This window comes from Anser anser, assembly GCF_964211835.1.
Source record: "Anser anser genome assembly, chromosome: 1".
In the NCBI taxonomy this organism is placed as follows: domain Eukaryota; kingdom Metazoa; phylum Chordata; class Aves; order Anseriformes; family Anatidae; genus Anser; species Anser anser.
Genome location: NC_139720.1, coordinates 129,080,108 through 129,638,268, shown reverse-complemented (window position 1 = coordinate 129,638,268; position 558,161 = coordinate 129,080,108). Strand labels below are relative to the sequence as shown.

The window sequence follows — 558,161 nt, the reverse complement described above, 5'->3', positions numbered from 1 at the left end:
CTCTTCTGTATTTCTCATCGTGAAAAATCATTTCAAACATGTATATGTTCAGCTTCCGAAATTAGTTTTGTTATTGCTATGCATTTTCTCAACTACAAATCATCTTAAGCACAATTTATTTTTATAGTGTTTTTCACCTTTAAGGCCCACTTTCCCTCCTAGTTAACAGATGCAAAATAATCATGGGGTAGGTAAGGGGTGATTTAGGGCTGTTTATATCTGGAATTAAAGGTCACAAATGTTAAATCCATCATCCTCACTAAAATTAGACTATTCAAAATTTAATGCTTATTCTTACATTTCAACAAACAAAATTGCTCACAGATTTAAGCTGGAGGCACGAGGATGTCTACTACACATTTTGACATGACACCTGATGTGACTTAAAAAAGCCAGGTAGTTCTGTTCTGATACTGGCAAATTTTCCCTGGATGACTCGGAGCTCAGTATCTTCCTTCAAAGGTGTAACTTCTTGAAAACCAGCCTGAATCATTACTGATGTTTTCAAATTCATGACTTGTTTATTTGCATGGAGTTTATACATCAAGCTTCATCTTTCTTTTCATGTAAGCATAGCCTATATAATTGTTATAGGTATAAAACTCAGTATTTCATAAAAGATCATTGCTACATACAGTGCTTTAGCTTGACAAGTCTTATGAAAAGCAAGTTTAAAAAAAAAAAAAAAACACTAGCTCTGCATTTGAAAAGGCAATAATGTAGCAAGGCTTAATATGGCTGAGCTTTGATATTTAAAATCTTATCAAAAATCATGTTAATATTTTCAAATCTCCATATCTGGTTTTAACCTGGAAAGCTGAAATAAGGCTTTGGTAATCCCATGCAGTCTTCAGGACTGTTCCATACCTTTTATTTAGTTTAGTGTTACAATAGTCAGTTTTAATTGCACTTGACAAGAAGGTAAACACAGACCTCTTCATTTTCACAGTGTATTTTGTAGGCCTTTGTAGCCCAAATGTTTCGTAACATATTTAATAAGCAAATATGTTGCTTTTTTTTAACAATGTTCCGAGCACTGGAATTGAATAGCTGCTAAAATGCACTATATATATATATTTAATACTAAACTAATATAAAGGAAAATGTAGTCTAAAACATTGAGGATAAGCGAAAAAAAAAAAGCCAAATTATTATTATTAACAAGTTTTGTTTAGAAGAAACTAAAGCATTGTAAACGTTTGAAAAAAAATGTAGTAAAATGTTTCCCTTTGACTTTACTCAGATACTTGTAGCTGTTCTCTTAAAGCTTCAGTTAACTTTAATTTTTTTTTTTTAATTTCCTGAATTGTGTCAGTAAACTTTAAATTTCTTAATTTGTGACTTCATTTGGATCGTGAAACTAGTTTTTTTATTTGCTGTTTGGTTATCTTCCTCTTTGTTTGGTGGGGGTATGTATGTAGTACAGCACAGTCAGTCAATTTTAACCCTGTGCATTTAAAGAATATCACTAAGTGCGGGGTTGTTCTTTAATCACCCCTTTCACGTGACTGTGAGATGCATCCTTGAACTGTTGGGCACTCAAATATTATTGACTTTTACTTTGCAATAGCTATTACATAAAGGAGGATGAAGTGCATATGGTTACTTATCAGTGCCCAGAGAAGAAATAGCCTCACTGGGCGCTAGGTCTAGAGTCTAGTTGTGGAATTACAATGTGGAGATTCACACTGATAATGGTCTGGGTTTCGATACAGCAAATGTTTAGAAGACAGCTGTATTATAGAATCATAGAATCATTAAGGTTGGAAAAGACCTCCAAGATCACCTGGTCCAACCATCCCCCTACCACCAATGTCATTCACTAAACCATGTCCCTAACACCAGGTCCAACCTTTCCTTGAACACTCCCAGGATGGTGACGCCACCACCTCCCTGAGCAACCCGTTCCAGTACCTGACCACTCTTTCTGAGAAGAAATGTCTCCTCATCTCCAATCTGAACTTCCCCTGATGCAACTTGAGGGCACTCCATCTAGTCCTATCACTAGTTATCTGTGAGGAGAGGCTGACCCCCAGCTCCCCACACCTTCCTTTCAGGTAGTTGTAGAGAGCAATGAGGTCTCCCCGGAGCCTCCTCTTCCCCGGACTAAACACCCCCAGTTCCCTCAGCCGCTCCTCACAGGAATTGTGTTCCAGGCCCTTCACCAGCTTCGTAGCCCTGCTCTGGATATGTTCCACGGCCTCGACGTCCTTCTTGTAGTGAGGGGCCCAAAACTGAAGGCAGTACTCGAGGTGTGGCCTTACCAGAGCAGAGTACAGGGGGACGATCCCCTCCCTGGTCCTGCTGGCTGCACTATTCCTGATACAAGCCAGGGTGCTGTTGGCCTTCTTGGCCACCTGAGCATACTGCTGGCTCATGTTCAGGCGAGCATCGACCAGCACCCCCAGATCCTTTTCCTCTGCACAGCTTCCGAGCCACTCTGCCCCAAGCCTTTAGCGCTGCCTGGGGTTGTTGTGGCCAAAGTGCAGGACCCAGCACTCAGCCATGTTGAACCTTATCCCATCGGCCTCTGCCTATCAACCCATCCTGTCCAGGTCCCTCTGCAGGGCCTTCCTATCCTCCAGCAGATCTACACTTGCCCCCAACTTGGTGTCATCTGTAAACTTACTCAGGGTGCATTCAATTCCCTCATCCAAGTCATCAATAAAGATATTAAAGAGGATGGACCCCAACACCAATCTCTGGGGTACACCACTGGTGACGGGTCACCAGCTGGATATCACTCTGTTCACCACCTCTCTCTGTGCCCAGCCGTCCAGCCAGTTTTTAACCCAGCAAAGCAGGTACCTGTCCAAGCCATGCACTGCCAGCTTATCCGGGAGAATACTGTGGGAGACTGTGTCAAAAGCTTTGCTGAAGTCTAGGTAGACTACGTCAACAGCCTTTCCCTCAACCACCAGGCAGGTCACCCAGTCGTAGAATGAGATGAGGTTGGTCAGGCAGGACTTGCCCTTCATGAACCCATGCTGACTGAGCCTGATCCCCCAGTTGCCCTGCATACATTGCATGATTGCATTCAAGATGACCTTTTCCATCACCTTTCCTGGCACTGAGGTCAGGCTGACAGGCCTGTAGTTCCCTGGGTCCTCCTTACGACCCTTCTTATAGATGGGCGTCACATTAGCAAGTCTCCAGCCATCTGGGACCTCTCCGGATGACCATGACCGCTGATAGATGATGGAAAGTGGCCCAGCACTCACATCCACCAACTCCCTCAGCACCACTGGGTGGATCCCACCAGGCCCCATGGACTTGTGACAGTCCAGGTGGAGCAGCAGGTCTCTGTTTCCACATGAATCTTGGGGCATTTATTCTGCTCTCTGTCCCAGACTTCCATGTTGGGAGGCTGAGTACCCCGAGGATAAGTGGTCTGGCTAGTAAAGAACGCATTAAGAACTTCAGCCTTTTCCTTATCCTCAGTAGTCATGTTCCCCACCGCATCCAGTAAAGGATGGAGATTCTCCTTGGCCCTCCTCTTTCTGTTAATATATTTGTAAAAACACTTCTGTTGTCTTTTACCACAGTGACCAGGCTGAGCTCATACTGGACTTTGGCCTTTCTGATTTTTTCCCTGCATATGCTGGCAACTTCCTTGTACTCTTCCCAAGTTGCCTGTCCCTTCTTCCACCAGACATAAGCTTTCTTTTTCTTCTGGAGACTCAGCAAAAGTTCCCTGTTCAGCCACATCAGTCTTCTTCCCTGCCGGCTCATCTTATGGCACACAGGGACAGCCTGCTTCTGCGTCTTTAAGACTTCTGTCTTGAGCAGTGTCCAGTCTTGTATGGCCTGAAACTGTATGTCTCAGTAAATGTTGACTAATACCTCCGTAACAACAATTGTACTGTAGCATAGAATCAAATTATGTTATCCACTAGTAGATTCTTTTTTGAGCTATTTCTTTCCAATCCTTTTTTTCCCTTGTTTTAAATATGTTTAAATATTGGGATATTTTTAGATCATTGTTGTTGATTTTTATTTTATTTTTTTTAACAACATGGCAAATGAATTTCCTGCTGTATTTTCTTTGTGTTATATTGAAGTTCATTACTTCAGAAAATGGCAGTTCCTGCAAAATACTGTAAGACTCACATGTCTTCATTTTCTTCGCAGTTTAGTCATTTAGTGCTTGGTCTTCATATATATAAACATATATATATATAAATGCAAAGACAAATCTACTAGTGTGTCTAAATATACTCTGAAACTCATAATGTACTTTTCAGCTGTTACTTCTAACTAAATACCACTGCAAGAGGAGGAGCAACTAAAATAATTGTCATTAGTTTGTCACTCTGTCATTTTTAATGAGACAGCACCCTGCAAAAATTCGCTTGAAGAATGAATCGCTTCATTTCATAAAATCATGGTTTTCATTATGGGACAGATTGTGAACGTTTTCATGTGCTAATTCAGGGATTCATGAGGCTATGACAAACCTTTCCAGATATACTTAAGAGGTGTGCTTAATCCGAAACTACATGGGCAGGAAGGTTGCTTTTTTTCCATTCAGGAGGTCCTGGCAAAGTAGGGAAAGACAAAAGAAAAACATAATTAGTTAAGGGTTATATATAAAATTAAAGGAGTAAAGATCCGATGCCTGCTTTGATATATGATGCTATAAAAAAAAAAGTTGTGTGGGGGTTCTTTAAACTGCATGCATGCACCAAACCTTAATTCTACAAGTACTTTTATTTATTTGTTCTCTTAAGCAATGGTTTCCATGCTCAAATGTGAAGGTTTCAGAGCCAGATAAAGCTAGTGTTTCTCTGTATCTTCTCCTTCCTGAGGAGAAATGACCCAATGTAACAGTCAAATAATGACCAGAGAACAGATTGATTGCACCTAGCTTCTCCCACCTAGTTCAGAAATGTTAATGCTGGCCATGTGCTCTTTCGTCTGACTTTGATGCCTGCAATTTAAACATCAAACAGTTTTGCTTCTGCTGTATCATCACCAGCTTGCATCCTGTACCATGTATAACAGGACTTTCAAGCCCATCATGTGCTGGGCGGATGAAAAGTGCTACTTGTAAGAGCATTGCTGGGGTGGAGAGAAGCCTCTGCATACATTTAGGGTGGATGTGGAAACAATAATCCTTCTCAGTTGGATGTGGCCTCAAAGAAGTAGTGGGAATATGAATGAAAGACCTGGAACCATTGCCTAAGCAGGCAAAAATACTGGAGCACAGGATCTTTAAGGAGGAGGAAACACACCTGCATCAAAACAGGTGCACTTCTGGTCTTTCTGGCTATGTCTGCATTAGTCCACTGAGCAGTGCCTGAGCTCATGCTGACACCAAATGCCTGTAGAGGTAATCTGTTAGAAAGACCCCTAAAAATGCTTGCCCTGAGCCAAATGGTTTTCTCTCCATTCGTTCCTGGCCACTGAGTTATTCCCAGTGGAGCTCACCCACCTTTGGAGACAGAGCACCTGGGCTATGACTGGGCATGGTCTGTATCCTGTTGGTCTTGGTGCTGGGGGACAATTGCAACAAGGTTTAACTCACTACTGCAAGCATAGCCTCTGCCTTGGGTATCCTGATTTCGGTACTGGCTGTTGTAAAAAATGACACAAGTGTTAAGTTAGGCAGAGAAGGGTTAATCAGGTCCCCAGATTGATCAAAGTGATCAGAAGATTTGCCCTTGGACCCCCATGAATGACATCTGTATTCTCTTTCAAAAAATATTTGCAATAACCCATAACTGTCTATAATTCCTGTCAATACGACAAATGATGAGTTCCTTTTTTATTCCTGTCCCTGACTTCATTGGTATTGTGAGGAAATCAATTTATTAAGGTATGTGGGGAGAATGTCTTCTTATTGGCTTTAAACGTACCACTTTGTAATTTAACTGAACTTTGCCCTACAAAGTAAAACAGAAGAACCTGATTTTTCTTCTTTTCATCGTGTCCTGCTTATTGCTTTCCTGAGACAACCAGACAATTTCAAACTTTTCACTCTTGTCACACAGGAGCATTTCTATGCCCCCAGTAGTTGTTTTTGCCGGCTTTCCTTAGAGCCCATTGACCTTCAGCATCCTTGTTCAGGGATGGAGGTGTGACATACACAACAAGCATGTAGGTGAATGCACCACCCAGCTGACACATGCGGGTTTTATTTTTCTGTATTACTCCTCATCCCATTCCTTGTGCATCCTGACATCTTGGTTTTTATTTAATATTTTAATTATAGCTGTATGTTAAGCCAGTACATGTTTACAGTATTGTCCATATGAGGTTCCAGGTCAATTCCCCTAATTGCCATCATTTAATTTTAGGATTCTGTGAAGTATAGGAGTGGTGATTTGGTTGTTTGTTTTTTTCCTTCTGTTTCCCTCCTCTGTTTTCATTTTCGATTGGTCATTTTGTGTAAAGTAATGCTGGAAGAATTTTGTTTTCTATCCAGTACCAGGGAGAAAGTATTCAAAAAAAAAAAAAAAACCTGGTAGCCCATGGTTTCTTGAAAAAAATTATAAAAGCAATCATGACATTTTTACTTACAATAAAAACGATCCTGAGAAAAAGGACACAATGAAATTTGGTGCTGCATTTCAATAGTTGTCTCCCTGTTTTACATGTTGTAACAATGCTCGAAAAAAAAAATACTACCTTTATTTCATAGTTTCTCAATTGTCATTGATAAGATTTTTAAGCATCTAGTTCTAGTTATCATCTTACAACATTCTTACTGATTTTTTAAAACAAATATTGAAACAACTCATTTTTCACCAAGTTGCCTAGGAGTCCCCAACAAAATGAAAGCAATGAAGTAGTTGAGAGGTGTTAAACTGACTTCATGAAGTCAGACTACCCATACGTACAGTAACAACCACATAACTTTGTTGTAGTTAGTAATATTATATTTAAAAATATATATATTGAAAGTTGATGACTAAAGATTTTTACAAATTGATACTTGATTATATCCTAAAAATAAATAAAAATAAAATAAAAAAACACATGATTTTCTTGGCTGCTCCTAGTATATAGTCTATACCCGCTCATCCCTCATATGAGCAATCTCCAGGAATGCTGTGAACAGGACGTAAGTGCAAACGTGTCCTCATCCTCTTGTGAATATTTGTATTTACTTGTAAGACTGGAATACTAATTTCAAGTACTTTTGATATGCACTTTTCTGTTAAGTGAATTTTTGAAAAAAAAAAAAAAAAGTTTACCAAAACACATGAAGAGACATCAGAAGAGAACGGTAAGCATAAGAGAAAATATTGAATGTAGTTATTTAGTTCATTTTCACATTTGTATTCTTCAGAGGGCAATAACACAGCAAGCAATCTTGGCATCTGAGATCTGTGACTGAGTTTGGAAGCTGGAAGTTCAAAATGATTAAAATTGTCACTGTCACTGTATCAGCAGAAAAAAAAACCTGCCAGTTCCTGTGTGAAAAGAATTACTGCTGAAAATATACACTCCAACATCCTGCATTTTTTCAAGAAAACTTTGTTCTACTTGATGGAATGGGCTCCCTCACCATGCTTCTGCTGCCTGACACATGCTAACTTCTTTGGCACCCATGTTGATTGAAACAGGCCTTGGAATGGATTTTATGACAGTAAAGGCTTACAGCCAACAGGAACTCTGTGGTTCTTGATTCTGTTCTCTCCCAAACTATCTCATCTTTATAGTTAAGTCCTCCTTCTATTCCAAAAAGCGCCTTTCTGGTGAAGGTGAAGGAGGGAGCGAGACTGACGTTTTGTTATGTATATACTTTCAAACAATGCTTGGGAGAAATTAAAAGTAATACTAAAACCATAGTCAAGGGTTGGATGGACAAGGGTTGTCCTGGCACGGAGAGGAGCACCTCAGCCGGGACCTCTTGCTAGTCTCAAATGGAACGGGTGTGGGGGAGAAATACTAAACCATCAAAAGTCTGCAATGCAAAAGAAGGGTCCCATTCTTTCTTTTTCCAAGAATTGTAACAGTATTATGCGTGTTTGTAAAAGAAGAAGTCTTATTTTGGGGGAAAAAAAAACAACAACAACAAAAAAAACCTCCATCTAAAGATCAGGATAGACGCCAAAAACGTATTTATTTATTTATTATCTTGAAATCAGCAGTTGGATAGGTCTGGTGAGCACAGGTTTAGGATGTAAGGACAAAGCAATTTAAGCAGAGATGACTTTACTTAATGCAACGTGCCTCCCGAAGCCCACAAGGCCCCGGGCGACCTCGCCCCCCCGGCTGCTCGCCACCCCCCCCCTCGCCCCACAGCCGCCCCCCGCCCGCCGTGCTGTGCGAGCAGGCCCCGCGGCAGCGCCGCCGCGCCTACATCTCCCGGCACGCCCCGCGGCACTCCGTCAGCCTCGAGCACGGCGGCGCCGCGAAGAGCGCGCTGGGAAGCGTAGTCCGCTCCTCCTTCCCCTCCCACGTGAGGCGCGGAGCGGCGCGCTGATTGGCCGCCGAAAGCAGAAAAGGGCGGGCCGACGGGGAAGGGGACAGCTTCCGGTGTGCGGCGGCCGGGCCGCTTGTTTGGATGCTGCCGTCACATCATGGCGACGCGCGGAGCCGAGGCGGCGCGGGGAGGCGGCAGCGGCGGCGGCAGCGGGGCGGCGGAGGCGGCACGGAGCCGGCGCCACAGCCAGGGCCGGGGCGTCGACGAGGAAGAGGAGGCGGCGGCGGCCGGCAGCCCTGAGGTGAGAGCAGCGCGAAGCCGGAGCCCGGAGCCCTCCCCCAGTCCCTCCGCGCTGCGCGGCCGGCGGTTGGGGGGGGGGGGGGGGGGGGAAGGCGGGGCCTGCCCCGGGCACGCGGCGGCCGTTGGGGGCCGTTGGGGGCGCGAGGCGGCCGTTGGGGGCACGTGGCGGTTACCGGCGTCGTGCCGGCGTTCGGCCCCGAGCCCCGCCGTCAGGGGGCCGGGTTCGGCCCGGGGAGCCAGCTCTCCCCGCGCGGCGTTTAACGGCTTTTAACGTGTTTTTTTCCCCCTTTCCCGGTACGCAGGGATTCGGAGCTCGGCCGCCCCGCTCCTTCCAGAAGGGTTCAGGGGACGACCGGGGAGCTGCCGGGGTTGGGGTGAGGAGGAAGTGAAACCTCGTTGCGGGAAGTGATTCGCGCCGCGTTCAGTGTGCTCCTCATTAGCACCTGTCTCGGACGCCCGCGTTTAGAAGGGCCGGTGGGGTGTGCAGCGCCGCGGGCCCTGCCTGCGAGTGCGCTGGAAGTTTCCGCCTGAGCACCGGGTTCTGTCGGTGAGATTTTTGCTAGAACGACAGGAAGCGTTTTCTAGTGTTCTGTGATAAAACAGCGCTTTCAGAGCACTGAAAGGAAGGATACAAACCCAGCCTCTTCTTTCCTTGAGGTCGTTTGAGGTAAATTAAAAAGCTATTTTTTAAAAGCATGAGTCTTCTGTGTTGCAAGGCCACGGGAAAATGTAAGAAGCACAGAAATGCTACAAAAAAAAAAAAGGCAAGGACCACAGGTAGTAGCCATATGAAAATGCAACTGTCTGAACCACTATTAAAGACTCAAATGTGAGGCCAACAGTGTTAATAACAAAATACTTCTGACATTTTAAAGATGAAATACGGGCTTTCAAGTGAGTTGTTTCTCAATCTTCCTTCTGCTGTGTTGGGACACCTAGCCTTGCAATGCCTTGGGACTAACAATGAGCAAATACCGAAGACGCCTCGCTCTGGTCTTTTGAAAGCAGATAAAGGAGCACTCAGAACGTTGCTTTTAGTGCGATGGCAGAACAGGGTGAAATACTTGTGAGACCAGAAGGTCGTTTCAAACAGCTAAGATCTCAGATCTTTGGGGAAGCCACCTCAAAAGGCCTCAGGTTTTCAGAAAGGTATGATTAGGCTGCATGGTCACTTAGGTCAGTGAGTGCGCTATATGGAAGTATGGCATGAAGAAATAAACTTAATAAACTAGTCGTGTGGTTACAAACACCTGAATTACTGTTGCTAGACCGGTGGATGAAGGTCCACCTGCTATAAAATTGAAACTCAAATTTTATGGCATCCCAAAATACTAATTTTTATGAAGGAGATGGATAAAATTGGAACCCAGAATGACTTTAAGCTGACTTTTAATCATAATACAGTTATATTAAAAATATTTTTCTTGAGTATCTATGCCAAGGAAAAATCCATTACATATGTGTTCTTTAGAACCAAGTTTTCCTGTTAGCAGACAAAAGTAAATTGGTGGGACGTGGGAAGCCTAAAATTTGTTCCAGTCTATAAACCTTTAAGATAAAGATGACATATGATGCATTTGCTCTTTCTAAAGCTTCTAGAATTTTTTTCATGTATAAACAGTACTGAAGGCTAAGGCTGTAAAAGCAGCTTTATAAACATAAACCAACCACTACTATGGGGAGTGTAGGAAATGCTTTTAATAGATTAATATTTTAAGGGTAATTTAGGGTAATTTAAAGATTAGGAATATTTAGGAGAAATTGGAAGTTGGGGTAGGTACTAATTATCTTTTATTAAAAGGCACAGAGAGGTACCTCATTTTCAGGTGGAGAGGAGAAGATTGAGAATGTGTATGTGCACAGTAAGTGTATGGCTTGTGTGGGAAGTGTAAGGTACAGGCACTTTAGTACACATAATATCAACACTATGCACAGTGTAGTTTTAGATAGAACTTTTCGTTAGAGACTTTTTTGGGTAGTAAACAACAGAAAAAATGTGACTGGCATGCCATGGTAGGTAGGATAGACTCTGTGTAGGTGTTCCTGTGTAGTGCATGTTGCTGAAGCAGTACTGTTTGACGTAGAAGAATGTTGGATTAAGCTCTTGTGATCATGGGCAGTTTCATAAATAGGGTGCCTGTCTTTGTGCTCTCACCTCTTAGGCATGAAGTATGGTAGAGTTGTTCTGATGTGCGCCTTTTTGATCAAGGTACGAGTTGAGAGAACAGAGCAGACTACTGACCTAAAACTTCAGGGTGAGCAGGAGTGATGTTACCAGTAATTTTCCTACAGGCATCCTCAAACCATTTGGTCTGTAACTCTGAAATAGATTAAAGGTGATGTGCTTATGCAGAAATGTCAGTGTCTTGTAACAGCTGGATTCGTTGCTAGGTATGTAGCAAGCATCTTACTACTTAATAGTTGAATTCTAAGTTTTGGTAAGTAACTCTTGTGATCTTGTGTTACAAAGTGCCACACGGTGCAAAATGTTCTTGGTTGAGTCACCATCCCTGGAGGTCTTCAAAAGACGTTTAGATGTAGAGCTTAATGATATAGTTTAGTGGAGGACTGGTTAGCGTTAGGTCAGAGGTTGGACTCGGTGATCTTGGAGGTCTCTTCGAACCTAGATGATTCTGTCATTCTGTGATGTCCCTTAATGAAAGTCTTTCTAGGTATGTTATCTAATTCTGGTCTGTCAAATTTTAAGCCACACATCGCTAAATCTGTCTGGAAGCTAAGAGACTGTGGCAGCAGCTGAAAAAGGTAGCAGCGATTTCAGTAGATAGTCTTTGGTGGGGTGATTTTATTGTGTTTTTATTCAGTCAGTACTGAATCAGCACTGTTACACAATGTGCTGTTGGAAGTGCTCTGTTCTGGCTGGAACGTTGAATGAGAAGTTCACTTGTCTGATTAGCACATGTTTGGGGGGAAAAATAAAAGGTAGTATTTTGGGTTGTTCTGCCTGTCTCAGTAGGGGGGCAATTTCAGTGGTACTGGTACAGTGCAGTGTAACGTTTTCATTGTGGCATTTATTATTGTTATGCTTCAACATGAAGATTGATACAAAGCAAATCTGAAATTATCTGGTGCTTTAAGACTATGCTTTTAATATCTGAAGTGACAGCTCTGAACTCTAATGCAGAAAATTCTTTGTTAATCATGATCAGGAGGTCATCTAGCTATTATTGTTTGTGGCCCCTGTCAGGCGATAGCAGACTTGTCAGTGCTTAAAATAAAGGCTCTCCAATCTAGGTTAAACGCGTTAGAGTTTTAATATGTTGTCCCACTACCTGTCTGTCCTACCAGGATGTATGGGTGACAACTTGAGGGAATTGGACTTTTTTTTTGTTATCCTTATATGTAATCAGGTTGTTTTAGCTGCTGGTAGAACCTTTTATCTGACTACAGTATTCTAGCCTGTGGTCACCTATTTCTAATTATATTTAAGACAGGAAAATTGGATGCTTTACAAAAACTGTGTACTGCCACATGTGTTTTAGTTTTGGAGGGAACAGGCTTGCATGTCACTAAGCTTAAATTTGCTCCGTATTCATTGGAAAACCAGGAAACCAAAAGAAGGATGAGAAGTTCTATTAAAAAAAATCTTTTTTTCTGCTATTGCTGTCACTTTCAAATATATTTGAAACGTGCAAGGCATGTGTACACAAACCTTGATCATCAATTCAGTAAGCTGATGGATGATTTCTCCATTCTCTGCCAAACTTTGGAGGATGAGACTGATCTAAAAATCCTTTTTTTTTTTTTGACCAAGGAATTGAGAAATACTGGAGTTGAGAAATGATTATTGTCAGTAAGGAATCAAAAAGCTCTGCCAAATTACCAAGGTGGCAGTGTTCACTGGGGGAAAGTTCCAGGTGCTCAGGAATGCACATAGTAATTGCTGGCTCTGAAATAACAGGTATTTAAGATATGGTGACAGTTTGCTAGTAGGGGGTGGGCATTTCTCAATCACTGATCACATCTGTGCCCCTGCCAGTTGTCCGATTTTCCCCAGAAAGGGCAGGCTTTTTGCAGATGAAAATAGCTGCTGAAAATCTTGGGGTTGCCTAAATTTGAAGCGATGCATCTTGTGCGTGTCTTCTTGCTGACAGTGCTCCAGATCCGCAGTGGTCTGTGTTCCCTACGCACCTGTGGTTAGGATATACGGTATTTTGGGCTTGGTTCCTTGCGCTCTGGCTCTGATCAAACTGCCTTTTTTTAGTCTCTCTCGTGTCTTGGCATCTCTCCAAACATCGTGCTAGCTCTTCTGTTGGGTTGGCAGAATCGACTATTGCTGTGCAGTGAACTGGGCTGAGGTACTGGTCTGGCTACGAAATTTGTTAGGGCAAGTTGTGTGAACCTCGTTGCCAGCACAAGGGAGAGGTGCCGTGGGGCAGGGGAATGAGAAACGATAGCAGAAGCGCTGCTCCTGTTCAGCCTGCAACCGCAGCCGGTCAGGCCTCCTCAGCTGCCTACTGCACTTCCTACCAATTTTGTGCTCGACTTGCAGAGAGAAAACCTTGAGTCTGCTTATGGGTTTCAGAAAGTCCCAAACCAGAGGCTTGGAGCTTAAGGCAGGCTTTCCCTACCTTTCACCGGGCTTCTCAGGCACAAGAACCTGAATTGGAAGTTTCTGTCCTATGTAAAAGAAAAAAACTGCAAGTGTCGGCTGGTGTGATGGTTCTGCAGTTCTACCTTGGGGTCATGTTGTGCTCAGTTGCCTCTGATCTTTCTGGTCTCTTCGATCTAATGTGAGCCCTACAGTACTCAGTATTCAGCTTCATCAAGAATTGTGTTTTGTAGAGAAGATCCGTGCCATAATTTCAACCATTGGTATGTACAAAAAGTTGAAACGAGCAATAGAGTTTTATCTCTTGTCCTGTTTTAGGAAGAAGCTCTTGGTTGCTAAACTCGGAGCAGTGAGCCTTTCCGATGGAAGCCTCGCAGCTTAAGACAATCTAAGGAAAAATTACAAATTTTACAGCTTGAAGAGAAAATCAACTGTTATGTGTTGGGACTGATCATTTGTTGCAACAGTTCTCTTACTGCATTACCTTCAGAGCCATTCATCAAGTACATGGCCTGGCATGACTGCAGAAAGATAAAAACTGCAGTGAGCTTGTTTGTCCATAAAGGAGATGCATCATTTCAACACTTACAAAGAGCAGTGCGAAGTAAAAATCTTCTTTGATAAGCAAAAAGTTGTTCCTTAATGTCTACGTAGAGTATTTGCATAACAAAGCTCACTGTCCTTCCTGAAAGGTGTTGTGTTAATTCCACCTTCAGGAGAAGGAGTCTGCCTTGAGCTAAGCTCTAAAGCTGGGGACTTGCTTTGAGCATAGAGAGCAACTAAGCTCTTGCGTATATTTTTAACAATATTAATGCATGTTTGTGTAATGATTTTAAACGGCTCTACCAAGCATGCTAAAGAACTAGGGAGTTGAACTATTGCTCAAAATATTATTGTTATTGTTGGCTGTGTTCCTTTGATGTTCGCTAATTTCTTTTCAAGAGGAAAATGGTCCATCTGTGTAGAATATACAGCCCAATGTAAACTCCTCCTTTTACAAATTAGCACATTTTTAATAGTGAAATATCTGAATTGTTCTGTGCTTAAACAGCATCACTCAGCATATAAACGAGCCTTGTTTTTATAACTATTTCGGCTGTAACTTTTTAAGGAAATTTACTTTCAGTTCACTGAATAAACCGATGAGAATGATCACTTTACTTTGGCAGTGAAGTGACTTCAACTCTGCTTATCATACTTATGCTATGTATGCACTTTGTAAAGTAGGATTGCAAATGGACGGCAAAAAATATCTGGTTGCTTCCAAGTACTTCCCTGAGTCCTGACCCCTGTATTTTAAAAAAAAAATAAAACTCTGAAATGATTCTAGAGATTAAGAATGCTGTTCTTATGATTGAGGAAGGATTCTGGTGTTGCTTTATAAGTTTTATGGAGATAACAGCATGTATTCCGCTCCCAAATATGCATGTATCACTGCAGTGTTAAAACAATGGGTGATGTTTAGCTTTTTGGTTAAATAATTGTTTCTGTATTTAAGAAATCTCCCAAGACAATTCTGTTTAATTGGGCAGAAGTAATGTATTGCTTAAAAAAAACTACAAAACGTAGGTAGTAGACCTCCAAATCTGAAGCCAGTGAATATTCATGTTTTTCTGGGATGATTTAATGGAGGTAAATTGTAATATTTTGAAAATAGGTGTCTTCCTGGTCTTGTTTATCACTCTTGTGAAACAGTTTTTCTCCAAACGTAAATTGACAATCATGTTTGGCATTCTGGTTGAAGTAGTTTGAGCTCTTATCCTTGTATGTTATTGAAACAATATATTTCTATGGGTTTCTTTAGGTTTCCTAGCACCATATGTTTTTCACTTTTTCTTCTGCTTTGGCTCCTGAGTTATCTGAAAACCAAAGTCTTTCAGTTCTCTGAAACTAGTACGTAATAAAGCTGTCCTTAATCACAACACGTCCTTGTTTAAAATTGTAGATCCTATTTTTCATTTTACAGTATATAGTATTTCCTATATTTAGTGTTGATTTTGTGAGATAATGCTTTTTAAACTATGATGGAGGAATATTTTAAGATTGGGTAATTTAACAACTGAGATGAAATCAAATTAGTTTCAGAGCCTAAAGAGCAGATTTCCATGTGAATTTTCAATTTCTAGTATGTAAATATTTTTGCAGTGACGAGGTATTGAAATTATGTAATAGAAATTAATATTTTGGGCTCTTGTGTGTTGCTTTCTTCATCGCTTCTTAGGCTTATGCACTTTACATTTTATTTGTATACCTGTCTTGACAACGGTGAGCATCATCTTGATCAATGTGAATAAAGGTGGAATTTTACTTTTTTTCCATACTAAAGAAGGATGGAAGTTTTCATTTTCAATTCGGTTGCTTGACATCTGCTTTTTCCTTTCCCTTCTGAAGTTTGTTATTGGTGCAATGGAAGAAGCTGGATCTCAGGAGATGGGAATGAATAACCAGGATCAGGTGGTGAACAGCAAATGCAATGAATCGTCTGATGCAGCATTGCAGCATACTGAGTCCAACTGTGATGGCCTGGAAAACGCGGGCACACTGGAAGAAGCTGAGTACATCACAAAGAACAGAAAGCTCCTAGGGTCCTTGTGCTGCTCTCAGGAGTCTCGTGAGGAGACTCCTGGGAGAGAAGAAGCCCGTACTGATCCACCTGATGGCCAGCAAGATCCAGAGAGTGAAAAACACAAAGAGAAAACTTTAGGTGTGTTCTTCTTGGCATTCTGACTCTCAAAATTTAAATGGCTTTAATTTCAAAGACAGGCTTTAGTATTTTCATAAAATAGCTATGCATTTTCTCTTAGGTCTCACATTTATTTTGTAGCCAGAACTTCTCAGAATATTCTGTTAAAGGTAACAAAATATGTACTTTTTGTGTAAGGAAGGTCGGTTCTTAATATGTATCATAGAATCCTTCTGCTGATAATGCTATTTTTATAGCAGCCTTAAAAAAAAAAAGGTCAGTACTAATAAGCTTTTTAAACTTTCTGATTGTTGGATTCGTTGTTAAATTTGTGACTGTGGTGGTCAGTGCTGATATTTAAATTCCAAAAGGTATGTTTAAAGGCACTTGTGTGAATATCTTTTATCTTTGAATATCTTTTTATCTTTTTGAATATCTTTGTTTCAAGTTTTTCTTTTCTATTATAAATCATAAAACAAAAATCTTAGTGTGGTTTTAAGGTTAAAGTAACTTTTGCTATCCAAGTTGTTTAATGGCATATAGCCAAAACAAATGGTTCCTATTGTGATAACTTCCCATTTGTCACTTGTTAGATATTATGCAGCTATCAAACCAGAGAACAACTTAGAAGCATGAGGAATTAGTGATTTATATTTGCTTTCTAAAGGCAGGGTGGCTTTTCTGATACATTTTTTTCTCAGTATGGTTGTCTTCCTTTTTTTCATAGGAAAAGAAGTGCTATTATTAATGCAAGCCTTGAACACGCTTTCTACTCCAGAGGAAAAGTTGGCAGCTTTGTGCAAAAAGTATGCTGATCTGGTAAGTAATTTGTAAAGATAGCAAGAGTTATTCATGTGTTAATACTAACAGTGGAATGTAAGAACTTCTAATACAGGACAGTTAACATTTCTGAATGTTTCACAGTGTTGGTAGGAAAATTAAAATGAACACACAGACTTATTACAAATATTGCTTCAGCCAAACTTGTGTGTAGTCTTTTCATGTCTACATGACTGCCTAAATCTAAAGAAAAATTGGATTATGATACCTTTTTGTTAACCTAGTACTGAAGCATAACATTAGGATTAACAGAAAAGCTAAGTTTCTTTTGAAAGTAAATGTTTTCCTAGCTCCTGTCTGTTGACAGTGCTTTTGTGCTAGCATTTTATAACTTATGTGCTTTAGGGTAATGGGAAAGAACATACTGTGTTTTTTTGAAAAAAATCAGTTATGCTTAACTCTTTAGTGCTTGGGGATGGAGTTGGAAAGGTGTAGTTTTAATCTTCCTTTGTGATTTGCAGTGATACAAAGGAATGCATTAGGAAAGTATGTATTTCTTCAGCAACAGACCAAAAAGGCAAAACATGAGCAGTTATTGATCATGGAGTGCATTCCCACCCCAAGTAGCAGAAAGGACGATATATTCTCTAAATTAATTGGTGGCAAAATCGGCTCATAAGTTTCAGTGTGTGTCTGTAAATGAAAATACTTCACTTGTTCATCTTGAGACAGGGACAGACAAGAATGGAAATACTGTGTATGTGTTTTCCCACCGTATTTAGATATAAAATGAAAGCAAAAGTAAATAGATAACTGAATAGCTTGAAAAAGCCAGGGATTGCCTTCTCTTGTTGTCAGGTATGTTATGTATGGGAATGTTTCTAAAAATGACATAATGGCTGTGCAAGATGGCCTAAATCTTCTAAAATTAATTTTTCTTTTGAGATTAGCGATGTTTCTAGAGCTTAGAGAATGAGCTAGTACCTAGTCTTTTTAGTCACACAGCCAGTAATAACTATTTAGCTTAGTTTTGTTTTTGCAGCTCCGGAGTCCTCCTTGGAGGTCTGTTGATATTTTTTGCTTTGTTTCCTTGCTCTCACATGCATGCTCTTGTTCACATGAGTGAATTTCCTTTGAAACCAACAGCTTCTCTAAGAAACCGCTTTCATTTAAATGAGAAACAATAGTTCCATACTGCAACTCAAGGATGGGAAGCCCACATAAAAATGATACTGTGAGAGAAAATGCAGTAAATGAGTTCGATCTTATGAACAATTGCTTGCGCATGTGGTGCCTTTTCAGGCAGCTCCTATGTCAAGTCAGTGATGAAGATGGTGGCCTACGTGAGGAGCTAGGTTAGGGTGAGTTCCTTAATTCTGCAGAAAGAAAAGAGTCTGCTCCATCTTCACTTCTTGATTTATGTTGTTGAAGGAAAGAGTTCAAACCACTTGAGGAAGTGCCACACTAAATGAATAGTAATTTCCTTCCAGAAGTTCGGCAATCAGGAGAGACCTGTTCACATTTTGATTTTTTTCCCCTTCCTGTAGAGGATCCATAGTCTACTGGTCTGTTGTTAGAATTACAATCCTAGAAAACCAGTTGCTCTCCCTGTGATGCTCAGAATTGCTGGGAAGTTGGGTGGGAGTTCGTGCAGGAATGAGAGTAGCTTAGTTTTAGTACTTGGAGGTAATCTGTTCCCCTTAGGTTCAGTTTGATCTGGTTATGCTCCTCGTAGGATGCATTCTTTTCTCCATGGTTATGGTGGTGAACCACTGGCATAGGTGTCAAATTTAATGCCAGCAGAGGTTTGAACTGTTTATGACAGTGCACCTACAATGCTTGTTTTCTTTTTTTAAAGATTCATCATCTTTAAAGCTCACTGTCAGGTTTTTCAGTGGTGTCTCATGAAAAGGACTGTACAATAAAGGTAGGAATGCCGCTCTCCTGGCAAAAGATCTTCCACAATTTTTTTTCCTATTTTGGAATCTATCAGGAGATCAGTTTGTGATGCAGGAAGGTTTGCATCCTTGGTGATATGTCTCCCACTGGCATACTTTTACAGGCCTGACGTTTCATAGGTATGCAGACAGCACAGCCACTTGAAGTGTTTTTTCTGGCCACCCAAGAAAAGGGCTTTTCATGTTTGGGTATCAGAATGTTTCCTTAAGGTTCCTTTACTCCAAACCGGATGAGATACAAATTTGATTTACTGTTGTCAAGGAGGTCCTTAACTTTTTTTTAACTTATTATTTCTTCTGTGCTTTAGAATTATTTTGAGCTCTTTCAGAAAACCATCATTGTATTCTTGTGTCACGATGATGTTCCTGGTTGCCAGCCAGCCTTTTCCTGTGGTGTCCGGAGGCTGAGGCACTAATAAGGAGCAGTACTACACTTAACATTGTTACCACCTGTACAATAGATCAGACTCTAATGTGGTTTCTTGGGGAGCCCAAAAATCAAATGCAGTGGAACACATTCACAACTAGGTATTACTGCAAGAAACTCCTCAATTCACTGGATGTTCATACAATAGATTTTGAAGTCTGCACTGATAAAAAGTTTAGCACTATTAGCTACCATCTAAATTGTCTAAAGGAAATGGATTCAATATTTTATTTCAAATGGTTGAGACTACAGATTGCTTAAGTCACCATTAAGCCTGGGCTGTGCAGCTTTAATGATATTTGACATGATTTGTGTCAGGGCTGCTGGTTGTATCTGTTCCTTTCTGAAGTAACTTACCATTTTACGAACTTGTGTAGCCTACTGCCTCCTTCAGTAGGAGCTCATGATGATAAATCTGCACAGTTTTGTGGGGTTTTCTTTTTGACAGTAAAGAGAGCTGCTGGATAAATGATTTTGTGTAACATACAGATAAGAGTGGAAACAATTGTGACTTGCTGAAATGCCAGTCTCAGTTGGATTTTAATTGCCCCATCCTTCTTTCTCAGGCCTAGTCCTACCCCTGTAACTGAATTCAAGCTGATAGCCCATGGTCAACAGGTCTGCGGTCCCTGTCCTCAGTGACAAATATTTGTCGTGTTGGAATGTGTGTATTTTCTTCTATGCTTACATACTTAGAATTTTATGGAAGATGATGGGAGCTTCTTTTAAGTTCAGTGTAAGGGGTCAAATAATTGTTTGATTTCTTTGTTTTCATCTGGAATGTCTAAATGCTTGTTCGGCCTGCTAGTGTAGATGCATAAAGATAGTCTTGGCTATATTTATTTCATAAATATACTCTCTAATGTTAGTTGGAGGAGAGCCGGAATGTTCAAAAGCAGATGAAGATACTGCAGAAAAAGCAAGCACAAGTTGTGAAGGAGAAAGTCCACTTGCAGAGTGAGCACAGCAAGGCCATTTTGGCACGCAGCAAACTGGAATCTCTCTGTCGGGAGCTTCAGCGTCATAACAAGACTTTAAAGGTTAGTTTATTGACATAAATCACAGTGCTGGGGGAGGTGGTTTGAATTCCTGGTTATTGATTATTGCTTAAAATCAGGGCTGCTGACTTCATATATTATTATGTCCCATGTCTGTGTTACTAAAATCTTTAGATAGTGAGTAACGTATGGTGTAAGTGTGCCTGATTTTTGAGGTAAAGAACATGGGGATACTTAAATGAGCTAAAACTTTTTCCTCAGACTGGTTCATAGATCGTGTTACTTGCTGTGTGTGGTCTTGCCATATTTATTTCTGGGAACAGTAATGATGACTGCTGGAAAAAAAATAGCACAAGTGAAATAACAGCAGCATGAAATGGCAGTGTATCAAAAAAGGCTTATTTATGTTAGAATGCAGTTGCTAGGAGTGAGATGGAAGAGCCATGAGATTCTTATCTGTAATTAGTGTAGGAAAGTACGTTATATTATCAATTCTGGTTTTAACATCTGGGTAATTCTTACTCTTGCATAGGTAATCATGTAGTATCTTAAAACGCCAGTGGAATTGGTAATAACAAAATTCTCTAAAAGTTTTGGAACTTTATATAGGTAGATCAGTATGTTACAATTGTGGCTTACATTAACTCTAGCATTGTAGAACTTTAAAACTGCACAGAAGTGAATTATTACCTGACTCAAATAGGAAAAAGGTACCTGGTCTGTCTGTCTTGAACATCATTACTTTCTCATACTGTCTAATAAAAGGAAGAAAACATGCAGCAAGCACGTGAAGAAGAAGAGAGGCGAAAAGAAGCAACTGCACACTTCCAGATTACACTGAATGAAATTCAGGCTCAACTGGAACAGCATGATATACATAATGCCAAGCTCCGTCAGGAGAATATTGAACTTGGGGAAAAACTGAAGAAGCTCATTGAGCAGTACGCGTTGCGAGAAGAGGTACTTAATTTATGCTTCTGATGGGAGTCTCTTAGTTCTTTGACTGTAAGGATCAGATAATTATTTAAAGGGAGGAAAAAAAAATTAGTACTTCGTGTTCATCATATATGTGATCTAAAACATTTTGTTCTTGACTACCTTGAAAAATTATGCAGTTGTTTGGCCTATTATCTGCCTTTTTTTCCATGGTTTTGCATCCCTATATTTAAGATGCATTAAAAAAACCTTACACAGTGAAAGCGGTCAAATAAGTTGTCCAGAGGCAACTTGTGGAATCCTTGTCCTTGGAAGTATTCACAACTCAATTGGGCAAGGTGTGAACAACCTGATTACTTTGAAGTTGACCCTGCTTTCAGTGGGCATTTGGACTAAATTACTTCCAAAGGTTATTTCCAACATACATATGCATTAATACTTGAAGTTCTTCTAAAGTATAGTTTCACTTTATAATGTGAGAGGATATAAGTTGTTCTCTTGTTTTGGTTCATCAAGATCTTGTTTTTGTTTGAGCTACTTTGTAGCTCTTGTTGGTATTCAAACATAGTAAGCTATCATGTTTTCAGAGTATATGTGGAGTGGTATTAGGGAAATGACTATTTTAGGGCTGAGTTAGCTTTTAATAGTGTGGGAGCTACCCAGTCTAAGTTAAAGTAGTGTGGAAACTCAAGGTTGGCCTGTTCTTGTCAGAGAGAACCAAGTTTCGAGGTGTTCTGTAGTTTGGGAGGAAAAAAACAAACAGGCAGCATTGCTAGTTGGCATAGGAGGTTTGGAATATGGCTGCTTTTTTTATCTGGATTAGTGAGAAAGTTCACTGTATACTATGGTTCTCCACCTTCTGTGATCGTGGAATATTTGTATATACAATGAGATAATTTGAGGAAAAGGTAGGAAGTTGCCTTGTGCTACTTTATGTTTAGAAGTAAGACTGCATGCTTGTTAATTCATTTGTGAAGTATCATGAGCCTATGTTTAGAAGTAAGACTGCATGCTTGTTAATTGATTTGTGAAGTATCATGAGCCAAATGATTTGCAAACTTTGCTTGTTTGGAGTTTTTTTTAATTTATGAAGACTAGAGGTTTTACGAGTAACATTCGAAGTACTTAAAGGGTTAGAGGTAGATCCACCAGCTTTAAGAGAGGATGTAGGCTACTTGTTATAGGATTTCTGAAAACACCTAGTGTGAAGTGACATACAGTATTCTACCAATTTAATAAAATATGCTTCTAACCAAGGTTTCCATTAAAGACAAAAAAAAAAGTGTAGCTATAATGGAGAAAAAGAGCATGTAAAACAGTTTTTTACTGCTTTTTCTTTCTGCATGAAACTTCTCAAGAATATGCGTTCCCCAACCCATACACAAAAACTTACCTTAACTGACCTGTGCACGGTTTATCTTTGACCAATATGATTTTTTTTGTTGTTTAGCATATTGATAAAGTGTTCAAACATAAAGAACTGCAGCAGCAACTGGTGGATGCCAAACTACAACAAACTACCCAACTTATTAAAGAAGCAGAGGAAAAACATCAGCGAGAAAGGGAGTTTGTAAGTGAATTCAAATTCATGTTAAAAGAACTAACAACCCACTGAAGCACACTTTTCATGATTTAAAATAAATACAGCAGACAGCAAACTAAGGGGAGTGTATTTTGAAAGTTAGGATAGTTTTTCAATGTCAGGACTGAGATGTAAGCTTTGCATGAATGATGTGTACAGTATGTGTCCATATACACAGGCAAATAGTGTTACTGTTTACATTTACTCAGCAAACATTCTGGATATCACTTGGAGTTTTTTTAGATTGGGAGAAGTGTTGAGGTTAAACACCAAAGGTACTTTCTTGCTGTTGTGTGGTTGTAACTTCTGGTGTTATGCTATAGCAAGTAACAAAATAAACTGTAGGCTCACAGAATAAAGCATGTGCTTTTCTGAACTGCCTGTCCCCAAAACTGTCTGTTTCATTTGTGTGTTGGTAATCAGCAGTTCACTTGCAGTCTTTCAAGAAATCAGTTTTCAATTAAAAATAGTAGAAGTGTTTTCTTCTTAATGGAGCTGTAACTTACAGGAAAAGCAAGACTTCTTGCCTAGATAATCTCAAAATGGTCATCCGGTATTGAACTAGAACATCTAGTGTTAAGTTATTAAAAAATTTTGGAATCCTAAGCTGATGAAAATTTATTCAAAGATGAATCTACAAAAATGGTCACAAATTGAATCAAAATTGGTTTGAACCAATCTATAAAGGTAATATTAATGACTAGAGAAACAGAGGTCGAAAATAAATTACAAGAGTTATGAAACACTTACAAATTACATATAGCGCATCAATGAACTACTTGTATAATTTTAGCAGTTCGAAGTTGATATCAAAATAGAAATGTAATTGAATCACGTACCAACTAAAAAGAGTCTCAATAAAATTGTCTGTATGTCAGCACATGCTTTAAATAGTATATATCAAAGTACAGTGTAGTGATAATAATTTCAAAAAAGTCATGTGAGGAAAATGTTGTGTGAATGGCCTGTCACTGATGTTAACTTTTGTTCACTTTTTATCATAGATTAAATTTTTTATGCTATTCTTATGAGTATTTTTTGTGTGTTTTCTAGCTTCTAAAAGAAGCTACTGAGTCCAGACACAAGTGTGAACAGATGAAGCAACAGGAAGCTCAGCTCAAGCAGCAGGTACTTTTTGAAATGGAATGCCCTTCAATAAGTTTTTCCAAAATGAAAATGTGGCTAGTGAAATGTAACATAACTTGTAAAAAAAAATGCATGTTATCATTCATTGGATACGCGAAGTACTTGTCACAAAAAAACATTGTTTTTTAATTAAATCTTTAATTTTCAGCAAGTAACTCCTCAATAGTGTTGTATGAAGCATAAATAGTAGAGACTTGACATTTAGTAGTTGCTATTTAAGACCTCTGGAGAGTTCTGTTAATTGGAAGGTGCTAAACATTGAATTGCTAGAGTTGCTATCCTCTTAAATTCACAGCAATAATATTAGAAAGCGTATTGGTTCTTTTTTTTTCCCATTCCTTGCCTGCTTTGAAGCTGTTCTTTCTTTCAAAGGTATTTTATCCTCTTTATAGCTGTTCAGGACGAGAAAGACCCTTACGCCTCTTTCTATAAAGAATTGGGTGTGATTTTAAAAGTGTAGGTTTTAAAATTTGTTCCTTACTGTTTCTATCCCATCCTTTTGTAGGGGAATGGGAGCAAGAAGTGTTTTGTTTATCCTTGTAGTTACTGAGACTTTGTAACCTAAATCTAAGTGTCCACAAAAAAAAACATACTGTCTTCAAATTGTTTTCTTGCTGTAAACACTACAGCCAAATCCTCTCTGAGTGGAGAGATGGTCTCCAGTTTTTGTGCTGCTGTTCTGGATCACCTGCAGTCATTGGCCACATGTGAGCTCAGCACATAAGGCAAAGGGAAATGGTAGGTTAAGCTAACATTGTAACAGCTGAGAAGCAGCAGCTATTACTTTCACTGTATGCCTGTTATTGCTTCAGTTTTGAGTTTTGTATTAAGTCTCCTTGAAAGCTGTTTCGTGCCCCTTTTTCATACTTAACTCTACCTAATTCTTTTCCCAGCTTTCCAAACAGTCACGTTTAAAGTGTATGCATGTAGTTAAGAGTAGTTGTACATGCACATCTTCACTAAAAATTGGACTCATTTAAAGTCCAGATTCTTCCAAATACTTTTTCGCTGTTTGTCCAAAAAGGTTTTCTACCACATGTAGTCTTTTATGTTTTGTCTTCAAATTAGTTACCTTCTGTTGAAAATCCCAATGCCTATTTTTATAGTAACAATGGGTATATCTGTGCTTTCCTGTGGCCAGTAGATTTTTTTTGAATTCAGGTGGAAGTTCAGTCACAGTAATGGCAGAGTCGTAATCTGACAGCTAACTCTTCTTATGAAAACTTTTCTTATGAAATTTCATCTTCTTTTAGAGGAAAATGCAGTATCTGTGTTCTGAATTGTCCTGCAATCCTTGATGTAAGCATTGAAAGAACTGATTACTTTTTGAGATTGGGTAAAAAGTTCCTAGTAAATTGTCTTGGCGTTTCAAACCATTGTATTCTCAGAACATTGTATTACACACTGATTATAAAGCATAAACCTAAGAATAACTTACGTTTTAAGACCTTTTTTTGGAAAATGATGCTTCAATACATTTTGCTGTTCTGATGACTGACCTTGTGGTGCAGGGCAAGAAACTTTTCTGTAACTGAATATTAATACTCCTCGTTCATTAAAACTGGGGCTTTTCAACGTTGAATGAATTCCTTGTTGATATTCACTTCCCATCATTTTTGCTCACTAGCTGAATTTTGTATGCTGTGAATGTATATTTTGAATTCCGGGTTTGATGATGTTTATTTTGTCCCAGCCTTGGTTGTTAGCTTTGACTGGTTAAGGTGGAAAAGTAGAATTCTCTCGTAGTAGTATTCATTCTTTTGTGCTGAGTTTCCTCTGTATTAAAGTCCACAGCTTTTTTTCAGTGGGGAGACAAAAATGGTAGTGATGACTAAATACAGTGACTTCCAACATTTTTATTAATAATTATAGCCTTTTCTTTAGAATGTATTACCGTTCTATTAAAACGGGTTGCTCTCCTTTCATATATAATTTGAATAGCGTGTTTTCAGTCAAGCTCTGCACACTCCTCAGATGAAAATTGCGGGATAGTATGGAGAAGATTAAACGTAGTTCATCTTCTATATTGTTTCATTTTTCCCTTGTACCTTAACGGATATTTTTGTATTCATGTACAGCTGTTCAAATTAATGTTCCTGCTCTTTTACCAACAGCTTTCTCTTTACATGGACAAATTTGAGGAATTCCAGACTACCATGGCAAAAAGCAATGAACTCTTTACAACCTTCAGGCAAGAAATGGAGAAGGTACTTCTAGGATTACTTAGAGCATCATTTTATATATATATATATATATATATATATATATATATAAAAACGCATGCTGTTAGTAGGATGCATTTTGTATCTTACAATAGTGTTCGCCTTCTGAAAATGTGTTATTCTGAAAATGTGTTATTTTGACGCTTCTTTTGGATCTTGAAATAGGAAATAGGATTTGTCATATTGTGGAAGAGAAGTGCTTTTTTAAATTGACATATCTAAATCCTGATGTCAATGTTTTATCAATGGCATATAACACGTTTGGTTCTCTTCTGTTGTGGTTATGTTTTAAAACTTATTTTCCTGTAGAATTTTAATAGTTGTTCCTGAAGGTTGGTAATTTATTTTTTATGAATCGGTCTTGTTTTCTTTGAGGGCAGGCTTGGTACTTGTGGAGTTGATTTTGTGCAGAAAGATTTTTCTGTAAAATAATCTGTTCAAACTGGACTTCAAAAGTAACGTTATAGGTCAAATTATTAATGTGTACCTATCTGTTATAAAGCAAGCCACATAAGTCTTCCTTTCGTCTTTTGTAGATGACAAAGAAGATTAAGAAACTGGAAAAGGAAACTATAGTCTGGCGTACAAAATGGGAAAACAACAACAAGGCTCTTCTTCAAATGGCTGAAGAGGTAATTATTTCTATCTTTTAAGCAGCTGTACAGCTAAACTAGAGTCTGCACTCTGGAGAACTTCACACAGTGTTTTGATTACGGATGACTGGTGGTAAGAGATGGTAGCCTCTTCTTGGACTGTCTCCATTGTATTTTCTGTTGTGTGATGGTGCTGTTCTGCCCCAGCATGGAAAATGAGTTTAGGTTTAGGTAGCGGCTTTTCATGACCAGAAGAACCTCAGCCTGCTCAGTTTGCCCACAATTAGTCAGATACTGTGTATGAAATCATACAAGTTGAATGAATTGACAGTTTTAAAATATGCTATGCAAAATTCAATTAGTGCTGCAACAGAGACCTATTTTAAATATACAAGACCCACATGAAGGAAATAACCTGTGGGTAACGAAACACTTGCTTCGATGCATTGCTGCTTCTTTTGAGGTCATGAGGTGCTATTACTTTATTGCAGTCCAGCAGAAGAGCTAAAACAGTTTTCACATGGGCTGTAAGCATACAGTTCTGAGTTGCTCTCCTACATTTCCTAACTTCTAGTTCAATTATATTTATGATCTTGCTAAACTATATTGGGACATCCCTAATTTTCCTATAGGTTCTGCTATAGCACCGTTTATCTTTACCTGTTTAAAGAGCTAATTGAAGAGCCATGAATACATTACCTTCTGACCTGTTTTGCTGCTGAATTGTAGATTTCCCAGTTATACTCCCTTCTGCTCCCTCTAGTTGCCTTTATTTGTGTAGTGATTCACTGCTCTATGGGACTTCATAATCACCATTTCTGCTGATACTCAGCCCTCACAATTAGCATTATGGAGTTACCTGGTTCTCGCTGTTAAGTTTCTAAAGGTGTCTGTTGCCAGTCTTAGACAAACCGTCTGAAGTGCAGTGTCAAGTAAGTATTCTGAGCAAGGATTTGACCTACTGGATTAATTAACACTTAATTTCCAGGATTAAATAATGGTGATTCTTTTCATTAATTTAGGAAAACAAACAAACAAAAAACAGTGGCATCCTGAAACTTCTGTTTGTTTTTTGTCCCTCAGAAAACAGTAAGAGATAAAGAATACAAAGGCTTTCAAATAAAACTGGAGCGTTTGGAGAAGCTATGCAGGGCCCTTCAGACAGAAAGGAATGAGCTGAATGAGAAGGTGGAGATCCTTAAGGAGCAGGTTTCTCTCAGAGAAGCAGATGTGGATCTAGCTGTGCAGGTGTTGCAGTCCTGCACGCTCAATTCCCACGAGGAGCTGGAAAGTCCCACTGACACGGAACAAGGAATCCAGCCCAGTGTTGAATCACAAGCGGCAAATCGTTCTGAAAAGACTGTCTCAACAAGTCCTGTTCCTGGCACTGAATCTGTAGACTAAAATGAAGTGTAAACACTGTATTGAGAGATATATTTTGTGTATAACTTTCTCTGTTGGTGGTAACTATTGGTTTTGTGGTGAAAATTTTCTTACTTTTTCTACCATATCTGTATTTTCTTAGAACTACTGGACTTATGTGGTACAGGAAGCTGCATAGCAGCTTTAAATAGCTTAAACTATAAATTTTCCACAACTGTGTTGCACATCTGCCTCATTTTTTAAAAGAAAATATTTTTCCATAAAAGGATGCATGTGCATTTCCTCCCCACAACACAAATCACTGTCATTGAAGACTGTGTACAGACGTAACATCGTTAGGGGGAAAATAGTGACAGCTTGTCACTTCTTTTGGTTTAAAGAACAGCATTCTGGTTTTGTTCATTGAGTTGGCACTCAATATACTAAAAGTTACCAAGTTTTTCAGTAAGTTTATCTACACGAGGATGTCTAATGGCCAGTAAAAATGTCAGCTTTCCCCTCTAGTATGTTTTCATGTATATGAAAAGCTAAAGGTCCAGAATATAGTAAAAATGTATGTTTAAGGGGTTTTATGTACTTTGTGGTATGGAAAAACAACAGCTTTGAAATACGTTGATTTGCAGCTGGTGAAACAGGGTGTACAACTTCTTTGCAGACTTCTCAGGGTTGTGTTGTAAAAGTTATTTGGGACTAGTAGCCCTACCTGTGAGGATGCTAAATAGAAATGTGTCAGGAAACGTACAGCAGTGTTACGGAGTGGAATTTTGCAGTTGGGTCGTGTCCTGTTACACAGACATTGGTCACGTTCTTCCCTCTTAGCTGCAGTGTGTCCATAACATGATTATGCTGCCTAGAGAAATCACATGTTGTCGAGACACATCTGTGGATTATCTGAAGGGCTGGGAAAAAAACATTTACTGCCTGAGGTGTAGCAGACACAAGCCTCTAGCATATAGGCTTTTAGTAGCCGTATATGCAACATATGTAAGTATTAGTTAAAGTATGTACTTGTTTAAATTGGACATGTAGAGTCAGATACTTCTCCTGAAGTGTACAACAACGTTCAATATCTTGCACGCTCAACCTTGAAGCTGTACCAGTTGGCAGAGTGCCTTCCCAGTTAGGTTATCTGTAAAGCTGGTACTTCAGATTCTTACAGTAACATGCCACAAGCAAAGCACCCTTGTTAACCTTAAGCCATGTAGGCTTTTCCTTTTAAAAAAAAAGTCATATCCATATTTTGACTTTATTCTGAGAAACTGGGACCAACTTTTTTTTGGCAAGGCAATGTGTGAAATAATTACAAGTTACCCTTAACTTTAGTTCATATGTATTTACTTTCTAGTTTTGGTTGCTGTCATTTTAAGGAATATGAAAATGTGTAGCCTTTTCTGGTACTTAAAGTTCTTTGCACTTACTTGGGAGGGGATTTCTGAATCAAGCACATCTCAATGAGCTTCCCACCCTCATTGCCCTTGACAGTTTAGTGGCTAAATTACTTGAATGTTCAGGCTGCACTGAGCTCCTGATCCTTTTCCTGTAGTGATGTACATTGAAATAATGTAGCTGTCTCTTAAAGAGAGTAAGGTTATGTAAGGCCTGATAAATGCGTTGTAGCTCATACCACTGAGAGGAACTGTGTGAAACTGACATTTCTTTAATGGTGGAGCAGTTGGGAGGCTGGCTATTTTTCTCCTAGATTTGTGCAAGTTTTGTGTTTGTGGTCCAAGCACAATGCAGGAATGAAAGAAGGTAGCAGTGAGCAGTCAGTCAAGGAAGACTCAGAGCTTTGAAGTGTTAATCATGCTAACCATATGGCCTAAAAGTACTAGAAAGTATTTCAGACTTGTGATTTAAATGACTTGCTTTGTAGAATCAATCTGTTTAAAAAAAAATAGTTGTTGCAAGAACTGGTTTTCAGCTAACACTAAGCACGAAATAATTTTCCTGAGGGAAAGTGAAAAAACTTTGTATCTGATTCATCATACCCTTGGCAAGGTAGGACATGAAGTTTTCTATTTTTACGATTTATTATTTGGACATTTGTATCTAATGATTCTTTTGATAGTGCTTGTTCTATATGGGGGCAAGAGCGAATTTTGGACCCTGCTGCAAGAATATTTTAAAGGGCTTTTAGAGACCTGACAGATGTATAGAACAGCAATATAATTATATTTGTTACTGACTTAATTTGTAAATGAAGCAGAATGCCCCAAGTGAGAGGCTTTAAAAATGGGGATATCTCTTTCTCTTTCCTACCCTTAACATTCCCATATCGCATCAACTTTTCATCTGGCCAAGGTGAGCTATACTTCGCTTCCTGAAACCAGTCAGTACCTTTTCATGCATTGCTTTAAAGAGTGTTGTTTTAAATAAGAAATAACACCCCCATACAAATTTTTATCAAGGGATAAGCTCAGCACTCTAACTGATCTGCCATACAGCAGGCTATCGCACTGCCAGTCTGCAGCCAAATTGGCTCCAGTAAGGTTTTTAAGTGAACTTGTATTAATGCCTTTCTTCCACTACCATAAACTGTTTAATCAGGGCTGTAAGCTGATGTAGCCTGAAATAAGTACGTCTAATTGTCAAAACTCTGGGGCTTGATTGACAGTTTCACCATGATTAAGCTGCGAAAAAGCTGAATTATACGTGATGCAAGACCCGAGTATGTGTATACATACACAGGTAAGTTAGGGCTGTATCTAATGTTTTGTCCTTCCTTTCATTACACTTACACCTGGTTACGTTACAGTTCAATTCTCAGGTGTTGCAGAAAATCTACCTCTTTGGACTGTAGATGGAAATAACTGTGAAAAAAGTGATGCAGAAATCTAGTTTGTGCTAAACACACTGCTTTATTTTTACAACCCATGTCTGCTTTCATGAGGAAAAAATGATAAATGAACAGGCAGTCTTTGTTTTGCTTTTCAAAAACATTTTGTAGAGATTTTTCACTAATGTGAATCTGAAATTTTATCTACTCAATTCTGTATAGATTAAGTAAATAAGTATGCTTAATATATTGGACTCTGAGTTTTTCTTTTACATCGTATTCGTGTCTGACCGGATCTACCGAACTCATTCTGTACATTTGAAAACTCGAGAATGAAAATTAAAAGATGTGAAATGTGAGTTCAAGCGTACTGCTCCAGTTAAGTGCCCCACCAAGGGTGGCGTTGCAGAGACGTCGGAGGCCTGCATGTTACCAGGAGGAGTCTCACAGGCAGAAAGCGGCAGAAGAGCTGCGTGCACCCAGCAGGCTGCGGGCATGAGGAGGGGCGCGGCGTGTCTGAGCACGGAGAGCAGCAGCATGGACTGAACCTGTGGCTGCCTGCTTGAATGCTGCAGTTGGTTGTCTACCACAGCTAGGCTGCGTGCAGCATGAAAAACGCGGTGGGGGTCACAGTGGGTCGCCTAGTAATTTCAGGTGTTCCTCATTCCGTCATGAGAACGTAGGGTCATGCGTCACTAATACTGCAGAATTCTCTCTCAGTGCCCTAATAGTGATTAGGGTTCTGATTGCCTCTTTGGCATCTTCCTTAAAATGTGACAGCTTCCCTAAATTGTAAGAACTGTGGGTTTTGTTCTACCGAGAAAAAAGTACGGAAGAAAAATGAACTCAACTAGTGATGTACATCAATACACTGTAATCATGTACCCTGACTCTTTAGAAATAGCACTGGGGGGGGAGCATTTCGTAAAAGCTGAGCGGTACAAGTCCTACACCTGAGCCTTTTCTAGGGATGTGCCAAGTATTTTGGAAATTGAGGTACACTGAATTGCTGACCTTGCTATACTTATTAGCTCCATCAAAGTACCTGTTTCCACAAAAGGCGCTGCCTCTATAAAAATCTCTACGCTTTCTATATCCTTTACTATGGCATATACTGATATGAAATCAAAGCTGCTGTCAGTAGGTGCATTGATTGCTCCAGTTATGCTAATTTTGTTATTTAAAAAAAAAAAGTCATATTTGTAAGCTTTTGGAGGTAAGTTTGCATATACATCACGGTTAATAGCTGAGTCATTTTGTTCTATTATTTTTTTTGTTAGGTGTGAAGTCCCTTCTGGTGCATGCACATGCACGTGTGCGCACACGTTTGAGCTGTTCTTGTGAAGCGTAGCTCTCCTGTGAGAACCTCTGTCACCAGCCGCTGCCTGAGCCCTTAAGTTCACCTCTGCCTGGGCTTCGCTCCCTGGCAGATGGACAAGTGTTCTTGATGCACTTGGAAAGGGTACTTCCTTTTTATGTGTTACTCCTCACAATTACTTTTTCCTCCTTTGTGACTTCTTTTTACATTTAAAATTCCTATTATCTACCTTTTTTTTTTTCTTGGTTAGACCTGTCTTCCTGAAAGAAATGTTTATTTTCTTTTAGTTGCCTTAGTCTCATCTACCTGTACTGGCTTTCATTGATTTTACTGGCTCTGGCACCTATTTAACCTGCACCTCTAAGTAACTTAAGACTATTGTGCTTCCTATAAAGACTCTTTAATTTCCTTTTAACCTGCTTATCTTCTAGCTTTGAGATTGCATCTTATTTTGGATTTATTAAAACAATGATCTGGGATCAAATGTAATTCCAGTGTAATTCTACACCAAGAATACAGCTTCTAAAGCTTTACTTCACGAAAGGTACCCAAGAGTGTCTCTCACCTTTGGCTGGCGGTGGCTGTGAAGCCAAAGACTAGGTGTTGAGGAACTGTTTCTCATTCCCTGTAGAGCTTACCAGCTATTTCAAGGCTGAAGTGAAAACATACAGTGTGGACACCAATGATAATACTGAAGTGTAGTATGGATAAAGGCATGAAACAAATGACTAGATATTAAAAGTTGCCTGGTATCAAACAGTTGATACTTTAAGGTCTTGCATGCAGTAATAAAAGCAGTGCAAGTAAAACAAATACAGTTCTTCATGCACAGTAAAGGAAAAATGCTGAAATTGCTCATTGTCTCGTTGAGACAAAATGAAGTAATTTTACGTGTTATCTTAGTTTTGTCCCTGTATAGGTATCAGTCTTCTAAAATATCTCAATTTAGTTACCTGGAACCACTTCCAACTCCTCACATAGATGTTTTTATTTTTTCAAGTTTATATCCCAACTCATCGCCTTTGTAGAGAAGAAAATAATAGGACCAAAATTTGTGATGCAAACTAGTAATGTGGTGGCTTTATGACTAATTAATCAAAATTACAACACTATGTTGGAAGCATGTAATATTGCTTCTCTTCAGCTACTGACCACTCTTGAAGTTTTGAAACATGAATATAACCTTGATGAAAAAGCTACATAAGATCTATGCAGAAGTGAGAACAAATGAGGATTTCACCCTAAATTAGCAATTCCTCACTCTAAAGTTACCTTCTGTATTTTTTGTTGTCTGCACTTGGAAATAGCTAGTACAAAAAAGGTGGGTCTCTAAACTGCAGTTCCCTTGAAAATAAAGGATGGTGGATGGAATGCGTGCTTTTTTTTTTTTCCACTCCCCAGCACATACCTACCCTCAGGAGTAACTCAGTACTTAGGGAACATACTTAATACGTGCGCCTGAAGTAGCTGTTGTTTAAGACAAATGAATGAGTATCTTACTGTAGCCATTGATCAGGTTGACTATTTTATGACTTTTATTTTAAACTTCACCTTCCGTTATTCTTACCACTACCTGCAGTGCATAAGCAGTATGTACTAATATGGAGGTCATCAATGTTTGAAATCAAATTATTAAAGTATTCAGATAAATAAATAGACTTAAAAAATGATGACCTTCCTGTGTTTCACATTCTACCCAGGCAACACAAAAAAAGTATACGATTTTAAATTTAAAAATACCTTCCCAGCAGCACGTTCTCACTCACTTAACTGCAAGGTGTGCGCCAATAAGATGTAGGCTAACTCCTACAATAAACATGGGCTCTCTGAACTGGCTGTGGGATCAAGCTGTCCTACAGTGCCCTAAATAAGGCTTAAGAAATTTTGCTACCGTTTAAGGAAGTTGTGTGTAAACACGTATATTGCAAAAGACAATTCAGACACAAGGAGAAAAAGTTAATATAAAGCCTGTATTTACTGCAGCACTTCAAACAGGGAAAAAGAAAAAAAATGTATCTCCTTGTTTCATAATAACGTTCTTTTTTTCATATGCCATCCTGCTGCCACTCCTTACTCTTGCCTTTCAGCTGTGAGAGTGGGCAGTGCATGCACCCCTAAGCCCCAGTTGCTTGAATCTTCAGTGCTCCACGGGGAGCAGCAGGGCTTTGTGAGAAGGTGAATTGTACTGGAATTCCAGGAGGCTGAGGGGAGGCCTCTTGGCAGCCTGCAGCTCCCTCACGAGGGGAGCGGAGGAGCAGGCGCTGAGCTCTGCTCTCTGGGGACAGCCACAGGACCCGTGGGAGGGGGGGACGCCCTGAGCCCTCTGGGTCCCTTCTAACTCAGGCTATTCCCTGGTTATGTGATTGTCTTTATTTGTTTAAAAGCAGATGTACAATAGCACTGTATCAGTATTAAAGTTTCTCTTAAGAGCATGCCACTAAACACATAGGTATGTTTTTACAATAATATTTTATCCAATTACCACATTTGCAAAACTAAGTCATTAAAAAAATGGTTCTATTTCAAGCTTTTAGGAGTGAAGAAGCAGCCATCTGTTCAGATCTTGTCAGACACGTTGGGGCTTCAAGGGGCCTTCCTCCTTCTCCAGGAAACACTGTTGTTCCAACCTGAGCAAACTGAAGTACAAGTTACAGCAACACTCCCCACCAGGGTCTCTAAGCACCAGCTTCCACTTTCCGTAGGGAGCCTGAGCTGTTTCTGGAGCTGGTGAGTCACCCAGCTGGGGCAGGGCTGTGAGCACAGCACTGTACAGCCCTCTCAGCTTAGATCACTGCCTGCAGCAGCAGCCACCCCCGGCCCCCTGTGGTAACTCAGTCACACCAAAACCACACTTAGAGAGCATGTTCACCTCCACTTCCTGGACGTGACATTTGAGTGTGTTTAAACTCACACAAACAGCAGCTAGAGTTAAGTGGAGTTACCTGGGGAGTGCTCCATCTGCCCCCCAGCAGCTGACTTCTCCTGTTAGCCCATCTTCTGAAGCCGCCTTCCACTGGAACACTCAAGCGCTTCTGTGCTTGCCTGCAGCACTTGTAGAAGAGCCCTTCCAGAAAGAGGTGTAGAAAGAGATCTGTCTATGCATGATAACCGAGTGCCTACAACTCCAGCAGGCCCTGGTAACAGCAGGCAGGGAGTTTGAAGACAAGTAGCACGTGAGTTGTGAGGAGAGAGCTGCAACAAGCCACTCATCCCTCCTTCCCCCTCTCTCCAGTCAGTAAGGCAGTAAGAAGACTCAAGCAAGCCACGTAACTGCAGCTGGAGCACAAAGCTGAAATCACAAGTAACAGGAATGAAGCGCGCAGCACGTGCTGGCGTAAAGCAGCCCACAGCTCTTGAGGTAAACACTGAAGAGCACCAGCAACAGGAGCAGCCACGTAATAGCCCACAGCAGTATCTGTGACTGCAACAGCCACTACCATGTCCTCTGGCAAGCACTTTCTCTTTTTTCTGTAACAATGAGGCTACTGACCTCTTCATTTCCTATTTTTCAAAAGCTGCATCTGTCAAAAGGAAGTAGGACCTGAGCAAAAATCATAACCAAGTTAAGTACATTTAATGCTTATCATTTGCAGCCATTTGCAAATTAAATTAACTAACTTCCACAACAGCAACAGCTCCCTTCAGATGTCTTTGTGGAATACTTCCAGTGCTCCAATAGGGACCACAAGAAGCAGGACAAGAAAGAAAAGTGCTGGCCTGCTTAGATGTACTGTCAACAGATGTTGACTCTTTGAGCTGAAAGACCACTAACCAAGCACCGAACAAGGAAGTTAGCGAGGTCTTCACTGTCCGGCTGTATTGCTGTGCCTTTGTGTACCACCACAGGGAGACAAGGAGCAGAAGGCATGCCGGGAGGAAGGTAGCTCTCCGTGGTATACAGAAGCACATCTTCCTGAGGAACAAAACAAAATTTTGGACCACAGCTGTCTAGTCAAGTTCCAGCTGTCATATTTATCACGAAGAGGGCGAGCTTTGGCTGACCATTAATCAATAGTACGGCACTAGTACCCAACTGTCTCATGAGAATTAATTCTGTCACTTGTTGAATCCGTATTTTGTTCCTTCCCACCCTGCTTCCAAGCATCGATGCTTTTAATGGAATGTAACAAAGCTACTAGACCTAGGAAGCATCCAGGCTACAGCATTCCCATGCAGACCACGAAAAGTTACATCAAAACTCCTACTCCTTTAAATCTCCCTTAAGAATATAAATATATAGTTACCTATTCCATGTCTCCGGCATCAACAACACACCTCGTGGCCCCAGACCTCTAGTTATGAGATTTATATACCTTTATTACCGAAAGTAAATGAGACTATTTTCTATTATGAGGTCTTATATTCAGGCAAGAAGACGTTTACCTCACGTTAAAAGACAATAATTAAACACATTTTACTTAATAAATTTTATTTATGCAAAGCCAATCCAAAAGTGTTATGTAAAAGTGAAAAGCTCTTTTTACATATTAATAAAAACTTGTGTTTTTTGCAATTTCATTGTGGGAAAAGTGAAGACGTAACTGTTTTATTTACAGGAACCCACTAAGTTTGTTTAAAAATATAGACAGGTATTCACTCTCGTTTTCCCTAAAAGCTAACTGCTGTACAGTATACAATCGCTCCAGGTGCCCAAATAACCAAGGGTATCCCATGACAACTTGACTATACAACCTTTTTGTGCCCAATTAAGGATATTCTCGCTTTGATGTAATGCTTCTACTTTTTTTTCCCCTTCAATTTATACAGTAGTCAAATTATATTACTATGTCACACCCAGTACTTCCTTAAGGAAGAGAAGTTACGTCCCTTGACCTTCCAGTTCTGCTGCTGCTATATCTGGTTCTTCGTCATTGTAAATGTTTTCTGCCTAAAGACACAAAATGTTACATTACAAGTGGTAGACACAACTGTTTTTAAGCAAACCTCTACACTTAACATATAAATAAACACACATGATAATACCCAGAAGATATGGAGATCGCCCCTTCTTAAGGGGACCTCTCCCTGCCTTTTCTTAAAGGGCAGCCAAACTCCGGAACACGCATACAGTGGCCAGACTTCAGCAGTTGCTCTCCCACGTTATTTTATTTCAGTAGGATAAGCCTTAGCCATTCAATTCCTTAACACGAACATTTCTTTCTTTGGGCATACTTCAACCTCAGCCTGAACACACAAAATAAACTGAAGAACAGGTATTAAAGCTAACTGAAAGGCTGACCTGTGACACAACTTTAAGTCTGATAAATGTTTTTGGTTAAAGATGGGACTTCTGTTATTGCAAAGTGATTTTATTCCATTTTTATAGGATCGGTTACCTTGTAATGTAAAATGCTATGAACTAACTGGAGAGTTAAGAGGCATCTTGGGTCAGTCTTCAGCCAACAGGCAAAAAAAAAGTCAAGTCTTGGCTAGTATCAGATATAAGTTCCCAACTGCCACAAATATTAACATGAACTAGTACCTAAGTCTCAGGGTCAAGAATTAGATATGTTGCATTTAATCAGGGTGTTTTACTCTTTTTCTTTTGAAAGTCTTACTCTCCAATCAAATAGTGTGAGAAATACAGAGGAAAGACTGCTTTCAGTCACTGAAGGCGCAAGCTGTTCTAGGAAGAACAAGCCATTCCAGTTTCCTTTATGCAACAAGCTTCAGAGGAACTCACGAGCTGTTCTGACACTCACCATTTGCCATATCTGCATTATGTTGTCCTCCGATACAGAGCAGATCACCCAAGGCTCATTAGGATTCCAACTGAAGTCTGAAATTTTGGCAGTGTGTCCTCCATGAATAAACTGTTAAAAGCAATAACAAAAAAATGAGCAAAGAACACAAGCCATTCAGCAAGCCATTTCATCTCTAGCGAAAAATCTGTTAAAAACCAGATTCAGAAGTTAAATTTGTTATGCTGACGACTGCACAAAGATGAAAAGGTTGCTGCTAGAGGTTCACAATACAGATGTAAAGAAGGTGCGTGTGAAATAACACATTTTATTCATTGCTTATGGACATGGATGCAATTGCTGAGGCAGCATTTAAGACGGCAGTTCATGTTATAGCAACAGCTGAAAGACGTCCCTGAAAAGGTGCTACTTCACACAAGATTGGGCTATGAAAGCCAGCCACATTTTATAACCACTTTCTCATCTAATTATACTAGCACTTGTTCAGTTTACACAGGAAATAGAGAAAACGAGGTATAAGCATTTTTAGTAGCTTATTTCCTGAGGAGACAAAAACAAAACCTAAGCTTTGGACTTCCTTTATTTTTATCATTAAAGTTAGCTACATAGGACCTACTTGGCCTAAGGCAAGATAAGCAGTCTCAGGCCATGGCTTTACACACTTTTAGTTGTGAGAGCACTGACAGCTTCTGACGAGCACGTGGCCAAACTAAGAATGATCAAAAGTGAAGATGTGTAAATGACGTCTAGTGCAGCGTTGAAAATCACTGTCTTTAGAACTGAACAGAGGAAGCCACTGCAAATTACAACAAAGGATTAAAAGCTGGCTAAGTGAGAAGGTGCAAGAATTGCTGCAGTTTCAGTAGCAGTCATAAGGCATCATACTGCCATACAAGCTTGTCAGCAGTTGAAACCTGAACAAAAGCATACCAAGAGTTCAGGAGGCCCATCTTCTGCATCCTCTGCGGACTGCTCTTCTCCAATTTTACTGCAAGAAAGTAGTTTATACCTTTTATTAACAATCAAAATTGCAACCCATATCAATTTAACTTACCAGTTCCTAGCCTTTGTTTCCAAAATTTGCTATTGCTTTTTGTTTCCCTCACTGTCAAAAAGTTACAAGCCACAGATACAAAACAAACCGTTTTGTGTTTTCAGTATTTTCAGTACTGAAATAAAATTTAACTTGTGAAGCACACTGAGGCAGAAATCACTAAAGACAGCAGAAAACAATTTTATCTGCCAGAAATCCTCACAGAAAAGTAATGTTCGGAATACTGTGCTGCTTCTGCTGTATGCCTGAACGGCTAGGCCTGAGTTAAGCAAGCAAGGAAGGCTAGAAAACAGTACAAATAAAGTCTACCAAATAAAGCAGGTCTGAAGGCTTTTTTTTTTTTTTTAAAAAAAAGCATTTGTCCATAAACACCAAATGAAAGGAATTGTTCTTCACCTTAGATCCCACACATTAAGCCGACGATCAGTACCACTTGAAGCAAGGATTGTTTCGTTATGAGGAGACCAGTGAACCTATTGAAAGAGAGAACCTGACTGTAGCACAATTACTGATTTCTAATGATAGCCTGAATAAACACCACCTGACCGCTAATTCTCAACAGCTAGACTCAATACAGTAGTTTTTTCCAGTACATCTGACATTTTATAGCACAAATAGATTGCCTTAGTCTTGATTTCTCAAACTGAGAAACCAACATTATTTGTTACAGATTTGCACTATGATGAAACTTAATTGCCTAAAATTCATTGCTACTTGGACACTACTAAAAAGACAGAGTTCACAACATCAGACATGAACCTAAGCTCTCTCCACAGCAAGACATCTTAGAGAAAGCTTCTACCTTTACTGAGGGTAGTTACATGCTCCCAATATCTTTACAGCAGTAAGTTGTTGACTACTTGCTTCATTGTCAAACATTGAAAGAAACTACGTAGTAATCTGCATTAACTGAACCAAAATTCAGTGCTTAATTTTAAGCACTGAATTCATTGTGCTTGGTCACCAGATGAAAATCTACGTTCTTGTCCCAGTCACTAATTTATATTTTCTTACGGGCTGCAGAAAAAGTTTACCCACCTGAAAAATTTCATCCTTATGAGACTCAAAAGAATGGAGTTTCAATTTTAAGTTTCGAAGATCCCATAGAGCCACCGTCTGGGAGAAGGAAAATACATTATTTTTCCTATAATGGCTTTAGAAATATCACTTAAGAATATGAACAGATTTAAAGTAAACAAGTAAAAACCTTGTCAGCTGAACCAGTTGCTAAGATGAACTCGCTGTATGGATTGAAGGACAGGCAGTTGACCTCAGCTGTATGAGCATCTACAGAGTGACTTGGCTTCGAGGTTGTGTTAGACCTTGTGTCCCAACTGTCACAGTCAGGGGTTTGGAGGAGGAGGAAGTAAGAAAGAACAAGAATTAAGTTTTCACACTTTTTTTAAACTACACTACACGTTAGTTTAAGGGACTACTTTACTGAGAGTAGACTGAAGCTACAGTTTTTATTTCAAAACCTTTCAGGATTTTTGCCTGTTGTACACAAGCAGTTCTCATCAGGAAGCTGATATTCGTATTAATTACAACTATTTTCAAATGACATGCAGATTTCGGAGAATTTGAAGCACTATTATAGTTGATTGCACTGGAAAGCTGCATCAGATGATTGCAGATTTATTTTTATTTTTTATTAACAATTCAAGTGCTCTAGACTGGTACACTGAGAGCACACAGCAGGTACTACCCAGACACTGCTTTAACCCAAACTTACATCATAAGCTTCTGATCATCAGCCACAGATCCAAACAGAGATTCGTGGAGCAGATGCCATGCCACATCTTCTACTACTGCAGAATGCCCAGTAAAGATTGCTTTGGCATCAACGATTTTGCCTTCTTTTGGTCCAGCGCTTATATCCCATAAACACACAGTCTGTAAATAAGAACCATGTTGTATTGTCATCTGGGCTTTAACTGTGTTACCTTTAAAAAAAGGATCACATTCTATGTATAAACAGAGATGACACTCTTGAAACAGTACTTTGTTTTTTAAAAGAAACATTTAGTATGCCATAAATGGGAAGTCAACTGAGTTATCAATCAGTTTTCTGCAAGTTCAAGGCCCAAAGATTATTTCTGAGGTCACAACGGCAATTTACAAAAAGCATCCCTATTTCAGCACCTTGTGATTTACTTATAAAGCTCACAAAAAAAGTTGTTAGCTGTTAGTGCAGTGGATCGGAGTTTCACGCTACTTTACGGCCTCAGATCCAAGTCAATTTAGAGGGCTGCTGCACACCAGTTTCTTCCAGCAGAAAACTGTAAGAACATTCTCTTCTCGCTTCACCCAGACTATTACAAAGAACTGGTTGTTGATTACAGCCAAAAGTCAACCAACATCCTTCAGAAATATAACACATTAGAGCTTTCCTACATAACAAAGTTACACTCAGCCAGCTTTTTCCTAATTATCTGTTACAGCATACATTTATTTTTTTTTTAAAAGGGGAAATGATGTGTTTTTTACATGATCATCTGATGCACTGAGAAGATGTCCACTCAAATTTGAGTTCCATGACAAACCATAGCCTTCTTTCTGGTGCCCTCTTAATCTAAGGTCTGGATTACACTCTCCACTTGGGTCTGAAAGAGAGGAAATTCCCTTCATTTACTTTTTCTTGTACATCAATCCACGAGAGCATCTTTATCACTGTTTCTGTCACAATAATCATATTTTATGCATCAGCCTCACAGTAGAGTGCAGCTCTGGAGACTGAGGGCATTAAGCATAACCAGATGTTTACAATCACTGAAGATCTGAGGCTTCATATTCTGATTGCAGAGCCCACCACCTCTCCTCCCAGTTACAGTTAAATACAAGTTTAACTCACCGCACAAGGCATTTTGCTTAACTTCAAGGAGTCTGACCCACCTGGTTTTGAAGGATGTTTAGCGTAGTCAAACACCAACACATCAGCAGACGGCGTTTTTGTAGCAATGATGCAGGGATTCTGCGGCATGTAACGAGCACGGTTTACTTCACCTTCATGGTTAATTTTAATCTCCGTTTCAATTTTGCCAGTCACAGATCCAAAGCCACCAAACTCTACATTTGTCATAAAAAAAGTCAGTTGATCATATCTACTATTTAAAATGGGTTCAAGAGCATTTCAGGCTTCTCTCCCACCTCAAGAACCAGCGTAAGAATCCCAACATAACAATACAGGAAAGCCTATGAAAGACACGCAGCACATGGCACAACACTACTGACAGTTTAGGTATGTTGAATCCTCTCTGACACAAACTCTTCCAGAGCTTTGTTTGTTATGATGAAAACTAATATACTTCTAACAGACACTAAAGTGGGCAGAAATGCTAGTAGGGATTGCATATCATAGCATCAGATAAATTCTTCCAAAATAATAAGTTCCCTCTTTTTACTTGCCGCTAACGATCTACAATTAGTTTGAACTGGTAAGGAATCACCAGCTTTAGTATTTAACAGGAAGTTAGAATACCATTTGTCAGGACAGTTATTAATGCTCTTATTGCTAAAGCACAATTTAAGAACTCATGCACTGCCCACCTCCTTTCTCACTGTCATATTGAGAAGCATCAAACTGATCATCGTTGGGAATCTGGACTCTTGCAACAACCAGGTGGTTCTGTTCGTCAGAGGTGTGTGTTCCCAAAACCAGCCAGTGCAGCGCGTAATCCTTTCCTTCTGGCCTGTTTGGAATAATAAATTAATGGAATAAAGTTACATGCTTAGTTCTGGAATCTAGAGAGCTAGCATCAATAGCACTCAAGATCCAAACTTCTTCGGGGAGCTAAAAAAAGACAGACTCACGTAAGAGATCCTTTACTTTGTCACAACAGACTTGTGCAGTAGAGTGGACTCTGACACAGGCAATCCAGTGATACAGCCAGCTAGCCCAGCGTGACAATACAAGTCAGTAAGAACTGCCACTGTTACTTGAATGGGACAACTGAAATTTGCACAGTAGCTACAGGGCGATACTAATACGTATTTCTATCTTTAATTCTCCTAGCAATTGCACAGTATTGATTTAGAAAGCCATTGATGCTACGTTCTATAAGACACGCATACTGAGAAAAGTGGCAACATATTTTAGTTACTTCTTTTATAAGCTTTTACTGGTTACTATTTTATTAGAGTTTTCAGATGCTTGTTTTTAAACTAAACCTGCCTAACCAGAATCAAACTCCTCTTCTGGCAGTTAAATGCAATATTTGGTAATCAGTAAGAGGCTGGAGGAGCAGTGTCATTTGTTTCTGAAAGGAAAGATTTGAACAGTCAAGAACAAGCAGCTTCTGCAATCTTGAAAGCAAAAAAAAACAATTAGGCTTTCTGAATCCAAGCAAGCAGGAGTCATTTAAGCAATCATAAACCACCGTAGGTATTGTTACACCGCTTCCAAGGCGGTGTAATGCAATACATACATTTTGACAGCAAAGAAGAAATGCACACAGAATGCACGCACACTTACTTGCATCAGGAACAGGTGTCCCATCATGTCAGGTGCCATACAAAGAGACAGTCCTTGCCTTAAATGGCTTACATATTTTGACACTGGATAATTGGAAATACCAGGTTTTAAACTGAACATTAAGTCAATCTGCAAAACACGAGGCAAGCAGAAGTGTTCCTCATAAGGACTCCACACCCTCAAATCCCCACTCCATTTTCTCCACGCCATGACTAGTTAGCTCGCATCTCTTAACATCTTCCCCCAAACATTCTGGTATGCAAAACTGGTTATCTAGCCACTAAGTAAAACATTTATGTAAAGTGGAATTTTAGAGTGGGAAGTGACCATTCTCCAACTATCCCACGAACTTTACATGTAAGATAATTGAAAACTTGGCTGTATCCAGTTTACAGCAGCTGGAGTCCTGAGTGGGTACTTTGACAACTGAAACTCTGTACTAGCTGATGCACGAACAGAATCTATGTTCATCTCCAAAACTCTTTAAGAAATTAACTGGCGAGCATACAACTTTCAGAGGGAGGTGGAAAAATGGGAAAATTAAAATACCAGAAGTCAACAGCAAGCCAGGCACAAACATCAGCCTTACTAGAACAATAACCCCTTAAATAAGCTCAAACTGGGAACAACAACAACAAAACAAACAAGAAAACAGAGACAGATGATACGGCTTCTACAGAATAATTTGTGGTGCAAATTAAGAAAAACAATCTTCAAGAAGTTGAGTTTGTTTCTTCATTTTCTGAGGAGAATTCGCTATAGAAGACTGTTGTCTCCTATCCACAAAGTGGTAAAGATCTATCCCCTCACACCTCAAGAGGTCTTTAGTTTTGCTAAGACAGCATTCCCTAGAGTATCAAATTATGACTTTCTTCCTCAAAGCTTCCGCATACCCAAAGGGTCTTGACCCCTGTAAACACAATAAACTACGACAGGCTCCCAAGGAGGAGTCCAAAGCAAGCGATGGTTGTTTTTTTACCAAACCTCCGGCGGTTTTACCCTCGGGCAGGCACGGCTGACGGCGCCAGAAGCCGCAGGGCAAACAAACAACCCCAGGGCCGGGCGCCTTGCGGGGGGTCTCAGCGCCCCGTCCCCTCACCTGGTCACGTCAGGCAGCCACTGCACGGTGAGGCTGGGCCACTCGAGCGCGTGTGTCATCACCAGGTCGTACAGGAACGGCGTGTTCTTCTTCCAGATCTTGTACTCCTCGCTGATGACGCGCTCCTCCACCGTGTCCTCCAGCGCTACGAGCGGGGGGAGAGGAGGCAGGGGCTGAGCCGGGGGCCGGCAGCCTTCCCCCCCCCCCCTCCCCAATCTCCTCAGGGATGCCGCCCGTGCCCCCCGCCCGCCCGGCCCCTACCTTCCTTGCCCGCCATTTTGGGCTGGCGGCCGTTAACGGTCGCCCGGGGAGCGGATGGGGAGGGTGGCGATGGAGGAGCCCGCGCGGCTCCCGCCGCCGCCCGCCCGCTGCCACCCCGCGCATGCGCCGCCGCCGCCCGGGCACCTCAGCCAACGGGGCGCGGGAGGCGCCAACGGCGCCCGTGGCGCTGTGAGGGGAGGGCTGAGGGGGAGGGAGGTGGGGCTTTAAATAAAAGCTGTGCGGCTTTAAATAAATGAAAACAGATCCACCGACGGTGTTGGCTAAGGGCTTTTATTTATTTATTTGTTGTTGTTGTTAATGAACGTGACTCAAATTCTTGTGACCCAAATTTGACTTGCGCTCAAATTCCTCGCGGGGGATAAGTAAAAAAATAAAATAAAAAAAAAAATTAATCAGGCTGGCAGAGGTGCTAAATGACACCCCTGAAACGCCCGGGTGTGGGTGAAAAGCAAGCATGATGCCATGCCATGGCCCCCCTCTGAGCTCTCCTACTCGTTACTGGCACTCTGCGGCAGTTTTACCTCGTGTGGCCTCAGCCCTTGCACGCAGGACGTTGACGCTGGGGGACAGGAGCGGTGTTATTATTTATTGTCACATTTATAAGTTTTCATGAACGGGACTGCGGGTAAATTCAGGAAGGAGGGGCAGTGCTGTCGACGAGAGGAAGATGAAAACAAGCGCACTCTTTCTACCAAAAAATTTAAAAAACGCTTTCCAACAATCAGGAATCCCAACGGCTTAGAATTGAAAGGAAAAAAAAAAATTAACATTAGTTTAAAAAACGATCTCAGCAAGAGCCGAGGCAAACCTTCCGGGCACGAAGCCGGCTGCAGGCTGCCGTGCGGGGCTGCGGGCGGCAGGGGGCACCGCGGTGACACCGGGCTGCGGGGAGCGGCAGGGGGCGTGTGGCGGAGCCGGCGGTGCCGTTGTCACTCGGCGTTACAGAAGCTTTAAGTCCTTCTGTTGTTTAAATGGGGGCAGTAGTGCTGTCGGACTGCCGTGGTGGCACAGCTTCTTTCAAGCTGTCGCATACAAGTCAAAATTGTGGTTTTGCCGCGGTGCCCACACAGCCGTTCTGTTCTCTCCTCTTGTTTCGGCTGCTACTAACCAAAAGACTATTTAATTTAACTGCTTTCTATTCAGCTTGAATCAACGGTGCTTGCCATAGGTGTCACCCTTAACCAGAGAGAATAATAACACTTTACAGCTGAATGATGGAAATGGAGGCAGTCGGGAACCAAGCTAGGTTATCCTAACTCACCCTGAGGATTCAAAGGGACGTGTTGCCACCAGGCTGCATGGGTTTTCTTTCATTGTATGTCTTACAGTCACACGACTGAAATCAGCTTTGTAGTGCAGCTCGCTGTGCTCCGCCAGAGACAGCAGCAGGAGAGGGGGAAATGGGCAAATAAGAAGCAGCGTTTTTTAATTTCCCTCCGTGAAGACAGTCTTCGTGGGCTGAGCCTTCCACCGTCTGGGCTCCAGTCCTTCAAACAAGGAACCCAGTTATGGGAAATGTTTATGCCTAGGGGAGGCCGGCGAGCACCGAGGCTGGGAATAGCAGCCAGAGGTTGCAGCACGGGAATTGGGGAAGAAGTCAGAGGTAGGCAGCCAGCCTCCCCAACAGGAAGCCTTCTGTGAGGAACCGCTGCCTTTTTGGCCGGGGTGTCGAAAAAGAGAAATCTTCAGGTGAAAAAGCTAAATAACTGTATACTGGTCTTCCTCTTATACCTGCAGAAACTGGAATTAAAACCATGCATAGCATATTCAAAATGTGAATGTTGTTAACTGGAAGCTGTAAACTAATCTGCTAGATAGGAGTGCATGGGTGAATGTGTTAGCGCAGACACAGAGCCTTGATCATGCAAGATGTGTTACCAGCTTGACTTTGGCAACGCTTACTCGTTGTTTTGGTATTTGCTGCCAAGTATGTGTCTAATCCTACAAAGTGCCGAGGCCTTCCTAAAATGTTAGAGTGAAGACTGAGCCTTTCAGAGTCTGTGTGTTGTTGCAGAGTGTTGATCACTTAAAACGCAGATACGGGATAAAGAAAATCTCTGTTGGGCTTCCTGGCTGCGAGTGACCTCTGTTAGCTCTCACTGAAGTGTGATTACAGGGCTCCTTGAAGGATCAACCCCACATGAGTGTTGGGTGGGATGCTGTCTGTGCCTTTTGCTGTGGATAGCAGTACTTCCTGCCACACCTTACCTGGAATGTGGTGGGAAAAATGTGATTTGTGTTTGGAACCGTAAACAAAATTGTCTTTCAATGATGTCGTGTAAGGCTTAGCTGAGCTATAGATTTAGAGAGGAATTGCTCCTCAGCCCTCCACAATTTTTATAGGCTCTGTTTAGGATCTGCAAATCAAGGTGGATTCTGATGGGCTGCAAGTTTTGATGAACAAAGTCTGCCACACCTATATATCAAAAGTGACCTGTGCAGTCCTCTTTTCCTTGTTAGCAATTATATTTGCACACAGCCAAATTTGCTTTTAATTTAAACCCACTCAACACCAAAATCCTAGTGCTTTTCTCACATTGAGACAGTCATGGAAAAGACAGTTTATAAACTGTACAGCTATCAAAGAATACACATCACCAGCTCTCAAGCTGGTTATTTGCAATTCATCAGCACGGTTGTATCTGTGGCCACACATCTAAAACATATCCTTTGATCCCTCACTTTGTGAGGAAAGTAATTATCCAAGGCCATTGTTCATCATATGCAGTATGTGTAAAAGGTACGATAAATTAGTTTTGAAGTAAAACAGTGACTTGAATCATAAGCTTTATTTTATTAAGCTATACTCCTTTCAAGCCTAAGCGTGAAATACTGCATTTTCATTCCAGTAAAAAAAGAATCTGTCTTCTGCATCCTCAACTGTATGTGCTGCATCGTGATTCAAATTGCCAGATACACTTACAGAGAATTATCTGCACTTATTAATTTTCAGCTTGGAGACGTGTGCTGATTTATTAGTCTGCAAAGAATGAGCTGGCTTGCTGATACTTATGTCTCTTATACATTATGCGGAGCTGATGGATGTTCATAGCAACAACTCAGCAAGTAGGTGTAGGCCTTACTGTGAATAACTATCTCAGTTAGAAAATTGGTTAACAAGAAGTGGGCTTGTACAAAACCTCAAAATAGTCATTGGAAAAGTAAAGTAGCAGCCCCATAACTTATTATTTTCAAATATATTTGCTACCACTGCATAGTCTTGGGAACCTGTTTGGAATAAAGCATCATTTTCATCAAACATGCCAATCAGAAAAGGACACCGCAGATTAATTGATGCAAACTTCTGTTCAGAATTTCCTGAAATGTGATGGCATTCTTTTTCCCATTGCTCGTCCAGTATTTCTTTGTATTTACCCAACAGGTATTATCTCCTCGTTTAAAAAATCTCATCAAATCTCATCAATACCCAGCCATCACAGAAGATCTTGAGCTGCAGCAGTGACTTGGACTTGTTCTCTGTCTGTGACGGGAAGTTTGGGATCTGTCTAGTGACAGCATGTTTCTGGCACTTCACTCCTAAATGGGCCTGGCTGTGTTTCATCCTGATATGCAGCATACATACCCTGCATAGCCATGTGCAAACGATAGCTTTTGCTTTACAACGGATAAAGTACGTTTGTAGGAACATCTGTATTAAGGGGAAGGCACGACTCTGAGATTACATCCAGCACTGGAGACCAATAGTCCACTTGCAGCTTCTAGGTGGGGTTGTTCCCAAGTACCAGGATACTGCAGGAGGAACTCCTGGGCTGCACGCTTTGGATAACTGGCACTGTTTTCACACTTCCAATGGATTTTTGTAGATTGTATTGAAGTTCGTGCTGCAAACGAGAAGGAGTCCTCTGCCCATCTTGTGCATTCCTTCAGTATTCAGGAATAAACCTTTTACCTTTTTACCTAATGTTTTAGTGTAGAATATGTTTATGCTGGAAGTAACAAACACAAACAGAGCTTCTTCTCATATAGCAAGTCTCCCTTCTTTACCCCAGTCCCCCAAAATACCATTAACATGGTACAAAGCCTAGACTTCTAAATCCAACCCTGCTGAACACTTTTTTGTTTGCCATGGACATGGCAGTGTTCCTGTGACACGTAGGCTTGCTGGGCTATTTCTGTGCTCTGCAGAATTTGCTTTGCATTTTCTGTACATTCTTTAATGATGCTATCTAGGGTGACAGGTAAATTCCTAGAGACACAGACACTTATGTAAGTGGCCTGGTACACTTGTATTATTTTTACACGGAGTAGTGGAACTGATTGAATTACTGAGGAGCAGGGGAATACGTCAGTAGTTTTTAACATGTCATCTTGTGAAACTAACTGCACTATGTGCTGTTTTGCATGCAATGCATTTCCAAAAGGGTGTGTTTTTGTTGCATAGTCTGCTGTAGTTCTGCTGCCTGCTGATCTGCACAGATGACTGCTCATAAGCAGCGTTTGTAGACCTGTAGGGGTATTAGAAGACAAGGAAGAGAATATTTTGCTCTGCACAATAAGCTTTGGCTTTTAGATAGAAGTAACAGATGTGTGAATTTGTACAAAACCAATTTATTTTCCTAAAAGTACAGATGCTTAAATGAGTGCAAATGTGGGGATTTGCAATAAATGGAGGGACACATCTGTCTTCTGAAGCTTGCAGCATTTGGCTCAGCACAGTGAAGTTCCTCATCACTTGTAGCCTTGGCCTTTCCCCTTCTGATCTCAGAGGCACCTGGGGAGCAGGGGTGGGTTAGTTCCAAGCCTATGTCTGGGTCGCAGGACTCAGGGGAGACTAATCCAGAAGCTGCCATTTGCGGTTATATTGGAAGGAGTGAAGGCAAACTGCAGCTCTCCACAATGCACTGAAGCAGAGTGAAGTGCAGGAAAGCGTAAACCTTCCGTGACTGGAGGTGCCAAAGAAGGCGGAGGGGAGATGTTTATCATCATCCGCTTCCTCCTCATCCTCCACTCAAGGGCTTCTGCAGTATTCAATGAAGGAAAGCGATCTCTGCACATTCCTTCTAATCTCTGGGAATATCTCTCCCTACCTGGGCTCCCTGGCCTCCTTTTTCAGAGACTTCTGTGAGGTCACCATATGGTTCCTTTCTTTGTTCTTCACTCTCATCCTTCTGAGACTTGAAGCAATTAATAATGGCATTATCTTCAAGATTCTGGGTATCTCAGAGGTGAGTCCACTGAGACAGGAACTGTGCCAAGCTGTTTTAGCTCGCTGATCACCTTCTGTGGCAAGGAAGATTTTTGTTTGTTCTGTTTGATTTGCTCGGTTGTTCTGGCAGATCACCTGCAGGTGCAGTCTTCAGAAGCTCTGAAGACCTTGAATTTTATATTTTTTTTCTCTTTCCAAGGGTTTTGAATGCTGAGGACCTCAGCACTGCACAGAGTATACAATAATGGGTAGGCGGCGTGTTAGATGGCCATACAGCTTTGTGCTTTGGGAGGCAGGGGTCGTGGCCAGATTAACTAGTAATTCAGTGTGTTAGGGACATCACATAAGGGAAGGGAGCAGTCACAAACAGCAGATCTGCTTAGCCTGTGTTGGTGCCTCTTTGCATTTCTGGAGTCAATTCCAAAACTGCTGGGTACCCAGGCATCCTAGGGGTATCCAGTACATATGTTTTGCTGCTGTTTACTGAACTAGTTACTCCTGGTGGTGTCTGCAGCATAGCCACACGTTCCAAAACGGGAGAAAACGAAAGCAGCAGCACTGCCCTGTCAGGTCAGAACTGTACCTGAACACGTCCTCCAGTTAGCAGGACTTATATCCCTTATATCCCCTGTGGGCCGGTTCAGAGTTCGTCACGCTGTTAATGCATTTTGCATTACAGTTCAGAGCATGCTTTTGGAAACAGCTGAAACCAACCTAAGTACATAATAAAGTTGCAAGGAGTAGGCCTGATCTCCCCTCTCGGTAGGCCTGACATTGTGTCAGCACTAACATTCACGTGGACAATGGGGTGCTGAATCAGGTCCCCAGTCTAGATGATTTTTTCCTTTTTTAAGCAGAGCTGATTTTCTCTGACCCTGGCACAGCGGGGAGCACATGGACAAGGGCAAGAGAAGAGATGGCTCCATTCAGGCCCTGGATTTAGATGTTTTATATCGGTTGTGAGGTTGTGCACATAGACCATGCAAGTCAGAAACGTCAGCAGTCATTGCTGCATCACTGCAGTGACTGGAGTGTTCAGCGCCCTCAGCAGCCAGCAGTGCAGTCTCTCTGCCACTTGTCCATCTTCTGCAGATGAGGAAACTGAGAAAGGTGAAAACTCCACTCACGTGCTTTCATTTTTCTAGCGTGGAAGGAAAGCTTTACATTTTCTGCTTAGTTACAGCTATAAATGGGATATATAACTAGGACTTAAGTGGGAGACAACTGAGCTAAATATGAGTACAGGGACTCTCAGTATCATGGGACACTGCTGAGACCTTACTTGACATGCATTTAAAATATTCTCCACAGAGATTTTTTTTTTCCTTTCTTTTTTTTTTTTATTTCAAGAAAAAAAAAGAGATTTAACAAAATCAATGCTTTGCTGAGAGGCAGCACAACTGGGTGAAATTAAATAAAGCCTGAATTTTAAAAGCGCCTTGTGATTTGAGATACTGCAGAAAACCACTCTAAGAGGTGTCGGACGCTACGCATCCATCAACTGAGGAAATCCCTAACACTGGAGGCTTTAGAAAAATCCGAGCTTTCATATTTCCATACAGCTGGAAATATAATGTAAACAGGGCCTAAGTGACTTGGCCAGAGTAATTTAGGGATTCAGAACTGCTGACTGCTAATCCTAGCTCAAGTTTCTAGCCACATGCTGAGAATGCTAACGTTTGGACTTATTGTTTTGTGTTTTCCTTTTAGTTCCTGCAGTGAGGTACATTGTGGGACAATCCTGCAGCGAAGACAGTGAACACCACACCTCTGCCCTCTTTCTTTAAAAGGACCTCTTTTTTTTTTGCTGAGACTTAGGGAGGCAAGACAGACTACATGATAACATATTTCTGTGTGAGAAGTCATTTTTGGCTATAACTTCACTTTTAAAAAAGTTCGTACATGCAAGATTAAGGAGGGTGCGAATAACCTGGTTTATTTTTTGAAAGAGTGACTCACATGCAGTATGTTGGATTCTGGGATGGCTTTGTTATTTGTTATGTTTTTTCAATACATCTGTATACCACAGTCACAGGTCAGAATCTGATTCTGTCAGCACTCTACAGACACTATACGAAGATGTCAGCTGTTGACCTGAAGGTCTGTCTTATTCTTAGATTTTGAGACAAAGGCAGTTGGATACGGGAAGATCAGGCCGCCTAAGGCAACAATAATAGGTGAGCAAAATAAGCATTTCTTTTCTCGTCATGGTTACAGCCTCCTTGGTAGCTGAAAAATACATAATGAGAACTTAGAAGACACAAAATGGCATAGTGAATGCTTATGGAGAAGCTATTTATTTAGGTTACCTCCCAAGAGAGTTGCTCCAGGACCTTGACTGTAAGTCTTCTGGGGTTAACATTAACATTTTATTTTGGATCAGGAGCAAGTTTTTGAAGCAAACCTTCTGATTATCCCTTCTTACTGCACATCGTTTTACACTACAGAGTGGTCCCTGAGCACATGAATTGGATTCCTTTTGAGGGAAACTAAATCAGAAGTGTGTTCCAACTGCCAATGGGTAATCAGGCCTACAGAATCAAACAAGAGATAATTGTAAAAAAAAAAAAAAAAACAACAAAAACATGTTTCGCATGGAGTCAAAGTCCTCAAAATCAGTTGCTTCACTCTAAAGATCCACTCCTATTGCATGATATTACTTGGTAGCGTAGACATATGTTTCTTTTATATATTTTTGAAAGGAATTATTTTATATATTTTTGATAGAGTTTCAAGTGCTTTTTGGTTTTATTTCTTAAATATGCTGATATGCTATTTTCTGTAACACCTCAGTGGCATTTGCTCAGGTAGTATCATATGATTTGTTCAGTATTTGCACTGAAGTTGCACCCATTTCAACACAAAGTTTCTAGATGCACAGCAAGTATCTTTTTAGATAAAATGGTGTGTTGATGATACATTTCAAATGACTGCTTAGCATTCTGGCAGTGGCACAGGTTCATATGGAAAAGAAGAGTTAAAGATAGTGAAGGTCAGAAATTCTGCCTCAGAGGATTTTGACTTGAAATGCTAGACTTTAAAAAAATATCTTCCATGTTCAGCAAAACATTTGGAAACACTTTTCCCTCTTTTCCATGTGTGGCCTGTGGTGGTTTTACCCTGCTAGAGAGATGAACTCCACCACAACCGCTCTCTCACTCCCCCTTCTCGAAGAAAAATGGGGAAAAAATAGGATGAAAATGGCTCAGGGGCTGAGATAAGGACAGGGAGATCACTCAACAATTATCATCATGGGTAAAACAGACTCAGCATAAGGAGATTAATATAATTTATTGCCTATCACTAGTGGACTAGTGCAGTGAGAACTGAAAGAAAAACAAAAACACCTTCCCCTCCATCCACCCTCTTCTATGTCGTCCCCCAAGCAGTGCAGGGGAATGGGGAATGGGGGCTGCGGTCAGTCCCTGACACTTCGTCTCCGCTGCTCCTTCACGGTCCCTCTCTGCCCCTGCTCCCCGTGGGGTCCCTCCCACGGGATGCCGTCCTGCCCGAACTGAGCCTGCGGCGGCTGCCCACAGGCAGCAGCTCCTCAGGAACTGCTCCCACACGGCTCCGTACCACGGGGTCCATCCCCCAGGAGCAAACTGCTCCAGCACGGGTCCCCCACGGGCGGCAGCTCCCCCCAGACCCCCTGCTCCTGCGTGGGCTCCTCTCCACGGGCTGCAGCTCCGGCCCGGGGCCTGCTCCTGCGGGGGCTCTCCATGGGCCGCAGCCTCCTCCAGGCCACATCCACCTGCTCCACCGGGGGCTCCTCCACGGGCTGCGGCGTGGAGATCTGCTCCGTGTGGGACCCATGGGCTGCAGGGGGACAGCCTGCTCCACCAGGGGCCTCTGCACAGCCCGCAGGGGAACTGCTGCTGCCTGCCTGGAGCACCTCCTGCCCTCCTGCTGCACTGACCTGGGGGGCTGCAGGGCTGCTTCTCTCTCCTCTCTCTCCCAGCTGCTGTTGCACAGCAGTTTTTCTTTCCCCTTCCTTAAATCTGCTGTCCCAACCAGCATCACACCCTGGCTTGGCTCTGGCCAGCTGCAGGTCCCTTTTGGAGCTGGCTGGAGCTGGCTCTGATGGGACATGGGGCAGCTGCTGGGCTCTGCTCACAGAGGCCACCCCTGCAGCTGTCCTGCTACCAAAACCTTGCCACATAAACTCAATACAGAGCTAAATATAAAGGCGGATAGCCATAAGGTAAAATTTACAGGGATTGATGGAGTTATAAAGGAATGCCCTACAGCAAAAATCACTTTGTGGCTCCCAGGTGAAAAGAAATTGACCCACACTAAAGTGTTGGTCAGTGATGCTAATACCAATATTTTAGGGTTTGATATGTTGTGTGGCAGAACATGGGAACTGACTCCCTGATGGATCAGTCTGGTGTTTCATGGGATGAAGTGAATGGGAAATAACATGGTTTGAAGAATATAAACCTAAATCTAAGATTTTTTTTTAGAGATTTCTATACCTCTACTCCCATCAAAAATTACTAACGTAAAGCAGTACCCTGTGCTAGCAGCTTCTCATTTGAGCAGTGACAGGGTGGTACCAGACTTGGAAAAAAAAATGAGGTATTATTGCTTGTGTACATTCCCTTTACAGTTATCCTGTTTGGCCAGTGAAAAAGCCAAATGGACAGTGGTGGCTTATGACTGATTACAGGTGATTGATTGCCAACAATGCACCATTAACTGCCACTATGCCAAATATTGTGGAATTGGTAACCCAAATTCAGAGAGCATCACATCCACGGGTGGCAGCTTTAGATGTTACATGTTTTCCTTGATTCTTCTCCAGGAACGTGATAAGGCTCAATTCATTCTTGCTTGGAAAGGGATACGTTATGCCTTCGAATAGGCTGCCTCAGGAATACAAATACTCCCCTACTATTGCTCACAATGCCTTGGCAAAGGGTTTAACAGAAAGCCCCAGACTGCCAGGCATCATAATATATTGATCCATTGATGACATATTGATAGGAGGGAAAAATGCAGAGGGAGTCAGACATGCAACAGAAGCTGTATGAGAAAAATCGATAATATGGGGATTAGACATTCCTCCGTCAAAATGTCAAGAGCTCAAGTTCTTGGGAAGCTGGTGGATTAAAGGAGCCATTTCTATTTCTCCAGCCTCCATGAGGAAAATAGAGCATGGGCATGAAAATAGAGCATGCGTCCTTCTAGCACAAAGGAGTTACAGCAAGTTCAGGAGCTTTAGGTTATTGGCATAAACTTATCTCTGTTTTTCCTATCATTGTCTGTCCCTTATACAATGTGCTCAGAAAAGGGAAATCATGGGTCTGGGATAAACAGCAAGAGGATGCATTAGAGTTATTAATAAAAGAACTGAGGTTAATTCAACAGCTAGGTCTCTGACACCCAATCAAACCTATCCACATGGAATGTGATTCAGTGAGCATGGTTCTTGCTGTGATCTCTGGCAAAAGGGACCAGAAGAACTGGAGAGACTACTAGGGTCTAGCTCCCACTCTTTCAATGACACTGAAATGAGATATTCAGATCTTGAAAACGACTCCCTGTCCCTAGTGTGAGTAGTGAAGCAGGCAAAACAGATAAGAAGAGAACAGAGGGATAGCGCCTGTGGCACAAAAGACACCAGTGCCCAAGGGACCTCTGGTGCACAGCCCACAGACACAGGCGGTACCACTGGCACCGCAACGACGCAGGAAAGATGGATGCACCAAAGGATGTGGAGGAACCAATGGAATTGGATCCACCTTGGCCAGACCAGACCTGCGACTACCCCGGCATGCCTCTGCTCCCTGCCATCAGAGTGCACCAACAGCGTCGTAGGAGTGCCCGGCGAGCTCCCTACTCGTTGCGCAGGCTCCATCCCCAGCACTAGCTTGGAGCCACCAAACACCACGGACATCCCGCATGGTCACCTGCAGGATGTCCCGGCAATAAAGAACTGTGTTGCCAGTTCTCAGGGGTTGTGTGAGTGCTTCCTTCCCATCCCCTAGCCCTTGTGCGAGAGGCGGCATCCCTTCTGCACAGAGCCTCGAGGAAGAGCACAAGAGAGGACTCAGCTTCCTTCAGGCTGCTGCGCTGGGGTGACAGGAGGAGTCCCCGAGGGCCACCATGCGCCTTTAACATTTGTGAAAATAGACTGGGGGGTGAAAATAGTAGTGTGTAAGCGATTATGGGTGGCTAATTTCTTATCTTAGGAGTGAGTTTCTGTATCTGAGTAATTGGTAACAACAGACATGGAGAAGGCTGAGGTACTGGGCAACTGCTTTGCCTCCGTCTGCACTGGTAGACGGGCTTCCCAAATCTTTCATTTCTCTGAACCCATTGATGGAGGCTTGGGGATCAAAGTCCCACCCACTGTCAGTAAAGAGCGGGTTCAAGACCACCTGATGAATCTAAGCAGGTACAGGTCTATGGGAGCTGATGACATGAATCCCAGGGTCCGGAGGGAGCTGGCTGATGGAGTTGCCAAGCCTCTCTCCATCCTAGTTGAAAAGTCCTGGCATTCGGGCAATGTCCCTGGTGAGTGGAAAAATGGGAAAATCATGCCCCTACTCTTCAACAATTACAACAAAGAATTGAACAAAGAGCACTACCCTTCAACAATTAAAACAATTAGGAGGCATTTCTCAGAAAGAGTGGTCAGGCGTTGGAATGGGTTGCCCAGGGAAGTGGTCGAGTCACTGTCCCTGGGGTTGTTCAAGGAAAAGTTGGGCCTGGTGCTTAGGGACATGGTTTAGTGGGTGACATTGGTGGTAGGGGCATGGTTGAAACAGACGACCTTGAAGGTCTTTTCCAACCTTAATTTTTCTGTGATTCTATGATTCTGTGAGAGGACTGCTGCCCACCGAAAGCAATCTTCTAGCCCTGGCAAATGTCAGACTTATATGAGCCAAAAGCCAAAAGGATCTACATCCTTTAGATAAGGACTGGCAGAAACTTTCAGTCCAAGTGAATGGAAATTATGGCAAATACCTAGATGTTGCACTGAAGAAGTAGTAGTTGTCATGGTTTCTTTCAAAATAAACCTTAACTTTCTTTAGGGAGGAATTGACAAAAAATGCATGATCTGAGGTGCTTGGGTCATTTTTGAGGGTTAAATGATAGCAGTGATTTCCTCACAAGGGGCAGCGGAGGCACAGGCACCAATCTGTTCTCTTTAGTGACCAGTGATAGGACCTGCGGGAATGGTGTCAAGCTGCGACGGGGACGGTTCAGGCTGGATATCAGGAAGAGGTTCTTCACTGAGAGGGTTGTCACGCACTGGAACAGGCTCCCCAGGGGTGTAGTCACTGCACCAAGCCTGTTGGAGTTTAAAAATCATTTGGACTGTGCTCTTAGTCATATGGTCTGAATTTTTGGGTAGACCTGTGCAGTGCCAGGAGTTGGACTCTATGATCCTTGTGGGTCCCTTCCAACTCAGGATGTTCTATGATTCTATGATTCTCTGATCTTGTAGGCAAAATTTAGCGATTTGCTAAAACCTATGAATCTGGCATCTACAACAGTCTAACACCATCTGTCAATTAAACAATAGATGGAGGGGAGACAGCTGTCTGAAGATAAAACCTTTTATGCTTCTGCCACAACTGTGCTACCAAAAGCAGATGTAAAACCAGGGGAACACCCCACTGGCTTTTATGCAGGCCAGCCCTCGCTGGTTGAAATGCCTCATCCTGGGACAATGGCAATGGTGCTAAGAACCCGAAAGAACATTTACGCTTGGGAAGCAAAAGATTGCTCTGAAAAACTCCAGTGAATCAGCACTGGATTAATAGTACCCACCTTTGAACTTAACGTCTATCAGTCACATACGATCAAGCATCTTCTCTTTGGTATTTTACAGGACTTCTGATGCCATGAAACTCCACATGGGACAGTGGGTTACCCTACACTGAGCTAGAGGGCACTCAAGGGCTCTTAATATTTATGGCTGGAGTTACTGTGGTTTTGAAGGTGCTGATAGTCACTACTAGTGACTATCACTAATAATGTCACTGATAAGCACTGGCCTTGGGCAAGGGGGCAGTTGAGCAGCTTGCTCCCAATTATCTCTTACACAGGCCTTAGGGATGGAGACCCGCAGTCTTGGTGTGAGAGGCTGCTGAAGGAAGGAGTCTTGTGGTGGCAGGACGGCCCAATTGTGGTGGCAGAACAGAGTCTTGAAGGCCACAGTACCCAGGGTGAAACATTTTGCTTGATTATGTGTAAAATGAATATTAAAGTTAACATCCCTGGATATGATAATGAGTTTAATGAAGTATACGCTAAATATATATGACTCTAGTACTCGATTCTCCACCCATATCATGCTAAACGTCACTGTGGGGAGGCAACAGACAAGGTTAGGATATAAAGGGAAAGAGGAAGGTGTAGAAAAAGTGTTAGCATTAGGAAAAATAGTTAGGGATAGCGTTAGTTAGCTCAAGTGAGAGAAGAGTTAGAAAAGAGTGTGGGGGAGAAAGAAGAGATTGGAGACCTCGAGAAGGCAGTCGATGGGCTGTGCTCCTTCTCTCCACCAAGACAGGGACACCCTTCTGGTAAGCTCTGCACCCTCACCCTTTGGTGAGGAATCCCCAGGACAGCATTTTGCTAGCACTGTTACCACGTGGTAGCGCTACTGCAGTAAGGGTACTTAACAACAGCAACTCTGAATCTGTTATATCTGTTGCCTCATTAAGTACTTTCAGCTTTGTGAAACTGTCTCAGAGAAAGTCCTTGGCAGGGCTCTGAAAGCGGCAAACGTTGGACTCTGATAAGTACCCTTTAATGTGGCAGCCATGACACCATTTTTTATTCCAGATATAAACTTGAACCTTTTTTTCTGGGATAGCAGCAACTTTCAGGAAGCCTGAAGAAGTGTCATAGTAACTAGTGTCTCAGAGAAAAGCACGCTACTATCAGCTACTCCTGCTTAACCCTTGCAAGAGCTGGGCACTTTGGCAGTTGTTGCCATGCAGGAAGGCATGACCGCGTTCAGGCATCTCAGGTCTTTGAGCTCCAAATGCAGCAGGACCTTGATGATGCCCACAAGGTGATCTTTCAGGCACAGACTTTCTGCTTACCAGGGTCATGTGTGATCACTTCAGAAATTCTAACTGACAAAAAACATTTGTGTTAAAAGAAAAGGATAAAAACCTGGACCCTTTTTTCATAGTTGCTGCTGAGCTAATAGAAAAGAAAAAGAGGAGGAGACTTCTTACAAATGGGTTTTAATGAATAGGCTGCATATCAACTAAAGTTTTGTTTATTGCATAGAATAATGCTGAAATACACATAGGGGTAAAAGCATGTTCTGAACTGTTTGTCCCATGGGCAATTGAAGGCTGGAAACCCTCAGAGTGTATCTGTGGCTGCAGCTGGGAGAAGACAAAACTAACCGAGGTTTACACCAGCAAGTGCTGTGATACTCTGTGGCTATATTCCTAAATTTTTCCAAGATAAGAAATATCTGTGTGTGTTGCATTGCTTTCCGTCAGAATTGTCCACTTCTCCCCAAAAGAGAGGCAGGTGTGGAAGTGACAAGCAAAGGAATGTGGAAGAAACACAGCTCCCATAGCCAAGACGTGCCATCTCTTGCAATGTCCAGAGTTACCATTTGTTTTCTAAAGGATGAACTGTGAGATCATCATCAGAAAGAACTTTTGTGTCATTTTGCTCAAAACCAAACCAAACCAAACCAAACCAAACCAAACCAAACCAACCAACCAAGCAAGCAAACAAACAAAAAAAAAACTACACGCAAACCCATTAAAAAACTCCACAACGCAATATTGCACAATGAAAAACAACAATGCTTCCTACCAGCATTTAGGTTAGCAAGTAGAGGGAGGAAAGCAATCTAGCAGAAAAGTGAAGCAATAGACCGATTTGATCAATGTGTTTTCCCTAAGCATCTTGTTTGGTACATTTAGGCCGGCAAAGATTATCCTCTTTAAGGCTGATACTGTAAGGGGGAGTAAAAGTCCTGGGAGCCTGTGCTAAGGCAAATGATATCCTCAGCAGATGCTATCTGTCAGGTTGTCAACAATGCATATTTAGTTCATTTTCTCATGGTCTCCTGCTCTAATTCTTCTCTGTATCCCTTTCAGTAAGGACTCTTCCCTCTATGCTTCTAGCAGGGGGATCAGCTATGTCCAGGGAATCTCTATCCTTCAGCACCTTTCAATAAATTTTAAGGAGTGGTGTTTTACTCAGTTTTGCTTTCTGTCCAGATGAAATTACTGCTTATTCTGAGTGCGCAAAGAGAAATGAAATGAAGAATTAGCTTAAAAATGCAAGGGTTATACTTCTTGTGAGCTAAATCAGGTGCAGTTTTTGTTATCTTGAATACAGTCTGTAATGGCTTTCGTATGTAAGAGTCACCAGAACGAGTACTGTGACAGTATCATTTCTGTCCCTTCTAGACCACTGAGTAATACAGAGTGGCTGGGTTCCCTTTAACAAAAATCTCCTGTGGTCTGCTTTGCTGAACATTGCCTTTAAATTACTACTCATGGAAGAATGCTTATCTCTACTGCTGAAACTTTTAACTCAAGCTGTCTGACCTAGCAGAAGCTAGGACAGGAACTCATGTCCTCAGCTGTTCATACAGCCATTTTGCCATACACAGCTGTACAACAGTATCCAAACTGGTCACTGCAATTCAGGATATTGATTTGCAAGGGATCAACAGAGTTATCAGAGGCAGCTCTTACTGTGCCATAAGCAATCATGTCATGGATTTCTATCTAAATTTATCAGATTCCACTTTTCAAACCATTAACTGTTTGCCTTGCTGTGTATTTTGGAAATCCTCCAACATCCTCACCCAATTACTGAATTTGAAATTGCTGAATAAAGTGTTATGAGGACAGAATCAGAATTTCTGAACTATTCTGCTGAAGAGAGAGAGAAATGCATTGAATACGCCCATAACATACTGTTACACAATGGGAGTTGTATGTTCTTGTAGGTTATTAGTGCTACAAAAGACAAGACCTTATGCAGGGAGAACACGATTTTAGTTTACAAGCCTCTATTTAAGTTGATTCTACCCATTCACAGTCTCATGCCCACATACTTGCAAGCACTAAGACAATGTGCACGCCCAAGCAGTTTTGCCAGGATCACCTGTTTGTTATATGGATGGCAACAGCAAATAGCTGTAAGATCCTCACTACATCCCTTGTTCCTCTCCATTGGTGACAATAAAGTAGGTTAGGACAGGTTTTTATACCCCTTAGGAGTCAACTGTTATTATGGAACAATCTTTTTGCCTCTGTGAATCTTGAAGAAGGTTGATGCCCATTTTGTCTGCTTCTTAATGTCATGTATCTTTACGATTAGGGTCTGTCCTAATGTTGAGATAACAGGAAGAGAAATGGCCCTGCCATGGTGATGTAGCTTTGTCACTTTGCTCCATTGTTTCTTCTGGTGCTTACAGACACACATTTCCACCCATAGCAGTTCTGGTGTGTCTGTTACATGTGTTTACACCCTGTAATGGCAAACAGGTTTTCCACCATTTTCCACAAACACTCCCCTACTATTGCTCACAATGCCTTGGCAAAGGGTTTAACAGAAAGCCCCAGACTGCCAGGCATCATAATATATTGATCCATTGATGACATATTGATAGGAGGGAAAAATGCAGAGGGAGTCAGACATGCAACGGAAGCTGTATGAGAAAAATCGATAATATGGGGATTAGACATTCCTCCGTCAAAATGTCAAGAGCTCAAGTTCTTGGAAAGCTGGTGAATTAAAGGAGCCATTTCTATCTCTCCAGCCACCATGAGGAAAATAGAGCATGGGCGTGGAAATAGAGCATGAGTCCTTCTAGCACAAAGGAGTTACAGCAAGTTCAGGAGCTTTAGGTTATTGGCATAAACTTATCTCTGTTTTTCCTATCATTGTCTGTCCCTTATACAATGTGCTCAGAAAAGGGAAATCATGGGTCTGGGATAAACAGCAAGAGGATGCATTAGAGTTATTAATAAAAGAACTGAGGTTAATTCAACAGCTAGGTCTCTGACACCCAACCAAACCTATCCACGTGGAATGTGATTCAGTGAGCATGGTTCTTGCTGTGATCTCTGGCAAAAGGGACCAGAAGAACTGGAGAGACTACTAGGGTCTAGCTCCCACTCTTTCAATGACACTGAAATGAGATATTCAGATCTTGAAAACGACTCCCTGTCCCTAGTGTGAGTAGTGAAGCAGGCAAAACAGACAAGAAGAGAACAGAGCGCGATTGTTTAGTGTCCTTGCCATCTCCTAGATGCGGTCCACAAGGGTACGGTACCACCTGCAGCACTACCCAGAAACACACAGTCTGTACATGGTATGCCTGTCTGGAAGGTATCAATGAAATTCTGCCTATTACAGAAGGCAATGTTAAGGTATCTAAATTGCAGAAAGACATCAACAGTACTTTCCTATTCCAAACCCTGCCAAACAAGTGCTGAGACCTGTACCTGGAGAGGAGAAATCTCGTATACTAGTAGATGCTGGAAGCCAGATGGCTGGAAGTGATGTTTGCAGAAAAGGTACTGGGGATCCTGGTAGACCCCGTCCCTGGGGTTGTTCAAGGCAAGGTTGGACGTGATGCTTAGGGCCATGGTTCAGTGGGTGACATTGGCGGTATGGGAATGGTTGGACCAGATGATCTTGGAGGTCTTTTCCGACCTGAATGATTCTGTGATTCTGTGTTAAAGTGATGAGAGGCTAGATCCTGAGCTGGAAAACATCACACGGAGCAAGTGGAACAAGGTAGATAAGGCTGCAATTTGCAAGGTCCTGCAGTTTTGCCACCTAACCTAAGCCATAACAGAGGCCTAAAAGCAAGCTGGAGAGGGACTCTATCAGGTAGTATAGCGACAGTCCCTGTGGCCAAGGGGCAGCCTTTCTCTCTGGCAAGCCAAATGGCCCAGGGGAGACAGCCCCAGAAAAGGGGCCCTCAGCCACCCCAACCCTCCTCCTTCTTCCACGTGAGGGCATCTTCCAGGCCGCCCCCAACACAGCCGCCTTTGGCCACGCGTGGGCCACTCCATCACAGAGGCTTGCTGAGGTCACAGTGGCCACCACTGCCACGCCTTTGCTTCGGGCCCTATAAAACAGGACCCCTGCAGCTGGCCCACCACTCGCTGAGCTTCTAGGCCCTCTGACAGCCAACGTGTGTGGCAGGAAGGAGAGCCAAAGCAGCAAGGCGAGCGGCAGGCCTCCTCGGTGTGAGGACAGCGATGCAGTCCAAGGAAGCACCAAGAAGGAATCCACCCAACAAGAAGGAGACGTGTCAAGGGCAGAGGGATAGCGCCCGTGGCACAAAAGACACCAGTGCCCAAGGGACCTCTGGTGCACAGCCCACAGACACTTACAGGCGGTACCACTGGCACCGCAACGACGCAGGAAAGATGGATGCACCAAAGGATGTGGAGGAACCAATGGAATTGGATCCACCTCGGCCAGACCAGACCTGCGACTACCCCGGCATGCCTCTGCTCCCTGCCATCAGAGTGCACCAACAGCATCGCAGGAGTGCCCGGCGAGCTCCCTACTCGTCGCGCAGGCTCCATCCCCAGCATTAGCTTGGAGCCACCAAACACCACGGATATCCCGCATGGTCACCTGCAGGATGTCCCTGCAATAAAGAACTGTGTTGCCAATTCTCAGGGGTTGTGTGAGTGCTTCCTTCCCATCCCCTAGCCCTTGTGTGAGAGGCGGCATCCCTTCTGCACAGAGCCTCGAGGAAGAGCACAAGAGAGGACCCAGCTTCCTTCAGGCTGCTGCGCTGGGGTGACAGGAGGAGTCCCCGAGGGCCACCATGCGCCTTTAACATTTGTGAAAATAGACTGAGGGGTGAAAATAATAGTGTGTAAGCGATTATGGGTGGCTAATTTCTTATCTTAGGAGTGAGTTTCTATACCTGAGTAATTGGTAATGACAGACATGGAGAAGGCTGAGGTACTGGGCAACTGCTTTGCCTCCGTCTGCACTGGTAGACAGGCTTCCCTGAACCCACAGGTGGAGGCTGGGGGATCAAAGTCCCACCCGCTGTAAGTGAAGAGCGGGTTTGAAACCACCTGATGAATCTAAACAGGTACAGGTCTATGGGACCCGATGACATGAATCCCAGAGTTCGGAGGGAGCTGGCTGATGGGGTTGCCAAGCCTCTCTCCATCATAGTTGAAAAGTCCTGGCATTCGGGCAATGTCCCTGGTGAGTGGAAAAATGGAAACGTCATGCCCCTACTCTTCAACAATTAAAACAAAGAGTTGAACAAAGAGCACTACATTTTTTGCCTCTGTGAATCTTCAACAAGTTTGATGCCCATTTTGATTGCTTCTTCATGTCACGTATCTTTAGTCCTAATGCTGAGATAATAGGAAGAGAAACAGCACTGCCGTGGTGATGTAGCTTCGTCACTTTGCTCCCTTGTTTCTTCTGGAGCCTACAGACACACATTTCCGTCCATAGCAATTCTGGTGTTTCTGTTACATGTGTTTACACCCTGTAATGGCAAACAGGTTTTTCCGCTGTTCACTGTAAAGATACTCACTCAGTAACTCAGTACATCTCAGCTTGTTAGAGTACTGAGAATCCTGGGGGAGTTTGAGGAAAGGTTGGACATGGTCCTTCAGGACATGGTTTAGTGGGTGACATTGGTGGTGGGGGGATGGTTGGACCGGATCTTCTTGAAGATCTTTTCCATCCTTAACGATTTTTATGGTTCTATGAAACCTTGGTGCTGCATGCAAGTGTGTCTTACCTCAAAGGACATTTGAGCACATTTGACATTGATCATCACTGTGCAATGAAGTCAAATGAAGGTCGTTTTCATGCCTGGACACTTTCCTTTGACCCAAGGTTACTACTCCTGCTTTCCAATCTCTATTCCTCCTAATATCACAACGAAGGAAGTGGAGGAATGCCTTGCATTCCTTGTCAGATACAAAGCTTCTATGAAGAAGCAATGCTTTGTTTATTTATTTATTTATTACTCTAACTGCAAGAGAAAAAAAAAAAAAAAGACATTCAAGTACAAAGTCCTTTCAGCAGGTTTCTTGGAGTGCAAAACCACTTTAACAATTATTAACATAAGTTTTCCAAACACTTATGTATGCCAAACTGTTTCTTCTTGCTGCATATATTCAGAGTTGCAGATGTACTATGTCAGGCCATTTATAGAATAAAATCAACTTTTTTTTTAAACCTTTTTTCAACTTGTTCATTTTTAGTGTCTGTGAATAAGTGTTGACAATAACCTTTTAAAATTTGTCCTTTATTATTTTCTGCTTTGATTAAGCACTTTAGGTTTTGATACTTTTTCAGTTATTACAGGTTATTGACAAGCTCAGAACAACATTTGTTATCACTGAGAATAAACAATATTCATTTCAAATTCCAATGAATTGCAATTACAAGACTGAAATCATCAATATGAAAGAGATCTATCTCTAACAGTAATCATTCTCTCTCTCTCTCCCTCTCTCTCTCTCTTTCTTTTTTCTTTTTTTTCTTTCCCCTCAATTTCTTTCCCTGTTGGAAAATATTTTTCTTCTGTCTGGAATATGGCAGTTGTCCTCCTGGCTTGAACCTGCCTAGTATAGCTCTGTCTCCAGTAAATGTATCTAGCCAAATAATGGAGGTCTGCATTGCCAAAGGGAATAGTTTTTCTTCTATGGCTCTTACAAGCAATTGGTTTACTTGATTAGGTTTATTAAAGTGGCTTGCAACCAGTTAATAGTCACTAAAATTATGTAGCACTTCAAAAATGTTGGTGCAGCAATTAATTTGTTGATCATCTGCAAAACTTAACTCTGGATTTCTTCCATTTAGCTTTGCAAAATTATAGTTTAGGACTTGGATGCTAATTTCAGTAAAGTAAGAGCTGCAACGATATATATTGTTATTTACCAAATCTTTGTTGTCCTTCTGCCAGAGGTGAATACAACCACACTTCCCACGTCCTCGAATCAGTAAAGGAAAATGGTCCTTCAGCCAGTTTGATGTGAAATCTAGTAGTCTAGTAACCAAACTTAAATCGCTGTGAGAAGCAGTTGATGCCAAGCTTTCAGATTGTGTATGGTATTGGCTTACGAACACTTAAATATTACTTGCAAGAGGCTTGGAAAAGATGAGTGGGGCTGGACAAAGAAGAGAGTAAGGAATGACATCATCTTAAATCACTGCAACTGTTTCTTAAATGAAAAAGCACATAAGCCCTAGAATTCCAGTTTGCCATCACAGTAATTGTTGTACCCCTGCTTTTTGTTGCCCTTTACAAATCCCTTGGAAGAGCTAATGAGAGCGTTCAGCATAAACTGGCTGCTTGCTCACATTTGTTCCAGAGAAATGGCAATCAGTCACTGCTGAGATGGTTTAAGAAAAATTTTGGCTTTGCCACTGCATAAAAAAGGAGATACTATTTGATTTTTGCCTTGCAATGCAGCTTCCAAAATGCCGAATCACAAAATGTGTGTGAAAGAACGCAAGGGTAGAAGTTCATGGATCCCCAAATTTAATGGGTGCTATTTTTTTCCACTATAAAGTGTCAATTGTTCTCCATGAGAGGTAACAGAATGTGTAATGAATTGCAATAGACAAAATGCTAAGGACGTGAAATACCTTCACAGAAATGCAGATAGGAGCGAAAATATTCACCAGCAAAAAGGCACCAGACCAAAGAAATATGAGCCTGAGTAAAAGAGGTGCCATACTTCCCGTGCAGCAGTATGTATGTGCAGCATAATATCCACAGACAAATCCAAGGAGGAAAACTTTTCCCCCAGAAACAGCAGTTATCTTCCACTGTATTTTTAGCATGGGAACATTGCTGGACAGCCTCACTCAGCAGCTTGCCCTAACAATCTGAAAGCCCAAGGAATGACTTTGCACTCGTGCTTGTACCAAGAAAGCTGCAGGAAGCTTTCCACCCTTGCTTAGCGCAGTCAGCGGCACTAAGAGCTGTATTTGTCGGCAGCTTTGCGTTGCTCTCGGTGTCATGTCCAATATCCTTGCTCCTGAGGTTTCTGTTGGCAGCGCTGCCCATGCTAAAGCTGCAAACAACAGCGCAGCTGAATCACCATGAGCAAAATTCTGTGCTGTGCACAAAGCTCAAGAGGACTCGAAATAGCAGTGATGCACTGCCATCAAAAAGTGTCTCAAAGTAAAAGAGAGATAATTAAAGCTGACCAAAAGCTGCCTTGTGTGAACAGCTATGCTTCTTGCTTATGGCTGGGATAGATGGTACAGGTCACTTACAATAGTTTTGTGTAAAAGGCTGCAGCTATTTGGAACACGTACAAGCACACACCTTCAAGGGTGGAAACAGGAAAAAATATTCAGTGAGAGTCTTGTAGTGGTACTATTTTATATCCTCTCCCTAAGGGCTTCTAGTGACACAGGATTATTCTGAAATGATGTGTGTGGAAGAGTGCCCTTTTCTGCACTAGTTTGTTCCCCTTTACAAAGGTGGGTGCTACAACGTTACAAGGCATCCATAATTCTGCAGTGGCTGTCGTCCACACGTGGAGTAATTGTGAAGTCCTGTTCTGCGGATTCTCATCCTGCTTTAATCCCGACCTGTTTGCAGGTTCCCAGGTCGGAAGGAGGTAGCTCGCTGTTACTTCCCAACAAGCTCCCCCAGAGTCCCTATTTTGTTAATTCACAAATATCCTGATACAGCTTTCCTCCTTACATCTCCGTCCCAGCAGACCCTCACCAAAAGTCTGTTGCACTTCTGTTGGCAATTCAGGACCATTCTTTGCTGTGAGCCTTTTCCCATCTTTTCTCTCTGTAATTTATTAAATTCATCACCGGCTGCCTGATTAAAACATCTGCCTGCTCCCTTATGCCTACCAGCAGTAGCTTTTCTGTGCTGTATGAGCTTTAGGAGCCTGCCTGAGAGCTGTAGTGTGTGTCTAGGTGCAAGCAGGCAGGCAGGCAGGCATTCTGGAGGAGAGCAGCAGGCTCTTATCTCACTTCAGATCACAGGATCACAGGATGGCTTGGGTTGGAGGGGGCCTCAAAGATCACCCAGCTCCAACCCCCCTGCCATGGGCAGGGATGCCACCCATTAGATCAGGTTGCTCAGGGCAACCTCAGGGTCTGGCCAGACCCTCGTCCTTCCTGGGTTATGTATAACATGCACAATCTGTTAACCTGTTCTTGTTAGCTGGCCATGGGGTGTTTGCAATCTACATACCCGCTGATGCCTTTTCTTTGGCTGCAGTGCTTTCCAGAGCATTCAGCCCAAGTGATTTTTATATGGAAATGATCTAAAGGGCAACAATAAATAAAAAGTTGCAAAATGATACTGACACTGATATCCAGCTGTCATTATCTGGGGTCTCAAGTGGAATCTATTTTGCCTTCCTGCCAAAAACCTCTCACTGCCCTTGACAGGAGGCAATTTTATTTAATGAAGACACCCATACGTTGGGATAAAGGTGTCAAGTGAATTATTCATGAGCTCCTTTATCTTCAAAGCATTCCAGCTGCTTTATCTCACTGTAAAATTGTAAAAGAAAATTAAAGTTTTCTTGTTGGAGTGCAGCTGTTGCTTTGAAAAGCATCTGTTTACCAACTAAAATTGTGAGACAGTATCATCCTCAGCTTCTGCTGTCAGGCAGCAGAAGTACAAGACCAGCAGAACTGGGCAAACATACAGTAGAGGGAAACAAGCCTAATTGCTCGTCAGTGCTGTGAGGAAATCTATATTCAGATATTTTTAGGTGCCTCATTTTCTGCAATTAATGTCTTGAGCAGTACTGAAAAAAATAAAGGAGTGGCTGAGCTTTTTCCCCCTCTTTATTCCCCTTTCTTTAACATATGGCTGTTCTTTGCTGTGAAGTATTTCATCACGGACCAGGACTGTCGTTAGCACAGTACGTTGACACGTATCTTTACTCACGAGGAACCCAATATAGTCAGCACGGCTATACAGGAACACAACAGGCGTTGCATTTCATCTAATTTCAGAGCTGAGATGCGCATACACAGATTCAATTATAGAGGCTAATTCACTGCAGCAACTGTTGGCCTTATTACTACTTCTCTGGCTACACGGTTACTTAGATTTGCACAGATTAGCAAATGGGCTGCAAAAGAAAAGGTTATGATTTTTTTTCCTTGATGGTATTTTATTGCTGTTGAAGTAAAAATCAACTGTAGTGAGAAATATGGTTAAAAAATCCGTATCTTTAGAAGTGGGAGCGGACTACACGTAAGCAGCTTGCTGAACTTACTATAGCACTCTAGAGGCTTGTCAGAGCAGGCACACTGTGAGCTTTCGTCCTTTATTTCACCCACTGTATCTTTTGACCTTGTGTAGGGAGTTCTGGTGCAAAGGACAAGTCACCGTGATTTATAGTTTCACCTCTTCTATTTCGCACTCGTATCGCTAAGTATTTTCTCATAATCATTTAATCATAAAGAAAGCGTGGCTCTGTGCCTATGCACATTTTTACAGAGGGGTTAATGTCACATGTGAGAAATCACAGTGCCACACTTCAGGGAGGCTCTCCAGAGACTGCATACACCGTACGCTTTACATCCCTGCAAGAGAAACTAGAGTTAATTGCTTGTGCTGCTAGTCCGCTCATTTACCGCTGTGGTACACGTATCCAACCCTGCAAAGCTCAGTGCTGAGTGAGTTTGGAAGAGAAATATCACAAACCACTCCCCCAGCTCTCCCTGACCTGCCCTAACTGCTTGGGCCCCACTCAAGCCAAACTCTGGCTTGTTCAGCCCCCCGTGCTACTCAACATCACCTCTTCCAAGGCTTGTGAACTACACTTCACAATATAATTATCTTGTTCACTGCTAGAAGGTGTCCTTATTCAGAAATTAGTAAGGTCACGTCTCCCCAGTAGCAGATGATCTGCTAGGTTCCATCACTATTTAGCAAATATAGCTGAACTTTATAGAATTAATTTTTACCTTGCATTTATATTATGGCCTCTGTGCCCATAACAGGACAGAAATAACATCGTATAGGCCATCTTACTTGTGACATTTCCTAATTTTGTGGTGCTCTATTTTTTTATCTCGGTATTTATTTTTGTGTAGGATGTTTTGTCTAGAACAGTCCTAATACATGCCATCTATCCTCAGATACCATCTTCAGTTACTAAACCAAAGTAACATTTAAAAATGTGATTATAATCTTAAAGGCTCAAGCATACAGATAAGAAAATACATAATCATAAAAAAATTACTCTCTTCAGTGCAGAAGTGGATTGCAATTATTCCTAATTAATTCTGGTGCTGCTGAGATCAGTATCTGGTTTAATATAGATGCCTTGCCAACTGGATGCTAATTTCTTCCTTCTGAGTGTGAAGTTTTTTCTCTCAGTTTTAATTTAACTGATAACACAAGATTTCCTATGGCAGCTACAGAGTTTTTTTTATCCTTGTTACATCTGACACTAAATTTCACAGTTGATCAGGAGAAGCTACAAGCAAATGCTTCCTTCAAGTCTTCAGAACAGAAGGATGCTCAGCCACTGCTGGGAGGGCAGAAACAGACCAAGGCAATGTTCAAACTGGGGAAAGTTTGTGGTGTTCCCTCACCCCCCTGTGGGCACCCAAACATCCAGACGAGAGAAGTGTGGGAAAACCACACTTCATAAACCCTGCTTCTCACAAAATTATTATTTTTAGTTAGGAATGCTGATAACCCAATTGCTTTTCATCTGCATCTCTCCGCTGAGTTTTCTCAGAATAAGATATTAGGATTTTTCTGAATCTGTAGGATCATCAAGGATTACTAGAGCTGACTTTTAAAACATCCACAGAATATAGTCTGTCCTTCTTGAGAACATCAGCAGCTAAGACATTTCTCATGTGGTTTTAGTTTGTAAGTACTCCAAGCAGCAGACTGCCTCTGAACATCTGTTCACTCAATGTCCCAGAGAGATTGGTTTTGAACTGCAGATTTCAAGCATCTCTAATATTACTATGCAAGACCATCACTGCTCCTCTTGCTGAGATGTTTTCACTGTGGATAACTTAGAAAAAATATATTGGTCTGAAAACTGATAAATTTTTTGAATTTTGAAGGATTTTGCAATACTCACACCCAGTCATCCAGCTTAGCTATTCCTTTTAGCTTTCTCTTTTCTTTTTATTTAATTTTCTTTCCATGGCATTTCCTGTAACTGGTCGAGCTGTTTGACTTTTTAGATGTTGATGACTTTTCATTTAGGTCCCTGCTCAGGATTCACTCTGCCATTAAAGCTTCAATGACAATTTACTAGAGTAGAAAATTATACTCTAACGCTTGAGATTGGGCCTCATCTGGCACACTCATTTATTGCAAATCTTTACAGTGCTATCTTACAGTAAATTCGTAGGTCATTATCTTGCACGTGCTCAGCTTTTCAACTGTGGGCAGCCCTGTGGAAATTCAGTATTCTTTCATGGATTTTAAAGTTAAGGAAGTACAAAGAGATCTGGCCCTCAAGGTATGGAGTTCCCTGACTGTGTGTACATAGCAAGAGTTGGCACTAGAAAGTAGTAAAATTACCCCCAAAACTCAGTATAGCCACATTCAGGTTTTGACTGTGGATCTTCATAATTTATAAACTTTTTCATATTGTTTTATCCCAATATTACAAGTTAATTAATGCGACACAGATGGCATAAGCATTTCTAGGTATGAGCAAACTCTTCTGTAACTGTACTGGGATACAGACTTCAAAGAAAAATTACCTTGTATACATTGAATGATCAAAATGAAAAATTATCAACCAAAAAAAAAAAAGAAAAGAAAGAAAAAAACCATCCCATAACTCTGAGCAAATCTTACTCCTCCAAATCAATTACTCTGAGCAAATACACTACACTCTTTAAATTATGAGTTCTTCCCTTAAACTAACCACAGTTTCAGAGAGGTCGAGGCTTGCTAAATGTATATTATTTAAACGATGTGGAAAGCACAACAATGTTCAAAAGTATGACTGCTCAGAAACGCTCGCTAGAAGAAGAGAGTGGATATTCGCTATGAGCCCAGGGACCCTAGTAAGAAGGGCTTCACTTCTCAGCACTTCTACTTCAGAACAGTTCTTTTGTGGCTTCCTCACATCCCTTTATGGTTTCTGCAGGACTACTAGGCACAGACGCTGCTTAACTGGTCCACATGTTAAAGCCAAACCACCAGACATCCCTAGGAGTTTTAATTTAAAATGTCAAAGTTTTGTAAAACCTTCCGTCTCTAGCTATGTGCAGAGCTCTTTTAGGACAGAAGAGTCCCGAGTTCCACTGCAATGCTCTTGCACCGGAACAGCGGGGCTTGCAGTGTCATTTACGAGTACAATTGGAGCATTGTTGTAGGAAATGTTTGTAAAACGTCTAGCTGACCAAGTGCAAGAGAGTAGCTACACATCCTGTGGCCGAGCTCCAATTGTTTTTTCTAATATTAGGGCCAGGAACGGCTGATTTACCACACCCCGACGAGCAAACAGGAAAGGCTGCATCCATCGCTTTGTTCTGCAGCCGTGCGTGACGAGGGGAGGCGCAGGATACGTCCCGGCGGCACAGCGGGCAGCCCCGAGCTGCACAGTGTCCTGCTCCACTGGTGCACCTGAGCTTCCCAGCTCGCTGCAGCCTCAGGGCCGGCTAACCCAGGGGAACAGCAGTGAGCTTACACCCTGCCCGTGATTCTCTGCATAGGCATCTTTTGAGGCAGAACTTCTTTCTTTCTTCTTTTTGCCCGGCTGACCTCCACTGTGGCAGATCTGCTGCAGTTTAGAGCTGAATATTACGAGGTGGCATGAGCCATAGGTTCCACAGGATACCCGCAGGCACTGGAGCAGGATTTCCTAGTCCAAGGGGCTGAATCCTCTGACAGAAGTGGAGTGAAGAGAGTTCTCTACAGCTACAAAGAGTGGGAAGAGGAAGGGGAATGACACGAAGGTTCACATGTAGCTTGCAGAGGGAGGTATACAGCAAGGGGAGATAGGGGTGACAGTGGTAAGTCACCGGAGAGGAGGATGAGGAAGGGATGATAGCAAAGGTCCCAGGTCACCCACAGCCAGGGCAGGGAACCCTGAGATCATAGAATCACAGAATCACTCAGGCTGAAAAAGACCTCTAAGATCATCTGGTCCGACCTGTAACCTAGTACTGACAAGTACACCACTAAACCGTGATACTAAGTTCTACAAATACACATTTCCTGAAGACCTCCAGGGATGGTGACTCATGCATTTCCCTCGGCAGCCTGTCCCAATGCCCCACAACACTTTCAGTAAATAAATTTCTCCTAATATCCAACCTAAACCTCCCCAGGTGCAACTTGAGGCTGTTTCCCCTCGTTTTATCACATGGTGCTTGGTAGAAAAGCCTGATCCCCACCTCACTACAACCTCTTTTAAGGTAATTGTAAAGTGAAATAAGGTCTCCCCTGAGCATTCTTTTCTCCAAGTTAAACAACCCCAGCTCCCTCAGCTGCTACTCATAAGACTTGTTCTCTAGACCCTTCACCAGCTTCATTGCCCTGGACCCATCCCCAGATCGACCCTTTGTTTTCTAGACCCTTCACCAGATCGATTACCCAAATGAGGGGGATGAAAAAGGGTGGGGGCAGTTTGGGAGAAGCTCTTTCCTTCTTTTATTGGATAGATGCTTCTAAACCTTGTCCCTTTTACTGTGCTGTTGACTATTCTCTCACCTAAAGTTCTCCTCGAGGGCGTTGTGCCCCCATGTTTCTCCTGTGCAGTCCACTCCTGATGCGTGGCCACACGACATAGTGCTGAGCAACACTGCAAATCCTGTGGCTGGCACCAACCCACCAGTGTGTCACCGCGGCCTGGCCCAGTGCCGTTCACAGATGATGGTCTGGACTCCACAAAAGCAACTTTGCCATCGTCCTTCACCTGAGCTTGTCAGCCTAGGCCTGGGCAGCTGTACCACTCTGATCTGGGAGCTGGCTGCTGCCGGGGGTCTCTGAACTTGGCTGTATGGCAGAGCCTGGTCGTCTGCACAGAATTACTTCTGAGCCACGTAATGGGATTCTGCATTTCTCCAACTCATTTCCTGTTAGTCGCTGTCATCACACCTCAGGTCGCCCCAGAGTTCATGTCAGGAATAATCTGACCGCTAGTCCCTCACTGTGTTTATTTGCTCCCCGTTACCCTTTCAGAGCATCTGAATGCCCTACAAACCTTAACTGTACCTCACAAGACTGCTGTAAGACTAAAAAATAATTTCTTTGTACTACTAATGAAGAACGTTTGCAGGATTGTGTGGCAAATATAACAAAGATAGGAAGGGTACCAGGTTTTTGTGAATCTCACTAAGATAAAATCCTTAGTCACAAGATTGTAATTTACCTTCCTTACCTGCACCTTCCCTCTTCACCATGAGGAGATTTAATATCTAATCTCTATACTGAATGTCACCTGTCACCTGCCTGCAATTCTTACATCGGGGAAAAATGAAGAATACATATGAGTGGTGAAGGAAATTTTAACAATATTTAGTCTTTGCTACTCAGTACTAGCAATGAGAACACATAATTAAAAAATAGAAAAATAAGATTTTCTATAAAAACCAACACAGAGTTGGCTCAATGACATAAAATGTATGTTCCTATGCACAGACTAGCCTATATTTTAAACCCAATCCCATTCCTATTTTAAATCCTGGCTTTAAATACCTGAATAGAAAATCTATGAAGGATTTTTGGCTCAAGGAGTGTCAAGGAGTATCAGTCCTTTCTTTTCTTGTACCACTGTAAATGAAGAATAATTTCAGCAAAGCTGTTGCAGCTGCAGCAAGGTGAGTGAGGAAGCTGGCTGGCAGTACTCTGATGAGCTGACCAGCCAGCTGTGCTCCCTCCTGAAGTCTGGAAGCAGGGAACAAACCTTGAAGAGGGGTCTGGGAAGATCTTCTTGCCCTCCCTTGTGAGAGCCTTCAATGGGAGAACAGTCCCTGGGGATGTGCTGCAAACTGCTTTGTGCTCCGCCTTCACCGTGGCCAGGCTCAAGCTCCCAGATCCATGTGGGATCTCCTGCGTGCAGCTCTGCAGCTCTGCCTTTTGCACGGGAGAGGGGCAATGATTTACCTCTGCCGTAACTTCCCCTACTTGCAGATTGCTGGCCATGAGGGGGCAGGAGATGAAAGCTGTTTGGGCTAGCAGGGGCTGTACGAGCCCAGCTGTGGCCTGTGCTGTCCTTCCTGTGCTGCCTCTGTGCCTTTGTGGCTCTGACGGTCAGAGGCTGTCCCTGCTGCAGAAAATGACAAGAATTTCTCCTGTACTGCTGAGAAGCAACGCCAGATCCAAACTAAGGCAACTCGGGACTCTCAGGTTTCTTTCCTTCCACATCGATGCCCCAAGTACCTGTCTGGAGCTAGGCGGGGAGAGGAACTTCTCACACGATGTGGTAGCGGCTCTGCAACCAGGCTGCAGCTGGCGTGTCTCTAAGCAGCGCTGGCTGAGCTGTACCGAGGGCACTGAGCACTTACTTGGCCAGCCCTGCACCAGACGCAGCCGCACGGCTCCTGGCACTGTCTGCAGGCAAACCCTGCCTTGCAGGCTGGGTTAGGAGAGGTAAAGAGGCCACGGTGCAGTGCTGCGAAGGAGGGAGCTGCAGCTGTGGCTGCTGGTGGCTGCGGGCCAGCTGCGCGTTTCTCTCTCTCTCTGCATGCGAGGTCTGGGAGCTAGAGTTTGCTATCACGTTGCAGGCTGGGTTTCAGTTACGGCAGCTTTTGCATAACAAGTGATGCAGTGAAAGTCCACCCTTTCTCAAGCTGGTGCTGGACAAAAAGATGTGTCACGTGCAGGTTGCAAGTGTTATGGCACGCTGCGTGTTCTTGTAGAAAATGCCTGTGATGATACTGCAATTGCAATGACGTTGTTGTAGCTGTATTTGGCCTGGGAAAATTAGCAGTAAATATAATTTATTGTTGCTGTTATCTCCGCTGTCAGTGGTGATAGAAGAATCTGTAGCACTTTGCAGCTGATTTGTTTGTGCTTTATATCAAGTTGATGAATTAACTAGAGGACAAGGCTGACTATTTTCTCTGTTAAAATGTAACCATGAAAATGGCATAAGGGCATACTATTTTCCTAAAGGAAACTCGTTTAGGTCAAAACTGCATACGAAGCATGAGACCGCAGCAGAAGCATTGAAAGCCCTTTTTGGTCAGCAGGGTATCTCGTAACTGAACACTTCTTAGAGGCTTTTTTTCCGAGTCTTAAGGCAGTTTTTGACAGGCAAATTAGCTGAAAAACACACAGAAAAGTGAATGTGCAGTGTGTTTTTTTATTTGTTACCTCTTCAATTGGAAAATACACATTTGCTTTGCATTAGTGGCTCCATTGCAATGAGTAATGTCTCTCTGCCTTTCCGTGGTGATTATGCACTTAGGAGCGTGGTTGCCAGTAGCAGTTCATTAGACTTAACAAGCGAGGGAACGTTAGCCACCCCACCAAGCACTAAGAAATTTTCTTTAATTATAGTCTATGTTCTCGTTATCGCCCTTCTGCGTGACACACATTCCCCTCCTTGTCCATGAGAACGCAGTTAACTTTCAGGCTGTGCTGCAGGACCCCTCTTTTAACTCATGTCTGTGGGAGAAGACAGTCATATGTCCTTACCAATCTACGTTTTTCTGCACGCGACTTCCAGGATCGTGCAGATCTTCCTCGAGCAGCATTTCTTGGCTCAGGATTTCAGGCGTGCTGATGATAAGATCTATAGGAAGTGTCGTCCTGCTATGTGGTAAGGTTTAGTGTATTCTGGTTGAAACCAGATGCACTGATTGCTGCCGAAGGCTCCGTGAATTTCCTAAATTAAAGCACAAATGATAGAGGAACCACATTTTTGTATTTGGTGTGTTGAGTGACCTTTTCCATCTATGGAACATAAAAGGAAGTGGATAATCTTTCAAAATAAAACTAAAAATATAGCAAATGAGCACCTAAAATATTATGTTTTTCAGTTTTACTTGAAGCCAATATTTTAGAAGAAAAAAACTACCAAGGACTTTGATGAAAATTAATGGAAATGAACCTGTACTTTCCTGGAAAGTTACTTAAAAAGCAGTATACGTATACTATTTTTTGTCTTGATCTTTTAAAGATTATGCATGGGCCTAGCCTTATGCCACTGAAGCTCATACTACATGTGTAAGCATTTGTACAAATACTTTGTATGAAGACTATTCTAAACACAGCTAGTTGTGATATCATTGTAAGCTTTCAAAACTTTCTTGTAACTAAGAAACTGTACATACCAGTAAATCAAAACAATGTAAGTATTTATTATTTACTGGAAAAAAAAATAATGCCACTTACGTAAACCAAATAGAAATTTGATTTATCAAAGTATGTTTTAAAGCTGTGTGTGGTCATCTTTTCCTCTCTTCCTCCCTACTGAAATAATAAATATGGGGATATTTGTCAAATATTTTATGGCTTCAGTTGTTATTCTCTATTATGGATTCAGCTGTTTACAGAAAAAAAAAAAAGAAAAAAAAAAAACAACTGTCATGAACTGTATCTTCCACAGTCTGCTCAGAGGAGGCAGTTTTCACCTATGATACCATCCGATTTTTGAAAACTATGAATAGGTCAGAGCTAGGAAATAGCCACTCTTTCTTCGGTGTTTTTCATGCACTAGAGGCATCAACAAGCTGGAAGACAAGGAACTGAATTTTGCAGCTCACTGAACATTTCTCCTGTTTTTCCTGGAGATGGAACATCTTCGTGCAAGCAGCAACGTGAATAATGAAGGACCTGTACTCCCAGCAAGAGTATTTGCACACTAAATTGCTGCATGGATCTATGAGGCTGTCAGCTGCATTCCAAGCATGCTTGATGCCCTGGGTATGAAACCTGTGCAACCAGCTACTTGTCACCAAAGCCTTTTCTCCTTTTCCAGAGAAAACAAATAAAAAATCCCTAACATGTTATTAGTAGAAGGGGTTTGATTCACTCAGACTGGTTTGGGAAAATCTAGATGACAGTTTTCCAGCCAAACATTTGCCTGTGTTTCTGAAGCTTCGCCCAGTGATACGCGGGGTGTTGTCACTGTCAACAGGACGCAGCTGTCAGCTGGGCCTCGTGCCTTTCAGGCCAGGGCAAGCTTAACACGGTCTGAACCCTATGATAAGTGAAATAATGTACACGTTCTAGTGACTGGTCTTTGGGTTGTACTGCTCAAAAATAAAATAATAAAAAAAAATATAGATATATACATACATGTATATATATTCCCAGGATCCCCTAAATACTACCATATTAGAAGGGTTTTTTTACTTTTAATTACATATTACATGTCCTACTATATATGACTATCGATACTGATGATTTCATTATGGAAAAAAACTTACCTATCATCATACATATTAGTACAATTCCTATTAGCAAATCTTTGGAAGGAGCATTCCTTTTTTTTTTCTTTTTTTTTTCCCAATAACACTTTCATCTCCCTCCCACACTTGATCAAGGAATTGTTTGTAGGACTGCTGCTGGCTGTTTTTAGAATAAGTCACTGCGTTGTTATTTGGGTGGGGGAGGCAGGGAGGAAAGGAGGACCACACACAGATCTAAAGCATACTTTGATAAGTCGGATTTCAATCCAGTTTACATTACTGCCATTATTTTTTTTTTTCCAGCAAACAATAAATACTTACATTGTTTTGATTTACTGATAGGTAGAGGTTGTTAGTTGCAAGAAACATTTGTAGCCTATAATGACATCACAACTTCCCTGTAAACAGGAAGGTTTAAACCATCTTCCTACGGTACTTGCATGGCTTCTGTTACCGCTGGGTGCCTCTCAGCCTGAACTAATGTACCCTCACAAGAACTTTAGACATGTGATGTCTGTCAATACCAGCGTAGAGAGAGGAGGATGAGGCCACTATCGAAATGTTGTACCAGCGGACTACCACGTCCCACAGGCAAATACTTCCACTGCCATTACACGTTGCACACACTCAGCACGCACGCATGGCTTCTCGGGGTGCCCCAGTTCTTGCAATCAGCGTCAGGCAGACCTGAAGGTGTGCTCAGTCCCACGGGATGCTCAGCTCGCACCTGGCACCAAGCGATGGCACCGTCCCCTCCGCTGTGTGCAGAGAGGAGCAGTGCTGGTTGCCCTGCCTCCTTCTTCAGCTCGCGGGGGTTTGGTCCTTCGGAGTCTTGGAGGTTATGGTAGCGGGGCAGGCTGGTATTGTACACAGACTCTCCGTCTGTTTTGGTGAGAGTGGGTGACACGTAAAGAGTAATGTAAGTTGTGCAGGTCAAGAAAGAAGAGAAAATTGTCCAAAGGAAAAAAAAAAAAAAAGGCTGTGTTTGTGTTTGCAGTGTGGCTGGTAAGAGAGACTAGGGGGCAATGGGCATTTCCAGTATCTCCTTGCCATGCCCACTGTAAAAAAACTTAGAAACACTGAGGCCAACACATCAACAAATGTCAAGTGGTGCCTGGTGGGGCATTGGAGAAGGGAGAATTTGTTAGAATAAGACATTAGCAGCACAAGTACTGAGCTGGTCAATTTTCAGCAAGCATCTTCAGTCACAGGAAAATGCAAAATTAGCAGAAGATGTTGACAGCATTTTTTTTTTCCTGTCAGAATAACATCTCTCTTCTTCAACTTCAGCTGTAGGACAGCTGTAGTTCCACAAGCTAATCTGAAGTTATTATCCTATTTTCACAAAAGCCGTATAATTAAATAAGCCTATGGTTAGGTAAAGATGACCCATGTCATCTCCACGGTGCAGTTACCTTTTCCTGACCAGGACCTTGTACCTGACTGAAGGCACAGAGAGGGTGAGCAACATCTTTGGGCTTTCCAGAACTGGGCAGTCCTGGTGCAGCTCACTCTGCTCTGCAGCGCCTTCTGGAGAGGACTCGTGTAATTTTTCTGGGTTTTCCAAGTCAGGCTTCAAGATTCACTTTCTGATATACAACCACCCTCCTCCCAAACCGTATGCCTTACAATGACAAAATACCACGGCAATCCTCTGTCCCTAAAGGAACAAAGCTTTCTCCACCTATGGTCCCCTCACCCTCTATCTTTTATCAGGATCACCAGCTGTGTCCCCGCAGTAACTGCAAATCCCAGCCCGTGCGGCATTGCGAACAGTGAGAAGACCGGCACGTGTGTTCGTTCTGGATTAGAGGAATTAAAGGTTCCCCTGTTCTGTGCAGGGGAGAAGGAGGCACGGTTATATTCGTTGTGGAGAGGATAAAGTAATTTTGAAAGGAAACAGCAGTTCTTGTTTACGAAGACACTGGTGATGTGCAAGCAAGTGGGATTTTTTTTGGCTTTACAGACAAATTAATCGATAACAACTTTAATTGAAGTAGCCCTAACCTAATATTTTCCGGTCATAACACTATATGAAATTTTTTTAATTATATTTTTTTCCAGAACGAATAGCAACCGAGCACATAAAAACTAAAACGCGCTTACTTCCTAAACATTTTGTATTTCAGGAGCACATCTAACGACATTAGCCACGTGTTGCCAACGGAAAAAGAGCGTGACTGGATATGGGTCCATCTGGTTTCTCGGGGGCCAGGCCTCTTGTCAGCACCAGAGCCTTCAGAAAAAGAAATGCTCGCCCTTCGGCGGGTTGCTGCCTCTCATGAAGGCAACCTTCAGTGAAAGCCATGGGTTGGTTACCTTATGCCTTGAACTACCTCATCTGCTGAAATGACAGGAGGAGAGGCAAGCCTGACAAGCAACATAACCCAACAGGCAGCCTCTCTGCTGGGATTTTGTCACCTGCCGGGCTTTTAGGGAGGTGCTTCGCCTACAACAGGACCATTCATGGTGCTGCAGAGGAGCAGTCGGTCCAGTGTAGGAACCATGAAGATGATTAAGGGGCTGGAGCATCTGTCCTGTGAGGAAAGACTAAGCAAGCTGGGCCTGTGTAGCCTAGAGGAGATCGAGAGAGGATCTGATCAACCTCTATAAATACCTGAGGGGACAATGTAAAGCGGATGGGGCCAAACTCTTCTCAGTGGTGGCCAGCGATAGCACAAGGGGTAGCGGGTATAAATTGAACCACAGGAGGTTTCATCGCCGTATGAGGAAGAACTTTACAGTTTGGGCGACAGAGCACTGGGGCAGGCTGCCCAAGAGGTTGCAGAGTTTCCCCTGGAGATACTCAAAACCTGCCTGGATGCGATCCTGCGTAACGTGCTCTGGGTGACCCTGCTCGAGCAGGGGGGTTGGACTAGGTGATCTCTGGAGGTCCCTCCCAACCTCAGCCAGCCTGTGATTCTGTGAGTGGTAAAGAGAAATCTCGTCTCGCTAAACGAGGGGCTCTTTGCCCTCGAAACTGAAGTGAAGAAAGGTAGACAGAGAACGTAGCGGTGTTTATTTTCTCTTAGTCTCTCAGCAGCGGCCCACCGAGTCTCAGTGTGAGAGCACCACAGCACTGCCCGGTGCCGGGTCGCCCACGCAGCCTTATTTCGGGCAGCGGGCGGTGCTCCCAGCGGCACCGCCGCCGTCCCTCCGCCCGGCTGCTGGGGGCAACGACACCGCGCCCGGAGCCCTGCGGCACCCCCGGGGCGCACCGGCCGGCCGCGGGGGCTCCCCCGGCGCTGAGGCGAGGGCCGCACCTTCCCCGCCGCGGCGCCGCCTCCCGCCCGCCCGCCGCCCCGCCTCCCCCGGCGGCTCGGGCCCCGCCGCCCCGCCGAGCGGCTCTGCCCGCGCCGCGCCGCCCCGACATGGAGCCGGGGCCGCCGGGGGGCCCCGCCGCCTCCGCCGCCTCCGCCGCCTCCGTCGCCGGGCTGCCGCTGAGCGAGAGCGAGCAGCAGCGCTACTCCGAGCTCTTCTCGCGCTGCTGCCCGCCCCCCGAGGCGGCCGCCGGGGGCAGCAGCGTGGGCGAGCTGTTCCGGGCCTCGCAGCTGCCCCCGGACACGCTGCACCAGGTGGGTCGGGTCGGGGCGGGTCGGGGCGGGGGGCCCCGGGCGGCCGGGGGGCGAGCGGGGCGCGGGGCGGCCCCCCGGGGCCAGGCGGCGGCACGGAGCGGAGCCCGGCGCTGCGGGAGGGGGGCACGGCGGCCGCCCGGCGGCTCGGGGCTGCGGCTCCGGCTCCGCTTGCTTCATTTCTTTTCGTTTTATTTCGTTTCGTTTCGTTTTATTCTGTTTTATTTTGTTTTATTTTATTGCTTTGTTATTTTATTTTATTATTATTATTTTATTTTGTCTTATCTTCAGTCAAGCTGTTGCTGCTGCAGATATCCGCCTTTCTCTCCCCGCTGCCCAGGTGCGTGTGCGTTAGGGGTGGGCGCTGCACCCTTTGCCCCCAGCTTGTGTCCCCGGGGCACACGCAATTCTGGGCGCAGCCCCCCACGCCTGCATGCAGCCTCCCGGTTAGGGCAGCTCGGTAATGCCATTAGCTGCCTCCCAAGAGCCGCCTGGTATCGAAAGGACAGCAGCGTCGGCGGGGCTGCGGATGGCACGCAGCGCGTGGAAGTCTTGCCCTCACCTTGATCTTCGAGGGGTGTTTCAGTGCAGCTGGACACCAAGCCACAGGGTCGCATCGGTACGCCCGTACGTGAATGCGTTCAGGTGGGAAGCGGGAGGCTCTCGCCCGGTGTGAGCAGCGGAGCCCCGGCAGCAATTCCCCACGGAGGTGATGGGGCTCCCACGAAACCCTCCCCAGCTGCGGGGAGCAGCCAGGGCCGCTCTGTTCCCTGTCACCCCGAAGGGGTGGGCTTCTGCTTTTCCCCGCCCGCAGGTGGGTGATTTGACCCACAGATGGAAATTTTCAAGCGGAAAAAATCACGTCAAAGTGGGGCTGAAGTGTAGTTATAGCTGGCCCGAGGGAACAGGACTCCTCCTCCACTCTTCTTCCTGACTGTCAGGTCGTCTGTCAACAACTTTATATTGTGTAAATCCATATTACCTACGTGATTCTGAATGAAAAAGGTGATATTTCGAGGATGCTTTTCCCCTCTTACTTGCACTGTTTACCAGACACGCAAACCGCAGCTGACCAGGCACCACAGTGCTTTGTTTGCAGTCACGCCGTGGCCTTCGACCTGCAGGGAAGTTTGGTGGGGAAGGCAAAGGTATCGCATAGGTCCAGCACCGAGAGCAGGTCCTGGCAAAGAGGAAGAAGAAGGCATCTAATTTCAAATAACAGCGTACTGAAGAAGCGTATTAAAGCCCTATTAGTAAATTTGTGTGACTTTGGTATTAGTCACTTCATTTTCCGAAGAGTTACAGAAAAAAAAACTCTTAGTTTTACTATGTAGATCCTTATCCTATCATTTAAGTGAATTTGGTTGTCATATTATCACAGTCTGTTCTGGGGGTTTCTTTGGAGACTCTGGATTATAACGTGTGACTTAAGCCTGGAAATGTTTCAGTCTTCTTTTTTTTCTTCTTTTTTTAGTATTTTAGATTATTTCCAGGTATATTTATGATGTAAGGCGAATGTTACTGGGAAACTGGTAATTGGCTTCAGGAATCTTCAGGATAATAAGGCCTTTGGGATCTGGGGTTGTTTCTCTTCTTCCTTCCTGCCCAGCCCCTCTTGTTTATATGGCACTAATCACGGTGAAGCTGTGGTCTGTGGCTGGAGCTCCTATCCACCAAGCCCGCTGCTGTCAGGTATTCTTACGAACGTTTACTGGAACTGAAGAAAAAAATGAATTGCCATAATGAAAAAAAAATGGAAGCGTGGATCTTCAGATATGGGCAAAAACACAACATTGTTTTTTTCTGAGATATATGCTGATACTTTGTCTTTTGTTATCCTCCAAAAATGAAATTTCGTAGTTTTTTTTTTTTTTTTTTAAAAGTACCATTCTAACAATTGTGGAAACAAGGCATAGCAGTTCGTGGTAGCTGTTTTCTGCTAGTGCTGAGAACACCCATTTTAGGCAGAGGCAACTCGTTTGGGTTAAGGTAACATGTTTTCTTTGAAATGACTGTTGACCATGATGTTTTCTCAAAACAAAACGTATCCTTTCAAAATCCCCATCTGTCACAATTAGTGCTTCGTAAGCTGGCATCTCTTCAGAGCCATCAAGAAATGGTCATGCTGGGTGTTGTCACGTCGGAAAGGTGGAGATTTGGATTGGAAAATGGCTCTGGATTTCAAGTGAGCTGAGCCCGCACAGTGCAGAAGGTACTGAGCACTATTCCCCGGCCCTTACGTGGGCTACAGCAGGAGGTGGCCGTGGACCATTTTGTAAGCTATGTGTGACTTAAGCATTTTTTTCCTCAAGGTATTCATGAGGAGTGGTCTTACTGTCCGGGTGTGCTTCCAGAACTGGCATTCAGTGCCATGGCAAGTGCTGAACCTGTGCTGTTGCCTTCAAGGTTTTGTGCTTGTGTAGTAAGTGAGATAAACCTGTGAGAGAGAGCCTTTGGTTACAGTGTTTGATGGAGATTTCTTGTTGGTCAGGAGGATGCTCACAGGAGCTATGGGAAATCTCCTTCCACCTTCCTTGAATGCGATGTCAGGGCTTGCAGTCCCGACAAAGGTCTTGTGGGTGCAGCGAGGCAGGAGCACTGCTGTTCAATATGGCAATTCCTATGGGAAAAACAAGGACGTGTGCTCCCAAACAGCAAAGAGGCATGGTTTTGTTTGTTTGACGGTTCCTTGGCTCGATCCGGGAGGTAATTTAGATGAAATAGGCTAGGTAGCAGAGAGCAGGTAACATCAGAGTACATGCCAGAAGAGGAAATGCTGGTTTAAACAGGAAAAAATCCAAGAACGGCCAGGTCAGAAGGAGCAGATGGTGTGCACCCGAGAGCCCTGAGTCTTGCTAAGAATGAAGTGCTTGAACACAGATTCATTAGACACAGACTCGTTAAAATCAGCTATTCTGCAGGACCATAGAGTACAGCAGAGACTGTAGCAATTTAACTTGCTTTAGAGAAGGGACCAAGGAGTGAACTCAGCAGGAGTTATTTCAGTTCTGGAAAAACGGTTGGAGTTATAACTGGAATTAAAAATGTAAGACGCTTGACAGGACTGGGAAGGGCACAGCAGGGACAGGGCAGTGTGATTTTTGTGGGCCGTGTAATCGTACAGACTCGCAGCTTGGCAGAGGCTGGCAGGGACCTCTGGAGGTCACTGGGTCCAGCCCCTTGCTCAGGCAGGGACACCCAGAGCAGGCTGTCCAGAACCACATCCATACCTCCCCGTGTACTGGAAGCCTTTGAGTGTGCTGAAAGGCAGCACCACAAAGGTTTTATTTAGACTTGCGCAGAGCCTGGGGCAAATCTTTCACCAGGGTCTTTTAAAATAACTCTGTGAAATGTGTACAGTCTCTTGCCTGAAAGATCCATGCTAAGATTGTTTATTTTTAATATTTATGTCGGCGAGGAAGGAACAACCTAGTCATGTGCCATGCTGTTACATAGGCTCAGAAATAGAGGAAACTGAATGGCATCAGCCACATATAAATTTAGTGTTGGTCCAGTTGGAAGGGATGTGCCCTATGTTTTGACTCATAATAAAAGGAAAAAGAACTGAATTTGTGCAAAGAAAAAACATGCATGAAAAATAAATGTTTGCATGATTGCGTCTCAGGCAGGAGGCACCACTGATGACCACGAGGAGGTGACAGCAAGATTCGCATGCCTGCAAGGGGAAAAGTCTCTCCATACTTACCCCTGTGCCACAAGTGGCAGCAGTGGCCGTTTTGCCTTGTCTCATCTGGGGCAATCAAGCGTGATCCAATTTTAAAGCTAGCTGTGGGTGAGGACAGCCTCTGCTTATTGACTCCGTGATCCCAAAGTGCATTCGTTAGGTATGCCAAGTACCAATGGACTGATGTGTGCATGGATTTCAGATAAAAGAGTGCTTTATACAGTTATTACCCACTGGTCTGCAAAGAGGAGGTGCCTAGTGGTAATTTTGCTGTTTGCCAGTATTACTGTGGATCTCTGAAGATTTTGACTAAGAAAGAGAACAGGAGGATGGGGCTCAAGTTTTAGACTGAACTCCTTATCTTTTAGATTAGTTTTTCACGTATTTAATTAATTCTCACTTGGTTGTGTGATGGTATCTTTAATTCCTGGTTTTACAAACCTTAATCTTACTTGCGGACTTGCAATATCAGCACAGAGATCTAATTTTATTAAGAAAATGCATTCTTTCCTCTACAAACGAACAAACTGAGTTATTTCGAGCTCCGAGGATGACAAGTACTAATTGTGTGACTCTGGAGCTACACAGACGCTGCATTTTTTTAGTTGGACCTCTCCTTCCAGTTCTGTGTGAATAGGGAATTCAGACCAGCAGTCTTGCTTTTCCTCTGCATGGTCCATGAGTTATTTTGGTGACTTGTCTCTATAGTTACACTGAATTGTTTAACCGTCCTGTTGTGTTCAAAAGCAGAAGTGTGAATAGATTAAAAAAAAAAAAAGTTGCTAAGCTTCTATTTCATTGGAAAAGTGCCAGTAAAGGGTTGGCTTTTCTATCATTTATTTTTCATAAGCATAAATTACTACCTGCACGATAGCTGGGGCAGCGTTAGCTTAAAATGTTTTTTCTAGGCGGAAGAGGATAGGAACTGATGGCAGTTAAAAGATGAGCTTTTCGAGTGAGGAAAGTCTGGAGTTATTGTTACTTCACAAAAGGTAAAATTCACTCTGTTGTGCCCCTGTACAGAATTTGTCATCAAGCTGTTCTCAGTGCTGGAAATACGATTGAGCTGAACGATGAACAGCAAGCACATCAAAGACATCATGTTAGCTAGGAGGGCACATGGAGAAATTACATCCAGCTGACATCTTTGAGTCAGGAAGAAACAAAAGGGAGGTACAATTTTATGTAAGTGATAGAGCAAGAAAAGAAAACTGACATTTCAATATCAGTACTTCTGGCCACAATCCCCCAAACTGTCATTGCCTTTCTAGAGTCACAAGCAGACCTGTATTTATGTAAGAACATCCAAAATCCAGATGTAAAAAACGTAGTAGTAGTATTTAAAAAAAATAATAAAAAAAATCTAAGTTGTACCAAGGTAAAGGGCAAAATTTCACCTGAAGCAGTCTTAACAATATATTCCATTAAGAAACATTCAGAGGTCCTGGTACATCTTTAAACTGTTGTTTGACAGTTTAAACTGTCACATAGCAGTCACTGCTTACTGCTTAGAGTGCCTCAGTGTTGAGATGCACAGTAAAAAAAATTGTAGAAGCTGGTCCTTCTCAAGTGTGTTCCAAGTCACGCTGTAAAACCAGAGACTTCTGAACCTGCTTGACATAGACTTCCCGCTGGTGGTCAGAAATAGCGTGGTCAAGACCTGTAGCCTTTATTAATTGACCTTCATTACAACTAAGTATGGATTCATTATTTTATTTTCCAGTACGATAATACTTTGCTCCGCCAGTGATTTAAAATAACTGTGCAAGAGGGATGGAGGAAAAAGGTCCATTGGGATGAAAATGAGTAACTTTCATTCTATATGAGAGAGTGCTGCAGAATAAAGTAATGATGATGAAGATTTTTATTTTTTTTAAATGCGTGGTTTTGTCATGGTACTTGTGTAAGTGCAGTGGGTTCACTAAACAGTTGAATATAACCTCTTACTTTTGTGCATTTATCTGCAGCAACATGCTGTCAGTATTCTGATGTTTGCATGTGGACTGACTTGATGTTCACAATCTGTGTTACAACGGAGATGTTATACAGAGAACTCACCTGCTTCAGTGGGGGAATATAGTGCAGACACCCCCATAAAACAGGGTTGGTGTAAACTCAAAGCATGAATTTAGCTGAGCTGAAAAACTTAGCAAAGACTGATTCATGAATGACAAAGCAAGCATTTCTGTGACAAAAAAAAAAATCATGATGAATAACCTATTTAAATTTAAAATATGATGAATTGAGAAATACTTCTGATATAATATATGTAAAGCAAGTTTCTTTGATGTATTAACATCTGAACATACTGACAGTGTAGTAAAATAAAAAATTAATAAGCAAAACATGCTAGTTCAATTGTTTGTCTGCAGAAGTTGAGCGGATGAGCTAGTGGATAATTAACTACAAAAGGCTGCTGGAGTAGAAAACCAACCGTGGACAATACTAACCTCCTCTTCCTGAACAGAGGGAAGACTTTCTTTTTTTTTTCCAGTGTATTTCAGCAGCGTTGTTTAGTGACCACCGCATACAAGCTGCAAACTCTGTTGGGAAGAACTTGGTTGTTTTCATGCAGTTCAGATACGATAATGAGGTGGAAGCATGTGGGAGGATGAGATCCATTAGTGCTGTGATTTGTAGGACGCAGTGACCAGAAATAATCAGCTAAAGCACTAACTGCAAATTACACTTAATTTATTTAGGAAAATATTTAAAACAGAAAACATGTTTTTGTAAACTTACAATTGTTTGTAAACATAAGAAATGTATAGTTTTTCTAGCAGATGAAAATAGTCTGCTTATTTTTAAATGAATTCCAGTTTTCATTTAGATTTATCTTTGCATAAATCACAGGTGGATTGTACCTACGCAGGTAGGTGTATCTCTTAGCAAAGAACATAAAAAATCAAATTGCTTGCGAAATAAAAATTAAGATGCATAGTAAGCTACGTAGCGGCTTAAATTTGATTAAATATACTACTTATTAATAAAAACAAAAGTGTTATACATTAAAAACAAAAAATAATTATGCCCTGGTGTCCCCTTGCCTAGGCGAGGGCTGGCAGGTGCTGTGGGGATGGCAGCCATGTCTGAGCAAGCTGGCCCTGCATCGCACCTCGAACTGCATGCAGTGCCGTGCTAGCCTAAAACCACTCTGTAAACGGCATGACGTGCTTTAACTGAGGGGCAGGGAGTTAGAGTAGGTCAGTGGAAGGTGTTAACAACTTTCTGAGCGCATCCAGCCAGGCAGGCCTGTTCGTGAGTGGGAGGAAGGCCCGAGGTTGACTTGGCGGTGGTGAGGCCCGCAGTTGGGCGTGAGGTCTTGCCAGCTGGATCGAGGCCTGCTTATACTACCCCAAGTTATACGCTGCTTGTTAAATGGTCTCTTGACCCTAGATGAGTCATTCAGTGGTCTTCCTAATGAATATAAATTACTGTGCACAGCTGCAAGAGTGCCTTGCGTGGAGCAAGGTGGCTAGGGATTGCCTTTTAAGAAAGGGTCTTGAGAAGCTTCGAACAGCCTGGCTTCCAAAGCATGTTTTTAGCTGGTGTGTTCTTCTGCTCCTTTATTTTTCCTTCCAATGCCATGAGCAGTCTCCCCCATCCAAAAAACCTGCAGATGGTTCTTCCAGTATCTCCTGTTTGTATCTGCATAGTCCTGTAATCTTCATGTGCAACTCAGCCGGTCCTCTTCTGCACCAGGAGATGGCAAAGAACTAGTCCTTTGAGCAGGGTTGTACTTGAAATGCTGGATCCAGAACTTAAAATTCCCATTGGCATGGTGGCATTGAAAATTTAGAGTCTGCTAATGGGAAACACGTGGCTGAGCCTGAATTTAAGCTGTCTGTACATGGCCTGTAGTGTCTGCTTGCTCGTTACTTTATGAATCATGAAGCTGAGTTCTACCTTCAATAGCAAATGTCTGTAGTGTTGCTGTATTATTATTATTATTATAAATTTCAAGTGGTTTTGGCATCAGCCTTTCAGATTATTATTATTATTTTTCCCTCTTCTGAAAGCCTCTCTTTCCATACCAGGGAACATTAGATCAGCTTTGGCATAGGTAGCGTTTCACATTTCATGCGTTCTTTACTTATGGCATAATTTACACAATGATGGCCTATGGAAAGCCAATATGATGCTCTTTCAGAATAAAACAATGTGTCTAGTCTTCTGCAAAACAAGATGAGAACTCTGGGCTAACAAATACATTCAGAATTATTTTGTTACCAACAGTAACAGCAGGGGAGCAGTAAAAGGTGAAGAACTTAGAAGTTTCAAAGGCCAAAAATAAATGGGGAGGGAGGCAAAAACAACTCAATAGTGTGATTTATGTATACATTTATTTTGCTTTCCCTCCTCTTGGAATAACTGTTGCCCTTATAAGAACATCTTTCTGTTTTAATAGATGTAGGCTGCCTTTCCTTTACTATCTACGGGTAGAAATGCAAATACAAGGCATGATATTAAATGTGCTATAAAATGCTCTCATATTGTGCATGAGCAGTGGAGATGATGTAATCTTTGACTCTGTGCAGTGTTCTTGCTATGGAGTCCTGTGTTCTTTAGCAGAATTGAGGATGAACACTTGGTTTAGACACAAACAAGTAAGGTTCATTCTTGCTGACTGAATGATGCATTTCACCACGTGAAGTGCAAGCATGTTGTTTGAAACGATGATAATTTTAGGTTTTAGTTTAGTGATGTGGAAGAGAGAAATTTAAGCTGCTTTTCCAAGTGATGTGTTGATTCAAACTGTAGGTAAATAAGCTGTAAGATCAAGAAAGGGCAGGAAAGGTCATCTGAACACACTATATGCAATGAAGTTATCAGCTAAAATGGTACGCCTTCAGTTAAGTCTTTTGACAACTTTTCAGTCATATAAAAACAATGCATACATTTCAATGAAAGAAGATTTTAATTTTTGTGGTATGGATTAAGGTAAATGCACAACTGAAGAGAGTAGTGTTTAGATATTTGCTGCGTTCCTTTAAAAAGTACCTGCTGTAAGCACAAGGGAAGTGAACTCAGGAAATGTGCCAAATGTGATAAAACGGGATTGGTGCAGGGAGCATCAAGATTTTTTGGGGCTGCCAGGCTAGAAAATCATATCGCAGCAAATTCAGAAGAAAAAGGCTTACTCTAGGAAAAAAAAAAAAAATGATTATGATGGGAGATCATAACGGGAGATAACAGGCTTTATGTGGTTTCTCTTTGTGTCAAAAATGCATCACAGAGTTTCTGTTTTCCTCTGTATTAGTAGAGTCTCATTTTATCTGTGAAGTGGAATAGAACCCAGAGTTACATTTTCATGGAAAAAGCCAGAATTTCTTCTTTCTGAAGCAAAGTTAAATGTGAGAAATGTTCACAAAAGAAGTTGATTTGGAAATGTTTAAAAACCTATAATTTACTGAACTAAATCAAAGCACATTGTTTTGAACTGCTTAGGTGTTAAAGCGCTGTGGCATCTTAAATGGGTAAGTTTTGGGAAGGAAATCATTTACGTACATCATCTCTTGGTCCTTCCTGTTGGTTAGACTAGTTCTGCTGTTAGGTGGAGCTGCGGTGGTGACCAGGCAGCTCCTGGATGTGATCTGCTGAGGAACTGTGAGAGCAAGGGTGTGAACCGTCAAAACTACAGCTTCCACAAGATTCTGTGGTACTTTTATATTAATGCATCCTGGAACAAAATATTTCAAGCAGAAACTCGTAAAGCTCATTGGAATTTGAATGTTCTTTCAGGATGAAACTCAATATTTTGCAGTATTTTCAATTAGTTAAGTTCAAGATGACTAGATCTGGTGGCTGCCGTCTATCTGGAGAGTATTTATCCGTTTGTCATCACTACTTGAATACTAACTGTTGTGATTTTTAGCAACTTGAAGCACTTTTTACCACTGCCTTCAGAATGTCACATCTCTCTTCTTGTTTTGCTGATACTGTTTTAATTATAAAGGGAGGAGGACTAGGAGGCACCAAGTATCAGATCTTCAGTGCAGAGTTGTCCATAACTGATTCTCATTCTGAAAAGTGAGAAGCAAAATGCTTGAATTTCTGAAGAACGAGTTTTCTCTATTATTGCTGAAGTTTTGGAAGACCTAAATAATGGTAGCTGCTAGAAATGTTCTCCTTTTTAGCTGTGGGATGTGTCCCATGTAGACAGTAATGTTGCTCGCTGTCTAATGTTCTCTTCTTTAAACTCTAAATTCAGCATTAATGGTAAGAAGGCATCCTGAAAATTCTTCTTTGGACACAAAATACACTAATTCCATTCTTAAACAGTGGGAGAAACAAAAACTGAATGCAAGGCATTTCCGGAGTGATAGTATTTTTTTCTAAATCATAGTGGCGTGGCTGCTCGGTTACTGGCCTAGTTCCTTTCTGGTGTGGTAACTGCAATGCTAGTGCCTTCGAACAGCTTTTTGTGCTGCTGATAGTTTGATCTCATGTTTTTGGTAGGAAGCTTAAAGAACAGGTAGACTGAAACTAGTTTCCCATTATAAGAAAGTAAGTGGAGACGTTGTCCAAGTACGAGAGTGCTAGGACATGGAAGGACAGCAGTGAATCTCCTTCAAAGCTGTGGCTGTGAAAGAGGCTGGAGAGGAGGGAGGCTTGGAAGAATCAGCCAGGTGCACACTGAGGAATATCTGGTTTGGGAGGAGATCAGAAGGCAAAAATAAATAAATCCCAATTTCATTGTTAACTGCTGTTCTCTGTTGTTGAATAATGAAAGGCAGAGACCAGGAAGCTGCTTGTTTCTGGTTTTTATTAGATGCTGTAGGTACCATGGTGATGAGCAGGTTATAAATATAAATGTTGGTTGCATATAGAACATGAAACAGACTGGAACCTGGTGACCTTTAAAAAGGGGGTAACGTAAGGTTTAAAATTATGCTGATGTCTGAAGCTTCCTATGGAGTCCTTGAGAAGTGCCATAAAAACCCTATCAGTAGTTTAAAAATAAAAAATAAAAGGCAAAAAAAAAAATCACACATCTGAAATCTTATCCTGTTTACGTTAATGCAATCTCATGCGATGGCACCAGAGTTAGAAACAAAGAGACCCTCAGGTTTCTGTTTTCCACGCCCCGTGTGTTATACCACTGTAACAAAAAGCATGCTTGCATTTTTTTTTTTTTTGCACTTGTAAACCTGCTGCTACCCATGCTTGAGTGGGGAATTTTTAAAAGAACAGCACTAAATTCTTATTTTGGAGATATGTTGTGCTTGTAAAATAATACGTCTATGAAGTCATGCCTTTCCAAAAGTGTTTTGAGTGTTTTGAGAGGAAGGAACCTGAATGGGAGCCTGGATGTCAGTCTTCCAGCACCTGGCACTGCGCAGTGCAACTGGTCAGGGCAAATATTGTCTCAGGACAAGAAGGAGCAGCACCAAGCAATGTCAGCAGGAAAATAATTCTTATTGTTATTTACATTGAGTTATCTGTCGCTTATTTTTCTTCTCTCTCTCTCTGTTCTCAGCTGTAGTATAGTAATTATACCTTTTATTTGAACTAATCTAAATCTGGACCCTCCTTGAGGAGGTTATTCTCCAAAGGATTATTTCTCTTTAGAAAATACTTATTAACTGTTTTTTTTTAAAGACTGCATTATTTACTGTATACGTATTTGATTGCAGGGGATGTGTGTGAGAGGAAAGACTCTTAAGTTCAGTCTAGCAAGGCACTTTGTGTCAGTATAACCGCTAAATTTAAGCCCTACAGCAAAACTGATACTGAAGGAGAGGTCTTAAAATGAAAATCTCTTAGTAGGAGAAACATCCAAAAGAGCAAAAGTAGAGAGTAAGTGTGTTAAGCTCTATTTTTTCAATGTGCTATATAAAGTATTTGGCAGTGTTTAAGTGCAAATGTCAGTAACAACCAAATTAATACTGAGACAAATACAGCAATATTTGGGTCCTTCTAGTAACCTTCTAGCCAGTGAAGTGTAAAGTAAGTTTCAAAATAGGAGAGTGTTTAACATATTATACTGAGGAACAGTGTGGCAAGGGCTGTAGATGTAAAATACTTTTAAAGTAATGTATTAGAAGTGCTATCTAGTTTTCCATGATCTGGATTGATCTGTATAGGGGTTCTAAACCGGGATATAGGAATTCTGGGGAAATATGGTGCTTTAAATATTTGTAGGACCATCCTGTGGTCAAATTGGCTAAAACAGTGTTTCTACAGTTTCCACAGCACTTTCTAGTTGTGTGACATAATCAGTATGTGATTCTACAGAGCTCAGAGAAGCACTAAATTTGTCTGAAGAAATTAAGTCATTTGAGCCAATGATAAATATTTGAATAATCTTGCTTTCTTTCCTGATGGCTGTTGCAAGACAACACTTCTTCCAAGCAACACTGTACAGCAATTTTCTTTCGTAGAAGAACACTAAGGCATTTCAAAAACAGGTCACTGTTGCTATAAAATGGGCAAGACAATAGTTTTATAATGAAAGAGCGTACCAGAGCTGTGTAGTTCCAAGGAAAAGTAGTTTTGTATCATTAACTAATAATACACGTTATCATAGCGAACCACTTCCCCACATTAAAGCTTAATGGATTTTAATCTAAAATGACTTTTTCTTCCCATGAAATATAAATTGTTTATTTTGGCTTGCTGATGATGTTTCTGTTCTGTTAGACATGTGCCTGTCCATGCTGTTTATACCTTGTTATATTTCGCTCTGTTGACTTAGCCTTTCCTTGCGGTCCACCTGGGAGAATTGCTACAAGCATCGTACTGGAAGTTCCTCTGCAGTAGGAATGCTCAGATCTTTTCTTCACGGCAAGAGTAGTTCGTTTATTACCAAGGTTGCGAGCAGAATATGAAAGTTATTTATATCCTTGTGTGTACACCCATCGGTCTCATTAGATACCAGGGTAGACTGTCAGCATTTCACATCTGTTTTTTAGCTGCTTAAACGGCTGATGACGCATTTGAGTTTCTGAACATGTAACATACACTATGGGGAAAGCATCTTTCCTCTGGTTCTCCACAAGGATCTTGCTTAACATGCCACCCAGCTCTTTATGCAACGCGGGGTTTCATCTGCTGCTGAGAGTGACCTACCAGCTAATGGTCTTTCTGTTACCATTATGTCATTACCCACGGGCACGTCTTCCTGAAAGGTCTTGCCGTTTCCTACATAACTGCATGGTTTCGTCTCAAAAACGATCACAGAAATAACTTACAGTTTCCTTTATTGCTGCTTATTCCACTTCACCTTTCTGAATGTAATCTAAAATTTGCCAATTTCCCATGTCATGGGTTCGGGTTATTTTGGCCTGGTTTTGAAATAAAATGAGGCTTGAGCAATAATACTGTTAATTCAGCCCAGTAATAACTTCTGAATCTGTTCATTGTCAACAAAACTTCACAGAAAATTAAGAGACTTTGAAGAGGTGAAGTTCCTAAGATCTGTGAAAGACAAGTCATTTGGTAGAAGAAAGCCCTATTAATTTTCCTGCTGAAAGAAAGCTCCCAAAGTGAACTCAAGGCACGTTAAAGAATTTGTTTGGGAATGTCACTTCAAGGCAGGGATCCGGAGGAAATTGGGATTCATTGGTCTTGCTGCTCATGGGTGACTTTTGCTTGGACCCGATCGATGTAGATATGAATAGTAGTTTGGGCATGAGCTAAAAGAAGGGTTGCAGAATAGCGATTTAAAAGCCGCCGTGCTGTTGAGTAGAGAGGGGCAAAAGGGGATGGCAAGTCTCTCCGTGTCTGCTCGGGGATGCTGTTTTGGTGCCTCTCCCTGCCCCTCCAACCCTCGCCGCGCCGCTCCACCTGCGCTGCTCTTTGTTCCCCTCCGCTCCAGCTGGCGACCTACAGGAGCCAAGAGAGCTGCTGCTTCAGCGCTTCTCTGCATCTGCCAGGAAATAAATAAAGAGCGGGAAGAGAAACGGAAGGGATGCGTTCTTGCTCTTTTTGTCGGCTCTGCTTAGGGCTTTTTTTAATTGTACGTCTTGCAAAAATGTATCACTGTGAGAAAATTTCCTTGAGACTGGAGCTGGATCCTGTCGCTGCCTTGGTTTCCTTAGTTTTTTGGCATTAAGAAAAATGCAAGGGCTTCAACAGTGATGCATTGGAGCTGGATTCTCGTTTTTACCACTGTTAAATACACCATTGCTATTGAGAGGCTTGATGCAGTCCCCTAAAGGCTTGCCAGGGGTTGTGCTTTGTTTGCATACACCCCTCAGTCAAGCAGCGCTCTGTAAGGTGTCCTACGCATGCAGGTGGGCTGCCCAAATTTCATCTTGATGTTGTTTTGGGAGTTGTTTGCTTTCAGTTCTATAAATTCCGTCTAACTCTCTTTCTGGAAGCTGGATATTACGTGGTGGCGCTATTCCTGCTCCTTCTGTGCCTATGTTTTCTCCTGGTGTTTCCAGCCTTCTGGAATCTGCCTGGGCATTGGAGAGAGTGCGCCCATTGCTTTCTTGTTGTACGTGGACTCGGGGTTCCCTGGTCCCCCCAGTGATGTCTCATCCCGTGGCTGGGGTTCAGATGAACAGGGGGATTGTGTGAGACACAACAAGCAGGTGAACCTTTCACGTGTATAACATGCCATCTCAGCATGTCGCAGTTAAAAGCTACTTCTGAATTAAATACCTAGATTCAACACCCTATGCTCTTTCCTGTTTTGTTTTGTTTTGTTTTGTTTTTTCCCCCCAAAGGAAACATTGATCTCTCCAGCCCTTTTTTCGGCACCCCTAGATCATTCATCAGCAACTTCTCCAGTGGTTTCCCTTCAGGAAGTTTCACTTCTTGTGGTGCAAGAGCTGGCTTCATGGCACTGTCTGCTGTGTAGGACAGGCTGGCTGCCTGAATTTCCTTGGCAGTGAGCTTGTCGTAATGCATAATATTTGTTTTGTCATGGGTATATCTCATTATTTATTTCTATATCTCTTTCATTTTCCCTTAAGAGCATCAAGTCACCTTTTGAAAGCATTTACATTTTTTGATGTATGTTTCATTTTTTTGTAATTATGTGTAGAAATGAGTAATAGATTTTCTTTAACTTCCTACTATGTCTCTGCTGTCTGTTTTTTCCTAACATATAAGGAAAGTTTGCCTTATTTTCCAAATTTCATTACAGAAATGTTTAGGTATAAGTGTTGCAGGGGAATGCTTCCTTGCAGAAAAAATGTATAACTATTTCCAATGGAATTTAAAAATAACAAACAACTTATTAAATCTTGGAAAAGAATGTTTAACAAAATCTAATAATGAACCAAATTTTGCCTGACCATGTACATTTTGACTTCGTAAATGTGTTTGAGGTTTTAAACTACACGAAACATTTGTGACATGGTTTGTTTGAAGGACTGTTGGGAATTCAAGATAATTTCTGAAACGATATATTATCATTAATGTTCTATACGTTCTTGGGGTTTTGATGAATATTACTCAATATACATGCTTTTGCTTAAGATTAACAAGTCTTTGCATTTTATGAAAAATCAAAGCAATGTGTTAGTCAACAACGCCATAAGATCCATGTTGTTGGTCTCTTTGAAAGCTGTCGTATATCCTGTGCTCAACCAGCTTGCCCAGCCTAGAGCGAGCTCCATGCATGCTCTGAAGGCACCGGTGCTGACCCAATCTTCCTTATTCCTCAGAACCACCTCTTGCTCAAGGGGGTAGTTCATGAAGGATTCATGAAGATGTTGATGTCCCTAAGAACAGATTAGTTGCATCCAGGCAGGCTTGAAGTTGCAGTTCCTGCAGATGCATTGAGACAGTAGTTTGTATGGTGCTTGGGAACATGGTTCAGTGGGTGACGTTGGTAGTAGGGTGATGGTTGGACCAGATGGTATTGAAGGTCTTTTCTAACCTTACTGATTATATGATTGCCTAGTGTGTTTGCCAGTATCTTTCTTTTTTTTCTATTCTAGTTTTTGAAAACATCATTCCTAGTGCCATGACTTTGTCCTGTGCTCACAAACACTCTTTGCCCCTGAAACCAACCTTGGCCGAGGACCAGAAAAAAAAGGCATATTTATCAAAGGCCAGTTTTCAATTTTGTTGGAAATACTGGCACTGCCCTGTAATAACTAGACATTTTCTGGTGGAATGAATTCACAGTAAATGTCCTGTTGAGTAGGAAATGTTTCTTATTCATTCCTTGAAAAATGAGCCGTGGGGGCAAGCTAAGTTGGATGATGGCCATTTTACACTCTGGTCAAAACTTAGAGAAGACCAACAACTAACCTGAAAATAATTTTATTGTAGAATGCTTAATAACATGATTTAAAACACACACAAAAAAACAGAGTTTAACTTTTTTATCATCTGTTTTGTTCCTCTGAGACTTTTATTCTTGAAGTTTCATTTGAGTCCAACTTGTTCAATGTGTCTATTTTTTTTATGTGATGTGCTCTCATCTGTAGGCCGTGTTGTAGATTTGGACTTAAGTGGAATGTAAATATCTTGCACAGGAATCCCAAGTCGAATCCTTCCCAAAGTTTTTGTAGAAAATCAATTTCCTGTGAGGAGTGTCAAGATTTTTTATGGTTAATACTCCACAGAAATGCCTCCAATTTTTTTTTTTTTTACCAAGCTGGAAAAAATCCGGTATTGTTATGCAATACAAATTTTGTGCTTTTGATGTGCTATAAATTCAATTACATACCTTATTAAAATTTCTTATATAAAAGTGTGAGGACAAAAGTATTCATATTCTTTCAGTTTGAGTTAATTCCTTTTGACATTGAAGTGTGGAGCCAAAAATTTTCAGTGTTGTGAGAATCATTATGAAGAAAGCAATTCTGAGGGATTTAAAAAATATGAGAGGCTATGGTATGGTGCCCAAATACTGTGACATTAAAAAGAAAGGTACAAAATACAATATTCCATTGTAGACTAGTTTATTTGTATCCTTTTCACGTGACTTTGTGAACTAGAACTTTTCCACGTATCTGAATCTGGAAGCATGAAATGGGCAGGCCAACCAATAGGTTTTTATATGGGTGTGGCTATTTCAAGGAATTGCAGATATTTTTTGGAAAAATCAATTTTCTTTTTTATGGTTCCAAATGTGTCATATTGTTTTGGTGGCATTTCGCTTGCTTTTGCTTCTCAGTGGAGCATTTGCAATTGTCACAATTTTTCCATGATCAGTTGCCTAGTAAGATAAAAGTAAACAGTAGATTAATATAATTCTCACCATTTAGGAAAAAAAGGTAACACAGTTTGTCTTCATTTGTCAGAATTAAAATCATCCTGGTTTTGTGCATACCTCAAGATCTGCACATAGTCATACAATTCTTCAAAGTTGTACTTTGTCCATCAATAACAAATATTCTTTTTTGTTAATAAGGTACGAACAGTGCACAGATTCAGAATCATTTGACACATCTATACTAAATGGAGTTTAGAAACTGTAATGAATTTATTCTTTCACTTGTACCTGTTGTCCTGCCATACAAGTTGAGAATAGTTTTTTTGTTTTTTTTTTTTTTTCCCAAAATACAACTTAACCAATGAGAAGCTTTTCAAGAATTTAGGAAACTTATATTTTTATTGTGTCATACTCAGTGGCGTGTTTAATTTTCTTGTTTCTAGTTAAAGGGAAGTTGTTTAATTCAGAACTAACATAGTAGCAGAGATTATTTTTAAAAATACATTTACCTTAATACATAATTTCTTATAAATCTGAGAGTCAGATAAAAAGTTGTTTCAAAATGTGCACATAGTGTTTTGTTTTCAGAAGAAAAAGTACTCATGAGGAAAAATGTGGAGTTGTTTTCTGCTCAAAACAATTGTTGTTTCTAGAGGCTGAAAATGGTTCATTTGTGTATTATATAATAATTTTCTTAGAAAGTGAGTGTGACTAAAAGCTGGGGGAGGAACTCCATTTCGCAGTACTCAGCAGTCAGCCCACCACTGTGGTGAGAAGTGTGGTACGGATGGATGGGCTTCTTCAGTTACATCGGGGATGGGTCATACAGGAGTGCGTATGTAAAATGGCATTTCTCCCCTGCCCCGTGCAAGTTCCAGCAATTTGTAAGGCAACAAAGAAATGTCTTCTTCCCCTCATTCCTGCCCTTGGCCTACCCCCCAAAACCAGTGACGAAATGTAATCTAGATTTATTTTAAGTACTCACACATGTGGAGAAATCACTCCCACTTCTTGACTGAAGACCCAGTTTCAACAGCAAAATAAAACTAAACCACAGTTGAAAGACTTCAAGTGAAGAAATGAAGCAATAATTTTGTTTTCAAGTTGTTTCTATATTTAAACTTACTTTCTGTAAGCGGATAGGAATAATGATATCTGAAAGTTAACCTTCCAGTGCAAAATCAAGCTTAGGACGTAGCAAGCTTGATTTTCTGTAATAACACTCTTGCCGTGCAGCAAAAGGCAGGTAGAGCAATGCTTGCTAGGTAGGACCAGAGGGAATGGGAGTGTCAGAAACAGGACTTTCCATGCAATCTTGCTCCCCGTGCTTAACAAAGTAGCTGTTGTTAAGTCTGCTAAGCCAACAGATTCCTGTGCAAAAGCGTTGAGGGAATTAAAAGCTTAATCAGCCCCTGTGCTCTCAGGAGTTCAAATGGTTTAGACATGGAAAATAGGGGAAAGAGTGTATATTTGTTAAGTACGAATGCTTTTGCTTATTCTCAGTCAGGCTCCAAACTAAGAAAGCAGTTAAGAAACTTAGGGGTTTCCAGCCCGTGAGCATTCCTAGTGAATTCACATGGGGCTATTTCATGCGGATCTCAGAGAGAGAAATCCTTTGAATTGTACAGCTCTTATGTAAGAAAAGAATTTCCAGCTTGGCCATACGGAGTACGCTGTTACTAAAATATAAATTTATTAAGTCTTCTGTGGCTTCGCCTTTTTAGAGTTGCGGCACTTTGGCCCACTTTTGTGAACATGTTTTGGAGCTTTAATTGCATGGCAAACCATTTGCTTCACACGATTCCTTTCCATTTAGTGCAGAAATTTTGTACAAAGTGTAAGGCAGAGGCTTATGAGAAGGAAAAGAGGCTGCTGCCTGTAAGATGCAGATTGGCACGCAACGCGGGTTTTGATATCCAGCTTTCATTTTAAGCAACAATTCACCTAAGGGTTTCAGTCTTAAATGTAAAACTTACCAGTATTAAATAACAGGAGAGAAACCAAAGCAATTAAAAGGAAAAAATGATTGATAAATAGTTTATTTGCTGTCCTGGTGCATATGCTTAATTTTCAATGGTGAAAGAAAGAAATGCTAAAAATGAACAGATACTTGGAAAAGCTGCCTGCGATAAGCTTTTACAAATCCTTTTTATTGTAGTATGTAGTAATGTGTACAGATGTCTTTTTGTTTTTCTAGATTAATTCCAGAAAGTCCTGTGAAAGAGTCATAAGAGCCTCACAGCTGATGTTTTTTAATACCCTGGCTGCTGCAGTGTTTCACCCTAATAACACAGGTCTATTAAAATAAGCATGCTGTTAATGGTTGCATTAAGACCAAACAAACTAGAAACTCTGAGCAATTTAGCATTTCACATGTTTTGTGAACCACTTCTGCGTGCACAGGCACACCGAGAGCTGTGGGATGGGTGCCAGCGTGGCCCTGGTTTGTCGTGTCCGTTTGTCTGTCCGTTGTGGGAGGTTGGTGGTGTGAGAAGTAGCCACACGTCCCCGGTGCATCCCCACGGAGTTCCTCTCGAAGGACGGGCAGGCTTGCAGATAAACGCTGGCTCGTGCACCCTGTGTGAAATGGGACCTAGGTCACATACAGCAGTTCTCAGATCCCCAGAAAATGTGCATAGGGAGATGAAAGGCAGGGACTGAAGCCTCCATTTACTCAACATTTTGACATTTTTTGTGCTATTTGTGAATGCGTAGCGGGAAGAAGCGCAGGTGTAGGAATTACTTTTGAAATGATTGCAATATTTTTGGAGAAATCAAGTCAAAATCTTTCCTAAAATTGGTGTTGGGACAGAGGGAGAGGTTTCCACTACTTGAAGAAAATGGATAAGGTTTTATTGGATATTTTCTTTTTGCTTTTCAGACAGTATTATTTCTCCTGCAGTGATCACTAGTGCCTTAGGAGCTCCAAAAATCACCATGTGATACCAGCCACGGATCACTCTCCACCTCAGCCATCTGTTCACAGCCAAATAAATCATCGCTCTTTTCTCTACCCGATGTGTTAAATCATTCTTTATTCTACTTTGCGCCATCAGTGTTTGCTGAAGGTGGTGGGGAGGAATTAGAGGTTAAATGGAGATTTGCATCTGGCCACTGGGCTGCTCCCCTCAGCTGTGTAAGGCTGCGCGGATCTGTGTGGGGACGGGCCACCGTGAGCGGGCCGGCACTATTTGGTCGAGGTCTTAGAAATCCAAAGCACTTTTTGGCGGTCTGTCTCGCAAGTGCAAGTTGTGCTGTCGTTATCTTTATCCAAAGGCAGGAGAGGGGCTCAGCAGGGTGTCTGCAGTGGTGACGTGTGGTGGATCGCGCAGCATCGGCAATGGAGAAGTCGGCTAGGCCCGGGGCAGCTCTTGGCTTTCCCGAGGGAGCCCGCCTCGGCTGCTCACACAAACTGCCACCATCCTGGTGGCTAGAAAATCCTTTTACAGAACCTCACTCCAGAGTTACCTCTCCCTCAGTGATTTATGCCCGTTTCAGTCGAGTGCAACACTCTTAATAATGTCTCAATTAATTTTAAATTGCACAAATCTTCTGGCTGCTACCAAGAAGGAAAGGCTTGGAAAACAAGCTTCATCAATTGCTCCCTCTGGGACTTCAGAATAGACATAATTTAAAGCACTCCATGTGACTTTTTTCCTCCTTTTTTAATGTACAGAAATTCATTTTTTGAGTGGTTTTGGATTTTGTAAAAAAAGGTAGATTATGAATCTGTTAACTCATGGTACTAAAAGTTAATGTTGGATAATAATCTCTTAGTGTAATGCTATGAAGATTTTGCAAGAATGCTGTGATTCTTAAGTGGTGTACTGTTTGTTTTTGCATGTCACAATATTTGGATCCTACAGTTGCCCTAGGCCATTAAAGATGAGGGAGGAAGGTCAAGTGGAAATAAGCATAAAGGCGTTGTTGGGCTGATTGTTTAGGTGCTCATCTGTATCGTGCTGGCCAAAGTTTAAAATATCTGGTGCTAAAAGGTGGGTGATACAAGTTATATGTTACACATCAATGTGTAAGAAGTGCTTTAGTCGTATTTTTCTTTATTGGAATGAAGGCACGCTGAAGACAAACAGATACAGAGGGATTAACTTGCATTCTGTTTTGTAGGAATATCTTGCTGTGCACCGAATCGTACATGGGAGGGGACATGCTGTTTTGATCCCCGTGCCAGGCTTTCTACACAGAACCTCTAACCTGGGGCTGGTGCTGGTGGAGCCGGCAGGAGCCGTGGCAGTGCAGGCAGGTTTTCGGGGGTAGCTGGAGCTAATGGTGGCAATGCAACTTATCTGTGGTGCGGCTGCGGAAAATTCAGATTTCAGTTCCATTTCGGTTGGCCACCTCTGCTTATTTTTAAAGACCGCTTCCATTCCTTTGACTAGTTGTTGAAGGATGCTCTTTTTCTATTTTTAAAGGGTTTGTCCCGAGTGTCTTGGGAAAGAAAATCAATCCCCCCCCCCCCCTTTTTTTTTTAAGAGCAGCATTGAGCAACGCTTGCTTTAACTCTGTTTAAAAGTAAAATAAAGGCAAAATCAGCTAAATGTTGTAAGAAAAAATCACCACAAAACCAAGATAAAAGCAAACAAAATATTTATACTGCTCTAGAACTCTGGATTTTACACCTGAAATATATATAATGGTTGCTGCTTCCTGTTTGAGGTGTTACTGGAGGAAACCTGAAGGATGGAGCAGCATACTGGAGCAGATGCAGCTGTATAGTCGGCAGCATTACTGCCACTTGTGGATGGAAAGAGCTTGGCCAAAATGGGGTAAAAACCTGGCAGTGGCAGAGGGGAAGGGTTGTGAGTGCTGCCTCGGATGGTGGTGTGAATGCTGCCTCCAAGCTTTGCCTGTGGCTTTTTCATTTCCCTGACCACCTCACTCGTCGAGGTAAAATCCTGTATGATAGATCTCAAACAGCAGAAGTTCATTTGTATGCAGAAACCTTCAAACCAAAAGATGTCTTTGCAGACATTGTACTGTAACTAAGCTGACACTGAAATACAAAAATGTAAACTTTAGACATTTTTCTATAATCTTTCCGACTAACTTCAGTTGGTTCTGCTGTCACCTGCAAGTGGTGCTTCCCCCAGGAGTCCTGTGAGCTGAATTGTGGCCCCGTGAGGCTTGTATCCAAGTGGCTCGGCTAGGTGCAGAGGGAATGCCAAGTGCATTGCCTCATTATCACCTGAGATTAAGGACTGATTTGGTTGTTATTCAGTTTAGAGGTGTGGCTGGGAGCACCAGGACGGTGGTGGGGCTGGAGGGTTGCGTCCCATCAAGGAGTAGGAGTGCGCTGGCTGAGAAGAAAAGGCCGTTTGCTTTCCAAAATAAGTCGGGAAATGTTTTTGCCTGGATCTGTAAAGATAACGGTAATTGCCATGAGGTATGCTGTCGACTGCCCTTGGTATACTTTCAGCTGTGAAAAAAGCATCCAAATGGAACAGATCGTAAAGTTATTCTGGCACAGCATCTGAGAGCGGAACTCTTGAAATATTTCTTTGCTGTAGTTGCGAAGAAACATGGAAATAATAAGGCAGCTGTTGGGGAGGCAAGTGAAGCATACTGTGGTCCTGCCTGTGGACGGTCGTGTAGGTCTCTTGGTTGTGATGGCACACTAAAATTAAATTAGCTTTGTTTGCCTGGATTTGCCTGTAGTGCAAATGATGTGATCTGACAGCGGGCCTTTAAATGTTGCCGCCAAATTAGAAAATAAAAGGGAGATCTAACAGAGGAGTTCCATATACTGGGTGTCTTTGCCTTAGCTTTATCAATAGAGGTATCAAAGGACCTATGAGAGCAGTTAATGGGACTCGATGATCCTTATGGGTCCCTTCCAACTCAGGATATTTTGTGATTCTATGATTAATTTATGTACATCCAAAAAGATTACGTGCCTTTCTGCCCATTATCTTCACTTGATTTTTAGGATTTATCTAGCAAGTGTTTCCATTATTTTGCTCATGTGCTGGAAGAAGCTCAGAATTTGAGAGGATATTTTGGTGGTCTGTTCAGAAAATGTGAAATGTCTGCAGGAGGCATTTCCTTAGGCTCAGTTCAAAGCTGTTCAGTTTTTCAGCAGCTGCAAGTTACAGTTGTGCATTAGGTGAGCTTGGCTAGTTGCTTCACTGGTGGCAGGGAGGCGTTTTCACAAACTGAGTGTTACTTACACTGAGGCTTTTAATGATGTTATTTCAACCTGAGAACAAAATGGAATTGCATTGCTAAGCTTTGCAGGGCAGCTTATTTCCTGAACTGTAAGCTGCAACAAAGAACTGATGTTAGATTCTTTGGAGAGGAAGGTAAATCCTGTCTAAAAACACGTTATGGTGAAACGGTAAAAATGAAGTGGATGTTTCTGTAATACACATTTGTATTGTATGACTAATACTCGTGCATGTGACTGAATTTTGACTTCAGCAAACAAAATCACTTCAACCCAAATCAGTGGGGATTTTTTCTCTGAAAAAACAATCATTGACTTCTCAGTTTGTGGAGCGTTATTAAGAGACTGAAATTTGACAAAAGGTATGATAAGGATTGTCTGTGCGAGTAACACACTGCAAAGTCAGTCAAATGTTTTTTTGTATGGTTGAGGAGTCTTGCATTACAAATGACTTTATGCTCCATTATCAAATTTGAGCAATTTCAATTTCTTTTATATGTTTTAATTCATATCTAAACTGCAGAAATTGAGAGACCACTTTTCCTGTATAAAAAAAGGTTGGACAGATTGCAGAAATTTTTCCTATTACGTTTGGATTGTTAAGACCATGCTTCAAGTTAAATTCAGTTTCAGTTGTGTACATATATAGAGTGTTTTTGAGTTTGTTTTTTTTTAGCCGTATTGAAATACACTGGAGTTCATAATAATTGCCATTCTAGATAATGAATTCAAGTTTTCAATGATTGATATATTTTAAATCAGTGAAAATGTACTCTTAAGATGAAAATATGCTAATGAAAATGATGTTTATGCAAAATTCTCTTTGCAGTGTTAACAACTTGGTTGATGAAGTGGTCAAAAATTATAAAAATTCAAGGAAATGCTACCTGTACCTAAAAATGCGTCCTTGTTAAAAATAATGTCCTTTTATGTTCATGTGATTGTCCTGTTTTTTCATTCCAAAAAGGCACCGTTGTAGCTCCTTTGCAAAACAGGGCAATTCTACTTGAGCTCAAGTGCAACTCTCCATTCACTCTCACCACTAGTAAGAATTGTATACTATTTTCGGGTCAGCCTCCAGAAAATGAAAGTTTTACAAACTGGTGCGTATTTCAGTTGGGCCGGTGCCAGTGCTGGCCCAAGTCCCGTGTGGGTAGTTACATCCCGCCTCCATCAAGTTCCCCTGGTGCGTTTCGTTGCTCGCGATTACGGGGGTTATTACAATCACATCTCGGCTGAGTGAGCAAGAGTTGGAGGGTCTGGGCTCCCCTCTCTTGTGTCCTGAGCCTTCTCGGGGTTATTTCTGTAGATAAGTTTTTGGAAGAGAAGAGGTGAGCAGGAAAATGAACAGAAGTCCTTGGAGTGACTAGTGCCTTATTTATAACGTATACAGCGTACGTTATTAAACATCTGCAGGATGGGATCCATGAAATTCATGTCTCACGTCCAGGAGAATGAAACATTCCTGGCAGTGGCTTGTATCAGAAGAAATTCGGATAAGCTCTGTGGAAGCTTCCTGCAATCTACTTGTTTGGATGGGCTGGTGTGACAGCTCTTTACTTGTCATCGTGCTTGGGATGTTACCCTTATTCCCTTGTTTCCGCAGTAAGATTTGAAAAGCAGATAAAGCATCTGTAACCAAATTCTGCATACTCTGCAGATTTCCAGGGGATTTTGGGATTTAATAGTGATTTTAGCAAGGCTATGTGTACAGCATCTCAGGGAGTGGCTTGATGAATATGTGCATTTCCATAGCCAAATGCTGAGGAACAATTGCCTACAAAAAACGTGAAACAGTTCAGTGAGTAAGTGGAATCATACTTTAACAAAAATCCATACTGCTTTTTGGTATGCTTATGGTAAGTTCTTAAATCCACAGTAACCAGTTTTCAGGCTCTTTATTTTTGTGTTCCAGTATAATAAGCATTATTAAAATTTCACATATCCTATACAAATTTATTGGCACAAGCTGTATTTATTGACCTGGATCGATGCTTATATGAATTTGATACAAGCTAGTGAATATGAAGCACAGCTTCAACACTTCTAGATGGATGAATGCTGTTCCCAGATACAGTATTCATTTGCCAAATAGGAGGAAGAAAAATGCAAGGAGGTTTTGAAAAGTATTTGCTTCATCTCTTTCACCCCTGCAGGCTTTCTACACGCTCCTAGAGGCATGTGTTTAGTGAGGATGATGGTAGATTTTCCTTTCAAAGAGAAGACAGAATGAAGTATCAGCAAATAAGCATAGCAGCCTCTGACCTTATTCTGCTATTGTGAAAAGAGTTTTGTTTACGTGGCATCCAGATTTCTCAGGAACGGTGATTCTTAAACTTCCCAGTAAGAGTGGCATCAGATGAAAGCTTTTTCTTTTTCCACATCACACACAGATAGAGCAAAAAGATTGATTAGTTTTTGTACATTAAAATCCAAAGGTTGAGCAGAGGAGACTGGATTTCGTTCAGGTGCAGATCTGTGCTTGTAAGTGTTAGGCTGCATCAGCAGCCTTTATTCCCGGGCAGTTTTTCTAGCCAATGCTGAAGTCTTTTGATTAACAATGCTGACTCACATGTCCTGGTAGCTGCACGGCTCAGATCAATACTTTCTGTAACTTGCAGCGTGCTGGCATTGCCACTCCTGCTATTTGAAAAGAAGAATTGTGAGATTTGTGCTCTTCCATTTCTCCAGGTGCCTGTAGCTGATGTATGATACAAGATAGGGGATTCCATAGACCCATGCACTGACCAAGTTAACATGAGACTTAGAGTACTTTGAAAATGTTTTTAGTGTTCACATGTGATGCTGTCTGTGGGTGCGTGTGTGCACAGACATGCACTGCGCCATAAACTTTGCAGTTCTTGGGGTCGGCGTCAGTTGTTCTGCCTGGGGCTGCCTGGCAAGTGCGTTGCCCATCCTGAGGGAAGAGCTGGCCCTGCAGAAGCACCCAGGTGAGGCGGTGCGTGGAGCACTTGTGCGTGCAGATGCGTGTGCTTCTGCCTCGTGCCAGCATGGGGGGGTCTGGGGAAGCTCTGGTGGGGCTGTCGGCTCGTTTTACGTAACAGATGAGGTTGCTTCCTGCTGCCTTTACAACTGTGGTAACTGCAGTGGCTAAGCTATAGTAGCTTATCAGTAGCTTGCTTTACAACTTCAGCTTAAAGGACACTGTAATTTCAAACTGGGGTCACACAGAGCTTAAACAGTGAGATTTTGTAGTTAGGTCTTCAAAAGTGCCCTATGCATGTGTTATCTTGTGTGCCATAAAGTAAGCCATTTCCATCTTCTTTCATTTTAGGTGCCAGAACCCTGTTTGCTCAGAATAGTCAAGTTTTGGTGAGCATCCCAGGTGCTGTTTAAGAGTCTAAACCAGCTAAAGCATCCATTTTTAAAAGACAAGTGTGGTTACAGAAGTACTGCGGAAGCAGAGGAGCAGGGCTAACAACCCAGTCCATGGCAGAGCCCCTTCCTCCGGGTGGCTGGAAGATGCTCCAGCACGTTTCTGCTGCCTTCCTGGGCAGCAGCCCTCCTGTGTCCATGACCGTGCTGTTTCTTACTTCCCTTTAAATAATGAAGAGACACGTAGCCGTGGGCTCCAAGCAGTGGTACAGGTATTTGAACAATGATCCATTCAGAAAGAAATACCTGTTTAAGAATGCAGCAAGACCTGTCTGCGACCAGCAGATCAAAGAATCTGTAAACAGAAAATTAAAAAAAAAAAAAAAAAAAAGAGCGAAGTGGGTCAGACACATGATATGGTTTTGAGATAAGCTGTTGATAAGGTACTGCTGCAAATATTTGTCTTTGGAAGAGTTATCACGGGGCGGCTGGTGTGGAGGGCTGAGCCTGGAGCTGCATCAGCACAGCTGGTCATCCTGTAGGCAAAGTGGTTGCTTATTTTCTTTCAGAGGACATGCGTTCAGCTTATACGCGTTCCCCTCAGAGCAGCACAGCGCTCACAGGGGCTTTCTCCTTCCTGGGCTGGGTTCACCCACAAATGACAGGCGGTGAAGTGACCACGGCAGATTGTGACAAGGGAGCAGAACAGACAAAAACTGGGTGCCAGCAAGATACAGAGGATGACACACCATTGTTAATGGTGAAGTAAAAAAGTAAAAATCCCAGCTTTACCTTTGCTGACAGGTGAAAGCCTTTCCCTTGAAGCTGGAGGACGACCACTTCAGCCTGCCCACCTGCTGTAGGGTTGCTGAATAGCTGTCGCTGATTTTACCTCTTTCCTCTGTAGAGCAAACGAACTTCAGTTCTAGGCTCATGCTCAGTTCCTGAAGTTTAGCTCTTGCAATCTAAGTTAGACCTGCCCAGGGTGTTTGAGAGGTCAGCGCTCTTGGAGGCTGTGGTGGAAACTTGTTTGGAGAGAACTGGGGAGGGCTGGAACAATGTCAGATTGTGCTGGGAAAAGCAGCTTCACGTGGGATGTCTTCAAGGAGCAATTACAAAAATAACACTCGCTGTCAGCCGATAGAGCAGAGCAGTGAGTGGATAGTAAATACAAAAATCCGCTTTTTGTTCCAGCGTTTCAAGATGTAAAGCCTTCCTAATAGGAGTTCACATGGAGAGCAGTAATTTAAAACAGCCAGTCTTCCAAACAGCTCAATAGCTGTGTCTTAAATTTTAATGTTGATAAGTCAGAGGTTTTTTTATTTATTGTTATTTTAAAGAGAAGAGGGAAGAAATGTTATTTATTTTTACAACTGTAGAAGAACTTCTGGCCCATCAGAAGGGTGTGCAGGCGTATAGATCTCGATCTTTCTCCCCATCCTTCATGGTTGCGTGATAGGGAAGGTGGTGTGATTCTTGTACAGAACATGTGTTTTAAGGCTTTTTGCTGAAACGCCATTGAATATACAGGCATTGTTCCAGGACTGACTTAGAACGAGCACAAGGTTAGGCACTGTGGCTCTCCATCCTTCTCCGAGAAATGTTGTTTTCGCGTGCTGTGTGAAATGAGCTTTTTTTCTCGATTGGCAAGTGACCCGTGAATTTGTTCCGTTTAAGCAGTTGCACCTTGCAGAAATTTAAACTCAGTTTTAGTCCACTCAACATCATGCCCTTGCCTCCAAAAACATTTACTAGATCGGTCGTTGACTAATTCTGTTTATCACCCTGAGGTTAGATTTGGCAAGACACAGCAGTAACCTACCACCACGAAAATGCATTTCCAACATGTTCTGCATTAAACTTTTCTTCCATATTCAGCTGTCACTGGGGGATTGCAGTTTTCTGCAGAAGAATCTAAAAAAAAAGGCAATGAAAAGTGACTGTCGATAGTTCTGTATTAAGATCCCGTGCGGTATCAAGGTGCGCAATTTATTTTGTTTTACATCTGTGTCTGTTTGGCAGTCTGTGAATAGAAAATCCCAGTTCTTTCCTTGCCCTCTCACTGAAAACAACGTAACCTAAACTGACAACAGGAGAGGATAAAAAGAATTTGTTTTTAAATACCTGTTGAAGGAAAGCAGTACTGATGTTTCCCTGTCTTACAGGGGATATTTTCATAAATCTTAGTTCCAAAGTACTCTCTGTCTTATTTCCGAGAGAGTCTAGTCTGAAAAAAATGCCATCTTGCATTGTCATGTACAGTGCCTGTAATTCAGGTGGATCTTGGAGAGTCTTAATAGCATATTGCACAAACTAGCTTAACTTCAGGAATGCATGTCACTAAGTGTGATCTGCCCATCAAGAGACTATGTGCACTGACCCTGCAAAAGGTAAAGTCAGGAAATAATAATTAAAAAAAAAACAGTATTCACTTTAAGCTGCTATGGGAATTTAAGCAGCGTATTCTGAGGATTTAATTTTGGGTGAAGGCTAATCTGCCACCTACTGCTGCTGCTGCTGCAGAGAGGCTGCTCCAGCCCGCAGCTCTAAGCAGGGTCCGCATTTAGGTGGTGTGAGCTGCTGGCTGGAAGGGAGCGAGCATCCCTCTGCCTTAGCTGCACGGGGACGCTAATAAGAGCAAATGCCTGTACCTACAATTAATTTATGTGAATAGCTACAATTACTTGTGTCATAAGTGGGGCTACTGTGGCAGCTTCCATCTGTTGCTCCGGGCCATTAGCAAGAGATCAGGGTTTAGCTGCAGAAATAACACGGAGGAGGTTGTGCCTACAAAACATTTTTCTCCTGTTACCGCCAAAGAGCGAAATTACAAAGAGGTGATTTCAGGCAGATAGTTTGAAAAAATGTGATATTTTTGAAAGATGGTGTATCCTTGATAAAAATAATAATTATTATTTTTATTTTAAGTCTGCTTTATCAGAACGAAATGCCTCTGTATCAGGAGGGAGCAGATCATTTGCAACATCCAGCAGCCTTAATATTTCAAAGTACAGAAACAGGGGTGCAGAAGTGACTCTTAGCGGCTTCTTTTCGGGCAGCTCCCAGCGTTGCTGATCCCTGCCCTGAGGCCCCACTTGCTGCTCAGCGTTGCCTCTTGCTGGTAAGAGTGCCCCGGTAACTCATGGCAAGCTGATGGCATGGGTTTGGGTCCTGCTGCAGGATCCTGGCTCCCACCTGGATGTAAAATAAGCAGTAGGGCCAGCTACAGGGAGAAAATTAAAAAAAAAAAAAAATCAAGAGTGGCTTCAGGAAAAAAAAAAATATGTAGAGGAAAAGGAATGGCGCATTCTGCTGGTTAACTGAAGCTGTGCTCGCCCAGAGAACCAACCTCCCTTTTCTTCAAGCAGTCAGAGAAAAGAAAGCTGCTTGATGCATCTCGTGATCGAGGGATGAAGCCGTGCATCTCAGAAACTCTCAGGAAGAGAAGAAACCCAGAGCTCTTTCAGCCACATCAGAAGCCGCATCCAGAGATGCCTTTGCTTGAAGATAATTTTCTTTGATTATTAAGAATTGCCATTTCCCCCCCCCAGCTGGGAGGCATTGCTGATCCACGCTCATTCACAGGAAAACGACTTGGGGCTTCCCTCAGTGTCTGAGGGCAGCTGGGGGGGGGTTTGGTCCGACTGTAGTGCCTGATGAAGTCTGCCTGTGATCGCCTCGGAGCTCCAGGCGTGGCAGGGAATAGTGCCTGTGCTGCAAGCCTGCTGGCAGCTGCTGCTCGTGTAGCTGGTGTCCGAGCATGTAGAAGTGGAGCTGCGTGCTTCACGGAGGAGGTGGCTGAAGTCTGGTCAAGGATGTATGGCAATGGAGCTTCAGCACCAAGACTGTTAATTTTTCCCAAAGCGTGTTTTGCTGAAGCGATGGGATGGGGAGTTTCCCGTTGCATTTATGTTCTGGTTACAGCAGTTGTCTGAGCTGTTTTAAGGACCAATTTTAAGTAGGATTTTCTAGGAGTGCCGTAGCTTCTGCAGTGAAAACGTGAGATGAGATCATTTCACCTGCTGTTAGAATCATATGTAGTATGAAAGCATACAAACCATTTTAGGATAGCACTGCTCCCCAGCAATGCTCCTAAAAATGGTAATAAATAACAACTTGTCTCTGATGTTCTAAGGGGACTGTGATCAAACAGCAATATCCCGAATTGGAACAAATACTTTTACTAGATAACTTTAAATACAACACGCGTTTTGCATTTGTAAGGACTTTTTGCTTTGCTTGTTTACCCAGAGCTGCTTGCGTTCCCTGAAAAAGTGAAATGCGTTTTACCAGCAGTGCGTCTCTTCTCTCCTAGATTACGGAAGTTTGTGGAGCCAAGCGCGTGGGTTATTTTGGTCCTGCTCAATTTTACATTGCTTTGAAGTTAATTGCGGCAGCACAGTCGGGGTTCCCAGTACGGATTGAGAGCATTAAGAATGGTAAGTAGTAAATTTTGCTTGCAGCACTTCGCACTTGTTTTTTTGCTTTCTTTAATGCTTGCAAGCTCTCTGTGCTGGTAAACTTTCCTTCTAGCTCGTCTGTGAAACCAGTGTATTTTGTGGAACAGAGGAAGAGCAGAAGGCAGCGTTACTTTCTGGAAGTAACTGGTAGAAAACTGCACGGAATGACACGTGGCAGAGCTGAGATTAGAATCGTAGAATCATAGAATATCCCAAATTGGAAGGGACCCACAAGGATCATCGAGTCCAGCTCCTACAGCCCCTCTCAAAAGGCATTGCCATGCGGTGGCTGGTCAGTGCTGTGGATGCATTTCCCTGCCACCTTTGGCCTCTGATCTTGACGGCTGTCTGCAGCATGGGGCTGATAGCTGCTTGGGTGGAGGGGTGCTTTGGGAGCCGTGCTAAAATAATGCTTCCTGTCATTAGATAGGGAAACGTATGGTAGGTGTAATTTAAAGCAGCTTCGTTCTCCACAAAGAATGACAATGAAAGTAAACGTACAGAAAGAAAAAGCCTCATAGTTGGGGCACTGCTGCTGGCGCAGCTTCAGCTCAGCTGCCCCTGCTGAGGGCAATGAGTTGCAAAGGGTTTGCCCCTTCCTGGGTGAAAGCACCCACAGGTGAAAGCATCTGCAGCCCGATGTGTGCCAAGCCCCTCATCCCAGCTGCCAGTGAGGCGGAGGGGTCAGATCCTGGCACGGCGGGACCGGGGCTTAGACCACATCAGGGTTTGTCCGTCTGTTTTCCTTGCAGATGGCTTGTCTGCGATGTCTCGCATTGCACATCTTTCTAAGGATGCCACTGTTAGTCTGAGAAAAATCAAGGTAAATTAGAAACCTGAACTAAAGTGAGATTTACTGTGTGCATTTTACAAGTACAGCAGCTGTGCATCATCCACCAGTCTGAGCGAGCAAGGGTCCTTGTATTGGTATCGTGCTTACTTACTCGGCCTGAAACACTTCCAGCGCTAATTACATCTTCCCTTGAAATATATTGGTGCTTTCAGGGTAGGATGAGTAGCATGCAGCAAACCCAAATTGATTTCTTTTTCTTCCTGGTAGCAGTTGTAGGTGTAAATGATTACAGAGGTGATGTACGGCTCGATTTTGAAGGCTACGCTCTGTTAATTCTATCTGTATTGATCTTTGGGGGTGACTATGTACAAAAAAAGATAATGATTTATAATGAATATTCCCTCAAACTAATCGTGAATTGTCCTAAAGATACATTTGCTTAAAAGTGTCCCTCTTCTGCTCTGCAAAGGAGAAGCGAAATGGGACCTTTTGACACAGCCGTCTCACCAGGCCCTGGCATGGTCTCTGAGCCCTACCATGTATAACTTGCTCCTTGTATGATGGCAGCACTGAGAATACTGTCATCCTGACCTAATGAATTCATCAGTCCCACAGTTTCTATGAGAAACTATTCTTTTTACTACAGACAACATTTTCAAGGCAGGAAATGAGTTTGCTGCTTACTTTAATAATGTGCATAAGGCTTATTTCTTTCTCTATGCATTAAGAGATAAACTGTCAGGCTAGCAAATGTGGCTTTGTGTACCATTCACATCTTTATTAAGACCTAAAATAATTACAGGAGTTCCACATTTATAAATATTACAAAATATAAATAGTGCTCTTTCACAGATAAACTTTTCACTGGTTTTACAGTACGGTGCTGCTTCAAGGACTGTTAATGTTCTGAAGTCCCAACTGAATTTTTCTCTCTTTTAATGAAGAATTGCCTCTGCCGCGGTTCATGGCGCTGAAAAATGATGGTGACGTACGCTATGGGACTCCAGCAGAGCTCCATGGAGTTAAGTTTCAGGTTCCACACGCAACTCTGGAAAAAAACTCCTACAAGAGAACAGATGAAGGGGACAAACAGGTAACGGGCCTGTCTCCTTCAGGCCGGTGTCATTGTGTTTTCTCCTTTTGGGTCCGGCCCTGGAAGTGATGACACTCACGTGAGCTTACACAGTTTTGCAGCACAGTACTAAAGATGAGCTCCTTACAGGAAAAATAATCCTTATTGGGACTGTGCTCTTGTTTTGAAGATCTCATACCAGGCACATCCCTGAAGGGAATTTCTTTATATGAGCATGTTTAAAACTCAGCCCTGTAGTCTTCTGTGTAAGTTTGTGCAGTGTTGTAGTCCTCCCTAGTGCAGTGCTGTGTCTTGGAGAGTACAAGGGGAGGGGGGGGCAAGTAGAAATCTGTCTGCTCAAGGGGGAATAAACAGGAAAGTGAGCGATTTCTCATGGCAAGCATGATCCTTAGTCGCTCCAGAAACACTTAGCTGGAGAAGAGGTGCTGAAAGGGGGAAAGCTGGTCGTGAGCCACTGTTTTTGGGTGGGATAAGGCCACCGTGCTTCCCTCCTTACTAATCTCCCCCAGGGGCAGTCCAGAAGAAACCTCTTTTTCTCTTGTCCTCAGTGAAACATCGTCCCAGCTTCTCGTGCTCTCAACTGCTAGCATAACGAGGCTGGCCAAGGAAGATTTGTGTTCCGTGCATTTGGGAGAGTTGAGAGCGCTCATTCAAAGACATGCAACTTCACAGAGCGAGCAGTATTTGCATAATTTTCCCTAGGCATAATGCCTTCTCTTTGGGTGCCGCGTGGGGTCACGCCGTGGGTGCCCCATGGCAGACGTGTCACCTCCTTGCACTGTTCTCACGCGTGTGTGGCACAGCGTGACAGCGTTGTGTCAGCCTGCGTGATGGCATTCCCAGCCGGAGGTTAACCAGCAGCAACAACCTGCTGCAAGATGCACAGCTGATGTAGCAGGATGAGGAAGAGGAGCGTGTACGTCTCCTGCCTGTGTGCATTGACACTGAAGCAGAGCACTGCCCTCAAACCTCTGGCTCCATCTGGGTTGTCTTTGTTTTGTTGCATTTTCCTTCAATACAGTAAACTGCTTCAGGATCGTATCCTCTTAAACACTTTCTGTAAGTCAAGAGAGAGTGAGCGCTCTAGGATAGGTACCCAGTAACGCCTACAAGTCCACCAGATGCTTAAAATACCAATTCAGAGATTTATTTTATATTTTTGGTACGTGTTTTAGTACAAAGAATGCTTTCTCAGAAATAATGCCTTCACATCAACTAAACGTGTTATGTAAATCCAAAGATACCCACTCACATTAAGCCTTCTGCACTCACTCCTTCAGGCATATTTGGAAGTAGGATATCTTAAGCTGTTTGTTGTAAAGCTTCACTATGCCATTACCATGCTTTATCCCTAGAAGGCTCAATACCAAATTCTGTCTTTACCCTCTTTTGTTTTTTTAATGAGAATTTTCTTGGGTATAGAGAGCCGGAGGGAATCGCAGTGTTTTCCTCTTCTTTGTCCATCATGTTGCATGTGTTTGGATTGTGGTGCAGAATTACTTGGTGGTTTTGTTGTCATCTCAGAGTTCCTTTCTGCGTTGATGTGTTTTTGAAACAGGAACCCAAGTCTCCACCGATGTCTCCAATCTGTTCACCTCCTGCTTCTCCGTCTACTTACCAGAGGATACCCTTAACTTACGGATATGGTAAATCAAGAAGTGGGCTGGAGCAGCAGCATGGAGGTAGGGTAAAAGTTGGAATGTGCACACTGTATTCAATTATGCTTTTTTCTCTCTCTCTCTTTTTTTTTTTTTTTTTAGAAGCATCGAAATTTCAAATGGAACTAACAATCAGCCCAGTGATTTTAAAATTTAATTATATCCGAGTTTTGGAAAATGATCCAATCATGTCATTTTATTTTGCCTAAAAGCTTTTCTTTGATTGTTCACTCCTGTCTTCCTGTTTGCTTTCTGGTAAATTAGTTAGATTTATGTGTCACTGCTCACAGATAAATGCTAATACCCAGTCTCTGACAAGACTACGTGCAACGTATCTCAATGATTGAGAGTCTGTGAGTATTTTCAGAGTGTATGATGCTTTTGGTATAGTTAGAGGGGAAGAAAAACCCACTCCTGATTTCAGTAGCTGCTCTATTACTATTTGAATTTACAATGAACCTTCCTTTGCAGGAAAGGATAATAATCTCTCCAGTTTCATAACGGAAATAACAATAGGACATGAATATAAAAACAGTCCCACAGTGTAACATAGACAAAACAGATAAAAATAAAGCACTACAATGATGCTGTGTCCTTGATCTTACTGCCTTTAAAGTAGGTGGCAAAATGTTCTTGTTTTAGTCAGAGGGTAGTGGGGCAGAAGCCAGTTTTCACAAAGGCTTGAGGAGCTCCTGTGAACAGTAGGGTGCCTGTGCTCTCCTAATTCTAACATCTGATGACCAAAGCAGTGAAGATAGCAGGCACTGGTATATAGCACTCCTCTGTCAAAGGGACCAGAAGGAGTGCTGCCAGTTCGTGTGTTTGTAGTGAGCGAGGAGTAGAGTCCTTTAGCAATTGTCTTCATTTACAAATGAGTGGAAAAAACAGAGCTAATATGTAGAAGCTCATTACAGCCATGGTAAGAATGTGTTCAACACTGTCAAATGGCCTTCACATGAAAATCATATTAGTGCAGAGTTGCAGGCATTCATTTGTTGGTTAGCTAAACTACCATTCATTCAGAGACAGGATTTTTTTTTCCCATCCCACTCTTAGCATAGCTGAGTGATGGCTGACTTCTGAAAAAAGCAATATTACTGAGATTGTCTTCTGATATGACACATGTTCTGCTCTAGTAAATAAGACCTGCAGCGGACAACATACACCCTGAAGACCAGTGCACTAGGAATGAGGATGCCTTTGGGAACAGCTGCCCATATTTACCTTTAGTGTGCTCTACTGTTTTCTGGGATTTTTTTCAGGCTCTGTCAGTGACTTGCTTTTTTTTTTTTTTTTGAAAGAGTAGGGATAGGGTGTCTCTGAATTTGCATGCAGTGGTAACTTCAGTGAAGTTTCTCATGGAATTGACAGCTGTGTAGTGCGTAGACAGCAGCCTCCAATGCAGGTATCAACTTCTTATAAAATTAATCATGCAGCTGCTTGAGGTGGTAAAATCTTGGAGGTGTAGAACGCTAGTCTTACTTTGCAGAAAGCACTGCAAATTGAAATAAGGGCATAGAATTTTTCAGCTCAGACCCAGACTACTTCTTTCCAGAAGAAGTTCTTCAGCCAAACATGTTCTCAGTGGAAGTAACTGAATAACACGTTAGGACCTGTGCTGTACCAAGTGCCAGGCTAGATGACCTACTGATTCCTTCTGGCCTTTAACACTAAGAACCTTCCAGTTTACTGATGAGTATGCAAAAGGCTAGGCTTGAATACACCACCACTTGCGTATGTGTCTGAGGTGATAGCTTCACAGAACTCATCTTGCTAGACTTATTTTGTACTGAAAGCATGATTCTGAAACTGGGACAAAGTGTCTCTAAGGTCAGCCTTTTGCACTGCAACTATGGCTATATACCAGTGGATTTTACTTTTTTTCTTGATAATTTTTATGTTTTTCTTGCTAGCAAACACACAGCAGTGTGACCTTGCACTTAAATCTCCTCTTGAAGTGCTTCTGTATATTTTCCAACTTCCTTCCTGTGGTTTTTTTTTCTTCTGAAATTAGAACTTGTACAGGAATAAAACTAGATACCAGGATAAGACCACTTAGGAAAGCAAGGGGTTTCAGGATGTAACTTTTAAGGTCTTCCTGAGCTCAAAAATGCCAAGATTTCTTGGGTTGTCTTCTCATCAAGATTCTTTTAAATGCTGTCTATCGAATGCAGACTGTCTTTGTTGTGGTACATTTTAAATGTGCTGGCAGCAGAAGTTTTCACTCTGTAAAAGTTTGCAAGTGAGTTGCCTTTGTGTTTGCATACTTGACCTGTTTCTAAAACATTGTTCTTAAATGTGCCGTTATGTCACTGCTTACTGTATTTACTGCAGTAGAATGCAAGTGACTTGACTTACCAAAAAAAGGAGTGATTGTTACTTTTCTTTACTAACTTTACTCCAAATAATGAGAAATGGTGAGTCATGTTTTTTGATTTTCAACAGAAATTAGGGAGGGGGAGGAGAAGAGTATATGGAAGATTAATATATAGAAGATTTGTGATTTACTGTTAGATAGCGTTGTCAAAGCATGTTTTTTTTACATCTCAGTTGAACTATTTCTTGCTTCTTGTAATGCCTTCTGCTATATAAGGCTGTAAGTATATAAAATGTATAAAGATATAAATAGGCTACATAGATAGATATTTCCACATTATGAACAATACTTTCTGTTATCTAATAATATATAATGACAATTCTAATCAGTAATGTCTGAAGAAGAATGATGTAACATGAAAGACAAGCGTGTGGCTGGAATTTTGTTGTTAAAGACAAAATCTACTTTGATACTATGATACTGTGGGGTCACTGATGCTTGACCTTGCAGTATTTAATTTTTTGCTTTAGCCTAGTAGAACCTTTTGGATTATTTTCTCATTTTTATACTTACTTTAAATGTCTGTAGCTCCTTATGAAGTCAGACACACTACTCACCAGCAAGATGGATCATCATCAGGGAATTATGGAGCCAAACCTGCACACGCATGTTCAACTCTTGGTCGGGTAATGAATTACATGTGTTTTTTTCTTCAGCAATGTTACTTCTAAAATTATAGATAAATTAAAACAAAAAACAAACAAACAAAAAAAGGCAAAAGAATTCTCCATGGTATTTTTAGACAAGAAACTGAAGTGTGCCTTTTAGTATATGAAAAATAAAAAAGCAAAGATGATAGGAAGAAGAAATTTAAATGGGTAGTATAATTAAATTGCTGAAGCTAAGTAAAATGAGAAGCAGGAAATAGCACAGATAGGAAGACTGGCCTGAGAATCTTCAGTTCAAAAGTTAAAAAAAAAAATAAAATGTTGAGGTTATCCTAGCAAAAGTAAAACATTTTCATTTGAAATATATGAGGTTTCATTGAGGTTCTTGCTTGATTTAGAATGTCATCTGTAACACATACATGGAATTTATGGTCTAATATTCTGTGTATTACATTTTTTACCCCAGTTTATAAGATGGTGTCTCAAACAGAATAAACAAATTTCTGGCCATTTGTTTGCTTTTATGAGATGAGTCCTGTGTTTTCCTGCTGACTGTCAAAGTATATCTTTCTCGTGTTCCAGTATGCCTGCTGTGCATTTATTTTGCAAACAGGTAGTTTACCCTAAGGAGGGTCAGAGCTCACCTAAGGGAGAGCTTTTCCTAAATAAATATGACTCAGGGGCTCCATACTTTTTCTGTTACGTGCAGCATCCCACATCCATATTAAAATGTCACCTGAGCCTCAGGAAAAGTTCTACGGATAATGTCACATAATTTGTGCTAACTTGAAATGAAATTGAGTGCATTCGTGCAGTACTTTGAAATGAAAATTAATTTACAACTTCATGATGTTGCCTGTTTCAGGGATCTTTTGATGTATTTCAGAACTGGTGTTTTGCTTTGATTCTTAAGAAATTGAGAGATGGATGTCAGAGAAAGGGTTTTGGAGTTGGTTAGAGCCTGGTTATTGTTTGTTCTTGCCCCCCTTCCTCTTTAAGAGTGCTGTCATCCAGGCCTAAAGCATCTTAAACACCAAGTTATTACAGTTTAACAAAGACACTAATTATATTGACAGACCTCTTCTAGGCACCACCACCAAGCTAACAAACATAGCGGCCTTCCTTAAACGAGTCATTCAGAAAAGCACATAAGTAAATGAATAAAATGTCCTCCTCTAGAATATTCTTTCTCCCAAACTTTTTTTTTTTTTTTTACTGAAAATGTGGGAAGTGACAGCAAGTCAAGGAGATCCCTTGGGAGTTGCAAGTCTTTTGAGCAAAAACGTGTGCTGAGTTACCTGGGTGAGCTACAGATCCAGAAGCAGTCTAGCTCCATAGTTACAGCATCTCTCCTAGTACGTAGTTTCTTAGCAGAGCTAAATATGTCAGGCACCGTGTTGCATATATATAGCTGTAGGCCCTTTTTTAGTCCCATTTTAGGTATATGGTTAGGTCAGCGTTCAAAATAAAGAGACAGTAATCGACATGGCCATTTCTGCTTCTCATCGTTCTAAAAGATGTGTCTGCTACCAGAACAGCATGAATCTGGTCCGTTGAGGTTTCCAGAGTCCAGTCTGGCCCTTCTGGCTGGTGCCAGTGGCCCTCTTCTCAGTCTCTTTCAGTGGAGCGGGAGCAGCCAGATAGCAGTGCCCATTACTCAGATGACCCTTGGAGGATAACTGAGGAGCAGCGAGACTACTATGTCAACCAGTTCAGGTCCCTGCAGCCTGACCTGAACTCCTTTATTTCAGGTAATTTTTACCAAAAATGTCCGCGTCAAGTAGAGGAACCAGGCTGAGAGACATAAAGTATTAAGTAGATAATTATTTTCTTTTCCCTAGAGTGTATTTGTGAATGAGAGTTGATTGTGTTTTATTTTCGAAGGCAAACAACTAAAAGAACAAACCAATTCTATGGGTATTGTGTTTGTTTTTTTCCTAAATATGGACATTAATTCTTTCAGAAGTGGTTCTGTTTTAAAAGCTAACCATTTGAAAATGCATCACACGTACTTCAATTTTGCAGATATACTTTAATATTGCAGATCTTTTTCCCTTTCATGTCAGTCCCTGCAAGTTTACCCTGCCATCAGAGAATCAGGCCAAGTTTTTTTTTTCCTCTCCCTTGTGCATCACGCTCAGAAATCCCAATGCTGCTTTTTGTTACACATCTGCAGTCCTGTTGTCCTCTTGCACAGGTGTAATTGTTGGCAGTTAAAAAAAAAAAAAAAAGGCAGCAGTAATAATGCAGATCAGGTTTTTGCCCTCGGTTAAGCTGACTGCAGAGCTTAGGGGAAAATGACATGAAAAATTGTGACCTCGCACTAAAATAAAGTGGTTATCTATTTCCAGTGCATGATTTGAAACTGCTGAGAGAACGAGCACTGCTTAGACTTGAGGCAACACTGAACTAGTCCTGGTTTTGGGAAAATGCTTACTTGAAAGGAAAAGTGTTGCGGTTCAGTAAAAATTAAAATGAACCCTTATTCTAAGGGACTGTATTTGTAGATCAAACCTGCAGTGTGTATTGAGCTGAAAAAACCCTAGGCTTGGGCTTACTTTCCCAACAGAAAAGTGCAGCATCTGTGTGATGAAAGTTAAGCATGTGTTTAACTCTCCTGGGTGGTTAAACCTGAGTGTTTATGGCTTTGGGGGACTGAGAGTTTGACCTCCAGGTGGTTAAAAGCAAATGCTGGAGAGCATACCCATGGTGAAAGTGTTGTAAGAGCATACTGAGATTGCATTTTCATCCTGAATGGGAGGATCAGGCTACCTGGGAGAGGCATCCCCACAGGTACTGACAGTCTGGTAAGGAAGAAGTCGAAGGGTTTACATTTTACCGAGTCCTGCTACGTATTGCTGCTCTTCAGCAGCATCTGGGATTCAAGAGGCTCAGATGCAGCCAGAGGTTTAAAGGAATACCTGATGTTGACATAAATTAGTGCTTCAGCAGTTCTGTACCTCAGTTAAGTCTCTTTTGTGTAATTTGCTTGGGAGAGGAAATGGTTGTTCAACAACACTGTATTTCTTTACATCCCTATATAGGTCTGTGACTGTGTGTGTGTGTGTATATTCATATAGGGCCTTTCAGGGAGCTTTGCATTTTCCTTTATATTGTGTGAGACTCTCAGGCAGTCCTTGCACATCCAGAATTACTTTTTATGAATGATAAATTGGAGCTTCACACAACATCCTAAAATAATTAAACTGTATAAATCCTTGCTGCAGGGTGATACAAGCGCTAGAAGTTTGTCCAGGCTTAGGAAGTTATTTAAGAAATCCACGATATGAAAATCCATCAGAAGTTACTGAATATTTCAATCCTACTGCTGGTCAGAGGCTGGGGGGATATTCTGGAGCTGCATTATTATGTGGCTTTGTCACGGTCTCGTACTCCTCTCTTGGCATCTGGCGTAGGAGAGGACGTGCTGCACTAGATGAATTTTGTACCTGTCCTTGTTACAGCCTTCCTCACGCACTGCAGTGGGCGATCTGACCTGAATGCATGAAGGAGAGAGGGGTGTCGACCTAGAAGTCTGTGTTACCTTACATTATGTAAAATATTGCCATACATTTTATAAGCCTATATCCTGGCAGGGCTTCGAGGACACGGGAAACTTGTGCCGCCTCGGTAGCCTGTGTGCACAGGATGGTGAAATAGTGCATTTGTTAGCTAGGAGAAGCATGACTCTGCCACACATGTGGCTTCTGGGTGAAGCAGAGCCATTTGTGTCCGTTATTTCATCACTGGTGTCGTGGCAATGTGCTGGTTAGAATCGCTTGTACGGAGGCCTGCTCTCCTTTATTTATTTTTCCCGTTCGGAGGGAATGGGGAAATGAGGTCAACAGCTCTGTCTGACTTTGTCACTTATTCACCAAGAGACAAATGGTCCAACAGCTCTATTAGGTCGCAGTTAATCTGAGTGTCTGTTGAACGTAAAGTAACCAGCTGCTTCTGGTGAAGCAGCCCTGGCCAAATGTAAATAATTGGAGACTTAATTTCAAACAGTTGATAAGGCACAGTTTCCCAACAGGTTCCGTGGCAAAGAATTTCTTCACAAAATCAAAGCTGCCCATCCCAGAGCTTTCTCACATCTGGTAAGTACTCTAATAGCGTTTGGGGTGTGTATCCTGTTTTTCAAAAGATACCTAATTCAAGAGTTCTTGTTAAATTTTAAAAAGTGTCTTCAGTTGTAATTATTGCTCTTATCTCCAGAATCACTTTCAGGCCCAAGCAGCAGGGTGCTCATTGATCTTCCCGACATGCTTATTTTCTGTAGAGATGTTCGCCTACTCAGCAGGACGGGGAAGGTTTGAACAGCTACGTAACTGAGAGCTGTTCTTAAGTGTGTTGTAAGCAACATCATTAGCTCAACAAACTGACATTTTTCATGAAACGATGTGGAGGAAAAGAACATTTGGAGTGTTTTAGATGTGTTGTTGGCTTTATGTTTCTGGCTGTGTTTTGTCAGATGAGGCCTAATTAATACCTAATTTTTAGTAAGTGCAACTACATAATTCATCAGTGCTTTTCTAATGAACCAGTACACTTACTTTTAATGAACTTATTTAGAAATGATTGCAGATAGAACTGTACATGATAAAATTTTACAATAATTCTATTACATTTTCATAAACAACATGGCGCTTTGTAATTCAGCATCATCCTTCCATATAGATGTGAAAAGCAAACAGTTTAAAATGTTGATTAAAAATACTGATAAAGTTTTTACTTTTATATATGCTTTTATGAGGATAGATGTGAGGAAAAGCTTGCAAGAGCCTAAACATCTGTTGGGGTCAAAGAATATGTCTGGAATCTTTTCAAAGCGGATTGTCAGTCATGAAATAATAATAATAAAAAACAACTGAAGAAGCATTATACTGGGGGAAGTGAATATTGGAATTTAAATGAAAGATTATATACGAAGAATGGATTAACCCAATATGTAACAAAACACTCTATTTGTGTTGCTGACATAAGCAGTTCTCTGCAAAAAAATAATCAAAGAAAAGTACTGTTTTCTAGTAGGTGATTATAATTTTGTAATGATATAATTTATCAGGTCATGTCACTGTGTTAAACACATGGGATGTTTCAGACTTTGCCACTATAACCTCAACAGCTTGAAAAATACTGATTACTTTCAAAGAGTAGGAAGTTACGTGTTTATTTATTTTAGTCACTGTGCTAAAATAATAGTAAGGTAATAGTTATTTCTGGCAGAGGAGTTGATTTATAAAATTGAATTCTTGAGTATGAGTATCTGAAGTCCAGTTTTCTTGTTTGAGAAGAATGCGAGAATAAAGAGACAACAGATTTAATTAACAAGCAGTCAACACTAGCATTTGAACATGTCAAGAACATTAATTTACCTCTATTCTTGAGGCTAGTCAATGTTGCTAATTAAACATTTGCTGAAGTCCACTTTTAACTTTGTCTGCTTGAATTGGCTTAAGATCCTGCATGGGTTAGCTAAAACTGCTTTCAACCATTGGAAAGTTAATTTCATCCTTAGAAACATAGGGTATGTATTTCATGTTATAACATACACATAGCATTATATTGTATGGCAAGATGTATAACAAAAATACACCATCTTAAAAAAGAAAAGCTGCAAATCGGTATTAGAAAACTAGCTCCATTTTCCTCAGGACTCAAAAATAGACACTCCCATGTGGGTGGGAGTTGTAGTAGCTATGATCAAGTAGAAATAATAGAGGTGGTTGTCCTTTATCAAAATAGCTGTCCTCAAAAAGCTTCATTTCTGTGTCTCCTGTGACTGCGTGAGCGTGTTTCCCTGAGGCGGCGGCTGGGGAAACGTGCGGCTGTCGTCCCTGCAGGGAGCTGAGCGACGTGGATTGCGACGGGGCGCTGACGCTCCCCGAGTTTTGTGCTGCTTTCCACCTGGTGGTTGCGAGGAAGAACGGTTACCAGCTGCCCGAGACGCTGCCCGACACGCTGCTGCCGGATTACCTCCAAGCAGGTAATACCCCTGCTGCAGGCCGTGGCCCTGCGGCTGTCTCAGGAACAAAACGTGCCTCTAAAACAGGCTTCGTTTTCCGTGTCGCAGGTGGAGTTGAGTTCATTGCTTAATGGCTCCCCAGTTGCTTTTTAAAGCACGAGGTTTTAATTCTGTTTATGAGGCGATTGCTGAAGAGGGAGTTCGTGAAAGCACAAAACGGAGATGCGAAATGTACCAGTTGTCGGCCTCTTAATGCCTGTCGCTCTGCTCCCGTGTACTTCAGGTGCCATTACAGCTAAAGTGGCAGATGATTACCTGTAGCAAGAGGTGTATGGCTTTTAACTCTTGGTGACTTTCCCTTATGTGTCTGTCTTTAGAAGACGTGCTGGAAATAGTGCTGGACTGCTTTGGAACTTACTGTGCTAATATATGTGTTGGATGCAGTCACCGGTTGTACCAAAGGGTGAATTTTGTTGTAACTCATGTGATCCACAGCTTCTGCTATAAATAATTTGTGCTAATGACAGAGGGATTACAACAGTTTGTGTAGAACGAGGATAAATTAATCCAAAATACAACATACCTCAGTAACAGAGTGCAGCGAGAGACATGCCCTTTCGTTTCTTCTCTTCAGTTATGTCTCTTATAATTATAAATGAACGTTGAAATATATACTGTTCCATCTGAAAAATGTGCATGACTTTCTAGGGCAAGGAGGATTAATCACAGATGATAATTATAGTGCTAAGGGATAATATTTAAGACCTAATAAAATCTCCATTAAATTTGATGGCACTGAATGTATTAAAAGGCAGGAAAAGAGCAAATCAAGCTGCAGTTAGGAAAATTAAATGTTCACCCTGTATCAGATTTGTGAAATAATTTTTGATGGAGTCCATGTTCCTTCATATCCAAAGGGAGAAGCTTCTGTAAAACCTGCACCTTCAAGTCTTCATCACTTCTAGTCTCTCTAATTATGACATTCTCTTGTCATAATTACAGCTACCCTTTTCCCTCCAGGACCACCACTTTGCTTGCTAGCCTCACTCCTGATCTCATCATAAAATAGCTTGTAAGCTTCTTCATGCAGGTTCTCGTTGGCACGTCTTCACATTAAGCATTTTTGGGTAACCCTGCAATGGTAGTAACTATCTACGGTGGTATCAAATCATTACATCAGTGGAAGGAAGGTGGTAAGCTGTGGTTGTTCTCTGGGAGTCCTCTTTTCACAGAATCACAGAATTGTAGGGGTTGGAAAGGACCTCAAGAGATCATCGGGTCCAACCCCCCTGCCAAAGCGGGTTCCCTAGAGCAGGCTGCCCAGGGAGGCGTCCAGACGGGCCTTGAATATCTCCAGAGAAGGAGACTCCACAGCCTCCCTGGGCAGCCTGTTCCAGTGCTCTGTCACCCTCACCATGAAGAAGTTCTCTTGCATGTTGGTGCGGAACTTCCTGTGCTCCATTTTGTGGCCATTGCCCCTTGTCCTGTCCCCACAAACCACTGAAAAAAGGTTGGCCATATCCCTTTTTCTCCCACGCTTAAGATATTTATAAACATTGATAAGATCCCCTCTCAGTCTTCGTTTCTCAAGGCTGAAGAGACCCAGGTCTGTCAGCCTTTCCTTTCCTTTTCCGTAATTTGTGCCTTTTAGCACTGAGCCCTTATCGCTTCCGTAGATGATTATTGTTTCATGTGTTGGACACAACCAAGCATTTCAGACTGATTTATGTGAAAGAGTGGAAAGGACTATTTGTTCCAGGCACACTAAATACCACGGGTAATAAGCTAATGCTGTTAGTTTGAGGGTCTGAAAATGTCTCACGGTATTTTGCTGCCTATTCAGAAATCTTAAGACTTGCGTAATAAAAAGTGCAACATCTCAACACATTGTAGCACAGTGAATCACAAGAAAGAATACAGACCTGTTTGTATCAACTTCTGAAATAAAAGCATTGATAAATAAGCAAATCATCATATACTTACCTAAAATGTCAAAAGATATATTTGTTTGTTTGTTTTCATGTTTTCAGTTTTTATTTCTCTGAAACTTAAATTTTAGTTGGATGGTTAGGAACATGATAAAGATTTCTGGAAACTGTTTTTAATTAGGTTGTATTAAGTTCAGAATAAAACAGGCTGTTTCATTCCTGGTTTGATTGGAGCAAAATATTCACATCTGATAAGACTGTTAAAGCTTCAAATAAAGTGGCTTGGAGCATAAGACTTTTAGAACAAATTAATCTTGCTAGTTTTATGGCTTGTTCTATAAACTACAAGTGCAAGGCCAAATTCTGTCCTGGCACAGCTCCACTGACAATTTGACCCACCACCTTATTTTCTGAAAGTTTTAATAAAAACAAATTAAAGAAAATCCGTAAAACTATTTGCCCTGTATGTAACCCACTGTATTTTAAATTAAGACAGATTTGCAAGAGCTTAATTTGTTCGACTGAACTAGATGCTACCCAGAGACTAGGAATTTGACCTGAGAACTGGTTATTCTGCCTTTCAATATATTGATCTTAAAGAAAAAGGGTTTTCCAGCTTTTTAAACAGATTCATGTGAGAATTAGTGTCTTGTGGTGGTACCAGTGGAAGGAGTTGAGCCTACAGATTAGAAGTGTGGTTCTTGTGAATTTCGCCATGAAAAGTTGCAGGGTTGATTTTTTTTTTTTTTTTTTTCCCTGCTCTCAGTGCTGTTCAGTCAAGGAATACTGAAGATGATATATACTGCAGCAGTGACTGTCATTAGTACATCTGTACATAGTACAGTGTGCTTGCTTTTTACCGGCCTTCAATTTTAGCATGTTATGTAGATTCTACTATACTTTTCAGTATTTAAAATACCAAAAATTAGAGTTGAACGTTTGGTAAGTACCTTTAACCTTACTAAGACAGCAGGATATAAACTATAAGGCCAACTAAGTTGATATCTTCTACAGCAGAAATGATACTTGTTAACACTTTCAGGACATTGTGTTTTTCAGAATTCAAGATGGAAAGATTTTCTTCACACTTTTGTCATCTGTCATTAATATATCAGTTCTGATGTGTAGAAATGAAGGGCAAAATGATGTCAGGTTTTTAAGAAGAGTGTATTAACCAAATACTTGTCATGGCTCTGGCTGATTTTTTTTTTTCTTTCCTTCTTTTTTTGGGTTTTCCTTTCTCCTCTAGCTTCTTTGAAGCCTCTACGTGACTGCGCACTGTTTGATTCTTACTCTGAGTCATTGCCAGGCAGCCAACAGACTCGGGACTTCAGCCGGACGGAGGTGAGGTGTGAGGAAGGCAGCTACCTGCAGAGCACAGAGCAATCGGACAGCCTCGCAGTTGCTGTCGTATGCATAGCATGTGTAGCAGCAGAGCTGTGAGTCTTCAAGAGGACTTCTAGAGTGTCTAAGTTTAGCGTTAAGCCATCTTACACTCCTCTCTCAGCCATTCCCTGTGTGTATGGAAAGGGCAGGCAGATTTTTTCGAAACAGGTTCCCACAGAATGCAGTTTGCAGTAGTCATCAATGGACTCCAGCCTGTCTTGATGCTGGAGTCTGTGTGGGGAAATAAAGCTTCACTGTTGGTGTCCTGCTGGGCAGCATTTAGCCCTCCTGTGCTGGGATCCAGCAGTGCAGAGCAGAGCCCACAATGGAGGGGGACTGTTCTGGCACAAGGGAAGTGTTTAGGGGAGATTTCTCATGAGTCCGAATGGGTAAGAAATATCAGTTTTCAGGTGCAGACCTTGTCCTAGGTCTCCTGACAGTTTTTGAGTCTTTCTTCCATTTCCAGAGCTCCATTTACATACATGCAGATGAAAACTGTCTTGGCTTATCCTGGTTCCTTCTACCTTCCTTCTGTGGGGACTGAAACTCTGAAACTATCCCCAGTTTTATGCAGTATGGACATGCATAGTTCAGGTCTAGGTGGTTCAGTCCCCATTTTCATGTCCAGCCTTCTAATAGTCTAAGGAACAAGCATCTAAGGATGTAGGTAGCAATTGTAAGGAGCTGGAAAGGGTGTTTTGAGGGAGGAATGGGGAAGGATTCTTAGGGATCCATTGTAAACAACATCACAATGGATGTCAGCCTTGTAATGAAAGACTACTGCAAGCAAAACTAAGTTAACGAGAAGAGTTTATTATTGAGGTTAAAAAGTGAGGCTTTAAAGATTCTGTATGTTGAGCTAACCATGGCCACTGAGTTGTGCATGGATATTTCAACTCTGAATATACACGCCAAGGGATTTAAGGGTTTAGCATTTAAGGCAGTGAATCAAGTGTCAGGCTGACTGCAAGAATGGGCTTTCAGCTCAGAATTGTTAAGGCTCTGAAAATTGCTGTGGATTGCTGCTGCGATTGAATACAAGGTCCTTCTGATGCTGCTGCCAAGTTTAAAAAAAAAAAAAAAAAAGTTGTGGTGTGTCATGCCAGCTCAGCAAGGCGTTTCTCCAGTTGTTTCATCCCTGTGCCTGGTTCTGGGGTGTTACCAGATCAGAACCCAGATCCCCTGTCAACAAATTTAACTTGTCTGATAGCACCGCCAGGCAGGCTCTCCTGAACTGCACTTCTAACACATCCGACTGTTATGTATGCTTGATAATATTGCCGTCAGTGCTTTTAACATCCACTCTGTCTTCTGGAACTGTTAAAATACGTGTGGATCTCCCTAGTGTGTTTGCTGGGTATCGCTTTTATACAGCAGCTCAGCTAAAGTACAGCAGTTGTATTTGAGTTTGAAGGCAGTGCTATTATCCTGGTATTCTGTGGTGTAGGGTGTCCTCGTTCCAGTTAGGATGCTGGCTTCATAAATGATCACCCAGATACGCAAAGCAGTCTTTTGTTAGTGCAGAGTTGTGAGGAAGTTTGTTCTTCAGTAGCGCAACCCTTGGGACTGCGAGATTACAGTGTTCATGTGTGTATTTCAGAGAGCTCAGAAATCTTGCGTTCAGAGTCATCTTCTGCTTCTTAGTTATAAGACGTCATTTCAGTAACCAAACCAGTACAATTCCATAATCTTATTAAATGGCCGTTTTTTAGACTCTGCGTGTTTGTGGTCCTTGAATGTACGTGCAGAGTAAGGACAAAACTAATAGGAGATCATCTCCTAAGCAGTTAAATTGTATCTTTTTTTGCTTTTTAGATTTTTCTGTTGCAATGGAGATAATAATAGTAGGAATATTATAGTAATAATTAAATATCTGCAGAGGGTATACAGCACAAAATATTAAACAACAACAACAAAACAAATCTTCCATTTTGCATTTATTTTTTCACTTGATTTCCAAAATTTAGGGCTTTCAAACCTCCTGTGCCTTATCTCTGCTCTCCGCTTCTTAAGACATTCTGTCCATAAATGCCAATAACTTGCAGATTACTGTGCTGCATTTACAGTCAGATAATGTTCTTGGGGGGAACAGCTGGGTGTTCTACTCCATTTCTGTTCTGCAAAACCAATCTTTTAAGGGTAGGTTGAAAATAAAGAAGAAACTGTAACATGATTGCCTGTTGGCTGAGAATAGATAGTGTTAGCTGAGTATATCACAATTGTTTGCCTGTCTTTGCTCTGTTTCTTCACTGTCTGGGACCTAGAGGTGTTAGGCAAAGCTCTCAATTAGTCTGTTGCAGGGCCTTGCTATTTCGGTCCTTTGTTATCCAAAATTAGTGGAGCACAAAATCTCATCTCAAACCTGAGTTGAGAATGATTTTGACTTGATTTTTGTTGCTGTTGTTCAGCTGATGTTTCTATAATCAGAATAAATGCTCTGAAAGAGTTTCATTTGGAAGGTCAGTGATTCACCTCCCATTCATCTCACTCTGTGGGAAGCGCAGTAATTCACTGTTGCAATTTAATTTGTAGCTTGGCTATTTGAGGAAATGCAGTTTAGATACCTGATCACTCCATTAGAAATACTGTATTATCAATGCAATCTCTGTGCCTTTGTGTCTTTCCATGTCTCATCAATTCAGACTGTTTAATTTAATTTCAGAAGACCATTTTTACTGTGACTGCTGAACTACAGTACTACAGTACAATGGAGACAATTCCTGAATATATCTGTAAAGAAATTAATGGCAGGAGACAGGTCACCAAATAGTAGGCTTTGTTAAACTTAAAAACCACACGAATACTGGTAACAGTATGCTCAGGAATGACAAGAGTGACTGCTTTTTGTTAACTAGAGTTTTGTCTTTTCATTTTTTTCTCAAGTTTTTTTGTTTCCCACTCTGATTCTGGTCTTTTTTTTTTTTTTGGCTCCTTTCCACAAGCCTTCTCACTGCCAAACGCTTAAAGATAAGACACAAAATTTCTCACTATATGCATAAAATGACTGTCTGGGGTTGCTCTAAACTCTCTCAGAAATGTCATACTCACAGTTCATTTAAATTTGTGAGTCATTCCATCGACTCAAGCATGCAGTGAATTAGGTCTTTAGTCTTGACACTCTTTTCTTAACAACTGATGAAACCAAGACAGAAAATAGCGTCACGTCTAATCTACTCTCATGCTATAGCAACACCAAGAGTTGCTATTTATTGTGTGCTTGAAACATAAATCCTTAATGTCAAAAGATGAGTCTGAATCATAATAGGATCCGGCAATTTTGAGGCATTCAAATCTGAATTGCTTCTGTGCCTCTTCCTCCCAACATTTTTTCTTTTTGTTTGATCAGCTTGAAGTAGTCTGTGGAGAGCCACCTGGTCCAGAACCCATGGTTCTCTCAGATGCGGCAAGCTCTGTAGCTAAGCCAGTTGGTGACCTTTCTGTTTTCCTTCCCTGTAGCCTTGATTGTAATATATAATGTCATGGCTAACTAGGAATGTTAAGTATTTTGCTCAAACATTTTCATGGTCCAAAAGCTATGGGTCAAAAGCATTAGGGAATCCCATGTGCAACTTTATGGAACAAATGTCATAGCCCTTTACTCTAGACTTGGCCCTGACCTGAGGTTTTTTAAAATGTCTGAAGTTCTGTTTCTGAACCTTTTTTTTTTTTTGAAGGCCCATTGGAAAAAACAAAACAAAACAAACCAGCATTGCTTAACATTTAGAGAAGCTTGAGGTTTCTGATGTTTGATTTATAGTTGTTTTGGCCACAGAATTGTTCTTACAGATAATGGTAGTAGAATTTGTTCCTGTTTCCTCCTTGGTAAGCTACGCAGCAGAGGTTACAAGAACCACAAATGCTTATATTATAAGTTGCTGCTGAAATAAAGAACAGTTAAGGAGTAAGACTGGTGCGAAGTTCCCCATTTTCCCATCAGAGGGACTGCTAATGAATGCTGACATGCTGATGAAGTTTTTTTCGCCATTTCTGTGAATGCATGCAGAAAAGAAGAGAGTAGTCCAAGTCAGCTACCTCACCCAGCAGACTTTAGATGCAGAACTACTGACAGTGCAGTACAGCTTGAGCTTTCACTGAAGAGAGTGTTCTCATGGAGGGAGACTAACGTGTGAAGAGGCTGGAGAAGGTTTCTTCAACCCTAGTACAGGTGTTATGCCCAGAATAAAAAAGAAAACACAGAATGTCATTACTCTGTTTTGGGAAGTCTCTCTTTGCATATAGCCCTTAGATCTTTGTGATTCATTGTTGAATTGCTTCTTTAACTAATTTCAGGAGTGAAACTGGTGTACCTTTAAAAGCAGAGAGGTGTAGTTGTCTTTTTAAAGCTCTTCTGTGCTTCTTTATCGAATAAAGCAAGTCTTGGTACAGGAGAGAATATCACTTTTATTTGTGTTGGTCCATGTTCTTAACTATTTGACTGTGGAAATGTGTGGGTCTGCTATGTCAATCACTATAATAATCAATCTTCTGTCTTTAAGAAGACATCAGCTGAAGAGGTGCCTGATAACTCTGCCCTGTTACAAGATACAAAGAAAGATGACAAACAAGGTATTCGAATAAATCATGTTTTTTATTTTTTTTTCTTTTTAGCTCTTTTTTGTGATAATTAGTAATTCCATATTTCAGCTGATAGATGAAACGGTATGTTTAATTTCTAAGCTAGCTGTATGTTGCTGTAGGTTTAAAGAGACAACTATTGACAGCAGCTGGGTTGAAGAAAAATATATGGATGGGTTTGCTTCAAAATTAGTTTTATCACGTGTGGATGATATGAAATACACCTTCTAAAAGAGGCTTAGTCCAAAAGCAAGTAATATTTTTACTTCATATTTCAACAAAGTTTTAATTGTCATTATCAGGAATTTTGTAAGAATAAAAGCTAGGTTGTGCCAAATTTTGGATTTCCCTTTTTTCATCAAATAGCAACATTTCAAAACTAGTTTTTATTCCAAATTAAAAAAAAAAAAGGAACCACCAGCAACCCTATATTTTCTTGCAAAACAAGTTTTGGACAAACAGGACTGAAAATACTTGATTCATTTATGCCACTTGAACTATGGGAACAGCAAGCCACGTGTAATTGAAGTGATCTTTTCATTTTTGCACTCTGCAGCTACTAGGGCTCCCAGAATTAGCACTGGATCGTAGCACGGTCATTCCCTTTATATTCTCTTTTCACTGACCTTTCAGGTTCTCACTTGTTGTCCCTGTCCCTCAGCCGTGGGACTAAAACAGTTGCGGGTGTTTTCTTGTCTGATTCTCAGAACTGTGGATTATACATTCATAAAATAATAATAATAATAATTAAAAAAGGGGGTTGGGGTAGATCTTGACCTCCCATCTGTCCCCATGATAAGGAGCTGCGAGACCAGGTAGTCCACATTCCTTCCAGTTACAGGTGTGACCAAGTTTGGCAGATTCCCAGTGTCCCTGGGTCAAAGAAAGGTTGTCAGAGTTGATGGGTGTTTGTAAGACATTTGGGTAAGTCAGCGTATTCCACAAAAATCGTGTTTTGTTGATAGGATGTGTTTTGTTGTAAATCATAAAGTGTGAGAGCAGGACTTGAACCATGAAGGTTATTGCTTTCAAATGCCGAGGGAAGATTCACTTTTTACTTGAGGAATTTGTTTTCTTCCCTGTTTAGGTGAAGAACTCGTGCTTTATTCTGGGTAGGTGACACGTTAAATCAGATGGGAAGCTGCTTTGGTGCATGCAGTCCTTCGCGGCTGAGGATCTGCTGTATTTGTGACAGAGATTACTGCCTTTTCAGCCAAATAACAAATGCTCTCGTTCTACCACTTATTGCTATTCTGGCAAATGAAGAGCAGATTGCTGTCCTGGCTGAGAAGAAGTTCCCAGACGTCAAGAATCTGTAGTTGAGGACTGTAGAAGTAAATTTCCCTGCATTTTCAAAACGATACGAGTAAATTAGCTCCACTCTGTAAGCTAATACTGTTAAGTGGGGGAGATAGTGCAAATAGAACTGGATCCAAGAACCAGACTTTTCCCACATATGTTTTATTTGATAAAGGCAGATGAAGATGAGAGATTTCATTCTGAGTGGTGATTTATTAGTGTATTACACTGCATTAAAAGATGCTACAAGGACGTCTTAAGAAAGTAATTAATAAATGATGCATAGACATGGATGGAAGGGGAGTAAGCACAAAGCATTGTGATTTCCTGAATTTTAGCCCTGGCTCTATCAGTGCCATTTGACATAGCTGGTGAGGCTTCAACTGCTAAAAGCTGTTGTCTCTATTTTGCCCTGGGTTTCGAGGTTTGTAAGTTCAGAGAGATGCGTCCCAGCTGTGTTGTGTTGGCTGTGCAGGATCGTTGCGTTGCTGAAATACAGCTCCTTTCTTTTATGCATTCAAACCCCCAAATTCTCAAAATTAGGAATTATTTGGCAACTTGGCTATAGGCCTTTCTGTTCTTGACTTTTGTGCTCCTAAGAGTAGTTACTGCTTTTGGGTGTTTGGTGTTTTGAAGGTATTTTGCTACCATTGGTTTCTTTTCGTGTACGTTTGGCTTTATTAGACGTTACAACTGATTTTGTTTTAGATGGTGCTTTCTCAGAGCTGATGTCTACAGATATTACGTGCACATATTAAAAGAATTTTTTTTGTTTTAATAAGCTCTTAAAGTAAGCACCGCTGTCAAGACAATACCAAAGGATTTTCAGCACTTGACTGTGAAAACAGGTAAGAAGAAAACAATTCATTTGTTAGTGCCATTAGAATTTCAATCAAATGTTTTTATATCACAGTGAACCTAAATTAGTGTATTTTGATATAATTTTTTGAGATCCTTTTGCTCTTGTAATATTACACTATTGAAATTAGCTTTTACCTCATAATGACTACAACTTGCACAAGTAATCTTAGGTAGTACTTCAGGATGTCAGAAGGTTCTCGTTTTCTTTCCCTTGTTTTTATTGTATGCGTGTTCTTCATGTGTGGGAAATATTTATGACATAGCATTCTGAAAGGACTGTGAATTTTGTTTTTCTGTACTACAAGTGAAATGCAATTGCATCTTGTTGATAAAAAGGTCCTCTCCAGTATTAAAAAAGTATGTAATATTTTGGGAACTGTTCTAAAGTGGCTTGTTACTTTGAAAAGAAATCAGCTTTTGCATTTTCCATCAAGGAGTTTAAGGGTAGATAGCCTTTCGGAAACACGGATCTTGTGGCATATAAAGCATTGACACATCCTTTTGATTCAAGGGTGTTTCTCTTGTGAAACCACCGATGGTTTTTCTTTCTTCAACTCCAACATACCCTCCTTGTTCCTATCATACTGGAAAAATGTATTTGTGGAATGTCATATGTGAAAATTACTTAGCTGTTCCAGAAACTCTCCATGCATTCAGTTCAGTTCATCAGGTCTCCCTGGCCCTCCTCTCTGTTAACCTCTTTCCTAAAGTGGTAAGAGTGTTGGCAAGGTCCCAGGGAAGCTAAAATCTGGACCTGCTTTCGTTTCTTTTGCGTAAATGTTTTTACTCATGAAGATATCCTTGATTAAGAAAACTGACCCCAAATGTCTGTCACAGCAGTTTTGCCTTATAGCTCGATTTATCCATGGCTGCTCAACAGCTGCATGCCTCATTTCCCAACCTTTTTTTTTTTTTCCTGGCTTCTTCCCAAACACTTGGCAGCTACCAGATGTCCTATCTTCAGCTCCTATTCTTGAACAATTGCTGCTTCTCCTACAGCCAGCAAGCCACACACACTCTCAGACGCACACTCCCCTCTAAAGGGGAAAGGGGGGCCAGTGACACTTTCAGTTCTGTTCTCCCCATCTCTGCCCCCCACTTTTTGCCCAGGAGCACCCCAAGCAGTTTTATTTTCACTTCAGTATTTCCATCTTAGGTATGCTTAGGGAAATATATATATAGTCACCTGCACATCACCTTTACCACTATTGTTGTTTTTCCCCATGTCCTTCATCTCCTTGTAAGGGAGCTCTTCTGGGTGCCATCGTGATCCTTTATCAATGCTGCTGGGTTTGCATACCAAGGGAAGCAGTGGCAGATTTCCACCCCATTGCCCTGCCTCCTGTTGCTCTGGGAGTTTCACCTGTGCAGTCCTGCACATTAAGGATCTGATCAAGCACATTCTCAGGTTGCACAGTAAGACCGATGTTAGAAGTCAAAATATTTGTCTACCCAGTGTGCTAGATAAAACACAACAACTGAGTACTTATTTCAGAATCAGTCATCATTCTGAAATGTCATCATAATTAGTAAACTTCAGGATGCAGATTCAGTTGGGATGAAGCAAGAGAAAATTTACATCCTTCGTTTGGGCTATTTATGTAAATTCAGGAAAGATGATACTGCTGCGGTTCATTAAGGAAAAGTTTTCTTTGCCATCAGACTAGAAATTTGAAGTCAGTAAAATCTTCACGTGCTCAACATCTCTGCAAATCTGTCTATTTTATTTAGGCTCCTAAGTGGAAGATCATTGTTGGCCTTAGACTTTTAAGGAATTAAGAGCCAAATTTGTGATCATTTAAATTTTACATTTCTGCATAGGCCACTAATAAGAGATAAAAGGTGAGTCACTACAGGTGATTTAAACTGGGGAAATTTTTTTTTTCCTTATCAGTGCAGCATGCTTGCACCTTTTAGAGCACAATTTTCCACTCAAGTTTCCGTCCTGTAAAGCAGGGAAGCACCAGTTGTGTATAGTATGTTAGGCTACAGCCAGTAGTTACGGAGTCAGCATCCTTGGGAATGTTATAATGAACACGTACTGGGAGAGGGGGTGGGAGCAGTTAAACACCTAAACTGGGAACCTTCACACTCTCCTGTGTTGTGAATGAATAAGTAAGTTTATCATCATATATGATTTTAAGTGGTCCAGACGAGGCTGTTCAGTTCATCAGGCTTTGCCAGGAATAATACAAACTTCTAAATACTAACTATACTCAATTTACTCAACAGCTTTAATTTTTTATCAGTTTCATGTAACTTAAGCTTCTCTATTCATAGCTATAGAAATAGGGAAAACTTGTGAACTGGCTAAATATTTTTGTATCATCTTGAATGCTTAAGTTGTGCATATGTGTAAACCTCCACCTCACACATGAACAATGCACAGAGTGCACCAAAATATCTGCACGCTGTACAGAAATGCTGCCACAATTCTTGTTTGCATGCCCTAGTAATGAACTACCTGTTTTATAATAGTATTATATTTCATTTTATTAAAGGTTCACACTAAGGCTAGGTCTGGGTATTGTGTAACTGTAGACTCAAATTTCCTGATTTTCAAAAGCTTAAAAGAAAATCCTTGGCAGTAATATTATATTGCCATATTTTTTTTTTTAGTAGTAGTCATTTCAGGTCTCTCTCTTCCTTTTGTGTTTTCCTGTGTACCTCAACAAGATGTCCTCAGAGTTCTCATTCAGTTCAAAGACTTCAATTTTACCTGTAGTTTTTTTTTTTATTATTTTGGTTTTTAGAAGAAAGGCTTTCTAATAGAAGTATGAACAGAATTACTGTCTCCCTAAAAGAAGAAAAACTTGATGGTCCTTAAGCATGGCTTAGCTTGGAGAGAATTTATACTTCCTGTTTCTAAATGACATTTATTTAATAATTGTGCATGTAATTTAATAATCAGCAATTCAGCATTGGAAAAATTGGGTCATATGGCTGTAGGGAAGCAGTTTCTAAAGTTGTGCTCTCTGGGAGTCTGACACAGGGAGAGGGGGATTATCACCACTGCATATTTTAATAGTAATTCCCTCTTTCTTCCTTAGTTGCTTTACTAAGAGTTTGTTGCACAGAACTCTGGAATGACTGTGGGCCAGTTTGCTGGTGACAATAATCTACTAGAACTTGGTTTATGAGTGTTTTTTGTTGGTTTTTCTTTTTTTTTTCTTTTTTTTTTTGTATCACTGTAGCACTGCATGATCCTGAAAGCATATTTCCTTTATGAAGGAAGAGTGTGTGGCTCTAGACGTGCCATATGCTATTTCTTGCATTCTGTATGTCTCAAGCCTCTTGTGTAGGGTCTATGAAGTGACACAATACAAGCTGTTAAAAGGTCAGTATTTGCCAGCTGCTACCACAGGTAGCTCCTGCTCTGTTTGGGGGAATCTGCTGTGTTCTCATGTAGTGCTGTACAGCGACTTTGCGTGTGCATTGGGATGACTTACGCTGCTGCAGTACTTTGAGGGTATCTTAATGGGCTGAATTTGAAAGCACTCACAGAGACATATTTTGTCAAGATTATTTTATGTTAGCGAGGAGAGTAACAGTTCTCTGGTGACCAGCGACAGGACCCGAGGGAACAGCATGAAGCTGCGACAGGGGCAGTTCAGGCTGGGTGTCAGGAAAAGGCTCTTCGCCAAGAGGGTGGTCAAGCACTGGAACAGGCTCCCCAGGGCTGTGGTCACAGCACCAAGCCCGACTCACTTCAGGAAGCATTCATTTGGACATTTTTTTTGGTGGTCCTTTGGGGACCCAAGAGTTGGACTCAATGATGCTTGTGGGTCCCTTCCAACTCAGGATGTTCTACGGTTCTATGAACAGCCAAGTCTGTGCAAACCAAGGAACAGCTTCGAGGAGTAACCCAGAGAAGGTGATTCAGTACTGTTGTTTTCCTATCACGTAAAACCCGGTGGAGGTGGCAGGATATTCAGAATTCACCCACATAAAATAATCATTTTTTTACGTTGATAGAAATGTTTTTGGCCAACACTTAGCCTGTAAAACTTTCTACCTTAAAATATCATTCCTCCCCAATGTCAAAGTAACCTCAGCCTGATGTGTTAAAAATTTTTATGGGTGGCAAGAACATGGACTTTTACACTAATTAGTTGAAGTATTTAGGAAGGACATAAACCTTTGTGCTTGGGGATGTAGGACAACAAATAGATGTTTGCACCAGGAGAAAGGTGTTTGCTATGGACAGCTTATGCTATTTCTGTGTTGCTTGCCAGCACTTCTTTGTCAAGACAGCATCAGACCTATTGCTTTCTCTGCTTTGTGTTAACCAAAGTAGAAGGTGAGGTTCTGACTATGCTTTCAAATTCTTAGGACGTTTACATACTACAGAAAGAAAGGGGAAGGAGAAGTGAAAACAAATCTCCATTGCTCGTGTGGGATGAGCAAGCTCTCACATCCACGTTTGCCACACTCCCAGTTTTAATAAACACTGATCCCACAGCTCTTATTTAGCATGATTTGTCTTAGCAGGTGATTTTTCTTTTCTCTTTCAGCTCCTCAGGAACCTAATGCACTTAAAGCCAGACCCAGATCCAGGTACCACTTTCATTTCTGTTTCGGGATAAGACGTACATTCCTCTGATGTTAGACTCGATAACTGGTGTCGCAATGTTTTACTGGTGCCGTGCTGGAAGTACCGCTCAGATCTGAGAGATTTACCAGGCGGGATCTGTAAGCTCTGGATGCCCCAGGAGCACTGCCTAGCACCCTGTGGTCTCGGGTCACAAGGCGCTGGCACTTTTCTCCATCTGCCCATCCCGGCTGCCTCCTCGGGGTGGTGTTGCTGTTGAAATCGGGGCAGTGGCTGCGTATGGAGGGAGATGCCTCACACTCCCGCTGCAGCAGCAGCAGCTCAGCTCTCAGGTGTGGGTGAGTGCATCCCTTTGTCAGCGTGCGTGTGCGTGACTGTGGCTGGCTGGTTGTGGTGGAAGAGGCTTACGGACTCACGCTGCTACGTGAGGGAAATGGCACCTGCCGAATTTGGGTATTTTAAAGAAGAGGGAGACCTGTGCAAGGAAATACTGTGTATAAAATAATTATGTATTGGTTTGGGTTCTTCTGTTGTACAGCCATATCATTCGTTCACCTTAAAGCTTTCATTTTTTTTTGAGCTGGTCAGGGGAGCTTGATTTCTTTTTCTTAGGCAATGAGAGTATAGCAAGAGCTCCCTCCCTCTAAGCTTGTCAAAGGCTGCTAATTAGAGAGGATGAGCAATCCGCATAATGAATGAAGGTAGAAATCCTCTGTTCTTAGGACCCACATCCAGAAAGGCTGAACTGCCTTGTCTGTCATTTTTCTGCTGCTAGCCAAAGCTTTTTTGTCGTCACACTGTTTTAAATTCTCTTGCTGTGTTACAGAATCGTGAAGTATGCAAAAAATACATAAAAATATTTTATGTAAGACACATACAAATATATTTTAAGCAAAAAAAAATGCATAAAATAGTAAGCATTGCTTAAACATTTGAAAAAAGTCACTTGAATGTGACTACTGTGTCACACGTGACAGTCTCACATGTGACTATATCTCACTGTGTCAATGCAGAAGTTGGGGCTAAAGTTCCCTAGGCACATCCTTGCACCCAGACCTTCAGCCTGGCACAGCCTGGAGGGCTCTACAGCCTCAGGGCTGTCTGTCTTCATGCATGCCTCACCACCAGAGGCTACGATTCGAGTCTCTTACAGCTCCCAGCTCAGGAGGCTGGTTCTCTAGCATGAGCTGTGCAGACTCTTAGCTGCTGACTCTTAGGTGCCCAGGTCTGCCTGTTGTAAGCAGCGATTCACTGTCACAGAGCTCTGTGTTGGCACTGCTGCAGCAGGCATATTTTTATCTCGTAGACACTGTCTTATTCTTTCTTTAAAAAAAAAAAAAAAAATAAAACTGTTAGGTTGTGCAATTGTAAGGCAAGTAAAATATATACCACATATTATGGAAAATAAAAGTTTAAGAAAGTAAAAAACAGGCAAACAAAAAACATCAAAAAACATTTCCATTTATTTCAGAGGGGTTGGGTTAGGTCTTAAATGATAGGGCCATGGAATTCAAAGCTCTACCAAGACCGAAAAATTCAGCATCAGCAGAGGTTTTTGTGTCACATGTAAATTTTGAAGCAATTGCAGCTTTCACTCCTGTATTTATTAAAGTTTACATCAGAAATATAGGATCAGCACTGCCAAATGTCTGTCCCGCTAAATAGCTGTGTTCTAACAACAGCCTGCTTGGCAAGAAAAGATCCGTTTCCCATTAGTGGGAGTTATTTCTGTTCTCCTCGAATGTGTTTTTGGTCTTGCCTGCCATGCATAATGTATTACAGTAAGTATAACATCTCACGTTGTCAATGCTCATTTTGAACAAAGCTCTCGGTCTTGCAGAAAAAGCTGGTAACTGCAACAGCTGAAAAATATTGGACATTATTCAGCAAAATCAGAATTCTTAGCAAATGCGCTGCACTGGGATTAGCATGATATGGACTTACCTGGAGCAGCCTAGAAAGGTGTACTGACATATGTACTTGAGCAGTATGGGCTGCTTTGGATTCACTCCGTTTTTCTGGATTTTTTTTTTGGAATTTGGTGACAGTTTGCTCTGAAAAATTTACTCTGGTAGTTAGAATATTACAGTTTACAAAATGTGTACTTGCAAGAGGCAAGTTGAAGCTGTACTTCTATATACACTACCCTCACGGTTGTGAAAGGCAAGCAACACAAGCTGTAAAGAGAATTATTTTTTACCCACGTTTATTCAGAATAGTTGCTGCAATTATCCTAGTGGCAGATAAAGTTACACGAGAAGAGCCTGAAACTGTGGTATAAAAGGCCTTAAAAAACATTAGCCTTGTAAGTGTGACCCGTTTATTTCCCCATATGCTTAGTTCCCTCTGTTGCCAAATAAATCTGCCTTGTTATAAGGGGAACTTTTAGTCAGTAGGGTGAGGGATTTCCACCATGAACTTGAGTTCTGGTCAGTGTATTTTTAGATACTATTCACTGTAGTTGTTTAAGATGAATTTCTGAAATAAAGTGTTTTCTGCTTTTATATCTTTTCTTCCTTAGGTCTTATTCTAGCACATCAATAGAAGATGCCATGAAAAAGGGAGAAGAGCCCCCTACTCCACCTCCAAGGCCACAGAAATCACATTCCAGAGCTTCCTCTTTGGATCTGAACAAAATATTTCAACAAAACACACAAGGTAAAGTTTGCTTTCTTTCCTTCTTTTGAGACCATTTAGGTTAATTGCATGTTTGGCAAATTGATCTGTTTGCACGAATGCTTGACAATATGTGCATATGCTTGTCTGTGCTATAGACAGTAATATACTGTAGAACAGAAGAAGTTGCACTTTATTGCATTATATCACCAGTGAGGAGAAAAATCACTCTGTTGCCATAATTAAGGTGATTATAATGTTTTCTGGCACGATAACAGGAAGCCTAACATATGGTAGTCTGTCATCACTGACTGTTTATAACTAGTCTTGCTGTTTAAACAGTTCTCATCAGTAACTACAATACATTTGATTTTTATTACTATTTAATTTTTTGTAGTTCAGAAGCAGAAAGAAAACCCTGAATGTTTGAACTGGGAGAAAGTGTAATTTGTCGTGCGCAAACGTTTTCGATGTTAAAGTCTTCCATATGCATGGGGGCAATCAGAAACCATTCTTTGACTAAAAAGAAAGGGAAATTTCTTTTGACATGGGTACATGTTGAGGGGAGAGAAAGATATAGAATACTAGCTGGAGGGAAATGAAGGAAAACCATTCTCCAGTGCTTTAGTGTTGGAGCATTGCTTTTGTGTTGCACAGCGAGTGGTGGAAAGAGGAGCTGTTTGTTCAGGATAGCAGGCACCCAGCGTTGTTGTGCTCTGCCAGTGTCCTTGAACCAGGCCAGAGGTTTATGCAGCGCACACCAATCATCTGATTCAAGGACTAGGTTAAACATGGTCATGTTTATGCTTCAGAGGAACGCCAAGGTCTGACTGTGTCAAGGAATGTTTTAACTGGGTTCTCTTATGTGGTTGTTGGAGTTGAAAGGAAAGAGTTTCACCTCTTGCTTTATAAGACATTCTTTTGTGTCAAACACCAGGCAGAATTCAAGAGTCCTGTTATATGTGCTGAACCCTGAAACTCACTAGGAATAAACAAATTTTGTTTTTTCCTTACACAGAGAAGCAATTCTCAATCTTTGACTGTGGTTCCTGTGCAGGGATCTATTGCCCCCAATTTTGATTCCACCAACATCAAAAAGAAAACAAATGGAGCCAAGTACACATTTCCTAAGGCAGCAAATCTTCTCAGAATCCAGATAAAAAGCATAACTGGAAAGAAATAAACTTGGATTTAAGTTTCTCTTGGAACACGAATGAAAGGAGAATGTAAATTTTCTAAGAAATCATTCTGTGAATGAAAAGTAACATCTTGCTTTGAAATGGATCTTCTTGAAAGTCACCATTGCTTTTGATGTAAAGTAAATTCTTCTGGGCAACTTAGCAAAGTGAAAGTGTTATAAAATATGAGTGACAGAAAAAGGATAATTCATCGATACATTTTGTAGTACTTCATCACTGGAAATGGGACAAGTAATAGGGGATAGGCAATTGCTCATTTGGGAACCAGGAAAAAAGAAAAAGTACTTTCATTACCCTAAAACTATTCATCATACTCAGTTCAAAATTACAGATATTCATAGCTGGAATGAGAATTGGCTCTAGGTTGACAAAACCTGAAATACTGTGTGCTACCAAATTGCAGAAATGTGAAAGGTCTCCCAGAGGTTCAGCTTCCTTCTTTGCCTGCAGGGTGTTGGCCTACAATTTTCTGTCTCTTGAATGTGCCCTGGTGGAAATGCTAAATGTTTGGGGTGGCCTTCTTTCAGTCTCTTCTAATGGAGCTCTTCTATTTTGTATCAAAAATGTAAATACTCATTGTGGAAGAATAAGGAGAAATTTGTAGCCTTAGAGGATTTAAGGAAGAATTTCTTAAACAATTTGTAGCCTTCCACTAATAAGGGTTCCAGTCCAAAGTCTGCATCGTCAGAAAGAGGAGGAATTAAATCAAGCCATCCCTGCACCCCCAGCTACCATGGTGCATTTACCTTGCTTTTGTTTCATTAAAAATGTCTGCATTGGAAGTGCTATTTTCAGGTCTTTATTCTACGAAGAAACGTGAGCATGCTCTTTTCCATCACGAAGCCCCGAATGTTCGTTATTCTGTAACATCCTATTGATAATAAGACTTTCTACATCTGCTTTATTTTCTTCTACTTCTCTTGTTTTCACCACCTCCCTTTTTTTTTTTTCATTCTTTCCCTATTGGACTTGCTTTTCATTAGAAGTTCCAGTCTCATCATTTCGTGTATTCAGATACCTTTGTCACCTAAAGACAGTTCTTCCTTGTGGGGTGGTCATTGTTTAATAGCCAAATGCTCTAATGAGGTGCAATTTCTAAAAAGAGAGTTTGCAAGAGAGCAGAGAAATGGAGAGCTGTTACCTTAAACCAAAGAGCCCTGGAAAAGCAAGTGAGTGTGCATGCTCGTGTCAAGTAAATTGCTGACACTTGTATAATAACGAGCTGTATTCTTGTTTCTGCTGACAGTATAAAGCATGAATTTAGAATAGTTTCCATCTGCAATCAGAAGATACAATTATATAGATCATGTGATGGCAATGTACTATTTAGGTTTCTTGGTGATTGCGATAATATACCCTGGCATAAATATCGAACCTGATGAGTGTCTATCTGCAGGCTAGTTAATCACCTTCTTTCCTAATGTACTCTTGACTGATTTTTTGCTTTATGTTTTCTATCTGCTTTCCTTCCTTCCTAGGTTTTAAAAAATAGTCTCATTGTTAAAGCTGAGCCACAAAAATTAGCAGCTGGAGCGGCCATCCCTTCTAGCACCTCTAGTACCACTGTGTTGCCTAGTGTCAGTACAGAAAAACAGACAGTACAATTAGAAATTTTAACAGCTTTCAGGGTACATCCTATGTGATTAGAATAATTCCATTCTGGCACACTGTTTTTTGTCCTATTAATTCTTGTTCAATAATAATCACAATTCTGTGAGTTTGGTGAATAATCTGCTCTGGCAAGAGTGCTCAGTAGTATTAAGTTCTGCTTTCAGTTCCTCATTGGTCATGTTGATCTACGGGTATGATGTCTTAAATTGTAAAGTCATCAGTGGTTTGGAGCATTTTTGGGTGTATTTCATTTTTAAAGGGCAGAAAAAGAAAAATCTCTTTTCTTCAGGTAAATTCGGCCAATGACTGTGGCAGATCCATGTTTTGTTTGTGTTTTGCTTCATTTACTACATGTGCTATATCATGCTTGCCACCCATATTGTGATAACCTAAAAAAGAACTAACTTTTCAAATTTCCCATAATTATTTAACTGCTCTAGACAAGCATTTTAGTAGTATACACGAGAGTATTGTTGTTCTATCTATCTGTGTGTGTGTGGATGTGGGTGTGCAAAAAAGAAAAAGTGTGTGTGTATATATATATATATGTATATAATACCTTCTATTTGTGTTCATCAAGGCCACGAGTCAAGATGACACTGTAATTTTGGAAGACAACGTATGTGTGGCAAGCTATAGGAGTGTATTTTATCATTTACTGAGCTGGTTTTTCTCAGTTGTGACCTGAAGAATAATTCCGCAGGTGATATGGCATAGTTGAGAAAACATGTATGGTAGAATGACCTTATTTTACCTTAAAGAAACCTCAGGAAGTTCAACATTAGGGTTATTAATTACTGGCATCAGTGAAGCATCATACCTATTGCCAACTGCTTTTTCTCCCCCAAACTGTCCTGGGATACCCCTGGTTTTTGCTTAGCTTTGAAAGATGATGCATGTTCTCTCAAGCCTTGCACAAACAAGTTGCCACAGTGAAAGTTTCATTGTCTTGAGGCAGACTATTTCTAAAACCCCACTAGTCCCTAGAGAGTTTTTCCCGCAGTATCCATGAACGAGGCTGTTAGTGAATTTAACTAGGGGAAAATCACTGCATACCAGCCCATCCTGTGAGTGCATGAGAATTTCTGTTAAGACTCATTAGGAGAGGGAAATTTTCTATTTCTTTTTTATGCTGTAGTCTCTGTGTTAGCATCTGACAAAAATTTAGCACAGCTAGATTCTCAGTGTATTTCTTCTTGTTGAATATATAATCTCTGGCAGTTGTCCTATGTACACATGAAGAAAATATTTGGCTGGGTTTTATGCATTCCTGGAAAGACAACAGCAGGTTTTAAGTACAAAAAAAAAAGTCAGTTTAAATACGTGCGTGACCTGGTTTACATCTTCATTTCTCCTCTAGCCTGCTGTCTAGCCAGATACAAGCCGACAGCTCCTAGCGTGAGCACTGACAGCCTGTGGCCGACAAAGCTCTTCTGCACTGTTCACAGAGGTGTTTGCAGAAATAGCTCCTCTCGGGGCTCCTTGGGCTCCCTGCTGCCAGTCCCACCGATGGGGTGAGGGAGCAGGCACTGGGGGAGCCAGCATTGCTGCAGCGCGGTGCCTGCGGGGTCTGCCACACAGCCACGCTTCGCCCTCTCCGGCAGCAGAAAGCCAGGGTCTGCCTCGGGGTAAGAGGGGCTGGGGCAAGTCCCAGCTTTACGATTAAAACCGAAAAATGCACCCACTGTCTTCGGGCGTTTTGCTCAATTACATTTTCTGCACATGACAACTACTAAAGAATTTAATTCTAGGCGGTGACAGCAGTCTGGGGCTTGTTAGGTTGATACTGATGCCTCTGAAATAGAATTAAATATATCAAGTGTAGAAGACATTTTATTTCCCACTTAGTTCCATTCCTGAATTTCATAACTTCTTTTAATTAACAGTTCTGTAGAACAAAAGATACGTGTTTGGAAAAGGGGATTTGCTTTGATGAAACAACATAGTTGTCATAGGCAGCGTAGTTTCATGTTGATGTGGAAGCAGACTGAACGTCTCTCTGTAATTCTTCAAAACAGCCCTGTAACTATTTACAAATGAATTCTAGACTGAATTTTTTTCAGCGCTCGTCTGCTTATGAACCTCATCTCCTGCTGAGGCTGCCCCTGCAGTGAGGAACACGTGCAGCACAGGCACCGTTTCATGTGCGGGCGTGTAAGCAGACACTCGGTGTAACTTGGGTTCGCTCCACGGGGGATGTGGGTTTCAGCCTGTAACATAGGGCTAGTACATTTATTTCTTTCTCTCTTTCACCATGTGAGGTGTTAAGTACCACACGTACTTAGTAAAGAGGGAACACTCTAATGTATGAAAAAAGTCCTTTTTTTGATACCTTTGAAGAGCAAAGGTCTTCTCTTTGATGCTTCCATTACTTCATCGAGTGCTCCTTATTTCATTCAACTAGCACAACCTTTCCTTGAATGTATGACCTTGGGGTGTTTATTTGCCAAGTGTGGAGATTTCTGAAGAGCAGGAATCTGTTGAGATGTTTTTCATATTTGCCTGTCCACAGACAACTTTTGTTTATTTCTGTATGGTTTTAGTCCAGGTATCAAATAAAATAGTTCTGTAATTGTGTAGGAGAGAGGATGTGGAGAACTAAAATGCTGCTGCACTATTATATACGTTTTTATGGAAACTGATCCAAATACTTACCCAAATACTGTTTTCAGCTGTTTGCAGCTACATCATATTTGTAGCTCAGGGAGCAAATGCAGGTGACTTTCTCTTTTGGGCACATGGAACTGGGTACTAAAACACCTGCCAAAGTTAACCTAGGTAGGTATGGTTATTGCCTTATCTTCCGTATTATTTACGCTTATTGGTATTTTCTAGGAAATATATGTATGTATTGAGGTTAGCTATCTGTAAGTCTTAGCTACCAGACAAGCTTTTCAGGAATTATGGAGTCATGTTGTTTGTGTTACCATAAATACCAATTTCCCAATTAACTTCTTGGTTCAAAGTTGAAGTGACAAGAGGAATCTAGAATAATAATGCACTTTTTAATGCTGAATTTAAATCACAGTGAATTTCATTAAGTAATTACTTGTCATGAGTCCTTCCTCTCATCACGCTTGTATTGCTCTCTATTTAGTAAAATCCAACTACTTTATTAAATAATAAATATAATAATAAATATAAATTATTTAAATATTAAATAATGAATAGGACAGAATTTTATTCATGCTGTAGTATTGTGCTATCTTGCATATTACTGTCTTGTGTTTGTTAATCAGTCCAAAAGATTAAATTAGGAAGGTGACAATTCTGGACGACCTTTATTTTAGCAGAGCAATAATGCCTACAATCATCTGCATAATATTCCCTTCTGCTGAATATTGTTTGCACAGTATACAAGAGTTCTGATGTCAGCTTTATAGTTAAGAGTGCAGAGTCCAGTTAACATGTTCAGTTGTAAGGGTTGTAACAATTAAAATTAAAATTTAAAAATGTCTTTTACACTTAAACCAAAGCATAGAGAAGCTAAAATTGAGCTGATATTCATAATGCTTTTTCTCAGCCACTGAACCACTGCAAAGAAAATATTGTGAAATGCTTTCTTAACATAAATTTTGCCTTTTTTTTTTTTAAAGCAGAGAATAGCTTTTTCATTCTGTCACTGAAGCTTCTGTTTCCTTGCAGTCTTGTTCCCTTTAAGAATATATGTCAGTGAACTAAGCGTATTCTGAATAAAATATGAAAGTTGTCCTCTGATTTGCATGGAAGAGTTTTATGCCTTTCAGCCTTTTAGAATTTTTTATGAAGGATATATGTGTTTACAGCTATGTTTACAGCTATGTAGCTAATTTCTTTGCCCAGATGGACAAGGACATAATCAAGATTGAACGGGCTGAAGAAAATAGTGAGGACATAAATGGATGAATGGTTATTAAATGATAGGAATCTGATGGGGTAACTTATTTCAGCATCTCTAGGTATTTAAATTTCTACGTTTATCTCTAAGGGCTTAGTCCAGAGAGTACTTGTGTGCAAAATGGGGTAAATCTTGCTGGCCTTTCAAGTCTGTTTATTGACAATTTGTGAAAATTGAACTTCTACATGTTATTCTCAATTTTTCTAATAGTAGCACTTGCATTTCTAGGATTGACGAATGGTTTGTGCTGTTTTCATTCTGTTGCAGGTTATCAAAAATGTGAAATATTTTTATGAAATTCTAATCCCCAAAACTCTTTTCTAGTGAAAGTTGCTAAAGCTGAAAAGTTCTTGACTGCCCTACCAGCCCCGGTGAGCTTGGCTGACCTATTTTCATGGTCCTGTTTGGCGTACTATATCCCATGAAAAAAAAAAAAAGTTGGTCCATCCTAGAAGAGCTGGAGGTCTAGGTTAAACAGTTTTGCAGGAAAGGATCTCTTGTTTCTCTTGTGGAAAAGGGGGGCAAGTTGCCTCCCTTGCGAGGAAGACTGCAGATGCAGATACTGCCAAAAGTCTGGAGGGATGGGGATGGCGGGCGGCAGCCCGTTGCTTTTCCTGGCTCCCATGTGCCAGAGTTGATCTCTGTTGGACATGGTCACAGCCAGCAAGTGCAGGTGACGCCTCTCTGGGAGCACCCAGAAGTCCCACTGGAAACCCTCGGGGTGAGAAACTCAGTCAGCGTGGATCTGTCAGAGCTCGGTGGAGGGACTCTGCCTCCCTGTGGGTGGAGAATGAAGCTAAACGTGACGGGAGAGAGCAAAATCACGAATAGTTCTGCTCATGGAACGGGGGAGGGAGATGCAGTCTCCAGGCAGAAACACACAGAAAAGGAAAGGGTAGAGAAAAGAGTAACCAGAAAGTGAAGTGGTTTAGGGAAGATGAGAGACTGGAAGTTAAAAATACAGAGGTTGTGGATATATGAGAAAACAGAAGATGGGACAGGTGTTTAAAAAAAAAAGTCTTCTTTACAGTGAAAACATGCTAAATTGCATAGATTGGGCATTAAAGAAAAAAGGCATCACAAAAAAACAAACAAAAAACACAAAAATCAAAAACCTTTAGTGGTGTCTTTCTTGTTTAATGTGGAAGTGGCCCATCAAACCTGTAAGGACACCAGTCTCGTACATGAAGTTGCACACCCGAGAGTCCATAGTGCAGAAGCAATAGCGCTTCATGGCTGGCTCTCTCTCTTTCTAATCACCTGGAAAGTACTTAGTGTTCAGTGTGTTTAGCACATGGAACAGCTGTAGCAGGAGTGTGTCTGTGACAGTATGCGTGGGGATCACTGGCTGTGGAAAACAAAGCTTAGTTGCTGAGCAGTTTCCCCAGACTAACTGAGAAGAGAGGTTTTATCAGTCAAGCTGCATGCCCCATCTCCAATTCTGGCATTGGCGATGCTTTCTACAATCTTTCTACAAACCTGATAACAAAATTACTATTAGGAATCTAATTTCTTTTTTTTTTTTTCATTGCTGTTACACACTGAAGATATGTTAGTGAGAATTATTAAAACAGATGCCTGGACTAAAGAAGGTATTTTGCATCACCTTACTAGGATCCTTCACTAAATTTACATTCCTGGCTACAGCTCTAAGATATTTTTTTTCCTGTTGCAGCTTTCTAAAAGCATATTAGTGAGAATTAATAAATCAGATCTCTTGAAGAAGTTATTTCACAATTGCTGTGCTAAAGTATAGGAATGTAAATAAATGAAGGGTTGCAGAGAAGGATCCAAGTAGTCAAATTTCAGTGAACAAGAGGAAAGTTTATAAGACAGGTAAACAGGAATTGGATTTCAAGCATGGACACAGAACTTTCTTCTGTGACCTGCCTTTGGCAACAGAAGAGGAAAAAGTATCCCAAACAAACCAGCCTCAGAGAGGAAGGCCAAAATAGCCAGCTTCCCAAAGTACCTAAGGCACTCAAACAACTGGTGAGAACCCTTTCTTTTTCAGTATAATACGAGTAATTCATTCTTTTGGCTTATCTTTTTGGAACTGTTTCTATATTGCAGATCTTGCTTCTTCACAAAATTAATTGGTCGTTCTTCTGTTAAACCTGGTTTGGGAACTCAGCACTCTGAAGCAGCGTAAACTGGTGTGAACCCGTGATGCAGCCGATCTCTCTCCCTCAATCCAGCAACGGTAGTCATATTGTGGGCTGACCAGTAGCATCCACTTGAAAACTATGATTGGTCTTTTTCCACTACCATAGGTAACAAAAGTGCTGAGGATTTGTCTTGTCCACCAGGGAGGCTGGAGGCAGAGTGGCGTGGCTGGATAGGATGGCATGGCCTGTTCTCAGGATGTGGAATTACATCCTGATGTTTGCTTGAAAATGTTTATCTAGCTTCAGATTGGAAAACCTGCTTTTTTATCTAGTGTGGTGTCCTGCTAGTGCTATTAGACCTTCGCAATTGCCAAAATAGGGCAGGAAAATGGTCCTGGCAGCTTGCCGTGCTGATAGTCCACCATCAAGTGTAAACACACTAAGTAAAGAGCCATGGTTATTGTCCTGAAAGCCTTATCGCTGCCTTTGTGGGAGTAGCTAGGGCATGAAAATGCTATCACTTTCAGTAGTAAGTGCGATGCAGACGCTGGATGTACTTGGATCTGTTTTACTGGTACCTGAACAGTCCTTCCCCTGTGCTATCTTTAAGATTTGGTTTACGTTGCTCACTCTGGCGTGAATCCCACCAAGCTGCACAGTAATGAGGCGACCTGTGCGAGAACTTGGACTGCGAATGCCCATCCTTCAGTGAGGAAAACCTGTGGGTATCTCTTGCTCCCCACACCACTGAGTGGTGTGCTCACCCAGCACGATTCCCTGCTTTTCTGTCATTGCTTGTTTTGTTTGATGCGAGGAGGCGTTTCAAAAACCTGGTGAAATGGGGCTTGTGCATCTCGCTCACAGCTTCCAGGCCTTTTTGATCCCATCACCGCTGGTGGAATTGGCATGGGGAGCACAGCTTCTGGGGGGGCCCTGCTGCTTTCGGAGCAGCTGAAAGGAAGGATTACCACGCTTTCCTGATATAAGTTGTAGGGCAATACATAAGGACAGCAACAAACCAAGCGTGGATAACTGTATGAAGGGAAATTACTCCGTCTTACCCTATGATCCCTTTGTGCATGCCCACGTCCCCCCCGTTCTCTCTGCTCTTGTGCAGGGTGTGAAGATGCCTTCAAAGAGCGATGGTGTGCAGCTTACCCAAACTCTGGGGCATGCACCTGAAAATATGACATCTGTCTGCTGCTCAATCCCAAGTCACTTTGCTTTCATTTCGGGAACAGACCTCCCCCTGTATTTATTTTTGCTTTCAAAGCTGTTGTGGTACCATCACTAACAGCAAGAACCAATCTGTGCAGGGCGGTCTCCCAGGAGGGGAGGCATTATGAAGTAGCCTAATAGTACAAGTCACCTGCTGATAACACACAAAAATGTATGAGTGTCTCTGAACATTGTCCTTTTTTACGGTAGTGATACTAGAGAAGGTTGAAGCCTGTATCATCTGTCAGTAATTCTTTTTTTCATTGCCCTGTTGGGAAACAGTGACTTTTTTTTTTTTAAGTTGCTATTAGTCCTCAAAAGTCAACCAACTTGGTCTTGTCTAGCAGTTGTGCTCACGTAAGCATGATTTCCTTCTAACAACAGGCCAAAGATGTTCTGCAACAGCAGGAATTTCATGAATATTTCATGAGTAGCTTAAGTTAGAATTTGCAGGATTAAAAAGAGGAAACTGGGTCAAATGCTCATGGTGTAAGCATCTAACTTCTTTAATGCTAAATTAATGTATGGCCTATTTTGAAAGCTGATGATTTATTTTTTTTAATTTGACCATCTTAAAAAAAAAATATTTTTCCCTTTGGAATTTTGTTGGGAGCAAATCCCAGGAGTCTTTTGGGGCTTCATAGTGTGGGGCTTTGCAACCACATCAGGATGTGCTTTTCCAGCCAAACCAGCACCTTTCTGCGTAAAGAGTTCCCTACTGCTTTTCTAGGTGTACCAGTGAGTTGGAAGAGCTGGGGAGCAGGACAGTAGGTGCCATATCTCTAGAGCAGTGCTCAAGTTTGGGCCATTTCTCAATGGACACAGCTCCTGCTTTTGAGGGCCTGCTGAAGCGTAAGCCAGCAAATACGAAAAGAAGGGCTCTGAAGGGGGCTGCGTATGTGCAGCAGGGCCAGAGCAGCAGCTGGTGTCGGTGCCTGGGGCTTTGCCTTTCAGACCCTCGTGCTTGTGGCTGCAGCACACTCCATAGCATCATGCTTGGGCTCAGCAGGAGGTCTGCATGGCTCGTGCTCCTGGCCTCAGCCACAACACTGGAGCTGCTGAGCGAGCAGAGATCATCTCCTCGCAGCGACAACCACTGGTGGTGGCAGGAAGGTGAGGTGCCCCCAGATACTTCCAGCGAGCATTGCAGCAAGGCTCCCCCAAGGTTTCCTGAAGACAAACGTATCTCATTGAGTGCACGTACTTGTCTGCTGTTAAAGCGTGCAGCTGATTGACCTACAGAGCACTTGTGTTTGAGTTAGACTGTGTTTTCAAATATTGTTATTAGCTGTAATTGCCAAAGCCAGTGCTCAGATAAATGAAATAACAATCTGAAGTTCCGTAGAAGAAGAGAAGCCTTCATAGTCCACTGTTCAATTCTGAAGATGAGTTGCATGGAAAAGATGGAGAATGTTGTGGAGAGGACATCATGCTAGTATTGCAGTGACCTTATAAACGGAGCTAATTAACACACGGGAAAGGATAGCAATCACTCAAATATTTTTTTTCAGATTTCTCATATGCCTGTAAGTATGTTAATAGCTCCCTTAACCTAGGTTGGGTTTTAATTGTCTGCTCTTTAGCACTGTCTGCAGTGATACCAGGCTTCATTCTGATTCAAGAGGTAGTGATACAGAAGATGTAAAAAAACAACATTATAAGCCTCTTTGGAGCTCTATATCTGTATAGTCAATACGACTGTTCTCAATAATTTCACCCACACATTTTTACTTTCATGTTGCTGACTTAATGGTTAATATTTTTTGTCTTTGAATTTTCAACCGTGAAGAGATTTTTAGGCTTGGTGTGTAAAATATGTAAATGGCTAAGCTGTAACAAGGCTCATAATGGTCTTTGTGGCTTTCTAAAATATGCATAGGAATAAAAAGTGTATAAATGTAATTGCTTAGCATTATTGTGGTAAAAGGCATTTCTAAGTTTAATATTGCATTTTTCGGGCTATACAAATAACCAATAGTGCAACATGGACTATATCGTCTCTTTAGCAGTACAAGTGCTGAGCACTCAATGCGACAGGAACCTAGGAAGGGTAACCCACCAAAGGAGGCCTATCAGTCCTTGTTGATGTCTCCGTATTAGCCTTGCCCTCCTCTCTGCAGCTGCCTTTGGAAAACCTCATCTCTCCTGTAGTTGTGTCCCATGATTGGGTTTAGGTATTTTAAAGAAACAGAGAAGTACAGCAGCGTGACCTATGTGATTGTTACCCTCCCTTTATGCTAGCTCAAAATAAAAAGATGAAATTATGTTACGCTAAAGAGGCCTGAACTGACTGTTAGGGTTTGTCTTCCTCCCCTTATTTCTCCTCTTCCCTCCAAAATACCTCCAGTGAGTAGTAACATGCAGATACAACACATAAAGAAAGTGATTTCTTTTGGGTTTGTTTAGGCTTTTGTATTTCTAATTCCATGGCAGATTTTTTCTTTACAGGCTGTGCTCTATTATGTAGTGTGTTGTATCTGGAGTGAACTGAAGGCCACAAAAATGATCAGAGGGCTGGAACACCTCTCCTACAAAGAAAGGCTGAGAGCTGGGGTTGTTCAGCCTGGAGAAGAGAAGGCTCAAGGGAGACCTTATTTTGGCCTTCCAATAAGTAAAGGGGGGTTATAAGAAAGATGGGGAGAGACTTTTTAGTAGGGTCGGTAGTGATAGAACAAGGAGTAATGGCTGTAACCTTAAAAGAGAGTGGATTTACATTAGATTTAAGGAAGAAATTCTTTAGTATGACGGTGGTGAGGCACTGGAAGAGGCTGCCCGGAGAAGCTGTGGATGCCCCATCCCTGGAGGTGCTCAAGGCCAGGCTGGATGGGGCTTTGGGCAACCTGGTCTGGTGGGAGGTGTCCCTGCCCAGGGCAGGGGGGTTGGAATTAGATGATCCTTAGGGTCCTTTCCAGCCCAAACTGTTCTGTGATTCTATGATTTTAATATCTATATTAAATACTAAGCCCTACTTTTTTTTTAAAAAAAAGGCAATGATGTTAAGGAAAAAGAACAAAGTACGAAGGATAAGTATATGCCCTTTCTGTTGTTAACTAGAATTGGATTGCTTTAGCTACAGCTTTTGTGGCTGACTGGCTTCCATCTCTGCTTTTTATCATAACATTGTGGTTTTTTACAGCAATTAAATCACTGCTCATTTTATGGAATGGTAAGCACTGGAGAAAGTTATTTCAAACAGAGTTTGCTCAATAAAGATCAAGTATGGTTTCTGTTATTAAAATGTTGAATACTGCCTCATCACAATGAATTATCATGGAAATAAAATCTGGTTTTATTTGTAATTAAGTGAATGTGTTTGTTTTTCTTTCTCCCTGTTCAGCTGTGAGGTCTGGCTGGCTGCCCCCACCACCACCTGCACTGCCCCCTCGACCTTCTGTATCTCAGGTACGGGCAAAGTTTGAACATTTTGCTGTGCATTATTTGCTTAGTTGTGTTGCTGGCGTGGACATCATAGCCATTCTTACTTCCAAGTTAGTGCAACTCCATAGTTTGCTCTGCAGTTCTGTACATGTCCTCCATCGGTCTGTCGAGCCAGCGTGTTGTAGTGTCAAATTACAGGCTAATTAAATCTCTTTGTAGTGGAGCTGACATGCACCCACTAGACAAAGCTGTAAATTGAAAGCTAGTAAGGCTGGTCTACTAATAAGAGTTTGATGCCTGAAAGGCATGGGCTTGATACCTGCTATTTGCTTCTCAAACATCAAATGCTCGGAGGGCATCTGTTAAGGGAGCTATAGCACGTAAGAGTATACTTCACCCATGGGTCTGAAAAACACTGCTGAGAGGAATTCAGTCCCGTGCCAGTTACGTTATTAAGTTTGAAACCATTACTGGTGCATTTCTTTTGTTTTGCTTTCTAGGTGATTTTTGTTTGTATTTAGAACATCAATCACAGTCCAATGCAAACTGATGAACTTGTGCGTGTCTGCATCCAGATACTGCTTGATATTTTAGGCAGTGTTATGTTGTTGGCTCTGTTAAGTCTTAGGCAGCAGTATGCTTCACATATTACTCTTTTAGGTGAGGTGTTTAATAGAAGACAGGGCCACAGTGGAGCTAACAGCCCATTACATGTGAAAACTTGGCAAGGCACTTTCTTTGGGCCAGAAACAGTCATCACTTGAGTTTTGGAACTACTCACACGAGACTGCTGGTGAACACCTCCTGCTGCACTGTGCTTATGATGGAAATGATAAAGGCCTTGCTGCTACCCCCAGCTGTACCAGCAGCTCGTTACTCTCTTCCTTGCCCTAGCCCCTTTTAGCTGAGCACAGCCAGTTTTTGCCTTGAGGACTGTAGGGCACTCCGGTTTGAACTTGCGTGCTTCCCCCAAGACAGTGTGGCATAGCCATACTGCTAATACGACGTGCTCCTCAGTGCACCCATCACATTTCTGCTTTGTCTGGTATTCCCTGGAGAGCATCCTGAGCCAACTGCTTGTATCCTACACTGTGTCATCTGTGGTACAGGACCTTTCTCGATCCACTTCTCTCCAATACAAAAGTCTGGTTTCTGAATAAATAAACAAATAAATAGAGCAGTTTACATGTCTAGTCATTATTGAATATATAGCTGGTGCTTTGCTTACATGCATCGCTTACATTTACTCATTTCTGATGATTTAAAAAGGTACTTAATCAAATATCTCCTCAAAATATTCTTGTTTTGACCCAGCAAAAATATACATAAAGCCAGTTCTTGAAAATGTAATAAACTTCATGTTTGTTACATTCTGCTTTATTTATCTCTAAATGTTCCTTTCTGTGACAAAAGTAATAGAAAGTAGGAAAGTATGTGTGGTGGGGTCATAATTCAGTTTAGCTGACCCTTACAAATAGCATGTAAGCAATAGTAAGCATATGGATTGCATTAGTCCAATGGGGCCCTTGGTTTAAAGAGCATGAAGTAGGAGGGAAGATCTGCTTTCAAAACAGAGGATCGAAATCTGAAGAAAAACGATGATGCTGAAATTACGCATTCAGCTTTTCCCGTTTCTGAATTTACCAAACTCTTTTCAAATTTCCATTTTAACTTATTTTTCAACAGTGTTATTGAAAATCCTATTTTATTGCCTTAACATTTTGTTATATGCCTGCAGCTAGGTACTGCCAATGATAAATATAGCTTGGAAATGAAGCAAGGCCCACATACTTCAGGGGCTATGCACCATTTATTTATGCTTGTGGTGTGGTTGTTTTGGCTCAGGTTTGGAAATTAGTTGATGGAAGAGGAGAGGGAAACAATTTTTTCTGAGGACTACAGTTTTGTATGGATGGTTGAGGAGCAGCACAGACCTGTTGGCTCTTCAGAGCAAGATTAAAGGGCTCACGGGATGTAAAAGCTGAAGTGCATAAAAGAGAGGTACCAAGGGATAGGTAGTACATTTCAATGGAGCAGAAGACTTCCCGTGAGCTTAATCAATAGCAATAGAGAAATGGTGTCTTGACTTTGGTCAATGGTTGTTGTTGCTTTTAGTAAAATTTGTTCCGACTTTTCAGAAGGCATTATTTTTCCTGTCAGGCCCTCTGAGGTAATCAAGCTCAGCAAGTTACTGAAACACTGGTTAGTCACAGCGTGCCAAATGTCTCCGGTCATATCAAAACCTCCTTAAATTATGTCTGCATCCAACTCTGCCTCCACAGCGCAGCCAGCTGAATAATGGGGGAGAAGGGCTGGATCACTGGGTGAGAATAGCACAAGCAGAAGCTTAGAGATACCAGTGTTGTGGCATTGACTCTGTAGCTCGGTGGGTACACAAACTTACTGTGAGAGGCTCAGATCTTGTGATCCTGTGATAAATTGACCAGTTCACAGGGAAATAGCAGCGGGGCTGGCTTTGCTGGTCTGGGTTGCTGCTGCCAGCCCACACTGTTTCACACCTTCGCTAAGGTGTGAAACACCACAAACTATACCCAGGTTATCCTCAGACCTTTCACCAGACATTTCTTTAAGGGAGAGAGCTTTCCTCTGAAGTCCCTGAGGTGACTGCATAAGGTTAATAAATAAAGATGGGTAAAAGACAAGTTTACGTAGCGTGGAGAGGTACTGCAACAGATCATTATACCTGATTTATGATCTTCTAATTCAAATTCCAACTCATATCTCTCTGCTCTGCAAACTGTTTTGAATTGATGTTTCCAGTACGATATTGTGAAATGTGGTATGAAATGCTTTATTAGAAACCTCAATTCATGTTGCTTTTCTATTGGGGAAAAAAAAAATCAGGTTTTGCCTAAATTCTGTGAAAGGCACTTGGAAGGACTTTGTATGGAAGCAGGCTCATACAAAGGCTAGAGTTTTGTTTTGGTTAATACGTTATTCTGAAGTGTTTTCTTTTTACTACTGTGTATGTGCCTGTGTGTAACTTAACTGACACTTTCTGTAATCCCTAGTAGCATGTCTTACACTTAGCAAATCTGTAGTAGCTGCTTGGTTTTCAGAATAATTTTATTTGTATCAGTTTTCCTTCATCTTCAGATTATAAACAATATGCTGCAAGCTATTGAACAGCCTTTGAACACTGGCAATGTCCTATACCTACCTCTCTTGTTCACTTCCCATGGCATTCTATAGTTATGGCTTTTCTGCTCTTGTTTTTTTGAGGCACAAACTTTCAGGGGTTTTGGACTCTCCAGGTGATGGTATGTAAACCAGACAACCTACAGCTTGTTGAAATATCCAATATATATATATATATATTTTTTTTTTCCTGGGCTTGTAGGAGACTGGATTCAGTGGCCCCGGACTTGATCCTGTGTTCCTAACTTAATGGAACACAAGTCATCAATTAAACACAAGTCATCGAGGAGAAATGAAATAAGTGGTCCCAGAACTTTTGTGCTGATCCAGGGTGTACGCAGAAAAACAGTGTAACTTTTAGAGGTGCTAAGAATTGTGATAGGAAGCCAGCAGCACACATGGCTGATTTTCAGTGGCACAAATTTCAGACAGGAAATAGCTTTGGGTGCTCATGAATAACATTCCTCTGGAGCTGAGCTGGAACCGAACATGTGTATGCACATCTCGTATAAGCCTCTATTATTATTATTTTTTTTAGTGGAAAACAAAATAATACTTTTTACTATTGGCTTTTAAGCCTACAGAAGCCATTTACTGCTGCTGCTTACTATGGGAGATTTAGTGACATATTTACGTTAATAGGAATTATGGATAAACACTGAAGAGCAAATATAGGTTTAGGATTTTTTCCAACATAGCTCACTATCTGCAGTGTTGCCCAATTAGATCAACACTCCTTTATTTGAGTTACTCTATTTCAGTACCTTCCTGTCCTTTAATGGGGTATCCTGCTTGTGCTATATAAGGGGATTTGAAAACAGCGGGACTGGAAGAAAACCCTGTATATCTTGGCTGAAAAATCTGATGTTCTTAGTCTTTTTTCCCAGAGTCTAAATTTTAAGTCTGTTGGTTTTGTAAATTAGCGCTGATTTGTGCTGGATTTTTATTTCCTAGAGACCCTGGAACCTGTTTTCCCCACTGGTTCCATGCTGGCAGTTTTGATGGGCACTGAAAACAATTACAGACTAAGGCAAAGTGGTCAAGTGAAGTTGGAGTAGACAGGCAGTTGTTAGGATAGTCAAATTGAAGTATCCTGATCACCTCGCAGCTCTGAAGATTAAAATCTCCCTGCGTTATATGAGCTCAGAGTTAAGCTGTCAGTTTAGTGGCCATCGTTAGCGTTAGTTATTATTGATTTGGTGAAATCACGGAAACAAAGTGCTGTGAGGGATGATAGGTGGGTCACCCTTCCCAGTTACAAGCACCTGGCTCTGTTGGAAAGCTGAGATAATATTCTTCTTACTATATCGAATGTTCCGCTCTCAAAATGTTACTTGATACTTCATAATTCCTTGAAGCCCTTTGGCCATTCATCATCAAGACTTGCAAGTGAAAACTGGGACCCAGTTCAAGAAATGTGTCTGTAACAGCAAATTAAGCGTGCCCATGCTGATCTGCGGCACCGAGGCTGAGGGGTGGGGAGGGGAGAGGCTCCCATCCATCCTGCTGAGACTTCTTGTTCTCCTGCATGCGATGGCCACGTGCTGGCTCCATGCTGGGAGCTGGTCCTGAGATCTCCCCTCTGCCAAAGTCTAACTTTGCCTAATTAAAATTGGGAGTCCTGACAGGCTGATCTTGGTATATCTCCCTTGAGTCTTGAATTTTTTCCCCCCTCTTTGACTGGAACAACCCACACTTGCTGGTTCCCAGGTTGCCTCGTATTGTCTTAGCTTTTTGTACGGCATCTGGGTAAAGCCTGAGTTGTATAGAGGATGAGAGAGGGTTTGGTGAGAGGGTTCAGGATTGTTTGGAGAAAATGTTCAGCCAGCTGAAGTGCCTTCTTACTGCAAAATTATGTGAGGAATTTCAAGTGTTGGCAGGACACCTGGACCTTAATGGGAAGGAACTTTTGTTACAGAAGGAAGAAAGAAAGAAAGAAAAAAAGGATTTTGCTTTTGGCAGCCTGCAATTCATGTACATGATTGTATTCTCCCAGGCAACCATATTATATTAAACCAAAGGAATACTCTTTTAGCTTGCGTTTACAACTGCTGTGCAAGAAAATGGTTGGGGGTTTTGATCATCTTTGCAGTTTTGGCCGCAGATTAACATATGTTGTATAATCGGTGCATTAGGTACTGAAGAAGCCTCTAAATAATAAAACTGAAAGTCTTCTGTAACATGAAAGACTTTGCCATCTGCCACTTAATATAATACAAACGGATTATCCTCTTCTGTCGTGAAAATTATATATTAAGTCTAAAACGGCCAGACAAAGTAAATTATGGTTTAAGAAGTGGTTGAAACTAGCGCAGTTAGAATTGAATTTGGGGAGTAGTTGATGGATGCCATAAAATCCTTTCTAAAGAGGTTTCTGGGAGAGTGGAAGCAGGGCAAGTATCTTAATTAAAACGTGTTGTAGTAATTTTTGAACGTGGATTCATATTTATTGTAAAAACAACAGCAAAATAAGCCAAGAATCCAGTGCCTGTATCTGTAGTGGAAGGCACATACCTCTTTCTAGCTTATGTTAATCTGGTTTTGTAGAAGTGGAGTATTAAAACAGATTGCTAATGCTTCCATCTGGGTCCTGTTCTTTCCTTGCGAATGGGCTGAATGCTGCAGCAATTTGTTTGTATTTACTGCCTTTTTCCTAAACCTTATCGCCAGCCCTCAGATAGCTCAGGGAGAGAAAAAGCTTATCAAAACTTCAGAGCTGCACAGTGCTGAGGAAGCAGTCAGCACACTGAGACCCTGGCAGTTTGTTGCATTTGCATCCCTATGGGTTTTCTCTCTGTCTTATCGTTTTCAGTTTCTGTAACAAGCAATAAAAAGAATTGATGATTCAGTTTTGGGTAGACTAGACTCACAAAAACTGGAATTGAGACATCTTGACTTCTTCGGAATTGCCATTAAGCACAAAAATAAGAATGTTTAGAAAGAGGAAAAATACCTCTTAAATGAACTTATGTAGAGATGATAGAAGATTGCAGTGAGCGCATACTGAGCGTTAAGCATATTTAGTATCCTACTTTTTTATACAGATAAGCTCTTCTCAATACTTTTTTGCAAAGCTAAGTAGCGGCACTGTATAGGTAATTATTATGGGCTATTCCAATGAATGCACACTGATAATTTCATTTCTGTGGGTGGTGCTATTGACTACAATGGAACTATTTCCATGTGTAAAGTTAGCCTGGAGCATAAGCGTGGATGAGACTGAATTGTGGGGAAGACTGAACATATACTTAACTCTTGCTAAAAGGCACTCAGGTAACAAAAATATGAAAGCTCCATGAAGACTTTCTATGCTGGGAGACCAGTTTTGGATTGTCTTGAGAAGCGGGTGTGAAGTCTACATATAATCCAGCCTTGTTAAGCAGAAGAAACAGAAATGTAAGCAAAAAACAGTTTTAAAATAATGCTTTCTCTTACAGTTACGAAAATCTTTCATCTGATGCTTTCAAAGCACTTAGTGCTTAAGCGAGCATTACATACTCTTTTAGAAAGGTCCTGTTAAGTATTGTCACGTGGAGCAGTTAGAAGACTATGAATGGCTGCTCCAGGATCAGACCATGAGATAGTGAGCATTTGCAACTCCTAATACTCACCCTAATGATGAGGAATTGTCTGTCCTAATGCTCAATATCGGTCATAGGCCATGGCTTGGTCTCTGGCTGAGGCCATTCTACAGAGACTTTGTTGGCCATTTTAATCTTCTGCTAGAAAGAATGAGGAGGGTAAGACTCTTAGAAAATGCAAGAATGGGGGAATATATGAGTTGGGGAAAAGAAGATACAACCTATTCATATCTGGATGTAGGTCTTTGCAAAGGGAAGCTCTTCAGGAGATTTGGAAGAAGACTCTGTGTTGCTCTTTTCTGTGATCATATACTCTTCTTCCCATAATCAAGATATTATCAGGCCTGGTCTGGAAATTATCTTTTGCATTACTGGTATTGCACACGAGTGGGATTTTCTTTACCCAGCTGCTATAACCCTGGATGCGGACCCAGTCATATCAACACTTCCTATGTCAGCAGCTTGCTCCATTCTGTGGCCATGAGTGAGGCACTTCTGTCTGAGCACCTTCACCCTATTGCAACTGAATTTTCCCTTGGAAGACCATATTCCATAAGCAGTATAATCTCTCTGGGTAGACAAGACTTTAGAAACCTGAATTATTTAATGCACCGCTGAAGAATTTTAAACAATAATGTAACAGTGAGAAGTTTCCGAGACACGGAAAAACTTTAAGGCATTTATTACTTGTGATGGAGGGAGGCAGTTTATTGCTGTGTTTCTGAATGAGAAATGAGTTGCCCAAATACTATATTAAGCATGGTATAAAAACAGCAAAAAAATAAAGGGAACCCACCTTAATGGAACCTGATGGATCACCTTTTCCTTACACCCTACTATAAGAGCTCAGATTGGAGTATCTTGGAGCCAGTCTCACTTGACCTGTCACCAGAAGGCTACAGGGACTGGCTTTCACCCTGTGTCCAAATCAGTGAAGGGGAGGAAATCTGTGAGGAATCCCTCTGCCAAAACAAAAACCAGGAGTTAGATGCCATTGTCAGTGCCATGTTTTGTCCAAAATTATTGGACTGTTTCCCTGCAGAGGGCTAAGCTTCCTCCTATGGAATATTCTCCGTGTTCTCTCAGTAGTCAGTGAGGCAGGAGTTAACACTCTGCAAGGAGAAAGTTCAGGCTCCCAAATCTTGTATTGCAGTTGGAAATCTCCCACGTCTGCTTGGAGGACTTTTTCCTTTAAAATGTGTGTGGGGAGGAACCAGCGCGCAAACATCTTTGTAAAGCATCTCAAACCTCGCCTAGGGGACTTTGTTGGGTTGTTGAATCAGCAAACCTTCTTTGCATTGGCGCAAGTTGCAGTTACACAAAATATTTCTGCCTGGGTTAAGTGGTGTCAGTCTCTGAACAAAATCCACTGCAGCAGCATAACGATATTTTTTATGCTCAGACACTTGTGTCAGAGGCCCATCACTGAGGGCTGGGGACTTTTCCATAGGTGGGAGCTCAGCTCTGCCGGCCAGTCATTAATGTGCGGACCCAGCTTCTGCGTGACCAGCAAAGGAGACACTCCAAAGCACTGAGGCTTACCTTGCCCAGCACCTGCTGTCTGCACACCTCGCGGGGCGGGATCAGTCTGCAGGCTCTGAATAATATGGACAGCTATTTTTTGGTGTTCTCCTCGAAGCCAAACACTCAGAAATGGCCTGTTCCACGTGCCACTAGGTGGCACTTGAGGGACATGGCAGTCGCTTGGTTTTATTCATTATGCGTGAGCTGCGTCACCAGAACTAGTTCTTTTTTAAAATTTTTTGGTCAAATGTACTTATGTATTTATATTTACCATCTGCCTTCTCCAGCCAGCCCCTGCCCTGCTGCCTGCTGAGCTTTACACGCCAGCCTGCGTGCAGTCCTCGCGCCAGCCTGGTGGCCCAGCCACTGCTCTGCAGACCAGGAGCTGCCAGAGCTGCTAGGCTGACAGCCGCATCGCAGCACTCAGCTGCTGAAAAAAATATAGATGTTGTATCGTTGGGAACTGCCTTATCAAACAGTTGAAAATTTTGAAAACTCACCCTTCTGGCGTCAGTACTCCAATTTATATTTGCTCTCACCAGAACAAAAAGTTTACTCTTTTTTTCTCCTTTCAGTTTTCTGCAGGTTAAAACAATGTTCTCCTGCAATGAGGCCAATTTTTAATATCAGTTTTTCTGCAGCAGTTTTTGCTTTTTTTCACTTTTTTTTTTCTCTCCAGGTTCTTTATCTTATTCTAACTTTAATTTTCATTCGTATTTGCAATTGACATTGTAGAGTATGTCTCTGTTTAGTTACTTCTACACTGCTTGAGCAGTTGGTTTTTGAAAGCTGCATTTTATCTACACATGAAAGGGGACCAAACCTCTGTTATTTTTTTCCATGCTGTAGAATAAAGTGCTGTATTCTTGCTTCTGATGCAAGGTTTAATATAGACTCCAGTAAGAGTGTGAGCACCAGAAGCCGCCTGTCTGGCCAGGTTAGGGGGATGTCTGGTGCCCCCAGCCCAAGGAAGGTCATTCAGAGCTGGTTCTCACATGTCCCTGTCATCGCACTGCGTTTTGCAGCAAAGCTATACCATGAGGGCTTCATAGTGTACCTATTACACGGCTCTCTGAAGACTGTGTTTATTCTTCCTGCCCCTAAATGAGTGATTTATCAAAGTGATGTGATTTGGGACCAAATTTATTGTGTGGCTCTGTTGGGTATTTGAGCTTTGCTATCCCCAAATCATTCATGAAAGCCCCATAGATCTTCCCATGCTGCTGTTAACAGTGCTCAGACCCTTGATTTCTTTCAGATATATAAAAAGTGGTGGTACAAATCAGAGAGGTTATGGGCTATTCACATTGCTGATAAAGAAATGCTATGTTACATTAAATGCATTTTTAAAGGTCTTTGCTTTGTGTAGACAGAAAAAAAAAAAAGATTGCTTTTTCCATTTTACTCTCCTATTTGTACCAGAAATCAACAGATATAAAAGAAGCTCTTCAATCCGTGAAAAAAGGTTTGCAGAATTGAAATGTTAGTATCTAGTAGCTATTTGAAATCCAAATACTTAAGATATTAATATTCAAATACTACTGGAAAGTCACAGTGTGTTTATTTTTATTATACCATCAGATAACACTACAGATGTAGCGCACTTGGAAGAGGGGGAGAGATGTTGTCAGCCAAGACACATTTTCCTCCTCTCCAGAGGAATTTCACATGCATTTAAAAAAAAAAAAAAAAAAGGATCACAAATCTCACTCCTCCGTATAAAAGTTCAACATCGTACAGTTGAAGAGCAGCAGTAACCTGGCAGAACTGCTTGTCCCCTGCAGCCTTCTGTAGAGCTCTTACTGGTTTTGTTATGAAAAAAATGGAAGTGCTATGGGGAAAAAAAAAAAAGTCCTTCCTTTTAAAATATACCGAGTTGTGTCCATTCTGTCATTTTTTAACCTGTGGTTAAGCCCTATGAAACTTGTGACCACTCCACAACTTGATGTGTCTAGGCAGAAGCCTCCTGGCAAGAGCAAATTCGGTTCTTCAGTGTGTGACAGGTTATTATTTTGGCTAAAATCCTGGCCCCTTTAAAGTCTGAGGTTTGCCTTGAAATTTTTATTTTTAAACCCAGGCTTTCACCTGGGTAGAAGCGAGCCTTTTTTGAGGAGCGAGCAGGATGGCAGGCTGCCTGTCCTGCCTGGGGGCCGTTGTCAGCTTGGCTCCGACTTGACAGGAGCTGGGAAAGAGGAGAGGAGGCAGGCTGCGAGTGCCAAGTGCCCTCAGCCTCCCCGCTGCTGCCTGCTTTCCCCGTCTTCAAAAGGCAGCTGATGCTTTCTGGACAGAAAACAGCCGTGCCCTGTTTACACCGTGTTTGCTGTAGCATGCCCGGGGACAGGCAGCTCCGAACCCCGGTGCCCTCCTGTAGCAGATGTGCTCTGCCGCGTCCTGCTGGGGCAAATCGAAAGGTGCTGGAGGATCTCAGGACAAGATCCTCCAAGGCAAAGCCAAGGGTTAGCCCTCTCTGCTAATTTTCTTTTGTGTCAGATGCGCCAGGGGGAGGGTGTTGTGGTTTGCTGAAGTGTAGACCTGTGTTTTGAGTGTTCAGCTTGGTTTCTGTTCGAAACAGGAGAAGGGGGAAAGAAAGGAAGAAGATTGTTTGGCTTCTTTTATGACTTGTATTTTGAGTATCTTTATTGGAATTTTTGGTATAATTCATACTTTCTCACTCCAGCCTTGCCAGCTTCAAAGACAGAGGCTTATTCCAATGAATTTTCATCAGTTTCAGGAGATGATAAGGTGACAGGGCGCAACCAAGGTCTTTCCAGTTTTTATCCACCCCACCTTGTTTTTTTCTTTGAGCGCTTAGGCCTTAAGGATAGCTCTAGAAGAAACTCTGGTTACCAGGTCGTTTATATTCGGAGACGTGATTCCTAACTTTTCACAGAAAAACTTTCCTCTTGTTTTCCTAGCACAATAAAATGCAAGAAAATAGTTTCATTACAAGTCTCGAAAAGACATATGTCATCCATTCAGCTGTCATCCTAGACCTCTTATTTCTCCTACTGTTGAATTGTTAAAGTAACTTTTCTTTTGTGTATAATGTTTCCTTTCATTGACGTTATTGTATGTGACTGCTAGTCACTTTCTGGGTGTCGCAATGACTGATTTGTTGTTACAGACAGAGCAAGTATCCGAGGTTGAATTACACCCTCAGATGAATAGACCCCCGTCACAGGCAGAAGAAAACAGCTCAGCAAAAAAGGTGAGACCTGCATATGTTGTGCCATTGTTGAGTGATTTGCCCTCATCAACAAATGTAGTTGTTTCAAGTTTTAAAGCAATTAAACCGGGGGTTAGAGTTACGTTTTTACATGTTTGCTTTCTCGGGAGGTCAAGACGCTAGAGAGAACTGGGATGGTGCGTCACATCAGCTCCAATAAATCATTAAGAAGGCTTTTAGTACACACACACCAATGCATGTGCTTTAAGAAAGGCAGCTTACCATTTGTTTCAAATCAACAGGGGCCTTAAGGGACACAAAAAAAAGAGTTTGATTGTACTTGACCCCTGTCTCACTGTAATCCTTCCAAGTTGTGATGCGGTTCTTGCTTCCAGTTATTAAGGGTTTGGTTTTGATGTAAACACACCTGTTTGCTATGAGGTCAGGATCTGCTTCTAAATGTACGTAGAATGGGGGAGATTTGCTCAAAGCATTTGCTTAAGATGTATGATTTCTGACTTCTTTCTGTGTGAACGCATACTTTGCATGCAGCAATCACTGAAGGTGCAGTGGCACTCTTCATAGAGCCTGGCTTATGGATAGAGCGGCCCTGGCAATGTCTCTGAGTGTTTCCCTGCTCCGTGGCAAGGTTGTTGGCACAGTGCTGACTCCCTTTTGAAGGGCTGGTGCAACAACAGCCAGCCAAAGAGGGGTCTGTTTTTAGGTATTGGGTATTTCTTCCAGTACTGTACTTGAAATGGAAGAGGGATTACTGCTATGGATTTTGTAGTGTTTTGGCAGTTTAAGGTCAACTGGGATTGCATATTTGGAATCCCACCAGTTTGTAGGTGTTGAATGCATGCACAAGTACCTTGCATTGTGAGTTTGCAGGGAGCTGTAGGATTTCAGAACACAGTATTATCTGAGACCTATGCAGTGCTGATGTCCTGATTAAAAGATCTTCTAATATTTTAAATTGCTTTTAAAGTAATGGCAGAAATGTTTTTAACTTCTAAACCCCTTGTCTCCTTATAATTCTAATTCCTCTAATAATTTTAATCCTTGTAATTCTAACTATTGATGGTCTTAAATTTTTTTCATACTGTGTCAGTCATAGTAGCCTCTTCTGCTGAGTCAGGCTGTTTACCACAGTTCTTTTTCTTATGATTGCTCGGTCATTAAATGCGTCCTTGTTTAATTTTTTTCTTGTTTTATTAACAGTTGGCCAAAATAGTGACCCAGTAGCACAAACAGTCTGACCCAGTAACATACACTCTGCAAGTGATAGTAAAATTTGATCTCTGGTCTTGACTGTGACACTAAATGTGTAACCTTTGTCATATCACTTCAGTGTTTCAAGTCTTAACTTTTCCATTCATGAAATGGGGCAGTAATAGTTATGTCACTTGTAGAAGAGCCCTAATAATAAAATGCACTGAAAGTCACGCGTTTATATTTCAGTATTAAAACAGATATAAAACTTTAAAACCACTTCACATTGCAAAAGGAAGGATGTCTTAATTTAAAAGAATGAAAACACTTCTTCATTAAAGGCATGACGACTTTTTGTTTTACCTGCAGACCAGACTCTCTTTTCGATGTAACTTATCAAGAGAAATAACCGGACTTCCACGCTTTCAACATGTTAATTTTGCATGGGTGATTTTAAAACTGTCTTTCTAAGCTCGTTTCTGTGTTGCTTCATGTAAGAGAGTAGGGGATGAGAAGGAAGAGGCTGCGTGCCAGGTGGGTAAGGGACTGAGGTAGAAGCTGTGATGCAAGTGATTGATCCTTACCAATTATGAGCATAATTAAAAATAAGTCTTGCGGTGGTCCTAATGTTTTTGAGCCAACTGGGGGCTAGTACATCCATTCATACCCCCTCCCCAAATGCAGACCTATGCAATCCAGTGCTGAGGAGCCTGTCGTCCAGGTGAAGACAAAACTCTAGCGTAATTGTTTCATTCGTTAAGGGGTTGTAGGAGTTATTGTTTCTTCGAACAAAGTCAAAAACCCGAGAGGCTATTACCAAATTTAAATTAAGCCCTGTACCACTTTAAATTATGAAACCTTAGGCCAGATGTCAGCAATTTCTGTGTCACAAGCACTCCCCAGCCTAGTGACTGGACACATATGGCCTGACTTAACTTTGCTGTGCTTCTCCCTTGCAGGAGGTTGTTCTCGTTCAGCCGCCCTCCAAACCCGCCCGCAGGAAGCTTCGGACGGAGACACAGGGGCTGGAGACCCCCGAGCTTTCTCCCACTATAAACGTGACTTCTTCCTTGCCAGCAGTCAAGCCTCACCTCCCAGTCCAAAAGTAAACAACTTGTACCACACGTGACAAACTGCGCCATGAAATCTGATGTGGCAGGGTTTGCTCTTTGCATAATTTTGTGCTTAATAGTTCTGGTTTTGGGAATACTTCACAAGATGCAGGTCTCTGAAATCTACATCTGTCCAGTCCAGTGCAGGATAAGTTTATAGTGACGATAAGTCAGTAAGCCTCTTGAAAAGGTACTGCTTTGTCCTGCCTCTGCACCTAGTAGACATGTCTGAAGAGCAAGCCTTGCTGTTCAATCAACATCTCTATCACAACTCCTTTTAGCTCTGTGGGTGTGTGTTTTTGCACAAATCTTTGCACAAATCTGGAATTTTGCTCATTCGTTTGGACAGATAGAACCAATTCAGTGCCCAGGAAACTGAGTCATGAAATGCTTGATATTGGTCATACCCATGTGATATTTCTTCATCGCAAGGAAGGTTAGGAATGAGCTTGCCGCTGGTGTAAGCCATAGACCACTTGTGACAATCCAATAATTGCCAAACCCAACATGTGTTGTTTGTTCTCATAAATACAGCTGTTGAAGCTGTCAGCAACAAAGACCTGTAGGATTTCGGTATATGTTTATTTAATAGCAGTGCTGAAGGGGCTTTATAAATAGTAAGTGAAGGTACTGGAAGCTCTTTTGGGTCTATACATCTCCCTCAACCAAAACAATGTGCAAACATTATAGCCTGCCTTCACCCAAAGCCTTGCAAAGACCTCTGGTTCAATCTGAAACAAAACCAAGATGCCCAAATCAGTTGAGCAGTTCTTGGCAAACTGTTTGTCAGCAGACTGAATCTGTGCTGCATAAATGGAGATTAGAATAAATCATAAGACTCCTAGGATGCCTTTAAAGTGCTATTTTGTGCTTTGGGAGTGCATATTCCATAGTGGTTCAAAGAACAGATAATAGCATTTGTTAACATCTCAACTTAATCCTGTCTTGTCTGTATCTTTCCCGAAATGTTTAAATGACCATGGGGTTGTAATTCCTTGTTTGTTTGTTTTTTTCCCTGTAATTATTACTTTATAGTCTACGGAGAGTGATTTGAAGCAAAAACTGACAGTTCACTGGAAGATAATAGCATAAAGACCAGACCGTGCTGTGAAGCAGACTCTTGCAAAGATCAGTGTCATCAGCTCTGTTAAGAGAAAGAGCTAATGGGGACTTTGTACCATTATGGACCTTATTTGAATAGGACATCTGGTTTAGGTTAAATTTGTCACTAAATAGCTTTTGATGCTTCATGTAAAACTTTAAAATAATGTATATGAAAAAGGGCTTGGATATCCAGCCAGTATTTTCTATATTTTTTTTCCTTTTTTCTCTCGCTACCTCTGTCTCTTAGAGCAGTTGGTCCTTATGTACTAAGTTGGCAGTTTTTGTACCCATCTGCCTGACTGCAGTTTCCTCCACACCAATCACCATGGGCTGTGGAGTCATAATAAGAAGAAGAGATAAATCTTTTATTTAAGCAGCAAAAGAGATGAGGCAATTTCATAAGTCATCTGCCTGTTTCTGTTTGTGACATCAGGTGGTTTCAGTGAAAGTGACTGTTTTGAAAAAGAAAATTAATCTTTTTTTTTTTTAAGTGAAGCAATATCAGAATCAGCAGTGCCTTGAAAAATCTGAGACAGCATTTTCATGCAGATGTCGTTTCTTTCTGAATAGAATGATTTTTACATTTTCTTTTAGCCACTCCTGAATTTTAAATTCTACAAGTGTCTGAAAACAGCTGAAGGACAGATACTGCAATAAGTACAGCTATGCAAGGATTATTCTTAAGCTGAATCCAACTGCAGTGATTTTAAAATAACTGAGACAGCCTAAAATGTTTCTGTCATTCAGATTAACAAGCATGGCCATTTTACTTTCAAATAGCCCACCTGATTCAGTCATCTTATTTTAGTGTTAGGTTTTTCCTTTCATAAATGTGTAGTTCATACCTTGTCTTTGAAATGTAGTCCAGTGTGTATAGAGTATAGATGCACAAAATGGGTGGCTGGTCTTCTGGCATCAGCCACCATTGAGGCTCTTAATTGAAATGTTTTGTATTTATCTGTCTGGCAGACCGTCTTCCAAGCAGAAAAGGGCTATTCAGACTGCTATACGAAAAAACAAAGAAGCCAATGCTGTGCTCGCCAGGTTGAACAGTGAGCTCCAGCAGCAGCTGAAGGTAAGGAACACACTGAAAATCAGTGACAAAGCTCCCTGCAGTCGGTTTCTGGAGGAGAATAACTACACTGTATGCGTGGCTAGAATGAGACTTTCTAGGAAAAGTTACAACCTGTGTGCGTACAGCTCCATTGGCAGTTAAAGTCTGAAGGAGGAATCTTGTCTTTCTGAAAAGTTTGGGTAATCTGATGGTATCACCCAGTGCAGAAGAGCAACTCAAGGTGTAGCTTTCTTGTCTGCTGATCAGTTGTGCTACATAGCTGTCTTCTGGTGTACACGGACTGGCTAAGCCATGCTCTTTTTGTGAACATCTAATACTGATTTTTAGTGTTGTCTGTTGACTTGTCTTTAAACATGTTCTCAAGGAGCTACTTTCTTATAAATACCAGTTCTGTTTTTTCTGTTGTCTCAGTTCAAAGATAGTACCAACTTCAGCTTTTCATCTGCTACAGCTTTTTCTTCCTAGCATATTATGAACACCCTTGTCTGAAAAGGGAGGTGAACCCTCAGTTGCACTTTTTCTCCGGTCAAGATGAAAGTCTGTTTATGTTCAACTTAATATATATTATTTTTTAGCTAGCTTTCAGGGATCTCCCAAGAGTAATGGAGAGTGGATGCTCTGTTCTGAAATCATAGCAAAATATAGGACAGTGATTGGAATAAGCATGGAGATGAAAGCTTTTGATGACAGCACATTGCCATCATTAGTTAGCTCAGTGTAGCTATAGTCTGGTTTTCTTCCATACGCTATCTTCAGTGTGCTTAATTTCCAGTCCCTTCACAAAATAGACCTCTGGTATTCCCTGCATTTTACCTGCAGGACTGTGGAAAGATGGAGAGATTTAAGTTCATAGAAGAGCGGAAAACTGAACTTGTCCTTCAAGTCGTATTGCTGCCTGGAAACTTTCTGCTGAAGCAGGGCCTTGTTCTTACAGGAGCCAGCAGACATTATGGGCATGTCTCAGGCTCCGTGAGCTTGCCCTGACGCGAGGGGAGCACAGGGTGGAGGCCTGCCTGCTGCTGAGGGCACTGAAGGCTTGGGGAATCAGCCCAGCTCTTCGATGGGACATCAGCAGGAGCCAGGTCTCAGAGCAGGGGCAGCCTCAAGACCAGGAGAGGCTTTCCCCAAATCCCAGATCCCCAAAACCGCTACAGTCGGTTTCTGACCCAGGCTGATGCTCTCCCTGCCAGGGCTGCCAAAGAGGCAGACTGCAAAGGCCGTTTCATCTCCGAGTGGCCAGATCTTGTACATTTGCAAAATGAAAGAGCTTGGTTGTAGGAACCAAAAATTCTCAGAAAGTAGTTTTGAGGGAAATGCGATTTGAAAATAAACTGGTTAGTTTTTTTGGTAAAAGTGCTGAATTCCAGCTGTTTCTCTGCATCCCAAGCCATTCCCCTGGCTGATGTAGGACCACTCCTCTCTGTGATTGCCTGAGCAAGTAGTTGAACCTCCCTGTCGCCCTGCTACAAGGACTGCTGTGGGGGGTGGCTGTGTGGTAATGTTTCAGGACAGCAAGGAGAGTTAGTGCAAGGGCAGAGCCTCAAGCCCCTGGGCAGCTCAGCACCAGTGGTTTGCCCTTCAGTGGTGCAGTGTGGTGTGTGCAAGTGCCAAAAAAGTTAGGGCACGTCTCCCTGCATCCTCCAGGAGGTCCACAAGGAGCGAATTGCCTTGGAAACGCAGCTGGAGCAGCTACGTCCCGTAACCGTCTTGTGACCCCCGGCGGGGCGTGCAGCAGCAGCAGAGCTCGTGCATCAAGAGCCTTGCTACGACTGTGGCACGGAGCAGCTGCGCGGAGCGTCCGCCGAGGTGACTGCAGTGAGGTGACAGGCTTGTCGCGTCTCCTCTGCACCCTGCCGTGCCTGCTTGCCTTTGCAGATGAAGAAGGTACAGAAAGCAAATATCAAACTGTCGGATATTTCTGCCTGGGAGGGGGGTGTCTGCCCCCTTCCCTCCCTTTTCCCAGCCTGACGTGTAAATGCGGTCTACCACTGAAATGAGTAACCTAAGAGTATTTTATTTATGTAAAGAATTCCCGATTTATACATATTCTTGCAACACTTCCTGTCCCGGTTCTTGAGAGGTACATCATTCCCGAAGTCTTGCTTAAATTTAAAACTCATCCTTTGTGGTGGGTTCCTGGTTGATACCGATTCCTGTAAGATGGTAGAGACCCGTGGATTGAACGTACAAGAGGAGTAAAAGTCACCAGACATACAGTCTTTATCAGCAATCACGTGTAAGATAATTATTTTCTTAGCACTGTTTATTATTCAATCACGGATGTATTTTAATGTTAGAAAACTTGTATTTTATAAGTTACATATCATAAGAGAGAACAGTAAAAAAATATTAAAATTGTATAATTTTGGAAATTACAAAAAAAAATACTGTTTTTGAGCTATAACTCTTTCCTGTCACCAATGTTTGATCACTTGCGATTGCCAGTGTCTCTGCATAACTCTTTTTTTTTTTTTTTTTTTTAAACCAACAGCATATTTCTAACAAGGTGTTAAAAATGCATTCCGGGCATTTTTGCAAAAGCTGTTCTAAGTATATTTATATTAGTCTGCTTTGTTGTCTTAATGGCTGCTGATTTGTGTTAAGGATGTGTACAAGAACTGTATTTCCAATAGAAGCAAGATAGCAAAACTGCTACATATGAAGTTATAAAACGTTTGAAGGAAATAATTGCCTTCTAAAGCAGGCTTTCATTAAGGTTCCTTTGCACCTCACTGGAGATGATATTGATAGGATGAAGCTGCTAATGCTCATCTGTTTTTCCAAGTGAAGAAGCACAAATTATTATTATTTTTTTTTTACCTGGGTCTGGTCCAAAGCCAACTGAACTCTCTGGGATTTTTTTCCGTGGAGGCAGTGGTCATTGGCTTCGGTCTCAGTTCTTGCAATGGAAGCTGTCTAAGCAACATTGGTTTATTTCTTGGGCCAATACTGTTATGCTGGACAACCTCAGACATACTATCACCCCTGCTCCCTTCATGGGTATGATGATTGCTTCACTGCTGGGAAAGTTCACCTACTTATTATCCATCTTAAACATGATGCTGCATGTTTCGTATCCCGTTGTATCCTGTTGCTCGATGACCTGAGTATACACCTTGCAAAAACTGTGCAGCAGGGTTTTTTGTTGTTGTTTTTTGATTGTTTTTACCATTTTTTGTCTGATGCCTCCTCACAGTAGCTTTAGGACGTCTCTGGGGTAGAGAGGAAGGAGAAATAGGTTTAAAATAGCTTGTTGGCCTCCATTCAGGCTGTGTCATGGCATGGCTGCAGTGAGGTATCAGAGGACGTGGAAGCAGCCAAAAGTTTTGTTGGGAGATAAGTAAGAATGACGTCAACAGGAATGTTTAAAGTGTTGAGAAAACGGGTTACTTTTGCTGAAAGGGATATGGATGTGGTATGTGGATCCAGAGGTCTAAAGGTGAAAAGAAGCATTTGCAGAATTGTTAACAAAAATTGTTTTTGTAATGCACTGCTTTCAATTCATCTAAATGTCAGTGTGTGAACGAGCAACAGCCCTTTCTCTGGATTTGGAACTTTTTTGTGTGTGACTGTTGGCATAGCTGGAGTCAGATGATCATTCTTCATCAATGACAAAATGTGAAAGCTGCAAACTTCCAGGAAGCTGCAGAAGAGCTACTGTCCTTGCGCTATCAGTGGTGCTGTTCAGAAGTTATCGTCATTTATTTCGTATGTTCTTAACACTGAGTCGTTCCTGAGTTTTTAAGGATGTTAAGTGCTCTTTCTTTGTTTGCTTTTTAGTTCTTGCATTGTCATTTGGTTAATAAACACCTGCTACTCAATTGGAAATAATCATCTGGCACCTTTTGTTTTTTCTATGTGATTTTTAAGGAATGCTTTTCAATGATTACAAAGAAATATGCATGTTGTGATTTTAAGGCAGTGAGTGACTTTCTTATGTTTGATGGAAGACCACACTAGAGGAAGACCCCATTTATTTCACTCAGGTTATTCATTGAATAGATGGCGTTCAAAGAAAGAGTGGAAAAGTCTGTTCTGTATGTCCTTTTCAGATGTTTCCTTTTTAAGGTACAGGTGTTCGTTCAACCTAAAATACCTGGTTACCGACAAAGAAATGCTTAGTTGTTAGTCTACCACCGGAGTTAATAAATTTAAAATGTGACTATCACTGAGGTTGCACTTTGAGGGGTGTAATCAAATTCCATACTTAGCTTCAAGGCCTAGAAAGTGAGTTAATTTGTAATCTGTTTGGTGTAGTATTGGCTATGATGATGATACTAAACCAAGACATTCAAGGAGAAGTGCTGTGTTATACATATCCTGCATGAAATTGTTCTTCTGTATGTCTCAGTACTTAAGCATTTGTGCATATCCCATCCAAAATGATAAAGTGTCTGCTCTTGGGAAGCTGTTACCATTTTGAGAAGGAGAGGAGAAAGCATAAGGAAGCTCTGTTTCTGGCAGATGCTCCATGTGGCCATGTACATGGCTACTATTAACAGAGCCAGACAGGTCAAAATTCACATCTAAATCCAGTATTACAGATTTTGTCAAAAAAAAAAATCATTGGGAAAAAAAATGTGGGAACAGAGAAATCATCACTTCTTGATGATTCTCTTCACTCTTGAAGAGACTTTACTTTGTGGAACTTCAGATGGGAGCAACTAGGGTGCTTCTAGACCTGGGGCAGAACATCTGGCAGAAGGAGATTCCTCAGTGTTTAGGGCACTTCTGTGGACTCTGGGAGACTGATCAACTTTAAGCCCCTGACATGCCTGGCCCAGAACAGCAACTAAGACCTGGGAGCCCAACCAGGAAGCAAGAGCAGTATCCCATGCACCAAGTCTTGCTTTCCTTGATTCACAGTTTCTGCAAGCATTTGTGCAGAGCAGAGGATCTCCAGCAAGGAATGGTAACTGGGGACAGAAGCTAGAACATGGCTTCCTCGTGTCTGAGAGGATGTGCTGAGCGTGAGCCTGGTGTCCCTTTCTAAGTCTTTGCTTTCCTGCAGCTATTTGTTTGGACAATTAAACAGTTTTGTCCACAAGACAAGACTAGGCAGAGCAGGGTCTTAAACAGGCTCTTGCTTACAGCCCAGATAAGGATTTTCCATGGTATGAGACTGTGTATGTATATGTGTGCACTCACATATCTTCCTTTTGATCATGTATTTCTTTATAGATCTCTTCATGTTTGTTACATCTGATACCTTTCTATGAGAGATTTGTTTCAATATGTGGTAGTTCAGTGCTGAAAGAAGAAAAATGCCCAGCTAAGTGCAGTGAATGGTTGCCTTTGTAGATCAAGCCATCTTTACTTGAGCCTTTAAATATAAACAATAACCTAGTAATTAAGCGAGGTGAGCAGTTTCTACTTGTTCAAACAAACGGCCTGTGAACAAACATTAATCCTTAACAATCAGTGTCCTTCTCCGAGTTATTAAATTAATACTAGATGCAGAGGAAACATTATCACCTCTTCCCAGAGAGTTTTCCATTCTCTCTTCCAGAGAGTTCTGCTGATGTAGCAGAAATGTGAATGATGTAGTGGATCCAGCCCTGTCGTTAAGTCAGCAAATACCCTTCTTAACTTAGCAAATTGTCTCCAAAGTGCTCCTATGTACGAGGCAGTGGTTTTGCTGCTGGGAACTCTGCAGCCACACTGGGGAGAGGAACTCGTTCAGCTTTCATCCAGGCATACACTGCTTGATGCTGTCAGGGCTAACCAGCCAGGGCGATGACGACTCGCGCCGTAAAATGGCCCCACCGGGATGGCTGGGGTCAGAAGTCTTCACAGGAAGCATTTAGGATGGACATGATATGGAAATCACCTTTTGCTGGTACATAAGCTGCTTTCCTCCCACCTGGGCTTCCAGGACAGGAGAAAGACAGTCGAGAAGTTTCTAGCCAGGGGTTGAGGGGTGTCAGTTTTCCAGCACCATCAGCCCTTTGGCCCTCAGCGCACACAGTCCTTGACAAGAAAATACGCAGTGTTATGAAAGTCAGACGGGAAAGAGGCCCTAGTGAAGACATATTTTATTGACTAAAGAGTAAAAGTATTTTTTCAGCAAACAAAAATCCAAATGATGTAGTACCTCTGAGAAGAAATGTATTTTGAAGCTTTTTCCAGTTATCTTCTTGATAATGTGCTATGGACACACGCATTATGTTTTACTCTGTTATTGATTTTTTTGATGTAAAAATCGTATTGCGAGCATTATCATTGTTAATCTAAAAAAATACCCTGAGGCTATTATATATTTGAATTTTAACTTATAAAGTAGATAGCCAGATTTAAGCAATTTGTTTTCACAGCTGCAGAACATCCATGCGGTAAGCTGCAAAATGTATAGTGCTCTATACTATGCCCATCTAATTTTGGAAAATGTATGTGATATGGAACTGGGTGCTACATTAAAATAAAAACGTCCAATAACTTCAAATTCTCTCGCTTTTGTGGTTTTTATTTAGGATGTCGATTGTGCAGATCTGACAGGAGGATAGTAAGTGTGACTCACTATGGAACAAATACGGGGTTGCGATGGCTGACCTTCAACTATGAAAGATGAAATCACTTAGGCTGGGATTGTGTGTACGTGAGAGAGAGACGAATAGAGACTTATTTAAAGTGAAATCACATTTCCGTAGGTTTCAGTTAAGTCAATACTTCATCTTTACTTTGTCAGGCCTCACTTTGTCAGAATTCAGGCTTAGCTCCATGATAAACCTGAAGAGGTACACCCTTCTCTAACCTAGATGGCATAAGCACAAAGGAAGAGTCCTTCCCGTGGGCACCCCAAACCCTTGGCCTGGAGGTGCCCAAGCAGGAGCAGTGAGAGGACCCAAGTTGTTGTCCACCAGCACCCCAGCGATCATTGTTTTCTGTCCCCAAGGCTGCCAGGTGGGTCCCAAGGGTGGCCCATCAACTACGAGAGCTGAAACTAAATGGGGAAAAGAAAAGCATTTGAAGAGCTGGCCTTTATGGGCAGGGAGCTGGAGGGGATGGTGCATTTCTACTCTCTAACTAGCGTGATTTTCAAGAATTACGTCCCAGCTATCCAAAGAGCAGGGCTTTAAAAGAGGAAATAATTAGTGATAAATTAATTTTTACAGCATTAAGCCATGACAAGAGATGATTTATTGCCCTGGAAGTATGTCTCTAGTGCACGTGAGGCACAAGGCCAAGGCACTAAAAACTTGTAAATATCCTGTAGGGAGCTATTCAGCATTGGCAGCAGGATGGATTTAGATGGCTTTTCCATTCTTAATTTTTACAATTGTATGGTACTCTGGGGTGCCTTCATGCAATTCCAGGTTGACTCTTCATGTTTGGATTCATGTTTCCAATAATCTTAAAAAATAAAAGATGCATCTTCCTGCTCTAGAAAAATAATTCTTAGTGGAAATGGGAAAGAAAAGAAATATAAGAAGCTCAAAGACCTTCTTTTTGATCCTTTCACTGTTTTTAAGGCAACACTGCCTCACAAGTGTGCGTGATGAGACTATATGCTCACACGGATTATGTGGCAAAGCAGAATAAAGGAAAATTAACAAATGAACAGACCCCTTGGTGATCTGTAGCCCATAGCTGGGCCAGAGCTCTTTCATCACTCCTCCTGTTTCACCTTCCCTGCCAGCCTCCTGGGCACCCCATGCCCTCAAACAAATGCACTGCGGAGCAGGAGGCCTTGGGTATGTGAGGCCAGGTTGCAGTATGCTTGCGAGTCCCAGGTATTCCCACAGCACACACCGTTTTGGGCACGTCTGGAAGCAGTGGCATTAGCTGTGTCCCAGTTGTGTTAATCCAGTAGATATTCTGGTAAGTGCCACATCTGTATTCCCAGTTAAATCCCAAATTGATTTACATTTATTGATTGGTAAATTAAGTAGCACAAGCTAGGAGGAATGTCTTATCAGAGGACATTTTGAGGATGCTTTATGCATCAGAAATGTGATGGGCTAGACAAGATCAAGGATATATATTGCATCTGGCCCATTTTTCATGGGAGTGAAGGAGGGGGTTCCTTAGACTGCTTCCACACATCACAGGAAATGTCAATTTTACTTCGTGTCCTCGGTTTGTGTAAAGAACTTGCTCATCACTGTGCTGTTTTTCAATGAAACATGCAAAAGAGAAAATGTGCAGGTAACTTCTCTCTGCCACAGGCCCTCCACCAGGACCTTGCGCCGTGGAGAAGAGCAGTAGTGGAGCAGGGACAGTGCACCCAGCCCTGTGACGGCACAGCATGACGGGTCTGGCAAGAAGAAAACAGGAAACGGAGGCAGTAGGCCCAGTCCCTGATACTGGTGGGAGCAGGATGAAGGGAAAACATCACTTGGGAGCAGGTGAAATAATCATGCTTCTGAGGTAGTGGAGAAGTCGCTGCATCTCCACCACCTTTCTCCAGCCCCACACAGCAGAGTAACGTTCTTAAAAAGCTCTGCTGAGCACCTCACCATCAGGAGGCTTACGTGTAGGACTGCCACTTGATGTACAAGTCATTTTGTTCCAGGGTCACTTAAAGGATTAAGCAGTTTGTGCTGTCTGTCACAGAGTTAGGGTACATTTAGTCAGTGATAACGCCTTTGGCAGTCTGATACAAGGCATGCATGAGATGGGTAGACTGGGCAGAGCACAGACACAGGCTGCTTCTGCCCCAGCCCCCAGCCCAGGAGGCTCGGCCTGCTCTCCTTTAGCCGGGTTATGGCTTTGCTCTGGTTTGGTGACGCAGGGAGGTGGCCAAGGCTGCAGGTGGTGGAGCACAGGGCGCTTCATGATGTGTCAGCAGGGTGCAGTTCATCCGGGTGTCTCGCTGTGGCCTGCCAGCTCTGCAGGCCTTCTATTGAAACCCTCTGTGGAAACCTATGCTCAGCGCGGGCTCTGAGCACAGAAACCCAGGGCTGTTTGACAGAATTTGGGAAAAGTTAGGGGAATAATATCTGAGAGTCACACCCATGCTAACGCAGACCACGCAGAGCTGTTGCTCCAGATGTCACGGCGTGGGGCAGTGCCGAAAAGCATTGGAGGAAAAGGGGAGGGCCCTGAGGCTGGCAGCAGCGTTTCGGGACGCAGATTCCTGGAGACTGCAGCTGCGGCTGACAGACTGGGATCTCTTCTGGCATCCCTGGCACCTAAATGCACGAGCTGCTGCAGGCAGGACGACATGGGCATCCCTTCTCACCGCAGCATTTCCATCTTCTCTAAATGGACACAGGGGTGTACCTGTGATACGCTCTCAGCAGTAGCAGCTTCATGCAAACTTTTTTTACATAATATATTTTATTTTAAGTTTCTGCTTTGCTTTCCATTTGCCATTGATTATTCAATATGCATTTTTTATCACTTCCTGTGTTATTTTTCTCCAGTATAGACAGAGGAATTCCCATCTGTTCAGTCTGTCTTTTTCCAGACGTTTCTTTGTCTCCGTTTATTTTTGCTGCCTGTCCCTGGAATTTTTTTCTCCTTCTTTATATTGTTTTTTTGAAATAGGGTAACCAAAACCGAAGCCAGTTCGTGGTTACCTCATCTCTAAAGCAGTGACTCTAAATTACTGCATCATGACACCCACTTGTTTTTGCCCGTTTTGTTTAGTTTAGTTTTGTTTGTTTTTCCCTATCTGTCAGCCCTGCAAACATCAGCTGGCATCCTGGAGGGGCGGTATCATCACAGCGGATTGCGAATTTGTTAATAACACTGTACAATCCAGTAAACGGCGGTGTGAATCTCTGGCTTTCAATCTTCTCTCAATGCTTGCATTGAGCCTGAGGCACCATTTGAAAGTAATAACTATTTTTAAGCCATCAGACGTGTGTGTGAGCCTCCCTGTCCCATGGCAGGTATGCTCTGTAACCATGCATTTCTCAGTGAGCTGCATGGAAAAGTTTCTGCATGAGCTGGAAAGGAAACCTCAGGCCTTGGCGGACTGAGAGCCCATATCTCACTGAAAAGCAGTGCTAAAAAATGTGCCTCTTCAGACAGATAAAAATTGTCCTCTGACCTCGTGTGCTTTGATTTCCGCTCGCTCAGATAACAGCATTGCCTGTGAGCATCTCCCGAGAGTGCAAATCCCAACCTCCGGAGCTGCTCTGCAGCTTATGGTAATGGTAACTCTGAGCCTGGGCTCGGGAAACTCGCAGGGAGAAGGACAATTTTTCATGTAATTTTACATCCTGAGGTGTTTCATTAGCAGTCTTAACTGTTTAGTCTCAAGAAGAAGAAGAAGCAGGATCAAAGGCAGGAGAGGAATGAGAGATCAAAATTAGTTCTAGTCAAATTAATAAACATCTCAATTTTTATTTCCATTAAATAGGTGTATTTATTGCTCGTCTGAATTTTGCAAAGCCTCTTGAGACTTGCTCTCATTTTTGCACTCAGAAATCACTGCATATTTTGCCTTATGTAGCTGTCATTTATCATTAGGGAAGAAGTAACAATTCAGGCCTCAAATATAGCTTTTTTTTTTCTAAAAGAAATCAGGTTGATCGTTCATTGACTGCCATATAATCCTCTGATCTGTTAGACAGATACAAGTTATTTATGTCAATCCTCAACCTAGACGGATGTGTTAGTAGCTGTTATTTTTTTATTTTTTTTTTTGCCAATAGTTTTATTACGTATGTTTTAATACAATAGGAAGTGGGTGACAAATTGAGGAATGTGAATTTGCTCGCCATGTATGTAACTTGCTGTAAGCCGGTGCTGAAGGTTTAAAGCAGTAATTCTGCAGGTCACACTGCAGTACTCAGGAAGACTGGTCTGCTTGCGTTGTGCAAGTTGAGTGAAATGTAAAAGTAAATTAAATTTTAGAAGTTCTCTAGGGACCTAAGAAATTAGTAGGAAAAGCAACTTCATGTTAAAGGATTTGATTTTTACTTGCACTGTGTCATGTTGAACAAGGTGTTAAAGCCTCAGTGATTCAAATTTATGAATCCAGCTTTCAAAATCACAAGGTGGGCTTCCAGAGTGAGAACTAAAAATGAAATGGGACGTTTGTTTAATGTGCCTTCTGGCTCCTGAATCTTTAATCCTTATCCAGGGCCCCTTTCTAATGCTTGACCACTGATTTTTTCGTAATTAAATCTAAGCTTATTTTTATCTAGTCCAGCAGCTGGAGCTTTAAGGTATACAATCAATACCCTGAGAGAGCAGATAGGTAGCAGTGGAGCTCAGCTGCTGATACACATGTAACAGCACTGCTGCAGCCCTACAGGGTTGTATCTCCTGTGTCAGTAATAGCCACACAGAAACCCTCGAGCACCATCAGTATTATCCTTTTCATTCCCAAGAACAAATAAAACTTTCAGGGAATGCTTCATTAGTTGGTATAATTTTTATTTATTCTCAATCAAAATATTCTAAGTATCCAAACCACTAATACTTATTCAAAACTTTGGTATCAAGCTCAGAGTGTGAAAGCTGTCAGACCGGCATAGCTAGAAGAGGAGTTCCCATTGCTATAAGGAATAAGAGTATTTCCAGGTTCTCCTCTAGACCTCCTTCCACAGGTTGAGGGTGTAGTAATTGTAACCTCCACAGACCCACCATAAAGGAGAAAATATACACAGGCTGTATTTTCCTCTGGTTCCAAAGCTTACCCTCTTTGTGAAGACTGACAGTGTTTCAGACTGTTAGGTACATGCCCTGTGCCAGGACAAGGGGCACTGGGCACAAACTGGAACACACCAGGCAGCCCTTCTGTGCTGTGCAGGTGGCAGAGCCCTGGCACAGGCTGCCCAGAGAGCTGTGGGGTCTCCTCCTTGGAGATCTCCAAAAGCTGCCTGGGCCTGGGCAGCCTGCTCTGGGTGTCCCTGCTTGGGCAGGGCTTGGAGCAGGTGAGCCCAGAGGGCCCTGCCAGCCACAGCCATGCTGTGATTAGCACAAGGTCTAATCTATCTATTAGCACAAGGTCTTACTTATCTGAGTGTTTCTACAGGGAAACATTCATAAAACTGAATTCTTGTTTTTGTGTCCTGGAGAGACTGGAGGACAGTGGTCTTTGTTCCAAAAGCACTCTGGGGGCAGACAAATCACAGCCTGTTTCTGACAAAGCCAGCCTGTTGCTTCAGCTCTTTTTCCTCCATCAAAAATCTCCCTCAGCCTAACAATGTTGGCCAGTACCACCAGCCTTCCTCAAAGTAAACAAGCCTGACCTCAGCACATAACCCACTTTCTTGAGTACTGTCATTTTAGAGAGGCTGAATTATTTAATCAGTAGTGACCTAATAACATGCATGTGGCAAGTGCATTAGGACTCAGTGGACTAATGAAGTATGGACAGTCCTGGCTCAAAAGTCTGGGAGATGAATTGGGAAGCTAATACAGGATGAGCTAGTCAAAGAGATTATTTTCTCTCCTGAACAATAGGGAGAGCAACACAAAGCTGTCTAAAATCCTGCCTTCCTAGAAATCTAGTCCTTTAAGCTTGTGAAATGGATTCTGTGGCCCTTCTTCTCTGTAACCGTCTGGGAAGGAGATTGGCAGACCTGGACTTGATCCAGGATTTCCATGAAGACAACTTTTAGGGAAGCGACTGTCCCCCTGCACTCTGCTCTGGTGAGGCTGCACCTCGAGTGTTGTGTTCAGCTTTGGGCCCCTCACTACAAGGACATCGAGGCCCTGGAGGGTGCCCAGAGCAGGGCTACGAAGCTGGTGAAGGGCCTGGAGCACAAGTCCTGTGAGGAGCGGCTGAGGGAACTGGGGTTGTTTAGGCTGGGAAAGAGGAGGCTCAGGGGAGACCTGATTGCTCTCTACAGCTACCTGAAAGGAAGGTGTGGGGAGCTGGGGGTCAGCCTCTTCTCACAGGTAACTAGTGATAGGACTAGAGGGAATGGCCTCAAGTTGTGCCAGGGGAGGTTCAGGTTGGAAATGAGGAGACATTTCTTCATGGAAAGGGTTGTGAGGCATTGGAACAGGCTGCCCAGGGGAGTAGTTGAGTCACCATCCCTGGAGGTATTCAAAAGACATATCGATGTGGTGCTTAGGGACATGCTTTAGCGGTAGATTTGGCAATGCTAGGCTAATGGCTGGACTAGATGATCTTAAGAGATCTTTTCCAGCCTAAATAATTCTATGGTTCTAACGGGAAAACCTTGCCTGCTGCGACTGGGGGCAGGTGCTGCCCCTCACAAGGCAGTATCCTGCACAATGCATGATAGGGTAAGCCCATGACAGGCTTGTAAAAAAATGTATTAATGGAATGGGTTACAGTTGCATTAATAAAATATTATCCCGAGGAAATAATCTGATTAATTCTGAGAGCAAAAAGTGCTTGAGGCTGTCTTTACTGTCACGGTGTTTATTTGCTACTGATTTTGCAGACGACAGTCTGGCTCTCAGATGCCTGCCCCCAGAGAGGAAAGACTGTCCCAGCATCAGGACACCAGCCAAGTAAATCCATATTCAAACCTTTCTCTGCCACAGTCTTTTCTGTGTCCCCGGGAAGCTGTCAGAGGAGGGATTAATCTTGCTTAATTCCACCTAGGTAAGAGTTAAAGCTCCAGTGTTGCCTGGGCTCCTTCTGCATTAAGAGGCAGAGACGAGCACTTCTGGAGGCCTGTTCCTGCTGTGCCACAGTGCTGGTGAGCTCAGTGCTGGGAGCAGGAGGCTCTCAGCACCTCTCTATGGCCCCAGTGGCACTTGTGCTTTAACCCAACTTGAGGCAGCACTGCCACACAGCTTGAAGAATGGAAATGCCTTGACACCAGCCTGGCAAAGCTTGGGTCTTTTTAAGCCAAAGCCATCCCTTCCTTTGGTTTGCGGTGAGGTCATTAGTGCTGGAGGGGGGTAATGGGAACCTCCCCAGACCCTGAATTACCAGCACATGTTGGGAATGCCTGTGCCAAGTTCACTGCAGGTGAGGGATGCCACTGAAACCAGCAGCAGCAGCACCATCACCACCGATTTGCAAATTCTGACCCAGTGGCATCATCACCTCTGCATCTGGTGGAGGTGGGCACAGAAGAGGAATGCCCTGGCTGCAAGCTTTATGCATGAAACAAAATGCAGGTGGGTGCCTGATTACAGTACAGATGGTCTCTGCTATACTGAATGCATGGTCTAACCCAGCCATTTGGGTGGCCACAGCTGCTCTTGCTCAGCACCCCAGCACCCTTCAGTTTTGAAAGGTACTATCAAAGGTAAGGGAAGTGAGGAGGCTATAAGGCTGCCACTATCCTATTCCACTTCTCTTCCCCAAAAGAAGCTTGCAAACTTCCTAAGGTCATGGTATACAGTGCTCCAGCAGCAAACAAAAGAAGTTGCATCTGAGAACATGCTCATGTTTTGCAGTCATGTTGAGGGTTCAACTTGTCCAACATGATGGGGAGAGGAAGACCCACATGCACACACGTTTCCACATGTACACTACCTTCTTGCAATGCTTTGTTGGGGCTCGTTCTTACTCTTGCTCTAGCATTAAGCATTTTAACCAACAGCCTTTACACAACAGAAACCACACATGCCCTGTTTAAAATCCCGTATTGGGGGTGTGATTTGTGCTTACATGGCAAGGTTTTCGTAGCAGAGGGCTGCAGGGGTGGCCTCTGTGAGCAGAGCCCAGCAGCTGCCCCATGTCAGATCAGAGCCAGCTCCAGCCAGTTCCAAAAGTGACCCTCTGCTGGCCAGACCTGAGCCAGGCAGCGACGCTGGGGGCCTCTGGGAGAGCAGATTTAAGGAAAGGAAAAAAAAAATGCTGTGTGACAGCAGCTGGGAGAGTGAGGAGTGAGAACCAGCCCTGCAGACCCCCAGGTGAAGAAGGTCAGTGAAGAAGGAGGCCCTAGGCTGGAGCTGCAGCCCGTGGAGGAGCCCCCAGTGCAGGTGGATGTGGCCTGGAGGAGGCTGCGGCCCATGGAGAGCCCCCGCAGGAGCAGGCCCCGGGCCGGAGCTGCAGCCCGTGGAGAGGAGCCCACGCAGGAGCAGGGGGTCTGGGGGGAGCTGCCGCCCGTGGGGGACCCGTGCTGGAGCAGTTTGCTCCTGGGGGATGGATGGACCCCGTGGTACGGAGCCGTGTGGGAGCAGTGCTGGAAGAGCTGCTGCCTGTGGGCAGCCCCCGCAGGCTCAGTTCGGGCAGGACGGCATCCCGTGGGAGGGACCGTGAGGGAGCGGCGGAGACGAAGTGCTAGATAGACTGACCGCAGCCCTCATTCCCTCATTCCCCTGCTGGGGGGAAGAAGGTAGAAGAGGGTGGATGGGGGGAAGGTGTTTTTAGTTTTCTTTTAGTTTCTCACTTCTCTAGCTTGTTAGTAATAGGCAATAAATCACATTAATCTCCCTACGCTGAGTCTGTTTTGCCCATGATGGTAATCGGTGAGTGATTTCCTTGGCTGTATCTCAACCCATGAGGTTTTTTTTTTTTTTCGTATTTTCTCCTCCAGTCCTTCTGAGGAGTGTCAGTGAGGGAGCAGCATGGTAGAGCCGAGCTGCCCATCGGTGTGAAACCACCACAGGCCATGCTGGCACAGGGCCACCCTGTCTGCACGCCCTAGGTTGGTGGGACACTGCGGTGTTTGGGAGGGGGCTACCTCCCACCCTGCAGTGACGTCCCCAGCACGGCTCCAGCACGCAAACCGAGGAGCCCATAGTGTCCCCTGTGCCAGATGCAACAGCCAAATACCTTCTTCTGCAAACAGCGTCATCAACTGTGACAGGCCCTAGCTGTGAAAGGAATTCAGGGTGTTCGGCTGCCTTAACACAGCGCACAAACCCCCACCCAACCCTGCAGAGGGATTTACGGCAGCCCAGGGCACCGGGCCACCCATCACAGAGCAGCCCTCTCCCGATGCATTTCTGCAGAAGCAGAGTAATGTGGCGTGGTGTCACCACAGCACAGCACTGTGACTCACCGCCGCGGCGGCCGATTTGGTCCGCGTGTGCACTTAATCCAGCCCAGCCTGTTTCTCACATCGAGTTGTTTTGAGAGTTTGGGAAAGTTTGCTTTACTCTTGGTTTTTCCTTTTCGCACAGTTCATTCCATCTGGGCCTAAAAGGCAAAGCACTGAAATGTTGCAATAACAGCTGTGCTTGCAAGCTTTCTGTCCCAGCTGATAATTAAATGCAGAATATCTCAAGGAAAAATCGTATCTGGAGAAGACAAGCCCAGCTGTTGAAAAAAAAATTATATATATATATATTGAAATGAACCTTAGAATCTGTCGGTATTTGTGCAAACCCGAGTCAGTTCTGCTCTTGCTCTTCTCAAGTTAAAGATCTAGCTGGGATGATGAAGGACACTGCCTATTGTTTAAACCTGCTGGTGCCTAACTCTTTCACGAACTCGTGCCTGAATTTAAAAACTATTGGCAGCGACACAGAGTGTCTGCAGCCACGGCTGTTGCTCCTAGCACCCATCGTTTGGAAAGACCAATTACTGATTCTAGACACTCAATTATAGATTACGCCTGTCGTGTATAAGTCTGTTATGCAGCATACAGGGCACTGGGAAAAATGTGAGCAGATCAGAGCAGCTGGATTGAACAACTGTATTTTTCTCGTTTCATTCTAATTTTTTTGTTTGTTTGTTTTAATTTGTCTATGGACTGCAATGCGGAGAGCAGCAATACCTTCTCACACTGAGTTTGGGTTTGTACAGTGCAGCCCTCCTGGGAGCACCAGTGAGGGACAGTTCATAGCAGTCACCTTACTTGGGTACATTTCCTCTGGAAAGTGCAGTTCTGATGGATCCGTGTCTCACTCTTGGTTTCCATTTTGCTGCTGGGTATAGCTCTGGAGATCCTCCAGGAGCCTGGGATGGCCTGGGACCGTGTCTCTTGCAAGACCACCTGGTCTTCTGTGGTGACACCTCAACATTTCAGCTGAAAAATAGTGACTTGGCTTTGGGGTGGGCAGCCTGGGGTCCAGGCAAGGTGTCAGGCTGACAGGGGGATGCAGAGCCCCCAGGGAGCCCCCTGGGCAGCACCAAGCACAGTGGGTCCAGACAGTGCTGCCACACAGAGGTTCTCCGGCTTCTCACCTGTAGGTGAAATGAGGACACCAAAGCATTTTCAGCAACAGGTCTTTCTCCTTTTTCAGCCTATAAAATATTGATCTATTAATCTTTTCCTTCAGGTTTAAGAGTAAGGGATGGGAAAACGATGGTTTGAGGGGAGGAATGACAAGCACTTGTTCCCAGGGGTGGGGAAGGCCTTTTGAAAGGGAAGCTGCACATCAGTGCTTCACTGGAAGGTGCTGTGTTGTACACGTACATGAACTCCTGGAGAAGTACACTTTAAAAATCAATAAAAAGCTTCTTTAAAAACAAAAAGTTGTTGCAAACAGGGAAGTGGATGTGTAAACACACATGTAGTTCATGGCTATCTCATTCTTCACATATTTAGCCATTTACTTCAATATTAAAATCATAGAATCATAGCATCACAGAATGATTTGGGTTGGAAGGGAACTTAAAAATCACCCAGTTCCAACCCCCCTGCCATGGGCAGGGACACCTCCCACCAGACCAGGCTGCCCAAAGCCCCATCCAGCCTGGCCTTGAACACCTCCAGGGATGGGGCATCCATAGCTTCTCTGGGCAACCTGCTCCAGTGCCTCACCACCCTCTGAGTAAAGAAGTTCTTCCAAATATCTAATCTAAATCTACCCTCTTTTAGTTTAAAGCCATTCTCCCTTGTCCTATCACTGCACTCCCTGACCAAGAGTCCCTCCCCAGCTTTCCTGTAGCCCCCTTTAGGTACTGGAAGGCCGCTATCAGGTCTCCCTGCAGCTTTCTCTTCTCCAGGCTGAACAACCCCAACTCCCTTAGCCTGTCTTCACAGGAGAGGTGCTCCAGACCCTTGATCGTCCTCGTGGCCCTCCTCTGGACTCATTCTAATACATCCATGTCCTTCTTGTGCTGGGGGCCCCAGAGCTGAATGCATTGCTCCAGGTGGGGTCTCATGAAAGCAGAGCAGAGGGGGAGAATCACCTCCCTCGCCTTGCTGGCCACGATTCTTTTGATGGAGCCCAAGGTACAGTTGGCTTTCTGGGCAGCAAGCGCACATTGCCAGCTCATGTCGAGTTTCTCATCAACCAACACCCCCAGATCCTTTTCATCAGCTGCTCACAATCCATTCTCCATCCAGCCTGTATTTGTGCTTGGGATTGCCCTGACCCAGATGCAGGACCTTGCACTTGGCCTTGTTGAAGCTCATGAAGTTCGCATAGGCCCAGCTCTCAAACATGTCAAGGTCCCTCTGGATGGCATCCCTTCCCTCCTGCGTGTTGACCACTCCACACAGCTTGTTGTCATCAGCAAACTTGCTGAGGGTGCACTCGATCCCATTTTTCCTGTCACTGACAAAGATGTTAAACAGCACCCGTTGCAGCACCGACCCCTGAACACCACTCGTCACTGATCTCCACATGGACATTGACCCATTGACTGCAACTCTTTGAGTGCAACCATGCAGACAGTTCCTTACCCACTGAGTTGTCCATCTGCCAAATCCACATCTCTCCAGTTCAGAGACAAGGATATCATCGGGGACAGTGTCATATGCCTTGTACAAGTCCAGGTAGATGATGTCAGTTGTTCTTCCCCTATCTTTATAGGCATTAATGCTGTAACCCCATCACAGAAGGCCAGCAGATTTGTCAGGCACAATCTGCCCTTAGTGAAGCCACGTTGGCTGTCACCAGTCACCTCCTTATTTACCATGCGCCATAGCACAGTTTCCAGGAAGATCTGCTCCACGATCTTGCTGGGCACAGAGGTGAGACTGACTGGCCTGCAGTTCCCCAGGTCTCCCTTTTTTCCCTTTTTAAAAATAGGTGTTGTGTTTCCCCTTTTCCAGTCAGCAGGAACATCACTGGACTGCCACGACTTCTCAAATATGATGGAGAGAGGCTTAGCAACTACATCCACCAGTTCCGTCAGGACCCATGGATGTATCTCATCAGGATACATCCTGCTCAGCACTAATTAGAAAAAGAAGTATCTGCCGTTTGTAGTTGTGAAAGGAATTTTAAAATATGTGGATCAAGTGCAAACTGCCACTGTATTTTCTTCACAGGTCTACAGAAGTCTTTAAACCACAGTTTTGAGAGAGGCAATTAACTCCTTAACCTAAAGATGGGCATTGACACGCAGTGTTGTTAATGGTTCCCTTGCTAATCACTTCTGTGGTCTTAATCAGCTGGCACACGCATTCCTCAACTCCAGAGGGCTTCTCAGACAGCCAAAAGTAATGACCATCCTCTAACTCAACCCCTAAAACACTTCCTTAATACTTTCCATGTTGCACATATTTTCTTAATATACAAAGCTCTAGTATATAGCATTTGTGGGGGCAGCATAAAATTAATATAAAAACAAATAGCTCTGAATATACCATGCTTATTTTATTCCTTTGGTTTGTATTTTATATATTAAAATCCCCACGCACACACCTTTTTTTTTTTTTTTCAATGAGCTGGTTGACAAATTCCCAAGCTGTTACGTGGGAACTCTGCAGAACTTGAGGGATTTGATGGAAAACTTCCACCAAATTGTAGTTCTAATGAACGACCCTCTCAAGATAGAGGGCCAAATTCCCTTTTCATTTATTAACTGTGGATGACAGGTGACTTTAGCAAGAACCTCAGAACATTACCACCTCCAATCACTTCATCTTCTCAGTGGGGCTCCAGGTGTTCAGAGGTCTCCAGGCCTAAAATAGTCGCCCTCCCAGTACTTAGCTTCTGTCTGTCCTGGTTCCCGTAAGGAAAAGAGGTCCCTGGGTGGTAGATGCTGTCCTGTATCACAGTTACCGCTACGGGAGGTTTGATGTGAAAACACTTTCACTGCAGCTGGTGGATGTCTCCATTAGCCAGCCCTGCAGGGTTTGGGTGCTGAGACCGGAGGATGATTGGCATTTTGTAAGGTAAACACAGGGATTTAATCAAGAAGTAGCTGCTGTCACAAATGCTGGCCTAGCTTTCAGCACCAGTGGTGATGATTGGTGTGTAATGTCAGCTCAAGAGGAGAGGCCATAACTTTCTGGAGGAAAAAAAAAAGGCCAAATGGACATGAATGAGAAATGTTCTGCACACCGCTTAATCCTCCTTGATTTAGTGCTGACTGGGGGACTAGGAAAGCTACACTTTGTGTCTAAATTCAAATAAAAGATAATTGATGCTGTTTCTCCCAAAAATGCAAACCATGACTGTTTAAAAACATTAGAAAAATCCCCAGCAGATGAAACTACAGATAATTTCAAAATAAGATTTAAAGAAATAATAGATTCATTCAGTCTAGTTGTACCAGAAGTGGCCTATGACTTTAGCTCCTTCCATTTTGCCTGCTCAGTATGACACACCTTAAGGAATTTGAGTTTGAGAGGCCTGAAGCTTTGGAAATAAAAGGTTTTTGGTTTGTCTACATGGACAGATATGAAGGGTGAAATCTGGGTTTTAGGCTCTTCAGCAGTTTTATGGCTATTCCTTTTCCCTCAGCCTACTGGCACATCCCCATCTCACTCTACTATATTCCCTCATCCCCTTGTCGCTATTTAGGTATCCCCAAAGGTCATGATTTTAAAAAGCTGTCTTTTCCCCAGTCATACATATTTAAAGGATAGTCAGGTTTTGTTTGTCACTTATTCTTGATGCTCTTTTCTGGAGTTATTTTCATGTCCCCCAGAGGGCCACTGCCACTTCCCAGTTCACCTGTCCAATTCGTGCTGACCCTGATGAATTTTCTGTAACTACCTGAGTTGTATGTATATGGCACAGGGGATGACTCAGGATGCTTCATCCTTTTTCCTTATTAAAATTATAAATCCAATAAATCCATAGGGAGATTTTACATTTGAGATGGAACCCATTTTAACTGAAAACTTAGAAAGACTTGAAGCCTATGAATTGTAGATGCTCAAAAAAAGGATAAAAAAGAGGAAAAAAAAAGAGAGGAAAACATAAAAAAGAGGAAAAAAGAAAAACAGAGAAAAGAGAAAAGAGAAAAGAGAAGAGAAGAGAAGAGGAAGAGAAGAGAAGAGAAGAGAAGAGAAGAGAAGAGAAGAGAAGAGAAGAGAAGAGAAGAGAAGAGAAGAGAAGAGAAGAGAAGAGAAGAGAAAAGAGAAGAGAAGAGAAGAGAAGAGAAGAGAAGAGAAGAGAAGAGAAGAGAAGAGAAGAGAAGAGAAGAGAAGAGAAGAGAAGAGAAGAGAAGAATATGAAAGGAAATTGGCGATGAATCTTAGTTGATGGCGTCCTGTCAATTACATCAGAACCAAGACTAAGAAAGAAAAGGTTTTCCGTAATTTAAGACAGCACTGGATCTGAATCCACAGACTCAGGTTTTGGCAGTGTTTGAAATGTCAGCCTGCATCCTGTTCCTTGTTTCATCTACACCCCTTACGTCTGTTTTGCACAGACAGAAACAAAGTTCACATCTGCATTCCCCAGCCTCCACTGTGTGCCTCACAGACCTGCATGGCAAGTGGTGTCCCACAATGAACAAATGAGCCAGAACGTGCACATGCTTGGAGCTGAAGGCAGCTCCCGACCTCCAGAGCTTTCAAACTAGGACTAACCATGCTGCATATCATGCTCTGACAGAGCTTGAGAGAGATGGTGTGAGTGGCTTGCTACGAAGGCAGGTGTCACTGATGCTGTGTGGCTGTCTACTGAAGGCAGTCTCAGGAGCAGGGTGGTGCCTTCCCAGCCATGGGCTTGCTGTGTGTGTCACCAGCTTGGGGGCCTCTGACAGCAGATGTCCTCTGCAGCCCTCTATATTTCTGTCTTTTCCTTTGACTGACTCTTTAATGCCCCCGATGAACACTGAAGTGTCTTGCTTGACTGTAGTGTTTCTCATGGTTCTCATTCTTCCTTCCACTGAAGGCACCTTCCTCACATTAGTCATCTCCTGGAAACTGGAGGGGTGTTTTGGGTGCTTGGGAGGCAAGGCTGAGCTGACATTTTCTAAATGTCTCCTTCAATAACTGCCTCTCCCATAGTAGGACTTCCTACCCAAAAGATAAATGAGCCCTGAGATGGGATTACGGGACACGGGAACAAAAATAACTATGCCAGCAGCCTCCATCTTCTTTAAAAACACATACACTTCTACAAATCTCCATCATCTCAGGGGTCTCCTAGCTTCTCTGACACCAAGTTCATGCTCTGAAACTAAGAAACTCTGCTCTATGGGGTAAATTTCCACGTTTTCACGTGCAACTCCCTCCCTGGATCAACCAAACCTCGGCAGAAGGTTTATATATAATCTGCTATATATATATTATATATATATGTATATATAAATATAAATATATATATATATATATATATAAAATCTTCTCCTGAGATGTCTGTCACTGTAGTACCTGAATGTCCAGCAGTCCTGCAGGTGAATTAAGCTGTATCCCGTTGGATTTAACAGATGGGAAAGTGAGGCTCCTGGAGGCTGCACCCAACCCAGCAGTCAGGTGCAGGTCAGCCCACAGTGGCTGCCAGCCCTGGCTGCGTACCCTCCTGGCACCCCTGTCCCACGGTGGGAGGCAGCCTGGGTGCCCTCAATGGGGACAGGTACCCAGGGCATCCATCGATGGGACAGGTGATGCAAGAGGTGGCTGGGTCAGAGGTTGGAGGTTCACTGGCCTCATCACCCTGTTGCTCTGGTTTTAGCTGGGCAAAATGCACTTGTGGTTTTGGAGGAAATGAGAGAAATTTATCACCCAGAAATAATCTTGGCTACATCATTTCTTGCTGGAAGAGGTCATTCGGCAAGATCAACATAGCCAACATAATTGGTTCCAATTTCTTTAAACATGCTGCCCTGTATAATGAGAATAATGGAGGCCTTTTGCTGCCAGGTTGTTGAGTCACAAATCTGAAAGAAAGAAACCCAAAATAAATAAATTACAGAGAGGTTTAAGCTGGCTACTTTGGACCCGTTTTTCAACAGGTCTTGCTGGAAGCATATTCAGTATTAAGATTCTGTGGGTATCCTCAATAATAGCGTTTGGCTCTCAAGTGGAGTTCAGTGTTCAAAGTTCAAGGAATAGCTTGGATTTGGGCTTATCCTTTGACATATTGTCAGCAATAGTTAATTTTCGCAACACCCGCAGCCTCTGCAGTTGTGTGAAGCACGCAAGCTCATGCTGTCCTTAAACTGAACTGGCAGCTCTAGCAGCCAAGTGTTATTCACAGCGCCAGCTCAGATAAACCTCTCCTGCTTCCTTGCGGGCAGCCCCTTTTCCAAAAAGTGCAAACCTCTACAGTCTACACAAGAATGTGAGGCACAAACCACTACGCTGTGTCTTAATTAGGCCTCCCCCAGCCCTCTGCTTCTTCTCAGATCCTTTATCAGTGGACAAATGTGGGGTTGAACTGTCTTGGCCAAACAACTCAGTGGTGTTTGTTGGGTATTTGTTGAGAAAAACCTGACAGGTCTGTGAATATCCACAGAGATGCTCAGATATGACCCTTCGTGCGATTTCCACACGTTTGCAGAACCTTCCCCCACAGCCCTCCTCCAGCCACCAGTGAGGAGCCTGCACTCGCCTCACTCATGCCGGTCCCCCAGTAGCTGGTTTGGGATCACACTCCTCTCCTGCCCCATGGCTGGGATTAGAAGACCCCTCTTGCTCCAGCAGGTGATGCTGGGAGCCCACTCGCTCCAGCAGCTTGGACAAAGCCATGCTCACACACACAGGTCTCACCAGGAGCTGGCATGTAGGCCTCACAGCACACATACACAAGGGAGGGAGAGTGCAACTACACAGAGAGAGAATTAAGAACAGATTTAGTAAGAAAAATAAGATTGCAGAGACTGCAGTGATCAAGTACAGGGGTCAGACAGACAAGCGTACTGACTGGGCCCTGGTTTACAGCTGACCAGCCCTTTTCTATGCTTTTCTACCTAGTCTGCCTCTTTGTTCTTCCTGCTCCACCTTCCCCATTACATTCTCTGCAGGCAAGAAGCTCTGAAGTTTCTGCACCCTCCCAGTCCCAGACACCTGGTCCACAGTCTCATCGTCTGCAAAGCCCAGGCTGATATTCTTGGAAGTGGCATCTGTAGCTTGCTAGTTCATCAGTTATTGTGACCGGGATAAGTTTGTTTCTTATCCTTGTCTCCGTGTTTGATTTGTCAAGTCTGTGCCTCAGCATTTTGCTTATGGCTCCCCCTTCTCTACTTCCTATCATCTTAAGGATGATGGGAAGAGGGAAGGATATAATTTGGGAGAGAGAAGGAGGATGCTTACAAGGGTCACCAGGAGGAGAGCACTGGGGTGGCTCCTGCCCACTGTGCACAGGGACTCCCGGGGGGCTTGTTGGGTTTGTGAGCCAGCCCCCAGAATGGTTTCTAAGGCTGGGATGAGGGCGCAGCCACTCTGGGGAGGGCCTTGGGCTGGGCACAGAGGTGCCCCGGCGAGGGCAAGTGCCCAGAGGCTTCGGGGATGTGGCAGGCACCTGTGGCCCCAGGAGACGCTGCTGCCCCACAGGGGATGGGGCCTGGGAGAGCGCACTGTGGTGCCACCTGCCTTCTCAGCACCCCTGCCCGGGGCAAAGCCCAGCCCAGGGCTGCTCATGGGGAGAGCTTTGCAGGATGGTCCCCACGCCACCTCTGGCCAGGGCTCGCGGCCCTGGTGCACACCTGACAGCTGCGCACAGACACTTGCCTGGGGTGGCCTGCGGCCCTGTACGTGCAGCGCTCACAAACCCTGCCCTTGCTGCCTCCAAGCTCCATTGCCCCCTCTCCTACCTACCCTCGCGTCTCTCTGGCTCCTGTCCCTTCTCCCCCTGCCACCAGCTCCCTCGCACCCAGCCCTGCTGAGCCCCCTTCTCTCCCATCTCCTCCAGACCATGGCTATCGGTGTTATTCACCTCCTGTCAGTGCTGGGCCTCCTTCAGCTCGCTCTCAAGGTTGGGGACCAGCCCGACAAGGTCACCCAAGACCTCCTTCAGGAACAAGAGAAGATGCTGAGGGAGGAGATGTCGTGGCTGCTGCAGGAGCTCGAAGAAGGAAGCAAGTTGGAGAGTGGGAAGAGCACACTGTTCGTGTTCCTCGCTGCGTGCCACCACTGGCAGTTCTGGGCACTTGCCGCAGTGCTTCTGATACTGTTTGGGATGTACTGGCTGCCCAGGCAGAGAAAAGCTGACGCCAATGGAGACACTGACCCATGGAGCTCAAGCAGTGAGGATGGGGTTGTAGGAGAGGAAAAGGAAGAGGATGATGAAGTTGAGGAAGAGTTGACTGCAGAAGAGGAGGAGTGGGAAGAAGTGCACCTCAACAACCAACATGATCCGGGCCTGCTTGTGGGTCAGCTCAGGGAGTCTCTGCTGCCGAAGCTGTTTATGATGTGGAACATTATGGAAGAGATGGCAGGGGCAAACTCTGCATCAGCAAACTCCCTTCAGAGAACCACTTTCATGATGGAGCTGCAGGCAGAGATGGGGTTGGTTGCAACTCTGAGAACAACCTGGCTGTTTCACCCCTCAGTTACACCAATGCCAAATTTAATGGTTCTCCTCATGTGTCTTCACGCTTCCGCTGAGGAATACCTACAAAGATTAGATGCATAGATGCGTAGGAATAGTCAAAATAGCTAAGGTTGTTTGTTACGAGATGTTTTCCATATAGATTAGTCACCTCAATAGAAATAGATTTGTAGTTTATAAGGACCACCCGGCAGCTGGGTTTCAGGACTCTAGCAAACCTGTGGAGAGTCTCACCCGATCCTTCTGAAGATGCTGCTCCCAGGAGTCCTGCAGCAGAGGCTCCCATTACCACCATTACCATCAGGACAGCAACTGCCTGCACTGCTAGGGGAGTGGATCCCCTCTAGGAGCATTAGTGTATAGAAAATGCCAATAAATATTTGATTGTTTGAACAAATACTGTCCCTGAGTGTCTTCTGAGTGTCTAGGAGAAACTTTGTTGGGGGACGCTAGCCTTTGGTCCCCTCTCTTCTCTGTAATAAAGAGATGATCTTTGGGCTTGGGTGTATGTTAGCAGTGGTTACATTTATGAGTAGTCATTTGACAACAGCAGGATTTCTGCAGCCTGCTGTTAGGTGAGGTAAGTGCAAAGCGCACCGCTGCCTCTTGCAGCCGCTGCTGCTCAGGAGTGCTGCTGCCCAGCTGCAGGGGCTCAGCGCAGTGCCTGGGGATCCGGGGTCTCTGCCCAAGCTTGGGATTGGGGCTGCAGCTTTCCCCTTGCAGCTTCAAGCAGTAACAAAGCTGAACACATATCCCCAAGATGCACAAGACACACACAGGCAGAGAGAATCACAGAATCACAGAATCACAGAATTGTCTAGGTTGGAAGAGACCTCCAAGATCACCGAGTCCAACCTCTGACCTAACACGAACGAGTCCTCCACTAAACCATATCACTAAGCTCTACATCTAAACGCCTTTTAAAGACCTCCAGGGATGGTGACCCAACCACCTCCCTGGGCAACCCATTCCAATGCCTAACAACCCTTTCAGTAAAGAAGTTCTTCCTAATATCCAACCTAAACCTCCCCTGGTGCAACTTTAGCCCATTCCCCCTCGTCCTGTCACCAGGCACGTGGGAGAATAGACCAACCCCCACCTCGCTACAGCCTCCTTTAAGGTACCTACAGAGAGCGATAAGGTCGCCCCTGAGCCTCCTCTTCTCCAGGCTGAACAATCCCAGCTCCCTCAGCCGCTCCTCATAAGACTTGTTCTCCAGACCTCTCACCAGCTTCGTCACCCTTCTCTGGATTTTCTCGAGCACCTCCATGTCCTTCTTGTAGCGAGGGGCCCAAAACTGAACACAGTGCTCGAGGTGCGGCCTCACTAGAGCCGAGTACGGGGGGACAATCACTTCCCTAGACCTGCTGGCCACACTGTTTCTCATGCAAGCCAGGATGCTGTTGGCCTTCTTGGCCACCTGAGCACACTGCTGGCTCATATTCAGCCGACTATCAACCAGTACTCCCAGGTCCTTCTCTGCCAGGCAGCTTTCCAGCCACTCATCTCCCAGACTGTAGCTCTGCTTGGGGTTGTTGCGCCCCAGGTGCAGGACCCGGCACTTGGCCTTGTTGAACTTCATACAGTTGACCTCAGCCCATCGCTCCAGCCTATCCAGATCCTCCTGCAGGGCCTTCCTACCCTTGAGCAGATCGACACACACACCTAACTTGGTGTCATCTGCAAACTTACTGAGGGCGCACTCAATCCCCTCATCCAGATCATCGATAAAGATATTAAAGAGGACTGGCCCCAGTACCGAGCCCTGGGGGACTCCACTAGTGACCGGCCTCCAACTGGATTTGGCTCCATTCACCACAACTCTTTGGGCCCGGCTATCCAGCCAGTTTCTAACCCAACGAAGCATACGCCAGTCCAAGCCACGAGCAGCCAGTTTTTGAGGAGAATGTTGTGGGAAATGGTGTCAAAAGCCTTACTGAAGTCAAGGTAGACCACATCCACAGCCTTTCCCTCATCCACTAAGCATGTCACTTTGTCATACAAGGAGATCAGGTTCGTCAAGCAGGACCTGCCCTTCATAAACCCATGCTGACTGGGCCTGATCGCCTGGTTGCCCTGCAAGTGCCACGTGATGACACTCAAGATAATCTGCTCCATGAGCTTCCCTGGCACTGAGGTCAAACTAATAGGCCTATAGTTCCCCGGGTCTACCCTCCGGCCCTTCTTGTAGATGGGCATCATGTTTGCTAGCTGCCAGTCGACTGGGACCTCCCCCGATAGCCAGGACTGCTGATAAATGATGGAAAGCGGCTTGGCCAGCTCCTCCTCTAGTTCTCTCAGTACCCTCGGGTGGATCCCATCTGGCCCCATCGACTTCCGTACATCCAAGTGCTGTAGCAGGTCGCCAACCATTTCCTTGTGGATAGTGAGGGCCACATCCTGCTCCCCATCCCCTTCCACCAGCTCAGGGTACTGGGTATCCAGAGAACAACTGGTTTTGCCACTAAAGACTGAGGCAAAGAAGGCATTAAACACCTCAGCCTTTTCCTCATCTTTTGTAACTAAGTTTCCCTCTGCATCCAGTAAAGGATGGAGATTCTACTTAGTCCTCCTTTTTGTGTTGATGTATTTGTAAAAACAGTTTTTGTTATCTTTAATGGCAGTAGCCAGATTGAGCTCCAGATGAGCTTTGGCCTTTCTAATTTTGTCCCTGCACAGCCTCGCAACATCCTTATAGTCCTCCTGAGTGGCCCACCCTCTTTTCCAAAGATTATAAACCCTCTTTTTTCTCCTAAGCTCGAGCCACAACTCTCTGTTCAGCCAGGCCTGTCTTCTTCCGCGCTGGCTCGTCTTTGGGCACGTAGGGACAGACCGCTCCTGAGCCATTAAGATTTCCTTCTTGAAGAGTGCCCAGCCTTCCTGGACTCCTCTGCCCTTCAGAACCTCCTCCCAAGGGACTCTGCCAACCAGTGTCCTGAACAGCTCAAGGTCAGCCCTCCAAGGCTGTCCTTGACAAGACACCTTGTCCAAGACAGCGGTTTTACTGGTCCCCTTCCTGACTTCACCAAGAATAGAGAACTCTACCATTTCGTGGTCACTCTGCCCAAGACAGCTCCCAACCACCACATCTCTCACCAGTCCGTCACTGTTTGTGAACAGAAGTCTAGCGGGGCACCTCCCCTGGTAGGCTCTCTAACCAGCTGCGTCAGGAAGCTATCTTCCACACTCTCCAGAAACCTCCTAGACTGCTTTCTCTGGGCTCTGTTGTGCTTCCAGGATATGTCTGGGAAGTTGAAGTCCCCCACAAGAACGAGCGCTGACGATTTCGCAACTTCTGCCAGCTGCCTGTAGAAGGGCCCTAAGATGGCCGCTCACACAAGCTGTTCTAGCCCAGAGCTGCCTTCAAAAGGACTCACATGAAGCACAGAGCTGAGACGATTTCTTCCACTCCAGCTCGTAGAGACAGACATTCACTGGTGCAGGCACACAGACAGAGCACTCGGGTTTCACAAACACACACAGATTCAGGATTTGCTCAAGTACCAGCACACCCCCCCGTCCACCCAGCACCCCTGCCTGGATGTCAGGCCCCTTACCCACTTAACAGGTCTTCTGCTTGCTGGCTGGTCCAGCCTGGATTTTACTATGGAATACACACACACACACTCCACACTCACTAGGCTGGGGAAGTTACAAACACTCACTCCCCTCTGGCAGTAGTGCCAGGGCAGGAAGGGGGGAAAAAAACACATCCAGCCCATCTCTCTGCCATCATGGGTTAGTTTTCACTGCGCGTCCTCCAGCAAACACAGCATGAGATGACCTAATTTAGATTCAAGGTGAAACTTTCCTGTCCGTACAAGAAAATTTTGCTGTTTTCACAGCAAAATGGCAATGCTGCCTTGCAGTGGAAACACAGATTGCACCCATGGCTGACAGCTCGTGTGCCGCACAGCCATGGTCCACCTTTCCCTGTGCCAGCTCCAGCCCCAGGATCCCCTGCTGGCTGCTCTGAATGCCTTTGCCAGCTGCTCAGACTATTTCAGGTGAGGAAGCTTTAAGCAATAAAGCTTTGATTCCCGGTCCAGGAGTTCTCACAGCACTATGGCTGGTGAAAGGGACAACAGACATCCCCCTAGGCCCAAACTGTGTCCACCACGTGTCTCTGCTCCATCTTTGTGAAGTTTTTCATTTGGTGTGGGGGCAGAATTGGGTCCCTTGCTCTGTTTGTTGCACAGCTGCACAAATGTGGGTTTGATTGACCCCACTGGCTTCAGCTGTGTGTTCATCTTCAGGTGCCAAAACCCAGTCTTGTAGCCGCTTCAGGGCACCTTCACTGGCCTCTGTGAGGTGCTGTGGGGACCTCATGCACTCATGATGAGTGGCACCCATGCTTTTACTGTAGGGGCACTTACTCTTTCCAAACATTTGAAGCCACAAGGAGTAGTATTTTGAGGTATGCGCATACACCCTCAGTACCCCCAGCTGCCCCAAGTTCTTCCAGCCATGAAGGCTTCCTTACCCTTCTCATCATCCTCCTTGGACAGAAGGAGCAGGGATGGAGCCTTGCCCTGCACTGCCCAGGAGAGCTCTGGGAATCATCCGCCCCTTCTCAGGCAATTTGGACCAGAAACAAGAAGGATCACAGCTGAGGATTAATCCCTGGAGGGGTGCAGGGAGCTGTGATCCCCTCCTGCAGCACCCCACGGGGAGCTCTCCCACAGCAGGCCACCACTGATAAGGAAAACTGTGGCATGCTCAAGTCAGAAAGCTGTTGCTGGGCTCAGACCAATGCATTGAGGGAAACAGCAAGTGTTCCCAGACCACATAAATAAGCCATCACTGCGAGCAAAGACAACTGAAAAAACAGGCAGATTTTAAAAAATTGTCTAAAAATAGTGGAGCGAAGATTAGCAGCACAAGAATCAGCTCAGAAACATCAGGCCGCTCCTAGGCTTATTCCTGGAAGACAAATAAGAAGTTCTTAAAGGAGAACTGCAAAGATGCTGAAAATATATACAACCATCCCTGCACATTTCTTGGGCCTGAAAAATGGGAAAGCGCTGCATTCACAGCAAGGCACAGTGGCTACCTGGGAAGTCTTAACGTTTTTAATGAATGCCATGAAGAATTTTATTATCATGGAAAGGAATATAATCACTTTCTCAATAAAAAATCTCCTTAGTCAGTAACTGCTGCCTAGCACGGAGAGGCAATTCAGCCTGCTTTATCTGTCACTACGCAAGACATATGGCAGGAACAAGAACAACCCCATATTGCCTTTCATATTAGGAAAGCGTTCCCACTAATAACAGGTTTGTCTTTGTAATGTGTGTGTAGGAATGAAATAATTTGAGCTATGTGGTTTTTTATGAGACACTCCAGAGACAGCAGTCAGTAGAGATCTCCGACCAGCTCCTCCCCTTGCCTTCCTCAGGCCCAGCTTAGGAATTTCACAGCCATCCAGTTCATTCCTGTTGCATTTTCTCCTGCATTACCACCCCTGCTCCTCTTTTTGTTTTGAAAGCATCATTCATTAACTATTTAATACTTTATTAAACCAACCTGGCTCATGAATGCATATTTTCTTTCTCTTAGTTTTCCTTACTTTTTATAGTGTACATGTTAAAACTTGAATCCCTTGTTGTGGGAGTGTAATACTAGTTTAATATCAATACTGTTGCAGGAGCTTGATAGCAGAGCAACCTTTTGTCTCCTGAGTAGTGAAGCTTCCAAGCTGACCCCTCTCCTGAGGCTGCTGGCTGAGTCCTCTCGATGGTGGTCTGAAGCACCATGTTTACCATGAGAGCCTTCAGAAGCTTTCCCCCTGCAGCTGCAGAAGTGACTCAGCTGCTCAGACACCATTGCCATCTGACCTCGTCCTGGTTGTTTGAGTCTTGGTTGAAGGGTGAGCTGAATTAGCAGCTAGCTCTCCTCCATCACCGGGATGGCTCTGCCCTCCTCCAGATCCCCATCCACACCACATGCTCCCCACCTCACCGACTCTCTAGGTGCCAGCTCTGGTTCTTGTCTGATTGCAAGATAAGCCAATTTGTCCCACTAAAACAGCAGAGCCATGAGTTATTAATTCCACTCTAGGTGTCTTGTGAAACTATATCCTCTAGCTAAAAGCACAACTGAGCATTCAGCTATATCTGGGCACGGTTCTCACCATAACAAGAAGGACTATACAACCTTTCACTTCTTAAAATTGGAATGATAGATTCTGGAAGGTGTGGAAAAACATGTCAGCAGTGACTCTGAAACCATCTGCATTTGGACAGCTGCTAGACTGTGTGATCTCTAAGGACCAACTTCTGTGTCCTTTCTCAGTGGGGCTCACATTAGCCTGCATTTCACTGGGAGAGCTTGGGCAGATACAGCAAAATTACCAGCCCCTTGCCACCCAACCACTTCTCCTGCTGGTTTGCTCTGTAGCTTCGGATAGCTTAGCCCCTTCAGGACTTCTGCATCCCCAGTGATGGATCTACAATCTCCTGTGCACGAGGACGCTCCATAAGCTATTTTCTAAAGAAGGTTGGGCACAATGCAGATGGCGAATATTTAAGAGGGAGATGTTCCAGTCCTTTCTCTTTTTGGGGTAGCTCCTGTTGTCTCTTAACACATCTTTAATTCCCAGGAGCAGAATGTCCTGAGCTCTAGGACCTACTAGTAAGACAGCATAGTAGATAAAAGGTCTTGGAAGGCCTAAGCAGTGGTCACAGGGCTAAGTATGTAGCTTGGAGTTTGTTCCTGGGAAGATACAGAACTACTTTTCTAAAGCACTTTAAAGATGAAGCACACTTTATCATGACGTATTCTCATTATATAATGAGCTGTTCCATCAACAAAGCAGCAATGACATCTGCCATAGATTGTTATCACTCCCCCCATGTCGGTATCAGAGAAGGGGGAGTCAGTTTACAGAGCCCGTGCTGGGTGTGCTGCTCTGGCAGCACCGCTGCCTTCCCTCACCATGCTGGGCAAGCCTCCCTGCGCCTCCGTGTCTGTGGGGACTGGAGTTACCTGCAGCTTGTCTGCATGGTGGCACGAGACAGGACTCATTAGTGTTCGCAAAGTACTCAGACACCTGGATGAAAGAGAGATATAAATGCTCAGCTTCTTTATTTGAAGACCCAGATCAAAGACCCAAGAGCAGCCTTGCTTTACCACTGTATGTACACCTGAAAGAAACATCCAAGTGGAGATCAAGTAGTAAAAACAATGACAGTAAAAACAACGAGTGCACGAAGAAAAAGTTCACAGCTGTTCAGCTGGAACACAATGAAACAAGGAAAAACAAAAAACAACCACTTTTTTTTGGAGAGAGAGAGAGGTATTTTTTTTTCTCTGACACTCTTTACCCTCTTGTTGCAGATTTTTAAAACAAAACAAACACCCCCCAGGATATATAACTTTAAAAAAAAAAAAAAGAAAAAAGAAAGAAACGAGGAAAGAGAAGAGATCTTTGTTCCTCTCTGTAATAACTGCAGCTTTAGGAGGAAGGAGGTTCTGCATAAGAAGTTAATGACTGAAAAATAAATTCCTGGTAGTTAAGGAAGGGGCCAAGCACAGATCTGTCTCTGCCTCTATCCTCTGCCAGTCTGACAGCCATCAGAGCTTGTTAGGCCTAAAGCCACCAATAAATTTTCCTGCTTCCCAGCAGCATACTGTAGTCTTCATGCCACAGTGTCTCAGGTAAGCTCTTTCACATGGTATTATGCACTTACTGACATGTTTTATATATCCCCTCTGGTTAGTATGCACACACATTCCTGCAAGGTTAAGAAAGGGCATTCAGCTACGGAGAAGGGAGAGGACTCAGAGCAATAGGACGTGTTTATCCAGGGAGGGTGGAGAAGCAGTGCGAGCATCTCAGGGGAGAAGCTGGGTGGGGGTCTGCACCCCAACTTCTGAACACAGGTGACCCTCTGTCTGGGCCTGGGATGCAGCCCAGCCATGGGGGAAACCCTTGGTTTCCACATACAGCACCATCCGTCAGTATGACACATCGAGTTTCATCCCTTGTGAGGTACCTCAAGACAGATGTCGTGAGCCACTGCCTGGGAACTGGCCACCTAAGGAGAGGGGAGTGGCGATGGGAGCTGCTAATCTTGTAGGATGGAAGCTGTAGATCAGAGCTGGGTGCCAGCAGAAGGGATTTTTCCCTTGGAGAAGCAGAGAGTTACCATCTTGTCTTGTAACCAAGCCTATTTCAGACTATTTCTGTGCTTACAGTGGAAATACCAAAAGGCTGTGACTGGGTGGGTTTGGGAAGATGTGTTAAAGAGCTGTGCAGAGGAGTGAGCCATAGAGGCAGACAGGTAAATAGAAGTGAAAGGCAGAGGTCAGGAAATGTAATGGAATCACTCAGCAAATCTAGAAAACTTGTTTTGATTAAGTTTATAAGGAAAGACTTAAAGAAAAGGGAGGAAAAGAGACCACCAACATAGCAAACACAAGTTGAGTTAATGGAAAGAAATGAGGTTTTATTATTTTAGCAAACATTGGTGGGGATGGGATTGAAGAAACCCCCTGAATCCAAACTCCCCCCCCCCCCCCCCCCCCGCTTTAGGAAGCTGATCAAGCTCCAGATTTCCCTGCTGGCCTCAGCTCCTCTGAAGGGCCAACCCAAAACCCTGGAGATGAACACAGGGAACATGAGGAACATCAGGAGCAGATCCAGCTCTATGTGGCTTTGGCTTGTTTCCCAGCAGACACAGTAAAACGGAGGAGAAATCAAACCTATGGAGGCTGGAAAGGGTTGAGACACCAGTGGGGCTCCTCTCATCTAGCCGTAGCTGTCTCAAAGTGGCTGTCTGGGCTCTCTTTATTGTGTCTGGAGCCACAAATGCCTCCAAAGGCTGACTGACCCCAACATCTTGGGGTACATTTATGCTATTGAATCACGTCCCTTCCCAATTTGCTGTTGGGCCCCAGTACATTCATCTCCCATACTGCCCATACAGTAATCCATGATGGGACCCCTCTCTACAATGAGCTTCAAGAGGAATGCTGGCCACTGCTGACAGGACAGTTCACTTCAGCATCTGCAGAGACATTCCCATGACCCTGTCAGGGGTTAGGTGGCAGACAAACACTCTCAAACTCTCTCTCAAACACCTCCACACAGTCTCTAGGTTCACAGCACCTAGCCTTTGCATCCCGTCGTAAGAGCACTGTCACAATAGCTTGATATTTCTCTGTCCATGGAACAAAAAGGGGACCTGAGCCGAGTTGTCATGCGTTGCCTGCTGCAGAGGTGGCCAAGCTGCTCCAAGGGTAACATGCCCTGCACGGTGTGAGTGACTGCATTGCTTGGCAGTCTGTAATAGCTTCTGCTGAATTATCCCTTTACATGACCATCCTTCCACTGACTATAGAGAGAGGATGGATGGCTCCCTCAGAACAAACACCCTACCTGATGGTGAACGTTAGGTGGTACCACTAGTACCCAAAATGATGACGAGTCATCTATGGGCAGCCACACTGACACGATTGCAATGCTCCTTAATGGACTAGTATTTCAGTGATTCTTAAAATAACTCTGCCTCTGAAACTAACATCACCTATAGGATGTCTGGCCTTAGTATTGCAGTAAGTCTGGTGCTCCATCTGAGGAACGTCTCTTGCAGAGGAACTGATACAGGCTGGAATTTCAGAACTTCCTGGAAGATGTGTGTTTTTTAAGAATTCGACCCAATAAAATCCTTTCACAAGCAATGGCATCAAAACAGAGTGATGAAGCAAAGGAAGTGCATGAAAAGAGGGCTGGCTGGTCTGCCATTTCTCTAACTGAAAGGCTGCTGCTTTTTCCTATGTGAGATGTTGAGATCCTACCAGACACTGATAAATTCCAAGTGACAGAAGGGGAAAATGTCCTCTAAGGGTTTCCTGTGCCATACAAGACTAAATAGGCCATGCCTACAGGAGGGGAAGGGCGTCCCTTGCAGTGAGCAGTGCTGTTCAATCACTGAGCACCCAAGCCTTGTGATGTGTGGGGCACACCAAGGCTTGGGGAACTGCAATATTTCTAGGGGGATTCTTCATACTCACCTTACCTGGCCTTTTGAACAGAGCTCAGTGGAAAGTGTGCATAGCTTAATGAGAAAACTGTTGTGATGCAGAATAAATTCCAGACACACACATGAATCTCACCCACTGTAAACCTACCCCTGCTTGCTATTCCCCATGCTTCTGCTAAACCAGCTGAAATCAGAGAGATGCTATATTTCAGGAAAAAATAAGGTAGCATAATTATGTCTGTTACCATATGAAGCATGCTATTCAGGAAGTTACAGTGCAATAATTTACTGTAAAAACATGAGATACAAGTGCTCTCAATAATTATGTATATTACCTTATCCTAAACTAAATTTGTCAAGTGTGAGGTAGTTTCCACCTCCCCGCTTGAAGGTAAACTTCCTCATTTTAACTGTGGGGTAACAAGTTCCCCCCAAAGGCCACGGTTATGGCACCATTTTCCTTCTGCATAGCTCTGCTCATAGCTCTCATGCCAAGAGCTAAGGATGCTGCTGGTCCTGCTCCTTTCGTGGGAGAAAGAGAGACCAGTACCAGCAACAGGTTATTGGGGTCACAGTCGTTTATAAAATCTATTCTCAGAGAAGACTGCTATTGAAAAAGTGCATGATATCTTGCTAAAACACAGTATTTTTTAGTTTTAAAAACTGTATTTTTCTTTGAAATGGTATTTTTCACATCTCCCTCCATGTTTATTTCCTTCTCAACTTATATCCCTTTCTAGTTGTGGTGCCTTTCACTTAGAATCATGTTTCTAATAGCATACCATTTGTTCTTATGCTTGAGCAGACCCTGTGTAAATATAGCAAAAGAGCATACTGTCCATATGCAAGACCAGGAACAATGTCCTTCGGCTTTCAAGTCCTAGCAGCACTTGAACCAGCCTCTCCCATGCCCCCAAACCTCTGTTCTTCAGGGTATTTAGCCAGAGATAGAAGAGCCACATTTCTTCTTTTACATGCTTATTATTTTCCTTCAAGTGAATATGAATGAAAATGAAACAGATCTGATAAGCTCTCTGTGAGCAGGATACAGATAACCTCTGAATGAAAGAATGCTGATAAAAAAATGGTATTTTAAGACAATAGCAATTTTTCTTTTATAGTATCAGATCTCCTTTTATGTGCTTTCCACCGACATTCAAGCAGATGAATTTTCCTAACATATTTTTTGCCAGAAAATAAATCTGTAAAATGAAAGTCATGTGAAAACACATCTGAGAGTGATCACCTGGGGAGTCTCACTGGCAAGGCTGGTGGGACAAGACTGAAACCTCTTTTATGGTCTTGGAATTGGTTGGTCTGAGAGAATAAATATGACTGATATGACCAATTATACAGATTGCATTTCAGGTAATAGCCAATTTGTAAATAGTCCCATAGTTCCTGTCTGACTCATGAATGAGAAAATAGTTGAACTGCAAAAAATAAAATTGTGGTTTTCCAGATTCTCTTCCCAGTTCTGTCTGACAGCTCAGAGAAGAAAGCGTTGGGCTCAATTGCAAATAGATGACACAGATTTCAAGTGCAGAGCTTCTGAGTATGGCCTGGAGTGCTGATAACTGATTTTCATGGAGCAGTATTTTCACTGTTCAACAGTTTGATCTGTTATCCTTTTTGGACTGACCTCTCATTCTTTACATTTTCAGATAGTGTCTCTTAGTGAGGAATTCCTCACCCATGAATACAGAAATACAAAAATGTAAATGGCTACCAGATGAGGAGCAGATGAAGGGCTCCTGAGGATCTATTGCCAACTATTCTCATCTCTGTGATAGGGATCTAGTCAACATAAGCATGTAGCTTGCATCTACATTTTTGGCACCTAATGAAATAGTCTTCTTTAAAGTAACCACCTCATTTCCCTAGGGAGACGTACATGCCTTTGAAGGCCTCCCAAGAAGATATGCTTTACAGAACAGAAGCACCTAGGTTTCTCTCTATCAGGTGAATAGGAAACTTTGCCTTTTAAGGTGGGAATCACCTATCTTACATTTACTCCTATAATGCACCAGCTTCTAGCCCAGCTAGATGAAAATGGCAACCTACAGACACTGAAAAGGGATGCGAAATTCCAAAGGACAATATTTATCTACTCTGTGAGACACCTATTGGGCAGTGGCCAGAGCCTCTCTTGGAAATGCCTCTCAGTCCACACTGACCAGGCAGCTCCTTTGGAAATGGCCTTAGAGGAGGCCAAAGCTGCAGGCAAAAGTCATGGATTTTCATCTATGAAGCCTGCAGATCTCGCTAAGTGTTCATTGAAGATATTTGTTTAAGATATTGCATGTATGTGCAGACATGCAAAACTTTGTCATATGCAACATTGGTTTTAAATATGTCAAAATTCAGCTGCTGAAAGGAACACACGGATACCATAATGCTCAAATGCAGTAGGATCTGTTTTTTTCTTTCACAGCCAAATACTCAAAATACTCAAAAGCACTAACAGAAATAAGGGGGGATGGGTGGTGGTGTAAGCATTACTGTCTTTTATGCATATAGTTTTCTATTTAAATGCATATTTATATATTTATAGGACAAGGCACAGCAAAATACGCACAGATGCAGACACACACACACACACATTCATATTGCTGAAATTACATATCAAGTCTGGAGATTATACCAGAAATAGAACCCAGATCTCCTGATGCAAAATCTTTTGCTGTAACCACTAGAGAATAGGTCCCCCTAGCCTTAAAGGCTGTCAGATTAAAATGTAAGAGGAAAAGAATCAGAGGAACTTCAAATCAAAGCATGAAATTGAAAATCTGTCAAGATCCGTAAAATGAAAATTCTCTCCAAAGGAAAATTCTGAGACGATCACATTTTCTCATGAAATTGGAGCTGGAAACAAGGTCATTCTGGGAAAAAAAGAAAAAAAAAAAAAAAAAAAAGAAAGAAAGAAAAAAAAAGAAAGAAAGAAAAAAAAAAAAGCACTCAGCATCAGCCACTTCAGTAAGAGAGTCTGAAGGGTTTTGACAAGTACTGTGTCTAAGCCAAAAAACCCCAGAGCTAGATCTTCTACAAAAATCAGAAAACTTAAAGGGACATTGTCAAAGTTGGTAGACCAAACATTTGAGCTACTTTAAACTCAGAGTAATATAGAAGGGTTCATACTTTTCTTTATTAAAAGGAACAGCTGAAAGGTATTTTTGAAGAGTATGGTGACAGAGTTTGCGTACTTATTTTGCAACTAAGGATAACAGGCTTTGCAACATTTTTTGCTGGATTTTAAAGCACACATTGTAGGTTGAAAGACTAATTTCTAATTAAAACTTATGCATTCTCTTTCCTTTGCTCATAAGAAGAAAGCTATGGATAAAATCCAGTGGAAAAAAGTGAGTTAAAATGGGACACAGAGAGGGGGTAGGGGAAAAATATGTTTATTTTTAAGTGCAGCATGGCATCATTCTGTTATAAAAATCTGGCACAAACTGATTTTCTGAAGTGCTGAGAACCTACAGCTCTTTTGAATTCAACTGGGGATCGTAGCACTCAGCAGACTCCCTAGGAAATCAGGCCACATTACTTCAGCTTTCCAAAATTTAAGCCTGCAAAAATTACTTCACATGTCCAGTTTGGCATAGGTGGTTGTTCTAGCTGGAGTTAGTGGGACACTTCATCGTTGTTCAGTTGGCATACGTGCAGAAGATTAGCAGCTAGGTACATACCTCAGATAGCACAGATGCAATCCATCGCACTGAAGACCAATAAAGGCTGTAGCCCGAGCCAGTCACACCAGGCCCCAGTTAATGGAGGATGCAGGTGCTGCTCAGGCACAGTTCATCCTTCCCAAACCCAGTACACAAACTAAAGCACGGCAGCATTCAGGAGCCTGTGTGTGCAGCACAAACAGCGGCAGGATGTTGCAGTGGCTGTTGCTGACTTGCATTAATATCACTCTGGCTTTTGGTGCATTTGCTTCCGAGGCTCAGCAATTCTGGGTGGAAAGAGAGGAGTGGTGGGAAGGGAGGGCAAAACAGGTTAGTATCTTGTGGCCAACCACAGCTGGTTTTCTGTGTTACTGGCCATGTCTGTTCACCAGGACCAAGGGTCAACATCACATAAAGAACAGTCTGAGAGGTGGGTCTGTGGGAATCTCATGAGGTTCAACAAGGCCAAGTGCAAGGTCCTGCACCTGGGCCAGGGCAATCCCAAGCACAAATACAGGCTGGGTGGAGAATGGATTGAGAGCAGCCCTGATGCAAAGCACCTGGGGGTGGTGGTTGATGAGAAGCTCAACGTGAGCCAGCAATGTGTACTTGCAGCCCAGAAAGCCAACAGTATCCTGGGCTGCATCAAAAGCAGCATGGCCAGCAGGGTGAGGGAGGGGATTCTCCCCCTCTGCTCTGCTCTTGTGAGACCCCACCTGGAGCCCTGCAGTCAGCTCAGGGGCCCCCAGCACAAGAAGGACGTGGACCTGTTGGAGTGAGTCCAGAGGAGGGTCATGAGGATGATCAAGGGGCTCTGTCACCTTTTGTACAAAGACAGGCTGAGGGAGAGGAGAAGCCTTGTTCAGCCTGGAAAAGACAAGGCTCCAGGAGGCCTTACAGTGGCCTTCCAGTACCTAAAGGGGGCTACAGGAAAGCTGGGGAGGGACTCTTGGTCAGGGAGTTTAGGGATAGGACAAGGAGTAATGGCTTTAAACTAAAAGAGGGTAGATTTAGATTCGATATTTGGAAGAAATTCTTCCCTCAGAGGGCGGTGAGGCACTGGGAGAGGTTGCCCAGAGAAGCTGCGGATGCCCCATCCCTGGAGGTGCTCAAGGCCAGGCTGGATGGGGCTTTGGGCAACCTGGTCTGGTGGGAGGTGTCCCTGCCCAGGGCAGGGGGCTTGGAATTAGATGAGCTTTAAGTTCCCTTCAGCCCAAACCATTCTGTGATCTAAAAGTGTGTGAGATGTTCAGTTCTGATATGAGATGTAAAGGTGGGCAGAAATGGATGCAGATTTAAACCTGGAGGGAAATGGGGACATACAGATTTCTATGGAGTTATAGCTAAGGACTTCAGGACATACGCACTTTTTGAGGTATGTCCTTTGATGGTTTGCTCCCCAGTCCCTGTAGGGAGAAATGTTCATTCTTAGGAATCAATCTGTACATAAGAAAAGAAACACTGACCCCACTCCTTCAGGTACTGTGTTTCAGTGGGCTGCCTGGCTGGCCCATATCATTGTTTTTAATAACAGTAGCGTGATAAACAGCAGCTCAGGCAAGTGGTGTTCTGCTTGTGCATGAAGACATAAACTCTGACAGATCTGACATTTAATTGCATACATTGTGTAAAACCAGGAGACAGCACTAATCTCTCATAACTCTCCCCTTTTAAATTATGCATAAAGATCATGTTGTCTCTGCTCTAGGTTGTTTCCCCCTGAAGAAACTAATCTCATAGCGAGCTGCCCCCATTCAAACGGACCCTCCAGCAAAACCCAGGGATGAGTCAGCTTTTCAGGCAGCAGAAACAACTTTGTTCCCTGCAAGTGGCTGAGGAAGTACTTAAACTTTCACTCAAAATTAGTGCAACTTGGTTCTTTTTATACTCGTTTTTTCCTACAGCTGATGAATCCTCACAATTGGCTTCATAATGTCATTTGGACTTTCACACTTCTGCAGTTCACTCTGGTTCAGCTCTGATTTCCAGTCGAGTCTGATGGTCTGTATCATCCTGTTTGCTATAGGGATTGGCAGTGTCCCAACACCAGTGCAGGGGGTTTATCATACATCTTACCGGAGCTTTCATTTTCTTACAGAAGAAAAATAGTTTGAAACAAACAAACAACACCCCCTATACAGGGACAGCAAGTCCCCAGTAGTCAGGGTTGGTAAATGTAGATAGGGAGGCAAGGTTTAGGTGAAGCTGAAGGGGATGATAGGAAGTGTTTTAATTTTTGCCAGGACATTCTTATTTCTTTACCTGCCAAAAGCAGAAGTGTGACACACAAAGCTATCTGTGATTGTCTAATCTGATTTGTTTTACTGCTGAGGTTTTAGTGGAGGGACCTGGGGAGAAGGAATGTGTCTCAGAAACTAATCCTTTTCTGAGGACTGAAAATACACCCTCAGGTTTTGTGCGGACGGTTGCAAGAATAAGTTAATGAGGCCTCCATGGAGGTCAGCCCAAGTTCAGAGCCTGTTTCAGTCTGTTCATTTGACATTGGGAAGGAGATGAACTTGGTGGTTTGGTGGAGTTGTCTGGAATATGCTGTGACTATGTCCTCAAGTATGGGGAGACTCTCAGGAGAGAGCCATTTCTCAGTTTAGTCACTTTCTCAGTTTCTCCTGTCCACACAGCTGCAGTCTGTCCCCAAACAGACTGTGCTCATTGAAAGCATCACTTACAAATTAGCATGCTAACATCCACTTGAATTATTATTCCCAGTTTTTCTTTGAATAGCTGAACCTGGATTCCCTGTGTCTAAATCATGCTCCTCCTTCTCTCTAAGACAGTGCAGGAGCAGCCCCTTGGGTCTCTTTAATATTTCTGCTTGACGGGAATAACTTAGTTTCTTGCCAGATGCTGAAGATGTCACCATCATCCATTTCTACTCTATAACTGGAAGGCAAGCATACAGATCTCCTTTTCAAAGCAATTGTTCGTATTCTTTGTCCATCCATCTTTTGGTTGGATTTATCTGGGGGGAAAAAAAAAAAAAAAAAGGTGATCCAGCTGTAACCAGTGTTGCTTGTTTTTCTAAAGAGCTTGGACCAAGGGATCTCACCTGCACATTTCACCTAATGGGTTTTTAACAGGTCTTACAGGGCGTACAAACAGCGTTTGCAGGGAAAATTTATTTGCTCCCTGAGTATTTGAGGGCCATGCTTGGTCAGTCCTAGTCCCTGCCTTGAGTCTTCTTTCCCACCTGGGTGACCTCTGCATTTACAGATAACCATGATTTCCACCTTGAACAATTTTCTTTCCTCTGTGAAGAGTAAATGGTTTGCTATGGACCAAATTTTCCCAAGTATGATTCCATCTTCAGAGGCACCGATCAAGGCATAGCTCACAATCCACACAGCGTATCCCAAATACTTGTCTTTGTGATGAAAAATAGTGAAGAAAGACAGTAACAGTATAGAGCTGTGCTTAAAGCCACAGGGGGTGCAAAGAAACCTGAATTTCCTAAAGCTTAACATGTTAGGATATACTTCAGTTATATGATGTCACACCTCAACAATGTTTAGAGCAATCCTAACTATGGCTTTAGTTCAGGTCCATTTCCAAAAGAAAGATGTAAAACAGGTAGCGAAGGCAGCACTTGAACTTCAGAAAGGCCTTGAATAAAGTTGACAGAGACAGCAACATGAAAATCATGTTAAACATTTGAGAATTAGTTAATGTAATACAAATCTGAATCTATTATTATTCCCCTCCTCATTTGTCAATGGAAAAATCTGCGGGAGAATGGGACCTCTGTCTCTTAGGTGACCCTTTACTGCCAGTGCAGAGCCACGATGCTCGGTGCCATGTTCCTGCAGTGCTATGAGCCCTGTGGGACTCAGCTCGTGTTTTGACTCCAAGCTGATGGGAGAACAGTAGTGGCACTGTATGTGGTGTCATCCTCTCCTCTGCGAGCAGAAGAACCCTTTATGACATTATAATTATTTCTTAGTAATTAAGATCGTACCCCAGACACGAGAGAGACACAGGGGAGAAGAGCAAACCTAACTTAGGAAGTTGGGTTTTAAAAAGCATTTTGGCTTCTGAAGAATTTAAGATTTTACTGTGGTGGTACGGATCCCTGTCTAGGGAATTTAAATCTGCTGACAATAGCCCTGCTTTTCTTTGCTCTCAGGGGAGGGACTGAGAAGCTGTTTATGGGCCTTATGTGATCTGTGAATTGTGATCTGATTGTAATCTATTTCTTTGAAGAATTACACCATAATCCACGTGTTGGTCTTGACCTGGTAATCAATGTTCAGTCTTTAATCACTGGAGCTACTGATTGTAAGTGGGAGCAGAGCTTGCTGACATTTTTAGGCAAAATTTCTGTAGTAATAGATTTGCCAACATTAACTGTGTATGAATATCCTTTTTAAAACATTATGTACAAACAGAGAACACATTCAGAAACCACAAATCATTCTATGTTTTCCTGTTCTGAACCAAAATATGATAACATCTCTATAAACATTTGCTGGGGTAAAGGGAGATCTGGCCCTCAGCTCACCAGTAGAGTTCCTCCATCCAAAATCATAGCTTGGATGCTGTAGAGTGGGGATGTGAGAGTAGGGATTGCAAAAAGAGCTTCAGCCTCCCACTGTGGTCAGCCAACAGAATTTGTCACCTGGTTTCATTTTCTGCCTGTCCAAAAAATGTCTTCAGGCATCCAGACTTGCAGCCACAGAGGCTGTTGGCCTTGGAGCAGATTCACTTATTTGGTACACAGCCTCCGAGGTCTGCACGCACTTCATTTGTCTGCAGAAAAAAATGCAGTTCAGGTAAGAGGGTTACTGGGAGCTTCATTAGTGTCCCATAGGAAAATGGAGCTGGCTCAAAGGTGTATTTTTTGGCATTCTCTGCCACAGTGTTGATCACGGTGTAACGTCCCATTTGGTGCCCTCACTTGCAAGTCGGAGCACTCCCAATAGGATGCAGATGGGTAGTCGGCCTTGCCGTGTGCTGGCCCACCACAACCCATAGCTGGGGTTGAGTAGCTCCCGCAGAACCACTTCCTAGATGCACACAGGGAGGTGGTGTAGGCTGAAGAGAGCCCACAGAGTTTAGCTGCCAAGGCTTTTTACTTCTCTGTCCTTCAAACAATAATTGCAGTCATTGAGAACAAAGTAAAGGCTGTGTATGTCCCAAAATGTTAATGAATGTTAACACCATAAGCAGTCAAATGCTCCTTTCATGGGCTCTGGAAAAAAAATAAAAAATAAAAAAAAAATAAAAGTGAAAACACTTTAGATTTTTCATCTTAAATTGTCACAGATTGAGGCCAAAACTGTGCCATTTGTTTTTGTGTGGGTAGATTTCTGCAAACGTCAGGCAGTGAGGAGGTTTCTGCACAGATGTAGGGCTGAGCTGGATGAGACCACTCGAGATCCCAACCACCAGTTCCACTGTAGGACCTCAAGCACAGGCTCTGTACAGGGAGCAGTTCCTTTAAGTTGAGGAGGTTGTTCACAGTACAGGAGTTCAAACATGGGTGTAAACCTCTGTGTGACCAGGTCTGAGGTTATTATCTGTGCAAATGTGGCTGGCACATTGTAGCTAGCAATTGTTAAGGAAAGGGTTTGTAGATACAATCACAGCCTTAGCACTGAGGATTACGCAAGAAAACAGAGACATTGGGGGAATTATTTTCCTTTTATTGTATTTCCCAGTGCAAGTATTATGAAAGGACTCCACATGCATTTTTTCATCGTTTTCCCACAGTCATTTAGAATAATCTCTTGGAAGCATCAAACCGAAACTTCATTCCTTCAGGAAAAAATTGCCCACTCATGCATTTGTTTTGTTATGTTCAGTTTTTCATGTGAGCTTAGGCAGTGCCACCAAATGGAATTCATATCTGACCTTGGGAAAGCCAGAGCTTATTTGGGGAAATTGCATACAAAGAGTTAAATGAGTTGCACAGAGCAGATACCAAAAGCAGGCAGTGAGATGCTAAGTCTGGCAGTTACAGCAAGTCCTCTACATCAGACTAAAGCCTGCGAGATACGTTTTAAAATTGCCCAGGGGAAAAAAACAAAACGCATGCTCTTCTAATATGGGTCAGAAACACTAATTAGCTGGAATTGTTTCTCATGATCTGTAACTCAGCAGCTCTCCTTCAGCCTCCTTGTTAGAGAATCTGCATAAAAATAGCAACAAACAGCCTCTGAATCCTTCTGAACACACATTGGGCTTAAATTCATCTCCCATGGTGCTTCCCTGTGACAGCGGCGATGGCGGTGACGATTAGATAGGGCTGGCACTTCGCACCGTGTGTCACTCCTCATTATCCAACGAGAGCCCCTGCGAGAGGCAGGTGCCGGGGAGCGGAAGATTAGGTGCAGTGCGTGTAATCAGGCTAAATCCTCCGCTACCTCTGCAGAGCGATAACAAAACGCAAGCGGCTCTCTCCCCTCCGCAAACCCTTCCCTGATTTCTCCAGGCTCGTCAGCCTGCAGGTTTAATTGCCTCAGTCATGGCTGCAAGACTGCATGGCAGAGACCAGCACTTCCAGGTTGAGGGTGGTTCTGGACTGCAGTCTTGTACTTCTTACGGTTTCTGTGCTCCGAGGAGCACATGCAGTCCTAATTACACAGCTTTAAACCAACGCACAGAAGTCTCCCTCCCTCCCTTCCATGCAGATGCTAAAGCTTTTCTTCCTCAGTTTCAGTAGATCCTCTTTAATTCCCTCTAATGGCTTTCACACTCGCCGCAAATAAGCAAGCGAATTTTGCAAGTGAATGCACATAATGAAAAAGCAAGGTGTAAGGCTCTGCAACACGAACTGGATTTTGACACTTGCTGCATTACTTTTTGTACTTCTTAGTGTGCCAGTCAACGTTCGACAGCGTGGTTGTTAGAAATGGAGCTCCAGTAATGAGATCTGGTGGGCCTTGTGGAAAAAAGACAACCATTTTTCGGTGCCAATTATGAACGAGAACTACTTGGGCTTTCTGCACGCTTTCAGACACAAATTGCTCCTCAGATCTGAAACAAGAGCGCTGGCTTGTTGGGAGAGAGCCAGGCCACGCTGGGCGAGAAGCAGACACCTGGCTACATGAAGCGATTCATGCACACTGGCCACAGGGAAGAAAATACATAGCTGGCTTTGTGGAGGAGCTGGCTAGGACTTACAGGCTTCCCAGGCTATCCCACACAGGGGCTGTCTGGGATCAGCCCTTGTGCTGGAGATACACACGGGAAGCAAAATGGAGCCAAAATGGGCAACTATGCACTACACATGAGAAACTATGGACCATGGAAAAGTGAAGTGTTGAAAACAAATCTTTCCATGCTTGCCAGCAGTCACAGTTTCCTGTTACAACTGGCAAAATGGCAGGCATGATGAATGGAAATGTCTGTATTTCTCTTGAGGGCTAGGACACTAATGAAAGGTAACAGCAGCAAAAAATCCTGTCTACTTAAGCAAATAGCCTGAGGATGGTGAGGGAGGACTGTGGTGGCATAAAGGAAAGGCAGAGGACAGTGTTCTGATGGTGGCCATGGTCTACAGTTGTGGGCACCCCTGCTCGGTCCTGCCAACAAGGTCACTTGGCACCTTCCCACACCACAGACCGTACAACTCAGTTGTGGTGGGATGAAGCACCTGTAGGGAAGACTCTTGCACTGCTGGAAGATGCACTCTAAGTTCTCTTTGACTTTTTTTGTGATACCAAGAGTAAGACTCATATTGTTACTTACATATTGTTACTATATGAGTCTTATCAGTACGACTCATATTGTTACTGCTTGGATAGATGGATGTAGAATCAAACCCCCTTGAAATATAGGGATGCTTCTGTCACACGAGGAAGAACAAGCCAGGGAGTGGCCTGTGAAGGAGGCCTGGGTTCCAGCCCAGGTTGCATCTCCCTTAAACTGCTTTAAAAGAGTAGCCTTGTGTTTTGCAGAGTCAACTGCAGCTGCCTTCACTGTGTGCTGAGTCAGGCCTGCGTGGAGAAATAGCATTTTCCACCTTGGTGAGGTAAATGACTACATTCAGCACTGTGCTAGGCCTTGGGAGAAAGAAGGAGTTTTTATGCTACTCTTACTTGCCTCATGTCCAATCTTGTGGGCTCCGAGGAGCATCTCTCCCTCCCCAGCAGGAGTCTGTGGCGTTGCACTAGCTGGGAGGCAGGCACTATTTGGCAACTGTTGATGCAAATATTTCCCAGACCCTCTGGGAAAACATTTAGTCACACAAAAATCCCAGTTGGTTGCTTCATACTTAAACTGCTGCCCCGTGCAGCTGAAAAGTTAATTTGGGAAAAAAATGGCAGAATGACAAAGTAAGGAAAATATGGCTAAATGACCTTAATTTTATTTTTAACAATTGATGCCTCTGGTGGATATAGTAATAGTGGACATACCCCTCATTTAGAACTCTACCATTTGATCTTTGTAGTCATGAAGCATGTGTTTCTGTGTACTGAACATCAGAATAGAAAAAAAAAAAAAAGTCCACTGCTGACTGTTTGCTCAGGAATGGGGCTTGAGCAGGAAGGATGTATCAAGAGAAAAGTATGTTTTTGTAGGTGGCAATTTCTCCTTCTTTGTTTTCTAGCATGTAAATAGTCATTTCTACCCTGTGCCTGTTTGCTTCTTTGCATGAAAATTGTAACCATGATGAGTATTTTTACTGTAGTGCTAATTGCAACTGACCTACAAAAAGAATATTTGTTGTTTGGCATCTATTAAATGCCATTGGTTTTCCAGTTTTGCAACCTGACCCATACGCTGAACACCGCTGAGCTCTGCTGAACCCCTGACAGGAACACGACCAATTATTGCATCCTTCTTGGGGTGGGAATCTGCCTCTTCTGCGTGTGCAGCTGCTGTGATACCAACATTACCTGCGCTATTGGAAACTACAGCCGGTAAGAAGAGCTACTTCTGCTGTTACTGATCAAGCTGAAACCTGACTGCTGACCCTGGGAGGTGTTATCGCTTCACTTTCCTGAAATGTCACATGCAAACAGGTAGGTTCTTCTGATGACCAGACAGGTAGTCTTGTCTATGAAGTACAGTTCACCATCGTTACAGGAAAGAAGAGTGGCAAAAGCAGGCCTACAGATGCTCCACTGTACAAATTATCATGTAAAACCTATTTTCTGTTAGGGGATGTAAAACATAAATAATCACTACCTAGACTGTATTTTACTGCCACATCATGACCCTAAAGGTGAATGTTTTTCATGGACAAATAGTAGAGATGTTCAAAAGCCAGAGTACCAGAAAGGTAATGATAGTTTTGCCTACATAGGTTGCTAAATCTACTCTCCAGATCTTAAAAATACTGCAGACATGTGTACATGTTTGGGCATTCACAACCTGAAATCTTTCTGCTGTTCTGGTGATTGTGTAGGCCCTCCACAAGGTTCTTGTGGGTAGAAAAAGCGTTCAAGTCTTGAGCACAGATCATGCTGTGTTCACATGAAAGTCACTTTTAGAAGCTGTATGGATACACAAAACCTCTTCCCACAAACAGATGTTTGGATCTTAGACAATGAGTTGTGGCTCAGCATTCATTCTCATTACATGAGCATGGAAATCCCAGAGAAACTGGGATCTGGCCACCCTCATGAGCATCCTGGCATGCCCGCTGGAAGCGTAGTGCCTGTGAGTTTCTAGTGGCCTCTTAAATAGCTGCAGAAGATGAAAATGTAATATTACACATACAATAGGGCAGTGGAAAAAGTACACTTTACAGAAATTTTCTAAAAAGATTCTCAAGACTTGTGTGTGAAGTGGTTACAAAAGTGTAACAACCATCAAGGCTACCACTTCTCAGGTAAGACAGTGTAGATTGGCTAAGTTCAGTACAGTGCTCTGCTTACCAGATAGGTAAAAGTTGCTGTTAGCACTAGCATACCATACAATAGGCTGTATGGTGCAGGCCTCACTTTATGTGCACAAAAACTGAAAGCCAGGTGAAGAACTGCAAGGCCTGACCAAGGAGATGCTCCTGATGTGCTTATCAGAGACAGCCCTACAGGTATTTGGCTGGCCCATGAATGGAGAGGATTTAGAAGTTAAAGTTTAGTTCATCAGTCAAGCTGAGAACAGGCACATATCTGTGCCTTTATTCTGTCCTTTATTTTAGAACAAACAAATACAGACAGGCTGTGTTCTTTGGAGGACTCTGACACAAGGACCACCTTCAAATCTTCCTTGCTGTCTGAGGGACAGGTAGGGAGGGAAGAGATGGACAACACGGCATTGGTGTATGACTGAAAAATTAGCTGTGGAAATCATTGTCTTCAGGACTGATTGGAAGCAGTGACTGGCTGTGCAAAATTATCGTGCTGCATAAGCTGATGACAGCATTGATAAATCCAGCGAAGTGTCACCATGTGAAGGGAGAATTCAAACCTGACCCATGTGTTGCAGTGCTCTCTCTGTGTTACCCAGCTTCCCTTCACAGATGGCTGTGGGGGTTTCATAGCCACCAGTTGTTTGTATATTTGGGGGTTTCTTGTAGTTGCTATGGTAATACTTTGAATTTGCATCCTGAAACTTACCTTGTTCTAACCTGCACATTGTCTAGACAGCCCTTGCTGCAGGAGAGAAATTATACATGCTGTAGAAACTGCAGACTGGATGCCTGGCTTTTTTATAGAACCAAGCAAACAGAAAGTACTTGTCCTACTTTCTAGTCAGTAAGCTGAAATTCTTCATGTTTAATTATAAATCAAATAATTGACTACAAAGCTATTGTGGTATGGCCTTCCATGCTGTTGATGGTTTTAATTGCAAACTGTTACATGACGTGCTTCAGTAACAAAGGAAGAACCCTAAAGTAGTGGAGAAAATGTCCTACTTTGCCTCTATTTTTACAGTCAGGATGCAGGAAACTTTCTGGCATGCCATTTCTCTCCATGATGGACATGAACAAAGGAGTTGGAGGCCACACAAGATGGCAGCCAGGACCAGGCCAGTGGTGCGTTTGCACAGTGTTCCTGGGGTCAGCCAGGAACTTGCTGCAGCCCATTTCTGCTGCCCCTTTTTCAGGGTCTACCCTCCAGAAGGTCACAATCCCCCTTCCTAATCCCCAGACTGCAGCTTGCATGGCTCACCCTGGAGCTGGGGACGAGGCAGACCACAGTGTGTGCACTGAGGGCCTTCCTTACATGAAGCGGCACCTCTGGCTGGTGGTCATGGAGGGGAGCAAGTAGAGGGTGACGCTGAAGCTCCTAAACTCCTCAGTGCCCACGGTGCCACTCATTGCATGAAGAGTCAGACATAGCAGGGGCTGTAAGGGGAATCTCCACAGGTGTCAGAGGCTCTCCTTCTCTCAGGCGCCAGGCCCAGGGCTGATACACTTTGACTCCTCTGGGAAAACTGGGCACCTGCTCCTGCTCCACCACACAACTGCCTCTTGTTCTCCCACTGTGCACCTCACTGAAGTGCAACATCTCCCCAGTAACCTTCTTGTAGATACTGGAAGGTCTCTCTGAAACCATCTTTTCTCTGGTCTGAACAAGTCCATGTTCCCCAGCAGCACGTTTATGGGGCAAAAGCTCCAGCCAGGTGGCCCTCTGCTGAGCTTCAACCACCTCATTGATGAGTTTCCTGTATCAGGCCCCAACGCTAGACACAGTACTTCAGATATTGTCTAATAGTGATGAGTAGGTGGAGATAATTACTTTTCTTGGTCTACTGGCTACATTCCTGTTGATACAGCTCAAAATGCTTTCTTCTTCCCAGATACTACTGGTCCAGGCATTTACTGTTCCCTGCGATTACTCCATGAGGTGAGGGCTGCCCTGAGTCCCACAGCCCTCTCTTTTTGGTGGAGGGCAGAGACAAAGCCACAAAGGAGGGATCTATTTGCCATCTGCAGTTGTTGAATGGAGCCAGGCTACTCTCAGAGGAACACAGGGAAAGGAAAAGAGGCAATGGGCAGGGACTGCAGCAAGGAAAATTTTTATCAGTTACAAGAAAAAAAATATCACAAGGAGGGTGACTGAACACTGGAACAGGCTGCCCAGAGAAGTGGGTTGTCTATCCTTGGATACACTTAAAACTGAACTCCTGAGGTCCCCTTTAACATGAAGTTTTGGCAAATTTTATAACTGGAAAATTCTTTGCAGAACAGAATATAGGTGTTTTCATTGAATTGTGTCTCTTCAGCAGTGAGAAAGGGGACCCTTGTGCAAAACTGTGCCAGGCAGCAGTGCCTCCGTCAGGTCCTCCAGTGGTCCTGGCTGCTCCTTTCCACTTACCCATCCATTTCTTTACTGTCCCCACCAACAACCCACCAGGCTGCAAAAGCTTATCTAAAAGAAGATATTGAGAAGGTGCTTGTGGTATCTTGAGAGCGTGGAAATGAAAAAGATGAATGAGATTTTCCTTTAGCAGCATAACCTGAAACAGGAACGATCTTTACCTGGGCTAGAGCCAGGACCCTCCACATGCTTGGAGCAGGGCAAAAAAAGCTGATCGGGGAGGGTCCTGAGCACTTTGGTGCCCAAAAAGGAGGAAGGGGAAGAGGTAGGGCAGCGCTGTCAAAAGTATCTCGTAGGTAAAAGGCAGTGCTGGGGTAAATACCTGCTGAAAGTAAGGAGAGGTATACCTTCAATAGGTTCGGAGAAGCAGGTAGGTGAGTCCTAATCCTGTGTGTTGTGTGGCCAGAGCTGCTTAGGGACTTGCTAGTGGGAGAGAGAAGCTGCAAGTCTCTCCAAGTAAATTTTTTTTTTCCCTCTAGTGCCCAACTCTGCTCATCCCTGTGAATCTGTCCCTGCCTGGAAGGCTGTCTCAGAAGCAGCTGTAAACTTAGTTGCTTTCTTCTCCTTAGAAAAGAAATATTGAAACCTACAGCCAATATGGACTGAAAAATGCTCTCCCCTTCACCCACAGACAGGAAGATCTGGAGCCTTTCTTTGTTGAACACAGAGACTGAGCAGGGCCAATTACCTGCAGTGACAAACAGTGTTACAGTGAGTCTTCGGGCAGAATAAATGTAAAATCCTCCAAGTCAGCTATGACATCTTTCAGGCATATTTAGTCATTGAAGCTGAATATCCCCAGCTGTGTTAAACTGTTAAGCTGTTGAGTTTCCGTTTGCAAGCCACTGACAAAAAGTAAGCTGCAATAGTCTTGCTGTGCCTGCTCTTGCCTAGCGTTGCTGAGGGAAATGAAACTTAAAGCCAGGACTGATTTCTTGGAAAAACACCCATGTCCTTCATACCAGTGCTGTGTTCCAGTACCTTCCTGCTAGCGAAGTTTTTCTTTAGCAGCTTCCAGGGCTGTGAACCTGTGTGCTGAAATCCTTAAACAGGGACAAGTGAAAATGTCACTTGGAGTCCCTCTTGAACCTTGCTCTGCTACATGCACTGATGTGGCTGTGTACAACTGATCTGTGTACAACTGTCCCTCCCTGCTCAGGGAACCTTTTTGGTCTTGCAGTGGCACCTCTCTTCCAGGATCCCAGCAGGGCTGCCCAGCTGCTGGGTGTGTGGCAGGGCTCCTGTCTCCCAGGGAAGGAGGGCAGTCATACTTTAGCCTGGTACAGCCACTGCTGGAGTGAGAGCCCTGCTTGGAGAAGTTGGTTCCAGCAGAGCAGCGGATTTTTCTTTTCTGGACGTATTTCCCTGCAGCCCCAGGGGCAAACGATGCTGGCCGCTGTATTGTGCGAAGCACTGTTGCTGTGATCTGTGTAAATAATTACAGAAACCTTTGTTTATTAATCTCTGATTAAAATCCTAAGTAATTTAGATGCAAATTAACTGCTTCACTTACGATCCTGGCTAATGGCCAGGCTGGCCCTTAGTGTGTCAGAACTGGCTATTGTCCATGGCAGCTTTGCTGCTGTAGGGCCTCCAATCCCCAGGCAAACCTTGCTGAAGACCCCTCAGCTGAATGCTCAACCTCCACAAGGTGCAGAGCCAGCCCGAGACAGCCAGGGGTAGGAGATGATGGCTCCCTGGCAGGGAGGGGCTGAGTGAAACCTCTCCCTGTTCAGGTGTGCACCAGGCACCCTCTGCCCCAACAAAATCCCCATGTGCAAGTGCTGAAGCCGACACGTTTTCAGCACGTGTATCTGAGAAGCTGCAGACCAGATTTCAAATGGCTGGTTATATATTTCCCTCTCCTTTCCAGGTCTGGTGACAGCTGGAAAGAGTTGATGCTGGAAAGTAAGGCAGACCTGTGGTGGTTTTTGCCATGTTTCTGCACTGCCTGTAGAGCATCGCTCCTGCTGGCCCACTGCAACAACTCCATTTGTTATTCTGCTATTTGAAATAATGACTTTTGTAAAATTATCTTCAAATTCTTGACTTAGTAAATTATTTTCCCCTTTTTTTTTCCAATGTGAAACAACCTTGTTTTTTTTTAAATGTACATACATATACAAGCAAAAAAGCATTGAAAAGGCCATCTTTCCTGTTGTTGTTAAGGAGACTGTACCTTCCCTACACATCCCACCAGCAGCGTGATGTTTCTGCTGGTGTCCAGCCAACGAGCACCTGCAGACCGCTGAGGTTGTGTCCCGAGCAGTGCTCTCCCCCAGGGGTGCAGCAGCAGAGCCAAAAACGCTGCGCTGCTTGGATGGCAGGGCGAGCGCCGGCTTTGGAAGCCAAGTACCGTTTTTCATTACAGATTGCAATCTCTAAGAGACTAATTCCTAATTAGTGACCCGTGGTACAGACATGGGAAGGCGCTGTAAGGAACAACCACTCCTGAGACAAGCAGTGCTGATGAAGCACGCTCCCCTGCAGACACCTGAGCTGCAAACCCTTCGGTGCCTAACGGGGGCTTCAGACCTGGAGAAAGGGTCTGTGCACCCAGTGACCTGCCTGTTCTTCCAAGGCTGGTCAGTAGCTCTAATAAAAGATGTTTGTCTCCCCACAAACTTCAAGCCCTTAAAGACAGAACAACAATCCTGTTAAGGGCTTGGTTGTTTTGCTGTCTAGTGTAATAAGTATTTTAAAAAGCAAAACTTTCCTGAATTTTTTATGAAAATGTAATGGTGGGAAGTAGTGATCGGAAACACAGACTTCCACAAATCACGCTGCAAAAAAAAATCGCATTAAATCTTGTAATAAATGAGCTTGACTGTTCACAAATTCGCTCATACACTGGAGCGCTTTCCATGAAACCCCCCTGCTGGGCTCTTAAAAGCAAATTTACAGAATTTCTGAGTGTTTGGATTTGATCCAAATTGTGCTATTGAGATATAATGCTCCAAAAAAAAAAAATCCACTGCTATTTTATCTTACGCTGATAATATGATCTAATTTGATTGTTATTTTTTTCCCTTAACTGCATGAAGTGAATTAGCCTGGCTAAAAGGGAGTTGAAAGTAGATCATCGGAACCGACTGAAGCAGGTACCCCTTAAGAAAATAAGCTCTTAATTCCCTAGGCAATTCCAAAGCTGGGAAGGAAATACAGTAATACTTTGTGAGGGTTGAGCCTGGGAATAAAAACATGGCTTTTTTTTTTTTCCCTCTCACATGGGCACTGAACTGGGAAGTTCCTGCTTAAAATTGTGTCACCAAACTTGGGAGCAGTTTGGAAAGACTATTTCCAGGGCTGAATTCCTTGATTCCCCACCCTCAGCCAAGGTCAGAGCCGTTCTTGGGACCTACATGGCAGCTTGGAAATAATCAAGTTACGCCGAATAAATCTTTCAAAAATGCTTTATGTGGAAATATATGAGGAAAGGATACCTTCCCTTCTAAGATGTTTGCTTGCGTATTAAATACTTTCCACTGTCTCAGGGGAGCCCAGCAAGCGCACACAACCCAATGCATATAGTTTGTCAAAGCTTAATGAACTCTTTAGTGGATGTTCTTTGTGGCTTTGTGGGGATTAGGCTAGCAACCACACTTGTGCTTCAAGGTGAAATGAATCAGTCTCCGCAGGCAACCTGACTTCCAGAGTGTTTTCATAGGAAAGTCTCTCTCAAAAATTTTTGTTCTCTTCTTTTGCCTTCTTTCCGCTCACCTTCCTCTACCTTGTGCATATATGCACTGTTGGCACAGCTATCCTTTTTTTTTTTTTTTCAAGGAGTTTCACAAAGTAGAGAAGCAGGAGTGCACTTGGCAACAAAAATATTTCCTATAGGGACCTCTCCTGTCCACTGGGCAGTCATTGCCCAGTGACAATGGTCCAGTGACTTCTGGTGTGCAACTCCCCTCCCTTGCAAAAAAAGAAAAAAAAAAAACACAAAGAAAAACAAACAAATCCAGAAGAGATGATTTCCTGGGGGTGGGGGGTGGGGGTGGGGGGAAGTGTCCTCTATGTGAAGGAAGGGAGCTCAAGCACAGAACACACAGCTTGTAGAAATTATTCATTTTCCTCAGAGGTAGGGAGCTGCACTTCCACTGAAACTTTTGGAAGAAAACTCAGACTGTACGCGTACACAGAGGTAAATCTTCTACCCTCTTCTATCCATTTGATAGCATCCATAGTGCAGCTTCACACACCCCATGCACACCTTTGCTTTGGCTGCTGGAAACCTGGTCTGTGGCTACACTTCCTGAAAATGTCCCACTGCTGCCTCCATTCCTTTCTCCAGTTGTCCTATCTGTCACCAGAGCTGTGCTGGTGCTGGACACAAAGGCGGCACCTTCAGGGAAAGCTCCTGAGTGGATCATCTCCTTGAAGCAGGACAGGTCTGAGATGGGTTAGGATTTTTATTTCTTTGTATGAATTTTCTTACGGCTTTTTTCTCTGGGCAGAAATGCATGGTATGGAGCAGCGCTGCAGTTGAGGGAGTGAAGTGCGGAGTGCGTGTTCTCCAGATGCTCCATTCTCTAACCAGAACAATGGGAGATTAAATGCTCTTGCGCTCCAAGACTGGGCTTGGTCAAATCCCGCTGGGTTAGCAGGAGAGGAGTGAAGACACGAGCATTCGTGATGGCAGGGTGGTTGAGTAGGTGTATATGCAGAAGTGCTACGGCAATGAGTCCATCAGCATTTGAGTCCATGTGGCAACAGTCCCACAGCAAGCTGCGTCTGGAAGGAACGGCAGAGCAAGGACCGACACAATTTGTGGTGTCCCCACCTGTCTTGTTGACCATCCCTTCTTTGTGCTGAGCCATCAGGTGACCATCTGTCTGCGGAGAGCAAAGTCTTCGTGTGTTGAGGCATGATGTTCAAAGAGAAAAAAAAGCAAGCACCTGTAGAGCTACATACTCCTCTGTACTGAAAGGAGCAGACACGGTATCATACTGCTGAAGAACCATATTTTACTGTGTTTCTCTCAGAATGGAATTAGCCCAAGTGTGTGCTCATACCCCAGTAACAGAGAAGTAGCTTCTGCACTCTTTGCAGCACCAGCTACATACCATAGAAGAAAGCTGCAGGGCATCTGGATAATCTTTTTATCTGCTCATACCTTCGGTGCCCAACAAGCCCGTTCCAAAACAGCTACCACCTCTGAAGCAGCAGGATGCTGTGGCATCCATAGCCTCTCCCTTCTGCTCCACTTGAAAGGGATTTTAGATGGGTGAGACCAAGGCACTCACTACAAATCACTTCTAGGGTTTCGTTGGCTGCGGTATGGGTCTCTCCAATTCCCTCCCTTGTTGTTTCAAACTCCCCGTGATCTGTGTGGTCTGACCCAAACCTCCAAACCACAGGAACAAATTTGGGGGAGAGTACAAGTCCCTGGCTGTTCTGCATGTCTCCAGAATCTCCTTTTTGTGTACTTTTGTAATTATGATTCCGTGCTGTGCTCAAATCTCACCCATTGTTCCTCTCGTCAATGTATGTAACCAAGTTTCCTGCTTTCCATTTCTTACAGCAATCATCTTTATTATTATTGTTATTGTTATTGTTGTTGTTGTTGTTATTATTATTATTATTATTATTATTATTATTATTATTATTATTATTATTTTGTGAATGCTGATTATGCTCCAAGTTAGTCAAGGCAGAGATGCCTTTGAATTTGCTGAGATGTGCGACTCTGGATGCCCAAGAGGAACAAGGTCTTAAAAGTCTGAAAGGCTTCCAGTGCCAATCATGTTCTCAAAAAGCTGCAGGATTGCACCAAACTTTGAAGCATTGGGAATCATTAGTGACGGCCTTAAACTCCAGCATACGCACATGCCAAAGGCCCCTGGCTGTAATACATGCCACAGGATATATTACACTCCACACGCCATAAATCTTACAAACTGGGTTTTGAAATGACTGTGAAAGATAGTCTTGCCCAGCATTTCTCGGAGTCTCTCATCCATGCCTCTGCTCAGTCCCCTGGTGTTTTGTTTTGTTTTTTTTTTTTTTCCTATCAGGCAACTGTAGCTCCATCAGGGCAGCGTGTGTGATTCAGAGCACCTCAACAGATTCCTGCAGGTCTGATCCCTTCCCTGCCCAAGAGCAGGACCAGCTTGTACCAAAGGCATTCACAACAGATGCTTGCCTAAGCTGTTATTCAAAAACAAACAAAGAAACAAACCAAAAAAAAGGAGATATAACAGTTTCCCCAGCTGATCTATCTAGTGGTTAATCAACCTTACATTAGATTTTTTGTGTTTATCCTAAATCTCCTTTGCGACTATCTTAGCCCATTATTTCCCATCCTGTCATCAGTGAACACGAAGAACAGAATTATTCCCTCATATTTGCAGATAACTTTGATGTATTTAAAGATTGTTATTGTCTCCCTTCAGTCTTGACTTCTCTAGACTAAACAACCCTATTTCCTTCAGTCTTACTTCATAAATCATGTTTTCTAGATCTCTAATTGGTTTTGCTACTTTGGAGAACTGGATTTGGGCCATCTTTTTTTTTTTCATCTTTTTCTCAAAAAAAAAAAAAAGGTATGAAACTAAACAAAATATTCCAGCTGAGGCCTTAACAGCCCCAAGTAGGCCTAAGGTGTGCCAAACAGCTTATAACTGGTGCTCCTGGTGCTGTACCCCGGTATGATGCTTGCAGTCCTGCAGCAGCAGGACATTGTTGGCTTCTCGTGCCAAATGGGGTGACCCCCCCGCTCTCAGCACAAGGCACAGGTTGTGGTACATCATCTTCCAGCCCTGTGCTGATCTCGTCTACTCTCCCATGCTGTCGCCTCTTGCCACAGGGGCTTGACTCTTTGAAGCAAGGACCAGCCTTCTGTTCTCTCCCTGGGCAGTGCCTGGCATGACGGAGTCTTGATCCGTGATTAAAGATCCTGAATGTAATGGCAATAGAAATAATGCTGTCTCTACAACTGAGACACTCCTGTTTGTGGCAAAATGGGAAAGGAGTGGGTTTTATGGGCATGTTAAACTTTCCTTTCGTGGCTCTAAAAACTGTAATTGAAGGCGGCTTTTAAAAATGAGCTGCTATTTTGTTAGGAAAACACTCTTTTGCTGAGGGGAATGGTGCATTCCTCTCTGTAAAAATGTCACATTTTCACCTGGGGCATATTCATGGAAATTAAAACTTTGCGTCTTGTTGTAAATCTTTATAAATTTCCATGAATTTGCCGTAGGTGAAAATGTGACATTTTTACAGAAAAAGAATACTCCAGTTCTGCTGAGAGAGGCAAAAAGACCTTTCTTAAAAAAATAGAAAAATAAAAAATAAGGCAATGGCAACCTTCCACTTGTGAAAAATATCTATCCCTTTTATTGGAAAAGAAAAAAAAAAAAAGAAATGAAGCTCAGCTCTTGCAGGGCTGTATTCCCCACCTTCTGATCTGCCTCTGTCACTAACCACTGTGCTCAAAGGTGCAGAGAGGAACTTTGCTGTGCGTTTAATTTACAAATGCACTTCAGAAAAATGACTTCTTTTTGTGGTGGGAATGGGTAACTTTACCATTAAAGTGTCAGCTTTGCTGGCACTAATATTGTTATATATTCAACGATTGTCACAAGCCAGCTACTGCGACCCTGGTTCTTTCAGCACTTCCACTAAAATTGCTTCAAGATATAATCATGAAAGAAGCCATCAAATAATGTCATTTTGTAATAAAAACAAAATAAAATAAGAGGGCAGTGCTTTCTGTTAGCTTTTTTTCCTGTTCAGTCATTGATTATTCAGCTGTCCCAGACACAGTACAGTCAACTGAAACTTTATTTACAAAGTGGAAAAGGAAAAGGAGGGGACTTGCAGGTCTTGGTTGAATGGGCCTGGACATCACCTAGACAGAACATAGTGTCCCTTGTCACACCATTTTTCATGATAAGCCTCCCTATGGCAAAGAAGAGGAATCACAGAATCACAGAATTGCAGGGGTTGGAAGGGACCTCAAGAGATCATCGGGTCCGACCCCCCTGCCAAAGCAGGTTCCCTAGAGCAGGCTGCCCAGGGAGGCGTCCAGACGGGCCTTGAATATCTCCAAAGAAGGAGACTCCACAACCTCCCTGGGCAGCCTGTCCCAGTGCTCCGTCACCCTCACCATGAAGAAGTTCTCTCGCATGTTGGCGCGGAACTTCCTGTGCTCCGTTTTGTGGCCATTGCCTCTTGTCCTGTCCCCACAAACCACTGAAAAGAGGTTGGCCAAATCCCTCTGTCTCCTACACTTAAGACATTTGTAAACATTGATAAGATCAAAAAAAGTGGAAAAAGCTAGCACTTGAACTTGCTGTCCTGTAGCTGGAGAGCTAGAGAACCAGAGGGAGGGTATTTGCTGTCTGAGGTCCAGCAGCTCGACTGTGAAGCTTCTGCTTGATGTATGTGCCTGTGACTTTAGCAGAAGTCGCTGTGTGCCTAAGCTCTTGTTATTGCCTGCTCAGTTGTAAGGAAAAGAGAAATTGATGCTGATGCCAAAAAAGGGGTCACTGAAGTATAAAAAGGAAAAATCCCAGCCAGCAATCCATGCTCCCCAGAAAAAAATGGCACCCTATGTTCCCAAACTGGCAAAGTCCAAAAAGCTTTATGAAAACTGGTATTTGGTTTGGCAAGTAGGTTCAACCTTACTCGGTGCAAAGCCATAAAATGAATCAGTATAAAAATACCCTTTTATAGCAGAGTTGTCTCCTCCCCCTAAGAGTTAATAGAAAAATAAGCTCGATAATTACTGGTACTCTGCATAATAAGTGCTGGTATCTGTTCAGGGAAGAGCCCTCCCTCTAACCCTTCCTCCCTCACGCAACTCGCCCCCCATAGCATGGGTGTGAGCATGTGGGGTGTCTCCCATAGCCCACCCGCTGCCCAGCACATACGACCACTTCTGCAGGGGCCATGCCATGAGGCTGTGAAGCCAGTGGAGTCCAGTAGCCTCTGTGGCCCGGCACGGAAGGACTTGTGCTTGCACACCATGGTCACAGGATGGCCACAGGGAGTGGGGACCAGCAGTTTCCCTCCCTGCTCACATCACCCACCTCTGGTGCCAGGACTGAGACACGCGCTGGGTTAGCACTGACTCTGTTCCCCGTGAGAATTTCCCACACTCACTGCAGTGGTAGGGCAAGAAGAAAAGCTCAGCTCAGTCCTTTGCAGTTAAAGAGTTAGCTATACTTTGCATTGATTATTGGCAGGATTTTCGTGATGACCTTCCAAATCAAACTAAGATAAATCAATAGAATTTGGGTGCCAGAAGAAGGCAAACATTTTTGAGGACTTGGATATTAGTTTCTAAGCCAGCTACTGGTGTTGCACATTCACTGGTGGCTAAACAGAAACAGTAGGTCTGGAAACCCAGGAGAATGAAATATTTACAGCCCATAGCCATGGCGTCCCCATAGGAACCAAGGGAGCAGCAAAGACAAGTTTTCAGTGTTTTCAGCACTGTGCTGCCTTGCCATGCCTGGAGAACTAGCTGATAGGGTATAAAACCCTTCTCCGTGCTGCGTAGCCACCCTTCCTCCCCATGGCTTGAGGGGTTGCACCACCAGCCTGTTACGGATCCTGACTTTCCTAGTGTAGATGGATGAGGCCATGGAGAAAAATGCATTATTATTTTACTTAAATAGTTTAAACTTCCCAGTACCAAATGCCCTAGGAGTCTTTGCAATTAATCTTACTACACAAGAACAGTGACCACCCAGCAGTGTTACAGATAAATCTGTTCAGCAGCGTGCACACTCAGCCTGCCAACAGTAGTAAATAAATGCTTGTAAGTGAACTCCAGCAGTAAATCAGAGATTAAAAAACAACAACAACAAAAAAGAAAAAACAAAAAACAAACAAACAAAAAAAGCTTTTCTGGAATATGTCTTCAACCTCTCCCCAAAATTACCTCTAATGAATGGCTTCCACCAGACACCACAGCAGCAGATTCCAGGATCCCAGGATCCAATCCAGCCCTTGCCAATGAGGAGATCTTGCCTTGAGCTCCCTGAAGGACTTCTCCAGTCCCATGTAGAACAGCTCAAGGGCTTTCCTGGGTCCCCCAGTAGCTTCTTCATCCCTTTCTGCATAGGAGAAAGCCTTTTGACGTTGGTCTTGGCCTCAGCCATGAGCTGAGTTGGAAGTCTGGGTGGGATTCACTGTTATCACAGTGTTGCCTTTGGCAGTCCAACATTCCCTGCAAGGATTGATGGCTCTCCCTGCTGATTTGGCATCAGATCCCTCCTCTCAAGTGTCATTATGTTCATCTTCTTGGGGTAAATGGGCTCAGGTCCAGCAGTAAACATATAAAGTAAAACAAGAGGTATGCCGAACATTTTGTATTATCATAATTACTTTAAAATAATTTATTTACCTGGAAAGGCTTAGCTCATACTCAGCATCTGGTTTTTGGTCAGCTCCTGATTTTTTTTTTCTTTTTAAACCGGTTTTCCAGCTGAGTAGACAGAGGAACACACCAAGACCATACAAATTGCCAAAGGTCACACAGAAAATCTCTGGCTCACGCAGGATTTATAGGGAGATTTGCCCTGGCTTCAGTCAGCAATTCATGTTGTCTCTGTTTGGGTTTGCTCCGACACTAGGGGTTCCTGATTCAGCCTTGCCAGTTCATAAGACTTTCTCATGAGTCTATTAATATTTGTGGCCTCTCAGAAAGCCGACTAATTGTTCAAGAATTTCAGACTTGTATGAATTAAGCTTCTAGCTGTGGTGACAGCAGAGCAAAAATAACTTAGAACAAAAGAAGACTGCTGTATCTTCTCAAGGCCTAGAAACTGGAGTAAAGTTGTCTTTCTTTTAAAAACACATAATTTTCTAGCCTGATTCCTGAGCTTTGGAAGCCAGCTTTGTATTTTGTGACTGCTTGGAGCTCCCTTCCTGTCAAATTACTGATACTTCTAGACTTCCTTATATCTTTTATCCCAAGTGTTGTTTTAATCCTTTTCCCCCTCCCTTTGACATTTAATTCAAGAATGTTGCTCTACTTTTCTTTTTCAACTTCTGTTCAATCTTGGATTTTATTTCTGTAGATATATTTTTTTTTTTTAAATGGGGAAAAGGGTGTTCTGTTTTGAGGTTTATCTAATTTTATTTCTACTCAAAGGGCTCCATATGTCTCCTTCAATAACAGAATTCAGAAAACTCTTAGCCTCAGACCAAGATGTCACGATATTCAGACATCTTAGGTACTTGCTAATCCCTTGCCATATGAGATATACAACTGCTCAAAACTTCTGAAAGTGAGAGAGTGAACGTGATGCACAGGACCAGACTTCTGGATAATCTGGCAAGCCAGGCAGCTTCAGCTATCAGTACGATGGAGATCCCCATGCAAAGACATAAGTTTTTGACAAAGATAAGGGGATAGAGTTTAAATTGAATCTTACCAGGAACAGTTATTTCTGGTTTTAATCAGGGCTGCACTGAGTTAGATATAGATTTCAGCTCAGTGTCTATGCAAAATACACCGGCAGGCCTGAAACTGCCCATTTGCCCTGTGAAAATTGCATAATAACCTTCCATCCCCCTTCCTACATAGACGCAGATCTTAACATCCCTGCAGTGTTAACTGCCTAGTACAGCATGTAATTATATACAGAGAATTATCCCTACACTATGATTAGCCAAATGCATTCATATGCATGTGAATTACTCTTTGTGCTGACACGGTGAAAGGCTGGAGGCCGCATTTTTCTTGAGGGGATGGAGAGGAATGTGCTTGTGTGGTCCCCCAGGGGTGCCCTGCTAATGGGAAACGTACTTCTTGCATCTCATCTGCCTGCAGCAGGGAGAGCCTCTGGAGCTGGAGACGTGCTCTGGGTGTGAGCCCCCTGAGCACCACCAGCTCTCAGAGCTGTGCGGGCTGCATGCTATGTTGCTGTTAAGGAGGCGGTGAATTATTTTCTCTTCTTGTGCCCAGCAATCTCCCTGTGAGGGTCCTCAGGCCTGGTAATGGACAAAATTGATGCAAATGGGAGGGACTGAGCTTACAAAGTGTGCTCCGTAGGTGGCACATCAGCTGCTGAACAGAGAAATGCCACTGTGGAAAGTCCTGAAACTCACCTGATGCACCCATGAGGCTTCACTTGTGGCATAGGGGAAGGGTGCACTTCCTTGCCTCCCACAGCTTCAGCTTCCTACTTGTCCACTTAACCAGGATGGAAAGGGAGAGGCTTTCCAAATGCAATTTTATCCTCTTCCTGCTACACAGCTCTTAAGGAGGAGTTGGCATGGAGAGCTGTGATGCTCTCTTGCCCAGGAGATGACGCAGGCCAGTCCTTCTAATAGTCCATAGGACACTGGAAAAGGCAACTGTTTTCTACCAAGGGTCCAAAGCTGTTTTTCAGGGCTGGTGGCTGCTGCTTGTGTGACTTCTGTCTCCTTGTTAACTTGGTCACCATGGGGCCATGCAGCTCTGGTTGGATTTCTGCTAGTTGGCACATGCTAGGAAGGAGAGGTGAGCCTTGCAGGTCTGTTCTGAGGTCTTACTCACAAGGGAAATATAGGACATGCAGCTATTTCAGAGCACGATGGTTGTCTCTCACTTGGTTTTTAAATCTTGGGGATGGTCATTAGGGGGGCATAATAAGTTTGAAGCTAAATGAAGCTGATACAGCTCAGTGCCACCATGAGCATGGAAAGCTGCAGTTGCACTGCAGGGCTTTCTATGGCAGGAAGGATACTTCTGGGCGTGCATCGGTGCTCATTCTGCAGGAGCTTTACAACTTCAGGTGGTTGAGTATGGGCAAGCCCGAGGAACCAAGCCTGCCTTCATTATAGTGGTGAAAGTCTGCAATAATTCTGAGTAAGCTGCACAGCTACTATAAATTTCCCCCATAAGTGTTTCTTCCTGGGTCGTTTCCTTTATGTGGTAGTGAGGCTAGGGGTTCACAGTTAACTGTTATTAAAATATTAAGTATAATTTTCTCCTATATTATCTCTCTGGAAAGAATGTGCAGGAGATGGCACGCCATGTGAAATGTAAATACAGGTATTCCAGGGCAAACAACTTCTCTCAGAATATGGTGATCCCTGAATTATGTGCCTGGGGGTTATGTCTTTGATTTAAAAGCTTTTGCTTCTTTTTTTTTTTCTTTTTTTCTTTTTTTTTTTTCCCCTGGTCCACCCTTGCTAATTAGCAGACTAATCACCAGCAGCCAGCTACTACAGGCTGGAGCAGAAAAGAGGAAGTTTTTAAGCTGCAGCCAGATCAGCCAGATCTGTGTAACTTTCTTGGTTTGGAAAAAATTCAGATGCAAGCAAAGGTGCTGAGCATACAAATGCTGATCCGTATCTATCGATGAAGGTTATAGCATTGCAGGCACGTGAGAGAGCTTTGCAGCCAAATCAAACAACTGCTCGCAGAATGAAAGCGTTCCTTGTGCGCCAGTTCCCTCACTGCGCTCCCATCCAGTTCTGGCCAAGGAGCCTCATCACAACACCAGCCACAGAGGACTGGGCATACCGGGGAGGCACCTCCATCAGTGATGCCAGGATGTGACCAGCGGTGTCCGCAGCTGTGCGGGGTGGTGGGTGTCTCGAATTGCCTGGGGGTGCCACCACCGGTGCCACACGGGGTCTCCTGCTGGGCTGGCAGCCCTGCTTGCTGTGGAGTTGCTCCTGTGCTCTGCCATGGCACACCGCACCTACCTTGCTCTCTCCACCTTGCTTTTCTGCAGATGGTACTGGTGGAAGCCATGGGAGGGTATGCAGGGTAGGGAATTAATGTTTCCTTGCTTCACAGCTCTTGGCCAACCTTCCTGGCCACTTCTTCCTCACCTTCTGGATGCTTTCTGGCTCAGACAGGAGTTTCTTGATTCTTACTCCAAGGATAAATCATCCACAACTAAGTACAAGCAGTGTTAAAAGAACTGAGATGCCATTGAGTATTCTGGAAATATAGATGAATGTTTTCAGCACGAAAAGAAGTATATTAGTATTGTTTACACTATTAATACAGTCTTATGTCCTCTAAATTACTTTTTGAAGTGGTGTGGTTACTTCTCTAGGACTTTCCTACGTATGTGGTGAAAAACAGGTGATTTTGTTGAGTTAATTTAATGTTGTGTTTATCTGAGTTATATGCAAGGACTTCACAACTACACTTGAAAATACCAGATGAGTTAGTGTTTTGCACTTGTAGCAACTTTTGATGAGTTGATATTTCAAAAAGAACAAGCCGTTCCACTTCATTTTTGTACATTAAACACTGAAGGGAAATGGGTGTCTCCAGTGTACCCTAGGTCCACCATACCAAGAGCTCCTCTTAGAATGACAGTGAAAGAACAAGCACAATTCCACTCTTGCTTTCACCATGAACTCCCATGGACTTCACTTTTGCAGGTAAAAATACTTTGAAGAGCATCCACTTTCCTGTGGGCCCACTCTGGCAGAGGGAGATCAGCACACTCCTTCCTCTGGCCCTTGGAGGGGCCAAGGTAGAAGAGCAGCACGGAGACAGGCTCCTCACCCCACAGCTATCTGTCCCCTGGATGCCACAGGGTCACCTCCCACCAGACCAGGTTGCCCAAAGCCCCATCCAGCCTGGCCTTGAGCACCTCCAGGGATGGGGCATCCACAGCTTCTCTGGGCAACCTGTGCCAGTGCCTCACCGCACTCCGAGTGAAGAATTTCTTCCAAATATCTAATCTAAACCTACCCTCTTTCAGTTTAAAGCCATTATCACTTGTCCTATCACTACATCCCCTGACCAAGAGTCCCTCCCCAGCTTCCCTGTAGCCCCTTTTAGGTACTGGAATGCCACTACAAGGTCTCCCTGGAGCCTTCTCTTCAGGCTGAACAACCCCAACTTTCTCAGCCTGTCTTCACAGGAGAGGTGCTCCAGCCCTCTCATCATCCTTGTGGCCCTCCTCTGGACACACTGTAATAGGTCCATGTCCTCCTTGTGCTGGGGATCCCAGAGCTGAACACAGTGCTCCAGGTGGGGTCTCTCAAGAAGGTTTATGAAGGCTTTTCTTCCAGGAAAGACAGTGAGGCTTAAAGCAGGAGTTTTGTTAGTAGCAGAAATTTGCTTGCTTTAGTGGCCCATCAGAGACAGCTTTTAAAGGAAAGTGGTGCCCAGGAAAACACTGCAGATGTGAGCCAAGATACCAGAAGGAAGGTACTGCCTGCATGCCCTCTGAGCACCAGCCCTCCAGGAGTGATGTTTCTGTGCACATGAAGAAATTCTGCTTTACTTTTGAGGAGATCTCTCTCAAATCCTCAGAGGGTTGTACAGCATGGGATTGAATCCAGCATAAGAACTGAAGCCACATGTGAGAGAAAAATACGGTGAAACATGATGGAAGATCATTTAGGAACCAATGAAGTCCTCAGCAAATCATCAGAAACACAAAATCTGCCTGAGTACTTTTCCTTGTGTCTGCTGCTGGTCTTCACCACAGTGCTGAGCTCTCACACCTCTGCCCGATTCCTATCCAGGAGTTTCAGTCTACTGGAAAAGAAGAGCTCCCTAATGCCCAGGATAGCATTTGAAAGTTGATTGCTTGCCATCCAAATGTAAAACAGCCACTAAGTCTCAGATCCTGAGTTTTCTATTAGCCTCTGGCCATTTTATTCCTTCCCTTAAAACAGGTTGTGTCACTGACCTTAGTTGAACCCACACCGAAGCCTGATCTGACTTTATTTACACATTAAGTAAAAATGATGGCATTCGTTCATAAGATTTCAACTGCATCTTTCATACCAGGAACAAGCATAGTCGCAACATCTACAACATCTTATAAATCAGTCTCCTCTCTAACAGTCTTTCCACCCTATTGCCATAGACAAATGGAGCAAATTCATGGACCGCAGTTATATAAACAAATGTTAAAGGTAGGAGGCTGGGTTGAGGGCATCCTAAATACATGAGCTGCGGATGCTGGGAGTGTGAAGGGAAAATGGGCAGGCCTGGATGCTCTTCTCGACTGGCACTTCCAAATGTTGAAGGCAACACTTGGACAGGTGAATGGCTGGTCTGAGCCCACTGGTCTTCGCATATGCTCATTTCTTTGCCCCTGGGCTGTTCAAGGTGTAGCTAACAGACACGATGCGGCCCTGCGCAGATACCCAGACTGCCATGTACGTGTCAGTCATGTAGCCAAGACAGTATGTGCTCTGCTGCCCGCATTATTTGCACAGATGGAGTAGCATGCGGTCATACGCCTTCTGGTACCCAAGCTGGCTTCCACAGAAAGCAAAGATGAAAGCAGCCCTTCTACTGCTTAGCTGCAGCTCCACTTGGCCGCAGCACCCACTACCACAGCTGCCCAGCTCTCTGGGATACAACCTGTAGGTCAGCACAGCCCAGAAAAGCAGTGCAGAAGTGAGGTCTCCAGCTCTGCAGGCTAGGTAGTGTGTCAGGTCCCATGATAGACCCATGGCCCTAGAATAAACACATAGCTTTTATTTTTCTGGTTGGAGTGTGTAGGCAATAAACTTGCCACTTGGCCAAATGCCTGAAAGAGTCCTTCTATGCTCAAAAACAGGACAAAGCTTCAAAATGTAAAGGTGCTGCCCTGCAAAAATACACTGCACTCATGGTCCTGTGTCTAACAGCACCCTGTTAGCTCCAAAGCTCTTCCTAAGATATTGTTTCTTGAATTCCTCAGAGTCAGCTCTGAGACAAATCTTTCTGTGCCATGAGTCCATCTTCAGCAGCCCATGACTTACCTCTCCAACTAATCTGCTCTCCCACTGCTGGTAGGGCTTGCAAAAGCTACAAAAGATCTAGTCGTCCAAGGCAGACTCAGCTGCAGATAATCAACCCAATCCTGTTTAGCAGCAGGCTGGCACTGAGGAATGCGAGCACTTTCATGGCCCTGCTCCCCAGTGCAATTTGCTTTTCCCTGGAGATTTTCCCCCTGGCTGAAGACCCACTTCCTCTTGCTATTCAGTTGCTCTAGCAGGCAAAAGAAGCCCCTGCCCACCTACCTAGAAGTTTCCCTCTGTGAACTGAGATTAAAGAAAACCCTCACTTTCCAATCCTTTCTGGCATAACCCAATACAGAGTGTGACCAAAGTTGGCAGGGTTCCCACTCCTGCAATTCAGTGATCGTTGAAGAATTAATTAGGCAATAAAGTAGAGGAGATTCAGCTCATTTGATCTAACAGTTTGCCAGGGAATGGTGGCTATGGCTTCATCTGATATACATACCGTATAACTCAAATACTGATTCCATATAGTCTCCAAAAATACATTAAAACCAGCTGTGAAATACAGTGCTGCCATAAACTAAATTGAAGAGAAAAACTCTTTTGAAACTTTAGCCTTGAAAAGCATTAAGAGATCATCAGGTCTGCTTTAAATAAGACTATTTATGTGAACTGTCAGAAGTGTAAGCTGTATATAATCAGAAGTCAAGAAGCTAGGACATCAGAGAGACCTCTGAGCTGCCCGCATCTTGATGGGAACAGACACAGAGATGCCCACTGCCCAACTGCAGAATGAGCTCACCAGTAAAATTGTTAGGAAAGCAATTTTAAAAGAAGTTCAGTCGACTTGCTGGAGCAATTTCCCGATCCCACTGTAATAACTCCTTGCAAGGACAACACTGTTGCAGACTAAGGCTATTCAGAGATGTCTTTTCCAGTATAACAGGGTGAAAATTCTTAATGGTGAAAATTGTTGTTGCTCTGTTAACCACAGGAGCTGAAAGGCTCTTTGTCTTCCCCCAAGCAGGTTCTCACAGATGCAGAAATTTCTAACCCCCGCTGCATCCCAAATTCTGAGTTATCCAGGAACTGCTGCCTCTCCCGTCTGCTTCCATTTGACATTTCTGACAGGTAGCACTTCCCAAAGTTGGGTTTTATCACATCGTGCTTCTGGAGAGGACAGCCGGACATCTTTCAATTGTTTTGCAAATCATACTTCTGTAAATAAATCAATTACCTTAAAAATTCCCCTGGAAAGTGGCAAGAGCTGGGTAGGCTGGAGACCAGTAAACAGAGATGCTGATCAGTGTTACACACCCCACCGCCACAGCTATTAACCTTAGTTGCAGTTCTTGAGCTCTGTCTTGGTGACAGTGGTGTGGCGTATTTTATTATGTTTGGAAGGACTCCACAGTCTCAGGAATGCACTATGCACTCACAGAAGATGGGATTCTCCTTTAAGATGCATGAAGATGTTCAGTATAAACGATGGATAGCTTCTTAGGGCTGAGCTGAATCAACAACATACGTTTATTATCTGGTTTATATTTCCATGTTGTTCAGCTTCTTTGTGAGACTACAGGGAAATGTTAACAAATTAATTGCATCCACTGCTAAAAGGGACTGTAAGAGCTGTTCTCAATCATCTGCTTTATACTGATAGTGTGTGTAGGAGGTTGTGTTTTTTACTGCCAGCTATCATTTGTACTACCATAGCACCTAAGAGCCTCAGAAATGTAGTGGGCTCCATTGCAGAGATGCCATGAAAACGGAAAAAAACAGACCATCACAGTCTCAAAAACCCCTCTGAGGTGTTAATCCCTGAATTTAAAGTAAAAAACAATGTAACAGCCATTCTCACCTCTTTAAAACTTTCACCTTTTCTTTCTAGATGAAACTGCGACTCAGAAGCTTTTTGTTTCTCATTTTCTGTCCCTTTAAGTTTTATCTGCAAGACACAAGATAAAGTTAAGCCTAAAACTGAATATGTATCTTTTTACTTCAGCCCAAACCGCATTGTTGGCATGATGGTGTTACCCTGATAACATTGTGACATGGGGTACTTTGCATATATTGGGATCTGTACCCTTCTAATTAGCCATCAACTAGATAAGCTTCAAGGGGAGGAATTTTCCAAAGGGTCTGGAATGCGGGCAGCAGATAAAGAGATAATATCCTAGTGAGGTATAAAACAAACCAACTATGGTGTTCGGGACTATGATGCAGCTCTGTCAAATTGGAGCACACCATATAACCAGTATATTAAAAAAGTAAATGTAGCAAATTGTTCAATTATCAGACAACCCTGCTGCAAAGGCCCTTCTCATTTTTCAGCTAGGTGGTGTGAGTGCAGTTTCCCCCTGTGGGTGCACAGGTTGCTGCTGTTAACAGGACTGAGTCAGTGCTCCATGCCTAGAGAGTGGTTTTCAACCTCATAATCCACAGACCCATGGAAGTCCTTAGGCTGCTTCCAGAGGCTCTGGGAAGAGGGTTATTAACAGGCTCCCACCAGCTCGCCAGTGGTCCTCACATCGGTTAGAAAATGTTTGGGGAGGCACGTTTCTTCACCTCTTTCCCTAAGCAAAACGAAGCCAAGCCTTCCTGTCCAAAGTATTATTTCAGCTTCTGAAGATGGCTCAATGAAGTCAGCGTAAGAAGGCCCTGTATTTACCCAGGCAGACTGCTACCTGCCGTGAGGACAGGCCCAGCTTTTCTCATTTCACCCTCCCTGGTAGAACACATTGTCAGGACTCAGTAATACAAACTCAAGTTTCCTGCATTTGCTGGCAATGGTTCATGGTTTCTTCTGCTCATTATTGCCTATAGCAGAAAGTGGAACATGAGGCAGTGATGTTGCCCCTTACAAGGGAAAAAGTGAGAATCCAAAGTGATCTCATGACTCCTAACAGAATCAGATGATAAGCCTGGGAAGCTTACCCGGCTGTAATGGTGCCTTGTACCAATCAACAGCTCAGGATTAGTAGGATTAAAGTAAATCTTGTTTCTGGCCTTCCATGTCTGAATTTCTCTTTGGCATGTGGTCAACAAAGCAACCGCCTTTTGTAAGGTAGTGTGGCAAATTTATTTTTCCATAAACATCATGGAAAAAAAAAATGTTCTTGAAAAGTCTGTGAAGTGCTCTGTATTATCTGTGGAGATGGTACTAAAATTGGAGCAGAACACAATGTTCAACTCTCATTTTATAACAGAGCCCAACAGAAGCACATCGTGAAGTCACACACATCTGTTCAGGTGAGGAAGGAGAAGCATTTTCTTTTCTCTATCATATACATCTTCTCCTTACACCACACCCAAGTCCTCCAGATGAAATACTTTGTATTATTTTTAATGTTCCCTTTTATACCCTGAGTATGTAATCGCAGGTGAGCATTGACTGACACACTTCAATTGTTAGCCAGGTGCAATGGAGAAAGGAGGTTCAAGGGCACGAAAGGATGCAGGTAACAGAAGTGAAAGAACTGGTATTTTGCAGTTGCAAAGATGCTGAGATTGCAAGCTTTAAACAAAGCCTGAGGTTTGAGCATGAGCATGCTAAGGTTTTGAATGATCTTTGCCAGCAATTTTCCTCTTAAACAGAGACTCCACTTCTAAAAATACCAGTTTAAAATCTGATTCTTCATTGTGTTAACTTCTCAGAATGGGGTGACATTTCTGAAAGATCTCTCTGTTTTCCAGAAACTCTGATCTCTCATGTGCTTGCGGCTAATAATTGGCTCCTGCTCGGGTACCAAAAGGAGGCATGCCCCATGTGTGGACATGTCCGAACCAGCGTGGTGCAAATGGCTGAGCTCAGTCCCAGCTCAGGAACAAATGAACTGCATTTCTCCTGCTCTCCAGGCTTCTGCTCTGCACCATGGGGCTGCTGACTTTGATAAATACTAATGGCTAAAAGATACACAAAACATTTGTAGTGGGGAGGAGATGCCAGGTCTGCATTTTGGATGCAGACCTAATTTGGTAGGACTATTTGAAGCATCGAGTATCTAATACCTGAAACCAACAGGCCTTTTAACCTATCCTCAGTGAAGTTCACTCAGGAAAATTAACAGTGTTAGGGGTCGTTGACCAGTAAAAGGCTGAAGTTTGTAACCCCTAGAGGCAGGGATTAACATCTTCAGATTGGGAATTATGCCTTGAACACCTCCTAACTTCTTTGCTCGGTGCCGGGGGGAGGGGAAGCTACTTGCTCCCTGGTTTATGGCCTGGAAGTTTCTGGGTTAGAATGTTAGGCATTAAAAATGACAGAGCTCCGCTGGCGTCACTCCGATTTACAAGAGTGAAAGATCTGCCCCAGCGTGTACGGTGATTTTCTTCAATTAAAACCACGTCTTTAAGAGTAGGTTCCTGTATGTAGGGTCTGCCTGTAACTGTCCCCTGTGGCCCCACAGCTGCTGCTGCTGCTGTCTTCTGGCAGCAAAGAGGAATAACAGCTTTTTTTTATCTGAACACCACCAGGTATAAAGATCACGCTGGCAACAAACAACGTATCGTGTAACAGCAGGGATCTTCTAAAGGAGTGTTTTCAGTTTTATGGGAGTTTTCAGTCCAGAATGGAAGCATTAGTGCAGGTCCAGTAAGAAATATAATACCGAGAGTGAATCACAGTAAACATCTTTTAAAGGGTGAAGCTCTGGGCTTAAGTGATCTTTGTGGAGATACAGGCCTACGTTAATGTTACCAAAGCAGAGGTAATGGGCCAGGCAGTCAGCTGGTGCAAAGGGAGCCCCGCTCAGTAGAAAGGCAGGGGTTGCGATTTCATTTATTGCTCACTATTGTTAAGTGACTCATCCACTAAGCCACCAGGGGCATGTCACTTTCCCTCCAGAGCTTGTGGCTGGCTACCAGCTACTAATGTCAAAGGATTAATAAGGGGGATATATAGGGACCTCAGAAAACCGTTGGGTACGGATTGGCCTGATGTCCCCAAAGCCATCAGGGCTGCACCGTGACACACGGGTGTGCACCCTGGAGTGGGCGCTCACTTCTCACTGCACAGCTGCATTAGGCTCTTGCTTTTCTTAGGAAGGCGTTAAGTCCAGGAAGACTGGAGAACAAGGGGGCAGGTGCATGCATCGAAATGCACAGCCCATTTCCCAAAGCCTTCCCTTCTTCCCCTGGGATATCCTTTGGTGGAAGGACCTGGGATATGCTTTGGTGGAAGGTGGTGGGACTTGTGGAGGCCTCATCAAGCTTCACCCTGGGGTTCCTCTACTTTTCCATTTCTACAAAAAGTGAAGGCCAAGTTTGGGTTGAAAAGGCTTAACAGCCATGAAAAGTGATACCCAGGGCTTACAGGTTTCTAAATGGCATCCTTCTGGAGGAAGGGACCATTAACCCTGCCTGCTAACTCCTTGGTCTGTGATCAGAGCACCCGGCCAAACCTGGGCTGAGCTTCCCCCTTCTTCTTTCACTTCTTTGTTATGCATATAGAGTGTTAATTGCCTGATAATTTACTTCCTATGGCCCACACACTTTGTCTTCTCACAGGATTCAGCTTTGACAGCTGACGTGAACCGCTCCGATCTAATTCCAGTACATTCACATGAGCTGTATGGATTATTCCCCGCATTTTTAGGATGTGTTTGAACTTCCATAGAAGAAAAATCAGAGGCTATTCTCCAACAGTGACCCCACTGGAGAGTAAGCCTTAACCTTTGTTCTCTCATCTAAGGTATTAAATTAATTATGGAGAGCAAGATAAGTAGCTCTCAAGAACAATTTGTGCTTTAGTAACTCATTTCATGTAACCTAAGACCTCATGCTTGATCAGTGATGTTGCAGTGAATTTTTAATGTGTTCTGCGCATGGATTTTTTCTGAATTGCCACTTCAGTTTGATTTTACTTTACAATGCTCAGTGTTGTATGCTTGTCAAGGCAGACTTTGCAGGAGTGGAATTCTGCGCCTAGTTTTGAAATGGAAACAATATTGTTGAGACATTTTGCCTGTGGTAAGATTTTCAGTATTGTGACAAACGTTGAGATAGTAACAAATGTAAGTAAAGCTGTAGGAACAAGGTTAAAACATGCTTTCCTTCCTCGTGCTGCTCCTTGCTCTTGATTGATTATCAAGGCTTTTTTTTTTTTTTTTTTTTTTTTTGAGTAAGGGATTAGATACAATTCCAAAAGCAGTATAGGTGCACATCTCCTGAATATCCTGGGTCCCGCATCACTCATCTGGACACCATTGTCCTGACACATCCTCCATGCAGCAACCTCGTTGCAACGTCATTGCCCGGGCCTGGATGGGAGCCCAGTGTGGTTAGCATGGACTATGCCATAAAGAACCAGAGGGAGTGCTCTTGGTTCTTATTCAGACACTCAGAACATTTTTATTTGCCTGTACAGGGTTGGCTGCTGCTAAGATAGGTGCAAAACAGTAAATATTCCTAATTAATCCATGGTAAAAAAAATGCACACATCATGTGGAAACTGACATCAATAACAGATGCAATAGCAGCTATGGAGAAATCCACATAAAACTCTTAGCCAATACTTCAAATACAATGGTCAGGTACAAAGTTGTTGACATCATTCTTACAGGTGGAGCATCCAACCAAACTGCCATCCCAGTTAATGGAAAGGAGGGTGTTTTCTTTTTAATCATAATGGGTAATGAATAGATGCTGTAGTGCCTTCAGAAACAGTTTTCACACAGCAGAAATCGTACATGATGATTCAGTATCCCCTCCTGTAAACTGGTTATCCTGCTCACCCTTCCTACCTAGCTAGGTCGATTAAAGTCAGCAAGGTATTTTATAAGCACTGTGGCTTTTATAGTCTACTATGGCCACTCTTTTTTTCTGATGTTTCCCCCCATATACCTTATGCTCCCTCAAAAATTTCCTGGGGTCATTATTCATCTGCTATCCAGATGAGAAGAGCATGAGACTCCAGGAAGTTCACTGTAAACCCTAATATTGCTAATCTAATACAGAAGATGGTGAGAATAGTGTGAGCATACCTTTCTGCAGAAGGGAGATATTGGGGCCCAGATTCATTCCACCTGACTCTTGATGTTGGTTTGTAACTGCGATGTCCAGGTTTGGAAGCCAGTGCCTATAAAAAACAGGGACAGATGTAGGGATTTTAGAGCATGGTTCAGGTTTTAGCAAGATGGTTAACTCATCGACCCACAAAATTAAATAAAGAGTACAGGGGTTGTATATACTTTTCTTGTTGTTTGTAATCACCATTAAGAGCCTCACCTTTGGGTAGGAGTGCCCCCAGAGTACCCACCAACCTGTGCTTTTTTCTGCAGCCTCTCTCCCCAGTCCTTATCCCCACCTGCCCTGAAGGGCCTCTGCCCACAGGAAATAGTCTGTGTTGGGGGGTGATCCTGCAGTATGCCCATCATTTTATAATCACTTACAGGGAGACAAATGTGTGAAGGTGGAATGAGGACTAAAAGAAGTTACATGGCTCTGCTCAGATGCCTTGCACTCAAGATGTAGCCTTTATATTTCCAGAAATGTTTATTTGACTTACTAACTTCAGAGTTATTTTTCTTTGAGCAATAAATATTCCATAACACCCAAAATATGTTAAACCTCTCTTCTGGCAACAATTTAAATTTGCTGAGCTCTCTTGGTATCTGAATGGTATTATATTGGATTAAACTTTTCAGAGGTTCTTTTGACACATCTGCATAAATGTCAATAGAACTAGAGCAAGAAGGGACAAGAAGAGAAGCTTTTGAAAATCAAGACACTTGTGTAATGTCTTAAATGTGGACCTAGATGGCTTTTGTGCCTGCATTATTACTTATTTATTTTTGATACATAGTTGTATAATGTTTGTGATGCTTGTTTCATAATGCTTCATTAATCATAGTTGATGCCATCAGCAAAACTTCACCTCCTGCTCCAGCTCCAGTAGTGCTAGTTCAGAGAGCTTTAATTAAAAATATTTAATGGAAAATACCAAGCTGAAACCAAACAGACTGTCTACCCTGGCCAAAATACTTACCTTGTCTGTTCACCTCTGCGTTTGCGGGTAGATCTAATAACATTTGAAACTGTGTCATGTTTTCTGATATTAGGCTTCTTCACTGTATATTTGATGCTGTGTATGTGGAAAAAAATATAATTCAGAGAATTAACTTGTGAGTATTAAGGTAAGCTGCCTCTTACAAGCAAATGTGTCAATATATCGTACTCAAGATCTCAAAAACACTTTAAATTGCTTTCTTCAGGACAGGTGCAAAGTACTTAGTAAAGGGGTATGCTTTACTCTGTCCGCATATGAGTTATGTCTCATAATGTACACAAACGTGGGTCTCTATCATTGATGGTAGGGTTCATGGACTAATGTCCCCTGGCCTCTTTCCTACAAACTGTGAACTTCAGTTGCGCCATGGTTTGAATTTCATAGAGCTGTATGCCTTTGCATTGAAATTATAAGAAAAGTCAGTCTGAATATATCAGAAAAGCAATAGCAACAGAACAACTTTTTGGATGCTAGAAAACAGGAGTAAGTCTCCTGGAAGATTTTGCTGCTATTCCATCATCCCTTATTGATTCGGGTGCTCCTTTTCAGGTTGCTAACTACTAAGGGCATTTTATGTCCTGTTATTTGACTTCAAGCAATTGGTTGCCACGGTAACAGTAAGACACAGCTTTGGGCATCTTTGGGGCCAAATTCTAGGTGAAAGTCTCAGTGGGAAAATTGTCATTGTGAGATAGCTGGGTTTTAAATCAAAGCCAAAGGATCTCAGCTTAACAAAGGACTTGAAGTGAGATGTGACTGGTCTTGTCTCTCTTGATAACCAGGGACTTGTAACTAATGGAGGAACTGGGATTAGCCATGGAAAAGGTGGGAAAAAAAAAAAAAAAAAAAGGGACCTTGTAAAGAAGACCTTAAAAGAGAGCGTATGTCAAAGCATCACCAGACTGATGTAAGCAGGAAAGTGGTGGGGAGTGAAGTTTGCACAGTTATGGTGTTCTGTTAGCACAGTTGTTATCTGTATGCAGATGTTGCATTGGCTTTTCTGGTTAGCGCCTCTGGTGTTACTGATAATAGCAGCAATAAAGGCTTTTTTTTTTTTTCTTAAAATAAGAGATTACTTAACAGACTAGCTTTCTCAGTAAAGGAGATATACAGCTTTGCACAGGTTAGAGTGTCCTCTTTAAATGCTGCTACATTTCAGTGCATGTATGAGGAATCAGAGAGTTTACTCAGGCTGGCTTGAACAGATGGAACCTTAAGTCTAGTTGGGAGGTTTTTGAGCATTACCAAAACGCTTTTAATACCTCTCGTTTCTGCACCTGCAGGAAATACTGTGTCATCTGCCAGAACCCAAATTTCAAGGATTAGCTAATAACATTTTCTTTGAAAAAGAGAGCTGATTCTTAACCAGTATTGTGTGTCTTTGAAGTCTCTGTAATCTATTTTCACCATCCGCTTTTAATGAGCCTTTGAATGTTAGCCTGCAATTTCTTTCTTCTTTTCTTTTTTTTTTTTTTTTTTTTAATTTGTTGGGGGAAGGGGATACACACTCACTTTTCTCCAAAGAATTTTAAAAATTCATTATTGCAAATAACTTTCACAGTGCCAGAAGACTAAGTTATGCAGTATCCTTTGAGTGCATATATGGTAAATAAATCATAGCTTTGCTGGATTCTCCATCCTAGAAGTCAATGAGATGTAGAAGAAAATCCCAGTTAACTCATGTCTGATTCGGGTCTCTTTTCTCACCATGTAGGACAGCTATCAGTGGTATTTCTTCCAGTTCTTCTTGAAATCCTATGCTCTGCACTACTCCGTATTCTTTAAGAAGTAGTGACTACCAGTATGCCCATGCAGTAATGCAGAATGTTTTGTAAACATTCAACAATGTTTACAAAATTAGCAAATCTAACCATGAACCAGTTAGTTTTGCAGCAGGTCAGGAGCTCAAAAGTGATTTTTGTTGTTGGCTTTTGCAGGGGCCGTTACCGCTAGCGAGCTCCCGGATCTCCACGCCATGCTTCACCCCTGGCTGTGAGTGCAGACATATTTAGGCTTGTGTAACGTGAACGCCCACTGACCTTCCCTTGCGTGTCGGCTTCTGCAGTGGCTGTGCTGGGGCTGGTGGACACCTCACCTCCACACTGTGGGAAGGCCTCTGTGTCTGATCCCTTCTGGCCTCCTCTGAGGTGCACCTAGGGCAGCTCAGCAGGTGGAGGGGGAAGGATATGGTGGCTGGGGATTCGGCCTCTTGAACAAACTCCGCAGTCACGCGCCGGGGACGTGGGCCTGGCCCCGCAGTTGCTCCCGGTGGGCTCGGCGTGGTTCTGCAGGCTGTTTTGACTGGCAGCCCAGGTCTCCCTCTGCGTTTCTGTGCGACCACAACCACAGGCTTGCTGTCGACGCCTCCAGACACGGGAGAGCAGGCCCCGGCCTGCGCGACTTCTTCGTTAGTGCTGCTCGAAGCCATAATTATATCATACGAGAGGGTTTTCCTCTTGCCAGCAGACAGAGTTAATGTACAAAATCTTAAGTAGTAATTTTAGGTATATTGCAGCTCAACTGTAAACAGGATAGGGCTGATTTTTTTTTTTTTCCTCTGCACAATGAACAGAGCCCATTAGGCAGAGTACAGAAGGAGTAGACATAAATGTGGGTAACTGTATAATAGCCCTGTTTATCCCTAAAATAAATGTAGACTTTAATGACATTCCATTATTTAACGTGTTTCTGTATCTCTCTCAAACACAAAAATTATCTTTTCAGTTTCTCTACCATATTTTTCTCGTTTAAGAGCAGATGACTAATTATGCTTCTATAAACTTTGTTTGCCTTTGAAACGGTAATCACTTACTCTGTCAGACTTTTCCTATTATGGTGCATTTTTGGAGCACTTAAAGTATTACTTGTTAGCTAAACAAAACAGGGAGCTGATTTGACTGGCCATGACGAGACCACAAGTTGTCTCAGACTAAGAAGGATTTATGTCAGAGGATGCTCCTTCAGGAAAGTCAGGCCAGTGCTGGGCACCGCCGTGTGTCAGAGCTGCTCAGCCTGCCGAAGAGCACAAACCGCGAGCCCTGCTCTGCTGCAGGAGTTAAAACAGCATCGTTTGGGGTGCCTTCCCACTCTGCTGGTGGAGGGTTGGAAGCCCTGCCAAGCCACTGCACGTAAAGCTACTCTTTTTGCCTCCGTTGTGGACAAAGAGGTGGAAGAAGGAATTAGCCCACCTACTAAGCTATTATTTATCTTTTGTTATTTTGATTTCTTTCAGAATCAAAGAGTTACTCCTGGCAGACAAACTTTTATGCATAATGGAAATCATACAGATGGAAAGAGTACGTGCAGGGCAGCATGAGTTTTGAATTTACTTGCCCCAGTGGTCTTCAAATCTGACCTGCTCCCTCCCCCCTTTTTTTTTTCATTTTTTTTTTGACTCCTGGAACATCGGCTTTCTGAAACATGGCCTGCAAACCCCAGGCCAGATCTTGAAACACCCCAGACAGGCTCTACAGCAGTAGTCTCTGAAGGTTAAGTGAGCTTGATCCCCTCCCAGACGTCCTGTGCTGGAATCCAAACCAGAGAGAGCCCAATGATGACCAGAGAGCTTGCTTAAAACCTCTGGATGATGGTTGACACGGGGCTTTGCAAGCAAACCTGTGACACGGACCTACCCGGCTCAAAAATGCAAAGCTAGCTTACTCATGCAGTGCAGCTACCCGAGCAGCACCCAGGGCTGGGTGAGATAACATCGTGCCACAACACAGAAAGAGGCAGGTGAGCCGAACACCCACCCCATCAACACTCAAGTTCTTCCCTCGGGGAGAAGCAGAGGGAAGCACAGAGGCACCAGCCTGACCCAGCCTTTCCCAGTGCAGCCTCCTCTTCACCTCCTCACCATGAGCATGAGGGGTGGATCTGGCCTTGGTCTGGTTTAGGTGACAAAAGCTGTGAGATGGTGGGTTTTTTGTTTGTTTGGTTGGTTGGTTTGGTTTGTTTTCTTTCTTTTTTTTCTCTCTCTCTCTTTTTTTTTTTTTTTTCCTAAGGAAGAGTTTGAAACAAAGAAGAGAGGGATAAACATCAGAGTACAGAAACTTGAAATTACTTCCACATTTAGACCACATGATAGAGAGCTAGAACACATTCAGCATGTAATCAGCATGTGCCAAATTATTTTGGGAAGTGTAAAAACGCGTGTTGTTAATATTGAAGAAATGATCATTGGTGGATGATGGGGTTTTCACCTTCTGTTCCCAATAAATCTTCCTTTTTCTATATCGGTGTTGCTCCTCTTGCTCTGATATAGGCAAAGTGTCAGCTGAGGTCAGCTGAGTCCTGAATCAAGATTTCAGACTGGACCTGATGTGCACAAACTGCCTGATGCCAGCAGGCGAAATTAAAGAGAACAGTGAAAATGCCCACCATGTGCAGGTTAAACCCCCACTGCTAACAAATCAAGTGTAATTAAGGAGTCAGAGCAACGTAGAGGGTGGATGGATCTCACACTGCAAGGAAAACATCTTCTTTCTCCCTTATGCTTCCCTTCAGTGAAGTATGTGTCTTTGTAACAAATACAGATTATTTTGTCTGCCTCTTCTTTTATCAGGGTTTCTTTGAGGCAGAACCATCTTTGTTACCTTTTTGTCATCCTGAATGCTCCCACTTGTTCCTATCGAGATCAAATTAACCACTCCCTCTGCATATCCCACAGTCAGGCTGAAGACAGAGGCAATTTTGCCCCACACTTCCCACAGCAGAGCTGTCCTGTATGAACTAGAGCCTGACATGAGTTTGAGAGCTTTGCCATCCGAAGACATACCTGCCAGCCATTTCCTAAAACATGGAGGCACCACCCGTGTGTTAGAGCCCACCTTTCCTGAAGTCCAGCTCAGAGCAGAGGCTGCTGCCAAAGCATGGTCTCTGCTGTGCTGTCCTCTCCTACGGAGTCTAGGGCAAGCATCCCAAGTGTCCTGTGCACAGCTCTCCTTCTCTGAGCCAACAAACACAGAAGCAGTATTCTCTTGGATAACGGCGTGGATACTTACACTCATCATATTATAGTAGTTGGAACTGTTTAATGTTTTTGGGGGGACCCTGAAGTTTACCAGAAATTCACAGCCTCATTTTGATTTCTTCTTGGATTTATTGCACATTCTTAACCATTATTATTTTTAAAGGCATAAATTATAATGGCATTTATTCAACTTTCTTTTTTTTTTCTTTTTTTATTTTCTCCTTGATATCTCTCAGTGCTAGGAGCCAATACCCCTTTCCAAGATGTACGGATGTGAAACTAATATTGATATAAGAGGAAACTGCAGCATTTGCTGTTCAGAGGGGTGTTCCACTGAGTTTTTTTCCTGACTCGCAATGCCAGGTAGTACTGATGGAAAGCACTCAGTAGATGTGCATTTAACATGAACTTGCAAGGGAGATGGGGAAGTTTCCTTATTAAAACAGACATTTCTTAGTAATAAAACTCAATTATCATGTCAGCCTTGACTTAAGGCACATTTTAAAGAAAGTATCAATTTAATAATCACTCTTCAGCTTGAAATGTCATCCCTACTCTGATTACAAGTAAACTCTGTAACAACTGTAATTAAGAGAGTTTGAAGAAAGGGAGTTAACTTTCAGGTTTTAATTGTTTTGCCTGCACAACATGACTTGCAGCACCTTGTGGAGCCCAATTACTCATTTTGCTACAGGTACACACGCTCCTGCAGGCCCTGCATTTTTCCTACTTAAAACAGTGAGTAAAGCGGTGGGGTCATAGTTTAAGAGTGAAGCGGTTTATGGTAATATAAATATTAACAAATACCAGAAAAAGCAGTAGCAAGATGAATTCAGAATGCAAGCTGGTGACAGCACGTGTGTGGCTGGAGAAATCCAATGGGACAGGAAAGAGAGATTAACACCAAGAAACGCTCGCAGTTCTCATGTCTGTACGCCTCCTCGGGAAGAGGGAGGAAGGCCAGGAAACAGGTTTACTGAGATTCGTGGAATTATTCTTCTCAAAGAGCAGTGAGAAGAAAGGGTGCCCAGGCCTGGTGGACAAGAGAAAATTCAGTGTCTCCACAGCATTAGTGTACTTGGGAGCATTGTGAGAGATCGTGGAGGCAAGGATGAACAGGGACTATTCCTACCTGTCCACACCTGTTCATGTAGCAGCTCCTGGAAGAGGTTCATGGTCTCTCACCTACTGTGACAACACTTGTGTAGCTGTTTGGGCCAATAAAGTCATATGGAAGTGGGAACTAGAAGTGAGAAGAAGTGTGCCTTAGTACATCAGCAGTGTTGCCTTCAAAGGCCAGATGACATTGAAGGAGGAAATCACCTTGCTGTCCAGAACAGAAGAGTGTTTTGGCAAATGCAGGACATGCTGCTTGAAGCTGAGTTACCAGCATTTTGCCTGACTAAGCCATTCAAACCCAGCGAGCCTCTTCAGGAGAAGTATTTCCCAGCTAAAATCCTGTTTTGGACACGGTCTTAACATGTTTGTGCTGAAATGAACTGGCAGGGCTGTGAGTCCTAAATGAGCAGGTCCAGACTCACAGCAGACTGCCCTGACTGTGCTGCTTTCCTGGCTAATGGGCTTTTATTGTTAATGTGGCCTTGGTGTGATCAATGGATGTTGCTATCCTGTCTAAGAGAGTTTCTGAACAAGGATACTTCTTGCTAGCCTGAGTGGGTACAGGTTTGGTAATGTGCTGCCTGTGACATCTTTGCTGGGAATAAATGTGTGATACACTTAGGGGAGCTAGCATCGGCGATTACAGATGCCACATTATGGTCAAAAGGCCACAACTTCATTAATATGATGCCTAAAGGCATCCTCCTGACAGCCGTGGAAAGAGGAGGAAATGACAATAGCCTGAAGCACTCATCAGCCTCTCCTCCCTTTTTGGCACTGCAGAGCAAGGCGTACTGCAGCAGGCCAGAGCAATCCTGCCAAACTGGGCGAGATTGCCTAATCCCACCTCCCTGTCTCCTGCACTGCATCAGGGAACCACTGAGTCTTTCCAACCCGTCAGTGGTCTCCTGCCCTCCATCTCCATCAGCACGACTATCCCATGGCTGGCGTCACTGTAAAATCACCTCAGCAAGGATGTCAGCAACAAATGAAAACTCGGGGGGGGGGGGGGGGGTGAACACAGCTGTAGTATGGGGCTCGGGGCTGTGAAGTTGCACAGCAGCTGCTGTGTTTTATGACCAGGGGCCTGCCCACCACCAGAAGCTGGTCAGATGTCAAGGAGGAACTTTTCTTGTACCCTTTTCACCCACTCTTCCACCCCCACAATGTAGGTGTCTCTGAAGTAAACCACCATGCAATCTTTCCCTGCTATGGGTGAAGCCAATGCCATCCACAGCAGCATCCCAACCTGAAGTCACTGCAACCAGGGCAGCGAATACAGCTCACACGCATGCAGGAAAGCAGTACAGTCCAACCGAAGGCTTTTCCTGCAATAAATAAAGAAATGAGGAACTGCCTCACAAACTTATCTTTGTTTATGGCTGATACTCTTTCTGACACGTCTCGATCTCTGAGGTCTGCAAGCGTGTCTTAATATCTACTGATGCAGAAGGTTGGCCCAGGTTGGCAGGTTCATAAATGAATGCTTTGGGGAATATTCCTGAAGTTTAACTTCAGCCTAGGAAGCTCTGCTGTCTGGGCTTCCCCTGCAGGCAGGGCAGCAGGACAGGCTCATCTGAGGAGACTTCAGAGCTGAGGTAAATGTTCAAAATCCATCATGGGGGAGTTTTCCCCTCTCCTTTGGCTACGGAGACCCATCCCCTGAAGCTCAGTGTAGCCTTTGGGACTACTCCCCTCTATTCCTACCCCTATTATTGAGCAGACACACCAAGAGAACCTGCTGAATTTGGGGTTGTGCTACCTGGTATCACCGAAGGAAAAGATTTCATAGTGTGTGACTGGGGAGGGGCATTACCTGACGCCCCATCACCTGCAGTGGTAGACAGAAGCTGCGTTCCCCCCAAAGGAAACGAGGAGGCTAAGAGAGCTCCTGTCCCTCCCGAGCTGGCCAGATGACAGTAGCAACCAGGAGGCTGTAGCAAGGCACAGAAGTCCTGCCTCTTTCAGCTTCCACCTTTTACGAATGTCCCAATCCAGTGGCTCATTGGGATGCCTGAGAGCAATGTGGGATAAGCGGCTGACAGCCGCTTCCCTAAATGCCAGTTTTTATCCCCACCCGGTGAGGGCTATAATGCTGCTTCCAGCAGCTTTGACTCCCGTGGTCCTTTTCTTGTGATCCCACACTACTTTGGGTGGCTGCTGCCCTTTCTGTAGCATTAAAACGTAGCCGCCCTCCTCCCTATCCCATTTATGAATCTCAAGTGAAATATGAAAACACCTTTCAGCGGATTATAACTAATGCACTACGACTCCCACAGGTGGGAAGAGCAGTACAGTCCGTGCTCCGTTACCAGGGATAAAAGCCACAATCCCGGGGAAGAAACTCTAGGCACAGCGTCGGGGCACACGAACTGCCCGTGTGCCCATGTCAGAAGCCAGCAGCGGGTCCAGCAAACTCGGTCGGCTCAGATTTGTCTCTGCAAGCGCGTGCTGCTGGGCTGGCGGGGACTCTGCAGCTCGGGCTGCTTGACCACAGGTAATTGCACGCCGGCTGCGTGCGGTCACGTAATGTGTCCTGCACCACGGTAAGGATTCAAGGGGGCAAGGGTGACAAGTCCGGGTCAAGCGGGCAACCTGACCCTTCCTAAGCGTGGATGTGGTTGTTCCCCTACGGCGTCTTTTCCCGCAGCATCCCCTCCGCACGTTTGCCACCTATCACGCAGGATTTGCTATCTCCGCATCACACGGCGACTCGACATCCCGCCTGCTCCCTGGGCACTTCTGGCTTTCAGCACCCCTCTCAAGCACCCCGGGGGGGGCTCCACCAGCATCCCCTCGCCCTCGGCGGGCGGCAGGGGGGTGCCTGCCGATCTCCCCCAGCCCGGGACCCCGCCGGCAGTGCTGCGGGGGGGGGGCAGCAGGCTGCCCGCACCTCCCAGCTCGGTCCCTCCAGCGCCTCCCCGCGGCCGCCGCGGCCCCCCCCCCGTCCCCGAGCCCGGCGCCGGCCCCCGCCCCGCCGCCTCCTCGCTCCTCCTCGCGGCCGCGGGATTCCTCCGGCTGCGTTTTTGGGGCCGCCCCTTCGCACCCGGCGGCGGAGCGGGACGGCGCGGCTCGGCTCGGCGCGGCACGGGACGGCACGGGGCTGCGGGAGGGCGGCGGAGGCGAAGCGGGGCGAGGCGGGGGGGGCTCCGCCCGGCTCCCCTCGGCGGCGGATGCCCGGCGGCCGCCCGCAGCCCGGGAGCCCCGCGCGGGGCCGCGGCCAGGCGATGGGCGGCGGGCGCTGAGCGCGCGGCGGGGCGCGGAGCGGGGCAGAGCGCGGCGGCGAGGAGGGCGGCGATCCCCGGCCGGGGCCGCTCGGCCATGCCCTTCGCCAAGAGGACGGTGGAGCCGCAGAGGCTGTGCCGGGCGGACGAGAGCCGGGGAGCCCCGGCGGAGCCCCGGGAGCCGGGGGCGGCGGGCGAGGAGGAGGCGGCGGCGGCGGTGCTGATGGTGCTGGACCTGTGCGCCGTCAGCAACGTGGCCCTGTCGCGGATCCTCCGGCAGCTCTCCGACGTGGCCCGGCACGCCTGCACCCTCTTCCAGGAGGTCGAGGCTGACATCCAGGGCACCCACCGCCGCGTCCGGGCGCTGCACGGCCGCATCGCCGGCCTCCAGGGGGCCGTGCGCGGCCTCGACCCCAAGCAGGAGGCAGTGCGTAAGTAGCGCGGCTCGGCTCGGCTCGGCTCGGCTCGCAGGGAGCCCCGTGGAAAGGGGGCTGCCCGCCGGGGAGAGGCTCCTGCCGGCCGGGGAGGGGGCGAGGATGGGGCGCAGACGGCCGGGGGGGGGGTCTGCTGCGCCCCCCTTTGCTGGCCGGACCCCCGTCCCCGAGGGGGATGCTTGCCCCTTCGGAGTGAGTCCGGCTTCCCGGTCGAAACCCTGAGGGCTGGAGCAGAAACGGCCACCCCGCTAAGCAGCAGTGACCAAAGCACCTCGCCTCTCTGCGGCTTGCCATGTAAAATAAGGAAGTTTGGTTAATGACTTCTGTCTGTTCAAAGAGTGGCCCTGAACAGCCGGGGAGGGAGGGAGGGGACGGGAAAGATGAGGGCGATCCGCCGCTTCTGTTATGAGCAAGGAGGGCTTGGATCCTGCTGCTTCTCCACCCGGGCTATAAAAGCGGTGACAGGCTGCGTAGCGCTAGCAGCTGCTGATTTCTGCTGAACATTGCTCGTGTTTACAGCAGCGTAATGGTTTTGTGCTCTCACTGACGCAGACGCTTTCCGAGCGCTTGCGAATGCCTGCTTTCCGTAGGTAGGGCTGTGTACCGGAGGTCCGGAGCGGCACAGATCGGTGCTGGTCCTGCCCTCCTAATAATCCGGCTTTGAAAAAGGAATGGCTTCAAAGGGGATTTTGGCTCAGTTTTTTGCCTTCTGCTACTCCCCTCAAAATCCTACGTATCTCCGGTGGGTATAGGGAGGTGGGTTTACACCGGGGTAAGCGAGAGCGTGCCCTCTTCTAGGTGGTTTTAACGAACGTGCCATTTAAAAAATCGTGTTCTGTGTTTCCTCCCTACGGAGCGGTGTGGAAGAGAAGTAACTCTTCTAGGATCAGAGAAGCTGTACTGGTTAACGAAACCGAGCCTCAAGTATTCGGAGCTGTTTAAACTAGATCCTTGGCAGCTGCGCGGTGACTTTGCTGATGATATGTTAACATACATCAACTACAGGTCAGCCCGACGGAGGCTTTCTGTGGTTTCAGGACTAGTGTGCAGTCAGAGGAGAGGGCTGGGCTGTGATTGGAAACCGCGGTGAGCAGCAGGGCTGGCCGGTGCGGTGAGGGAACTGTCTGAGGAAATGAAACTCCTCGTATCACGTTCGCATCTGCAAGTCTTTGGAGCCGAGTAGCTGCGCGCACATACTAATGTAAGCGAGAGCAGAGCTTAGCCCGGCTAATCCACACGGCTATTTTTCTTTGTGGGTTGTGCAAGTGCGGCTTGTTTTCAGATCACGGTGCAAAACCGTGGTATTACAGCACAGCTATGTCATGCGCTTAATTGGAGAGCCTGGCTTTTCCCCTGTGATGATAAACGCAGAGTCCGCATCTCTGCTCGTTTTCTGTTTTCCTTTAAATCCTTCACTTTTGGTCATGATCTGCCGCGGTCTGGCTGCTGCTTCTCCTCTCCCCTGCATGCAGCACAGCGTGCAGTGCAGTGCCGCTGCTCTTGCTGCAGATATCCCTCCGGCTGGCTAGCCAGGGGCTCCTGCACAGCGCTGCTGTGTGCCGCTGCCCGTCCTCCCGTAGGTGTGCGTCCTGCCTCCAGCTGTACAGCTGCTCGCAGGCACATCGCCCGGTCCTTATCGCACTGTGCTGCACGTGCTCGAAGCCTGACAAGTCTCCTCACCCACCCAGCGGGCACGGCTGCTCAACTTGCCACACGCTCCGGCTGCTTTTGTTCCCCACCCAGTGTTGGACCAAGACAGCTGCACTTGCATAGTGCTGCAGCTGAACATCGCAGCTGGGAACCTGGAGCTGAGCTGCACCGTGCTGCAAGTCTTCTCCTCTCATCCTCCAAATCCGTACACGTCCACAGCAGCTCCTCCGTTTGGCCTGCAGTCTGCTCTGCGATCCCAAGGGCCCGATAGAGCTGCCTGGCAGGAAGCTGCCCATCCTTGCCGTGGCGTGTAACGAGAGCGTGCTTTCTCCTTCCTAGGCTGACACCTCCTCCTTCATTGTTACTTTCAGCAAAACTATGCTAATGTTTGTTTTAAGCATGAAGTGCCTACACATTTCATTCCTGGCAGCATTTCACTCCAGTCACAGGACCCATTTGTTCTCTTCAAAGCAACAGAGCAAGCTCAGGGCTGCCCTACCTTACCAGCCTCGCATGAAGGCATGCTGACTTCCGCATCCAGCAGCAAACGTGGGGACGGTGGGCTGGCTTCTGGGCTGCCTTTTGGTTGTCCGGTCTGAGTACCACACCTAAGACTAACTCAGAACCGACTGGAGATTTGGGCTCACACCACATGGAGCATGGTTGTGGTAGGCACCTGAGTCCTGTCTGTAATGGTGCCACTGAACTCGCTGTGTATCATGAGCTTGGAGGTGCCGGTCTGCTCAGCGTATTTACCAAGGTGCTGCGTATTGGCGTGTTAGAGTAACAGCAGCATGGCCCAAATGTACATTTTTTATGTTCTCGGTTACAAACTACTGGGCTATCTCGCCACAGTGAGACGTTCTTGGCGTTGTAACGCCGACTGCAGCACAGTGATTTGAGAGTAATGCTACCAGACGTGCCCTAGATACTGAGCCGTGACATTTGAAGGCCTTTTTCTCCGCGCCTCGTAAGCCAGCTGGATTCCAAGTTTCCCTTGTGATGAAGGGACGGTCTGGGAGAGGAAAAGGAAACGATGGGCCAGATCCATCTTGGCAGCTAACGGAGCCAGTGGTTACAGAGGGGATTCCTTAGCCCGATCCAGTCCGTGGCAGTAACAGACATGATACCAAGGGGAAGGAGGTCAGGAAAGGAGCTCTCTTGAAAATAGCATATTGTACAATTTCATGTAATAATAGTGTATTTTACATCAGAAATTATGTATTGTCGCATTCAAATAAAACGCTGGTGTTGGGTCCAGGGAATACTAACAGAAAATTGAAATGAATTAATAACGGCATTTTTCTCGTAATGTTTATCACCATGGCTGTTGTTTTCCTGAGGACTTACCATTTTCAGCTTTGTTGCTATTGAAGTGGTAAAGATTTGCAAGACTGGGTATGCTTTGCTTTAAGAAAAGTGCTTGAACTGCTTTGCTGAGCTGCTGTTGGAGGGATTTACCTATGTGTTTACTCTTTTGGTTCTGGCACCATTCGGAAAGTGTGATTGGACATCTTGTTAGGCACAATAAAAGGCAGATTCTGGGCAGTCACAAGCAGGTCATCTTCAAAAACTCCGGGTCCCTCGCCCCTGCCTTCCCAGATGCTGCTGGTCCTTTCATCTTTCTTACAAGCCTCTGGCCAGCTAGCATCTTGCAAATATGAATTCTTTCCCACCCTCTGCCTGGAAGAGAAACAAGGGTGAGAAATGTTTTCCTGCTCAGCTCCTGAACTAACTGCTTTGCCCTTCTGCCACTCTAAGTACTTTGCTGCTTTTCATCACGATCAGCTCCAGGGTCTGCTTCTAAAGCGGAACCATGTGGGAATAACATGACTGTTGTCAGTCCTGCTGTTGCTTCGAGTTTTCTTATTAACGGCAAGAGAAATGAGCAGTGTGATATTCATTTCATAATCGTGGTAACGCGGAACCGTAGAAGTGCTGGATTCGTGTGTATACTTGGGACTGAATGCCTCTGTCTGCACTTGTGAGAGATGATTCCTCCAGATCTGGCAGTCTGAGTGGAACAGAGTACTTCTCAGAAGCTGATGATGTAAGCTATCTTGCTTTCTGAGTAATCGATAGTGACTGGGCAGCAGATTTTCAAGCCCTGGTTAACAAGATCGTGTTTGCACCCTGGCATCCCAGAGAATTCCATGCATTCCAGGCTTTTTTTCTGAAAGCATCAATGTGTTATCAGAAGCAAATCTTTCTGAAGGCTGTATCCCTTCCAGCAGTTGCCTGTTGTATCTTCATTGCACCACTTTTCCGTTCCCGATTTTCCTATGTGCTCACATTTAGTAATACAGCTGTTCGGGAGTGTGGGCATCCCCTGTGTTACTGTGTCCCTCAGAGGTCCCCACACATCTGCGGTGAGCTCCCCGATACTTTTCTCTTCTTTACAGAAGTGACAGCATTGAGATAAAAAGGACAGCTGTGAACTGGTTCTTTATCATTTTAGACTCTGCATTAATTTATTCTGTTTCATTGAAGTCAGTTACTGGGAACAGCCTTGCTAGTTTCACTTTTGCTTTTGGTATGTTTCTTTGGGATTTTTAGATTGTTGTGATGGTGGTGGTGTTTGTTTGTTTATTTACACACCCATATAATGCTCCTCTATTTGGGTTTTGAGCACTACAGGGAAATGTTTAATCAGTTGTAAGGTTCTGATTTGCTTTCTGCTGCAGTTCTACCATTTCTACAAAAAATGTGTTGGATCCAAAGCTCAGCAGATAATGCCTCTCCTCCTCCTTGGCTTAATGCACTGAAACTTCGGTTGCAGCTGAGCCTAGAAACCTGCACCCTGATGCTTCAGTTTCAGGACATGATTCCACCATAAGGCCACCCCAGGCTAACTGCTGGTGGTCACACTTGCAGAGATCTTCAGGAGGGTGCACCAGACTTTAAGAGTAGGTGCCCCACTGAAAGAAAAAAGAAGCAAGTGCAGCTTGGGTAGGTAAGTGCTGCATTTTATCCCAGCTTCGCAAAATCCCAGGGAATTCAAAGTGCAGTTTCCATTGTATGGATTTCCTATTGTGCTGAGGCACAACTGTAGATCCCCACAGGTTGGATACATTTACACAAAAGCGTCTCTGGTACTGCTGGAAACAAATGAGAACACATTTCTAGTTTCCTTTAAGCCTGTATTGTAGTGCTTTATAGTGCATACGCGTATCTGTGCGTAAGGGTAGCTGCACTTTCAGAAGCATGCACTACTGTGGTTTGGGGACATGAAGCACGAGAATGTATTCACAGCTCTCTTTGTACATCGAAATCATATTCACTGACAAATCTTCACTGGGTGCATAATAAAACTTCCGAAGAAAAACAGAATTGTACGATGGATGTGGTAATCAATTGCCTTCAGCTTTGTGTCCTGCACCCATCCAAATGGAATGACACAGCCTCTTCGTTTGCCCTTTTGAAAGTGGAGGAGGGCTTTTTTTTTTTGCTTTTTTTTTTTTTACGCCAGGTGTGTTTTTTGTTTTGGGGATTTTTGTTGGTGCCTTTTTTTTCTTTTTTCTTTTTTTAGGATTTGTGCTTGCTGTCGCTTATTTGCTTGTTTTACAGAGCTCTACTGTCTGGTGCACTTGACTGTACTTTTCCCATTAATGCAAATAACCCGGGTTGTGGGTGTGGGAAAGTTGGATAATTTCCTGAGTGCTTGGCTTCTTCTAAATGCAGAGGGCTGTTGTCAAGTTAGCAGAGTCTGCAGGAGTGGGAGGCCGAACCATTGGTTTTCCTGTTTACCTTTTACTACTGTCAGAACAACAAAGAAATGTAGGAAGAAAAACCTGCTAACTTAAGCATCCCATTTGTACCTTGCCCATGACATTAGATAGAGCGCCGTCAGTTAGGAAAAAGATTCCTTATCTTTGTTTACAGAGTTGTGATAGAAAACCTTTTACCCAAGAGCACGACCGTAAGGAGCCTGGGGTTGAGAGATTTTTCTCATCCATTTAGTACGTGATAGAACATAAAGGGAGGAAATTTGTCAGGTCTCTCTGGCAGAGACATAGTGCTTTCGAAGCTGTTGTCACCTTCAGTCACGTTGACTGGTGTAAAGCAAACTCTGGCATCTTTGCAGATAAAAGCAGAGCATGAAACCCTTTGTCCTCTTGAGGTCAGTGGGACCATCAGTGGAAAGGCTCCAAGAGCTCAGTGCTCAGGTAGAGTCGCTAACCTTTATCTGGCACAACCTGGTAACAGATGAATAGCAGACGGCTGTGGTTTTCCTCTGAAGCCATTCCCTGTTAAACAGATGTAAATCTTCAGGAATTTTGCTGAATTGCATTTACTTGGTCTTCTGCTGGCGTGGTATAGACGGCCTTTACCTTTCTGTAGTTGCTTTCCGTCCCACAAACAAAACTTAAACTGATGTAAGAGATTTGAAATGTTTGAGGACTTTGTTGCTGGATGGAGAGCCTTCTGGACAAAAGACCTGACATCCAGTTATAGCCGAAGCTGGAATCCCACCTCACTGCAGCCATATAGCTGCACAGTATCGTGGCCATTAATGGAACTTCCTTCTGGCTCATACTCACGCACCAGACAAGGGTCTCCTGGGTGTTTATTGAAATCCCGGTGGAAATAACTCGACTCCTTTAAGACCAACGAGGTCTCATTTACCCAGGAGTTGGACTGCAGAGAAAATGGAACCAGGCCGGTAAGACGCTTGCACTTACCTTGGACCTGATGACATAGGATGAATACTTCCCACAGCCCCTTTAAAACTCTCTGTTTCTGTTTCGGATCTTTTATAGTTTAATGTATATGGAGATGTGAGACGAGAGTTTCGGTGAAATCAGAAGAGACGTTCCCACTTTTGGTTGGTTCCCCTGCTGATACAGGGGAGATCTGGAGATTAAGAAACAAGCAGGCTCTGATAACTAACTGAGGATATGGGAAGGTCATTCACCTGTTTATTCACATACATAAAAGATGGTGGTTTCCCTTTATGACAGATGAAGGGCCTGGAGTGTTTCCAAAAACCCTATTGCGTAATTCTCAAATGTCCTTGGACTGAGGGAGCGATTTGCAGGAAGCAAGGATAAATACCTGGTATAACGGTGCCACTCAGCTGCTCTTCTGGTTCAGCAGGGTAGCACCGGCTGCTGGAAGAGCCCCTAATCTGACACATTTCCTTCACACACGCCTAGGTGTATCGCACCCAAATCAGGGACCCACGAGGGAACTCCTGGAAGCAACGTTACGATGCCCAAAGCGGGGAAAAAAATACGACCAGCTCATGGGAATAATACACACACGCATTTTAAAAGCATCGCCGCGCAGCTGTGTGGTCTTCTGAATCGGAGAGCTGGGATTTTCAAAAGCTGCTCTTTCCAATCACTTGGCATCTCCATGTAATCGGAATCTGACATCAGACTCTCCACTGGAGCTACTCGAGCTATTAGGCTGTGAAGAGCAGAAGCTCTCTGTGTTACTGAGTGTGCGGGGGGGTGGTGGTGGTGAAGTTTTTTCACTTCCTTTGATGTATTAGCATCAAGAGAGGGAGTCTTAGCTTCATTCCTAATTGCTTCTCGTCTTTGAATTTATATACCGATATGTAAGTAACTGCAAAGGGAGATAGCGGAATTTATAAAAAGTTCAAAAAGGCAGGGCTTAGAGCATGATTAAAATAAAAGATAGCATACAGTGCGTGCTGTTTTTAGCTGAAGCATCTCCCCAGAATACTTTCCATTTCCATTTTCATTATATCTAACTGCTTCTAATGCGCTGCTTAGTTTAACAACTGGCATGTTTTTAGGGTAGATTTTATACAAGATATACACCCACTGTGTTCTTAACTAGAGACTTTAAATTGCAGTATCTGTATTGGACAATCTTTTCTTATACCTTCTTGGCTGAAGGCAGGAAGAAAGCAACAGTGATGGGAACCTAATTAAGCCCATGGTTTAATTACACCAGGAGTTGTGTGCTTGAAATGCTGCTAGATTCAATGAGTGCTGCGTGGCACTGCCATGCTAAGTCCCAGCAGAGAAAGGCTTTTTTTTTTATTATTATTATTTTTTAATGGGATCACTGTAATTCTTACAAAGCCACTGTGGTTTTCCCTTTCTTTTCAGCCACGGAGGCAGTTGGACTTTGAGCTATAGCCACTCGGGCTGAGTCCCTGAGAAAGTTCGGAGGAGCTGCCTTGCTAGCGTGTGCATGTGATTAAGGAGAATGAGCATGGGGCGGTGTGTTTGTGCTATAAATATGCATAGCTCGCTCGGGCCTCCGCAGCTTTTCCCCTGCCTTCTCAAAGTTTTTTTGTTAGCTTGCCGATGTTTGAAAAGACCTTTAAGCTGGCCTGGAGGGAGGGCACGTTGAGGGGAGAAGGTGCTGATCCTTCTCGGAGCTGTGAGTCAGGTCATCTTGGGGAACGAATTATGTGGGGTGCATTGAAAAATTCCTCTCTTGGCACAGGCTTTGGATTGCTTTGAAGGCAAAACTGGTTTCTCTATGGATGCTCTGTTTTGCCCGCGTGTTTTGGTTTTGTTTTCAAAAAAGCTACTACTGAGCATTGTTCTCTCCAATTTGTGGCCGCCTCTGACTGCAGAAATGAGATCTTCCTGATGGGGATCAGGATAGGCAGCAGTAACTTGCTGTGATGCTAAGAGGCACACTTTTTGTAACATGGTACGCATTTCACTGTGGCTGGTATTTAGTGAGATATGATAAGGGATGAATTAATTTTAAGTGAAGTGGGAGACTAATTATGATTAAATGCTTTCCATGCAAATCAAAATGGGTCCAAAGAGAAGGTACTGCCCAACTCCATTTCCCTCATTGAACCTGAAGTCTTGGTCTCCCCAGCAGATTGCATGAAGCCTTGCACACAGCACGTCAAAGCTGCGTTTTCCCTGTAGGATGGATTATTCTGACAACACAGTTTTTAGCCTGTTTTCTTACTGAAACAAGAATTAAGGGATAGCACACTCCGTGAGTGTGTAACAGGGGAGGAGGTGGGCATACCTATGTATCTCACAGCAGCCATTCAGAAATTTTGTATCTGTTATTCAATTACAAGCTCAGCTACATTGCCACAGGGTAGGAATCATACAAGAGGCTGCCAGGTAAAGGAGAGAACAGAACTGCTGCTGCATTTGAAGGATGGGCTTATTCTTTATTAGACACCAGAAAATCCGCAGGGAAAGAATCCACTATAAATGCTCCAACCCGATTTAAAAAAAAAAAAAAAGTGCTCCAGTTGGAGCTCACATTTTCTTCAATGTGAAAGTCAGTCCTCTGCACAACATAAAAGCTGGAGAAAACCAGGCTTCATTAGTTCCGCTGCTTGCAAAACTGCTTGTTCGTGTTCCTCTTTCCCCTCTAGAATTACTGATTATTTCTTTCCAATTTTAGTCTTTCTTTTTTTTTTTTTTTTCTTTAAGGGGGACACACACGACTTATGCCTTGAATGACTTTCCTTTTGGACCATCCTATATTTTGCTCCTTTTTTTCATGATGGTTTCATTAAGGACGCACCTGTGCCTTCACTGTTTACCTCCGTCTTAACAGTAAAGACAACCCCCTCTCACTGTGAGAATGAGCAGTATTAATTTTTATGGCTGTGGTTTATTCTCTATTGATTATCTTTAATGTGGTGCTGTCTTGTTCAGTTAATAAACTACTGATAATCTGCTAATATTTAATTAACCACCATCCCCCAAACGTAACCTGCTTTTAATAGACATTATAAATGCATTCATTGTGGCTAGCACATTAAAATCACTGTTTTAAGTTCCTTTACTTTGAAATTGCACTCTAGCTGAAGTATATTCTGTGGCAATCATCTTGTCGTTACTCTGCTAATAGCCTAAAATAAGTATCACTACTTCATGATTTCAGCAATATTTTTTGGCCGCTGTTATAGCTCCCACAGGCTTGATGCAGCTTGGTGCCCAGGCAGAGGACAGATAAGCTGTGTTCTGGACAAAATCCTCTAATGGAGAACTAGTAGGCTCACCTGAAGATCTGCTGTTAGCTCTCCATCACTGTGGGGAAGCGGCAGCTCAGCTGGTGTGAATTGGTACCCAGAGCTTGTGAGCCATCCCTCTGGAGCAAGAGTGGCAAAGCGATGCTTGGCACGCAGATCGCAGAATCACAGAATGGCTTGGGCTGGAAAGGACCTTAAAGCCCATCCAGTTCCAGCCCCCTGCCCTGGGCAGGGACACCTCCCACCAGACCAGGTTGCCCAAAGCCCCATCCAGCCTGGCCTTGAACACCTCCAGGGATGGGGCATCCACAGCTTCTCTGGGCAGCCTCTCCCAGTGCCTCACCACCCTCTGAGTGGGGCTGGGCAGCTTGCGTGGGGCATGGGGCTACCCAGGCATCAAAATTTCTGCTGTCTGCCAGCTGTGCCACCCATCCCTGGGCAGCAAGTCGGCAGGGACACGGTAAGACAGCCGTACTGTACAGAGAGATTGCGCAGTTGCCAGCCATGAGAGGAGAGTGAGACAGGCCAGGCATGTGAGTCTGTTTCTCAAAACTCTGAGCCCCCATCAGGCAACACTTATTTACTACGCAGGTGGCAGAGCCCTGGCACAGGCTGCCCAGAGAGCTGTGGGGTCTCCTCCTTGGAGGTCTTCAAAAGCCGCCTGGACATGGGCCTGGGCCTGGGCAGCCTGCTCTGGGTGTCCCTGCTTGGGCAGGGCTTGGAGCAGGTGAGCCCAGAGGGCCCTGCCAGCCTCAGCCACGCTGTGAGCCTGTAACTGAGCTGCAGGACCTGTGTTTGGGGTCCCTGTTGATTCTTGGCTGCCTGTTTAAAGTATAGATACAACACAGGCTATTTACCCGTATTGCACTGCAGGCATTTTTAGGGACCTCTGTGAATACATGCAAAATTTACAGGGCAACTCTGTATCAGATCCAATGATAAAATCATCTGCCTACAGGTACAGGGTAGAAATGAGCAGCACCCCTGTTCGAGGAGTGTTGGGTCTGCAAGTGAGCAAACACATTACAGCTACCTTCCACATCTAGAACGTGGCTATTCATTTGTGAAATTGTCCAAGTGGAACTTAACACAAATTATTAATGTAGATTAGAAGTATTTTTCATTTATCTGCTTGTTCCTAGGTGCTGTGCTGAAGAACCCATCAGAATGGCAATTCGTTAAAGGAAATGAGAGGAAAGTGCAAAATATTGCAGCTCAGAGAGATTATTTTTTTCCTTTCTGGAATTTGACTGGCTGATTGGCTGTAGGTCTGACCTGACAAGCAGCATCTCGGACTGAGACTAAAAGATTCTGTTGCCATAAAACAAACCAGCGTGCAGACCTTTCCTAACAGTAGTTGCAACTGAGGAGGTTTGGACAGCATTTTCTTCCTCAAAATTCTGTGTGTCACTGGAAGGGAAACACTGTTTTAACCATCTGTATACACAGAGGTAAAGGAGGAAGACAAGTGGAAAATTTGGGCAAGATAGCATTGGTCACTGAGCTTAGAAAAGCTTAATAGAGGGGAGAAGAATTTTTACAGCTGTATCAGCAGTGATGTGCTGAAAAACATGGGGAAAATATTCAGCATTATAGCCCTTATTACGAAGTTAATAGTCAAAGGTAACTGATGTGTCTCATTCTTTGCCTTTTTGACTTTGTGTCCAAAAGCATCTTGTGGTGGAGGTCACTTTCTTCCCTTCCCGTCCCTCTCACGCTGGAAGATTAGTCTAGCCTTGAGAGGTTGTTGTGTTATTAATGCAAATTCTTCATCTGGATCTAATGTGTGATCCTGCCACAGAAGTAGCGTACATCTTGCTTGGGGAAGTGGGAATGATGCTTTTTTTTGTTCTTATTATTCTGACTTGCACAAGTGAAGCCTTTGCTTTTGAATCAATTGCCCCTGCTATATTACAGCGAGGATTGAAAAATGAAAATGTAGAAAACCTCAGCCTAGTTCATGAAATTAAATCTTCCAAGAGAACAGATGGGAAAGTGAAAAGTAAAGTGATGCAAGTCTACAGCGTAGTTTGCAGATTCACCGAAGAAATGTTGTATACTCATATTTACTGTTTCATAGAAATGTCTCCTCTGTTCCCTTTTGAGACAGTCCAACCTTGGGCCTGTTTAAATACATCTCTGTAGAAGTTGGCACATGCTGACCTTGTTTGCTGCAGTCTGTTCTTCTGCAGCTTCTTGATTCTAGTGGCATGAGCCAGATGGACAGATCCCTAGAGCTGAATGCTGGATAACATAATTAAATGCTCCAGTACTGAGGCTGGAGCTGGCTGACTCAAACTTTGGCCAACACTTCAATACTTCCTAGTCCAAGATATATCTGCTGTGTCAAAGTAGCTTTTGTTTTTTCTTTCAGACCATAGTACTTGGGTATGAGGATGTTAAATTATATACCAAGAACATTTTAACCTGTGTGACACAGAGCTCTCTCTACTACTTTGTGTCCTGATGGCACCACAGGAACATTTTACAACCTTGTAGAGCTATGTGAAAGCCTACCTGATTTTTTGTTTCAAATCTGTCCAGACATTTTTCTGCTGCATTTTGGAGCGGAGTATGTCAGTTGTGAGTGTCACCTGAACCCCACTCCCTGGAAGCCCCATGCTTGTGCTCTCCTGCCCAAGCACCCTGTGGGCACCAGGATGTGACTCTGCAGGTCTCATTGTGAGGTTGGCGTCTGAGGAGCCTGGTTTCATACTGATGGGGAAACCAGGTCAGAGGTCTGTCTGGTGTCCTTCACCCTTTTTCCTTCCTGCTTTCCTATGCCATTTATAGCAAGGGAAATGTCTCCCACCTCCCCTTTCTTGACATGCCACTTCACAGCTTCGGGGGCGCTGAGCAGCTGGTGTTTCTTACTGGCTTCATCTTTGCAACCCAGCTGCTTTCTGAGGCAACAAGCTCCCCTACACAATGTTCATGGGCAGCAGTGTTGCCCTACCTGGGTACAGTTCAGCCTCCAAAGGTGCTGTGCCAGCGAGGTTGCATGGGAGGAGAGTTGGCAGCAGGGCAGCGCGGGTGAGGAAGTTGTCTGCCCTCCTGAAAAGACCACTCACTGAAGCTGTGTTTGTAGGAGCTGCATGACACAACACGGGTTGTTTAAAATAGCTCGGATATTTCTGGCGTCTACTTAGAACGGGTCTGAATCTGGAGATCACGCTCCTCCTGAAAAAGCTGCATCAAAAGGAGGTTGTTTGTCTGTTGGTCCCTAAGTACTCTCCTCGTCTGTTCCCTCAGTTTCTGCTGAAGAAACATTAAAGTTAGGGCAATAATTAATTTTTCCATAATGGTACTGTGGCTTCTGTTGTGTATTTGTAGCAGGGAGATAATTACAAAAAAAAAAAAAAAAGAAGAAAGAAGGAGATTGTTAGAGCAGTTGCATGAACCCTAGAAGAGCCAGCTCAGGCAACCAGCGCCTCCCCTCTGCTTTTACTGCCAGGGCAGTTTTCCACCAGGAAAACTGGCAGTTTTCCATCACTCTAAACGTTAGGCAATCCATCCCATTGTAAGGTGGGTTCGTCTCTTGCTGTTGAACAGAGAAAGTTTATAGATCTCATCCTTAGATGAGTCCCTTAACTTATGTTAAACACTGTAGGGTGAAGCGTGAGTACTGCCCTGGGCTCCGTAGGCCTCAGTTCCTCAGCTCTGTGGCAGGCCCATCCCTTCTCCTCAGGGGTGATATCACGCAAGGAATGAGGATGAGTTGGGCTGGGCTTTCTGGTGGTGGTTGCTGTACAGGTACCCAGGCTCGCTTTGTCAACAGTGAGCAATTTGCGGGGCTGAGAATTTTCCACATCAAGAGTGCTTCGCTCCTTCGTGGACAAACATTTCCAGCTGGTGATGCCATTCTACCTAGTGAAGGTAATACCTCTAGGTGGGGTATTCCATTCCTCCTTCAGTAAGCAGGATTTCTTGTTGCTGAGAGCCACATATTTTTCCTCTTGAGGATCAACCTGAAGTTGGACTGAAGATTTTGCAGTTACCAATCTTTCTTTTAAGGCTTGGATCATAGACAGCGAGCTTTCTTACGTTACAGACAGCATGTCCTGGTTAATTACAGTCATGTAAAGATGAGGTTGTACCGTGGGACTTGGTTTGATTAAAAAATGGTGCTGGGAAGTTCAGTAAATGTCTGATGTGTTCTATCTGGCTGCAGAGTGCTAACGCTGCAGTTCTCTTCAGGTGCGCTCTCAACTTCAGTCAGGAAGAGCCAACTGAGCTTGACATCTGCTCCAATGAAAGGGGAGGATGGATTTTCATTATCTGTCCAACCAGGCTGGTGTCTGGCACTGCACTTTTCACAGCTTGGGCTTGTGCGTGGGCTTTGGGAGAAGGTTTGTGCAGGTAGCAGTGTCAGAGGAAAACTCGCAGTGCGGTATCTAAGGCTTTCCCTGTGTAGTGGAAAAATCATCATCGTGCATGTGAGGTACGGACTTGGAAGAACTTTGTGTGGGTGGTCTTATTTTGATTCTTCTCCCCCTAGACCCATTGCCTTCCCACTCACGTATACTGAAGTCTGTCATCTATTTAACTTGAGCTTTTCTAATAATCGCAGATAATATACAACAAAACCAATAATAAAGCGCATGCATATACAATCTTTCTGATCCGTAGGAGCCGCAAGATCTCCTAGACATGCTTTTTGTTAATACTGGCTTGTGAGAGACCTAGCACTCCATGATGCCCATCTGTTAGCAGCATGTTTAAATGTGATTAATGTGAAAGTTGCAAGAATTGCAGATAGCTTTTGCTAGTCTACAACAGAGTCTGTCATTGCTAATATTTCACAGTATTAAGAGCTTAACATAGTAAATCTAATGTTATGCAGAGCTGTAGCTTTGCTTTGGTACCATCACCTTACTGCATTATTAAGCTAATATTTTCTTTTCTCTGTAGTTCATAAGCACAGTAGAGGCAGTGTAGGTACCATTCACCAGCAGAAGAATATTTAAGTGATCATATATCTATGAAGGCTCTCAAGAAAAAGTTGCTACAGCATAAAAGGACTCAGGAACATTGAATTTGTTTGGGATTCCTGAGCAGTGCTGGCCAGAGTGGGTTGCATTAGGTGTCAGCTCTCCCCCAAAATCCTTGAAGAGGCTGGGGAAGTCACAAGCGATGTCTTGCCATGATAATTCTTTCCCATGACCAGGTAGAAATTAGAAATCATTTTGGCTTACCCAGCCATGACGGCAGGCATGCCTCCCCAGTAGTGCTGAGGGTGCTTAATCAGAACTTCTGTGTCTTTAACAGAGAGCGAGGGCAGGGTGAGCAGTGCTGTGGAAGGAGCCGGGACTGCCTGCTGGAGCAGGTTGACACTGCGGGAAACAAATAGGGGAGGACCCAGGGAGGGAAAATTGCTTTCTTCATATAGCTGCTTGTGTTGGAAGGGATCAAAGAAACCATAATGAGTCAGTATCTTTCTTTCTTTCTTCCCCCCCCCCCCTTTTTTTTTAAAGAAAATTTCTGAAGAATGATTCAATTAAATAGTCGTTTACTCAAGATCTGCAGGTGGCTTGTAAAGTGTAATTAAATCTCCCTTACCTTTTAAACCCGGATCTACAGCTTTGTTCATTTTGGTGGGGGGGGTGCGTGGAGTTCCCCATTCTTGGATTCACACTGGGAGGTTGGTAGAGGGGAGGGCTTGTTATAAAACTAACCATTTTGTGACATGATTACAGGGTGCTTTTGGTTCCAGCAGGGACAGCAATAGTGCTTTGGTCCAGGCATTTCAAAACTGCTTTTAATCCGTAAGATCATCAGGTGCTGTAGGACAAATTGAGACCTGCCTTTTGCTGAAGCACCCCCTGACTCCATCACACACAGCTTCTTCACAGCAGCCAAGCAGCTTGTCCGCATCCAGTCATTGCAGAGACTCAAAATCAGATCAGATCAGATAGCAGAGTGCTTTCAGAGGGGTAGTTACAAAGTGTACAGTCCCAGAGATCAGACCGGACTCTATGGGATTTTCTAGTTCTTTTGTGTACCCCTCTATAATCCAGTCTCTGAAGCATTTATGAGCTCAGGGTGCCATGATTAAAAGCTTCAAGCACCATTCTTTTTCATTTAGCCTCTAAGAGGATGGGCACCAATTCCACTGCTCTGAGCTGTTATGAAGACTTGCAGAGAAGACAGACCCCATTTGCCTTTTGTAGGCTGTCAGTCAGACCAAGCTCAGTGAAGGGGCTTTCTCCCTTGCGTGGTAACACACATCACTGAGAAGATGAAACCGTTCAGTTCTGGACCCTGAGGGCTGCTGTGGTACACCCTGGGCCTGTGTTTTTGAGTACTGCTCCTGCCCTGTGCTGTGGGTTGGGGAGTGACATCCAGTGTCCTCACTCTGTCCTCAGTGGGAGTTCATGTACCAAGGGCTTCAAGTAGTGAGCTGATATGAGGAGCATGCAGCAAGTAATCAGTCCGGGACCCTGCTTTGCTCTGCCCCCTCCCCTCAGCTCTTTGCAAGATTTGGCTGGTGCTCCACAAGAAATCCCAGCAGCTTCCAGGATGGTATTTCAAAGCTTCGCAAAGCTGTGCGTGATAGTGTAAGATCTGTTTGCAGGAGTCATTATGGATCAGCTCCACCCTGTACTTGTGTTGCTGGGGTATCCCTGGGAAAGGCTACTTTCCCATGATTTGGGGGAATCTTGGAGACAAGGGAGTGAAGGGAAGGGACATTCAGCTGCACCTTGAATATTCACTTAGCTTTCAGCTCACTTTTTTCGCTGTGAACATGTCTCCACATTTTAGGAAAGATGATTCAGTAAACAAGTGCATGTGTGTTTGTCTTCAATGCCTGCCTACTCAGGCAAGGGAAGCATAATTTAGCTGCTAGTTAGTGCTGATGTATCAGAATTGGCAAACACTGAACCCTCCTGCTACTGGATCTGCCCCAGTTGCTTGATGTGCAGCGATGAATGGATGAACATTCACCAATGCTGTTGCACAAACAACCAAGTTAATAAAAAGCAGCTGATTATGTCACTGCACGCCGTAGAAACTCCAGAGCAGCACTGAGATTATTTAAAAACAGATGTTCTTATCTGGGAGCTCTTAGAAAGGTAGAGCAATGGTGTTTAAGGAAAAAGCAGCACACAACAAAACTCAGCAGAATAGGCACAAAACTACATCCATACCTTGTCCTGAAATGATTCAACGGGGAGGACTTTTGTAAGAATTTTTGTCTTGGAGCCTTAGCCTGGGTCTGAGTTTGAGAGTGAACTTAGCTTTGAATTGTGTCACTGATAATTGGAGCCGCGCTGGCATTCTCCAGCAAGAGAATTAACTCACAGGGAAAAGTTTTTTTTATTATTTTTTTTATTTTTTTAAGGGGACACACTGGAAAGAAATAGCAGTTGGAAAGAGAATGCTCTGTGAAAACTGGAATTATACAAACCAGCTGTCTGGCCTCACATAAAATTATATCGGCCCTTTGTACCTCCGTGTAAGTGGTATTTAACCCTTGCTATCATTACTGCGTACCGCCGAGACGGATGAACTTCCTCAGCTGATGCCTGAGCGGGGCCTGGGAACAAAGCACAGGCTGACGAGATTGTAAGAGGACGCTGGGCTGTCAGCAAGGCCAACCGTTAGTTCATTATTCAGGCAGACAAAGCTTCGTGCCCTCATGAATCACTTCTGTGTTTTTTTCTTTCTTCCCCTCTCGGAGGTAGCTCACAAAAAGAAGCAGGCACGTAGAGCAGTCACAGAAAGCTGGGTTATTGTCTCCATTAACGTTTTTCTGCCCTCTGGAGGCAAAAGCTGTCCTGTTGCATATGGCCTGGGTTGCACCAAGGCTCCCTGCTCCCCAGGGGCTGGTGTGGGTCGGCGTGCGCGGCCTCCTCTGCACATCTCCCCGCACAGCCCCTCCGGTAGCTGTGAAATGCCTGGGAACGACGGGCAGTTTGGGACCCCCCCAGCCTTCCTGTTGCTGGAGGGGGCATGAACACCTCCAGAGAGGTGTTCCAGGGCTGTGGGGGCAGCCATGCGGTGATGCAAGGGGTTCTTGCTGTGGTGGTGGTGGGAGCAGCCCCGCGTCCGCTGCTGCTGCACGCCTCGGCTCTTGCAGTCTGAAGCGGCACAGGGCTCTGCGGGGATAAGGAGAATTCTTCCTGTTCTTCTGTTGAAATGGGGAAAATGTACTCGGGGAAAATAGTTTTGATCAGAAAAGCCGTGGCTGGTACCAGATGGCTCAAGCAAAAAGTGCAAGAAGTAGTGTAGTAGAAAGTAGTAACAACTGCCCACACGTGAAGCTTTATCCCAGAGAAGGCAGGATTGGTTTCGACAGGTCCCCTGAATCATCAGCATTTCTAGCTCTTCTGTGTATTTTTTTCACTCAGTATGTTGTCATTGCACATGCTACTATTAATTGAGCTTGCTTTTTCTTTCTTTTTTTTTTTTTTAATTCTTTTTAAATTCTTGTCCTCAGTGACGAAATGTAGCCAGCAGCTCCACAGGTTACCTGTGTATTGCCTGGGAACTCTCTGGAATTGGTTTCATTTCTCTGAATACCCACTTGTTCTTGCATTACAAAGCTGGATAATTAAAGAATCCCAGAATTCTTTGTCTGTGCTATTCATTACTTTGTGTACCTCTTTCATGTGCCCTTATATCTAAATTAAACACATCAGACCTCTTCAGTCTCTCTCCATCTGTAGATCTTTTCATGCCACTAATTATTTTTATAAGCTGTTTCTGGGACTCCTCTTTTATTTCTCTGTATCTTTCACCACTCGAATGAGGCTGCAGGCAGCCGTCTCCTTATGTGCATGCATTCTCTGAGTGTGTTTCTCTTCGGTTTCTCTCTTTGCCCTCCCTGTTTCTCTGGGCTCAATGCTTCAGCCTTTCCTAATTGTGCCGTCTAATCCCGATGACTTCAGCCATTGTAAGTGAAGACTACAGAATCCTTCATTTATATGTACTAATCTGACAAATGACTAAAGCTAAAGGCCTGAGCATCTTGGTTAGCTGCCATCTTCATTTGCTAATCGTTAACACAGTTGAAAGACCTTCTTCTTTATTAAAACACAAAGTATGGTCTTTAAAGAACAGTGTTTTGCAAGACGAGAAAGCTGTGTTTGTTTTGAAAAGAAGATTTATTGGGATGATATAATTCAGCTTGCGCTATCTCACCTGTTTTTCCTCAGGGAGACCATCAATCTTTATTAACATTTCTTAATCAAAAGATAAAAATGATAGACAAATTCCAAAATGGGATGAAAATGCTAACAAGAGCTGAAAGAGCAATCCCTTCCTTTTAATACCTGCTGAAACTGAATTCAAAGAGGAGCTAGTTTGCCACAGATGTGTGGGATGAGAGCAGTTTTGTGGCTCCAGTTCTGTTTAACAAGAGAATGGACAGAAAACACAGCAGTGCATGGGTCCCATCTGGAAGGATTTATCATCTGAACTCCTAATGCTAGGCTTGCAATCTTTTTGCAGCTGCATGAAATAACTTTGGGTGATGTCTTGGGCCTGCCTGGGTCCAGTTTCTCTCCTTACTTTACCATTGCCTTCCCTGAGCAGCCTCTGCACAGCTGACACTTTCCTTTTCCATCAGGCTCAAAAATTTTCTCTCAAAATGGGCAGACAGAAAAGCTGCCCAGTGCAGCTTTTAAACAGGGAGAAGAGAAGGCCTTGAAAGGCTTTCAAGGAAAAATGAAGCTTGCCAAGTGCTCGAGGGATGAAGGTTTCAGAGAGAAGCTGTTATGCAGACCCCCAGCTATTGTTGCGGGGACATTTGCTGAAGCAGCACCACTTGGGCCTGTAGTGTTGGATTTTGCTCTTATTTCAAGAGAACACTCCAGCAGGAGTCATACACAAATGTTTAATGGCTCTCCTGTGGCTACCTGAGATCTCTCCTCACCCCAGAAAACAGCCTGTGATACTTGCCCTCTGTGGGAGAAAAATACTTCCTCCGTGCATAAGGGAAGAAAAAGGTTCTTTTCAGTAGACCATGCACTCGTGCTTCCCTTCGTGTCTTACAGTCAGTAAAGTGGCAAATGGGACTGAAAACAACAACAACAACAACAAAAGATTGTTTCCAAAATTCTTTTTTTTCTTTTTCCATTTCCATAAAACATAGCCTTGTGATCCCAGCAAGAGAGAGAGCTGGGGAGATAGGGAAGCGTTCACTTTGTCTGATTGTGGTCTTTAACAGAGTTTGATCAGTGCAATCTTAGTTGTAATGTCTAAAATCCATAGATATATATAGGCATGTTATGTATCCATCCATCCATAAGTTTAAAGTGTTATATCTTCAGTTAATAGACTTATTCACACATTTTAATTCCTCTTTAAAGATTCTTTGCAGCCGTTGGTATTTTACTGCGTATGGAAAAAAAGGGCAAACCCCAAGCTTTTCCTCATTTTCAGATAAAGGGTAGTACTACTGATTGATTTTCTTGCCTGTCTCACTAGCCATGAATCAGTCCACAGCTCTTCAGCACTGAACAACGCTGGGTCAGGGTTGAAACCGCGGACTGTGTCAGAGAAGCAGGGCAGGAAAACACATTTTATGATTTGTTTTTCCTGTTTGATCTAATGCAGTGCATTGCACATGTTGGAACTATACAGAATAAGCTTTGTAACCTCTAGTGCATGGCATTAATTTATTTTGCAAATGGGCTTTGATTAACAAGGTATAGGTGCTGTTGACGTTTGGTCACTGGAAACAGTGATTTTTTTTTTTAAATGCCTAGTAAATGGTAATGTGCAAGAGTACTTATTTTTAACACGGAAACTAGAAAGTTAATGCTCATAAAGCAAATGAGACCCTGAGCCCTGGAAGAGCCAACCTGTGTGGGGCAGTGGCAGCACACCTGGAATTTGTGCAGTGCAATGTAACTGTTCTCTGAGCAGAGCAGCAGACAGGCTTGGGCCACATCTTTCCTAGAGAAGCAGTTGTGGCTTGCTGGTTTGAGAGCAGCCACCTCCAAGGTAGCCAGAAATGACATTTCTTCCTGGGTTGAATCTCCCAAATGTCTTCTTGTGTTCATGATCACCCAGTATGCCTGGGAGCAAATGAAAAACACACATAGCCATATGCTTTAAGCTTGATTTTCTTCCTTTGCCATGTCTTTGTGGCAACGTTTTTAACTTTATTCACTAGTTTGCGTCTTTATCAAAGAGAAATCAGCTGTTTTTTAGCAATAGGAATTTTGTTTCAGAGATGTTCACCAGCATTGCATTCTGGTCCAACACCAGGAGCTAGACTGTGGTGGTTTTTGTTTTGTGTGTGTGTACTGTTGTTGGTTTTTGTTTGTTTTTGGTTTTGTTTTTCCTGTGGGAAGTCACAAAATATTCCTGTTCTTCAGACGTGGATGTTTGTCCCAGGGTAGTGGGTGAAGGAGGCTGTGTCCTGGGCCAGGCTTTGGTGCTGTGGATTCTCTTGCCCATGCAAAGCCCCTGTGAAATCGGAGGAGTTTCTGCTGACAGTTGGAGGGATCCTAAGGTGAGGAATGGGGCAAAGCACAGCAATCTGGATCAGTCTGTTCTTCTCTAGGCCTCTTACTCTAGGACGACAGAACCTCCAGTGCCTATGGGCCACTGTGATCACACAGCTGATGTATAACGTTTCCCAGGAAAGAAACAACCGTAAATAAAATGTTCAAAGGGAAATAAGAGAAAGAGGGAGATTGGAATGGACACAGAAGTCTCAGAGAGGGCAGGTGCCTTGTTTTAAACAGGGGATGCATATTTTCACATAGAGCCCTTCTTTCAGAGAAGTCTTAAAATAGTGTTGGTCTTTACGCGGCACTACTTAAGGTTTAATTAGGTTCCCATTCTAGTCCCTGGGTCTGAAGGGAGATGGAAGGGGTATTCAAACTCTGAAGGATATGATTAGAAATTGGACTAGTCTGAGGAGGGAATAAAGTCTGCCTTTCTCTCTTTGTCTCTCTCTGGAGTACAACAGCTGGTTGGGGAAATTTACTTCTCATGATTGAGTGACCTGATTTTGTCTCCCACTTGCACAACACAGCCTCTTATAAGAAAACGGCTAGTCTTAAATTCATACATAATTGCACAGCAGGGAGACAGAGTTTAAAAATGCAGATTCTTGGGTATTAAGCAGCAGAAATCTGTTTTGAACCCTTGAACTCCCTTTGTTGTTTAAATGGCCACCTACAGAACCAGGCTGTGGAGAGCAGCAGAAACACAGTAGCTTCTTTTATGAGGAAAAAAGTATCTTCCCCCACCCCTCCTCTTTTCCCCTCCATTCTGAAATGAATGTATACTCTATCCTTATAGCAGAGGGCACTAATTATGGAACTTGACTATGTATGTCTAGGCTATACAGAAGCAGTAAATGAGGGTATATTCTGCTAATCAGTGCTACTGAACTTGGGCATAGTGTTATCTTTCTTTTCTTGAGAAACTGGGTTACTTGTTTCATTGTACTTATTTTCTTATGAGCTTGGTATGCACAAACCTCCTCCTATCTGTATCAAAGGGCCTAATATTTACGTCTTTACCCTCAGACATTCGAAATACAAACTCTTGCCACAAATTCAGCAACTTAGCAGGACATAGAATATATGCACCCTACTGTTGCTGTCCTCTACATTAATTATATTAAGTGCTGTAAATGTAAATATGCTGTGAATATGGTTTTATGGAGCCTGCATTTGTATTTTATTATACTTCCCAAAGTCTTAATATAAAGGGCAATGTTTGACAAACATGCTGTGAGGAACCCACATGAATATCAGCAAGAAAATTAAAACAATGTGGGATAATTTATTTCATGCAAATGACTCCTAAACCTTCACTTTTGCAATTTTGCATTTTTCATATTAAAAAATAATATATATATATAATGATATAATATATATAGTTTATATGTATGTAACCTAAGTTCAAACAAATCACCCTAACTGTGTGTTGAAAAACAAATTTTGTGGAATGGATGATTTTAAGATAAAAATGCTTTAATCCTTGAAGACGCTTGGCTTATTGTATACCTGTGCTTCAGAGTTATCTTCTTTTACTCCGCTTCAGCTACGGTAAGATAAAGACAAAAATACCCACACTGGGAAGTTTAACTATTTTACAGTTGTGTTATTGTCCCCATGCTGATGCAGAACTGGGTAAAGTGGTATTCTAGCTCTGCTGGGGATTTCCTTAAGTGTGACCTGCCTTTTGAAACATTTTGGGAGATACTGCAGGGTGAAAGTGTCTGTCTTGACTTGACAAGTAGGCAAAGGTGACGTTAAGGATGTTAACATGGCAGCTTGTTACAGTACACAGTTATGAGTTGCTGGTTTAGAGCCTGAATGGCCTGAACTGAGACCATGTGTCCCGCAGCAGAACAGCCGCTGGTTGAGAGTCAGTCACCGGCATGTGTGGATTTCTCATTTTGATGAATGTTCATCCAGTTTAGGGTTAAGAATATCAAACTAACTGGTTCTGTAGTATTTCCCAGTACTGCTGGGTAATACCTTGTTACATCCTCCAAACTTAGTGAAGGGACCATCTTACTTTTTACACCAAGGGCAGTGCTGCTAGGTGTGGAATTCCTAGCTCCAAAAGTCTGTGTCTTGGAGAAAGCCTGAATACTCTGGCTTTGGAAAGTGTGGTTTGAGAGCACTGTGTGATTTCTGTCCAGCTTGGAGCAGGCTGGTACTTATCTTACATCAAGCTCCCACACTTGACTTCTGCTTACTGCTTCCTAGCAGCCAGGCCTGTATTTCATATATATTTAAGTAGCATCCTGTGATTGACCGTACTTACCAGGAGCAGCTGGGTCTGATGGAAGGGGATTGCTGTGATGCAGCTGGGGCTATGCCACATAAAAAGGAGACTTCTAGGGAGAGGTGGGTTTGCTCAGTGGCAGGCTGCCCAGTAACAGTTGAGGTTAGGGTACTTCTCCCAACAAGTGACCTACTCTCTGAGATGCATCTCCTTTTCCATGACTTGACCCAGGGCTTTCCCACACATTGGGAAGGAAGATGCTTGAGAGGTCTCCTATTGGGTGTGCATGGTGAACCAGTATAGCCAGTCTACAACCTGCAGCACAGTCCAAAATGTTTCTGTGCCCATGATATGTCCTCCCATTGTGCTTTTTGTTTGTTTTTTGTTTGTTTGTTTGTTTGTTTGGTTGGTTGGTTTTAATGTATTTTCTTGTTTTCTTTTGCAAACAGAGAAATGTTTTTGTACCAACTCTGAAGCATTAAGAGAGATTGCTTTGCAGCCAAAAAGAAGCACGTAATCCTACTGATTACCTGTTCTGTATTGAAATTAGAGTTTGTTTGTTTTATGACCCTTTGTCACTGTGTTATGTGTGTAAGAAGTGGACAGCCTAGGTGTTGGTTGTGGCCTCTGAAAGATGAGAATGAATTAAACATTGAAGCTAAGGGTATTCTATAAGGTCTCCGTTGCTTTTAAGCGAAAGCTATGCAGGAGCAAAATGTTGTGCTTTCTGGTAAGTCTAGTATGCAAATGAAGCTAAAGCATTTTGTGCTCATCTAGTCTGCTACAAGGTTGTTGTCCTTGAATGCAGCTAACAGTTATTTTATTAACCTTTTTGGCTTTGTGCTAGCATAGGCTGTTGAGAGATGTTGTTGGTAGCTGTTTGGAAAAGAACACTTGATGGAAGGGGACCTTGTAAAACGGTAGATGAACTGTCGCCCTTGGTTCATGGCTTGCTGACAGCATGTGGGCAGTGTTGCCAACTTCTGTGACTTTATTAACCATCTTTAGAGTGCCAAAAACTGGAGTCATATGTTCATTTGAGCATCAGCTCTCTCTGTTTAGAAAGAAGAAAGTTACTAGCCTGTCTAGTTGTAAACATTAGTATTTTGAACTCTAGAAGTTCACAGCCTGAAGTTAAATGAAAAGGACCAAACTACCATTAAAAAACAACACACACAGCCCTGATACTTATATCTGATTGTTATGTATGCAGACTTTGTTTTAGGAGCCAAGAACATTTGACTACTGATCTTTGAATACTTGGAGTTGGCAATAATGGACAGAGATTAGTGTATGTTCTCCCTTTTAAGGTGAACTTACTTGGAACTGATCTCAGCACCTTAAAATAAACCCAAAACATAAATAAATGGTAGGTTGTCTGTCTGGAGGACTTCCTGATAGGCATATCGTTATGTTTTCTGCAAGTACAACAAAGAGGCAGTTTCCCATCCTACTCAAAGGGTTATTGCTGCTGCATTCACTGTGTGCTTCCACATTTTTTCTTTTTATTTTCTGTTTCTTCAGAGGAGATTTTGGTAGGTTTTGCTGTTCAATCTGGAATTGGTACTGATGTCTGGCACTGATAGTACCTTCTATTCTTGCAAAAAAAAAAAAGTGAAAAATTATAGAAGAGTAACAGTTAAAAATGGTTGAATTTTTATATCTTTCTTTCAAAATTGGACAATGCATATGAGACCACTTAGATATTTTTCTCATGACATTCCTCCTGCTAGCTCATTTTTTTTTCTTTTTCCTTTTGCAAAACACCCTTCCTTAAATCTTGTAAACTCATAAGCTGGTGAGTAGACTAACTTAAAATCACTCCTCTTTTTGTGAGTTAGAGGCTGGTTTTCACAGATATAACTGCATGAAGACACAACTCATGTTGTTCAAGTCTCCATCTGAATGTATTTTAATAAGGGCATTGGAACACCACCATCACCAATACTGTTGTCTGTGTACAGACTAATATAATCGATGCCTTAAGGATTAGACTTGTAAATAGATATGTTTGGGTATGTCCTTAAATATGTCTAGTTTTGTATAAACCATTTTCTTTGATCTAATGAATCTTAAGGTGTGTGAGCTTGGCTTCAGGCTTCAAAATACAAAAGGCTTTTTGCACAGTGATTGATAGTAAAAGGACAATAACTGTTTTGGATTCAGCTGTAGACCTCTGATTCTTGGCATTAATAACATTAATTTTATTCTACGTTTGTGACATATGTGAAGTTAATCAAACAAAGTGTGTTTTGCGCCCCCATCTCAAAATGAGGTTGCTAAAATGGGGTTTTGTTGAGTCTGACTGAAGACCATTAAAACCAGTAGGAGGCCCACTGATGTCAAGAGTTGTTGGAACAGGATGAAAATGGAAGACAGAAACCTGAGGAGACATGAAGGGAAAGAGGCCCCACCGGCCCAGGCCCAGGCCTCCACATCAGCCCCAGGGCCACCAGCCCACCTCAGTGAGGCTCCATCAGGGCCAGGCTCCAGCTCCCCACAGCCCTGCCCTGCCTGGCCATGGCCCCTGCCCTGCCAGGCCCACCCATGGGCCTGTGCCTCGGCCCGGCCTCGGCCTGTCCCTGTCCCCAGGGAGGTGCTTGGAGCACCAGGGCTGCCCCGTGCCTACAGCTGCCTGGCTCGGGGGGATCTCAGTACCAGCTGCCCCAACATGTTAAAGGAGCACCGATTTGGGACTGTTAAAATTTGGGGTTGGTTTTACCTGACCTTGCAAGCAGGGAAGGCAGTATACTGTTTCTTGCTGCAAAAGCAAGGGCCTTTTTTTTTTTTTCTTTCCCAAACTGCTAACTGCAATTGTTTATATTTTACAATATTATTACTCCTGTTATGAGCTGCCTAAGGCAGCCACATCAAAGTACTGCAGAGCGTGTGTGGTGCCAGCTCAAATAATAGCAACAAACCCTGGTCTCTCAAACCTTGGTTTGATTTCATTGTTTAAATAGGAAATGAGCTAGTGTGATCCCTCTGTCTGCGAGGTTCTTTGACTACAGATCATTGTTCTGGCACTCAAATCCCTCTTTTAATTAGAGAAGAAGGAAATACTTTGAGCGGATGCTTAGATAAAAGCTGTGAATGATATTTATCACTCTTAAGGAGTTTTCTTTCAATTTAAGACCTCACAGCAAAATCTGCTGTGAGGACTTTCTCTCTTTCACTTCTATTTCAAATGTTTGTGTCTCTTGTTGGCTCTAAGGCAGCTGAAGTGATTGCACTGTTGCCCCAGCGTCTGCCAAATGCCCTGGGTGAAGTTCTGGCCTCAGAGATGTCTGCCTGTCCAGGGGAGCTTTGTCATCGATTTCAGCGAGGCCACAGTTTTGGGCGTTGTCTGCACAGACAGATTTAAGGAGTGGTCCCCCATGGGAGACTTTTATCATTGGGTGGCTTGGGTTTCTCATAACCAGCTTTGGATGTGGTGGGTATAGAGCTGCCAATGGACGTCATCTTCTCTGTCCTGAGGCTCCTGCGGCCACCACTAACCAGGGTTGTGAGGAAAGCTTTCAGTGCCCGCTGCCTCCACTGATGCATCCAAACTGAAGCAATTTGCTTAACACTTCCAATGGCAGGAGGTACCATATTTAGGTCCTGATGATGTGTAAGCATGCTGATTTTGGAAGTATAGGTTTTGAAGTCTAATTCTTCATGAAGACTGTTTGTGCTTTGGCCTGGTTGCCACCACTGTCCAAAGTATGATTAACTTGAGGGCTGTGATTTGTGGCTTTTCCTTTCCTTATGTTTTTTTTTTTCTCAGTTTTGCCTTTTGAAAAGATAATGTTTGTTGTCCTATAGCTTGGTGGCTGGCAGCAGCCTTTAAAACGTGCGTACATGAAAAGGATAAGTATCCACCACAGTCTTCAATACCTTCCTTCTAGAGTCTCAGCCAGTTCCTGGTGGGAATCTGATTCAGCACAAGTAGTCCCAGGACTACTGGGAGTGTGTGTTAAAATCATTCCCTTGATTGTTCTATTTTAGAAACTTACATTTCCACTGGGCAAAATGGATAATCTGCAAATGCACCAATTTTGTTACACCACTAATATGGAAGTCCATCACAGCTGACCTTCTCTTGACTCAGGCTTCTTGTATTTGCATTTCAAGTATCTGAGTTTCAAAGCAAGGCTTATTTGTAGTCTCCATTATTAAGGACTGCGCATGCATGGACCTTACCTCCTTCACTGGTTTCACTGTATTCTGCCAACTGTGCCTTCTTGCTTTGAAAGCTGTGACGTCAGGACATTAAATAAGAGTAAACTTGAAAAAATAACCCCCATATAAGTAAGAAAGCCCTCACATTTATGGATTTTTAGAATGTTCTTTCAGGCCAAACCACTAGAAGTAATCAAGCAGCTGTGCATGAATGTGTTAGAAAACTATCTGAAGATGATCTAGCTTCTTGTTAAGAGTTTTATCTGTGTTGGTAAAAAACGATGTTTTCCACTTGGTCTCACACTATTCTTTAAAACTGAATGCTTGGCAAACTTCTTTGTATTGTCAAATGTTGTATAGCTTTCATTTTCATTATAAGTATGTACATGTTTAAGGAAAATAAGTCAGAGAATGAAAAGATACGGGGTGAAGTTTTCTTCGTTCACAAACATCAGCAAAGTCTGGAAGTGGTAATTTCACAAAGAACAGGAAGATGTGTAGTAAGTGGGGAAAAAGAATTGGGCAATTAGAAAGGAAAATTTTATTACTGAAAACTCCATTATTTTTTGAGTTCTTGTAAAAACATGAGACGTGAAGGATAGAAAACAAACAAAAAATTAATACATTTAGAAGTCACAATGACAAGTATATGAAAAATGGATCATGAGAACTAATTATTTTTAAACGTTATCTTATTATAAAATAATACTAATAAGATTATTTGGGGGGGGGGAATGTTGAACTTAGAGCAATGTAAAATCTGGGCTGTTAAGCAGAACCCTGATGTGGCCAAGGAAAACAGAAGAATTGGGTACAGCAGAAAGACGTTAAGGACATAAAATCAAACTAGCAAGTAAGTTCACAACTATATGAGGTGGGTCCTTGAGCAACTGGGGAACTCCTCACCTCAACTTTTTGAGATATTAAGATAAGTGATAAATGGAATCAAAAGCACCTGTATCCACTAGTGGAAGGGAGGTCTATAGAGCAGTGTTAAATAAAAAGGAATTGCCTCTGGCCCAGGAGATCCCACAGGATCATTCTAGCATATTGCTCGAAGTGGCGTTCTCTGAAGAAAAGTCATGTCATTTTCTTGTATGTTGCCTTGGCCAACTGCTGTTGCTGGTTTTTATATTTTTATAACAAACAGTTAATAGGAAGGCAGAAGATGACATGCAATGAACTATGCTTAATCACCTAGACCTCCAGTTTAACATTTTGTTTACCCAGCTCTTTTGGAGTTGAGAAGATCTTGGAGAATGTAATTTACTGAACTGTAATTAAGATCAGTTTTCTAGCCTTGCTTCTGAGTCTGGCCCAAAAGCTATAAACCTGTGGTTTCTAGGGGGTAGTGAAACCACAAAAAATGAGTGAGTGGTGCTAATAAAGAATAAACCAAAGCATTGACTTAGTTATAATAATTATTGCAATTGCTAGAATAAGGTAAATGCAGTGCCCAGCCAAACCTTGTGCTCCTGAAGTCAGTTTCATAGCTTTCATTGACTTTCACTTAATTTTCAGTAAAGTACATGACAGTATTCCTCAAAACTTGCATGGAACTAATTTTAATTTACCTGGGCTTATGCACTGCTTAGTTGATTGAATGAAATGGCAGCATTTCCTGGCATTGAAGTCTTACTACAGTAGGGAATGCACAGTTCATATTAAAGCATCCAGAGCCTACAGCTCTGTGTGTGTGTATGTGTATGCATGCACCCATGCAGGCTGGGGACACTCACCCAGAGCTCCAAGCCAGGTTTGCAGCTGAAGCTTGCCCTTGATCAAGGGAGGAGGGTGATAAGGGGATACCTCATTGCAGCCTTTTAGTACCTGAAGGAGGCCTACAAGAAAGGAGGAGAGGGACTCTTTGTCAGAGAGTGTAGGGATAGGACAAGTGATAATGGCTTTAAACTAAAAGAGGGTGGATTTAGTTTAGATATAAGGAAGAAATTATTTACTCAGAGGGTGGTGAGGCACTGGCACAAGCTGCCCAGAGAAGCTGTGGATGCCCCATCCCTGGAGGGCTTTAAGGCCAGGCTGGATGGGGCTTTGGGCAGCCTGGTCTGGTGGGAGGTGTCCCTGCCCATGGCAGGGGGGTTGGAACCAGATGGTTTTTAAGGTCCCTTCCAACCCAAACCATTCTGTGAAATTCTGTGGTATTCTTTCATATCTCTTCTCATCTCTCCTTTCCGAGACTTCTTCACATTTGTTTTGTTCCAAAGCTAAATAACGAAAGGCTACGTCCTTCCTGGTAAAATGTCTTTCCCATTCTTCTGTTTATCCTTCCTTTATGTCTTACTGAGCATTTCCAGAGTTCGCTTACAGTGATGGCCTGGGAGTGTGATTAAATCATGATTTACTAAACCCTGCCAAACCTAAAGTAAAATATGTTTAACATACTCCAGCTGTTCATCATACATAATCCTTGATTTATTTTTATTTTTTTTAAATATTGAGCTGGTGTCCTGTAAAAACACTCCTGGGAAAGCTGCTCATTTGGTTCTATGTCAGTGAGAGCCTCTTTACTTGCTCAAGAAGCAATATCTTACTCTTGATGCCTTGGTTCTGCTGGGTAACAAGCACCAGCCAGTAGTTTCCCAAAATACAGAGTGCTTCCAGGATGGAATGGCAAACTCAGTGTTGTTACATAGCAAAGCTCATGACACGCACAGAATGAGACCTGTGATGCTATTGTGATGGTGTGCAGGCTGTCTGGCTCCAGAAACAGAGGACAGGAAAAATGTTCATTAATTGCAGTGCATGTAGGTCACTTTATCATTCCTTAGAAGTTAGGAAATGCGTTTATTGAGACAAAGCATTAGATTTCTCTTCTGTTATTTTCCACCATCCTTTTCTGTATTTTGAGCCTGTGCTATAAGAATTTGAGTTGCGGGAGCTCCAGGTACATGCAAAAAGCCAGGCCTCTGTTTTTCATATTGACTTATTTGCTGCATTCCTTAGCTATGTGTCTGCCTGTGTGTTTCCCACGTACGGAATGTCAGGTGATTGCTTCCTTGCTGTCCCCCAAAACTAGCCGTGCCCATCATGAAGACTGCAGGACAAGTAGGCAAGCATCTATGCTTGTAGCATCAATCTGTCAGGTGGCTTTGGCAGAGGTACAAATTGCGATGGTGCAAATGAGGGGCTGCTGCAAGGTCTTTGCGGGATTTGGAGGCAGACCCTTTGGGTATTTGGACTTTGGACCAAGTTCTCCCAGAGTGATGGAGGATTTCATGGATTCCCTTAGGGGAACCCTTCCTGAAGTTCTCTCCATGATTCTCCTCCTGAGACTGTTGCTGCCAATAACTGTTAAAACCAGACTTCGGGCCCATTGGGTCTCTTGACAAAGACAGCACTAACTGAGCAATGAGGTAAGCAGGAATCAAACAGGGGCTGAGGAGGGAGCATTATCCAGACTCTTCAAGGATGTGCATGTTGCTGAAAGGTGATAGATTGCCTCTGTTCTGCCTTGATCATCGGGAAGTCCTGATTTTGTTTCTAAATGCAAGTTCCACAAAAATACAAACCTGGGTGAAGCCAGCCACATCTGTGAGCAACATCTGAAGAAGCTCTGTCTAGTTATTTGGGGTATATTTTTAAGAAACGAAGCTCATTTTAAAAATGTATGTTTAACATTTGGGAAGGGGTCCTATGTCATCTGAGTAAGATTTCCAATTGATCATAAGATAATAGAAATCCCAAACATTCAAACAGCACACCGTCTACCACTGGAGCCTGTTTACATATACTCAAGTGCAGTATCTATCCAAGTGCTGCATAGAGATTTCTTTTTTTTTTAATTACTCAAAGCACGAATGATTAATTTGACGGGGAATCTCTGCTGGAGTAAAATAAGGACCTGCTTTTTATCATCGTGTGCAGCTTTAATGGGAAGTGAAGTCTGGGATCTGAATTACTTGATGGTCAGCTAGACGATTTTGCTTTCAACAGCTGAAGAACTTCAAGCAGAGCGAGGAGAGAAGAACACAAACCCGAGCACGGGATGTGAGCCTCTTGCCAGCTGACTTTAGTAAAAACAGCGAGTACCTCATGACGGAAACAACCTTCCTTAGCTCGCAAGTCAGGGGGCTGGTGACGTGCTTGTTCGGTGCAGGTTGGTGAGTGGGAACATTTTCACTAGGTTAATCTGTGCTTAAGCTGTCTCCTAACCAGGTGGCACAAAAACAGAGCATGCCTACGCAATTTAGGAGTATGGTAGTGTCTCGGGGCTCTGGCGAGTGGGCTTTACTCCCTGGCAGAGGTTCACGGCGTCAGTGCTGTAGTGCCATTGGCTTCAGTAGGACAGGAGCGTGAGTGGCCCCTCACTTGGCTGCTCACCACAGCCGTTGTGACTGCTTTTGCTATTAGAGTGGAAGAGAGACTTTTTTTCCACGGTTACAGTACAGCTAGGCTTTAATGTTCTTGCTGATTACCGCTGACCCAAAAAGTCTGCCTAGCATGCCTTTTATATGGAGTGCATGTCAGTGAAGCTTAAAGTCTCTTCTCCTCCCCTCGGCTTCACTCCACAGTCATGTCTTTCAGACAGCTGAAATGCCACAGCTCATTCATCGGGCTTTGTAGCGAAATGCTTGATCTGATCATGTCTTGATCTAATCATGTCTGAATATTTTAAAAGGTTTTCGATAAGGGAAGGCTAGAAGTGTGTTTTAAAAAGGTCTGCATCCCTGAAAAGTGTGTGTGTGTATAATTTAAAACCGACAGCTCTACCCCAGATTTGTCCCTACCAAAATACTTCCCGTTTCTCATTGTAATCATAAATCCTGTCATAGAAGTCTTTATTTCTCTGTTGCCCTTTATAGTTTTATTTGTGTTTTTAAATGTGAGCTGCAGCATTTGAAAGCCTTGGTGACAAAGACTGTACCAGTCAATGAGACAAACTGTTCTGCCATCCCTCCTGCAAATAATTTCCATTAGCTCATGTAATTCTGTACTACGGGGTGTGCTTTGTGTATCTGTCACAGTTACGCTGCAGCTAAACAACAAGTTTTGCAGTTTTCTCCGGAGGGCACTTTAAGTGGGGCTTCAAGCTGTCTCTGTCCCTCTGCACCGCGTATGTGAACTACTGAAAGCAAAATGGCTTTTGCTGTATTAGTGGAATGCTTTCATGCGGTCCATTATTAAGCTAGACTTCCCCGGTATAAAATTCCTTATAGCAGGGTAATTCCTGAAAATAAACAGGGTAAGAAATCTTACACTCCAACTTATGCCACAGCTACTCAGCAAAACAGATGCTGTCTGAGATAAAGGTGGGCTTGAGTTGTTCTTGGTGCCTTTCCACTATTTGCATACGGAGTACTTTGGTCTGTGGAAGTCACGTATGTAATGTCACAGCAAAGGGAAAAATCTTGGCAGCCACTACTGACCATCGAGTTCCATTCAGCTGCACGTGTTATAATACACAACGAAACATTACTGCCCTAAATGAAAGGAGCTAGCTATTATTTGAGCCTAGTTGGCACATTGGGTTGATAGCAATGGGAGGGAAAAGGAGTGTAGCAGAAAGGGAAGTAGAAGAGTATGAAACCTGGGGTACCCATGAAGGGAGAAAAAGAGGTGGATCCCATTGCAGGCATATAAACAGCACATAAACCTGCGGCTGGAGCTGGGCTCCGGGAGAAGTCTCGTGTGTGCAGGGAGCTGCTGTCCTTCAGGAGGACAGGACAGCTAGAGGCCTTTTGAAATGTGTTCAGTAAAAATTAATGTCCTTGACTTCACTGAGAAGGGCAATGATTACAGGTGTGAAGAGAGGGAGCTAGCCACACTGCACACATTCGTGTCTTGGAGAAAGGAGATGCTTTTTTTTTTTTTTTTGCTGCTTTTTCTTGAGAATGTATGCCATTATTATCTTCTTGTTCCTCTCTAAAGCAGCTATTTATGAAAGGAATATACAGGCTTTTCTCAGAATTAATTTTAAGGGGAAAAAGCCAAATACTTCCTGTCAATAAAAATCTTCATTTAGAGAAAGAATACAAAAAAAAAAAAAACCACCAAAATTAAATACCTAGACTGAAAAGCCCTCCTCAAATCTCTACACATACATTTTTTCCTATATTTTTTATTCCCTGCTTAAGCAAATAGGACAGTCCAGGAGGTCTCGCTTTTTTATTATTATTATTTTGTTACTGCAAAGCATATTGTAATAGAGAGATTACTCCCTCTCTCCCTTCTCTCCCTCCCCCAGCTGCAGAGCCTCCCTTGAGAGGTAACACCAGCCAGGGAGAGGAAGAAGGAAATACGAAGAGAGTATTTAATAGATCCCCAGCTTCTCATATGCAACGGAGGTGAGAAGAGCCAGCCTCACTGGGTCAACCTGAATCACTAGCAGTATTAGTGAAAGCTATTGCAGAGCTTGCAGCAGTGTGGCAAGGTGCCACCATCCCTGCTGAGAGGCAGGAGACCCGGATTATGGTCTGTGCCTGGCCAATAGCCTGCTCTGTGGTGGCAAGCAGGTTGGTTCACCTCTTTGTATTTCTGCTTTTCATTTAGATCATGAAACTCCTGGGAGAGGGATAGTCTTTTCATAGGTGTTGGCTAATACCTGGGCCAAAGGGACCCTGACGTTAGTGGATAGTTTGGGCACTTAATGTAAATGAAAACAGGGAAGCAGTGAAGGACGTTTAAGCTGTTTATCCATCAAGGAAGCACTTGTTTGAATCAATGCTGTACCTTTTCATCTTGACTAGGCACATTCATGTTTATAGCCAGAAATCAGAGGAGAAGGAGAGGAGGATTTTAATAAATAATTTATCATGCATACTTGCTGTGGCCATGTTCTTAAAGGAAAGTGAAGGTGGAGGAAAAATGCATTCAGAATATTCAAAAGAGAATAGATGAACTTAAGATATAAAATTTCTTTCTGTCTTCATCTTAGTAGAGCTGCTAAAACACACATGATGCTCATTTTCCTGAACGTTGGCTCTGCACAACATTTTTCCCCTCAAAATAATGATAATAGAGAGGAGAAAAAAAAAAGGGAATCTAATATGCCAGTTTTTGAGCAAAGTTATATATGAGCTGTCTGGCTTGTTACCTCTGCAGTTCTGTACATTCATCTGGCCTGGGATGTTTGTGTGTCCTTACCTGACCCCTTTCCAATGCAGGCATGAGTTAAAACAGTATATTCACAGGGCCTGACCCCTGTGACTGCAGGGATCTGTGTAAGAGCACTCTGCCCTCTCCTCGGGAACTTGGCTGAGTATTTGGCTGGGGCGTTCAGCTGGTGATGACCTCAAGCACATATACATATTGCATCTCTTCTTTGCATTGGTGGGGGAACCATAATGGAGATTTAGAGCAATCTCGCAGGTTATGCAAAACCACCCTCCTGAAATAAAGTTAGCTGTGAAATTAATGTCTGCATTTCAAAAACAGGGAAAGGAATGGGATCACCAGTGCTGAAAAAGGTTTTGAACTTTTTGTCCTGCATAATAAATAATCAAAAGCATCTTTAAAGAACCTGCTAAATATTTCTAAAGAGAATAAAGAAGGGATCTGAATCATGTTCAGCCCTCACCGGTCAGGGCTTGATAGCCGTGGATGTGACATGCTGAGAGAGGGAAATAGAAATGTGTGGGAGGGGAGTCAAAATCATCAGAACTCCCAGAGGGAATCAGAGCATCTCCAGATGACCTCACCCCGATGAACCTTAATACAGTTGACCTTTAAATTGCCTTGCAGCTTCTCTCTTGGAAAAAAAAAAAAAGAAAAAAAAAAGTTACATGAAATCGTTTTGAATGATGGTTTCATTATTCAGCTCTGGTGGATAAACTTCCTCTGGGCTTAATTTGAAGTGCAGGTTTCTACTATATGTAAGTCAAGGCCCTGGCTAGTGCCTATTTTCCTTTAGTTGGCCTTAAGAATTAATCCCCTTTCCTGGCTCTCTAGTGTGCTCCTCTGAGTTACTTCTTTCATTTCAGCTTTTGTTGTTGTTGTTGTGTTTGATTTCCTGCCTTGCATGGAAGAGAAGCCAAACTCTTCCTCCTTATGTCTGTACGTCGAGTCGGTTGCTGTAGATCCTTCGGTACCTGTGTGTGTGTCTGCTCATTTTCACCTGTCCTTGGCTTCTCTCCCATTTGGTAATCTCACACGATCAGAGTCAGTGGAAGATGCTCCAGGATCTCACCTGTGAATAAGACCTCTCTTTGATGCTTTCTGTACCCTGCGACCGAAGAAGATTGGTGGTAATGGTGTTCACGTGGCCTTACCTTGAAAGATGAAGGATTGCTCTTCTGAGGAGCGTTGGAGATCCTTTGGCTGATGTGCTGCCTTTTAACGAGGGAGTGTTCGGAAAGCACCATCTGCGAGGACACATCAGCATGCAGCGTGTCCCACAGCTTGTGCACATGTAGGTGTGTCATGCAATATGCAGGAAATGCAAAGTGCCAGACCAGTATAACTTGAGAGTTGTACTGGAAGGAGATTTCTGTGCTTTGCGCTGAGGATGCATCAATGAACTAATAAATAAGTGAATACATCTGAGGAGGGAGGAGGAGGAGGGGGAAAGTCCAGTTCACTGCTTCATAAACTTCAGTGCCATGTTAACCAGTTTTGCTCCTACATCAGACCTGCTATGCTATCACAGTGCTTTAATGTTTAATTCACTTTGATTTGGACTACAGAAATATCAAGTGTTTCTGCAGGCAAACCGAGGCATCTAAGGAGCCCTGTTGGGAATAAAACTCTAGAAAGACCTTCAGAGAAATTAGAGAAGGGGCACGTTATTGGTTTTTATTCTAGTCCTGCAGTTCTGCTCTGTGGCTCTGTTTTTTCCCCTCTGTTTAAATGAGTATGCGGGGCAGATTGATTTTAATATTGTGTCCTCATTTCTGTGGGTGACCTGTGGAGGCTGTCTACAGCAAGATTAGAAAAACAAGCAAATGTTTAATTTTGTGAGGGGGAGGGGAGAGGACTCAGAGGCCCTGCTGCTGTTAGAGGACATAAGACACTGCTGCAAAACAGACAAACTGAAATCTGTTTGTCAGGAGAAAGAGCCTTGATCAGCCCTTGCCTTCCTGCTGCCTTCAGACATCCATCCAGGTCATATACATTTCCTGAGGAATCATTAGCAAAAAATAAACAACCACTAAGTCTTGTATTAATGTGCTGTCAAATAGGTGGTCAAATATGAATGAACCGTGCAGCAGAGACACTGCAGACTCCCTCCAGTGCTGCTTCAGGGAGGCTATTGGTGAGTCCAGTCCTTTCTGAATCACTGTGACAGTGTGAAGGGTCTGAGCATTGCCAGACGGAGATGTCAGGGAGCTCGGTGCAATTAGATGCTCTGCCTTCATCCTCTGCACTGTATGAATGCTCAGTTCCCTTCTGAGGGTATGGTGTGATTTGAGGGGTGAGGGCCAAAGCTGCCTCGGTGTCACCACCTCCCTTAGGGTTTCAGCTGGTGCTCTGCGTTGGACTGAAAAGCATATTTATGCATGTGTGATAATGCATATTTATGAATGCGTGCATTTATAAATATGCTGGAAAGCATATTTATGCATGTGTGTTAATGGGTGTGCTGAGAAGACCATTTTGCAGCAGCCATTACAGCATGTCCAAGAGCTTCGTGTTGTTCTTCACCAAACTGGTTCAGCCCACACCTAGCTCTTGGGCCGCTGCAATGCCTGGAGGTGGCTGCAAGGGGAGGGGAAGGGCCAGCAGCCCTCCGTGAGCGAAGGCTAGAAGCAGAAGGCAGTGGTCCTTATGGCTGACACTTGCCCCTGTACCAGGGAGGGGAAGCCCATGCCCACTGCCTCCTCCTGGAGACTTCTTTCTGCTCCTGTTGGCTGTGGGATGCCCCAAGCAGCAGCTCTGGGTCTTGCACGCGTCAGGGGGCATGATCATCTGAAAATCCTCCGGCCGTGGAAGCAGGATCAGAAAATCCTGCTATGTAGGAAGTGAAATAGAGAACCAATAACAGTGAACAGAATTACTATAATTCACCCTACTTTTTTTCCAGGCTCTGTACTCAGTTATCGTGGTGGTGCTGGCAGACTGAGGAAGTAGATGTGCAAATAGCTAACTTGTAATTTGCAAGTGCAATTAGCTGGTTTTGTGAGTTCAATCACAGTAATTGCAGGAGCCTAACTTATGTGCTTCAGTGTTTTTCATCTTCAGAGCAAAGACTAATTAAACATTAATAATAACATTAACAGCAAAATTAACATATATATATTTGAGACCATGAATTATTTGCTTTACTGCAAGTCACATAGGCGTGAGGGAGACAAAATGCATGTTGAACAGAAAGAAGCTCGCTGCATTTTTCTGACCGCCCCAACACAGCTGTTTCATCACGATGCTGGTGTTGTAGCTGTGGCAGCAGGCAGCTTGAGGCATGGCTGTGTGAGGATTAGGGCTCTTTGTAATGAAATCTGGAGAGCGCGTGCTCTAAGATGGCACGTAATGCGGGAAGTCATTCTCGGATTCCTGGTACGTACAACCCTGCATAAATGCATGCAGCACTTGCAAACAGTGGAGGAAATCTAGCCCTCTTTCAGGTGTTTTTACCAGGACCAGGACAGCAATTTGGCCATGGAATGGCACAAAGACGCTAGGCCAAATGTAGCAGATGTAGGAAGGCTTCGAGGGGAAAATAGGTTCTGTGGAGATTTGGGTCATTAGGTAAAAAGGAAACTGGAAGCTGTTCCAAGTGTAGTGGGTGGTGTGGAAAAAAGGCACAGAGCTGAGAGTGGGAGCATACTACAGCTGTAATAACTGAACTCAAAAGTCTATTTCTGTTCACAGGCACAGAAAGTTGCTGTTACATTTCTTATCTTGCCATATGATAGATGCATGTAATGCAGTACGAGGATGTCAGCTGTTTCTGGATGTTCTCCTGCTCTTTGCTCACCTGCACCGCAGCTTTGTCATTCTGTCGTTGCTTTGAGCAGCACAAGGAATGGACGGCTGGCCAGGAACGACATCTTGTTTCCTTCAAACAAGTGAAGGCGAAACTTGCCTCACTCGTAGTGCTGGTGGTCTGTTAGCCCCTTATCTAAGCCAGACATAAACCAGCTGTTTATTACAAGCTTCCTTCCATTTTTTAAACCTGGAAATTTAGTTTTTTCTTCTGAGCAGTGGCCACCTTTGCAGCCTTCAGGTCCTCTGTCCTCTTTAATTAGCCCTTTCTGTTCATAGTCTGTCATTCATTTAGTGTCTGCAAAACAAGTTAAAGTCAACATCAATCAGGACAAACTGTACCTGTCACTGGGGATTTCAAGAAGTACAAACGATCCATAGTTTCTATAATGACAAAAGAAAGAAGAAATAATAAAACTCTGAGTTTCAAATGTAAAATAAAACAGCAAAGGAAAGGGAAAGAGGCAGGGAAATAGAATTCCTTAATATCATGCTACCATGGTTGAAGAAGCCGTCATGACTCAATCACAGGCTGTGATGGCTGCTTTATCAGGCGTGAACCTCCATTTATCCTCCTTGCCGTGAAAGTGTATGAAAAATGACTCCGTGTTACTCCTAGGTGGGCTGGTGCGCTACTGAGATCAAGCACCTCTGACATACCAAAGTGCAGGAGCTGTTCCCTGACTTGGGCTTTAATGGGTTGCCAGAAATACTTGTCCAGGTCTTATAGCCCAGCAGTTTAGGTCACTGTTGGGTGTGAGGAAAGCAAGGTGGAGTATGGAGAGAGGGGTGGCGCAATGAGGCAATGTTGGGTGATAGATAGCTTACGTCTCACTTGTATTTGCTTAGCCTGGCAAAAACCCTGCTCCTAATGAAAAGCTCCTTGTGAGTATGTGTACCCGGTAGACCTTAGATAAGCCAAATTGGAGAGTAAAAGGAGAAAGAGGAAGCACTTTGCAGTTCCTGCAGAAGCAGGTAAGGAGACAAGGTTTGTACCAGAGGCATCACCTTTGAAAGCCTTTCGCTATCAGGGATTTTGTACTTGGTTTTTTGTAGTTAATTGACAGAATCTTGCTCCTTTGCTTGGAGAGGGAGGAAGTGGCCCCCACTAATTGAGCTAAAGGTGTTTTGTTTTCTTTTCTTTAAACAAGGATGGGGGGAGGTGGAAAGCAAGAGAGCCCCGTGGCTGTGTGCAAAACTTGGCTGAGACCTCCACGTTTTGGACAGCTGGCTTCTCATGCAATTACAAGCGTTTTGATGATGGGTTTACAGTTCCTATGTAAGTAATCCTTAGCTCTTGTTTAACAAATTCTCCAGCTGAGCCAGCAATCTGATATTTGCTGGTAGCTTATGGGAGGCCTAGGGAAAAACAACAGCAAGAAGGGAGGGCATCTTTCCCACCTTCCCCCAGTCCTGCAGGCAGCAAAGCTTCTGAAAAAGGTAAGGAGGAAGGGAGACTTGTCTTGGCTTTCCCATACTGTGCAGCTTGTGGCGTGTTGCTATTTTGCATGAGGGTGACATGAAAAATTGCTTGAGGTTTTTCATAAAGAAAGAACCCAGAGGGTCAGTTAATAAGCTAAGCCTAGAGACATGAGAGTACAGCAAAATGGGCCATAAAGTGTATTTCTCCTTCCTATGTGACTGCTCTGCCTGTCCCTGAAGATAGTTACGAGCTTGGCAGCAACACTTCCACCTCCTCTTTCTCCAACAATCTCACTGCAAGGCTGAGTGCCTGCAAAAAAAAAAGTAATAATGAAAAAAAAAATAATAATCTGCTGAAAGAGTTCAGCAGGTAGAGCAGTGACCATTGCCAGTCCTGCACCTGGCCAGTGTAGGAAGGATGCTGAAGTAACAGGTTTCAGGGAAAAGCACTTGAGGCCAAGCTCCTGTTAAATCACGGGAGTGATGATTTCACCCACACATCCTTCCATTCCCTCAGGTTAATAAGGCCAATTCTGCATTTCTAAAAAGTTGTTTTTAATATTTGATAACCTGTAATGCCTGCTGATCTAGCAGGTGACATTAATTGGGAAAGATTTTTTTTGGCTGCTTCCTGAGGTCAGGCATGTATTATAATCAGAAAGCTACAAAACCCTAAAAGAAAGGCATGGGACCTTCCTCTTGGCTCTCTAAAAGTTGTTAGAGCCAAAAAGGGCACACCCTGTTCCCAAAACTTTTGGTGCATGCTTCTGCAACCTAAGAGTACAATGGTTTCTTTGAAAAGGTAAAGGTTTATCTAGTCGGTGTGATGCCTTTGACACAGCAGAGCTGTTTCAAGTCTGTTGTTTCAATTTTCCCTCAAGAGACCATTTGTCTGAAATGTACTATCCTCCAAAGAGCACCAACTGCCTCACAGATACCAGATACGCCCATTACAGGAGAATGCAGAAGTCTTTAATAACAATTTAAAAGCACAATAGTAGTTTCTCCTCACTTAATTCATTTAAATCTCTTCACACTTCCCCCTGCAAGCCTAGCTGCTCAAGAGCACTACAATAAAGATAAATGTATTCAAAACATTTTTTGTTGTAAGTGCAGTGCATTCTGATGATTTGTGGGAAATAACCCTGGCTGGGTGGGAGGTAGAGTGGATGCCCTGGGAGACCTCCTGCTTTTATAATCCTGTACACATCACACTGTGTTTTTGTAACCTCCAAGAACTCTCTTTCAAACTACTAGCTCCCGGACTAAGATTTGTTATGTATTTATGAAGGTGCTGGCATTTACCATTTCACATCTCTATTGGGGAATGCAACAGCTTCACCTTTTTGCTCCACATTTTCTCTTCTTACTTATGTTAAATGATTCTTTTTCCTCCCAAAGTACTTTCTCGTTGATCCCTTGGCCCTTTATGCTGCCCACACTTTGATAGCAGTCTTGTTGATCAACTGACTGCCTGATCCCACAAGAACTTCTGCTGGGACCGTAGAGATGGGGCTGACACATTGTCCAGGGAGCATCCTCTCCATACTGCTCATCAAAAATACGTTTAAAAGAAAGGTGGCATTTCTGGGAAGGAAACTTGCCTGTGCAAGTCTGTTGTGATGGGGAAAATTCACTGGACACTCCATTTCTTTCTCCCGTTGAGTAGAATAGACGAGAGAGAAAAATAACTTCTTGTAGTGCAGTCCCTGTGATGTTACAGTGCTGGGCTGAACTTAGGGGTGAGAGAAGTTTTCAGATTCATTTATTCAGCAGATTTTGAGGAAGAAAGAGGTAATCCAGTAAAAGAAGACCTGGCCAGCTTTGAGGGGGTTTCGCTGCATTGTGCCATCGACATTGCAGATCGCTGTCTGGGCTTGAGTATTGCTGCATTTCCTGAGTGTCTCCTTTGAGGTGAGCCATGGCTTACTCCCATTCTGAAATCTCATTTACCACTCCTTGGATTTAATCCTTTATGTCCAAAATCTAGAGAGAGTGTTTTGGGAAGAGGCTTCATCGATCCTCTGTCCTCCTCTCCAGGTGTGCGGCTGGGGAAAAGTCAGCTACATGTACAGGTGGGATATTTATTTTTTTTCTCAGAGTGTAGCAGGTACGTGGGAATGAATCTAAGGGGAAGATTCCCCTTGTAGTATAACTGCTGTGAGGAGAAAGAGCATCTGAGGAAAGCAAGTATGATGTCCACAAATGATCTGAAAAACAGAAAAAAGATTAGGGAAGGAGAGAGCTGTCACTTTAAGCTTTTGTTTTCATTAAAAGGAATGTTCTGTAGGCCTTTTGGCTTGCTGCGGGGATGAAACTAGTGAGTAAATATTGTTGGTACGGTTTAAAGAAGGAAAACAGACAATTCCTTTCTTTCTTATGAAGAGGAATTATTTGAAAAGGAAATTTCTCCCACAAAGTAGCTTGCTTTTAGAAGTTATTTCATATTATATGGCAGGGTAAAGCACAGATTTTCCAAAATATAAGCAATTTTAGTTTAATAAACAAGTAAATCATGCAATCTTAGAAAGCTCAGGCTGGCGGGGACCTCAAAGGATCATGCCTTCCATCTCCTTGCCCCGAGGTGGATCAACTGTACCAATGTCGTTCCCAGAAGGTGTTTGTTTAACGTATGTTGAAAAGCCTCTAATATTGAAGACCTCATGGTCAGCTTGTTCCAGTGCTTTGCTATTTTCAACATTCGACAGCGTCTCCCAGTATCTAACTGAAATTCTCTTCTCTGTGAAGTAAGCCTGCTGCTTATTTTTCTGTTCATTGTGAACACAGAAAATGGACTTTTCTCTGCAAAAGACTTAATATATTTGAATAATGTTGTCCCATGTTCCCTGTTTCTTTAGACTAAGCAATGCCAGTTCTTTCACTCTGTACTCTCAGGGCATTTTTTAGGCATCCCATCTTCCTGATTTCTGTTCTTCGGACAGTTCACAGAGAATGTGTCATTTGGAGAGATCCCTTATCTGAGAGTCTGTAAGCAGGGGTGATGGGCAGAGCATTGGCTCTTGCTGTTTCCCTCTACATCAGAGGGTTTCAGTACTAAAACTGAAAATTGGCGCAGATTGCTCTGAAATGTCAAGCTGGCAATAAGTCCAGAGAAACAGGTTCATTATATTTGACTGTATTCATCTTCCTGAAGGGAGTTGTAACATCCAGATAGTCAAAACGTAGTCTTAAAACACTGTAAGATGATTTTAAAAAGCAACAAGTTTTAACATAATAAAGCATTTGGATTTTTTTTTTTAATTTCTCTTTGAAATTTTGGCTTATCTCTAACTGCATCTCCACAATGATGAGGTTTGAATTTTTGATTCCTTTTTACCTTTTCTCTCGCTAAAATGATAATTGTAGCTTCCACTCCACCTGGCTTCAGGAGCTTGGACTTTAAGCAAAGCACCGTATGCAGTTAACGAAGTTACTGGATGTGGTTACTGGCTATTCTTGGAGGGTGGCCACCCTGATTAGTAATGTGGTCTCTATCACTAAAAAATGTATTTTTTTTTAATATTACAGATGTATTGGAAAAATAGTTTCTGATAAAAATCCTTCAGAAACAGGCTGTAGTCTGCTGGACGTTTATTTCCTTGCCAGTAGCTAAAAGGCAGGGTGGAGTTAGCGCTGACTGCCAGTATTTGGCCAGTTCGCTTCAGCTTTTCTTTCTGTCCTTTGTGGAAAAGCTTAGGGGGTAACTACAGCTTGAGCAAAGATGTTGTTCTCCACCCGTATTTGGAGGGTTGCGTTGCTGTCTGTACTAAGGACTATTTCATGACAGTGCCCTGCATTGGTTTGTTGTTTTTGTTTTAAAGATTATATCCTGCAGAAAACCCCTCCATCCTACTGCTGCTTTTTCTGCCCCACCAGTTGCTTCAATCTCTGCTTTTACTGCTGACATTTCATATTCTTCTTGGTTTTGCCTGCTCTGGCCAACCTGATCTCTCTTGTAGTTTTGTTGTTCTTTTCCCCTGCCTGCCCTCCCCCTCACTTCTGTTTTCTGCCTGTGATTTATTACAGTTTCCATCACAGTGGGACTGGAAAGGAAGATGGAAGGATTAATCAAGAGCATCTAAATTAAAAACTATAAAATGTAAGACCCAGACTGGATGGTTAGGATATATAACCTTACTTTCCAAGTAGCTAGCATCAGCTGCGAAGCCTCCAACGCAATGGATGGGTGGTCTTGTCTGGATAATGAGCAGAAAAATGTGTGATTTGTACGGATTCCCCACAGTCCCATCTGGCAGCTCCTTTCTGGCAGCATTGGCGGGGATGCCAGGACTGAAATGGCACGCTACTGTCTTCTCACCCTGTTAAAACGCTCCCTCCCATGCAGCTCCTGTGCCTGCTGGTGGCAAGTGTCTCAGGCACTGCTCTGGATGGAGGGTTTTGCTCTTATTTTATCAAATGCACCAACTTCTCTTTGGTCCAAACAGTGTGTGTTCACGTGTGTCCCCAGGTAAGCTGTCTGTTAAAGCGATGCTGCGAGACTGAGAGAAAAGAAGAGGAAGCTCTCTCTGCCCCTTGTTCTTAATGCTACCCATGTTGGCTCAGGGGGGTGGGAAATATGCCCGCTCAGCATGCAGGAAAGCAAACAGCATTGAATAAAAGCCACTGGGGCTGTTGTCCTCTTGTCCTGCTTCTGAGGATGGGGTGGAGGCTGTCAAAGTGAGGGCTCCCACTGCCTGTGCTCATCACCACCGCTGCCTTGCCAGCTGGGTGCCAGCTGCAGCTGCGCACAGGAGAGCGTTGTAAGGAGCTCCCAAATTACACAGGGACTGCAGTACAGACAGGGCCAATACAAAGGCTGAGACAGGCAAAATATGGACAAGACTGCTTGCAGGGTTTGTGTGTTTGTTTACAAAGTGCTTTTGCTATGTTGGTTTGAAAGCACTAGTCTTAAAATGGCATCTCTCTGGTGTGGATATTCTTGCACTGGTGCAAAGGTGTTTCCACTGCTACAGATACTTACAGCTCAAAGGAGAAATAAGTTACCGTACTATGAAATAGTTTATACTAGTGTTACTATTAATATTTGAACTAGTGTTACTGCACCTGTGCTACCACTTTATTTTTGCAGGCATTATCATCCCACCCCAACTGTAGTCAAACCATTTGAGATACTTTGGGTAGAACAAGTCTTAAAGGAGCTGAAACCCAGAGGGACTGGCTTAGCTTGAACCAGCAAGGTATTTAAACTAACCCAGCTGTTTTTTGCCTGGAGCAATTGAGAAAGCTGCTTTTTTTTTTTTTTTCTTTTCAGGATGGAGTAGGAAGAGGGAAGAAGAACTTCTAGTAACTGTAGTAGAGTGACAAGTGGCTGAAGGCAATGGGAGAAAGCCTCTCCCATGAGCAGACGTATCCATGGGAAGTTGGCTGTTCAAAGACTGAGCCATGTCAACAGACATTCAAATGTGTACCACGCATTTATAGCTTAGCTTTTCTCAAGAGAACTGTTGCAGCATTTGTTGGGGGTGTATTGCACTCTTTTGAGCAGGGCATGAGAAAACATCCCTCTACACCATTTGTGGCCCACTCTACAAAAGTGAATACCTCTCTTCTGAGTGTTATGCTATGACTCAAACATGTACATCGATAAATAAAAATATGCATGAGTTTCTGTGAGCATTCAGGATTTTAATGCAGTGACCAGTGAATTGCAAATGCAAGTTCTACAGTATATTTGGATTTTTGTAATGAGAAAGGTTAGAACTGATGAGATGCAGCTGAGGAGCAGGCTTGAAATTTATGCTTGCTGTTAGCTCATGCAAAAAAAAAAAAAAAAAGAATAAATCCATCAGCTCTTCACCCTTTTATATTCCTTTGTGCATATTGGCTAGCATTCCTGCTTTATTTTTATTGCCCTGGTGCTGTTGCAGGGTTAACTTCAGTATCAGTTTACCAGTGGGCCATTTCAGAAGCTTTAGTAACCCCGTGCTCAGAAACAGAGGAATTGTTCCTGCAGTGTTGCTATTCACCAGATTATCAGTCTGCTCCTGTGTTGAGCTGGTTGGGAAATTACCTCTTTTGGAATGAGTCATACTTCTTATACGAGCTTTGGAAAGCTGTGGGTTTTTTTCTCCTTAGCAGAGAGGTGGGTGACATGGGACTTGTGTTGCACAAATGGGTGAAGACCTCTCTGACATACTGCTGGCAAACGTTGCCCTGTTTGTCTTCTGAAGGCTGACTTTTCTAAATCTGCACATTCACCATTCGTGCTGTTATGGGCTCCTAGAGTAAGGCATTAGTGTTAATGTTTGACTTAGATCTGTGGGAACGAATATTTATTTCAGAAAGCAAATCAAAGAAGCCCACTCATGTCTATCCATCTTCCCTCAGCTGTGAAACTAATAGGCAGTATCCTGAAAGGAAAACAGTTCTTTGAATATTAAAACCTGCTCCATCTGACCTTTGAAAGGAAATAGCTAGGAGACCCAAAGCTTTTTAAAAGCAGCCATTTGTGGGACTTTTTTTTTTTTTTTTTTAATGAAGATCTTTTGGATACTGGCGTAGTTTGGCAAAGTTAATGTTTGGTAGGTCGAGAAGCTGAGTGCTAACTGCTTCACCTTCTGACACGTGTGGAGGAGGAGGTTTGAGATACAGACCTGCGGTCTGTAGAGCCTGCTGGAGCTACGCTACTTGTCTATACAGCCCAGCATTTAGCTGCATCAGGTATCAGTAGTGCCTACCTGCCACAAACCAAGTTTTGCAGCCCGCAAAACTGCCCGAAAAGGCTGGCCGAATACCGGCACAGTCAGCTTCATCTGAGCGCCCTGGTGCTGACTGGAGTAGTGCGGGGACACAAGCCGGGTCTGCACAAACCTTGCAGAGGCGGTGGTGTGAAGGAGCAGAGCGCTGTGCACTGCGCCCCGAGGAGCGTGCGGGCGGCTTTCCTCAAAGGCTGCAGGTGTCGGGCTCGGCACCCATAGGTGCCGCCCCAGGGGAGCAGCAGCAATGCCAGGAGCTGTAAAACTACTATTGAGCTGTTGGAGGAAATGTAGGAGCCTGGTTTTCAGGGCGTTACATGTTCAGCTCTAACACCAAAGTGACCCTGCTTCCCGTGGAGTGCTGTGGCCTTTACAATTTTTAAGCAGTTTGCATGCACGCTGCATTTCATCTCTGTCCTCCACAAATGCAGCCAGAGGGTAGGCATGCGGGCATATAAACACAGGGACACACGGGCACGCACACACTGCTCGGCACGAGTGCACTTCCTGGCCCCGTTTCTCTTCTTTAACTTCCCTGTGCACAGGAGATGCATTGCACTCGGTCCATCTGTAAAAGTTCAGTTAGCTTTGTCATTGATCCCTGCATGGGATCGGGCCTGATTGGCTTCACGTCTGCTTCTGAGGATGCAGGAATATGAGCCAGCCTGGGAGCTAATCTGTAAATTTTGCACAAAGATAATTCAGTTTAATGAAATGCCATCTTAAAACCGCAGGTGGGAACACTGTTGAGGGGCTGCATCCTGCCTGAGCCAAGACAATTACGGTGCTTGGTGGGTCCAGGGCTTGGGTTTAGACCATCACCAGGAGGAAGCTTCGTTCAGCTCCCATTTGGACATACAGCAAATCAGATTAGCTGTGGACAGCAGGGTTTCCTCATAAAATATTATGCTGGTTTATCTCAGTTCTGCAGTATCCTGGTGTGGAGAATATTTTGGTTTGGTTCGGGGGTATTGCTTTCTTTTTCTCTTTTTTTTTTTTCTTTTTTTTTTCTTTTTTTTTTCTTTTTCTTTATTTTCTCCTTTTTCCTTTCTCTTTTTTTTTTTTCCCTCTTTTTTATCTCTCTTTTTTTTCCTCTTTTTTTCGAATAGGTGTCAGTTGCTATCATTTTGGTTTGTGTTTCTGAATATCCTTTTAGTGTTCCCAGTTAGTCAGTGCCGCTGAACCAGGACTGTAACAGTCTTGCTCCATTAGCTGTTACTGTTTGCTGAGGAGTTAATGTAAATGAGGGCAATCAGGAGGAGAAAAGCAAAGGGAATTATGCTGTTTCTCCTGTTACAGCTATGCCTGGCACTGCACGTTTTATTGTAAGTCCAGTACTAAAGGAGATTGATAATATAAGATGAAAGGTCTGTGTGATCTCATGGCTGGTAATAATGACTGAGGGACCACTTATTTCCTCCTCCTGCTTTCCCAGTTCCAGTCCCATTGTGAATTTTTTTCACTGCAGTGCATTAAAGCCCACAGGTCTGGGCTCCTTTACAAGGCTTTTTTTGTGGCGCAGTTTCGTCTGATTGAAACCACATTTTTGCATGTGTCAAAACCAGTTGAGCAGTTAAAAAGAAATCATAATATCGATTGGATCATATTTCCTAAGTGGATGTCACCAGCTAATGCTTTTGTTATACCATTTAGCTACACAGGATTAGGCGAGTGTTTACTATTAAGCAGTTACATATGGGTTCTATTAATTCACGCGCTCTGGCAGCGCTTTTGACTAATATCTTGTCAAATAGGTTAGCATTTCAAAATGTCTCTAAATCACTAAACTGCAGGGACCCTTCGTTTTCAAAGCAAGAACTAGTCCACTTAGCGGTCCACAGGTTAGAGTAGTGATGACATCTGTGGGACTTGCTTCTGTTCTTTAAAAAAAAGCTTTGCAAAACAAAGTACTTGTTTTTTTCCTCATTAGGCTTCCTGCAGTGTGTGACAAGGAGTACACGTGGTTCACAAAAAGAGCAAAAAGAGCTAAAGGTGAAAAAGATGGCTTTTGCACCTCCTGTTGTCTTCTGGCACACATCTCTGGGAGTGAAGTGCTTCCCTTCTTCCCAAACTTTTTTTCGTTCCTTCTGGAACAGGCTCCTTGTCTTTTTGTCACTCTAAATAACCACCATTTCATCTTTGATAGGTACTGGTTTGATCTCTGCTGTCATGGCCTGTGATGAGCCTTTGTTCTTGTTGCTCTCCCACCTCTTAAGCTCTGGGGCCTGTTTTGAAAGTACTCCCATCCTCTTTGGAGCCAGTTTTGTTGGGAGGGGAGGAAGAGAGGAGATGCTGTGAGGTTTCAGAGCCACGAGGTTTGAAGGACACTTGTCACCTGCCCTATTCTCTCTCCTTGCTTTCCACTGGGCTGTTTTCACAAAGGTGCTTCCAGAGGCCTCTCTTCTTGCAGCTCTTGCAGCTCTTTCCAGTGGGAAGATGACACTTCTTTGGAGAAGCAAGAGCTCGGTAGGGGCAAGGAGCAGCTCAAGCACAGCTGTCTCACAGCCCTGGGACCTGGCACCTCCGCAAGGTCAGACTGATGCACCATCTCTGCCTCTGGGTTGATGCTGCTGCCAAAAACTGTGTGGCAGCAAAAGGGGGATCAAGACACCTCTTGGTAGGGGCTGGGAGGTGCCCCTAGAGCGGATCTGGGGACGAAACAACACTGTCTCAGGAAGAAACGCAGCAGGTGAAGGACTAAACAGTAAGGCACAGGTCACTACCTGCTTTCTCAATGTAATCTCAGCTGTAAAATCATAGCAGTTACTGTTTTAAAACATGATATGCTTTCACTGAGCCCTTCCCCAGGAACATCCACGATGAGTCCTGCTTTGGCAGTTGGTTATTGCACTCGTGTTCGATCTGTTATCAAACGAACAAACCAAATATCGTCCCCCTCTAACTGCTCCATCTCCCCGACACTGCTACCATCTCCAGGGAGGAGCACTGTCTTTGGTGTTTATAAAGCCACTAGTATGTGGCAGATACAGCCCAAAAAACTGCAGTGAGAGTGTCCTGATCATGCTCTGGCCTTTTCTTATTTAGCCCGTTTTTTTCGTTTTGTTTTGGTTTGGTTTTTTTGTGGGTCTGACGTATGAGCATGCCTTGCAGAGCCAGGACGGGGCTCATTTTCTCCTCTTGGCTAGTACTTTAAAGCAAAGTTCACACTGGAAGAGCTGCTTTTGCCTCCTGCCCAGCTCTTCTTCAGAAGGGAGCTTTTCTTTTCCCTGTCTGAATGGGTTTTTGGTAAACATGTCATGTTGCAACAGAACAAGCCAATGAAAGTCAAAACTTCCTCTTTTCCAGTCTGTAAACATTTCCTGGAACAATATGCTCGGCTTTGAAATCCTTTCCAAAGAGTATCTTACGACCTCCCTCCCTGCCTCCCTCCCTCCCTGCCTCCCTCCCTCCCTCTTTCTATGAGTCACTCGATCAGAGAAGCATTCCCTTTTCGTCTGTTCAAGCCACTTCCAGGCAACCTTGTTAAAGCAGTAAGGATTTAGTGCAAGGAGAACCACTGCCAGGCTATAGCCATTCCCCCGGGACACGCAGCTGGTTAGCTGGAGCTGTTCAGCTGCAGCTTCTTGGGAGTCTGTGGGCTCCGGTCCCAGGCTGCAGTTTCTTGGAGCAGGAAATTTTTCTTGGACACCACGTGCTGGTCAGAAGGATAAAGTTCATGGGCATAATACAGTAGGCTGCACTTTTTTTTTTATTGCATACTCCTTCTAAAACAAATAAGTTAGCTATTCACTCCTTCTTCCCTGTTGGTAATCTTGGTAATCCATTACATATTAGACCTTACTTCATTGTGTAGCAGAAGTTAAAACTGAAAGGGAGCTTAGATAATAGGAGGGAAATAAACAGTGGTTTAAGCTCTCCGCTCTTACTTGCTCAGAGTGCACTTGCTGGGTCTGTGGTTTAGCCCTGTGATGGGGTCATGCCAAAGGCAAGGACCCCAAGGGCATGGAGCAAGTGGGAAGGGTGCTGTGGAGTCACTGGCTCAGAAAACCAGAGTCCATGGGGGTGGCGAGGCGGCACTGCTGCCATGGTACATGGGGAGCGCATCCAGGAGGGCAGCCTGGCCATGTGCTCGCTGCACGGCTGTTGGAGACATTTCTCCTGGGCTCCCCAGTGGTTGTGCCTGCCCATCATTTGTCAGGGCCGGCAGAGGGGTTCAAGTTCTCCAGGGTGTCCCTGAGCCCCAAGGTACCACAGGGCCAGTGTTGGGTCAGGAGAACAGTCTCAGGCAGCGGCCCTGGTGCTCAGTTAGGTTATGGGGATACATGCTAAACCTGCAGCTGTATTAAAGGCTGCCCTTTACTGTAAAGGAATTTGAGTTTAACTTTCCCAATTTAAGGAGGTGTTGGGTGGAAAAAGAGTTAAAGCAATTACGAAGCTGTACTCTTCCACCTTTTGGAGAAGAGATGTAAGAATCTGTTAGCAGCAGCTTTGTTAAGTTGCCTGTGTCTGCATGCAGTGCTTTATCCCTGAACTATCACCATCCGTATTTGTTCTTGCTTAATGAGAAAGGAAGCTACTTTTTTTCCTCTCTCTTTTCCTTCTCCTTGCAGTGACTTCAACCTGACATACCGTGTAGCAGAGATGGGTGTCAGCAGGATGTGCTTCTGGGGGGGCTGTGCATCTCTGGAATTTATTTCCCTGGCTTGGTCTGAGCCCAGCTTTGTGGGTACGGTGCAGAAGACGTCCGTTCAAGAGCACTGTGGCTGTGCTTCCCAGACCAATTAAGGGATAGAAAGGATCTCTTTTTTTTCAAGGTGGTTGGCTGGAAGATTTCCTTTCTAATGATGATTTGAAGGCTCATGGGGTTTGGCTGTATGATTAATTATGCGTGAAGATGCCTAGAGCCTCCAAGAAGCATATGATTATTATTTATTAAAGTCAGAATACCAGTAAATATAATGAAGTGGAGCTTTAAATAAGGATAGAGGAAAAAAAATGGATTTTTTTTTTTCTACAAGAACACAAGCAGTTTTGCACTGCTCTGGGACTGTGTGGATGAGGGAAAGTTGAAAGAACAATTGCTGGTGCAGAGCAGGAGCCTGACTTCAGGAGCCCCAATTCTTCCTGGGCAAATGTTCATGTTTGTGCATCTCTCCCACATAGTTTCCTTGTTTCTGGTCCAATATAACTGAACACCTTTTCCTGAAAGCCAGCAACCTGTTGAACACTGTGGTGCTTCCAAAAGCATTCCAAGGACATGGAGGAGCAAAAGCAAAAGGGAGGTATGTTGAGTTACTCTAGGGAATTTTACTATCAACTTCAGCCTGAAAGATGAAAAACAAAGAACCCACACAACTCATCTCCTATTTTCAGTCTCTTTCTTGCCATACATAACAATTAAAATCACTCCTTCATTTTCATGGGAATAACGTAAGGGGTGTGACTGAATAGCAACTCTGAGAAAGTAATAGCACTTTGTTCTGCTTGACTATCCATCTGATATGGACTTTGCCCTCTACCAGTGTGGCTGGAGTCTGTTCCAAGAACTATGGAGTCAGAGAAGGCTTGATGTAAAAACAAATACTTGAGTGCAGGAGAGGCAGCCTGGTTGTTGTAAATGGCTTTGCCTGCCAAAAAGCTGGTAATAGCATGTTGGCCAGGCATCTTTGCTTTCCTAATTGAAACCACAGGCTTTTGATTACAAACGTTAAGAATAACACTGCCTCATCTAATTTAAACCCCCTTCTAACTTCCACGGTGTGATTTCTTGCTGGAGTGCTTGCCAGTGCAGGCTTTCATCCCCGTGCCCTCTTCTTTAATACTTTGGACCACTGCATCCTCTCATCAGCTCAGTTATTCCCAGCACCCAAGTTCTCTGTGGACTGACATCTAGAGAGAATCTGACATTCATGTGAGAGGTTTTGTGCAACTTTAGGTGTGGAAAGAAGTAGTTCACTGAAAAGAAATGAGTAAGTAACTAATCTAGGATTGGTGCTGTTTGGCAGTTGATAGCATATGGCACTCTTTTTTTTAGTTTTCAAACATTGATTGTGTCAACATCATCAGAGATGTACCAATATTGTCATGTTCTGGCATTTTTTACCAGATAAAGGAGCTGTGCCATAAGCACAAAAGGTTGGTGCTAGACCAGAAGGTGCAAACAGTGGTATTTTGAAATTGGAATTGGACTGCAGACTCAGAAAATCACTGAGAAATATGTGGAATATCCAGGCTTTGCACATAGCCTGTCCCAAGACACAGTGGACAGTGGACACAAGGGAAGTCCTTAATCATTTTATATTCAGGCTGTGTTGGTTTGGAATATTCTAAAGCATCTTTTACATCAGAAAATGCCAACTCTAAATCAGATGAGTCAGTGAAACTGGGTTGGTTACAATGTGATTTTGACAGATACCAGGCAACTTCCTGAGAAAACTTTGTCTGCAGGGCAGTATCTGAAACCTGCCTCATTCCCTGCCAGCTCCCTGCCTAGCCGGTGGGCTCATGAGAGCCAGGACCAGGGGAATCTCAGGAATCTCTGTGTCCTTGGTAGCCTGGTCTTGCTGGCACCTGAGCTGTGGCTGCAATGACACCCAAGTGGTAAGGTGCTCTCAAGCCTGAACACAGCCTAACTCCTCTAAAACTTTGCAGCTCCCCCTTCCTTGAGCACTGTGTGTCCTCCTGCTCCCATCTGCAAGGGTTCCAGGGACCTGCAGGAAGATTTTCGAGAAATGACAATGTGAAATAGGGGTACTTCATGCCTATGCCAAGCACAGACTTTGTAAACACACTCTTGTAGGTAGGAGTGGCAAATTGTTTACCTTGGACCTACAAGTCTCTACCAACAGGTTTGCAGTAGATTGAAGAGATAGCTTTTCATATTGATTAAAATCAATGGTCTCTTGTCACCTTTGGGCAGTAAGGTACCAGCGTATGTCATGCTCGCTGTCTTTGCAAGTGCTGTGAAATAATTTCAGTAGTATTTCCACTTAGTAGAACCAGCCTGTAGCTCCCAAATATCTTCAGTTGCAGAATGTGTGGGATTAATTTCATCTAAGATAGCAATGGTTAACATACAGTCCCCCCCCCCCCCCCCCCCAATATACCCACCCCCACAAAAAACGAGCTGGCAGAGTAGCTAAGACAGTGCCTCTTTCAGATAATGTAGATGTTTCCGCCTTCCGCTGAGTTAGCTTTTAGCTTTACCAGTTCATTTTCCTAGGCTGTTTCATATCAGAGGCTCTGCTTCTCTGAGGCAGTAAATTTTAAAGAGGCAAAATGGGGAGAGTAGTAAAAATTTCAGATTCTGAGAGCCTTTTGGCTTTCACAGTGCTCTTTGGAAATCTATGATACCCTGAGATTAGGATGTGGAAGCCACATTGCACTGCTTAGTTGAGCCAACACATGCTTAACTAGTTGTAAATTCAGTTTCTCAGTGAGTAGGAGTCCATCAGCAAGGTTAGCATCCAAGTTGTCCATCTGTGCTAACTTAAGTCAATCTCTGTTCCTCTACTTCCGTTTAATCGTGTGTTTGTCAGAAGAACCAAAAGCAGAATGTCTCTGCTTCAGCTAAACCAAGGGGAAGGAATAAAACCTCTTTTTGTTTCTCCAGAGACTTCCTTTCCCCATGGGAGTCTTGAAGTTATACCAATCAACAGCTTTGAACTGCTGGCAGCAACAGCTGGGAGAGATGGCGTGCCAACGTGGGACTTGACATACCACCACCTTTTCTGCCGTCAGAGCTAAAAAGCTCATTTTTAACACTTTGGAACAAATAATATGTTTAAATAGCCATTAATTTGTAGCTGACACCTTCTCTCAGTGTTTCTGAAAGCCTGTGTATTTCCTTTGCAGAGTGTCATGCTGCTTCTGTTTAGAAGCTAATAATACAATTTTCATAGTCATTACACAGGCTGTTTGCCTCTGAGGTTTCCTCAGAGTATAAGTGGTGCCAGAGCTTCTTACTTGAAGCTACAGCAAACTTTAAATGAACAAAATTTGTTGGCCACCGTGGTGATGAGGGTTGGGATAGGGAAGGTACCCGTGTTGGGTTTACGAGGCAAGAGTTTGGTAGCAGAAGGGCTGCTGGAGTGGCCTCTGTGAGCAGAGCCCAGCAGCTGCCCCATGTCCCATCAGAGCCAGCTCCAGCCAGCTCCAAAAGGGACCTGCAGCTGGCCAGAGCCGAGCCAGGGAGAGACGCTGGGTGGGCCTCTGGGAGAGCAGAGTTAAGGAAGGGGAAAAAAACTGCTGTGTGACAGCAGCTGGGGGAGCAAGGAGAGAGAAGCAGCCCTGCAGCCCCCAAGGTGAGTGCAGCAGGAGGGCAGGAGGTGCTCCAGGCAGGCAGCAGCAGTTCCCCGGCGGCCTGTGGAGAGGCCCCTGGTGGAGCAGGCTGTCCCCCTGCAGCCCACGGGTCCCACACGGAGCAGATCTCCACGCTGCAGCCCGTGGAGGAGCCCCCGGTGGAGCAGGTGGATGTGGCCTGGAGGAGGCTGCGGCCCATGGAGAGCCCCCGCAGGAGCAGGCCCCGGGCCGGAGCTGCAGCCCGTGGAGAGGAGCCCACACTTTGTGAGTGATCTCTCTGTCCTTATCTCAAGCTTCGAGCCCTTTTTTTTTTAATTTTCATCATATTTTCTCCCCCTTTCCCTTTGAGGAGGGTGAGTGCGAGAGTGGCTGTGGTGGAGTTTGGCTGCCCAGCAGGGTAAAATCACCAAAATACCTACGGAAGGGCTTGAGCTTCAATTAAATATTAAAATCTTAACAGCTCAGGGTTTGGTTAGAATGGAGCCCTCTAACTACCCTGCAAAATATTTGCAGACCAAGTTAATGGTGTACAGCATGACATTTGACTCACTTTGAATCCAAAAAGATGCTTCAAGTTATGGTATGTTACAAGCCTTTGTCCACTCATAACAATTCCCCTTGCCAAAGGTACAGGGAGGAGGATTAATTGAAGAGTGACTGGCCACCATTATTTTTATGATGTCTATTGTCTGACTGACATAGGAGATATGCCTTGAATCTCAAGAGCAATAAAAACCCAATGCAGATGCAAGGACAGAGAATAAATTCTTGCAAAGTTTGCATCCCTGTCTGGTGTAGGTTGGTGCCTGTCTAGTTTGGGAGAACATGAATGCCAGCCTCACTCATGTTCGGTTAGGGTTAAGCCTTCCTTCCCCATCATCTGCTACTAGAAAAAAAATGAGTAAGGTTGCAGAAGCACACTCTCAAAAGCTAGGAAATGCCCTTGTGTCTCTGCACTATAGCAAGCTTTAATTACCAGAATAGTAGTAATTATGGCATGGAAAATTTCAGCCCAAGCACTTCGAAGTTTGAACAGAAAGCCTTAATAAGCAACTGAAAAGCTACACTGAGAAGGGTTGCTTTCTACCTCTAATAACATGCTATCGGATCCCATATGCCATATCAGATCTTAACATATCTTTGGCTCCCTCTCCATACACTCACTAATTAACATAAATGTTCCCAATCCTGCTCTCTTGGTAGCCTGGTAAGTTTTGGGGGCAGTTGTGCAGCCTGGGTTGTGGCATGGCAAGGAAAGAATGTTTTTTATATGATTTTTTTGTATCTGAGACTGTGGGCTTGAGCAAAGGGAGGCTGCTCCTCATGAAGCAATAACTGGGCCCTCATATTGCCTGGCAGGGGATGGCTAATTTCACTACAGAGTACATATGTGAGTTTAAGCCCTGTCTTGCTGAAATTGTGATCAAGACTGATTGAGCTTTCATTACTGAAAAAACAATCAGCCTGATAGTCCAAACCTGACTGCAGCCCCAAACTACATCTGACAAGGGGGTGAGACGTCAAATGGGAGACTTATCTGTGGATTCTTGCAAATATGTATGCCTGATGTTTGAAGTCTAAAGAACGCTGCTGGTGCTGTGCTCTAAGGTACAAGAATCCACTTGTCCTTGAGGCCGCCCATGGAATTTTCTGGAATAATTGTCCATCACTTTTGCAGGTTTCAAAAGTTTCCAGCCCTTGTGGAGCCTGAAGGAAATCGAGCGACCGTGAGCCGATCCTGCGCGACTGTAGAGCAAATGCTGATGAGAGCGTTGGCAGCTTTTGCTGCTGCTATTTCTAATTCCGTGGGTGGCAGGGAAACAAGCGGGAATTAGGTCAATTTAGCTCCGCTGCTGCTTGGGAAAGCGAAGAGCAGCTGCTGAGACAACCACGGGAGCTATTCCCTCTCGGAGAGCGCAGAGAAGTGGAAGCTGAGGGATGGGTTAGGCCAGTGAGTGGGGATGTGAGGAGCGGGGATCAGCTGCCGGAGTTGCCTGGACTAGGAGCAGGCATTGCCTCAGGTGGAGCAGGCGTGCGTTGGCTGTACGCTCATGTAAATAGGTCTAGGGGTGAAGTAACAGCAACGTCTTGCATCCTGGGAAGGGAAAAGGAGGGAGATGTGTTTAGTTTTTTTGCCTGCAGCTGCCCTGAAAATGTTTCCTCTTCCTTTACCCTCTCCTGTTTGTATCTGCAGTTCTGAGACAGGGCTAAAATCTGTATTTAGGGGGAAATACAGATATTGTGGTTTGGTGCTGGCTAGGTCTTTGGTAATGGAAAAGATACAGAGGAGATGATTTCTAGCTAGAGCCTGTGCAAAGCAACCAGGAGGACATATTCGCTGTAGGGCATTGCGTGGATGCTGTACTGCATAAGTGAGGGCAGCTCTTTGGGAAGATGTAGGTACCCTAAACAAAACACAGCTGTGTGGGGGAAGACTGCATCATGGGCTGCAATTGCTTTCTGCTTAGAGGGACTTATATTCTTTTTTCTCCTTCATTCATCCAGATGAGTTCCTTGGGTCTACAAAACCATGCCTGCAAAACTGGCTGTATCAGCAGGATCGGTGGGCAAGGAGGAGAGAATATGGCAACACAGGGAGCCCGCGGGGCTGCCGAGCTCTGCTCCAAAACCACGAATGAAGAGGGAAAGATTGCCTGTAGTAAATATAAGATTTCCCTCACTTTCCCCCTTCAAATGTAGCATCTGAAAGAAAATCCTGTCTGGATCCCTGCAGAACAGCAAACACCCACTTCAATTTGCTGTCTCCGTGGTGGCTGGCAAGGCTCCAGCCAAGCCTCCACCATATGCACAGCCCCAGAGGTAGGCTCCTGTGCTCCTGCTAGTAGCAGTAGCACAAAAGAAAGGAAGAGAACTTGCTCTTCTGTTTCATAATCCATTGACTTCCAGATGTGGCAAACCGGTAAAACAAAACAGTCACAAAAAGTCTGGGTTTACAGAAGGTGAAAATCTGCCACCAGGAACGGTAATGCTGTTTTAATTATGCCAGGGCTTGAATGAAGTCTGCATCCAGGCTTTCTGTGCCACGCTCCGCGGCGCTGTGCACGCCGGCATTATTCTCTTTGTGCGTCTCGCCGGTCCCACCAGCTGCCAGGCTGCAATAAAGTTATGTCTGAGTCACTGGTTCCCAAAAGGATGACAAGTAGGTTGTGTGTCGCTGAATAGGACGATGCTGATCCTGCCAGCTTGGGTCTGGACTCAGGCCATCGCTGCGTGATAGATGCGAACAAATGCTGGTAGCTGTTTAAGCGAGCTGGCCGGCTGGAGAGGGACATGGGGACAGGATGGGAGAACGAGGCAACCAGCTGAAAAGAGGGCTGGCATGCCAATGAAACGGTAACCAGCCATGTTTTGGCTTCCAGTAGACAGATAGGATCACTGGAAAGGCACAATGGACCTTGCTTGCAGCTGGGCTGTGCGGGAGCAGGGGGATGCCGGTTTTGGAGGCAGGGCCATGGCAGGCAGGCTGGCAGCAGCTTGTGTGGGTGATTAATCTCCGTGAGCTTTGGTCCTGTCAATGCCCCCTTGTTTAGCCTCTGCTGTCCCAGAGCGCTCGGTGCCTCTTTGAGTCACCAGGTTTGTTGCCGAAATATGGAGAAGGACATTCTTGAGTCTTTGGTGGTTCTTTTTTTTTTGTTTGCTTAGACCAGTACAACACACTTCTGGTGTTACGGGGAAATATCTAGACATATTTGTAGCCAATGGGCCAGATACAGGCTTCCACGGAGGTGAGCCTGGGCCCATGTCCACTGCCCCCTGAGCAATAATTTGTATAACAAGCTCTGCAGGTGCCCTCCAAAGCCCACTGCTGGCAGGCCAGGAAGCCTCAGCTTAGGTGGCCTTGTGTGCATGGCAGCTCCCAGTGACTGTACCACGCATGCGGTGAGGGAATGCCTGCGGCCTGGCCATGGGTCTCGGCTCCTCACAGCCGGGTGGCCTGTGCTCTTGTGATGCCTTCTGACTCCCTCCCTAGCAGCTGATGCACCTCACCCTGGAGGAGGTCTGGGCTTCGCTCTTCCAGGTGAACTGGATAATCCCCACCTTGCAGACTGCTGAGCTCTCTGCCTCAAGGGAGGAAGGGAAGAAGAAATGTTCCTTTCTCTTGCTTACTAAGTCCCCATTTGTTTGCTGTTACCACCTAGGCTACGTGTGCACCAACGTATAATAGGGGAGAGTCTCCTGACCTGATGCTGTGTCTTTTTCTCTTGGGCTAAATTTGGTTGCACGATACAAATGAAGGTGATGTCTCTGGCTGTGACATGGCTGCTTTGGTCCAGCTTGCTTTTATATCAGAAATGCATTAAAACACAGGGCAATGATTTGTGGAAAATATTTGCAGAATATTATTTGATAGTCAAGTTAGTCGGTCTGGAATAATTGTTGAATCTGATGAATATTTAATTTTTAAAAATGCCACAATTTGCATAAAATATTTGCTACAAATACATTACAAGCAGATCCCTAGCTTGTAGCTCTGCTTTGGATTTGGCAAAGAAAAGGTATTTTGGTTCCACAGACAAAAGCTATAGAGTTCAGTCCTGGCTGGTTATTTGTAATGGTTGGCCTAGGTTATGGGAACTCGCTCATTTGCTGAGTGTGATAAAGGAGGTGAAAGACAAAGGTCACTCCATCTCTGGGATTAGTTGGGTGAATTAAAGGGCATGTGGAAACACAGCTAATTAGGATAAGGGCCACACAAATGCTACCTTCTACTTGTATGCCTCAGCACTCTGATGCAGCTCCTGCACAAAGCAAGTAAGAGAAGTAAAAATGCCGTGTCCAACAAGCCACTGTGGCTGAGCACCAGTGATCAAAGGGATACAAGTAAGTGTCTTGGGGTATCTGCCTGTAAGCTAATTTCAGAATTCTGCGCTGCAAGAAACATCTTCATGTCCCCTGAAAGCTTTTCCTCATGTTTTTTCCTGAAAGCAGCATCCTTCTCTTGCTACCTGCAGTTATTAACTCCCGTCAAGTGCAGCTGGCTGTGCAGGAAAAGCAAAGGTAGCGCTGCAGTAGGTGTCAAGGTTAATTTATATACTGCAAAACTGGAAGCTCTTTTAAATACTGACTGACAGGCTTACCAGCTCGAATGAACTGGTTTGCTCCAGGAGTGCCGCCAGGCAGAGGCATCTCGTTTGAAGAGCACCAGGGTATGTGCAGCGCCAAAATGAATGTGGGTGGCAGAGGTGAGAGGACAACTGGGGAACTGGGGAAATGTGAGCCAGGTGGCCGGTGCTAATGGAGGGGGTGAAGCCTGTTGTGGCCCCTTGCTCCTGCCATTCTCACCTGATGGATCTGTGCCAGCTCCATCACTTCAGCATTTGCAGCGGTGGTAAAGAGCTGGATACTGCCTGACAGAAGCCCTTTTGGCACACCGTGTTAAAAATCGCTGGAAGCGCCAAGAGAAACATGGGTGATGTAGCACATTCACATTTGTAATTTGTCTGCATTTGAGTGAAGTATTCAGGGGAGGAACCGGGTGTGTCAGCTCGGGGCTTAGACCAGCTTTTCCTGGGAAAGAATGCTGCTTACACAAAGTCTACATATACGTGGTATGTATAGACATACGCAGTGTATGGAGCAGAGGAAGACATTGCCATATGCCTGTGTGCCATTTACCAGTGTGTAAAAGTATTTATTTTTGATTGAAAACAAAGCAAAATGAGGTTTGCTTCTGTGTTCTGGCTGCCATCAGGCCCTCCTCGTCTGCCATAAGACAACAATGGGGAGCTGTTAAACCGTATGGAAGCAGTTGGGGAACAGATGAGGACAAGCTGGAAAATCCCAGTTGCTTGTCAGGTGTTAAGGAATGTCTGAGTAAGGGGAAATTACAAGGGACTCCCATGCCCAAAGATGTGTAAGCAGTAAAAGCAGATCTGGAAGTAGATTTGGTGTAGATGAATGGAGTTGGTAATAATCTTGCAGGAAAGTGTTCTGGTTAGTAGTCTGTTAGTAACGGGAAAGTCAGTGCTTTGTGGTGAGGGAGAGCTGGATTACAAGGTTGGAAACAGAGGCTTGGCAGGGTAAACAGCAGCAGAAGTAAATAACCTCAGAATCTCACATTCAGAGAAAATTATAGGCTGGAAGGGACTTCTGGAGGTCATCTGGTCAAGCCTCCCAGAGGCTCACAGCAGAGCTGATTTCAAAGTGCTTAGCTTAATAGTTCAAAATATTGAAAGCAACCCTGGAAGTGATTTCCAGAGCACGCCATTTGAAGAGGCTACAACACAACCAAAATGTGGTGGCTAATGTTACGATCTAAAGTAAATCAGTGCCCTGCCAGTTGTGATTTTTTCAGTATGAGACACCAAGTGAAGTGCTGATACTAGGTTTATACTTCTGGTGGAAATTAATTTTTCCCTTCTCAAATCACACGCACAGGCTCTTAAAAGCACCAGTGCTGCTCGTGCAGTGGAAACACAAGTCCTGTGGAGCCCAAGAAACTCTCTAGGAGTTTCTCCAGGCACTCCCGTATGTGGAGCCGGATTCATTCCAGGTATGTGTCAGTGTGGCTCCGTTGACTTCTGTGGAACTGCTGCGGCATAAAATGAAGATGAATCAAGCTTGCAGTCTTCCTTTTGAACTATGAATGTCAGTGCTAGCCTGGAGAAATGCGGTTTTCAAGCTGATATGGTTTGACACCAAATTCTACAGCAAAGATGCTGGACAGACCGATGACTGAGTTAGCTCCCCGGGGACAGCAATGAGTGATGGGCGGGCACTTATTTTCTTGCATAGAGGCATTCGCTGTTCAGGCTTAGCAACATCCAGAACTGATTGATCTTCATGAAGGGTTGCAGTTTGGGCCCTGTGCCACGGAAATCCCTCCCTTTACTCTCTGCATTACTCATCTTCCTGAGGGCCTTTTGCTCTCAGTTGCTGCTGCTGTTTCTGGAAAGCATCCTATTGCAGAGCCTGTGGAGAGCATGCACCTTCCGTCATGCAATGAAAAAGGCCACTCACAAGTTCGTGTTGTCAAGTCCACAAGCAAAACAGTCTGAAAACAGAGAAGAAGGATACCTTTCCTAAATCCTTTGAGCGTGGTAAGGATTTTGTATAAACTGAAACGGGTGCAGTATTCTCAGAAGGAAAAGCGATATTCTAATGTGAAAAATAACTCTGCTCTCCTCACTGAAAGTTCTGGGGTTGTGGGCCTTCAGGCACCTCATGTTAGGGCTGTTCATATCCATCTTGGGCCCTGGTCCCTGAAGAGGGAGGTCAGTGCTCTGGTCACCAAACCCTCCAGTCACTGCTTCAGGCTCCACTTCAGAAGAGTGGTGCTGGAGGAGGGCGTTCCCCGGTCTCGTGTTTTCCACTTCTCAAAACCCAAGAATGCTGAAGCACGTTTTGTCTCACGGGAGCATTCAAAACAGAGCACCCTGCTGGGTATGCTGGGTGTAACGTGTGTGTGACATGGAGATGCGACACGTGGTACTAGGAGGGCAAGCAAAACTGTCATCTCGTTTCAGGCGAGACCCTGCTTAGCCTTCAAGTAATAAATTTCATCTACTACTGGCTATGATTTGATATGTATAAGCTGTAATACCATCCTGCTCGAATTAATGAAGTCCTGCTTCCAGTACTCCGGGCTAACCATAGCTTAACTCTTAAGGGCTCTGCTTTGGGCTTAACTATTTGATGGGGTTGTTACGTTTCAGATTATAAACAACAGCAACAGCAACCTCGTAATCATGAAAAATAAAACCACCAAGTGTTACAGAGTAAATTTTCATTATGGATTCTGTAATACTTGGTAAACATTTGTTGGAAAAGCTCGTAATTCAAGCCTTTTTTAACACAAGTAACAAACAAATTATAGTAATTTTCAAAAGCATCTAGAAACAACAATTGTGAGACTATCTGGAGCTAAACAAATCCTAATGAGATGCAGTGGAAGCAATAGCAAGACAGACAGGAAATCTATACAGATAATTAAGAAATTATCCACGTGGGGAAAAGTTTAACTGTCTTTTACCTTCTCATCTGTGGAAGCCAATGCATGCAACTTGTTCTTCCTTCCCAAATCTTCCCCTCCTCCAATTATTTAACAATAACATAGGAATTGCTGCAGTGTTAAGAGCCATCTGGGAATATAGCAGCGGAATCCAAGGACTGGTTGGTGCACTATCTAGCTGAATCTTCTACTGGCAGAGATAAAGTCCTAGTACAAAATACCAGCCCCAGGGGTAAACAAACTTAGAAAAAGACTTTAAGAACATTTTTTTCAGAAATAATGCTATGATACATACGATGGCTAAGAGAAGCAGAATAATAAGTGCCAGCAAACTCATGAGTCTTGTCCTGATTTGGTTTGCACTGTGCCTAGAATTGGTTTTACCCACTCTGTGCTTCCATTCTTTCCTGATAGTATGAAACCCAGTGATTTTGTTATACGTGTTCCACACAGATAAGACATAATCAATAAAATCTTGGCTACAGCTACCTGTAAAATAGAGGGATCTTCTGGTACATAGAAAAAGGTAAGAAAGAAAGGTTAAATGCCCTCCTGCAAATGATATTCTCAGTAAGATGTAGTGATCCTTGAAAAAATAAGTGAAATACTTAGTGCACACATATGAGAGAGCTTCTGTTATTATGCAGAATGTAATGCTGTTTCAGTGAGGGCCCGTCATCCCTACAGTAAGTTTATTTGAAATAAAAATGACCCAAGATAATGAAGCAATTGAAGCCCAAGAGTTGTGTCTGGGCTGCTTAGGCTAGAGCAGTTTGGGGGCTGAAGAGAAAACAATGGAATTTCCTAAATATGGGTTTAAAAAGAAAGATGGAAAAGTTCTGTGGGAACGTCTGCCATAGTCCCTCCATCTGCCATGGTGGGACCTGATACTTTTCAGATGTACATTGCTCTGCTCCTCAGAGGAAGAAGGATCTGGTAGACCGAAACAGATCCTTACAAAAGATCAGCTTTAACTAGTAAACTCTGCTTTTTCGCATGTCCCAAGAAAAATCAATACATTTTCTTTTGAGGGAGTGAATCCTTGGGATTCCTCTTCTTTTTCTACTGTCCCACTCTTTCCCACCACCCTTCCCCCTGCCCCTCCAAAATCAGACACTAGAAGCTGAAAGTTGTCAGATATGTAAAGATAAACTATTTCATCATTGTGTTGGTGTTAGATTCCCTCCTCCCAGCACATAAGGAAGATCAGAGCTGCACAGTGCAATGCATATTGCTGGGATTGCACAATGACCCTAAATTGCCATTCTAATGCAAATAAAATATACGAATGATGTCACCCCTGATGAATGTAAAACTGAGCCAAGCAAATATGGAAATGCCAATAAAATGCTAAATGCCTTTTTCTAGGATAATAAAGACTTGCAAATTTGCCTTCATTTTTAGGAAGTAAGAAGGAAAAAATGCAGTGATACAAGCATATTTTATCTGAAGTGGTTCTTTATCAAATGTAATTATGCTAAGATATATCCTTATACAGCCTCACTTCAGGAGATGGAAGGCCTTTCATTTGTCATTGAGAAGCCAAAAGTAAAGAAATCAGATGGCAGTATGAAGGAATGGATGAGGAGGGATGCTGCGTGAGATTTCAGGGCTTGAGTCTTTCTCAGATTTGCGGTCAAGTTCTTTGCGAGCAGCTCCTCAGGTTTATCTGGATGCATTAGATTACTTTAATTGGGCATCTCTTCATAATAAATTATTCAAAACAGTGAGTTTGCTCACCTGTCAATGACCTAGACACTTTCTGGGCCATCTCTTCTTTCAAGAAGACTCTTCAAAGACTTCTTTAAACTATGTTAGAATAGTTAGAATAGTGAAATGCTGCTTATGCTAGCTATGGACTGCTTTTTTTTCCAGGTCTTTCCATGGTCACCTTGCCATGTGGATCATTTAAGCTGGGTGAGAAAGTGGGATTGTGTTATGCAAGTTGCGTTATACAAGTACCTAACTTTTTCTGCATAAAGATGGAACGTAGTGGACGAAGACTGCTGGGAGGGCCTCGGGTTATGCTTTTTGCTGAATAAATAATCTGGTAAATCTAACACACCTTTTTTTCCAGACTTTGCTCTAAATGATGTATTTTCTTTATAAGAGTCAAGGGATATTCAATGGCATTTATTTTGTATGTAAAGGATAGAGTGGGGACAAGAGGGACTTTCAGAATTGTGCAGGGCTAGACACTGAGGGCTGCATTTGTCACTGCAGTTTTTAGTGGGTCCTCAGGATGCCTGCTGCTGCCTTGCTCACCCGTAATTACCACCTCCTTAGTCCAGTCTGATTTTCCACAGTAGGTCTGCAAGAGGCTGTTCAGATCACCTCTATGTCTTCAGGTCTGTGTCGTTCCTGACAGCTGTTTGTCTCCTTCCTAAAAACCTCTGCTGACAGTGACTGCACAGTTTGCCTAGGAAATATATTGCACTCCTTTCCTACTCTTACTGCTTTTTCCTCCTTACATCTAACCCAGATGTCTGCTGCTACAACTTAATTATTCCTTAATCGCTCCCATTACTTCTTGTCCAATCCTCTCTATTCTTGGAGGAAGGTCTCTTTCTCTTTGCAGTGATCTTTCACATACTCTTGGCTTAACATTGGGAAAGTTGCATGGGATATCCTAGCTAAATCCCCAACAAATCCTTCAGCAGCACGGGGAGACAGGGCGAGCTTAAGACTTCTGGGAGGACCCTTCTGACGATGCAGGGTGTGGGAGTCATCTCTAACCACTGTCAGTCTCTTGACCTCTTCTCCGACTGCCAAAAAGAAACACATTTTGGATCACATTGTCGTCTTGCTTATTCCAGTTTTACGCTGTAAATAGCTCAGAGAAGTGACCCCTAATATGAAAGAAAGGGTTTAAGGTGATGAAGCTCCTTGCTGCCTGCCACCCCAGAGAACGAGGCTGCTCCTGGGAAGTGTTTGCACGCCCGGCGTTAAGCAGTAACAGCAACACCCATATCTCTGGCTTCGGCGTTGGTGGCAAAACACTCTACTCCCCTATCTTGTGGTTTTAAGTATGTCTGGAGTTCTGCTTTCCAAAGTTGTGTGTTACGCTGTGGCTTTCAAAGAGACAACGTCCTGAAGCAGATGAAACGCAGGACCCCAAGATTCATTGCATGGCTCACTGCACTGTGAACGGGACCAGCATTAGACTGATCCAAAAGCAATGTGAGCTCAGGGGCCGGGGAAGGGGCGGGAGGAGCAGGGAGGAAGGTGGGAGTCTGGGGCTGGGAGAAAATGGGACGGTTAAGCATGAACCCAAAGCTGCCACCCTGCCCTGATTAATTTAACAATAATTAAAGACTTTCAGTGGAGATCAGCGCTCTGCTGGTTCCCAGCCAAGCTCAGAAGGATGAGTTGTGCAACGGTAACTGGGCCCTATTCATCACAGGCAATGCACACAGCAATTACCACTGCTGTCTATACACTGAAGCAGACTTTTTCATTAATTGATTTACTGGGACCTTTTATCCCCTTTCTCTTTTGTTTCCTCCTTTCGCCTCTGTGTTTTTGTTTGAAGCCCTGGCTCGTTCGGCCACAATGCACAGCGGTGCCTGGCCACAGGGGACGTGTCCTTGGGATGTAGGGTGGAGCTGCCTGGTTTTGAGACACTGCTCTGCCACTGTCCCGTCCCTCCCAGGCTGTTTCCCAGGGTGCTGCCTGCCAGACGGTTTTTCTTCTGAAATCCACTGTAGTAAGCAAAATGGATCAGACATCTGCTCTTTCTCCCTCCCTCCCTTCCCCACACCGCTCCATGCACTCCTCTGTTTTCAGCGGTGATGTCGTTTGCCTCTCATTTCACGCTGGATATGGGAGAGAAATCTCATTATTTCTGACTTAGGTATTCACATGTGTCTCTCTACAACATGTCATGCCAGTTGCCTGCTTGTTACAACATCACAAGAAGAATTCAAAGTGATGATTTATCTGCTATTGGAAATGTCTCTGGGAATGAAAGGAGATATGTGAAGGAGGGGGAGAGGCAGAGAAGAGCACAGGGGAGGCAGCACAGGGCTGCAGCTCTACAGGGCAAGACTCTAGCCTTATCTTACTTCGCTTGCTTATTTGCTGCAGTTCTGCTGGCTGGACAGGCAAAATGATCAATGGGATGTGAAATAACCAAAGATGTAATGGGCAGGAAACTTTTATATCTGTGAAGGAAAACTGTGGGAGAAAGATGCTACTAAGTCTGTCTGGTAGATGTTGAACAAAAAGAAAAAAAAATAAAGTTTGATACTTAATCCCAGTCTTTTGTTGGAGAGTGAACAGTAGTTATATTTGAGAGCTGAAAGGCTTCCAAACACAGAGAACACCCGCCCGCTCCTTGCACGCTATATTGGAATCAGATGTCTCAGTTTGATCCTCTGTGTGTTTTTCGTTTCATGTGTCTGGCTCTGTGTATCCTTCATTGCAGGACTGGGGAGTTAATGACATCTCTAGCCATGCCCTTGGCATTTCTAGCTGCACCCACAGAAAAGCAAAAGGCAGTAAAATGCTGTGGTAGCCGCAAACATTGGTACTTATTTTGTGTGAGCATACGGCAGTCCAAAGGAGGGATCCTGACTCCATCAAGCAGCGGCGCGGACCAGCTGAGGCCGGAGGGCACCTCTGGGGAGCGGCAGTGCAACCGCCCAGCTCAGAGCAGGGGCAGCTCCAGCAGGATGCTCAGGGCCATGGCCAGCCAGCTTCTCCGCATCTCCAGGGCTGGAGAGTCCGCAAGCTCTCCGGGCAACCTGTTCCAGTGCGTGACCACCCTCACAGTTAAAAGAGCTTTGTTTTTTTATGATTGAGTGGAATTTCTTTCAATTTTTGGAAATACAGCTTTCCTGGTCTTTTATATATAGGTTATCTGCCAGAACGTACGTCTTCTGTGGATAATACACATAAAGAGTCATATGGGTCTTAAGCCATTCCTGGATCTGAGTTAGTGCCTAGCAAAATGGTTAAACTACTTGCCTCAGTGCTTACAGGGATGTGAAAACAAACTGATGTTTATGCAGTGCTTTGAAGGTTTAAAGTGTGCGTTATTTATTTACTGTTATCATCAGGAAAGTGATTGATAGCTTCTACTTATGCTGGTATTGACATGAAACTGTGAACAATATGCATCATCAGGAGAATGTCAGTTTGTCTGCCAATGGAAAAACCAAATGGAGAGGATCCTTTGAAATGATAAAGAAACGAGACAACAAAGCTATAGAGCAACCTTAAAAACATATTGCGGTGTTAAAATCTGTACTAAATGTGCATTACGTATTATCAGCAGCCTTGCACACTGATGAACAGGGTCCAAAATGTTCAGTTTTTAACACAGGGAGCATTTTTCATTTGGAAAGAAATTACGCTCAAAAAAAAACCCATTAGTATTTTTAAATTAATAGGAGACCGGTAGTAACTCTCTGTGACATCTACTTAATAAGCTGTTGAAGTGATTTACTGATCAATAAGCACTGACATTTCGAAAAAGGAAAGGCAAACTTTGGCACTTCTTCCTGCGCTCCCCCCGCCTCCTGGCTTTGTGAGAGATAAGGATGGCATCCGTGGGAACCTTGCTCTGCTGCGAGAGGAGATACTGCTGCCGCTAAAAAAAATAATAGTAATAATAAGTATTCTCTTCAGTGTTGATTGAACGAAGTGTTTAGACTCAAGGATGAAGGATAAGGTTACTCAAGTATGGGCTTATGCTTTGGTGCCTTGTATTGCAACTGCCTTGTGGTCATTCCATTTTTGCCCCCCGACTGCTGTTGCTCTGGGATGCTGCAGCACGAGGATGCCTGAAGTAGTTGATTGTTCTGTGTAACTCAGTGGGAGGGAAGCCTGCAGGAACTGGCATTGTCTTGCTCCAAGTGAATCCAGTTTTGCCTATTCCAAGTTATGCTACTTCTGTAATCACTCTGAGGCAGGACATTTTCCTTTTTCATTGAATTCAAACACGGATCTTTAACAACGAGGAGGATTTTTTTATTAAAAAACTGGGTCTATTTGCCTGAACCCAGTGAGAGAAAGTAAAACCTGAGGACAGTGTTAGCATTTAGCAGACCGGATCTCCAGTAGGAATAAATTGGTGTAACTTGACTAGTGTCAGCGAATTACACTGATTTCCTCTGCCTTAGAACCTGAGCCCATTTCTTTGATGGATTGGCCTGTTTTAATGTCCTCAAATGGTTCTTACTTTATTATTAGCAGAAGATACTGTGGTGAGGATGAAACACTGCCATCAGATCTGCGTACAAAGTATTCTGCTCTCTGTGCTGGCACACACGCGGGGCTGGGCAGAGTGGTGGAGCAGGGCTGGCTGTACAGCTCAGAGCACAATTTTGCCAATTGGCTGTTCCCTACCTGTTAGATTCATAGCTAGAGATAACGAGTAAAGACCATTCTACTCTGGAGGCACCTTCAGAAATTACTATAAGGATTAAGAGTCCCGATCACAACATATTTCTTGGCATACCCTTCAAATTATGACAATTACCTCTACCATGGATTATAGCAGCTAGTCCTAGCTCTTCCTGAGCTTCCAGCATTAAATGTAGGACGTGGGTTCCAACACTGAGGCAAATGTTATAAAGGTTGTGCTGCAAATTGGTATTTGTAGGTCACTTTAGCCAGGCAAGCATTTCAAGAAGCCCATCAAAATGTTTCAGATACGTAGAGCTACTCTTGGGAGACCAGGTGAGGCTTGAAATGCATTTTGTAATTGGCTTTCCTTGTCAGGTTTGATTGCAGGAGGCTATGATGGGGCTGGATGAGATTTGACTGGGATTTCTAGTCTGCAGAAAATGTTATCGGACAGGTCACTGCGAGCCTTCCCCTTTCTGCTGGCCTCCTGTTCGGATGGCTGGAGTGACGTGCTGCAAGCCGACAGCTCGGGGACGTGCAAGCAAAATGCTCTCTGGAGCGCAGCTGCTCCATTGGGCATTGCTAAGGTAAAGTTGGAATCTGCTATGATGCCACTGGCTCTCTGCAAAGCAGTGAAGGGGAATTAATGCTTGGATACTGATTCTGCAGCTCTTGAGAGGCACCCTGGCATAACACATGCACTGTTGGCTGCTAGAGAACCTCCATTTCGTCTTTGGCTCTTTCTTCCCCTTTTCTTCTTCACTTTTCTTTCTTTCCTGTTAAGCAAAGGAGAGCCTTTGGTCTGCATTTCAGAAATTGCTGCTTGTGCTACCATTTTGGGGATGAAAAAGGGGTATATTTCTTCCTTTCCCTCTGCTTGAATCCTTTCCCACCTCCTGTTAGGTAGTCATTGTCTTTCAGGATAAATGCTCTGCTTTACTGTCACCTTTGGGTTAAAATGCTAGTCAGTGTAAATGTTACTCTTCTGTCTTTTTTAAAGCCGGGCTGTATACCTATATCCTACAAATCTCGATGGTGTGCGTGGCTGAGGGGAAGGAAATCCTTGATCTCAGAGGCATTGGTGTAGAACCTACAGGTCCCTGGTAGCTGTGCCCCATATTGCACATGGCTCTGTCTGAAACTACACTGACCTGACGGATGCTTCAGCCAGCACCGAGTGTTGCTTCTCTATCTTGGAATGACAAGCAAGGGCACACGAATGCTGAAATTTCACTCTTAAAGCTAGGCTCTGCCCTGTTTGAAGCAATGATCCTTCTTTTTTTTTTTTTTTTTAATAAACCATGTCAGTATTTTTGTTTAACAATGCTGTTTTCTTTTGCCATGTCTCCCATATCAGGAAAAAAAAAAAAAAAAAGTTATGTTTAGTGTAGCAACCCTATACGTGTGTGGAATGACAACTGGCATTTTGACTTCAGTCAATAACTCTTGCAGATCACAAGCAGCAACTTGTTTGTTTGACATAATGGTGATGAGACTTATGGAACTTTTAGTCGATAAACAGCGGTCTGCAGAAACTCATCACTATATCCGCATTTCTTCCATGCTTCATTATTACCCTTCTAATACCTAGCAAGAAACTAGTGCACTCAAATCGTCAGATTCTGGTTAGCAGTAAAGTTGGGGAAATGAGGGGAAATGGCGTATTTTGGCTAAAATGTTTATTTTTTTAAGAGAGTTAGTGTTCAGAAGGCATCACACAGACTTCAGATCCAAACTGAAATGCTTTAATTCGAGCTATTTATGGTGAAACAAACTTTAAAAAAATAAAACAAACAAACAAGCAAACAGAAATCAGACACTCACTGCTCCCACCGAAGCAGAGAAGTTCCCCATCAGCCCAGGAGCTGCAGGAGACCCAGGCCACTGCTTGAGGAGATTTGGATGTGTGTAACATCTGTCAGGAGATTACACTAAGCCATCTCTCTCATTAGAACTGCTGTACAGATAGCTTATAAAATTTAAATATCATTTAGGTCCACTCTTTGTTTCTTCTGCTGTGGCTCCACAGACTGACAGCCTTCAGAAAGCAGCAATCAAATATATTTTTAGCCCCACATGCCTTTATTTTGGTTGATGACATACACCTGCTTTTATTTCAACCACTCCGTTACAACAGGAGGAGCACATCAGCTTACTAAGGTGATCCTAACTGAGAGTATCATTTCTTCATTTTGCAGAGCAGTAGAGTTTCCTGCAGTCTGCAAGCTTATGAGGTACTTCCCAAATGATCCAGAGAAGGGCTTTGACCATTCTTGCTCTTTGAGTCTCGAAAAAATAAGTCTGCTAAGGTTAGATTCTTCTATTGCTTTGGGTGTTACTGTATCTTAGTCTTTTGGATGAGATGTCAATATGGACAGGTAATAAGTCTGGGAACATTTTTGTGGGCCAGTTGCAGGACCCTTTATGGCATGTGGGTACGGTGGAGATGGACTCCGGGGCTGGAAGGAACTGCCCTGGAAGACACCGGCAGTACCTGAGATAATCTCTAAGCCTCTCATCTAGCTTCCGAGGATGAAGGGATCCAATCTGCTTTCATTACATTTTCATTATAGTTGCAATATTGTCTTCCTGATGTTATTCTTTTTTTTTTTTTTTTGTCAGGAATAAACACTTGCTGTTTTCTTCTTCTGTGGGCATGCATTTATGGTGGCTTAAGAATCTGATTCACTGCTTACTCTCATGCTGAACAGATTAAGTAAGGTATTTACCAAACCACACGGTTCAGGAGGGAGGTCAGTGAAACCATTTGTGTATTGTCTTCGTGCACAGTCTTTTCTAGGTAGGTCTTTATATTGATCTCTTTTAGGCTTTGGCATTCACAGTGCTCTCTCTTATTTGTTTTACTTTTTAAAAACATAATGGCTATGAAATGAAGCAGAGTACCAATATCTGACAAACAAAGAAGATGGATTTGGGGGTTCTTTTCTATTATCTTTTTTTCTCCAGCACAGGTAATTGCATGCTTTTAAACTTTATCACTGTAGACGCAAAAGTCTCACCAGGAGATCAACCAGTGATGGAGTTTGAGGTGGCTTAACCAGACCAATCTGCAAATTATTCACTGTCCTGTTGCACTGTGTAAAGCTGCTAAATACCTGTAGAGCACATGAACATCACCAGCTTTACTCAGAGAGAGGAAACATGATGTTTAAGAACAAATAAAGTACCCTCTTTCTGCCGCCCCAGGAAACATACAGAATAAACAAAAGTCCTTGAGAACTGTACAAGTAACTTTTTTGGTAAAGTAAAATATGTATGGAGGTAGAGTGCAAGATGGTCATTTCATTCACTGTGTTCTTCTGATGTTTGAACAGCACAATGACCCCTATCACACCAGCCTGCTAATACTCAGTGCTGGCCTCTGGGGAAGTCCCACTGTTCTCCACCTGGTAATTTCACTTTGCATCACCCCTTCTGCTCCGTGTCACTGCTCCCTAATGGCCAAGTCAGCTCCACTCCAACTAAGCTTTGAACTTTTGCATGGGATCTGCTTTTTGCAGAGAGCCAAAGTGAAGTCTCTGGGGAAGTTTCAGTTCTTCTGGTGTTGATGGATCTGCTGAAAATCAAACTGTTCCTCCAGGCATCTCTGCCTCTTCTGATTTGGTCAGGTGGGGTTATCAGTGTTTAGGGGGAAAAAAAAAAAAAGTATTCCATATATTTACTAGATTGAGGTTCCTGCCTGTTATCTATTATTAAATATCGTATGCATTAAAAAGAGAGAGAGAGAGAGAGAGAGAGAGAGAGAAAGAAAACAAAAACCACTGCAAATGTCTTTATTGAAATAATACAATTAAAGTTGCAAAATGTATGTATGGGAAATGCCAGAGCTGAGCTTGTTCATGCAACCTTGCTTCAGCCAACTTGGACGTGCCCTATGCTGCAGTCTTCATCCACATGATCAGATGTGGCCCTCTTCAATGCAGGAGGATTAATATGGCTAAAGGCCTTTTGTAGTGGATATGTGGGAGGAGAGAGCGAGAGTGTCATCGACCCACCCAGCTCTAGTTTAGGCAGCTGGAGAAGATGTCCTTCTGGGCTCCTCATGCAGCCATCAGAAAGACGTGAGTGCTTCTGGGAGGAGTGTGCCCCCCTTCCCAGAGTTAAGGCATTGGTGTTGGGAAGGCTGCTTTCCTCCCCTCAGTGCTCCCACTGTAAATAAAAGATCCTTTACTGTATTTCTGCCCTCCTTTCTAACCCCACCTGGTGCTGCTTTTATGCCAGTGTCAAGTAAAGCCTGTGGAGAGCACCAGTGCCATGGCCCGCTGAGGAGGCCTCAAGAGCCTTGTGTGTCTCTGCTCGGCATGGCACAGATGAGTGGGCCGTGATGGCCGTGTTTTGACCGTTTGTCACAACCACCCCACTCCCTCCCAACTTATCTCTCCCTGAAGATATGTGTCAGGATGCCAGGAGTGCCCGTGGCTGCCCCTGCTACAGGTGTCAGGGCAGAGGGTGGGTGAAGGCCTCAGGGCTCCCCGCACTGGAGGGAGGAGACCAGAACATTGCAGGTGAGGCCAGCAAGTGTTGTGAGAAGGCACTTTAACGAGGAAAGCAAGCGGAAAGAAAAATCCCATCTCTTTTGCTTCTGGAGGTTCGAAATGAGAAGTTAAAAGCTCTGAGGGAAGGTCCAGCCATGAGCCAAACCTCCACCCAAGATCCTAATGGCTTCTAAATGAGCCCAGGTTTCAAGAGAGCGTCAGACCTGAGCAGGGAGATGAAACGTGAACATGGCTCTGTGTTAACCCTTCAGTGGTGGCCAGAGCAGGTACCTGGGTCTGGCCAAGTGGTGGATTTGCTCTGTGATTTGGGACAAGCTGGTTCACCTCTCTACACTTTCCCCCACCAGGCTCTGTTGTGCTCATTTATACAGTCCCAAGCCATACGGCCCTGAAGGGCTGGGAAAGCTGCTCCAGTGGTGTTTGTGCACTGCCTGCCCCACTGAGTGTCTGGTTAAACCAGTTGCCACCACTAACCAAACAGCAAACATAGGAACAAGTAAGCCTGGTACAACTGTGGAGAGAGGAGGAGGGGGACACTAAGCCTTCCTTGCTCTCTAGAAATTCTTGTTTCAGCTCATCAAGCTTCCCTGTGAATGAATCTAATGACAGCTGAACCTTTGCATGGGCTGTATGAGCTGTTACTTAACTTGGGACTTCCAGGTCCATTTGGGCTGCAGAATTGTGCTCTTATTTTCTGGGGAAAAAAAAAAAAAAGACTCCACAGATCTTTCAGTCATTCAGCAGTAGCAGTTTCTGGTCACCACTGGAGCACAGAGGGGCAAAATAACACAACAGAAATATACAGACAAAGACATCTGGCAGTGAAGGCCTGAATTGTGTCTTACTGTTTCTTAACCATGTCCATGGTTTTAATGCAATTAGCGTAGTCTGAGGTAACATGAATTCATTCAGCTTCTTTGCCTTCAGGACTAAATTGGTTTCTCAGGGAGATCTGGAAAACCCTTCCCTAGCCCGTTACTCTGCAACATGATATGATGTGTGTAAAGGGGAGCACAGCAACTGAGCTTAAGAGTGTAAGCTCAGCTGCACAAAAATATCTGGATGTCCAAATCCCAGTAATCAGGTGTTTAAGTACATTTGTTTTCTGGGCTGAGGTGATGTCATCTAGAGAGAGGGAATCAAGCAAAGAAAGGTTCTATTTTTCCCCCTCAAAGGAATAAAAGCAGTCTCCATCAGGAAAAATCAGAACATTTTCTTGGGTTTATTAAATCATGCTGACTTTTCTGGTAATGGTTTATCTCCTTTGCCATATCTTTCAACCTGTTTTCTTTCAGACCAGGCTTTCCAGCCAGGCTGCATCTCCCTCAGTGTTTCACAGACCGTGGGGAATGGCATTATGCTGCCGTATGGCCAGAGTTATGCAGCCTAGGCAAAGAGCTTGGGTCACAGAAAGAGACTGAGGGATTGGAATTTGGACCAACAATCATGGGCCATAGTGGTGGGAAGTAGGGATGAGACTGATTTAAAGCAAGAGTTGAGCCCAATGTCTTGTTGCAGAAAAGCTGAAACTTTATTTTGGATCAAAACATCAAAACAATATCTGTCTGTCAGTCTTTCCAAATGGAAAAATTCAATTTTTAGCTCAGAACTGAATTGTTTCACTTTCTGGGTGCCACAATATCTTTGGTGGAATTCTATGAAAATTGAAAAATGTCAGCCAAAAGCAGACACATTAGGATAAAACTCTGTTTTCTATTTAAAAAGGCCTGAATAGGAGAACCATGTGGTTGTTTCTTGGCATCACAGCATTTGTACAGCAGCATTGGAATGTGCATTTTGTGTATGAAGACAGAAATGTTCATTTTAAAAGGTTTCTTAAAACTATGTCTTGGGACATGCAGGAGAAGGGGACGTGCTGATGTTCTTCGAAATGCTAACTGTGAATATGGGGAGAGAATAGCTGCAGTTATGCTCTCATTGCGTGGGTGTTCATGCTCGCTTTACTGTTGTAGTAAAATTAAACACACCTTTTCGTTATTCACATTAAAAAATAGGGCAGAGATATTTTTCATGCACTCTTTTATGAGTGACATAGGTGCCGATTTGCTGCAACAGATCGTTTCCCTCGCAGTTCCTTTACTGACGCCCATCACTTATACCACTTGTGCCTTAGCTGCTGCACAAGACTTCTGCCTTGTTCCCTGGGGTAAAGGTGCCTGGTTCTTGGTCTGGGAGGCACAGCCCCAGCTGGGCCCTGGCAGCAGGCAGCATCCCCAGCCTCACTCATTCCTGCTCCCCATGTGAAGGGTGGCGTGGGGAGAGAGGATGTTGTGCCACGAAAGGCAGCCTGTGCTGCCTGCCTCGTGCCCAGGGGGCTGGATGGGGCAAGAGGGAACGGCTTTACTTTGCCTGCTCCTGCCCTCACTTCCTCGCAAGGAAAACTGTGGCTCCATGGCTCCAGCTTTCCATTTCCCACACCTTTTCTTCCAGCCCTGAGCAGAGGAGTGGGGAAAGTGCATCCCTTTGTACTCCCTGGGCGGTCCAGCAGGCCCGTGTCGCACTCACGCCACAAAGAAGCAGTGAAGGAAGTGGGAAAGAACAAGAACTTGAATGCTGTATTGTAGCAAATTCAGCTGAGCTTCTATCTTGGGCTATGTTTATTTGTTTGTTTTGACTATTTATTTGTTTACTTTTATAAATCTTTTGCTCTCACTGCTGTCTTTGGCCTTCAGCCTGCAGATTCATTTAAGCAAGAATAGATGCTTCTCTGTGCTTCGTTTTTATTTTCCTTCAAAGGAAGCCAGACCTTTTTATAGACGCTTACTGTAGGGAAGCAAAAGATTTGGTGCAGACAATTCATTTTGACTATAACTCTTCCCACCTTCTCAGAGCTCTGGTGTATGCCAGGGTGATATTAACTCACCCAACCTTTATTTCCTTTACAATAAAGCTGAAGAGGCTGCCTTGGAGGGAAGAAAAAATCCTCCTGCAACCTGCTTCACTGGGCTGGGACTGGACGAAATGAAGATTGGTGGGAAAGGCCAGCCTCCTAGCATCCCAGCCTGATGCTGCCTTTCAGCTAGCTCCTTGCCTGTTCCTATTTCTATCCCAGCCACTCGGCTCCATGCGCCCTTGCCATGTGGAATAGATAATGTGTTTCTCTCTGGTTGCCATGCCAATAGGAAACAATAAACTTTGTTCCCCACTTCTTCAAAATAGATTCATAGTTTGGAACTATATACATGTATATGCATTTATACTGCTATGTATTTGGAAACAAGCGGTTGTTACTGATTAAAACTGCTATGAGGACATTTACTGATTATTTTAGATCCCACCCTGTGCACCTGTCTCATAGCAATATTTACTGCTCTGTTTCTGGCTTTCAGGTGAGCTTGTTAAGAGTAGTCAGATGTATAATTGATGGTGACCCATCTGTATGGTTTTAGGCTTAATCTTTCGCATCTTGCTTTACAGTGTTTCTGTCAGTCCGTCGGTTATATATCCTTCATTCTGTTCAGTGGCCTAATCTGGAAATAGGTTTCCAATTTCTCTTCCAAAATTAATTCTGGAATGGCAGAAAGAATGTTTCACAAACCACAGCTAGTTGAGCAAGTAGTCATCGTGATTATCAAGATAATTTATCAGTGGAAAATTGAAACAGGAAAACTGTAATTAATCTCCCAGTCCTTGCAGTCAAATGACATATCCTAAATAAATCTTGGACATGAAGAAAATTTGTAGCAAACTAGGAGAGAGAATGCAAAACACACATTTTTGCTGGAAAATGCTTACTCCAACAAACCGAGCGACACAGTTAAGCAGAAGAGTGTATGACACAGCACATCATTCTGTTTTGTTAGCAATTGTCTCTTGACCTGAATAGTGTCAGTTGTCTTCTGTAGGAAACAAAGTCTTTAATCTGATCATCCCAGTAATGTCACCCAGATGTGAACTTTCCAGAGAAAGAATGGGTGGATTTGGAAGGGACTTGCCTACAGCTCTAAATGAAGGTGGTCTTTGTGGAGGTTTCCGTAGCGAGAGCTGGAGCGTGCATGGAGGAGGCTGGCAGGGTTGGCAGCACACTCCAAAAGTCAAATGTTCCTTTTCCCCATAGATGGTCAAAACTCCATTTACACCTGCAGGGAACATGGTCTGACATTGCCCAGAATAGTGTTAACTGTTTTCACACCCTGCCTAATATTATTAGCTTTCCCCAGAGGTCTCTGTTCGCTACCCCTGTTGGTGATGGCATGATGGCTAGATCTAGCTAAAGGTATTTTCTGGGGACCTGGGCATGATTAGCAGGGAGAGGGAATCCTTTGCCCAAGGTTTGCAAGCAACAAAATCTTGGTAGACTTTTCAAAGGGCAGTTGATAGGAATTATATGGCAGGTCTCCTGGAGGGAAAGCTGCAGACAGCATGTGGACAGCCAGTTGGGAAATGCAGCTCTGGTTGACGTGCAGAAGGAGAACACTGACCAGCCTTTTGGACAGGTGGCTGTGGTAGTGTGGGGCTGAGGAGAGTCTTCACTATGACTGTTTGGCAGATGCACCCTATGCTCTTTTACTGCAAAAAACGATTAGTAACATTAATTCTACTTTGTGTTTATGCACTTACCAGTTGCTTTAGAAGGTTTACATCTTCCCGAAGAGGGGATATCTGGTCCTGGTGTCTCTCTATGAAGCACACAAACTGCAGTCTCTTTAAAAAAGTTCATCTATCTCTGTCCTGTTTTTGGCAGAGAACTGGGGCACAGAAAATAAACACCTGTCTGAGGGGTGTTTGAAGGCAGTGTCATTGGCTAAGCTGTGTTTGAAAGAATAGTAATGCATTTTAAAATAAACCACTATTTTCTACCTTGTACCTTCTTCTAAGTGCTGGATGTGTTGCTGTCATTGTAGGTAGGATGGGATACTCAGGTTTGACAGAACAGTTTCTTCATCTGCTTTATTCTTTCTCCTGTTGCAATGTCCATGTTGCTATTTATACTCTCCTAAACAGCACCACTGTTTGTTTCTTGTTATACCATACTAAAATGAAATAAATACTAAGTACCAATGATTGTCACTTAAATGAGAAATCAGGGTGTCAGGTAATAGAAAAAATATCAGATGAGAAAACCTGTTTCAGTCTCAATATTGCATGTTTCTATAACTAGTAACAGATATAAAAATAAAGTCATGAAAAAAATATTTCCATCGTGGTGGATTCTCTATTAGAAGCATGCTAACATTTTCCAAAACAGTCACCTAATTTCTGCATGCTATATCTCATCCACAATAATTGCTCAAAGCTAAACTGGTGAGTGTAAATTTCTAAACCAGGGAGAACTATTTTTTTTCTCTAACAAAATGGAAGCTAATTCTGGAGTGGCTATTTTAAAATAGAGGTGGAATTTAAACGGAGAGGGTTGAGATTATTATTTACCCACTTTTAATTAACCTTATCTTGTCATAATTCTAGTCCAAATGACATCAACTAGCTGTCAGTATTGCAGGGAAATTACTCTGGGCTGATGTCTAGCACGGAGTTGATCAGAACCTGGCCTCAGGACATCATGAGCATGTGTTTTGCTAGAGTATACGTGCCCAGCAACTCTTTCCTTTGTATTTCTAACCAAAATTGCAATAAGGCCAGGTGACCTGATGGCTGGTGGCTCCTGTCCTCTGCCCACCCCATGCTCTACTAACCTGAATACCCGCAGTTGTCCCTGGGGACCTTCACACCCCGCTGCAAGGGGACTTTGGATGCAACTGTGGCAGCCCGGTGTGGGTCCGTACTTGGAGGTCCCCCTGTATGCAGTGCTGGGGAGGTCGCACCTCGAATATTGTGTTCAGTTTTGGGCTTCTGACTACAAGAAGGATATTGAGCTGCTTGAGTGTGTGCAGAGAAGAGCACTGAAGTTGGTGAAGGGACTAGAAAATGAGATATGAAGAGCAGCTGAGGGAACTGGGGTTGTTTAGTCTGGATAAGAGGAGGCTGAGGGGAGACCCCATCACTCTGTACAACCACGAGAAGGGAGGTTGCAGTGAGGAGGGTGTCAGTCCCTTTTCTCAGGCGAGAAGTGAGAGGGCATAATGAAACGACCTCAGGTTGTGCCAGGGGACGTTTAGCCTGGGTGTGACGAATAATTTCCTCACAGGGTGGTCAAGCATTGGAAGGGGCTGCGCAGGGAAGTAGTGGAGCCCTTGTCCCCAGAGGTGGTTAACAGACATGTGGATGTGGCAATAGAGGGCCTGGTTTAGTGATGGGACTCTGTAAGGTCTAGTTAATGGTTTGACTTGGTGATCTTGAAGGTCTTGTCCAACCTAAATTACTCTGTGGTTCTATGACAGGATGCCAGCACAGCTGTACGAGGCCTGCAGTGCCCAGCTGCGGACCTCTTGGCCTGCAGAGGAGGCTTTCCACGTGCGGGCATGGCTGGGAGGCAGAGGACACACGGGAGGGTGTTTGGGGCAGGCAGCAGCAGCCAGAGGACAGGCAGCGCCTGTGTCCTCTGCATTTTTTGCCACCCATGTCCTGATCCTCTCTCTTCAGTTTAACACATGCAGAGGGCCTACTCCTTCACTTGAAGCCGAGGCAGCTTCTTCTGGCAGGATGTCTGGTGGGAGCTGTTTGCAATGTCCTCCTCATGGAGAGGAGCGAAAAGTGTGCTCCAGATGAGGCTGCCAGTGCACTGCTGCCCGTCCAGTGCCCACCTCTTCTTGCCAGGCCAGTCGCGAGCAATGGCTTGCTTTTTCTGTCTCACTCCCTCTCTTGGGTGGCATTCAGAGAGCAAGCAGGACACCTTTGGTACATATCAGGAAACCTGCCTCTTTCAGGGCAGATTTCAGGGCTTAAAAGACCGAGGCCCTGGGAAGTCTCCCCTGGAAAATGAGCCCACAGAAATCTCTGGTCACCTCATTTCTCCAGCACCTCAGTCAGGGTTTCAGGGGGGTCATGCAGCAGCAGCGGCAGGTTTCTCCTGTGCTTGAGGAGGTCACTGCTGGTGGGACTCGGTGACGTCCCTACTGCTCATTTCTGTCTTTGTTGTAGCCTGCAGTGGGGAGGTGTCTGGGAGAACTGTTCTCAATTTAAATGGTTTGGCCCAAACAAGCTGCAGGAGGGAACGATCCTATGGGGAGGTATTTCTTTTAACCGTGGCTCCAGGGTGAGGGTGTGGCAGCAGCACAGGGAATTTTGCTGTACAGTGTATGGCAGTATGCATACTTTTAGGCACCCCAAAATGGCTTGGCATACCTGCTGTTTTAAAGTGTGTCTTAATCCCAACATTCTGCTTTCCACAAAAAAAAAAAAAAACTGAATCCCTCTCTTCTCTTGAAACAAATCCAGGTGTCTTTTGAGCTCATGTGCAATCTTTGTTTCAGCTGCCTCTCCTAGTAACTTGTTCCACATGTTTATTACCCTTCAGCTGAAGTAGTTCTGCCTGACAACTTCCCTGTTTACTCCCAGTTGTTTTATTTGAAATGTTTGCAGTCTGGTTCAACATTCCTTCCCTTCCTTCCCCCCTGCTCCTCCACCCTGCCTGGGGTAGAAGTTACCTTGATCACTCCCTTTCATGATCCTGAAAATCTTCTGTTAGGTCACCTCAAAGTATTGTCTTTTCCAGTGAGAATAAGCATAACATGCTCTCAGTTCACCCACCTAATAACTTTGGGCTTGGTAAGAGCCAAGATCTGGTTTCACTTTTTGTTGCTCTGCTCTTGCACCCTCTGAGGCAATGATATTCTTGCTGTGATATGGCAACTAATACAGAGCATCTGTTAAGCCTCCATCTCCAGAACAAACCATTGATTTCTAGTTGTTATTGCTGTATCTCTACTAACACAAGCTTGTATCCCATTTCTCTCTTTTTTTTTCTTCATTTTTTTCTGACATTCTGCCACATATTGGTGGCTTTAATTATCTTTTTTTTTCCACTACATTGCTTAAAATTCTTTGCCTCTACTATTTGTCTTGTCATTATTGTACTTAGCATATACAACTTTGCCTGAGTGCTTTCTCAGGGACTAATTTATTTTGCGCTTTTTGTATTGAACTACATTTGCTGAGTGAACCAAATTCTCCTACATTGACAGTGCTTAGCCCAGATTCATTTCCTAAAGTGAGAGCTAGAACACTTTAGGAAAGTGTGTGAAGATATTCTTTTCGGTACTACACTATTGACCTCAGTGTACAAGTACAAGCTCAGTGCTGTGAACCAGAAGGGACACTAAAGCCATTGCTCATAGCTGCTGTGACATAAGACCCCTCATCAAAGGCAGTAAAGGTCATAAGGACATTTTTGTCTGAAAGATGCCAACATGGAAACAGTATTTGAGGGAAGTGGGATGGAAGAAGCATTGTAAATCTGACCCCTCCACTCAGTAATCCTTTTCCCTATATAAAGCGCCTGCCCAACAGCTGACTATCTCTTGCTCTGCAGCCACTGTTCTGTCCTTTTACTTTGTAATCCATAACTTTTTGTTTGTCTCCATTAGTCAGCTCAGAGGCTGGACCTTGTCAAAACTTTGTTTGAAAAATCTAATCTCAGTGTGCTGTACAGCATCTGTCATGTTTTTCTTATCTGCCACGGCAGTATTATCTTCAAAGATATCCAGCAGGTTAGTTAAGCATGACCTCCTGTGTCTAAATGTATGCTGGCTGTCCTTAATCAAACTGTCTTTCCAGGTGTTCCCATGTCACATCCCTTAAAGGTTTCCTGTGCCAGATGTTAATCCTACAACTCTATAATTTCCTGGTTTGGCTCTTGACCTGTTTCAGGGGGTGGGAAAAAGAAGTCAGAGTGCCACTTTTAGCTTTAAAAAAAATTCTGCCAGGCTCACGGTACTTTAATATATCTTCCTTATCCTCTCTTTTATCACTGTTCTCGCTCAGTCCCATCAATGGGCGTTGACCACTAATGGGTACTTGGACCATGTTCACCTTCTCAAATTAGTTGGTATCTCAGAGGCATGACAAGTTTTTATAACTGAGAGGATACATTGGTGCTTTGCCAGAAAACCAAAAGCCACAAGTAATGTACTCAAAATGGAGCAATGCGGTATCTGCCCTCATTCATTAAAGGGGGAAAAGCTTAAAGAAATGACTCAGACCTCCTGCACTAAGGGGCAGTGCCTTGGGTTTTCTTCAAAGAGATGTGTTGGTACATGGCTCATTTGTTTGAACTGCAGTAGTGATGATAGTAGGAGCAGTGTTGTAGATCTTTGGTACCCTTTTTTTGGCCTTGGAGAAATGATCTCCAGCGCAGAGGCTGTACTTCTTCTTGAAGAAGGTAAATTGTCCTGTATGTAATGAGTCTTCCCTCTTCCATTTGCCAGATCCTACTCCAGAAAGTCATGTCATTTCTTACTCCTCTCCTCTTATGTGCTAACGATCTATACTCCATGAAAGGTATTTTTTCCCTCTGGTTGAGTTTCAGACTAGTGGGCTGTATGGAAGAACTGAACCAAAGATCAGCTGTATCCCCATGGGTCTCCATTCCCCTTTCTTAGTAAGTAAAAGATTCAAATTTCTCAGTTCATTTCTGTGGGTGAGATATCAGGGCCAAGAGGGATAACCAGTGTGAGTAGGTGTGGAGGGGCCTTGTTCTTCCTTGTGATTCTACAGAAACAAAGAATAGAAATGAAAGAACAAAGTGGCAGATATGGAACAGGATAGGATAGGATAGAATAGAATAGAATAGTTCAGTTGAAAGAGACCTACAAAGATGATCTCATTGATAACACGCATAATAAAACAATGTAAGTAAAGACAAATGTTATTCTTCAGTCCACTGATTCACAAATTCATGGCTTTTTTTAATACTAAGTTTAAATGGTCCAATTTTAGCTCCATTAGAAATAAAAGCATACTCCCTTGTTTCTGTGCTAAAAGACATACTCTCAAGGAGGTCATGATAACAATTATCTAAACTGTGTTCCCCATTTTTAAAAATACCCAGAGCAAAGATAGCATGCCTTTACAGATCAGAGTAACTGTTGTTACCTTTATGGATTGTCCTCGTTTGCTTTTTAATTAACCTTCATACGCTTAATATTGTTATAATTAAGGGGTATTCTTTAAGATCATGGATAAGCAGAGCACATGCTAATATCAAGTAGTTCTTAGGCACTTAGCTGAATCAAGGGCGAACTGCAGATTCTTGCTTTTCAATCTGAGAGTGAGTATGATAAATATGATTTAATCTTTGTCTACACAAGAACAAAAGGACACGGTTAACTTTAGTATATAAGTAGTGGGAGTTTTGCTGTTGATTTCGCTGCATGAGCTGGGGCTACTCATAGCGTTTAAGGAAAAGCACATGTGTAGGCTTTGGGTGACCGTTGCTGTACATAGAATGAACCTGACTGCAAATAAACCAGGTCTCTCCTTCCTCCCCTTCATTCTCGTTTACTGCTGCTTCACTGCTGCTTCACTTAGAAAGCTGGTGCTCTGCCTAAAAGTTTTGGAGGACTCTGCCTCCAGGTCAGACTCCTCAAAGCCCAAGGGGAGGCTGACATTTCTAGGAGGTTCCCAAACCCCATTAACGTTTTGTTCCCTCATTTCTGGGAAATAATTGCAGAACTTTTGAGTTTCTTTTATTAAGCCCTTGCAGACCTTTTTCTCTCAGATTTTGCATTTTTTGTTTTCAAGTACTGATCTCCTTTACAGATATGCCAAATAAAAAAAAAAAAAAAAGCAGAAGCAGAAACATGAATATGCAACTGAGAAAACTCTTTCAACAAATATTATTAACACAAACCTGCATACCAGTCTGGTTTCGTTACTATAGCAGCAGCACTAGTGAGGTATGTTCTCAGGCTGTGAGACCATAAATCAAGTGCAAAACCCTTTAGTTTTGTCCAGCAGGATCTTGTCCTGTTCTTCAATCTCCCCCTACCTGGGCTTATTGTGTAGTTCTGGTTTAGATAATGGAACATCTGAAACATAATTTATAAGAGGAAATCACTTTCCTCTCCAGCCACAGGCTGGCACCGGCCAGACTAACCGCAGAAATTCCCAATTTGATGTTTCCATCGTCTAAGAAGACAGTTTCTATTGCGAGTTACTTTCGTTCTGGTTGCTTAATAGGTGTTAGTAAATGGGGATGCCTAAAAACATCCAACTCATTTTTTTAAAAAATGAAAAGAATGAAAAATTATATTCAAAGTTTGTTTGAAAACAATCCAGAAGAGTTTGGATTGCCTTGTCACTATTAGGCAAATATCTGAGAGAACGGGCTGCTTAGTTTTGTTAGGGGAACAACTGCAGAGTGAAATGACTGGCAAGACACAAATAATTGGTTTGGCCAGTGGCCTGATTTGGCTGGTTGGTCAGCTTGTCTGCCTTTGTTTCTTTCTCCAACAAAAATAAATGAGCTTCCCAATTCATCTTTCATTTTCAGCAGAGCAAGTCTAGCCAGTCAGTTTTCTTCCTTGATTGATCAAAAGACGCAGAACAGAAATGCAACTAAACCATGGACAGCATTTGAAGGAAAGCTGTCAAATTATTTTTATTAAATTGATTAATTGCAGGAAATTCCAGTTTCTGACTGACACACTATACCACAGATGCTCTGCAGAGAAAGGGATCGTTACGCTCTTTCAAGAAACCTACCATGTGCTGGGTTTCTTAGGTCTTTTTTTTCTTTTCTTTTAATTCTTCCTGAAATGTTGACCGATGCATCTGTAGTCTTTTTGCTTTGTCTTTCTTTTTACAGCAGGGAAAAATACAGGTGAGTAGAAATTTTTGTTAATGTAACTCTCAGACTTGTTTGGCTCACAGGTATTTTATCACAATAAAATGCCAGTAGAGTGAACCAAGTCCGTGCTGTCTTTTGCTAATGGGTATGCTATCTATGCTGGAGAGACTTGCACATCTAACTATACTTCCACTGAAGGCTAAGCATGACGAGAGGACAAACCGTGAACTCGCTATACAAGAACACGCCACACAGAAAATAAGCATAATGAGCTGCAGAATAATCGAATAAAATCTCCTTTCTGAGTCCCCGCCATCTTCATTTGCTTTGATCTTGGATAACTATTGAGGAGTCAATAGGGATAAATGTGGTTTTTTTCAGGCTGGCTTCATCCTGTTAAAGCCACTGGACAAAGTAGTTGCTGGTGAATGGTTTTGTTTTCAATACAGAACAGTGTAGTCTTCGCACTAAATAGAAGACTGCACTAGGTAGGGTTGGTGAATTAACTTCATACTGCTCTTGTTCGCTCTGTCTTGCTCACGCCATCTCCATCTCCTTCCCCATCCCCATTCATAGCCTCTCTGTGTTCATTGCACTGCAGTGAAACTCTATTTTTAATGAGACTCCCTGGTTGTGCATTGCCTTGCCTGCTCCTGCAGTGGACAGAGTGAGTCAGAAACCAGCTCACAGCAGGTAGCAACTGGACAGTGAAACGAATGAAATGAATGAACTTTAATGAAAGTGAGATTTTTTTTTTTTTCCTGCAGAAATGGTTCACCAGGTTTCCATGTGTCCAAACAGCTGAAATTTCTGTGTGATCTCCTGCATCGCTTTCCCTGGGCAGTTTACAGATGGCTTATCTTCCCCTTTGCATTGGCTTTAATCCCCACTGCCTGGCTACTTTGCTTACTTCCACTGCACTGTATTGTTGTTTTACCTACGTATGCTTAAAGCACTACCTGACTTATTTTTCCAGAGGATCTCTTTTATGTCATGGGTATTACTATGGATTCAAATGGACTTGCCTTCACATCCAAATGCATACTTCTTTCTGCATGCTTTCATATTTTAGGTAAATGCTCTACTTAAACGTACAATTAGTTTAATCTTTTTAGCCTTGTAATCGTTCCCATCATCTGTGGTGAAAGTTATCTGTTACATATGAGTTTGTGAGGTGGGTAGAAGTTTGTACTTCTCACTGTGTTTGTTGTCATTAGTGCCTCTGTGTACAGCTTGAGGTTTGTGTGGTGGGATGTACATCTGTGCATGTGAGATACTTGTATCACACGTGTTTATAATTACCTTGCAATACTTTCCTGTGTTTCTGCACCAGTGGAATAAATTGCATTTACTTTGCAGCTCTGACCTTCTCACCTGCACTCTGCTCACTATAATCTTACTCTGCAGGAATTGCTTTGAACACCTCAATTCAATAATGCTGTTTTTATACAGCACACTATTTTCTCATAAAAATAACCTACTATAAAGATACTTTTCTTTTTTCCCTTCTACCATCTCTTGCAGCCTCCACTGAGTCACAGCAAGGAATGAATGTTATGCTGATCTAAAACTTAAGTGCTACAGGCTTAGGACTGTATTTATTAAGAGCAGATTATCTCATGAATCAGCTAGACCAGAAGATGTTTCAGCTAAGTCCTTGAAAGCTTTCTTTTACAACTGGAAGGAATACTGAAATTTTATCACACCTAAGAAAGAAAAGGATGATGTGGTTCAGGATGGAGGATAAAAATGATTTGTGCTACTAGAGAAAAGGAAACTAAGGCAAAGGACAAGGCAAAGTGGGAGGCAAGCTGATGAGCCAGGTTGTCTCTCTTCCTTTCTCTTCCTCTTGTTCATTCATTACCACAGGGACAATGGCAAAATTGCCGCTTAGGGCCTTACTCAAACTACCTCACTTCTATGAGCATCCCCATGAGAGGCACCTACAGCTTTTATTTTCTAGAACTTTATGTGTGTTTTTTTTCTCCTAATTATCTGTTAGGGACCCAGTCCAAGAAGTTGGAGTACAATGTAATTGCATCCAGTAAAAGATAGCTTGTGCAATGGTTACTTCAGAAAACTTCTATCTTAATTTGGACGTTAAAACATTTGGTTACAAGCTCATGTTGGAATGGTGTGTGTAGATCTGTCATGCAGACATTAGCAGGAAACAGTGCACATCTTGATGTGCATTCCACTTTGAACACTTGCTGGTTTTCTATGATTAAGCTAAATACTACGGTGAGTTCAATTAAAGTCATACAATGTATGATATTTTAAAATGGTTATGACTGGCATGCACAGCAATGTTTTGTGAGCATATTTTTGAGTAGAGCTAGCAGCTGACGGTGGCTGTTTTGGTGCAATAAAACAGGAAGCACTGGACAGGAGGTCTCGCATCCTCCCTCCTCCCCTCAACACTGTGAATTTAGTTTGGTGGCGCAGGAACGCAGCAGTAAAGTCACAGGTTGGATCAAGTGTGTCAAGAGTCAGCCTCCTAGTGTCTTCATGGTTTCTTTTGTGCTCCCAAAAGGTTAAGACAACTCTTCCCAGAATGCACAGGCAGGAGTTGGAGTGTGGCTAGCTTTCCACAGTGATGGAGAACCATGGGATGTGCCCTGAGCAGACCTAGAGAGGTAGGAGACAAAGCTAAGAAGACACCATGTGTTTGTTTATGCCCAATCTGGGCGGACTTAGGTCCTCCTAACTTTTGTGCTAGTTCTGCACTAAGCTCTGAAACGTGATTTGACTGAGGGCAAGTCTGATTTCCCTGGCTTTGTAATTAAGACTTAGCCCATCCGCCTCTGTCTAAGAGTAACTGCATCAATAGCACTGCAACCAATCTGCGCACAGGACTGTTTCCAGAGGAGTGATGTGGCTCTGCTGGTTCACATTTGTTCCAAAAACAGCACTGGGTTAACTTTGTACTGGCAGGCTTCATGCAGGATCAAGTGTCATCCGTCCTCCCGCAGCTGGCGGAAGGCCAGCATAAACTCCATATCATGTGCTCCAGCTAATTCATCTTAAATGTGATTATGCGCCCTGGGCTGATCCAGATCAAATGTGTACTGAGACCAAAGAGCCAGGATTAATGGTTGTGGAGACATGACCTGAATTCAGCCAAGGAGGAGAAAGCTGCGATAGCCTGGTGGCTCGCACCTCCCCTGGGCAGCACGGAGCTGCTCGGCCTTTGGTTCCCCAGGGAGTGGGGCCAGGAGAGGGAAAGGGCCGGACGTACTGCTCATGGTGAAGGCCTTTCATGGTGATGTTGACATTTTGTTCCTCTCCAAAGACACCTGTGTTTATTCTCCTCCTTTGAAGTATTTAACTGCACACGTGAAGAGCGATAAGGGAATTGGGAGATCTCTCTGTAAAATACTGGCTTTTGTTTTGCTTTAGTCTCTCCAGATCTGATGAGTAAGTTAGGCCTTCCCGTTGCCAGGATAAGCCTGATGCTCTCTTGACTCCTTCACTTAGGAAACTGTGGCCCAGCAGAGCTTCCATGTGCTTCTCCCTTTGACGGGGGTGGCAGGTGGGGCTGCCGATGTGCTCCCAGCACATCTCCGTGCAGGAATGCGGGACGGTCTCCCTGAACCTCCCACCCACCACACCGCAGGCATCTCTGTCAGAAAGCCCTGGCAGAGCCGCTCTCTGCTCTCCGGCCTCATGGTTCACGTTTGTCACGGGCACTGGGGATGGATCAGTCTTTGGGCGGGGGGCTGTCAGGACGCTGCTTCTCCTGACAGGTCACTGCCAGGAGGACAGGAGGAGGAGGATTTGTAGGTCTGATCCCCGTAACCTCAGGGACCTTTTGACTGCAGAGCCATTGCAAGACAGAAAGTTAACATCAGGTGTTCCCCAGGCGAAAGGAAAAGCTCTGGTGTTTTTGCTGGCTTTACAAAGACTACAATGATAGGGAGCGTGCAGCGATGATCTCCTATCACCTTACAATCCAAACAACCGCCCAGACGTCAGTGTTGTAAAATGAAGCTCTGATGGTGGCTGAAGAGAGACCAAGGATGCTTTAGCTCAGTGTGGAAAACAGGAGGCAGATTTTCAGTGAGGTACCTGTTTCAGAAACGTGGTGGTGTGCTTCACCAGCCTCTGAATCTCAGGCTCTCCACCAGCCTGACCCTTTTGCCAAGAGCCTCATGCCACCTTTAACTCCTCCTCCTTTCTTGTATCAAGCCATCTGCAGTAAAATCCATGCTCAGGCCCCCATCTTCTGTCCAGAACTGTACCACTCCCCTAAAACCTACCTCTATTCTTCCCCAGTGGTGGTTCTTTCTTCTCCTTCTCTATAACCACATTGCCATCCTCTTCACATGGCTCCTTCTGTTTCACCAGTGCATGTTCAAGCCCCCATGTCCCCGGTTTACACCTAAGGACATGCTTCTCTTCCATGCTGTCCTCTGGTTCATTTGCTCCACCAGTGCTGGTCACCTTGCCTGGAGATTTTTCATTTTTTTCATCAAACGTACTTTAGATCTGAAATCTGCAGTTGGTGTGTAAGTAAAATCTTTTCCCAGCCTTGAAGACATTTCTTAACCGTGTTTTCCACATAGAATTACGTAGCTGAGAACCACTGGATAAGAAGAGTCAGCACTTTGTAATAATATTTCAAGTATACAAATTGGAAGCATTTGCTTGCATCTTTCGTACCGTACCTTTGCATATTACTTTGGCAGACAGTGATGAAATACTTAGATCACAAACTCCCCCAGGCAGAGAGCAGGTCCTCCTGTCTGCCTTGTACCTGGCACTGGTGCAGTTATCCCATCAGCTTCTTATGGTGGTAATTGGACCTGGAAATGGAGGGATTTTTCCCATATAAAGTTTGTGAGGTTTTGATGAAGTATTTTCCCCAACACCTCAATATCTTGCTTCTGAAACGCTGCCAGGATACTTCATGAGTTTTATAGCTGATACATGCTTCAGGCTTCCACTCTTTGCTTTAGCCTGGTCTAACCAATGTCTCCCTGTGGGAAGAGGACACGGTGCATCCTGGACAGGCACCTAATGTGGGGCTGTGAAGGGTGCAGGACATGGCCCTGGGGCAACAGCACGAGCAACACATGAGCATCATTTAACACCCGCACTGTATGGGGTTTAGAGCACTGAGGTTTTGCAGTAGCAAAGAGAGATTTGGTAGGAAGTACTCCTTCAGTAGAAACCCATTTTTTGCATAGCTGTTTTCCAGAGGAGAGATTTCTATCAGTCCTTGTAATAGTATAATAGCTGAATCCTGGGCTGCTGCTGTGTTTTAAACATCCAGGATCTTTGGAGTCATGTTGAAGGCTGTACATACAGCTGTAAATGTTGAGGACTGCACATCTCTTACTGTACGCAGTGGGGGTGCGAGGGTATCTTCAGGGAAAGTACAGGAGATCTGCTTCTGTTAATTAGAAACAAAAGCAAAGGAGGTTTGGAAATTCATTCCATCTTCATATTTCAAACCTGCTTTTACTGGGAAACACCATCTCACAGTGTTGGAGGTTGCTGGCACAAACCACCTCCCTCTCCTATCTCTAATGCTGACAGATGAGATATGGTTTCATTTCTGAAAAAAAATACTTAAAAAACACTGAAAATAACTGTGTATGCAACTGCCAGTGGGCAAATTTAAAGTAGTGGATTGCTCTTCAGTATTAATCATGTTAATTTATGGGTAAATGCGACTCATTTGATTACTTATGAAAATCAAAGCTGAGTGATTTTCTACACTATATATAGGGAGAGGGCAATGTGTGTGTATGTGCGTGTGTGTTCATTATCGAAAGAGGGAGTGACTTCACCAATCACATTCCTTTGCTGCCTTTTATCCTTGCAACCTATGGAACAAGAATTAATACAAAATCATTTTTCGGTACTTTAAAACTTTTTTTATTTATTATTATTCTGGAGTGCCTGTCCCAGCAGTTGGCTTCCTTTTTCCTGGGGGTTTCTCAACCCAAGATGTCTGACAGGGCTCCAGGAGGTTTCACGTTCAGCATTTTGATGATTTCCCATGTTCCATTATTTTTGGAAATTATCACAAGAATAGCTTGAACCAGTTTGACCTGTTTGTGCATCTCATAGCACAATGGGGCTCTAATTGAGGCATCTCACATTACTGAATGGGTGCCATTATTATTTGAAAGCAAGTAGGTACCTATTAGGAATATTTATTCCCTGTCTTCTATCAAGAAAGCAATTTTCTAAAGAGAGTCATGTTTTTGTCTAATTTAGGGTATTGATTACCTACTGCTTTGAAATAAAAGGAGATTTATACGCTCTGCAGCTAGATAATCTGCACAGGACTGTAATGGGTGTAAGATTGAGCCCCTAGGCTGGGAGCCAAGAAGAGAGAGGATGTTTCGCAGCTTGGCTCTACCTTTCTCACATGATTCATAGGATGCTATTTAAACCTCTTTGTACCTCTGCTCACTTCTCAATTTCACAAAACTCTCTTAAGGGCTTGTAATCGTTGTAATTTTGGGGACGCTGAGCTCCCTGGCTCACAGGGTCTGCAGGAACATTGGCCATGATGTGTAGCCAATGTGCAGAAGAGTGGCTCTTCTTCTCTGCTGTCGGCCCCAGATACTCGTAATTCATGCCTATGTCACCTGAGCTTCATTTAACTTTTTTTTTTTTTAATGTTTTTAAAATTTTGAATAATTTTGAAATCTTTTGAGTCTTTTTATTGATCCACAGTGAAATTAAGTAGAAAAAGTTTTATGAAACATGGAAATACAAGAGTAGTGGCAAAGGAACCTGCATGCTCCATAGCCACAGTCGTGGTTTCCTAAAGCTCCCATCAAGAGGAAAAGGAGTGTTTAATACAGGGACACATTTGGTGGAATGTGTAGGCAGCAAAATGAAAAAAAAAAAGAGCAGTTAAAAAAAAAAAGGCGGGGAGTGAATTTTCATGCTTTCAAACAGATGCAGAATAAAGGGCTTGAGAGGATGGATGCTGAAGGATTTAAAATCCCTGTCACTGTGTCAGTAGGTGTGTTTTGCTCCACTTAGGCTGAGCGAGTCTGAAGGAAGTACTGAGTAATGTTTTCCTGGTAGTGGTATTTGCAGGGATGGAGGTGAAGGAGAATCGTCACCCAGGCTGTTCCTGAAGCTGCAATACCATGTTTTGTGTTGGCGTGAGCACAGACTGTGCGTTCTGCACTTCCCCCAAAATGCCTACTCGTTGCTTAAAGATCACCTGTGCTGAAAAGACGAGTTCCCCAGCTCGTAGTACGCACCGTCAAGATCTTGCCCTACCCCTTTTTGTTTGTGTATTGTGCACCGCGGCTTTCCCTCAGTGGAGGACAGGAGCGCAGCCTTCCAGAGAGAGAGACCAAATGGAGAAATGAGCAAATCACTCTCCAAGCAATGGCTGATGAATATAAACGGGGTGCAAAGGGGACATGAGAAGTAGAGAAGGGCACATTTCCTTCTGCTGTATGTTTTTGTAGCCCCGCTGACTTCAGCTGATCATTGGCACCCATCCGGGACGCGGGTGTGAGGTTTTGGGGTACCCCAGCACGAGGGCAAGGTCCCGCCCGAGGGGCTCCCCGCAGCCTGGTCAGTTCGTTTTAGGAAATTGAGGTGGTTGCCTGGACATGTTGGTAACCCCGAGCTTGTTGCCTGCCCGCAGCTCACTGCTGCTGCTAACGGTTTGGACATCACACGCTGCAAACCTGTGGCCAGCATCTTCTGTGTTACTTTAAGGGAAATCACCTCTGGGGGGCTATTGTGCCGGCATAAACCTGGTGGGGGTTCTGGGAGTGATGGGGCTTTAAAATGAGATAAATGAGGATGTCGCTTGAGTTCAGCATTTTGCAGAGTTATCGGAGATTAATGATTTATTTCAAATTCCTGACATAGTTCTCACTCAGATGCTGGCTGCATGTGCTAATCCTCCTGGTGGTAAGAAAATCTGGAAAATAGAAATACTAAAGTTTGAAAAGGCAGAACATAAATTAAGGTCTCCTCAAAACAATTTTCCAAACTTCTTTTTTATTTTAATTGAGATTTTAAAACTACTCCTACCCCTGCTTGAAGTGGAAGGCATGGGTTTTGGGTTGCCTGGGGCAGTTAGTGCTGCACAGCCTATGTGTTTTGATATTTCCAACCATTACTTGCTATGTCTATGCATAAATGTGTTAATTAGGTTATATTATGAGTGTATAGATACTACGCTGTATTTATGGAGTACTAATCTAACAAACACTAATCCCCAGAATACAGGAATATAGGAAAAAGTGGTACATTTTTGTACCACTGGTAAGACTGGTTGAAATGATCTGCCCCCAAAGCGATGACGGAGTTGGAACTTGAACTGTTATTATTATCATTCTTCAAAACCTCTCTCCAACTGGGATTTATCTTTCTCCTATGTGCCTCTTACAATGATCTGAAACTCCCATTTGTTTTAACTTCCTTGCTTTCCCTGTCTTCATGCGTCTCCCCTTGAAAGAGCTGTCATAATCTGTTGAGTGAAAACTCAGTTTTGGATAATAATGCTTACAGATGATTGTTCTTACAGGCTTTGTGACGGGTTTCTCAAAATGCTGGGGTAATTCTTGACTGGGGTGCTTAGGTTTCACGTTTGCTTTCCTGCTCGTCACTCAGGGAGTGCACATATGCACCTTTTTGCTTTTTTCCCCCAAATATTTCCAAAATAGTATGTGGCCCCTAGCCCGCAGCAAGGTGTCGGTGTGTTTGCACCCAGTGGAGCTGCAATTTGCACAATTTGTGTCACACCAGTGTTCTGTGATTAATAACCTGCAGTTGCTGCTGATTTGGGGATGTCTTTGGAGGGGATGGGATGGGTTGCTTGTCTTTGCCACTGCTGACGGTTTAGATGTTGCAAGGGTAGGTTTTTGCCAGTGGAAGTGTGTTGGTGGTTCGATGGTATTTGTTTGGGCCGTATCTCACCTGATCAGGTGTTAGTTTTCTGCATGAGCTGTCATACCCTTCAAATGGGGATTAGCCTCGCAGGGGTAAGCCTTGCAGCAATACTGGAGATGCTTAATTACTTTATGTTTGTACAGAGCATAAAGAGAGTAAAACAATGTACAAAAGTGTTTTTTTTCTCCAAATTTTACAGCTCTATTCTCCCCTGAAATTCCCTGCTTAATGATTAGAGCAGCTCCTGCACAGTAGAAATGTTTCCTCTGCCACGGTTACAGCAGCTCAAGTGAGTTCATAATTCATAGAGCCACGACCCACACTGGACATGCAAAAACAGAAACTGTCTGAGGATGAAAAAGCTTTTCATTTTTTAAAAATATGATTCAAACTGTGTTTTTGCTTAAAGGACGTTTGCCCTTTTTACATCCAGTGCATTGATTATATATTTCTGAAGAGCAGCTCTACCCTTTCAGTTAGAATGACCTTTATTTTATATTTAAATGCAACAGCAAAACAAGGAGGAGAAAGGAGTGATGTGAATTCTTCTTCAGAGTCTGTTCGCTCGCTCTCCTTCTGCACACGAATGCAAAATGGCAGCTGCCATGGCAGCGCAGCCAAGAGTCCCCGGTTAAAAATGCCATCCTTACACAAGAAGCCCTGGCAGCTCTAAGCCACAAAAACCCAACGTCTGACAAATGGAAAGGGACAAAATCGGGTCGCGGAGGCAGCGCGTGGATTTTGCCCTTGCGTTGCATCTTTGATCAGCGGGTTTCGAGTCATGGTACAGACGTGGTCCTGCCTGCCCCGTGAAGTGGGAAGGGGCAGCGAGGAGCCTGGGGGCAAGGGGGACAGGGCAGCTGCCTTTTTGGGTGCAGCGCCTGCTTTAGGAGGAGATGTGAAGAAATTCAGGCCCTGCTCAAACGGCAGGTGGGATTTCTGTAGGCACAGGTAATTAACTGCTCCAGAATTAATGCTCCTCGGTGCTACAGAAAGTGCCCTAGGATTTTAATTGAGGCTATCAGTCAGCACACTCATAGAGCCACGCTCAGTTCTGCAGCCTGCCCCGTGTGGCAGTGGAAGTGGTTATGGTTATGAATTCATGGCGAGCCTGCATTTCTCTTCTACCGCATGGTAGAAAGGCCGAGGAGAAACATCTCATCCCTGCCAAGGGGTGGCCTGCAGGGACATTTCCCAAGCGGGAGCAGGGAGCCCGGGCGAGCACCACAACCTGTCCCGGGGCAGCCAAGCGCCCTGCTTGTGCTCTGCCCCGTGAGAGCAGAGCCGTAGGGAGGGCACTCGGACACCCCGGCTGAATAAAGCCCGCGTGTAGCTGAGGAGAAGGAATGCAAAATGGCAAGCTAGCATGCTAGGAAGCCAGCAGGCAGCTCTGCCGAGGTCTTTTCATCTTCCTGCTGATTTATGTGGTGCAGAAAGGTAAAGCGTGTTTGCGTTTTTGCAGCGCCGCGTTCCCAGGCGCCCTCACGGTGAGCCTCTGCCTGCCCGAGGTCCCTGCCGCTGCCCTCCCCACTTGCTCCACTCACTTCAGGGGATTTCTGGGCTGTTTCTGCATGAATTCTGGTGCCTGGTGCAGTCCTGGCGCTGTAACCCTGGAGTCACAGCAATGGACATATTTTGCATTCCTAAATTAGGGCCGGCGATTCGCCATTTCTGTTTTCTGCCATTTTACCATTCAGCCTGGAAGTGCTAGGGCATCGCCCCAAATTAAATTCGGATACATGCACACACATGCGTGCAGACACGTGTGTAGCTGTACATAAGCACGCTGAATTTTACACCAGCTTCGCACTGTGCACCTGAGCCATCGGCGCCCTCCTGCTCTTCGATTCTTATTGATGGGCAGCTCAGAGCTGTGCAGCTTGGGGGCAGGAAGGCTTGTGCCTGCCAAAGGAGAGTGCCCAATTCAAAATGGAAGCACAGATCAACCCCGAGGTCTATTTTTCAAGCTTAGCAGGTTTCTCGAACAAGATACGGCGATGCCAGTTGCCGTTGCAGAGTATCTTTCATGTGCTCTTACAGAAATCCGTGCCTCATCTGTGCGACAGGGTGGGACAGCACCTGCAGGCTTTCCTGCCAGCCAAAGACTGGTGTCAGCCCTTGGGAAGTAAGTATACTGGCCGGGGATGAATATCATTAAATGCCTTTACAGGAAAGTCACTTAATGCCTTTTGTCTCCGAAACTCCCATTAATCTCTGCTCAGATTCCCTCCATTCCTCCTGCCACACCTGGCTTTTAAAAGCAAAACACCCTTGGTCGCCGCTAAGCATAAAGGAAGAGACATGAAAGAGGAGCTATAATTGCTTTCCTAGGAGCGTTTCTTCTCCCCCGCCCCTCTTCCTGCTGTTTGGTCACCTTTATTTTTCCCTCTTTCCCCGAGGTTTGATGTCTTTGCTCATCATTTCAGCTGTCAGCAGTACACAGCGAGCGTTTCGGAGCAGGGACGCTGGGCCTGGGTTTGATCTCATTTTCAGGGATATAAATGGAGCTACTCGGGTTCTGTTGGTGTAACTGGGAGCAGAAGCTGGCCCTCCTTTTAAGTATCAGGAAAATGCCACCCACCGGTGGCATTTTATAAGGGTTTTTTACTTTCCTGGAGAGAAAGAGAGAGCCCGGTGCATTTGCTGGTTAGCACGTGTGCGTGCGTGCCTTTGTCTGCCCTCCTCGCCCTCATTTTATTCCTCTCTACTCTGTGGCATTTGGTTTAGGATTAAGCATAATTTACTTCCACCACAGTGCAAACTAATTACCAGAAAAATCATTTTTTCTAATTCTCTTTCCTTCTTCCTTTTTTTTTTTTCTTTTCCTTTTTTCTCCCCGTTTTGCAATCCTTTCTCAAGGATGCAGTTCCCTGCCCAGAGGTCACCTTGTCCTGCAGGAGGAGCACCTGGGGGGCTGAAACCCACCCAAGGCAGCCGGCTGTGATCTGTGGGGCACCCTCGGTAGGTAATAGGGCCGGGGCAGCTCGATGCCAGCTCCCCTTGGCTTCCCCCGGCGGGGGACCGCGCATTCCGGCAGCCGAAGGGCGCTGCGCCTGGATGTGCCTTGACAGCCTGATGGCTCCTGAGAAACCACGGCAAGGCAGCACGCATTGACAGCCCCGAGTGCGCCCTGGCTCCTGCTGGCAGCGGGTTCAGCCCCAGGTTTGGGGGAAGCAGCACGGAGGCTCCGAGCTGAGCTGGGCACCATCAGGGAGGCTGAGGAACAAGCATGGAGAAGGTGCGGTGATGTCGGACAAGGTGTGGGTCTCACTCGTCTCTGCTGCAGCTCTTGGGTCTCACTCATCTCTGCTGCCACTCATACAGCTGTACCACAAATGGATGCTACTTTAAGGTGAAAATGCCCGAAAAGGGAGGTCAGAGGCTGACACAAGGAAATCATTTCTGGCGACTGATTTTGAGGAGGGAGTGCTCCTTGTGCTGTTCTCAAAGGCTATTTACAAACAGAAGAAACGGCAAAAATAATGTTAAAATCCCTGCCGCTTTTTGCATTTCAAGCTTCAATTTGAGTATGAAAGAGTGGGGCCAGTTCTGGTTCTTGACCTGTACGTGCCGTGCTTAATTCTCTGTGGCAACTATGATGGATGCAAACGCGCCGCAGCTAGCGTTAAATCACGGCTAACTGTGCAGCTGCATCAGCACTGAGCTAACTGCTTGCATATTTACCCACCTTGTGAAGCAGGCTGTGCTGCATGTGCTGAGCTCTGGGCTTTCTTGTCCGTGCTGCTAGCAAGCATCCGAGCCGCTGAGACGTCCCCGTGTGCCTGTGGCCACTTACACCACGGCGATAGCAGCTACGCTCCCAGGTGCAGGCTCTAACACCATTACTCGCAGTCGGCTCGGGATGAGCCCCAGGGACGCTGCTGCCAAGGGAACTGGTTTTGCCCTTCCCACCGCTGCGGCTGCACATTCCTGCCCCTGTGCTGTAATTCGTTTTTGTTAGATTAGTTTCGGCCTGGATTAGTTCTCCAGGTTCAGTTTGCTGCAGAGCTGAGCAAACGCTTGTGCCAGCACAAGGCAGAGCGGGGATGGAGAGGGACAAAACGGTGCCTTCAGTGAGAAGCAGGGCCAGGGGAACGCAGCCGTGAATTTGTGGCATCTCGCTCTCACTTGCTTCTCCTTGTTTGATGAAGAGATACTGCTATTGTGTCTCCTTGTTTGCTTTTAATTTCCTTCCTCGGGCTGATTATAGAAATGAATGAATTGCAATAGGTACTGTCCCTATAGGCCAAGTTACCTCTGGATCAGCCCAGCGGCTTTTTGTTGCAGCATTTTGCTTCGGGGGCTTGATATGAATCACAACCGAAAGGTTTCCCCGCTTTGGCAGAGCACAGCTCCAGCACTCCCCACGTGTACCTGCCGTCCGTTCCCATACGTGCACCCTCCTTGCTGAGCCTGGGACGCAGTGGCTGAACCCCAGCCCTCTGCCTCTGCCCGGGGCTTGGGGCTGGTGCAGAGCAGGAGTTTTATAACATCTTGGTGGCAGTCTGTGAGTCTTGGAGCAGCCCTAGCTTGCATTTACTTCCAGCAGTGCTTTTGCCTTTCACTGCGTATGCTTACGGGTGCTCTCTGCTGCGGAGGGCAGTCAGGCAGCGCAGCACGCTGCCCCTCAGCTTCAGGTTATGCAGCGCTTTGTCTGGGGGCTCCCGGGAGGGCTTTTCCCCATTTCCTCCACTGCAGAACAAACTGAGGATGGGTTTTATTTTTCTGAGCACATCAGGTCTTCCAGCTCAGCGTGATGTTCGGCATACTGTCAGCTACTTGGGGCCGCTTGTCAAGGAGGGGTGCGGTGCAAGCCGAAAAGCTGCTCTAATTTTTGCGTTATCATTCCTGTTGCAAATGTCATTATTTAATTAGGCTGTGCTGTGCTTCCAGAGGAAATATTTTGAAGGGAAAGCACGGGTGCTCCTGCATATCGTTGCCTTTATTACATCTGGGCTAGCCGAAAGCAACATGCAATAAAAAAGCAGGATCGGTGGCATGGGTCCAAAGAAAGAAATGGCTTCGACAACCTAAGCCTGGCTCCATATTTGGCTGTGATGTGTTGTTCCTCTCTGTGCAGCCCTGTCCATAAAAGGGGAGCTGACCAGTTGTTTTCCAAGAAAAAGCACAATCGCCCTTCCTACAATATATGGCCTAATCCCCGCAGGATCCTTATGAAAGCAAGGTTAGGGGTTTTTAATTCACTGAACGAGTGAGGCCTTTGCAGCATCGCACAGATAGCTGCTGCTTCTCCTCCTTTTTTTTCCTAGCGGGGCTTTTGGCAGTATCGAGGAAAGGAACTTTAGCTCTACGTTATTTTTTTTAAAAATAAGCCACACTTGACTCCTCCCATTTTCCAGAGGAAAGTCCCAGACACTTGACAGGTTGCTGCGGTGTTGTGGAAAGGGCTGTCAAATAAATCCCCACGTTTCCTTCTGCTGCTGGTTCATGCACCAACTACTTTCATTTGTTTGTCTTGTGGCCTTTTGTATCCATCAGCAACTTCCTTTGCCAGAGCCTCGAAACTACGCACGTCTTGCTCTGGTGCTGCAGATAGGAAAGCCCAGAATGCTTTGCTGTGTTGGCTTTGCAGTGAAGATTTATTTATTTTACCTTTTAAAAGGTGACTCTAAAGTCAGTATTATTTAAATAATACTGTCTATAGCTGTTGCCTGTTGCTTTTTTTTAATTGCCAAACTGTTTTTCATGCATTTAAAAGGACTCGTGCTTGTTGGTAACAAGGATAAGAAGTGCTTTGACATGAGAAGTACCTCCTGGAGAAAGGACCAGGCTGCCCCTGTTGGACTGCATTAAAATGAACTTTTAAGTTCATTACAGGGGGTAGATCTTGCAGGGAGATGTTACAATAACCAGAAGCCTGTTGTTGCAAACTTTTACGCAAGTAATACCTAATATTTACATAGATAAGATTTAATAACGATACTCGTAGTTGGCCAAGTCCTGCCATGCTTGCCCAGGCTACGTGCAATATCCACCTGGAGAGCAACTGATTGCTTTCAGGGGAGCTGTTGCATTCGCTGCCCTTGCCAGGACTAATTACTCAAATAGGCCCTTGCAGACGAGGACCTGCTGTCCATCTGACCTGACTTGCAACACTTCCCTGTGGAGCCTGGATGAAGAAGAAGGGTGCCCTGAGCTCCACCTTTGGACTCCCCCTCAAAGCACTGCTGGGGCAGAGATTCAGGTGTCTGGTGGACTGCTGAGAGACCGCCAACAAGCTGTTAACATTGAATGGGGTGAATCTGTCTCTCCTCTACCTGCTTCCAAAAAATAAATGTATACAGCAGTCCTAGAAATTTACTTGTATGGACAGAAAAAGTGCTTTCTAAGCCTTGCAAGATGTTCCTTGTTCACAGCCACCTGTACAAAAACATCCTACATTTTTAGTTTTCTAACTCTGCATTTTTCCTAAATAGGAAAGCAATTGCCAGCTCGACTTTCTGGAAGACTCATTTGTATCTGATAATTTTTTGCTGAATCTCATCCTACCTTCATAGATGATATGTTTTTGTTTCAAAGGTGCCTCAGCTTGAGCGTGAAGTCCTGATATGAAGATATTCTCCAGCAGTAATAACAATTATTTTTGTAGAAATAAAAAGATGAAAATCCCCCTAAACAGATTTTTTTTTCTGTTTAGCCAAACAAGTATAAAGGGAAATTAAGGGGGATCTAGGTGGCTGCTATTAGACCTCGTACCCTCTCATGTATTTGTACCTTTCCAAATCTCTCTGTCCATTCTAGAGTATTGTGCCTGAGTAGAGTTAAGGTTATGGCTTTTTGTTTGCCTTTGGCTTTCTTTTCTTCTGTGTTGTAACCCAAACAGTTTAACAGTCCACTTAAGAGCTCAATTTGACCCCTTATCTCTTCCCAGGTTAGATGTCAGCCCTTTAGAGAGCCCCTGAGGAATCCACCTCTCTCCACGGCAGTCAGAGCAGGTACAAAGCAGGATGTCTGCTGCTCTGCATAGTCACACGTCGCCAGGGCCCGCAGCACTTAACACTTAGGCTTCTTGCAGGGCAGGAGCTGCAACTTGCAAATGTTCAACAAAAGGAGAAGCAAAAGGCATCGCTTGGCAAGAGGGTGACAGTAGGCAACAGCTGTTGCTCCTGTGCGTGATACGGTGGGTGCCATAAAACCACAAGGTACTGGTGGACCGTGCTCTGCTGCTTGGGGAAGGGAGAGGAGAGTCATTCAAAAGCAGACAAGCGCTGCGGCAAAAGCAGGCAATGGGAACTGGGGACAGGAATTGCTACCCAGACACCTGAGCTACCGCAGTGTGCCCCATGGACAGGCTGCCTTTTTTCAGGCTGAAAAACTGAAGAGCTGCATTGTGAGAGGCTGTGTTTTCCTCCCCCGCTGCTCACCCCCTTATCAGCAGCGATGTGCACATTTAAGAACTGCAGTAGTGTGGAAAGCTGTGGCTCTGGCATCTCCAGCACACGTGTGCTTATGTGCCAGTGAAAACCTTCTACTCGAGTGTGTAGTAATTGGAATGATTTCTGCAGTGCTCTTGGTAAACACAGGCTGGAGAAGGTCACAGAAAGGACAATATCAAAAGCTCTGGTTGAGACTGTACTTTTATTTCTGTTTATAATGACAGACTTCTCCACTCCCTCCTGTCTCCTTCTGTAGCACCTCCTCTCCTTCCCCAGCATCACCCCTTGCCAATGTCTAACACACTTGAGGGATATAGATGTTAATGTAATGGCTTGGTTTTGTTTGTCCTGGCAGCCAGAGAGGAATTCCACGCTTGGTGGCATGTATTTCAGAGGCACTTAATAATCTTCAGTGCCTCACATTTTCAAGCAGGGCTGCTATGAAGTGCAACAACAGCCTCTGTCCAGCGCAATACCTGCGCTGCTGAACCCAGGAGAGTTTCCCAGCATCCACATGTGGGTGCATGCCACAGCCGTGTCCAAACTCCACGTTGGGGCATGACCAGAGCATGCACCGTCCTTTCCCACTCTCTGCTGTGCCAGGGATCCAGGGCACGCAGGCTGGGTGGGAGCCACAGATTGCTTCAGCAGATCTCACGCTTGTCCCCTGAGGCTTGCTTTGGCATGCCCTGCTGGGCAGCCTCAATGTGAGCACTGCAGCGCGTAGGGAAGGTGATGCAGAGTGGATTTGTAATGCTATACGCATGGGAACGGTGCTTGAGTATCAGCTTCACACTGGGGTGTGGGGATAAAGTCAGAGAAGAAGTAAGGGATGCTCCCATGAATGGCTGTTTATATTCTAAAGATAGTGCAGGATCTGGGAACAGCGTGCGCCGGCTCGAGTGAGTAAGTGGTTTGGCTGTCAGATGAAGAGCTGGGTGAGATGCCAGCACACTGGTTATAACTGATGAAGGTAGGAACTGGGAGTTTGGAATGAGGTAGGGCAAAATCCCACAGTTAGATAAAAATGCTGTGCAACAGAGCAGCATAAATCATAATTGCTAGGAAAAGCCCTGTAGGTAAAGGATGTGGGCACAGTAAAAATGCTGCAGCAGCTAAAAAACACTGTAAGGAACAATGGCTTTGAAGCTGTGGTTTCTACAAATATTCAGTAAACCATGCAGAATGAATGCTGGGCATGACTGGCCAGCTGAATCTCAGATATGATTAGTATGGAAGATGAGTGAGGATCTGCAGAAGGACATATGTACTGTGCTAACCTTATCTGCTGAGAGCATCTCTTAAATGAAATAGGTGGAAAAGATTTGCGAAATTATTTTTTTCAGGGGAAAGGTTAGAGAAAAAAAAATCTCTCGTAGCATCCAGTACTTAACGTGTTTTTTTCTTCTGGAGTCTGAACTGCTGTTCTTAGGGTTTATGGTACTGGTAATATATACCACTGTCACATAAAGGGTTTTGGGTGCAACAGTATTTATTCCTTCTAAGAAGACAGTACTGAACTCGTAAGCTGTGTTTCTGCCTGCCATTAGACAGGCATTCTCTCAAAAGCGTGTGCAAGGTTTCTGTGCATGTCTATTTCGTTATTTTCTGGTATAAGTAGTTCTGCATGCAGCACCATATACAAATGTATTATAATTAATTATTCAGACGCCACCACCAAGTGCTCAGAGCTTTATGGAAAAAAAAGTCATGAGCACAAGGTCCTTGCTCCACAGATTTTCTGCACAGAAAAGGGAAGGGTGGAAGGCAATGTGAAGGCCAGCTCTGATAATGTAGTCTCTAAATTTAGTGTTGGAAGGCTGCATCCTCCCTTTTAATATTTTTTGAACTTTGCGTTCTTCGGCTTGTCAAAAGAAAAATGGGATAAATGTTTATCTTCTACAAATGATCTCTGGTTAGGCTTATCTTGACTATAGACTGAAAATCAAAATATAAATCATGAGCCTTTCTTATGTAAATACCCATTGTTAACATTTGTCAGACATATAGAGAAAACATTCAAAGTCCTCTCTCATCTTTATGTGGGATGAAAACAAATCACATGAGTAAGTAATGCTGAAAGGGCTAATATTCTTTGAAGCCTTTGAGCAGCATTCATATCCAAAGAAACCTGAAGGTGAACTGTCTATAAAAATAAATAAGTAAAAATGCTAGGCATACTAATGACCCAAAGCTACCATTTTATAGGAAGCTTCATATTATGATGGCAAAATACTCCTGGCAAAAAAAGATGCCAAGCGCAGTGGGGAGTGGAATTGTGGGATTTCATTTTTCTGTTGTAAGGCATGGTGCTCTCCAAGGGAAAACAAACAGAAAATGGGAAAGTTTACATTGGCCGCATCAGGAGGAGGGCTGAGGAAACCAAAATTTGCTAACAGAGGAAATATTTCAGACTATGCTGTACCCGTGGAGGACTCAGAGATTCTTTTTTGAAAGCTGTCCTTTTGTAAATATGAGGTACTTGGAATTCTTATATATTTGAACCAGCTTTGAGACACTTTTGTGACTGTTGCACTTGTCTGAGAAACTTTGGTGAGGGCTCATGAGGGCTTTTTACTATTTTTTTCTTCTAATTTTGAGATTACCTAGCTCTCAATCACAGCTTGATAAATGTGGCTGAATAGTATCATCACAATCTCAATGATCATGGTGGGTGATGACAGGATCTAGCTAAGCCAAAAAAAAATATTTATGAACTTGGCAGTCTTGACCCTTGTTTGTTTTGAATGTGTCTGGTTTAATGAATCTCCTCTTTCTTTCTTTCTTCTTCACAGTCCAGACTGGTGGCTACTTTTTTTAAAGATGCTTGAATTTTCTTATGTTTTTGATATATTACATGGTAAAGTGGATCCCTTGGCTCTTCAGAACTTCATTTACCTCATGCAATTGCCATCAATCTAAAAGTGCACATAGTGGAAAAATACATAGAGAAGCTCCCGCCATCAAGGTGTGCAGTCTGAAATGAGAAGTGAGATTGTGTCTCCAGGAGAAATGGGAGGAACCCCTGCGATAGCAGGGCTGGTGGGCTTTGGTGGCAGAAGCATCGCTTGGTTATTCCCAGGTAATTGTGTCAGTGGTCATGGGAGATCTCACAGATCTGTTGGTGAAGTAGTTAGAGAATATTTCACACTCATGGGCTCCGGGTGGAAGTAAGTGGCTTTTGTAGGCCTGATAGATTGGTTAAATGTCGGTAAAACATTTCTAGCTGTTGATGATCCTCAGGGTTTTTCTTCTTTCTGAGACCCATGAGTGGTCTGTGTCTCCAGCAAGCCTAGATGCTGTGGTATGGTGTAGTTAGAAGGAAAACTGCAGGATAAAGCAGCTCTTCTCCTCAGTCCTCTGGCCAGGCTTCATCAGCACAGTGTGAGGAGAGGCCCGCCTGTGCACTGTGATCCTGAGCTGCTCTGTGTGCACCCACGGCCTTTGGTGCTGTAGCCTTTGGATATAGAAACACGGAATGGGTTGGGTTGGAAGGGACCTTACAGACCATCTAATTCCAACCCCCCTGCCATGGGCAGGGACACCTCCCACCACACCAGGCTGCCCAAAGCCCCATCCAGCCTGGCCTTGAGCACCTCCAGGGATGGGGCATCCACAGCTTCTCTGGGCAGCCTGTTCCACAACCACAGTAAAGAACTTATTCCTTATATCTAATCTAAACCTACCCTCTTTTATTTTAAAGCCATTACTCCTTGTCCTGTCCCTACACTCCCTGACCAAGAGTCCCTCCCCAGCTTTCTTGTAGGCCCCCTTTAGGTACTGTTAGGCCACTCTGGACTCTAATACTTCCTTTCTGTGCTGGGGGACCCAGAGCTGAAAGCAGGACTCCAGGTAGGGTTTCATGAGAGCATAGTAGAAGGGGAGAATCACCTCCCTCGCCCTGCTGGCCATGCTGGTTTTGATGCAGCCCAGAATATTTTGCTGCTCTTCAGGTTTTATGTCTCCCATAGGTCCTGGGAGAAGGGGCAAGATCTGTACACAACAGAGAGAAATGACTTACCCTGAGCCATGAAGGAAAGTTTTTTGGGGAGGATTTAGTCTAATGTTTCTCTCCATCAAAACATGTAGATGTCTATTATACATTTTTTGTAAGGATAGGTGCTATTACCATCTCCACTGTGAACTAATATTTATCTTGGTTTTGCTGGAAATTCTTGTTTCTTACCGTAAGACCCATTTTTTCCTCAGTTTCCACTCCAGCTTCAGCAGCGAGGTGACTGTTACATAGCAGTACAAGTCTGGCACAGCAGGTGCTGTATAAGTAGGCCCCTTACACTTCCCACATCACAGTGGAAATTAACAAAACTTCCCAGTCAAGATAAAGAAAAGTCTAAGTGGGCACCTGTAATACAGAACAGGTCTTTCCTGTGTCTGTTTTCAGTGCTTTTCTCTTTCCTGCTCAAGTGAAAACCAGATCCCTTTGGGCAGGCAAAACCTTTAATCTCTCGCTTCACTATTTTTTCTCTTTTTATCCTTAAAAACAGAACCGTAGTCTGCAAACGAAACCCTCATCCTCCATCACATGTTTTCATATTGATTAGGAGCAATGAAGGATGAGCACACTGGGGCTGTGTGGCTGTGCTTTTATCCATCATTGCAGAAAATGCAGGGATGCTGGTGCACGGAAAGGCTCTAGATGAGTTATTGACAGCTGGGGCTTAAGAGCACACAGCTCAGTGTGCAGGACACAGGGGTGCAAGCACTTGTAAAGATGCTTGTGGGAATTTTCCTGCTTGGAGATGACTCGGTGCACTGGGAATGTAGCTCCTGGGTGGCATTAGGGCTGCGCCAGTATTGTTTGCTTATTTTTGAGCCGAGACAGCCCAGATGGGCTCCTGAGGAAGCCTCCTGATGAGTCCCCGTGTGCATCTGGAGGGCTGTTTGAATGCACGTTGGTGTTTCAATGCTTTTTCGACGTGAGGTCGGCGTCGCTACACGTGTCCCTGAGTGCAGGGTGGGGAGCTGGGGGGGAAATCCGCGTCGAGCTCCGTTAGCTGCTGGGCTGGTGTCAGGAGGATTTACCTAGCTCTGGGGCCTTTTGTGTGGGGATGGTGGCTGGCTTACGAGAGACAATGGCCATGGCGGCACTGGGGCAGGAGCAGTGGGAGCAGGGACACGGCAGCTGAATGGGCCCAGCCGCCGAGCAGATGGAGGGATCAGCCTGCCAAACAAAAGCAGAGCTGCGGGCAGCACATTGCTCAAAAGCAAGGGGCAGCGCAGGGGCCGCTGAGGCGGCCGAGTCAGCGGGGCTCAGCGGACAGGACGGTCCGCCCAGAGAGGGGGCCGGGGCTGGCACTGCCCTCGTACCTGCTGGGCTGTGGGTTTAGTGGTGAGCTGAGTGGGTTTGCACTGGATAGTGGGGTGCCAGGGAGGTTATGAGGGCCTGTCCTTGCTGTTTGCACTGATGCGACTCCTGTGCCTTCTTGGGCATGCTTTGGCTTGCAAGGAATTGGGGGGTTTGTTCCGAGGGTAAAATTGTCTTTGCGAATGACCAGTGTTAGTTGGAGGAGGCATCTTTTGTCGTTCAAGTGGTTGGTGTCAGGCCAAGAGTGGGGTGCAAACCTGTGCCTCATGCAGGCAAACCCCACAGATTTGTGGCAGAGACATGCCAGCAAGGGGCCACAGCAAGCCCTCACCACCAGCCCTGCTCTGCCAATGATCCTGGAAAGCTTCAGTTTCCAGAGCCATCTGTCAGTCATCTTCCTTTACACCAGGTCCACAAGAAAAATTAAAGAGTTGCTCTGCCTAGTAGCAAACACTTTGCTCATAGCTATTGGGCAAGAGACAGGAGTAGAAACGGAGAGGGAAGATACTACTGCATATCCACCAAATGGTGCTGCTCTGCCCATGCCCTGCTCAGCTCCCTTACGTGTGTCTGAAGGTAATGTGGGAACCTGGAGAAGTTAATAAATGGGTGCTCCTAGGGGCTGGGTAAGGAAGGGCCCACTCTGTAGAAGTGTGTAGGTGGATGACTCCTGAGATCTACCCTAAAGCACTGGAGCCCTCATGGTGGAGAAGATCCCTTGAAATGCCAGGCTTTACAGAGACAGAACAAAGGCCAGTCCTGTCATATAATGCCTATAGATGATTTTCTCCAAATATAAAATAATGATCTTCTTTTACAGGCATTAGCTTTGCAAAATGTTTCTTGCAAATCAGACTATGCTGAAGTAGCCTTGATTTTAGAATACATTTTTTCATTTAATTGGTAGAGGAAGTTATTTTTCATAGAAACATAGAATCATTTAGGTTGGAAAAGACGTCCATTTTCATTTTTATGGTAAAATTTCACAGAGTGAGTGACTACCAAGATGTCACCCACTGTGACGGGTGTTATTATCAGAGAACTACATTTTGTTTAAATGAAGGAATGACAGTGTGATGCAATACAGAAATGAATGCACATTTAAAACAAACAGGCCTTCCAAACTTTGTCCTCTAATTAACCTGACAGGTAAGATTGATTTCTTTTAGAAGTTGTGAGATTTAGGGACTATTTAGATTGGCCAGCCTGCATTCTGCAGCTGTAGGCATTTGAGTGGCCATCCAAGGGTCACCCTGGCCCCTCTGGTACCCTGAAATCACCCCATTCTTGCCTTGTCTCTTGGTGACGCAGCACAGCTGCTCCCTTCAGGCTTGTGGTGAGCATGGCTGCCCGCTTGGATCAGCAAAGTACCAAGCACAACCTGGGAGAGCCATGTTCTCCAGACAGCTTAGACTTCACAAACACACTTTTCCCTCTTGGAACAAGGTCCTTCTCTTTGAAGACACCAAGATACATCCTTCTGCCCTGAGTGAAGGAATAAGTCCTGTGAGGCACCAGGGTATGAACTCTGCCAGTGGAAGGGCTGTCCAGTTTTAGCTAAAGATGGCTATAAGGGAAATAGCAGCTACATAGGAAAAAGTAAGGAAAGGGATCTTCTGAGTTGCTTTGAAGACTTTCCAGGACCTCACTGCTCTAAAACCTAGGGAGCTTCTAATTTCTGGCCTAAATTTATTTTGACCAGGTTATAACTTTTTATTCTTGAGCCAGCTTCAATAACCTGTCTTTGTCTTGGCTTTTATCTCTACAATGAATTTAGAGAAGGCATGTATATAATCCTTTGGCCTTCATTTTGCCAAACTAAAGCTGAAGTCTTCTCTCCTCCTGTAAAATAGATTCACAGATGCCCAGTTCCTAGTAGTTTTTCTGTTCCAGAGCTGAGCTAGAGAGCCTTCTTGGAAATGTTGTCCCAAAAGGGCTTAGTGATTTTGTAATGCTATGACCCTTCACATTTTGTCACTTCTACTAGGCTAACTGGGAAGGTGGAGTGTGCTTATAAATGTATGTATGAATATGCAGAGTTCATGCATGCATGCTTATTTCTGATCTGATGTTTGGGAATTGTTATACATACCACATTTTGGTTCAGGTAAGGCCTTACCTATATTCACTTGAACCGCTTGACTTATTTTTTACTCCTTACTATACCAAAGGACACAAATAACTTTGTAATTTCATAAAGGACCAAGTTGAAATTACACATCACAGTTCGGTATAGAAAAGGCCCCAAGTGCAGCTGTGAAAATCCCACTGATCTCCTGTTTTCATCTCATACAGAGAAATAGTTGCTGAAGTAATTTTACCCCTGTCAGAGAAGCAAGTGAAAGGAAATGTTTCCAGGAAAGTTGGTATTTCAGAGATACAAGGTTTCAGAGGAATTAAAAAAGGTTAGTATTTTAAAGCAGCTGGTGTTGCCAACCAACAGGCTATTTTGCCATCCAGTCTTTCTAATTTTGATTGTGAAGAGTATTACCAGCTTGAATGATGGGGCATATGGGACTGCAGGTTTTTTTTTAAGCAGTGATGAAAAATGAGAGTAAATAAAAGAAAAATATGTTCATGAGCAAAGGGTAGCAGCCACTGAAAATGCCCCTTTATTCCAACCTCGTCCTGGAAGGTTTGTGCATCCTAACTATCTGCAGTGCCTCAGAGCTTCTGCCATGCAGCTTGGCATGGGAATCCGTTTGTTTTGGTTTCAGTGGGTATTAGGCATGCTTCGTCTTAATAGTCCCTCCATTTGGAAGCTGAAAATCATCTCACTGAGCTCCAAAAGCCATTTTCTTCCAAAGGTAGTCTCCAGGGCTACCTAATGTTATTTAGCATATAAAAATGCTGCATATTTTGTCTCTGTTTTTACAATATAATGGTTTAACTAGTGGCAAGAATGCTCAAGCCAGCCCATGGCACACTTTATTTTCCAAGAGAGAAACTGGAAATATCTATGCCAAAAGAACCAGATGGTGCTGTCTGCTTGTGTTCAGGAGCTGGGCTGGTGATGCTCCCACGGAGCAAGGGGTGACAATCACATTTGAGGGTTGAGACAGCTTATAGAGGATCTCAAAATCTGCCTTTAGATGCAGAGTTAAGTCATCTTGTCTTTGAATAGGTGAAAAAGAGGTATTAGAGTCTTACAAAAACAATAGTGCTAGAAGGTGGGATCCTCCATTGTAGCTGATCAAGGGTCACTGGAAGAATATACAGTCCAAAAGTGGGTTTTGAGCTCCTGTTATGTACCTAAGCTTAGAGCTGACTGAAACCTAGGCTGTCTTTTGGCACAGATTAGGCGAGTTTCAGGTCTGCTCTGCCATTTGCTGGCTACCCACAAGTGCAAATGGTAGTCATGTCAAGCAGAGGGAAACTGGCCAAGTGAAAGGATGTTTGGGCTGTATGCCGTTTCCCCAAATATGTTTATGACAGCTTTGCACTGCCAGACTCTTGTTAGTGACTCTAGTCCCAAATCTTCGTATAAACAGAATGCTAGCTCTTTTGAGATAACTAATCTCAGCAGAAAGACAAACTAGGGATACTTTCTAAAGTTGTGCATCATGGAGAAGATCTTTCTGCTTCTATGTGACAGAAGTTAAGACTTGTAACGTGGCCATATAGTTCCCCCTGACGATCACATTGAACAAAGCGCTCTCATAAGAGCCCTTTCTTCTTACCTTTGATATGACCCCAAGAGATCTCCAGTCAGCTTTTGAGCCTCTCATGTTGCCAAGAGTTTAATAGCTTCTAGATCTAGAAGAAGAATGAGGGCATCCCAGCTGATTGATACACCATGCTCATTTCAACAGAATATGCCGAGTCCCAAGAGTCGAAGGTGTTAACGTGACCTTGATGCGGGGTCGTGTTTAATGGTCAAGTGAGATTTGAGAGCTTGAGCATAAGAAACTCTGCCTGCTTGGGCGTATAGCCAACAACTTCCATTAAAGTCTCTTACTTATAAAGACTTCAGATTATCACATAATATTCACTTTATAATACTGTGTTGTTAAAGATACGGATGAAAAGGCAGGGGAGCAGCTGAAAGCATCTGAAAGGTGTTGTACGGCCAGATCTCATTTTACTTTTGAACTGCATTCTGTTTTGCTTCAGCTACAAAGCTTTAAAAGGAAAACCCTGTTTGAGAACTTTGAATTGGCATTAAATGTGGTATTAAAGACCATCTTGTTGGAAGGCAAAGTCATCCAAGATAAACTGGTGTAGTTGCTGCTGCTTTTTTGTTCTTGCTTGAAAGATAAAGAGGAGAAAAAAGGCAAATACAAATGATACAAAATGCTACTTCCATTTCTGTTGCTGAGCATTCTGGCAGCACAGGGAGAAGGCTGAGCATAGCCTTATCAGTCACTCCAAGACTTGGCAAATTAGGACCAGCATAAAGCTGTTTATGACTGCTTTTAGCTAGCTTTTCAGTTACGGGCTTACTGCAAAATTGCCAGAGAAATACTGTTGACAGCTGCCTGGGCTTCTTTAAACAAAGGGAGAAAAGGGAGTTAAGAAAACAACAAGCGATAGGACAAGAGGAAATGGCCTCAGTTTGCACCAGGGGAGGTTTAGGTTGAATATTAGGAAAAAATTCTTCAATGAAAGGGTTGTGAAGCATTGGAACAGACTGCACAGGGAAGTGATTGAGTCACCATCCCTGGAGGTATTCAAAATGTAGATGTGGTGCTCAGAGACCTGGTTTAGCAGTAGACTTGACAGTGCTAGGTTAACAGTTGGACCTGATGATCTTAGAGGTCTTTTCCAACCTAAATGATTCTGTGGTTCTGTGGTAAGAATTGGAAGAACCTTTCCTCTCATTTTTCATCAGGGCTAGGACCAGTATTTGTTGAGCAAATTTTGGTGGGCTGTTTTTTGACTCTGACATCTTGCCTGCTACTGGAAGGGGGTTTCTCTGGATGGGTTCAGTCCCTTCATAGAAGCTGTAGCCAGGAGATAAATTTCAAGGTTTAATCCATTAAAAAGATGTCCATCTTGGAGGATCTTTCATTTTGTCAGTATGTTGTTGTATTGATACGACCTGTAATTTAAAGTTGGCAAATGAGACTTGCCTACCTATTCTCAGTTGAAATCGAGTGGATTTCCTGAGGGTGGACGAGAAGGGAGCTTGTTCCATTGAGCTCATTGTGCCAGGCTGCCATGTTGCAAAGGAAGCCTTTTTATAACCACTAGAAAAGCTTTTTCCTCAGTTCCCCCTCCCCTGCTTTTCTTAAATCACTGCTACTACGAGTCAATCACCCAAGATCCATCGTAATTACAGCCACAAGAATTTGACCTCACATCTATTTTAAATTCCTGTTGGTAGGGAGCTGTTTTCAGGCACTCTTTGAATCTCTTTCTCCTCAGAAACGGGCTTTTAGACTGTCATGTGTGAGAGGAAGACAGATGAAGATGCACGCACCATTTAATTTGATGGAACCATAATTTGGCAAAGGAAGAGTGGATATGGGCATAAACTTTGCTTACACTCTTAAGAAAAATGAAAGAAAATAAAAATTGTATGCCTGACGCTGCACCACAGTTTCACACCTGCACCATCTCATGTATTTCTGTATATGCATTTTCAGCCATAATGTGAATCGCACAACTTGTGTCTACCAAGTCAGTTTGAATTTTAAGTTTCATTTACATGGGCTTAAGGATAAAAATTACTGTCTATCTGTCTTCTTTATGTCTCTCTCTCTGTGCACACACATCAATGGTGAAATGGATTGCAGAAATTTATGAGCAAAAATCTCATGAAAACTGGAATAGGTTACGCAATAAACTTTTAACTGTATGAATAGAAGTTTATTGGTGCTTCATTGCATCTTTCAACACTGAATTTGAGATTATGAAGCATGAATAAAAATTGTAATTGTGAAGTTTCTAAACAACAGCCGTTGGAGGTTGGTACTGAGGCTTGAGAGAATAGCTATTTGATTTTGTCGTGAAATTGAATGAACCAGTCAGAAAAACCTAATGGGATGTATTCATTCAGGAATTAATTATTGATCACCAGAACAAACCAAAACATTCCCACGTATAAAGAGAGATTATTCAGTTTAATCTGATTGCCAGTGTACTGACTATCAAAAGAAGATGAAGCCAGACTCTTCTCATTGGTATCCAGAGACAGGACAAGCTGGGCACAGGCTGAAACAACAACAAAAAAATCCATTTGAATGTAAGAAAAAGCTTTTCTATGGTGTGTTCAAACACAGGATCATGTTGCCCAGAAGGGCTGTGTAGTCTCTATCCATGGAGATACTCAAATCCTGAGTGGACGCGGCTCTGAGCAACTTGCCACAGCTGCCCCTGCTCTGATCGGGGTTGGACTGGACATTCTCCAGAGGTGCTCTCCAGCCTTAGCTGGCTTGCGACTCTGATCCAGAGGGCTTCTGTCCCCTGTGGCTGGTCAGTGCTGTACTGGAAATTCTTTCTTCTGAGGGACTACCTGAAAACCAGTTTTCTGGTCTATGTTTTAAAGTTAGACACCTAAATCTAAACTGGTTGTCTTGGCTTCTGTTATGATCGGTAGCTTTTCATGGAAGAGCCACCTCTCCTGTGTGCTAGGTGTTTAAGGTCGATGAGATATGTTGTCTTATGAAGTCCTCTAGCTCAGACTTAGAGGTCCAGATTTTACACCCCCAAAGTTGGGTGATTCCTACCGCGAGTTTCTCTCAGTGGTTGCCCAACCGTAATGTATGCAAAATGAGCAAGCACTTGTGAAATACCAACCATAAATGCACTGTGCCTGACGCATTTTCTCCATGTTCAAAGCAGGAACAGTGACACTGAGCCAGGTTTGAAAAGCATCTCAAGAAACAGGAATGGAGGAGATTCCCTGGGGGACTCTGTGCCTCTGTCTAGAGTGGTTCAGAGCAGCAAGAGTAGGCATGTAAAGAAAAAAAACAAACTCAGTGCTGAGAACTTGGCCCCACATTGTGCATGTTGCAGGGGCTTACCACATCTAGCTGCATGGATTGAACACCCTTTAGTAGTTGGATCATACTAGGTGTGTTCCTGAAGCAAATCTTGCATTTTAGTATTTTTCTGAAAGAAATCCAGTTTGTGTGCTCCCAAAGCCATCTGTGATGCGAAGCAAGGCATGGCAGGTGGGGAGAGGGGGGAGATTCACTTGTAAAGCACACTGGTGATCCAAACACAAAAATGCAGGTGCACCAAATGAATGCTAGAAATCATAATTTTTAAAAAACAGCAACAAAGTGCATTATTACATGGTTAACAAAGCTATCATAAGAAAGATGATAATAGAGCAAGGGGTGTTTTTATCAATACATGGTTGATTCTGCCTAAAATATAATTTCAGAGGTACTGAAAATGTTCTAGAAAATTGATTAAGTTTGACGAATATTTTTGACAGAAAGGAGGAGGATGTGGAGCTTTAACAAAGTCAAAACATTCCATTGAAGCATTTTTCTGAACATGGAAACATGTCATTTTCAGATTTTCTAAATGAAACTTTTCAACTTTTAATTCTGAAACAGTAAGTTCATTTAAATACATGATCTGAATTTTGAAAAACCATAGAAGAAGAAGGGCTTTAAACTGTGCTAAGTATACCAAAACAGAAGAAAGGGTTTGGTTTCAGTATACATCGATATAGACAACATCTTTTTGTGATACATCCTTTTTTTTTTTTTTTTTTTGGCTGGGGGTGGGTGAAGAGAAAGAAAATTGGGTGAACAAAAGAGGTTCGTGCCTAGAGTTTAGGTTGGTCAGTGGAAGTATCTCGGTAATATCCATACCACTCGACAATTGCTTGTGGTGCTTATTCAGTTCTGCAAAATGCAGCAGAGAGTTTTGTAGGCAAGAATATGGTTTCTCTAAGTAAATTCTATCAATTATTTTCTGCCTTCATTTCAGAGAAAAAAAATAATAAATCAGGGGATATGATATAGGAAACTCTGCCTAGCTTTGTGGCATGGATTTAGACCATATGCTTATATAGGTAATTGTGGCTTCTCTGCTCTTGTACAGTAGGGGTTTCCAGGGATGTCACTGCATTTAGTTGTGCCCTGTGCGTTCTCATACCATGGTTTTTACAATTGCTTTCTGGAAGTTGTTTTTCTCTCAAGGAATAAGCTGCACTGGCAGCTGCAGCTCAGCCACAGACCTCTCAACCTTGAAGTTAGTTCCACTTTCATGTTAAATACGATAAAGCTAATTCCAAGTGACTGCCTATAATAAAATAGGCTCGTTTTCCTTCCATCCCTTTTGTAGGAGTTGCTATTAAGTTCTTCCTGGTTAAAAACTTCACCTGTGAACAAATCCACTCCTTTCATCAGTCTGCATGTTAAAGAATTTCTGTGTGGAGGAGCTTTTCTCTAGCTCAGGTGTGCCTTTAGGCTGTTTTTCCCCTCCTGGGTCCTGCTCCCTGCCCAAAAACGGGGTGTAAGAGTTCGGTTACCACCAACGCCATGCCAAGAACCCACTGCGCTGCAAGGGACCCTCCCTTTGCAGCCCTCCCCTTTGCCTTTGCCCATGATGGGACCCAGAGCACCCCATGGCACTAGGAAAGTGCCTGTAGGGTGTGGAGAGGAGCTCCTGGCAGTTACGTTCTTCCCGTGTAGTGACACGGGTAAATTCACACATTGGCGCAACTTCTCTTGGACACACGTAAGACTTTCAGAAATACACAGAAGAGGAGATTTCCCTAAAAATGACACCAAAATGTCAAAGAAATTCACACCTGCATTTTGCTTGTCCACTGCTCATCTCGTGGATCACTCGGCTTATCCAGAAATGGAGAGCCTGGGTATCTCAGCGTGGCATGTTCCGTCCTGCCACGGAGGAGAAAATACCGCAATTCACCTTCTGCTTTAATATAGGTCATGCGTGTTGCAGCAGAGCAACTGAGCAAACGTGAGCTGAACGGGTTTGGGGATGGTCCTGAGAGAAATAACAAGCAGTTTGCTTTGTTTCTACCTCACTATCTTCCCTTTTTTTTCATTCTCCTCCTCCTTCCCTCCACTATCCTCCTTCCCAAACCCGATGAGGTACAAAACAAATGCCACTGCTGTCAGAAATGTGCTGGTGCTGGCTCTGTTGTCTGTCAGCTCCTACTCACTTCAGAGCCTACAGAGTTTAGATACTTGCCGCACACACAAAGTTCAGGGGGTTTCATCTGTCAGACCATGGCTGTCTACAATGGTGCACTTCTTTGATGCCTGCATTCCTGTCCTTACCTATTTATGTACCTGATGCATGCACAGCTACTGGGGAGCTGGAGGGAGGAGATGCACTGGCCCGCTTTAGCTTGGCTATAAGTGAGACTGGATTTTTAAGACATTGAATACTTGGAGCATACCGTATCTGTCACTATTCATACGTGAGTGTGTGTTTGTGTGGGTCTAAGCATTTATTTTTTTGAGATTTTTGACAGGCGTGGCCAGTCTTGCATCAAAGCAGAACCAGAATAGTGTCAGTACAGAGCTCTGAAGGCCTGGGGCGATAAAGCTACAGGGGAACATCTCATTTACTGGCAGAAATTGAGGAGGAGATTGCCGTGTTATTCATTTAGGCAACATTATAGCCATGATTTTAGGGTCTTTACTACATATATGTGTTTAACAACTTAACATTATGGATTCATTGTTGTTGAATGTGGGACTCCCAGGGCAGGTGACCGGGGAGCAAGACATTGGGATGACCTGGAGGAAAGCAGATAGATGAAACCCAAATCCCCCATTGGTGCTCTGTGGGAATTGGTCAAAATGTTCACAGTGAGTGAAACTGAGTCAGTAATTCCCTCCCCCTGTTCAGGAAAAGATGGAAGAATGGCACCGTGATGGTTTTGGTGCTCTGCGGCGCTCACTGTGAGGACCTGGGAAGAGGAGCCCTGGGCCGGTCTGTCACCAACTCTTATCTTCACAGCACACAGCTACTTCTCCCAGGAGAAGTGCAAGCCAGTCCTGATAAAGGGGAAAAACCCAGAAGTGAGCATCAAATGTCCTCTTTCATTTCAGCTGCTCTCCAGGTTGTCATGCACCGAATTGTCTGTTTATTTGCCCCTGGAGCATTTAGTTCCAGAGTATGTGATTACGTACTACTTTTTTGGCCCTGGTTGGAGACAGCGAGTGGGTGTGTTTGTTCTGGTAGCTTTAGGGTAAGAAATAGCAAAAGAGGTACCGTCTCCTCTGTTGTCGGGAGGAAGGTGAGCACTAATTCGGTTATTACAACAGACTCTGTTATGGGGTTGCTGACTCCATGCATGGGCATGCACAAGTACAGGGAAGAACAGGGAAAGGAGTAAAAGGAAACAGAAGAGAAGTGCTGAACATGTTTGAACGTTAATTTTCAAGGCGGTCTTCTTCATTTCACTGGGGATGTTGCCAGTTGCATGTTAAGGATAATTCACCCATAAAATGGAGCCCATCTCCGGGGTGGCATCTGGTAGTCATTTCTCAGCACACCACACCGGTTTTCATGTCATTATGTTCTGGGGGAAGGGAGGGGAAATGGCTGTGAGCTTGGTGTTTAAAGCTCTGAGCAGCGTACGATCAGCAAGAGAATAATCTTCTGGCATGCAGGTAATAGCAGATGTGACACCCGGTAATGCAGCTTGCTCCTGGAGCGCTCTGAGCCACGATGGAACAATTTTCTTTAAAAACGTAAGACCATAATATTTCCGGATCCTTTGGAACCGGAGTCTAGGTGAGCAGCAAAGAGGAAAGCTTAATTTTCATATTTGGCTAGGGTAGCTTTAGGTTTCTGGTAGCAGTTTCCTCACTCCTTACCTCGTGGCTTATTCCCATAGGAAGACTTGGAAGGTATGCAGTGGGGAAGGTGCTCAGCCCCACACTAATAACCACAGATGAGCACAATCTATAAAATCAGGGGCGCAGTCATTTTCTTCTCCCTTCTCCTGCCTTCTCTTAGCCAAGCCTCAATCTTTCCAATTCTGTCAGTTGAGATCATATCATTTTTTCTGCTGACTGTCCCTAGAAAGGAGGGGAACTCTTTTCTCCACTTTCCCAGAAGGCAAAGGAGAAAGACAAGAAAATGGGAAAAATAAGGCTTCTACCCAGATTTGCCTGCAAGCCTCAAGCAGACCTATAAAAGACAAAGTGCTTTCAAAGATGGGTGAGTCCCCAGGACAGAAGCTGCTGGTGGCATGCAGAAGGGTTCAGGGGAGCCCAGGTGGAGACCCCCAGGTGCCTGGGACCCCCAGGTGCCCCAGTGGTGCTTTTGGTGGCAGGGCAAAAGCACCCCATGTTGCTGCCCCTCTCCTTCCAGCTGACTGCAGCGTGTGCCCTGAGGCCTAACATAGCTTCCCCTATGTTTTATGATCTCATCCGGGGAATGGTGAATGTTTTCTCTTGGGGTGGGTTGTTTTTTGGGGTTGGGTTGTTTTGTGTTTTGTTGTTGTTGTTGTTGTTTATTTATTTATTTATTTTTTGTGATGACAGGACAGTTCCTGAGAGGATCAGATTAAGCAACATCACTAATGGCATTTTTGTTTCTTCTTTATTTTCGCTCATTCCCCATTTTCTCCATGTTTATGGATAGATTTTAAACACAATATTCAGTGTCACTGAAAGCAATTCCTGAGTGCTGGGAGAACCAGCACACCACAGGAACCTTCCTGCAATTTAGAAGAGGCTGGGGAAGAAGAGAGGAGAAGAGCAGCTGTTATCATAACTGAAATAGGCTTCAGGACACAGCTGACTTCTGTGGAAGAAAAAGGGCCATACACAGATAAACTTCCATAATCATGAAGAAACTGAAAGGAAGAGGTCCTGAGTCCATAGGTGAAATTCAGGAGGATTGCATCATTGCCTGTTGGCTTATTTGTTTTAGGCAAGATTGGGTTGAGAGGGAAAAGTGTGCCACAGGAACATGCTTCGATTATTTTCCACCATGACCAGTTTGCAAGTTCTTGCATATTTTTCCTATATAAAGAGGGGAAAAAATCTTCAGGAGTGAGCTAACGGATATAGGATCATCAAAATGGCTGGCTGTCGTTTCATGGCTCTGACTGTAGGGAATTTCTATACACCTGTGCTTGTCTGGGTATACTTGGTACCCAGCAAAATAAACCTCTTAGCCCTGCTTCATCAAGTTGCATGGGATCAGCCACAAACACAAAGTTAATTCCAATGAAATCAGTCAACCTACTAACGTACTTAAAGGTAGGCATACACTTAAATACCTTGTTGAACAAGGGCCAGACTACCTACACGTAAGAACAGTCAATGGCTTTCATCTTTTGGCACAGAAAATATGTTGGGGGAAAAAACAAAAGCTTTCCTCCATTTTTGGAAAGCAGGTAGGAAAAGCTTCTTCCCCCCCAAAATAAATATAATCTTACATCATTAGAGGTAATTCGTATCCATATGCAAAATACAAGAGGAATAGCTGGAGGGCAGTAACTTCTTTGCTAGTATGGTCATATCTCTTAGAGCAATTCTGTAGTAGGGAGGTGGTTATCCAGGTGCAGAGTAAATTATAAATAAAGATAACAATTCTACAACTTTTGTTTTGGTGCTGTAAATATCGGATTACATGTTGTGTCATAGATCAGTGAAAAGAAAGTTAGGGAGCAAAGCATTCCTGCTTTTTCAGCAGTAGTGAGAGGTCTTGTGTTTCATGTGGAGGAGAGAAAGAGGCACGGTTAGGGGGTTGTTTTGTTTTTATTTTGTGGTGAAACTTGGCAACCCCAACCTAAAGACACTTCTATGGCTTTCCACATCCAGTGGTGCACAGCAGATGAGACATGGTGTCCTAAGAATCTCCTCTGGGTTAGTGAAGCCACCTGAGCTGAGTTTGTGCCAAGGGGGTGTTCAGACTGTTAGCTTAGTACATCTTTAGCCCCATCTGTCTGTGGGTAGGATCTCATTTTTCTTTGTTAACTAATTTCATGATTCATCTAGAGAGCATTTACACTTCAGAGTCTTTACGCTCTCTTTGTGTCCCATTCAAACTTTTCAGGAGCTTCCATCCCTTCCGTTATTTCTGGGTTTTGTACCAAAATTCTGGCTTTCTTCCTGCCTGTTGTTTCTCAACTTCTTCTCAACCCTCTTCAGCCCCATGGGGTTCACGTCCAAACTATAGACTTCCTATAGAACTTTTCAACAAATCAAGACCCCTTTTATGATTGGTTTTGTTTCAATGTATGGTGATCTACCAATGGGGTCACATAGAGAGTGAATGTACATTTTTATTTCAGTCTTCAGCTGTCTGTGAAAGAAGCACTTGCTTCTTGCTCGTATAATGTTTGAATTAAAGATGAAGGAGTGGAGGTTTTATTTGTTTGTTTTTGTTTTTTTAACTAAAGAGAAGATCACTTATTTTCACTCACATTGGTCGAGCATTGCCTATGTTTCCTTTGTGACTAAAGATGAGTGACAGGGGACTTAGCAGCCAGAGAGGGAATGGGATCAGTTTGGTGGTCCCTGTAAAACCCCAGGTTTTTATAATGGCATAATTTACCGTGCCAGTGATTTAATGTGGAAAGTCTTTGGAATACAGTAGCCTCCATTTATGAAGTGGCTGCTCCTGTTCATGTTAACACATGTCAGACACATCATCATGAATGATAAAATGGTTCAGAGTCCCCTCTGAAGTGTAGGCTGCCCGCTTCTCATCCGGCACTGCAGAGGTGTCTGTAGCGGCTACCTTGCTATGACATGGCACAGTTGCTCGTCTGAGATTCCTCCTTTAAATATTAATTCTTCAGTCCTTCAGCTCGGACAACCTTATTCCCCCACCCCCCCAACCCCACTATGCTTCATGGAAGCCTTTAATGTACTGCATTGTTTTCTCCATGTATGGTCTGCACGTGGTTATTTTCCTCTTCCACCTTCCCAAAAAAATAAGCCTCAGATCCCTGAATGTATTGATTCAATGACATGATTGAACAATGATATCACTAGTGATGTCACTGATACAGATAAATAAATGCATAAAGTATGTGCTTCTGGCCAATTCAAAGATTTGCCCTGAGGAGTATGCTGTGTTGGCACAACTAAAGAAGCATTGAACCTAAACAACCCAGTGATGGAGCTATGAGTTAATATGCATCTTGTTTAGTTTGCATTGAGCTTATTGAATTTGCTGTCTATTTTGTTCATCCATCCTGGAGAGAGGGTTCTTGCAAGCAGCCTCTTCCAGCGTGGTGTTACCAGGAGTTCACTTACACCTTCTTCCTTCCCTCTTTTAAAACAAGGTATTATGTTTACTCTTTTCCAGCCTCTGGGCCTTCACCCATCTACAGATTCCCAGAGATGACCACTCACGAGCTTGTTCGTCACTGCTTCCATTACAGAAGTAACTTTGGGTGGATTTCCTCGCACCCACATGATTTAAGAGCATCTATCCATTTAAGGACTTTCCCATCTGGTCCTTCCATGGCCCAAGCTGAGATCATTCCCCTTTCTAGGCACTAGTTGTTACAGAAACCTGCACTGCTGAAGGGTTTGGTGCTGCGGTGTGTGCCCCGTTTCCCTTTTCTTAAGGTTAGCTTTTTCTTTGGAGGAGAAAGCGGACGGAGGACCGCTCACTTCTCACTAGCTGTGGTATGAGCTGCCCCGCAGACTGTTTATTCAGGTGGTGCCGGCTTATCATTATCAGACCTCACACTCTAACAAGACTGCGTTTCTACGCTTTGAATTAAAGGAGTGATGACACGACAGATTAGCTTTTTCCTACTTCTCCCCTTGCATGCACCTATGCTCTTTTCCACAACATCCCTCTAATAACAATAATAATAATAGCAGAAAACAAAGCAAATCCGAAGCCCATACAGGAAGCTGCTCAGAAGTAGCATTTGTGACTTGGTGTTATTTTTTATGTTCTGCCTGCCAAAAGCAACAGGAGTCTGCCTCAGGGATGTGAAACCATCTAGGATTTATTAGAAATGAGTATTTTTCATGGCTCCTCCCTTTTCTTCCCCTACCATTTTGATGACCAGCCAGCCCACAAAAGCTTTCCTGTAAACTCCACTCCGGGGGAATAATGTGCAACAGCTTTGGTTTCACATAGAAGGGCAAAGGGGTGCCTTGGAAACCACTGATTTGGGCTGATTGGCTTCTGGGGAAGGGCATTCATGAGTGAACACCCTAAGAGCAGATCAGGTCCTTTCTGTGGTGGTTATTTCCTAGCTGACTAAAATATGTACGTATGTATGTGTACATATGTGTGTATGTATGCGTGTGTGTCTGTCACTACCTCCTTAGTTCCTGGTACTCTCAGTGACAGCCCCAAAGTAAATGGCTTGTAGAAAACCACAAAGTCCTTGTCCTGTGTGCTCCTTGTTCAGTTCATCAGGGGCATGGGTGTTTGAAGGAGTGCATCTGGCCAATGTGACAGCAAACACGGCCATGGCTTGGTACAAAACCATGAAAGCACAAAGCATTGGAGCTGCAGTCACGTCTTTGGCCTACCTGCTTGGGTTTGGGGCTGAGGGCACAGCTGGCATGTGGGTCACTATCTGCCCTCCTCACGGACACACTGGGGTGCCATGGAGCAGGCTTCCTGGGATTGCTTCTGCTTGGCTCGTTCTGTCCCTGTTGTTGGACACCCCATGTGTACCAAAGGCACATCCTCCCACATCTGAAACTCCAGGTAGACAGGTTCAAAACATGCTATGAGATTTTTCTGCACTATTTGCAGCACCGGGCCTACTCTCTCTGCAGTTTTTTAAACACTGCAGGTGGGTTTCCTTCACCAATGGTGAAGCAAAGAGCATAATCTCATAGAAAGTGCATAGTGGATATCGACAGGCAAACTTGATTATTGCTGCAGCCTTTGATGGCCTTAGATGTTTCATGAAGGTCACAGTAGGAGTCAGGATTCTTGCTAGCAAATTGGTTGCATCACTTTTTCTAATACCAGTCATTCATGGACCAGAAATCTGCAATGGGTACTACACTTTTTGTACCACACTTTGCATTCAGATTTCTTAGCTTTATGTGGTAAAAGCTCCTCTTCCAGACCAGTGCAACCAGAAAAGCTAAAAATGTTCTGTTCTCTTTCAAATAAAGCACTGGCTCTCACTTAATCACCTGGCTGTGGGAACTGCTGCTCTAAGAAATTCATCACAGATCAAGTAGGTATATGTTCACAATTACAGCATGTATATTTAATAGCCAAGGCCCAGAGTATTTGGCACATGGATGTCCATTTATCATCATACATACAGCCAAACTAGCTGTTTGATACAAAAAATTAGTGTGACAACAGATCAAATGAAATCTTTAGGATACACATGGGCAGAGCCCTGGTCCTGGCCTCCTGCATTTTGCCACATTTGAAAGCAAAACTGCTGAGTGTTTTTATTTTGAATGTGTCTTATTTAGCCACAGTTCCTTCTGATGTGGTGGATATCAAAGAATTCTTTTAACTTTTTAAAAGAGAGCTATTGGAAAATATATCCCCTGCTGTCTAAAAAAATAGAAGCCAAATTAAAAAAAAATAACCCGATGTATTATGAATTGTTCAGGCCAATCTTGTTAATGCTTGGGGTCTGATTTTTGAAATATAAAATGTCATTTTAAAAGTTATTAACAGAGTTCCCCTTCCACCTCATTAGGATGATTAGTGAAACTAACTTGACTTTAGAAACAGATGAGTTTCAGTGACTGAATTTATCCTAAGAGGAAGAAACAGTAGACCTTCTATGATTTATTAACGTGGTGGTCATCCTTTATCTAGAAAGAAAAGCAGTTGGCAAACTGCAGAAATGTGGGGTTTGCCCTTTGTCATTTATCTTTAAAATCACATTATTCTGAATAGTTTCATCTTCCCTGCTCTTCTTTTCATGCTGATGTGAAGGCAGTTGCCGCTCTCTAAACCCAGAAACACGCTGTGATATTCTGAAAATTGAGAGTGGACTCAGGCAGGGGTGGGTCTTTGTCAGCTCCCCTCAGGTGAGAATGGCAGTGGGGTGCAGCCAAAAGAGGGGCGTGCTTTTCAGAGGAGGCAGTCCCGTGTGCCCTCAGGACGTGGAAGTGTGGGGGGTCAGTGCAGTGCTCCCAGACCAGCCAGCTTTCCTGAACTCTCATCACACACCGGTGGCCAGACACCTTCAGTGAGAGACAGCATGAGCTTCAGCTCAAGGTTTAGGAGGATACAAAGGTTAAGTGCTTATACAATTGGTTACAGATACGTGAAATGCAGTGTTTTAAATAAATGTGTGCGTGTTGATCAGCTTGAATGTAGAGATGACCTGTGCCATCTTGTCACTTTTTCAATGGGTAGATACTTTTGAGGAGCCATAGTCAGAACAGTTTGATGTTTTTGCAGTCTGTACTGGTTGGAACTGGAAAAGGACCATTTTTTTGATTTTACAATTGGCATTATTTTTTGTTGCTGTTTTTTTGTTTTGTTTTGTTTTGTTTTGTTTTGTTCCTACAAACTCTTTGCATAGATAGCTACATCAGTGAATTGTTTCAACTCAGTAGTAATCGGTGCAGCAACACAAAACTAAACCTCTGAAAGGACAGGGTAGGAAAACATCTAGATGTGAACCTAAAATGCAGTATGTGGATTTATGTTAAAATGATGATGCAAGGTATAGGCGTGCAAGAAAGGGAGAGGAAGAGGTGGTGGTGTTTGAAATGTGTCGCACTCCAAATCTGAGACTTGATGGTGCAGATCTGAACCTTTTCGGTTGGGCCCACCCTGGCTGGGCCCACCCCACTTCAGTAATGCTGCTCTTGATTACTCCTTGTTACGGTCTTTGCTAATTAATCCTGTCTCAGAGATCTGGCTCCCTGGGCAAAGGAGAGCCTAGCTGTGGGTAACAATAACATATGGTCTCCTTGTACAAAAGGAGACAATCCCTGGAGCTGGTGAGCAGACTGTGGTGGCTGCCTGGCTCTTGGAGGAGCTGCAGGCCTGTGTGGCCAGGTCCTCCCTGTGAGCTCCTGTGTTTGGTTACCCATGCACGAAGAAACAGGCCGGTAATGGGTACCAGATGGAGGGTTGTGCGTTTAAAGAAAGACACATTCTGGACAATCAGAAACAACCGAGTGGCAGTTTGTACATTAAACCCTGATTTAACGACAGCACTTGCTCGCTGACCTGGAAGAAGCAGGACAGCGGGGCCTTTGGGTACTCCTGACCTAATGATTCCCCCTTGTCCCTGTTTCTGCGGTGGGATGGGGGAGTACATATGGCAAGGGTATATGTAGGAGCCTCACAGTTTGCAGAGAGCCTTCCTTTCATGTGACCAAGATCATCTAGGTATAGAGCCAGGCCACCATGTTGGTGCCCTTGTCATGCTCTTGTGTGTGTTCCTCCTTAGGCTGTGAGAGGGAGCTTTGCGATGTTCGCTCCCACTGGCGGGTCTGTGTGACAGCGTGTAGGTGTGTGTTAAACCAAACCTTGGCAGCGCGCAAGCGGTTGCTATGGCTCCTGCCATAGCGGGTAGCGCGAGTTTGGTTACAGCTAGGCGTCGTCCGTCTGTATTTCTGTAAACGCAGTTGGCTGAACAAAGGGAAGATCTGTTCTGCGCTGCTGGGTGAATGTCTGTTGAGTGCAAGAATGAAACTGTCATCATCTCTGCAAGCCATAACCCTCCTGTGTATACTGAGCATCTTGTTTGACTGCGTGTACTGATATGCTTCACAGTTTGACACGTTATATAAGTAAAAAAAAATCATCAAGAGAATGATAAGTTCCTAAACTTTCTCTCTTTAAAGCGAAACAATAGCATTTAACCTTAACTCTGTCCATTTGGATTATGGTAAAATAAAGAGCGTTACCATTTCTGTAGGGGAAAGCCAAAGGTGAGAAGAGTGAACCTCCCTGGCATGCTAAAGCTTGCTCAGCCCAAAGAGGAGCAAACAGCACTGGGCAGGAAACTTCCAGCTCCTCCACACTTCCCTTTCAGTGGAGTGGTTCTCTCCAGACTAACAGCAAACAGGGGCATTTTGACCCTCCAATAGTTTGTCTTCTGTTTGTTTTTGCAGGCGTTGGCACACAGAGGGTTTCGTACATACAGCTAAGCAATGAAAGTGTTCTTACCACCGTGACCGTAACAGCAGCTCACAGCGATCTGTTTCTTCTACTCAACCTCACCCTCCTCAGTAATTTTTTTTGCATTTGTGTCAGCGGAGAGACAAACAGGCTTCCTGGATGGTGCACACAATGGAAGTTAACCTCTGTCTTGACTGTGTTAAGCACAGAGGTTTCTCCGTTTCCTCAGGGATTGCCAAGAAATGGAGGGAAAGGGTGCTCCTGCTGGAGCTGCAGTCCCAGAGCAGCTGGCATCTGCAGCTGCATAGCTCAGGCCAGAGGAACAAGGAGAAGGCATTCCTATGAAGCCAGTCTTCTCCAAGGGAAGGAAGAGGAAAATCCCACTCAGTCTGTATCCGCTAACTGCATGGGGTGAGCTATAAATAGAGCGTGGTGGTAATTAACAATATGCTATTGTGTGCCAGGGACGGGCAAACCAGAGAAAATATACTGCTACAGTATTATTCGTAGGATAGCGTTCTTGCAGCTGTGTGACTGAGCAAACGTGCTGCAGCTAATAGCACATCGCCACAGCGTGTCACCTAGACGCCAGCGTCCCCTGGCTGAGACCGTTCGGATGATGAAAAAAATGCATGTGTGGCTCTTTCCTCTGCCCCTTCCATCTGCATGCTTTTGTCAAGGCTACGTGCCATACAAGATCAAATGCAAAAGTTCTGCAATGTTTTGAGAGAGATGGAGGCTGCGATACTGATGGCCCAGCTGAAAGCAGGAAGCCTTGGTTTCCCCTTTCCTCAATAGTGGAAACCTTCACTTTTTTGCCTTCTCATGTGGCCTCCTGCCACCTTTTGCTTTGTTTTGTTTTGCCTGACAATTATTCTCCCACTTCAGTTATTCATCTGCAGCTACCTACTAATGAGCTAGAAATCCCATTTCTGGCATGGACTGACAACCTCGTGAGCCCAACACTTTCAGTTGTGATACTATTGCAGATCTTGTGGTATTTGACAGATTTCTTAAAGCTCCAGCTGGTACATTTATGTGATAAGGTGAGACTTTCACCCCTCAGTGCAGAAATGTGGCCCAGATGTGTTGCCATGCATAGGCATGCAAACGAGACGAAGAACCTGTGGTGCTTCCTAATGGCAGGTTTTCCAGGACTTAGTTGTGCTGTTAGCAGGACTGCCACCCCTGTCTGCTGGTCCGTTCGTCCTCTCTGAGTTGCAGATGGTCTCTCTAATGAGTGTGGATTTTAGGTGGGTTGCCCAATGTGATCACTGCCTTTGCATGTCTTGCAGCCATGGTGGCTGTTCTCAGTGAGCAAGCTGACCTCCCCAGTGCTCAGCTGTCTGGGGGTCCAGAAACCCACACACATTGCCCCGGTTGTCACCATCCACTGGCTTTTCAGTACCCTTACAAGTCAGCTAATTTCATGCAGTCATGGTGTTGTTGCAATGCCAGGAGACCATTTTGTAGAGAGCCTGGAAATGAACTTGAAGCGAGCGTTTACAGCCAGTGATAGCGCTTGTAAAAGCCCCAGACCTCCCCCAGCCATTTCCTTTCCTTCTCTGAGGACTGGATAAAGTGCTGAGTTTAACACTTTCCTGAAGTGGGTGGTAATCCAAATGGAATTTTGCACGAAGCAGATAATAGCTTTGAGGGGTTGTTTCCTAACTAATCCGCTTCCCTTCCAGGAAACCCGTGCAATCCCGAAGCCGAAACGCGGGCTGAGAGCAGGCGCTGTGCTTTCCGTAGCTTCGTGTTGGCACTGGCGGTAGAACACATCAAGCCTGTCCCCACCGAGGGAGGTCTGTCTGAAACAAAACAAAACAACTTCTCAGATTGCTTATGAATTAGGATCATGTGAAAGGAGGCAACATAATAGCAGGGTAGAACAACTTGTCAGCTCTGCAATTAACATCAATACATACTATTCAGTTCTCTTCAGAGACACACAAACACACTTCAAACAGCCATCTTGTTAGAAAAATCATGACTCCTATACATACAGAATGAAGATTTTAGTCTGTTGAATACCTCTCACTATTATTTCTAGTTTACAAAAACAAAAGTTTTAATTATGTTTCCAATGACAACAGCATTGTTAGCAGACAGATGCTTTTCCCTTAAAAAAAAAAAAAAGTTTGAAGATTGTTTATGGAGCTTATCTGGAACAAAGCTACACTCAGTGAAGTTGGCATCAAAATATCAGGCTCTCTACAGGTCAGGGTGACACCGTGAAGCCTTTGAAGAACACTGCAAACCTGTTATCCCATCCACGTGCTGTCCATTGCTGTTTCTCAGCATTACTCAGAATAACAGATTCACAGGGTCATTTGAAAGACAGAAATCTTATGCAGGCTGCCAGCGTACACCCATAGCAGTGCAGTTTCACATTATCACCCATGGTGTTACACCGTTTGTAGGCCCTCCAGGCCATGCAGGGGCAATGCCTGGGTGCCGTTCAGGTACCAACATAGCCCAGGAGCCATTCCCAGCAGTCCAAATGGTCATCAGGAAATACTGGAAAATGTCCACTGTATGCACAGAGAGAGATGCCGAGGTGGGTGCCTGTGCCTCCACGTGCAGGACTTTTTCCACCTGGCTCTTCCAAATCTGCCAGTCTGCGCCGTCAGGATGCCAGTGCCAATGCTGATGGAGAGATGGCCCCCAGGAGGGCAGCGCAAGCTCTGCTCCTGCTGATTTATCCCTGCTGGCAGCGTGATCACAGTTGCCACATGTGAGGTACTGATATTCTGATTAACAGAGTAGGCAAGAAGCAAACGACCGTCCCCCTGCTCCCTCCTCCCCATCTCGCCAGCTTTTCATCTCTCAGGTTAGGGACAATCATGTCCTCTGGCAGTTCTTTGGGAGGCAGCCCCGTCCCTGCTGCTGGCACTGCGAGGACTCCCCCAGGGCAGGAACACAGCCCTGAGCTCAGCCCATCATTCCCCAGGCAGGGGACACTTGCCCACACTGGGGCCTGATTGCACACAGCAGGTCTTGGCTTGCAACATGAGACAGAAACTGGGTCTTGTACTACAAATAGCTGAAGATCAGAGCATCTCCAGGGAAGGGCAGGAAGGACTGATGTGCCAGGCAGCCAGCTAGAGCAGACGTGCACATGGCATGGGACCAGGTGCTGGGGAAAAGATGGCATTTGGTCCTTTTTCCTCTCCCTCTTCAGCTGGGCATCACCTGCTGTAAGCTCATCCTCTCTCAGCGAGGCAGGTGTCCCCCTGCAGGTAGCACACAGCCGGCTCCCCACCATGTCCCCCAGGACAGCTGTGTCCCCTGTCCTCTCCACCTCAATCCCACCCACTGCTGGTGGCCCTGTGGCCCCAGGGGCACAGCGAGAAACCTGCCTGGTGCTGAGCAGCCCTCCGCGAGCTGTGGTTTTCAGTAGTTTCTGGCTGTAACGTGCAGGCTGGCTTCACAGCAGTGCCCAGGTGTCCTAATGTCATGGCACTGCAAGGCAGTGCTAGCCAAAAAAAAAAAGCAACAACAAAATAAACCATGGCCATCTCAGTTCTTCTGCACGATTCTTTCGTGAGGCCACACAACACCGTGTTTGCTGTACTGGAGAAGAACAAGGTGGAGAAGTAGGACTGGGCAAATCCAAGGGGAAAGAAAAGGCACCTAGAAAAGGTAGAGCATGCCAGCTATTTGCACTCACTCCGTTTCCTCTCAGTGTTTTGGCTCAGAAGCACTTTTTTGTAGTTTTCTCGCCTCCTTTGGCTTTTGCATGGCAAAAGTGTGAAAGAGTAATTTTTTAGTTTTGTTTTGTTTTTGTAAGCTCATTGTAGTTCAGCCAATTTTTTGCCTGTACTTTAGAGCACTCGCAATTTGAGGATTTATCTACCTGCCATTTTTGCAGTAGAAATGGTAGCTCTGCCGGTCTTTTCACATGAGCCCATTTCTTCCAGCCCTGGTTCATTTAGCCATTTACCAAATTTCTTCTATTTTGACAGTATCTTTCTAATGCTGTACAATCTGTGTCAAAATTGCAAGTACAGTGAGAGCATCCCTTTCTGCTTCTTGCTGTGATGTCTTTTAACACTCAGCCTCCTTTTTCATGCTGCCATATCAAAATATTTACAACACATCTTTTGCCATCATCAGGCTGTGTGTTTTTAAATTCAGTTTCAAAATTAAGGGCAGGGAAAATTATGATCATTTCCACATTAGTCACTCCATCCAGTTTCTTTGGAGTGATGAGTGAATCAACTCCCATTCTGACTTACTGTAGGGGTAAATATATGTAATTTGAGCGAATTTGGGTTGCTTGATATAATTGTTTGCTGCTGTGCTGCGATGCAAAATGCGTGGCTCTGGGAGGAAGTGCTTGCAGCAGGCGCATGCTTCTTGCCTTTGGTCCCTGCCAGTTTCTGTTTTGCAGTGCCAAGTTTGATGACAGCCTGCCTTAGGATGCAAACAGGCTTGGTAAAAGGACCTGTCAGACAGTTTCCAGCGCACCGTCTCTGCCTCGTGTGTGCTGGGAGGGCTGCGTGCTACAGACCAGATTTGCTTTTAGTTCCCCAGTGCTGTTCACTGAGGTGCAGCTGGGTGAGACGAGGGGACACGTCAGCAGCAAATCCCACGTCTCACCACTGCGGAGGAAGGGATCCCCTTCTGCTTGGCAGCAGCACGGGTGCCAGCTGTCCTCGGTGCTGCTGCAGTCGCGGCTGTGGGATACCCAGCGAGGGCGGTGCACGTGGCGGCACCCCGAGATGGGTATTTACACCGTGGCTGCTCAGAGCAGGCCTTTTTTGAGTCTTGGCATGAGTTAGAGCTCGTATGGCAACATGAGATAAGCTCGCTGGAGAAGATGGGAGAAAAAAGGAAATAAATGTCGCTGGGTGTTGCTGTGCTGTCAGGTTGGTTCACTCCCTGTTTTGCCCCGGGGCCCTGCTCCACTCCTCACCAACGTTGTAGGTAAAGGCCCGTCAGAAACAAGCCAAGTGTTTCTCTTGGAAGGGAAATCTGGATGTGGGTTGCGCAGGACCCCACACTGAGAACCGTCCTGAACCAGTGCGCACCATTTGGCCCCGGCATAAGGAGTGATTTTGGCGTGGAGAATTGGTGGGACCTAACGTGCTGCCGATCGCCAAGGCTTCTGCGCAAGGCCAGAGCGTACAGCAGCATCCCTGGGGACATTAAAAATCGTGCGTGACGAGTCACAGCGAGTCTGCTGAAGCAACTGGTTCATTATTCAGCCACCAGCACGGAAGCCGTGGCTGCTGCCCTGCTGGTACCTGCTCGTCTGCTTCCCCGTAGGAAGCGTATTGCAGCAGGTGAGGATGCAATCAAACAAAACAAGATGACTCAGGCTCATTTTGTGTTTCTCCTTCAGGTAGACCAAGTGGCTGAAACCCTGCCAAAAGTAGCAGCCCTGTCTTTTGAAAGAGGCCGCAAAAGAGATGGACTTTAAGGCATAGCTTTCATATCTGAGGGCTTTTCTAATGACTTCTTAACTAATTGACTTGACTTTGGCAGGGAGACAGCCAGCGGCTGAAAAGGATTAAAACTGTTAGAAATGAACAGCTTTGAAGTGGCTGAAACCCTATTAAAATTTGGATGGCAGATTTCTTACAAATGGTATTTCTTAACCGCTACGACTTGGTATGGTGAATTCTTCTACAAAACTTTAAGGAAAAAAGGGAAAGTCTGCGTGGTGGAATGGACTCAGGTTGCTGCTGCCATTCAGTTACCTGATAGCTGTAAGGTACCTTGTATAACCCATGTATCCCACGGATTTTGTTTTCAGGAGAGGGTATTTTGTGTTAGGGGGATATTTTCCTTTTATCATAATTCTGATCTAACACAGTAAGCACCATGGTGGAGCTAAATGGAATATCTTTGTCCATGGCTAAATGAAGCTTGCTCTGAGAAACAATCTGCCATAGAAATTACTCCAATTAGGGCTTTCTGCGGGGAGCAAATGGTGATCCAGTTCTGTAAGGCTGAAAGCTAGATTGTGTCAGATGATAGTCATTTAAGTAGAGGTGATGGAAATTTCCCAAAAGAATGTCTTCAACTTAGAATATGCTGATTTTTTCAGATGTAAAACATTTCAACTGAATTTCTGTCAATCGCCCCCTTTCCCCCATGCTCCAATGTGACCTCTACTGTAAGACAGGTTTCAAAACTTTCCTGCCAGCCAGATTTTCTCCGAAACCTTATAGGCTTTCTGCCAACTTACCTGCCCAGCAGCTTAGACATCTGCCTGAAACACAGCATCAGGGTGGGAAGTGCGGAGACTTTTAGGGTCTGGAGCTGCTGGACAGCCCCACTGGGTCCTCTGCCCAAGGAAATGCACCTCATGGTTTCCAGCCTCCCAAGCCAGCTGGCTCCTCTCGCATCTTTGCCATCCTTGTGGAGGGAGCCTTGCTGTCAGACCCAGATCTCCAACTAGGTCTCCAAGAGCATTGAGGCTTTCTGCTTGGTTTGGGTCCTTCCCCAGTTCACAGTCTGCGAGTTCTGTGTCCACGGTCCTGGTTTCCACCATGGTGCTACCAGAGAGCTGTTACTCCTCAGGGTCCTTAGCTCTCAAGCAGTAATCTCGGCTGTTGATGGAAATGTGGAAAACACACTGTGTCCCAAGAATGAAATAATTCTGGAGTTTAGTCTCCTGAAAATGTCTGTCATTTGTCTTTTTGTTCTAAATTAAAATGGAAAAAAAAAAGAAAGAAAGAAAAAAAAAGCTTTCCGATGTCAGAAAGTGATCATGGGGAACAAATTTGTTTTCGTGTGTTGATCTGCTTTTAACTCTGGGTTCAGCAAGTACGTGCAGGAGCATGGCGTTAAGCCTGTGAATAGTTCTGCTAAGACAAGTCAGGGTACATCCACTACCTTAACACCGGGCTCGTGCTGCACACTGCCCTGAACTGGGCCTGTGGGAGCCAAGTGTGTTTTCTACAGATCATCGAGCAGGTCAGAGTTTCCTGCGGGGCATTTCAAACAAAAACCTGATGGCTAATGAAAGGCAAATTGTAGTACTCTAATTTACATGGGCACTCAGCTGCTGACCTCTGACACGGTGTTCAGGGAGATCATGGCTGGAACTACTTTTAATCAATCATAACGTCTTTGGCGTGGATCTGTAAGAGGAACAACTTAGTTAATTCAGTGCAAATGAGCTTTATAGCAACCAAGTAATGAGAATAGATGTTATATAGCTATTCTTTATATAGTTATTTAGCTGCTCTTGTAAAAGCATTCTCGTACCTATGTAATGCACTAGACTCTTGTGTACAATCATAATTTCAGTCTACCAGAAAATGAGAGTGCTCTGGGCTGTGCTGAGTGTGCCTCTCTATAAAATACATGTATTTTACAGTGTGTATGCCATTCTACATCATAGTCATGGATTCTTACTCTAGAGCAAAAGTAGAAGTTGTTCCCATAAATAATATTGTTCTTGTGGTTTCTAATCTTCTTTCAAAACTCCGTGTGCTCTCATTGCAAAAGGAGCTTGTACAGAGCTCTGGAAGCCTCCATAGGTAAGCAGATACTGTAACTGCTTATGTATGTGTCTTATACACAGTAGGTAACTAATTTGGGAAAGAAAAAGAGAAAGTGAAGGAGGAAAAGTGGAAGCAAGGAAGGAAGGAAGGAAGAAAGGAAAAGGTGGTAAGCTTAAAAAAGGCAATAACGTGTGAAAATAAAGTGTGAATGTTTTTGCTGAAACTCAAAAACACAAAGATGTGTCATAGCAGATGGGAAGCTCTTCCATTTCCCCATCATTTCCATGGGTGGATGGGACTGGTGCTGACCTGCAGATCCCCTGCCATTAATTAGCCCAGCTGTAAGGCACAAATGGCTCGTGTAGCCTTTCTGGCAGTATTTTTCCTAAGGTGGTTTGTAATCTTACTATGAATAATCTAGGTGACATGGTAGGAAATTTTCTCTTACCTTCCATGTGTTAACACCCTCTTGGCTTTGGCGGCAGTGCCATGAGAAGATCCTCCTCAGCGCTGGCAAAGCCGTTCTTGGGTGGGTCAGACCACTCTGGTGCAAGAGCAGAGCTGCTGCCTTCCTTTATGTGGGCGAGGCAATATTCTGTTCAAACAGACAGGGAAAACTGTGCTGCTGCAGTCTTTTTCTTGTGAACCACTTCTCATGAAGAGACTCCAGGATGAAGCACGCACGATATTGGTACCAACGAGGGCTCTTGACAGATTTGCCAGAGTTGTGCAGGCTCATGGTAATTACAGACACATCACTCGGTGTTCAGAACATCGTGCTAACCCTCAGCCCTGTGAGTCCACTTGATTTCAGGAAGGAAAACCCCATGAAAATGACTTTGAGGGTGTGTTCCAGGCATGAGGAGGGGTCCATGGTTTTCTGTGATTAATTGCATGTTTACAGCTTTGCTGGACAAAACCTGGCTTAACTTTGTGATACGAAATATGTCTACCGAAGAGAAGCATCCAATTAATATGGCCCAATTAAAACCTTAAAAGAAATAATCTTCAGTTAACAAACACCAGATGTACTTGTCAGGGTTATCTCACTGCTGTTATATTAATCATTTATAAGCTCTGTTCGTTTGAGCACTTACTTGGTACAGAATACTATTGCAAGATTGTCTTTCTGAATATTATGCCAAAAATAACCACTTCCCTGATCCTGAAACTGTTAGAACATCAGATTTTAAAAGAGGGAGAGAGGCTGGGAAGGAAAGCATACTTGATTATTTTTTTAATACAAAATGGCCACTTAACCTATTACACAGATTGAATAAGAGGCTTTTTACAGTTTAAAAAAAAAATTAAAAATGTTCATTCCTTAGCATGTTACTGCTTTGTGGGGAAAATTAAGTTATTATTCTGTTAGAGCAGCACATGTGTGACAAGTGTAGAACTGATCTGCCAACAGAGAGATGGAGGAATTTTCCACCAAAAATGTAGACCGTAGCCAAGAAGAATAAACTAAGGAACAAAAAAATCAGAGATTTGCTGTAGTCTTTTCGCGTCCTGGACATTCATGTTATGTGGGTACAGAGTTGCTCTTTTTCATTCATCAGTCCTTGAGCTTCAAAAGGTACTGCTAGGCAGAGACTTGTTCATTCACCCCAGAGAGCCCAAAGCACAAAGCCGGGCCTTCAGTCAGCTCCTGAATGGTTCTTCAGATTGCTCAGGTGGGCAGCAGATGCTATAGGGCTATAATTTCTTTCAGAGACTGAACATCCCCTTGCAGCAGGCCAGCATATTTTGATGGGATGTGGTATGTGCCAACAAGGCTCTGAAATCCCCATGCTCAGTTGCCCCTATTGCTTTGTCCATGACTCCCCAGGTCTCCATGCTGCTGTGCTTGGGGACTTCGTGGACACTGCACATAGGAAAAGGAAAAAAAAGGTATTATTTTTTTTTTCCTAGCTCAGTGTATTCAACATGGCCACATCAAAGAAAGGAGGGGTATGTGCAAGTGTGTATTTTATGTCCATATTGGATTTCTGCTTGGGAGCACACAGTATTAGTAGTTACTTTGCGCTGTAGCAATGCTATATAGTAGATACAGAACAGATCTACAGATATGCAGATCTCTGTTTTGGTTTGTGATCTGTTTTCCCACTTTTCAGGAAGCGTTATTGCTATTGCACTGGACAGCACTGGTAGGGAGATGGGTCAAGAATTATTAATCAAACGGGAGAGGAACCTTTAAAACATTGTGTTATGTATGTGGACTTGAATGCCTTCAAAACCGCAACATGGGAGAGACAATCCTCATGGAAACAGAAGGGATTTGAAAAGACAAGCTTCTCTGGGGAGCAGGAAATTATGTGGAAAAAATGAAGATTCAGGCCTGAGTGAGGATGAGTAATTGTTTCTGGAGTGCCATTAAGAAATGAAATCTACAGGGCCTCTGTGGTCAGAGAAGACACATTCTTGTCTTTCCTTATCTTGTGCCGTGACAGCTAGACTGCACAAATCCAGAGCAGACCTCCTCAAGTACTGTCTCCTTGTACTTTTAGTTTGGGCTCCCCGCCATTTCTAACAGTTTCACTTAACCACTCATCAGCCTGAAAGCTTCCTCAGAGATGACAAATAACAGATTATCTTACCTCCTTGGGAAACTGTTGCAAGAATAACCAAAAAAATAATATTATCTAGAGTGCGATGGGTTGTTTTTCCGTGTACTGTCTGAGCTCCTGCCTGGTGATGCTGCCCCCTTATGAATAGGTCCTTTACCCTGCTTTGTCCCATTCCCTGCTGCTGCCACCTTGATGGAGCTGAGCCCCACAAGCCTGGGGGATGAGAGCGAGTTTTGCCAAGGCCAGGACAAAGATTTTTCTTCTGCAACAGTCAGGCAGTCACTACCCTGATAAATGCAATGTGCTCTGCATCTTGTCCCTGAGACTGGAATTCTGCTTTTGCTGTATTCCTAGCTCCAAAGGGTGTTTGTGAAGAAACCCCACGTTGTGTGTCCTTGTGACAGACATAGAAAGACGGGGAATACAGGCAGTAAATAAAAAAGTGTAATGCAAATGGAGAGAGATCACCCCCCATTTTGCTTGGCGCTTTCAGAACACACGTGTTGTTTTCCTCATCTGCCTCCCTCTTTTACCCCTCTGCTCACCACAGTCTTTAGAGCACTATTTTACCCATAAGGACATGTGTCCTTTAAGGGGGGAATAAGTTGTTTTTTATTATTTTATGGTTTTAAATCATGGCAGTGCCTGATGCAGCAGTGTCTTTTGGGACACGGATGCCGTAATCACTTAATTCTTTTTCCAAAGTCTAAAATGACATCATCTCTCAAGGTTGGGAAACAGAAGGTGTGTCAGCCTGACGGGTTAACAGTGATCACCGGAGGATGGGGAACTAAGGGGCTGAGCTCAGAACACAGGTATTCTCACGCAGCATCTCATCAGCAAGCCAAGCCTTCCTCCAGCCTAACGCAGTGAAAGTACATCTTTCCAGGAGGCTAAAAATACCTTGGGTGACTCTTACTCTTGCATTAGGAGGTAACCGCAATGCCAAAGTGTTGTGCTGAATCAAAGTTTTAGCATATCAAACAGTAGCCTGAATTTGGTAACTGGTTTCCCCCTTGGCAGAGATGAAGGTGTTGGAAACTTTTGTAATCTCAAAGAGTAAGTTGAGAGCAAAACCTGGTACAGAGTCCTGGAGAGAAATCAGAGCCTTGAAGCTGGTGGGTGGTTACTGAATGCAGGGGGATTCCTTGCTAGCCACCCAGCATGCCCGCACCACAGCCCTTCCCCACCCTCGTGTATTTTAAGTAATTTTCTAGTGTAAGCTCATGATAATTTAATTCGTTACATTATTAATTAATTGTAGCCTGTTATTTTAGATGACTGATGGACTGCTGTAAGTTCAGAATGGAGAATTTTGCTGTTCTTTATTCTAAATGCTACTTTTTCAGAGAGTCATAGACAAATATATTTGTTCCTGGTGTTCTCTCCCGTCTCATTTTTTATTATTCCTAATTGTTTTGCATTAAGTGATTTTTTAAATAAACAACAAATGGCAATGGTAGGAAGCTCTGCTGCGTGCATTATGGCACAGAGAGAAATACGTTCCTTTTCTCCCTGAACTCATGCCAGCTTTAATGGGATTCATACATACACAGACAAGGGATTGGCAGAGGTGCGTGCAGGAGCTTTGCTGAATCTGTGGGAGTATTTGTGTATGTACTTGTGTGCAAAGGAGAGGAGATGTTGAAACCTGGGAACTGTATCATCCAACAGCTCTGTAGTGACAAGTATGGTCCTGATCTCACAATTTGTTTAACAGGCACCGTGGAACCCTGGTTTGGGATCCTGTGGGACCTCCAACTTGGTGCAGTTTTGTTTTCTCGCTTTTCTAACAAGCTGTAACAAACCTAAGTTAGTGCTACCTGTGCTGTTTGTTTCCATATTCATTTTGAAGTGAGTGTAGTGTTAATGCAGATTATCAAATCGACAGCCCAGAAGTTTAGGTCTTATGGTTTATTGGCGTTACAGCATTGGCTGTGGCAGTACACACTGCCCCCTTGTTTTCATGCTTAAATATTGTAAGCTCAGCTGGAGAAGCTACATGTAAAGTGCTGTCACGAGTCATGGGTTGACTGAAGGCATCGGGAGCCCTCCATGTATCTCACAAGGCACCTGTACGGCCCTGCTCCCTTGCTGTGCCCACACATTTGTTGTGCTTGAGGTTGAGATGAACAGGGACTGCTTACATCTTGCGAAACAATTTTCTGCAGGCTTTCTCGGGTGCAAGCAGACACCTATTCTTTGGCTCATTTATAAATATTTCTTTTACAACTGTGTGGGATAGGAAGATATGTTTTGCAAAACGAAGATTATGGAGACTCACCAGGTGAAGAAGCTGAGACTTTTGACTTGCCCCTGTGATTATTGCCACGGCTAACTCTGCATTGGTTGCCACACTCTGCTTGCTCTTCTCCTCAGGCTCCTACCAGGACAGAATTGCTCAGGCCTATGGGTTATTAAGACCTATTGGAAAGTCTTATCTTGGGAGCTTTTTTGGTATAAAAGAGAGAAAATGCTTCTGCACCTCACGCTCTGTGAAAGCCAAGGTCAGGTGGTCTTACCTCAGTACCTTCTGGTTTCTTTTGTTACATCCTTGCTATCTGAGAAACCATCAAGTCTCTTGATTTACACTGAAATCAGAATAAACCTGTGTGACCAGTCCTTTAACAATCTCATTGTGAGAGTTTCCTTCCCTTTAGATGCCAGGAAAGATGTGGTGTCTCCATACTGCCTCTCTCTTTCCCCTCATGTACTTGTTCATCGTCTCTTCTCCACACGCCGTAACACTGCTGAGCACGGGTATTGCAAGAACGTGTTTCAGCAGTTCCCTGGAAACCTAAAGTGTGCCTTGCTAACCAAAGAACAACAGAAAAGTGACAGTCAGCTGAAGCCTCAGCAAGAACGTGAAGAATACGAGTAGGAAGTCAGCCGCGAAGCCTTCTTGAACTCAAATCTTGATTTGTTTTTACTTTTCTGAGAGATAGCGTTTCCATAGTTTAGATGCTTTGGGTTATTACAGCAGGATCTGTACAGTTTAAGCAATAAGACCATGTTAAAAAAAGAAACAAAACTAGTGAAAGACCCAACTTCCAGTCTAGCCTTCTTAATAAGTTAATATTAATATATAATAATATTAATTCTTCGTTAATAAGTTTTAACATTCTAGGGGGTAAGGAAGAATGCACTCCTACTGATAGGCATTGTGTGGGAAGTTTCTGATGTGATACCAGTGGAATAAAAACTTTTGGGAAAGTAAGAACAGTGACAGCAAGTAGTGTTGGTGATCTGCTTCCCTGCTGACAGCAGCTGACACCGGTGAGTTCTGAACATAGCAGAAATCACGAGACTGCGTGTTTTCATGTGGTAGCTACAGCGAAGCCGGTGTTTAATCCACGTTCTGACATTACTTTGTCTGGTTTTAATCTGTAAGTTGTAGCCACTGTTTTGCTTTTTGTAGTCCCTTTTTCTTTTCTTTCTTCCCAAAGTGAAAAGCTTTCCTGATTATTCCACAGTTGTAAAAACACATGCTAACTCCATAATGGTAAGCCTCTAATAATAATAATAATAATAAAGTATATATATTTTGTGGAGAAATAAAATTCAGAGATGAAGCTGATTTAAGTAGTAGAATTCTGTGTCTTGACTGTACCTCCAGTATCGCTGGTTTGCATATCTGCAGGTAACAGATTTCTTTTTTACCCCATTATAAGCATAATTGTTCTGATCAGCAAAACAACTCTTACCTAAAACCAGAAAGGTAAAAATAAACCTTTTAATTGTGCACATTGTGTGTTATTCAAAAGACCTTTCAAAATAACTTTTTATCCTGCTGTATTGTGAGAATAATACGAAAATGATTTATATATTTAGATTTTGTTTTAATCATTTCCTTTTTCCCCTTTTTAGTATCTCAACAGCACAGGGCTCCTTCCTGCTCACATTTTTTTTTTCGTTTGCTAAGATTGTGTTTGTTTTTTTTTTCCTTCTCTCAGTAATGTAGTTTCTGAAGGTCTGTGTTGTTTCCATGTGCTCCTGAACTTGCAATTCATTTTCAGACAAATAGATCCAAAGGCACAAAGAAATACTAGTCGTAAAAACAAGGTCGAGTGTGCATTATATCGAAGAGTATCCTTAGAAAGAGTAGCCAGATTGTGAGGAAGGAAATACAGCTCTGCCCTTCCTCTGGTCAGCTGTGACCACCTCTCTTCATTTACTTTTCTCTTCCACATGTACCTCCTCGGTATTTCACCTCAATATTCTGTAGCTGTGAGGGGTGAAGCTGGAAGCTGCTATTTTGGGAAATGCATGAGGCAAGCAGGGCCTTGTGCTAACATGATCTATGGTAACACAGGTAAGTGTCGCATTAGGTTTCAGACTTGAGGGGTACGTTGAAAAAAAGCTGCCCAGAGAAGCTGTGGATGCCCCATCCCTGGAGGTGCTCAAGGCCAGGCTGGATGGGGCTTTGGGCAACCTGGTCTGGTGGGGGGTGTCCCTGCCCAGGGCAGGGGGGTTGTAATTAGATGGTCTGTAAGGTCCCTTCCAACCCAAACCATTCTGTGGTTCTATGAAAAGTGGATTTTCATAGCACCAATATTACTGACCCAGGAGAGAGCACGGCTATATCAACTTGGTCCTTGTAAGTTCTCAGTTTTCTTTACCATTTTAAGGTGTAGAGACATTATTTTCCTTGTTTGCTTTTAAACTGGTGTTGTGAGAAGGTTTGGATTTTATGGGGAGTTCTGTTTTTTTTTTGTCACGATAGCATTGTGGCACAGTAGCATCAGGGAGCCCTGGTCATTGCCTAGATAATAAATTTGAAACCATTTTTTGAAAGGAGGACTGGTATATCAAAATGATGGTAGGTTCTCCTGGATCACAGCACATTTCCCCAGAGGCAGGCATGCATCTGATCTGTTTTTCCATTCCTCTGTCAATCGGCAGCGGTGCTTTGTTGCACTGCACCACTAAACTTCTCCTGGCAGCAGACACAGATAGCTACAGATTTCCCTTGAAGTCTGTCCAAGACCCCTTTGGAGCAGGCACTGAGAAGGCAGGCCTGCGAACGACGTATGCTGGAAATCTCTGGATTCCTTGGAAGTAGAGTAAGCCTGAGGCATTCCTCCAGAATTTATTAACTTTTTCTACAGCTTCACATTTCTGTAGCGGCTTGGCACTTGTGGATTTCATATTGTTATCTTTATTGACTATGGAGAACCTTTCTAGTTTTGTGGTTAACATTAATAACAGAACATAAAAATATCTGCTTCATGTTTGCAGCCTGTGAGTAAATCAAGACAGCATCCGCAGACACTCACCCGCTCTGCCCCAGCGTGCTCGACTCTCGGCGCCTCTTTCCCTTCGCTCCCAGCCTGGCTCCAACACCTTGCTGCAGACAGATGCTTAACTGCATGCCTGACTCCAGCCCTCAGACCTTAAACGTTCACCACAGCTCTTGGCATTTTCTCGTTTTGCTGTGCACAAAGCTCGTGCTTAGTTCATCTTCTCCCAGATGGGTGAGGACGTGTCAGGATGGAACGGGCTTGCGGCATGCTCAGGGATATGGTGTAGTCCATCCGAGAGTGCCCAGGTTCATGGACACAGGGGGTTTAGAGACAAGTGACTTCCATCTGCTCTGCACTGAGGGGAGCTCCTCTCCTCCCCCTGCTCCGCAATGGTGCTGAGCCCGGGCTCTTGCCACTTGGCTGGTGCTGTGCTGTGAAATGCAGCCACTCTGGGACACATCTGCTCCGCATCAGTAGAAGGGGACACTGACCACAGAAGCAATCAGTTTATCAAGGAACGTATCTGGCCAAGTCCTTGGAGTACAGATGATAAGAAAGTGCTTAACATCTCTCTCCATTTTTCCATCTCTCTGTATTTCCCACCACAACTCTTTATCAGTTGGCATTTCCATGAATAGTATAACAATTACAAAGGATGCTCTTTAGTTAAAAAAAAAAAAAAACTCTTGCAATTGTTCAGCATAACTCAGATTTATGAAAATTATAATTATAGCATTAAATTCTGACGTTCTAGCTGTATATTAACTCTGCAGGGAAAATTGTTTCTGGACAACTCACAGGAAACACGCGAGACTCTTAATCTCCATTCATTCCAAACGACTGCAAATCTGTGCATGCATCCTATCCTGAACAGCCACTGGTTTCTGTTGTACTTGCTTGGAGCAACAACGAATCTTAATAGCACTGCTTTTTTTCCAGAAAGGGAAATAAAATGAAGTCAAATCTTTCAAGAAGCTCATGGCAAGTTGGGATAAAGTCACGTACATCCACAAACCATGTTTTGAACCTTGCATTGGAGCTGTCTGTCTTTCACTCTGGCTTTTGTGGACCCGTCCTCTCCCTGAAAGGCAGGGTCTTCATTTAATGGCCAAACAACAAGCTGAAGAGGGCACGGGGTTCCTTGATGCCTGTGAGATAAATGGGAGGCGATATGTTTCAAGGGAGGTCCTGCAGTGATTTACAGTGGACAGCAATTGTTTATAGGCCAGCATTAGCTTTCTACTTCTCCAATAAATGTGTCGGATTGGAATGCAAGTGTGCAGTCTCAGTGTCAGCTTAATGGCCCAGGAATCATATGCTATTGAAAGCACAACTGATTTCTCGGTCAACTTGTGCTGGCTGCATAACTTTCTTCTTGATCAATCTTTTTCTTTGATGATCCTGCTGAGGTTTGTGGTTTTTTTTTCTGTGCTCTCAGTTCTGATGTCCATTTATTGGTGGTGCTAAGGCCAGTGGGTTTGCAGCAGAGGGAAGTGTTCATAAAAGGGCTGTACAACAGCGTTCATGTCTACAAGCACTTGTCAGGGATAGCCACAGCTTGGATCTTAAGTGGCGTGAGCATGTGCATGTGTTCATGTGCATACTATTGTTTGCTTAATCCGAGTAAGAAACTACCCCAAGTCTTTATGAAAATGTTTGCCTACCAGGCAGCATAGATCATGCTGATAGCCAGGCTCCTTGTTTTTCTACACTTCTCCTGAGAAGGAAATGAAACCCTTTAACTCGTTCAGCATTGTTCTTTTCTTAGTGGTCCAGTGGTCTGTGATGCTACTTGTTAGTGTGATACTGCTTTCGGGTGGAGGATGTGAATTTGTTTCGTGTCCCTGTACTCTGGCAGTGGCGGGCGATGCTGAAGAGGCGGTACTCTTGATGTGATGATTCCTCCCACATCGGGTCACTTTACTATTGGATCCTCAGCTGTGTAAGGCTGGTATGAGTGGAGATGGGGTTTGCTGAGCTGGACCTGGAATGACAGAAGGTGCAAAGGAGTACAACAGGAGCAAGAGCCAGATGGACATTTGTCAGAGAAGCAAAAGCTTTTTAGAAGTTCATCAGCGAAGTGAGAGCAAGGAGCGTTGTGAGGAGCCTGAGAACAAGAGCAGCAAAAGTCAGCTAATGCAAAATAAATGCATAAGAAAGTTTAACCAGCAAACAAAAGGGCTGTTAAAACATCGCAGATGTGACTGATATAAGGTCCTTGACTGTTCCCAGGAACAATGTTAGTTGTCCGGGCTGGCTCCTACATACTGGTGACCCCTCTACCTGCCTGTCCAAGCTCTGCCCACGTGTGGTCAGGAGGCCTGTCTTTATAGAGAGGTTGGGAACCTGAAACAAAACCCTGCCGAAACACTTGAGTGCACACACAGCTCTCCCCTCTGAGAGCAGATGAGAGAGAGGATGAAGCACACATAGCAGATGGCAGGCACGTTGCGCAGTGCATTGCAGGGAGTTCAGATGTTCTGCTGGTGGGGTCGGGGTCGGGTTGGAAGTGGGGTAGTGCAGCAAAGATGTGAAAGACAGGTGGTACTTTCGATGATGGATGTTTGTCCTTCCTATGCCAGTCACAGTTCTGTATTTGACTGTCTTTAGGGTTTTGATATTTTAGGATGGAGAGGATTTCCTGTGGGGAGGAGGAGCAGATGAAATCGACAGCTGCTTAAACTGGAGCATGCATTAATTTTTAAAGTGTTTCATAATTTATTATTTTCAGTCTATTTAAAAGAAAATTGTGTGCCCACAGATACACTAAAGTAGTTGGGTTGATTATAAATGGTGAATTAGCAGAATACAAAATCTAGTATCTCTCACTTCCTGAAACATGCTGATACCTGTGTCGTTGGAACTGAGGCTGGGAGAAGGGAAGGGAAAAAAAGACATTTAAAACATTTTACAACTTGCTAATGAGACAGGATTTCCAAGTAGGGAAATTGCACAGGGTATGGGAGAGGGAAACCAGATTCCTTTTTATATCACTTACCTGTTGACTACATTAAATTTTTTGTAAGAAGCTGTCACTAGGGACAGCACAGGCTCTTTCATGTTCACACTATTGCCGTGTCTCCCCCTGCCTTCTCACACCCAAAGCGATGTGTTCCCTCATACTTTCTGTTTGTCACAGTCCCAAAGGAGACCAGGTTTTCCCATCAGAAGAGACAAGGGAGTTCCCTATCACACGTACATCTTCACTCAGATCCTTCATCAAGAGGACAAGGTCCTTGCGTAGGCACAATTCATTCAGAAATAGCATTCTGAGTCCAGATTTTTTAAAAGTGCTTACTCTCATCCTTGCTGCAGATCAGCAATGACTTGAGCAGGATACTGCTTGTGGCAGGGAAACTGTGGTTACAGAAGATTTCTTGGAAGAGGACTGACAAGTGAACGAAACCCAGCGAGAGAGGAAACATCTCCTTTCCTCATGAGAAAGTTTCTAGCTTTTGGTGTACACTTGCAAGTACTGGAATGCCCCAAGGACATGCAATATTGAGGAGTTAATGTGAAGTTGTATGGCTTAATAGCTGTTCGATTTTTCTAATGTGGCAATGTAAATAAATAAATAAATGGGGATTATTATCTCAGTTGTGTAAATACATAGTTAGCTGTACTAAAAATGCACATTATCAGCCTCTTTGGAATCACTGCATTCTCTCATGTAAATATGTATTTAGGGCATTTTTAAAATGCAGGTTTTTGCCCTGATTATGTAAATGTGCTTGTACACTGAAAATGCCTATATCTTGTTCACCCCCCACCCCTTGGTTTTTCTTTTTTAGAATATGTAAGTGAGTTTCATGCTTAAGAAAGTGAGAAAGTACTAGCACAGAATGGCTAAGAATATTTAGGGCAGGTCCTACCCAGTGATTCTCAAAGAGCTTGTCAGTCCACCTAATACAGTTGTCTCCATATTCCAGTCCTTGTTTTTTGCTGAGCAAAGAGCCTGTTCATTAAGACTGTCAAAACTACCAGACTGGAAATTACTAGGCTGACATTTTGGGCACAATCGACACATGTTCTGTACCTCATGAACTGAAATACAAAGCTTTCTTTATAGAAATATAATGTTCTTCCAGTGACAGCGCAGACAGTAACTATAAATTTCACTCCTTTACATCATCAGAGTACGTGGATTCCTTTATCTTGTCTTGAATCCTATTAGTCCCTGTTCTTCAAAATTATCCTGAGTCAGTGCCTTCCACTGATTAATCATATCAGTCAAATTGCAAGAATGGAAGGAACCAGTTTTGACACATGGGTGAAAATCATTTAATTTGTTTTAGCTGTCTAAATGTATCTAAGATGTCCTCTAGAGACAGTGGAGAAAGGCAAGTACCTCTGAAAAGAGATCTGTCCCATCCAAAAACAGGTGGGAGGAACTCTGCTGGGGATGTGCAGGTCTCCCTTGATTATGGAAAGAACTTAGATCTAACTTACAGGCAGGTAAAATAAACCCCATCACTTCTGCTCACTCAGTTTTACGGTACCTGAACTTTGTGTAAGGGCGAGGATTCCTCATGGGCGCTACATGAGGAGGATTCCTTTGGTGGCACATCCAAAGGTCCAGGTCTTTTGATGACCCAGACTAAGAATGACACTAGGTTGTGGAGTGTCTCCCCGGGTGCTGGGATGCCCACATACACTTGGGTTTCCTTCCTGCCCTTAAGTGAGAGAGACTTTGGTACAGCTCATCACCTCCATTTCATTGCTAACCAAATGACGCTCAAGGAAAAAAATGAGGCACTGCTCCCATTCATCCCGTAGTCTGCTCCGTGCTTCTGCATACTTCTTCAATTGTACTTGGCCTTGTTGTTAATGTGCTGTCTCCCTTTTGAACATATGGGACTGCAGAGGGAGGGAAGAAATTTATGGATGGAAGAGAAAAAGCAGAATACAGGAAACTAAGAAAATGTTTATTAAAAAAATGCAGGAACCATAAATTCTGTGTTGTTTTATTTTTTAAGAAAACCTACAATAATATGTTATTTAGAGATGGGCTTTGCTGGCATGTTTATTCATTGGGGTTTTCCATCATCATTTCCATGTGATGCATTCTGATCACTCACAGTTTTGTGGGTTTCTGTCCAAGCCTTGAACAGCAAATGTTTAATCTAGGGAACTCCCCTCCTCTTCTCTCTTCTTCCCAATAGCATGGAGTGAATTACCATAGAAGAGATACAAAATTTTGCTAGTGTGGTGAAGGGGGAGGAGGGACAATTGACTGCATTTCAAGCCCTGCAGGCAGATCTTTAACTGGTGTAAATTGTCATAGCTTCAGTGACTTCAGTAGAGCTCTTAACAACATCCAGTGGCTGAGCATCTATCCCCCAGTTTTGGCTTCCTCTGTTGAAGGCCTGCTGTGAAGCCCAAATTAACATCCGGATGAGAGAGAGAGCAAGAGAGAGAAAGAACAAGAGCAATGCCACAAAACCTTTTTCTTTTTTTTTTTCTTTTTTGCCATTTTTAACTGAAGAGCATTGAATGTTCCTTCGCTGTGGAACATTTAAGTTTTCATCACAGCTGTTGCCTCTGAGAGAAGCTATTCTGCAAAATGTGACGCACCCCATTCTGGGTGGCTGGTATTTCAACCACATGCACAGGCAAGTTTTTGTTTAAAATAAGAGAATGGTGGGTGACAAAGGTGCTTCCTTATCATCTGTGTTGTTTCTGATAGGACACAGACTGGCAACTGTTCCCACAAAGCTGTGGCCCACTGTCTTTCATGAGCAAATGAATGCATATTCAAAAAAAAACTAGAAATAAGAAAGCTGGGTGACTGATAGAAGAAGCTTTCTGTTGGCCTTGGTGGGCGTTGGATAAGGTTAGAAGAATCTTTGTCTAGGAAGAATATTCAGGGTGATGACTTCCTGCTTTGAAGGACATTGTGGTTTCCATGCGTGTAATACCATTCCATTTGATTCCATTTGAATATCAGTATCTACCCTTGAAAATATGCTCTTCAGACAGTGCACACGTCTGCTTTAATGCACTGATGGTCTTATTTCTGGTAGCTTGAGTTGAGATACCAGCTGGAAAATCAAGCCCAATTTGGTATTCAGTTGGATTTCTTAAGAAAATTTAAATCTAACTACCACAGATATTTTTTCTTATCTTGGAAAAAGCCTCCTCTTAAAACCCTTACTGCCCAAACCAGGGAGTGTAGTAGCTAGACTGTTTCATACCTGCTGGTCACTCATTGATAAACCTTGCAATTTGAAGGGGTATATAGTGTGTGGTAATTATCTATGTATCCATTTAGATTCATTTGAAGCCCCTGTAGAATATTTCATCATGAGAATGTAGGAATCCTAAGTTAATTTATTTAGCAGGAACACTGCTGTAGTATTGTTGAACTGGACAGAAGACGTGGTAGACTGTCTTCAGCTTTATTCTTGTAAAGCCTAATTACATTGTAGATCTCAACATCCATAATTCTGGGTCGGCAATAACAGTGGGTGCCCAAAATCTCTTAAAGTGGAGTTAATAGAGTATTTCTCCAATAGGAAAATGAAGTGTTTTAAGGAGGAGGGGTAATAAAACAACCCAAAGAGAAAATATGGTTAAAATGAGTTGGACATGTCCATGTGTGTCAGTAGTCAATGCTCAGGTTCAAGAGACATCTTGATTATCCAAAACCACTTTTTCTTACTTGATGCCTTTATAAGGATGTTTGCTGCAGTTTATGGAAATGCAGGCTGCAAGCAAATTGCTTTGAAGACATTAATTGAATGGGTCTGCAAACATTTGCCTGGAGGGAACTGACTCTTATTATTAAAGATCGTCAAAGCAAATTCAATACAGCAGGCATCATCTCACACCTTTGCTGAAGACCTGGTGGCATCAGCTTCAGGCTGGTCACAGCAAGGCACTCAGATCACCCCTTAGCCCCAAGATTAACATAGCCTTATGGCCAGCCACATGATATGGTGTCGGTACGGCATTTACTTCACAACCGTAGCTTTTCTACTCCTGATCTAGATCATTTTTTTTTCAGTCATTATCTGTTTTCAGTGAGACCTGAATGGTATAAGAGACTGTAGAGTTTCAATGTCTCGGTCTCGAACAGATTGATCTGTAAAAGTCCCTGCTCTTAGTCATGTATCTGAACATCACAAAAACCTCCTGTAACCGATGACAACATAGCTTTGAAAGCCAGTTGACGATGCCAAGAGTATTGGCTCCATTAGGTTCAGTGGGATGTTGCTAGTGGCTTCCAGGATGGACAGGGAGGGGGAAAGGAATGTCAGGATTTTCCCCTGTTGCTTTTCTTGGGAGCTTTGCCTACAAGTAGTGAATCCGATAATTTATGTTTCTGACCTCTCTGTGGCTCAAGTTTAAAGGTTTTGTAGGGAAAGGAATATCACAGAGTGACTGGAATGATTCAAAATCAGGATTCTTAGGTTTTACTTAAAATTCTGCCTCTGACTCACTGCTCCCTAGATAGCAACTATGAATGCCTCAATGCGGGCATCTGCAAAATGGGCATACAGCCAGTGTCAGAGAGGTAGGGGTGAGGCTTAGTGAACATCTGTAGAGCAATTTGAGATTGGAGAAATGTTTTACACAGGTGGACAATGTTGTGCTGTCTAGTTCTTGCATGTAGATCATCTGATATCAACAAGATCTTGTCAAGGAATTGGGGACCTAGGTTTTGCTGTGTTGCTCTTCATCAAGGCTGCTTCATACTTTGTCTAACCCCAAGACAGGTGACTTAAAGTCCTCTGCCCGTGCTCATGGCTAGGATTGTGGGGACTAACTGCAGCTACTTCTCAGAAATCAGGAAAGCAGTGAGAAATGCCAGTTTTCTGCAGAAATTTGGAGAACATTGCGTTGCCTCCACAATGTCTAGGTGACATCCACTTATCACCTGGATCTGGAAAGGTTTTTCTGTCATTGAGTATCCCTGGTGTAAATAGCTCTGTTGCAGGGAATGTTAGCTGAGTGTCAGATTAACTAAATTGATATGTCAGTGAGAATATCATGTCAGATAAACATGGTGAATCCTCATTCTAGCTGTTATCGCACACAGTATTCACACTGATCTGGTTGGTAGGTGCTGATTGCCCATCTGTGTTACCTGCTGGAGAATTTTTTTTGGAATGATGCCATTGCATTAGAAGTAAAACCCAAAGATGTGGCTAATGGCTGCTAACAGGTGTCTGTAAAGTCTAGGAACTGAGCCAGCCTTTATAAAATCTGATGCCAACCTAATTTGCACCAAACTGTTACAGAAATCCTTCCTTGGTCTTGAGCTAGATTATTTAACTTTTGGATTTAAGCATTGTTTTTATGTTGAGTCATTACTCAGTGATTTCAGCTGGAACTGAGGGAGAAATTCCTCACATCTATTTCAGAAAAGTATTTCTCATTTGGGTAAAAGATAGTAGCCCTGGGACTGTAATAGAAAGAAGCAATTCCCATGAAACCCCCAAGGATATTCTGTGCTTGCGGGTGAAGGGGAGAGTGCCAGAAGGCATTAAGCAACTGCCAGAAATTTCAAGAGCTGACAGAGACTTGAACAAGAGGAGAGCTTCAAAATGTTTGATCTCATTTGGACACACTCCAAATTGCAATGTTTACCTGAGCTGGTCCTCACCATTTTCCCTCATCCTTAATAGAAAATTACTTGTAAAAGCCAGTTTTATGGAGGAGTTTGTTATGAAAAATCTAGTTGTTCGTGGGCTCAGTTCCAGCCACAATAAATGTAACCAGGGTCCCTGAGCCTGTCAGCTAGGTCCTTCCAAGCCATAGGAAATAACTAAGTGAATGAAAATCTGGGCTGCAAACTCACAAAGAGTGAGTTTGCCCTTTAGTGAGATGGGAAATAAGCACATCATTGGAAGCTGTTTGAAAGCCACTCCTCTCCCACTCCAGTCAAATCACGAAAGCATTTTGAATATTGCACAAACTCAGTGAAAAAAGAAAAAAAAGTTTGCAGAAACTGCAGACACTTGGCTTTCTTTAGGTCTTAGAATGATTGACAAAGCCAATGTAATGTCTGCAGTGGGTATCTGACCAGGAATAACAAGCTTATTACTTTCAAATTATAGCCATGAGGGTGATCTCATGCTATAATAAGGCATGCAAAGATGCTGGGTCAGATTTTGTGGCTTCCAAGATGTAGAAATAAAGATGTGAACACGAAGGGCAATGTACTCCATTGGAATTTACATAACAGAAACAAAGACATGGTGCTTTGCCAGTGTCCTAAAACTGATCACATAGACACACGGCCTTTCATTATCTTAAATTCCATTTGAAATGTTTTGCTGATTGTTTCTGTTACTCTTTTGCCCCAGAAGATTAACTCGTGTTCATGGCCCTCAAAGATGATTTTGTAAAGCTGCTAATTGCAGAGCTGAGGAAAATGGGTCACGTGGTACACTTAGCCCTTCGCTAATTGATACACAACAGCACACGCTTGTGTCCGGCTGGCTGCAAATCCAGCTCTGGCTGGCGGAGCGCTAATGGCAGCACCTACTGTAATAAGCCGATATTAGGAAAGAAAGCGAAACAACCTGCTAAAATCCCAAATGGGTGATGAAAGTTCTACATCGTCCAGACCTCTTCATGTAATTGTGTAATGGCACAGACTGGCACTCAGCCTGCCAGCCTCTATTTAATTAGTAAATAAAACACTCTGCGGGCCTTGGCTGTGTCGTGACACACTTATAAATCCAGCTGAGAGTTCCTGACTGCATGCAATAAACCCAACCCAAACTTTGTGGCTGATGGTAAAAGTCATCACGTGGAAGCACGTGGTAAGATGTGCTTTTATTTATTCTTTTGTTTATAACGCATGGTTTAGATACTATATCTGGTGCTTCTCCATGTATTTAAGTGTTTATTTTCAACATATTGCTTTTGATCCATTTTGGAGCTTTTGATCCATTTGGAGCTTGTAAATGTCTTGTAATGTCCATGTATCAGCGTGTGACTGATAAGGAGGTCTCCTCAGGCAGCCGTGCTATCCTATAGGTTATGCAGTCCCCAAAAGAGAGCTCCTGCTGAAGGCTCTGTAAGGCTGCAGAGTGGTCATCTGAAATGCTTTTTATGATGAATTTTGACAAAAAGGGTTGGCTAGAGGATATTGCCAGCCCAGCACTTGTTACTGTAACTAGTCAAAATGACGGGTTTTCTGCAATGTTTAAGCCTTTTTGCCTTTAAAAAAAATTATTTGACCTCTGTAAAAATCCTATTTTGAGTTGAGAAGATATTTAGCCTCAAACAAGTTTACATGATATTCTCCTGAACCACAAGCAAAACTGTTTTGTTTTCCCTTCCTCAAATGCTGACCCTGAAAAAATGGATCACCATTCTTTTTTGTGTGTGTTCTAATTAATCTGCCCTTTTCCCTCAGTGCCCTGCTGTGCACATACTAATACAATACCTCTTCCTGCCTCGCTGCCTGTAGCTAGCGATAGGAAAGGTCGGTGCGACCGTCCCTCCCAGCACGGCCCTGGGCAGCACGGGAGCTGGAGAGGCCTCTGCCCAGCTCTAGACAGGGAGCCGTCCCTCTTGCCGGTGGCTGCAATACTTGATTTTCTGCAGGAGAGGTCCCTGGGCACCATGTCTATGAAAATGGCATTTCTATGACCCGGGAGATGTTCCAATCAAAGCCTGATTTTGTCAGCTGCAGAAGCGCAGGCCTAGTGTTGCTCCTTGGACTAGCAGCATCCTTCCACATCAGTTATGATGGGTTAGGTTACTCTGCCACCCCAGGAACCTTCAGACCGCTTCCATGAGGAGTTAACGGCATGTCCCTCTGATCCTGTGTGAGGATACATTTCAGATTTTATGGAATAGTTCGAAAGAATAGTTGCCACAGAATCACCAAAGGGTTGAGGTTGGCAGGGACCTCGAGAGGTCACCTGCTCCAATTCCCCTGCTCGGGCAGGGACACCTACAACAGCCTGGACTTCGGCTGAAGCACTGGGATTGCTGCCCAACAGTAGCCCAGCAGGCCATAAGCAAGAGGTCCCTAGAGAAAGTTAGAAGCTAGTTTCAGAGGCTGTACCTACACCAGCAAGTAGCCTGCTGCAAGAGGAGAGGAGCAGATGGTGCTGAGGACTGATGTTCACATCACGTTTAGGAGTTTTACTGCAGGCCAGCTCTAGTCTGGTATCAGGTAGCTGAATGCCCATTAGGAGCTGGAGAACGTTGGGTGAACTCTTGGACATGTCTTCCAATTTAATTTCAAGGGAAACAAATATCTAATTCAAAATCTCCATGATGTGAACCAAAATCTGGCAAGTGAGAATGATTTGTAAGTTTGCTTCCAAAGCTCACACTTGATGTGAGCTAAAACAATAATATACATGCACCCAGAGAAGGCAATATCCCTTTTGGAGGTATTAATGCTGGGAGACAAGGGCAGAGAGAGCAGTCACAGACATTGCCTATGTTTTCCCTTCTGCAGATGATTACCTTTGTGGTTTTGTTTGTTTGTTTGTTGGGTTTTGTTTTCTTTTGTTGCTGTTGTTTTTGTTGTTGTTTCTAAGAGGTTATGTGCATCAGAAAGTGCAAAGGTCAAAATGCTGTTTGCTTGGGAGTTCTTAGGAGTCTTACCGCTGCAAATTATATCTTTGTCACCACTGTAGAACAAGGAATCCTCAAATAAGCTATAAAAATAGACACAATGAGTTAGTACAACAAGTACGAATTGAGGCCATACACTTTGTAGCATGCTCCTTCAAATTCACCGTTGTGGGGTACAGGACATTAAGAACGTCGCTGTCAGGTAACTGCCACATGCTGTGCATTGTATGTAACAGAAAGGGAAGGAAAAAGGGACAGGCAAACCCTTTGTGACTTTCACCTCTTAAAAAATAATTTTCCTCACTCTTGTTAATAAAAGCTCAGAAGTCTGACGTTTGGATCTCCTTAGTATTGCAGGGTTGCAGACTTAATTTTTTTTATGAACTTTCATATGTGTATACTGTATAGTACATATCCTTTCTATAAGATGTGTACTATGTATATTCTTTGAGAGGCAGATAAATAGATAACAATATACTATAGAAAGGATTGATTCATTCTTAAGTGGTTAAGAGAAGCAAACTACCTCATCTTCCCTTTGCTGCCTGCGCTTGACAAAGCACTTACAAATTTTCTCTCGTCTCTCTAGCTTAGGTCCTTCTGTCTTCCACTGCGTGACGTGCAGTCCAGTTCATTGCTGCTTGCGACTGGCCAGAAGGAATTAGGGAAGGGTCTTGTCCAAATGCAGATTTGAACATGGATCTCCAGTCCTTCCAATGCTGAATCAATGCCCGTGTTCTTCTGGTGGGAAAAAATGGAGGTTTAGCTGGAGAGACCCCCTTAATTGCTGATTTAGCTGGAAGCTGATCTTCATTGCAGGGCTGTGAATGAGACAACAGCAGCATTTTTGCGTTTGAGGCTGAACTGCCCCTAGACCAGGGAAAGCTCAGCTGGCTCCTCCATCCTGTGCTTGGTTCCGGCACTTGCTTACAGGTTAACTAGTTCTTCAGCTCTTCCCAAGAGAGCTGGTGTACCATTCCTAATAATAATCTCGCACCTTTGGCATAAGTGACTCCTCACTGGGGAGAAGTAGAAACCGCAAAAGCAAGATCCCAGAGGAATAGAAGCAAGGAATAATAATGAACAATGAGGCTTGGACACAGATTGTTAGCACTGAGTTTTGTATTGATTTAATGTCTTTAATTTTTAATTTGGCAGTGATTGCACTAACGTGAGCTAAAATGGGAGGATGGAGGCAGACTGCAAAAGCAAGAAAAGCAGGAAGGCTGGGGCAGTGAAGTGAAAGTGCAGTCTGTGCTCCAGGAGCCTGTGAGAGCTTTCCTTTTGCTGCGACAAGGCAAGGATGTCAGCCACAGCATTTAGGGGCAATTCAGGAACAATGTCAAAGGTTGACACAACTTAAAGAGTCTCCCTTTTTTTTTTTTTTGTGTGTGTGTGTTTGCTGTTTTTGTTTTTCAAGCTGTATTACATTATTACAAGACACAGTGGGAATATGCTTACTCAACGGTTGCCACAGTGGTATTTTAACTTGCATGAAAAGAGCGGTCTCTTGACAGTTGAATCCCGATGGACAGCAAATTAACTGAAAGTTAGTTAATAAAACCTGTACTTCACCGTTCTCATGGCAAACTGCCATTTTAGAATAGTCATTGGAGCTGTCTGTCATTGTTGGGTTTAATCTTTCTGAGCGTACTGACTGCCTTGTGATGCTGAACGGCCTTTTTCCTCGTGCTCTGAGTCCCCTGCAGAACACGAGCACGTCTAATGAACGTCATGGGTGTCTGATGTCAGGGCAGGCCTCTTCTGTGGGCTGATTTGGCTATTGCCCCAGGCAGCAGCATTGAAGGGGCAGCTTACTTAGTCGTGAGAATATATTACTCTGCGTAGCACTTGTATCATAGAATAAAATTAAATTTAACCCAAGTCTATTTCTGCCCACCTGTAGATACTGTGTGGCACTAATGGACACTGACAACTAGCTGTGGCTTTTTGGCTTGGCCAGGTGTATCATTCACAGGCCTGATTTTGTGCTGTGGAAGCCAGGATGAGTTGCACCATTGCTTTTGATGAGCAAAAGGCAGATCAATGACAAGTGAAAGTGCAACATTGGCTCTGAACGGCTCAGATGGTTTTTGTGTCACTGCTCCAGTCCAGTAGTATGCTGCCAGAATTGGTACGTTACTTCAAAACCCACCAGGGTAGTGAAGAGGAAAGAAGGAAGAAATGCCCTCTCTGGGACCGGAGATAATCTTAACTAAAACAGAATCACTGCTGAATTACAGGGCTGATTGTCGTACTTAGGCCACTGTATCTCATGATAGCATCACTAGAGTGACAAAAATGGAACAGGATTCAGCCCTATGCTGCTTGAAAGCAGTTTTGCAGTTTGCTCGTCAATCTGATGGTACAGCAGCCTGCATGAAGAGCACTCTGTTTTCTCCGGTACTTTCACGGAGCTGCACTAATTATGATGTGATCCTCTTGGGTGTGTATTAGCATTAATTAAGCAAGTGCAACTTTCACATGAATAATCTTCTGTCTTCAGCAGACCCTGAGCAGAATTATCAGGTAAATGGAAGGTAAAAAGCAAAGGAGAAATCAGGAAATATAAATCTTTTAGGATGGAGACGGTTGTTGACCCTGTTGTTTTCCTTGGTACTGTCAAGATAGGGGATGATAAAGGGTGAATTCATTTAATTTCATTTTTAGCATCAGATTCACATCTTTGCTTCAAAAACATTCAATCCTAGAAATAGTCAGTTAGCCCTGCTGAAAAAGTACACTTCCAAACAGATGTTCTTGGCAATAATGCTCATCTGCAAAACCTGATTGTTTGATCCCTGCTGGTGGGTGGTGGTGGGGAGGAGAAGAAGGATGTTGAAGGGTGAAGGAGATTGTGACATAAGGAGGACGTCGAGATACGCCGAGATGATCTCTTTAGTATTTCTCCCGAGTCTGTCCTCTTTTCTGTGCTTCCTCCCTTGTCCTGCTAATGTTATACCTAACAGTAAAGAGCCGGGATCATTTATCATGCCTGTCATGTGGTGGTTTCACAGGGCTGGAGGATCCTGCTGGTAACTCCATGAGAAAATGCTGCCACTTTCTACTGCATTGCTTGCAAGTATCTAGGTCATGGCATCCGTGCAGTAAACCTTGGTGGGATTGTTTCCAAGCATGGTGTAAAGCACGATTAGTATAGTCTTGGGGATCTCAGTATGTGCTTGGTACATCTGTTTATCTTGCCCAGTGGAGTCTGGGCTCAGATTCTGCCTTGGGGAAATTCCTTGACAACCTTGCCAGCTGGATGCATCACAGTTATCTTATCCTCAACCTCAGGAAAATAAAAGCTTCTTGCTGGGCTAGTGGTGCCATGGTTATGAGCAGGGCCTCTTCTCCTTTGTGTCATCGTTGAAGAGTATCAATCTTGTCTTGACTTTTGACCCTTCCATTTGTGTAGCAAGCTGTGTACTATGTGCACTAAAAAGTGAGTTGCTTTTTGTTTCACCGAGGGTGTCTGTGTGTGCTGTACCCTAGCTTAGCCTACGCTGACCTTGCAATAACAGCATTTGAAGCATTGTTTGTACAACTTCCTTTCAGCTGCTCCTCAGAAATGCTGCCCACATCTTGCAGTAGGGATGCAATAACCCATTAGGTGGTTCACATGGGCTATGAGACTAGGCTGACGTTGAGATCCAGCTTCAGCTTCTTCCATCCCTGATGGTGTAAACCCCTCTAAAATTCAGACTTTTGAATACTGACTGGTTGGGAACCCCCTTGATGCACATACCTTACTCTGCCATTGTTATCTTTTAAATTGATATCAAGTTGTGCTTTTACCAAGTGGGTGATAACATGTAAGAACAACCATTCCTTTAGGCTGTGTCACTTCTTCCACACTGAGAAACACCCCAAATCCTTCTCATTTTGTGTCAGACTTTTTTTTTTCAGTTTTGCAATTTATTACTTTACCTTCCTTGTCCCATCGTTTCAGATCCTGTCAGTTAATTGCATATGTTTCCCATTTTAAAGGGTATTCTGTTATTTGAATGTGTTCTACTTGCAGAATGCAGCTTAATCAAATAAGAAACATCGGGTGCTTGAAAGCTTGTCCATTTTTTCTAACTCTAGTCTGTGGGACTAATTAACATTGCTTGTTCAAGCTGCTCAGCAGCACAGGCAAAAATGATTTTTGCTGCTGCAAAAGTCAAGGCTTGTGGCAAAAAGGGGGCCAAAGCCCAGTGAAGGGTTGAGATGGAGGGATCTGCAGATCTGCTACCCCCTGGAGCCTGGAGGGCCGGAAGCAGCAACTCTATCAGCAGATGCCTCCTTCTCCCTTCTTTGGAAGTACTTCACCTGTTTTCCCCTCTGAAGCAGCAGCCACCCTGCCTTGCCAGGGCTCTGGCATGAGCAAGGTCAGTAGAAGGACTGGGGCCATTTCACTGCTGCAAGCAGCATTTTGCCCTAGGAGACTGCCTGCTTTGCCATGGCCCAGAGCGAGCCTTCATCTATGAAAAGAAATTTCTCCATGCAAACCCTCCCTCTGTTGTATCTCAGTTACAGGAGTGAACTTAACCAACACCGAAGAGACTAGATGAGAGCAGGTGTCAACCACAACTGATCTAACAGAAGAGCAAGAAAATTGTAATCAGTACTTTAGGATCATTTGAGGAAAATTATCTATGTAGGTAGTCATGCCAAAAAGCTGGCTGTTTTATCAATGCCCCATGTCTTTGGATATATTCTGAAGACAGCGGGTTAATATTCTGGGCACAATACAAATCATAAAACAAGATAGTTTGTTATTTGTTCGGCTTTGCAGAGATTTTTGTCTGTAGCCAAAAGAAAATGAGGGGAGAGGGTATGAGGGGGTGTATTACATATGCTAGATGGCATGCATTCAGTGCTGTAATGACGTTTAACAATTCCTTGGCCTTGGAAAACAGCCTGAGGGATGCCATGTTTAACTTCTAGCTGAATTGCAACTTCCACATGAATAGAGTCGCTGTATCTTGACTACATTATTGATTTTCTCAGGATTACTCCAGTGAAGCAAGTGAGCAAACTTAGCTGTTGTATTAGATGCTCAGCAGCAGGCAGTATGCAATGCCAGTTTTTGAAGTAGTTTGTTTATCCTAACATTTTCTGATATGCATTGAGACACAGAAGAAGCTATGGCAGTACAGGCTAAACCACTCAAGTCCTGAGCCCCAGACACTAGACAAATGTCTCAGGCCTTTGGGGTGGCATCTGGGGAGAGTAAGAATTAATCAGTGCTTTCCAGTACTGGCACAACCAACTGGTTGAAGAGACACAACAGCAAAAATGCTTTCAACTTTTAACAGTGGAAGGTTCGTCCTAGTTTGATACCTGAGCATTTTTATAGCACATTGAAGCAGTTGAAGCTAATTTTTAATGACAGGGCTTTTAGAGGCAGGTGAAAGATGCTCTGCACTTGGAAAACTGAATTACTGCCCTGATGCAGGTGCCTTGCTATGAACGTAGGCGTATGTCTCACGGTGTGTCATGTGTTTGAAGTTTGGCTCAAATCAGGAGGGCAGTTCATATGCTCTTGTATCTGTTCCCAATGCTGTATTGCTGTCACTGACTTTTTAAAGTCATCTAACTTACCGAAATCTAGAGGAACCCAAAAGAGGCCCTGGGCAAGTGGGTGAAAACCAAACAAATCCTCATTTCCATACACATCATGTGCCTGCAATGGTATCTTAGCATCAGTGTCTTCACAGGGTGTTTGGGAAACCTGCCTACAATGGTGCTTCATGTTTTGCTTTGTTTTTGTTTTTGTTTTTTTTACAGTAATGTTTTAGAGCTTTTTTTTTTTTCTCTTCTTTAGACACTGTGAGTAAAGTGAGAGACAAAAAAGCTCTATCTGCTGTAAACTGTGATCTAAAAACTGAGGGGGCTGCTGTGGATGGCTGTTGGCAGCATGCTATAAATGTCTTTTCTGTGCTGGAGCTATTCCAGGAGCGAGGGTGCTGTCTGTGCCATCCTGCCGTTAGCCAATACCCGCCACTGCTATGCAATAAAAAAAAATACAGGGGTATTAGAGGGGTAAAAATTGGGTTCAGGACATGAGAATTAGTAGGGAAAGCTACAGTATTTAAGAGCAATCATTTTTATTGGGGCTTGTTCCCAGGTGCCTCTGTTTTCACTTTAAAAAAAATGCACATGGCCTACCTAAATGCAGATACTGAAATGAAGTGCTCGAATGTAGAGCCCCACGTTAACCATGCCTGTTTCTAAACACACAGCCCCTTACTTCTTTATGTTATCTTTAATTTGGTGCTTGTTGCCATATAATTCTCCCCAAAATGATACTTCCTCTCTTCATGATGCTTTACCGAGAAGTGATGTGTTTTGTTGATTACAATTATTGGGTTTGGTTCTCTTTTGGAGATCAAGCAAGAATTGATCTCTGCCCTGCCAGCTCTCCCAGGTAGCACCAGTCATTATGTTGGTCCCTTCTACTGTCCCCTTCATCTTTCACCCTCTGGCTTTTCCTTCCATTGCCGGGTCATGGTTTGGTGTTTGGGTGGATTACCCTGTGTGTTGGGTATCTCACTATGAAAGAACACTTTGTGTAGGCCTAGAAATTTATTCACAAGTTGGTAAAATGGGCCTCTGCCAAGTCCGGGGTTGGATTTTCAAGTGCTTCTGCCCCAGATGAGATTCACAACTGCCTTTGTTATGAACATAAAATCATACACTTTGACAGTGCAAATTCCCTTCTTGCACGACTTCAGCATGCAGGTTAAGCAGGATGCTGTAGCACCAGTGAAACTACATACATTGTGAAAGGTTAAGAAACACAAAGAGAATTTCTCCTTGTTACAAAACCTGCTATTTACAATCATTGCATATGGACAGTATGCATATTATTCATCATTGCAGTCAAATCTGTTCACCGAGGAGAAAAGAGAGCATTCACGTTGAATATGTTTCTCTTTCCTTTCTCAAGTTATATTTTAGCCAGGCCTTACTGGACTCATTCAAATTATAAGTAGATCAAAAATAAGATGAGCAAGAGAATGGGATCCGTAACTGTAGGATGAAGCTGACCCATCCTCAGAAATTTCCTAATATATTTTTTTTTCCAATTTGAAAGTGCTGGTTTGTTAAAAAAAAAAAAAAAAAAAAAAAGACCACCTGAAATATGTTAATTGCAATTTAACTTTATTGTACTGAATTATTTCCAAAGTGTTCCAGTAAATTTTAAAAATGGCATTCTAAATTTCATCTTATCAAATGGTTTAATTTTCCTGTTCAAAATAATCTTCCTTTCAACACAAGCATTTCTTTTATAAAATAACATGATGTAAGATAATTCAAACCGAACAAAGCACTTCCACTGTTGTTGAAATAAGAAAAAAAAAAAATGTGATCAAACTGAAAGGAATTCTGTTTTATTTGATGGGAAATATAGTAATGATCAGGGGGTTTGCCCAGATGTACAGAACATCCCGTTTGGCCTCCAGTGGGTTTTTTGACTTTTAAGACTATTTGTTCCCCTAGAAAAAAAAAAAGAAAGGAGCCTGCTCTCCCTGAGCTTGAAAGTAGCAGTGTCATTTACAAAATCAAAATTGTGCAGGGAGAGATCAGCAGTGAAATGCATGCAGGTGGATTTTTTTCTCAAGAAGCACCGGGCACGCCGCATCGCTCAGTCACAGCAGGCAGAAGTTTGGGATTCCTGTTGAGATCAAGGAAAGGAAAACTTGACACCTTCAGAAGGAGATTTCAGCCACTTTGAACCACGCGTGGCCCCCACCCTGCAAGTGCCTGGCTGGAGGAGGGGGATGCAGCCCCACTGTCTTTTCCACCCTCTTTGAGACCCCTTAACACCAACCTGACATTTCCCATTAGATTGCTACTGGAACCAAAGCTTCTCTCTAGCTCTTTTTTATTTTAATTTTTTTTTAATTTTTGCACTCTCCAATTTGTTTTTCACTGATGCTGGCATTTTTTTTTATTTTTATTTTTTTAAATAAATAAATAAATGTAGCAGCCCAACTTTTTCAGGCTGTTCCCTCCTCGTCTGTGTGCAGAGGACTGCAGATCTGTGTGCGATATAATGAAGGCCTGGGGGAGAATATTAGCACTTCTGAAAAGAGCTCAGGGAATTCTGGTTTTTGCTCTGACAACTGAAGGCAGAGGAGAGTTTCCCTTTCATGTTTGTTTTCAGTACATAAAATGATTGAAAGCAGTTTCCCAAAGAGGTGGATGGGGGGGGGGGGGAGAGTGCTAAAAATTTTTAGCATTTCTAATTTTCTGCCTTAATTTTGCTGTGGCTGCACTCTTGGATGACTTGGTTAATGCTACCGTGGGGCAAGCCTGGCCAGCGAGGAGCCAAAGACGGGGCCACACGTCTTGTGGGCACAAGTCCCTGCATTGCCAGAGAGACCACCACCGCAGGGATGGGAGAGGGGCTGCTTCGGCCAGAAGAAGAGCACAAATTCACCAACATGGAGAGGGCAGAGGCTAGCTGTAGGCCCCATGACACATCAAAGCTAGGCCCCTGTAACACAGGCAGTTCTATAACGGCTGCACATCAAGGTCACCCCGTATCTTTTTATTTATCTAAGTGGTAATATTAGTGTCCTACACCCTTGGATGGAAGGCAAGGCAGCTTTCTGCAGCACTGCTGCTCAGCTGGTAGTGGGAAGGCATCAAAAGCAAAACCTCGTGGGCTCCATAGAGCCTGCCCAGACGCCTGTTCTCATCTGCAATATATCTCAGGTGGAAAAACGGTGTACTTTCTTTTGCCCCTTAAGGTGGCCAGCTGTGCTCGCTGGATATTTTTTTGGGGGGAAATTCATGATTGGTGTTGTTAGGATGAGGTTAAGTGGATCCTGTGCTTCGGCCATGGTTGCTTGGGCCCTCCCGGCCTGTGCTTGGCAGCACTAGGTGTGCTGTAGGCATTTACTGCAGAGTGACTCAGACCCTCTGGCTCACCCCAGGCTTCAAATCCTAATCCAAACAACATCTAATCTCCTGGCCCAGGCCAAGAAATGCACTGACAAGTCCTTCAAGAAACTTTTGGATCAAGGTAGGACCCAGCACAGAGCCCCTCTAGGTAAATATGGACCGTGCCTCGAGTTTTAGTCGGGCCAGCATGGGGCTGCGTGCCTGGTCCAGATGCAGAGAGGAGCCCAGTTTCCATCTGACACCTTCCTTGACACAAAATAATTAAGACGGGGTTGCCAAGAGACCGGTGCTGTGTACCTCCCTCTTGCTTTGAGCTCTGAATTGATCCACTCGTTTCGCCTGATGCTGATCTGAATGGTGGCAGCCTGAGACCATCTATAGAAAATCCATTCTGCCAGCCTGGAACAGGGAGTTCTTCCCTCTCGCTGCCTTCTGCTTTATTGGGCTCTTGACGAGAGTGCCTTGGCCTGTGTGCAATAAGTAGATGCTGCCCTGCTTTATTCAATTCCACACGCACAACGTGTGTGCATCTGTCGTGCCCTGAAAACTTGGTATGTAGTGTGGAAATGTGTGGTTGTGGCTGTTTGATAAAAGAGATGGCCGAAGTCATGGTTACTCTCACCTTTCATGTCAGATTACTTGTTGAATATTAATTCAGAAGCAAGAGCTTAGCGTACTGAAATGCCTCACTGCTTTTACTATGTTCTTAATGAAAAAGGAAGAAAGATCGCGTGCGTTGACATATATATGGCACGGAGAGGACTAACAGCAGCCAGTTAATAATCTTTGTCTTCCTTGCTGCTGGCACAGGTTTAGAACAAATGCACACAAAAATGTCCCAGGCACGTGTGCTCACAGATGTCTATGCATGCAGGCATGGTTTAGCATGAAGAATCACATAAATTAGCAGGATTATAATTATTCTTTTTAATCCCTTCGCTTTGAACAAACAAGCTTTAATCAGCAGACGGGAAGCCCATTTAAAACTTGAAACGTAATCCAAGGTCAGAAGCTAAGGGTCACCACCCTCGACTGTGGACCAAACAACCAGGTGTGACTGAAAATTGTGGCAAAAAGTGGACTTTTCCCTGGGGTACCCCAACAGCTCTGAAGAGCACCTCAGCTGAGCAGGGGTGGGGGATTCGTCCTGGAGAGCCCTCGGGGCTGGGAGGGCAGCCACGAGTGGGGGCACATCAGCACCGTGCTCCTGAGGAGCAAGGCAGGCAGCCACAGAGAAGAGGGGTGGAAAGAGGGCAGGAAGCTAATGAAAACAATTCCTCTCTCCAGGGATAATTGGGGAGGGGTTAGAGGTAATTAGTTTGTATGGGTAACAGAGGTTAATAGGGTTCTTGTTTTGGTTTTTCTCTTCTTTTGATGGAGCGTGTCAGTTGTTTAAAGCTAACAAGCCGATGAGATAAAAAGCAAATTAAATATGCGATCCAGGTGTTGCCAAAAGTTGAGGCAGAAGTGTTAAAAGGAAAAGTTTACAGAGCAGTACAGAAAAAAAAAATGAAAGCAAGGTTTGCATGTAAATACCAAACAAACCAAACAGCCAACCCATCCCAAGCCTTGCATTATTTGTGACTCAGGTGTTTACTGGACAAAAAAAAATAAAAAAAAATCAAGAGTGAAAAATGTAGTTATTAAGAAAAACCCTCTTTCTGCTCTAATGCATATCTTTTTATTGATTTACTCCAAAGTACTTCCATACAGCTTTCTGCCTCATCAATAGTTCCTCATCAATAAACAAGAGGAGACTGAGAGTGCAGTGGCTTGTTCCATGAACCACACAATAGCTTTTTCTACCTGGGCAGGGTAACCCCCTCTCTGATGTCCCCAGACTCCTTAACATACCTTGCAGCTATATTTAAAAGTTTCTGACTTGTACCAGATCTTGAACAGGAGCCTTCCAGAACAAGGAGCCTTCCAGAAACACTGGGCATGTGCTCAAGATCAAAGCCCTGGTCATGCACATGGCACCACAGTGATGTGGAAAATGACCAAAATTTCCTAAAAACGCTGTGTTCATTTAAAAATCAGTAGAAAAGGACAACATTCATAGTAAACTATTCCAGCAACTCTGTCTTACTGAATCTTGCATGTGTCCCCAGGTCATAGTGACGCTAACTTTTCAGCTCATCCTTTTCACCCTGCTATCTCTATTTATTTTTATATTTACTGACCCCTGTTTTCTGCTTCTTCAGTCATCAGCTGTTTAAACTGGAACTATAGATGTAAAGATGACCAACTTTCGAGACCTTCTCCTCACAGACTTTGCCTGGGAGCCGTGGTTCACCTTCCACTCCTAATGTTATGAGGTCAGTTTAGAAGGGAAATATCCGCACTAGAAAATGTGTAATGGGAAGGGAGTTTCCACACTGCCTGTGGAATAAATAGATGATAAGCCATCTTCCTTCCTAAGGGTTTGAGCCAGTTGCAAGAGCAGAAATTGCCCTTATGAAACATGTGATTCACTGCCCTGCAACCAGTGGGAGAATTGCGCCCCAGGTGTTGGAGGGAAACACACCCAGGTGGCCAGGAAAGTAGCTTGCCTAATGAAGCTACCAGTGAATGGCACGAAGCTGTTTTATTCTCTGTGTCATCGGGTTCTGAGGTATTTAAGTATGCCCTGTTGGACCCTGAAATAAGGGGGAGAGTGGCAGCCTGAGGGATCCAAAGTTACTGCAAGGTATTCATGGGCATTCAAAGGCGCTGAGAATTGTCAACAACACTGTGGGAAGGCTTGCTAGGAAAATAGCTCTTTTCTAAGCTACACACACTGCTTTGTGCTTCTAGTTCCAAAATATTTTGCAGACAAACTACTTGGATGATTTACAGGATTCATTACACTGGAGTTTAGCATAATCTGCTACCACTTTTACTGCTGCCTGGAATATAATTTGAAAATATCCCCACAAAAGAGCAAGGAGAAGAGTGTTAGCAAAGAGAAGAGCAGCGGAGTATTAGTATTAGCATGGTCACTTCTGCTGCAGTCAGTCTGCACCTGTCCTGTCTTTTGCCCTGTGTTCACAGAGGGGAGCAGACTGTCAGACATATTCCAGAACAGAAGTAACCCCGAGTTCATAATATCCACACATGGCTTAACCTTTGAAAATGCAGGAGGACTGTATCTGCCATAAAGGGTAGAGGAGAGAAGGTGGAGAGATGATGGATAATTTGTTGCCACCAACCATCTCTTACTTTTTGTGGATTATACATAAATTTCTGATACCAAATGAGCAGCAACACAGAAAATGGAGGGACCAAATGTGCTAAAATACATTGCTTTGCATGAGTAAAAAAAAAAATAAAAAAATTCTGTTTAATAAATGTTTATGGAACTTGTCTTGGATGCTCTAAAAATAACCTTGCGGGAGCGAGTCTCTGAGCCCCTGCAGGAAGCCCTACAAATTCCTAGCATAGAATAACAGCTTAATCCTGGTTTTCACAACAAAAAGAACAATTATTTTTAGTGCATTTAAAAATAGACTTCAGCTGCCCGGTGCCTCGTCAAAGCAAGACCTGGAAGATGTGTCATTTCATGAGAGTGTGGCACAAGTTGCCAGATGCTGAACGACCACAACATCTGACAATAATATGGTGGTTCAGATGTGTTAAGAGGTGTTATGATAAAGACTCCAGGCCAGGCTTGCAGGAAAAGGATAAGGGGGAAAAAAAAAAAGGGGGGGGGGGGGGGGGGGGGCTGAGGAACATCCTGACAGCAGTGAAGGGTGAGACAGAGGAATGGGAGCAATGCTGAGCAGAACCTTCTTGTGGCTGAGACTCCAGGCTAATCGTGTTCTACGAGGCTGGAGAAGAGGAGGCTCAGGGGGGATCTTATCAATGTGTATAAATAGCTGAAGGGAGGGTGCAAAGAAGATGGAGCCAGGCTCCTTTCAGTGGTGCCCAGTGCCAGGACAAGAGGCAGTGGGCATGAACTGGAGCCCAGGAGGCTCCCTCTGAGCACCAGGCAGCACTTCTGTGCTGTGCGGGTGAGGAGCCCTGGCACAGGCTGCCCAGAGAGCTGTGGGGGCTCCTCCTTGGGGGTCTTCAAAAGCTGCCTGGGCCTGGGCAGCCTGCGCTGGGTGTCCCTGCTTGGGCAGGGCTTGGAGCAGGTGAGCCCAGAGGGCCCTGCCAGCCACAGCCACGCCGTGAGTCTGAGAAGACAAACGTTGCACAGCCAGCTGGAAAGTTATAAGGGGTGTAAGAGGCTCCAGTTATGCCATGGGAAAAGCACAGTTAAAACCTGGTCCCAGTGAAATCAAAAGCCAGTCTCTCACTGACTTAGCTCACCCGCAGTTCTGCCATCTGGACTGTGACTGACAGCACCGCCTCTCGTAGGTTTTAGATGGGCCTCGAAGCACGCAGACTTCATAGGCATTCTTGCTGGCCATTGAAACTTGGTAGATTTCCCATCTTTCCCTTCTATTTGCCAGTTCTTGAGCAGAACTGAGGATCCTAAAGTTTTTGTGAGGAATTAAGGAGCACTGGCAGCCTCCTGCTTGTAGCCATACTAAAACTCAGGCCAGAGCCTAGACTTACTGCTGAATGCCTGACAGATACAACACCAGGTCACCTGCAGGGACCCACCACAAAAGACTGGAGTTTTACTTCCACAAGTTTGTAGCCCAATAGAGTTTGTAGCCTCAGCACTTGCTCCTTCCCCTGAGGGTTTATCTCCTGTCACCACTCTATTTTAACTCTCACACTTGGATTCCTAGCGCAGGCCAGTTATTTGGGCTCCCTCTGTGGGCAGTGGGAAGCACAGCATTTCCAGAGGGTGTCTCTTGCCTTTACAAGATACCAATTAGCCTATACAAGCTTCTAAGCTGGCTTTGCTGATATAAAATTAAAAAAAAAAAAAGCTGTGTAACTACAGTCCAACTCTTATGTAGGGTGAGCCGTGTCATATATTTGTAGCTAGCTGTTCCCAAATATAAGTATCTCCAAGTATGCTTTAGGCAGTTACCTCACTAATGTGTACTTCCTACGCACCATTTTGCTGATCTGCTCCAAAGGGTGCAGCTGGAAGATCTCTATTTGGCTGATATGCCTCGAAAGTGATGGGATAGTGCTCATCTGTCAAACAAAGCTGGGAGAGAGATGAGATGCTTATCTTTCACAGACAAAACACCTGGCTGTCTGGCTTTGTGAATGCTAATTTTGCAAGCTCAAAAAATATATATATATAAAAAAATTAAACTAAAATAAAAGTATTCATAGCACATTTCCATCAGCTCGTATTTCTATTATATAGATACAACCTAAAATCCATGGAAGAAGTGATGACAAATTACTTTCTTTTTCAATGGTTCTAAATATGTTTACTTAGTATTCATTTCTGGGCTTTTTGCTTCTTCTTTTTTTTTTTTTTTTTTTTTTTCCCCCAAGCTTTTGTAGTCACATCATTCCAACTAGACTGGGTACATAAAATCCCCCTTAATAATCTAAGTTGTCAAAACTAAGAGCATTCTGTAAAATACCAGAAGAGCCTCAAATTGAATAATGATGAAAATATTTATTTAGGTTTATTTGGTCTGTTGTTGCAAACGTGCCTTGCATGTGACTCAGCAAATGTATTCTTTGTTTTTCTTTCCTTCTGTTTTTCTTGCAGTCCTTTTCTTGTACTCCGCCAAGAAGGCAGATTTTGATACAAAGTCCCTGAAAAGTATGGTGCCTTATAAAAAACCAGGATTTTCACTTACTGGCACACAACTCCAGGCCAGCTAGTGTGGGTAAACAGAGCTTCCTTTTCACAGGGAAGCAGGTCATATGGGGAATAAAACCACCACCTTTCAGAAATGGGACATTGTCCTATACCAATTCTTTCATATTTTTTCTGGTGTTCACTTAACGTGTTAATTTGAATTAATAAGGGGGTTTATAGTGGTTTTGTCAGTGCGGTTTCATAGTTGCTCACACCTTCAGATGCTCTGTGCACAGCCGCGGGCTCGGTCCGTCAGCGGTGTGATGGATGGGCACTGACCGTAACGTGGGATTGGTGCCACTCTCTTCAAACGCGGCTGTTTCCTTGCATCTTCCCAAAGTAGTGCATAAACAATTACCTCCAATGTTTGGAGCTACATATCAGATGTTCGTAGGTTTAAGAGCAGGCTGGAAGGAGGAGGGCTGGAGGAACATGCCATGGTACTCTAACAAGCGTCATTGTCAAGCCCTTCAGCTTTGAAAGGGAACATTAAGGTATCATTTACTCTCTGCCCTGGCTTCCTATGGAGCGCCGCTAATGAAAGACCTCTTTGTGTGTGCAGTCACTAACTACAGAGACCAGTCAAAGCCTTTGTGGACATAGCCATAAAAAAGAGCCCGTAGGCCAGAGCCGATCCTACAATTAGCTCCTGTCTGTGTGAGTGGAAGCACCTGCTCTGGCAGTAGTGCCTTTCAAAAACAGAGACTTTTAAACCTCCATCCGCTCCAAGGAGCCCTTTTTCCCTTGAACGACTTGCGTGTGTTGAGGCATGTGCACGTTATACACCAAGATCAGCGGAAAACACAAAGACAAAATTGCAACGGGGGCAGAGACAGGCACTGCATCTTCATACAAGTGCCTACGCACTCACGGAGGGTGATGTTTTGCAGTGTGGCTGTGCAGATGTGAATGGCAGTCCTACAAATCCGTGGTCATACCACATGAGTTTTTAAACGTGTCCTATCCTTTTCCCTTCTGTAGTAACAGATTTGTTTGAAACATCGTTCTTCTTGTTGTCTCTCCGTGCTGTAACTGGAGCTGGAGCTGTTGAAACCACCACCGGCAGTTCGTGGCAGCGCATCAGGGCTGCACCTCTCAGGCACGCTTCTCTGCATGGGTCAGTCGCCTCATTTCAGAGCTGCGTTTCCCTTGGGATCCCACGCAGAAAGCTCTGCAGCTCAAGGTGGACTGCGTAGAAGTGCCTGGGCAGTGGAAGAGGGCGTTCGTGGTCAGCCCTCTGTTATACACACAGCTCAATATGCATGGAGAAATGGTTAAATGAACTCTTACAGATCACACCTGCATTAAATATGAGTAAGATACGTGCATGAGCCCATTTTAAAATGTGCATGCAATACACAGAAAGGTGATTGAGGGAAAATGAGTGCAAATTTACAAATGTTGTAGACTTTTCAGCTGTAGACGTCTACTTTGCTATAAATCTGTTTTCATGCTGAATAAATCAGTATCACATCACACTTTGCTCATGTATCTGGGTTTGCTTCAATTGTTTCTACAGCATTCCCTGGGTTTTCAAATGCTGCTTACTGAATAGCGAGCTGCATGTTTAAAAAAAAAAAAAGTCATCCTGGTAGGAAAATCAAACTTGCCAAAAGATATCTCTTCTAAAAATCAGAATTAGTTTTGGATGTGTTGTCAGCTTATGAGTTATTTTGCCTTAGACTGCCAGGAGAATTTAATTTTGCAGTTTCAAGTGAAATTCCTCTAATTGAATCCGGTGCGGGCCTTATCATCAGATCATGCCATTCATGGAAGAGATTTACCCATGTGTACGAGTAAAAGCTCTGCAAATGCTCCGGACAAGCTGAATTTCAAAGTCTACAAGTTTGAGGGCTCATAACCACCTGGGATGCATTCACTGTCAGAAATCTGCTCAGGTGAATGCAAGCTTCACAGACCCAGAGGTTCCCCTTTTCTGCTCCGTTCCCAGACCTGTCCAGCTGTGGGGCTTGGCCCCAGTGCCCCACGGCAGCGCCAGCAGCAAGGTGTCTGTCTGTTGAGTCCCCAAATCAGGTGTTACAGTATTAATGGAAAAAATCCTCCTCATTCCCTCAAAAGAAAATAGCAGAGGCTGATTTTTTTCTTTTTATAATGGTGGTGTTTCAAAATGGGCCAAAGGTGGTATAAAAACCACACACTTTACCACCTGTCATGCCTAGTTCCCAATTAAAAACTTACACCATTCCTGCAAGGTGGTCTTTTGCCTCCAACAACACATCGGTGGTGGAAGTGAGGGAGGAAAGCAGGTGTTTATTGCGGTAGTTGCCTGATGCAGATGTTTGCTCAGGTCCTGCAGAGCAGCGCGAACCAGAGGGCTGGCCGCCGAGTGCTGTCAGTCAGCAGGGAGGAACTCGGGTAGCTTAGAAATGGGCTAAGTTGGCGCACACCAGCACGGAAATGAACACTCCACAAAGCTTGAAAGGTTGGAAACAACCGAGTTATGCCGTAGATGGAATTTCAAACAGCCCCTTGGAGTTTGGGAATCTATATAATCAGCATCATGAAAGAGAAACAAATAAGTGCATCTTTTAAAAATGCACAACAGTGCAGATCTCACCGTAAGCCACGTTATTCTGTATTTTCATAGTCTTCTGGTTATTCTCCCTCTGCTAGTTCATGTTCTTCTAAATTGTACCAGTGTATTTTCCTGAGGGCAGGCTTTGGTCTCTTCCTGCTGGAGAGTCAGGGAAAGGGGGGGTGGGGAAATACTCTTGGAAGGGACTGGGTTGCAAAGGTTGATTTTAAATGTCCTGAACTTTTTGCTCATGAAAGAATCTCCTTGTCGGACTCAGAGGATGCTTTAAGCCCTCTGTGCTCCTTGCCTTCTTCTCTGCGCTGCTGCATCACTGACAGAGCAAACAGGTACACCTGAAAAAGGGTTCAGAGACAGCAATCCTGGGTATTTTCATTTTAAAGAAGTAACCAGGTTTTGTATTTTTCAGCCTAACTTCCTTAGTTAGACAACTGAGAGGCTTTCTGACCCTATTGCAGGTAGGATTTCAAAAACTTTGACTTTAAGAAAAAGCATTCTGTGCGATTTAAATACACGGAAACTTCCAAAGACGCTGAAGGTGTCCCGCCACTGCAGTGGGTGCGCTGACATGCTCTCTACAGAAAGACTGCATCACCTGCAGAGCCCACCTAGTGCAAACCTGTGTATGTCTTGAGAATGGCATGATGTGTGCTAGTGGGATCTCCATTTCTAACAGCTAGGCAGCTCTCTCTGTGCACGACAACCCAGCCGGCTGGCTTTCCAGAGGGGCAAGCAGCCCACGCTGAGCACCAGGCAGACACAGATGCACAGGTCACGAGCTGGCTGTTCTATTTCCCCGTCCGCTCTGCAGTGTTTTGTCCAACCACGACTGTTTCAGTCCCTTCTCAACCACAACTCATTGATCTGCTAGAGAGAAGCAGAAAACATTTCCAGAAATGAGCATGTCATCCGCTACTGTTTGGTGAAATGCATCCCTCTGTTCCAGAGGGAATTACAGCTTCCATCTGCTCCGTAATACGAAAAACATGGGCAGGCCCCTTTGTTGCAGAGCTGCCGTGTTATCAAGCTGCACAAACTCCTGGAGATTCGTGACTGTTGACATTTGATTTGAGGAAATCAGGCCGCCACTCTGCAATTACTTCATTAGGCCCACAAATAATCAGATGAAGGGTGGTCTGAGATTTGAAAAGCTGGGCTGTTGGGACTTTGAAATACATCCAATTCTTCACAATCTCTTTCAGCTCTGTTTAGGTTAAGTACAGCATGTGTTTGAAGTTAAAAAAACGTGGAGTTCCTGTGGGGAAGTGTTTTCCACGTGCGTTCAAGTAGGACGCATGTTGTCCGCATGGACAAACCGCTCCGTGTCCTTCATCTTGTGCATACGATGCCTGCTGGAAACCTGAGCGTGCATCTGCACAGAGCTAGGGAGGACATGTGCTGAGCAGGTCCCAGCTGGCTCATCTTTGTGGTGTCAGGCTTGCTTTGGTGGGGTGGAAATGTTCGGCTCCACACTGCAGTGCAGTGGGTGCGGGGCTTTGATGCTCCAGGAGCACCGGTGGGACCCAGCCCAGAGCTGCAGCAGGGCACTACAGAAGATAACCAGCATGGTGGGCTACAGGCTGTCTGATGAGACCAGCCTTTTTTGGCACTGTGAACCACTTCGTTGTGCACCCGGGTAGCTTTGGGGCCATACGCTCCTCCAGGAGAGACTTCACCTCAAGTCCCTGGGTGCCACCCAGGAGATGCTGCAGGCTGGCCAACCCCCAGGTGCCTGAGGACTGTGCAACATTTGGTTCTCTCCCGTGACACCTCTGACACGGAAAGACTGGCAGAAGTGGCACTGGGACTACGAGCCGAAGGGCTTTGCTTGTTTTAGGGGAGAGAGGAGGGTGCTGAGGGGCTGAGCAGCCTGCACACCCACCACGTGTTTCTGCATTGAACAGGAAGGACTGGGCGCCCAAACTGCTTCAGGATCCCAACCTAGACCTTATTTTGGATGTGTGTTTTGGCCAACAGTGGGCTTATCAGCTGCAAGAAAGAGATTTGAAGGGAAGCTTTACGAGGGGCTGCTCCGTGCCGTACGCTCCCTCCATCCGTGCACCTCCGTCACTGTCACTCACACGTGCCCCTCTCTACCTCTGCCAAGTCGTTCGTGGCATACATTGGTTTTCTGCTGTCTGGGGCTTTGAGGCAGGAGCACTGCACAGCAAATAAAGGGATTAGTTCTAATAAGGAAAGCCACTGTTTGGCCTAATAGCTGTACAATTAGTAATACTAAGAAGCGGATGAGGGCAGGCTTCTTGTTTGGCTGTAATCTTTTGGCATATCGTGTTTTAATTACAGACTGTTCTACCATCTAGAATATTAATCATCTCTTACTGTCACTCTTCTTCATTGTTTTGTCCAAAGGGAATGCGGTCCACCTTTCTTTGTAGTTTGTTTTTTTTTTTGTAGTTTTTTTTTTTGGCTACAAACTGGCTACATTATTTTGAAATACACTGTACTCATTATGAGAGATTTTGCTTAAGTCAAACCCCAGTAACCAGAACTAAATGATTTGCTCTTAGTTCTATACATGAAAATGAATTATTTTATATATATATATATATATTTAAAACTCATTTAATTTCTTTAGCTTTGTTTCACATTCTTTGCAGTTACTCATTTCATTACTCATAGACACAGCCAACCATAAACAGATAATTTTTAGAAAATATGTCAATGAAGTGATTTCTCTAGCAATCTGAGAAGGAAGAAAGATCATAATTTTTGGTTTTGTTAATTAAGCACTTGCTAAGAGCTCAGTACCAAGAGGGGGACTGTGTAACTGGAGAGCAGTTAGGAAGAGAAATGAAACTGGTTGAAATAAGATGAGACACAGCAAGTGAAATCTTGTCTGTGAAACCAGACTGAGTTTGACTGTGTTTTTTCTATCGCTGATGTTATATGATGTATATATTTTTTCCTGAACATTTAGATGAAATTCATCATACTGCAGTACACTTTGGAGAACACGGGTACCAAGAGTCTACAATCAAACTACATATATATATATATATATATGTATTAGATGTGGTTTTGCTTTTGTACAACAAAAATCAGGACATAATCTGTGTGACTGTGTGAATTTTTTTTCCTGTGCTGACTTAGCAAAGGCTTTTAAATCTCCATGCCTTAATTTCTGTGAAAGATCAATGAATAATGCCTGCTATTGGGACAAGCAGAGATATTACCATTTGTTTTGGGATCTTTAACTTAATTTTTCTGCAGGCAAAAAATAAATGATCTCTTTGTATTCGTGTTATTCTGTATCTGGTTGGTGTGTACGCAGATGGCAAAGCCTGCCACTTCAGCCTGGCTCTGCAACTTGCTTGGCTGGCTTACTTCACCTGGCATTTTCTTTTCTTTGATCTTCTCTTCTCTTCTCTTCTCTTCTCTTCTCTTCTCTTCTCTTCTCTTCTCTTCTCTTCTCTTCTCTTCTCTTCTCTTCTCTTCTCTTCTCTTCTCTTTTTATTTATTATTAGGAAAGCTCCTTTTCCAAACAAATTCATAGAATCTGCAGGTGACACTGTCTTGGGAAGAATCGGAAATGCTGGTGAGAACTTGGAGCAGCAATGAACAGGGAGGCAGGCAGGCCTTGCCAGTTCGGAAAAAAAAAAAAAAAAAGAGCAGAAAATAACAAAGTGAGATTTGACTTGTTAAAGCACAAGTTTAAGCTCTAGGGAAAAACATGAAACGTGGTTTTGATGTTTTGAAGCGGAGCAGGGTTGTGCTGAAGGAGCATGTGGGAAGGTGGGCAGCGCTTCACTGACTGCCTTCAAAGAAGGTTTAAAACATAAGGTGCTATGGGGAGGCTTCGGGTCCCTGGGAAGGAGGCGGTGATTCCTGTCTCCTGCATACTTGGTCTGTAACTGGAATCTGGGGATTGGTCCTGATAACTAGATTGCTGGAAAAGTAGAGGTAATTTGGCTGGTGCTCAGAAAAGAACAGCAGATATGGAGCTGGAAGGGAGCTAGGCTGTCTGCTGTGCTTTGCAAGAATTAAACCTGGCTTGCTTGGCAGTGCCACAGCTGAGGAGGAGATGCAATTGTCTGCACCTGCAGAGCATGTGAAGACCAAGACAGGAGAAGAATTACAATAGTAAGCAGTAACTCAGTAACTGGATGAATATTGGGAACAACATCTTGATTTATTTTTTTTTTTATCTGTGCTCGAAGTTCTGAAAGGAATGGTGAAGATAGGATTGTTGGAGTAGTTCGGATCAAACTGAAGGAAACCCATGTGCACAGAGCGTCTTAGACCATCTCTTTTTTCCTCCACTGGGAATACAAGAGCAGGATCAGTGGGCAGACCCCCGTGTGGGCACACGTGCAGGAGTCACAGCTTGACCCATTTCTTCTGCTATTTGTGGCAAAACCTCCTGTCACACCTGCCATAGCCTGCATGCTATTTATGGCCACGTTTTGGACAGCAGCAGGGTCCATGTGTACACAACTGCATTCATCGTGAAATTTGGGTGGAGGGTAGGAGCCAGCTGCTTGGGGCTAGGAGGTGGTGAGGCTGCACGGGGGCAGCGAGGCAAATGAGGGGGTGGGGGACACCTCTCTGGTGCCCGGCCTCTCGGCGGTGGCCGTAAGTCCTGTTGCAGCAGCCTTTCTGCTGAAATAGGTGCGTGGTTTGTGAGAGTTCACACTGGTTTGGGAGCTCTGCAAGGCAGCTGGAGCGAGTCATAGTGGTGGCCAGGCCCTGCTGGGTTTGCGTTCAAAACGGGTGACTTAGCAGGAAAGCTCGATGGTATGTAACGATCAGCCAAGGCACCCGGCCTTCCTCGACTCCTCTTCCTTTAGGCAGGCCGGCCAGATAACTTAACGCCAGAACTACAGGGATGCTATAAATACTCCAGACTCCTTTTGCTGTTTGTTTGTATATCTGTCAGGTTATCACAACGCAAACACGGACAGCACTGTTGGGCAAAGAGCTAACGGAGAGAAGACAGAAAACCAGACATACAAATTATTTCAGATAACGCAGGAGCAACTTCTGCAGTGGGAAGTACACTGTCTGTAGCCTTAGGCTTGCATTTCAGCGTGCTTGGCGTATATAACCCATAATAACATATGTGGGATAACGGCAGTGATTTCTGGGGCCAGGAATAAATTTGGGATTAAAATGAGATAAGCATCCTAGACTGAGTCAGTTGAGAAGCCTGTCTGTTTCTCTTTATAGCATGGGTATACCAGGCACTCCCCTCCGACCTCTTACAGTATCCCACCCTTAACTATTGGGAAGGGGCATGCATGGCAGCAGCCCTCATGGTTGCTTCGTCTCTTCATTTGGAATAGGGCATGGGCTTGGTGTTTGGGATTTTTTTTTCTTTTCTTTCTGGAAGCCGAGCTGGCAGCTTCTTTTGGCTTATGTTTATAGCACCCCAGTGTGCTATAGCTGATGAAATATAAATGACGGAGTTGATTCTGAGGGCTGTAAAATAGGTCTGGTGCTGGAAGTGGCAAGCTTACTTCTGCTTGGTGAAAAATTTGTTGCTTTTCTAAAGGGGTCACTATTTCAGTTCTCCTGTGAGTTTTCCTCACTAAATGGCACATAGTATTTTGCACATTTGCATGGCTTTCGAGGTAAGTGCAGGAACATACTAGTGAAACAGCGCTCCTGGTTAATGCTTCTGGTGAACAGCACGGCCAACATTGCTTGCTGAGGCTGTGGAGGCAAGCAAGGCAAAGGTCAGAGCCCACCAAACACGGAGGGAAGCAAGGAGTTACACAAACACGAGGACTTACAACCAAAAGGTCCGCTGCTTGTGATACACCGATGGCTGCAGGGGAGGCAGGCGATCCTCCCGTCCCATCGCACCAGCATCAGAGCAATGCTGATACGAGCACAGGTCAGCAGCTGTCAAGGCAAAATCATATTTTTCTCAAGGCGAACTGTCATCAGAAGGGGAATGCTTCTCTTTAGCCTGGACTTTAATTTAAAGGGTGGATCATATTTGAAGGATTTAGCAGCTTACACCAAACCCAGCATGGGTTAATTCCCTTTGCTGCTGATTGGAAAGCCCAAGTCAATCTTTTCCTGAGACACTTGCTATATTTAGTCAGGAAATGATAAATAATGCTATTTGAAGTGCATTCAGCTTCTTCCCCTTTCCTCCCCCTACCGCTTTCCTCCAAAATAGACTGTGAAGTATAAATAATTTGTATATTTAACCTGAATATTCCTTGTCTACTCAGGTGTGCTCGCTTTCTGTCCCTACACAAAAATTCACTAAGTGGGTTGAAAGTTGTTATTTTATTTATGTGCAGTATAAATAAGTCACACTACATGAGATGATTTGTAGTTGGCTTAAGCATGCTTTATTTTGTGTCCTCTGCTTTCTTATCAAACGTGCCTTTATCACTTGAACTATTCACCTTAAGTAGTGAATTCACTTTTTGATATCTGAAGGGAAACATTTCTCCCACTGGCAGAAAAAACACTGGCTGCTATTGTGTGCCTGCAGTTTCTTGCTTTGCCTTTGTACTTGTTGAAATGTCTGCTTTCTGATCCAAAATATGGATATTAGATTACCATTTTTCTAGTAAAGAAAGGTTGTTTACTTAATTAAACACCAGCTAATGATGACGGAGGAGACTTTTAATTTCTTTCTCATCCATGGAAACTTTTGAACAAAGCAAAATGCCTCAGGTAGTAAGATTTTTTTTTTTTTTTTCCTGTGGAAACAAAACACTTTCCCTTTAGTTTGCCTACAAAGTGGTGGTATTGATTTGGAAATCACAAGAAAATCTTTTTTCCTTTCAAAAAACGTCCTTTTGCTGAAGGAAGTTTTCAACAGGCTCCCATAGGCGCAAACATCTTGCTCACCATCCCTTGAGGAAATCTATATAAAACCGAGGATTTATGATCTATGAAAATCTTTTAGGCCAGGTGTTTTTGATGGAAATCACAGGAGATAGATCGTGCGAGTTATTCAGTAAGGTTGGGCGGCGGGATGCCTGCATCAGAGCAGCGTAAGGAGGTTGTAAATCAGATGAGAGCTGGGCTGTGTGTCAGCAGCAAGTTAGCTCTTCCGTGGGAGCCCCCACTCAAGGACCTCAGCTCGTGTAGCATGGGAGCTTTTCAGTAAGCGTTACTTGGATGCTAAGCAGAGGTTAGTCACTTGAAAGGGAAAAACAGGCAAAACACCAATTTTCAGTTTCATTTTTTCTGCAAATTTGCCTCGCGAATTTATTTATTTTTTATCTATAGTGATGAAAAGACAAAAAAAAAGTTAAAAGTTTCTGTACACACAGACAAGCACTGCCCAGCTGCTTGTTCTGTGGTGTTCAACTTATCTGTTGGAATTCACCTCTTGGAGAACGAAATGGATTTGGCAGGAAGAGAAGGAGGAACAGTGCTAGTGGTGTGGAAACAGACACTTCCCCACCTGGAGCCTGAATTGAGGATCTGAGGGCCTTCCCGACAGGGATCTCTGCCAGGAAACAAGAAAGAAGGCCTGAGGAGAAGACTCCAGCTAATTTCCGAGTCTGAGATTCGTCTTGCCTAATATCTGCTCCCTGAAAGTTAGTTCCCTGGCCTAGGGTGCTCCAAGCTCGCCCCGGAGTCATTAGGGTAGGCACCTCACTTTCAGACACCTGCTGCTAGGTGAGCTGAATTGCACACTATGGGACAAGGTTTTCAAAGGGGTTTAGTCCTGTGGGGGCATATCAACCTCCTGGGAGTTCTCAGAAGCGCTGTAACGTGTCACCTAGGTGCTACTGAAATCACGGGTAGCTGAAAATCCACCCTTCCTTTGAGAACAATTTATGTATAGCACGTTTATGTGTTTGTATTCCATAAAATATCCATCAGGGCCCCTCAGCATGTCAATTTGAAAATCTGCTCGTGATAAAATTTTGCAAGCATCAAATTCTGTGCGACACATTACCTTCTACAGCGGCTCTTGTCCAGGGTGATCTGGACAAGATCTGCCTGGAACTGCTGCCTCTGAAATGCCGCCACAGCAGAAGCAGCAGTGCAGGCGCTTAACATAGGTTCCAGGGCTCGCAGCAGATACCACGTTTTAGTTCAGCAACTTCAGCATAGGTTTGTTTTTTTCCAATTAAAATGAGAAGGGTATGTACTTCTAAGGCAGCGTGACTTGAAGAAAAAGACCGGGAGTCATCTTGTGAGACGTGTCATCAAGATCTTTAATGACCACTACTGGTTGGGACATCAGCATTTACAGCGCAGCGGTTGATTCCTCCACCGAAGAAAGACTGAATCCAAAATCATTAATTTAAATTCAATGTCCCTGTCACAACCAGTAACTTAAATTAGGTATCTGAGCACGTAGTGGCAGGCACAGAAATATATTCTCCTCCATAGCCAAGTCTGAGAAGGAGCTGAACATTCACAACTCCTATTGTAGAAAATGGAAGCTGAGAGGATTAACAACACATACCATATGCGTGATATTTAGGGCAATTTCCAAAGTCATGAGGGTTACTGCCGACTGACGGCCATCTTACTGAAGCAAGTAGGACTCATTTCATGTGTGTATGTATGTATGTCTATAGGCAGAAGAATCTGCTACATAGTTAATCAGTGATCCTGCATGTGAACACATGCAGATGTGAGTATAGTATTTATAAATTCCTAATTTAGTCAAAACAGTGATTTCTGAAGAGGCAGCTGTGATCAGGATGTCTAGCAACACTTGATTCAACGCCCTCTGAGTACAAAAAAATGCCATTTTCTCTCACTTTAAATTTATTTGCACTTTATTGCACTTGGATTTTCATGTGCTGTTAAGGGAAAACTCTTTCTGCCTCTGCAGTTTCCTCCCCTGATTGTCTCTTAGTTCCCGTTGCCAGATTAGCACCTTTGTTCTGGAGACAGGTACTGGTGGTTAGCAGGAGGTTTCAGCTTTGCATTGCAGATGACACGGCTGCATAATCTCCTGGCTGAGCAGCACAGTGATATGCAGTCAGCTGGAGGAGGGCTGCAAGTTTGATATTTCTTACCTGCTTTCCAAATCTCCTTCCTGACTCTGAAGAGACATAAAGAAGGGCGTTAAAATAAAAAGGAAGGAGTTAATTCCTTTTTTTTTTTTTTTTTTCTCTCCGAGTGCTGCTAAGACTGCTGGTGAGCATTACCTGAGCAGCAGCTAGCAAGTTTCTGCAGGAGTGTGTTGATGGAGCAAGAAAGGAGCAGAGGCTCTGAATAAATCATTTATGTGTGCACTGCAGACTGCGCTTCGGGGATTGGCGTTAATGGTGGCACACTCTCAGACAAACAGAGGAAAAGGCTTTCACCCAACTTTTTGCTGAAACCTCAGAGGAATAAAACAGGTCAGCGGTGAATATTAAATTAACTTCTGGCCATCTTCCAAAGTGATTTGGCCTAGTTAGGAAACATCAAGAAGGAAGAAAGCTTTGCTTCTTCACATCCTGATTTCTCCAGGGAGGAGAGAGAAGGAGATCTGTGCACAGCATTACAAAGGCAACCTCATTTTGTAAGTCAGCCCTCCTTTCATACGTACACACTGACAGCCCCATGCAAATCTGCATTACACGTGCAGGTGCCTGTCTTGCAGTGCTGCAGCAATATTTAATGCGCATGCATTTTTTAACTCTTAACGTGCATAGTCTGATAAATATGGCTAGATCAACAGGGTATTTATTCAGGTTTGCAAGATGCTAAGCAAGGTGTCTCTTGTGGATTCTCCCTCCTTGGAGGTCTTCAAAAGCCACCTGGACATGGTCCTGCCCTAGGCCTCCCTGCTTGAGCAGGGGAGGTTTGGACCAGATGACCCCTAGAGGTCCCTTCCAACCTCAGCTATGCTGTGATTCAGTGAAGGAGCGCCAGAGATGGTGTGAGAGAAAGTGTTCCCCGTTGTCTTCATTCCAGCACAGCGTCCAACTGAGCTCAGCCCCCTTGTGCACTTGCTCTGTGGTTAATACTGCAGGCATCTATTGGGATGGGCTGAAAATAAATAGGGAAAGAGCTTCAAGAATGCAGCATCCATGTGGTTCAGTGGTCAAAAATGTGATTAAAAAGAGCTGGTCAGAAAATGTTGAGGAGTGGTTGGAGGTTTTGGGTTTTGGGTTTTGGGTTTTGTTTTGTTTTGTTTTGTTTTGTTTGTCTTCCTGCAAAAGTCTTCAACACAAATGTAAAAGGAACAAAGCAAGCATTTTCTGACACAGATCCTGTGCTAAAATTCAGGAACACCACTGTGGGGTCACATGGGAGTTTTATTTCTTGTGCTTCGAGAGTCTGCGCCTGCCTGGGGACCGGACTCCCTGCCTGGGGTACTTGTTGTGGTCACTTTGTGCACGTCCCCCCCGCCTGACAGCAACATCCCAGCTCCCGGTGGGTGGTGGCACGCATCCTGCTGTGGCCGCCGCGGCACCCCCACGTTCACGCTTCCCAGGTACCCAACCGTTCCAGTCTGGGAGGATTTTCTGCTGGAAGACAAAATGCCTTACACAACCTGTATTATTGAATTGAACACACTATTTTCTCTCAGATTGCAATTGTGATTTTTTTTATATATTTTATTTTAATTAACCTTAAATGATTGCACAAGCTCACAGCTGGCTGCACCATGGGAAGGTTTCTCCAAGGAGGGCACAGATGTGCCAAAGCACACAGCTCTCCCTCTGGGGTGCTTGCAGGGGTCTTCATTTCATCCCATTTCATGGGTAGCTTCATGAGGCGCTGATGGCCACAACAGGCAGACACAGGCATGTCCAGGGCTTTCAGGCTGCTGGTGACCTCGACCAGGTTTTGCCGGTGGGCTTCCTCCCTGAGGTTGAAGGGCAAGCTGTTGAGCCACCAAACCCACAGTTATTTTCCACATCTGGTTTGATTCTCTGCAGATAAACAGCAGCCTTGCCATTAATAACAAAAACTTAATTCACTGAGGTTTGTTCAAGCGCTGAGAGCAAATATTTTTCCTATGCAGCTTGGGGTCATTTTAAGGGAAAAACAGGGCTGGAGGTATATCGACGCTTTAAAAATTATTACTTCCTAGAGAAAATAAAATGTAAAGAACCTTTTCCTTCCATTTGTGAGGTTATTTTTATGGAAAAAACACTGGCTTTGGACGGAAATGTTGTTTTGTGCCTGACTTGGCATCAGAGCAGGAGATTGGAATAAATGTATGAATTAATTTACCTTTTTTACTTTTTAATGAAAATGATCATTTTTAAGTCATACCTCGATAAAAACCTCTAGAAATGTTCGGTCTGCTTTTCTGTCTGTTCTGTCTCAGTACTAGGGCTTACACACAAAGCGGGGGGGACAGAGCAGCCTGCGAGTACTGCAATTAGAAGTATTTTCAGGAATGGCTGTGGCTGTGTAAGCCGCTGAAGGGTGGAAGGCTGCAGCCCCTATGTAGGTCACGTTCTCCAAGGCTGCTGCCTCTGTCACAGCCAGACCTGCTAGTGGCTTGGGCTGTCTTAATACATCTAAGCGACCCTGCTCTGCTTCAGTTCCCGTTGCAGTCTTGAGATACGCCATTCAGCTTTTCTGGTAATCACTGAGGTGGGTACCCTGACTAGTGAGGTTGAACACTAGCCAGTGCCTTTCTGGTTGCCCAGAAGGAGAAAAAAAATACCTTATTTTATGATCACTGTTGTTATTTTAATTTTTTTTGAAATCTCTCTCAATATCCTTTTTCCTTTTTTTTTTTCTTTCTTTTTTTTTGGGGGGCAAATCCATTTGTCATAATCCATAATCAATACTATTATCAATGGTAATATCAGGTGAACCATAAGAGGCAGTTGTGATGGTTTTTATTTTAAAAAATCTATTAAGAACAACTGCAGTCCATCAGAAAATGAAAAAAAAAATAATCCTGCATGAGAACGTTGCTGCACATTGGTAATAAAATCGTAGGTACCATTATGTGATGGAGCAGCCTATTGAACAGTGAGTGGGTTTGGGGCAGGACTGCTGTTCAGCTAAAACAACTTTTTGTTGTTCTGAACAGCATCATCTCTGTGTATGGAGATCAGAAATTAAGAGGCTGAAAGTATTGGGGTGGTAATTGGTGAGAAATCTGAGGAAGTATGGAGAGACACCGGTCACACCTCCCTCTTTGTTATGGTTTCTGTGCCTGGCATTGAAATGCCGGGCCTGGTGCTCAGGTCAGCGATGACAAACCGTGGCCAGCTTCTGACACCCTTGACTCGGCAGGTGCCTGCGCTAACTGGGCACGGCCTGATGGACAGCAAGAAGCACAGAGTCACGGAATGGTTTGGGCTGGAAGGGACCTTACAGACCATGTAACTCCAGCCCCCTGCCCTGGGCAGGGACACCTCCCACCAGACCAGGCTGCCCAAGGCCCCATCCAGCCTGGCCTTGAGCACCTCCAGGGATGGGGCATCCACAGCTTCTCTGGGCAGCCTGTGCCAGGGCCTTACCACCCTCTGAGTGAAGAATTTTTTCTGAATATCTAATCCAAACCTACCCTTTTTAGTTTAAAGCCATTCCCCCTTGTCCTATCCCTACACTCCCTGACACACAGTCCCTCCCCAGCTTTCCTGTAGCCCCCTTTAGGCACTGGAAGGCCGCTGCTAAGGTCTCCCCCGGGGCCTTCTCTTCTCCAGGCTGAACAACCACAACTCCCTCAGCCTTTCCCCACAAGAGAGGTGCTCCAGCCCTCTGATCATCCTCATGGCCCTCCTCTGGACTGATTCAAATACGTCCATGTCCTTCTTGTGCTGGGGGCCCCAGAGCTGGATGTGGTGCTCCAGGTGGGGTCTCACAGGAGTGGAGGGGGAGAACCACCTCCCTCAGCAACGAGATGCTGACCACAAACCATGATGAAGCGTCCGGTTTTAACCACATCTTTGTTTTATTTTTTTTGTTGCTGCTTGTTTGTTTTGTTTTGTGTTTTGTTTATTTTTGGTTTGTTTCATATCTCTTTTTTGCTAGCAAATTTTGCTAGCCTCGCTTTTTCTCCCTCTCTGTCCGGGCTCGCTCCTGAACCACTCCCGGCCTGAACCACCTGTGCACCCAGGGTGGGCTGTGGGGCAGCTCGCCTCCCTGCACCGAGGGAAATTTCAGTGTTTGTCCTTGCTTCTTTGCAAGCTGGCAAGCCTGCCACTGCATATTTCATTTTTATCATCTTTTCCTTAGCGCACGGCCGGGACGTTTTTCCGCAGAGGGTGCCCAGGAGGTTTGGGCCCAGCAGCAGGGCAGCGCACAGCCCTCACATCCCCCAGCCAGGGGGTCCCTGTCCCTGGTGGCTGCTTCTCCCTTTTCCTTCTCTCCTTGCAGACCATCAGTGGGAGCAGGGGGGGGCCTCTGTTTTATTTTTTGTTTGTTTGTTTTGCTGTTTGAGCGACAGCACTGGTATCACCTGATCGCTTCAGTGATAAAAATCCCCAGAGGAAGGCTGTAAAAACACTTTCTGATTTGTTCGCGGCTGCTACCATGGAGAAATAGCTCCATTTGTCTGCTAAAAGTGCAGACTGGGCAGGATTTTGTTTTGTTGTCAAGTGAAAGACAAAATTAAATAAATAAATGGATAAGGCCCCAGGCAACATGCAGATTCAGTCAAACATTTCTGCATTGGATGCATGATCAGTTTAATAAGGGAGATCCAGCTAAATGCTTGGAGGGAGGAAGATTGCAGGAGAGAGGGAGAGAGCGCGAGCCGCAGCGTGAGGCATGATTTGTTGAGCTAGGCAGTTCGCTCGTTCAGCAGTTTCTCCGTAACTTGGAGGATTGGCGGGATAGGTTTTTGTTTTGTTGTTCAACCTCGTTAGTGTCAAATCTATTGATGCCTGGTAAAGATTACACTAATGTGGAAGCCTTTGGGGTTTCCCCCTGTGTGTGCGCGCACGCATGCATGTGCGAATGTATTACTGGGGAATGCTGATCCTAACAGGATTAAAGGGGAGGTCAATAATGTATCGCTTAACACAGGGGCCAGAGTCAGTCATCTTAAAATATTGTCAGTGGATGGCATCTGAGGGCAAAAATGTCAGCCATCCGAGTGTTAATGAGTTAATCATCTGCCCCCGTCCCTGTCCCCATGTCCCTTCCTTTCCCCCCCCCCTTTTTTTTAATAGTCCTGGAAATAAGGCATGTGTCCTCTTGTATTCCACACAGCTCCACAGCCAGCTCTTTTCCTTGGCCTGGTGCTATTGCTATATAGTAACACCTCCCAGTGGCACTCTGAAATATTTCACTGAAGTCAATACAGAATTCCTCCTTGACGGGTTTATGAAACAGAGCGTGAATGAAGCCTTATAAAACATCATTTTGTTTTATGAGTATGTTTTTTACAGAAATAGTCCCATTCCCCTTATTCCCCTGAACTTTGGGGCTCCCTATTAATTAATAGTTAAAAGCAAATAAGTCTTGGCATCATGGTACATTAAAAGTTCCTCAAATACAGTTATGTCTTGTGGCTCCAGAAAGCAACTTACTGATCTGGATGTTGTTGCTGATGTTAATGGATTCATGTTGAGTCTGTGTATGTAACAGTGTGCAATGCCTGCTACCCATGTCCAGGGCCCCCACAGATCTGGAATATACAACCTAAACATGTCTCACACTCTTAAATCAGGTAAAAACAGGATTTGCAGAGATTCAGACATGGTCTAGTTATGATGAATTACCAAGTTTCCCACCATCAGCAGAGCTGCCTCCCCATACCTCTGTATTCAGTGGTCCCCATCTAGCTCAGCTTAAAACTTTCTGGTTTTAATGTCTTTCCCTGAGTTATAAGTAGCACTGCTTGCAGTGTGGATGAATGTGTGTATGGTAGTGCACATGTTGGAGCATCTCTGCAGATATTACTTGCTAAGCCATTGCAAGCCAGTTGTGGATGTGCCCTTAACTAGAAACAATCTGTGAAGCCACTTTTGTTTCCTTTAATAGGGACTTCTTTGATTCAGCTGAGCCCAATTCTAAATCTTTGTGTATGTGCGAAACGTATTCTAGACTAAACAAAGGTGTGAGTTTAAAAAATAAACTGAAGGGATGCAGGCTCTGGGATGGGCAGGCAGGGCTATTTTTCTTGAGCAGTTCATTTCTGATGCAGCATGAATTGGACAGGTTCTGTCCTCCTGGGGAAGTGGGGTGAATAGAGTGAACGTAGCTGCACTCTAACGATAGCTGCTCTGGAACAGCTGTCTTAGTGGACTGTATTCCAGAATAAATAGGGATTTTGGAATTGATTAATACGGTGCTTCCTGGCTAAACCTACTTTTGTTATGGAATAGTGAGTCCTCCTGGGAAATTACACAAAATGGCCAGAGAGAAATACCATGTGCTGGTCAAATCCCCTGTATTAACAATGGCCTTTGAAACAAGTTTGCTCCAAACCAAGCAAGAACTGCATCTCAATTTACCATGAAGGGTTTGTACCATGACTACCTACAAATTAATAATACGTCTTTCAGTTAATTGGATTTGTGGACCAACCCTTAATCACGACAAGAGAGACCTTACTCCTCCAGTGGTGGTGCTGAAGTCATCCCCATCGCAAAAACAGTGGGATCAGCCTGGAGTAAGATAAGATTCATAAGAGACATATCAGAATTTGAACAATGAAATTAGGGGAAAAGATAGGCAAAATATGAAACACGAGGCTGCAGGGTCCTCTGTCTGGCTCAAGCCAGCAAGTGCAAAGAAATTCAGGCTTGCCGTCAGCTAATGCTCCAGCACAACCCTTTGACATGACTATGTAATGCAGCAAATCTGTTTCTCGTCATCTGACGCTCCACAGAGACCTCTTGCTATGCTTAACTGAGAGCTTTGAATGTCCTTGCTTTTGTTGGCTTGTTATGAAGTCCCTCAAAAACACGGTCGATCTAATATTTTGCTCCGCTGTTGCTAGCTATCTAGGTTGCTGTTGGATAGCAGAGAGTCAGTAGCAGCTGGTGTAAGAGTGGATTTTGCATTAATTCCATCACAGTAGCAGGGCAGCAGTTGTGCAGCCCCTGACAGGGCATGGGCAGGACAAAGGGAGCTCCACTTTGCCCTGCTGTTGGGACCCAGAAGTGGTTTTTAATCTCTAGCAGTTCTTCACCACAATTATTCTCGGAATCTTTTAATCCAGGTGTGGCACAAGCTTCCTCCCCAAAAAGCAGGCGTGAGATGGAGGGGGTGTAGGAGTCACCCTGGCTTTGGGACAGGCTCTGACACCCAGTCATGATTTCTCTACAGCACAGAAAGCAGTTTTTGAGCGCGTGGTAAATTAGTTACAGTTAATGCCCTGTCGGTGCTGTACTTTCCACAAATGGCCTCTGGCCACCAACAACCCCAGCTGCCAAAGTTTTTACTCCCCAGAAGACTCTGGCAATTTGGACTTGGGTGATTTAACATCTTTATCGATGGTCTGGATGAGGGGATTGAGTGCACCCTCAGTAAGTTTGCAGATGACACCAAGTTAGGTGCGTGTGTCGATCTGCTCAAGGGTAGGAAGGCCCTGCAGGAGGATCTGGATAGGCTGGAGCGATGGGCTGAGGTCAACTGCATGAAGTTCAACAAGGCCAAGTGCCGGGTCCTGCACCTGGGGCGCAACAACCCCAAGCAGCGCTACAGGCTGGGAGATGAGTGGTTAGAAAGCCACCTGGCAGAGAAGGACCTGGCAGTACTGGTTGATAGTTGGCTGAACATGAGCCAGCAGTGTGCTCAGGTGGCCAAGAAGGCCAACAGCATCCTGGCCTGTATAAGAAGCAGTGTGGCCAGCAGGTCTAGGGAGGTGATTGTCCCCCTGTACTCGCTCTGGTGAGGCCGCACCTCGAGCACTGTGTTCAGTTTTGGGCCCCTCGCTACAAGAAGGACATGGAGGTGCTCGAGAGAGTCCAAAGAAGGGCAACGAAGCTGGTGAGGGGTCTGGAGAACAAGGCTTATGAGGAGCGGCTGAGGGAGCTGGGATTGTTCAGCCTCGAGAAGAGGAGGCTCGGGGGAGACCTCATCGCTCTCTATAGGTACCTTAAAGGAGGCTGTAGCGAGGTGGGGGTTGGTCTATTCTCCCACGTGCCTGGTGACAGGATGAGGGGGAATGGGCTAAAGTTGCGCCAGGGGAGGTTTAGGTTGGATATTAGGAAGAACTTCTTCGCTGAAAGGGTTGTTAGGCATTGGAATGGGCTGCCCAGGGAAGTGGTTGGGTCACCATCCCTGGAGGTCTTTAAGAGACGTTTAGATGTAGCCCTTAGTGATATGGTTTAGTGGAGGACTTGTTCGTGTTAGGTCAGAGGTTGGACTGGGTGATCTTGGAGGTCTCTTCCAACCTAGACAATTCTGTGATTCTGTAATTAATTATGAAAGACAACAGTGCTTTAAAGACTACTGGGAATGGATGGAAACCGCTGAAGCAACAGGGACGTGTTTTTTTGGGAGGGGGTTGTGTGCCCAGCACTGTAAAGACACACAGGGAAGACTTCACTGAGTGTGTTGCAGACTTTGGATGGAGAATGGGGTTTCTCTGATTGCTTTGCAGTCTAACCAAGGTACAGTCACTTGCTGGAATAACAGATGTTATGATGGTTGCGGGCAGTACATTGTTACATGTGGCAGCAGCTGTTCCAAAAACATACCAAACAGGGAAAAAAACAGCTTTAAAAGCGTTCTTCCAAGGCATGAAGATTGTGGTGGGGTAGACTTAGAGCAGGCTTCTCAACCAAGCAAATATACAAGCAGCAGGAGCCATGATGGATCCCTAACCTATGAAGCTGTTCAAATATCAGAAATACCTAATATGACTGAGGCTACGGCTACTTTTTCAAAATCAATAATGGGGACATAAACCTAATACATCCTCTTCTGGGCGTCTGTCTTTTGGTGCAGTATAATAACTGGACCACGTTAAAGGTGCTGTGGTCATTGGTCCCCTGTTCCCCTAGCATCACAGGATGGCCAGATCCCGGCACGAGGGTTGTAGGGAGTGGCTGTGAGAGCCCCACCTCAGAAAGCAGCAAAAGAGACCAGCACTTACATGGGGCATCACACTGAACTTGGGCAACATCTCCATGTGGTGACTGGTCAGCCCGTGACATTATATATACCAAGAGGCTGTAAGATCGCTGTACATTGCAAATGCTGCAGAATGTCATACATTGCGATGCAATCACCATACAGGATTTTCTAGCTTATGCCTCGCACATATAATGAAGCCTAATGCATGATTGCAGTGACAAATGCAAGAAGGGCTGTTACATTGCATGAGGTGACAACAGCTTTTCGCAGCCAGTACAGGGGCTGCAGCACAGAGCCCAAAAACCTGGTATGAGTGGACTAGCTGGCTGGCATAACCTGACTGCACCCATGCATCCTGCTAGAGCGTATTCACCTTTAAACTCTTCACTTGGAGGAGAAACAAAAACAAAAACAAAAACAAAAGCAGACTATTGCAGGCAGAGGGGAATTAAAATACTCTTTTCCACAGTCATTTTTGTGGACAACCTGCTCTACATGTCCCTTTTTGTGGAGGAGGGTTAGACCAGATGACCTCTAAAGAACCTTTCCAACCTCAACCATCCTGTGATTGTGTGATCATTGTAGCTTATAGTTGACAATACAGGACACTAGGGTTCAGGAAAGGTGGGTAATTGGTGCACTAGCCTTGAAGCTGCACAGCATCTCTACAAGTTACATGAGGCATCTCTAGCAGACATGCAGAAAGCAGTACAGGATGCAGTATGGGTATCTAAATCCTTCCTGGCCTCCAGCTGCTGCCCCAGGGTCCTATTTTGTATCTACCAGCCCTGTACAGATGTGTGGGATACCCTAGGGCATCTCAAATGGTACCAGACACCTTGGCTTAAGCAACTGAATCCCACCCTATATGCTTTGCTGAAGATCGTATATAAAGCCTCTGTGAGAGCTGGGACCCGAGCCCAGATCTCTTCACGTGCTATCCAGCATCTTGATCACTGGAACATGCCCTCTCTCAGGAATGAATGTATCCATATGGTGGTGATGGTTGAATTTATTTTTGCTTTTGTCATTTTGGAACAATTTAACTAGCCAAGGGTCATAACAGAAGTTTTACAGTGGATGGCAAATGCTTCTCCACGCTGTACTTCACGTACTGGAAAGGGGTGAAAGTCCTTTCCCTTCGGCTTACTGTACTTTCTGTGTTTTTGTGTCAGTCTTTGATGTTATTGCATCTTCTGTGCTGTTTTTTGGAGAGAAATGCACATGCTATTTTAATACCTGTGTGCCAAATCTTACCCCAACTGTGCGTCTCCCTGAGGTTATTTGTTCTGCTGTTTGAGAAAATGTCTGTGAGAGCCTAGGGTATGAAAATCCCACCAGGCAGAATGAGAGGGAGAGAAACCCCCGACTGAAGGGAAATACACAGGGACACAGGGGTTAGGCCAGGAGCCTTGTGCGTGACAGAGAGCCGAACGGAAGTGTCAAGGAGAGAGCCCAAAAGTTCACCTGGCACAGAGGGTGCAGGAAGGTTTTCAAACCGGACTGCTAGTGCCGTGAACTCTAGGGTGAAAAAGGTTGCTTTGTTGTGTGTTGGGAGAAATACTTGATGGTGGGGAAAGCCTGGGGTCTCGGCTGCCAGCTGGAGAACTTACTGGGCTGCTAAGGGAAGCAAGAAAATTAGAGGCCTGGGATGGAGGGAGAGGAGTAAACTGAATTTGCAAGCATGAGATCAATAGTTTGTAATACCACATTGGCCAAGGCTTGTATCAAATAAGAAACCTGCTGAAAGCAATTATCCCAGAAAAATGGAGCTGCTCAGATTTCTGCTTTATAAGTTTCTCCACTGATTTAATCCTCTTCCCCATCCGTTCTGCGAGTGCCGTGTCCGGCCTAGGGAGGCCCCCTTCGTTCTGCTCCTTTGGGCAGCCGCCCGCTCCTTTCCAGAAGGGCTCCTCTGGCCCCAGCGGGTCCCCGGGGGCTGGGGGGCAGAGAAGTAGGTAGTTCAGAGGAGCGGTGGCTGCGTGTGAGAGCTAATGAGGGGAAATGAACTCGTTTGTGAGAGTTGTAAACTGGAGACCCCGCGGCGAGGGGCGGGGGGCCCAGCTGGCTGTAGCTGGCTGGGCCAGGCCGTGCCGGTCCACAGGGGGCTGCCTCTGGAAGAGGGTCCAGGTGGTGATAAAAAGCGAAACCCAAACTCTGTGCCCTCTGCAAACGTCCTGGTTCAGGGCTGTGACGCTGGCAGCGTGCTCTGCATCCCAGCTCTGCTTCATGCCCCGGCCTGGCTGAGCCCCTGGAGCCGGTCTCCTCAGGAAATTAATAAGCAAACATTAAGCAGTCAAAGGCACGTATGACTAAACTGTAGTTTTGTTCCTGGTCTTCTTCTGAACTCCTCCTGTTACCCCCCTTCTCTTTGATCCCTAAAAAGCCAGCAATGGCTTGAAGTAAACTGTAAGTTAGGGGCACAACTCTGCTTGAAGTCTGGCTGGCAGTGGAAGCCAAGTGTCGCTTGTAATTTTGCGTGGGTGCAGAACAAAGATGCCTGTGACCGATCCACTGCACCGTGCGCTGGGTTCGTTCGAACAGGAAGCTTTGGTGAGAAGTGTTTTTCAAAGGAACGGGGAAGCAGATTTTAACTGCTGCCAAAGAGAAATGATTTTGCCTTCTTTAATTCCCATTCCTGGTATCTTGTGTGTCTGCCGCACGGACGCTGTGCAGGAGCCTTGCACAGCAGATGCGGTAGGCGGCTGGAGCTCCGGACCAAGAGCTGGCTCAGCTCTGCGTGTATCCATCCCACGGCAGGTATTGACCCGTGTTAAGTCAACCAAAGCAGCATTTGCAAATGCAGGAAGGGCAGAAACAGAAAAGCAGCTAAGTTGTCCGCAGCCCTAGTCATTTGCAAACGGAGAAGCCTAACCAAATTTATCTAACCAACTTCGATCGCTGTTGCCAATATCAAATCAAAAGACATTACGTTTGTATGAGCTAATACTCTCTTTGTAGCTTTTGGCATTGTATTTTTTCAAGGGTGCAATGACCAAGGAAGGACTGTAATAAAATAAGTCCCAGATTTACTATGAATAGGAATTTAGCCAGGTCTCTTAGACGCTAATAGGGAGAAGCTATTTTCCTATCAAATAGCAATGTAGTTGAGTAAAGAATTGAAACAAATTGTTGGGATGACTTCCAGTTGCAAACTGTTGTGACTAAGTGATGGGGGTGGGTCACTTCTCCCCATTGGCCTGGGTTTTGGCTTCACGTCAGGCAGTTCCGTATCTCCCGTCTGTCTCTTCCGCACCATTTGCTTTATGCACTCCATATACATCCTCCCTTCCCTCCCCACAGCTTCCACCCTCCCTTGTAAATATTTGATCATAAAATCTCTCCGCCTTTCTGGTTCCTTGTGTTTGTCATGTGCTTTATTCTGGCTACTGCCTTTGGTAGCTGATCCCTGACGAAGGAAAAGGGGCCAATCAGACTATCAAGCTGTCATGTTCCGTACAAGGCATTACTTTTGCCTCATTCAAAATTAAATGACACTTGGGCTTTTCCTTTGGCCCATCAGCGTTTCCACAAAATTCAGAGCTGTCTAATGAAACTCGTGGAAAATATTTGCACTCTGTCATTCCCTTGCATGTTGTCATGGTGTCACATGGCTCTCTGAAAACATTTTGTTTTTTGCTTTTTAAAGACTGATCCACAAAGAGGATTACCACCAGTGCTTATTGCACTGCTGTCACCCACATCCACCTCAGCCACCAGCCTGCCCAAAGAGTGTTGCATCTTCCAGACAAAGCATTTTTAGCATACAGTCAAACATTCGATGTATCAGAAACTAAATGAGGTAGGAGCCCCAACATCTTTGGCCTCCCAGGCCCTGCCTGGCAGCAGGCATGCCACCACGGAAAGAGCAAGTAAACAAGCAGCAGCTCACAGACTTTTGGGCCAGGTGGGTCATGGATGGATGCTGATGTTGATACCCAATGCCCCTCAGTGCCACCCTTAGTAGGCCTTGCCTGGGTACCACCGGCTGCCAGCAGGACAGGATTTCACCATTGAACAGTGTCCGTCTGGAGGTGACTGTGGTGGCCTCTCACTGAGACTGCTTTGCCACGGACTGTCTCCATTTCCCATGACATGTTCAGCTTAAGTCACCTTGTCTGTAAAAGAAGCACCTGGCTTCTAAGCTATTTTTTGAGCTAAAAGCAGCAAGCGGTCAAAGCTTGATAGAAGAGACACCTTGTCCCCCAAAGACACATGCCCAGGTGCTTTCTTCCCCTTGCTTTCAGTCTGGAAGGCCGATTTCTGTAATAGATGAATTTTCTCTCATTTCCAGCATTCAGCTGGAATTCCACTGCACATTGTTCCCCAGATGTAAAAAGCAAACAGAAGGATTAAGTGTTTTAAAATACGGGAAATCGAATTATGTAGGGCTGCATGCGTTGCGGAGGTCCCTTTTACGTCCCACACCGCCTCTGGCCTCCTCCACCTCCAAAATCTGCCTCTGAGCACACAGCCCACACCTGGGAACAGCCCCGATACCTTTTTTCCAGCAACACAAGCATCATGGAGATATAGATTTTAAAGAGACGTAGCCAACTATGGTAGATTGAGAAATACAGGGTTATGCAGATCTTCTCTAGGCTGTTTTCCACCCTGACCATGGCCATGGCCACCTCCGGAGCTGCCCTCTGTAGTGAAGGGACAAACTGCAGGCTGACTGTTGCTGACTCCTGCACTCACAGGCAGGTGTCCTCCTGATCATACCACCAAACAGCACACCTAGCTCACAGAGTCAGGGCAAATGGTTATCGGCCCCTCCTTAGCTGACCGATGAAGAAAACGGATGCAGAGGGATAAACACAGCCTTCCCATGATCCGTTTACATTCGGAGCTTGTTGACAGGAATTGGGGTGGTTCTCTTGGGGCAACAGATGGCAAACTCACTGGGGGATAATTCCGCTTTGAGTCCTGTTTTTGTGGTCATTGCTTATAGAGGTCACTAATCCTGCGGCTTGGCTTCTCCCTGAGGGTTACTAAACGCCTTGGTTTGAATTTTGGGAAATCAAGCACAGTATGTAAGAGTGGTGTGTGCTAAATATGCTAACAGGAAAACTGCGTGTCGCACTTTAATATGTATCACATCTCATGCTCTGACAAGACAGGCATGTAGATGATGAATGTAATTTGTCGGTAAAATTCAGCAGAAATATCTTCAGGGTTTAACTCAATATCAAAGCAGGAAGGCAGTGCTGAAAGCATGGTACTGAAATTCAGACTCCTCCATCTTTTTCAATCAAGCAATATTAATTATTAGATAAGTAATAGTGATTTGAACCAATGCAGTCTGTACGGAGAGATAGCTCACTGGGTTGTGGTTGTGGTTTGTGGGTAGATCATTGCTCCAAAGCACACAACAAATAGTATAAGATACTGCAGTTCTGCCCTGTTTTAACGGGTCAGAACAGGGCAGTTCTCACTAGATGGTTTGCAGGCTTTTCGGAGATGCAAGTTGTGTTAGGACAATGACATGGTTACTATTTTTGGCAGTAGGTTACTTGAGTGTGACTTGTATTTCCATTCATCTTAAACTTCCAGCCCTTCCAAGCTTATTAATCTGTACTACAACAATTGTATCTCTGACTGTTAGAAAAGCAAAGCCCTGGCACGCTGAAATGGAGAGTTGCCAGGCTTAAAGCAAAATATATTAAGTCAAACATCAATATTTATGACATAATCAGTAGTTCTCCTGACACAAACAAGAAGAAAATCTTGTGAAAAGAGACGGGGAAGGCTGGAAATGATAGTGAAAGCAATGGACATAATATAGCTGCAGCATAAAACTCATATAACTCAGGACTTGGTTCTTCTGTGAACTCTGGCACAGTCACCTATGGCTTCAGACAAACAAAGCCAGTGTCTAAGTATGTGCTGGTAAGGGTGAACGAGAGGATCCCCTTCTGCAATCCTTATTTTCTAGCTGGTGCCAAGTAGCATGGCAGCTGAGGCATTGCTGGATTACCCACAAATGAATGAGCCACCTATCCAACGTACCTTTATTACGGGGTTGTGGGTGAAAAGTACATTATGAACCCAAAACACTTATACCACCACACTTCCTATAAAACACTTCCATTCTGCTCCTGATGGTGAAAGACCAGGCAAATATATCCATCCTTTTACATATATAGCAACATCTATAATCATTGTAAGACTTGCAAGCCACATCGTAATTCTCCCAAAGCAGGGGTTGCGCACCGTGCCACCCCGGGGCAGCAAGGAAACACAGCAGGATTTAGGGATTAGCAAACAGGGTAAACATTTACCTCGCTATTTGGGGAAAGACCAGAGATTCAGCTGAAAGTTTTATTTTTTTGGTTGCATGGCAATCCAAGTTTCATTTCAGATCCTTACATTCTCGTTAATAAAAACAGAAAGGATCATCATGTTCTGGTAAGTAGGAAGTTTTGTTCCCTCTCATTACTTAAATCTGACACAAGATAGCACCAGTATTGGACACCAATGCAACACTCCTGTGTTGCTCTCATGGGCAGAAGGTACAACGTTGCACCCTTTGAGGAGAGGAGAACTTGCATCCATGTCTCCTGTGCTCCAGGTCAGGTGCTATGGTCCCTGTGCTCCTGCAGACCAGAGGAATACTGTTTTTGCTAGGTGAAGATGATATGAAAAATCTTGAATTTATGAAGAAAATAAATTTACTGAGTTGTTATCTCGAGTCAATCCAAATAATTTTATAATTTATGTCGCTCAGCTGCCAAACAACAAGAACAGAAGTCCAAAAATGTCCATCTGGTTATTACAGAGACCTTAAAGTAGTGTAAAGTGGGAATTGTAACCCTGTTATCAGGGGAGGAAAAAAAGTGGAAACCTGCGTAATCTTCAAGTACCTCCGTAACACTTAGCTGCTGCCGCATAAGGCATATCTGGGACCTGGCCTTTTCTAAACAGGGTGTGAGCAGGCATGGCTCTGGTGGCCTCTGCTGGGCGCTGGGTGCCTGTCCCTGGCCAGGCAGCCCCCATGGAGAGAGGCAAGGCTCCCGCTCTGGTGTTGATGTGTGTACATATACGTGTATGTATGTATGTGTGTGTGCGCGTGACATTTGCAGTGCTGCACAAGTGCTGCCTTGAAGTGCTTGTGCGAGTCCCCCAGAATACACAGAGCAGACTAATTAAACCCAGAAATTGAGGCGGAGGAAAAGTATAACCGCGTGCCCTCCTGATATTTACAAATATACTTCCAATTTTTTAAATTATCTGCATTAGAAACAAAACAAACTGGCCAAAGGAAGAGCAGAGCAGTTTCAAAATCTCCTTATGTGGCTATGGAAGCTTTTATCTTGTTAGGTCCAACCTGCATGGCTGCTACGGCTCCAGGAAACCCAGTTCTGGCAGTCTGGACTGAAAAGAAAGGCCCAAAGCAGCCTGATCTGTGCTCATTGCATACAGGTTTCTCACTCTGCTTGCTTGCCGGAGACAGGATTCAGTTTCTTGTCCTTTTTTTTGGGGCTGTGTGTTCTTTCATCTAGGAATGAGTGATGTTTGGGGATGCTGCAAGGTTCAATGGCCAATGCTGCGGGGTGGGTGCCTGGCCGGTGCCAAGGCACAGCTCCTGGAAGGAGGCTGCAGGGTGAGAAGGGTGAGCAGCATGAGGGACAGCTGGGATGGTGTTTGCAAGGCTCACAGCGCTCATCCAGAAGCTGAGATACCATCGTGGTGCTTGTCTGCTATGACGTGCACATGTCCGGGCTGGTGGAGCAACAGTGCTCATCTTCTACCTGATGCGCCTTAATTCTGGTCTTAGAAGTTACAGTATATAGGACAAAGAATTAAACATAACAAAGGCTTGACTTATGGCAAGCAGAGGAGCTGTGCTTTGTGAGGTGCTGTTCTGAAAGGGCCCTAAGTCAATGATGTTATAGCCTTGAAAAATGATTATTTATGATGTTTGAGAAAAATGCATGCTATTTTATGCAGCCTTTTAAGGAACGGGGAAACACAGTGTTTCAGATGATCAACGTGATGGTTTCTGGTTTTATCATAATATTCAGTGAGGGTGAGAACAGGGGTCTGTGTCCACATCAAGAGGAGCTGGGAGGTGCGAGACAGGCCCTCCTGTGACCTGCTCCCCCATTCCCTCGTGGGGCTGCAGTGGGTGGCTGTTGGTACAGAGCAGTGCCCTTGGTCCGACCGTCAGGGTTGAGACGGGGACAGGCCAGCGACACAACCATCAGGCACACAAGTAAACGAAGCAGGAAATAGCTCTGCGAGGGCTATGCCCCTAAGGGTAGTAAAAGCTTTCAAAAGAAGGAATGTTAAAATCAACATTGGTCTCCACAAGGAGCCTGGCGTGAAGACTTTGAGATTGAAGTTAAGTGTGTGTCTGTCATTGAGGCCACTGCCTTCTGAGGAAATGAAATCCAGCAGTAGTGAATTAAATGCAGCAAAGGTGACACGATGGGCATGTCCAAGTTGTGACAGGTTTGGGTTGGACATGAGGAAGAATTTCTTCATGGAGAGGCTGATCAGACATTGGGATGGACTGCCCAGGGAAGTGGTGGAGTCCCCATCCCTGGAGGTGTTCAAGAGACGTGTGGACATGGCACTAAGGGACATGTTTTAGAGATGGGACTTGGTAGCGTTAGGAGATGGTTGGACTTGATGACATTGCCGAGGACAGCCAGCTCTGCTGAGCGGGGAGCAGCAGGCTGGAGCGGCCTGTTTGTGGAGTACCATGCAGTCAAGTGGATCAGAAAGGAAAACAGGCAATGAAAAAACGGCATTGAGATTTCTTCTCAGAGGCGTGCCGCACTATTCTGCCTCGTCATCTTGTCTCAGGTCAGCAGGACTGGTACCGGGACTTACTTTCTTCCATCTTCCCTTGAGAAGGTTAAATAGAGGGGTGGGAAGAATATTCATACTGCTTCTGCTTGAAAGCTAACTTTTATGTAGTCCAAGTCAGCTTTGAAATTTAAACCTCCCTGGGATAATGAAACAGGAGAGGCTGAGGTCCTATTTAGGCTGATATTATTTGGCTGAGGGCAGCCTTTACTCAAGAGTAATTTGGAAAAGTGACAGACAGCCATGACCTTGATTCACTTTGTAACAGTTTGGATTAAAATGAAAGAGTATTGAAATTTATATGTTTTAGAAAATTGCAGGGACGTCATTAAAGAAGAGGACTTTCAGTTCTTCCTTTCAGTGCGTTCTGTAATGTTAAAAATAGCGGGGGACTCAGACGTGTGACATTCATCTGCTAACTTCTTCAGGTCTGCTACCAAACTTGATTGCATTTAAAGACTGGTCAAAGAAGAAAAGTGGTCCGGGACTCTCGGCTCATCTCTGAATGATTCTTAAATGGGAAACACCCATTTAAACGACATAATACATTTGCTAAACTGTGCTCGTGGGAGGCATAGTACTAGATTAAAGAGGCTATTGGAAATCCTGAATGAGGTGCATTTGCTAAGGCAAGTGGAGAATTCATACAACATGGAGCGTATTCTACCCTATTTACTTTGGAGAAACCCCAAGGTACACTGAAATGCATACATTAAGGCAATGCTGCTGTTTGGTGCTCATTTATTTGGGCACTGATCTTCAACTCGGTCACCCAAATACTTGAAAGAATCTGCATTTGCCAAGTGAAACTGTTCATTAATATTAATGTAATAGGAGAGGAAATGATGGAAGAGGTGGGCAAGCTCCAGTTTCTTCTGGCTGGAAGAATTTTTTCCTCTGATTGGGAGTTTTAGGAGCCCTCGCTTATTTATGTTGGGTTCCTTCCACCCCCAGTCCTGCACTTTGCTTGCCTGTTCCTTCTTAGGAGAATGGTTTTGTTTGCTTTCCTGCAAAGACATCTCACAGTCGGGAGCGAGCATGGATCTGGTTGGGTTCGAGAGCCATTGTAACCAACTGGCAGCTTGCTAATGCTCCTGGATGCAGGTTAAACCAGTGCCATCACTCAGACGAACCAAAGTGAAGTGGGAAGGGAGTGTTCAAGGGTTTCTTCGAGGAAAAAAATATATGCATATTTATTCGTTTGAACTCTAGAGAGCTGGTAGGCCTGTGAGAAGCAGATCTTGGAAAAGAAAACAGAAACACTAAACAAATTGTCTCGGTAACCAAAGAAAACCAAAAAGTAAAGACTGCCTGTGGACATGTCCATTTGTCTTTTACTCTCTGATTTGTCTTCTCAGAAGAGCCATCAAAGCCCCTTCCCTCCCCCAGGGCAAGGGACCACCACAGGGCCAGCTGGTTGTTTCCCTGTGGAAAGTGCAATAGCTGAATTTTACCTGGCTATCCTCGGTGAGGATGGCACTAATTTGGTTTTCTCCTTTATATTTTTTTTCCACTTGAAATTTGTAGGGGCTTTATTATATAGAAAGTAATCAAATTATTCTGGCAATTATGTGGGCAGGGAACTCAAAAACTGAGGGTTTGGGATGTGGGGGACAGACAGTGGGTTTGCCTTTTTCCTTAATAAGCTGAACTAACCACTTCCTTCATTTAGAAGGGGAATGCAGAGATGTATCTGGTGAACCGGCATTTTCTGCCTTTTTCTCTTTTGATCTAGTATATGATGTATAATCGGTGTTACTCCAGAGATGTTATTGATGCTACTATGTGCAAATAGCATCCCCCTTTGCTAATGACTGTGATATACCTATCAGAGCAGTAAGAAAACTGAGGTTTGATTAATGAGTGGTGGCAGAGGACTCGCTCTTCTGTGTTTATCTGAAGGTTCGTACTGGAGGATCTTCAAAGATGGCCCCGCATCCCTGCTCACCACAGCCATCCCTCCTGAGTCTGGGGCTTTTCCCTGCCTGTGCCAGGGGCACGCTGACCGAGCTGCCATTTGGGGAAGGGACCTGCAGGGCCATGCACTCACTAAAAGATGGAGAGGGAGATTCCCTCCCATGGAAATCCTGTCCCAGGGCCACAACACTTGGTCTTCCCTGAGTATGTAACGTCCTTCTGTGCTGGATGAGAGAAGGTGTCAGTCAGGTTTTCAGCCGTGGCTTGGTGTTCGATACAAATGTCTTAGCCAGTCTGCAGGCAAAACACTTTGCTGAAGGAGAGAAGGGGAGGGAATTGTGAATAAACCCCATGGCAGTCCTTTAACTGACATCCTTGGACTTCCCGCTGCCTCCCTGTCTCCGGCACAGGTCTTCTTTGGGACCTGGCGCACCGTCATTTTCCTAATTCAGAGGGCTGCCAGGGATTTCACTGCTGAAAGACTTCTGCAGTGCCTCCCAAGCAAGGCGTTCTGGCATGCAGGGCAGCACCGCCGTACGCCACGCGCATTGCATACCGCTGCGCCTTTCGGGTGGGCTCGTGTGACTTCTGTAAAGCTTTCGGAGCTCTGCACCAAACACTCACCTGTAACCAGCCTAGCAGTGAGGGTAGAGGTGCATGCAGCCTGTTGTGTGCACGCGGCGTACGGACGAGAGTGTTTGCAGATGCAGCGGTATGCTGCTACCTGAGCAGCATTTGGTACCTCTGCAGCATCGCCGGTGTGGTAAGAGACCCGGAGATGCTTGCTGATACGGTAAGAGACACGGGGATGCAGGTATGCACCGCACCGCTCTCGGTGGGTGCACGGCGGGCACCCCGAGGCACAGGCTGTGCCTACGCTACTGTAGGAAGGGAAAGTAGGGTGCTGGGGACCGGGCGTCCCAGGCAGCTGTGCTTGGGGCCCTGTTTTTTGGAGAGAAGTGGAGTTGTTGGCGTGTGATGATGTCACGCTCAGAGGGAGGGAAAAAAAATAAAAAATAAATAAAAAAAATTTAAAAAAAAAAAGAAAGAGGAAGAAGGGAGAGATTGCGGTCCTGACGCCAGGAGGATGCAGCACACCGAAGAGGGGCATGGCAGGGATGCTGAGCACCCGGGGGGCTCCGGGGGGGCTCCGAGCCCGTCCCGCTGGGTCCCCCGGGGGAGGCATCGGGGCTGGGGGGGGGGGGAGAGGGAGGCGGCAGCGTCGGTGATGTCATGGTTAACCCCTTCCTCCCGGGGCCCGCCGCCAAGTTGGAGGAAAAACCCGCAGTCCCGGCATGGCTCTCGGCCCCGAGCGGAGGGAGGCCACGGCGGTAACGCGATTTCTTTCCTTCCGCAGGGCTGCTCCCCAGGAGCCGTGCTTCGGGGCGAGCCGGGGGCAGCGCGCCTCGCCCTCCCCGCGGTGCGCTCCGAGGGGTCGACTCCGGCTTGTTCGCCTCGGGTTTGCCAAACGCCTTGCCGGTTTGTTTGAAGTTTTCCCAGGGTAGTTTGGAGGGTTTTGGTTTTTTTTTTGTTTGTTTTTTTTTTTTTTTTTTTTTTTTGTCCGTAGCGTGAATCCGTGTCGGTGAAGGAGAGAGTTCAGCATGCAGCATTTCTGCAGCTCGCCGGGGAGGGAGATGCGGAGGTTGCCAAGCTGCCTGCACGGGCAGCGCTGGACTTTTAATATCACAGGTGGAGGGATGGAGGGGGGCTCGGCTGGCATTTGTGCCGGCAGTGGATGCTATTTAATGCTGCTTGGAAGAGGCAAGCAGACTTCTAGTTAACTGTACAGGTGGAAATGCATCCTGCCTCGGTGACAGCTTCTTCTCCTTTGATTGCCAGGTTTTTATTATGAGCGCTTTAATTCTAATGAAACTGGATGGAAAATGTCAACAGAAGATGTTCTGACAGTTAGAGGCAGCGTATGCGTATAGATTTCTTAGCGGCGTGCATTAACCACTCGCGTGCTGCACCCTCCATTGCACTTGCCCTGTTGCTGGCTTTGATAGAAATCGCTGGGCTGCCAGGCTGCTCCGTGGCCAGTCGGCAGCACATGGGCTTGTTCTGCTCACCAGCTCCTGGAATCAGCAGCAGCAGGCAAGCCATTTTCAGATAAATACGGTTTTTAAGACAGGTCCTTCAAAGGTGAAGCAGCTTTGCTGAAATGGCAGACAGGGAAGAGCATCCCCTGTTTATATTTTCAAATGTTCCTCTGGTGGTGCCGCTGGCACAGCTTGGGTTTGTGCTTGCTGTTGTTGCTGCATGGTAAGAAGGCAGAGGTTGTAATGCCGAGAGTCCAGCTGGCTGTGGAAGTTGTGTAATATCCTCTCTGAGCTCCCATTTGCCAGTTGTAAGATTTGCTTGTCTTCTCATCCAAGAGAACATGAGCAATATCTGAGGAGGCCAGACCTTAGTTTTGCTTACGAGGAACTTGGGACATGTATGTGATAACCACATACCTCCTGCTACAACCTATCATGGCAATTGTGTGTTTAGAGCTGGGAAATCTGGGCTTGAGAATGCGTAAAAGAGAAATGGGAACATCATGATACCTACCAAATATGAAATGTTCCTTCAGGAGGTTCCTGCTGATGATAAAGGCTTGGGAAATCTGTTACTGCCCTTGAGAAAGCTCTCAGTGAAGACCATCTGGGAGGAATAAGACATTCTTTTACCAGCTATCATGAAGATGCTGGCAGCTTTTAGAAGGTCATTTTTAACTCCTCCCCCTGCAACATGCTATGGTGCAGAGGGAAAGTAAATCTGGTAACCTTTCTCTTCTGCCAGTCCTCCCAGTGTGAGCCTCAGTGTTGGAATATGCAACTCGGAGCCAAAAGCCAGGCTTTCAAAATGGCATGTTTGTATCGGTCTGGTTTTCATCCAGATAGATGCTTGCTTGTCGCTGGTAGGGCTTATGTGGGGGCTGTGTGCCTGGCAGGTGGAGGGAATGGGTAACAGGCAGTACCGAAGTAGTCACCGTGGCATATGGAGGCTTTCCATCTCTCCACTGCTAGACTGTATCTGCTGCTGTGGGTAGGCAACTTTATTTTCCTTGGATTTCAGTGTGGCACCCTTCACCAGCAGGAAAATAATGCATTTTAAAAAGGTGAGCAAAGAACTGTGCACCTGGAATAAGCATCTCATCATCATCCTCCTTTGGAGGTTCACATACTCCCCCTGCCCCATGCCTGGAGTATGCCAGGGCACTAGTTCTGGCTTGGTTGTGTCAGCTCAGTTCATCTGAGGAGAGAAATTGCGAATTCATGGCTCTGGAGATTGAATTCGCTACCCAAAGAAGAGGGGAGCTGCATGTGACTGCAGCTGCTGAGCCCGCTTCTGCAGCCTTCCCCCTTAGGAGCCAGCTGACTTTGCAGCAGGGAAGGTTAGGAAGACCTTTCCAAGTGCAAACAGAAATGAAGCACTGGGACAGGCAGCCTACAGAGCCTGTGGGATCTCTTTCTTTGAGGCTTTTAAAGAACAAGTTAGAATAAAGTTGGGGTGGTCTAGAAATGCTTGCTCCAATTTAGAGCACTTGGCCTTACACTTTGACCTTTTTAGGACAGGTTCAGTCACACGAGTCAAAATTCACTATAGGAAACTCTTCACTTCTGTGTCTGGGGGTGGGCACCTCACCTGCTCCTCATAGCACCTTAGCTGTGGTTCAGGGTTGAAAAGTGGACCGGACTGTTCCTTCATGGTTCCTTCCTGCCCTCCATTTCTGCTGCAGTACGACACAACCCCACTGAGGTTCTGCCACCAAGGGGACGAGTCTCTGTGCCCATTCAGCTGTAGAAATCTCTACTGATACAGTCAGCAAAAGCATCACTGCCACATGAGTGGACATGACTTTTAGGAAATGGGAGCCGGTGCACAAGAGTGACTGCAAAGGTTGTAGCATCCTTCTGAACTTTGGTGAACTTTGGGTCTTATAGCTGGCAGCCGTGCTTGCTTATGACAGACTCTGGTCAAAACCACACTTGGTTTGGAGTGGTTTCTTTGGAGAGCATTGGGGCAGTGGAGCACGAAGGAAGAAAACTTCACTTGTGTGATGTAGTTGACCACTGCCCACGAGGAAGCACTTTTTTCCTCCTGTAACTGGCACAGTATGACTTCCTGTCTCCAAGATAATCCTTCTGTATGCATACGTGATAGAATTTACTTACTGTGCCAGTTGTTCTCATCTTGTATTGTCTTCCCAGGAGAGGACAGCATAAGCTCCATGGGAGTGAGTTCAAGGTTACAGGTGTGTCAGGTACAGCTGGGTTTTATGGGGCATGCAATGGTGATTGAAGCTATAAAAGTAGATAACAAAATGGACTGAGGCTGGGTACCAAAGCCACCACAGGAGGCGAAGAAGTCCATTTCAAGGGATGGGATCACATCGTCCTAGGAAGGGATCCTTATCAGCACTGCAGAGAAAGTACAAGTAATTCACAGTCCTGGTGAGTACGTGTGGGGGAGGAGGAAAAGAAGAACCTCCCTGTTCCAAATTTAACAATGAGTTCAACTCTGTGCGTGTGACCAAGAAACACTAAGGTCAAGCGTCTAGTTGCATTGATGCCATTGCCATCCAAGTAATTATCTTTTCCCCCCTGGCATTTCAACAGGGTAAAGCTGAAGTGGTTTCGGACTGCTGGAGTCTGCTAAGTCAGAAACTAGGTAACCTCGGTGGCTTGCCTACCAGGCTGTCTCTTCTCCTCTGGGCTCTGTTGGTAGAGCAGACAGTGGCTTTATTCCTCTGGGAGGTTTTTTTCTAGGCTACATGTTTGAGTTGGGAAAAATCCTTGTAATCGCCTCAGTTCTCGGAAGTAACAAGAGTGACTCCCCACACAGCAGCATGTCTTTGGCAATAACCCTTGAAGTGACGGGGATTTCCAACTGCATCCTCACGTTGTATGTAGAGGTTGGTTCTGCATCTGCTGCAGGTGGGAGTGGGATCAAGTACTATACACTACAGTAACAGCACATAGTGAAGATGGGTGATTCTGGTCCGTTGTGATACACGCGTGAATCTTAATATCTTCAGTCATTTTGGGGAATAAAAGATGTTGGCACACCTAAGTGAAGGAACAGCTATTTTGTGCCCTGCAAACTGTGCAGACATGAGGCGTTTAGCTGGTGGCAGCTTCTATGCGTAGGACTCCACCATCGCTGCTGGAAAACAGCCCCCCTTTCATTCAGCCTCCGAACAGCCACGCTCTCGATGCCAGATCTTATTGGCATGAATCAACCTCAGAGGCTGCTTTTGAAAGTGCTTTTAAAAGCTGTCAGTTAGGTTTGAGACAAACACGAGAACAATTTGCTGAAATCTGAAGCCATTTTGTGACCCTTGCATTTTGAGAACCCTCTGGAAATAACTGTAAAACACTGTGCTGTTTTCTGCCAGTGTTTGAAGGAGGAGAAGAAGCATTGGGAGAAAAGGCTGGTTCTGTACAATTTCCCCTTCTCTCAGGAAAGCCCAGTGTTTTCCTCCAGGTTTACACAAGAGTGCTGCACATCGAACACCTTCTAATGATAATAGCAGACAATGTTCATAATAGCGATAATCTTCACGTACAGCTGCAGATTTCTTTTTTTCCCCTGTTTTTAGCTAGAAGTTCATTTGATGGCATCAGGAGTCTGTTTTTTTCACCTCCCTGCCTGTCTCCCCCGGCATAACCTCACTGCTAGTTATCAGCACCAACTTTTGCTAAGAGGAAAGGTGATGCACCAATGTCAGAGTATGCAGATTCACATTTACCCGTTGTACCTCAGCTCTTGTGTACCTGACAATGTTTTTTCTATTTTATTTTTTATTTTTTTGCACTGCACAGGCAATCAAAATTTATCTTCCAAATTAAGACTGTAATTATATTTTGATAAAGATCTGGCAATTCAGTGAGAATGAAATTTTAAGGGTTGCCGGGATACAGATGACTCCGGGTTATGGGGAAGCGTTTGCATGTGGAATACTAATCAGCCAAGGTTGTTCGGCATCCTTATCTAGACTTTTCCAATAGTGTCTGATAACGCAGGCAATCAAGTGTTTGTTTCTTTGCTATTATTCTGGCAAAGCGATTAAAGATGCAGGCTGTCTTTTATGAATGAAAAGGTGTCGTGCTCGACGTGGGCCGACACAGATACGTCCCCCTGCTCGACGTGCACAAACAGTGGGTGAATGGAGTGCTGGCCGTGCCCACGCTCCTGAGCCAGCCAAAACGAGCCTCGGCTTGCTTCTCCGAAGGGAGCTGGAGGATGTGTCGGGGATCAGTGTGGAACAGGCACAAGCACCAGAGCTCGTGGCCCGGCCGGATGGCTGCAGAGGGACCGGTACCGCAGAGCAGGAGGAGGTGGACGTGTAGCTGCCGAAGGGAAGGGCACAGCTCGCGTGCAGCTGCTTCTTGTGCCGGCCCAGCAGCTCGGCCTCTGCGCTGCAGGCTGATCGTGGAAGAGCTGCAGCACTTTCTATCTTTAAGCCTCTGCATGTGACGCTGATTAGTTATTACTGAAAGTTATTGCTGTTCAATACTGTGGCCTGCTGACAAGGTATGGTGTGCTGTCTGCTGTGGCAGCACTTGCAGGCCTCAGTGGTGCATCCCCAGCGCTGTGGGCTCTCAGCAGCCCCGAGCACTGCCCCAATTCAGCTCAGCCACCCCCCGCAGTGAGGCTGGCTGTGTGGTGCACAGCATCTCCTTGCTAGGCCTCTGTGCCAGGCTGCCTGCTTCAAAAACCGGCACGTGAAGGCACGCTGATAAGGGAAAGATGCATTTTCCCTTACACTTGGTCCGCCACAGACATTCTCTCTCAGCACCACCCCACCAAGTCCTTTTTTTTCCAATGTCTAACTCCAAATGTTGAGTCAAGCCCACAATAATTGCTACACCCTATTCAGCAGTGTTTTGGGGACTTGACTGTAGTGCATGGTTGCTTTTTTACTACAGATCAAAACAATCCTGTGACTCTATGGCTTTTTCAATTAACTGAGAAACAGTACATCATATAACAACAAAATAAGTGTCAGCTTCACCTGACATCCTACTTCTTTCCCAGTGGCAGGGGGAGCAGGTGCAATCCGGGAGCCTGGGGTTAATAAGCATTTTGGGAAGGCATGGTCTGTTTTGAGGTGCTGCAGCTGTAATACAAGAAAAAGAAGTGAACCCCTTCTGTAATACATTGGAAGGGCTTCAAACCATGAGGTGTGCACTGCTCAAATGGCAGTCTCCTGAAATTCAACCTGCGCATGCACTGCTGTGTTATCTTTCTCATCCTGTAATAATGCATGGATATGTGTCACTGGTCTCAGACAAATCCAAAGCTGCAGGGCTGTGCCCAAACCCAAATCTTACGATTTGCTGTAAGCTTTGAGACAGGCTGGAGAAGAGTGGTTTCTATCTCAATATATGACTGACTGCTCCACTTTGCTGTCTTGGCATCACTGGGTGCCTGTTTCATATGAGGCAAAATAAAAAAGAAGTAAACCTGTAAGTCGTACATCACTACATAAATGTACCAAAAAGGGTTTAGCCAATTTGGATGCATTTCCCTATTCAGTGGCTGACTGATGTGTCAGACTGTTTTACTGCAGCTCCATGCCCTGAGCTCACATCACTTTTCCCACAATGCAGATTTTACATTTCATTCAGTTTTTCTTCTGCTTGTTCTGCAGCGCCTCTTCATCACACCTACATCTAGTTGGGAAAGCAAGTTGGGAAATAAAGGGAGTGAGAGCAAAGGAAGCTAGGCTTTTACTGCAACCTTAGCAGAAGCAGCGATGCATGCAGAAGCACGGTAGCTCTGCTATATCAACTAATACATTTGGAGGGACATAACAAAATCAGTAGAGGCTAGAGCACGGTAACTGTTTTGTTCTTTGTGATCTCTTTTTCTACATCAGGTGGCCATGCGATATCCTCTCAGCTGAACAATGAAGGAAGGAAATTGATGTTTCCATGGCCAAGTCAGTTTGCAGGTCCCTGATGATTTCTGATGCCAGTATCACAGCGAAGTCTCTTCAGGATTCTTGGGAACTTTTTTGGAGGCAGACAGAGCCCCCATCTTCTGGCAGCTACTGCTTAAACAGAGGCACTGTGCAGTTGGGGATACCTCCAAGAGATGCAATAAGCTTTATTTATGCTATAAATTGTCGCCTGTATGCTATCAGAGTAGGATTTGGTACACAAAACATCTCTAAAGACCTTATGACCTCTGGAAAAGGCCTTCAGCTGGGCATGAGAAGTATTTACTAAGTAGGTCAAACGGGAAAAGATCAAGGGAGGAAATTTCAGGCAACAAGACCGGGGAGTAAAAGCTGTAGTGCAGCAGCATCCCACACTTTTAAATCCCTTTCATGTAGCCAGACCCTAAAAGGTTGTTTTTCCCTTACCAAGTCCAACTGAATGTATCTAAGCCCATTTTCTTCATTACCCATTTCTGCTTGTACAAAGGTATTGGACAAAGCTTTGAAAACTGTGTGATCTTTGACTGGTATAACTGTGCCAGCCAAAGCCCCTGCTAACATTTGTCAGCATAACGTGTCTTTTTGATGAATATGGGGGTGTGAGGAAATAGGCTTACTGCTAAAATGCAGTTATGTCTGTGTAGCCGCAGCCACTTTGCCAGCGTAATGTATTGCAGAAAGGCAAAAGTAATTTTAACATATCAAAACCCAACGAACCTTCACAGTTGGAGAGCAGAAAATGGCCCCAGATAACACAGCTGGAGTCAGCGAGATGCTGAATTATTGCCAGAAGTGGGTGAGCTCACGTGTGCAGTACGCCGCCTGGTGCTCCCACACACAGCTCCTGCACGCAGTCAGCTGCCCGGCCTGGAGACTTGAGGAAAGCGGAGTTTAGACATAAAACCAGGAAAACTGGAAGACTGCTGGTACGAAATTTGGGATGAAACTCTTGTCGTCGGCAGCTATGACAGTGAAACCAGCTGCTGGGAGGCGCCGGGCTGCAGGGATCTTACACTCTTTGAGTCTCCACAAGGCGCTGAAGGGGAAGCAATATGAGCATCTTCTAGCCACCCCTTTAACAAATAGTTCCCTTAGTTATCATGGATGTGGCCATAGATATCAATAGCCGTAGAACTGGGATTCTTAAAAGCTTGAAAATTACTCCACTGTCCTGTAAAAGTATCTGCAAAATAAATTGTTTTCTGGGTCACAATGAGAATCCTCAAAGTTTAGATATTTTCTCCTGACTGAATGAAGATTTGCCGTAGCTGTTCCATCCCAGAAATAAGTCTAAACGTTTACACAAAGTAGGAAGAGTTGTACTAAATGTTGGCAGGCTGCGCTGTCCCTTGGAAAATGAAGAAGCATTGAAGTGTTTGTAAAATGTTAGCGATGAGCAAATATTACAATGAGGAAAGGAGTCAGAATGCTAATAGAAGACAAAAAAAGAAAATCCAAATGAAAAACACTGAGATTAATCTCTCCCTGACTGCCATTTTCATAGCTAAGTAGTAGCTGTACCTCTTAGAAATGTTTTCTTCTATACTATTGCGTAGAATCCCATCATTTGGATAAAATCAAAGTGTGCCAAGAATGCCAACGCCTGAACCTCAGATGTAACTCTGTGTAACAGAGAGATCGCCAAGCAGTGACCTCACCCACACTAACTATGCTCAGATTTACTGCATCCCACAGGAAATCGATACTTGCTAATATGAACAAAAATGAAGATGTAATTATCAAACTGCCAAGTCAGGGAAACAATCCTGATTTTCCAGAATTAGCTGTGATTTTAAGGGAGTAGTTAGAAGAACCTCGAGTGATACTAAACCTGGCGATTGATTAGTGAATTCATGCGTCTCCCCGTGCCGCGTGGGTTGGGGTTCTGGTAGAAATCAGCCAGAGAGCCAAGCTGGCTCTTGTCTCTTTACTGAACGTGGCAGGTTAATTCTGAATAATGAACCACACGATATTTATCCAGGCCAGCATTTTGGAGCTGTTTGCAAATTTCAGAGGTTTGTTGTGCTGCGGAATCCTGTGGGTCCAGAACCACAGGACAGGGAACACACACCACAGCTTTTCTGTCAAGGTTAAAAAGTAGGAAAGCCTACTTTTATCTGGAGGAATATAACACTAAAAGAAAAATCGTTTTGGAATAGCACATGAAATGAGGGGCCTATTATTGTGTAAGTACTGTGTGTGTTAAGTGAAAAGGCTGATTTTTGCCCTTAAGACACATAGCAGAGAGAACAGAGGCAAGGCTAGAAGGTCCCTGGGAGAAGAAGAAATGGCTGTGAAGGGCAGGAGGTGATATGCCCAGGGCCAGAGCTGGGATCTGCCTGCATATCCACCTAGTGGACCAACCTGCATCTCCAAACCACAGCCACCACCATTTGAAAATGCTGCCTCAGTTCTTTCCTTTTTGCTGCATACCAATTCCTGTATTTTCTTCTTCTTTTCTCTCTCCTTTTTTTTTTTTTCATTTTTAAGCTTAGTGGCACAGATAAGAGCTTGTTTTCATATTCTCTCTAACACCCTAACAATACTCGAGATGATACGTAGAAAATAAGCAGATGGCTGCAAACTGATCTGTATTTGTATATAAAATGTCTCCAACTTAACAAAAAATATACATATTATAAAAAAAAAAAAAAGTTGGCTGGGGTGGCTCCTCCCGCTCTGTTGGCAGACGCTACGGGATTTGATGGGATGTGAAGCCTGATTGCCACCTCCCCCAGACAGCATCCTGCCGGATCAGGGCTGGGCTGTATCCGTGGGTGTCGTCTGCCTTTTGCTGTTCACTGTGTAGAGCATTTCAGCCTCTAGTGCAGTCTGGCACCTCTTCCAGCACTTCTTTTTTTAATGCCGCTTCGAAAACCCACACAAAAGGGAGAGCAGCAAAGAGGAGAAGGCAGTAAAGTGGGAGGGAGCCAGCTAGGGCCAGACCTGATGTCCCTGTGTAGCCACAGGGTCCAGAGGCTGGGAGAGGACAGGGCAAGGACAGCAAAATTTGACCCCTGGTCCAGTTTATCATCTCACATTTCCGAGCACAGTTGTCCCCTTCTTCATAAAAATGAGTTTATTTGTTCAGTCTCTTGGGCAATGCTTCACATTTTGAGTGATCACTTGAGGTGATCCCGGTCTCCTGCAAAAGCAGCATCTCTCTTCTTCGTGCCTGGCAGTGCTGGGGCACCTCAGCTGAGCACAGTCCATCTTCCTCTAGTCCTTCCAGGGTGACCAGGGCAGGACAGGCTCCTCCAGAGGACTTTGCGGAGCTCTCTGTGTCTCATTCATACTCAAAATCAGAGAGGAGCCTATCTGCTAGTTATAGAAGTACTCCGGGGAGACGAATCTCCCGAGGGGAAAGTTACTTTTGTTATTACCTTCCATTGTCTGCTTCTTTCTGCTTGGAAGTGTTGTCAGCTCTGCTCCCTGTGAACAAATCTACCTTTCCCAAGGGTGCTTTCTCCCGTGATTCACCATTCCGCTCCGCACGTGATACATTAAGGTCAAACTCCGTTTTCTACTTGATGACCCCATCTTTTACTTACACTTCCTGCATGATCCTTTTAATGACAATGCTCTTTTTCCCTTCTTTTTGCCTTTCCTTTTTCCTTTCCGGAAAGTGTATCCTGGCTTAATTTCTTTTCCTGTGGCTTTTGAAGCGGATTATTTCCTGCCGTTTGTTTTTATTTAATTTTCATCACTGCTTACAATTTAGAGTTTGAAAGCTTCCTGTCCAGTGTTGCAGGCCGATGTCACTCCTCAGCAGTATTCCTGATAGTTACCTCTGGATATTGGCACCTGGCATTTTTGCGCTGGTTCTGGCTGGCTGCAAGGAAACATCCCCATTTCATCACACTTTCTGTTTTTACGCTTCATGTACAGTACTCAGTATATGGTCATAATAACATGTCTGACCACACATAAAAGGCTATCATTTCATGTGTACGTTAAGCTAGCAACCCTTTGTCACTCTGTGTATTTGCTATGCTAAAGCCAGTGTGTTGAAAGCTGCCTTGCACTGAGTCCAACACACACACAAGCACAGATGAGTTAAAAATGTGCGAGAATTTGCTGTTTGCTGTTATGTCCTGACTGAAAGCTCTTGACAGAGAATGGTCCAGAGCCCTGCAGCATCTGACAAATGCCGGAGCTCTTCAGCAATTGTGGCTGCTAAAAATAAATAAATAAATAGATAGATAAATAAATCAGAACTCAGTTCTGCATAAATATGTGGCTTAACAATATAAATGTGAGTGCAAACAATAGGATATGGTTTGGACTCATAAAGCCGTATTAGCCGTAACAATAAGGGATAGTCTATGTTATAATCTTTATTAACACCTTATGACCCTTTACAAGAAGTAAATGCTTAAAAATTTATGTTAGCTTGAATGTTTTCAAGCTGCATTTTCTGTGCTAGTTGCCATCGGCTGTGATGTCTCAATCCAAGCTAGGGGTTAGCTGGTTAGCATGAGCTGTAGAGGCTCTGTAGCTGGCATGGTAACAGGTTTGCATCCTCTGCAGAGTCATGCAAGGGGATGTGGCTAACAGTGCTCACCAGCTGGTTAGGTATGCAAGCTAGCATTTACCATTTGGTGATTGTTTGCCATTTTAGGCATGCAAGGACCTGAAACGCAGTAGAAAAACAGTGCAACGCCTCAGAAAAATGTTGGTACCTAAGGTGAGCAAGCTGAGAACATATTATTCAAACAATAATAACAGTGGGAAAATAGCTTATCTTGACGTAAGCTATTTGCTTTGAAGTCTAGGTGTACAATGTCACTGACAAAAGGCTGCAAGACTTGTGTAGGATCTGGTGCCCCAGGGGCTAGTTCTGAGATATGTCCTTGCTGGTGCAGCATCCCCCAGGTGCAATGGACGAGCTGTGGACCCATTTTTCCTGATGTGCCTTTGGAGTATGAGGTGCTGCTGCACGCACTGGAGTTAGTGCAATCATGGTGTCCCATGGATTAAAGTAGGTTTTGCATAGGGAGCCAAGGGCTTGAGGAAGGGAAGGTTGTTGTGCTCTCCCCATCTTACAAGGCTAACAAGATTCCATCTTGAATTTCTTCAGCTTTTTGGATAAAATCTATTTGTGTGAGAAAGCATCGAAGGGGAGAGAGGAAAATCTACATTTTCAGACAGCTCTCCTTCCCTGTATGAAACAACAAAGACTGCATTTAGTATTATTTCAACAACTGAAACTCTGCAAGTTGGCTAGCCGTGTTACTTCTTCCCAGCTGGCTGCTCAGAGTGGCTCTCTGAACCCTTATGGCCCTGCTTGCTGCAATGTTTTACAGAACTGTCCTGTCAGAGGTGGGACTGAAGAAGGATCCTGCCAGACGGTGTTGAAATAAGACCTCCCCCTCGTCGCCCTGAGCTCCTTTGTGCTAGGTGCTCTGCACACCCAGTTCAAACTCGGTTGTACAAAACTGTACGCTCCAATAAATCACTTGTGGGGTTGAGGCCAAAAAGAACATCTGAGAGGGGTGGTGATGAATGACTTAGGTATTCGCTGAGCTGGGGAAGCCTTTTGTTGGAAGGATGCAAGAAGAGCTACCTGGCGAACTAGTTGTATCTTCAGCTTCACCTCTGTGCTAGGCCAGCCTTGGGCCGTCATCAGGGTGGCATGGGAATAACCCAGTGGTGTTGCATGCGTGATTGTTGCCGCCTGAGCCAAGACACAAGCTGCTTTTCTTTTACGGGGAAGAAGCTTCAGTGGTGCAGCCATGACCCCAGGAGCAATTAGAGACCTGGGAGCGAGCCATGTGTCTCAGTGCCTCTGCAGGAAGGGAGTGATGGGGCTGCAGGAGCTGCACGAATGTTTCCCCAGGGGACAAAAAAAGAGTTGCCTTCGGTCCCTCTGAGGTGATTGACTTTCTGTCTTTCCCTGGATGCCTGTGAGTAATTCAGAGGAGCATGTGTGGCAACAGTAGCTTGGTATTTACTAAATATAATTGGAAGAAACTGTTGCTACTTACTTCAACTTGCAGTTAAGCAGTGCTCAGGGCATCTAGCCAAGCACACTGAAAAAGACTGATGGGGAGGAAAAAGTGTGAAACATGAGCCACCGTTTCTGCTCTTAACACATGGCTTGTTGTTCCTGAATTTTGGGGGCTTCGTTTCTCAGCCTACGTGCAGTGCCAGTGGAAGGGAAGAGGGGCCCTGCTTATTCTTTTTGAACTCTTCAGTCTTGCTTTTTGCTCAGGAGTAGCTTCTGACCTTGGTCCCTTCTTCTCCCCTGATATTTGCTGAAGCTAAGGGGCTTAAATATGCCAATGAGGAAAGTGTCTCTCTCCTTCTCCTCCCTCCCAGGGAAACCTTCGTTATGGGACTTTCCCTCCCACCTCCAACATGCACTCAGGTCCCCATCACCCAGAAACCACCCTGTTTTCTAACTCTTAATCTCTCTTAATCATAATCACCTTGCTAGTGACAATTATCATTATTCACAAATAATAAAGGCAGTTCATTTTTTCTGGAGGACAGATAATGAATGTTGTAAGTTTACATATGATAAATGGGATCTCAGGAACCACTAAAAATAATAATGGGGAAAATATTCTTAGAAAAACATGCCCATACTTTTACACTAGATACAAATTGTAACCCGTGTCTTTGGTTTTGCTGTTCACATTTCATAGTGTTTTTCTTCTATAGCGTGTGTCTCGCCCTTCCAGACCAGTGACTTCATCATTACCTGTGGGAAGCCACATCAGGGACTAATAAGATTAAGCAGTGGGGCTACCAGGCTTTATTTCTTATAGGTTATCATCTTGAATGAAGCACAGGTCAGTAGTAAACAAAAATGCTGTCACCTGCTGATGGCCGTCTGATGCCCTGTGCAGAATAAGTCGATGCCCTCAATCTGCTGTCTATGAGACAGGCGTGTGTATCACTGCACCGTCGGTGCAATGCTAAACGACACTCTTGAGAGCTGGATGGGGAAGGCACGGAGATTGATGGAGACTCACTCTTACAGCTTTGATGGAAGGCGGCTGATTATAAAGATTTCAAGGAAAATGGGAATATGTTTGCTGTACTTGGAATAAGTCATCTGAGTCTTATCTTTCAACATGCCGAACACAAGGTATTCTGTGTTGTCATCTTCCTCCGTGCTTTTTCAAGGCTCCTGGGGTTTTACAGCAGCATAGGTTCTTCGTGTTGTGGATGATGATGTGGAAATAGGTGCTATGATGTACAGGCCTCTGGTCTTGAAAACAGAATCCTTGGCATGAATGAAAAAGGCTTGCACTGGCCCACTTTAAGTATAAATATTCAGAGAAATATGCAGGGGAATTGAATGTTTTGAGTAGGGGAATAGGCAAGATGCATTACAACTACTGCTGAAACACTGACCTCTGACAAAAGTGTGTATGGAGTAGATAGAATAGTTCATGAAGAAATGGGCTGCTGGGGAACATGAGGATGTTTTTTCACAAGATCTTGAAGGTAAACATTAACAAAGGCAGGTAGAACAGTAAATGAATTTTGTAAAGCTTTGTTCTTGAGTGCTGGCATATGAAATCAGGGTGACGGATCTGAGAGCAACGTCACAGTGAACAGCACACTTTTGTGTTTTAAAAGGGAGAGCATGATGGAGGCCTGTTGGAGCAACTAGGGCAAGCTTAATAGTGATTTGGGATGAGTCAGTACAGGAGAAAAATAGCGGAGCAGTGAGAGAGAATTGCAAAGGATGTATAGAAGTCTGCTTACTGAGTGCGTTGCAGAGACCATGCACCACACTGCTGGAGACAAGAGGCTTTATCTTGCTGCGTGTCATCGAGAGTGGGAGTAATGTGAGGGGTCAGCTTGTGAAGAAAGCTGTGTTGACGAGTGCTGAAAGCACGTCAGATTGAGAGAAGTGCTTTCAGCTAATTAAGAATGTGAGACTGAAGGGGATCTTGAAACATTGATTTCAGTTACACGCCACGACATGTGTGTACATAAGCACAGGTATATATGTACATGTGTCTGATGTCATATCATCCCTAGAACTAAGGTGCCATCCCTACCATTAGGTCCAGTAGCCTTAAACTAGTTGGATTTGGGCAATTTTTTTCATTAACACTGTTTATGCCTTTGCTATTTTACTGGCTGATTGGCTTTTTTTTTTTTTTTCTTGTGGAGCGTGGTAGCAAATGGAAATGAATGTGGACTCATCTTGAAGAGCAGTTGACCTAACATCACCCTTAAGCTTGCCAGGCAGGACTTGGGTGTTGTCTGCCTGCCCTGCAGGCAACACCAATGCTGCCTGTGGTATCACTCCCACTCTTTGGTTGAACCGCTGAGCTGGGGTGTGAGTCACTTCCCACCTGGGTCGCAGTTTTGAAGAAGTAGAATTGAATTAAATGTTTACTTTAAGGCATACAAGTGCACAACTGAAAAAACTTTTGTCTAGTCATAAGTATTTAGCTGTTCCGGGAGTAGAGCTGGACCATGTTAGCAGTTTTGTTTCTCGCTTACTAACCTGCTTGCCCTGATGGGTTTCCTGCTATCTGTGGCAGAACGAGGACCTTAGAAACACCATGGCTATGCATACATTATTGAGCATTTCAGATGTTTATTAATAGATAAGTGTGTTGCACTCCCTCCAGTGCTTGCTGTCACCATGCATTAGACGGGCAGTGTGCCCAGGAGTATTTCTTCACTGCAGAGCTTGGTGTGATAGGAGTGGGGGCGTACACACATTGCACATATTCATAGAGATGTATAATAACTAGACATGTGCACCTAGAATAAAAATGCCATTCATCTCTCCAGTCTGGCTCATGGGTGAGAAGGGCAGCTCCATTAATGAAACCCCAACAGAAACCTTCTGTCTGTGACTATATTTGCCAGTATTTTGTAGCTGAGAGCATGAAGATCTTTCTTTCCCAGCCACTCTTGGAGGCAGGGGAAAACACAGGCTGGAGAACGGGAATAAAAGTAGAGGAAGAAATCACTGGCAAGAGAAGCTTCGTAGGAATGAAGCGTTAAACATATAAAATGCTGTGCATTTCTGTGAGGTTACTGTCTATCCTGCAGTGACAGCTTTGAAATACTTTGAAATAACAAGTCCCAATCTGGCCACTGTAACTTATTTGACAGAGTTAGGGAAAGCAGTTAAAAATGTGTTCAAACACCGCCAGCAGTGATTGAAAGCAGCAAAGCCAAGAATGGGATTAGCATGTGGCACTCTTCACATAAGTGCATATTGCTTAACAGCATAATCTTCTTACGTGTATAAGAATCACAGACTTCCCAGCCCTCTTGAATTGTGTCTGTTTTTGTGCCAGTTAACTGGATACCAGGTAAATGCAAAATTCAAGGATCTGCACATGAAAATGACATCCAAATTGTATGCTTTCCAATATTTTCATCTTTCCGGATAAGTGAACGCTGAATACGGATGGGGTTTTGTCCACTTGTCCATTTTTTCTCTCCTGAATAGCTGTTATTTCCATATGTGTGGCATAACAGGAGGCAGAGAAGTGTCACAGGGATGCACTAAGAAACTGTGGTTGAAACATGCAACGTTTCACCGTACCGGCAAGAAGTAAAACAATACAAAGAGCATAAGATCACGGTCTTTCTCAACAGCTTCTGCTGTCAGTGAAGTTCTGCATTTTGCCTGAGTTTGAAAAATTTGCAAATTGTCCATCCGTGAGCATAGAACAGCATAATAACCGTGCTCTTGTCATGTAGCTAAGGGCTGAACTTGTGTTGTTGTGTCTCCCCTCCTGCTTTTCCAGAGGGTGGTTGCAGCCCGTGTAGGTGCAGCTGTGCCAGCTCTGATTTCCATGCGTGAGTGCCGGTGGTGGTGCAGATGTGGTGGTCCGGGCTCCACGTCCAGGCCAGCTTCCCCCATCACATCTCAGGGCTGGTGCTGTTGACGTTTGCTCCTCACACCCATCCTGAGCTGGAGACGCACAGGGCACAAAATTCTCTGAAATAGCAATAATAGGTCCTAGTGATGCATAAGGCCATTGCAAACCATGTTTTCCACTGTGGGATCCCACCGAGGAGTAACCAAGGAGCAGACCATCCAAAATGGGTGTCAGTCACCCCGTGACTGTGGGCACACCAGGAAAGCAGGAAAAAAAGACGTGACTGAGGTTGGGGGGATCCCACCCTGTCACTGAACAAACCCCAAAGACACACAGGAGCGGTGAGGAAAAGGAGACAGGGATTTTGGCACGCAGTTTTCTGTTTCAGTGGGAGTTGGGTATCTCTTGTCTCCTGTCAGAAGCATGGTTACAAAGCCCTGCCAAGGCCCAGGTGCTACCTGCCTCGGCTCTCCGGTGTCCTGGGGCAGCTGGACCGCACACCAGCAGGCCCGGGGACAGAAGGACGGGGAAACATGGTGCCAGGGCCTGTCCCATTCCTGTCACCTGATGTCGCCCCCAGCACAGGGGTGTCAGAAGAGAAAGCCATCACTGTCAGGAATTGTCAGGCACTTGTCCCACCTCAGAGGAGTCCCAGGCTCTGGCCCCTCAGGCTGCTGTCCCCACTGGGTAGGCCCAGACACCCCCTGTACCATCCCTGGAAGCAGCAGCCACAGAAGAAGCCGCTTTGAAAGTGCTGATACTACACAAAATGTGGGACATGTACAGCAGAGTAGTGACTGTAGGTTTTTACCAGCCGTGTAGGCTTAAGCCCCCTAGATTTTACAGCAGAGACACAAGTGCTTAGGGGAAGCATATATTCGAGACATGCAGGGCTATAAATAAAACTCACATCAGACTCAGCACTTGCCTCAATGAAACATTTATGCACTAATATGCATGATGGAGTTGGATGTGTTGCCGGATTATCTGGTATTTGAGGTGAACTGGTCTCGGTCAGAATTCATTTTCTTGCGATGCTTCGCACACAAACTTGGCAGACAGTAGCTCACCTGTGCAGCCTGTGTGGAAAAGATCATGGTTTTGCCTTTCAGAACCAAGGTGCTTTAATAAGGATGTGGCAGCCGCTGGTTTGGCTTTGCGCGTGCAGGAGCCGGCGGTGTGGTAGCTCTGGGCGATCTGTCCCTGAGCACGTAGGCTCCGTCCTCACTCACTGCTAAAACCCCCTCCAGGCTCTGCACTTTTTCATACCCCACACCAAATTGTGTTTTCGCTTTGAACCAGGAAGCATAGGACATCATCATTTTTTTCCCCCTGACACCTAATGGCAACTGTAATACAGAAAAAAATAAGAGAAAGTCAAGAAACAGAAGGAGCTGAGGGGGGAGGTGAGCATCTAGAGAAGCAGACGGAGCTGGGGGGGGAAACCCCTGGATCTATCAAATAAATAGAGCAGAAATCTTTCTTGCTTGGCCTTTGTGGTGTTATTATTAGAACAACCACGCTTGAGTGCACTAAAGCCGCACAACCTTCAAGCATCCACATGCAGTTCTGCTACAGCAGGATCCTTTTCTGCTTTGTTAAAGGAGGAGAGAGAGTGAACGAGAGGACGTGATGACGAGAAGGGTCTATAAATGATAAATATGATCAACTTTGATAAAACAGCTATTTGTGAACCCTCAAAAATCTTCTCATGAGAGCAACCATTACTGTACGTCTGTTTGACATTGGTTGTCAGGAAACCAGCCAACGTTAATGGATCCACAAAATGTAATGGAGAATCCATTTAAATGGTCTCTTGTCGTTTTGTCATCCCACAGACAAAAAACAATTACTTCAGCTTGGGAATGAAATGAACATGATAGTTTATATGATTCACTTGTATGTTCTAAATTGATCGAAGCGCACACTAACAATATATTAACAATCTGTATCTGATGCCTGAAATGCCACTTTTCCTATATCTATGCAGGATTCTTTTCTCATTCACTTTGTTGTCCAGCCATTAATAATTTAAAGACCGTGGCTTTACAGTTTCTGCGCTGCTTTATTTACTATGCGTATAATGATGATGCTCAGGGGCTGGAGGCGCACGCAGGCAAGGCCTTGTTAAAACAGTCTGCAGTGTAAATCACCCAGTGAAGGGAAGCGCTGGCCGAAAGAGATACCTTGCCCCCATTTTACACAACGGAGGCACGGGGAGTCCTACCAATTAACCCAGGCTCTCAGCAGAAGCATGTGGAGAAGCTTTGACAGAAGAGGTCCTTTGCGTCTCAGCCCAGCGGTCTTTGAGTGCTGAATTGCGCTGCCACGGGGCTGGCTTTTGTTGTTTTAGTGGAGGCAGGAGGTTCAGCTCCATGCCCAGAGTGAGATGTTTGGCAGCCTGGAAGCTCTCAGCCCTGGTGGCTTCAGCCCCCAGTGTCCAGCTCCCAGGACCTGCACCCAAAAAGTCAGTCTGGATGCCCTTGAAGGAGCACAGGCCAAGCGAGGGTGAAGCAGACACTGGCCCCCTTTTTGGCAGGCAGTCATGTCTTCTGATCCTCCTCCGTCACTTACCGGAGGGCTTTTTCCTTCTCCTGCCCCTTTCCGGGACATGGTTCCAGAGCGTCGCTGCTCTGGGGCTGGGACGCGTCTTCCAGCATCCAGCCTGATGGCATTCGAGGCGGGTTTATACTTCTTTGTCCCTGGGCCAGCATTGTCCTCCGCCCTGCCCAGTGATCCTCCCTCCCTCTGACCTTCTCCCCCTGCCCCGCAGGCAGAGGACATTCATCCCCTCACAGCTTTTTCTCCAGCTCTCTTAGTTTCTGTTCTGGAGCGCCTAGAAGATCCACTCCAGCTTTTCAATATTTTAAAGGGCTGTTTGGTTCAGTGCATATTGTGTAATATTTCTGCCTTCTTGGTGTCAGTAGGGCACATTCTCTGGCACAGTGAATCCGAGTTCCTGCAGGAAAAGAGGATGCACAGATGTGCAGTAACAGGGATGTGCGGTAACTGGGACCTTAGTACAGGGTGCTGTGAGCTGCTCAGTGCCCTATCATTTCAACATAAGCAATGTGTTTGCTTGTTATTTTCTTTCTGGTACAGTATTTTTCACAGCTCTGCCAGGTTTGCCTGCTCTCAGAGGCTTGTTGGATGGCCAAGAGGTCGTGCTGCTTTATCTGTGATAGCAGCATGTGTCTACCACAGCAAGTGCGGGGCGGGATGGTGTTAGCTTGGTTTCATTTTTAAGTCTCACACAAAGTATGTTAATCCAACTCCTACTCGTCTTACTTGTAAAGCACTGCTGCCAAAGCCAGAGGAGCTTTCTACAAGTTAAATATTGCAGCGAAATCTATTCTACTCTAATGAAATGTCTGAACAGCTCATAAGCAGGTAAAACTTTCCGCTCACTTATTTACCTCCGTCACAGACAACTACTAGAGCTGCAGTCTAGACAGGCTGTTTCTGGGAGCAGGAAGGAACTGCTTGTGCCTGCCTTTTCATTAGCCCCCAGGGTGCAATCTGCGATCATGAATATCACATATCCTGAGCGACAGGAGGAACGGGTGGGGTACCATTGCTGTCTCTCACCAGTTCTTGTCCTGAGACGAGCTTCCCAAGGAGACGATGCAGCTGCTAGAATGGGATCAGGCCAAGTCCCTTTGTGTCTTGGTGCCTTGTCTGTAAAATAGAAATTGTGCTTGCTTACCCTCAAGGGATATCCTACAGCCACTACCCACTCCCACCATCCCCTTACCCATTTTTGTCTCACCTCGGTGCAATTCATTGCACCGACAGCACGACCAGTTGCATGGAGTGGCAGTGCAAATAAGCTGGCAATTGAGTGATACCCCATCTGCAAAAATAAACTGCAAAGCAAAGAGAGGCTGCCTGCTGGGCTCCAAGTTTGGGATGGGGTCAGTGGTGCAAGCTGTTTTTTTCTCATCAAAGAAACCTATAAAGTCTGTCAACATCCTGCACGTGGCAACAAGGTTTCTGGGTTTCTCCCCTTGTGTGCTCCATCCTTCTCCTACTCTAGATTTTAGCATTTCCTATTCCTTTCTCCATGCAAAATACTGGCATGCCTTCAGTCTGAGTGAATGCCGTTTTGCATTAATGAAAGCAACAAAACCAGAAAGAGCAAAGCATCCCCACCAGATGTACTGCTGTGGACGTGCTGCTGGTGCCCCTTGGCCTCCCACTCAGGGCACATCCCTTCTTTTTTTTGTTGTGGCAGCCGAGGGGCTGCATTTGCCAGGAACTGTAGAAACAGTGTAAGAGGAGGGCTCTCATGCAAAATATGTGTCATCTAAGTGGGCAACGGGGTGGCTGGAGAAGGGACTGGTGCACAGAGTCATATCACAGAGTTACAGATTGCTGGAAGAGGGCTCTTACCCTCTTACCCAAGGAGATTGAAGCTCCTTGGCTGGGCTGGGAACCCCCTGTAGATCCCTCCACCACCCTTCCTCCCACAGCGGTGCCCTGTAAGCAAAGTTCCTTGGCCTTACAAGAGGAGGTCTCTCAGACCTGAAATGTTTCTTGCAACTTTCAGAGGCAGCCTTTGGAGTTTTCTCTGTAGGGGAACTGAACTTTTCCTGTCCCTCAGAAGCCCGTGTCCATCACGGGAACCTTTTCTGAGAGGTGACAGCTAGAGGTGCTCAGCAGGACGCACAGTTAATCTCGGTCAGTACGGGCTGGGAGGCAGCGAGCCAGCAACCTGTGTCAGGACTTACCCGTGTGTAACGTGATGTAGTGGAAGAGCTACGCCGTGTTGGCAAGGAGGGCGGGTAAATGGGGGATCCGGTCCTCTCACTGCCGTTGTTCAAAATGTCCCCATGGGAATGTTGCTTAGTTTCTTTGCATTTTCATTTTGTTGCCTATAAAATTATCAGCCCATTAGTCCATACGTTTAACACAGACAATATGTATGCTCGCACCTGCCTGCCTCCTTTACTGGAGGTCTGTGATCTGGCAAAAAGGCGTTATCTAAATGCTAAGTGACACAATGTCATACAGCAACACGGCGAAGATAACGGTGGTTGTTACTTGGTGGGAGGAAGGCTGTTGTAACATCCTCAGTGCTCGTTCTTGGCACTGCTGTTCCAAGCGGGAGCCTTTCCTTTTCAGCTAGACCGACGCACAAGATGCTCCAAGTCTTACCGAGGTTTCTCTTTGTTTTTTTCTACAGCTGTCTCCAACCTGGATGCAGAGAGCAAACTGAGCGTCTATTACCGGGCACCTTGGCATCAGCAAAGAAACATTTTCCTCCCCTCCACCAGACCACCGTGTGTGGAGGAGCTGCACCACCACGCCAAGCAGCACCTGCGAGCCCTGCGCAGAGGTAGGTGCTGGCACGTCCCCGCCAGGCAGCGCCGGGGTGTTTTGGGCACAGCCACGGGGCTGCAGGCCCCGCTCTCCCTGGGGAATTAGGGGCTCAGGCTGAGAAATGGGGATGAAGAAGAAGTTCTGGCAGTGCAGAAGGGTTGTGCCCTCTGTGACTTGTTTATGGTTACTGGAGGAGAGCTGGGATGGGCTTTTTACCACGTCCATTTTACATTCTGTTTTTACATGTTCTTCTATTAAAATTGGTATGTCTGAATTGCAAGTATGAGTGAATTGATGCACTGATCCCAAAAGGATGGAGGTACTGAGTGTTTTAATAAGGCCACGTATCTCCCTCTCAATGCTAAACACACGTTAAACAATGCCTCAGCTCCAGGACAGATAAGATTTAACTTCTCAAAGGCTAAACCTGGAGCCCAGTGGTATCAGAGAGAAGCTAATAAGCTCCACAGAAGCTAAGCTGCCCACCTGGGGTCATAAGCAAGATATGGCGCCTTGAGGAGACCTGCGTCCTTCTCAGGTGGCATCTGAGAGCCTGCAGAGAGAGGGAGAGATCCCTGCCATACAGGGAATTTACTAAGTGAAATCACTGAGTGGTCCTACACTGCAGGGAAGGGAAAAGATGGAAAGAACGGGAAAATTCCCAACAGGAGGCAAGAAAAAGTAGGCAAACAATCCTGTCTTTCTTCTGTGTAATAAGGAAGGATAAAATTCATGCAGGGCACTTTTAAAATGTTCAGCTGCAGCCTCCTGTGTTGGAAGTGTTTTGCACCAGCAGCTATCATTGCCTTGACCATTTATTGTTGTTATTGGGTTATAATAATAATTACTCGGATCTGTGGAGCATCTTTTAGCTGGATGCAACATTCCTGTCAATTCCCACATGTGAACCTCTCTGCAGAGTTTATCTCAGGCCCACACTGTGGGTGCAGGATGTCCTCAGAGCACTGCAAAGAGCAATAAGGCAGGATTGCAGTCGCAGTCGTGCTCAAGTAGAGCAGAAGTTGGCTTTTCTTTCCTCAGCAGCTTTGCTTTGCAGCCGTCCCAGCACCAGGCTGGTCTCTGCCTGCCATCTGGTGGGCAGCTCAAATCCTGACACCGGTGGGGAAGGCAGCTGGCAGAAATGCCTCATCGCTTTCAAGTATCACGGCTCACTTTGGGCAATTTCCCATCCTCCGTATTTAAAGGCAGCCGTGCAGGTTCAGCAGGCAGCTTGTCATGTGCTGCTTTTTTTAATTCTCTAAATAATTGTGTATATTGGAGTGAAATTGTAATCTGAAATTTACCCTAAACATGTTTATTGTCTCTCTCCTGTTTCTTCTATTAGAATTTCTTCATTATCTCTCTATTTAACCAGGGGTAATTCAAACTAAACATGAGATCAGGAAACAGCTACCCATACTAACAAACGTGGTTGGCTGGACCATAGCTCTGTGAATTAGGTGAATCCATCATCCCCTTCCAGCAGCACTCTGAGCGAACAATAGTCACCCAACTGTCACCTAAAATTACAGATGGGAAATCCATGAGCTTTCCCCCATTCACATGGAAAGTTTCAGAGACTTGGGACTGATGCTGGAAGAGGGCTGGGTATTGTCAGCCCATGGTGAAGGAAGACTCCTCTGGGTCAGGAGAAGAGCAATGGTGATTTTTCCAGGATGGGTTCCTCCATGCTGGGACACAGAGAGGCTGCAGCAATGACCATCTTGATGTCAGGGCAGGGAAGGAAGTCCTACCTGTGACTGTGTTTCCCTCATAAGGTTATATTTTATATTTTATAGGGGTAGAATGCAGGTGTTCATGCATCTTGACTTTCCAAGGCAACAGAAGCTGCAGGTTCCCACTGGGCATCAGGGGCTGTGTCCCAGGCACTTACAAGTTAGCTCCTTTGTCCCTTGCAATAAGTACCATGTGGGGTGAATTCAGCTTCAGCGCACGTGCTGGGGTACATTTTGTAGGCATTGGTCTTCCAGGGCCTGGGAGACCAGAAAGTGCTTCTCCTATTCAGTTCCAGTAAGGATCATTGGTAGTGCTCAGTGGAGAAGAGGAGGAACTTCAGCATTGGAGTTCCTGTCATATTTGTAAATCTGTTGCACTGCTAGTGAAGTCATTTCTATGTTTTTAGTGCTCTGAAAGACTCATGTCCTCTTTATTCTCCTCCAAAACAGAACATCGAAGTCGAGGTGATAACAGAGAGCAAAAAGCCCCAGGGCCCATCTCTGTGGTGGCTCCCCCCTTTCCTCCCTTCCCTGCAGTCTGCACCCAGAAGAGGCAAGCGACAAAGAACCGGCACTTCCTACCCGTAAGTCTTTCCTACATGCTACAAGTACCCCATGTGAACACATCATTAGCATTGTGGGACCCTAGGTGTGACACTGCTTCACGAGTACCCCCTCCAGCACGTACAGGGACAGCACAACTCGCCTTGGCATCTCATCAGTAACACAGCTCAGGTAGCAGCTTCCAGCAGCCAGCCTCAGGGTGGAAGTTTCCACTACGAAACCTCTTATTTTTCACCCCCGGCCAGCACACGTACACACTTGTTCATATGCTTCTCCACAGTCCTTCACATTCTCTGCTCCTGCATTGGGCAGCACTTCCAGGACGCTCCTGTAATTTCAGTAAGTGCTGTAATTTCAGCCCTGAATTATCATTGCCAGGAGCCAAGAGCTCAAGGGCTTTGAGTACTGACTGGAGGCTTTCACGGGTGCAGAGAAGCTCAGCAGCACGTCTCCAGCTATCAGGAGCTGCAGTTTCCACTCACGTAGGACAATGGTACCTCTGTGGTCCTGGGTGCTTGACCCATAGGTGCCAGATTGGCTAAATTCTGCTCTGGGCTAAGAGCTATTGCATTCCTCAAACCAACTGAAACACCACGGGTCCAGCTTGGGTTTGACTTGTGATGCACATGCCCAATGCCAGCCCTCGGTGTAGGGATATATGGGCATGTGCAGGCACAGGGACGTTGGCATCTTCAGAGATACTGCAGCCATGAGCACATTATAAATGTATAGCTGTTGAATTGTCACCTACTGAACTTAAAATTCCAAGTCTGTTCACCCTAGTCCATAACATTAACCACATAGAACTACTGTAACGGTAAATGAGTCACAGTGTAAAGAACCTGCTCAGGAACTTAAACTTCAGTCCACAGAAAGAGCTTTGTTTCTCATTTGTGAGCACTAAATGCATGACAAGGTTTTGATTAGGTTGACCATTCTGGCTTTTTGGCTGCTTATCTGGATAATTTCAAGGAGAGCATCACCATCGCTTCAGGCTTTGAACTGGCTAGATTTGCAGGCCTTATGAATCAACTGGAAGGAGATATTCTGATGTTAAGGGACAGCATAGAAAAGGAAGGCATAAAGGAGAAACAGGCTTACCTTCTTCTTCTCTGTAAGTTGCCATCAAAGCTAGTGCTGTTGTAGGGTCACTGAAAGGTAAAGGAGAGGTGACCCCACATTACAGATCAGAACTGGTTACGGATAATAGTTTAGACAATATACTGAACATAAAGCTCTCTTAGTTAGTATCAGATGGGGAACAAGTCATATCTTATGAAACTGCATACTCAGTGTTGAAAGGCCTGAATCTTTGCTGTGCTTGGAGCCAGTGCGTTTTAGACATTACTTCCATCTGTGTAACACAAAATAATAATAAATAGTGAGCAACCCTCTGAGTCCTGTATTAGATGGTAAAATTAAGTCATGCTGAATACAGATGTTTTGGCTTTATCAGCAAGTCCACCTTTTTCTTTTCAAGAAGGAAAATATTAAGCTTTGTGCCCACCCATGCTTGGGCTTTTTTTGGAAGCTGACCAGGATCAGTGGTCCCCTGAGGAGAAGCAAACAAGAGCAGCTTGGAGGTTGCAGTCCTATGGATTTCAAGGCATCTGGAAAGGCTCTGCTTTGGGAAGTGCAAATACTCCAAGGCCAGGGTACTTCAAAGTGTTTTGACCGGTTTTTTAGGGAACTCCTTGTCCACGGGGCAACCATAAATTGAGAGAACAATGCAAGATGAAACAGCACATGAATGCTCTGTCTGGGAGAAGGCTAATCCAAGATTTTTACAAGATACCGCAACAATGAATAACTAATTGATACTGTGCCAGCCTTCATGACTAAATGATATCATTACAAGAGATAGTTGAGAGTGCTGTTATTGGCTAGCTTGCTCTTTTTGGCATAAGCTTTTTGACATCTGCAGGTGCGTACATACTTCAGGGGTGGCTGGAATTGTTTGATACCTGATGCCAGTTGATTGTATCATCTGTTCATCGATGAACTAAAGACGTTAAGTCCCACAAGAGTTTTTATTCATGGCACAGCAGTCTATTCTGAATTCAGCTGTTGTGGTGCGTGGGAAAGGTGCTGGTGAAAGTGATATTAAATGACAATAGAAGCCCTTTTCTGAGTTCCCTAGAAATTAGGAAAGTGTTCAACGAGAAGCCGGGAAATTTTTAAGTTATAGGATTGACTTTTCCAAATTGGGCATCTAAGTTAAACATGTGCATTGAGGCACTGAAATAAGTGACCACTGTGAAAACTGTGAGAATTATCCATAGTGAAAACTACCATAAAACAGATCACCAGTCGGAGACCAGGTGAGGCCTCCAGATTCCTACATTTTGGCTGCTGTTTTTATTGCTAGCAAGTATGAGCTTTCCCAAAGATCTTACATATTGTTTAGTAAAGCTAGAGAATATCAACCTCAACAGCTGAAGATTCACTTCTAAGCATGGCTGGCTGTTTTTGCGGGGAGAAAGGTGCCAAAGTCCCATAAATTCCAAGGAAGATCAAAAGAATTAAAGTCCAAAGTGACTGATGCCAGTGAAAATGGGTCTGGAAGGCCATTTTGAACTGTTCCATCGCAAGATCACGTTGTCATGGAGCAGCAGAGAACAAGAAGCAGCTGTGTCCTGGGATCTTTTGTGTCCTAGGATCTTTTGTGTCCCTGACAAGATGTGTTTGAAGGTAGCTTCGTTATAGTCTACTCTTGTTACAGGAGCTGCCCTGATTTGTCCACTTAGCCCAGAGGCCAGAATGGGATCCTTCAGGAAAGTGTATAAGAACAGGGCATGATTTATGCCATTTATTGTCCCATGATTTATTCTTCCAGTTTCATGCAGAAATGAATTACAGAGTTCCAGAGCTAGAGATCCAATACAGAATAACACCCACCAAGGAATAAGTCTGCATTGATTTTGAGACTTGTTTAATCCCCTTTTTTAGCAAATTTACACCTTTGCCCTCAACAAGATTCTGTGATAATGACTTTAACAGTCTGTATGAAAATATATCTTTTGTTTGTTTCAGTCCTGATGCCTCATAATTTCATTGCACCCCTTCTAGTTTTTAGAGTGCGAGAAATAGTGAGCACTGTTTCCCTGTTCACTTTCTCCATGCCTTCCCCCTCCCCCCATTTTTGCAGACATGGTTTTACTTCCCCATCCATCCCAGACATTCATTTTTCAAGCTGAAAAACTCTAGCATGCTTAGTCTCTCTCTACACAGAGGACCTATACAACCAAACAAATTTATAAGCATCATTCATTCAGGCATTTTTGCCAATGAAGAAAACAAAAAATAATCTGAGGAAAGTACAAGGAAGGTGCAGACTTGGGAAAATGAGGGAAATATTCTTTACACATGTTCCCATGACAACCCTGCCTGTAGCTCTGCTGAGTGTGAAGATGCTGTGTCATTGCAGCTGCATTTCAGACTTCTCTTTCATATTCTCCACGTTTTTTTCTTTCTCTGTTTTTACTAAGTGCCTCCAGTGAGGCTCCGAAATCTCAGTGTTCAAGTTCAGAGTGCAGGTGTCATGGGACCACAATTTCTCAAACCCCTCGTGGCACAGCTGGTATAATAAAATAAGGGAGATCAAGCAAGGAACCCATAATATCTGGAAATTCACACTCATGGTTGCACAGGGTGCAGTGTCAGTTTGCTCATAATTACAACCTGAGCAGAAATCTAAGGGACAGGAAGCAGGAGGTTGTTTTCCAGTCAGGCTTTGCCTCTCCCTGAGACCTCAGCTAGAACAAACGTGAAAAGAAAATAATGGATCAGGTAATTTATTCTATGCCCCTGCCATTTCAAAAATACTCCCTGTGGTCTACCTTGGGGTGCTTTGCACAGCACACACCTAAGTTTTACACAATTTTGTGCTGAAGCTCTACGAAGCCTCAATACAGAAATAACTGAGTTAAGGGCTAGGCAGGAGTTGGGCTCTGTACTTTCTGTGTCCAAATCCTGCCTGTAGCTGTTAAAAATGAAAGCCAGCTGACATTATTCATCAGAATGAACTTGTACAGCACTATTTGTGCAGTAAGCGTAATACCTACTACCCTGTATCGTGGGATTATTGTTTGCACCTTCATCTGCTGGAATGCCATGTGTGGTATGACTTCTGTTAGAAAGCACATCTTTACCTTGTCAAAACATTGAACAGTACATTAATCATTAAAGGACTGTCAGTACTTGAACAGATCACATTTGTGATGCTCCAAAATAAAATAAAACACCCACAAGCAGATAAAACAAAAATTTGAGGAGAATGAAACATATGGAAATATAAATATTGAGAGCAGCAGGTGAGCAGGGCTGTGCTTTGCTGCAGAAATAGCAGCCAGAAGTATTCCTATTTTCAGTGTCAGCTGACTGCATAAGAAAGATGCTGTATGGGTAGGAATGTTAATTTCTGATTAAGGAGTCAGCTGTGCTCTGAAAACACTGGAAAGCTGCTAACCTTTTATTAGTATTTCTTCTCCCTTTGCCAGAGTTTTAATTTTTCCAACATGCAAATCCATACCATTTCCTTGAGCTCCTGTGAGTTAATGAAGCAGCAGGCTCTCCATTTTACAGGCAGAGGAGGAGAGAGTGGGAGGGAGCTTTCACCCAGGGCCACAGAAGGAGTCAGGAGCAGGCTCATGCAAACGTAGGACAAAACACCAGTTCTCGTTTGCTCTGCGTGTTACCTTTCCAGTACGTGAATGATTGCCTTCAAATGTCAGGTCGGGATGCACTGATAATGAGTACGTATGATTTATGAGCTCACTTAGCCTGGAAGCATCCTGCATATGTTCCCTTTGCTGCTGGAAACGGACCATACACAAAGCTTGCCGACGCTGAAGCGATATGCTAATGCGCTGCCCACTTTATTCATAAGGTCATCCTGGGAAGGCAGTGTCTACCACCCGGTGCTATAGAAGCCTGAAGTCGTAAACAATATTGATCCCTTGTGCTTGTCGTTGGCTGTAACTTATATGCAGCAGGAGTAAGGGATAACCCGCTGGGGAGCAGAGCCGTGCTGCCAGCCACCTCCTGCCCTCACCCCGGCTGCTGCAGGGGTTGTGACTCGGCCACCAACATTTCCTGGGAGACAACGCATCGCCCACATGGTCAAACCAGTGCTGAGGGCATGGGGAAAGGATCAACTCAGCTGTGACTCCATTAGACAAACACGCTGAGGATAAATGTGTATAGCTCTTGACAAGGCTATTGCATTCTCAAAACGGCTTTAATTATTGGAACAGAAATAAGCTCTTTATTCCTGGTGTTATGTTTTTCGCCTCACCGTTGCACAGTGCTCAGTATGTCCTGTGCTCTAACTTTGAACTCCAAGTATCTCCCGTAACACTATGGCTGTAAGGCAGGCAGGCTAGATACACGACCTAGTGCACACGATGCTTCTTGCACTAGTCTTCCCTTGTATCTTGAAGATCCTAAACTGTAGGCATCTCAAAGTGCACCTCAGAGCTTTGGACGATGTAGAACAGAAGGGGGGATTAAGTGGTAATTTTGTACTGTTACTGACCCACTCATTTCCTCCTCCTGATCCCAGTTCTGGGACAACAAATGGGGTGGTCTCATAAATTGCCAGGCTGGCAAGTTCATGACAGCCGATTTGCTTCTTTGTCACCGCTCTGATGGGGTTTAGGGTTCTCATCAGCTGAAAGGATGATTCACGTGTCCTGACTTAGGTATCTGCAAGTAACGCTAGGCTCCTCTTAAAATCAGTGGGGCAAGCGTTCAGGGCTGAGTCGCCTCATCCCGAGTTAGGTACTGATGAAGGTTGAGCTGAATTTCTCTGTGGCGATCTCACCTTCTGCTTGCCTATAGGGAAGCCCAGCTGACAATCTCAGGCTTGGACATCCTCACTTTTTTTGTTGCAGTGCACAGAAACCAAAGACTTTCACACTGAAGAGATGCAGAGCACTGAGAAATCAGATCACGTGCATATGCAACCAAGATTTTTACTGCAGAGCAGATTCAAGAGCACAGTGACACCTCTGCAACTGCAGTTGATGGGATAGCTCAGAAAACAGAGAGGCTCACATTTGTCAGTGACTGCAGAATAAATCCCTATTCAAGCAATTACACACCAGTTTGGTTTCAAAGCAATCTTAGCCCATTAAAGAAAAATGCCTATTTAAAGTATTCTGGCTTTGTATTTAACAGATTGATTATCACCATTGCTATTTGCCAAGCACACCCACACAAAAGAAATTCACTTTGAAAACTGCCTAACTGCAGATTTGCCCATTGGACCAGAACAGCCTTGGGTATATAATAATAATTTCTTGCTTAATTATGTGTTTACTCAAGACATTTAGAGATATTCTGGTCTTCTGAGTGAATGAGAACATGTGAGGGACAGCAGCTCGCTCCCTCCCCCAGCACGGAGGTATTGAAACGTTGGGGCTGCTGCTGTATCACAGCGTGCCCAGCTGCCCAGCGGTGGGCACCGTGCCGGATCCAGCAGTAGGTGACCTTGGGACCCCTCGGTCAGGTCACAGAGGAAGGTCACGCCACCATGACAGCAGGAGCTGAGATTCTTGCCATTTTAGGCCTACTCCTCCATGACATTTCACCCGTTTCCATGGCAGGGAGAAGAAAAGACAGTACTCAGTCAACCTTTGCCTTTCCCACCTTTCATTGTTCTTCCATGTTAAGTCCCCACCCTAGGAAGTCTGTCCTGCCGTGCTTAAGCAGAGACCTGAGACCTTGGCAAGTGAAGTGAAGTCTGTGGGTACGTGTAACTAACGGGTGTTTTCCTGGAGGAGTCAGGAAGGCAGAGGAGCACATGGGGAGGTAGAAAAGCCCTGATCCAATGGGACAGGTTGATGGGTAGCCAGCCCTTGTTTGTGTCTGCTGTAGCCCGTAGCTACTCTCTCCAAGGCCAGAGTCGAGCTCACACTGTTTCTCCCTTGGAGGTTTGCCCTGAGAAGCTCATGGGACAGGAGGTCCCTCCTCATCCCCTTCTTCTTGTGCACCGACTGGGACCCTCATGAGCTTTTGTGGAGCTTCCAAGATATGTAAAAGATTTTCATGTGCTGGACTCATCACCTCAGCAGTGTTGGTCTTCATCCATCTCAATCCTCTCCAAGGCACCTCAGACACCTTCCAAGAGGAAGCTGAATTTCAAAACCTGATCGTTTTAGCTGTGGTAAATCTGCACAAAGCAGGTGACTGGAAACTTGGCCAGAAGATCAAGGACGAAATGATCCTTGTGACTCTGAAGAGCAAAGTTAACTTGTTGACGTGTTCAGGATCTCTGCACCTTTTCTTACACAAACAGGTGTTCATCCCACAGTAAGGGCCTTTTCCCAGCTTAGGAGAACTGGTTTTGCACAGATCTGAATGGCCCAATAGAAACGTTAACTAGGAACAGTCTTCTTCTGAATTTTATCCGTCTGCTCTCCAATAGGGCTCATGTGCAGCTTATTTGGAGGCTTCACTCAATAGCCCTGCACATGGGACCAGGGTAAAATGAAAAGTGTTACATATCTAGCAAAAAGGTAGGACGAGACAGAGAATTCAGCCTTTGGAGCTTCAGCATAGCTTTTTTATTATTTTGAAAGGAGACCATACAATGCAAAGTCTCTCAGACTGAGGTTTGTGTTTCATTCATCACAGCGGCGTTGATGATGTTTGGGCGGAACAATGTTCATAGGACCATTTGGCAGGTCTGCTAAGTAATGCCAGGGGAGATAGCACTTGCTAGAGCTTTCCAGCGTGGTGAACAGACCTTATTTCTTTTATCTTTTTCATTTTATTTCCTGTTTCAAAAGAAGTCATCCTTCACTCATTCATTTTGAAAACAGGATGTTGCAACAAACTAACCAGTTTCCACCATTAAAGGACTTCAGAGCTGCAGGGATTCAGCAAGACCTAGGACATTCTGGGCATCTCTCTTTATCCTTTCAAGCATTATAAAAAGTGACAAAAAGCCAATTGGCCGCTGTCATCCTGACACAATGATTGCAGCCTTGGAAATGTAATGATAACGTCAGGAAACCTTGGCAATCAACCTATTTGATAAATCATCCTCAGGACCAGCATTATTTATTTCCATTGCCTATAAATACCTCAGGCAAAAAAGTCCTTATATTACGAAATAGATCGTTTATAATGTAATTGGATAAGCACCTTGCACTGCTCCAGCTTCAGGCAGTACACAGTTTGAGTTCCCCAAATCAATACAAGACATTCTTAGGACAATTTAACTATGTCCGTAGAAGGAGATCGAACCAATTTCCCTACAATTTCGTCTGATCTGAGTAAGCAAAATCAGCACAGACTTCACATGGGTCCAAACAACTCCGTAGGCAAACTTGAATGAGGTGGGGCTGCGTTTGTGGAGTAGTCTGTTCTGGGAAACAGACTGATCGGTTGGAAATCGAGGTGGAAATCTCAGGTTTTTTTGCCCCTGACGCTCATTTATCCAGACAGAAATAATGTGCTTTTACCAACAACATTTTGTCTGTGTTTTTAATTTTAATTTATTTTTTTTTCTTTTTCACATTTCACATTTGTAGTTTAACAGCACCCGTTCGCCCTCCCCAGTTGAGTGTTGCCACATGACCCCCTGGAGTAGAAAGGTACTGGAAAAACAAGCAATCCTCAGCTCACAGCCCTGTCTCACTCTTCTCCCTTCCAGATCCTAACCCTGCCTCTTGCTTGCTTTTCACTTGCTAACTTTACTGCCTCTTCTGTTTCCGATGTCAGTAGGGCACAATAATGACATCTTTTTCCCTCTTTCCCTCTTCACCTGGGATCGGTTTCAGGAGCTCATGGCCACAAGGCCACCTCCTTGATCCTATCACCCCTTTAACGGCCTGGTCTAGGACCATAGAGGTAGTGACTGCTTTTCGTTTTCTTGCAATGTTTTTGCCCAATGCTTTATTTTTCCAAACGGTAAGGAATCGTTTGGGCAATGCCAGGACAAACACGCGCTTTTGGATGCTCGGCAATGCCGCAGCTTGCTGAGCAGGAGCTCTGGCAGCCGGAGCCCGCGGTGGGGTCACTTCACCCGCTTTGTCCCCTGCTCCATTGTTACCCTGGCAGGAGCCAGCAGCCAGTGCAGCCTGCGTGTGTGCAGGGTTTGGGGTTTTTTGTTGTTTGTTTTTTTGTGTGTGTGTGTGTTTTTTTTTTTTTTGCATGCATGCATCAAACTTTTGGGGGGGGGAAGTTACCTAGGAAACAAAGTCTTTTGTGCTTGAAGTTTATACGAGCTATTCACGTCTGCCGGGGATCGGCACAAAAGCCGCAGAGAGAAAGAAGGCTGCGATGTTTTGCTAAAACCCTACGTGGGAAAGCGGGGCTCCCCGCGGGCGGGAGGAGGAGGACGCGCGTCCCCTCGGCCCTGGGGTGCTGCGGGGGGTGACGGCGGCCAGGTAAGTGCACGTCCTCCCGCACCTCAGCCAGCAGCGCGGCTTTAGGATCCAAAATGCTTTTGGGGCCGGGGCGTAAGCGCTGTCTGGAGCTGGAGGCGGCTCGTTCCCTGGGGACTTGTGCGAAGCCTGGGAGGAGGAATGGCAGAGCTACAAAGGCAGGCTGGCGAGAGCACGCCGCGCTAGACCGCAGCCGGCTGGACCCCGGCACGGAGGGGAGCGCGGTGTTTTGTCTCCGCCAAAAACTGGGGAAGAAAGCTTAAAGAGCAGTTATGAGGGAGAAGCCGGGTAGCTGGGCAGCTGGGAATCCGGGGCTGGGGAGGAAGCCAGCCTGAGAGGTGCAGCTCTTCGTGTTTAAAGAGGAGACAGATCGACTTCCCAGGCTAGGGGAAGAGTTGTCACGGCTTGCGGAAGAATGTTCTGATGGAAAAAGGGGGGGAACTGGGCAGAAAAAGGTGAGTGTTTCTCCCCTCCGTTCCTTCCAAACAAAATGGGAAGTTTTTGGTTTTGTTTTTGTTTTCGTTTTTTAAACAAAGGGACTCCAAACCACGGGTCGGTAGCTGGTACCACATGAAAACACAATTTATTTCTCTGTTACTGGGTGGAATTATAACTGCTTTGCAGGACAGGGTGCTGCTGGGGGATTTGGTTTTCCTTCACAAAGAAAACAAAGCCTCTGTGTTGCTTCCACAGTTTACTTTTCTCTGTTTCTTTATCTTCCGTATCTAGTGCTTCTCGTAGCATGCCGTAAAAATTTGCATGGTTTCTAAACAATACTTTGAATTTCTTCTGGTGGTGGCCGACCTTCCCCGTGGCCGACATCCTCCTGACCCTGGCACTGCTAACACCTGCCGCTTCCAACCACGTAGCTGCCGGTTTTCTGCAACTTTTTTCTGGTCACGTCCCTAGTTTGTAAAAAATGAGACGCGAGTGACTTCCCGAAGCGCGGAGGGGTCTCGTTTAAAGCTTTAGGCCTTCTGCTGCCTGTCCTCGAACGAGTGTTTCCCCGGGGCCGGTGCTCCCTTCTAGCAGCAGACCGCTGCGCTCCAAAGGCTGCGGATGCAGAAGCGTGCCCCGGTGTCACGCCGATGGTAAGCGGGTACGTGCCAGAGGCAGCAGCGTGCAAACACGGGACGTGTGCCGCTTCCAACCAGGAGGGCGTCCTGTACTGCCCCGCAAAGGCGCTGCTCCGCTCCCCGCACGGTGAGGTATTTGTCCCCTGCGACCGGTGCGTTATTGCTGCTGCAGCGGGGAGCAGGCAGCGCTGTGTGACTTACCCAGAGCAGCTCGTCGTTGCTCCCTGTAACTGATTGCTGATCTGTCTGCCTGCTTTGTTCCTACAGCAGCCGCGCGTGCCCGAGTGGCAGACACTGATTCTGAATGTATTCGTTTGCAGTCCCATCCACCAGAGGACGAAGATACAGATGTCATGTTAGGGCAGAGGCCGAAAAATCCAATACATAATATCCCTTCTACACTGGATAAGCAAACCAATTGGAGTAAAGCACTACCTCTCCCAACTCCAGAGGAGAAAATGAAACAAGATGCCCAAGTGATTTCTTCTTGCATTATCCCCATCAATGTCACTGGTACAAATCTCTTCTATTTCTTTTTGTATTTATTGCATGGTTCGAGGGAGGTCAAGTGCTTACTTTGTTTAATTTGTTTGAAGTCACTGGATTTTACACTCTGTGGGCAAAGACCCTAGCCTGAGGATTTAGTTGCTGGAAGACAGTGGGCTAAATTCATCCCTCATGCGTGGCCACTGAAGTCACTGAAGCTGCATCTAGGATTAATTTGGCCCACGTTTTTCGAGTCATGTTGTACAGTGTAACGTAACGCTGGCTCCCTGTATAAACAATGTACTTTTGTTGTGTATATAACCTACAGCCTGTGTTCACAAAGACCTCAAATAGCTTTTCGAATGTAGCTGACTGAAATAATGCAGAAAGCCACCAGGATTAATCATATGATTATCATGTGTAGCAGGAGAAGAGAAACTAGAGAATGTAGGCTACTATTTGCAGTGCTTTAAACATGCAAGTCATGACTGTGTAGCATGCAAACCATCACTCTGAAATCTCTTTACATGCAGCTACGCTGAAGGTATAGTAATGGCATTTTCATTTATTTATATAACATTTGGATGCATTTTTCTAGATTTATTTGAACAAGAATTGTTTATGTAAGCATCAGCTTTATCAGTTATTGAATGTAATAGATGACTTGTTTCCAGAATCAAAAATCAGGTTGTTTTTCTCTTTCTCTCTTTCTCTTTCTCTCCTTCCAGAGGGCTATGGTAAACATAAGGTTTATCTGAGTTTTTCTCAATGATATTTTGCACCAAGGTTTGATTAATGTAAGAGCATAAAGGGGGCTGATTTCCACGGCTATAGACTTGAAAATAGATAGTCAGGGAAAAAGCAGGGAGCTCTCAGCTATCCGCAGAGAAAATTCTGGTATTTAATTGTGTTTTTCCAGAAACCGGGGGGTTGGCGGGGAGGTCACGTCCCCTCATGCCACATCGCTCCTGCTTGTGTCCATCAGCAGTGCCCAGCCTTCCTGCAAGACAGGCTGCCGAGCTGCCTGCGGTGCCAGGGGAAGTCTGCACGCACCCTGCCCAGCTCTGCTCCCAGGAACTTGCTGCTGGCTTTCCGAGGGGCTCGGGGCTTTGGGGCTCGCTGCAGCGTCCCTTCTGCCCCGCCATCCACCTGGGGCTGAAGGGGCTGTGTCTGGGGGCCCCCTGCTCCAGGCTGGGCACTCCGGATGGAAGACCCCACAGAAAGACGTGAATGGAGTGGCACGCTTCCACGAGGCGTTAAGTGATGCTCTGCCCCCACAGCACGTAGGACCTTAGGTGTGTAGGCTGCCCAGCATCAGCAATGTCACACAGTCCAGAGCAGAATTACAGCGTTAGGCCTGGGACCGATGTTAACTTTTCCAGTAATAGAAATTTTTGCCTAGACTCCACCTGCCATACACTGGAACCAAATTCCCACTGATCAGTTTTACAGATCAAGAATGGTATGTAATCTTCTGGATGTTTATGTGTATCATTCTCATTAGCACTAATGGGAATAATTTGTATGAGTCACGGGGAGGACATACCCTCTGCCACTTTCCTCTAGAGATGACCCGTGCATCTGGCACACAGAGCATGTTCAGATAACTCACAGTTGCTGGAAACCCAGCAATGACTCGGATTGATTTTCGTTTCAAAGAGTTTGCTTTCATTTTTCTGTTTTGTTCTTTAAGCTTCTCCCAACCCTGAGAAATGTTCACTTTTTTAAAATGACTGTTGTTGGAGTTTACAGCACTTTCCTTCCATATTAAAGAAAGTTCTTCCTCTGCTTATTCCAGGGGCATTGGTGGTTACAGGACATCTGTCTGAAGCCTCTATTTCACTGTAGTAGATTTCAAGAAGAACTTTTACAAGAAAGTTACTTTTTAACGTTTTACATTGTTATGTAGTGTAATATGTATGTGTATGTCTGTGTATAATTATGTTTTATATAATTATACGCTATTAAAATAGTTTTTATCAGGATTTTTTTTTAATTTTGTTTACTTTGGTTTGTTCGTTTTTCTTAAGATTACAAACCACTGTACCAATGATCCCGATGTTAGTGTTTTTATGGACCTGGCACATTTTTTCCAACCTGTCCCAAGTCAGCTTTAGAGAGCAGAAGCATATAGCTGTGCAAGACCACAGCCAGTCTTTTGGTGGGCCTCCTTTTAATTTTAGATTGACCACAGTGTAAAAAACAAAGTCAAAGAGGCTTCCCTGTGGCAGTGGCATGGAAACATAAAGAAAACAAGGAATTCTTGCTCGTTCTGCATGACCATGGTTATAAATAGATGTGCATGTGAACTTGGGCTCCTAAATCCAAATTTAGGACAGTGAATGTGTGAGCTGATTCCCAGAGCGGACTCCCGTGTGTCTTGATGCAAGCTGAGTGCTTGGGAAAATCAGGCCACGTGCTGGTGCACAATACCCGCTGCCCATTTACTTCATCCTTGACCATGTGTAATAGTCAAGGAAACTGCTCTCTAAACTTGCATGTGGACTTTGCCCCATTTTAGCTGTCTTATTCCTTTCTGAAATGGTAGCCCTTTTGGCATATTGGTCTCCTAAGAAGCCCCCAACTATTGTAATTCGGCATTAAAATTTAAATTGTTTTCTTATGCTTAGTTGCTTAAAGTAAGTCAGGCTGTAGCTGAAAAGATTACTCCTTGCAGACATGTAACTGTCACTGTCCCTGTGACAGATGGATAAGTAGTTATAAGAAAGATGCCCTGCTACCAAGAGCTCTCAACTCTATTTTCCTTCCTCGTTTTTTCTTTTCTTTTTCTTTCTTTCTTTATTTTTTTTTTCAATCCTTGTGTTACTTTTGTCAGACCAGGCTGCTGAGGGGGAGCTGGAATTAAATGTAAAACTGTGATATACTGCAATATAATTCACATAAGAGCTATATAAGGGCTCCCTTATGTTTATTCACAGGCTTAATCCAAGCTCACATACCTCCACTGTGTTCCAGCCATGAAAATTTGTTTACTATTTCTAAAGGCTAATGAGACCTATTTATGGGTTGCAGGAGTTGGTTTTGACAGAGAGGCTAGTATACGCTGCTCTCTTGTTCATTCACAATCTGTACTACAGCGGAGACGAAAGTTGAGGAGGAGGAAAACCATCTCTGGCATCCCCAGAAGAGTGCAACAAGAAATAGGTGTAGTATAAATACAACTCTTCCATAGATAGCTTTCTAACCAACTTAAATTGCAGGGATATGAGCTGGTAGCCGGCCTTCCAAAGAAATGAATCCTTGAAAGCGTAACTGGTTGTGGAGTTTGGGAATGACGTGTTTTGTTTTTTTGATTTACTGCAGTAAGCAAAGCTATATTACTCCATATGGCCCTGACGTAAGGGGGGCCTTACCGAGTAATATAGATGTACATGTTCAGCTCTTATCGTGTAAATGTTAATCAGTTATTTTTTTTCCATTTTATTTTTGTTATATTTGCGTGCATAAAAAGTAACTAGATTAAGTGAAAGTTTTTTCTTGTATGAGGGGATCTGAAAGTAAAGAAATGACAGATGTTGCTCAGCAGAGTGATGAGCTGTGACAACTCACTCAGATATCAGTTGGATATCCGCATTAGAGACAGCTGCTGGTACCCCACTGAAAGCTTTGCTGAACGTTCCTTTTCTTTGTCATGCTTGTCCTCAATTCCTTCCTTGCATTCTTTATTACCAAGGATATTTGCTTGAAATCAAGTGGCTTGCCTTGCTTCTGTTGTGGGTAAATTAGGAGCAACTCTGTTGAGGGCAAATACAGTGTAAAATTGGTCTTAACCCGAAACTAAATGAACAGGATCATTATTTCTTAATGTTCATCTGCATCTGAAGATGACTCTGATATCTCGGTCAGTTGCTGTGAAATTTGATCGGAGGCAGAAGGAATGTGTTTATCATAGGGAATAAGCAACCAGAGAACCTATGAAACAAAGATCCTGTTACTGTGCAAATATTCTTGGTAGGAAAGAAGCAGATAATGGAAATTCTGAAAAGATATATAGTCAGAATAGAATTATTTTTAGAAGCTTACGGAGTGTTTTGTCAGGCAGACACTCCTGAAAACTGCCTGTAAACCATTGCAGTGCAGTGACAAAAACTGAAAAGTTAATATTCATCTTAATATTTACCACAGCAAGATCAGCTCTGCGTGAGATCACATTGCAGAAACAGGAGAACTGAGATCACGTTGCAGGACTAGCAGAATTTCCCACCTCACTGGGATGAGGTCTGCCTTATGTACATTTTATAGCCGAGTTAGCTTTGGTACAAAACTCAGCAAGATTAAATGCAGATATGCTTCTTGGGTTTCTCCGCGGGTCGTCTCGTGTCGGGACGCGTGAAGCTGTCTCTCACCCAGCTTTACGTGTACCCTAGATTCGGACGAGTCGCCGGTGGCAAGGGAGCGCAGCGTGATTGTGCACGCCAACCCGGACTTCTCCAGCGCCGGCAGCCGGCGGTCAGGGACCAGGGACTCGGAGTGCCAGACGGAAGAAATCCTGATCGCGGCTCCCTCCCGGCGCCGCATCCGCGCGCAGAGGGGGCAGAGCGTGGTCGCCTCCCTCTCGCACTCCGCCGGCAACATTTTGGTGCTGGCGGACAACGGGGATGCCGTCTTCGCTGCTGCCGTCAGCAACCGCATCCGTTCGCGGAGCCTCCCTCGTGAGGGTGCGAGAGCCAGCGAGGGCGACCCGGCCGCCACCACCAAGAGTTCGGCGTATGATGCAGAGCACTTCCTAGCCAGCCAGGAGAGGCTCCCAAAAAAGGGGAAGGAGGTCCTGAGCAAACAGGGTTCACAAGAGCACCAGGCCCTAGGTTTAACTTGCCCTCAGCACCTGCACAGCCCTGAGCACAGCATTGGCGAGAGAGGGAGGTCGCGACTGTCGAGGATGGCAGATTCGGGAAGCTGCGAGATTTCGTCCAACTCGGACACCTTTGGGAGCCCCATTCACTCCATCTCCACAGCAGGAGTCCTGCTCAGCAGCCACATGGACCAGAAGGATGACCACCAGTCCTCCAGCGGCAACTGGAGTGGGAGCAGCTCCACATGTCCCTCTCAGACGTCCGAAACCATTCCTCCTGCTGCCTCTCCGCCGCTGACGGGCTCCTCACACTGTGACTCCGAGCTGTCCCTCAACACTGCTCCCAATGCCAATGAGGACTCGAGTGTCTTCATCACGGAGCAGTTCAGTGACCATGTGGACAAGGTCAGAGGCCACAGGGCGAGTTCTTTCACCTCTACCGTGGCAGATTTACTTGATGACCCCAACAACAGCAACACGAGTGACAGCGAGTGGAACTACCTTCACCACCACCACGATGCCTCCTGTCGCCAGGACTTCAGCCCCGAGCGCCCCAAGGCCGACAGCCTGGGATGCCCGAGCTTCACGAGCATGGCCACGTATGACAGCTTCCTAGAGAAGACCCCCTCTGACAAGGCAGACACTAGCTCACACTTCTCCGTGGATACTGAAGGATACTATACCTCCATGCACTTTGACTGTGGTCTCAAGGGTAACAAGAGCTATATTTGCAACTATGCAGCCGCAGGCTCCGAGAGCGGCCAGACGGCGAGCGTGACATCCAGCCTGGCCGACTGCGCCTGGCAGGACTGCGTGAACCACAGGAGGCAGGGACGGCAGAGCATCTCTCTGAAGAAACCAAAGGCAAAGCCAGCCCCACCAAAACGCAGCTCGTCTTTGAGGAAATCTGAGGGCAGCATGGATCTTCCCGAGAAGAAAGAACCAAAGATTAGCAGCGGGCAGCACGTGTCGCACACCACCAGGGAAATGAAGCTGCCGCTTGAGTTTTCCAACAAGCCTTCCAGAGCGGAGGGCTCTAGCCTGCCACCCAAATCCGAGCTGCCCTGGGCGAGCCAGAGCGACGGCGGCCTGAAGGACGCTCAGTTCGACACGGCCGACATGCCGTCCTTTAAAGACGAAGGTGCTGAACAACCTCACTATGCAGACCTCTGGCTCCTGAACGACTTGAAATCTAGTGATCCTTACAGGTCTTTATCTAATTCGAGCACTGCTACGGGTACCACGGTCATAGAGTGCATCAAGTCGCCAGAGAGTTCCGAGTCCCAGACGTCGCAGTCCGGGTCACGGGCCACCACCCCATCCCTCCCTTCCGTCGACAGCGAGTTTAAGCTGGCCTCGCCGGAGAAGCTGGCGGGACTGGCCTCACCCTCCAGCGGGTACTCGAGCCAGTCAGAAACACCAACCTCCTCCTTCCCGACCGCCTTCTTCTCCGGACCCTTGTCTCCGGGGGGCAGCAAGAGAAAGCCGAAAGTACCCGAGAGGAAGTCGTCGCTGCAACAGCCGCTCTCTAAAGACAGCACCGTGTCTGCAAGCAAAGACCTCGAACTCCCGATTATACCTCCGACCCATCTCGACCTAAGTGCTCTTCACAGTGTCCTGAACAAACCATTCGCTCACCGGCACCAGCTGCACGCCTTCAACCCCAGCAAGCAGAACACGGTGGGAGAAGCCCTCAGCCCCAGCCCGCCCTCTGCCCTCGCCATCACGCCCTCCGTCCTTAAGTCCGTGCACCTCAGGGCCGTCAACAGGCCTGAAGAAGCGAAGCAGAAGGGCAGCACTCCCGACCTGCTCTGCGTCCGAGAGACTGCTGTGGTGGCAAACGATGTTTCACCGGGCAAAATGCGGCCACTCCTAACCAAGAAGCCAGTATCACGGCAGTACTCCACTGAGGAGGACATCATGTCGTACATCGACTCTTCCCTGGCAGAAACTGGCCCTGGAAAACCGCCCTTAGAAAAGAGCTCCTCCTTCAGCGGGCAGAGTAATTGTGAGCAAGAAACTCTAACTTCAGCAAGTGTGGCTCTGGTTGAAATCAAACCCATGAAAGACCAAGTGCCACTGGCTGCCGAGCGCTTGCCAGACAGCGCTCTAAACCAGTCTTGTGCCGTTCCTACAGAAGGGTTTCAGAAAGGCTCGGCCATCCCCACAGGTGATTACGAAGCGGAGAAAGCTAACCGGGGAGCAGAAGTAGACGGCCGCCCCGAGCGAGCGCAGGCTCAGCCGGAGCTCTCCGGTGGCGGTGGGCAGCAGCTGGAGCCTGGCGCTGCGGCTGAAAGCCCCGCTCGGGCCCAGGGAGCAGATGTCAGCGATCAGCTTAAGCACCAACTCGATTTAAGCCACCATGTGCCTGGGAATATCAGCTTTGAATCAGAGACGGCAGCGGTAAACTCGCTCGGTGAAGCGAGTTGCAAGCAGGAGAACGACATCACATCAGGTATTCCTACCAAAAGTGCCTCCGATGCCGGCAGGGTGGACGAGACAGCGGGTGGCACAGAAGAGCCGTCGCTGAAAGGTCAGTCGTGTCCTCTGTCTGCGCTGGGTGGGGTGTGACTGGCAGTGGGGTGACAAAACTGGGTGCCCTGAGGGCTGGAGGTGTTACTCAGCGTGCCTCCGCAGGCCCTGGTGAGCCCTCCTGGTCTGCCAGCGGAGCAGCCACCCAGAGATGCTGTGTGCTCTCTCAGAGGGGTGTATTTCTCTGATAAATGCTTCCTCCCTTGTGCTACGTGCCAGACAGAAACAGGAGAGGGAGAAGCACTGCCCCGCTGTGCAGGGGGCTGTACTGTCACCACTGCAGAGCTGGTGCCAGTGTCTGTACCACAAGCAGGAGATCCTGCTTTTGGGCCCTAGCAGTGCCCACCGCATGGCTCCAACGTGCAACGTGCATGGTAGTTAGAGGATAAAGTCTGTGTCACCAGCATTGGCTGTTGGCTCACACACCGAGCTCATGCCTTGCCTTAGCAGCACTGCTTCAAAACATGGTGGGGGTGTGACTCTAACCATGGCTTCTGTCCTTATCTTAGAGTCTTCTCCAAGTGACGACTCCATCATGTCCCCGCTGAGTGAAGACTCTCAGGCTGAAGCTGAGGACGTTTTCGTGTCTCCCAACAAACCTCGCACTACTGAGGACCTGTTTGCAGTCATTCACAGGTGATCTAACCTTCTTGTGGTTAGGCCTTGTCCCGCCCGCAGGCAGAGGTAGCTGGCATGGTGCTATGGGCAAGGTGTGCACGAGTATCCCAGCCAGCGATGGTACTGGAAGTCCTGAAGTCCCGCTGGTGCCTGCCCTTGCAACTACAGGAATGAGCTAACACCATCCAGAGGTGGTTTTGGGAGGGGACGGGCTCAGGTGCAAAATAGGGTATGCGGGTCTGCCCACATCTGTGCCTATGCATATGCTTCTCAGCTGATCTGGTCTTTATCTAAACTGGTTGAGGCACTTAGGTTATTTTTTTCAGTGAGCTACATCTGCTATTTTTGAAGGCCCCCCCATGACTTCAGTCAGGTTTATTTACCAGACTTCCAGGAAAACCTCTGGTAGGGCTGACAACTGCATAATGATTGGTGATTCTGTATGAAATTCTTCATCTCGATTTCCTCTGTCCTGAGACTACCTTCTTTAGTTTATTGCATTAGTTTTCTAAGAGACAGCTTCTAAAAAGGGCTTTTTTATGGTCTCACATTGTCACCTGACACTATAGGGACAGGCAGACTCTTTTAGGGATCCTTTGCAGAATGAGGACTGGCCACAGGGTTGTGGTTATAATCAGAGCTTTATTTTCACATAAATTTTTGAGCAATTGCCACAGCTTATTGTTATCTACAGTTTCTAGCAGCAAGCATAGTTTACAGGTACATAGAATTCTAGTAAATAAAGTAGCTTTCTTATTATCCACAATTTCTGATACTTAGACTTTTTAATCACATGGACCCTCTGCAGATCAGGTTAATTCTTCATAATCAGCACATGATACGATAGTCATAATCTAGACTCAGACTTCACCTAAAAGAAGATGAGTCACTCAGTCCTTAGAGGAAGCAGATGATGATGGAGACATCCCTGGCCACCTGGGGACCATGGGTTTTGCTGTCCAGCAGCAGCTCTCGTCTAAGGCTTGCTGCTGCTTGACCTTATAAGCAATACTTTACATGCTGTTACATTTCCCCGTTCCATAAAAAGTCACTGCATCCTGGCAATCCAGTGCCTGGGCTTTGATAATGCTGGTGGGCAAATATTCTTATCACAGTGGATAAGTAGGAGAGAGAAAGAGGGGGAGGGTGATACCTGACTAGCCTGCTTACATATTATGGGTGTTTGCCTTATATATATGCTTTACAAATAACATCAGGCTGTTCTCTCTGAGAAACACGTCTCCAAAGAAAAGTCCCCACAGTGGTTTCTGGGTGTTCCCCCCAGCTCCTTCTTACTGAGTGAGCTGTCACACTGAAGTGATGAGAAGGCATCTCTTCGAATTTAGTGTGTTTTGTATTCAGCTGAAATTTGCAATCACAGCTGAAATTACAGATTTCTGATATTAAATGGGTTTCGATGAGTATTTGGCTAACCTGGGACTCTGTAAGCATCATTGTCTTTACAAAGAGCTGTTTGTGCATGAATTGTTTTAGAAGAGGTGGGTAAGATTGAGAGGGATTAAGGAAGCTCCAGCTAGTTTAAAAGCATGGTGAATCCGTGAAACTCCATGCTAGCGTGAAGCGTTCTTCTACAAAGATAGCATATGAAAGAATGTTCCTCTGTATTTTTACAGATCGAAAAGGAAAGTTCTTGGGAGAAAGGACTCCGGAGACCTGTCTGTCAGGAACAGATTGAGAGCTTCCTCTGGGACAAGCAGCCAGCCGCCCGCCAGCAGTACGCTGCCCGCCAGCAGCGCGCCGCCCACCAGCAGCGCGGGTGCTCCCATAAGCAGCCAGAGGTCCCCCGGGCTTATATACAGGAATGCCAAGAAGTCCAACACATCTAACGAGGAGTTTAAACTACTGCTTCTTAAAAAGGGCAGTCGGTCTGATTCTAGCTACAGGATGTCCGCCACAGAAATTCTGAAGAGTCCAATCCTGCCCAAGTCACCCGGAGAGCTGACAGCGGATGCTCCCCAAAGCCTGGACGAGTCTCCCCCGGCGGCGAGTCCCGATGCGCTGTCCCCGCTGTCCCCCTGCTCACCGAGGGTCAATGCAGAGGGATTCTCCTCCAAGAGCTTTCCCATGTCGGCGTCTTCGCGAGTGGGGCGCTCCCGGGCTCCGCCGGCAGCCAGCAGCAGCCGGTACAGCGTGCGTTGCAGGCTGTACAACACGCCGATGCAGGCCATCTCGGAGGGAGAGACCGAGAACTCGGACGGCAGCCCCCATGATGACCGGTCTTCTCAGAGCTCAACATAGGCTGCCAGGGACTGCTGACACCACGTGGGTTGTGTAAGGATGTGAATATAAGAGGCCAACGCTGTAGCAGTCAAAGAAATAATAATAATTGCAGGGCAATATCGATGCTTAAATGTGTTTGTGTTCGTCAGATGCTGGGGAAACAGGACTACAGCTGTAGCTATTTATTACTCTACATTTTATAAAAGTAGAAAGATATGCTACATCTATTGTGTTTTCTTTTAGTTTCATTTCATTTATCCCACTCTCATTTCTGTTGTCACTGTAGATTTCAAGGACATACACTTTTCGTAGAGTTCAAAGAGACTTCTTGTGGGTTTTTTTTCTTTTTTTTTTCCCAGAAGTTGCCCATCTAGAAACAAATCCCTCACTGTAGTGCTTCCCTAGGGAGAAAAATAAAAAAGCAAATGCTCTTGAGGATTGGTATTTTTCTACACTAAAATGAGCTGAAACAAAATTTAGAAGAAATTAACAAAACATATGTAAATACCATATTTTTGATAGAAATTTGTAAATAGAATTATCAAAAAGTGGACACATGGCAAACAATTTACCACATAACAACTTTGTTTATAGAAGACAAAAGAAGTCAAATGTAATAACTGTATTCTGTGAATACCATTTTCATATCAAACATAAATTCACATGGCCACCAACAACCACTTTCGGTGCCATATAAGCCTCAAAGACGACATTTAACAGTCGAAAGGAATTCTCCACCTTAGCTAACAAAACGTAAAGGCTGACTGAGATCGGATTAAAGCAACCATTTGTCTTTCTAACGTAGCTCCCAACAAGCTAACTGAAAAGTGCAGCTGTGAGTTTCACCGTGATAATCGGCTGGGAAGGCAGGCGTGCTTCTGACACAACTAAGTCATTTCCAATACGAAGCCCCAAACGGTCCCATCTGACGGTGTCCCCTGGGCCTTCGTGCTAACAGGGATTGCTTGGGCGAGAATAGACGTGAGGAAATAGTACTTCCTTTCGTATTCCTATTAGGCTATTGGGATACATAACACAGTCATAACCTGGTAACTATAATCTTTAAACATGATTAGTTTCTGGCTCTTAAGGGAAACAAATAAATTATAAGCATGCAACAAGCGCTTTCAATTTATCAGTAAATATCTGCGATGAGTTTTCAGTGAAGCTTTCTCTTTGTGCTGATGAGATTCATGCTACCTAAATATTTACAAAAATGACACTGTGAAAATGTAGCTGGGAAATAGGTATGTGTATGCATTATTTATATTCATTGCGAATCCGGGAAGTGGAAAGCTCTGGTTCATTGTGCCAGCCACATACAGTTTGGATTTCGTCTGGGTTCACCAGAAATGTGCAACAGGGTGGGGGACTGGGATGGGGTGGGAGAGGAGACAAGTCAAAGCAACTGCTTTGATACAAATGAAAGCAGGGAAATAAAAGCTGAATTACTTGAAGTTACTTGAATTTTCTTGTCTTAAAACTGAAAGGACGTGTACTTTTAAACTTAACCCACAAGTTGCTTTATGCTTTTAATTTTTAAATGAAATAAAACCAGTCGTTGGCCTGATTCTCCTTTGGGCTATCGTGGTTTCCAATGATGTAGCCTGACCATGCTACTCAGAGAACAAGGCCCTCTTTGTCCAAAATTTGTGCAGTTGGTGTTGTTTGCTATAATATATGCTTTGGAGTAGAGGAATAGAGGAAAGGTTAGTGCAGAGAAAATATTACAAGAAGGAATTTGGTGTGCAGTAGGACAGGTTGAGTAGGATGGCAGAAAGAGCGTACTTAGGTACTAAAGAAATCAACTCAAAGCTGGCCTTAAGCATAAGTAAATAATAGGGAAGTGGGATGTGTGAAATGGGTTTTTCCTTTTTTTTTTTTTTTGTGCTTTTATTCATGTAATGCATAAAGCTGAGAGTTTTAAAAGAGGGCAGATTGTGTTTTTAAGAGGAAGGTTCAACCTAAAGCGGTTATGATTTTAAAGAGTTTGAGCAAGTCAGAATGGTTTAACAAATCCTGAATGTTATTTCCCATAAGGTTTGTGTCTCATTTTGTCTAGCATTTACCACAAGAAATATATAATTCAGGGTATCCTACCGTCCTCCTGTGTAGTCTGGTTGTGTGCAGTACGCAAGATGGAATCACTATGCATGCGGTACGTGTGTTGGGAAGAGGCATGGTAAATCAGCTAAAGGGCTTCAAAACAGGGAAGTCTAAAGTAGTTTTTAAAAAGGTAGGTGGGGCAAGGTTTGGAAATTAAGGACTAGTCACATTAGTAGCTTAGTTAAGAAAATAAGTCTAAACACAAGTGAAATGAATGAATGGGAATGTTTTAATAGGAATTGTATAGCATATAACAGAACACTTTCTGGAGAACATGAGTAAAGGAAGTTTAGGTATTGGGCAGAAACTCCTTAGTTTGTCATCTTAAGTCATTTTCCCTAAAATTTTACCAGTTCTTTTATAACATGTTTGCCCTTAAAGGTGTTCTATGTGCTTTAAAGAATCATTCAAAACTGTTAAGAGAATACAGATTAATTGACTTTGGTGATACCACTTTTTATTACCAGTCAACAATTTCATAGGTGCCATATATAAATATATATATATACACTAAAATGTTTTTTGACTTGAATTGTGAGGCAATACTTCACATACAAAATGACCAGAGAACAATCACATTGAAATATAGTCTTATTTTGTGTAAAATCTATGAGAGGCTTTCTTCCTATTTTCTATTCAGCAGATCGAAACACAAACAAAGCCACTGTAAATCCACTGTGAAGAAGAGAGTTCATAACAAATGTGGGAGGCAGAGGAAAGGAAATGGAGGGAGACCCCTTCGGTGTTGCAGGTGTGCCTCCAAGGCACCAGAGGACAAGCTGTAGAGCAAGGGGAACATCAGACATCTTGAAACAGGGTACAGTACGTGCCTAACGGCCACCAGTGAATCATCGTTTCAACCTGTTGTTCCGTTGTTTGCACTGATGTTCTGGAGATGATTTTGGAAGTTACACAGCTGTGTGTTTTGAAAAGTAACATTTTTTTCCCCTTTTTTCTTTCCCTTTTTTTCATGGCAGCATAGAGAAGATGGAATAGTTGTAGCAAATAAAGCATATATTTGCTTTTGCCAAAGGTCAGTGATTGAGTGCATTTGCTGCAATGGTGGCAGATATAGAGAAATACTGTAGGTTATGACTTAAAGAATTAAAAAAAAAAAATTAAGAAGGTTACAGTGTAACTATTTTGGTACTAGCACCAGTTCATGCTGGCAGAAAAGACAATGGTTTATGGACTTGCATCCATTTTGTATTTTTGTAATATTTGTAAATATGAACTTTTTAAATTGTTGCAAAGATGGTTTCTTTTGTAAAATGTTTTCAAAGTTTACATTAAATCCAAGCCTTTGTATATTTTAGAGCTGTGCAACACTTTAAGTCTTGTATTTATTTTTAGTAAAAACGGTGACAGTTTCATTGTGAACCCCTCTCAAAAAATGTGTCGGAAAAGTTTGATTACCTAGAAAGTGTGTATAGAAACTGCAAATAAACGTGACTGCAATTAAATCACACCTTCTCTTTGCTTGTAATGAAATGTAAAGTCTGATCTACTAGACTACGAGTACAGTTTTTCCAAAAGTAAGTCTCAGTGCATCGCGTCTTTCAAACCACTTGATCTTGTTTTCCCTTCAATTTAAGATTTTGTACAAACCAAGTAAGGGAAAAACCTGTATCCAATCTAAACTGTCACTGAGTTTAAGTGGAATTTAGCCCCCAAGTACAATTTTGTCAGAATATAAAGACTGCTAGATTTGCCCAAATTCTACAAGGGACAAAAGGTTAAGCAGGAAAGAAAGGAAGCAGAAATGAAAAATAATGGAAAGACTGCTACTTTATCTTTGGCTGGAAAACAAATTGCAACACGTAAGACCCAAGGCATAAAGCATCCAGTGACTGAACCTTATCACATAAAGCAATCAGTGGCCAAAAGGCGGGTGATAAACTATGAACATAAAATAAAGTAGCATTTGCACTTCTAAGTTTAAGTCATTTTGGTTAGTGGGAGATAGAGAAGTCTGGACACGGACGCTAGGTGGGTTAAATGTTCTAAAACTGCATACCTGCAGGAAAAGGGGAAGAGAAGAAGCTTTTGTTTTCATCTGTCATTCTGTCAGTAGCTTTGCAACCCTGTACATAGGTACTTGAAAAGCGCACATGGGCAAAAGTGGAAATATGGAAGTCTAGTGCCTTAGAGTGGAGAAATCAGCCTTGGGGAACGCAGCTGAGCTATTTGAAATCGTGCCTCGCAAAGATACAAAGATTTCCCCTATGGGTGTGGTACCAGAGTGGTCTCCGAGTGGGAATCAGCTTCTATAACATTTGTTTCAACCAGATGGTCAAGCAGTTAATGGCTATGTAGATCATTTGCTGATGTATATTATGCGCCTCTCCCAATCCAGAAGTACAGATAAGCAAGAACTGCAGGACGAGCTTAGCCCACAGAGGCAGGCACAATCTGGTTTTTATCTGCTCGCTGTACACTTGTGTATTTTCTTCATGCTCAGTGGAGAGAAAATTAAACATTAGACCTCATAAAATATACCCATTGCTTTTTTATATATACAAGCTGAAATCTTTGTAACTATTTACAACATATGTGAAGTCGGTGACTTTTTTTTTTAAGTCTTTGCAAAATCCAGGCTTCAGCATGTACCATTGGGTACACGTACACAGCATACCACAGTCAAGCCCATCCAGTGGTAATATAAACCAGATACTACACGGAGCATCACTGCATATACAAGCTCTTCTCAGGTTGTGCCTTCCTGCTCGGCAAAGCACCCCAGCGTGCTGTGTGGGTGTCTGTGTGGAATGTACATAAACGTGCACGGTACAACTTACAAATGGGGGGTGCTTTCTGTTTGGAAGATAATAAAGCACGTGGGTGTAAGAACTTCAGATGCTACAGTGAAAATTATGGTACCTTCTCCACAGAGTGAAATTCCAACACACATATACGCACACACCACCAACAACAAATGTACCTATACACTTCACCCACAGTGTTTTCAGACACTTGGCAATCAGCTCAAGCATGGTATCAAGCGGGGTCCTGCTTGAGCTAGAAAATGTGAGGCATGTTCTAATTTTCATCTCTTGCTGGAACAGGTTTAAAAAGAGAAGCATTCATCCACCATAAAAATAAATCTTGCTTCAGAGAAGGGACTAAGGCAAGAACTCTGCAGGTACTGATGTTCCTGCTCTGGGGAGTATTTCTCGCTGTTATCTTCTGCTCCGCGTAACACATACACATCTGAGAAAGTGAGTACTTCCTCAAGGATCTGGTCACTGGATTGCAGCCATCCATCTTCCAGATTTGCTTTTCCCTGCCGCTTGGCTCTTCATTATGCCTAGAACAGCGCTGTGTTTTGGGGAGGCCGCACAGGAGGAATGCTGCTGGCAGAGCCAAGCTGCTCTCTCAGGCTGTGCCGCATACAGTGCTGCATTCCCACCATCCACATGGCTTTCTGCCTGCTGGGCTGTTCCAGCACAGGGCAGCAACAGGCAGAACTGTTGTTTTAGTATCACAGTTTCAAATTCAGTCGGTGAGAGGGCCAGTCCCATCAGCGAGGGACACTCCCATTATCAAATGTCTACGATGAGGCCTTTCGAAGAGGCTGTTGCGCAAAAGCAGGCTGACAGCCGCAGGGATACACCACAATGCATACCTGCACTGAGGGAATGTTAACACTGTGGGTGGAGACACCTGGAAACAGGACAGCACTTTCTCAACCCGGCAGCCACCCGCAGGAGAAGGAAAGGTGGTTCCTCCAAAGGTTTTGGAGCCTTTGTTTGAATGTGAGGGCTTTTAGGTGTTTAAATAAGGTTTTTAATATCAAAGCATTTCCTGGATCTCAATCTTTAATCCTGGGTATGTCAGGCATCCCCAGCTTGTGGTATTACACAGAGTTTGATAAGTTTCATCTTCAACTCTTGTGCTGTTGGCACTGTCACCTTTGGGAGCTGGAACCTAGTCTCCACCTTAATACCCCTTCACAATGGTATGTGCTCCTGCAACAAACTCCTCTCCCGGGGAAGAGGGCAGCTAAGTGCTGGCTGCAGCCCTAGCGCTGATTTCCATAAACCTATTTTTGGTTGTGTTAATTACATCTCCCTCCTTTTATTTCTCTACTTGGTGACAGAAGCATGTATTTACTGTTCTGATTCTGGGATTAAACTCAGGGTGAAAGGTTGCTGATCCTGCTTGTCCCAGTTGTGTTTTTAACTAGTGGCTTCTAGGTATTCTCCTGAAACTTTTATAGTGCCCAACCTTATCATAAGAATTCTTCAGTGGTTCTCCTAAGTTCTTGAATGCAGGTTATCCAGCTCTGCTGACTGACAATGTCTTCAGTTACCTCAGTATGAATGGAAGAGGTTTCATATCACGCCATCTGGATATACTCCTGAAACAGAAAACAGAGGAAGTGTATTCATGATGAACCCACATCCTCCAACATAGGCTCAAGGTCAGGATAACAAAACAGGCAAGCAGCTAAAGACAGTGTTTCCCACTCGATTCACCTGCATTGGCATTTAAACTTCCCCAGAGTTTGAAAATCAGAAAACCACTATGAATGTTAAAGCAATTTTATCCTACAAAAGGGGTAGGCATTCTCAGTGAAGTTTTCTGTTTATTCAGAAGGTAAATTCAAAAGATGCACAAAACAGCAATGGTAGTGACAGTGCTAGGAATAGATACGGTAGCTTTTATTCATTTTTACTCTGAATAGATAGCTACATATTTTTTATTCATTTTAACAGAACTTTATCCAGATAGTACATTACTATTCTTACTATTGTCGTTTCACATTAAAGTTGCAAACCATAAACTATTCCTGTGAGGAAGCAACTGCTTCCACAGCTCCCTTATTATTCGGTCATCTTCAGCCGGAGCGAGGGGAAAGGCAGGAACTGCTCCTCCAGCCCCAAGAGAAGAATAACAAAGGCCAAGGAAATGCCATCTTGATCAACTCATAGGTCAGTTCAGACTGTTCACGTTAAGGCACTGCTTTCCATGCCTAGCAGCAACAGCGAGGTACTCATGAAGCAGGAAAACAGGCTTTCTTGGCAACAGCACATGAACAAATAAGAGATGCCTTGCCCTCTAATAATGGTTTTGCAATAGTTTTGATTTGGTGTTAGGCTGTTTCCATTTTATTTTATTACTCAAAATCATGCATTACAAAAAAAAAAAAAAAGGCAACAAAAAACCCACACACAAGACACCAATCATCCAGTGAGTTTCCTGTGGAAATTCACACTACGGTTTTCACTGAGACTGAGAAAATTGCGCAAGTAACATCACTGAACCCGTGGCTTGGTCACTTGGGTAACCAGTCACATTGAATCTAGGTCAGGTGGCTCAGATCTATTACAAGCCTCCAAAGCTGGAAAAAAGAAATCATCAGATAAAAACATCTCTGAGCAAATGACATTCAAAATCTGAAGGAATTCAGTTCCTGATCACTCAAGTTTATTTATACATTTAAAAGGCTGGCACAGAACTGTAATGTTATTACCAGTATTTAGTGTTCACTCTTTAACAGTAATGCTGTCCTTTTAAAAAGTACCTCCTTCAGGTGTTCTTTAAAAGCTTACTCAACAGCAGATGGACAACCCTTACATAATTTCGTCATTATGAGCAATGACAGCAAGTGGTTTTATTACCATTTAAGAATGTTAGAGCTTCAAAACTGGATTATCTGGAGTCTCTTCTTGGGCTTCACGCTTTCACTGTTTTCTTTTTTCTTTCTTTTTTGTAGATAATTTAAGGGCTGATCCAAAGCAACGTGAATGAAATATAGACCACACCCTCTAACTACTGATGCCAAACCATAATATCCTAATATTGCAAGCTGTTTCTATGCATTTCACTTTGCAAAGCCAGCTGAACCATCAAGCAAACCCTAAACATGTAGATTTAGGCTGTCATTTCTGGTACTTTCGTCAAATCAATGCACAAAACAAGTTCTGGGATCTATGAAGACCAACGTGTAACTGGAGTTAGTCCAGAGCTTTGCTTGTCATTTGAAATATCCAGCGATATAAAATACCAAGTTTTAATGAAATTAAGACCTTTCAGAAGCAGATGAAGTAGATAAGCTTAGAGTCATTGGATCCAATTAAATCAAAATATAAGTACCAGAAAAGATGGCCAAGAAATTAATTCCAGGAAAGTTTTTGTGAAAACTGATCCAAGAAAAACAAATGCCTTGTAGATCAGGTTTTCTCACTCCTTCTGAAAGTATGATTCCGCATTCAAATGTATTAACTATTAGCTGACTCCTTTCCTTAAAACAGTCTCCTGCCTACCTCCACCTGTTTCAGTTTTCTTTTCAAATCCATCATTTCTTCTATGTGATTAGCAAGCCACTGAAACAATATTTGTATATGTCTACCAATGTGGAATGTCTGCCACTTTTTATCTTCAAGACAAAGTCTTCTAAAATCACATGGTGTAACTCAGAAATGTTTGGCCTCTAGTGTATCAGATGATACTTTCTAATTAACTTCACTTCCTAAAGACTGGATTCATCTTACCCCTTCCTCAAATATCTTTCTTGTTAGCTCCTCCAAATACCGTTGTCCCACAAGAGTACAGAAATCATATATTTGTACAAACTTTTTCAGTCTTTTTCCTTTGAATGCCAACATTTCTTTATCCTTGTCCCAAGCACTTCCTTTCCATAGTTGGCAGTATGTGTCTCAGTTTCCTATTCAGCCTCTGTGGCCTTCCAGGATATACCTCTTCCCAAATCATTCTTTTCAGCGACTCCTTCCTTATACACATATAAATTGATGCCCTATCATTAAAAACAACAACAACAAAAACAAACAAACAAAACACCAGAAAAACAAAGGAGGAAGATAAAAGCTTATCTTGAAAACAGCTGGACTCCCTACCACTTGGGCATTCTCCTGTCACCTCCAGCTTTCTGGGAAAATGAAGCTCTTGGCTTACTCAGTGCTCTTCCAGCCCTGAACTTTAATTGAAAAGCAGCAGTAAATCTGTCGTGTTTTGGTGAAGAATCACTTGCATAAGAAACTGGATGTACCACAATGATGTGATTCAAGACGGGGCTTGTAGATGATGGTCTTCCACCTAACTATCAACGTCAAAGAGAAAACAGGCTTTTAAATCCTAGGAAGGACCAGGAAAGAATAAAGGAAGCACTGACTAATCCTTCAGATTCTCTCAAAACGCTTATGAGGAAATAAGGCAAAGTCTATAAATAGTCCTTTTATATGTACCTAACTCTTACACAAGTTTTCTCAGATATAAGCAACTAACTGCATGCTATATCGCCATTCTACCTTTCTCACCAATATGGGTAACAGTTTTTAAATCTTTTCTAGTTCTCTCTGCCCAGAATCTTTCAGATGTATGCTCTAAGCTTTAAAAACAGGATGTATGCTAGAGGAAAATACATCATGCCGGATCCAAAAGCCCAGGAGAGGCAAAGCTGATGTAGCTTCACACCCACGAGTTCAACCAGTAGTGAGGCTGAAGGCATATTCCCCTGACACGCACGTAGAGCACATACACACCACAAACATAGGCATACATGCAGCCAGCCACACAGCACACAGACAAAAACAGCCCGCACCCAAACAGACAGCACCCATGAGAAGCACTTCCCCTGCTTCTCTATGCCTGAGTAGGTCGGAGGTCCACTAGTGTATCCATATATATAAATATAAGCATGTGTACTGTGGGGATCCTCCAGCAGCAGAGCTCACACCCAGTCTGCCCCGTGGATCCCAGTCTCCCCAGTTGCTGTCACCCACACGTGTGCGTCCCCGAGGCCACAGCCCTACAGCAGCTGCTGTCACAGGCCTCCCACCCCCCAGTCCCCACGCAAAGCTGGCTGGTACTCCCCTGCTCCCTAAAAGCCAGCTCCCTGACATGGCGTCACCCTCGGAGACATCCCTGGCCCCCAGACCACTTTGCCTCCTGACAGGACAGTCCTGCCTGACCTTCACTGGTGCTCACAAACTCGTTCGTGCTTGCTCTTGATGTAGCACCACAGGCACAGGGGCCCCAGCCCATGGTGTGACTCCAGCTGCAGCACCCACACCCCCACACAAACAAAAGGGAGTCCCCCCAGGGAAGAACAAGAAAGGAATACATGAAGATACACTTGTTCCTCCCCTATTCACCTAAATCTCTCTCTTCCCTTGCTGTTGGTTCCTCCCCTAATGCTAAATTGTCTTGTGCAATCCCTCCTGTGTATCCCATAGCGTATCCCATACCCCTAGGCATCAACCCACTCAGTCCAAAGCTCCTCTGGTGGTGACTCGCGGGGAAGGGTTTCACACCTGGCTGCTGGGGGGCTGCTGGGCTCTGATGGGACAGCCCTGGAAGGGGCCCGAGGAGGGGGCTCCACCTACTCAGGTTCTCACCTACCCTTGTGCTCCTGTACTTCACTGTGCTGGTCCAAGCACTCAGGTAGAAAGGCTGTGACCCCTGCAGTGAGGCTGCACCTCGAGTGCTGCGTTCAGCTTTGGGACCCTCACTGCAAGGAGGACATCGAGGCCCTGGAGCGTGCCCAGAGCAGGGCTACGAAGCTGGTGAAGGGCCTGGAGCACAAGTCCTGTGAGGAGCGGCTGAGGGAACTGGGGTTGTTTAGTCTGGGGAAGAGGAGGCTCAGGGGAGACCTGATTGCTCTCTACAGCTACCTGAAAGGAAGGTGTGGGGAGCTGGGGGTCGGCCTCTCCTCACAGGTAACTAGTGATAGGGCTAGGGGGAACGGCCTCAAGTTGCACCAGGGGAGGTTCAGGTTGGAAATGAGGAGACATTTCTTCTCAGAAAGAGTGGTCAATCATTGGAACGGGTTGCCCAGGGAGGTGGTGGAGTCACCGTCCCTGGGGGTGTTCAAGGCAAGGTTGGACGTGGTGCTTAGGGACATGGTTCAGTGGGTGACATTGGTGGTAGGGGGATGGTTGGACCAGGTGAGCTTGGAGGTCTTTTCCAACCTTAATGATTCTGTGACTCTATAAAATCCACAGCTCTATGCCTGCTAGTGATGGTATTTAGAGACGCTATCCCCTCGTTTTAAGTTCAACTTCAAACAACAAATTTAAAAAGAAAAAAGTGGTTGGCATACGGAGAAAAAAGTACAGAATCATTTATGTAAGAAGGTGAGGCTGAAATTTGTGCACTTCGTCCCTCCCACGGCACTCCCATCAGAAGTCACCTCACTTTATAAAGTCACAAACTCTCTCGCAAGACGAGGACAACCTCTCGCAGCCATCCATCCCCCTCTGTGACGGGATTTCCCCAGCTTGCGAGGGCGCAGCAGGCAAACAGCCGGTGCCACCCGGGGCAGGGGACCTGCCACGGGGCCCCCCCGCACCTTGAGGGCCATCCCGCTCGCTGTGCCCCCCCGCAGGGGCTCCGGCAGCCCCAGCAGGTCGCTGAGGGAGGCCGAGGACAGGCAGAAGGAGGCGGCAGCGCCGGCCCCGCCCGCCCTGCTCCCGTTTGCCGGGCGCGTCGCGCAGCCGCACTGCCCGCCGGCAGCCTCCGCCGCTCGCCTCGCACAAGCCGCTTCCGTTTCCAACGCCGCATTCCGGCCACACCTGCCCGTGCCCGAGCCCCGGCTCGCTCCGCCGCCCCAGCGAGGCTCCCCCCCCCCCCCCGCCGCCATGTCGGGTAGGTGCGGGGACGGGTGAGGGGGCGGCCGCCATGAGGGAGGGAAGGGGGACGGGGGGGGGGGGTGCAGGCGCGAGCCGGCGGCGCGCGGGGAACGCTCCCTCAACGTTCGCAACGGCCCCAACGCTCTCCGCCGGGCCGGCCGGGCCACGCCCACCGCGCCCGCTCCTATTGGCCGGCGGCGGCGCGGCGGGGCGCGGCTATTGGCTCTCGCTGCTGCCCGTCGTCCGCGCGGCGTTGGCGGGGGTGGGGGGGGGACGGTGGCGGTGAGGGGGGCTCGGACGCCCCTCAGGTGGCGGTGGGGCGACGTGGCGGGGGGTCCCGCACTGCCTCAGCCCTCGGGGGGTCCCCGAGGCGCTGCCGCTGTGAAAAAGCAAAAATTAGTGTGGCAATGCTGGAGTGCCCCCCACCCCCCCGCCCCGTGCCTTTGGAGGCAGAGTGTGTCATGCAAGTGTATGGGCCCCCTTGGGTTAGCGTTAAAGCAGGTGTCTGACCGCTGAGTGCTTCCCCGTGCCCTCCCAGGAAATAAGGCTTGTGCAGCCTCACGTCGTTTTAAGCACCTGCAGCTTGTTCAGAGCCATACCAGCTCAGGAGATTCCAGCTGCCCACTTTCCACGTGTGACTTGGCGGCTGAGGGAGCTCTTCTGGACCTCTTTTTGGTTAAATTAGGCTTTGGTCAATGCGCTCTGCAATTACACAAGTGTCGGCACGAAGTAAAGGGTGCCGTTTAGATGTAGGACAGCGAGAGGGCATGGCAGTCCTGCTGTACTGATTAGGCAAATACACAATGTCATGTGGTGGGTATCAGTTCAGTCTGCTTTGTCCTCAGGTTTTTCAGTCTCCTGACTGGGTTTTGCTCTAACTCAGCAATCATAAACATAAAAACTGCTCTAAATACCTTGGCAGTGGGAAAGAAGTGCCATTAATAATATTCCTCAGTTAAACATACAGTATGAGATCAAATCGTATTCAACATCAGAGGCCTCTTTGTGAGGCCTGTTTTACCCTGAGTTTTGCTTACTAGCATTTTGGTAATCTGAATGTGAAACTTAAAGCTATGGGAAACCTGGCTTCATTATTCCTTTCACCATAATAATTGGTTTGTGTTTGCTCAATATACGATTCCATTGTCTTAGTTTGTTGCAACTTTCAGTTGCACAAATTCTGGCTCCAGCATTTTAAGTTAACTGTTGTTTCAGTGTTCAGAGACTTGATGAGTATTTAATATCTTTGGAAGTCTTCTGATCAGCTGCTACAGGACAGGAACTATCCAGACTAAGGACAGAATTATCAGCAGTATATTGAATTCAGTGATGCAACCTAAGGTGGATGGTACCCAGTTTTCCTGAGTGCAGTATAAAGCATCTTTATAAAACGTACTTTGTCTTATGCATATCTCCTCGTGTTGTCAGTTGCAGCTGGGAGAATTGTGATCACGTTTGCAGAACACAGAGATGCATTTAAGTAAATGCTTAGGAAATGAAGAATAAACGCTGGCATCCTGTGAAAAGTATGATTTAGTTCTGGTGACTTTGCCAGTAGAAGCTTTGCTATAGAGGTTGGGATGTGATTCATTACTGCCCATTGCTTACAGCCTCCTCGGCCCTTGGGTCACCTACCTCTCTGTATGGTTTAATAACTCATGATTACCTACGTTCCTGTTTCTGCAATAAATGAGAGCATTCAGCAAGTAACGTCTGACTCACTACAAGCCCCTCCTTATCCCACAGGCATATGTGGTGTATTTAATTAGTAACGTGCTCGGGAAAGGAAAAGTAGTCTGTCAGCTTGTCTTCTGACTTCAGCTGATGTATCAGTTCTGGTTGCACTTCTGAGCTCACAGCTTTAAGTATAATAGCATGCAGAAACGTGATGAGAACTGTTTTGTCTGCAATGAGACAGTGTCAATATGCAAATGTTTACTTGAAGCCGGGATAACGTGATGCTACCACTGGAAGACATTATGGCACTGTTGTCCCCGTCCTGTCCCTTGTTTTAGCTCACTCTTTTTTTGTTTCGGCGTTAGCATTGTGCCACAGATAGGCCAGGATCTAGATAGATGTGGTCCCAGGTAATGCTAGCAGGCTCTCCTTTTGTGACTTAGTTTAAATTTGGATAAGTTTCTTGGTATGTATCTTACTTTTCATTGAGTTAGCGTTGCTTTGCTTTTACGTTGAGATGTAGTTTGTAGTGCTACAGAGTTTTGTTTGTGTTTTTTTTTTTTCTTTCCTTTTTGTCTCCACCAGTACACCTTGTCTGTTATGTCCCTGCTACCTGAGAGTTCCTCTCCCAGCCTTGCACTTGGGTTCCTGTCAAGTGTTGTCTTCTGGACACAGAGGAGATTGTGGGGAAGGGGTCACTTCCAGACAGTTTTGTTTGAGTGATCCCTGGCAGGCAGAAGAAATCATCCCAGGAGGAGTCTAATAGTATGTTCAAAATGCATTAGAGAATTTGGAAATCTTACCGAATACATATTAAGGTGGTGTTAAGTAGTCATCTGCATGCTTTGACTTCTCTTTTTTTTTGACTTGGTAGGTTCATTTTTTAGGATAGCAGAACGTATATCCCTAATTTAAGCTAACTGGTTCTCCTCAGTAAAGAATTCTTTTCAGAAGCATTTAGGGATTATAGTTTTTGAAGTAAGGAGTTGTACCATATGACTTTGACAACTTGAAATTTGTTTATCCTTAAGTTTCTTTGGAGAAATGGCTGGGCTGTATTTCCCTTTGGGATGCCCCCCACCCCCAAGTGTTCACAAAATATATTCATTCAGGAAAACTGGAAAATTTATCTCACATGTTTGAAGAAGCGAAATAGAGAGCTGTGAATGGAGCCTTATACTAAGAAAAAATAGGCCATGGAAACTTCTCAGTTTTGCGTGTGGGGTCAGCCTTTCAGTAGTAACTTCCAGAATAGTGTCTCTGCAGCAGTCTTACTTGAAAGCCTTCAAATTTTTACTTTTTTTTTTTAAATCTTGATGTTTGTATCAACATCTTTCGATTTCTAAGTTCCATTTTTTTAAAAAAAATGATATTGCAGTTTGGTTCTGTTCATCTTTCATTCTTACTAGTTTCACATTTTTCTGTGTTCATCTCTTTACCCCAAAGCCTATACTACCGTGCTGTGATCTGGGGATAGGTAAAGGAGCGGTAGTTCAATATTTTGGCACCCACGTGATTGCTTATATGTTGATCAAATGACACACATTCCAAAGAAGATCAGATTTTCAAGTCATAATGATTTATAAACATACTTCTCTTCAGTAACTGGAAATAAAATCTTTCTGAGGCTTGATTTTTACTTTGCTGTGTAAAAGCAGTAACTTAATGTGGTTATGTAACTTCTGATGCAGAGTTAGACGCACAGTTGGACAGTCTTGCATATAAATCATTATGAAAGCCGGGCTCAGGTTCAGTATCTTTGACTTTCTGCAAAGACCTGCTTACCTGGTGATTTTGTGCAGAAGCAAAGAAGAGCTCCTGTTAAAACAACGTTGGAAAAATCCTGAACAGTGAGCATAAGCCATTTTTCGGTTAAAAGGAGCACCTCCAGTCTCGGATTTCTAACTTCGTCATTTCATAGCCCTGCTCTCCAGCTGCCTTCCTGCACAGCACGATTCTTGTCAGCATCTACCCTCTGATGTAGCATATCCTAGTGCCTGGCTGAAAATAACAACTCGTGTAACTCAGGGCACTCATTGAGTCTGAGCAGGAAATTAGCTGGCTGATGTTTTCTAAATTTAGAATGATTGTCACTTCAGTTTTCAAGCAGAAATTCAGAAGCCTCTTAAACATATGACTTGTTGCAATCATTGGACAAAACAGCCTGTTTAGTAGGTTTTATTATAGTGTGTAATTCACAGTAAAACCTTTATTTGAAATATATAAACCTAAATATTTTCTTGATCACACTTATTTTTAATTTCTAAGTTGCTTTAAAGACTCACTGGAAACTTCTAAATACCTATGTCATGATACTTTGTGCCAGGGGAGCTAATTAGTGCAGGGAGGTTATTAACTCCCATTGCTCCAAGAAATGCAGTTGCATCTTCATTCAAGTCACAAGAAAAAAAAAAGTGTCTTAATGGGTTCACTTTACTCTCCCTTTTCTAGGAGCACAAGTTAATTACAGAGTCTGGCAATTTGTGGTTTCTACTTGAGAGAGATAGATACATATTTCATATTGTTTGGTGCTAAATCTATACCATTACCCAGTATTGCTAGCACTTCCTAGAAGCATCAGAAATACTCAGAATTGCTTACAGGAATGAGTTTCAGTTTCTTCAAGTTTACGAGTAAATAGCTGGAGTTCTTCTGTAACAAATTTTCAAAGGTATAAAGATTGTACTTGGATGAATGGAGTTATCTCCACATGTAGGAATATGTGGCTACAGTAGTGACATTAAAAAGTTGATTTCCCTTGCCTGAATAAATTATGTATTGGACTACAAGATGAGATCTACTTCCCCTGCACCCTTTTTTAGTAGCTAGTATTAACTGACAAGTATTTTAGGCAGCATACGTGAAATATTTCTGAGCGCAGACACTCTCTTCGTGATGAACGTAGGCAATTTTCAGCAAAGATATTTAACTTTGGCCACTGACCTCAGAGACAAAGTAACTAGAATGCCTTTGGGAGAAGGAAGAAGTGGTATGAAGCAGGTGGGTCTGCGTTTCTTGGAGCAGCTTTCTTTACTGTTACAGAGCTGAGATGACCAGCCATGTTGGTAAATATTAATGGAAATGGGTCGGGTGTGCTAATTTCAGTATTACCTGACTGTGCAGGTAAGAGTGCCATTCTGAAGAGGAAGTAATTTCCCTTTGAGTGCTGAGCAGTAGGTGATGAAGTTAAAAGTCCTGGATATGAAGAGGATCCTGACCACTATCTTGGGGATTAAAAGTTTTGAGAGACGAGTGCTTTTTGTGTCATTGTTTCTACATCATTGTAGAAATGTAATAATTTTTTTTTTGAAAGTGGGGTCTCTTCCCTTTCTGTGTCTTCATGTTTGGTTTATGTTCATCCTCTAGGCATCCTCTAGCTCTAAACTTCTGTAGCTGCAGATTTTGGAAACTTTGTTTGGAATTCACTATGCTGTGGAGATTCTGATTTTGAAACTTGTTGAAGAAAGGCTGGTAGAGAGCATGGAAGACTGAGCTTTGATTTTTACTGTCAACCACGTCTAGTAACACTCCTGACATCTCATCGTACTCTCCCTCCTCTAGTCCAGATGGCCCTGCTTTGTCTTTGCTATGTGCTGGTTCCTCAGCATTTTCCTTTTTCTATACAGCAATTTAAAACTGGCAAGGAACCATTCTCTGACTTTGAGCCAAAGCAGCGTATCCCAGCTCATGTCTGCTCAACTAAGCTCCTTCTTGCAGGGCTACTGGATTTTCAGCCTCATTTATTACTATAAACGTAGCTGTTGGCTGTATGGTGATTGATGGGCGTCTCTGAATATACCCTTAACTGGGTGAAGTAGTGTTTCCTAATCTGATGACAGCCAAATCCAAACCCTTCTGTGTTGTTTCTTCTGGATTAGACAGGAGTAGTGGCCAGAGTGAAGACGCTCACCTGTAGATCCAGTTTATTTCTCACCTGTTAGGCTCTTGAGAAATTGGAACAGAGGGAAGGGAGCAGGATTAGGAGTGAATTCTTTGTACGAGAGTGAAGAAGCAGACCACTGTTAAACTCATACAGCCCTGGTTCATCCCCGGAGCTCATCCCATTTTGTACACTGAATGGGGCAGAGATCCTGTGGAAAAGATGACATACATGTCACTGTGTGTGTGCTGGCTGAATTAAGTTGTATTTTCTAATTCAGTTTAGTGCCTCACAGTATGATTCCTTCCATTAATTTCTTTCATCAAGGATGAATTCCTCTCCCTTCCTTGCCCTCCTCCAAATGCCAGATCTAGCTGTAATAGTTCGTCTGACACCAGGACACTTTTTTCTTGACCCTGATATAGTTAATTGGAAAAAAAAAAAACACACATAGTACTGGAGATTTCCCATTCAGTGTTTCTGCACAGCATCTCACTGAGAGCCATTGCTTGGGTTGATCTGAATACCAAATACGCAGTTAGGATTTGTAGACTGATTTGTTTTGAGTGTATTAAATATTTCATGTTTACGGAAGTAAAATTTCAAAAACAAATTATTATGTCTTGTTGGATGCTTGAATGGAAATGGTGGAGTTTTCAGGAGTACTTGTTACTGACCTGGAACTATTCCTGTTGGAGCTGGGCGCTGCAGGCGGAGTTAGGTGCTGAATACTTTTAGGAGTCCTGCCAACTAAGCAAGAGGAAGCCATTTCCCTTCTAGCGTGTGTTAAAACCTCAGTACACGTGTTTAAGTGACCTCATATTTAAATGTTAAAGTGAAACTTCTAAAATTCGCCTGTGGTAGAATTGAGATAATGCTAGGCGTGATAGGAGTATTACAGTTTTCATCTGATATGCAGAATAGTGTCTAGTCTTAACCTGCTTCTCTTTCTGCTTACACTAATAGATTACGACTCTGTGAACGTTGAGGATGATGTTGAAGCAGTGATTATTGACAATTCTGAAACAGAAGATGGAGAAAATGGACTGTCCACACAAAGCTGCGTGCCGATGGAACAAAACTCTGAAGTAAACAGTAACGTTCACCATGTGGCTCAACTCGCGTATGGTAATCTGCACTTCATTTTCTTTGGTGATCTCATCGTTAGTGGCTAATTTTAATGCTGTATGTTCAGTGCTTCTGTCTTTAATGCTTTCTGTGTTACCCATCTTTAAAGCATATTACATTCAAAAGCTATAGGATTGTTTGTATAGGTTGTCTGCATAGCATAAGGAAGGCTGAGGAGTTAGGCAGCTGGATCCTAGCACAGTCTGCAGGGGTTGCACAGCCCGTGGCCAAACAGCCCACAACTCCCTCACCGGCCCTCACATAAGGGAGGAGCACCAATAACACCAAAGAGTTGAAGCTGCCAACAACAAGGACCAGCAGGAGGAAGAGGCTTCCCCCGAAGACTGAGGTGCCCTTACAGAGCCACTTCACCCCTCCACGGACAAGAAGCATGGCCAGCAGGTCGAGGGAGGTGATTCTCCCCCTCTACTCTGCTCTCATGAGACCCCACCTGGAGCACTGCATCCAGCTCTGGGGCCCCCAGCAGAAGAAGGACATGGATGTATTAGAATGAGTCCAGAGGAGGGCCACAAGGATGATCAGAGGGCTGGAGCACCTCTCCTATGGGGACAGGCTGAGGGAGTTGGGGTTGTTCAGCCTGGAGAAGAGAAGGCTCCAGGGAGACCTTATAGTGGCCTTCCAGTGCCTAAAAGGGGCTACAGGAAAGCTGGAGAGGGACTCTTGGTCAGGGAGTTTAGGGATAGGACAAGGAATAATGGCATTAAACTAAAAGAGGATGGATTTAGATTCGATATTTGGAAGAAATTCTTTACTCGGAGGGTGCTGAGGCCCTGGCACAGGTTGCCCAGAGAAGCTGTGGATGCCCCATCCCTGGGGGTGTTCAAGGCCAGGCTGGATGGGGCTTTGGGCAACCTGGTCTGGTGGGAGGTGTCCCTGCCCAGGGCAGGGGGCTGGAATTAGATGATCCTTAGGGTCCTTTCCAAACCAGGCCGTTCTATGATTTAAAAATAGATGCCTTTTTAATTATTACTTTAGAGGTCTTTACTAATAGTGAACCCACTGAAATAATACTATGTTTAAAATAGAGGCTTCTCATGTATACCTAGGAGCTAATTAGATAATGATTAGCAAGCAATTTGGAAAGCAAATGTCATGGAAAAAAAACTAATCCAAAAGATGAAGTTTCTGGATCAACTGTCAAGTGGGACACTGCTGATACTAATGTGTAATGAATGGTTGTTGATGATGGTCAATGATGGTTGATGGTTGTTTAGGGTGGTAAACTATTAGCTTTAAGTAGCCTTCAGTGATTCTTTAATTCATTGTCTTTATTTTGGCATCTAAGATCCAGAGGCTTTCAGAAATCTTACTCAGTTTTCCATTGGCCCAGGCAAAATTCAATCATAGCTGTTAATAGCATTTTGTAAGTCCAGTAGCACTGTTGCTAAGTTAGCAAAGGAAATGTCTGTAGTTAAGTGAAGGTATTTATTACCTTTCTTTCAGCTAGTTGGCTTAATAGAGGTTCTTATCAGTATTTCTCTTCACCAAAGTCCCACACATCTTAGTTTCCCGTTGTTGTTAGGTGCTACTGAAAAGCTCTTTGGTCTTCTACTTGACAGCAGAGTGTGCTGTAAATTTCTGTACATTTATACTTAAGAACACGTTTGGGGGAAGAAGGAAGGTGATTTACTCAGTTTTTTTTTTCTCTGTTTTGAAAATAAATAAGAAATCCTACCCAGGAAACTATCACAGACAGTTGCTGACCTTGTTTCAGGAAATGAATAACTATTTCATTATCAGCAAAGGAGTCATGATGAGTGGGGATGATTGTTTTTAAAAGGTAAAAGGCATTTTTGTAATCTTCAGGATTAGAGCTTTTGTTGTTGTAGATTGCTAGTGTTAAGTATTATCTAGTTAAAATAGGGTATAGTGGCATGTATGGCCAAAACACGACCTAAGTTTACCTTAACTGCTGAACTTAACCCTTTGAACTAAAATTTTCTCTGTTCTTATTCAACCACCACCTTAGGTTGGTGTCTTTTAGAGCAGTGCCTTTTCACCAGATCTGGTTCTGTCTGTCCAAAACTTTTCTCTTACTTTTTTGTCTCCGATCTTCTCACCTACAGATACTTAGCTGGCAAAGCAAGCTCAACATCACTGAGATACAGATCTAGGTCTTTATTCCTCCCAGCTTGCTGCCACAGCAGTACTATTATGCTTTTTACTTACCCACTTATGTCCACAGACTTGGTATCACTTTGGCTTTTTTTTTTTTTTTAAGGTTGTCATATTGTTAAATCTATATTTGGGGAGTTAATTGGGAAGCTGGTTAGTTTAACATAAGTGTAACGAGTTTTAAATGTAATTAAACCAGTTACCTAATGTTTCTCCAGGTGAAGTGGCATTCTCCTTTGGCAGCAGAAAGTATCTGGAGTTTGAGGGAGTACATTGTGCTAGAGCATTTATCCTGCTGCCCTGCACCGCTGCTTCCAACAGATTGTCTTGCCTGTGTTGGTGTTTGTCCCACAGAGTGCTGCCACATCCCAGGCTCTCAGCTTTGGGGGTGATTATTTCTAGGAGACGGATGCTAGCTTGGCCTGCATGGCAGGGGCAGAGAGGCAGGGTGATTTGGGCAAGGAAGCATACTTTGGAGCTGAGTGAGAGAGTAGGTAGATCTTAACTGAAGATATAAATATTAAGCAATTACATATTTTTTTATTATTCAGTTACTGTCTGTGGTTCCAAAATGATGCTAACTACGGTAGTCTAGCTACCGCAGATCTTGTCTATGCAGTATACGCCAGCTTTGTTACATTTGTCTGGGCCCTTCATGCAAAGATTTTTTTTAAAGTTTATGATACTGAACGTGTTACCCCTTTTTCTACCCTGGCCCTTCCACCTCTAGTCCGTAAAACCCAAGCAGTTGCGTTTGCTTTTCGGTATTTCTCCTTCCTTGCCCCTGGCCCATTCGGATTGTTTTTCTCCCCCTTCACAGCTGAGGTGTTAGTTCTTCCTTCCAGTCAGGCTGTAAAATTAATTCTGTTTTTCAAAAGTAGTAAGAAGTAGCCTGGTAACTTTTCTCATGCAGCCCCTTATACCTGGGAGGAACTTACTATAAGTATCAACAGAACGAACGCCCTACCATACTTTTTCGGTTTGCCCTAAGCTCCAAAACGCTATTTCACAGCAGGTAGAAAGGCAGAGGCTTCTTATGCCAGCTGAGGTTTTTTTCTCTTTATTTCTTCAAAACCTACCAAGGTCTTGCATAGCTTCTCCAGCTTTTCTCAGCTTTCAATATCCTCTTTTCTACAAGTACTATCTGTATAGCGCTTGGCTCTGCCTTTATCTAAAATACACAGAAATCAAGGGGAAATCGTTTCCTCTTAAGAGTGTTGCCATAGCTCTTTCCTGAAAGTTTGAGGTAGAAACCTGTAAACGATGGACAGGGGGATTTTTGCAATATGAAATGTGAAAATTATTTAATATCCTTCAATAGGTAGGTCTGGCAATTGTGTGGGATTGAAAAGAATTAGGAGGAAAGAGTGGCAAACTGGTTAGTGGGCTGGTTATTTTGTTTGTTTTGTTTTCAGGGGCCGTTATATTCTAGTGTGGTGGTAAAATCATTACTTCTTAAGATTTGAGAGGTCTGGCTAAGAAGTTAATCCCAGCTAAAAGAACATTCCTTTCGATGGAAAGCCAGCGGGCTGCAGTTGGTTCCCACCCCCACTTCTGTGCGAAGTCCTGCCACTAGGCAGGCCCCGCCAAGAGCCACCTCTCCCTGGTGACAATTGCTAACAACTGATAACGTGGTTATCAGGCTGCTGAAGGAGTCCATCTCTCCCAGGCGTGGGCGTTGGGCTTGTTAGCACGTAAGTGATTGTCTGGAGTCCTCCTCTTGGGCGAGGCATGGACATCCTCGCAGGGATGGGCAGCTGGCTTCCTTAACACTGCAGCGACTCTTTTCCTCACCTCTTTTGGTGGGTCTCTGCAATTTCTTGGCAGAGAACAGGGCAGCAGAAGAGAGGGGAATACTGTCCAAATGTCCTCTCGCGGTGAGCCTCCTTAGAGCTTGCTTCTCTCTGGCCTGGCTTAACTTGTTCTTGTGTTACTACGTGCTTGGAGCCTCGATATTCTCTGACCATCGAGTAAACTGTGTTGTAGGCTGTACTAAACTGCCACAGTTGTTTGTGCTTTTAAAGAGAGACAATGGTCTATTCTCCAGCTATATATGGTCTATAACTCCAGCAACTGGAATAATAAGTGTTTAATAACATGCTAGTAAACAAATTTCAAGTAACCAAGCAGTTTGAAAGTGGTGGTTGTTCTGTTTGTTTTTTCTAAAAAGTGGCTGTACATGTTTTTATAGTCCAATGTTTAAATCAATGGGAGAAACCCACTGATGTGCTTTGCTTTCTCTTCACCTTTCAGGAAGCGAAGGCTTATCAGTCCTGACTGAACGAGTGCCATCACAAATGAGCCATTCTGCAAGCATGCAGAGAGGAAATGGTCACACGCCTGAAAAAATGGATTTTGTGTTTTTGCATAATAAAAGAAAACGGTTCGCCCCCACTCTAGTGGGACAGAGTGTGGTATGTGTAGCCAAACAGTAGCCCCTTGTTTTGAGGACAGTTTCAATGTAATTGGAAACGCCATTTTTCCTTCGCTTTTCTATGCTCATTTGATGACATTTTGATGAAGCGTGGGTAGGATATATCCACAGTGTGTCTGGGAGCTTCCAGCATGGGTAAAACCTTATGCTGGATATTGTACTTATGTATAGTAACAAGTAGTCTACACAAGAGAGCAACTTACTTTCCATGTACATGCTCTTATTTTGCAGTAAAATATTTGTGCAGTTTAGGATTAAATAGAGTTGGAACATAATGTTGAATAAGGGTTTGCACTCATGACCTGATGACAGGTTCTGATCAAAGACAGATTACATATGTTTTTATCTTGAGGCAGGTCTGAAACTTTGTTTGTGTCACCATACAGAGGATAACTCCTTAAATTTTAGGAGTTGGGTTGTCTAATGATTAACAGTGCACCTTCTCTTATAATTCTACCTCTTGTAAAGAATATAATTCCCTCTTTCACAGTTATCCCCAAATAAATATGTCTTAAAGTTTTCTTTTCTTTATTTCTTTTTGGTGGCTTTTTTTGTTGTTTGTTTCTGTTTTGTAAAAACAAAGCCTCCAAATCTATCCTGTATGGTGGACAGGAACTACTCCTATCCACTAAAGTAAAAACATTAACGTTGTCCAGGTGGTGGCACTGTTGATTCCCATCTAAAAGGACTTTTCATGCAACTCCTTTCAAGCAAGAAAATTACTTTAATTAGCTGGTGGATAGACATTTTTACAGCATTTTGGTGCAGAGTTACAACCATTGAAATAAATCAATTAGAGGAAAAAAAATTTATTTAAATTAGTGTAAAAATGTGTGTGGAGTCTCATAATTACATAAGCCTGGTTATACAGGATATGACTATAGTTATATATTAGTAAAGTTACAATAGTAGTTATTACCTATGTAGCTGTATGAGAAAGTTCTGGCCTTAGTATAACCAAATAACAATACATATCTTTAATAAAAATTTGGAAGAGGTTTATTTTAAACATGAATACAATACCGTAAAACCAAAGATGAGGTGAGTATTCATATGACCTAACTGCAGGCACATAAATGAGATGCCTTTGTTAAATCTCACTTTCTTGGGCCCTTTTGTAGCCAGGGAGGGAATATAGCAACAACTGAAAGTGTCTAAGTAAGATTCCTAACAGGTTCTCTCTGTTGTTTATATGCAGAATTCTTTCATTTTTCAGAACATTACAAGTTCTTTATGTTATTTCCCAGATGAGAACCAGGGAAGGAGAGTATGAAGACAGTGACAGTGTCATTTATGAGTATGAACCAGATTATGAATGTGTAAGTTCACGTTCTTTTGTTAATGACTTGTAAGTACTGCTTTGGGGTTATATATTTTGGCATAGACTAAAATGATGTTTGAAGTTGGGATTTGTTTCATTAACGTTTTATCATAAGACTGTGTGTGTATTGCTAGCTTACACTTTTTTTTTTTTAATATTATTTTAATGAAAAAGGGGAGTATTGTATCCGAAGCTTCCTACATTGGAGATCAGCAGAAAACTCTTATGGAGGTCCTCAGTTATTGCCAGGTATTTTTTTTTCTCTTTCCCTTCCATGGCATTGAAACAATTTTAGGTAAACTTCAGGAAGATTTGAAATCTATATTTGATAAGCTAGAACTTCAGCCTTTCCAGTTGTTCACTGGCTGGCTTTCACTTAATTGCTGTATTTTCAGTGAAAATATAATTTTTTTTGTACTCTGAACTTCTCACACCATAGCTGGCATGAATACTTCAAATCTTAAGCTTTAATACAAAAGTGATTTACTGTGAGGGGCTTTACAGTAATTGGAAAGATCTGACTGTCATACATACCCAGCCTTTGAAAGTCCCCAAGGCTTGTCAAAAATCTGCCAAAATGCTGCTAGTGTTGTTTTGGTGAGTTCTTTACTTTTGACATCTGAAGTCTGGCCTCCAGTTAGGCTGTGTGACACTGTTCACCACCCTCTGGTCCTGGCTGTTCAGCCAGTTCCAATCCATCTTGCTGCTCATCCAGCCCATACATCAACAGCTTGTGTATGAGACTCTTATGGTTGACAGTGTCAAAGGCCTTGCTGAAGACGAGGTAGACAATATCTGCTGCCCTCCCCTCATCCATCAGGCTGCTCATTTCATCACAGAAGCTTATCAGGTTGGTCAAGCTTGACTTCCCCATGGTGAAACAATGCTGACTGCTTTTAATTATTTTCTTGTCCTTTGTGTGCCTGGAAATGGTTTCCAGCCTTAGCTGCTCCATCACCTTCCCTAGGACTGAGGTGGGGTTGACTAGCCTGTAGTTCCTGGGGTCCTTTTTCTTACCCTTCTTGAAGACAGGAGTGACATTTACTTTCATCCAGTCATTTGGCACTTCTCCAAATTGTCACGATTGATTTAAAATTATCAAGAGTGGTCTTGCAGTAGCACCTGCCAGCTCTCTCAGCATAGATACATTCCATCAGGGCCTATGGACTTACGAATGTCCAATTTGCTTAAGTGTTCCCTGACCTCATCCTCTTCCACCAAGGACATACCTTCCTTGCTCCAGTCTTTACCTCTGGTCTCTGGGGTTCCTGAAGGCCTGTCTTGCTAGTAAAGACTGAGGCAAGGAAGGCATTCAGTGCTTCTTTTCCCTGTCCCACTATCTCATTCAGCAATGGACCCACATTTTCCCTAGACTTCCCTTTGTTACCCATGTCCTTCTAGAAGCACTTCTTGTCTTTGATGACATCCTTGGCTGGATTGAATTCCATTTGGGAATTTAACTTTACAGACAGTATTGTTCTAAATATATTTCCATTAGTGATATAAAAATCAATATTTCAGTGACTGCCTACGAGCCTTTCACCTCTGTACTTGGGAGCTTATTGTGACTTAAAATAGTATATACCTAGCTTCCTTTACTGGTTGTCAGTAGCTTTTCAATGTAAAGTGAAATGTACCAAATAGTAGATAAAATGAAAACATTACACAAGCAGGAAGAACAACATGTAAATGCCATCCATGTTAAAATAGCAGGAGTGGGCTTCTCTGAGAATTCTTTTTACCATGATATTTACTATTGTTATTTGCATTCATGTTTAATGTGCTTAAAGAAGATATTTATTATTTACTGATCTTGCCCAATGTTAGGGAGGAAATTTTGCCTTTAGTGGAATTTACTTGATTTCTTCAGATTTAAATTGGGTTCTTGGGAAACAATGCTGTACATTTAAACCTGTACATTTGTTATCAGGCCATGTATGATGCCATTCAGAAACTGGATAAAAAGCTTGACCTACTACATCGAAAGGTTTCAGAAATGCAGCATACTCGTGTGAGGCCACTGTTGCTCAAACCTGTAAGTATTAAAGAACTTGAGAACTTTTTTTTTCTTTTAATTTTCTCATTTCTTCTGATGCTTATTTAAAATGAAAAACCTTTCACTAAGACTAAAAATAGTAGCAAACTAGTTGATTCCATTTCAATTCAATTGTTCTAGATTTCTTATTATATGACAGCTTCAGTCTCCTGTGTTGTTGTTGACTAGTGGTCACAGAATTGCCAGTGGCCCTCATCAAATTCAGGATCCCGTACTAGATGCTGTAAAAATCTGTTCTTGTTGGAAGGAATGGGAAGGAATTGTGTAGGTTACGTATTATTTGGTTATATTTCTGTTACTGTTTGACCAGGTGTGGTGTACTGTCTCATTGGTTTCAAGAGTTAGAAGAGAGCTTATGCATCACAGAACCATGCTGATTCCATTAGCAAGTTGATTTTTAGACCTTAGTGGTGTGTTGTCCTCTCCATTGTTGCAGTACAGAATTGTATTTTTCTAATAAAATGACTTTCTTCAAAATTTTTAAGAAGGCACAATGCTGAGTACGTTATCTATTTTGTTTTTACATGGTTAATCTGCTGTTAACTAAAGAGACAGAGTATTTGTATTTTAAGTACAAACGCTCTTTAAAGGAAAAACATTACAGGTGATTTTTGAAGGTCACAAAATCTGTAATGACCTTTCTTTGTCAACAATACTACAAAGCTTTTAACGTGGCAGAGGTGATTCTGTTGTCAAGAGACATCAAGACATCAGTAAAGCCATTTGCATTGAGTAAAACGTATGCGAGTAAACATGATGACACTTTCATGCATGTCAGTTATGAATTGGATGTTATATTTTATATGGCAGTACTTATTTGTCCTGACAACTTGTCCTGACAGCTTGTACTGTCCAATTAACCAAAAACACAAGATTTGGGGAACAAATCGGTGTCGTTAGCAGTACTTGGACCACATGACCTCTGCTTTCTTAGCTGTCCCTTTGATCAGGTGGCAAGGCAGCTACTTTAATGTTCAAATTAAAAATAACCTGCACAGCTTTTTTAAAGAAAACTTTTATCATTATATGGTGCAAGACAGAAGCCAGCAAATGTATGCTGCCAACCATTTTCTCAGGTTCTGCTTGCATTTTCTCTTTGAAACCATCAGGAATGCTGTGAATTTTTAAAGCTGTGCTATTGTTATGTCTGTAATGGGCTAAGGATATAAATAAGGAGAGGTTTCTGGTGAAGGTACTTTTTTTTTTTTTAATGAAATCAACTCAAATACTCAGAGAAATGGACAAACATTTAGGTAAGCCTTTCCTGAGGTTATAGATTTTTAAAGGTTGCAAGGGTGGAATATGATCAGACCTCTGTTTTTAAACAACTAAACAAAAATATATCAGCTACATTGGGTAACTCCTGATCAGTGAATTTCAAACTAGAATATAAGTTTTAGGGTGCGTATGTTTCTTAACGAAAGACTCCAAAAGATGGAAAGCATAGCCCATCTCTTAGTTTGTCCTTTTTAGTCACTTTGGAGTCTGCCATTATGGGCAAGATCTGGATGTTCAGTGCTTTCAGCCAGCAAATAAAGAATGAAGAGGGAGCCAGGAGAGAAGGTGAATCAGTTTTGTTTTTTCTTTATTAAAAGGAAACTAATATAGCAGTGGACAGCCCTTGATAATTCAGAAGTCTGGGTCAATGGTTCAGAAACTCTTAACTTTATTTTGCCCATTATTATTTTTTTTCCACTAAAAATGAGCTTTCACAAAGGTGTCTTTCTCATTATACATTTCTCTGTCTTTTTAGAAAGTTAAAAAAAAAAAAAAAAGCCAGCACCCCAGGTAGAGAAAACTTGAGAAGCACTCAAGCTGACCAGATAAACTCTTAGTGTCTGAACTACAAGTGAGAATAAAAGAAAGAAGAAGAATAGCAGTGGCCTCATGACAGTGAGGCGTGAAGTGTGCTGGAGTGTTGTCTCCAGTGTGAGCCCCCCAGTACCATCGGGATGTGGACATAATAAGAGTTAAACACAGGGCCATGAAAGTGGTTAAGGGACTGGAGCATCTCTCCAGATGCTGAGAGAGCTGAGACTCTTCAGCCTGGAGAAGAGCAGGCTCAGGGAGGATCTTATACTTTATTCAGGTGTATAAATAGCTGAACGGACACGTGCAAAGAAGATGGAGCCAGCCTCCTTTCAGTGGTGCCCAGTGCCAGGACAAGAGGCAGTGGGCATGAACTGGAGCACAGGAGGCTCCCTCTGAGCACCAGGCAGCACTTCTGTGCTGTGCGGGTGATGCGCTGGCACAGGCTGCCCAGAGAGGCTGTGGGGTCTCCTCCTTGGAGATCTCCAGAGCTGCTGGAGATGGCCCTGGGCAGCCTGCTCTGGGTGTCCCTGCTTGGGCAGGGCTTGGAGCAGGTGAGCCCAGAGGGCCCTGCCAGCCCCAGCCACACTGTGATCCTGTGAAGTCTATTGCCAATAGCATAAATACTAAAAAGTAGTATTCCTGGTTTTCGAAAGATCAGCTATATCTAATTTAACCATTTAATTGTTTTCTGAATCACATTTACAGAAACCAGTTGGATTTACATACAGAAGTTCCAGTCATTTGCCCCAAGGAAGAATAAGAGTACAAAAATCCGTGGAAAGGGAATCAAGTCTTCAGTTCTCTTCACCAGGCCAGGGAATGCATAACCCAGTCATAAGGGTCGCTTTACAAAATGGCCACGTTCAGGTCAATTCCACAATAAAAAGTGTTCAACAGACTGTTCAGCTTGAACCGCAGCAGCCTGTTCTTAGGCAGAGCCCTCCACTTCCCACCATAGTTTCTACACATTCATTGCATTCACCATTCACAACAACTAACGGCATCCCTGACCTTCCTCCGCAATCAAATCTTTCAGCCAGTGTTGTGGAAAGTACTGTCAACAGTGCACCTTCCTCAGTGGCATCCTCAGTGATGCCAGCACCATCTGAGACCAGCCTGGGAAACAAAGCTGTGGTGGTGAACTACAGAAATGCATCTGGGAGTGTGAACATTAGTAAGGAACTGCCATCTTCTTCGGTCTCCATCCATCCAAGCTTCGGTGAGTTCCTTTGCAATAAACACACAGACATATAGGCTAAAAAATTGCTCTTAGTGTAGAAAATTATGTCTAAAGAAATCTCTTTGTCATCATTTAACAAAAGTAAAGGAACAGAACTGGCTGCCTTTACAAACATGCTTATTATAGAATAGTGTTTAAATCCCTTGAAAAGAAGGTCGTAGGAGTGTTTAATATGCTGGGGATCAGTTAAAAACCTCTGCACAGTGTATATACAGTTGTATAGACTAAGAAAAGCCTTTGATTTACAGTACATGCTTTGGGTTATTTTAAGACTAAGACCTTTTATTCTCTCTTAGGACTCTTGATGTAAACTATTTTTGACCTGCGTGTTATAAGTAATACATTCATACTGTGCATATTTTTTAAAAGACAAGAAATTGTAAGTAAAGTTGAAGCATATGCCTGCATGGATGTTGAGTATTTAAGAAACAGCTTACCTGATTCGTGTGAAGAAAATACCTGTTTTGTTCTTGTGGAAAGTTTTGTGAAAAATCCTTTCTGTCCTCAAATGCTCCAGTGTTTGGTTTCTTCCAAAATACTGTATTCCACAGAAAATGAAGAATTCTGTACATTGTTGTGATATAAAAAGCAAGCACGTATCAAATAGCACCAGTTTTTTGGTTTTTTTTAATAATGTATTTCTTTGTAAATGCTCTGAGTAATGTGGAAATCTGAGCTATGAGGTTTTGGTTGCTTTTGGTGTAAAATACAAGTTCATACAGCTGAAGAGCTACGTGAGTAGTAGGTGAAATACCCAGATACCTGTCTGCGAATTTGTAAGCAATGTGTGATTTAGCAGCAGTGTGTATGGTTGTGCCATTATTCATGGGTCGTCTTGAAAACATATAGTATCTGTACGTGTGCAAAAATAGACTTGTACAAACATTTTAACCTCTTATGTGTTTAATATGTTTTCTTGGGTGTTATTATTTCAGTTAGTTGTGTTAGTGTTAATGTGAAACTAAGACAGTTCTGTTAACAACTTAAAGCTGTGGCTTTATTTCTGTAAGAGTAAAGATAAGTAATATATAGGAGAATTAGTTTTAGTGGAGAGCATATACAGAGGCTGGCTTAGAGGTTAAGAAACAGTTTGAAACACTATTTCTTTTTAATGACTCTCTTGATTTTTATTTTTTTTTATAATTTATTATATTTTATTTTCTCTTTGAATGTTTTTGTTTTACAAAAGAGTATGTTGGTGACCCGGTGAGAAATGTGAAAGTTCTTGGAAACTATTTGATGAAAGCTCGGCAAAAGACTAAACCAAAGTACGCAGCTCGCTACTTAGTTCGGGTCTTGTTCCCCAAGGAGACCTTATTGTGTAGCATTATGGGAGTGAGTGCGCGGGGGCGCAGAACACTGGATCCCAACAAAATTGCTGCAATAAGAGGTATGCAGCTTCTGAAAATGCACAGGTTTACTTTCTTCTTCAGTACTTGTCAGAGATTTTACCGTATAGGTGTCCTTTTCTCTATGGTAATGATCATCATTGTCCAGCAACTGCTAAACGCAGTTGTGGATGTGCTCTGCTCTGCTGTGTCTTTTGGTTTTTGAATTTCCTGCTTTGTGATTCTCAATGTCCGTTTTTGTTCAAAATGGATAAAACAACTCTGCTTTCTCGTAGTTCCATTTAGTTCTTGTTCATGAGTTATGCTAAGTGCTTCTAAATTTTTCATTACTACTTACTTTGCGTGTATGTTATGGGTTTTGTAGTTTTTTTTATGTTTTTTTTTTATGGCCATTGTGCACTCAGGACAAATGTTACCTGATGATTCTTATTCTTAAACACTCTTCTTTCTCTTTATGTCACTTTTCTTGTTTGTTTGAGAAATGGTGAAGATGAGGAGAGCTTTTATTATTATTTTTTAACGTTGTCAAGCTATTTACCCCAAATCTTGTGGCACAGATGTGTGAACCCATGCATCTCCTCCTTCCTTTTTAAAGGCTGGGAGATTTGCATGAACTGTATAAAGTTGTTGCAGCATCAGAATTACTCAGTCTTTTTTTTTTAAGTTGGTATCTTAAGTTACATCTTTCCCTTAATTCTACCAGAAATTGCTTAATAAAAGCATTACTGTCAACACATTAAAAAGATATCACTGTACATCTTAATTTCATACTGCTGCTTACCTTCAAAACATGAGTTTACCATCTCTTTCATAAAAGCTAGAAATACAAAGCTCCTAAAAAGATCAAGCGTTTCTTAGCCTTCTCTCCTTTCTAAATGAGAATACTTTTAATTACTGCTTTCTTGTCATGAAGCTTAAACAATTTTCTACATTTTATATGCAGAGTTTCTTGCAACTAACTTTCCAAACTATGATTTGAGTGAATATGGAAAAGACTGGAAAACCTGTATCACAAATGTCAATGCTATGATCCGCTGTTTACGCTCTGAAACAAAAATAAACCCAGTAAGTTGTCTCAAGGTGGTAATTTATTAAGTACAAAATTTGTGTTTCCTTGTCAAATTAATTATTTGAACTCCTAGTTATACGGTGCACTAATTGGAAATTCCATGGGTTCTGTCTTTGCCTTGCTCAGCATGGGTCTGCTGACTGCAGCACTGGTTCCATATGGGGAGTACTGGCAGCATAGTCCTTTTCCTTCCTCTGTCTCTTCCAGCTCCCATGCCCAGCATTCAGTTAATAAGATACATGTAGACATAAGATACTAAAAGGAAAGTTCTGTAAGTCATAGAATCACAGAATGGTTTGGGCTGGAAGGGACCTTAAGGATCATCTAATTCCACCGCCCGTGCCCTGGGCAGGGACACCTCCCACCAGACCAGGCTGCCCAAGGCCCCATCCAGCCTGGCCTTGAGCACCTCCAGGGATGGGGCATCCACAGCTTCTCTGGGCAACCTCTCCCAGTGCCTCACCACCCTCACAGTAAAGAATTTCTTCCTTATATCCAATCTAAACCTACCCTCTTTTAGTTTAAAGCCATTCCCCCTTGTCCTATCCCTACACTACCTAACCAAGAGTCCCTCCCCAGCTTCCCTGTAGGGCCCCTTTAGGTACTGTAAAGCTGCCGTAAGATCTCCCTGGAGCCTTCTCTTTTCCAGGCTGAACAACCCCAACTCCCTTAGCCCAGGAGTAGCATCAGATCTGGTTGAGAGCTTAGACATGTAGCTGCTAGCACTGTTTTCACAGCCTTTCCATCAGATATATCCAGTTATGCATTTCGACTTTATATTTACGGAAGCATCACTCCCAAAACACCTGCAACTCCATTCACCTCTGCTTCTACAAACCTTTGTGCCAAGCCATGAATATGTAGTATCTGTTTCACCTGTAGCTGTGATGATAGAGATTCAGCAATAACTACATTGTAAATACATGGAATCTAATTTACACTAAATGGGAAACGAACTGGAACACTAAATAGAAAACAGGTAGGCTTTTTCTGGTGCGCGTGTTAACCTCATTTACTTGTTTCAGGAGATAGCTGACGGGAAAGAAAAATTAGCCGACACTCCAGATACATCTCTGTGTGTAGATTTAAATTGTAATGAAGATAATGAAGGGAGTTCTCAAAACCCTCAGAAAATCACCATTTCCACAACTGACAGTCTGCAGAACTCAGGATGGGAAAAGTTTCCAGAACCTTTTCACACACCTTCAGTCAAGAAACTGCAGTCTTTGGAACCCATGGGTAAACTGAGAAATTGTCATCCTCTGGATTTATGCATGTTATGTTTTAAATGGTCAATGAAAAGCAGAAGTTGCTACTATAGGTGAAATTGTGAAGTAAAGGGATTTGCTGAACTATGTGACTCTTCTCTTAGCCTCTTGGTGTGTAAGTCTTCTTGGGAGCAAACAGGAACATGATCTGGCTAACAGAATGTTTGCATCTACCAGTTTCCCGTGTTATGGGAAATAACAGTATGTCCACTATAAGACTGGAAAGTTCAGTTGTAAGATAGTCTGCTCAGTCTTTCACTTCTCCAGGAATTGCTTCACACTTGTCCCTTTTTTGCAATATTTTTTGGATAGATATTCTAATTTAATGGAGTGAGCTCGTTCAGAATATTTACGAAATGATATTGTAATTTCAGAAGAAAAACACATCCTTCTGTTAAACTGACAATTAAAGAAAAAAATAAATCTTAAGGTAGCCTTTGCACTTAAAAAAAAAAAAAAAGATAACATAAATGCATCAGCTGGAAAGTTCATGTTCAGCATATGATGCCTGTAGAGAGCTTCAAGGAAAATGAACTGTTAGTTGCATTTGTATTATTTGATTAGAATCACTTTGGGGCTCTAGCAGATCTGCTCCTGCACCCGTGATCTGTTACTACTATTCTGACCCCCAAAGAACTGCCTGGTTGGCAGTGGAGTCATGCTGAAGTGGTTGTAAAAATATTCACTGTTTTCAGTTTCCGCTTAAGGGACCTAAGCACCATTGTAATAGCGGAACTTTTATTTATTTGTGTAATTGGAATAGCATCTTCTTTACACATGAGAGGAAAACCATTTAGAGAGTGATCATTAATGAAGGCTACATTGCTAGCATTGCTGAAAGCGTATCAGAAGTGCTATTACACTGTTGTAAAACAGGCAAGTTTTTTGGCTACTGGAACATCTGTCTACAATCTGTTATATTTTAGAATTAGCTGTCGTGTTGCAGTTTTGCTCCGGTCTCTCCAACCAAGTACAGTAGTTTCAGGGGAGAATATTTTGTGTTGTAGTTTCAGTGTAATACATCCATTTTACGGGATAGGTGGTATGGAATGAGTAAAATACTTCTCTCCATGACTTTTTTTCCAGAACTACTTGGAAGTCCATGGCGCAACGTCCAGCTGCCTTTCTCAGTCATTTATGTGGCTAAGGGGAAGTCTCGGCCGGAGTTGTCAGCTCGCTACCTAATCCGTCATCTGTTCACTGAAGACGTGCTGGTGAAAAGCAACGTATACGGTAATCTTGAACGTGGCATGAGTCCACTGGACTGTAACAGGATTAATGCTCTCAGAGGTAAGAAAGAAAACCTTTGTTCAAATGATAATGGGGGAAATTAAAAAGACCGATTGACTCTGTGTCTTAAGAACAAACCATGCAGCTTCAGGAATTGTTCTGTGAAACTGTTTTGACAAATACTAGTACAAGTAGTGGAAAAAGTTGAGAGAAAGTAGTTAAAGTCTATTCAAACACGTTAAGGAAGTCTCCAGATCACAAACCTTGTTCTTAGGGGGAAACTCAGTTTCCTTGACACTACTTGAAAGGGTGACACAGTGGGAGATGCAAGCAGTCCCCAAGGGTTCTGAAGGGTGTCAGAGGTAGTTTCTTCATACAAGTGCTGGATAGGCTAAGCAGAAGTAATACGCAGCAGGTTCTGATGCTCTTCACGAACAAGGTTAGGTGTGATAATCAGTGGCAGTATTGCCTATAGAAACTGTGAAATAATGGACCTCAGGATCCCAAGGAGAGTTGGAAAGGTTTGAGAGCAGACCCTGTAGCTTAGGAGAGCAGGCTTAGGCTTATTTGGGAAGCTCGTAGGTGGGAGCTTGTGGGCCACCAAAAGGGACAGTAGACTAGAACTCTTGTCCAGGGAGGAAACTGGGCTTATTTGGTCTGGAAAAAAAAAGGCTCCAAGGAAAAGCAGTCTGCCAGAAAGAGTTTAATGAGAAGAGAGAGCAAAGCTCTTTGCAGCATTGAATGTGGGAGGATGAGAGACCACAGGCATAAACGGAAATGAGAGATTCAGACTGGATATGAGCAGAAGCATTTTGCCCATGAGGACAGTCAAGCACTGGAGCAGGTTGCTCTGTGAAAGTTGTTTTATCTTTGTCCTTTTTCCATGCCTCAATGGACAAATCCCTGAGCAATGCTGCCTGACCTCAGAGCTGGCCCTGCTTTGGGCGGGAGGTTGGAGTAGAGGCCTCCCGAGGTTCCTCAGCCTGAGTGATCAGAAAGAAACAGATTCAAGAACCTCACCCTTCTAAGGGCTCAGAGGTCAGCTGTCCCTACTCACTTAACAGGCTCCGTTGAGGGAAAAGGTCTCAGCAAATTATTTAGTGGTTTAGAAATTACAGGTAGGATAGGGACTGCTGCCAAGTGAACAGGCAGCATTTTGAACTTGACCAGTTTGAGCTATTTGGATAACGGTTCTTTGTTGAAGTGTGTCTTTTCAAATAATGTAGAACAACCTATTCCTTTGTATGGATTTGGACAGTTTTGCCATCTCTTCAGCTTACATGAATCCAGGATGTCTTCAGGAGATTAGTATTGTTTATTCTGTTTGCAAATCCTATCCCAGAAGCCAAGAGAGGTTATGTTATGGTTGGAATGGTAGCAGGTGTTTTGCCTTCTGCATTGTTCTCAGTTCAGCTTTAAGACTTCTGGAATAGAACCACAGCATGGCTGAGGCTGGTAGGAACCTCCCCTGCCCAAGCAGGGACACCCAGAGCAGGCTGCCCAGGCAGCTTTTGGAGATCTCCAAAGTGGGAAACTCCACAGCCAGCCTCTCTGGGCAGCAATGATCCATGCTCCTTCCTGAGAAGGGAGCCTTCTGTTTGCTTCACTTGGTCCGTCCTGCAAGGCTGGATAAAGCAAGCAGAACTGTGACAGTGGCGGTGGAATTAGAAAAACAATTAAACAACAAGTGAGGAAGAGTGTGGAGCAGGTTGTAGCTGGAAAGGGTGCATATGGTTTATTACACAGAAGAAAAGTTGGCATTATCTGTTAAGAATTTAGCATGGCCAGCATAAACAGCAGCATTGGGTGGAAGATCATCAGATTTTTGTTTGCTCTTTGCTCTGTGGCTGTTAGTAGGCGTGCAGTAAGTTCACCTCTGAGATTACAGCAGTATTGCTAAATAAAATGGTATTGGGACTTGCACGCTCTGGGATGATGTTTGGGCATGGCTTGAGGGACAGAGTACAGCAGAAACCATTCCCAGTGTGGCAAGACTATACACAAAAGTAATTTTTCCCAAACTGTTTTTTCTTCCACCACTAGCCTGAGAAAGCTTGCCACTTTAAGCATCTCCACATACTCCCATAGTATGCACATTTTGTGTCGTGTTATTTTGATTTTAAGCATTCAGAAGATATATTAAGGGTGTCTTAATGCTGCAGGCACACCAGATGGGCACCACAGCAGATGCAAGGCGAAGTTCTCTGCTCTGTGCTTGCAGCCAGGCCATGTCACTTGGCTTTCGGGCCAGAGGGCAGCCCATGGCCCAGTTTTCTTTAACGTTCTAACATAGCCTGATGGGACGGTCACATCAGCTCCCTGAATGCAACCCTGCAGGGCAGGAAGGGGACCCGCTTAGCTTTGCTATATTCTCAACAATTAATACTTCTCTGTGAAAGAAAAGGCATTATTAAAAAGCTGATTTCTGGGGCATGTACGAAGGCCTGGTAGCAGGAATTTGTCTTCCGTGCTGTAGCTCTGAGGCCAGACACGCTGTCAGGGCTGGAGGTGAAGGGACCCTGGCTGTTGCCTCAGCCAACAGCTGGTGTATCCTTTGGCAGTATACCTCAGGAGTATTCTCCTTTTTTCTTTCGTTCCTCCTTTATTTTTTTTCCAAGCCACTCAGAGTAGAATAAACTGCTAGAGCGCAGGTTTCTCCCTCTGCTCTTGTCTTTCTTTCGGCCCATGTTTTCCTGGCAAATTAGGTCTTCAGGTGGGGAACTATAGGCTAAGCAAAGCATCAGCTGCAAACTGTATTAGGCTTTTACCTGGTAGGATAAGGAGATGTGAGAGCAACAGAACAAAACTGAAATAGTATCAGCTAGCTGTACCTTTCATTCTACTAAGGTAAATCTAAACATTAATCAGAGAATTAGACAAAGTATTGCTTTTGATTTGAAATTGCAGTTGAGAATTCCTTTTTGGTACCTGTTTAAAGATCTTAGGGGCTTGCCGAGAGAAAACCTAATTCAGCTAAGCTCGGAAGAACACTCATCAGTAATAAAAACTAACAAAACCAGTCTGTTCTTAAAACCACTCATTTTACATGTTGGAAGGGGAGAAAGGTGCAGCAGTCTTACCTTATTTATCCCCTTCCTATCTAAGTCAAGTATTTGTTTACTGTACTGCAACAAGATCAGTAAGGAACAAACTCTTGCTATTTTTCTGTCACCATTGTTTCTCTACAGCTGTGTTGTGTTAAACTGCTGTGTTTCGGTTTAGTGAATTTAGGTTGCAAAAGACCTTCAAGATCATCAAGTTTGATCTGATCTACCCTTCAACTCCCACATTTCAAAAAGATGGAGCTAAGACAGCTCTGAACCCATCCACCAGAAACAGGAGGATGCTTATAGTTCTTGTACGTAGTTGTCAAAGATCCTCTGGAGGAGGGTATAGTCTCGCCAAATGCTGGACTTTCTGAAATGGAGGCTGAGACTTACTTGCTTCAGCAGCAGAAGCTGAAGTTATTCAGCACTTTAAGGGGTCAAGCCCACATAAATGGTTACTCACTTTCTTTGCATGTTTTGTTTTAATGCTTAGACCTTTTGTCATTCTTAAGTATCTCAAACAAAGGGGAAAAATATCTGCCTTCTAATTTTGCTCTGCAAGCCTCAGGCCTATGGTGTCTTGTTTTGGTAGCATGCACTTGTTTTGACTGAATTACATCCGAAAATAAAATTGCATAAATAATCGATAATTCACTCGTGTTTATTTTTAGACTTTCTTCAAGAGAACTACCCATCCTTTGATCTAAAGGAAACTGGATATGATTGGAAGGCATGCGTGGCTGCCATAAACAGCACAATCCGCAGTCTCAGACACGACCATAAAAAGGCTACAGCTGGAATCAGCCGGAGAATCTTGGCAAGGCCACCATCAAGTGAAAAGAGTCCCCCACAGAGTCCTACTTCTGTAAAGCCATGTGGAAGTGACACTATCAATCTTGCAGACTGAAGGTCTCTTAACAGCTGACTCAAATCTTCATTTAGCAGGTTCTGATAAATCCCATGTAGTCAGCGGCACTAAATACCATATTTCACAAGACCAAAGTTGGCAGTAGACTTAGGAACCCCAAGTCTTTGTAGAAGTAGCATTTGTGCTCCTCAGAGATGAATTCCACCATTTCCTGTAGCGGTTGTAATGTGCTGTCCCCTGAAAGCACTTTCTTTTCATGATTAAATGACAATGAAAGATTAATTTGATTACAAAAGATGGATTGCACATCAAGGCAGCAGAAGCAGATAGAGAAATGTGGAGAGGAAAGAATGGCCCTCTGTGGAGGAAGATTCATAGTCAGCTAAACTGTCTCCTTATGTGTGAGGAGGGAAATTTGCTCTGACAGTTGGATATATTATGCAAAAATACCTAATGCAGAAAGGAAAACACATTTTTATTGAATCTAGCTCATTTGTTATCTCTCTTTTTCCTCTTCCTATAGCAGCAGTCTTTGTTACAGGATAAGGAAAGAGACACAACACTGTAAGTACAGTTGGTAATTTTTTCTTCATTCTGATTTAGCTCTACAAAAAAAAGCATTCAGAACAAACAGCCCAACGCTCGATTCTGTTTTTTCATGATGAAAATCGAAGAAAGCACTTCTTCAGGGAAGTAGTGGTTCAGTGGCACGTCTCATCCTGTCTGATGTCCCCAGGGTGCAAATGGGCTGCAGCTTTCATCCAGACATCTAGAGGATTTGGATCCTGATTCAGATTTAAGAAAGAGTAATTTCCACCAGCTTCAAGTGATGGTCCTTCAGTTAAGACTGTAAGGACGCAAGCTGCATGCTGTGTGTATGCAGCCAGAGATCACCAACATCAGTGGTACACCTTTCTCAAACTCACAATCATAGCTTTTAATATTCAGGCGTGTGGCTCCTGGTCTGCAAAGCTAGGCATATTTACTTTGCTGTCTGGTTAGGCTGCTGTTCTGAAGACTTGTCGTCCTGTCCTTGTTAACTTAACTCTGAAAGATGTGCAGTGATTATTCCTGCCCTTGCTTGCATTTCCGCACAACACTAAGATTTATTAGTGGACTGAATTATTAAGATAACAATAATAAAAATCTCATTTTGAAAATTACTGGGGTGTGGGAATCCTAAAAATACATAAATAGAAACAGATGACTACATATATATCTGATTTTACATCTCAGTTTGATTTGTAAGTTGAAATTCAGCAGCAGTAACTGCACAGAAGGTAATGACTGTTTTCTTCTTTTTTTCAAATGAGCAAGTATTTGGTATGTGGTGGGTATATTCAGTATTCAGAACGTGGTGGGTTATCGCTGGCTGGCTGCCGGGTGCCTGCCAAGCTGCTCTTTCACTCCCCATCCTCAACAGGACAGGGAGAGAAAATAAAATGAAGGGTCAAGGTAAGGTCAGGGAGATCACTCACCGTCATGAGCAAAGCAGACTTGATTTGGGAAGACTGTTTTAATTTATTGCCAATTAAAAATAGAGTAGGATAGTGAGAAACCGAGACAAAACCGAAGCCATCTTTCTCCTTCCTCCTCTTCTCCCTTCTTCAAAGGCTCAGCTTAAGTCTTTATTTTTCTACCTCCTCCACTTGAGCAGTGCAGGGGAACGGGCAATGGGGGCTGTGGTCAGTCCCTGAGGCTTCGTCTCCGCCGCTCCTTCACGGTCACTCCCTGCCCCTGCTCCACGTGGGGTCCCTCCCACGGGATGCCGTCCTCCACAAACTGCTCCAGCGTGGGTCCCCTATGGGCCACAGCTTCCTTCAGACCACGTCCACCTGCTCCACTGTGGGCTTCTCCACGGGCTGCGGTGTGGATAGTTGTGCTAGCACCTGGAGAGCACTTCCTCCCCTTCCTTCTTTTCTGACCATGTTATCTGCAGGGTTGCTTCTCTCACATTTCTCATTCCTCTCCCTTACAGCTTCCACACAGCATTTTTTACTTTTTTTTTTTTTTAAATCATGTTATCACAGCCTTAGCTCTGGCCAGCAGTGGGTCCTTTCTGGAGCCAGCTGGAGCTGGCTCTGTCTGACATGAGGCAGCTCCTTGTCTCTGCTCACAGAGGACACCCCTGCGGCCACCATGCTACCAAAACCTTGCCACAGAAACCCAATACAATGCCTTTCCATTACTTGTCTTTTCAGCTTTAGTTACACAGCCCTCTCACACTGGATAACTGCTGCATAAATTTGCCTTGCCGTCTGCATAATCTCTGAGCTAAGTCTCACACATCCAACTTTTTCATAGAAAATAGCTCCTCAGAAAGCTGACACAAGGAACCAGTTTCACCTCTGAAACTTTGGCTTCCAAATTTATGCCTGTGTACATAGCAGAGCAAGATTTAACTAGTTCTGTCCTCTCCAAGGCAAAGGTTCCATGTGTTTTGTTTTTTGTTAGCAATAGGATAAAATAGGGTACTGGTTCTCATTTTGCCTTCTATTCATAACAAACAGGCAGTTTATATTATATTATACAGTATAGGATCAGCTTTTATTGCAAGTTAGGATATGCAATGGCCTTATCAAATATGAAATTAGTATGTTTCCATTGCCAGCTCCTTGCAGACATCTTCTGTAAGACTTAAGAAATAGGCTGAATTTATCTTTTTTTTTTTTTTTTTAATAGAGACATTGTACTGCTGTTTGTCAGTAACATAAGAACTTTGGTAACAAATTCTGCTGTTACTGTTATATACAATCTTTCTTGTAAATGCCAAGAATTTTATATTGTGTGTAGATATTACTAGTTCCAAACCTCAGAAAAAAATACAAAAATGCTTATATTTTTTCAGTAGTTATATGAAACTTTTTCACTGTCATTCACAGATTTTAATGGTAGAATGATATATTTATTGAACGACCTGTCTGGCACTGAAACCTGTTAGTGTGGTGCATTCCTCTAGCTTCCATATTGAAAGAGAGTTGAATAATTGAATAAAAGTAGAAATAGTTTTCTTGTTTCTGTTAGAAATGTATCAAATTTTGCTAACTTTTATATAATAAAATTACAGTATTTTGCTCTTCGGAAAAGTATTTTACAAATAAAACTAGCTTATAGCTCCTTGACTAAATATGTGTCTGTTAACTATTTCTTGCATCGTGGCTCTACAGTTTAGGTACAATTTCATCTGAAAAGATTCTTTTTATCTCCTTTCAAGAACCAGAGCTTTGAGAAGATCTGATTGAGGTGAGATGACTTCAAAATTTAGACTGCTTTAACTGATTGAGTAAACCAAAGAAAGCTCTTTTGGACTTGTCAGTTACAGCTTTGTGTAAGCTATGTGAAACAGCATTCCACAGAAGAGTGGGAGTTGGGTAAAATTGTTAAGAAATTCCTTTAAACTAGTGCATTTTCAGTAAATTAGGCCATACTCGCAGTGGAATCAGTTTCTGTATTACTCTCTTTTCAAGGAATAAAATGACAGGAAGGTAATCTGCTCCCTTGAAACACTGAAAATTCACCTTCCATCCTTTGTACAGTAGAGCTGTACTCTCCTGTACAAGTTTCCATCCTCTACACAGCAGAGCTGGGCCACTCCATTCACACATGATTCAAGTCTTGGGGTTTGAGACAATACTTCAGATAGTTCATCTGGTACTTCTGGCATCAGACTGGACAGCTCTCTAATCTGCTACTGTTTTTGTCTAGGATGCGTCCGTGTGGGAGACGGGGCCAGGCTGGAGACTGCGACCGGGTCGCCCAGTCGGCGAGGGAAGCCGAGGGCTGGGCTCTCAGGAGCTCTGGGGTTAATGTGGGGGGGGGGACAGGCTGCTCAGGGCATCTAAATCCTCCAGGTGCCATTCGCAGCATGTGTGGAAATTGTCTCTCTCATAGACATGTTCAGCTTCAACAGTTTCAACTCCTCCCTTCGAACAATATGAATACAACTATTTTCTTCAAGCATTTGTTTGGATGTTTAATGGGAGTGCTCACAGGATTTTAGAATATGATGTGGAATGGATTAAACATCTGTGCAGTTCTTTGCTCCTGCCTTGTCTATAGCTATAGCAACACAATTATTTTGTAGTTCTTGTGCAATCACTGGTTTCTTCTGTTCAGCTCAAGGTACAATGGTGTCTGCGTGAAGCGAGATGGGAGCTGCTGACTTTAAATGCCACCCGAACTATGTAGGTATTTAGCACTGATTTATTTTTATTTTACTTTATTTTTTTTTTCTGAACAGTGAGGTGACATCGATTATACTAATCCACAAAAACAACTTCTGCACTGGAAAGAGGCTGTCTCGCTCCTGGGTAGTTTGAAGGGCTCTAGCACCACCTGCCGAGGGCTGAAAGTTTGCTGAAGAACAGAAAACCTCCCCGACTGAAAGAAATGTTATCAACTGTTCTGAAAGAGAGCGGCTCTGATAAATTGATTTCGGTGCTGTTGCTGAACAATTAATGTCTCACTTTCAGCTGAGCTTCATTTTTTAAATCTAAATCTTGTCATTTCAAAATGATCAAATTAGATCATTTGCTTGTTCAGTGACACACGTTTTTTGTTCTAGTTAAAGATTTACAGATGCTGTTAGACGTGGCACATGGGGCATCTGTTCACATACAGTGTTGTGTGAGCAGGAAAATGCAGGAACACCAGCATCAGCATCCTCTGATTCCTTAGCATTTAGTCTGCTAGCATGAACTTTCTGAGGGTGACATCTCCTTTGAAAGCCCCCATCAAGGAAGAGACTTCCACTGGCATCAGCAGACAGGCAATTGTGTGAGGCTCTGGGAGTTCCCCAAGCTGGGCGAGGGACCACAGCTTGGCCAGGACGTGTCTTTCTACTTGTAGCATCAGGTTTCAGAAGGCAAAGTAATGATATTGTTGGCCAGGAGACAGTAAAAATATCATTGTGTGCTTAGCTTGGGATAGGAGGGGCTGCATTGCCATGACAGAGAAACAAACCAGTCCAAATGGAGGGGATTTTCAGATGTGTGAGGTGGCTTCATCCTGAAGTACTGTGACAGGTGAAACTTGCTGAAACAACAGGCGTTCCAGCTTTGGGAAGGCTCCAGACTGATGTGGCACTGAAAGCTTACTGAGAAGTGCCGAAAAGATTTGGGAAAAGGAAGGGACCTAACCGGATGTGAAATTCTGAAAAATCATCTCAGTTTGGGAGCAAAGGTTGATAACCAAAGGATGTTGTATATTTTTGTATTGAATGCTCTCAATTTGTTTCTATACTGCGTGGACTAGTACAGAAGAAGATGCCCAGTATTTTCTGCCTACTGCCTCCCAGTATACAGAAGGAAGTCCGTGCTTTTAGTTGGTCCAGGCCAGAATGCCCTGGCTGCAGTAAAATGGCTTGTTCAGAGTATGTGCTTCTTACACCAGTAAATGCCTGCTAATGTCACACATTTAAACTGAGTCTAGGCGATGGCTGAGTGTAGGAATCTAGATTGCTGTCTTATTCAAGTTGCTCTCTAAGGTTCTGCCTCCGAAGGCTATTTGGGGGTTTGGCAACAGGACCACAGAATATCATCATCTACTCAGACCCATGGTAGCCAGCAGAGCTTCCTACCTGCTTGGCTGTGTGAAACACCCACTCTGTGCAACATGACGTGACTTCCCTTCTTCTCTTCTTTTACACAGCCCGTGTTTTTCCTTACTTGTGTGAACCATGAAGGCTGATGAAGAAAGGCAAGCCTGTTTCATTTAGCTTCAGTTGTCTTTCTGAGGTCTAAATCACCACTGGACAGTGCTCAGGGGTCTTGCAAATTGAAAAAGGTAGCGGAACATTTGCTTAGACCAGTCTCTCGGAACTGAGAAGAATCTGAATGATGTTGCTGTTTAAAAATCGTAACAACAAAGGCAAGGAGGTGTTTTACTCCTTCCACGAATGGTTTAGGAGCTGGATTTTGGGAGCAGTTTTTGTATCATATCCTGCTGTGGTTCTTGGAGCTCAGAGCATCAGTCTCTGCTCAGGTTTGGCAATAAACATGCTGAAAAGAGACTGGTGTAGTTTTCTGATCCACAAGATAATTCCTTTCCCTTACTGGTTACACAGGCAGGAAATTTCAGAAGGAAAGGGAAAGCTATTTAAATTGACACAGAAAAAAGCCTAAATTTTTATTTGAACTTCTTGACTGTTGCATGCTACTGGTTTAGTGACTACAGGAAAGGAGTGAGTGGAGCAGTCAGGTGCTTGCGACATGAAAAAGAAGTATTTAGGCACATTTTTTCCCCCTAATTGTCATAGAAAGGTGAAAACACTGATAATAATAATATGTTACTGCTGTGACTTTTTCTGTTTAAATGTTTCTATAGAAAATTTATTGACTGAGAAAAGTAAGAAAAATACAAAGAAGGTGTCTTTATTTAATCACAAAACAATAACAACAAAAAAATACAACATCCTGCCCCTTCCTCTAGGAGATCAAAGATAGTTTTATAGTGTAGCTATTTTCCCTTTTTGCCACTGCTCTGAAGGAAGTGTTAGTTTTCCACTCTATGATCGTGACCTTCTTGGAAATAAATGCAATCGTTTAAAGCAGCAGCCTGTTAAAATCTGTTTGTTTTCCACACTACAGAACTTTCCTTAAATTCCAGTGAGATAGTTTTCCATAAAACGTTATTTCCATCCTCCCATGTATTTAGATTATAAGTGAGGATTATTTTTCTGCTGTGTGATCTCATGGAGGTGCTGTTTGAGCACATTTTGTCTTTTTTTTTTTTTTTTTTTTTAAGGATGTAGCTCTACAGAGCTATGCTTTCATAGCTGGGAGCAGAGATAAACAAAAGCAAATATATGTAAAATTCTTACTTATCTCTCTTTAGCAAGAAAGATAATTTTACATGGAGATCTTACTATTGGTTGTAATTCCCTTTTCCTTTTTGTAACTGTAGCAACAGTAGCAGATACCTTTCCTATAACAAGTCAATAAGGACTGCATATTCTTTATAAAAGGAAAAACAAGCAAATAAAAGAGCCCCAACACATTGAAACCTTTTGTATTTTTGTGGCTTTTCCCAATTTCATTTTTAACTCTGCAGCTGTCTTAAGAAAGCCTTTACTCAGAAACCACCAGCCAAAAACTAGTCTTGGTTAGTCTGGAAGCAAATCTATTCAAGCTTTTGCTTGGCTGTGAATTTATTAACCTGGTAACTAAGCCTGTGGCCTAATTCTGCAAACAGCATCCGAGTGTGTAACCTTTCCATCCTATTTATGACTACTCAAAGTAGGAAAGATTAACATATGGAAACATGGCTGAAGTATCAGGGTTTATGTTAGCAAATCTGAGCTTCACTCAAGTTAAAAAAGAAAAAAGAGAAAGAAAAAAGTATAATACTTCGTCAAATGGTCACAGCGAACACATAGAGGGAATGGGTGTTGTGGGCCCTCAGACAAGCTGACAAGTTCAGCCATCCCACCCGCCCCTGGCCCCATGGCACCAGTGTGTGTAATTTACCCACTCCAGTTCGTAATTTGGCATGGGACCTTGTCCTGCACAGAAAAGTGAGTTTGCTCAAGTACCCTGGACTCCGAACACCAATGGTCAAGATGTGTGCCCAAATGTAAAGGCAGAAAGACTCAGAGGAGTGATAATGCCTTACATGCTGCCACAAATACCTGCTCACAGAATCTAAGAAAATGAACACAATAATAATCAGTAAATCATAACTGCTTTATAAAAATGCTGAAACATAATCATCAGTGCTTTGGACTACAAAGATGTTTCTTGTGTCTGTCTTAATTTCTCCAAAGAAAATCCATGCAATTGAATGACAGGGAAATAACACTAGCCATAAACAAAAGTCATTCATTTGCAGAGTGGTGGGATGCTGAAACCATGGCAAGAAAGCTTTCTGGGACAGTTTATTTTTGTTTCTATTTTCAACATTTAGAGCAAAGGGGGCTCCTGTGCATGAAGCCCTTCAGCACTACAGTAATTATGTAAATTCTGGCCTTTATTTGAAGGCCCGACTCAAAACCAAATAAAACCAAAGGGAATATCTGCAGATCTTTTGGGAGGTAGGTGAGATTGTTTGATGCTTAGCTACATTTTTCATTTTGTTTGGATTATAAGAGATTTTTTAAAATTTATTTATTTATTTTTAAGATAGAACTATTTTGATATAGCTTTTGTAATGAATGTGAGGTCTTCTGCCAGGGGAACAAATGCAAATGCATCTCGTCCCCAGCTGTAGATCGGTTGAAATGTGGAGTCCCTAACCCCTACTTGCACACTTTGAACACTTTTTTTTTTTTCCCCTTTCTGCTGACAGCCTTTTAGCAGCATCCCCTCAGGAGGCTTATATTAGAAAGTGTAATATATCTTCTGTTTGGTGAATTCTAGGATGTTTAAAGAAAAAGTGCTGAAAGAAGCAGATTGCTGCTGTACACCTTGTCCTGAATCAATTCCCGAGCCCTATGTGCCTTTTTACTAGTAAAGCCCTGCCTGTCCCTATATCAGCATTGAGTTAAGTGTCCTCTGAGCTAGAACATAGACATTTCCTTTATTTTCCTAGTGCCTCTTTGACTTTTCCTCTGTCTGCTTCCCCCTTTTCTGCCTCCACCCTGTAGCCATGACCCACTGTACTCTGTCCCCACTTTCTCCCAGAACAAACCCACCCAAATCAGCTCCAGCTTGAGTGGTTTCCCTCTGGGACATCAGCCTGATTTACCTCCTTCCCACCTTCACAGCATACCTGGCTAGATAAAAGCACTTTGGTTTTTGAACACGGAGAGCTTTTTTGTCTTTATATGCTTTATGCTAACTCGGGAAGGTCAGCTGGGAGAGCTTTTTAAGCAAATGCAGCTTAGTGCATAGTGACTTAGTAATTTGTATTGTCTGGTATCTCCTGACTTGCATCAGAAATGAAAGAACAATAGCAGAGTCTTCAATTCCCTATGGGATGTTGCGGGCTTGGTTTTTTTTTTTTTTCAAAAAAAGAAACATTTGTTGGTAATCTGAATGTCTTAGGAAGTTACGCTGAGATCATACATTTTAGCTGAGCTTTTGTAGGCCTTCTAACTGGAGGAAATGCACCAAAAAGAACAGTTCTGTGCAAAGAGAGCAGCCCTTTTATGTCTGCAAAAGGCATTGCATTTTGCATGTGATCTCCTGTTCTGAAGTTCATTGTGAATGTAACTGAAAACATACTGCAAAGGACTGTGTAGAAGGATACAACCTCCAAGCTCAAATCAGCTATGTAAGAGAGTTTTCTATAAGAGAGAAAATTTTATGAAGGGGAGAATAAAACACCTCCAAGCCTCTCTCTTGAAGGCAACACGAATGTTACACTACATTTAATTTTTCTATGTCTTAGCCATCTCTTCCGCTAAAAAGAAAAATTGATCTAAACCTTTTCTGCAGCTAAAAACATAGTGTTTCAGGCATTTGTAATAGGTACCCTCCTCACTTTAGCTTTCTTGTAGCCAAAATCTGTATCCTGATGTACTGTAGAAGGGAATTAATTTCCTTACCTTTTTTTTTTTTTTTTTCCTTCCTATATTTGTATGACATTTCCTGTGAGATTGTGAATCCTCTTATCTGTGTGCACCATAAAACAAATATTGGAACTGTAGGTCATTTGAAAGAAACCCTTTCGAAGAAAGTGCTTTAATTAACATTTACTTTTATTTGCGGAGGAACCTTGAAGATCCTTTATATCCGAATATAGGTCATGGCTCACAAAGAATACCAATGATGTACTGTAAACTATGCTATTGATAAATTAGTGTCAGACTCCCAGGCATATTAAATCTGCACAATTGTGAAGCACTAATTATTTCTATTAATATCTATTACGGTAATGCGTACTGACTATAACGGAGGTCTGAGCCTGCTGTGGGAGGTGAGGGACATGCAGCAGAGCCGGTCCTTGCCAGCCAGCGCTCACCCCCTGAGCAGGTAAGCAGTGGGCGACAGGACGCATCACTTTCCTGCTCATAGAGGGGGGAGCTGAGGCACAAGCGCCGTGCCTTGCCCTAAGTCACTCAGGAAGCCTGTTGCAAGGCTTGGCGTGGAAACCCCACAGTCTTCATGCCCTGTACTGGTAGGAAAACAGTGTCTTGGTTGCTTTTGTGGTGTTGAGAATGGGCAGGTCCTCAGCACGCTTGCTCCTACACACGGAGTTTGGAGCACCAGGGAATCCAGGCAGAAGGGAGCCCAAGATCCCTCCTTCCTCACCCACACAGCTCAGAGGCTGTGGAGGGGCTTTTAAGTGCTTGCATTGAAGACCTGAAGCTTGTGGGGATTTCCTTCCTCAGGTGTGGGAGATTGGAAGGCTAAAAGTAATGGAAATCTGCTAAAGACTGAAAATAATAGAATTCCTCGTATTCTCACCATCTTCTCTAACCCTCTGGAGCACATGAATTCATTGGCAAGATAAGCCAGATACTTTATCCACTTGGCCACACAGTCTTGGTTTGTAGCCAGGGGACTTTACAGGTGTAAAATTAACCACAGGAGAGCTCTTCTATTGTTCACTGACTGCAGTGCAAACATATGGAGAACTACAAGTGAAAAATAATTAGAACAATATTTGGGTACATGCCTGTTCTCTCATTTTATATGTACAACACATGTAAATCAGTCTTTCTTTTGTTTAAGTATCTTAATAAGGAAAAGTGAAACTTCCTTCTTTAAAACATAGTTATCTCGGTGAAATGTTGCCTTTTGGATATAATTTGCCTTTGAGGAGAGAACAGCTGTGTTCAGAAATGCACACAAAAAGAAAGATTTTATTACTTGGCATGAACTGGAAAATACCTTGGATTGATCCTGTGAAAATACTGTGGCAGACTTCTCTAACTTGGCTCACAGCGACTTTCAATAGCATACCTCTTAGAAAAATAATCTGCATTCGACTGATAGTAAAAGGTCATGGTCCATCAGCTACGCTAAAATGTTTCTAAACCTGCCCCAATACATGCCTATCCAATGAACCAGGGAGACTCCTCCTGAGATTTTCTTCTATCTGGTGCAGAAAATGTATTTTAAAGTTTACCTAGATACACACTTATTCAGCAGATTGGAGAGGTTCCAGATTAAGCATGTTTTTTTCTTTTTCCTAATTAAAAAAAAATCTGCCTAATTATATCTTTTTCCTCATGAGACAGGAACAGCTGCAAAGGTGCCATTCTGATTTCTCTGATAAATAGCCTGCATTTCATTTACTTATTAAGACCATTTAGTACTCCTGAAAGGTACCAATTTGAGAGCTGTAGAGCACCCAGTTTTTATTATTACTTTTTTTTTAGTGGCCAGAACAAGTATGTCACAGGCAGCTGAGTTATTAGTTTCCCCACTGTGCCTGCCAATCTCAAAGAAGAGCAGAGGGATCCACTCAAATCTCCCCCTCATGTGCGAAGGGAGGCAGACTGCCTGAAACTCATGTAGGATCACAGGGGGAAAGAAATGAGGAGTAAAAGGGACAGCAATATGGGGAGAGAGAGGGGAGGAGTTGAACGGACAAAGAGATAAAGTAAAGCGTGAATGTGGAAGGCAAGGATGCTCATCCAAACAGGGAGAGGACCACACAGCAGCTAGATGTCTACCTCGAGCTGGCAGATCTCTTCCCCTCATGCACGAATCTGTTGTCTCAGTTTTCCCCCCAGATATTTCTTCCCCACCTGAAAAACTATGCTTTCCTTTCTGACAGCATTGTGGTTTTGATTGAGGATCTAGAATATCATGCTGCTGTTAAGATAGATTAATACACATATATAGCACAGTATTTGTCTGCATAATGACTGTGTATTTCTGCCCCAGAGTTTGCCATCATAAATTCAAGTACAACTGCTCCAAACTATTAGTAACCCACTATTGGCAGTTGCCTGGGGGACCGTTTCATGGCAATTTACATGTGCAAATATGGTATGTGTTATGTTCTAGTATTTCCTATTTTTTCTAAAGCAGCAAACAAAAAGACACTCACAATACAAACCGCTGCCTGGTTATAAATATGAAATCCATTAGGTCAATTAGTAGCAGAAGAAGGAACATTTGGGTCCATATTTGGGGTCATTATCAAATCTGCTTCTAATGCTGATGCAGTCAGCTTAATGCAATGCCTCTCCCCCAGTCTTTGTGCATGTGCATGTATGTATGCACACAGGCACAGAAAAAAATGTAGATCAAATATTGGCATGTGAAAATACAACCAGGTGAGCACTTCAGTAGCATGCAGGCACAGAAAAACAGGCACATGTGAAACTTCATGTAAAAAAAAAAAAAAAAAAACATCTTTTAAATGCTAGATTTGGAGACTGGCCTCCCCAAACTATTCCCTTGGCCTGACTCCCTGTGGTGAACATCAGTAGGAGCAGGTTTCCAACCCAGCTGCAGCTGAATGTAGGTTTGTAGCAGCTGACAGCTCTCCCTGTAGCCTGGATTTAATTTGCAGCCCCTGTGGTGGCAGGGGATGGTGCTGGCTTGTGGGAGCGAAAACCCAGGGAGGGATCTTGCTGGTAGGGTTACCTTCACACCGCAGGTGATGTGCAGGTCCACATCCAGCTGTGCGTGCATCACTGACAGCAGGAACCTGGCGCTAAACTCTCTCCTTGTCAGCTGATGTAGCTTGATGCATCTAGCTTGGTCATTTGGCTTTTACTCAGTCAGGGGATGAAATCCCCTTCTCCCTAGCTCCTCAGCCTGGATGGATGGGGACAGGGATCCTCAGGTCTCTCCCTGTGACACCTTCCTCTGTTTCAGGCAACTTCTGGAGGGAACCCTTCGCCTGGCCACCGCCGGTTGCTTCGTTTTCCTCTTCCATTGTCTGCAGCAGGGGGAGATGGCAAAGTGTCTTAGAAACAGCAGTGCTAGAGATGATCTCAGAGTGCCGGCTGTGAGTGGAAAAAAGGCAGCAGCAGGCAGTCAGATGAGGAGGAGGAAGAGAAGGAGGAGGGCTGGGCAGCCCTGGGGCAGGAGCAGAGCATCAGGCTGCGCAGGCAAGTCCCGTGCCATCCCTTCTGGCCTGAAGGGCCTGTGCAAAGTTCAAGGGCTCTCCACAATGAAGCAGCTGGGCAACACCTGCAGGCGGTTTACTTAAGTCCTTACTGGCTTATTTTGGGAATCTGACTGGGTGCCAGGATGGCGGCTTCTGAGGAAGTAAATACTTACAGACAAAATACTCAAGTGTTTTGCCTAAGCTGTGTGCGCTGGCAGGGGGACCAAATAAAACAAAGCAACGCGTGTGTGTGTTCAACAAGAGCCCGTCCAGACGAGATGGGAAGGTGGAGCTGAGAGAAAAGTCCTGAAGCTGGGGTGGAGGAGGCAGGGAGCCAGCGGGGCAGCTCCGCCTGGGCCTGCTGCCACCTCCATGCCCGCAGCCCAGGCCTGTGCGAGCTCAGGAGCCCAGGCTGGCCAGGCATTGTGTTGGCTCGGGGGTGCACTGCCCCACAGCACGTGGTCCTGGTGCTTTTTGACCAGAAAGGGCTGTCACGCACAAATATCAGGCAACTGCTTTCCACAAAACCCAGCTGGTGACTTGAGTGGATGGAGAAAAGGGGGGTGGTTGAGACCACCCTGACAGTGTGCGCTGGTGGTAGCAGAGCAGCCACCCCGGTCACTACCGAGGAACAGGGAGGTGCTGGGACCAATGACAGGGCTGCAGCTGCCGGGTAACACCAGCCAAGATTAAAGCTGAAGGACCTGAATCATGGAATCATAGAATCATTAAGGTTGGAAAAGACCTCCAAGCTCACCTGCTCCAACCATCCCCCTACCACCAATGTCACCTACTAAGCCATGTCCCTAAGCACCACGTCCAACCTTGCCTTCAACACCCCCAGGGACGGTGACTCCACCACCTCCCTGGGCAACCCATTCCAACGCCTGACTGCTCTTTCAGAGAAGAAATGTCTCCTCATTTCCAACCTGAACCTCCCCTGGTGCAACTTGAGGCCATTCCCTCTAGCCCTATCACTAGTTACCTGTGAGGAGAGGCCGACCCCCAGCTCCCCACACCTTCCTGTCAGGTAGCTGTAGAGAGCAATCAGGTCTCCCCTGAGCCTCCTCTTCCCCAGCCTAAACAACCCCAGTTCCCTCAGCCGCTCCTCACAGGACTTGTGCTCCAGGCCCTTCACCAGCTTCGTAGCCCTGCTCTGGGCACGCTCCAGGGCCTCGATGTCCTTGTAGTGAGGGACACAAAGCTGAACACAGTACTCAAATGCAAGAATGCGTGGAGCTGTGTAATGGCTCTCTGCTTCCTCTTCCTCCATTATGGGCTCTCGGCTCAGAAGCAGCTACTGCAAAGGACCTGGCCTGCAGCAAAGCATCCCTGCTGGGGAAGGACAGGCCACCGAGGGATGGACAGGGAGTGCCGTTGCGGCCAGCCTGCAGCACAGGGCAGCAGCTGGTTAAGATGATCCTGCCAGCTGAAAGTCTGCCTTGCCCAGTAGCCCATTTGCTGGCAAAAGAAAGTCCAGCCCTTCTAGCCATGATCTGAGAGGGAATGATACAGACAGCGGAAAGAAGCTATATGGAGTCAGATCAGGTGTTGTTGCATCGGCTGCTGAAGAGCTCTTAGCATCAAGGCACCTATAAACATGGGAGGAAAGAAATTTGGAGGAGCCACTGCCTGCCTCCCAGCTCCACAGCCTCTGGGAAAAAAACAAACAAACAAACAAAAAAGGCAGGAATGAAATGGTTATATCCAGGCAGATTTACACAAGCTTTGCTTGTTATGCTTTTCCTGGACTTTATGAAACCCAAACAAGCAAAAGTTCCCCATGGTGGTGCTGTCACATACCAAACATCCCCTCCTGCATTTCATGGCTGTGTGAATCCTGTTTTCATTTGTAGCACTACAGTAGAATAAAGAGTCCAAAGTAAGACCAGGATGCCACTGTGTTCATCATAGTTATACATGCAGAGCGAGCTAATTAGGTGCTATAATATACAGCACATATTTTGGTCCTGTTTGAAAGTGCTGCCAGTCTAACCAGATCAGACAGACAAAATGTTGTGTGACGGAGTGGGATTTACAGGCAGAACAAGCAACAGGAAAGAGCATATTCCTTTTGAATATTCCTTATAAAGAAGGCTGGGGAGGGGAGAATGGTAGTTAAGTGAACGTGTGCTTTGAAAACAAAAAATATTTGCCAAAATTAAGCCCCCCTTGACCTCTTGGGGTGAGAAATACTGCAACTGCTTGAGCCTGTGTGGGACTGGAGCGAGGCTCTGCACCTCGTGCTGAGCCAGGGTCTTACAGATCCTGGGACTGCTGCCATCACCCATAAAAGCAGTCATGCAGAAGGCAGCTACCTTCTCATCTGAGATTTAAATCCCTTGTCTTTGGAGCCCAAAGCCCAATGGCAGCAGATAGGGCTTTCTGCCTGAAGACCTTTATCCTGATAACCCACCAAGTCACGACATCTGCTGGATGGGGGGACATGCTCAGCTCAGCTGGGTAGCAGCAGTGCAGGAATGTGACCACAGCCGCATGGGAGAGATGAATTCCCAGTGCAGCCCTGGGACCTCTGGTACCAACAGAGCTTTGTAGCACAGCAGCTATTGCGGTGACCTTCCCCTTCTCATGCCATGTTTATAAATGTTGCCATCCAGGGCTGTGATGGAGGGGGGGTTGCTTAGCACTGTTTAAATCCCAGGATGGCTGCAATGAATTCCTGCCTGCAGCAAGCTTCACACTCCGTCTGCTCTTCCCGGGAGCTGCGCTGCCCGTGCCTGACTCAGGCTGACAGATTCCCCACTCCTCCATCCCCTGGAAGCCGGGGCAGAGTCAGGAGTTGCTGCACGCTTCCTCCCTGTTCCTAGAGCCTGGTGATTGCACCCACAGTGCTTCCCTGCTTGGCCCTGTACCAGCTGCGTGTCCATGAAGGGATGCCATTAAGCTCTGACCTATTCCTGTATCATCCTGAGATCTGGGGGTAGGAAGGGCTTCCTCTTCCTCTCCTGCTGACCCTCAAATTGCTGCCTTTTCATGACGCTGCCAGCATCTATTTATTTGAAGCAGAGGGAGGAGGTTCCCCTTTCCCACTTGTTTGTTGCTAAGCCTTTTGCACTTTCATTTCAGCCAAGGGGACAAGACTGCTAAAGCGTTCTCTCATCAGCCTCTCTTCAGCAATGTTATTTGCACATAAAATATATTCTGTTAAAAATGAAAGGTCAAATCAGGAAAGAATGCAGGCTGTTAAATGCGAGGTGTGAGTGTGAGAGCCTTGCTACCCATCCCCTCCTCGAGCTGGGATGCGTGTGGCAGCACCTCCTGAGGTGCAGCTCTCCCTCCAGGCCCACCAGCCGCCCCTTCTTCCCTACTGCAAGTGGTATCACCTGGGAAAGTCACAGCACCAGGAACACAAGCCCTGTGGCATGGGAAGGTTGTGTCATTCCCCTCGCACACAGGGGCAGAGCAATTTATCAGAATATGTTTCATCGTCTTTCTTTTTCTGTTACCGAGCCCCGTTAATGTAACCACCAAAGAACAACTGCTAGCACTTCAGGGAGCTCCTGTACTAGTTATTCACTCAGTCTTCAAGGAATCTGAATGGCTTTTTCTAATGTCATCATTAGTACTTGTATGTGTGTGGGGCTTGGGTAAAAGACAGTGACACCAGCACCGGGGGTAGAAAGCATGACAGTAGCAAGGCCAGCACCTGATGTGTTTGTTGCCAGCAAACACAGTTTAGATAAGGCTAGCGATTCAAGATGTCCAGTCCCTTTCAGGCACATCCATCAGGCCTGATCCCAGGCCTCTGGAACAAATGGGAGAATTTCCTCCAGCCCACCTGCTTTGGGCTTTCAGGGGGCAAAATGCCAGGGTGGGCAGCTCCCCCCTGCTCAGTTCCTATGAAAGCCTGCACTGCTGAAATCATGAGTGTTACTTGCTTGGGTGCCTCCACGGGACTTGAGTTCTTTGAGAAAAGTCTTGTACAGACTGTCAGTGCGACGCACTTGAAAATGTGGCCCCTCAGTGCTGGTTGGGTAAATCACCTGCAATGTGCTTGAATTGGATGCAGAGCACAGTCACCTTTCTTGATCTAAGGAGGGTTTTCCTAAAGCTTAATCTTGAAATATGAGGTTATGAGCTTGCTTCAGCCACCCATGCACTCTGCAACGGTCAGCAAAATGTGTTCAGATTTAATGTCAACAGCTCTTGGCATAACACTCCTTTGCAACAAAGCTGAGCAATGGGAAGAAGAGGCAAAATCTGCTCAGTCGTGATGACTCGTGTCCTGTCCTTTAGCAGTTCAGCAGACCACAAAATACCTCTCTCTTCAATGAGGGAAGGGGGCAATGAAGCAGTTGCAGGAGCAGGAAACCAAGCTGGAATGGGGACTTCAGATCAGATGTTAGAGCACTTTGCGAATAAACCAATGCACTGGTAAGTCGTTCCCACCCTCTGCCCCTCAAATCTCACTTGACTTAAAACTGAAGCCACATTTCTCCCTTCTGAAATTAGTACATTTTTACCTGGGCAAGAGTTCAGATCCTGATTCCGTAATGCTTTCCTCAGAATGTGGAAATGTATTTCTCAGTTGCACCAGCCCAAGTTATGCTGCTATTGGTGCTGCAACATTAATAACATGCTCCTCAGTGCAAACAAATCTCCTGTGTTTTGGATACTAGGAAAAAAAAATGCTGACAGATGGTAGCTTTTATGAGAGAAACGAGGAGAGTAGAAAGCGCTTACAATGACGATGTCCTTCTGAGACCTGTGTGCAGAAATGTATGCAGAAGACCTGCTGCGTCCCCTACGGGCTGACACTTGGACCCGCTGTCAGTGACACCAAATGCCTCTTCCAAGTCACCATAGTTAGTGAC

At 44.0% G+C, this 558,161-nt stretch overlaps 5 protein-coding genes and 4 long non-coding RNA genes across 19 annotated transcripts; 4 read left to right on the top strand and 5 right to left on the bottom strand.

Annotated features, from left to right (window-relative positions):
* The first annotated feature begins 8,462 nt into the window (after nucleotides 1-8,462).
* Nucleotides 8,463-30,973, top strand: TXLNG (taxilin gamma). 2 transcript variants are annotated; one of them, XM_083843693.1, is made up of 10 exons: nucleotides 8,463-8,675; nucleotides 15,636-15,948; nucleotides 16,655-16,746; nucleotides 19,962-20,132; nucleotides 20,856-21,050; nucleotides 22,477-22,596; nucleotides 23,662-23,736; nucleotides 25,869-25,961; nucleotides 26,513-26,608; nucleotides 27,653-30,973. In XM_083843693.1, exons 1-10 carry the CDS (start codon nucleotides 8,532-8,534, stop codon nucleotides 27,971-27,973), a joined length of 1,620 nt encoding a protein of 539 aa, XP_083699819.1. In that variant the 5' UTR covers nucleotides 8,463-8,531; the 3' UTR covers nucleotides 27,974-30,973. The 2 variants fall into 2 exon arrangements, with proteins under 2 accessions (XP_083699819.1, XP_083699820.1); XM_083843694.1 differs by lacking the exon at nucleotides 8,463-8,675 and adding an exon at nucleotides 13,607-13,848.
* Nucleotides 30,974-36,458: 5,485 nt separating this feature from the next.
* On the bottom strand, nucleotides 36,459-44,841 carry RBBP7 (RB binding protein 7, chromatin remodeling factor). The gene is made up of 12 exons (XM_083843703.1): nucleotides 44,634-44,841; nucleotides 44,373-44,517; nucleotides 42,349-42,491; nucleotides 41,695-41,868; nucleotides 41,290-41,405; nucleotides 40,535-40,695; nucleotides 40,010-40,136; nucleotides 39,841-39,918; nucleotides 39,199-39,275; nucleotides 38,679-38,736; nucleotides 37,749-37,859; nucleotides 36,459-36,934 (listed from the first exon to the last, which is right to left on the bottom strand). Exons 1-12 carry the CDS (start codon nucleotides 44,647-44,649, stop codon nucleotides 36,866-36,868), a joined length of 1,275 nt encoding a protein of 424 aa, XP_083699829.1. The 5' UTR covers nucleotides 44,650-44,841; the 3' UTR covers nucleotides 36,459-36,865.
* A 6,832-nt stretch (nucleotides 44,842-51,673) lies between these two features.
* On the bottom strand, nucleotides 51,674-56,460 carry LOC310892845. The gene is made up of 3 exons (XR_014578517.1): nucleotides 53,741-56,460; nucleotides 52,131-52,352; nucleotides 51,674-52,050 (listed from the first exon to the last, which is right to left on the bottom strand). It is a non-coding gene; the product is annotated as an uncharacterized lncRNA (long non-coding RNA).
* A 15,459-nt stretch (nucleotides 56,461-71,919) lies between these two features.
* LOC310880265 lies at nucleotides 71,920-77,443 on the bottom strand. Of its 2 annotated transcripts, XR_014571576.1 has the most exons (3): nucleotides 74,673-77,443; nucleotides 74,465-74,539; nucleotides 71,920-72,682 (listed from the first exon to the last, which is right to left on the bottom strand). It is a non-coding gene; the product is annotated as an uncharacterized lncRNA (long non-coding RNA). The 2 variants fall into 2 exon arrangements; XR_014571577.1 differs by lacking the exon at nucleotides 74,673-77,443 and having other exon boundaries at nucleotides 74,465-74,585.
* Nucleotides 77,444-81,435: 3,992 nt separating this feature from the next.
* On the top strand, nucleotides 81,436-177,960 carry REPS2 (RALBP1 associated Eps domain containing 2). Of its 3 annotated transcripts, none has more exons than XM_083847760.1 (18): nucleotides 81,436-81,701; nucleotides 112,339-112,462; nucleotides 114,221-114,369; nucleotides 115,928-116,051; nucleotides 118,933-119,030; nucleotides 120,625-120,763; nucleotides 123,046-123,109; nucleotides 124,856-124,998; nucleotides 128,155-128,249; nucleotides 132,791-132,857; nucleotides 134,948-135,013; nucleotides 139,541-139,583; nucleotides 142,100-142,236; nucleotides 155,545-155,609; nucleotides 166,974-167,057; nucleotides 169,187-169,332; nucleotides 171,413-171,518; nucleotides 173,163-177,960. In XM_083847760.1, exons 1-18 carry the CDS (start codon nucleotides 81,498-81,500, stop codon nucleotides 173,229-173,231), a joined length of 1,923 nt encoding a protein of 640 aa, XP_083703886.1. In that variant the 5' UTR covers nucleotides 81,436-81,497; the 3' UTR covers nucleotides 173,232-177,960. The 3 variants fall into 3 exon arrangements, with proteins under 3 accessions (XP_083703886.1, XP_083703885.1, XP_083703887.1); XM_083847759.1 differs by having other exon boundaries at nucleotides 132,788-132,857; XM_083847761.1 differs by lacking the exon at nucleotides 81,436-81,701 and adding an exon at nucleotides 82,056-82,317 and having other exon boundaries at nucleotides 132,788-132,857.
* LOC310903938 lies at nucleotides 83,020-112,021 on the bottom strand. The gene is made up of 2 exons (XR_014587934.1): nucleotides 111,373-112,021; nucleotides 83,020-111,246 (listed from the first exon to the last, which is right to left on the bottom strand). It is a non-coding gene; the product is annotated as an uncharacterized lncRNA (long non-coding RNA).
* Nucleotides 177,961-256,628: 78,668 nt separating the features above from the next.
* Nucleotides 256,629-505,730, top strand: NHS (NHS actin remodeling regulator). Of its 4 annotated transcripts, none has more exons than XM_083842334.1 (9): nucleotides 256,629-257,231; nucleotides 478,564-478,716; nucleotides 480,887-481,020; nucleotides 489,541-489,603; nucleotides 491,792-491,984; nucleotides 494,991-495,122; nucleotides 496,346-499,303; nucleotides 499,812-499,938; nucleotides 501,555-505,730. In XM_083842334.1, the coding sequence occupies exons 1-9, from the start codon at nucleotides 256,898-256,900 to the stop codon at nucleotides 502,177-502,179; spliced, it is 4,719 nt and encodes a 1,572-aa protein (XP_083698460.1). In that variant the 5' UTR covers nucleotides 256,629-256,897; the 3' UTR covers nucleotides 502,180-505,730. The 4 variants fall into 4 exon arrangements, with proteins under 4 accessions (XP_083698460.1, XP_083698461.1, XP_083698462.1 ...); XM_083842336.1 differs by lacking the exon at nucleotides 256,629-257,231 and adding an exon at nucleotides 422,443-456,961; XM_083842337.1 differs by lacking the exon at nucleotides 256,629-257,231 and adding an exon at nucleotides 422,443-457,109.
* On the bottom strand, nucleotides 504,027-513,712 carry LOC310901869. The gene is made up of 2 exons (XR_014586253.1): nucleotides 513,581-513,712; nucleotides 504,027-508,627 (listed from the first exon to the last, which is right to left on the bottom strand). It is a non-coding gene; the product is annotated as an uncharacterized lncRNA (long non-coding RNA).
* A 25-nt stretch (nucleotides 513,713-513,737) lies between these two features.
* BEND2 (BEN domain containing 2) lies at nucleotides 513,738-543,502 on the top strand. Of its 4 annotated transcripts, none has more exons than XM_083842395.1 (12): nucleotides 513,738-513,876; nucleotides 520,384-520,545; nucleotides 524,935-525,095; nucleotides 526,363-526,434; nucleotides 526,611-526,685; nucleotides 528,367-528,471; nucleotides 531,010-531,523; nucleotides 532,734-532,934; nucleotides 533,837-533,958; nucleotides 534,988-535,201; nucleotides 536,317-536,520; nucleotides 540,179-543,502. In XM_083842395.1, exons 1-12 carry the CDS (start codon nucleotides 513,870-513,872, stop codon nucleotides 540,412-540,414), a joined length of 2,073 nt encoding a protein of 690 aa, XP_083698521.1. In that variant the 5' UTR covers nucleotides 513,738-513,869; the 3' UTR covers nucleotides 540,415-543,502. The 4 variants fall into 4 exon arrangements, with proteins under 4 accessions (XP_083698521.1, XP_083698520.1, XP_083698522.1 ...); XM_083842394.1 differs by lacking the exon at nucleotides 513,738-513,876 and adding an exon at nucleotides 514,296-514,673; XM_083842396.1 differs by lacking the exon at nucleotides 513,738-513,876 and adding an exon at nucleotides 514,299-516,302.
* The last annotated feature ends 14,659 nt before the right edge of the window (nucleotides 543,503-558,161 follow it).

Bases quoted from the DNA above. Each gene is read 5' to 3' on its own strand.
- RBBP7 (XM_083843703.1), bottom strand. The intron at 41,869-42,348 runs GTGGGCAGTGCA...TGACAAATGTAG, and splicing joins ATATGACAGTGAGAAAGGAG to AGTTTGGTGGCTTTGGATCT. The intron at 41,406-41,694 runs GTGGGTCAGACT...CCTCTCTTTCAG, and splicing joins TAAACATCCTTCAAAACCAG to ACCCAAGTGGAGAGTGTAAT.
- NHS (XM_083842334.1), top strand. From the start codon at position 256,898: ATGCCCTTCGCCAAGAGGACGGTGGAGCCGCAGAGGCTGTGCCGGGCG. The intron at 491,985-494,990 runs GTACAAATCTCT...TATGGGTTGCAG, and splicing joins TATCCCCATCAATGTCACTG to GAGTTGGTTTTGACAGAGAG. The intron at 495,123-496,345 runs GTGTAGTATAAA...CGTGTACCCTAG, and splicing joins AAGAGTGCAACAAGAAATAG to ATTCGGACGAGTCGCCGGTG.
- BEND2 (XM_083842394.1), top strand. The intron at 526,435-526,610 runs GTAAGTTCACGT...TTAATGAAAAAG, and splicing joins ATGAACCAGATTATGAATGT to GGGAGTATTGTATCCGAAGC. The intron at 535,202-536,316 runs GTAAACTGAGAA...CTTTTTTTCCAG, and splicing joins GCAGTCTTTGGAACCCATGG to AACTACTTGGAAGTCCATGG.
- TXLNG (XM_083843693.1), top strand. From the start codon at position 8,532: ATGGCGACGCGCGGAGCCGAGGCGGCGCGGGGAGGCGGCAGCGGCGGC. The intron at 15,949-16,654 runs GTGTGTTCTTCT...TTTTTTTCATAG, and splicing joins ACACAAAGAGAAAACTTTAG to GAAAAGAAGTGCTATTATTA. The intron at 22,597-23,661 runs GTAAGTGAATTC...TGTGTTTTCTAG, and splicing joins ATCAGCGAGAAAGGGAGTTT to CTTCTAAAAGAAGCTACTGA.
- REPS2 (XM_083847759.1), top strand. From the start codon at position 81,498: ATGGAGCCGGGGCCGCCGGGGGGCCCCGCCGCCTCCGCCGCCTCCGCC. The intron at 142,237-155,544 runs GTAAAGTTTGCT...CTCCCTGTTCAG, and splicing joins ATTTCAACAAAACACACAAG to CTGTGAGGTCTGGCTGGCTG. The intron at 167,058-169,186 runs GTGAGACCTGCA...TCTCCCTTGCAG, and splicing joins AAAACAGCTCAGCAAAAAAG to GAGGTTGTTCTCGTTCAGCC.